We start from the raw sequence: 576,716 nt of genomic DNA, 5'->3' as shown, positions 1-576,716 counted from the left end.
TTTTGTTTTGTTTTAATTTGACAGAGAGAAGCACAGCTAGAGAGGGAACACAAACAGGGGGACTGGGAGGAGGAGAAGGCTTCCCTACACGGGGGTCAATCCCAAGACCCAGGATCATGACCTAAGCTGAAGGCAGACGTTTAATGACTGAGCCACCCAGTAGTTTTTTATTATAAATAATGCTGCAGTAAATACTTTTACATACATTTGTGCACATATTTATCAATTTGTTAGAATAAATTCTTATATGTGAAATCCCTTTTCTTAAGTTATGGATGCATACTGTCAAAAGGCCTCCAACAAATGAAGCTGTGCGTGCCTATTTTCCCACACACAGTAAGACACTGGGTATTAAATTCTCTCACTTTTTAATCTTCAACCGTTCATTCTATTTCAGTAGTGACTAAAGATTCATTTTATTTATCAGCACAGAATTAAAGTTGTGGCATTTGACAAACAGAAAATTTGAAAAACATTGCCGTGAGTAAAGTGACCTCTATTGAAGGCACTAAATGAATTTATCATAGAACCATGTTCTTAAGGAGACAATAAAAAGACATCTCATCCATTACCTTATCTCTTTGACAAGAAAAATTTTATGTAAGCTTTCCATAAACATACACATACATACAAATAAATACACATGGGAAATTCAAGTAATCAAGAAGAAAGGAAAGGAGAGTAATATGAATGAATCTACATGAATACTGACTGTATAAATAAGAATGTCTTATGAGGTTTAAAATATGCTTAAAGGATTAAAATACATGGCAAAAATAGCATATAATTTGAGGAGCAAAAAATTAAAATGTTCTAAAGTGTTTGCATAACCAAAAATCTCAGAAGGAATATTCTAAGTGTTCTTGAAATACTATCTGTAATGAGTAAAATTGTGTCCTCAAAAGAGCTATGTTTAAACCCTACCACCTGGTACCTGTAAATGTGACCTTACTTGGAAATAGGGTTTTACAAATGTAATCAAGTTGAGATGCGATCATAGTAGATTAGGGTATGGCCTAATCCAGTGACTAGTATCCTTATTAGAAGAGGGGGATTTGGACAGAGAAACACAGGAAGAATGCCATGTGATGATGGAGGCAGAGACAGGAGTGATGTGTCTGAGAAGTAGCAAGTATTGCTGGCAACCATCAGAACGTAGGGGAAAGGCATGGGGAAGATTTCCCCATCAGAGCACCCAGAAGGAACTAATCCAACTAATAGCTTGATATTGACTTCTAAGCTACAGAACTGTAAGAGAATAAATTTCTGTTGTCAATGTGTTGAACTTTATTATGACACCATAGAAAAATAATACACTATCTATCTGGCCAAAAACATCTGATATCTTGCTTAAATATCTCATATTTAATTCTCAGTAAAATTGAAATAACCAATTTTTATACACTTTAAAACTGAGTGAATTTATATTTTTCTGCAAGGAAATAATCCATTTTAAGTCTTTTCATAGATTTTCTTACAGGAAGTTTTATTTTAGCTCCTTTGTTTCAATCTCTCATTCATATACAGAAAGTGTCCAAATTTCAAAGTGTGTGTGTATTACGTACTTTTAAGTCTATTCTAATCAGTAGTACTAAAGTCAGTCACGCTAAATTCTCCTAATTTTTTTCTCCTTAATATTGTTACCCCACTTCTTTCCTTCAAATATTCTTAATGTTTCCTAAGAATTAGACTCCATAGTCTACAGGGAAAGTACTGGTCATAATTCAAATCAGGAAGAATCTGTATAATGAAGTTTCATTTATGTCAATATTATCTCCACTCTTGATCCCGAATAATTTCTTACCAGCCAGACTACTCAGATTTAGGGCAAAAGCATTGGGTTCACAGCACTGGTGACAGTCTTCCATAATCAATCATATACTTTAAAATAACGTCCTAGTTTGATCTGGCTAAATATACTGCTGACCTTCAGATCCATTATAGAAAAACCATTTGTTTAAGTAGGATTCTGCTAGACAAGATGAGGGAATTAGCTGGAAATCAAGAACCTGACATCTTTACTTAATAAGATTCTGTTTTAGTCAGTTTGGACTGCTATAGCAAAATGCCCTAGACTGGGTGGCTGATAAAGAACAGAACTTTATTTCTTACAGTTCCAGAGGTTGGGAATCACAAGATCCAGGTGTCAGCACATTGGCTGTCTGGTGAGGGCTGGCTTCATGGTTCACAGACAGCTGGCTCCTCATTTGTTTCTCATGTCCTACATTGGCAGAAGGAATGATGAAGCTGTCTCAGGTCTCTCTATTTTATTTTTAAGATTTTATTTATTCATTTGAGAGAGAGAGCACAAGTACAGGGAGAGGTAGAGGGAGAGGGAACAGCAGACTCTCCACTGAGCTGGAAACCCAACATGGGGCTCCATCCCAGGACCTGGAGATCATGACCTGAGCTGAAGGCAGACACTTAACCATCTGAGCCACCAGGCACCCCTCAGGTCTATTATATAAGGGTGCGAATCACATTCATGAGGGCTTCACCCTCCATATCCCAAAGGCCCCATTTCCTAATCTGTCACCTTGGGTTAGAATTTCAAAATGCATTTGGGGCCAGGGAGCACATTTAGTCAACAGCAATTACCAACAAATACGCAGGACTCAGAAGCCCAGCCAATCAACACATCACTGATAAAATTTTAAAAGAATATTTGCAGAAAACCAGAAAAGAATGTAGAATATGAAAATGTATTTTATTTTCTCCTTTATTTATATGACATACTTTGTGCCACATAATGTTTAAGGTTTTCTATAAAAACATTTTAATCTCTTTGGGGCAGAAATAAAGAATATCATAAAACTTATCATGACACTATTTGAAAAAGTAAATTGACACTTAGATTTGGCATGCTTAGTCAGTTTATACTTCAATACTTAGAAAGAATGGTGTTAATCTCTTTTTTCTTGTCACTGCATGCTATATCAGGAACAGCCAAATTGCTTGTATAAAGTTCAAACTAAATATAAAATCATTTTGTTCAGAACATGCCTTTACTCAGTGGTTAGTTGGCATTTTCCAAATGAGCCCTCTAAACAGTACTTGGGAAATTTTCTCCAAAAGGTCATTTTCTACTGCTTGAAAGGTCATTTTATCTTGAATATTTTTCTATGTCATAACCATGATGGCATTATTCACCTGCTGTAGGGCTTTTTGCCCTCTACATAAAAGAAATAGGACTTATTTATTTATGTCATCATCCACATCTGCTCGTTGCTTAGGAGTGACTACTAATGTAGAGTAATTTTATATTGAAGGCATTAGGCATTAATTGTATTGGGCGCCTGGGTGATTCAGTTGGTTAAACATCTGTCTTTGGCTCAGGTCATGATCCCAGGGGGCTGGGATCAAGTTCTGCATCAGGCTCCCTGCTCAAATGGGAAATCTGCTTCTCCCTCTCTCCCTCTGCTCCTCCCTCCCACTCATATTCTCTCTCTCTCTCTCTCTCTCTCTCAAATAAATAAATAAATAAATAAAATGTTTGGAAAATAGATCATTAAACTGCTGTAAGAGCACTTTTGTAAGAGTACTTTTGATCCCCTAGAGGGAGCCTGCTTTCTGCCCAACAGTCTTCCATTATAAACAAGAATGATAAAGGAATGATTGAAAGTATAAAGAGCACAAGAAACCAAAATGGCAGCGAGCATCTAAAGCAGTATTACTCAACCTTGACTGCATATCAGAGTCACCTGGAGTGCTTTTAAAGATACCAATGCCTGTGTCCCACCTTTAGAAATTCTGGTTTAATTGATCAAGGGGTGGGGGCCTGGGCAGTGGTAACTTTTAGCTGTACAGGTAATTCTAAAATGCAGTCAGGTTCGAGACTCACTTTATGAATTAGAAAAAATGATCCTTAGTCTTCTGTTGATCACTGACATCTTTGAGAATTTGTTGAGAGCAATGGTCCTCTCTTCCAAGATATATGGAAAAATCAGGGGAGAGGCTATGGACACTCCCTCTTCAGCCTTATCCACTGATGCATTTGAAAGAATCTGGCATATACCCAAGCCACCCATTAAGAATCTCTAGGGAAAAAATAAAATTGTAAGAAATATTATAGCTAGATCCAATTAGAGCTAGAACTCTCCATGATTTAACGGCAGAAGCTTAATATGAAGAATTACTAAATTGATAAAATAGCTGTCATATATTATGATACTCTGTATGACATAATATATGAGAAAGAGTATGTAAGGAAGAACAAACATGGAAACAGGGTGCAGACCTCATTGGAGAAGGTTTAATAGAACCCACTGGATGGAAGAGCAATTTTCTCATACACAAAATCAAATTGGATTAAAGACAAACACAAAACCTGAAATCTTAAAACTCCTAGCAGTGAACATAGGCAAAAAACTCCTTGACACTGGTCTTGGTAATGATTTTTTGAATGACACCAAAAGCATAGGCAATAAAAGTAAAAATAAACAAACCAAAAAGCTCTGCAAAACAAAGGAAACAATCAACAAAATGAAAAAGTAATGTACAAAGTGGGAGATAATATTTGCAAATCATATTTCTGGTAAGCAATTAATATCTAAAATATATAAGGAACTCCAAAACTCAATAGCAAAAATAATAAAAATAAATAACCCAATCTAAAGAATTGGCAAAAGATTGGAGAGACATTTCTCCCAAGAAAACAAACAAATGATGAACATGTATGTGATAAGGTGCTTAACATTAGTAATCCTCAGAGAAAAGCAAATCAAACACATTGATACGTCACCTCATACCCGTTAGGATGGCTATTATTTAAAAAAAATTACAAGTGTTGCTGAATATGGGATGAAAAGGAAATGCTGATATACTGTTAGTGGAAAAGCAAATTGGTATAGACTTTATGGAAAACATATTGTGGTTCCTCAAAAATTTAAAGCTAGAACTACCACATGATCCAATATCCCATTGCTGGGTATAGATCAGAAGGAAATGAAATCACTGTTTTGAAGAGATATCTGCACTCCTGTGTTCACTGCAGCACTATTCACAATAGCCAACAAACAAATGTCCATCAACAGATAAATAGATAAAGAAAATGTGGTACATACATAGAGTGAAATAATACTCAGCCTTAAAAAAGAAGGAAAGCCTGCAATTTGTGACACCATAGGTGGACCGGGAAAACATTATGCTATGTATTATTTCACTTATACGTGGAATCTATAAGTGAGTAAACTCCTAGAAGCAGAGAGTAAAAGGGTGCTTACCAGGGGCTAGCAGAAGGGTGAAATGAGGAGATGCTGGTCGAAGGATACAAAGTTTCAATTATAAAAGATATATAAGTTCTGGAGATCGACTATGTAGCATGCCTCTGCCTATAGCTTACAGTACTGCCCCATATATTCAAAATTTGCTAAGAAGGTAAATTTTATGTTAAGTGTCCTTATTTCACACACATACACATAATAGTAATACAGGGAGCAGGAGGAAGCTTTGAGTGGTGATGGATATATCCATGGCCTTCATGATGGTGATAGTTTAATGGAGGTATACCTATCCCCAAATTAATTGAGTATATTAAATATGTACCATTTTTTACATATCAGTTATACCCCAAGAAATTGGTTTAAAATAAAAGAGACCTTAATCATTTTAGAGGACAGAAGAAAATCAAAGTGTAGCATCAACACAAGGAATACTAAGCAAAATTATGAAGCATATAAAAGGCTTTGTAGTTTCTCCCTTCTCCATTTTGATACTTCCCCTAACCCAGAAGCGTTACCCTGCTTCATTACTGCATGAAATTCTCTATTCTATCACTTGAAGTATTCCTCTTGGTTTTTCTCCTTCTTTCTTTCCTTCTTTCCTCCCTTCCTTCCTCTCTCCTTCCTTCCCTCCCTCCCTTCATACCTTTCATTTTTCTTAATTTTTTTTTTTTTTTTTTGAGAGAGAGCAGGGACACAAGCAGTGGGGAGGCAGAGGGAGAAGCAGACTACTTGCTGAGCAGGGAGGCTGACGTGGGGCTCCATCCCAGGACCCTGAAATCAGGACCTGAGCCAAAGGCTGAAGCTTAACAGACTGAGCTACCCAGGCACCCCTCCTTCCTTCCTTTTCTTCATTCCTTCCTTCTTTCTTCTTTCTCTCTCTCTCTCTCTCCTTGCTCCCTTTCTCTTTCTCCCCCTTCTTTCTTTCCATCCATCCATCCATCCCTTCTTTCTGTCTTTCTCCTTTGTCCCAAATCCAATCCTATCCAGTCCACGTGCCAGACTGGTTATGCTATTTTTATCCAGGTGTTAATAGCTAAAATCATTATTTTCCTTTTGGCATAGGAATTTGAATGTAGTACATTGTCTTAATACAAAGAATGAGTATGATGGGCATTTCAGGCACTGTTAAGTAACGCACTTGGGGGCAAAAAACATACTCAGCAGTTTTCCAAATAAAGTCATTATCTGCTTTCTTAGGAAGATCCCTAACAGTAAGTTCTAAACCAGGTTTAATAATGGAAAAAAAGCAATCCTCAAGTTCCACCTTCTACACTACTGTAAAATTTGCTTTTTCCTAAATGGTATTTCTTCATTCCCAAGAGTTGTCAAAGTAACTGTTTGGGGGTTCTTGCATTAAATAAAAAATAACCTACAACCTTACAGAGCCACCTACACGGCAGCAATGTATGCCTGTGTTTAAAGCTAGGGATGAATAACTAGGAGATATCCAAGTTGTGCCTGTCATGTAAGCTGAATGAAGCCATATGAGACTTGACTGGCAGTGGAAATGTTCTCAGAATGTTTTGCAACAGTCCTTTTAAATGTAACACAGATACCATATATACAGGTTGCTGTATATTATCAATCATAGAATCCAAACCAGCCATAAGAGTAATCTGAAAGAACTGCCACTATTTCACCCAGCAAATGACTATCTAAAATTATTCCAGGTGAAAAAGCTTGTCCCTCTCTGTTATTGCTAAGAAAAATCACTAATTCACATTCTAATATAATCAGCACATGTAATTTTTATCATTTCTCTTTTCATTTTTGCACTTAAATATAACATGAATCAGAAGTATTCTTAGATGTTAATCCTGCAATCAGGCCCCTAATCTTGCATGTAGTTCTAGATGAACTAATAATTGTTAGGGAGATAGATAAATTCATTAATTAATTGAGTGATTGATTAGTTAATTAAGCTACTATAGAAAACTGTACATAGATTACTCAAGAAATTAAAAATAGGACTACCATATGATCCAGCAATTCTACTTCTGGGTATTTAGCCAAAGAAAATAAAAACACGAATTTGAAAAGATATATTCACCATCTACTGATGAATGAAGGGGTACACACACACACACACACACACACACAGGGGAATACTACTGAACCATTAAAAAAAAATGAAATCTTGCCATTTGCAAGGTCCAACATGGAAGGACCTTGAAGGTTTTGTTCTAAGTGAAGTTAGTCAGAGAGAGACAATACTATATGACCTCACTTATACAAAGCTTTCAGTTATAAAATAAATAAATCATGAGAATATAATATAGAGCATAGGGACTATATTCAATAATACTGTATTATATATTTTAATGCTGCTAAGAGAGTAAATCTTAAAAATTCTCATTACAACGACAAAAAATCTTGTTTATCTTCACATGGTGACAGATGGTAACTAGATTTATTGTGGTGATCATTTTGCAGAGTATACAAATATTGAATCATTATATTGTACACCTGAAATTAATATATTATATGTCAATTATAGCAGATATGTCTCCTCCGTGATTCACATCTTTCTTTTATAATGGGCTTCAACCAGCACATGGCATTAGCCAATCTCAAGAAAATTTAAATAATATCATAAGACATGGAAGAGACACAAAATGAAGAGATTTGGGGACCTCTGAATGAATCTAAGGAGAAATGTCAATTTTTAACAGCTGCCTTGTAATAGTAATATAGAAGGCAGAAACAAACTTCTGTTTTGCTTATATCATTTTTTTTATGTCTCTGTAAGAACTCTTCAGCTTTTACCCTAACTGAAACACTGTTAATGCACTCTATGTCTAAAATAGTCCATAATATAAAAATAGAAATAGCATAGCACATGTGATATTCTATTGTTTCTCAATTTCTTGTAATTTTACATACCAATTTTTAAAAATTCAAAATTTAAAAGAGAACATGTAAGATGATATGATGTATGTAATAAGTGCATCATTTCTGTATATAAAAATTATGTGATTGAAATTACTTATTAATTAGTTCCTAGGGTGAAAAAAATGTTAAACTCTTTTAGAGAGATGAAAGAGTATAGTTCTTTTTTCTAAATTATGGGGTGTTTCTCTCCCTTCATTAATCTGTCAGTGAATTGATAGGCATAATTACATGAATTAAACTGGATATACAGCTCTTTTTAAAAGACAAATGCTAACAGAATTTTAAAATCTCTGTCACCAGTAAGTAACATGTACCTTCATTGGACAATGTAATTCCTTCCATTTTTTTATAAAAGGGAAAACCAAAAATACTTAGTAGTGTAGATATTCTGTGTTGATCAAAAGAACAGTGCTGTAGATATCTTGCTTTTCTGATATCAATTCTATTCCTATCTTTTGGAAACTTCCACTTTTCCACTGTTTGTGACTCTTGTCTGACAGTCAAAGGGTCCCACCATCCATGCTGTAAACACAGGGAACTTCCTACGGCTGAGCCTAAACGCAGTGAGTTTTTGCCCATATGGGCAAATAACATAATTAGTAAAATTGATGTTTATGTGAGGAAATCGATATGGATACTGATAGGGGTCATTTTCTTTGAGAACAACAGCTATAAGGGATGTATTGTGCTGTGTCCCCCAATATTCTCTATAGGAAAACAGACTCTCTTAAGCATTTCCAGCAGCAAGGGCCCTTATATGGGTTATCACAGGCTTACACCCTTGGCAAAGCTGGAAAATAAAGATCAGAAGGACCACTGCTAGAGTTCACAAAAATTAGAAGTATGAGATTTACAGAAAAGCTTTTCAGTCATTTCAGATGCTGGCAGCATGTGGGTGATTCTAACAGGATGCCTGCAAATTGATGGTAAAACCCATGTCTTGTAGACTTCCTGCCCACACACCTGCCTACAGCTGGGAATAATGGCTTCTCCTTCTCTTGGAATTTTCAAACCTCCTCAAAATGTGCTACTCATTGTTAAAGTGTAACAGGAAACTCTGCTGATAAGGAGCTCAGGAGAATATAGTTCAGGTATCTCTATTATGACATGAGGGAGGGTGTAAAAGGCAACAGGAATGATACTGCTCAGCAGGAAATCTGAAACAGACTTGTCCTGTACCCATTTTGCTTCTACAGAGGAGACTGTCTCCAGGTAAAGGTCACTAGAGTTATAAGGGGCTGAGATGGAATTCTAACAGTATTTTAACCTCATGATTCAGCCTTCCCTTAGACGTTCCAGTTACATATCCCAGTTGGGTCCTTTATTGCTTTAAGTTTTTGTGTGTATGTTCAGTTTCTATCTATAAAAACCAAAAGGGTCCAGGGCCATCTGGGTGACTCATTAGGTTAAGTAGCTAGCTGTTGGCTTAGATCATGATCTCAGGGTCTATAAAAAAGAAGCAAACAAATAAATAAACATAAACCCAGGAGGGTCCTGATTACTGCAAACAGAAACAAAACAGAGTGGGCGCCTGGATGGCTCAGTCGGTTAAGTTTAAGCGTCTGTCTTTGGCTCAGGTCATAATCCCAAGGTCCTTGGGATTGAGCCCCACATCAGGCTCCCTGCTCAGTGGAGAGCCTGCTTCTCCTTCTCCCTCTGTGGCTTCCCCCTGCTTGTGCTCACTCTCTCTCTCTCTCAAATAAATAAAAGCTTAAAAAAAAGAAGAAGAAGAAGGAGAAGAAGAAGAAAGAAAAGAAACAAAACAGAGTGGTGGACTATGAGCTTCATCATTAGGTTTTTCCTCTGATTATGGAAAGATAATGCCTCACCAATTGATGGCGACTCAGATCAGGCGGCCAAAACAAAATACCAATCACTGGACGCTTAAACAACAGAAATTAATTTTCTCTCAGCTCTAGAGGCTGGAAGTCTAAGATTAGGTTGCTAGTAGATTGGTTTCTAGAATGGACTCCTTTCCTGACTTGTAGATAGGTGCCAACTCACTATTTGCTCACATAGCTATTCCTCAGTGTGTGCTCATGGAGGGAGAGAGATACAAGAAAGGTATTAACCCCATAATGAAAGACCCACTTTCATGACCTTATCTAACACTAATTACCTCCCAAAGGCCTATCTCCAAATACTGTCACACACTGGGGGATAGGGTTTCAATATATGTATTTTGGGGGACACAATTCAGCCCATATCATTCCACCCCAGAATTCTCCAGAATTCATGGTTTTCTCAAGTGCAAAATACATTCATTCCATCCCAACAACTGCCAAAGTCTTAACTCATTCCAGTATCAATTCCTCTAGAGTCTCATTTAAATATAATCTAGATCAGTTATAAGTGACATTCAAAATACAATTCATCCTCAAGTAAATTTCTTCCCCAACTATGAACTTGTGAAACCAGACAAATTAAAAAAAAAAAAAAAAAGAATTAATGAATCCAGACACAGACCTACAGACTTCACCAAAATTAACTCAAAATGGATCACAGGCCTAAAGGTAAAACACCAAACTATGAAACTCCTAGAGATTACTTAGGAAAAAAATTAAGTAACCTTGAGTACAGCAATGACTTTTTAGATACAACAACAAAGTCACAATTCATGAAAGAAATAATTGATAAGTTTGGCTTTGTTAAAATAATTTTTTAAAAATCCTGCTCTGCAAGTGATGCTCTCAAGAGAATGAAATGTACACATATTTGCAAAAGACATGTCTGATTAAAGACTGTAATCCAAAATATGCAAAGACCTCAAAGCTCAACAAATAAGAAAATTAAAAACCTGATTTAAAAATGGTCAAGAGACCTGATCAGACACCTCACCAATGAAGATATACAGATGGGGTGTAAGCATATGAAAAGATTCTCTACTTCATATGTCATTAGGGAATTGAAAATTAAAACAGTAGTGAGTTATTACAGTATACCTATTAGAATAGCCAAAATCTGTAATTTCACCAAAAGCAGAAAGAGGTGTGGAGTGACAGGAATTCTCATAGCTGATGAGTATGCAAAGTGGTACAGCCACTTTGGAAGACAGTTTATTGGTTTCTTACAAATGAGTTGAAAATTTGAAAACTATGTCCACACAAAAACATGGACACAGATGTTTATAGTAACTTTACTATTCATAAGTGCCAAAATTTGGAACAATAAAGATGCCTTTCGGTAGATGAATGGATAAACAAAGTAGTACATCCAGTCAGTACAATATTATTCGATGATAAAAGCAAATGACTATCAAACCATGAAAAGATATGGAAGAAGTTTACATGCATCTTACTAAGTGGAAGAAACAAATCTGAAAAGACTTCATGATTCTGACTATAGGAGATCCTGATAAGGTGAAACCATGGAGACAGTAAAAAGGTCAGTGGTTGCCAGGGATTAGGGGAGAGGGAGCAATGAATAGGCAGAGCACAGAGGATATTTAGGGCAGTGAAAATACTTTGTATGATACTATAATGGTGGTTATATGTTATTGTACATTTCTCAAAACCCAGAGAACTTAACAACATCACAAAGGAACCCAATATAAACAACAGAGTTTAGGTGACAATAATCTGTCAATGTAGGTTAATCAGTTATAACAAATGTACCACTGTAGTGAGGGATGCTGATAGTGGGGAAGGTTATGCATTTGTGGGAGGAGGGGATTTATAGGCACTCTGTATATTTTCTGTTCAGTTTTGCTGTGAACCTAAAAATGTTCTGGAAAATGAAATCTATTTTTTAGAAGTTAAGCTATACTATGATTCAACAATTACATTCCTAAGAATCTACCCAAGAAAGTGAAACTATATGTCCACATGAAGACTCACACACAAATGTTTATATAGCATCCTTCAAAGATGCCAAAAATTGGAAACAACCCAAGTGTTCACTAATAAGTTACTGGATAAGCTGTATCTGGTTATCCATATAATGGAATACTATTCAACAATAAAAATGAATGATGTACTGATAAAGTAAAAGAAGTTGGATGGAACATCACATACTATATGATTCCATTCATATAAAATGTCCAGAAAAGCCATATCCAGAGAAACATAAACTCTAACAAAAAATTAGTGGTTGCTTAGGGTTGGTAGTGGGAAGGGAAACTGACTGCCAACAGGTAAGAGGAATATTTTGAAGATCCTGAACATATTTTAAAATAATTTTGATGGTTTCCTAACTCTATAAATGTATTTAAACTCTGAACTGCATACATGAAATGTGTGAACTTTATGGTATGTAAATTATAACTCAATAAAACAAAAAAAATGACATTTTTTAAGCAATTTGCAAGCTGATTCTAAAATTTATAATGAAATTCAAAAGACCTAGATTAGGCAAAACAACCTAGCAAAAGAAGAACAAAGCCTGAGGGCTAATACTATCTGATTTTAAGACAAAATAAAACTACAGTAATCAGTATAGGATGGTATTTGCATCAAGACAAAGATATAGATGAATGGAATTGAATATAGAGGCCAGAAATATATTCACATTTATATAGAGAAATATTTTTGATAAAATCTAAATGCAATTCAGTAGACAAAGGATAGTCTTTCAACAGATTATACTGAAACAACTGAATATCCTTATGCAAAAAGTGGACTTTGATTGGGACACCTGGGTGGCTCAGTGGGATAAGCCTCTGCCTTCCGCTTAGGTCATGATCTCAGGGTCCTGGGATCAAGCCCCACATCGGACTCTGCTCAGCAGGGAGCCTGCCTCCTCCTCTCTCTCTCTCTGCCTGCCTCTCTGCCTACTTGTGATCTCTCTCTGTCAAAGAAATAAATAAAATCTTTAAAAAAAAAGTGGATTTTGATCAATACCTTGCACCAGATACTCAAATTAACTAAAAATTGATCCTAGACCTAAGTATAAAACCTAAAGCTATAAAAGCCATAGGGAAAATCTTTGTGACCTTGGGTTAAGAGAATTCTTAAATATATATCAAAAACAAAAATCTGTAGAAGAAAAATAATAAACTGGACTTCCATTAAAAAAAAAAACAACCTTCTGTACTTTTAATGATACTGGTAGGAGAATGAAAGGTGAGCTACATACTAGTAAAAACTATCTTCAAAGCATAGATCTGATAAAGGACTTGTATCCAGAGTACTTAAAGAACAGTTGAAACCAAACAATGACTGCAATGGATAACAAACAAAACACTAAACTAAAAGACTGGATAAAAATTTGAATAGACACATCATCAGAAAGATATTTTGCATTTCAAATAAGTACATAAAAAGATGCTCACCATCATTAGTAATTAAAGAAAAAATTAAAGTTATAATAAGATAGCAATGCAAACCTATTAGCAATAGCTAAGTTTTAAACACTGACTGTATCAAGTGTGGTGAGAATGGGGAGAAAATAAAACTCCCTTGCACAACTGGCAGACATACAAAATGATATAAACACCCAGAAAAGCAGTCTGGCAGGTTAAACTGCTAAGCAAGCACCTAATATATTATCCTGCCATTTAACTCCTAAGTACTCTCCCCAAAAGGAAGATATGTATATACAATGACTTGTGCACAAGTCATATCAATTTTATTTGAAATAGTCAAAAGCTAGAAACAACAAAAATATCCATCAACTGGTGAATAAACAAATATGACATATTCATACAATGGAATCCAACTTAGCAATAGTAAGAAATGAACTACTGATACAATTAACAATACGAATGACTGAAAATAATTATGCTAAAGAAGCCAGATTAAAAAGAATACACACAATGTATATAAATGTATTATTCCATTTATATAAAATTCTGGAATGTAAAAACTAACCTACAGTGACAGAAAGCTGATCATTGGTTTCCAGGGAGGGAAATGAGTTAGGTTGGGAGGGAAGAATTATAAAAGGACATTAAGAAACTTCAGAAAGTATTATATAAGTTTATCATCTAGACAATAATGATATAGTTTCATTGGTGTGTAAGTATGTAAAAACATCAGATTATAAGGTTTAACTATGTGCATTTATATCTCAGTAAAGTGATGAGAGAATGGGAGTAAAAGACAAATTTAGAGGGGAGGTCAGGATCCAAATCAAGCAGTCCTGGAAAGGTTTGTGAGGATTTTAAAATTTTAAGAAGAGGAAATCACTGAAATGTGTTTAGAAGTAGTAACAAACCTTTTTTTTTTTTTTAAGATTTTTATTTTATTTATTTGACAGAGATCACAAGTAGGCAGAGAGTCAGGCAGAGAGAGAGGAAGGAAAGCAGGCTCCCCGCTGAGCAGAAAGCCCATGCGGGGCTGGATCCCAGGACTCTGGGATCATGCACTGAGCCGAAGGCAGAGGCTTTATCCCAGTGAGCCACCCAGGTGCCCAATAACAAACCTTCAAATAGCATATATTTTTATGAATTAGGAGGAAACAGAATTATACCCAGGGCAGATGACTTGCCTTTACAAGTACAGTAATTATGCATCATGTATGAAGGACACAGTCCACTAAGAGCTGCTACCATGAAAAAAACATGATGTTTCACCAAAGGATTGGGCTGTCTCTGAGTTATAGGAAATGCACTGACTAATGTTAGGAGACTAACAATGACTAATGCCAGAAGAACACTATGTGCAGGATGGTTGTACAACCAATAGTATATGTGTGTGAGGGTACAGTGGAATAAAGAATAGGTAAAGAATGATTAAGGATGGAGTGTACATAGAGGCAGCTGCCTAAGTTTAAAATTTTGCTAATACCCCTCTGGCAAGTACCTCACAATTCCAAAATAATCTTTTTTAATCAGCTTGGTCCTATCATATTTCAGTAAATTTTTCTTGGACAATTTTTTTTATCTAAAGAAAGACATAGTATTACATAAATTGTACACAAATTAACACTATTTCTTACTGTCCTTTATTCTCTAATGTGAGACACTGCCATGGGAGCACATGAAAAAGTGTTTTTTTCTCCCTTAAGAATATATGAAAAATTAAAATTTGCAGTAAGCCAGAAGGAAGAAGATCCTGGCATATAGTGATTATGAACTATCATAAACGTAGCTGAGCTAAAGTAGGATGTCAGTAATTAATGAAAACTTAAACAGATTATTAAAGGTTCTTATACAGTTTTCAAGTGCTAATGTAAATCAGCTACATAAAGCCAAGGCCTTGACTCATTCCCCCAATACGACAGTTTTCCATGTTCAGTTTCCTGCCAATTTACTTAGAAGAGTCTGTTTTTCCCAAGAACAGAAGGTAAAAAGGACACGTCTCCTAATGAAAGCCATTTGTAACAAGAAACAATCTTTACTTAAGAAGGAAGTTAAAAGTTCAATAAAGTAATTAGGAAGCTAAAAATGCTTTTTAAATTACACCTTTTTAAGCCTTCAGTTGATGTTCTTTGCATCCAAAGTTGGCTGTTTATTCCTAGAGATGTGGAATTGATTTCTGTCCTCCACATGCACATGCAAGGTCCTACTTGTTCATGAGTCCTAGGAATTTTACAAAATTTGCCTGACAAAATAAAAGGGAAAATGTTAATTCTACCCCCACCTCATCTACTACTATAAAAATTTGCCAGTAATGAAGCTAGAAATGTTAGTGTCAGAAATTAGAAATCATTTGCAAGTAAATTTGCTAGATTGACAAACAGGACCCCACCAAGTACAGATAAAATCTGGGTCTCAAAACAGAAAAAAAATCTCCATTAGATTTTTAATGAAATCTAAGAGCTACCCTTTGGAATGCGGGAGGGAGGTGAAGGGTAATTCATTACATAAACTGTGCTTAAAATAAATAGCAGCTTTAAAACTTTGAGTTGAATTGACTTTTGTTTACTTTTAAGCACTTTTCCCCACCTTTTTACAAATCCCTTTAAAATTAATTTTTTTTTACTAGAACAGTTTGCTGACGAGAAAAAGCTCAGTTTATTGCTTATCACTAATACAGAGATCATTACTTTAACAGAGGCTAATAGCATCTCAGTAGGGAGAAGTCAAGGTAAGGATATTTACTGAAGATGTACATTCTGATTTACTAGATGACTGCAGTGGGAATGGGACTGGTCATAATTTTCTTTTTTGCATTTCTTAAATACTGTAGTAACATCAATTCTTTTTTTTTTTTTTTTTTTGTAACACCAATTCTTAATGTATATTTCAGTGTTTTAAATTTCCCCTCCTTGGGAATAAGAGTTTACTGCGATGAAATTTTGAAAACCCTACTTCCCTTAGCACAGTGGCCCTGCTCAAAGTATATGATCAACAAAGACATGTTTTACATCAAGTATGGATTAAAAGTAAGAGATTTTTATTTTCCTGGTCATTAACTTGAAATGTCACCATCAAAAAACTATTAGCCCTAGTAATACCTAAAATAATTTTGATGTTTGTTGAACTTCTCTTCTTAAGACTTACCAGTTACTGGGATATTTTTCTTCACTTGATAATTATGCTTATAACCGACACTAAATTCTAGGCAGGATGAATTAATAATGGCCTATATAACAAACAATAAAACACTTTCACCAAAAGTCTTTGGGAACAGATGCAGTGAGATATATCTTGTGTTATTAGATAAAACTGTCCAAACGTTTGAAAGCATGAAAAATTAAATAAGTAAAACTCTGCCTTCTACAAGGAGATAATTATCGTGATGGTTAATTTTACACACCAAATTGGTTAGGCTATGGTGGTGTCCAGTTTGGTTAAACACTATTCTAGACATTGCTATGAAGTATTTTACATTTAAAAACAGTTGCCTTTAAGGACATTACCCTCCATGATGAGGGTGTACTTCATCCAATCAGCTGAAGCCCTTAACAGTAAAAACTGAGGTTTTCTACAGAAAATGGAATTCTGTCTCAAGATTAATATAGAAATCTTGTCTGAGTTTCTAGACTGAAGGTCTGACCTGTGGATTTCAGACTCAGGACTGTGACTTTATCTTTTGCCTATGTCTCCCCCCCAACCCTTTTCCTTCTTTTTCTTTCTCTTTTCCTTCCTTTCTTTCTTTTTTCTTATCTTTTCTCTTTTCTTTTCTTTCCTTGTCTTTTTTCTTGTCTTTTTTCTTTCTTTCCTCCCTCCCTCCCTACTTCCCTCCTTCCCTCCCTTCCTTCCTTCCTTCCTTGGGTTTGTTTTTGTTTTTGCCTAAGTTTCTAGCTGGCTATTCTGTCCTATTTATTTTGGACTGCCAGCAACCACAGTCCCATGGACCTATATATAGAGAGCAGGGTGCCCAGAAGCCCATGGTACCTATAACCACTAAACCAGAGACTGTTCTTCAGCCCACATTTAGAGTAGCATGAGGATTCCCTATGACTAACTGAAATAGCAAGGAAAAGGCCAAATTTGGTTTAGGGATAGGTTGGTCCTACATATGGGTCCAAGCCAAAAATTCATTACAGCTCTATAAGCGCCACTTAAGAAAGTTACTTGAAAGGGAGTGGTGAGGAGAAATCTACCAAATGGATAGAACTTTGGGCATTGTGCCCTGGTTATCTACTTTATGTGAAAAGAGGATTGTCTTAAGGTAAAAATAAATACAGACTCATTAGCTCTGGCAAATGGCTTTGGTATGGGTCAGACATCTAGAGGAAAAAATGGTGAAAAGGAGATCTGTGAACATGTCTATCTGGGTGAGAACCAAGTATAAAGATCTTTGTATCATGCACCAGAGAACATCCATCACTGAGGGACATAAACAAGCAAGTAGACAATAGCCAAGCTGAACTCAACTTGTCTTTGCTATCAATCACCCCAGTGCTGTCCTAATTTACTCATGTAACTATGATGGCAGTGATAAAGACTATGTATGGGCTCAATAACATAGGGTCCCATTCAAAACGCCAAAATAAGTCCTATAACTGCTTGACATCTAATGTGCTAATTATAAGGACAAAAGCTGAAATATAACATCATCACTTGAGGCAACTACCAGACTATTAGTGGCAAGTTAACTTATACTGGACTCATTGAATTGGGAAAGAAGAAGGATCCATCTTTTTCCATGTATTCCATGCCTTTCCTACCACCAGGGCCTCAGCTAGCTGCAATATCCAAAAGTTTCCAATATTAGAGCCACCAACTCAGCATTTCACAAATATCACCTCAGACCAAGAGATGCAGTGTCACAGCAAAAATTGCACTGAACAAAGTTAAATAGTCAAGGAAGACTTTTTTAAATGCTGCAATGTTGAGTTCAGTCTGAACTCAACTCTGTTGAAACAAAAGACAGGAGGATTTTTAAGTGCTGGGGTGAGCTAGTAGGAAAATACCAGAGGATGTTACTGGGGAGGTTATTCAATGAATTAGCAAATGTTTTTCTCTGTGATTAGTCATCTATATTGGCTAACTGGTGTTCACAGAAGTTAGGCTCCTATCCTCTCATAGAATCTGGGAGATACAGACCCTACCTTCCTTGATCATTACATTTCAAAGAATGGATCCAGGTGAAAGACTTTCCTGGGTTGTCAGAAAATAGACTTTTTTTTTTTGGTTAAAGATTTGTTTATTTACTTAGGAGAGAGAAAGAGCTTTGGGGGCCGAAGGGAGAATCTTAAGCAATCTTGTGCTGAGAGTGATACCCTCCAGTTCCATCCATGTCATTGTAAATGATAAGATTTCATCTTTCTGATGGATGAGTAATATTCCATTGTATATGTATATACACCATATCTTCTTTATCCATTCACCTGTCAATGTACATCTAGGCTCTTTCTGTAATTTGGCTATTGTGGACATCACTGCTATAAACATTGGGGTGCAGGTGCCCCTTCAGATCAATACATTTGTATCTTTGGGGTAAATACCTAGTAGTTCAATTGCTACGTTGTAGGGTAGCTCTATTTTTAACTTCTTGAGGAACCTACATATTGTTTTCCAGAGTGGCTGCACCAGCTTGCATTCCCAACAACAGTATAAGAGGGTTCCCTTTTCCCTGCATTCTCACCAGCATCTCTTATTTCCTGATTTGTTAACTTTACCCATTCTGACTGGTATGATGTGGTATCTCATTGTGGTTTTGATTTGTATTTTCCTGATTCCTAGTGATATGGAACATTTTTTCTTGTGTCTGTTGGCCATTTGTATGTCTTCTTTGGACAAATGTCTGTTGATGTCTTCTGCCCATTTCTTGACTTGATTATTTGTGTTTTGGGTGTTGAGTTTGAGAAACTCTTTATAGATTTTGGATCCTAGCCCTTTCTCTGATACGTTATTTGCAAAATATCTTCTCCCATTCCATAGGTTGCCTTTTAGTTCTGTTGACTGTTTCCTTTGCTGTGCAGAAGCTTTTTATCTTGATGAAGTTCCAGCAGTTCATTTTTGCTTTTATTTCTCTTGCCTTTGGAGACATGTCTAGCAAGAAGTTGCTGTTGCTGAGGTCAAAGAGGTTGCTGCCTATGTTCTCCTCTAGGATTCTGATGGATTCTTGTCTCACATTTAGGTCTTTCATCCATTTTGAGTTTATTTTCATGTATGGTGTAAGGAAATGGTTCAGTTTCATTTTTCTGCTTGTGGCTGTCCAATTTTCTCAACACCATTTGTTAAAGAGACTGTCTTTTTTCCATTGGATATTCTTTCCTGCTTTGTCAAAGATTAATTGACCATAGAATTGAGAGTCCATTTCTAGGTTCTCTATTCTGTTCCACTGATCTAGCCAACATATGGTACATTATTAGTTTTTGATGTAGTGTTCAATGATTACAGCTTTGTAATAAAGCTTGAAGTCTGGAATTATGATGCCACCAGTTTTGATTTTCTTTTTCAACATTCCTCTGGCTATTCAAGGTCTTCTGGTTCTGTACAAACTCTAGGACTACTTGTTCCAACTCTATGAAAAATGTTGATGGTATTTTGATAGGGATTGCATTTTTGTGGAAACCCCAAAGACTCCACCCAAAAATTACTAGATCTCATACAAGATTTCAGCAACATGTCAGGATATCAATGCACAGAAATCAGTTGCACAAAAATCAGTGCATAGAAGTCAATTGTATTTCTATAAACTAATAATGGGACAGAAGAAAGAGAAATTAAGGAGTTGATCCCATTTACAAATTACACCAAAAACAATAAGAGGGATAAACCTAACCAAGAACCTAACAGGAATAAACCTAACCAAAGAGCTAAAGGATCTGTAGTCTGAAAACTACAGAATACTTATGAAAGAAATTGAGGAAGACACAATCCATGCTCATGGATTGGAAGAACAAATATTGTTAAAGTATCAGTGCTACCTAGAGCAATCTATGCATTCAAAAACATGTCATCTTTAAAAAATAAAAACATTTACATGTCAAAAGGATAAAGAAAGAATTTTTTTTTTTTAAGATTTTATTTATTTGTCAGAGAGAGAGAGGGAAAGAGAGCAAGCACAGGCAGACAGAATGGCAGGTAGAGGCAGAGGGAGAAGCAGGCTCCCTGCCGAGCAAGGAGCCCGATGCGGGACTCGATCCTAGGACGCTGGGATCATGACCTGAGCCGAAGGCAGCTGCTTAACCAACTGAGCCACCCAGGCGTCCCAAAGAAAGAATTTATAACTTTTCTAAAGTAAATGCTACAAGAAAAGGGAGGGGAAGGCCTAGAGCCTTTCTAAAGTTTAATCAAGCTGAAAGGACTATTAAGGCTCTTTTTGTCACACTTCATGGCAAATGAGATACAGTAGTGGGCACATGACTAGGGGACCTACTGGTTCTATCAAATAAACTGACAGTATGTTAGATCAATGGAATGACCTTTTGACAATACGCTTAAAGTACAAACCCAGATCTAAGATACTGCAAGCATCGGGAACCATCTTCTAAGATGCAGTATGTACCCTAAATGAATAAACTATATAGTGCTGCATCCCCAGTAGGTGGAGTTTATAGGTCCATGAACTAAGGGGTAGAAGAAGAAGGAGCAACCCAGCTTACCACCACTCTCTGGCACTCGTTTGGGAAATTTGTCCCTGCACATTTAATATGCAGATTTAAGTTGCAGAGACAATTCCAGAGATAATGATTCTCAGAAAGGAAATGCATCTACAGTGGGGTACAGCAACCCTCCCGTTCAGTGTTGAACTACAGCTGTTGTTCTGTCACATCAAGCTGCGGCTGCTTCAAGCTTCTTTCTTATTCCAGGTGATCAGCAGACTCAAACTGGCTGCCAGATCCCATTATGTGCATCCTTTCTGAGCATGTAACTCAGCATTAGTAGCTTGAAATTAGCCAAAATAGGAATAGTTACACCATGGGAATTGCCAATGCTACAAATCAAGGATCCCACCCCCAGACTCAGAACTGGCTATTAAACATTTACCAGCAGAGCACTGACAACAAGCAAGGAAAGGAGTCTCTATCCTAGCAGGAGTAATTGATCTTAATAATCAGAAAGCGGTAGGTATTTCACTGGCAATAGCAGTGGTAACTCTTTGAACTCGACGGACCTTGACATAGACTAAGGGCCATTGCTATCTCCTGATCTATTCCATGTGTCAGATAACTAGTTACTTCTCTCACACATTACTAAGGAAACTCTCTGGACCCATTTACCACAAAGACTCTACTTTTTGGCCCCAGACAGTGGAAAGAGTTTTTTCTCTCCTTGTTTTCCAAAGCATACCCATTCTCTCCATTGCAGGAAGGACAGTGGGAAGGGCCATTTCCTTCAGGGGAACCCCCACCCTTACTCACAGGATGTGCTCTTTCTACCCCCCTCCTTTGGCATAGACAACACAAGTCTCATCATTTTCAATATGTTTCCTGAACTCTTGTGTTGTTCTGTCTAAAATAAAACCATATGGAAAAAAACAATTCAATATCTAAATATTTAGGAGTAGATTTTCTCCAAACTTCAAGATCAAAGTTTGGCTGAAGATAAACCCAATTTGCATAGCATTTTATATTGATCTTCAGACTCAGTTTTGCCACAATTACATGTTCATTTGCTTAAAAATAACAAAAAAGTTCCTCTCTATAGACATTCTACACATACACACAAACTTTTTCCCCTCTAAAATGCATTTCTTAATATGTAGACATTTTAGGGCCATATTACATCATTTACTTTTGGCATACTAATCCTTTTATTTCCCCCACAAGTTAATATTATATCAACAAATTGCAAATAATGATGTGATATTCCAGTATGGGATATATGAGTTATACAACAATTTGCTTATCAAAATGTGTTCCTACATATATTTTATGTGTCAAATTGCATGTTACATATAGGAAAGTGGTACACAATCAACAAATTTCTGGGCATGTCCATTAAGTTTTTTTGGAAATAAATTCCTAGAAATGTAATTATTATTTTGACTCAAGTATGCAAAACTCTGAAATTTGCTACATCTTGCCAAGTGGATCTTCAGAAGAATATTTGGATTTTATAGTCTTCATAACTGTGAATGGGGCACATTCTCCTATTCCCATCCAAATTCTGTCTTTAAAAAAACTCGTCTATATAGTAGTGCTTCATTTTGGCTGCTTTTTGGTTCTTATGATTGCAGAACTACTTATGGACCATGCAGAAGATGTGCACATTCCAGGTCCTAGAAATTATGCAACTAGAGCAGAGAGAGCTCTTGGCACCTTTATGGATCAAATTGTGTCCCTGCAAAATCTGTATGCTGAAGCCCTAATTCCCACTGTGACTATATTTGGAAATAAAGCCTTTAGAAAGGTAAATAAAGTCATATGGGTGAAGCTCCAACCCAACATTCCTGATAGGAAGAGGAAAATGTATCAGAGTTGCATGCATATAGAGGAATAGCCATGTGAGTACACAGCAAGAAGGTGGCTGTCTGCAAACCAAGGAGACATCACAGGAGAAACCAAACCTGCCAGCTCCTTGATTTTGAACTTCCAGCCTCCAGAATTGTGAGTAAATAAATTTCTATTGTTCCAGCTACTCAGTGTGTGGTATTTTATAATGGTAATCCTGTGAGACTAATATAGTACCTGACCAATCAGATATGATTCCAGCCATAGTAAGAATGGCTTGGATGGGCCTGACCTGTTGTTGGTGTAGAGTAAAAGCTGAAGAAGTACCTTCTGAGCTGAATGTTTTTGTACATGGAGAGTCACAGGTCAAGGCTCCCAAGGCAGATATATCTAACCAGAAGGTCCCTTCCACTGCAGTGTGTGGCCCTCTCTGAAAGGTATTTTCCAACTGTGTATTCAGATGGCAGTCATAATGTCCTGGGAATGTGAGAGAGGTTTCTGGCTTAGTGTAAACCTTCACCACACCAGAAACTGCACAGTGGAGAGAAACCCTACAGAAGTGCAGGATCTCAGATTTGAAGAACTATAGAGAGTCCATGTTCATAGAAGTCCTTCACATGTGGGGAGAGTGAGGATTCCCCAACCAACTCAGGTCTTCTCAAACATCAGTTTACTCATAGTGAAGGACTGAGAGCCACACAAGAACACCAAGTGGGAAGAGGCCTTTCACACTAAACAAAGGCATGACAAATGCACTGAGTATGGGAGAGACTTCAATCACAATACATACTTTTTCAGCACTAGAGAATACACACTGGATAAAATCCTTATGAATGTGGTGAATGCAGGAATTATTTAACCATAAATCCATACACCATAAATCACACATCAGGAAGATCACACTGGAGAAACACCTTACAAGTGCTGCAATTGTGGTAATTTCTTTGGCCAGTGCTTCCACCTCATTCAACATCAAAGTGTTGACAGTGGAGAAAAGACTTTTGACTGTAGCAAATGAGGGAAATCCTTTACCTACAATGTCACAGTTATTGAGCACTGGAGGATTCACCCTGGAGAAAGGTATTTTGAATGTGGCAACTTTTTTGTTAATACAAAATCTCCAGTCTCATTAAACATCAAAGCATTCACAATGGAAAGAGGCCAAATGAATGGGGTGAGTGTGGGAAATTCTTTAGCTACACCCTAGTCCAATTCAGCACTGGAGAGTTTATCCTGCAACAAGGTCCTATGAATGGGGTGAATATTGGATATGATTTAGCAAAAGGTCCAACTTCATTTGGCATCAAATGTTTACAACAGAGAAATGTATTCTGTGTGGAAGACTTAGCTAAGTGTGTGTTCCTGATTCAATACCAGAAAATTCACAGCCCAGACAGGCCTTGTAAGTGCAGTGAATGTGGGGAACACCTTCAGCCAAAATGCCTAACTTTTTTCAGCACCAGAAAATTCACACTGGACAAGGGCCTTAGGAATGCAGGGCTTGATTTGCATCAGAGAAAAGCTATGAAAGTAGCCTTTATGAGGGAAAGAGCCATCATTTGAACCTCACTTATCCATATATGTATACTAAGAACATTATTGGGAGCATTAGGTATGTTAGACACCTTCTGAAGCTCGTGGTATATTCTCACGTGCCCAGGGACATTACTTGGGCTATGTAGCTACCAGTACATGTGGCAGAAGCCATCATAACTCTACCAGCTGTCAGGTGCCCACATTGTACATTAATAATCTCAATATGCTTAGAGAAGGCAGACCTCTGTTCCTTCTCTCCAATTCCTGGAAGGAATCTTGAGTATCCTGAGTTCCATTAGAAGTCCCAGTCTCTCACCCACTGTTTTACTCAAGTACAAAACCTGCCTGTTTTAATCTTTTCCCGTTCATCCCATTGATGAGGGAGGGATTCCCATGAAGGTTGGGTAATGGCTGAACACATGACTCCCAACACTACACAGATAAAATTGATAACAGTTTGATAATTGTATATATTCAAAGACCAAGGAAGAACACTGCATATCACACATAGTCATACAAGTTGCATTTAAGAACAAAGTGGAAAATCAGGTACTATGGGAAATAAACTGTAGATTAAAAAGTAAAGTACTCCTTGTTCCCATGGGAGGGTCTGGCTTGTTGGAATAATTCTACAGGCCAGTGGGGAACTGAAACTGTTACTGAAGGATAACCAGGCATTCTACCAACTCCCCTTGATTAAGAGATTTTTCTGGTTAGAGCCCTTATCTTTGCAGGCAGAGTAAGAAGGGAATGTGTGTTATTAGGCCATTTAAGGCCCTCCTGATTTCACCATATGTCAAGATAGCATATAATTTGGGGCCTTAATTTTAGGTCTCACACCATACCATCTTCAACCAAGATGATCTCAACTTGTTCTGACTGCAACTTGCAGAGGCTTACCTTCTTCATGGACATTGTTGGTCTCAGATGATGCTCATGAGGGATTTTTCCAGATTAAATATCACCCAACTGGAGAATAATCTATTTCACATTGCTTTGGTTTTTATGATCATAAAAGACGTATGTGAAAACAAGTAATTAATAAGCTTTATTTTTTAGGCCAGTTTTAAGTTTATAGAAATTGAACAGATAGTGCAAAAAGTTCCCATATACCACTTCTGTCCTCTGTTCTCAGTTTTTCTATTAACATCTTCCTTTAGTGTAATAAATTTGTTATAATTGCTGAACTAGTATCAATTCATTATTAATAACTAAACCCTACAATTTACATTGGTGTTATTTCTTTGTGCAGTACAGTTTTAGGGGTTTTCACAAACACATAATGTCATGACACTACCCTAAAATTCCCCTGGGTTCCATCTACTAATCTGTTCCTCCCTCCCCTTGAACTCCTGGAAACCACTGATTTTTTTTTTTTTTTTTACTATCTCTACGTTTTTGTCTTTTCTAGAATGTTGTATAGTTGGAACTATATCTTTATGCAAACTTTTAAGTCTGGCTTCTTAAAAAAGCAGTATCTGCTAAAGGTTCCTCTGTCTTTTGTGGCTTGATAGCTCATTTGTTTTTATCACTAAATAATATGTCATTGAATGAATGTATGTACTATAGTTTGTTTATCCATTTATGTTCTAAGGAATTCTTGGTTGCAACTAGGTTTTAGTAATAATGAATAAAACTGCTATACACACAAATTTACTAATGTAATGAATGAAAATTATATACCATTATTGATTTACTTGCATGTTTGCAGTTATTTGCAATGTGATTTGCAGTGATAGTGAACAGTCTTTCAAGTTTCTTAGCCATTTCTTAGCCATTATTTTTTTTTGTCAGCTGTCCATATCTGCTCTTGTGCTTTTTTATTTTTTTTTAAGATTTTATTTATTTATTTGACAGAGAGATCACAAGTAGGAAGAGACGCAGGCAGAGAAAGAGGTGGAAGCAGGCTCCCCACTGAGCAGAGAGCCTGATGCGGGACTAGATTCCAGGATTCTGGGATCATGACCTGAGCTGAAGGCAGAGGCTTTAACCCACTGAGCCACCCAGGTGGCCCATTGTGCTTTAAAGTAGTCTCCATGGTGGGCTTGAACTTATGACTCTGAGATTAAGCCTGAACAGAGATCAGGAGTTGGATGCTTAATCAACTGAACCACCCAGGTACCCCACTTTTGTGCTTTTTTGAGAAATATTTATATATCTATAGCTAGTTTTTATTTAATATTTATAATGTAAAAGGGACAGCGTATGTCTCCTTTACCCCTATACCTACCTTAACCCTCTATCTACTTGTTAGATTCTGTTATATGACACTTTGCAGCTGAGGAAATGAAAGCAAAGAAAACTTACACAATTTTCTCATATCATACAGCTAGTGAGTATGGGAGACAGATTGAATTAAGACTCTAATTCCAAAACCTATGTCCGTAGCTACTCTTCCATTATCTTCTCTATTGATTTACTCAATCAGTATATACTTATTATCTAATTAACCACATCTCTGTAATATATGCTATTCATCTATCCTATGGCTTTCCATTCTATGTGTTGAAGTCATCAAATTTATATCACCCCTGACGTTACCTCAGATCTCTAGGTTGGAGGTTTAACACATACCTAAAATTCACAGTACTCCCTTCCCCTGAACTTTTTCTCCTCCAATCCTCCCACTTCATATTGATGCCACTACCCATTAAAAAACAAAAAAACAGAGGGTATGTGCTATGGTGAGTGTTGTGAACTGTGTAAACCTGGCAATTCACAGACCTGTACCCCTGGGGATAAAAATACATTATATGTTTATAAAAAAATAAAAAATTTTAATAAAAAAACCAAAAAACTGTTGTCACCTTTATTGCTCTAGATTACATCCATCAGCAAGTCTTATTGATAGTACTTTCAAAATATTTTTCAATATAATCATTTCTGGTCATTTCTACTTCTCACACATAGGTCTAAGCTATCATCATTTCCTGTCCAGCCAAGTGCCTTACTATTCTAATTGTTTTCAATTTTTTTTTCTTTTTTGAAGTATATATATGCAGCAAGCCATAAAAATGGAAAGTGTATCCTCGCCAGCATCTGACATTTCCTGACTTGTTATTTTAGCCATTCTCACTGGTGTGAGATGGTATCTCATTGTGGTTTTGATTTGTATTTCCCTGATGCCGAGTGATATGGAGCACTTCTTCATGTGTCTGTTGGCCATCTGGATGTCTTCTTTGCAGAAATGTCTGTTCATGTCTTCTGCCCATTTCTTGATTGGATTATTTGTTCTTTGGGTGTTGAGTCTGCTAATCTCTTTATAGATTTTGGACACTAACCCTTTATCTGATATGTCATTTGCAAATATCTTCTCCCATTCTGTCAGTTGTCTTTTGGTTTTGTTAACTGTTTCCTTTGCTGTGCAAAAGCTTTTGATCTTGATAAAATCCCAATCGTTCATTTTTTACCTTGCTTCCCTTGCCTTTGGTGATGTTCCTAGGAAGAAGCTGCTGCGGCTGAGGTGGAAGTGGTTGCTGCCTGTGTTCTCCTCAAAGATTTTGATGGATTCCTTTCTCACATTGAGGTCCTTCATCCATTTTGAGTCTATTTTCATGTGTGGTGTAAGGAAATGGTCCAATTTCATTTTTCTGCATGTGGCTGTCCAATTTTCCCAACACCATTTGTTGAAGAGGCTGTCTTTTTCCCATTGGACATTCTTTCCTGCTTTGTCGAGGATTAGTTGACCATAGAGTTGAGCGTCTATTTCTGGGCTCTCTATTCTGTTCCATTGATCTATGTGTCTGTTTTTGTGCCAGTACCATGCTGTCTTGATGATGGCAGCTTTGTAATAGAGCTTGAAGTCTGGAATTGTGATGCCACCAACTTTGGCTTTCTTTTTCAATATTCCTCCGAGGTCTTTTCTGGTTCCATATAAATTTTAGAATTATTTGTTCCATTTCTTTGAAAAAAAAATGGATGGTATTTTGATAGGAATTACATTAAATATGTAGATTGCTTTAGGTAGCATAGACATTTTCACAATATTTATTCTTCCAATCCAGGAGCATGGAACATTTTTCCATTTCATTGTGTCTTCCTCAATTTCTTTCATGAGTACTTTATAGTTTTCTGAGTATAGATTCTTAGCCTCTTTGGTTAGGTTTATTCCTAGGTATCTTATAGTTTGGGATGCAACTGTAAATGGAACCCTCCTACACTGTTGGTGGGAATGCAAGCTGGTGCAACCACTCTGGAAAACAGCATGGAGGTTCCTCAAAATGTTGAAAGTAGAACTACCCTATGACCCAGCAATTGCATTACAGGGTATTTACCCTAAAGATACAAACGTAGTGATCCAAAGGGGCACATGCACCCGAATGTTTATAGCAGCAATGTCTACAATAGCCAAACTATCGACAGAACCTAGATGTCCATCAACAGATGAATGGATAAAGAAGAGGTGGTATATATACACAATGGAATACTATGCAGCCATCAAAAGAAATGAAATCTTGCCATTTGCGATGATGTGGATGGAACTAGAGGGTATCATGCTTAGCGAAGTAAGTCAATCAGAGAAAGACAACTATTATATGATCTCCCTGATATGAGGAAGTGGAGATGCAACATGGGGGGTTAAGGGGGTAGGAGAAGAATAAATGAAACAAGATGGGATTGGGAGGGAGACAAACCATAGGTGACTCTTAATCTCACAAAACAAACTGAGGGTTGCTGGGGGCAGGAAGTGTTGGGAGAAGGGGGGTAGAGTTATGGACACTGGGGAGGGTATGTGCTATTGTGAGTGCTGTGAAGTGTGTAAACCTGGCAATTCACAGACCGGTACCCCTGGGGATAAAAATATATTATATGTTTATAAAAAAATAAAGGGAACAACATTTTGAAAAAAAAAATGGAAAGTGTATAGTTCATATAAGTTGTGTAGATATTAAGGTTCAAGATAAAGAAAATTTTCAGCATTTCTGAAACCTCTCTCATTTTACTTTCCAAACAATATTCTTCTCACAGAGATACTCATATTCTAACTTCAGTCACCATAGATAAGTTTTCACTGCTCTTGAACTTTAGAATGGAATAATTCAGTTTTATACTGTTTTCTACTTAGTTAATTTCAGTCAGTACACAGATTCATTCATCCAAATTTTTGCATGTAGCAAATGTTCCTTATTTCTATTGTTACATGGAATTTAATTTAATGATTACAGTGTAATTTATCAATTTTAACATTGAAGATTCAGATAATTTCCAGTGTGTGGCTGTTAAGTAGCAACAACTAACATTATTTTATGTGTCATGATGGCCATCATGTATTTCTCTTGATTTTTTACCAAGAAATGGAATTTGAGGGTTATTAATTAATCATCTGTTGAGCTTCAGTAGATACTAACAAACACCAATTAAACTTCCACAAGAAATGCATATTATATCCTCATCAACTCTGGTTTTTTTGACCATATTACATTGTAGAAATTGGGGTAGGAGTACATTAGTAAGTCATGTGGTTTTTATTTGCACTTCCCAGAGGTCAGTGGGACAAACACTCTTTCATATGCTTATTGTCCAGTTGGACATCCTCTTCTCTGAAGTTCCTGTTCAAACATTTTATACGTTTTAAAAATGGGCTTTAGCTTAGGGGTGCCTGTGTGACTCAGTCAGTTAAGTGTCTGACTCTTGATTTTGGCTCAGATTGTAATCTCAGAATCTTCAGATCAAGCCCTGCACTGGGCTCCACACTTACCAGGGAGTCTGCTTGAGGTTTTCTTCCTCTTCCTCTGCCCTTTTCCCCGCTTGCCTGCTCTTGCTCTCTCTAAATAAATAAATTTTTTAAAATGGAGTTGCTTTATTATTCTTTTTTATTAGTAGGAAATCTTTATACATTTGAACATAAGTCTTCATCAAGTATACATATTGAGAATATCTTCTACAAGGCTGTAGTTGGTCTTTTCATTCTTTTAATCATAGCTTTCCATTCTTTAAATCATAACTTCAATAAACAGAAGTTTTTAATTTTATTGAAGTTTAATCCATTGTTATCACCCTTTTAAAGAAATATTTGCCTAACACAGTGTCCTGAAGATATCTGTATGTTTTCTTCTACAAACCTTATTATTATATTGATCACACTAAGGCCTATTCTCCATTGTAAATTGTGTATAGTAAGATAGAAAATCAAAATTCATTCTCCCCATATAGCTATCCAATTGCTATAGTTCCATGGAAAGACCACGCTTTCCCCACTAAATTGTGGTGGCATCTTTTGTCTAAAATTTGGTGACCATACATGTATGAATCCATTTTTTTCATTTGCTGTTCTCTTTCAGTAGTCTATTCACTTGTCTTGATATCAGTACCACATTGTGCTAATTAAAGTAGTTTTATACTATGTTTGATACCTGAAAGTGTCATTCCTACAATTTTTTTCTTCTTACTTATTTCTTTGGCTATTATACCTACTTTTGTTCTCTTATACACTTTAGAATATTTGCCAGTATCCACCTATCCTCTCCCAAAACAATCCCATGCTATAATTTAGAGTCTGATATCATTGAATTCAGAAACTAATGTAGGGAGAATTGACATCTTACAAATATTGGCCGGCGATCCATGAAAATGTCATAAAACTCCATTTATTTGTCTCCTTTAATTTCTCTCAGCAATGTTTTCTGGAGTAGAAATCTTGCACATCTTTTGTTAGATTTACTACTACGTATTTTTAAGTAATCTCTACAACTAATGTGGGACTTGAACTTAACAACTCCGAGGTCAAGGGTCACATACTCCCCTGGCTGAGCCAGCCAGGCCACCCCAATAATGGAGGTACTTTTATACTCTATTAAATGATACTGCTTATTTTTCTTTTTTTGTCAAATTATTTGTTGCCATTATATATTAAAAAATTATTTTTTGCCTGTTGACCTTGTATTGAGCAATACTGCTAAATCTGCTTAATTCCAAAACTTACTTGATTTGGATATTTTCATGAATACCTAGGTATTTTCATATATACAGTCATGTCATTTGTAAAAGTGGATAGCTTTATTTCTCCCTTTCCTATATTTATATATTTTATTCTCTTATTTTGCCTCCTGAACTGGCTAAAGCCTTCATTAAAACATTGAATAGAAATAGTGATAGTGGACATAACTTCTGTGTTCCAGAATTCAGAGAAAAAGGACAGATCTCCCTCACCTTACAGTGGGGCTACATCCTGACAAACCCACTTTAAGTTGAAAATATTGTAACTTGAAAATGCATTTAATATACCTAATCTCCTGAACATATAGCGTAGCCTAGCCTGCCTTAATCATACTCAGGACACTTACATTGGCTTCCAGTTGGGCAAAATCACTGATACAAAGCCTATTTTAAAATAAAGTGTTGAATAACTCATGTAATTTATTGAATATTATACTGAAAGTGAAAAACAGAATGGTTGTGTGGGTACAGAATGGTCATAAGAGCATTGGTTGTCTACCCTTGTGGTGGTATGACTGTGAGCTGTGCTACTGCTCAGCACCAAGACAGAGTACTGATCATACTACACATCACTAGCCGTGGAAAAGATTAAAAAATCCAAAATTTAAATTACACTTTCTACTGAATGCTTGCTTATATCTTTTGCACCATCATAAAGTCAAAAAACTAAGTCAAACCATTCGAAATCAGGTACTGCCTATATGTAATATTCCATCAGTATAAATGATGTTATCTGTAGGATTTTTTATAGAAAACTTTATTAAATTAAGGAAGTTCTATCTGGCACTAGTTTGGTTAAAGCTAAATCATGAATGGGTGTCAAATTTTATCAAAACCTTTTTCTATATCTTTTGAAAAGATCTATTAACTTCTTTTTATGAATGTGATGATATCCAACTGGTTGATTTTCAAAGGCTAAACCAAATTTACATTCCTGGAATGAATTCCACTAGATCTTGCTCTGTTATTTACAGAAAAATTTAGTGGAAAATAAAAAAGTTCCTATTTACCCCCTAATGCACCCTTCACACTCCCACACCACATGGAACCTTTCCCACTCTCAAGATTCTGCACCACAGTGGTGCATTCGTTACAATCAGTGAAGCTGTGCTGACAGACACATTATTATCACCCGAAGTCTATATTACAGTTCCTTTTTGGTATTGTATATTCTTTGGGTTTTGACAAATGACTAATGAGAAGAATCCACCATTATAGTATCAAATGCAATAGTTTCACTTCCCTAAAAGTCCACTAACTTTTCTGTGAGCCTAAAAATGCTCTAAAAAATTCTATTAAAAAAACTGATAGAAGAGGATATTTTTTATCTTGATATAAAGCGCAGATATAAAATATTAATAGGATATGAGAAGACTAACAATTTTTCCTTAAGAATTACGAACAGTAGAGCCATTAGTATTTGAAAATATCATTGATGAATATCAGAATCTCTTGATAAATTTTTTCCACCTAATATTAGAACCAAAAGAGCACAGGCCTTTTTTTTTTTTTTTTGCACAGATCTTTTACACCCTCTATATTTACCTAACTATGATATTTATTTTTTAATATAATGTTCTGATTATTAGAGGTGGTTTTAATTGTCATGCCAATAAAAACACAGAGGGATTACTGCCTGGAACCTCAGCTAATTTCTGCCAAAAAACTGTCTTCAATTTTATAAGCTAATGATTTAGGTGGAGGGATGTTAATCCTTATATGAAACAACACAGTTGGTTGAATAACAGGCCATTCATTTGTCCTTGGCAAGACAAGGCAGGTTTCATAATCTTATAAAGTTATTTGAATGTACTCAATAAGCATCAAATTGCTTTAAATGGGCTGTCCTGTTATAATATAGATATATTAGCTTTCAGCTATGTCCTCTATCCCAAGATACAGTTGGAACTATCTTTGAAGAAATGTCCTTTTCTAATAAAACAAGTCCACACTAATGTTATGCTCTTTTTCTCATATATTGTACTTTCTTTTGATAAAACTCTAGACAACAAGTAGCATCATCTGTTATTTTAATACCTTTGAGTATGTTTGTATAAACACATACATAAAAGCATTTATATAGCTTACATCTAAAGCACAAAAGAGGAAAGCTAATTACTAAAACAAGTACAAAATCCTGTCTATATGTTAGTGATTGCCTTCAGATAGCCAGAAAGTATAATATGAACAGTTAAATGTGTAGAAAGGTTAGATCGAGATAATATTTAGGCAGCATTATATAAAGGAACTCAGGTGTATATATCCTGTACCTTGACTAAGCAATCCTTAGTTATTTCACTCAATCTAGAATACCCTTTCTCATTTTAAATATACTAAAATTCCTCTTATTGTCTAATTTTGCTGTTAGTCCAATATGAATCTTTGTGGTACAGAAGAAAGGGACTGGATGTGGAGCTGATTTTTTTTTTTTTAAGATTTTATTTATTTGACACGGAGCAGGAGAGAGCGTGCACACACACCAAGCAAGGGAGTGGCAGGCAGATATAGGGGAGAAGCAGAATCCCCACTAAGCAGAGAGCCCTGATGTAGGGCTTGATCCCAGGACTCTGGGATCATGACCTGAGCTGAAGGCAGAAGAGCCACTAGGCACCCCTCGGACCTGATTTTAATTTTATCACTATCATTTACCATTGGTATGACCCTGGGCAAGTTAATTTCTATGTACCTCAGTTTCCTCATCTTGAGAAATTGTTAGATGAAAATATTAACATAAGTGTATGCAAAGTACTTAACACCAGTTCCAGCATTTTGTAAATATCATGATCCATAATAATATTATCATAGCTAATATTAAGATGATTCCTAAAAAGAGTTATATTTATAAAAATATGGTTTTTATATGAAGCTGTTATAATTTCTGCTCTAAAACATACACTTTTTGAGGCAAATATAAATGAGTTCCTTTTTATAATAATTAATTTAAGGAACAAAGTAATTCATTGCCATTGCATTATGGTTTGGTACAGTTTCACCTATAAACTTCATGTGTTTTTGATGTAATTCTTCATCTACTGACTCCTCATATTAGCCAAATATCTGACTCCAAATGAAAAGGTCATCTCTCATGAGAATTTATATTCCATGTGGGAACTTGGAAGTGCCCCAACTCTAATTTTGCCAAGATAAGCTCTTTAGTAAAATCTTACATCTCATTTCCTTAAGGTACGTTATAAAACAAAATGCTTTCTTTGGTGGAGGGGGGAATGAAAGGCTCTGTTTTTAAAAGGCTTTGTTTTATATTTTAATAGAAATATTAATCTAAAACCTTAAAACATGTTTTATTAAATCCTAGCTCTGTCTCCTACCCACCCACATGCATATGTATGTGCATGCACCCACACATATACATACACACCATACACAAGCCTGCCAAAGTTAATAGTAAATTATACTTTATAACAATTGAGAAAAAACATTTCCTTTTAGAGTTCTTCTTCCCATATCTGACAAAGTTTCAGATATTTTAAGTCTTCATAATTTAATCAGGGCAAGATATATGGTTAAGATACTGGATTTTTATTAGAGTATAAACTCAGTGGCTGTGATCTCAACCTTTGTGTTCTGTGTAACTAAAATTGAAGAATATTTTTTAGAAAATATCTCTTCCTCTTGAAAATGTATTTCTTGGTTTCTTATGCTTTGATAGTAAATTTCAGAACACATAAATCCTAATTAACATATAAACTCTAGATAAAATATAGCCTTCTAGGAAAAAAAAAAAAAGTCTTCGCTTTTTCCACCAATCATAACTCAGGAATCTTTAGTTGGGTATTCTTTAGTATTTACTTGTCACATTCACTGTAAGACACAGAGTTGGCTCCTTCTTTCTGTGATTCCACAAACTAAGAATGTGGCTGGCATCTCACAGTCTCAAATGGATGCTTGAAATGCTGCCACATTCCAATAAACAGGAATGTGAGAAAAGAAATGAGACAGCTGACTCTTCCCCTTCCGAGTACAACCTAGAAGTTGCACTACCACTTCCACCACAAACATTGGCCAGAATGTGGTCATATGATTCATTTAGCTTCAAGGGATGCTGGGAACTATAGTCTTAGTTGGTTTCAGTATACTCAAAATTGAGAGAGGAGGCAGAGACACATAGAGCAGAGAAAAACAATTCAATCCTAAAGGAAAAAAGGATAATAGATATTTGGTGAAAGTCTCTGTCATGTGGGTTGAAATCTTTGCCTATTATATTTCATTATAGCCAAGATAGCAACAATTGTAAAATGTACAATTAATTTATATACACAATGAAAAGAACAACAAAAAAAGTTACAATGAATTTCTTATCCCTCAGTATTTTAAATCTTTTGAAAATATCCTTTCAGACTTCGAAGTATATATATGATTAGACTTTGACTGAATCATCAAGGCCTGTTTTCTGCATAACACCAGCCTTTATGCCTACAAAAACATTGGTGATACAGCATTCTCAACTCCATGATTTCTTCAAAGACAATGATGCCCTCTGTAAATTTTGATGCTGACACTTTTTTATTTTATAGAAAGTCTCAAAAAAGTTTTTCAGAAAATAACTAAGACTCATATTCCTTCCTCAAATGATTTATTGGCTGGAATGCTGAAAGTTGCATTTTTTTTTCCTTTCATGAAACTGGAGGTAACATCTAAGTTTATGATATATTTTTTAAAAAATGTGCCAGGCCAATGGGAAGTAATGGTGTTTTCAGTGTATTCTGATTTTGGAGATGTCAAACTATGAAAAAATTACATTTTAGAATCAATAAATTAAGGTATTTCAATTTAGAGAAACAGCACAATAGAGTATTTAAGAAGATAAATGTGATATGACCTTGTGAAATAAAATCACTGTTCTACCTCTTGTTGGCTATGTGACTGTGGGCAACTTACCAATTTGTGACTCCAGTTTTCCATCTGTAAAATGGGAACAATTATAACATCTAATGCTTAGGACTGCTGGGAAAAAATATACTAATAAGTATATTAAGGGTTTTAAAGGTTTGTAAAGGTTTTAGAACAGTTCTTGACACAGAAAAATGTTATACAAATGTTGGCTATTATTATTTCTTGAATGCTCTGTAATGGTGAAATCCATATTCCCTGATCTATTCAGTTTTTCCTTTTTATTCTTATTCTAATATTGAAATTGTATATTTTCCCGGAAAACTATCCATTTCATCTATGTTTTCAAATGTACTACTACTACTACTTAGTTGTTATTCATAATATCCTTGCAATTGTTTTTTGATTATTGTTCTTTCTGAAGTAACATCTGTTCTTTCATTCTGATATTTTTCTTTTGTTCTTTTCTTGCACCAGCTCCGCCAAAGAGTCAACAATCTTATTAATATTTTAAAGAACTACCTTCCAGTTTGTGTGTGTATGGTTATTCTTCAGTTCATTGGTTTTTTCCTAAGCATTTATTTCAATATGTTGTCCTTCCTTGTTTTTTTTCTTTTTGATTATAAGCATTTCTTAATTTGCCTTATGCTATCCCTTAATATAATGGTATATACTTTTAATTTCTAAACAAAATAGTATTTTAGTTGTTTTCCCCTCAATTTAATATTTTATACATTGTCACTAAAGAACATAATCTATAGGATGGTTATTTTTTATATATTAAGTATTCCTTTATGGCTTAGTTTGACTTTCATGATTGTTCCACTTTTGCCTCTAAAGGAGTGGTTTGGTATTAACTGGGAATAAAGCTCTACATATCTATTTCAGTCTAACAGCTGTGGTTAAATCTTTTATCTCAATGGCCATTGTATCAATAAATGGCTCAGACTGATAAAAGCATTAGACACAAGCAATGCTTGGATATGGCAACAGTATTTTTTTATCTAAGGATTTCAAAATGAGTTAGGTATAGTCAGAATACATGACACAATCTACAACATTGTCTTATATATATATAGTTGAATCCCCATTGGACAGATACATAGTTATTGAAGATAATGTGTAAGACAGAGAGAGCCACATCAGCCCTGGTAGAAACTTACCTCTCCTTAGGTCTTTTCCTGTATATATAACTGGGCTATTCTGCAATAGATTTGTATGGATATGTGCTTGGGACCAACTCATCTGGATCTGATTCATCTCATCACAGAGTTATTCAATATAAAAGATGGTTATGCATATATATATTTTTTAGTTCATTAATTCTCCTTTGGGTCATGTTCCTCAAATATTTCCTTATATTTCCTATGTGCTCATTTTTACCAACCTGATACTTGGCAGGAGGAGAAAATGTTTGGTGGTCAGTGACTGCTCCTTTAGTGAGTTTGGGATGGGTGGGAATGTTCCTGGGGTAGAGAGGCTCTGGTCTTACTGTCAGGTAATCTGTCTCCATTTGCCCAGTAAGCCTAGCCCTAACACTGTTATAGACTAACTGTGTTCCTCCCTAAATTCTTATTTTGAAGCCCTAACTCCCAATTTGATAATATTTGTAGTGAAGACCCTGAGAGGTAATTAGATTTAGATGAGATCGTGAGAGATGAGGTCCTCATGATGGGATTAGTGCCCTTTTAAAAAGAAACTTAATAGTTTGCCTGCTCTCTCTCTGTCTCCCTCCCACCCTCCCTTCCCAAACACACTAAGGAAAGACCATTAACCCAAGGAAAGACTCCTCAGAAGATACCAATCCTGCTGGCACCTTGATCTTACACTTCCAGTCTTCAGAACTGTAAGCAATAAATTTCTGTTGTTTAAACCACTCTCTCTGTGATGTTTTGTAATAGTAGCCAGAGCTGGTGAAGACAAATGCATTCCTCTGTGCCTTTTCAAGATTGGGGGTAAGGTGGCGGGAGAAAGTGGAAAGGAACAAAATGATTAGGTTGCAACAGCTACATAAAGTTCCTTTGTTGCTTCCTGCTAGTAAAGGGTTTATTCTGTTTTTCTCCTCCTTCAAGTAACCATGGAGCAAGTCAATACTTGCCCAAGGTATGGTGAGAAGAAGAAAGAACAAAATGAGAAAGCTATCTCTTTGATACCTAACCCTCTTTTTAAGTTTTGAATAAAATTTTAATTGGGGGTAAATTTAGATTTATAAAAAGTTGCATAAATAGCACACAAAGTTCCTTCTCTTCTTCATCCATCTTTCATCCCTAATGTTAACATTTTATAAACTATGGTATATTTGTCAAAACTATAGTATATTAATATGACCTAAACTCCAGACTTTACTTGGGTTTTGCCAGTTTCCCCCTCATGTTTTTTTTTCAGTTCCAAGATCCAATTCAGGAGGCCACACTGCATTTAGACATGACTCTCTTTTAGTTCATCAAAGAGGCCACCTGTTTGGGAGCTATGTTCTGAAAATCCACAGCCCTACAATGGATCTTTCTTTATTTTCCATTTCAAATTTATCCACAGCTTACTATGTGCATTTCCCCCAAATTGTGGCCCACTGTGCCTGATCATGCTAATTAATTTCTCTGCCTCAAATACTCTATTTTTAACACTATCATCCCTTCTAGAACTAGGGAAAAAAAATCTTTTTTTGAAGACTTCCTGAAACTACCCACATCCACCCCAACAGAACTAAATGCTCACTTTGCTGTACATTATACTTTTTTTACATCCTACCATAGAATTTAGAGTCTGAGTTATATCTTAGGTGACTGTAATGTGTCATTCTCTTTTGTTAGACCAGTCTTTCTCAACTATTCTTTTTCTGCCTTGACATATACACATTCCCATCAGAAATACTGATTTGATGCTGCAGTGATTCTCAACAGAAAACTTACCTGAATCTTTCTCCAATAATGTGTTCTCTCATATCCCCAAACATACATAAACTCTGCAGTGAGATTAATATATATATATTATATATAATAGTAATATATCATATATCATATATTATATATAGATGTGTGCATGTATGTGTATAAGCAGATGCTATAACAATATTTTAGCTTCTGTGCCTGTGCACTGACAAATATTTTTTTCCAAAGAAACTGAAGCTTTGTAGGAGTAAAACTACTCATGTGGAAAAAAGGTGGGTGCTGTTAGTGTGATGTCTTAAAGTATGAGTGACAAGAATCTACAATCTGTTTTTCATTACCTTTACTACCAGATATTTACTTAAGTACTCTAAGGTGCAATTTCTTCATTTATGTAATGTAGGTAATAATAATGATATCTATTTTATAGGATTGCTTTTTAAGTTTTTAAAATTTTTTTTTTAAATTTTCTATAGGGCTGTCTTAAAGACTGAGTAACACAATGTATGTAAGGCTCTTGGCACATGCTAAATGCTGTATAAATGTTACGGTGATAAGCACAAAGAGGAGGAGAAGGATAGAAGATAGAAGGATAGAAGAGAGATTTGAAAAGGAATGTGTTTTAGGCAAAACTAATGCACAGTGGCAGAATTCAGGATATCAGTTACCCCTGGGAGTAGATGTCGTGATCGAACAGTGCATAAGTTGGAACTCTGGGGGCTGGAAATATTCTGGTTTTTGATACAAGTGCTGGTTATGTGGGTTTCTCCCACATCAAAAATTCATCAAGCTGTGTAATTGTGATTTGAGTACTTTTCTATACGTATGCTGTACTTCAATAAAAATACAATTTTTTTAAAAAGTTCTCGACACTCCCACCATCAACTGCTCTGTGCCTTACACATAATATTTACTGTAGTCAATTAACACTTTTGCATGGCACTGCTCATCAATCTTTAGGCTTTTTAAATTATCTTATACTTAAAAACAGATTGTTTTCATGATTCATTTTGTCAGACTCTGCCTCTTGAAATTTCTCTTTTAGTTTTTCCAAATACTAACTTAACAGCATCTTTCATTTTCAAATATGCACAGATGAGTTTTAAAATATATTGATGCCCATCAAAATACTTTTTAAAAAAATTTTAAATTATGGATTTTGGTGAATACAATCATAACATGATTTAACGTATAGCTGTCAGTGAGAGAATGAATAATCTAAATGAGTTAATGATAGCCTCATGTTTTTTAATTAAACCATATTGCTTGAGGTTTTGACTTTAAAAGATTTGAAACATAAAATATATAAATTTTTAAGTTATATTCAGTTGTTGAATTCATGCTGAAATAAATCTCAAATCTCTAATATGTACATTTTTCATTCAAAATTTAATTGTATGATAAATCATGCAAAAATATACATCTTACACCTAACCTATCTAAAAGTCTATTGATGTTATATTTAAACTTCTGCACAACTGAACATTATTTGCTTTTTATTAGCCTTATACTTCAGTAAGGGAAGGATCAATGCATACAAATGTCCAATTTTTTGCTTTTGGAATCAACAAGTAGATGATTAGAGTGAACCAGGCCTCCTGCTTTCTCCTTACTTCCTTTCTCACCCATATTAATCCTTAACACACATAGGCACACCCAAAAGAGCAAGCACAAAAAGACAATTATCACATTTCAATTCCACATTCCTCCTCATTTTTGCATCTAGATCTACACATATAAAAGGGTCTGCATGCCCACATGCCATATGTTAAGCAATCCTGGCTTGCAGATACTGTGGAGTGCTTGGTGGAATTTGTAGCTGTGCACTTATTTAAAGCTTTGCAGGGCTGCATGGCTCTACAGAGTTCCTTGGGATTGCCATCATATTACCATCACAGTAAGAATGTGACTACCTTCCTCTGACCTATCCTACAACTCAATTCCATCCTCAACCTTTCCTGTTATTTGAGATCCGTTACTTGGATATTAAGCAGTTATGTCTGTGTTTCCAACCCCAGTATGTTGGCTTCTTATCTATTTTCTCTGAGCAGTTCCATCCTCAGGCTCAAGCAGGAATTTATTCTGGTTTAGTGATATTATCCTGCCATCATCCAGCCGGCTCACATCCTCTGCACCATCTGTTTGTGATATATCTTCACTACAGCTTTTGTTACAAGGAGGAAAGTATTTAACTGGAGTTATTTTTTTTTCTTTGATAAGCACATTATTATAACTTCAGAAACCTTGGAGTTACTGTTCATTATATGTGCAAGGATATTAATTTGAAAAAAAAAAACTTCAGTATTAATGTGGTAAAAGGAATTATCTACCCTTTTTGTTCTAGGTTGTATTTGTATTGTATTTTTTTCAACAGTAAGAATACTACTAAGAGTTTTGATTAACATTTGTTTTCTTGTCCTTCCCAATACTTTAATAACTGTACATAGTCCTTCAAGTAACTGATACTATAGCAGACCTCTAACTAAAATATTTCAGAGAGGAGGGGAAGCTGGATTTGATTCAGCAAATACTGATGAACTAGTAAGGATGACAGGAACACCGTATTTTATTTCCCTTGTTATAAAGATTAAATAGAGTTCCTTTCCTTTAACATTCTTTCAATTTCCCTGGTACTTCACTTGAGTTAATACATTACCGAATAACAGTCAGTTATTTCATTTGTTCAGGAATTCTCCTCTTTCATTTTGCCTCATCTTAAATTCCATCTGATCAAACTTTTTTTTTTTTTCCTATTGGAGATTCTCAACAGGTAATCCCTTGATTTCTTTTCAGTTTTACACACACACACACACACACACACACACACTCTTAAAATCCTAATTCTCAGCTTAAACTTTTTGATAATTTATATAATTAATAGCCTTGGGTATATATATATGAGGTATAGCTTTATGCTGGTAAATGTTTAACCACTGGCTCTTGGGAATAGAAGGGGAAAAAAAGCCCTCTGAATTATAGCATGTTTGGGTTTCCATGGGGTAAATACTTCCACCATGGCTGAATGAAACATCACTGAGTATGCTACTGGGATGTCATTCACAGAGAACAGCTTGCTAGGGCAGACAGTATGGGAAGACTAACAAAGTGTGCATCTGGGGTGGGCAAACAAAACTCATTAGCTCACCACATAAGACAATTAATTTTATAAGAGTTGAAGATAAGAGATTTGGTAGATGAGGTTTTTATTATATTGAGGATGTAGGTTTTTATTTGAAAAAAAAATACTCATATTTAATCACTGTGCTGCAAACATATGTGCCTTCTCTGCCTTGTGTGCATACCAACAACTTTCCTACAGAATTATATATAATTTCTGAACACAGTAAGAAATTTAAAAATTAATTTTATCATTTTTATAGCAAATTTGATATGATTTAAAGTTAATATTTAAATTAGTATTTTATTAAAACGTTATTTTAAAATTAATTTGTAAGATCTGTGGTATAGTACAAATTTTAATATTTCACATTTTACAAGTAGTGAACACTATTTTAGTAACTGAATTAATTATGCAAGACTAAGCATGAGTTATTCATAATTTCTAAAAAATAATGTTAGATTTGGTGTATGGGCAAAGGTATATAGTAAAGTATGTATTGAAATTAAAATAATGGTATTGAAAATAGAAAAAACCTTTTTTTCCACTTGCTAATATTTAAAGTTCATATAAACTATAGTTTTGAAAATATAAACTAGCTTGATTTTGTAATTTTTGTGATACGATTCTATTTTTTTTAAGATTTTATTTATTTATTTGACAGATAGAGATCACAAGTAGGCAGAGAGGCAGGCAAGGAGAGAGGAAGGAGGAAGTAGGCTCCCCGCTGAGCAGAGAGCCCGATGTAGGACTCAATCCCAGGACCCTGGGATTACGACCCAAGCGGAAGGCAGAAGCTTTAACCCACTGAGCCACCCAGGTGCCCATGCTGTGGTATTTTAATGTACACATTAGAAATTCTGACTCAGGTCCAGCTGGAGGAATAAAGGGACATAGACAAGAAAGTCATGGCAGCAAAACTTAAAAATGCCAAAACCTTGAAACCACCAAAATGTCCATGAATGTAATGAATTAATGAATGGACTGTTCCTATAATAAAATACACAGTTCTTCAAACATATAAATTACGTGATGATGCGGGGCTCCATCCCAGGACCCTGGGAACATGACCTGAGCTGAAGGCAGAGGCTTTAACCCTCTCAGCCACCCAGGCACCCCTGTATATGATTCTAAATGATGACAATAATGCTCCAAGCTGCCATGTGTAATCACTTTGCATAAAACAGTTCCATGGAGGTATAAATAGTCTTTTTTTCCAGTATGAAAATCAAAACTGCATACAATTGTTAGTACATTTTCTCTTCTTAACATTGGCATTTAAAATACGGGACATTTTGATATCTCAATTTTGATCAGAAGTATATAAATTTTGTGAAAATGTAATTTATAAAATAATTCATATATTTTTATTCTGTTTATTATTAACTAATTTTTTTCAACACCACATTTGTACCCAAGATGATGGTGAGGTATGATCTAAAGACAGTGTCTGACCTCTTATGTCTTTGTTATAACTAATCATTTAGAAATATAGCATAAATTTACAATCTTGTATTTTCTTGTCATGGAGTAATACTCTAGTTCACATCAGGAAGTCTGAATTCAAAGTTAAAAACACATATTTCTAATGATAAAATAACACATGAATAATTATTAAAATAATATAAAAATCTTAGAAAAGCAGAAAAGCCTAAAGCAAATGAATTAACAGATAACCAGTAACTTCAATTTTTCATATCATTAACATTTTACTATGCAATTTCTCAGTAATTCTACATTTATATACTCACATGCATACAAAGATATGTACTCCCTTTTAAAAAAATATTGTAGTATACATTGCTTTGTAGCCTCTAGCCCTACACTGTGAATATTTTATAATGGTGATAAGAATTTTTCCATAACATGGTTTTTATTTTGTATATTATAGTACATTGTATAAGTTAACCCAAATTTGCTTAAATCACCCCCTTTTTATTTATGAGGTAAGTAATTCAAGTAATTTTCTTGGTTTTATAGAAAACGTAACTAATAAATGTTCCTGTTTTGGTCCACATCTGTATTGATTTGTTTGGAAAAATTCCTAGAACATTTGTCACACACATTTTAAGACTTTTGATACATAATGACAAATTTGCCTATTTAAAAATGTGTCGAATTACACTAACATTAGCAGAAGTACCCGTTTTTCTAAATTCTCACCAGCACTAGGCATTACTATTTCATCTCTGCCAGTTTTATAACAACTTTAGATTAATTATACTTCTGCATTTGAGTTATTTTTGCTTAAGATGAAAATAGCATGCAAACATACACCAGAGGACAGAAATTCTTGTCTTTCCATACAGTCTTACTAACAGGATCATGTCTGCCACTATTTGCTGCAGAGATAGAAGAAAACTCTTGGGTCTCTCTCATTTCCACACATCTAGTTACACCTTTTGTTCTGGACTATCTTTTCACAGATACTTGTTGGGGAATAACCATTAGAGAGATAGGGTCTTCCTCTGGGGCGGAGGGAGGTTTGTTTGCATTCCAAGATAATAAAGGGCCTTCCTGGGGGGGTGGGCAGAAGGGAGGTTTGTTTGCATTCCAAGATAATAAAGAGATACTTCTGTTTGTGGTAAAGGTTGAGCTGGTTTGCTCACAGCTACTTTAAAGGAATAGAGTTTCCTAAACTCATTTTCCTCAACTTTCCTCAAAGTCCACTGCATGCACACACCCTCCTTGGTTGCCCTTCACCAAGGCCTAAGAACTTGGGTAACAATGCAAATAGGAAGTTAATGTTGTCTGCTCTACTACAAGTAATAGGGTCCTCTATCTCTGTGCCATCAATACCTATGAAACTGGCAGGCTCAATTGTTAACTTGCAATTAGGGTTAAATCTCACACCTTTCAGAGAAGATCTTGACATGGATCTTGATCTGAATCTTAGAGACAGATTTGCTAGAATATATACATATTTCTAAAATACTTTAGGCTACAGTGGCATGTTAGTCAATTCTCTCTTGCAGTGAGCTAGGGAACTTGGCATACGTAGTGGGAGGGAGAGTGAGAGGAAGTGGAAAAAGTAAGAGAGGTAAAGAGGAAAAGAGAGATACATACTATGTTTTGTGGCCATAGTTTATACTTAGTCCTACTCAGAAAATGGAATTTTTTGCCACATTCAAGAAAGTCACCCCCTTCCAGCCCAGGAAACAGGTGAACCACCTTAAATTCCTGTTTTAGAAAGAATACAGATGGAACTTAATCAATCAGTAACTCAGATGTGGATATATGTGGAAAAGGTCACTTTTGAATATGAACCATTGATTTTAAAACATATTACTTATAATGTACCATTACTGTAAATTGTAGAGTCATGAATTTGTGCAAGAAAAAAATCGGCAGAAGGGGTGTATAAACAGGTCTTTAAAGAATCAGACTTTAAACAAGTCATTCTAGGAATTCTAGGAAATTGGATTTTTTATCTAAAGTTAGTTCTAGTTTACTATAATAGTGATAGAATAAGTAATAGTGTTTGTTTAGTATTTTAATTGATAAAATGCATTGAAAACTTCATGTTGAAGCATCAACAGTAACTGTTTCCCCTTTTTTTAGTCTAGAAAATAAGTAAGGTTCTTAATATTTGCCATACCTATTTTGGTTCACTTTTTTTTTCTTCTCTTTCTTTTTTTTGGCAGGGTAGAGGCTCTGCTGTTTGTTTTATTAAAAAAGGCATTGTTAGAATGCAGACTGATAAAATAAATGCTGAATTTTGTTCAAGTCAAAATCACAATCATTTATATTTTGCCTAAACAAAAAAATAATTCAAATGATTGCTTACTTCATTAGAGGTGTTTGCCAGATTCTCATTTCCTCTGTACTTCAGAGACTTATCACAAGATGCAGAGTTTCTACTTGCTTCAAAGAAAATGTTTAACATGAAAAAAAATAAACAGAAATAAAGAAGGTTAAGAATTTGTTATGTTGTGACTACATGTCTTGTACTACATTCTGTTTCTGGAATTAATTTAGGAATTAAAGGACAAATAAAAATGAGTAATAAGCTTGATTCTTAAGGTTGTCATTCAATATACCATTTTCCTTTGTTTATCTGTAATGTTATGAATTTTCAATATAGCATCAGTTACCATAATATCTAGAAAAATTATTGTACATGAAACTGAAAGACCTGGGTTCTGGTTTCAGGATGCCAATGATATGTGTATTGTCTTTACATCTCTCTGGGGCTGATATGTAAATTTAGTGGGATGATCTCACTGGTTATTGACATTTTAGGAAGTCATAGCAATGTATGAGAATATGCAAAAAGCTATAGCAATAAATTGGTAGAACACACAAATACTAACATTTTGGGTATAAACTGAAAGGGATCGCCTACATCTCTAAATTGATAAACCAATACTGAGAAGTCCTTAACTAAATGATCCTTAAGATTCTATGATCTATGATTTAGTCTGACCTAAGGAACTGTTGAAACACTAAGTCTCTGCTATTAGTGATAATAAAAATGACTTCTATAACTGCCAATTGCCACTGTGAACAAAGGACTGAACACTGCCAAGGGAATATCTAGGATAACAACAATAAATAATTTATCTTATTTTGCAACCATGTTTAGAGAGCTGAAGATATGCCATGTTCAGGGAGCCTGGGGGACTCAGCTGGTTAAGCATCAGATTCTGGTTTCAGCTCAAGTCATCAAGTCATTAAGACTGAGCCCTGCATTGGGCTCCTCACTCCTTGTGGAGTTGACTTGAGATTCTTTCTCCCTCACTCTTTCTACCCCTCTGCTCCTCAACCTCCCCACCTCTCTCACGCACATACTCTCTCTCTGAAATAAATAAAATCTTAAAAAAAAATTGTATGGTGACTAACATAATACAATAAAAAAAAAAAAAAGATATGCCAAGTGTCCTTAATATAAACAGGAAACATACCGAATTTTAATTTTTTCAATATTTATAACTGATGTTAGATGAGCTGCTTTCTAGAAATTAATAAAAGGACTAAATTTATAATAACAATAAAATAGAAAATTATCAAATAGTCATGCTACATACTGTAGAGATCTCTCTAGAATATGTGCATATGTATCACTGTGGTACTCCTATATTAATCAGACCTCTGCCATTTCCAATAGTTCTGAATACACAAAAAGCTAATTTATAAAATATTCTATCAACGAGAGAGCCAATTCAAAAATATTAAGTGCTTACTATATGCAAGGTATTTTATTGGGTAAAGCAAAAGATACATAAAAATAAAATATAACTTTTTTCTAAAATAGTATAACTTATCAGAAGCAATGAAATAGACATACACATGACTGATTTCCTGAACAAAGGATTTTTGGTAATAAAGATATATTATTTTTTTTTCTCTTTGGGAGGGATAACTCATTCCACTGAACAACTGAGAAACACTCATGGTAGCTGGCAGTTGATCTGGACAATGAAGGAAGGCAAGGATCTTCACTGGCAGAGATGACAAAAAGAATTCCATATGGAGGGGGAAAGGAGCATGAACCAGGAACAAAGGGAATCTCAGAATATTTTCAGGAAGTACTGGGTTATCCAGTATGTGTAGTAGCATCAAGTTTAAAAGTTGGAAGTAAAGAAAAACACAGAATTAAATCCATTTATGGAGATATCTCCTCAAGATCTGTGTTTTATTCTGTGCATAATGGGACACCACCAAAGGTTCTCAGGACAAGAACAGCACAAGAGCTGTACTTTAAGAAAGACAACTACACCAGCCTTCAAACTCACATCTTTATGCACAGTACTGAACGCTTCTGAGTTTGTTTTCTCAACTGTAAAACTGAACAATTAATCATAACTATTCTATGAGAAAGATAAGATTAAAATGATTTAGCATATGTCAAATCCTAACATAAATACAGACTCAAAAAATATTATTTCCCCACCTGCAAATTTGTGTGAAAAATTACTAAATAAACCATTAACTAGAATTCAGCTCAGCTATACATAATGATGAACCACTGAATCAAAGAAAATAAATTATCACACTGATCTTTGTATTCAATAATTTTTTGAAAAATTTGTAACACATAGATGAAGTATGTTTTTTCTGTATAATGTATGGTGACTTTTCTCTTCTTATAAAAGAGAACATTCTATACTCTGGTTATGCTATGTAGCATTTATGCACAATGTGTTCAACTAGCATGACCATCTGTCTAGATAAATGACTCCAACTTTAGGAAATATATATATATATATATATATATATATATTTGCTACAAAATCTGTAGTCCAAAGTTTTACATAAAGTTCATTGAGGCAGGGAAATGACAAAATATGAATAATAGAAAATAGGTTTTAGCGTTTCTAGGAAAGAAGAATAGTAGTGTACACATCAGTGATGGCTATACTGTGCATACAATAAGAATGTTTGAGCCCATTCTCCATCAGATATGAGTGTTTTCTTTTACATTATAGAATTTACAACAGTATAGCTTGTATAACAGCAAAACAGCCCAGGCTAACCAATAAAACCTATGTTGGCTATCTACTTTTATAACTCATTACCTTCCAAAGTGTTAATCACCTCAAGGGAAAATGAGGGCTGTCATTTCCCCTCCACAGGTTCACAGAAAAAAATATATTTGATACTTTTAGTTGTAATGCTTTTAAAAATAGCTGTAGGGATTCCAGGTGTTGCTTAATTACTGATGGTCTTTATGAACCCAAAAGGAAAAAACAAACACATAACCACAACCAGGAATACATTTAAGTTGTACACATTTTAATGATCAACCACTAATTTCCATCAAAAAAGGGAATAACTTTCAGCAGGGCAACAAATAAATTTTGTTTCTTAACTCTGCTAAAATGAGTCTTCCTTCTCTGCTCTCCTTCTCTTCTCTTTCTCGCTTATCCCTACATACAAAACCAAGACATTGCAGCTGCCCAAGCAAATACCTGAAACCATCTCAAATATGTAAGCTTGTATTATTTGACGGTACTCCACCTGCAATCCAAAAGTATACTTGTTGACATTAATTATCTGTTTTGGCCAATGAGCTTCATGAATTAAGACATGTCATTATTCAAATACCAACTCATTTCTCAGAATATAGACAATCTTGAAGGAAAGATAATACTTTCAAGCTATATAAGATCAGATAAAATTTAAAATACTACACAAAATAAGGAGAAAATAGTTTCCACTTTCACATTTACTTCAAAATTTTCAGGATTTAAATTGGGGTTCAATTTAGAGGGAAAAAAATTCTCAAAATTATATCATTTATCTAACTCTCCAGAGTCTGAAAACCAGATAAAAAATATGTATCATATGAGACTATATTTTGCTCATGGGATTTTGGCATTTTTGCCTGCCTCTAGAGTTAGTAATGCACAGAAGAATAATGATTCTTTTCAAAGTTGGAAGTGTAGAAGTGCCAGTAAACAAGAGTACTGGTGAAAAATTCCAACCTGAAGGTGAAAGTTTCCAAAAGACAACAATCAGTTGGCTTTGTTAAGCAAGAGGATGGACATGGGAACAGTTCCTTCTTTTTTTTCATGGCTGATTAGCAAGTATGAGTCTGACATGGTACCATAGTTTTTCTAGTTGACAAATTTTACTTATGCTATATTTACAAAGAAATCCAGTATTAAAATCATAGTTATTTTTGAAAACTGTGCCATTGGAATGACTTAAACAGTTAACTGCACCGGAACTATTTCTTTTAATTTCTTCTAAATTTATAAATTCTCACTTTGTAGGCTCATGTTGTTCTTTCGTGATCTGTAGCAGTGAAATGGATCAAGATGTGAGTTAATGAAAACAGGGATGGAACATGAGATCAAGTTCAGATTTCAGTCAGAGTGTTAGTGAAATTATAAACCTGATACCTCTGCCTTCTTCATATATAAAACCTTTAGAGACTTCCACATACAAAATTATCTTAGTAGTAGGATGTACGACTTGTCAAAAAATGAAGAACAGTGGAAACATAAAGATATTTTTTTAGCTCACCATTTTTAAAGGAATTCAGACACCAGTTAATACCTATGTAGGGGAAAAATATCTATGTGGGAGTTAGGGAGAGGGAAATTCCTTCTGCTCTACAAAAGGGGAATCCCAAACTGTATCTTTCAATATGCCTGAGAAGTCTTTAGTGACAGAAACAATCTGTAGCAGTCTGAATGTTACTCTTCCTGAATCACAAATCTCTCTTTTGCAGGTTTTTGTGAATCATTTCCATTTTTAAGAAGATATGGATAGCCAGGCAAATGTCCACATATTTCTCATCTATATTCTGACACTGTGCATTTCCATCAAGATATAGTTTAGCTTCAAAAATATGGTTAACTAGGAAATAGCTGGAGGCTGCTTCAATAAATCAGAAAGATAAATTTTAAGAGATATGTGAATATAATCAAAGCTTGAAATTCACTTCTACAGGAAATCAATAAGCTATTTTAGAAGGATTGAAAAGGGATTTTATATGTACAGGGATAAAACTGGCATTTGTCATAATATTAAATAGACAAAAAATGACAAGAATTATGTATACTTGAGCTTTATTTAAAAAATTTAATATATGCAAGATGGAGACATCTTTCTTCATTTTTTGAAAAACACCACTGAGTATATTTGGAATAAAATTCAGAGAATGTATTTTTGTGTGTTTACGTCTGTGTGTTGGGTGGGGAAGTATATTGTGGTGATTTAAAAAATGGGTACTATGGTAAAAAAGAATTCCTTAATATTAAAAAATAATTTAAAGTGTATCTTTTTGTGTCTCCTTTTTCATGCATATTATCTTGCCATTGGGAAATAATAACCAATCCAGGAAACAAAGCATTTACCAGCCATCATTCACATGAAGCTAACAGCAGATGAGATGATGGTAATTGGAAGATCATAATTAGAAAAGGTATTTCCCACAGGTAAGGGAAGTAAGAGGTAACAATGATACTAGGCTCCTGAGCATTTGTACCAAAACACTCTCGTGGATACATCTATCCCACAAAAAAGGGAAAACACGCTATTTTCACTAAACTAAGATAATATTAAACCTAATTCTCCCCTATGCCTGTCATGTTCTGCCAGACACAAGCAAGCATTATCACTCTCAACATACCACTTTAATACTAACATGTTACACTAGAGCCTTAAAGTAACGTCCTCCACAGGCATCTTAATGCTAAAATAACTGCCTTCACAGTTAATTGTCTAATCTGCCCTGTTAAGTCTGTCCTTTCATGTCTCCTCTGTGTGCGTGCATGTTTATGCTACATTATCATTCAACTTGCCCATATGATACTTTGGACAGCTTCATTTTGTATCATTTACATCAATGTACATCTTCTTTTCCTACACTGCTATCTTCTCTTTCTTTATATTCTCTCCATTTAACACTCAAATATGTTATTAGAGATGAAAGACTGTTGAAATTTGCATCTTGCTAATGGGAAGATTCTGAGTTATCTTGATGCTAGTATCACATACTTCATACTTCCTAATGGCATTTTTTTATTATTGTTTATTTGACAGAGAGAGAAATCACAAGTAGTCAGAATTAGGCAGAGAGGCAGGCAGAGAGGGAGAAGCAGGCTCCTTGCCAGGCAGAGAGCCCGATGTGGGGCTCGATCCCAGGACCCTGGGATCATGACCTGAGCCAAAGGCAGAGGCTTAACCACTGAGCCACCCAGGAACCTCCCTAATGGCATTTTTTTAAAGATTTTATTTATTTGAGAGAGAGAGCATGAGCAGGGAGAGGGACAGAGAGGGAGGAAGAAGAAGACTCCCCGCTGAGCAGGGAGCCCAGCATGGCACTCATCCCAGGACTGTGGGATCATGACCCGAACCAAAGGCCGATGCTTAACTGACTGAGCCACCCAGGACCCCCTCCCAACGGCATTTTAAGAAGAAAACCTGTTGAAGGAAGTTTATCTATTTTATACAAAGGAAACTGAACACTGAGGGGGAAAATGTACGATAGCAATCTCAGTTGCAAAAATACGTATAAAAATGTAAGCTACTTACAAATAGCTTCAGCCTAATACTGTATTCACTTCATATATTACTGAGGATTAAGACTAGCTACACTTATTAGAAAATCTTGATAATGATAGGTCAAACAAATTAGAACCAGTTTATCATGTGAGAGGGTGAGCAAAGTTAGCAGGGTACCTCACAGGGACCCAGTCCCCTTTATACTTATATGACCTAGTCCTCTTGATCTAAGATGTGTTCTAACTCCATTATCCATCTTCCACCAGTAGGAAGAAATGACGAAGAGTCAAGCAGACTCCACAAGCTTGCACAGGATATTCCTGTTTATATCTTCTTGGCCAGAAATTATAGCAGCTTGGCAGGTTGAGAAATGCAGTCTCCATTCTGAGCTGCTATATGTCGAGCCAAAAGTCAGATACTCCATCACCATGAAAGAAGAAAACAAATACTGGGGGGGCAAAGTGTGGTCTCTACTACAAGCCAATGCATAGTATGCACATACAGGAAAACACATGAATTCTGTGACCATTTAATACCAATAACTGAAGTAATTTTCTCTTGCATTTTGTTTTTAAGATTTAATTTTTTACTTGAGAGAATGCATGAGCGAGAGAGCACAAGCAGGGGGATGAGAAGAGGGAGGGAGAAGCAGACTCCCCACTGAACCGGGACCCCCATATGGGGTTCTATCTCAGGACCTAGGATTATGACCTGAGCTGAAGGGAGCCACTTAACCGACCGAGCTACCCAGGCACCCCTCTTGTATTTTATTTTAATAAGACAGGTATTGCATGTTCTATTAATAAGACAGCTTAATATTATAATTTCTACAGAGCAATGCTAGAGCTCAAATATATTTTTTGGATCTATAAATTATATGTTATTAAATTCTTTTAAATTAAGCTATCTTTATGTGCTAGAAGGAGCCTATAGTTTCAGTTATCTTTACTGTGTAGCAAACAATCCCAAAATTAAGTAACTTAAAGTAAAAACTGTTTTGTTATCTTTTACAATGTTGTGAGCATCCTGGGCCATTCTGCTCCCCATGTTAACAGAAGCTGCAGTCACTTGGGGACTCAACTGCACTGGTATGTCAGGATAGTTCACTTACCTGGATGGTAATTAGCTCTGGCTCTCAGCTGGTAGCGCAACAGGAGCTGTCCCTCAGAGAACCTTGAGACACACTAAGCACTGTTCCATGTGTTTTGGGCTCCTCCCAGCACGAAGGCAAGGTTCCAAAAATCAGGAAAGTAAAGCTGCCAGTCTTCTTGAAGTCTTGGTTCAGAACTCCCAGAATGTCACTTCTGTCACTTTGTTTTAGTTAAAATCAGTCACAAGGCCATCACAGAATCAAGGCTGGGAGGAGATCTGGCGGGAATGGCAAAGGTTATATACTCAACTTTCTGATGTAAGTAAGCTGCAAAGCTGTCAGTAGAGGTATGTGCATAAAAGGAGGGGAGAGAGTGTCTAGAGGTCATCTTTGGAGATAGGTACTATCTAGAAGAGCAAAACAGAGGTAGCACAGAAAATCAACAATTTACTGATTAAAATAAAACCTAAAATTTTACCAGAAAGTGTTGGTAGACAAATAATAAAATTATTGGAAATGCCCTTAAGATGTCCCATTTAGGGTCATCCACACTGCAGAGATGATCCAGGTCTCTTGTTTAATTAAAAAGATTGATTTCTGTAAAGATAATGAGACTGCAGGTTAGCTTTGAAAAATCAATTTTTCTCATCTTCATTCAATAAGCATTTACTGAGTGCCTTTCATGTTCCAGATAAATGTTACATGTTGAGTTTACGTAACTTGATCCTTGATCTCAAGGACACACTTGGCTGGATGGGCCCTTGGGGCAAGGCACTGTTGCGCTATAACTTTAAGTGGCGGTGGGTAGGTGGGTAAGGTATCCATGAGGACTGGGGTTTGTGTGTAAGTGATGTGAGCCAGATGCCTCATGCTCAAGTCTGGGAAGAACCCAAGTGTTTCTCTTCCTGGGACTCTCCTCCCACCCCGCAGACCTCCTGATGTTCCATGAGATTAGGCTTCCTCTGGAATCGGGCTTGATTCTGTCATCCTCTGACCGACCCACTGCTGGCTCTCAACACATACCAGGCCATCCTCTCCCTGCCCTCCATCTGGACCTGTACTCACTCCCCTATACACATCTAAAGCACAAAACACACCCTACACATTCCAACTATGCCCTGTTTCCTTCCTGGGGTCTTGGAGGGAAAAACATCCTTGATCTCAAGAATGTTCTTAATATACTTGTAGTAGACTTTGAGTATATGTTAGAGCAGAAATGTTACAACTAGCTGTTTGAGCTAAGAGGGATACCAGTTATGAAGATGTGGGAGAGGGAAGAAGACTGATCCAGTTCACAGTGTCTTCCTAGAGATCAGGCAAATAAAATACACGACTGATTTTTTCATTTATCCTTTAGGTTAAAATAATTCCCTTAGAAGAGTAACTTACATATAGGTAAAGATCTATTGGTTCTGTAAGTTTCAGGCTAATTCTAAGATCCGTGTTGTATTACATAATTTAGGAACTCAAGGTACACTAGGATAAATTTTAGTTAAATAGATTTATTAATTCCCTTTTCCCACATCTTATATACCTTCCTTAAAAAAAAAAAAAACTTAAAATTCAATTATAACACCCAATGTTCATCAGATTGCGTGCCATGTGCCCTCCTTAATGCCCATCACCCAGTTACTCCATACCCCCAAACCCTATCCCTTCTGCAACCTTCAGTTCGTTTCCCCAGAGTCAAGAATGTCTCATGGCTTATTCCCTCTCTGATTTTTTCCCCGGTTTTCCTTCCTTCTCTCTCTCTCATACACACACACATGCAAACACACACAAACACAATCTTCAAAGGTGAGCTAAATTAGGTGTCAATTTGTCTTATGACTTTTGAAAGACTGGTCTTTTAAAAAAATAATACAAGTTCTTGTAAACAATTTAAAGGAAAAGTCCAGATCATTCACATGTAAAATTAGTTTCACATTTTGCCCCAAAGCACTTTTTTTTAAAGAAATAGATCTTTCCCCTGTTCTATAGGTCTTTCACTTGAGTATTCAGTTTTAGTTATAACGTATTTTAAAATATATGAATAATTCTCCAAGTGAAAATAATCTGCCACCAAAATATTGAGCCACATACTATGGATACCAATGGGAACATTTATTGTTTGATAAAAGAACAAAACAACCAAATCTTGTAAATGTGGTCAATATAATACTTGGACTGTAACTGAATTGACGGAAAATGTTACTCTTGCCTGATACTTAGCGCGTGTTGTTTTCAAACAAAGAGGAAGAAAAAGCCTCTTAGTGGAGATTTTAACTTAAATGAAAGGAAGACACTGAAATGGAAAAATCATTTGCTTAACTCCAAATCCAGGAAGATGCCAATTTCCAGTGTCGATAAAGTTTGCCTATGTTTCATGTAGCCTATAAATGTAGGATGAAAGTAATTTTAATTGATTTTGTTAAAAGATTGTTCCTTATTTTTTACAGCTACATTTTTCAGGTATAAGCACAGCAAATTAAAGGGTCAATATTAAGCATTCAAGATAAAAATATACTCCTTTGACCTAAAGCTGCTTTCAGGATGAAGATTTAGTGTAAGCCGAAGTTTTCTTCCTATATATTAATGTGACTAATCAATCTTCATTTTTCAACTTAGGATATATGATGGAATTACTCCTTTGAGTTACTTCTTATGGATAATAAGTGTCTGTTTGTGCTAATGACCAGTTTTCTACAGCTTTTTCCCTTTCCCCTTTTCCTGGCAGTCATCAAGTTCTTTCAGGCATACTGTATTTTTCTGCAGAGAGCACCAGGAGCTGAAGCATCCCAGATCTTTTCTCCTGCTACCTTTCTACTCCTAGGGAATCAGGCACTTTCACTATTTACTTCCTTCACTTTCACCTGATTTTCTCACTTGGGACACAGGTGGTTTCTTCTCTAGCAATAAATCTCTGACTTCATTCAACCACATCCCTACCATTTCTCAATCAAATCAACGTGCATCACATCTCAACTAAATTAACTATTGACAGCTTTGTGCTTTAAAATTTCTTCTTTCACCAGAGCTAGTATAAATCATTGTCATTTCTACCTCTCAAATCCCAGTTTTTGAAATCGTGGAATAGAAGAGTTCCCTCCCTCAGAGTAGGTTGTTAGTTTGGAATAAACGGTTCTGGAATCACAGTATGTGTGTTCAAATCTCATCTCCCCCTTAGCAGCCATAAGATCTTGGGACAAATTATTTAACTTCTCTGCATTTCAGTTTACCTTTTATGGGAAATAATAGGAGTACCTAGCTCATATGATTGTTTTGAAGATTAAATTAAGATCCTAGAACAAAGCCTAGCATATATTTTGTAAATATTAACTAAGTTATTTTTCATGTCTATAATATTTATAATTGTAATTATTATAAACCCAACTCAATTTGCCACTTTCCAAATAAGTGTTTCCAATTTCTTCAGCTATTCTTAACACAACGTACCTTCAAACTCTTCATTGTTCTTATACTTACCTGTTAATATCTTATTTGAATCCTGAGTCTTCCATCATGCTTGTATTAGTTTCTATTGATGCTGTAACACCTTACCACAAACCTCGTGGCTTATTTTTTTTTTATAGTTCTATAGGTTAATATTGTGTGAGTCTCATCAACATAAATCAAGTTGTAGACATGGCTGCACTTCTGTTTGGAACTCCTAGACGGAATCCATTTTCTTGCCTTTTTAGCTTCTAGAAGCTGCCAGTATTCCTTGGCTCATAGTTCCCTTCCATGTTCAAAGTCAGCAAAGGCTGTTCATATCTTATAACAATGCCATCTCTCCTGTTTTGATTCTTTTCTGTCTTCTTCTGTCATGTAAGGACTATTGTGATTACGTTGTGGTTTGTCCAACTGGATAAACCAGGATAACCTCTCTACCTTAATTAGGATTATAACACGAACACATTTGGAGGGCCATAATGTTGTCTACAAAAACCACTCAATCCTATATTCCATTTTTCTTCTTTTTTCATGAGTTCATGTTGTCTCTGAACCCATTAATATAATTCACTCTATCTGTCACAATGATGAGTTTAATGAATAGTTGATTGATGCGACGGAAAAAAAAAGCCAGGGCTCAATCTAAATATTAAAGGATGAAAGGAATTTAAATAGATGGAATAGAGAAGGAAGGTCACTGGAGACAGATGAAATTCATGAAAGAACAGTAATAATAATGAACAAACATAAAGCATAAAGTACAGTGAAATTCTTGGAGCAAGAGCTTCAATTTAGAAAGTGATAAATGATAAGGGAGGATGGGTAAAATGAACACCACAAAGAAAAGAGTATATGTAGTGTTCTAGTCACAGCCAGCCTTGAGATGAAAAAAGAAATCATGTGTATGTATTAAACATTTTACTTGTGAGATGATGTGAGGCTTCTTTGCCAAAATTTTCTCTCCTAGGCAAATTACGTACCCTTATAATCGTCTAATCACCAATATATTTCTTTTGGATTTAACATTCTCTTTTTAAATACTGATACTGCTGGGGGTGAAGACATGAAGATAAACCATTAAGACAGTAACAAATAATGAAAATTATTCTCCAAATGTCATCTTAGTTATATCATGAAAGCACTGAGGCTAGGGTTGGGGATGGGAGACTGGAAAAGATTCATAAATTAGACTGGGACTGTGATAGGTGAGGGGGACTGAATTTAGCAGTTAAGAACCTCAAAGTCAAATTTTACCTATCTCATCTTTTTGCCAATGACTTTCCTATTCTTAGCCAATAAGGAACATCCTTTTTTCTTCTTTTTTATTGAGCACTGATGTGTTAAGAAACAACATTTTTAGGTATTATTTAAATATGTCAGATTTGAATATATTAAGTCTGAAATGAAACAGACATGAGCAAAACAGCTATGTCTCATCATTCTTTCCTTTGTCATTACTTAAAAGCTCATACCCCACAGGCTTGTTTACAACCTCCTGTTGTCTGCAGGAGGAAACATCTTAGAGTGAAGGAGAAAAAAAATATGATTCCTTTGATAATATCGTTAAGTTGTTCAAACAAGAACAACTTAAAACTTTAATATCCATGAAGATTAACAACTAAAATAACTCACTTGGGAGTAAAAAAAATACTGAGAAAAAAACTAAATTAATTTTAAGTGTGAACTATTTCACAGATGGGAAATGTACCACGTGAACACTAAGGACCAGTCTCTCCTCTTCTTGCACCTACAATAGACCTCACTATCTAGAGTAGCACTCATTACCACTCTCTAGTGATGGTCCCATTGTTTCAAATGGTGCTCTTGGCAGCCACTTTAAATTAATAAGCATTTACACAAGAGAAAAAGTCTGATGTTTGTTGTGCTAGGGTCTGTGAGTGGTACTTCACATATTTTGTATTATATTCTTTTTTAATTTACACAACAATCTCGTGAATTAGAACACGCCATTTACAAATTAAAACAGCCGCAACGACGACGACACTAATTCCTAGATAATCTAAATTAGTAACCTGTACTTGAGTCAGTTATCTGATAAAGTCAGCAATCTTGGGGCTCCTGTGTCTCTCTGCGTGTATGGAATGGGAAGTTGCAGTGGTGACACAAATTATAGAATTTTCCAGACATTTTCTTAATTAGCAGGTATCAGTTAGCCCGTGTAGTAAAATGTTAATATATGTTTTCCCGGTATATCCCCAAATGAATGAAAAGCTCAAGAACAATGTGATGACACTTCCTTATTTGTTTACATTACATGATAGCTTGTTCACTGTTGGGTCTGCAAATTCCAATTATTCCCTGATAACCTCAAACTTGGGGAGCAGCTATGATGAAGGGCTTGTTGAACACTTGTACTGATATTAGAAGTTTTTTTTTGAAAGCTTTTATTTACTCATTTGGGAGAGAAAGCCTGTGCACAAAAGGATGGGGAGTAGCAAAGGGAGAAGAAGCAGGCTCCCACTGAGCAAGGCTCAATCCCAGGACCTAAGACGAAGGCAGACACTTAACAGAGTGAGCCACCCAAGTGCCCCAGAAGTGTTTTTGTTTTGTTTTTTTAAGCTGAACCCTCTATTAGGGTGATCATATAATTTGTCATCCAAAAGAGGCTCTATTTGAGACTGAAAGAGGGAACAATTAATACTCACCCTGAGAAAAAAAAAGAAAACAAGACTGTTCAGGGTAAACTAGAATATCTGCTTATCCTATATATAACCAAGTTGTACAAACTGTGTGGGTGGAAACCAGGTTATTCAGTTTATATCCATGTTTGGTGGCATCTCCTACTACTGATTACCATTAGGATGTAATTTGTGTATACACAGAGAGGGACAGAGAGGAAGATAAATGTATTTCTATAATTCCATGAATATTAACTTGACCTTGATTTGACTGACTACTTTCAGATGACTGGGGAAACAAATACAACATGAATTTAAAAAGCAAATGTATAATGACCCTATGTAGTCGATGTTGAGAACAGAGGCAAGTATTACAGATTACAGGCTAGAGAAACCTCAAATTTGAGATTGTGTGACATGGGGAAATGTCTTGGGAAGCACAGATTTTATAAGACAGCCAGTGTGGGAAAGTCTGTTGGACAAAGGCAAAGGACATCTATTGCATAGTAACTGAGAAGGGCACAAAAAGCCTTTGGCAGAGATGGGACAAAGCACAAGCTTCTGCAAGGAGTCTTAAGGAGAGATGGGAAGGAGAAATAGGCACCACTGAAATAGATGCCTACAATGAGTGAATTTCATGGTATATAAATTACATCCTAATAGAACTGTTAAAAATAGTTTAAAAAATCATGATGTAATATTGTGTTTTTATTTTATCACATCTCTTATTTCATCTATTATTTTTTAACACTGTATCATGGACACACTTTTTACAAAATCATGGACACACCTTTTACATAATTCTGTTGAATAATAGCACCAGGGAATGGTGATGAATAGTTCTTTGTCATACGGAAGATCTCTCTAGGGACATGACAGAAGACTCAATCACTGAACCAGTTAATCAATATTTGTGTTCATTACTTGGATTAAGACATCTAAGGCTAGGGCGCCTGGGTGGCTCAGTGGGTTAAGCCACTGCTTTCGGCTCAGGTCATGATCTCGGGGTCCTGGGATCGAGTCCCGCGTCGGGTTCTCTGCTCAGTGGGGCGCCTGCTTCCCTCTCTCTCTCTCTGCCTGCCTCTCTGCCTACTTATGATCTCTGCCTGTCAAATAAATAAATAAATAAAATCTTAAAAAAAAAAAAAGACATCTAAGGCTACGTATCAAATGTTCAGGTGATCCCAAACCGAAAGGCATTGCTAAGATGATTACAGAATCAGATTCAAAATTATTTTGGCAAGCTGAAAAGCCAGGCCAAAACCATTACAGTAATATTTAGCAAAACTATCTGTAAAATTTTATCTATAGATTAACTATAGATAATATATGTATCCAAAGTATAATGTTTCCAAGATGAGAGGTGGCATTTTCCTGTTAAAATGGACGGGCTTTTTGAAATGTACTGGTTTCAAACAACACAGGTTATTTCTTGCTCCTGCCTGTTGGCAACAGGGCTCTGTGCATCAGCGTAATTGAGGTTTAAGAACAAAGCACCCCCATCTCAGTCATTTCTGGTTGCTGTGCCAGAAAGAAAGTCAAAGTTGCTAAATCCCTCACTGGTTCTTAAGACGACCGTTCAGAAGCAACACATACAACTTTCTCTCACAATCTACTGGCTACAGGAAGTCATGTAGCCATCCTTAATTGCAATGGGGCAGGGAAGTGCCATTATACCCTGTGCCCAACAGGAGGATAATCACAAATGTATGGCCAACAGTACAAATAAATATTACAAACTGTCTGAAAAAAAAAATCATTAACTGTGGTTGGCAGAATTCTCAGATGGCCCCCATGATTCTTGTATTCTGTCCCCTCCCCTCAGGAATAAGCCCTGTGTAATTCCCACCCCTTGAGTGTTGCCTAAACCTGTGGATATGAAGGATTTCCCCCCTGTGATTAGGTTAGTTTATATTATATGACCAAGAAATTTTGTAGATGTAATTAGGTCTCAAAATCAATTGACTTTGAAATAATCAAGAGGGAGATTACCTTTGCTGGACTTGACCTAATCAATTTAGCCTTTAAGAAGGACAGGGAGCTTCCTGAAAGAAGAGATTGAAGCGCAACGCTATTTGCTGACTTTGAAGAAGGAAGCTGCCTTGAGAGGCAGCTAAGTGGCTAGGCCCTCAGGCAGCCTCTTGTAGCTGAGAGTGAGCACCACTCCCAGCTAACAGCTAGCAGGAACAGAAGAACCTGTCCTATAACTAGTTGGAACCTTACTGTGTAATAACCTGAATGAGCTTGGAAGACGAAGCTGAAATCCAGATGATAATTCAGCCCAGCTAATACTTTGAACCAAGGGTGATACTCTGAGAAGAGAACCTACTTATGCTGAGCCTGTATTCCTGATCCATGGAAACTGTAAGATTATTAAAAAAAAAAAAAAATTGTTGTTTAAAGTTACTAGGTTGTGATAACTTGTTGCTCAGGATAGAAAATGAATACAATTACAAAAGAACAAGTTCATAATATATTTTAAAAGCCAACCACAGGAAATACAAAAGATAACAATCCAATTTTGGTTAAAAATTTATATATTTGCATAAGAAAATAACTGTAATGTTTATACTCCCAAATGTTAACAAATGTGGTTAACCTGGAAGCCAATTTGCCTAATATATTTTGTTATATATATAAAATCTTATCTTCATAGTATCTTAAAGATATTTATTTTTACCCTCACTTATGTACTTTGGAAAACCTCTACTTTTCTTTTTCAAGCTTTCATGTATTTTCCAAATTATTAGTCACTGTGTTTTTCTTTTGTAGTTAGATAAGAATAAAGGATTTTTAAAAAATTATTTTCATATAGGTATTTTTATTTTAAAAATTATTGCCCAGATTTATAGAGGAGTAGATATATTGAAAAATTCACAAATTGTGAACATGACCACAAATTTAATGTGATCCAACAAAAAATAAGACTACTAAGTAACATTAGCCATCTTAACCTAATTTAATAGACTTTCTTGAGCTGTAATGGATAGTGTAGCACGGTTCATCAAATTCCATTCTCCCTTCCTCTGCTTCACTTGGCTCAACCATATTTCCCATATCTCTTGAACTTTGGCATGACCCTGTAAAGGCTAAACCAGCAAAGGGCCTCAAAATGACATATGCTGCTTCCATGTTTGGCACACAGAAGCCTCCCTTTATTGTTCCTCTGTCCCACTCTATCCTCTTTTCTTGGTAACTGGGAGGTCATCCATGGTGACCCTGGAAGCCCATGTTAAAAATAACAGAGGATCCACTAACCTGGGTCTCTGAAAGACTGTTGGGAGTTTAGCCCCTGACTTAGTCCATTTGGGTTGCTATCACAAAAATACCGTAGATTGGATGGCAAAAAGTGTTGGAGCACCTGGGTGGCTCAGACGGTTAACCGTCTACCTTCGGCTCAGGTCATGATCTCCAGGTCCCGGAATCAAACCCCATGTGGTGCTCCCAGCTCAGTGGGAAGTTTGCTTCTTCCTCTCCCTCTGCCCCTCCCCCTGCTTGTGCTCTCTCTGTCTCTCTCTCTCAAATGAACAAATGAAATCTTTTAAAAAGAGTTTTGTTTGCTTGTTTTTTTTTGTTTTTTGTTTTTTTTTTTTCAGAGTTCTAAAGGCTACTTTCAAGAACAAGATGCTGACAGATTCTATGCCTGGTGAGAACCCACTTTCTGGTTCACAGATGGTCATCTTTCCACTGTGTGCACACATGGCAAAATGGGGAAAGGAGCTCTCTGGGGTCTCTTATAAGTGAACTAATACATTCATGAGGGGTCTACCCTCATGACCTAATCATCTGCCAAAGGCCCCACCTCCCAATATCATCACATTGGGGATTAGGTTTCAACATGTAAATTTTGGGGGGACAATAACATTCAGTTCAGAATCCCCGAGCCCCAACCCACCCATGTGAAAATGACTTGAGTTTATGTGAATGACACATATTTTCTTTTGTGTTGTGCTATTATATATTAGATCTATTACAGAAGTAAAGTGGACACTTTTTTCCACACCATGTGCAGAGATTCTACATACATTGTTTTTGATCATCATTATCATCCCAATTTCACACATAATGAAACCAAATCTCAGAAAATTTTAGTCAATCATCCCAAACTGCATTTTCAATTAAGCTAAGTAATAGCTAAGTAAGAACTAGAATCCAGATCTTTTTGGATCCAAATCTTTTTACATAATGCCTCCACAATATTGCTGTAATTTAAGAATGATAAAAAGAAACCTGAGTTGATTTAGAAGGAACAGTATATTGGAAAGTGTCTAAACATTTTCCTTCTAGAATTATTTTAAGGAACTGAGGTATGTGGCCTAAAGAAAAGATCAGCTTGAGTATTTAAAGGCTTGCTATTTGGGAGCAGGAAATAGAGTTGTTCTTTGCAACAGAACTGGGAGATCTAGGGAAGAATTTCGATTCAGCATAAGAAACTTTCTAACAACTAAAGCTGTCCAAAAGTAGGATGCATTGTCTTCATTTATTAAATCTTCCATTCATTCAACCAGCACTGTCTACATTATACACTAGGCACTCCACTAGGTGCAGATGATACTAAGATGACTAAGACTTAGTTTATGTCATTAATAATTTACTTTCTAGAAAGGGAAGCAGCATTAAAAAAAAAAAAAAAAGCTGCTATACTGAACAGTAACCGTAACAATCACCTGGAATTGAAAGAGATGGTCCTTATTTGCCTCCACCCTGGCAATTTTTCTAAAATACTGCTCTGTAGAACAGAATCTGTCTAATGAAGTTTTTGCCAGTCTAGAATAAAAAGAGATTGCCAAGAAACATAGACTGATATTTCTGAAAGGCTAATTATTTTTACTGAATTTATTTATATTCTTCCTTTTATATATTAAAATTTTTATAAAATAATGTGATTGCAGCTACATTCTTCTTTTTAATATTAAAATGTTTTTATAAAATGATGTAATTACAGCTGATAGCTTGTTACTTGTATTTTATTTGATGTTAACTATCTTTACTTTGCAAACTAAAACTTTAGCAACCCTCTGTTGCCCTTACATTTTCCTTTTTTTTTTAAAAAAGATTTTATTTATTTATTGACAGACAGAGATCACAAGTAGGCAGAGAGGCAGGCAGAGAGAGAGGAGGAAGCAGGCTCCCTGCTGAACAGAGAGCTGGATGCGGGGCTCCATCCCAGTACTCTGGATCATGACCTGAGCCGAAGGCAGAAGCTTTAACCCACTGAGCCACCCAGGGGTCCTGCCCCTACATTTTCAAAATGAAATTCCACTAGCCCAGTATAAACGAGTCTGACAACCTAAAGAATATGGACTGGACACAGAAAGCAAAGTAGGGGCTTATCAGATAGGTGGAACCCTTCCAGGTAGAGGTGTGTACTCAGAAAAGCACAGGGATTCAAACACTGCCTGTCTTCTTTTGTGACTTCTGAGTAATTTGGTCTTGCTAGAATACTGACTATCCCAAGGAGAGTGGCAAAAAGATAAGGCTGCAAAAACTGAAAGGACCTCATCACTTATGGCCTTTTGTACCAAGCTAAGGAATTCTGATGGGGTAAGGGCATGTCAAAAGTTTTCAGCATCAGTCAGTACAAAAGCATCATTTTTAACATGGATCCACAGATTGCTATTCTGTGCACTTCATTTTATCTTTTACTTGGGTTTTACAGTCTGTGACTGTTTTGTCTTTTGGACCTAGCTGATCTATGAAATGAAAAATAGCACTCATGTTAGACCTCCGTTCCACCCATATTCCAAAAACAGTACTTTTCAGGATGTGTTTATTTGATTTATTTTTAGTAGAAAAGATGAAAATAATATGATCCCGCTTATGTTTTAGAAAGAGCATAGGCTTATGTGGAAGCTAAATTGGAAGTGGATGGTGTACTGGGGCCCACATGACAACTTAGAAGGCTGATACAGTTGTGAGTTTCCCAATATTGAGAAGATTAGCAGCATCAAATATATCACAAGTGCTCACAGTCCTTTTACTAAGATGATCTTTTCAACTCTTAAGAGGACACATTAATTTCCTTTAGACACACACACACACACACAAATAGTACATGTAAGAACGGTCAAGGTGAAGACCACAAAAAGACTGCACTTCAATCTTTGTCCATGCTAGCTTGTTTTCTCTGCTCAGGCAGACTCCACATTTCCCTGTTTTCCCCCTAATCTCAACTTTAAAAAAAAAAAACAGAAACACAGTGGGGAAGGGGAAAGAAAAGAGCACAGAATGCTTCCCTGACATCATCTGTTGAAAATGTACAGTATATTTGTGAAAGAAAACACCACGCATAATGTACCCATTTCTGTGCAAAACCGACTAAGTCTGCTAATGTGCAGAATTCTTGTCCTAGTTTTTATCCTCCAGGCAACATATGTACTTCAGGTTTACTAAAATTCCATCAGCAAGATACCCTTATAAAATCAAATTCAGAATCACAACAAATTGTCATTTCAAAAAGGCTTGTTAAATCAATACTTAAAAATAATACTTGAATTTAAATTCTTTAAAGTATGTGATTTGAATGGAATCAAGCATAGCTATTCCAGCTGAGACTCATATTTAATCAATACTGTAATATTCCTTGGCTTAGATGTGAGTTTCACTAAAGGTCCTAGTAAAACTACATCAGATACCACAGACAGCTTAACCTTCCCTCAACAAATTACTTCTTGATTTCTAGTACTAACAGGAGGATATAGTAATCAGTTTAAAAAAAATTAAGAGTTCAGTTCCTAGAAATTGATGCTAATTTTTGTATTCTACAATGATAAACATTAATCTCTTTTCTTTTCATATGTTGGTTTCATTCACTGAGGATCTATAGTAACTACAGCTGATCTTATGATGAGCTGTGAAATCATTTCAACATAATGATTCAAGCTTTAAAAGATACTAAAAATATCTTACAGATAAGTTAGTTTCTCAGTCAACGGAACAGTACTTTTAGTATGGATGCTCAGACTGCTATCCAGTGTTCATTTCATTTTATTTTTAACTTGGGTTTTAGTCTGTGGTTGTTACCTTTTTAGACCTTACAGATCTATGTGGTGAAAAATAGCATTCATTCTAGACACTTCTATCCATTCTTCAGAAACAATAATTTTTAGGGTGTTTCTTTCTCCCTTACTTCTAAGTGGATGCAATTTGATAGAAATATGCATGGCAACCGTTTTCTAAAAAAGCAGGATGCATCTGCAAAGGGAGGGATGACTCAATTCTGTATTATGTGCCCTCTCTTGAAGATCCCAGCATTGTGAAACTAAAATCCTACGTGGCAAGCTCTCTGGAATTTTACACTGTGATTCTGTTCAGTCGGTAAATGTTATTTTGCTTGGTGCTTAATCTAGTTAAATAAAGAAATTTCCACAAGGCTACATACTACATCCAAAACCAACCTTCCAATATAAGCATAAACACTGATTCAACGACTCTAAGGGTCCTGAACTTTAGGGTGTGGGATGAAACTACTCTGCGTGCTTCTATCTGGTGTTTGCTGTTTTTCAGTGTTTATGGGACAGAATCAACAGCAACCACATGACATGTTAGATAAGCAAGGTGTTACCGTGAAGTCAATACTTTAAAATGGTTCGAAAAGAAATCATTGTCATTTAAATTTAAAAGAAACAGAGCAAAGACACCTGTAATCTCAGGTATATGCACAAAGAGTACAGTACCAAATAAGTATCTATAAAGAGTTTAGCTGTCTCGCTTTATATAAACAGCTTTTATTTCTAAATTCACTGTGGTGATGATATAAGGTAACATATGTAGTCTACAAGGTCACGTTCCACCCATAATCCAACTGCTCTGGTGGCTCCGTGGTGGCAAGCTGTACATTCTTTGTTTTTAACTTAATGGCCACACGTTATGCCGTTTTGTGAGATGCGAGGTTCATTAGACCTTCTGTTCAAGTGCCTTAAGGCCACAATTCATTCTGACTCTGCAATTACTGGTGACAATTTTTATGTGCAGCCAAATTTTTCAATCACAGTGGGAAGATTTGCATAATTTGTGGCTCTTTGCTCTTCTCTCTGATAATCTCACATTGGAAAAAATATTAAAAATGCATTCTGGAAAAGCATTAATGCTGCATGTACCATTTTACTATTTTTCAAAAGAATGGACTCTAGGGAAAAGTATATGGGGAAGTAAAAGATATCAGCACATCTGTTTTCTGGTAAACAGTTTGCCTTGGCTTGTGATAGAATATGAACTCCAAGAGGAGGGGATAGCTGCTAATCTTTTCTTGTTGGTCAGAGCATGTAAAAACACCATTTTTCAAAGATGTTTAATTCTTTGAAATCTGTTCACTGTAATTTACACCTTTAGGTGAGTTCTCTTATGGTGCTTTTCAAATTAATCTTGAAAACAACAAACATCCATGAGTTACTATCACTAAGTCTCTTCTACCAATTTAACAGACGCTGAGTGGAAGTCAGTGAGGCAAGAATTTAAATTACTTCTGGCCAAAAACTTGGAGTGAATCCATTACAAACCTGATGGTATGCAGAGACTCTAATTGGAAGACAAATAAAGATAGAGCTATTCCTATGCAGGATCCTGGGGTCTGATTTGTAGGTTATCAGTACATGCTGACCTGGACCAGATTTTACAAGACAGAAAAGCCTGTGCATTTAAGCAAACAAATATGAAATCATGGCAAGTGACCATTATTTTCCAAGATTAAAGGCTGAAACCAATTCATTTCAACACAAAAGCTCAAGAGAGATTATTTCTACCCTGGAATCTTGTTGATGTTTGGGTAGAAATACTTGAAGATGAAAGACGAATCTGGAAAAAAATATGTTCACAGGTCATAATATTAAAGCAACCCTGAGAAAGAAAGTAAAACAAGAGAAAGAAAAAGAGAGAGTATCAATAATATGACAGTAACAGTAAAAGTGTACCATGAGAACTAAATTAAACTAAGTTTGAACAAAGCACACACACACATCCTTTAACCTGGAGAGGAATTGTGTATTAATAGTCCAGCATTCTCCTGGGGCTCTGTGTTGACCTGCAAATCCAGGCATGAACAGATCTGATTTATATTAGAAACACTGAATTCATCTTCACTCCTCAGCAGCAGCTCTGTTGCTTGGATGCAAATCAGAGGCCTGGATTCCAATCCCAGTCAGGCCAGTGACTAGATATACCACGTAGGGTGAATCCCTTTCCCTTAGTGAGCATCAGTTTCCACAGCAGCAATTTCCACAACAGCTACTTTCAAGGACTACAGAAAGATTTAAACAATATAACTTATGTAACTATTCAGGCTTGGTAGCAGTAAATATTCACTATATATTTGTCAATTGTTGATTTTGGGTGGCAACAGACTTTTCTGTCGAGAAACAGCACTAACTAAAACCATAGTAATCTTATGTTCATTGGAGGAAACAAATGGAAGAACTTAGCCTACTGATAACAAACACCACCTGGCATATAATAATTATCACCTCTCTTCCCGGGCTTGGCAGTTTCCCCACCTCAACATTGGCTAGTGCCACAAATTCCTGGAACCGATTCAATGCACAAGTCCTTGTTTCCAAGACCCTAAGTAAGTTGCTAGGATACCATTGGGACCTTTTAACACTTTATTTTCTTTTTCTCAGTATACTACTCCAGAGGTAGGTCCTTTTATGAATTGGAACATAATATATTTCTCAACTTGACACATAGCAATGTACAAGACTGAATTGCATATAACTAGCCATGTTAAATTTAACAACAGTAAGCCTGTTAGATGATCGTTGTTGGACACTTTAGACCTGTATTCTTTAATACTTTAACCTTTAGTATATGCTTCAAACACTTAAATCTATGCCATAGTCATTTCTTGAAACACTGTCAATTAGTGAAAGCAAAATTGTGGTATGGTAGGAGAACCTGTAGGTAAAACTGGCATCATTTTCAGGTATGTGTGTTCCAAATATTTTAGTTATGCTTCAAAAAAAAGAGGTGCAATATTTTCTAGGTAAATTTAGAATTTAAAAAATTTTTTTAGTTTCCTTTCATGCTAAATGAATAACCATGTATGGAATATTCAGGCTCCACCCTACTCTACTTTCTGTGAAGGGACAGAAAGGAAAGGGAACATTTTACTTGATTGTTGAACAAGTGAGTTGCTTAGCAACAAGAAACAGGGTGCAAAAGATTAGGTCAATAATGTCCAACAGAATCCAGTAACTGTCAAAGAACATACCCTTGTGTGTCAGACCCCAACCTGCTTCTTAGAGAATATCTGGGCTCTAGAATTCAAATATATAATCTTTACTATGTATTTTCAATAATGCCAATTTAGTTAAAATTGAATGTAACACAAAAAGGTATGTCAAAATTATAAAACTAAAATAACCCATGGTGATATCATTTTTAATTTATTTATTAAGGTTTTATTTTAATTCCAGTATAGTTAATATACAGTGTTATGATAGCTTCAGGTAAATAATATAGTGATTCAATGAAATGATTTTAAATATTATGGATTTCCTGCCATGTTTGGGTTCAAATTGACTTAGGTTGGTTTCTGGTCTGCTTACTATTACAAGAAAATAATTTGCAGCAGGTGATTAGTCTGTTGCTTTTTGTAAGGACAGATGTCCCTTCACGTAGGCAGGCTGAATCTTTCTCAGTTTAGGTCAACTAGTATTTGTATATGTGGACCACCTGGTAAAATCTATCACTTCAACCATTTTACAAATGTACAGTTCAGTGGGATTAAATATATTTATATTGTTGTGTGGCCATCACTGCTGACCATCCATTTCCATACCTTTTTCATCTTTCCAAACAAAAATTCTGTACCCACTCAACAATAACTCCCCCATCCCTCCTCTCCTCAGACTCTGGAAATCACCATTCTACTTTCCGTCTCTATGAATATGAATACTCCAGGTATCTCTAGACTACTCTAGGTGAGTGGAATCACACAGTTTTTGTCCTTTTCACTTTGCATAATATCCTCAAGGTTCATTCATGTAGCACACGTCGGGATTCCTTTTTAAGGCTTAATAATACTATACCATATGTATAGGTCATATTTGTTTATCCATTCATCAGTCAATGCACACACTTAGGTTGTGTTCACCTTTTGGCTGTTGTAAATAATGCTGCTGTGAACGTGTGTGTACAAATTTTTTAAAAAGGGGGGGGCGGGGTGGAGTCCAGGAAGTCCAAATACCCTAAGCAGCTTCGGAATTTTGAATTTACAGAAAACTTTACTGCTAAGATGAAGAAGATGGGGGCACCTGGGTGGCTCAGTGGGTTAAGCCTCAGCCTTCGGCTCAGATCATGATCTCAGGGTCCTGGGATCCAGTCCCTGCTCGGTAGGGAGCCTGCTTCCCCCTCTCTCTCTGCCTGCCTCTCTGCCTACTTGTGATCTCCATCTGTCAAATAAATAAATAAAATATTAAAAAAAAAAAAGAGAGATGGAGAAGATGGTTTATATCTCATACCCCACTAACTGATCTTATATTAATAGAATAACACTAACTGATCTATTCAATTTTTGTTTTAGCAAGTTATCCTTATGCTATCATAGGCGGTCCCCCAAGGCCTTTCCTGTTTACAAAGATGAAAAAGTTCCGGAAATAGATTGTAGTGATGACAGCCACAACAAAGCCCCCCAATTTGCTGTGTGCCAAGTGTCAGAACTTCAGTACAATTCTTCTGCCCCAAACATGGAACTCAGCAAGACCAAAGGAAGTGCAGCCTTATGTTGTGACTTCATGTGATCTTGGGGGAAGGACAATCACACCCATTACTCCCAGAGGAATTTTAATGTCATTTCTCCAAGAAAAGTCTCAAGTCTGGTTAATGTGTCAAATGAACCCCTTGCTGAAAAAAATTTTAAAAAGATCTGAGCTTGGAGCACCTGTGTGGCTGTCAGTTAAGCATCTGCCTTGGGCTCAGGTGATGATCTTAGGATCATGGGATCAAGCCCCACAATCAGGCTCCTTGCTTAATGGAGAGCCTTCTTCTCCCTCTGCCTCTGCCTGCCACTCCCCTGCTTGTGCTCTCTCTCTCTGACAAATATATAAAAATCTTAAAAAAAAAAAAAAAAAAAAAGACCTGAGCTTGAAGCACAGCTGTTTGCTGAGACATCAAAGCTGAACATGATTGCTCCATACAAGAACTGAATTCCAGTGTCTAGGATAATCTCTCCCAGGCTCATTCACAATGAGATTTGAATGCAGATTTGAAAGGGAACTTTTAAATTAGTACACAAAGGGAGATTCTAGGAAAAACAGTAGAACTTGTGTGCCTTATGTAAAGAACCCATTCAGCTAACACTGAATCATAACTTTTCCCAATTTCTATAACCTTTTACCCAGATTCACACTCAGCAAAAAGAAAACAGGCAATAAAGCAAGGAAGGAGGAACGTAGCTACCTCAATAGCTCATTGAGTTTGTTAAGTTTTTTACTCTAGGAGGTGGTCAAGGATAAGGAACAATTGCAAGAAACACGCAAAATCCTTGATTTAGTAAAGGGTTGCTCTTTTCAAATATAGAAGATTGAACTTGGTTCTAATAATGAGTGGATTGGGAAATGTCAGATTGATATTGCTTATGCTTTTTTTTCCTATTCACTAACACTTTCACATGGAGTCCTGGGTGAAAAATTCACCCATTCTTCTCTATTTTTTTCCCTAATGAAAAAAAAGCAGAGCATTTGAAATAAACTTGACAAAGTACCCATGATCACAAATTACAACAGGGTTAAATGCTTAAGTCCACATTAGCTACTGTGTTGGTAGCAATCACCCAGTAGTTTGGCCCTGAGAATGCCAGGGAGTTCTAGAATATTTTTTTTTTTTTTTTTGCCTCAGTTCTTCTGCCCACAATATGTCTCTCTGTCCCACCTTCAGAAGCTGACCTAGACCACATATCACTAACCTTTTGTCATAAATCTAGGCTAGAGTCAGACAAAAGAAACTAGGTCCTACTGGCTCTTTCCCTCATCATCATTTTTTTTTTTTCTTTGCCTCTTCAAACTATTTCATTATTCCTCTGGTTTACAATAGGTTTATCTCACAAGTGGCCTAAACTAGAATTAGTAAGCCAACTTGCCCAAAATACTTTAATCAAAGAAACCTGCAGAAAAACACATTATCTTCAGTTTTCTAAAACTCCACAGCAAGAGATAAAGACAGTTAAACTAAAATGATGCAATGAATTTTATGTTGTTCTGTTTGGTTTTAAAACAAGAATATGTCAGAACTTCTCAAACAAAACAAGTGTTGTCCTTCAAGATGGTCATATCCAGATGTTGAGTGCTTTTCCCAACAAAGCTCTCATTATTCAAAATGTTCTTTGGAACTTCTGTTTTAGAATTACCTTCACTGCCAATTTACCTGGAATATAAAGAACATCTCATTACTTTATGACCTCACTTTACAAAAGTTATAATTTTCTTGAAGAAAACAAAATGTTGTATTTTAGACACAGTCAAGCTTTTATGCCTCTGTGAGAAATGATCCAGTGTAACTATTCAAGACAAAGGCTGTGGAATCTTAGAGCAGAGTTTCAAGTCAAAACAAAAATAAAGTAAGCTGTTCCTTCTATATATGCCTGAGGCTATGTCTACAAAAAATTTTCATTTAAGAGTAAAATATTCAGCCAATTAGTTTCTTATGCACTGCCAAAAACCTGATTTGATCTGGTTATCTATTTTATTTATTTTACTTTGCAACCAGTTCCTTAAAAGAACTGACCCAATCGACTAGTTATGACACGTAAGGACTCAGTTTCAGAATGGCCCCTGCTTCAGGTCTAGGCCATAATCATTAAGCTATTAACATAATCAAAATTTTTTCAAGAATTTTATGACTTAAAGAAGATAATTATTCTGAAATACATTCTTCATAATCATGATGGTTTACATTATCTCTACAAAAACTGTATTAAGTAATAGGACATTAGGGGCGCCTGGGTGGCTCAGTGGGTTATAGCCTCTGCCTTTGGCTCAGGTCATGATGGGATCAGGTCCCTCATGGGGCTGCCTGCTCAGCAGGGAGCCTGCTTCCCTCTCTCTCTCTGCCTGCCTCTCTGCCTACTTATGATCTCTGTCTGTCTCAAATAAATAAATAAAAATCTTTTTTAAAAAAAGTAATAGGACATTAAAGTTTAGATGCTTCAGCACCTAATATAAGTTGAATTAGGTACAATAAAGATTCATATGAAAAAACCGCTCTCTTTTTCCAACGTTTAAATGTTCAAATATTTGGGGTGCAACAATATAAGCTATCATGTTCATCTAGGAGAATTAAGATGAAATACTCTTTATAGAAAAGCTAGGAAGTTACAGAATTGAAAGTCAAGGTCTAACTTTTATGTGAATAAAACAGTACTGTGTGTTAGAATACCTTGAGGAACATGGGACAGCAGTAAAAAAAAGTCTCAACAGAAAAAGTAGCTCATTCGTTATTTGGATTTCAAGGTCATTGTGCTGTTCTATAGTAAGTGTGAAATTAATTACTTCTTTTAACAATAAGACAATAAAGCAGAAGTGGAGATAAAGATATGTAGTTCAGCAAACAAGACTGTAATGAGCTGTAACAAGATCATGGTTTACTGTCCTATTAACAATCCAACCATACAAATCCATATACAGAGAGTACATGCACCCACACAGAGAGTATTGACTAAGTAATTTAGAATTTGTGGGATATGTTTATGTGTTATAGTTCTTTAAGAAATATTAACCAAAAACCCTTTCAAAGGTATAATAATCCTTCACTTATCAAAAAATATTTTTACAAAATGCGAAGGTAGGATTCAGACATTCAAACAAAAATTAAATAACTGGAATTTTATTTGGGTCATACCAGATTATTGAGGTGGTATGTACAATTTATGGTGAACACTATAAATTTTCCTGGCTTGAGTAATGTGATGTATTATATCATTATTAACATCATGGTTTTATCGTCATTTATATATAACATGACTGAATTTTAATTATCTACAAAGTATCTACCTGAAAAACTAATTCTTTAAAAAATGCTGATAATGTGGATATATTTTATTTTTAATATCTTGGTTTATTAAAGAATGTGTAAAAGATCCTCTACACACTGAGATGCAAATTATCCCTAAAAATCATATTAATTTAAGGTTTGTGTTACCCTTGCTTAGCTTTCTGGGGGAAGAGCTGAAAAAGTGGTATTTCTATAAATATTTTTTTTCTTGCTAAGTCTCTTCTGTAGGAGTCCCTGATCAGTTAGCAGGCACTTATTAAGTATGTTATATATGAAGGTCCAAACGAAATTGAATCCAGTGTAGCCGATGGAAACCTGGCTGCCAAAATCTACTCCAGCTTTTATTTTAATTTTTAAAGATTTATTCGAGAGAAATAGAGAGAATGAGCAAGTGGGTGAGGAGCAGAGGGGAGGGAGAGAGAGTCTCAGGCAGACTCAGAGCACAGAGCCTGACACTTTCATGACCCTGAGAGCATGACCTGAGCTGAAACCAAGAGTGGGACACTTAAACCAACTGTGCCACTCAGGCACCCCTGCTCCAGCTTTTAATGTTTTGGACTTTTATTTGCTAAGTGGACATGAACCTTGAGTAAGTTTTGGTCTATTCTTCAAAAATGAAAACTACTCTTTTTAAATTTTATCATCTGCCTGCAATCCAGTTATGATCCAGTGTGTGTAAAAGAACGAATGCTGCATATGGACCCAGGACGCCAGTTAAGATCCAAGATGTATAACCTTTTAGCTGTGTAACTTTGGGCAACACACATCTTTGATCTTCTATTTCCTCATTTTAAAGAATAGAGATTTTAACCATGTTTGCATAAATCTGGAACAATGCGTGGCATGGAGATTTGAAATGATAGCTGCCTTTTATCAAACTATTTTTTTACTAATATACACTTTTTATATTCTTGAATTTATGCTTATTAAGTAATATTTACAAATGACAACCCAGATCTTTATCTCTTCTGGTGTCTTTCCATTATATCTTTTAATCTATTAAACTATATGTATGTATATACATTATTATGGACTGTTTATGTCCCCCCCCCAAATTCATATGCTGAAGTCCTCACCCTCAATGTGATGATATTTGGAGGTGAAACTTTTAGGAGGTAATTAGATTTAGATGAGGTCATGAGACTGGAGCCCCCATGATGAAACTGGCGTCCTCCTACAAAGCAGAAAGACCAGAGCTCGCTTGCTCTCTGTCTCTGTCCCCCCATCATGTGAAGACACAGTGAGAAGATGGCCATCTGCAAGCCTGGAAATGGCCCTCACCCAGGGAAACCAATCAGTTGGCCTCATGATCTTGGACTTCTCAGTCTCCAAAACTACAAGAAATACATTCTTATTGTTGTAGCCACCCAGTCTATGGTATTTTGTCATGGCAACCCAAGCTGACTGTGAAATATATGTATTTCCTAAACTTCAGTATTCAAAAGGACATGTATAATCCAAATGTCCAGTACAAATTTAACCTCCTCGATTTAAGTACTTTTCTATATCCCTACTCTTGCTGTTTAAGGTTTATTGTAATTTGTCTCTTCTTGTCACTGGAAACCTACTCTCAAGACCCACAAAAGAAGGAAAGAATTTGGATTTTATCCCAAAAGTAATAAGAAATCACTCTACATACTTGGACAGAGATTTAAAAAAATAAAGAATATTAGTCTGGCTACTCAGTGTAGAATATCCAAGATAGAACAGAGGTTAGAAACTCAGAGGGAAAAATGATGAAGGCTAATAAGGTTGTTTATGGAAACACAGATGACTGTATTCTGCTTTAGAGCTAAACAGGCCTGGGATTAGTTCTTGCTTCCCATTATCATCAGCAGTGTGGAATCCAGTTAGCCTCTCGAGTTCTGTCTCAGGACCGTCTTCTTAAAATGGGATTAATAAAGGTGACCTACTCATGGTTGTTATGGGGATTTAAAAAGCCAGAGCTGAGAGTGACTAGAGTTGATATTTGGCAGTCAATGCCCAATGACCAAACTGGATCTGGATCCAGGCAGGCATGGAGTTTTCATGGGATGGTAACACATGATTGGTAGTTACTGTCGTTCTGCATAGAAACCTGGAGGAGGTCAGCTATCATAAAGTTGAAATTGGTGAAATACAGAGAATATGTGAGAAAGGAAGATTTTACATTTGAGATTTGGGTCCTAAACCTAAGTTTAATTTGAATCTACAGATACTACCAATTGTGCTAGCAGAGTTCTAAAAAGAAGTGTAAAAACACATGTATAATTGTAAAAGCCTTTCCTCTTTAAGAAAGCCTCTTTATGACCTTTATGATCTGAGAATATTAATGACATTGTTAAAAATTAAGGATTCGGGGGCACCTGGGTGGCTCAGTCAGTGAAGCATCTGCTTTTGACTCAGGTCATGATCTCAGGGTCCTGGGATGGAGTCTCAGCAGGGAGCCTGCTTCTTACTCTCCCTCTGCCGCTCCCTCCGCTTGTGCTCACCTGCTCCCCCACTCCCGTCAAATAAATAAACAAAATCTTCTTTAAAAAATTAAGGATTTTGAGAAACTGTAATATTATGCCATAATGAGACAGAAAATAATGACTTCAGATTTGATACGTTAAATTCCAAGTGATTGAGATTGTCACTGAGTATTAGCAGGACAAATATGGAGCTATCTAGCAGAAATTTAAAATATAAGTATACAAAATATAAATTATTATAACCTCTTAGTGGGTGTTTTGTTGTTGTTGTTATTTTTTTGTTTTCCCTATAAGAAATACCTTAGCCCAGATAACTTGAAAATGGAGCAAAAGGCCGTTAGGAAAATATGTTTTTTATGAGCATATTTTTGTGTCTTCTTGGATTAAGTAACAGAAAACTGTAATTATAAATTAAGTGTTTATATCATTAAAAAGCACTGTCTTCTCACACACATTGTTTCTAAAGTTCCACATTAGTTAAATCAAAGAACAATTAATAGCAGTATTTACTTAAAAATCCTAATAGTATTAATTACATATCACAGAAAAATCTATTACAGAACCATAAATCCTTGATATGGGTTATAAGCATCTTTCATTCACTTTGTCTATTATATTTAAGACACTGCATTAGACTTTTTTTGCAAAACTATACTTAATAAACTATAAGTTTTTCCAAGAATCATCAATCTATTTATACAAAATTGAATGGAGAAAGGAAATAAAGGAAGACAATGGAAAACAGCCAAATATGAAATCAGATTTCAGAAATTGAAAGGAAATTTAATATTTTAATAATATTTATTATTTTTTAAGTTAAAAAATACCTGATAAGATGTATAATTTTAAATTAATGGAAGTGAAATGTCATTATCTCACAAAAGATTTGTCTCCTTATATAGGAAATAAATTAGCAAACGGAATTTGTTTGTTGGTGAAATTACAAATACCTTTTCAGTTATGTATTGTAAAACAGTGGTTCTGGATGTTTGTATAAAATGAGTCTATATTTTCCTTTGGAAGATACAAATTCAAAACATTTAAATTAACATTTTCAACCTTCTGTTTTTGTTTTAATGTTTTCTTCAGAATTATCTGTGATAGAAACGAGTATCTTCCTCTAGTCTGCCCGCCTCAATAATTAAGTACTTACGTGTACCTGCTATGTATACTGGCTATCTGAAACTTGTCCTTTAACAATGGATATGAAATTTGGTAGACTGCAAGAGCAGAAGCAATCTGACTGAAGAACAATGTTTTCATGAACCCAAGATGAGGAATGATGCTTAAAAAACTAAAAAAGTTTTTCAAAAATTAATTCAGTGACCTCACTGATTTGTCTACCTGATGACCCATACAAAACAGACACAGAAAATAAATAATTTGGCTCAGTGAAAGTGTCTTAACTAAAATTCACCAGATGTTGGCAATCATTCATTCTCAATCCACATTTTATCTGATGAAAGAAGAGAATCCCACAGCTGCCTGGCTATTCATTATTAGTCAAACAGCTCCACAGAGGTAAGCCCTCCCTGCCTTCCACTGCTCTTGCATGGAACGTAACATTTGTGGATTTTTCTTCAGCGGTTATGTGAAGAAACTTGGTCACAACCCTTCTGAACATTTCAGATGTTCATAACCTATCCAGATGGAAACACATGGTTTTCACTCCTTATTTCTGTTGAGATGTTCATAATTCCATCCCTACTCAGTAGCAAAGTCACAGTTCTATGTGATAACTTTCACTCCCCTAGCTCCCACAGCCAGTTGTGGAACCCTTTCAATCCACTCACTCTCTACAGATGTTCAGATGTTTTCCCTCTTTTCAATTCCTTATTACCTTTCACCTGAGCTACTGAAAGAATCTTGTATAATTATTCTAGATAGAATAGTCTCTTCTGGTTTCACTTGATTTTCATTATTTCACAGAATTATGTGATCCATCTGGAATTAATTTTTAGGTATGGTGTAAAAAATAAGAGTTGAGGTTTACTATTTTCCATAGGGCCATCTTGGTCAGCACAATTTACTGAAAAGACTTTCCTCTTCGAATCACTCGACTTTGTTATCAGTGCAATGAAATGGAATGACTACATAAACATGAGTCTATTTTGAGCCCTTTCTCCTGTTCCATCAAGCTACTTGGGAATCTTTATTTCAATGCCTCAATATGTTGACAACTGAATTTTGACTACTAAATCTTTATAATTAGTCTGGAAGACAGGAAGTCCACCAACTGTTATTTTCCAAAAATCAGTTTAGCTATTTTAGGTCCTTGCCACATTCATATAAATATTAGGACCATTTTGTCAATTTAATAGGTATATATGTAAACAAAAACTTTTCAAACTATATGCTTTAAATATATGCAGTTTATTATACACAAAGTTTGTTTTTTTTTTTAATAGTGTAGGCTTTCACTTCCAGGAAGATGGAATAGACATACTTTTAAAACTCAACAGTAAAGGGACGCTTGGGTGGCTCAGTTGGTTAAGCGGCTGCCTTCAGCTCAGGTCATGATCCCAGCAACCTGGGATTGAGTCCCACATCGGGCTCCTTGCTCGGCAGGGAGCCTGCTTCGCCCTCTGCCTCTGCCTGCCACTCTGTCTGCCTGTGCTTGCTCTGTCTCTCTCCCTAATAAATAAATAAAATCTTAAAAAAAAAAAACCTCAACAGTAAAAAACAAAAAGCCAATTAAAAATATGCAAAAGACATGGAGAGACATTTCACCATAGAAGAGGATATTGCAGGTGGCAAATATGCACATGAAGAGATTTTGAACATCAGTAGCCATCAGGGAAATGCAAATGGGATCCGCCGTAAGTTATTACAACATAGCTATCAGAATGGCTGAAATAAAAAAATAGTGACACCTCTAATTGCTGGCAAGGATGTGGAAAAACTGGATTACTCATGCATTGCTGATGGAAATGTTAAACGGTACAGTCAATCTGGAAATCAGTTTTTTAAAAACCCAATCTGTAACTACTATATCACTTAGCAATTGCTCTCCTGGGCATTTATCTCTAAGAAATGAAGATTTATGATCTCACAAAACCTGTACATGGATGATTATTCTAGCTTTATTTGTAATAGCCCCAAACTAGAAACAACCCAGATGTCTTGCAACAGGCGAACGGTTAAATAAAACATGGTACATCCATGCCATTGAATACAGCTCAGCAATAAAAAGGATCAAACTAGTGATAAACACAACACTCTGGGTGACTCCAAAGAATGCTGAGTGAAAAAGGCCAATACCCCCAAAATACCTACTGTGTAATTTCATTCTTACAGCATTCTTAAGAAGACAGAAATGGAAAACAGATTAATGGTTGCCGGGAGTTAACAAGAGACTAAATGTAAAGGCAAAGTCAGTATAGCTATAAAAGGACAATGGAAGGAGTCAGTCATCATCTTGCATGTGATATTGTATTACATAGTCCTGTTAGATGTCACCTTTGGGGGAAGTGGCTAAAGTGTACTGTTTCTTACAACTGTATGTGCGTCTACATATATTTCAAAATAATAAGTTTAATAAAAAAGTTAGGAACATCACGCAGAAAATAATATCGTACTAAAGCATGTAAAATTGAGAAATCTTGCTGCTGTTTAGGTCTATTTACTCTCTTAAGCTAGTATATGAATCAGACATTACAAACTCACAATACAATGCTACAATTTTTGCTTTAAGTAGTCATTTTAAAGGTCTTAATCGGAAAACACAGACTTACTACCCTCTATAGTCACCATTTCTAGTGTTTTTTTTTTTTTTAACTTCCTTAGGGTCTCAGCCTAATGAAATTCACCCAGCCTCTTTCCTTTTCCTAAGTGTCACAAACCGTTCCTGCTTTTGCTTATGCTATATGCTTGTTTTTCACATTTTGTTCTGAGTTCATAACTGTTATCTGTGGAGTAGCTGGTCTGATAGAGGTTTACCTGACCATTACCACAAGCAGAGCCTAGTACTTACAAAGCTTTAACCATGAGTAACTTAACCCCGAGTTTCCTCACGTATAGAATGGGAATTAGAGATAATGTACAAAACCTGGAAAATCAGGCTCTCAACAAATGTTAGCTTCCATTTTTTATTACACATCCATAAAACCCCAGAAAAACTGGATGGTGCATCATTTTCCCAAATTCTTCTTTTATTTTCTACAGCCTTTCTTATAATGTTCCTTTCACCTATAGTGTCTTCCTAACCCTCCCCAACCCCCCTCCCCAATTTTTGCCCACTGTTCCTTTATCAAACACAAGTATGGTTTGGGCACTTCTTTGTTCCAGGGGCTTGTTATCATTTGGGTTACAGCCGCGAATAAGACAGACACAGGTTCTGCCTTCCACACCTACTTCTTTTTAAATGTCATTTGCCAAATGCAAATCTTACCCTTCCAGAAAGGTTTTCTTCAACCAGCTGTAACTGATTCCTCCAAATCTCCTTAAAAAGTAATTCCATCTCGTACTACAGTTATTTTTTAGACCTGAGTCATTCCCCCTACACACACAAAGAGAAAGACTAATCTTCTTGAAGGAAGTGCAATAAGTTCGTGATTGTGCCTAGCAGGGAACATTGTCTTACCTGTAGTAGACATTGTATAAATTAAGAAATTAAAAACGACTGACTCCCCTCATCTTTCTCTTTTCCAAATTAAATGATATTAATTTCTTTCCATTTCCCCCAATATATATTTTAAACTGATTCTTTTACTTCTTCAAGATCAGAAACATGTGGAGTCCATAATAATAATTAATACTCTATTAAATAAACTCCTGATCTGAGCTAAATATGCCAGTAGTGAGATGAATAATACATCTTGCCACGACATACTTCTATTTTCAAGTGCTCAAATATAAAATATTACAGTTTCATGTTCAATTTCGGGATTATTCTTATCCTTAAATCTGTAAGTTTTAGTCTGCTTGGTTCTTGGGTTACTTACTATGCATGTAAGTAGCTAAATTTTTGGAGTTGTTCAAATGTACTTCTGTGTTCTTTGTATCTCCAAGGCAATGTTTGTCATCCAAATTTTAAACAGATCTTGGTTATGATTTTGCATTTCCAATTTACGCATAATTTACTGCTACTATTTGAAAATTGTACTGGATTTATGTCTTTGAATTAACATATTGTCCTACTGAAATAGTACCCTATTAGTAAATTGAGTTATAATTGAAGTTAATGGAAAGATGAGCCTTTTGCTAAGTGTACATATTTGTACAAATAAAATATATGAAGTTATTTCTGAATAGAAGAGCATAAACTATAATTGTCATTAATAAAAACATGTCCTTATTTTATAATTCTAATGATGTAGAAATATTAGGTAGGATTTTTCCAATAGCCAGTGGACAAGACTAAGGACTACCTTATTTCAGTGGTGTGTGAACAAAATTTATTCTGAGGAGAAAAAGTGGCATAAACGTAAGATATATACAAACACACTTTCAATCTTTTAATATATCCTAAAACATTTAAGTATTTCTATGGCCTCAGAGGTTGAATTCATCTTGAATAAATTCAAGAAAATATTTCTTCCTTTACCAATTAAATTTCATTTAATGGGGCCATCAAAAGCAATTATTTTCATTCTATCAAATATATACCAAATAAAAGAATTAAAATGAAACAAAGGATTCACTCATGTGCTTGCTTGTATTAGAAACAAGGTACTCGAGGAACACAATCTATATTTGTGCCTTTGTCCCAATCCAATCTTATTACCAAAGATTTTGGCTTCAGGAAGAAATATCCCAAAGACAAAAACCAAATTATTACATTTAATAGGAACCAGCTATAATAGTATGCACTGGTTCAGAGGCAAACTCAAGATATTTTTTGCCAATAACGGAGCAACCAAGTGAGTGGTACATGAGGAATCTGTTGTGCTTATTGTAATAATATTCCACTTAGCCACACACTACCAGTGGATTGTGCCCAAGTGTGCCTTCCTCCAGCACTTGATAGAGCCAAGCAAGTCAGGTAAACCACTTCTCCAGTTGGATGATAAAGGAAGCAATTAAATTGCTGGAAGATTGCTATGAAATTTTGCTGGCAAAGAGATGTTCCTGAAATGTCTGTTAAGTTACGTTTTAGAAAATAACTTCCAACTTCAAATAATGGAGCAATCCAATATTTAAAACTATTCTGGAAGTAAAGTGTAAAAATATGTTGGAAAGTGAGTAAGTCCTCAGTAATCTGTTTTCCAACTCCTGTTTTAATTACTAGATACAGTTTAAAGCAGGGCACACCTATGGTAGAAATCCTAAAGCAGGAATTAGGAACCTTGACTTCTGTCATTTTCCCTCAGGATGTAGAAACTGATTAACTCTATAAGGTACGAATAAAACTGCAACCAATATAACATGCTGAGAAAAACTGCCTAAATCTTGAATTTAAACAGTTATTTATATAAACACAAACATTTTTATTGAGATAAAATTCACGTAATGTAAAATTAACCATTTTAAAGTGAACAGTTAAGTGGCATTGAGTACCTTCACAATGCTGTGCAACTACAACCTCTAGCTTGTCCCCAAACATTTCCATCAGTCCATAATAAAACCCCATGCTTCTTTAGTAGTTATTCCTCAATTCCTTCCCCCTCCACCAGCTCCTGGCTACCACCCATCTGCTTTCTTTTTCCATGGATCTATTTTGTATACTTCATATAAGTGGAATCATAGAATATGTAAATCTTCTGTGTTTGTCTTCTTTCACCCAGCATAATGTTTTTGAAGTTCATGCACATTGTAGTACTCATCATTAACTACTTAATTCCTTTTTACTACTGAATAATATTCCACTATATATAAATACCAAATTTGTTTATTCATCTGTCCATGGACATTTGGGCTGTCACTATCTTCTCATTACTGTAAATAGTGCTGCTATGAACATCTGTATACAGGTTTTACTTTGATAACCATTTTCAATTCCTTTGGTTACATACTTAAAAGTGGAAATGCTGGGTCATATGGTAAGTCCATGCTTAACTTTTTGAGGAACCACCAAACTGCTTTCACAGTAGTAAACAACTTTATATCCCCAGCAGCAATGTACAGAGGTTCTAATTTCTCCTCATGGTTGATAATATTTGTTAATTTCTGTTTTTCAAATCATAAAACCTAATTTTTTGTTGTATGAATTCAACAATTTATACTGAATAAAGTTATAGACAGTTGATTATTGTTGGTCATGCTAAACAGTAGTCTAAATTATTTTTATGCATATGGATATTTGTTCTTTATTAAAATATACAACAGAATTTAAACTTTTTTTTTAAAGAGAAACAATGTAATTTGTAAATGAACATGGGAAAATTCCACAGAATGTATTCCTCCAACCTTAATTATCTACAAAGAATATATTCCTCCAACCATAATTCTTTTTTTTTTTTTAAGATTTTATTTATTTATTTGACAGACAGATCACAAGTAGGCAGAGGCAGGCAGAGAGAGAAGAGGAAGCAGGCTCCCTGCTGAGCAGAGAGCCCGATGCAGGGCTCCATCCCAGGACCCCGGGATCATGACCTGAGCTGAAAGAAGAGGCTTTAACCCACTGAGCCACCCAGGCGCCTCTCCAACCATAATTCTTGACAAAGAGTTTGTGACGCTTTCTCATGCACAGGCATACTGATAACATGTAAAAATGGTATAAATTAAGGGTAATGCTTCCAACTTGCCAAATACTAGAGTATAACAGTAAAATAAATTGCCAGAGTTGGCACTCCCTTTCATAAGTACTCCTTGGAAAGACTCTGAAATTTATCAGCGTTATTAATTCTCAATGTCTACCTCCACTTTTTTTCCTGTAGCTCTGATTTCAAGGTCCTTAAAACATGTTGAGCACCATTATTCTCCATGTCTCTGCCAGCATAGGGAAATAGATGAAATTATTTTGACGCAGAGGCATAAGAATCAAAAAGGTAGAAGGATAAGAAATTCAGATTCAGAAAAGTAAAGGATAAGAAACAGAATGATTATCTTCCTTGAAACTATCAAAGTGGATTTTTACCACAGCCCTATTACTATCCTGACCTCTAATTAGGATCCCCCTTGGAAGCTGGACTCATAAGCCATATAAAGAATGCTATAGGGGCGCCTGGGTGGCTCAGTGGGTTAAAGCCTCTGCCTTGGGCTCAGGTCGTGATCCCGGGATCCTGGGATGGAGTCCCGAGTCAGGCTCTCTGCTCAGCGGGGAGCCTGCTTCCTCCTCTCTCTCTGCCTCCCTCTCTGCCTACTTGTGATCTCTGTCTGTCAAATAAATAAATAAAATCTTAAAAAAAAAGAATACTATAAACCCTATTAAATTGTTTATAACTTATAACAGCTTTCAGCAGACCCCCATCTCCAATCCCACACAATAATCCCATAGAAGAACTGGGGGTTACCATTTGTAGATAGTTAGCTATCTGGAAAGATATATGGCATTTGGAAAGATACACTAACACTGTGCCATGTGGGTCAAGATGCTATACCGCGCACATGAGAAGATGTATTTCAAATCAGATCATATAGGCAATTTTGTGATCTTATTAATTACAATAGCTCTTTCTCTAAAACAATGATCTACTGGATATTCCTTTCTGTCCTCTCTAGCATTTCTGTCTACCTCTTAAAATAACTGCTCTGGCATTTCACATTACTTCTCAAAGCATATTTGACATGCTTTGAGTCATATATATTCAACACCCAATTCAAGCCCTTGTCTGTGATTTACTAAGAACAGGAAGCTCCCTATTAATTTTTGCTTTTGGTTGGAAAGATAGTATTATTAAACTTCAGGAGATTGTATGGAAGAAGTCATGATTAGAAGGACCTTTAGGAGAAACAATATGGCTCAGGAGTTTTCCCCTTCTTCATATTTTGTATAGGTCTTTCTGTAATTGGAAGATTGTTAAAATTAATCTGTTTCTGTAGGTGTTCTCATGAAGGTATGTACCTAAAATATCTAAGAATATGGTGACATTTGTATGTATGTAACAATTCTAATGAGGTCACCAGACATGAGTATTTCTTTTCTTTTCAGTGAATTCAAGGAATGTGAATTTTGGAAATGTCAGGTACTCTCCCAAGTCACTAAAATCTCATCTTACAAACAGGTGTGAAAGTTAGTCTTTCACACTTCATTCCATTTATTTTAGTCTTCTCTATAGATGGCGATGGGACTATAAATAAACAATAAACACAGCATATCAAAAGTCTAAGTCTATTTGGGACTAGTTATGAGAATTTGACTTCAACTCACCTCTGCTATTTGACAACAGAATCTCTTATATTTTCTGAAAGACTGAAACAAAGAGAAACACACATACTCAATTATGAAATAATTTCAAAGCAATATGTGACCAAAGGTTGTGTAAGTTTGACTTACTCTTTAAAATTGAATATTTACCAGAAAATGATATGTGATATGAGTTGGCCTGCAGCATTTCCAATAGCAATTTTCACATCATCAATTTTGTTTTTGTTTCTATGGAATAGGCAAAAGTTCCTGCTAACTTCTATGAATGTAGGAGGTAAATTACTGCAAGCCTCATCAGCCATAGTATTTTGAATATTTATTTTGAAAATAGCATTGATAAAGCTTCTGTCATGGTATTTAAAAAAAAAAAAAAAAAAAAAAAAAAGATGTCAATGTCTGAACCTAAAGGACCATGGCAATTTAGTAACCCAGAGCACAAATGGGTAAAACAATGCCAAGAGAATCATATATCTACTCAATTTACTATGTCACGAGTTAGTAAGAAGGACCTTTTAATAGATGAATACATTATGTCCTGAGATAGTTCCCAAAAAGTTCCTGGAAGTTAAAGTGTAGAGGTTTTATTACCAACTCCCCAGACTTTTTACTCTAAGATGTTGAACTATGAGATCTCAAAGGTTTCCAGCAACTCTGAGAGTCAGTGAACTGCAGGAGTACATTAAGATTAATGATTCAGGATGCTAGAAATACAATTTTTACTGTTTAATTTTTCACCACCCTTCTTAATCACATGAAAGCTGGCTTTCATCCACATAGGTGTACTGAAACTGCTCTCCCAGCTGACACCAATGATCTTGTTTAAAATTCAGCAGTTATTTCTCTACTTCATCCTCCTTGACCTTTCTTATACATTTGTTACTAGTGATCATTCTTCTTGAAACCCACTTCTCAAGGCATCCCTATTAATAGACTAGCTTTGTTCTCCTTCAATTTTTTTTTCTGAGTCCCATTCCCCCTCAACTGGTTCATCACATGGTCCTCTTAGGTGTATATAGCCCACCAACGTGCCCACTTTATATTACTTCTTTTTCTCACTCATTCACACAACTTCTACTCTGCTGATGTGCTGCTGAATTCCAAAACTTTAAATCCTACCCTGAGTCATTATATGAGTTTTAATAATGTATTTTCAGTTTCTTACTAAAAAATTCTACCAAATTATTCTGCCATGACCTCAAATTCTATCACAATGACTCATTAATCAAATTATTTCCCTTTCTTTTCAACTTCTTATTCTAATAGAAACACCACCCTTTACCTCATGCCCCTGAATTTTCAAATTTTCCTTTGTACCTTCTGTCAGGACTTTTTGTATTTAGTCTCTTGAGTATTTCTCTTTTCATTTCCCACTCCCACAATTTTAATCAGACCATTGTTTCCCCAAAAAGCCTCCATGTTTATTTTTCTTCCCTCCTGGATGAGAGGAGCTGTTTACTTTCTACAGGCCTAATCTTCTTCATTTTTTCTAGAACCAATTCTGGCTTGAGACAGGAGATAATACAAGTCCCTCCAGGCTCTACTCAAAGATTCTTTATAGTGCATTGTCTTCGGATCAAACTGAGTGTGGTTGATGATGTGTAGACATTTTGGGGCAGATAATTCTGTTCAGAATCTGGCAGTTGAAATGGAGTTTAAAATGTGTGGCACTCTCCAGAATCAAACCACACAGTGGCTAGCAGGCTAGGTAGGGGCAGTAGAAAAAAATAATGTTAGGAGCAAATAAAACACATGAGATGAAGGACTCCAGATTTAGTTCCATCAGTGTGGCTGAGCACCAGGTAATAACTGCATCTTCAGGACTGTGATCCAAATCAGGATTCCTAGACTCTGTGGAAGAAGTCAGAATCACATTTTGAATCACAGTACTGGGAAGGGTACCAGTGGATATTTGGTTACCAGGAAAAAAAGAAATAAATAAGAAAAAGAAAAACAACTAGGGCAAAAGAGTGATCAGGGGAAAGGGCCATATTAAAGAACCAGGGACAAAAAAGATAGGAACTGAAATGGGAAAGAAGCATAAACCCATTGAGAAGTTAGGGTAGAAATGTTGAAATAGAGGCTTGATGCTAAGTCTTTGAATACCAGTGTGGAGAGCATAATAACTAATATTTATTTAATGTTTACTCTATGCCAAATATCTTATGTATGTTTTCTTATTTTATTTCTAACCACAACCTGTGAGTTAGATACTATTATTATCCCCATTCACAGGTGAGGAAATGAGGCTCAGAGGGCTTCAGATATTCTGTTCCAGGAGGCAGATGATGAATTGGGACTGCAGTCTTTCTGACTCCAAAGCCCAATCTCTTGACTGCCATGCTAGAAATGCTAAGGAATCTTCTCCCACAGGAAGCAATTTTTGGTGTGGTAGAGAGGTTGATGACCTACCTGATGGGAGTAGAGCACTGTATCACCTCACCTGTTTGGCAAAAGCAGGGGATTGGGTTTCAGAATTAGCCAGGCCTTACTGCTTACCCTTCATAAACCTGGAATTCTAAGCCTATGTCAAAGGGAAAATAAGCCACAGATCAGGTAGGATGTGATGAATTGTTAAGTCTTGTCAGGCAGCAGTGCTCAGAGCAGAACTGTGCATTTAATGCTTACGTAACTTGCCTCACTCCATGGTTTTCAATTTAATTACTGTTGAGGCAAGAATCTGAAGTAGAATGATGTCATACATAAGCTGAATCTTTGAAGTCATTAAATGGAATGACCAGTAGTTAAGGAAGTTAAGGAAGTTACTGTATTGTTACCTCCTTACTGTATTGTTACTTCCTAACTGTACAGTTAAGGAAGAAACTGTATTGGCAGTTATATTGAATGTTTGATCAAACAGTATCTGGGAACAATTCTGTGCAGGATACTTGGTCACACAGATGAATATGGCACTGCTCTATTACATATATATGTAATATATAATATATATAACTAATATGTATATACATGTAATACATTTATACATATAATATGTATATATAATACTGTTAATAATAAAATTTTATAACATAATGTATAATATTTTTGTATAACAAACCACCATCAGCTGAGTGGCAGTAAATTAATAACTACCATTGAGTTATACTGATGCAGTCTACAGTCAGGAATTTGGACACAGTAGAGTAGGGATGGCTTGATTTTGTTCAGTTATATCTTATGCATGGTCTAGGAAGACTTGAGAGGCTGAGGATTAGAATCTTCTCCAGCCTTCTCTTGCATACACGCCTGGGATGGGACTGAAGTTTGAACTCAGTTGTCTGTTGACTGGAGCACCTGTATTTGATCTGGAGTTCTCACAAAATGGCATCTGGAGTACAAGGTGTGTCTCAATAGTGAGCATCCAAAGACAACCAAGAGGAAGCTGCTTGGACTTTTTATGACCTCACCTCAAAAGCCACTTGTACCACTCTCCAGTGGTAGAAGCAATCACAAGCCCATGTGGATTAAAAAAAAATAGGTACCTCATCTCTGAATAAAAGAAATGTCAAAGCATCTTTTAAAACTGTCATAGTCGAGTTCTTAAGCCTCCTAAAAGTCTCATCCCATTAATAACCTTTGACTCAGTTCAAGGCCCAGGATCTCATCTTATAATCCTGGCATGGATGAAGCTCTTTGGACCTGGTTCCCTAGATCCTTTTCAGTCTGGAGACTAGTGATTTAAGAGGCAAGTTATTTGTAATCACCACACACAAAATATAAATTGACAGGAGAATCCTATACTACCTGCAATAAACACTCCAGTGCCAGACCAGCTGCAGAATTTGTGGGTTCCAGTGCAAATTTAAAATGCAAAGCTCCCTGGGCACCTGGGTGGCTCAGTCATTAAGCCTCTGCCTTCTGCTTCCAGGATCCTGGGATCGAGCCCCACATCATGCTCTTTGCTCAGTGGGGGTGTTCCCTCTCTCAAGATGTCTTTCTCTGTCAAATAAATAAATAAAATCTTTTAAAAAAAAAATAAAATGCAAAGCCCCTATTCAAATATTAAGAATTTGAAGATGTTGACAGCCCAGAATTAAACTAGCATACAGGCACCTGAGTGGCCCAGTTGGTTAAGCATCTGACTCTTGGTTTTGGCTCAGGTCATGACCTCAGGTTGTGAGATAAAGCCCTGCATGGGCCTTCTCACTCAGCATGGAGTCAGCTTGGGATTCCTTTCCCCTTTGCTCCTTCTCTTCTGTTCCTCCCCTCTGCTTGCGGTGCACACTCTCAACTAACTAACTAACTAACTAAATAAATAAACAAAATCTTAAAAAAAAAAAAAAAAAAAGAAAGGAAAAACTAGCCCAGGGCCCGTCTAACCAAAGGGTCCTTAGCAAATGCACAGTTCACACACCCATGAGAGTAGCCCTCCTGTTCAGAAAGTAGGAAAGGAAAGAAAAAAGTTATTGGTCTATAGCAATTCTAATATCCAACAGGGTCCATGTTGTTAACTCGCAAGTGCCTGGGAGTTGTATTCCACAGCTCTGAGCTGCTCCCTCTAGTCTGCTATTTCTACTCTCTAAATCATTCTTCCTTTTCCATAAATGTAGCTTTTGTTTGAGCAGTTTACAAAATCTGATTAGTTTCTGAGATGAGTAGTTTTTTCAGTTTAACTCCAATCTGTAGAAGTTTGGGATTCTAAAACTCTCATTTCATTTTGTATTGCCTCTATAACTTTTAGTCCAACATAACAGAATTCCTTAAAAAAAATTTTTTAATACATGAAATTACATTACATTCCAGTAGGCAAAAAGAATCATACCCATAAAATTTTTGAAGTAAGTTTTTCTCTACTTTGGGTCCTCAGACTGCTGTGAGACAATGACCTCAAGATTCTTAAAAAAACAAAAAAACGGTATTACTTAGAGGAGAGGTATGATATGCAGGGCAAATCCTTAAGATCCTTAGAAGGTCTTTTGGTTTTAATCTGTGTCAAAAGGTCTATGAGCCACCAATTTAAATCTCTCTTAAGTCATAACAAAGGGTTTACAGTCACATCCTTGACCTCATCTATGACCTGCCCAAAGGCTATATTTTCCTAACTGCATCCTGGATTTGATCTTTGCCCTGAGGCTTTTTTTTTTTTTTTTCTTTTTTGCAGAGATATTTTGTTTGGGAGCTAGAAGGTAGGAAAGTAGTTTTATTATCAAATTCAGCAAATCTTGGATACTTACTATGTTTTCTAATTTCTGCTTAAAAACTGAATATTTCCCTCCTTAGCTCATTTCTCTATCTGTAACTTATTAAACTAGCTAATACTTTAAACATTCTGTAGGGAAATTCTTTTAATCCGTTCCATTAGTTCCTTAGGTGTATTTACTATTTTCTACATTATAGCGAACAAGGGTTTCACTAAATTTTCCCCCAAGATAAAACAAAATTCTCCTTTCCTCCCATTTCCTATAACATTTTCTCATTTGTCTTTAACCTTCACCAGCAGTATCCTGGAGGCCTATAATGCTTCTTAACCATTTCCTCAGTGCCCTTCCTGGTCTTCTCACTGACGGGGCCTGAAAGCTAATACCATATATTTTAGAGTTTTGTTATGACACTCCATTTCTGGTAGCAACCTCTGTACCAGTCTGCTTTCAGTCAGAAAAGTAGAATCACTGTGAGTAATACTGAATAAATGGCTCAGTACAAGAATTAAACATTACATAATTCTGGTTGCTGGTGAACAATCTACCCAAGACTTTGGTTTCTGGTTTTAGTGTTGGGATTGAGATGGTAACAGATCAGCTAGGCCACAGTACAGGAATAAAATATGGACATAAGACAGGAAGAACAATGACAAAATGGAACTCACAGAAAAAAACAGAATTCATGAAAAGAAACTGGGCCCCCTAAGGAGAAACTGGAACCATTTTCAGCCTTAATGATGTAGGAGATACACAGAAGAAGCTGGTGTATTTTGCCACAGAACTGCACATGCTGAAGGAGAAGAGCTGGTGGCAGCTAAGAGAACTGCAGACCCAGGTGCCACCCATACCAGCAGGTAAGCAAACAGATCCAAGGCCACAGTGTTGAGCACCCACATGGACTTTAAGAGTCTAAAAATGACTGCTACTTCATTTTCACCTTCCAAATCTCATGAAAGTGTCCTTATAATCAATTCTACCTTGGAACAATGCAGGGAAGGGAATTCTAGGTACCACAGTCCAACTCAGTTAAATTGACAGAGTATGGAACCACCACCAAAGACTTCCTGAAAGATACGCAGTTTGAGCTGGATCGTTGGAAAATGAGAAGGACTTGGCGAGATGAAGGTGGGGAAAAACAAAGTTACCATAATGAAAGACATGGATTTGTAGAATTACATAATGAGCTCTGAGAACAAAAGGCCCTGGAATGTGAGCCCAACAGGAATAGATACTGCGTCTGCGTCTGCTTAACCACATGACCTAGAATGGGATGATACACTTAATAAGTGCTCTATAAATATTTGTTAAATAAGTAACCATTGTGATTGAACAAAATGTGTGAGACAGAAAATGGCAGAATTTGAAGTGGCAAATTTGACATCAATTCAATGAAGTAAGATTTTATATGTGACTCAAAAGAATAAATAAACTAAAATTAGACAAAAAGAGTGGCCTGCTCAGATCTACAGTTAGGGCCTGCTCTGGCAAAGAGGGTGAATTGTGAACTGAGGGCAGATTAATGCATGAAGAGGATTTTTCACCAAACTACACTAAGAAAAAAAACAAAACAAAACAAAAAAAAACAACAAAAAAAAAAACCAGAACAACCAACCAACCAAAAAGAAAAGAGTAAAAACAAAAACACCCCCCAAAACCTTAACCAGAAACAACAGAGGGAGACTTTGATATTGGCTGAGAAAAGGGTGAGAAAGTTTCAACAGATTGTTCCAAAGTGCCTTTAATAAAGAAGTTTTCCTAGCAACTGTTCAAACATTACTTGTCACATTTAATGGAAAAAAAAAATTTGGATCATTTATTTCTGAGAAAATTTGTTACTCCTAATGTTGACCACCCCCTTAATACTCAACTTTTTTAATACAACTTGAGGCTTTTTTTCTCTCCCAATTCGCTTATTTGTAAAACAAAACATATATATACATATTTTTTTTTTGTCAGTGAAGCATAGTTTACTATATAGGTATAGTTATTTTCTTACACTTGAAATTCATAACTCCTAATGGGAAATCCAGCTGAATTATATTTCCATATGGTGAAAGAAAAAATGACCAGTCACTGAAAAAGATAAAGACATTTTCCAGTCAACCATTAACATCAGAACATGTAAAGTTTGTTTTATTTGGCAATTGGCCTTTGCTTTACAAACTCCAAAGCAATGCTAATTTAATGATACAGAAGGCAGTTCAGTGACAGGAAAAGTATCCTGCCTCACCAGAGCCTCTGCACAATTTTAAACCTTTTCAATTCTGAGTCAAGAAATCCAGAAATCCCTTTGGTCACAGGAGGAAATGGCTTCTGGATCCTCCCTGGCAACATACAGAAATTAAACCCTCCCTGCTAAGAGCCCTGCTAAGCCCATTTAGCAGGGTATGTCAAAGTTTAGCTTCTACAGCAATTTTCTCTGAGAACATTTGCAAAGAAAGATGCTCTCTGCATAGTCTCACAGTTTGGGACAGAAAAACAAATTGTGATAAGCACTGAAAGGTGGGATTCTTCTTGCAGTTATCCATAATGTCTTTCCTCCTTATACTCGACAAAGTCAAGATTTACATTTTAGGGCTTCCTGATTCCCCAAACTATAGCAATACCGGAAGTTTTGTGCAAGCGCTGATTTCAACCATAGCCTTTAGCAAGTTTAAGGTGAAAGGAAGCAGAATAGACCACCCCTGAATATGACACTTTGGCATGCAGATTGTATTGAGCTAAAGACAATTAAGGCCGACAGACTCAGGAAGAGATTTGACTTACCACTTAACTCCCTGTAAGAATTTAGAGAGAGGGCTTGGTCTGGGAAGAGAGCTATCACCGGACATAACTACAAAAAACATGTTCTGGTTATGGTAAGCTATAGTGAGCTTGGAAGGGCCCACTTGTTCAAATTCCTCTCTGCGTCCCATTGTCTTTGCATAGCATGACAAACATCTGTTAATAAAATATCTGCTCTTCCCAAGTTCCCATGAACTGTCTTCCTTCCCTTTGAAGCAACAGACCCCTATCCAGTTACTTAGCTCAGAATGGAATATAAGCCCCGACTTACCCTTGGATCTCATATTTTTATGGGGCTCCTATATATATGAAGTTAAATTTGTTTTTTCACCTGTTAATCTGTTCTATGTTAATTATTAGACCCCAAAGAACCTGGAAAGGTAAAAAGAAAATTCTTCCTCCCTTACAACGACAATATTGAATGTGATAGCAGATCACAGACATTTAATTAAAATTTAACACCTTTATCAGTGGATTGCTCTCAGGAAGGTACATAAATCACATTTACCTTACTTAATTTTGTCTTCAAAACAGTGCTTAAGACTTCCTCCCTCCATGAAGCTCAAATTCATCACTCACATCCAATTATCTAGTAAGTTCAGCCCCTCACCATTTCCATTTTTCCCTGTTATAAAATGTATAGCCCTAAGAGTATCCTTTACCTCCTTCGGTCCTTTAAAAATGTGTGCGTGTGTGTGTGTTTCTGCTACCTCTCTTTGAAAACACGCATGGTCACTCCTTGGCGATATTAACATACGTTTATGGTTAATTTTTAAAGCACAGATAATGCTCATGTTTACACAGATGTATACACTCAACTACCACTAGAACTTGCCAAGGAACAATTATGAAGATCTGAGAGCTGACAGAAAGTGTCACTTACTTTTGCAGCCCAAGATAAAGTTAGAACGGCCAGAAGAGAGGAAGGGCCCTGGATTACAGTTGTTGAAAAATCCAGAATGTTTTTTGCAATTGCTTTGCACTCCTCACATCTTTGAGCTTCGAGCAGTGATTCATTCCCCAGCTGCTATCTGGATTTGAGCATGGTATCAGAGTGAGAAGATGCTTGGTATAAGCTCCTTTTCTCTAGTTTAAGAAAGCCCAGAAATAGGATATAAAATCATGTCACCCAGCCGCAGGAAAGCAATCTGAGTGTGTGTATGGGGGGGTCATTCTTTTTTTTTTTTTTTTAAGATTTTATTTATTTATTTGACAGATAGAGATCATAAGTAGGCAGAGAGGCAGACAGAGATAGAGGGGGAAGCAGGATCCCCGCTGAATAGAGAGCCGGATGCAGGGCTCCATCCCAGGACCCTGAGATCATGACCAGAGCTGAAGGCAGAGGCTTAACCCACTGAGCAAGCCAGGTGCCCCGAGGGTCATTCTTAGAGAAAGTGAAAAAACTTGAGGTCCTCAAGAAAACTTCTTAAAGTGAGCAAAGATAAAAATCCCTATTGTGTTACTCTTAGTTCTTATTCTATTTCCATGGGATATGCAAGAAGCAAAATTAGGATTAATTCTAAGTTTTTATTTTTTCCCTTCAGCATCCTCACTAACCTTTAAGCATTTAGAATGTTCAGCAATTCTATATAATACGTTTCCTGTCCTCAGGGAGCTCCTAGTATGTAATCAGATATACAAAGCAGAAAGAAGACAGTGCAATTAGTGTTCATCACATTAAAGGGAGTAGAGAAAGGAGACATGGATTCTAGCTGAATTCTTCACTGAAAGAACGGTGAAACCATCACGCAGGAAGGTGGCATTTGAATTGGATATTGAAGCTTGGGTAATTGCCTGACTCATGGAGATTGGGAGAAAGGGCACTGGAAGCTGAATATGAACAAAAGTATATGGCAAATAACGCTTTGTCTCCTCCATTAAATGCAATTATCTTCCAAGGTAAATGTCAGGTCTTCTAGTTATTTTAAACTTTCTTAAATATCTTGTATGTACATACTCAGTATCTTAAATAATGAAACAGCTGACGGAAACTCACCACAACGGTATCGCAGCCTGAACTCTGTGATGGACTCTGGTCTCACATGATATGAAATTTCCTTGTATGAATGCCACCACAAACACTTAAAACAATCATATCTACAGAAAACATTGGTTCTTTTAATGCTAGAAAATTTACCCTTGTAGACTTCCTATCACATCTGGTGAATGCTGCTCAGAAAAGTCAAGTCTAGCTAATGTACAAAGAGGCCCACGTGAATGTTCGAATGTTCGAATGTTCGAAAATCTGAGTCTGAAATGTGGACTCAGACACTGCAAATGGAAGTGTAAGCTTTTCCTTAACCAGTTCTGTGTTGGATCTTGTTGCTGTTTATCATCCCTCAGCTCTGAGCAGTTGGAGATGTATCCATGCTTTCATTTTGTTCCTCAGTTATTATCACTACAGTGTCTGGCTCAACATTTAGCTTAGGGAACTGGACTCAATCTAAATGAAAAACAAAACAAAAACAAAACAGTACGATAACAGCTCTACGTGTATGTCTAAATGTGCAATAATTAAAGATAATATATTGCCTACTATGGGTTTCTTTCTTGCAAGAACTTTACCTTATTGTATTCCTCTATAAAATCTGAAGAGAATGATGAAGGGAAAACAACAAAATGTCTTCTGTTCTACTTAAGCATAGAAATTTCCATACAATTGTCATTTTTAAAAAGACAAAAAAGGAGAAATTCAAATATATTTTCAAAATTTTCCAATTTTCTTTCCTTCTTAATGCTTTAGCCAGATTTTTGTCTTTGCCTGAATACGCTAATGACCATATCTATTTTCTAACTTACATGTAAAATCACACACACCTGTTCTATATTAAAACTGGGTACTGATCTAGAAAGGATATTGAAAATCATTTCCACATTCCACTTAACTCTCCCTTAGCATTTCTGGACAATTACTGCTCTCTCCAAATAGAAATCTGAACTGCACTACAAACACAGAAGACTTGAAGCGTTTGTTTTCATACTTAAAAAAAAAAAAAAAAAAAAAACTTTTCTAGTTTGATTTGGAGCAGAAAATAGGCATGTTCATGTAGACAGATATCTTAAAATAAACCTCACAAGAAATGGAACACCTTCTTAAGAATAATTTGAATGGCTTTATTTGTTTTAGATGCTGACACCAAAGGGGAAATGATGGCCAGAGATAATAATTATTGCAATATTTATTTTCAAATAACTTTATACAAGGCAGTCATTTAAACCATGATCTGTTGCTATACTTATGCTTACTTCTGTAATATATTTATAACTTTATGGTACTATGGGACAAACGTTTCAATCCACTGTGAGCAAAATACGGCCTCCTCAATGAGGATGTGTTGTTGTAACAACCTGTAAATCAGCAAGAAGCTCTGCATTTCTTCATGAAATGTTCTGTTTCACTTTTTTTACTTTATCTACTATAAGAATAATTTCTTTGAATCAAATTCACAAAACTTTTGCTTTAAATTTTTTCTCCACTTTAACAACTGAACTATAATAATTGTTCTCTCTGGGCCTCCACAAATCTAGATGAGTGGCCATTTCTTAATCAAGAGTTTACAACAATTTCACAGACATACTGGGAATTTCTATGAAATCTGTGTACTCCTATCTCCCATCATGCCAAAAAAAAAAAAAAAAAAAACACCTCAAAACCCCCAAATTTGAAAATGTATTTTCAAATACATTATTTGTATTTGTAAGGCTATTATTTCAAATAGCCTTATTATGTAAGGCTAGTTGGAAAAGCAGATGATGGGAAAGTAGAAAATATAATCCAAAATTAGAGTATAAACAAATTTATTCTACTCTTAATATTATCCAAAGCATATTTATCTACTGGTGGTTCAGAAGATTAGAATCTATACCACTGATGAAACTCCAACCCTAATTATGCCTGTTATCCTTTTTTTGCATTTAGTAAATAATAAAATCATTCACTTATTAAACATTTGCAAAAATTTTCCTATGACAAGAATGGCCATGAAACAAAGCATGCCATACCACACGTAGCAGGGAATCTTGTTTGAGGAATTTTTTCTCAAATTTATACAGGAGTACGATGCCACTGCTATACTTTATGATATTCAGGCCACGGAGTAGCATCACCTGGGAGAACCACCCACAACCAATTTAAATCAAAATTCCAGGGTTGAGACCCAAGCAGGGGTTGTTTTTTTTATACCCGTTTCCTGGGTGATACTGATAAGCAGTGAGAGTAAAATGCCACGGTTTTAAGGAACTCTCATGAAAATGACTAATATTTTTATTTTAAACTAAAAAAAACCCAAAAAACAACCCTCTATTCCTACACATTTAAGGTTTCCATCACTTGTACTTCTTTCCCCCACCCTTGACTCTTTCTGTCTGTGTACTACAGGGTCACTGCATACAGCTGACATGCTATACACCGGACAATAGAATTTAGTGACTGAGCAACATGTGAGGTAAAAATCCAATCTCCCCTATGCTCACCAACCTTGCAATCTAGCTCAGGGCTAGTCTCTGCAAAGGAATGGATTCTGTTTTCTAATTCACCACATAGGCTAGAAGAAGCTCTGGGTATAAATGCCAATTCATGGTTTTCTTTTCTTTCTTTTTTTTTTTTTTCTGTTTTTTAATGACTCTAAAAAATTCAAAGCAGGTTGTACATAGAGATACAAACAGAATCATTTAGGTCAATAAGGATTATTACTGTTTTCTACAATTTCTTAAACCTTGTGGTCCTTCCTACCAGGCCAGGATGTTGGGATAATACACATTTATGAATAAGATACGATATTCTGTATCATATTACAGACAACCTACAAACAGTTCTGGGCTTTTAAGTGTAACCATTCTTTTTATCAGGACAGCTACAAATAACTATACAGAGAAGTAACTAAACCAAACATATATCCTCCATTAAACCCAAACTAAATCTAACTCCAACTCAATCTACCTTAACAGATTCTTTCTCACATCACTGATGAGACAGGCAATAATCACCAATGATCCAGTTAATGAGGTAGAAAGAAAAAAAAAAAAAACAAGAAAACAGCAACCAAAACAACAACAACAACAAAAACCCAAAAAACAAAAAACAAACTCAAAGTCTTTCCTTCAGCCTGTTCTCCAACTCCTCCTTGGACTACTGCCTCTAGCTTTCTACCATATGAGCTGAGGTTTCTGTCTTCCCCTTTTCCAGCCCCTCCCAGCACCTTCTGCCTGTCTTTAGTTCTTCAGCTCTAGGTATTCTTACTCCTAAGACATCTCAGGGTTTGCGTCAGTAAGAAAGCCACAGTCAATGATAGTTTACCACCCTGTCACACTAACTCTTGTGTCTTCATCCTTTAGGACCAAGCTCAGATGTCATTCATTGCCTCTTTGAAACTTTTATGGAAAAATTATTTATTTATTTTTATGGTTGATTTTGTTCATAATGTTTTTATTTCCTATCCTGTTATAAACACTCCAGACCCTTTCTGCTTTCCCTCTTGAGCAAAGATTGGATTGCAAAGTCCCAAGCAGCAGGTGAAAAAGATACTCTCTTTTTTTAATTTAAAGGCATTAGGAACTGATCACAAACTCAAACACCTATGTTAGTCAGGCAAGTAACTAAATTAGTGAGGGAGTATCACTGTAGACTTCTAACTGGCAAGCACACACTTTGACTAAAGGAGATAACTCTACACAACGGTTTCATCATGGGAATGTTATATTTGTCAGACTTTCCACCTTTTCAAAAGAAGGCAGAAAGTGCATTTATTTAACAGGAAATCTCTTGAGTTTTAAACAAAAATTCAAATATACACTAATTAAAACCAAACCTATAAGCTAACTGTAACCCAAAAACTCACCAGTTAATAATCTTTTCCCTAAAGGCCCAGCAGAGAATTGTGCTGGGAAGAGTTGACCACTCTTTGTAGTAGTCACAGAGAAAAAATTTTTTACCTAAACTCAGAAAACAATATGGGTTGGTGACGCAACAGTTGAGATCTACTCTCTGGAACAGGGTAAACCAGGGTCCCAAACATTTATATCCCCAACCTTGACAAAATATCCTGAGATCCAATCTTGGCATGAAACATGTACTAATTTACTACCACTACAATAACAATGTACCACAAAAATGGTAGCTTAAAATTACACAAATTTATTTTCTTAGAATTCTGGAGGCTGGAAATATGAAATCAGTTTCACTGAGTTAAAGCCAGTATGTTAGCAAAGCTGGTTCTTTCTAGAGGCTCTAGGAAAGAATCCATTTCCTTGCCTTTCCTAGCTTCTGGAAGCAACCTGCATTCCTGGACTCATGAACCTTTCTCAAAATCAAATTCTTGCTTCCATCATTACATCTGCTACTTCTTCCTTTGACCATTTTACCTTCCTCTTATAAAGACCTCTTTCGATTATATTTAGAGCCCACCTGGATAATTTAAGATAATCTTCCCATTTGAAATCTCTAAATTAATCACACAGTCCCCCCTGCTATATAAGGTAACACTCACCGATTCCAGGGATTAGGAGGTGGGTATCTTTTGGGGGCCATTATTGAGCCTACCACCACAAATCTCAAATTGCTAAATTATGTGGCTGTAGACAATGACGGATAACGTCTATCTCATATTTTTCAGGTAGCAAAGGAACCTACTGAAGTCTTACGTAAAGTCTAATGAAGGCACAGGCTACCTAACGGCAACTGAGATAGGATTTTCCTTCAGTACAGTGGGATACTCAAGAAGTATTTGACTTAAAGTCTGACATTTCTTTGCCTTTGTTGAGGAAGATTCATACTATCACAGTAACCCTGACTTCCTCATATGTGTTTTTCTAGAACCATGTCTATATCTGTATCCTCTAGAGTGGGAGCTAATTGCATTTACTTGTGTGTTTGTATGACTGTGTTCTGGATGCAATGTGTTATTTTAATAACCCTCCCCAGGACAAGCACATTAAATAAATATGAAACTGAGTGAATAAGAAAGATGAAAAAGAATATTCAGAACATGCTTTTAACATGTGGTATTTTTAAATTTTATATTTCACTAAAGAAATAAGTGGGAAGAAAGACTGAAGGGCAGAAAACAATCATTAGGAAGTACTTCTTTTTTTAAATTCACCATTAAAACAATCTTCTGAAAGGGTTATTGGAACTTTTACAGATAAGAAAATTAAGGCTTAAAAATTAGGCAATTTACTCATGATCATTTAGTGACTAAGCAGCAAAGTTGAATTTAAATTGGCTGAATCTTGAATGCATATTCCTTTCATATTCCATTCTTTCCTATTTATTTAAAATACTGTATTTATGTAGAATTTGTTCATCAAATTTTTTCCTAGATTCCTGTCTTGTGATCAGATCAGTGCTCTGTTTGCTGAAAATAGTGCATTCTCCCTTTCTCTCCTGTGGTTTTTTTTTTTTTTTTTCCTCCTTGCCCAACTCCCACTGCCCCTCCAGGGAGAGAGCACAGTTACTTCTTGGGGCTAAGCGGAATCCTGTGGTGCTTGAACACAGGAAAGAAGCTGTGCTCCTTCCTCTCCCCACTCCCTCCCCTGCATAAATCCTGGCAGCTCCAGAGAGCATTTATTCAGGCAAGCTTTTCCACCCCACAGGGGAGAAAACCAGGCTCATTAAATCCTGAATAGTACTTATTATTGCTTGGATAAAATTTTTTAAAAGAGGATTTATTCTTGAATATTAGAAAAAAAATGTATGTACTGGCACATGAAATGATCTGTTCAGGGAAGTGTTGAAATCCCTACAATTTGTGTTACAAATTTTAGGAAGCACACCAGATAACTAGATCCTGGCTGCAGAACAGAGTACATCTATAAATAAGGTCCATCCCATTTCTGGTGATTTTATAATTTATCCCTTATTTCTGATCCTTAAATACATATTTTGGTGGTCTTCTCAATAGAGACTCTTGTTATAATTGCAAGTATACTCTTGAATTGCCAGCCTATTCTCCCATATAAGAGATCAAGTTTCCCTGTCATTGCACAGAGATGAGACTGAACTCTCAATGAAATGCTCAATGTACATCGTTCTAACTACTCCATTTCAAAATAATATGCTTTTTTTTATAAGAAACTATAATATCAAATGTAGCCCACTGGCTGTCACAGAGCTACACTAGCAGAATAAATGAACAAAATCAGCCTAGCAAATCTGAAAAACCCTTCAATTTTAACTTTTGAAGAGTTGGCAGTTAGTAGCAATTATTTCAATAAGATCTTGTTGGGACTTAAAATTAATAGTTTTAGTTCTCTAAAAAAATTTTCCTCTTAAATCTTCTCGTAAAGTCAGGTTTTTAATTGTTTCATAAAAACTAGTATGTTTGAGGGGGCATCTTTTCTCTCATATTTTACTTTCTTTATACTTTTATACACATCATTCTGTCTGAATTGAAGATGTTATATTATGGGTACTGCCATACATGACTTTGGAATTTTTCTTCTTCATGTAATATTTAAATGGTTTTTAATTCATCTTTACAAGAAGTGAAAAATCCTCAAACAGGATTTTTTTATTGACAAGCCTTGTGGCTTAATGAAATTTAAATAATTAAAAAATCAATGGCTGTTCAATTTTTTTCATTTAATATTATGATAATTATTAATGTTTAATAGACATATAGCTTACATACACATGAATTATAAAATTATATTATAATCTCATCCATATTATTCTGCCTCAAATTATTAATTTTGGTAAACATGTACTTATTCAAAAATGTTCTTCATAGGAGGTGGCTCAGTCAGTTAAGCATCTGCCTTCAGCTCAGCTCATGATCCCATGGTCCTGGAATCCCAGGAGCCTGCTTCTCCCTCTCCCACTGCTTCTCCCCCTACGTGTGCTCTCTTCTCTTAGAATTTTTCACAATCTTGTGACATTAAATATAATTTATACTTAATATAATGGATTGATTTTATAAAGAGGACAAAAAAATTTTTCACTCCATATTATATCTACAATGTTAACCAATATTTCAAAGTTAGCACTCAGACATTAAAAATGAATATAAATGGCATACATTGTTCTTAATATCTGTGTTGTTATGCTTTTAGATATGTTAGAGTATGTAATCACATTATTATCAATGCACAGCATCAAGGTTAAGAGGAAAATATCAGTGAAGGCGGCATTTGATTATTTGGAAATACTAGACTCAACCTTCACTGGAAAAGCAGATTTTGGCCAGAGAGTAGATAGAGAATATTGAGGTCAAACCAAAAATTTGGTATATCTAAGTAATTTTATTTTACCCATAAGATGGGGCAGTTGATAAAATTGAAGTTTTAATGTATACAACTGTTGGCAAAAATCTTTAAATATCTTTTGTGCTAAACCCCAGAAATACCCTCAGAATCAGAACAACCAAATAAATCTGGGGCCCAATCCTTCTTTCTACTGACTGTCTCATTTAAGCTAGCACCCTACCATGATTCATCTCAGTTTCTTCATGAGTAAGATGAAAATGACAACCTATGTTGCAGCTTGCCATGAGGAATTAAGATAGGAAAATCTGTGACATACAGTATGTCCACTTCCTCCAAAAAATGGTAGATATTTGTTACAGAGTCTAACACTAGCAACTCGTTGAGGAAAAAAATAACCAAAATTTATACATTTATTTTATGAAGGTATTCTTCTAAACACTTTATGTATGCTAAAGAGTCCCATCCTAAAAATCATCTTGTAAACTGGTTCTATTACAGGATTTTTCAAATAAGAAAACTAAGGCAGAGAGCTATTTAATTGTTCAAGGTCACCCAGCTAGCAAGTGAAGAATGTGTTTTTAATATACTGTTCAGCTTTGGGGATTGTGCTGTTCTGCTCTACTATTGCACAAATGAAAGAGAACCCCTGCCCTTTGAGTTAATCATTGACCATGTTCATTTATTTTTTTAAAGAAAGAATTATCAAGGCAAAAGAAAAAAAAAGGACTTCATAATAATTTTTATATTTCATACTGCATACATTGGATAGTGCCACTTAAGAGTCATTGAAATCTTTTGGCCTATCACTCTGTTGGCTCAGCTGACCAAAAATCCTGATCATCAGAATACGTTTTTGAAAACCTTGTTTAAAGGAAAGCAAAACCTCCATGTGGTCCAAGAGCCCCCAAGAATTCTCACCTTCTCATCCTCATCCTCTAGTGTGGTCTCCTCTCACAGGACTGATCCGTGTGACCACTAGGGTGTTGTGGAAATTGCAATGTTTGGATTCTGAGTGAAGGTCATACAAAACACTACTAGTTCTACCTTACTCCCTCTAAGACCACTTGCTGTAAAGGAAATCTGTCACGTTGTGAGACTAGTCAAGTAGTCCTTTGAAGAGGTCCATGTGGCAAGGAACTATGATTTCTCCAATTGCCAGTACCATCTAGTCAGCCACAAACAAGTCATACTGGAAGAAGATCCTACAATCCCAGTCAGACCTTCTATGACTGCAACCCTGGTAGACATCTCGACTGCAACTTCATGAGAGACACAAAGCCAGAACTACTCTGCTAAACCTCTCCTAAATTTGTGATCCACAGGAACTGTGTGAGCTAATAAATGTTTATTACTATTATGGGCCATTAAATTTTGAAATAATACATTTGGCAACTAATATATTTAATTTTATTAAAAAAAAAAAAGTCTCGGATAAGCTTTTGGACCACTGAGGACTAGTCCCTCAAAAAATAAAAAGAGTCAGGGTCTTCATAAAATTCTTATAATCTATAACTGACAGCTCAGTATTCATAATATCCTCTTCCTTATGAAATTTTTTTATTGGACTATCCATAGTAACATAACCTTGATGTTATAAAGGAAGTGACTGGCTTGAATTACAGAATAGTTAAGATATTTTATTGGCCTTATGTATTCTGAATACATCATGGGGTTAGTGATGTCAAATTTTAGTACAAGTTCAAAAAAAATCAGATGAAATACGAATTATATGGGTCAAATGATGCCTTTATTTTGCAGCATTTTTTATACTCTTCAAATTCAACCTCCCTCCAAGCATTCTAGCACCACATCCCATTAATAAGTAATAAACATTTATTGGAGGATGGAGAAGAGGAGCAACTGGGTAACTAACCACATAACTCAAATGTCTATACTACCCTGGGTAGCAGATTCTAGAGGAAAGGTAAACTGAAACATCTGTTTATGTAGAACCAATTGGACTTTACAGCAGCCTTTATGAGAAGAAGCATATGTTATTTCTATCATGGACACAATGAGTGGTGTTCTGGAGTTAGCTCTTACTGATTCACAATGGTTAATTGTAAAAATCGGGAATTTTGTGAAAAGCTGTTGAATCACCATTAACTTCAAATCACCATGGTGGGAGTATTTATACTACGGAAATTGGAAAATACAACAAATCCGGGCTTGTTTTTTTGTTGTGGTGGTGGTGATGATTTTTTTTTTTCCTTTCCAGAAAGCCATTTTACCAGCATATCAGTGGCTCAATCCGAATGCTGAATTCAAACATTTAAAAAACTAGACAGACAGTTGATCTTGGATTCATATTTTCAGTTTTATAAAACTAATAGATGACTATTTAGATTCCTTTTTTTTTTAATTTTTATACTCATGATTTGCTCTCTCTGACCCTCATCAGGAAAAACCAGTAGCTTTTCTGTTCTGTAGTATAGATTTTTTTAGATTATCCATGGTATAAGAAAGGCAGAAAAACCAATTTTGATTAAAAAATATAACTTTAATGTTCAATACAACAGATGTTCAAAGACACCTTTTGAGCAAACATCAATACTATCTGGATGACCTGTCACCATACACAGATGGAAAATGGCTACTTTAATAGTTTCTGTGAGAAGGATGGTATGAAATATTAAAGTATTTAAAATTATGGGATGTTTGCTTATCCAAAGTAGATACCATTTTCAGATGTATAATTCACTGATTATTATGATTTATTCCAGGAATTATTTGAAAGAATATAAAAGTAAATTATTTTCTATGATATCTTAAGGTTATTATTGCTAAAATTTCCATATAGTAAACTATTCTACTTTCAAAAGAAATATCTGTAATATGAATATGTGTCGAGAGTAAACAAAACAAAAAGAGACCCCATCAATATTTCTAATAAGAGACATTGTTACTTAAGCCACATAATTCTTTTTTATTTTTTTAAAGATTTTATTTATTTATTTGAGAGAGAGAGAGAGAGAACATGAGAAGGAAGAAGGTCAGAGGGAGAAGCAGACTTCCCATGGAGCTGGAAGCCCGATGCGGGACTCGATCCCAGGACTCCGGGATCATAACCTGAGCCAAAAGCAGTTGCTTAACCAACCGAGCCACCCAGGTGCCCCAAGCCACGTAATTCTTAAGAAAATCTCCTCCTGATCTGGGTTCTGAAAGTTGTTAAAAAAGGATATTATTATTATTCATTCATAGGGAGAAAATTCTATTTCAATATCCAGCAGTCTATCTTCCCACATTCTTTTCCTCATTTATTTTTCCTCCTATCAAGAAGTAAATTCCTAGGACGCCTGGGTGGCTCAGTCGGTTAAGCCGCTGTCTTCGGCTCAGGTCATGATCCCAGGGTCCTGAATTAAGTCCCACCCGCATCGAGCTCCTTGCTTGGCAGGGAGCCTGCTTCTCTCTCCACCTCTGCCTGCCACTGCCTGCCTGTGCACTTGCTCTCTCTCTGACAAATAAATAAATAAAATAAATCATTTAAAAAAAAAAGAGAGAGAGAGACAGAATTGGAAAAAAAAAAAAAAAAAAGTAAATTCCTAATGGTGAGAAAGAATTTTTAAAACTACCAGTTCTTATGCAATACTCATTCGGAAGATCAAGAACAATAAAAAAGGACCAGTCTAAATTACTTGTACTTGTGATTTACCATCATAAAAAGCTACTCAAAGAGAGTAGTCATTCACTTTATTAGGAGCTTCCAAATGATTCTGAGAAGTCAAAAACACCTCATTTCTGAATGTTTGTTTCTCTGCTGTGTTAGCACAATAAATGACATGTGGAACAGCTTAAAAGCATATTTGGATACACTTTAATATGGGACCAATATTAGCAGTGAAAATGTGATATGCAGTGAATACGCTGCACATCTGCACAGAACAAAACCAGCACACGTAAGTGCCCTTTAAATTATAAGCAACATTTGAGAGAAGATTCCATATCTAGGGTCTTCACGGTCCTCTCCCCAGTGCTTTGTATATACATATATCGAGACTTTCAATCATCATTTTATGAAGGAAGGAAGCAATGAATAAACAGTGAATGAGAAGCTATTCGAGGCTTGATTTTTTTCCCATTAAAAACATCTCTCCCCCCCCCACCACATAAACTATGTATTACAAACTTTCCATAGCATTTTATGTTTGAAAATGCTTCCTTAACTCAAGGAGAGCATCAATGGGTACATTCATAAAGCTGAGTAACCCAAAAATAGTCTGGAGGAAAAAAAGGATTCACTATGTTGTGCTCTAGTACTTTTACTCCGGACAGTATTTCACCAGGATTAGTTCCACGTACAAGCAAGGTATCTAAACTACCCTCTCTTGGTGCTCCGCTTTCTATTGTGAGAGGAGATGGGTAAATCCTATTTTGCCATAAAATTTTATCCTCTATGGGATGAAAGAAACCTTAGTGTTACAACTTGAACAGTGCTTTCTTGTAAAGCCTGTAAAAACACTTTATGTCCTGTAGGAACTGAATCAAAGTCTCCTTTTGAGGCCACAGGATGTCATTTTAGTGAACTACAGTGTCTCTTTCAGTGGATTAAACACTATTTAACCATGATCTTCAGATACACAAAGGAAGCTGTATGAGTCAGAGGGTCCTTGTTTTCTCGTGAGCAGATCAAAAGGACTCTTTCCTCAACTGAGGCCGGAAGCATTTAGGTTCATCAATTGTCAGCTTATCAAAATATTTTTACCTTATGTTTATAATTGGTGATTATATCCAGTTAAGAAAAAAATAATCAAAGATACAGACTGATTTAAGAAGATTAAATGTGAATTAGAGACTTACAAATTATATCATTTTTAAAACTTAGGGGTATTTGCTTAGCTAAATTATATTTTAGCAATACTAATCTGACTAATTTGCCTATGGTATTTCTCTTCTAAACTCAAAATGCTTTCTCCAGCCTCCAAACACTTATGTGGGCTCTTCTCTTTGCCAGAGATGCTTTCTTCTCTTTCGTCTTCCTAGCATTCCATTTAGAAATGCTTCCAACTCCAAATCAATGTTTGGTCTGGTAAATCCTCACCGATCAGCCTGTCCCCTTAACATGTGATGGTTTATTTTTTTATAAACTTCATTTTTTAGAGCAGTTTTAGGTTCGCAGTGAAATTGAGCAGAAAGTATAGAGCTCCCATATACTCCTTGTCTCTCTCAGACACACCCCTTCTTCCGTTATCAACATGCTGTATCAGAGCCATACATTTGTTATGACCAATAAACAAACACATGCGGACACATCATAATCACCCAGTGTCCACAGTTTACGTTAGGACGCACTCTTAGCATCGCCCATGCCATGAATTTTCACAAATATATAATGATGTGTATGACCCTGGCAGTAACGTGATTCCGCAGGACAATGTCATGGAATCATTTCACTGTCCTAAAAGTCTTCTGTGCTTCTCCTATTCATCTCTTCCCCTCCTCAAAACTCCTGGCAACCACTGATGTTTTTACTGTTTCCACAATTTTCCCTTTTACAGAATACCACACAGTTGGGATCATACAGTACATGCCTTTTCAGACTGGCTTCCTTTACTTAGTAATATGCATTTAAAGTTCCTCCCTGTCTTTTTACGGCTTGACGTCTCATTTGTTTTTAGTGCTGAATATTCCACTGTGTGGATGAACCCATTTACCAATTCATCCACCTATGGAGAGACATCTTGGTTGTTTTGAAATTGGCAATTATGAATAAAGCTGCCATAAACATCTGTGTGCAGGTTTTTAGTGCTTATGGAATCGACAGGTATACAATGAGAACCTCCTCTCTGGCCTGCTCTGAAGCAGGTAACAGAATACACTGTGGCATCTGCTATGACATCGGTATGACTTATGAGAGGTATTATTGAGAAGATGATGAGAAGTATGGAACTTTCGCATGCAGATAGGCAAAATAAAGATAATACAATTATATAGTAGCATATAGCATATCTGTGTACTGGACACATTGCTAATGTATCATGGCATTCTTAAAACTCATGAAGTCTAATAAACTTCCAAAGGAAGAGAGTTTCAGGGAGAAAAAAATAGATCAACATTACAAATACTACTGAGAGGTAAAAAAAAAATTATTAGAAAAGTTTTATTGCCTTATATAACTGGAAGTTTATTGGTGAACTTGTAAAGAATGCTTAAAGGAGGGCTGATGACAAAAGGCTGGCTGTAGCAGGTTTTAAGAGTGAAATGGAAATGAGAAAGAAAACAGAAACTCTTAAGAATCTCATAATAAAACAGTAGCAATAAAAATGATAAGAATAGCAAATATTTATCAAATGCTAACTATTTTCTGGGAGATGTTTACGTATGTCAAGTATTATTTCATCCATTTTACATCTAATAGGTGATTGAATCTTCATAATAAAACTATGGAGAAGTAAGGTCATTATTCCCGGTTTACACATGAGAAAACAGCAATGAACTATACAGGGGTTGAGTAATTTACCCTACAAAACACAATTAGTATCTAGTGAAGTTGGGATATAAACTCAGGCAGTAGGCAAAAAACCCTCATGTCCACTTTGCTATACTACTCCTTGGCTTATGGTCACAACCATCCCTACCTGAAAAATGCTTGCATCTCTAAGTACTGTATCAGGGCATCCTAATGGAGTCTTGATATGAGCATTATTTTCTCACCAAATTTGATTATAATTCTTTTTCTCACCCTTTCAACATTTCAAATAATTATTTAAGCAATCTCTGCCCCCATCCAAGAATTTTCTAAAGCAATTCTACCCTCACTTATTTCAGGCTACTTCTCTACACCATAATAGACTATGCAACCTGATGACATTATTTCTATTATCACTTTAACAATAGCTAGCACCACTTCTACTGAAATTATCCTGTAACAGGTCCTTTCGGTGCTTTAAACACAAATATTCTATTGAAAGAATCCAAGTAGGACTATTTTACAGTCAATGTCCCTTCAGAGATTACTTGAACTTGAATCATGCTTCATAAATATGAAACTGCATGATGTAGTGGTCAGCACAGACTCTGGAATCAGATCAACCCAACGCCACCACTTGCTAAGAGATTTCAGATAGATCTACTCAATCTGACAACTCTTATTTCTATTTTTAAAAAAATCTCATGCATACTTCACAAAAAAAGCTGTACATATTATAAAATGTAAATCACTAAGACAAGAACTCCAGCTTTTATAAAGTACTCCACTTCTATTATTGAACTATATTGATATATATTAAACTGAACTATATTAAATGGAGTTAAATAAGTATGTGCTATTTCTGCTTTCTACTGAGAGCATTCGTGGGCATTATCTCAATCAATCAGTACAACAACCTGATAAATTGAGTCCCATTGTACAGACGAAGATATTGAAGGTCAGAGAAGTTATTCATTACAATTTAGAGAGCTAGTTGAGTCCAGTGAGCTAGACTCGAACTCCAAATCTTTTATAATGAACATCACTACAGTGAGTTCAAATGTACTGGAAGTCTCTGAAAACCAAAAGTGAAAACAAGGGAACCATATATGTATCTATATCAGAAACATGCAGTTGTATTAATCTTGAATTCGTTATATCTAATAGAGATTTAATTTTTCTCTAACTGGATTTATGTGCGAACTCTGAAATCCACTTTAAAATATCTGAATAATTCAAATATTTTTCTGTAAATTACACTTCTCTAAATTATACTTATAAAATGTTTTGCAGAGGAAATAGCCCAATTATTTTTTTCCTTTCCTTGAATACTTACATCATATAGTGTTTCTTACAATGTGGTGATCCTTCTATGTATCTAAAATTAATATTAATGAGGTAGTCGCAAATGTACTTTGCAGCCCTTAATTGTCTATTTATCTTCACTTAAAGAGTCGCAAAGGATTTTTGGTTTATTAGCTTTAATGTTCATTACTGGCCACTGAAACAAAATGGATTTTCTTTTATTTAAAGAATTCTAAATTTTGAGGTTTTGTGTATTCATTTTATGATGTTCAAATACTTTTCCTCAGTGGGTAATATATTCTTGTTTTTGTTGCTTCTCATTACTTAAGTGAGGGCTTTCATTGCTAAGATAGAGAAAATATATATGTAATAGAAATAATAAACATAAAGCTGCCTTAAAACAAAACAAATTCTACTCAAACAACTATAAACACTTCATTAATATTATAATTAAGTGCAGTTTTTATACTCAGAAAACCATCTAGATAAAAATGCAGTCATTTTAATTAGCAACATTATCAATTTGCATTAACCACATTAAAGTTGGATAAAGACAACAAAATCTTTGCCTTGTTTCTCATTTAAAAGTTTTCAAAGTTAAAACATATTTGAGGAAAATAATAAACCCTGAATTATTATTCCCTAAATACGTTTCTCACCTCATACCAACCTTATTTTTAATGGGCTCTTTCATTTAATTGTCTGAATGTTTTGAATTACCCTAATTACATCTTTTCTGCATTTGTTTTTCTGTATCCTATGCATTTGAAAGAACTGTTACATGGTCATTCTTACCATATTAACTCAGCCATGCCAGTCTTAACAGTAGTCTCTTCTGGATGGCCTGCTGGTGTTTATGCATGATTTGCAGCAGGGACTTTAGGAGAGTGTATACTAGTTTCTATTTCAAGGAAGAAACTGATTTAACAGGCAGTGTCATGATTAAACTTTTGAAACTGTTTAATTATTAAGATCTGGTTGACACTGTTTGGCTGACTTTCATATTGAGCCCTCTACTATCACTGTAACACGTAGTTCTGCTATCAAGAGAGAAGAGAATCATGGAAAGAAGCACTGATTGTTTTTGTAAAAATAGAAAAAGGAACTCCCTTTGGGAGAAAAAACAATCAGAAAAATGTGTCTCCTTTAGGCACAAGAAAACAATTAGAAAATGGTATCCTCTAAACTCAAGGCTTAGTGGATGAATACAAGTTGGACCTTGGCTCTAATAATCCCCTCAGCAAGGTGCCTTTGTACAGTGATCAACTTGAACAGTGCACATAAACTTTCAAAACTGTATTACTTTGTTGCCAATGCTTTCCTCAAAACCAGAAAAGTGACAGATTTTATTCCAAAATATATAATGTTGATTCAAAGTACTTTTTCTCCCTTTTAAAACAGTTTCATTGCAGGCCATCCATAATATATAATCAGATTATACTTTCAAATGTTATTTATAAGGTCACATTTTCCCATATAAACAATGTTGTGCATCATCATTTGAATCATGTTCCAATTTTAGGTACAATACCTCTCACGGTGTCACTCTGGGAAATTTCCTTTATATCTGTGATCTTCTGTTTCCTGCAAGGGTGGAATAATATTAACCACACAGGGTTCTTTTAAAGGTTAAACGAACAAGGCTGATAAACTACCTAAATACAGTGTCTGATGTATAAAGCTGAGACATGGCCACTTTCTCATTTCAGGAGGTTAACCTAGAGAGATAAATTATTGGAAGCATCTTTTCCTTCACACTCTGATGTTAGTATCATTTTTTAATCATTGTCACTATAACCTTCTCATCAACTTTTCACAATCCTCTTTCATATGGGCTTCTGTACATATCTTCTGAAGCTAAGCTCTCAACAGATGGTCTTTTTATTAACAAGGAGAAAATCAAGTGAAGGGGGAAAAAAGGGAGAGATACCAAAAAGAGAAAATATATATATATATATTTTTTTTTTAAATAACATTTTTAAGGCATTTCTTTTTAGATCCCTTTCTACCTTATTCTACGCCCTTTCCTCTAATTCTCAAATATCCAGAGTCCTGTTGCTACATCAAGTCTCCCACTAAAGCTTCCCAAAGAAGTATCTCCCCAAAGTCTGATTTATCTCCCAATATTTCAAAATGATCTTACCCTAATAAATCCCCCACCTTTTCAAAGAATTCATTGCTACCAGGTATTTCAAAGGACTTCACTTACTGAACTGATGATTCATGTGATTATATGAGTTGCCCTACTTGTGGTTACACTAGGAAGAGGAGAAAGAAGTACTCAAAAATATTGTTAATTGACAGATTTTCAGAGACTTCTAACAAATAGGAAAAACATATACAATGACAGATAGAAATCTCAGATTAAGAGCAAGAGGTATCATCTTTAATAAAGCCAGGAAATCTACCTTTTTACCCCATGATCAGAACCTTGAATACTTACTACTTTTCAAATTAAATCATCATCATCATCATTGCCATCTTTTTCCAAACCTGCAGTGTTTTAAAATTAATTTTAAATTTATTTTTATCATTTTTATCAGCACTGTGTGTGTTTTGTTTTTGTTTTTTTTTAATATATATACTGATTCCTGAGCAGCCTCTGGAGGTTCCAGAGATAAAGGGAAAGATAAACAAGGCCAGAGCCTGTGTGCCTGTGCCTGTGTTATTTGCAAAATAGATGTTTATTTACCAAGAAAACCTGCTTTGTTGAAAATTTATGTCCAATAGCAGCATATTAAACCCGACAGGAACTGATAATACTTCATGAAGCAAGGGCACTATCTAGTATCTCTGGGTCCATGGATCCTATGTAGCTTTTCTTTAAACTGCTTGCTTATACATTCTAATTTCTGGAAAACTCCATGATGTTCCCCTCATCATTCTAAGCCCATGTACATTGTCCACCAAGGTTTTTCCTAGAAAAAAGAAACTAGATATTGTGGAGATGATGATTAGTAGAGATGATTCATGAATTTGGTAAAGATACAAAAAAGAGTAACTGATGCTATAAAAATATGGTCAAAGGATGTTTTTACTAATCCATACTGAATTGGATTAGTAAATTGGCTTTTAATGGGGATCTCATCTAAAAGGAAACTGCTGTGATTGAATATCAGCTTAGCCGTTGCTTTCTTAATTTCTTTTCCCTGAAGAGCAACTATGCTTAGTGAATTGTTGAAGCCCCATGGATTTGTTGGGCCAAATGTGCATTCTCAACCATCTACTCCAAATATAGTTAACTGGAAAAAAAGAAACAACTTTTAACAGACGGGCATTTTGAGCTGGTGTACAAAGATTATGGCAATTCATTTAAATTTCCTGGTTCTATGCGCATGGTAATGACTCAGAAGCATCCACTGATACAGTATGTCAATCACACTGGGGTTCATTCACTCAGTTCTGCTAGCAAAGCAGCTTTTCAAGGCTGGGCCACTAAACAGGGGCAGCTTTGTGAGTGCCCCGACTCCTCTGCAGGCCACCTGCTCTTCCTCTCCTTCGTTTCCACATAAATGGCTTTGTTCCAGGGAGGCTGGCACATGCTCAATACCATTTAGGACAAGATTAATACCGTGAACTGACATGGCTTTCCTGGCAGTCTTTGTCTTGTCTTCAGTCTAACACACTCCACTCATTTCCGATAATGTCTAATATCACCATCACACAACCAGGGGAAAAAGGTTCATTTTCTGTCTTTATGAAACACTTCAGCTGAAAATCACACAATTACAGAAAGTTTCATCACTTCGGGGATACATATTATAATAAATAAATTATGACAAGATGGACCTGAAGGGAATTTAACAATAAGATGGAAAGAAAACATCCTGAAGCTCCTAAGTCTATTTTTTCTGGCCCCAATCCTCACTCTACTTTCTCATTCTGTAAAGTGCTAGATTCCTAATTTGGCAGACTAGTCTTTTTTTTTTTTTTTTTTTAAAGATTTTATTTATTTGACAGAGATCACAACTAGGCAGAGGCAGGCAGCGGCGGGGGGGGGGGGGGGTGCGGGGGGAAGCAGGCTTACCGCTGAGCAGAGAGCCCGATGCTAGGCTCGACCCCAGGACCCTGGGATCACGACCGGAACCAAAGGCAGAGGCTTTAACCCACTGAGCCACCCAGGCGCCCCCAGACTAGTCTTTTAATAAAAGAAATACATTCCTTAAGATTATTTTAATCTATGGAAACTCAAGGCAACATATTATGCATAATACAAGTGATCTGTGGAGTCTGACCAGAAACTATTCTTAGTTATGTGCAGCAGGAGCCTGTATTGGCCGTGTCCAGTTCTACCACAAGTTTTCACTAACAGACAACACAACTGGATATCAAGGCTTGAAAACATCTATTCTCTACTAAAAAGGATATTTACAAATCAAAGCTAATATAAAGCTGACTGAAAAGAAGTGAAAAAGACAAAGTTTCTTAGTATTCATAGCCTCCAATGAAGAAAATGGTAGACACTTATGCTGGTCCATTTTGTGTCCAGTGAACATTAACTCAGTTCAGAAGAGCATGAAGAAAAAAGGGCTTCTTCATTAACCAGTGATAGTAAGTCATCCAGCAACCCCAGCTATTCATAAGAGCTTTAAAAAAATCCATATTTGATCCTTTGACCAAAATTGAAATTTAATTGGAATGAACACCCCCTTTGGTGGGACCTAGGAATAGATCATTTTAAAATTGTCCCCAGACAATGCTAATGTGAAGTTAAAGATTGAGAATGAAGGATCTGGTCCATTCACTGGACCTCTATAGAGACTATAAATAATTATTTCAAGCAGTAGATACTCATTTATGCAAAATTTCCCAAACACTGGTGATAGATAAGTGTTAAATGAATGAATGAACAGGTATATATGAAGGCAGTATGTAAGGAACTATTTATTAGAGAAACAACCGCAAGTGGCATCCTTTTAAATTTGCTGCATAGATATGACAGTATCTTAGTGGAATCTTAAGGCAGCCAAATATTTAGGTTGTTTGAATTAGAGAACTAATATCCTCAAACTTCTAGGAGATATTTCTTTTGCTGTATAAGTCAAAAACAGGAACAAATATAAGTTGTACTAACCAGGAAATTGCCTTCTGAATCCTGTAATCTCTTTGGTAAAGAGCCTTGATTACATTATCCTTACCCAAATACAAGATTTCCATTGAAATATTTCTAATAGAGCTATTATTTAGGATAGCAGATGTTTAATTCTTTTTCTTACCCATGGTTGAAATCCACAAGTTTCACTTATAAGTTTCCATACATCGTTTTAATAAATTTGTCATTGGACAAAAGTTTATCCTTTTTCCAAAAGGAAGTATGTTCTAATTTACTTGGCAAGTACCTAAATGTTATTTGTATTTCTCTGGTGATGCATCATCCTCTGCTACTCTTCAACAGTTAATTTTTAAATCCATTTATTCTTTTTTTAGAAGAATTATTTATTGGGGCACCTGGGTGGCTCAGTTGTTGGGCATCTGCCTTTGGCTCAGGTCATCATCTCAGGGTCCTAGGATTAAGCCCCACATCAGGCTCCCTTCTCGGCAGGGAGTTGACTTCTCCCTCTCCCTCTGCTGTTCCCCCTGCTTATGTTCCCTCTCTCTCTGTCAAATAGATAAATAAAATCTTAAAAAAAAAAAAAGACTTTTAAAAAAGAATTACTTATCTATTTGAGAGAGAGAGGGAGAGGAAGAGAGAACGTGAGTGCCAGTGTGGGGAGGGACGGAGAGAGAAAGAAGAGAGAGAAGCAGACTCTCTCCATTGAGCAGGGAGCCCTACTCGGGGCTTGATTTTATGACCCTGAGATCATGACCTGACATGAAATCAAGGGACTGATGCTCAACCGTCAGCTACCCAGACACCCCAATTCACATATTCTTTATGTATTAAAAATAATTATTTTTTTAGAGATGCTGGAGATACAGCTATGAACAACATAGGCAAAGTCCTTGCTATCAGGAAGCTTACATTCAACAGAGAGGGACAGATAATCAACAAGCTAACCACCAACAAATGAATAAAAATAATATAAAAATAATCTAAGTTAGTGGTATCCCTTTTTCCTCTGGAATACCAAATTATGTTATCAACATATACATTCTTTCCTTCTTCAAGACTATTAAATATTCACTTTACTGTATTATTTTATTTTAAGGATTTTATTTATTTGACAGAGACACACCAAGAGAGGGAACACAGGCAGAGGGAGTGGGAGAGGGAGAATCAGGCTCTCCGTTGAGCAAGGAACCCAACGTGGGGCTCGATCCCAGGACCCTGGGATCATGATCTGAGCTGAAGGCAGATGCTTAATGACTGAGCCACCCAGCCACCCCTACTATACTATTTTACTTAGTATTTTCTTTTATTCCAAAGAGTGAAGGAGCATATATTATCACTCATTACTCAGACATTTTTTATTTGTTTTTATTTTTACCTAATATGTGCAAAGTGCTACACTAATGTACTACAGCAAGAAGATGCGGCCCCTGTCCAAATGGACTGGGCAGTTCACAGGGAGAGACAAGTAATCATAAAAATAAACACACATTATCAAAATGAGAAAAGTACTTTAAAAGTTATATTAAGAGAGAATAACAAGAAAAACTATTTTAGAACAGATAGTAAGGAGGAACCTCTGAGGAAATATCCTCTGAAAATTGAGGATAGCCAAGTGGCAAGATGCTCTGTAATGGCTTTGATGTGGAACACAGCCTAGTACATGTGAAGAACTGAAAGTAGGTGGTGAAAGGGAACCTGAGCGAGGGGCAAATGGCATGAGATGAGGTTTCAGTATTGTAGAGAGCAAAATGGAGTCTCTTACGTCAAGCAGGAGCCTGTGTCAAGCAATGACATAAGCAGTTAAGGTACTGCAGATATCGCCCTGACCAATGCCAGCTGACACACCAGAACGGGTAACAAGCAGAACCAGAGTAGGTCTGCAGAGACCAAAAACTGATTAAGTTTAGGGGCGCCTGGGTGGCTCAGGGGGTTAAAGCCTCTGCCTTTGGCTGGGGTCATGATCCCGGGATCCTGGGATCGAGCCCGGCATCGGGCTCTCTGCTCAGCAGGGAGCCTGCTTCCTCCTCACTCTCTCTGTTTCTCTGCCTACTTGTGATCTCTGTCAAATCAATAAATAAAATCTTTTAAAAATAAATAAATAAATAAATAAACAAACCCCAAACTGATTAAGTTCCGTTTAAAAAGGTAAGGATTATGGCAGCAAACTATCAGACTCTTCAGGCCTAACTCCTCTATGACCACTTAAAAAAGGTAAGTGCCCTGGAAGGTTCTGCCAGATTGACCTCTGAACAGAACCAAGAGATCCTTCACTGCTTGAACATCAGAAGCAGTAAGTGCCGAGAGCTGACCCAGACCAGACTGAGGCCTCATCTCAACGGCGCGCCCACACACTGATTGCGTGTTTGGTTCATGAACTTCCTGCACCCTTCTGTTATTTTGTTTGTTGTGTAGCTTGTCTTGGGTCCTGCTTTGTGTGCTGTGGAAGAAGCCAAGTTTAATCACATGGTGAACTGTCGTGGAGTTCAGAATCCTGAACCTGCCTTATAGTTGTGATTTAACTTTGCTCTATGACTGAATAAAGCTGACATTATAGAAAGACACAACTCGTGGTGTGCCTTCATAGCGTGTCCATCACAAAGATATTAAATGAGAAACAATGAGACCAAAATGGAGTTGCTTGCCCCCAGGACAGCAAACCAAGACTTAACTGAGGTTTCAGTCTCTCCCAGAAATGTGACCTTTAACCAGTCAATCTGAAGTTTCCTGGTCAACACTAGTGAGGCAATCTGCATGACAGATCCTGAATTTAGCCCAAAGATAGGTGACATAGTCTGAAACAATCCACTCTTTGTTAGAAAACTTACTTTTTCTGCTCCTTGCTATCTATAAAAACCTTTCATTCTGTACAGCTCCTTGTAGTTTTTTTCTCCTTGCTAGATGGGATGTGCTGCCCAGTTCATGAAATGCTGAATGAAGCCAATTATGTCTTCAAATTTACTCAGTGGAATTTTGTTTTTTAACAAGGGCTATGCAGCCAAAAGATCACGCATGCTTTAGAGTCTGTGTCAAAGAGTTTGGATTTTTTTCTAAGCACAACAGAAAGCTTTTGAATCATTTTAGGCAAGTAGATGATTTGGAACAATTTACATTTTACAAAGATCATTCAGTTAGCTTGGTAAAAAATGGACAGACAGGTAGTGAAAGTAGAAATTGGAAATCACTTAAACTATTGGAGGCTTTTGTTGTCTAGTGGAGAGACAATGGTAAATTGGTAAGATGCTGGCAATTGATAATGGGAAAAGGGTAGTAGGCTTTGAAATGTATTTTGGAAGTAGCAGTTAGAGGGCTTACTGATAGTTTGAATTTGGGGAATAAAGAAGAGGGAAGATTCATGAAATGACCAGGTTTCTCACTTCAGCAATCATATGTATTTATAGTATGGGAAGGAAAAGATCTTAAACATGTCATTATGGTGAGTATAACCAGGACAAGTTCATTACTGCAGGCAAGGAAATTTAATCTAGTCTAAAAGTAATGAAAGTCCTCTATATAGCCAAGTTGATGCTGAAATTTGTATAACAAGAGTTTGTTAGGCAAAGACGTAACTCCCTCTTTATATCATGATTTTGCTTCTTCAGTTCCTATTATCAAGTAGTTCATTTGCTTCATACTTCTTCCTTCAGGTTCTTTTTTTTAAAGATTTGTTTATTCTAAACAAAGGAAGACAGAGACAGCACCAGCCTTACAGAGTGGGGGAGGAACAGAGGGAGAGGGAGAGAAATCCTTAAGCAGACTTCCTGCTGAGTGTAGAGCGAAAGAGGCTTGATCCCAGGACTCTGAGATCACAACCTGAGCTGAAATCAAGAGTTGGCAGTTTAACAACTGAGCCACCCAGGTGCCCTTCTTCCTTCAGATTCTTTAAAGAAAGATCTATTGACCCATTTCTAATCTGGGCCACTGATCCTAAGTCAATGGCCAGTCTGTTTGGTTTCTTACATCATGCCATATACCATACAATTTTACCATATGGCAAAAGCCACAGTCAAGATTTCCTTTAGAAGGAAAGATTGGTTAGAGTCAGATGGACAGCTCCAGAAAAGGAGCTTTCTGGCTCCATTACTTAATGTGTCACTAGGTAACTTATTCTATTGTTTGCTTCCCACTTGCCCAGTTGGAAGGGAACACTGATCTGTTTCTTCCCCTCATGTTAATGAAGGCCTACAGGGAAGGTGCGGTCCTCCGCAAATTGTTTCACATTTAAACACCAGGCAGAAAAGAAACCATTTGTCATAGATGCATAGATACCTTTGAGACTTAGCAAGCCCAGGGTGGTCAAAAGTAACACTGAGTTTTCATTCCCTTTTGGAGGTGACTAGGTGGGTGGAGGCTGTAGGGCCTCATCATCCTATCTGCCAACCCATTTTTTACTTTATTTGTTAACATCTGTGAATAGTTTAGTGTTCCAAACAAGGAGTCATTAAATCAGCTTTGTTTATGACTGACTCCAAGAATCTCTGATCCTGTATAAATTCAAAAGGCAACTAGAAATTTTCTCATGCTTGTGGCCAAAGGGTTATATTAAATATTTTTGCAATGGATTGCTTATCTACAACTCTTGTTAATGTTAATGGCATGGTATACTTTACCCTCTGGGTTTATTTTTTACCTTAAACCTCTATGAAATTATTCTAAAGAGTAATAGGGATTCTAGGCCAGACCACCGAGGCTGATGTCTGTTGAGGACAGGCAAAAATGACAACTTGGAATTTGCTGGGATTACTTTCACATGGGGGATTTATAGCTTTGGTTAAGAAGCTGGGCGGAGAACACAATGAAGCATAAGCATATCTCTAGTCAGTGCATAGAGATCCCTGAGGTCTTCTTGTTTCCTATTTAGGCACACCCCTGCTGGATCCTTTCAATAATCTGAAAGAATGGAGGAGGATACTAGGTGAATGTAGGTCAGAGCTGCAAACTGATTTTACACTTTCTCAGGCTGAGGGCTTATGGATGAGAGCCATATCAGATTATCATAAAAGGAAATTCTGCTTGCCACCAGTTGCACAGACTACTTTTTTCCTTTCTTTCTTTCTTTCTTTCTTTTTTTTTTTTTTTTTTTTTTGGAATTGCATTGTTCTTTTACTGTTGAATTAGAGATTCTTTATATAATCCTGAGTATAAGACTTCTGTCATGTTTGCAAATATTCTCTCCCAGTCTGTGGCTTCCTTACTCATCATCTTTTTTTTTTTTTAAGATTTCATTTTTAAGTAATCTCTACACCAAACGTGGGGCTTGAACTTAAAACCCTGAGATCAAGAGTCACATGCTCTTCCTACTGAGCCAGCCAGGCATCCTTAGACTAGTTACTTCTGCGTTGTATTTCTTTTTACACTGAGGTTTCAGTGCAGCAGGCTACCCATAACCTAAAACAACAGGACTCTTTATTGATTAGGGCAGTATTTCCCCCTGTTTCTAATGTAATGACATACATAGAAAAGCATTAAATGAAAAAGTACAGCATAGGGAATATAGTCAATAATATTGTAATAATGTTATATGGTGACAGACGGTGACCACACTTACCCTGCTAAGAACTGAGTAAGGTATAGAATTATTGAATCAATGTTGTACACCTGAGACTAATATAACATTGTAGGTCAGTTATATTTTGTGGGGTTTTTTTGGTTTGTTTTTAAGCTCTTTTGAGAAAATGGTGAGTAGCCTAATGGTTCTAGCAGCTTTAGGCTCTGCCTGGCTACTCTAAGGGCAGAGGAGATCATTATCTTGGCACACCTGAAACCCTTCTATAGCAAATTAGCATTTTGTGGTGTACCGCCAAGTTAAAATGAATTTAAAAAGATAGTAGTTTATTTCCCTTAGGAGACAAGCTGGTGGTCTAGGGCTTATATGGCAGTCAGCAACTCAGAAGAGCTGTAGCATCAGTACCCCAGGGTAGTTTCCTTGTTCACATGACCCCAGATAACTCACCACTGACTTCATGTTTCAGAAAGCTAGATGAAGGAATGGGGAAAGGAGGGCATGCCTTTTTAAGGGTATAACCTGAAGGTGGCACACATTACCTCTTCACACACCATTGCTAAACTCAGTAAAAGTTAGTAAAAACTTTGTAAAACTTAATAAAAGATAGGCATGATTGCAAGGAAACCTGGAGAATATAAGAAAGACTGAAGAAAATTTGATTTTTATAACAAATGATATTATGGAAGAATAATCCAATACTGGGAAACTAGTAGTCTTTCTATTATCCACCCTTCTGATCACCTGAATCTATATGTGCATTTCTTGGTACACATAAATCATACTTACCTCTTTTTCAAATGATGTAATTCTCTATGTCAAGTAAGTTAATGCATTCAGCTCAAACGTTAGAATCTTAATGACATATATCCACCTACATGAGGTCCAGATAGCCTTCTTGGGGTATGGAAGGGGCTGGTGACCTATTAAAAAAAAAAAAAAAAAAAGAAGTTATTTAAACCAGCCCCCAACACACACACACACACACACACACACACACGCACGCACACACAACTTATATACTATTGTGGAATCAAAAGAAAGTAAGGTGACTAAAAAATATATCCTGAAAAAGGGGGAATGGGAAATACACAGTAGACCCAAGATCACTTAATAAGTATCAAATCACACCGGATGGAAACAACAAGTACATCCCTGCCTTGGCAATGAAGCAAGTTCCTTGTTTGTTCCATTTAAAAATTCCTGATTCTATTCTCTTGGAGGAACACCCTTACACACTGTCTTCCATTTATTCCTGAATTTTCCTCTGGAAGGTTCTTCCTGTCCATTATCTCTAATGACCACATTTAAAGTGAACAATGGATAGCTGACCCTTCTTGATGGCTGCACAGCTTTTCCAGCTCCATTCTTGCTGCTGCTCTTTTGAGGACATGGGCACTACTTACATCACATACTCTTTGGCATGGATGCTTGAAGCTTCTTTGTCAAATAGCCCTCTAGAAACTCAATTGATTTCTAGTATATCTGCATCCAACAAATTCCACAGTTCATGTAACCAACACCAAAGTCTTGTTTGTTTATATTTTTTAAGGCTAAAGACTATCTTTTTTATTCACTACTCTCTCTGCTCATCCCTCTTTCTTAATGTAACAGACACCACCTTACAGCAATCTAGATAGCAGGTCTAGGTGAAAAAGACAATCCCCTTAATGATTTCTGCCACCATGTTACCTTTCTTTCTCTAGCCTAAAAATCTTAAACTGGAATTGTTTGAGAAATACGTGGGCATATCTCTTGCTAGCTTCACAGCCACCTCATATAAACAATTTTGTAAGTACAGAATTTTTTTGAAAATTTTTTGAAAAACAAAAAGAAAAAAGTTTTTCTTTTTGTTTTAATTTTCATGGTTCCCAGTTACCAGTCACTCAGCCAACTTGGATTGTTGAATGCAGGTAGAGAATGCCCCCCATCCTTGCTGTATATTTAAATTTCTCATTATAAGCTGATTGGCAATAACCTGAGTTCATTTTACATTTGCAGAGTTTGTTAAAAGACATCACTACATACCAATTTATATTGGCATTCAGGACTTTTCAACTATTTCCCTAGAGTTCTAGTACCAGTGAGCATATGGTCTAGTTTCCAAGATATCAGAAACAAAATTTTACCAAATACTTTTTAACAACATTCCAACTTTTCAGCCAGGAATATCGGTGTCTTCCCTGCCCAACTTCTGTCAATTTAGTCAATTAATATTACATTTTTCAAGATGTGATATGTCATGACATCACTTTCAGGTGCCAAATTTTGTGGCAGTAAAGACTCAAAAGTACTTAAATAAGACAAAAGTTTCTTTCTTTTTTAATAATAATCTAGATATGAGCTGTTTAGGGCCACTAAAGCAGTTCTACTTTACAAGAGCACCCAGACACCAGGATCTTTCTAAATTGTTGTTCTACCTTTCCTAGTGGGTTTTTCTTTCCCATGTAGTTATTAGCTGACTCAATATTGTAAACACATTTCAGAAAACAGCATGGACAAAGAAAAAAAGAAGGATATGTTTCTTTAATATAACTGAGAAGTGGATCATACTATTTCCTCTCACAGACAGCACTGGCCAAAAGTTAGTAACAAAGCCAGAAGTACCTACTACAAGGGATGTTGGGGAATGAAATTTTGGGGGAAGTCCTATGTTCACCCTGGAACTCTATTACTAAGAAAGAAGAAGAGACTCTAACTTGGATGGAAAATATCAGTCTTTTTCACAAATTTATTTGTTTTAAAAAAACAAAAACAAAACAAAACAAAAAACCTTAAAATGGAACACTTCGTTTTATTTCCTCCAGTTAAAAAGTACATATAGAGAATCCATGACCTTTTCTAAAAGAAAAGTGAAGTTGAAAAAAGTTCCAGATTATAGACTTCTTTGGTTTTCCAATAATTTGTTAGTAGATACTTAAAAAAAAAAAAATTATTTCTATGAGAAAGAGAGTGATAGAGCACAACCAGGGGAAGTGGCAGAGGGAAAAGCAGGCTCCATGATGAACAGGAAGCCTGATGTAGGTTGGGCTCAATTCCAGAACCCTAGGATCATATCCTGAGCTGAAACGAAGGCAGATGCTTAAAAGACTGAGCCACCCAGGTGCCCCCGTTAGTAGATACTTGTTAAAGGCTCCTTATATGAACTATTCTTTGAAAAGAGGTCCTCTTTTTTATTACTTTAAAATACGGATTTTTTAAAAATTCTTGCTACCAAATATTTGATTTCTTAGCTTAAGGGAAGTTCAATGTTTTTCATGTATTTAAGACACAAAAAACCCGGTACCATTATATGTTGAGTTGTATCTACAATATGCTCAGAATATGAATTATAGCTACTATTTGCAAAAGCAAAGGAGAGAGCTGCAGTGAATGAGTTTTTCCTGAATATCTGACATATTTTTGTGTAACTTCTGATTTTGAAATCTAAAAAATTATTATCCCTCATCATATTGTTAACTAATACTAGGTTATTTAACTTCAGGGGGAAAAAAGTAGTTCTTTTTATAGATTTATAAAATTTCATGTCATACCATTAATCACTCCAATCAATACTATTTTGTACATTGCCAGTGATATTTATCAGCAAGCTAGGGTTTTAAAATAGGCTCTCCCCCAGATCAAGTATCTCTTTCATGCATGAACCAAGGTCTTGGTAAAATAATATATTTCTAATATGAGAGCTATAATAATGTGAGGATTTCTTTGGACTTTGAAGTTAGATTTGAGTTGAGACTCTTCGGTTTTACCACTTATAACTGCACAACTTGGGAGAATAATGTACCACTCTAAGGCTTAGTGTTCACATCAATAAAGTTCAAGTAATAGTACCATTTATTTTTCAGATTAATGTTATTAAATATGATTATGCATAAGATGTATTTATAGAGCCTCTAGCATATGGAAACATATAATATTCAGTTGTATGGGATGTCCCATATATATTTGTGTGGAGGAAAAAAAAATGCAAACATAATACTGCCTAAAATGAGTTAGATGCAAAAGAATATATACTGAATGATTTTTTTTTTTAATGACTCTTTCATATACAGTAGAAAAACAAGCAAAACTTATCAATCAATGGTGCCTGAAGTTAGGATAGAGGGTTCCCTTATAGTGGGGTAGTCACTGGCAGGGAACTGGAGAAAAATTTCTTAATTTTCTGGTAATATGTTGATTCTGAGGTGTATGTTGATTAAAATAATATCATAAATTTGTAAAAATTCACCAAACTGTATGTAGTCCTATGATGTGTATACCTTTCTATGTATATGTCACACTTCAATCAAAATTTTCTTTAAGGTCTTTTGACAAAAGAAGGTAACCACTGACTAGAAACCCTCTCAGTCAATTATTTTTTTAAAGGATTTTATTCTTTTTAAAATTTTACTTATTTATTTGACAGAGAGATAGAGCCAGAGAGCACAAGCTGGGGGATGGTAGATGTAGGGAAGAGGCAGGCTTCCTGCTAAGCAGGGAGCCCAACACAGTAGCTCCATCCCAGGACCATGAGATCATGACCCGAGCTGAAGGCAGACACTTAACCAACTCTGCCATCCAGTCTCCCAAAGATTTTATTTATTTGAGAGAGAGAGCAAGCAAGCACGTGTCCAGGGAGGGGCAGAGGGAAAGGGAGAGGGAGAAGTAGACTCCGCACTGAGCAGGGAGCCCAACACAGGGCAGGGCTCCTTTCCAGGACCCCTGAGATAATGACCTGAGCTGCCGGCAGACCTTAACCACTGAACTGCCCAGGTGTCCTGGCAATAAAAATTTTATGTAAAGCATGTATTTTTGAAGACTTTGTATTATTCAAAACTCACCTAATCCAAAACTGAGTATCTCATAGAAATAAATGCAAATAAACATTTGCATTATTTTTCTTGAAAATTTGGTTCATAAAACAAGATTTTGTTAATATTTTATACTACTTTAAACTAGCAAAATCTGAATTAACATAAAATGCACATCATTGGAATTATTAAAATTTCAGTAATAGCTAAAAAATATTGCATTTTACCCTCTCTTTAGCATTCTAAGTATTCCTGGTGTCTAACAGAATATTTGGTAAATGCTCAATAAATATATACTGAAGGGCTGATTTTTGAAAGGTGGTTGCATACTTGTATTTGGAAGGGTGCTATTCCTCAAGGCACTGTAACATGTAGAAAAGAGAATATATGAGGATGCTACACCCAATATGCAGTTAACTCTTTACAGTTTAAATTTTCTTATATATAAGGACCAATACAAGTAATAGCTAATTTTCCATAGTATTTATCACGTGTACAGTCACTGGTATAAGAAGTTAACAAATTTTTTTGCTTTTAATTCTCACTCTGAATCTGTAAGAGGTATTAATCTTCCCATTTTTGAGATCATGAAATTAAGGCATAGAGAGGCTAAGGAACTTGACCAAGAACACCCCTAGGAAGAAGAATAGAATTTGATATTAAGCATTCTACATTCAGAGAAAGTGAGCATAATTTACACTACTCTACCACCAGGTAGGAAATTCTTCTAGATTCTTCTCTCCCATCTTCTAGCAAATCAATAAAAAAAAAATCTTCTTTTCTTTTTTAAACAAATACGAGTTTCTGTGATGCAGAATGCAAAATGTGCATGATATTTTAAGATATAAAACAAAATTTTCCATTCAGAATTTTTAACTCTTATAAGTGGCTCCTTTTTGGTGTCTCCAGATTTCTAGTGCTGGTATTTCTGAGGAAAATTCTGAGTTCTACATAACAGTATTTTTCTTAATGAAGTAGTTAAGTGAAGACAGCAACAAAAGAAAAGTCACTGGAGTTGAATGAGGTAGTAAATAACTGAAGAGATTATACAGCAAGTGTAGAATTTTCCTTTTGCCTTTTATGTATTCAATTGAAAAGAAATTGTATTTTACTTCTGAATTCAGTTTACATCTTCTAATTTGCCTTCAGTATTTAAAATTCTATGCCATGTGAAAAGAAGAACTGCTTGCTTTAAAAATTGATTAACTCGTACGGTTATACTTTCCTAAAGAAGTCTTTCTTGTTCAGCTGTAAAAATATTCCTCCTGAGACTTAAAATAACCTGCCTGATGTTAAATCAATTAACCAACCAACAATAACCATCATTAGTGAACTTTAGTGTGGTTGTCCCTTTGAAGTTGTTATACAGGTTTTCTAATCCTGTGCCCCACAGAACAAAATACCCAATTAATATAATGTTTAAAATATGAATCAATTTAACAATGCAAAAATAAAAACAAAACAAAACCTCTCTTTTTTCCTATCATATAGACAAAACAACTTGTTGACAACAATTTTTCACTTTTCAGCTGACTGTCCCAGCTTTGCATAGACAGTGTCTACATTTAATTACATTACTAGTTGATACTCCTTGGGTTTCTTACACCAACTCTTAGAGCTACAATCATCTTTTCTATGAAAGACTTATTATTCTACTATAACTAAAGGAATGTGGTCATTTTCAGTTTAAATTTTCTTTCCTCCGTCACTGTTAATTACCATTCTTGCTTCTCAAATCTACCAGCTGCTGCCACTGCAATGAATAAACGAATCAACTTTACAAGATCCTTAAGAAAGATTTTTCGCAAGATGTCCTCAGAATGCAGAGGTAGCAAACATAGTAAAGATATCCTCTTGCCTAATACAAATACATAGCTCTAATTTTTAGAAACAAAATTAGGAATGTTAAAGTAATTAAACAAGAAGGCCATTAGGCTAAGGTGGCTCAACTGTCTTCATAGCTTATGTAAGCAAACCAAAACCTCAGTCAGAGTCAATTCACTGGAATCTGAAAAAAAAAAAAAGGACACTTAAGAACAATCACAAATAGCTAAGCTTTTCCAAATAAAGCAAACACTTAAGGTATAGCCAAAGGAATACTTTCCTTCCTTTGCTTCCCATGCTCTCTACAAAAACCTCTTCCTTCAAATCCTATCGGTACAGTGCTTCTAACCACTTTCTGTTTGGCTCTGCCTGATTCTAATACATTTTTGCTCAAATAAAGTCTCATAAATTTTAATGTGCCTCAGTTTATCTTTTAAAAGGGGGAAAGTGAATAATATACATTGAGATCTATCAGCTGAAGAATTAACTGTGCATTTTAAATCTGAAAAGAATTGGATTTATAATTCTGTACTTGCTAAACCTGTGTCTTATAATAATGAAAACATTACTTAAAAATGAAAACATTAGTTATTACTCAGTGTGATGTAAAATAATTTGGATATCTGAGGAAATATTTGCTTTCATAATTTATAATATATTCTATGTACATGTTTAGCAGTATATTTAGGACATTACAAGTAAGTAACAAATAATAAAAAAGATGCATTTACATTTAATCAAATGATCTTAAAAGCTTTCCATGCTTCATAAATCTAATGGCAACTAAATTAAGTTCTTGGTTAATTGAAATAATAGGGATATTATAATAAAACATATGTTCATCTGTGCAGTTTTCAGATTTTGTGGCCTTAAAATATCTTAAAAGATTTTTTTGTGCCTGTTTTATTTTTTTTCAGTTTTATTACAAAAAATTTCTAGTAAGTACAGAAGTACCAAGTCATGAGAAGTACCATGCAGCTTCAACAGTCATCACTTCAAGGCCATTCATATTTCATTTATATCTCCATTAATCTGAAGTAAATAACAGATATATTATTTCACACCTAAATATGTCAGCACTATCTCTAAAGCAAAAGAATGGGAAGCAAAACGTTTGGTGTCTATACCTAGCTCATTGGGTGGCAGTCTCCTGTATATTCAATTTTATAACTTGGAAAATACGAGTTTACAGGAGGTTGCAACAAAATTTCCTCTTTAACCACAATAAAAAAGGAAGTAATTAAATCCTCATGTGGCTCCACAGCAGAGAGGCTCAACCCACAAATCCAGGCCGCCGGCATTTCATTCTCTAGAAGCACAAGGCACAGTCAGAAAGCACTTTCTTTCAAGGCTGGAATCCCAGGTACAGTCCACAGGACCCATCCTTTTACACGCTTTGCAGCTCTTCACTGCTCCTTCTTCCCGGAAGTCACCGCCCACTAGGTCCCGGCAGCCCCCTCACCGACTCTGCGTTTCCAGCCGCGTGCGCTCTTGGACACCCTCAGCCTGGGATTGGGAGCATGCGCGCTGGGCATCCCCGGCTCTCCCGATATTCCCGAGATTCTCGTCTGGCACTTCTGGGAAAGGCAACAGTTTGGCCCGCCATGTTCTTCTCCGAGGCGCTCCAGGCCAGCAAGGCTGGCCTTAACTGTAAGGTAAGGAGGTTCAAAATGAGCTTGCGCACTGCTCTGTGTGCCTAATTATTGAAAAATAACTTTTTTTCATACTGGGACAAAAAGGATTTTTTTGGTTGCACTTTAAAGAACCTTCACAACAACAACAACAACAGAAAGTAAATACTGCTTTAAAAGTAAGTTGCTTTTTTTCACACTTGTTCTCCTCTGCTTTTGCAACTAAAACAGCTACAGGTATATCCTTCCCTTCTTTACTGCTGAGGAACCTGAAACTGAAAGGTTTAGTTACATAAGGTCTAGAACTTTAAAATTAGAACACCATGGTTGGAATCTAGGGCTTTTATCTTCATAGCCCATGCACGCTGTGGATCTGTGGCACGTAAACTGTCATGGCCATTTCCGGAGCACATGACAGTCATCGCTAATCAATTTCAACACTCTTTTGCTCCTTGCTTCCATGTCATCCCAGAGTCCTTTTCTATCCAGTACTTTAAGAAGCCATTACCAATCAATTGGCGTTGGGTACAACTTAAAATTTGTTTTTTTTTTTTTTTCCCCCCTGGTCCTTGAAGTTTCCACTAGAGCAGGATGCCTCTTGAGAAATGATTAAATAGTGGCTACTTCCCTGATGGGCTGGGGTTTAAAAATATGAAAACCCAGACTGTCATCTAGCTGATTAATGTTTTCAAAGTCTTACGTGAATAAATTTTAAATAGATTCTGTTCAGTGTATCAACTGCTATCTGGAAACATTTTTCCTTTTTGGAAAGCTGCTTTGGGACAGTTCATTAACATGACCCAATAAATTAGTGATTTTGCAAACTAAAGAGTACTTTAAAACATTTAAGTGCTCTAAAATAATGCAGACTCCCCAAGTGCTCTCAGGGAGCAGGTTATGTGTCAGTAGACTCAAGGAAGGGATTAAAAAACTTGTTAATTTAAGGCTCTATCAGGATGCGGTTAGGAAACAAACAGTGCCCAAGGAAAAGCTCTTTCAGTTTGAGTGGGTTGGTAGCGGCGGATGAGGTCCTGAACTTAACATATTCTGACTTCAGCAGCTGTGCCCATTAATGGTGGCAGCCATGGTGGAACTGATTGGGCTTGAAAGATCTAGTACTAGCGGTACCTAGGGGCATGTTCTCCATCATGAGGGGATATGATTTAAGTATTTGAAAAGTTTATTATTTTCACTGAAACATACTTTTCTTAATGGGTCATAATTATGTTTCAGCTAGAACTGATGTATGATTGTTTTCAACATTTTTTTTTCCCTGTGCCCCTCACATAGATGTGACATAGTCACATTGATAGTGGAAGAACATCAAAAGAGGAGGCTAACCAATGGCCTCAAATAAGTGATTGCATATCCCTCTAAAATCTGGGCATTCTTTCAGACTAAATTATCTGTAGGGAGAAATTGACTTAACTGTAATTTAAGTATTTCAAGATTTCTTTTTATATTGAGGTAGAAATAAACATCCTTTTCTTATTCTTGTCCAGTTGAAGTGATTAGAGATTTCAGGAAGTTCAATTAAAAAATTAAAAATAAAAGAAATCTCTGTGGTGACAAATATAATTTTTGAGCTACATCCATCTAATTTTTGTTTCTTTGCATCCTTTCAATTATTCTTTTTATGACCGGAGACATTTTGCATTGCCCCAGTTGTTTGAATGAAAAGTCAGGTGTGTGTAAATTAAGCATACTTTGCCTGAACAAAGTGTATAACAAGGCATCTACTGCCAGCTTTGCCTCACACAAATGAAAAAAATCTGGGCAGCTCAACAAAGCCTCTGTCAAATCCATGGGTTTCATAGTAGAGACTCTTGATGTGACTGAATATTAGGCTGCTTCTGTTTTGTGGTTTCCTCTTTGTAATCTTTGATGAAATGTTACTTGAAGTTTATGGGATTTTTCTCTCTTTTTAAAAATTCTTAATAAAATTATATGGCAAGAAATACAAAGCAACAAGGGAGAAATGAGACAAGTACAAATGGTAAAGCAGAATGCAACACTTAGAATTTCTGACAGTTGTCTTTGTGACTATCAGCAGGATACAGCTGGACATCTTTAGAATGTGCATAGAACTCACTGTCGAATTTATGAAAATCATTTTCAAATGATTGTCATGCAAGACCAGAATAAATGGTTTCTTCAACTCCCCATAACACTGTAAAGCTTAGACTCTCCTTTAAACCTTCAGGAAATTGTCTGATGACGGGATGCCAGTGATCCCTCCAGGAGAGACTAGTTCCTAACAATACTATATATTTTTGAGGATAGCAAAAACAAAAACAAAAACAAAAACAAACTAAAAAACCAACTATATATGACTAAGGACAAATGTCTGCATATGTTTGATGTCTCATATCCTTTGTCTTTACTAGTTTTCTCTTTCTTCACAGGCCTTCCTCTCTACCTTCAGATACCAGAGAAATGAATGTGTTCTCTTCACAGGTGAATCATATAAGTTCTTAATAAAATGTGGCCTTACCTAGGGTTCAGTCTGTGTTCTTCTACATGCAAATAATCTACCACTTGGTACTGCCCAGCATACTATTCAAACTAGCAAATATTTCTGGCTTCTTTTTGTCAAACATGGGGCTGCAAATATTTGGAGATATCCTTTTTTTAATTTGACCAGTAAAATAATTTTGTCCTTTTGTCCAGAAAATGAACATAGTTTCATAGAGGTTTAGAAATACACAAGTACACAAAAGCCTAAATAAGAGCCAGATATAAAGAAGCAATATCATCAAACTCACACCTGTAGCTATTAGTTCACATTATCTCATTTCTGCTATAAAAGTAAATCAAGAATTGGTAATCTTTAGATAGTCACAGCAATTTGAATTCCCATTTGAATGTGCTTGCTATTCATAAACTATGGGACAACCAAACACTTTGTAATCCCCAAAATCAACTAATACTGAATTTAAGATAGACCCCAGATGACTTTTCATCATCTTTAGAAAGAACACAAAGGTCTTAGATTTTAAAGCATTGACCTCAGTAATTTCCTCCTCATTTAATTTTATTCTAACAGTGACCACAGGAGATACGTATTATCCTTTCTTTTCCCAATGAGGAAGAGGAAAATAACCATGTAGGTAGAAACATCTGGATTTGAATGCAGGTTTGTCTGATTTCAAAGCATACTCTTTTCTGTAGCACTTGATATGGAGAGTTGGGAGTGTTGTTCTAATTTATCTGATGTACTCTTTTAAATATACTACTTTATTAAATGAGTTAAATCTCTGTTCAGAAATGACTGCTACTAGATCTGTTGTTAATATTTCTATTTAAATATATGGTATACTTTGATCTAAAATAGTCTGGAAAATCTACATATGAACAAATATACTTGAACGCTAAGTATGTGATTTCTCCCTAGGGAGATTATGGCAAGAGACAACTGAAATAAAATTGCTGACCAGTAACTTAATTCCAAGACATCTATCCCAAGAAAAGCATTCAGAAGAAAAAGAAAAAGACTTACAGAGGTATAAATTACAAATTTTTCTCCTTTTTTTCGTGTAATGCCAGGGATTGGGCAAGGGAAGACAAAAACATACTGTCTGGCAACAGAAGACTGATCATGTAAGTAAATCTCCCATCAATGTAATACAATATTTTCAGCCATTAAAATATGAAAGTTTTGAAGACTATGGAAATATGAGGTAATATCTTCAATTATATGTGAATTTGGGCAAGGAAGGTCTTAAAGATTATATTGAAGCAATAAAACAGTGAATGTATTACAGTGGCACAGAGTGGCAGGGTAAATTTTTTGCTTTAAGCTTTCTCCTTTTAAGGATGTGGGCAAAGGGGAACCCTCTTACACTGTTGGTGGGAATGCAAGTTGGTGCAGCCACTTTGGAAAACAGTGTGGAAGTTCCTCAAAAAATTAAAAATAGAACTACCCTGTGACTGGCAATTACACTACTGGTTATTTACCCCAAAGATACAGATGTTGTGAAAAGAAGGGCCATTTGCATCCCAATGTTCATAGCAGCAAGTTCCACAATAACCAAACTGCGTTAAAGAGCCAAGATGCCCTTCAGCAGATGAATGGATAAAGAAGATGTGGTCCCTATATACAATGGAATATTACTCAGCTATCAGAAATGATGAGTACACAACTTTTGCATTAGCATGGATGGGACTGGAGGAGATTATGCCCAGTGAAATAAGTCAAGCAGAGAAAGCCAATTATCATATGGTTTCACTTACTCATGGAACATAAGGAATAGCGTGGAGGATATTGGGAAAAGGAAGGGAAAAATGAAGGGGGGAAATTGGATGGGGAGACGAACCATGAGAGACTGTGGACTCTGGGAAATAAACTGAGGGTTTTAGAGGTGGGGGATGGGTCGGTCTGGTGATGGGTATTAAGGAGGGCATGTATTGCATGGAGTACTGGATGTTATGCATAAACAATGAATCTTGGAACACTACATCAAAAATATAATGGCATACTGTATGGTGACTAACATAGCATAATAATAATAATAATAAAAATATATAAAAAATAAATTTTCTCTTTTAAGTGTTATCAAAAAATGTTTAAAGTATTGTTTGAAAAAAAAGTTATTGGCATCTAGCTTTCCATATTGCAAATGTCAGGTGCAAAATTTAATATGATTTTGCATGTGGTTATATAACATTTATTTCATGTTGTCCTGTATAAGTAAGACATTCTATACAACACGGGAGGATTAGAGACAATGTCTTTTCTATACCTTATTCTATCTGCCATCTTAGAGGATAATAACTGAAAACTTTGCAAAGGGAGTTAATTGGTTAGATCACTTGCTCACTTGCCAAAGTGATCCACCTCGTTGACTTTAAGGACCAAACATACATATTTAAGTAAAAACAGTCTCTATTATGTAAAAAACTTGGTATATAATGGAGAATGTCTAAATCAAACTTACTGTGTTTTAGATTTATTTATTTTAGAGAAAAAGAGAAAAAGCAGGGGGAGGAACAAATAGAGAGGGAGAGAATCTAAGTAGACTCCCCACTGAGTGCAGAGCCCAAGACAGGGCTTGAGCTCAGGACCCTGAGATCATGACCTGAGCTGAAATCAAGAGTTGGATGCTTAGCCCACTGAATGACCCAGGTGCCCAAATCAAACTAATTTTTTAAAAATCTGTCTTAAGTGAGGCTTTTCCCTTGTTCCTATAGATATATAAAAGCAGTTATTAATATATTCTACTTATGATCAGATACATAAAATCCCAAAAGACTCACTAAAATATCCCAGAAATAAATGTACAGCTGAATTCATTATAAAAAGATGTTGAATTTTCCAGGGGTGGGGTGAACCCAGAGTCTTCCCTAAACTCTTTCTTTCTTTTTTTTTTTTAAAGACTTTATTTATTTATTTGACAGAGAGAGAGAAAGAACAAGCAGGGGAAGCAGCAGGCAGAGGGAGAGGGCGAAGCACCCGATGCAGGACTCCAGCCCAGGTCCCTGGTATCATGACCTGAGCAGAAGGCAAACAACCAACAGAGCCACCCAGGTGCCCCTTCCCTAAATTATTCTTAGTGTTCTTCTGTGTCAGTATTAGATCTGAAAACTACGAACTCTACAACTGGCCCTCATTCCTGCACTTAAATATGACAAGTGTGCACATATTTCTCCTCATGACTTTATATCATCAATGCAGCTCAATTCTTTCTTCTTAACTTTACTATCTATGCTGGTGGTCACGGATCTCAGGAACCACAGAAAGGTTTTAAAAGATAATTCCTAGACCCATATAGACAATATTCTGAAACCTCAAGAAAACCAATTTTTCCAAATTTCAAAAATATAGATCTTGGAGATCTAGTCAGGTACTCTACTCAGCTTTCAGAAATTAATTTTGGGGTTTTTTTTCAACACTAGGATATCAGTACCTCCTATGAACCTGATATCTGGGAGGAGGTCTTCAATCTATACTTCTTCAGGGATGTCCTAAAATCAAAGATCATACTATTTGGGAGAAAATTCCTGGAGAGATTTTGTGTTTCCATGGCCTGTTTAAAATTGGCCACTGAACCTTAGACCCAGTGACTCACAGCCCCACTGACAATTCAGGCACAGAGCCTGGGCAGCTCCATAATGGTTTTCTTCTCTAATTCCCCCTGTTTTTTCATCCATTCAGTCTACTTAAGAAGTTCTGCATCACAAGAACTATTTTTGCATCTTCCGTGATTCTGCTTGAAAGTCAGCTCCATAGGGGCACCTGGGTGGCTCAGTTGGTTAAGCATCTGTCTTTGGCTCAGGTCATTATACTACAGTCCTGGGATCAAGTCCCACATTAAGCTTCTTGCCCAGGTTATTTGACATGATGGGGTGGCTGTGAGATAGCAAATAGGTGGCAAGAATAAAAGCCCCATACTGTATTTTGAAATATTTTAATTTTTTTAAAGATAAACTTGATGACTTTCAAGCTCATCACCTTTTTTTATTTCTTTGTTAAAAAGCTCTTTTTCCACATATACTTGGATACTGGTTTCCTTTCACATGGAGATACTATACTATAAATGAAACTGGAAACAGCTTTTCCTATATTCTTTCCCATCTTTGTAAATCAATCTTTAAAGGAGGGATTTACTTTTCTTCCATTTTCTAAAGGATGACAAAGACCAATAAATGGCAGTCTCAAAGGAAAACCACAACTGATATAACGCCTAAAAATTTGTGAAAGAGAACAGACTTGAAGAAATTACTCTATTTCCTGATCGTGTTATCCATAAATGAAATGGCAGCCAGTTTTTTGAGATACTCCATGAGGAGGACCAATTTATATTAGCAGAAAATCATGTGTATCCTCTTATATAGTAGATTTTTCAAATGTGATAGATATTTGGTTAACTTCAGAATGTAGATTTTCTTTTTTCAGTAAATGATTAATATGACTCTATTAAGTTTCATACTGAAACAGTCAGTATATTAAAGGTAAATTTAAATACACATGTATGTACTTAATAAATAGTTATCATACTAGGAGCGTTGCTTGCTAAACACTCTCAAGATTTGTCCTTGGCCATGAACATCTCATGGGTGAATGAATATGAGAAAGAGTCCCCAGTGAAAAAGTAGAGTAAGTCACAATTATATATAAATAAGAACTCAGTCCAGTGGAAGAAATCTCATTTTTTCCAAACATAAACAGTTTTCGGAGCTCCTCTTTCCAGAAAGAAAGCTCAGCCATTGTCAAATAATATGCGGTGAGCTGAACTAACTTCTCTTATGTGAAGCCATAATTAGGGATACAGTCACCGATATTCAGAAACGTAATCTTCTCATTGGTGTCCTATACCTCTACATAAAATTGCGCTCTTGAAAAGGACAATGCAAAATGATAACTCAAAATCAAGATAGTTTCATTTAAGTCAGTTTAACTGAAGTATTCGGATTGTTTTGGCTTTACAAACCCAATCAGTTCCCTGGTGGGAGTCACCTAACTCCTTTCAGCAATAAAGTAAATTTAACCTACTAAATGTATATGCCTTGTGGTTCAAAGTTAAGATTAAAAAAAAAAAAAGTCCATTGTGGGCAAAGCCAATTTTGAGCCATTTGTGTAGTTGAGATGATGCCTATTTTTATAGAATTCAAACAAGGAACCTGACTTTTTTCTCTAATTTCAAACTTACATTATTACAAATAAAGTACCCTGAGCTACACAGATATGTTTCTCATTTTAGCACAAATTTTTAAGGTTAGATAATTGATTCTAAGCAAGGAATGACCACTTAACTTTCTTGTAATGACAAAATTCATTGTATAATTAGTAATTTCTGTGATCTGATAGAGTAATTTGGATTGTGTAATTTGGATAAAGTAATTGTGATTTGGATAGAGTAACTAAAATGAGGGATTAACAAACATCTTTGTACCCCAATATCACAATATTTCAGGACTAGAAAATCGTGGTACATTTAGAATGCTCTCATTTTACAGACAATGAAAGGCAGTATACTGTAATGGCTAAGAACAAAGTTTCTGGACTCAGAACTAGCATCAGATCAGATCTGCCACTTCTTGGACAGTATCTCTAGATAAAGTAAAAATTATTAATAGCATATAGCTTAACATTTATTGGATACTTAACAATGTTCAAGCACTGTGCTAAAAACCTTGTATTCATATTCTTAATGAATTCTCACAACTGTATGAGGTGTAGGTATTATTATCATCCCCAGTATGTAGACGAGGAAATGAAGCTTGGCAAATTTGCTTAAGTTGGTAGAAACTCTGGTACTAAAATCATATTGGATTGAGACTAAAGACCATGCTATTACGTGCTACCTGTCCAGTAGTTTTTCTCAGATGTTCTTGAGTCTCGGTTTTCCCAATGGTAATGTTGTGCAACGATATGTCACTTGTGATAAAGAAAGAAGTATGTGGGGGCACCTGGGTGGCTCAGTGGGTTAAAGCCTCTGCCTTCGGCTCAGGTCATGATCTCAGGGTCCTGGGATAGAGCCCCACATCTGGCTCTCTGCTCAGCAGGGAGCCTGCTTCCTCCTCTCTCTCTCTGCCTGTCTCTCTGACTACTTGTGATCTCTCTGTCTCTGTCAAGTAAATAAATAAAATCTAAAAAAAAAAAAAAGAAAGAAAGAAGTATGTGGTAGTACCTAGAAAGAGTAAGCCCAAACTCTCAGCAATTAAAACTCATTTCTCATATCCAACCCAGTGATTTGTTCTTGTTGTTGTTGTTATTGAACAGTGTGTCATTTGGGCTTCATGTTTATTTCAAGCTGATCAGTGTATATTGATAATGAGTTTTATTTGTTGACAACATTGTTTCACAACCCTTCTAATCTTATTTTTAGAGCACACAAAACTAGTTTGAAATAACCTCATATTACTTAAGAAAATGAGATAATTTGAAATATTTAGAAAAGAAGGAACGGTCTCCTTCTGTAAATTGGACAAACTGTGGAATTCAAGAGAATTAGAGTTTCTTGAATAAAATGTGAACAGAAGCTTATTGGATCTGATTTGTCCATCTTATTTTGAGTTCTAAAATTATAACTTGGAATTTTTAGTAGGAATTTTCTAACTGATGAAAGCTGGGAAATTAAAACATTCTAAAATCTTGTTGTGGTAAATTATTTGAGACTCCATAATCATACTCCTCAGCAGTATCCCATAAATAGCTACACTCAGACTTATACTTTTACCATATTTCTTTAGATAATGATGCAGGGACTGATAAAGTGGCAAAATGGCCCGATGAGCTCATCGCACTCTGGGTATGGAGGGAGTGAGTGCTGCTTTTGGCATGCTTTGGAGTGGTGTAGTACAAGTCATTTAACATCCAACAATGAAATAATATATGGGAAAGTTGTAAAGTGCAGTTCAGCTGAGAGTCATTATGGCTAATGCTAATTCAATTCTATTTCTTTTGCTCTAAAGTGAAGACTAGGATTGGGAAGTGCTTTGTAAACATACAGTGACTTATGGATGTATAATTATAAAGTAATGAATTCTGCATTTTTCATTTTCATTTCCTTAATGTTTTCAGCAAACATTATTGAGTGCCTAAATGTTTTATCATATGAATATATTTCACTTGTATGTCAAATTAAACATTTCAGAGAGAATAGGAATCACTGAGTTTTCATCCAGTGTTTTCCCCTAACTCTGGAATTATTGTCCTAATATTCACCCTGGCCTAATGCCTCAGTTCTTTCTTAGAATGCTCAGAAAGCAAGGGATTATTGTCACATAACTCGCCTCATGCTGTGTCCTGCTTTCTATTGCCAATTGTTTCTCACAGACCTATTTTTGATTCATATTTAGAAATGGGTAACTAGATAGAGTCGTGAAAAGTATTTTTTTAGATTACTCTCTCTGAGATTAAAATACAGTAACCATCCAAGTAGAACAGGTTTTTAAATAAATTTTTCTGAGCTCCTTGTGACTACTCCCTGATAAGGATCTAAGAATGGAAAGAAATGAAAGGGAAGTCCTCTCGACTACCTTGAACTTCATTTTGTTGCCTTTATATAGCAAAACAAAAATTTTAGGAGAATTCTTTGACTGTCTTTTTAAATAGGCTATCAGAGTTTCCAAAGGTTTTTGTTTTGGTTTTTTTGTCGTTGTTGGTTTTTTGTTTTGTTTTGTTTTTTGTTTTTTGTTTTTTTAAGTTTAGCACTAATCTCAGATACTTACAGGCCTTCTTTTCAGAACTTTCTTTTTATTGCCAGCTTTCTAAAGAATTAAAGTTTTGTTTAACTGCTTTGCGTAGTTATTATTAGCACAGCCCATTAAAGCCCAGTGTTTACCTTCTTGGAGAGACTGAAGCAACAGGGCTGAAGTGTTCACTTGATTTGAATTGAAAGATTGCAAAGCAATTAGAACATAGTGTATTTGGTTGGGAGTCTGAAGCATCTGTTTAAGCATTCATTCTATACGATGTCATTCGTAATTGAAATTAGAACCATTTAGCCATAATGCTTTTTTAGGGTCCATTACTGAAATTGTAATACTAATGTCAGTCCATGAATAAGGCTTTGAAATACAGGATAGGAGAATCTGCTTCCTAACTGGCAAAGTTTCAGGAGAGGAAGAACACTGACACATTCACATCCAGAGACTAAAAGTGTAACTGATGTGTAATTTAGCAATCTGCAATCCAAGAAAGTGTGTTTGCTGACAATGGACTCATTAGAACTTCTCTTCTACTGCCAAGAGGCACAGGAAAAAAAAAAAAATAAATTTTTCTGGCAGTTCCTAGTGTTGATGGAGGAATCTAAGTGACCTTCAATGGGCCCATGGTAAAAGGAAAGCTTTGTTTTGTGTTCCAGTAGGCCTGAAAACGGTCATTTTGTAACTCAATAAAGGTGTGTGTTCTAGGAAGTCAGAGGAGTTATTTGTTAATACACTAGGCTCCAACAGAGGAAGTTGGGTTAAATATGTCAGTAGAAAATTTATGATGCATGCAGGAGGCTTCCTGAGTTTAGGTTCCTGAGGGATTCTGTATTAATAGAGAAAAATCAGAGGGAAAAGCTTTTAGTGTGAGCCTCGAAATAGGGTGGCTCCATGAGCTTTAGAATTAATTTGGGATGAATTTTCTCAAAATAAAATTTACTGTTTGAGGCTACTTCAAATTATCCAGTTAGTAACTTACTGTACATAAAGCCAAAAAGTGTGTATGTGTATTTGTAACCAATTTCATTATTAATATCTCTTGTTAGTTGAACGTGACCAGTACCCTCTGCATTGGAGGAAGCTATACATCCTCACTGCTGGGGTACATATTTCTTTCATATTGCCACAAAACTTTACCCTACAGTGTTTTCCAAAAACCTATCACTGTGTCTTTTAGTTTTCTTCTTTTTAATTAAAAGAGTTGTTGATGTTTCAAGAAACCTAGAGAATAATCTATAGCATCATGACATATAGATGCCTTAGATTGCTAAGACATAAGGAATTTCCATTTGGGTAATAATTTCCACATCTGCATTATTACAAGAAAGCATTGAAATATGTTTTGAATATTTTACAGAGTGGTTAGAAACTTATTTGTTAAGGATTAAATTTAAGAGTACAATGCAAAGTGAAATTGTTGCAAGGTGTAAAGATATTCATGCAGTCAATTTCAGCTGACAATACTAATTTATAATAAGAACTAAAATTATTCATGTATAAATTTCCAACACTGAAAAACTAGGTAATTGGTATTTTCAAGCACTTACTAGTCTATAGGTAAAGATAAAGTTAGATTAGCAGTTAAAAATTCAGACATCGTTTTCCCTGGGCTCACAAAGAACACTTGCTGGGTGCTGTCAGCGCACTACTGGGTGTTCTCTAGGTACTGACATGTGTATCAGGCATGTTTGACATATTTTTAACTTAAGGGCTATCAAGAAGCCAAAACTACTACGTTTTCTACGCAAAGACTGCCTCCTCACCTTTACGTGTTACTAAATTTGAGGGCTCAAATTAAATGCTGCTTTTATTCTGAATTTTAGTGGAACAGCTTTTTATAAAGATATGTATGACTCTGAATAATTCAAAATAAACTCATTTTGTTTTTCTCTTATTACCCACTTTAATTTCTAAAGTGAAGAATTTTAGATAGTCTGATTAAAGCATTTTCAATAACATAAATACTGTTTATTTCCTCACAAAGTTGTTAAAACCAATTTAAACATATCCTAAAATAATTTATAAATTCCCTATTTAAAAAGGAAAAAAAACTTTTTTTTTTTTAAATGTTCTTTATACAACTTCTTACCAGTAATAGACAACTCTGTCCTTCCAGTCACTTGGGCCAGAATCCTTGAAATTTCCTTGACTCAGATTTTTCTCTCATACTACATCCTAAATACCAGAAACTTCTGAGGGCTGTATTCTCCAGATCTAGCCAAAACTTCTTTGCTGTTTCCACTACTAATATTCTGTTCCAAGGCATTGTCACCGCATCATGGATTATTCCAACAGTCTCCTTAAATGGTACCCTTGCTTATGTTCTCTGCCTCTAAAATCTGGAAGAAAGAGTATTCCTTTTAATATGCAGGCTGGATCTTGTTACTACTTTGTTTAAAACTCTGCCATAGATTTTCATCTCACTTAGACCAAATGTGACTTAACATGATCCGCCTTCCCCATTCCTCCTCTCCAGTACATCTTCTACACTCTTCCTCACTATCTCTTAAGCACCCATACTGGCCCTCTTACTAATTCTTTTAGGGACCAAGGCACATGCTGACATTATGTAAGCATTGAGCCTCTCTCTAACCATCTGATGTTAATTAGCACACACACATGCAACAAATATTCTCTATCTTATTAAGTTGCTTTATTTATTTTGTTTATTATGTCACTCACCAAATATTCACTGTGTACCTGTTATGTTCAAGGCACTGTTTTATGTATTAGGGATATACTAGTCAACAAAAATAGTCAAAAACTCTGTTCTCATGGAGTCTGTATGCTGGTGGAGTTACATTTTTTTTGTGGCCCTTATGAACATGCGACCATATATTTACTTAGTGGGATTTTAGCCCCTCAGAGCTTAGAATACTCTTTATCACATGGTAAGCACGATTTTATAGCTGGATAATAAATGAATGAAAAAGGGTGCCAGGGTGACTCAGTTGTTAAGCCTCTGCCTTTGACTCATGATCCCAGGCTCCCAGATCAAGCCCTGCATCAGGCTCCCTGCTCAGTGGGAAGCCTGCTTCTCCCTCTCTCACTCCCCCTGCCTGTGTTCCCTCTTTTGCTGCCTCTTTCTGTCAAATAAATAAATAAAATCTTCAAAACAAACAAACAAAAAGAATGAATGAATGAAGTAGTTTAAGCCAAAACTGAGTTCTGCCATCCCTCTTCTACAGATCAGAATTGGAAAGACGTCTAACTAACCTGCTATCCCTGTAACAGATAAGCTAGGATTCTCATCAGTTATCCAGATTTTGGGATCTGAATTTAGGTGTTTTTCAATAAAAGATCAATATCCCAGATGTAAATATAATAATGTTTTTCATTTATAAAATCAGCTGAAGTACATATTAAATAATTTCAGTCAAAAAGGGTGCTATAAATTGGTACTCATGCAATGTTGTTGGAAAATGATATAAGAAATTTCTAGAAAGCAAATTTGGCTTTGTATAGGTTCCCCTAGGAATTCAGCACCTAAGAATTTGTTCTAAGTAAATAACAAGAAAAGCCTACAAGTCATGTACAAAAGTCATCATCCGGGTATTATTTATAATAGTGAAAACTTTGAAGTAATATATCATCTGACAGAAAAGATAAATACAAGAGGAAGGTTAAATAAATTGTGGCATGTTCATGTAGTTGAATACTATGCAGGTATTAAAATCATATGTTACAAGAATATTTAGTGATACTGAAATATATCCAAAATAGAAGAAGAAAGCCCTATATAGAATTGCCTAAGCAATATGATCTTGATGTTCTGATTATCTCATAGTACAAACAGTAAAACAGTGATAATAGTTACATACGGGTGGTGGAAAAATGGATACTTTTCACTTTGGATTTTATCTGATGAGTTTTTATTTCCTCTTTTATGTTTTTTTTTAATATTTCTAAATATTCCTCAGCACATGTTGTTTTCATAAGAAAAAATGTAACATTATTGAATTTTTAAACTAAATGAAAAGAGCTCAAATGCTACCTCTTCAGATAGGTCATCTCTGACACTCCATAAAAAAATAGTACATCCCTACCAACAACCATTATTTCTATCATTTTGTCCTATTTCAAACTTCTTTACATTTATTGCCTCCTGACATATTATTTAAATGTTGATTTGTATTCTGATTGTCTCCCAATCTATTCCCATTAATATGTAAGCTTCCTCGGAACGAGAATTATGAATTGCTCTACCTCATTTGTACCTAAACAGTGTTTGGCACATGGTAAGTACAGAGTAAGTATTTGTTGATTGGAGAAATAAATGAATGGGTGAATCATTTAATGAATGAATCACTGTTAGTTATGTAATTTTAGGCAAATCCCTTAACTCTGGGTTTCAGTTTCCTTATATATAAAACAGGGACAATAATAGTATCTCTCTGTGAAATAGTAAGAAATACATATATTGGTCTCTGTCTCCTGTTCTTGACACAGAGCTCCTAAAACCCTTGAAAACTCCTAAGTGGTGAGAGCACTGGGACCATCTTTTGTTCTATTGAGGCAACTCTGGGTGGGCTTCTAGATTGCTGCTGGATAGGTGCTGATTACCAGAAAGACAAGCCATGACTAGGAGCTTAGAATTTTCATCCCCACTTCCCATCCTCCAGAGAGGGGAGAGAAGCTCAAAGTGGAGTTAATAAATTGATCATGCCTATGTGAGGGAGCCCATATAAAATCCCAATGGCAGGTGTTTTGGAGAGGTTCCAGGATGCCAAACATATCCACATAAGGAGAGTGACACACCACAGCTTCAAAGGGATAAACGGTCCTGTACCACTAAACATAAATGTTTCTCTGAGTTCTGTGAGCCCCTCTAGCAAATGAGTCAAATCCAACAAGGTGATCATTGGAACCTTCCATCTATAGTAGGTTGGTCAGAAACACAGGCGACAACCAGGGCTTGAGACCGGCATCTGAAGTTGGGGATGGGGAGGAAATTTTGTGGGACCTAGCCCTTAAACTGTGGGATCTGGTGCTACCTCTGGGTAAATAGTGTCAGAACTGAGTTGAATTGTGTGCCACCCAGCTGGTGTCACAGAGTTGCTTGGTGTGGGGGGAAAACCTCCATACATCTGGTGATCATTAGCATCCTGTGTGCCTGTGGCAATAGTGTGAAAGTAAAGGAGACACACAAGAAAGACAGACACAGGAGATGGAAAACCAGGTGGTTTTTCTTATACCCTATTTCATGAAAGTATGAAGAAAAAATGAGAAAATAAATGGAAAGTATATAATACCAGTGCCCAGCACACAGTAACTGCCCTAAAATGTTAGCTATGCTATTTATTAACTGGTTTGTCTGCTATTATTTATATGACTCTATCTCCTGCGAACCACCACCACCACCCTTGCTGGGTTATGAATAGCTATATGACCAAATGCTTCATTTAGTTTCATGTTTTACATAGGCTTTTACAGAGCTTTACATATAGTAGATATGATGGGACTATTTATAAGTATAAAATATATTAATCATTTAAACATTTAATTTTTTAATAATGCTTTAGAATCTTTGTGGATAATCTTTTTTTATCTAATACACTTTGTTGTTTATGGCCAAAGTAGTATACTAAAAGAGATGTCATTACAACACACACTTACATATACCCCATGTACATATCGTATTTAGACTATATTAAATGGGAAATAACTACAGTGGAGAAATAGTGAAAGGCTGCATTCATAGGTTAACTGAGATCTTCCAAAGATGATGCAGTGTCTAGTCACCTCCCTATTCCAGGATGTCTATATTAGGGAGAGATATTTTGGCAACTTTCAGCTTGCTGTATGAAGGGGTGAGAAAATAGATGATGTTTGAAATTAAATATGCCAGGAAAAATAATGAAAATTTTAAGGCTTAAAAATACTGCCTGATAAATTTATTTCAAGCCTTTGAACCAGCTGATGGTGTGCCTGGCTTTGAGATCTGGCTGCCTGTATCCCAACTTCTCTATAGTCAATGGCCTCGCTTACCCAGTTGAGCTACCAAGAATCTCCAGTACACTTTCCAGTTCCAGTGCTCTAATTATATATCATTTCGCATCTATAATGATAGTGCACTTGATTGTATGACTTTTGTGGGAGATGGTTCAACCTGCTATCATGATAAAAAGTAGGCAACTTTAATACCTGTTTGCATATAGTATTGAAATCATGGCCTAGTTCACAAATGAAGTGTCCTACAATTAGATGTTGGTTAGTTGGTTACCTCCTCCACCAAAATTCAGTGAACTATAAAACCTCTTAGTTTATGTCTCCTAAGTGAAGAATGCTGATTAGCCATGGATGTTTTGGATTTTTTAATTTCCATTTTGAGAGATTATGATTGGGAAGAAGACATGAAAAGAGCGCAAATATTGCGTTTTCATCTTGTTGATTTTTCTTTAATATCTATTTTATTTTCTATAATGTATAGTTCTGCTGACAGGACCAATTTTTTATTATTTTCTTTTACACTTTTGGAAAAACTCATAAAAATACTAGGCTATATTCTTTAGATTTCACTCACATAAGTTTCTTAGCAATTCTGTTTTAATTCTTTCACTTTTTCAACTTGGTTGACGAAGCCTATTCTATCAGAACTAAAAATATGCCATTCAGCACCTCGGTCTCATCTTATCTGTTCTTAGCATTATGAGAAAAATTTGAACTAAATAACATGAAGTAGCATTTAACTATATGAGGCCAGCTGTCAAACTAAACTTTATACATTCTACTGATGAAAAGTGAATTTTATCCAAAGGAAGAACAGCTGGAACTAGTGCTGTTTTCTTTCTAATAGAGATAAAATCCTATTATAAACAACTCTGGAGGACACCTGAATTGTTCTGTTTCAGTGGAATTTTACTAAAAGTAATAGAAGTCTATAGATCATACTCCAGTCTGCATTAATAGAATATGAAAGTGACACATGGAACATGCTTGAAACTCATTAGGAAAGAAAGAGTCCAACACATACCCACTTTACTCTTTTTTCCCTCTGAATGTTTGCTCTCTTGACTGGTATTTTTGTGGTGGTTTGCAGATTACTTAGACTTTAGGTTGTGGAATATTCGAGTGGAGAGGAATAGGTGGAAACAAGTGATACTTCGTAGGAGTGGAAATAAAGAACAAAGGGCTTAACTACAAGGGACTGTCTCCTTATTTCCACTGAATAGTAGAGTACTGAATGAAGCAGTTTGGTTAGGACAGGGACTATCATTTAGAGAGGAAATCAGATAAAGTTCAGACTATTCTTCGTAAGGAAATGGTGTAATTAGTTGAAGAAAACAGTACTGTTTTCTTGGGCAGTCAACCAAGACAAAGGTCTAATTTGGCTGAATAGAAATAACTGAAGGTTTTGGAGGGGAGGTGGGTGGGGAGTGGGTTAGCCTAATGGTGGGTATTATGGAGGGCATGTATCGCATGGAACACTGGGTGTGGTGCATAAACAATGAATTTTGGAACACCGAAAAAAATAAAATGAAAAAAAAATTATTTTGTGCTAAAGAAAAAAAAAAAGAAAAAGATTTTCTGCTGATATTGTTGGACTGGTATTTTACCTGTAGTTTCTCTGGTCTTGGCCTGAGAAGCATTTCTTTCTTATCCGCCCAGGGCCTTAAAACAAAGGAACAAAGGATGCAAGTTCTTTGTCAAGTATGTTTACTTATTGAGGAATTGATATCATTTGTGTTGTTATCCAATTTGTTTTCACCACCTTGTTCCACAGATGTCAAAAAGAAGAGGCTGTCTCCTCCATGTACTTATAACTAATTTGTTTCTCTTGATTATAGCACTTTTCAAGTTATGTCTAGTGACTTACTTTCTCTGAAACTGCACATCTGGAGAACTGTGCCTAGTACTTACACTATAGTACCCAGTACTATGTAGTATTTATTAAATATATATGTACAATACATTTATTTATTAAAAGACAAGAGTTTTATATCCCTGCCCCTATTGGTTCTATTGTCATATTCTCCTCATGTTTTTAGGCATTTGCTGAAAATGGAATTTGAGGAATGGATTTCTTGAGAGGCGCATAACCCAAGGTTTTTGGATTTATTTTTGTTTTTTACCTACCATTTAATATATGCCAGCTAGTCTTCACACATGATCTCACTAAAAGACCACAAAACTCTATTGAATGTAGGGTAAAATTTGCCACCCCAAAATATGTCTCTTTGGCATGTGGATTATTTTAAGCTGATTATTTTTAATAAATAGAACATTCAGGACAAAACTGACCTTCCCTTTAGCTGCCTAAAGGAATTTAGAAAGTAACTATCATCATAGATAACTACAGTGTAATATGAACTAGATGTGGTAGACAGGGAGAAGCTTAGCAAGGTCTATTAAAATTACTTTTTATGTCCTGTTATTTCTGTTGGTCCAGCAAACATTTGTTTATCAAATATTTACTCTTTTTTCATCTCCCTGTATATTATCTTCTTTCATTTGTAGTTCCAGGTTCTTATCCCCATCTCCTTAGCTCTGGATGGCATATAAGCCTCAACTGCCTGATTGCCTATGGGCCTCATTCTCTTTGGGAACGCCTGTGTGTATGGAATTAAACTTGATTTTCTTCTGTTTGTTGGTCTTATATCAATTTAATTCTTAGAATAGTCAAAAATACTTTGAAGGGTAGAGAAAAATGTTTTCTCCCCAACAGAAGTAAGGGTTATTGTCCCTATTTTAGAAATAGGAAAGTTGATGCTTAGAGAATTGTATGACTTGCCTATGGCCTCTTTATTGGTAAATGGCCAAGTTAAGAGAGTAGAAGCTTCAGTTAGGAGGGAGGAAAAAGAGTGATAAAGGAGATATTTTCTTCCTCTGGGTACATAGTCCACAATGGTAACTTTTCAATGTGTTTCAGGTAGTATGTCAATAGGAAATTTCTTGGGCCAGAGGAAAAGATGTTTTAGGAGGTAGTATGAAATAATTTTGTTAAAAAAAAAAAAAAAGGTGCAGGAGATTTGGAGAATTGATGTAAGACAGTATCTTTTTGTTGTTTTGTGTTAACTTACCTTATCATTCATCAACCAGAGATTTGCTCATCTAGTACTGTATAGTATTAGAATCCAAATCTTTCTATTGCAAAGCCCTCACTTCGATTAACTATGTTATATTGCTTCTCTAGTTCTCCATTCCAGATGAGGCATATGCTTGTGGTTAACTTTTTTGTCTCAGTAGCCACCTAAATAGGAATTCTAATCCAAAGAGTATAAAAGTAAGAAAACATGGATATCAGTTATCTCCCTCCCTACATACATTTTCAGAGCTATGGTAGACTGAAAAAATGGCCACCCAAAGGTACCCATATCCTAATCCCTGGACCTGTCAATGTGTTACTTTATATAGTAAAAGCATACTTGCACATATGATAAATTAAGGATATTTAGATGGGAGAGAATATCTTGAATTATCCCAGTGGAGCAGATAATCACACGAACCCTTCCTTATAAGAGGGGAGCAGCAGGGGTGGAGTCAGTAAAAGAGATAAAAAAGAGATAACCATGTTAAGATACTAGTGTTGAAGATGGAGGAAGGAGCCATGAGTCAGGGAAGGCAGGCAGCCTCTAGAACTTGTAAAAGTGAAGAAATTACTTTTGCTTTAGAGCCTCTACAAGGAACCAACCCAGGTGACACCTTGATTTTAGGATTTCTGACCTCCAGGACTGTAAGAGAATAAATTTTTGTTTTTCTTAAGCCATTGTTTATGGTAATTTGTTACAGTGGCAATAGAAAACTAATATAAGTGGTTACTAGAAAACAAGCTTTCCTTTCCTTCTCTGGTGAAATGTTTAAAAGAAAAAAAACTAGCTAGGCTTGATCTCATCAGTGCCATATAATCCCAACAACTATTAAAATATCTGAAGTTTTCTTGTGATCAACACATGGAACATACTAGAAATGGTTCAGGGACCTATGTAGAATTTACCATGTATGACCTACTTTTCCCTGTTGCTGTGATGCTTGAAACGTTGAGTCTTCTATTTACCAATCTATAAATGAAAGTAAAGCATTGGGTTGCCCAACTCATAGAAAAGCTGTTTGGCTTCATTTGTTAAAGTGCTGGGAAGATAATAAACACTAATCTTTATTTAATCAACTAGGCAAGAAGACAATTAAATGAAAGACTAGGAGTGTGCCTGGTAGCACAGTATCTGATGGAGTTCTGTAGCTCAAACCAACAGAGACCTACATTTAAAATACAGTTTCTATAATCTGCCCTATCAAAGTGATAAATTAAGGTTTAGGGCTTCCAATTCCTTGTTTATCTCAACTACTTAAATTCAATTGCTTTAATTAAAATTGCATTGAGAATGCATTTTCCAATTTAGACTTTCACAGGCCTTTGGGGGTTTTGTTCTATTACATCCTTTTCATGTTATACTATTTGAATAATCATCACTTAATTTTCTCAACAGTAAAAAGAAATTCTCCTTCTCAAATGAATAGTTATTGTGTTTCAACTACCAAGTCATACAACAGATAAAAAATTGGTGATTGCTAGGTTAGCTGTGGGTAGAGATATTTTATAACCATTTTAGCTCTGAAATCTCCTCTACTTTGATCTCAAAGATTATATGCAGCATTAAAACATCGCAACAAAAAGGCATATTGCAATTCAATAGAGTAGCAAAGAGTAAGTATACACCAACAACCAGGTCAATTTAATATTTCCTTGTATTTTGATAGTCAAAGTGAAGAGTATGACAACAGCAAAGTACCATGAAATCTGGTAACTAGCCCTTCAGGAATAAGTTTGGATGGATGTCCATATAAAAGTCCCACCCATCCATCCCTTACCCCTTCATTCTAGACATTGAAAACTACCAAGCCAGAGGAAACCCCTTCTACCTTAAGGCCACAGCTGACCTCCCTCCCTCCTATCTTCCTTCCTCCCTTCCTTCCCTTTTTACTACCACTTATATTTTAATATAATTTCAGACTTGCAGGGAAATGTCAAAAATAATATAACAGCAACAACTGTGTTGTCCCTTTATCAAGATTCACAAATTTTTATATTTTGCCCCATTTGTGTGACCATCAGCTCTCTTTGTTTTGCTCTTTTTCTGTTTCTGAACTCTTTTTAAGTGGAAGGATCATGCCGCTTTACTTGTAAGTACATCGTTATGTATTTCTTAAATAAAAATGTATTCTCTTGACAAATTATCAAAACCAGGAAATTTTAAAATGATGCAAAATAATTTTTTCTAATCTGTAACTCATATTCAAATTTTGTCAAAGGTCCCAATAAAATACTTTATAGCTATGATTTTCTTAGTCCAGTATTAAGCAGTACAGCAAGTTGTTATGTCTTTTTAGTCTCCTTTAATTGGAAAATTTTAAGCTTTTCTTTGTTTTGCTTGATCTTGACATGATTGATGAATGCAAGCCAGTTATTTTGTAGAGGATCCCCCGGCTTGCAATTTTTTTTTCCTCATCATTGGGTTCAAGTTATATAGTTTTGGCAAAAACATCATGTTGCTCTTCTTCCTTAGTGAATCCTATTAGAAGGCATGTAATGTTTTCCTAATGTTTGTAATGTTAACTTTATCACTTTTTTATTGTGGAATCTACCAGATTTCTTTACTTGGGAGTTACTGTTTTCTGTTTGTAATTAGTAAGCAGTTTGTGAAGAGATAATTCCAGACTATAAAAATATTTTGTACCCCATAAAATATTAATCTACCAGTTTTTAATCCATTGATTATTTTCTAGCTCTTTCTATATTCATCAGTTAGCATCCCACTGTAGGGAAAAATGTTCCCTTCTGTCCCATTTATTTATGTACTCATTTATATATTTATATCAGTAGAAACCCACAGATATATATTTTAGTTAGTGTGTTGTTATCCATTATTATACTTTTTTTCGTACCCAAATGTTTCTGAACTTGACTACCTTGACCACTTGAACCCCCTTCAGTATGATATCTTTGTCCTTTTGACATGACCCCATATCTTTTAAAGCACTTCCTTACTTCCTGGCACACCAAGATAGTCCAGGTTCTTTTTGTATTTCCCTGTCTCAGCCCTGGAATCACTCTTCTCTCTAATGTGCCATGGATCATTTTAGTGAGTAATGGTGTTTAAAAACCCCAGATTTGAGTCCTGTATTTATGCTTATTGCTGCTAATGAGGTCATTGATTACAGGTCTTCTCCCATCAACAAAGGATATATGTATGTGTATATACATAATACATACACATATTTAAATGTATTTTCATATATGCTTATCTATAACTTTATATTAAAAACCATGAATTCATGTGCATAGCTTAATCTAACCACCCATACCACATTCTTTCCCCAACGTTGTCAGCTCTTAACTGAAAGAACTTGAACTTTACTTCAGATTTCTGACTTTAAAAATCCTCATTCAAACCCAGTGAGATTAAATTTATTGTTCAGCCTCCATCCACTCTATAGATATACCCTCCACTTTCTTCTCCTCCACCAGTTACATTAATTGAATGTATTAATTGAATTCCCCATCACTATTTATTCTTTCTTAAAGAGATGGTTAAAACAAAGGTTACTTTGTGCATTCATATTTGACAAAGGATTGCAATTCTTGTTATTCTTTAGGTCATGAAAAATGGCTTGTAATATATTTTTATAATTTTTTTATCCCTTTTTTAACTCTGATGAGTGGTACAGTTTGTAAATACAGAACTGGATTTTCTCTCCAGTCAACTTCCAGCAACTCTGAAGTGATGTTACAAGTGTATGTTTTTCACATCTATTAATTTGTTGACTTCCTTTGCTTTCTATAGACCAAATATGTTCTCTTCTAAAATGTAAACTATATAGCTAGAATAAATACACATCACATTGTTTCTCCTGTTTTCATTTCATTTATAGCACACGAGATTTTTTTTCTACACCTGTTTTAAGAACACTTTCATTGGACTAATTGAATGAAGCAGCATTTGTGGCATACTGTTTCTTTAAATCCTTGAAAGACTAAAAATTAGGAATAAGCACAGAACATTCATCAATGTTTCCATCCAACACATGCACATTATTTGTGGGACTTCCAGAGGTTCTCTAAGATGCCTGGAATCCTCCTCTTGATATTCCCTAATTGTGGAAATTATCAACACAACTCTTTATTTACAGCCAGATTTTAGAAGCCTTTCCTAACTATTAGCCTTATTTGCTAAAGAGCCTGTTTCAAGTGTGCATTTGAGTCCAGCACTGGCAAAGCCTTATAGAACTCTAGGGAAATAAAGACTGCAGTACAGAAAATTCAGTTCAAATTGATTAAAGAAGGTTGTTAAAGAAGAAACCCACAGTTTTGTTCAATACCAGGCCTGAAGCTAGAGCACTGTATGTAAATCCTTCCCATTGCCACAGTGAGCAACAGAAAAAAGTTATTCTGATGTTTATAATATGAGATATCAAAATGGCAATCAATATGGCAACTCCTTATTTTTAGCAAAGTCCATGAGATTGATATATCAATAGCTCTTCTTATTAGGATTAATCATAATACTGTATAACATACTACTTTGAAATTATAAGCCAAAATAGTTTCTGCTTTACTCGTTTCTGTAATACAAAGTCTACAAATAAGCCACTACTTTTTAATACTTTTTTCTTTTTTTCCCCCTCTGATTAATATTTTAAAATTATTTTTAAGGAATTTAATTTTTAAAATAAGAACTGTTTCTGACTAGACATGAGAGTCAGGGATCAGTTTCTCTTTAATTAGAAATTCTCTCTTCTGTAGAATATATTAATTGTTTTTCCTTAAAATATATTTTTGCTTCGGGCAGATGATATCAGAGTAGATAGAGCCCTGAAGGCACTTTCATTAACAATGGAATTAATTACAGTGTTTAATTTATAAATATAATTCATATATAAGTAGTCTTGGAATGGTTAAATTGCAAAACTGCAGAGAGAGAGAAGGAGAAAAACATCTGATTGTAAAACACAAGATATACCAGACTATGATTTCTGCATGGAGAAGAATTTTACTTGACAGCATAGGCATTGTTCTCTTCCAGTCCTAAAGCTAGAGCACTGTTATGTAGACCCTTCCCACCATCACAATGCGCAACAGAGAGAAAAATTATCTGACCTGTAGCAGGCATTTTAAAAAGCTTATAAATCTGTATCTCAAGCATCTCATGGAACTGTGTAGCATAGAAAATAGGAAAAGGAATAACTATAAACAGACAGGATATTTAAGATGAAACTATTAATATTTTCAGAAAGAGAGGGAGATCTTAAAAATTCTTTGAGAAGGAAATGACTATTTGGTTACATCCATCATGACCACAGAATTAACCAAGAGCTGGATCAGGGGACAATGTAGAATAACATAATAGTAAAAGTATAAGAGCACTGAAGTAAGGATGGAACAGATAGTCCTTTAGCCATACCCAGTCTTATTCTTCCACGTGGGCAATAGGGTCTCTGTACTAGGCTCCTGCTTTTTGAGCTCTTCTGGCTATATTCCTTTTTATAAGGTGTGGAGTCCACAGGACTGAGCAGGTGTATCAATCCAGAGATCACACACACACACACACACGCTCTGGCACTTGGGATCTGGAATTCTCTGCCCAAATAGCTCTGAACCTGCTTCCAGAGCTGTATGGGTCTATCCTTTTTATAGTAGAGTGTGTCATTGGATACATAAGAAGTAGCCATCAGTTGGAGGGCTGGTGGAAGGAGCTTGGGTGTATATACAAGGTAGACCTGGGGAACAGAAGAACAAATGGGTCAGCTGTGGGCTTGCATGTATGTGTTGGTTCTCTACCTACTCCAGAGTGACTTTGAATAATCCAGTTCAGTAATTTTATTTTACAGTTAGGGAACTGAGGCTCAGAATGGCATCATTAAACACTAACTGATAATCTGTCTTACACCAAAATAAAAGTAATTTAGTTGACCTAAAAGGTAGTTCTTAAATAGTGCTAGAATTTTTAAGAAGTGATTTTCAAATTTTTATTCCATACATGTGTTCTCGTTTTGAGGTTAAATGTGTATTGATTATTCAAATGCAGATAGGTCTAAGAGTTACACACATTTATACATTTTAAGTTAAGCTGGTTGATAGCTGAGAATTTTGAAACAGAATACAATCTGTAAGCCTGCAGTTTGAAAGGCTTGAAAGGCAGTAAGTAGGGGCAGGGTGAGGAGGTATGCTGGCAAGTGAGATGGAGGAGGGCCAAAAAATTTTGCATATTAGACAGTTTTGCCTAAAGCCAATCCTATGTGCTGGGAAATGCTGACTAGAGAAGAAGTGGCCCAGTTGAAACTGCAAGCAAAGAACATGCTTTGTGGCAAACAGGAAATGACAAAAATAACCACCTTTTCAACACAAGCAGCAGATTTAAATGATTCACAATGAATTTTTCATCTATCAATTATTTTTGCAAACTAGAAAGTCATGGATAACAAGGATGCTTCCGTATGTCACTTCAGGGGACTGTTTAAAAATAGAAGACTGCCGGAAAATAGGAGAAGCATAATCAATACTGTGATTAATGGCAGTAATTTCACACAAACATCTGGGCAATTAAAAACGCCCTGTAGGAGGTGTTTCACATGCGACTGGTGAAGGAATGAATGAGTTTCAAATCAAACATCACTGTCAGTGTATTGAATACTTTGCAACCACAAACAAATTCAAATTGGAACAGTTCCAGCTGTCAAATCTATTAAAAAAAAAAAGTCTTATTTAGAAGGAAATACACTTTGGATCATCTTTTCATTCTACAGTCCATGTTCATTAAATTAAAAGCACCCTGCCAAATATGTACACATCTATTGTGTCCCCAAACTTTGGCTTGGCATTATGGGAAATGATAAGACTGTGTCACATGGCACCTGCTCCCAGGAAAGTTAAAATTTTTGTTGGCTAAGCAATTAATATTCTCAGGGAAGGATTAGCCAACAATAGCAAATAACTGTGTTTCCAAACTTTGGCCAAATATCAAAAATATTTGAAGTGTTTGTTAAATTTAATTCAGCAAACCTGAGATGGAACTCAGGAATCTATGACCACTCAGTGCCTTAAAAGTTCATTACAGTTAGCAATCTTTGAGAAACACTGCAGTACCGAATTTAAGAGAATATGATGTGAAATCAGTATCTAAAATGTGTGATTTAAGAGATGAAACTCTTTTACTCCAAAACAGCCCCCAAAAGAACTGTTGTAATATCAGCTTATTCATGTTATCATATAAATGTTTGGTTTTTTTGAAGCCTTGTTATCTTAATAATCCTCTCATATCAGTCATCTGTAGAATCCTGGGACAGAAAAGGACTAGTAAAACAATAATTTTGTATAGTTGGAGAACAGAAGGATCAGGGAGATGACTTACCTAGTTCCCAAAATTTACTCAGTGACTCACTGGACACCTATCCACCTCTACTTACCATTACTATACTACCTCTCTCAGTGAAAAGTGAGAAAAAAATGGAAGTGGTACTATTAGTTAAAACAGTTTAATAGCTTTGCCTCTAGTTTAAAAACTTGTATATCTATTAACAAGCCAGATGACAATGTCACATCTCTTATATTTTTCAGAAAAAAAAGTTCTTACATCTCAAATATCATATTTTATAATCAAAAATTCAAGCTATAAGCAATACCATTAGTTAAGTAGATATTGATTTTAATAAAGAGAAAGCATTATTGTGAAAATGATTACTCTGTTTCTAAAAACTGAGACAATGAAAAGTATCCACTGGCAAATTGGTTACTGTGATTCCAGTCTTGTCCCCTTCTACTCCCAGATCATCCAGTGAAACTATTAGCCTCAGTCTGTGCATCAGTGTAGACACTTGAGACCATCTCTCTTCTAGCAAAGTGAAAATTTATCACTGGAAGAATTTCTTTTCCCCACTCTCCTTCAGAGCCACTCCTGAGTTGGACTCTTACACTACAGCAGTCCTTTTCTGTTGGTACCAGATTTCAAAGAGCACATACAACAAGCTGGAAATTTTTCCTCCTGTTTGCTGCTGTGACTTGGTTGGGGGTGGTGGTGGTGACTTTGCAGCAGGTACAGGTAAATTGGGAATATGCATTACTTTTGCATGCAGCTTGTGTATTCATGACCTTCTTGGACTTTATCCTGTATATTCCACTTCCCCTTGATAATGGAGTCCTGCTGATGTGCTCAACTTTTTGGCATGGTACAGCAGGTATTCAGTTCATGGAAAATGCCAGCACTTGTGGTTGGTGGTTTAATATCTAATACAGCACAATAAGAAGTCAAGAATTATTTCTCAAAATGAGAATAGTTACTTGATTAAAAGTGCATGATTCTTGTTACAGAGCTCTGAAGATTTTTCTTATCACAGATTTGCTGTATGTTGAGTCTTCTAAAGACAGTTTGAACATGAGAAGGTGTACTGTGTAAAGATAGCTAGATAGCATATTGTTCACACTGTGGACAAATATCTCTTTCTCTGAGCTGCACTCAAATTTAACAGTCTTAGATTATTAAGTAAATGAGTTAAAGAGCTGTATCCACAATAGTTCATTGCCTCTTTCTTGATGGCAGTGTCTGTAAGGTATAGCAACTTATTAATAATTTATTGTTATTAATTTATAGAGAATATTCTGACATTTCCTGAACAACTAGACATCTAGAAATTTCTTTGTCTCATATTCATATCCCATATGTTGACCTGTATGCATGTGCATCTCCTGACTGTTCTATCAGCATTCTGTCATCAGTGTAGTTGGCAAGTAAGAGTTGTATGTAAGTGTAAGTATGATTTATTTCCCTTCAAACTAAATTATAACACAGTTTTGATATGCCATGGTGGCACTATGTCAGAGGTATATTGCTCTTCTTGCCAAGTGGAATAAGTGAATCTGATATTCTATACTAATTGGAATAAACAAACAACAAACAAACAAAAATCATCTGTTAGATCAGTAGCTACAAGTTAAGTGACAGGGACTGTAAAGTTTATTCCAATATAGAGATTACATCTGGAATACCCATGACAATTTAAATCATCTGATTATCATCATGACAATCCACCGCATTCTCCAAAACCCATTCATATTCTTCACTGGCTAAGGCAGAGTATTAAATTGTTATGTTTTGAATTTTTCAAATCTTTGATGATGGCTTTAAGTTTTTAATGCATTATTCCAGAGATATAGTTTTAATTTTTGTATGAATAGGGCACCCTGGGACCTTCCACTGGGTCCTATTTATTATAATCACTCTTCACTTAGATGGATACCCAAGAAAAGACTATCAAATACTAAAGGTAATATTCCCAGTTCATTAGGTATATAACCATAATATATGCTGGGATCCTTTTGGGGCTACCTTGAATCAAAATCTCTCTCCAATAGATACCTGTCTAGAAGTTCAGAGTTGCTATTTTGAGCCCTAGGAATTTGGGTTAGAGCAAAGTCAGTGTTAAAATAACCATGAAAAGACTAGCTATTTATCTTTATCTTACTCTGGAACATGTTTATGTTGGAAAAATGGCCTTTAGGAAAGGGAAAAGGAAAGATTCACTATCACAATTGTGAGGTTCTTCCTCAAGAGTAAGCAGATGCTTCATTTTTATTTCTATAGATGTTGACTCTATGAACTGTTCAGGTCTAAAAACTGATTCAGGTCAACTGTGAAAGCTCTAGATCTCTAATGAGGCTTCAGTCAGGCCTCTGTTCACCAGGTTTATTATTTTTTTTCAGTTCTACACTTCAGATAGAACTTTATGGGATGATCTTTATTTTGCTCTCAGAGACTTTTATGACTAAATAGCTACCTCCAGAGATCCACTGATTTTAATGGTAACCACACCCCCCTTATGCCTCTGGTGATCATTTACTGTTACTTGGGCTTTTCCATTCTTGAATTCTATCATTGAAATAGTAATAGAATCCTCATTGAAATAGCAAACCATTTTCATCTATAGTTTATCTTACTAGCTTTCTGACTTAGTGGGGAACAACCACTAAATAGTTCTTTCAAAGTGGATAATGCTCCTCCTATCACAAAGACAGCCTTCTGGGCCCTCATCTGGGAATATGTTTGGGTGTGGCCGAGTGAGTCAGGTGTGATATATTCACCCCAACATTCCATCTTACTAAGTCTTCAGATCCTTTTTCTTTATCATACCGAGGAATTTGTGGCATCTCATCATCAGTTATGGAACCAGTCTTGATTCCAGTTGTACAATATTCCCTGCTGCTTGATCTAGTTCATTTGTTATAGAACCTCTAGTAATTAAACCATATTGCTAAATTTAGCCAGTTAAAAAATATATTATTCCCGTTTTGGTCCAGCACCTTCAGAATCCATCCTCATACGTATTCCCTGGAACCTGGATGCATAAAGTAGCTAAATTTTGTAACTTTGGTATGTAAGCTGTTTCCTCCTGTGTTTGGCGTTATAATTAATTCTTCCTTAGGGCATGTTAGAATATGACTCTAGCCTTTAGATCTGGAGACAATTAAGGTGGGGAAGGAGATACTTAAGCTCATAGTAGACTGGAAATTTGAGAATACTCTGAATATCATAAAGCCTCCAATTTCAATGACTATAGTTTTGTTTTTTACTAACCCAACCTTCCATTTTATGTAATATATCTAATGAAGTTGTGAATTAATGGATATTGAAATCTGGCAACATATTTAGTTCACTCAAACCTGTGATTGCAAAAGTTAAGAAATTCATAGGAAGTCCTTAGTTTTCAGTAAATGCCTAAGCCAAGAAAATATGAATTTAACTTACAATTTTCATTCTTTAAGCTTTCATATGATGTTAGAAGTAATATCTTTAGCTTACAGTTTTAATGTCCTTCCTGTCTTTCATATAGCTACGTAGTAGTAGCAACTGGGTCTTCTGAAGCCTTGCCTTCAGTTGTACCTTATTCCAGGTAAAGCAGGTGATAATTTGATTATTTGCCTCCATCTTCCATTAGGTATCAAATATATATCTCTTTAAAATAATTTTCACTATTCATTGTCTAATTAGGTCAGATAAATCATTCCCAATTCTCTTATCTCACTAAGCTTCTACCACCAACGACTGTTTCACACAAGGATATTAGTAGCATGGCTAAGAAAACCACTGTGGAGAAATAGACAGCAATACAGTAGTAGGGAGCTTTAATACCCAACTTATATCAATGGACAGATCATCCAGACAGAAAATCAATAAGGAAACATAAGCCTTAAATGACATGTTAGACCAGATGGACTTAACAGATATTTAAAGAACATTTTATCCATAAGCAACAGAATACATATTATTCTCAAGTGTACATGGAACGTTTTTCAAGGTCATATTTTACAGCACAGAACAAGTCTTAATAATTTTAAGAAGATTCAAATAATGTCAAGTATCTTTTCTGATCACAGTGGTATGAAACTAAAAATTAATTATATGAAGAAACTGGAAAATTCACAAATGTGTGGAGATTAAACAACATACTACTGAATAACCAGTGGGCAAAAGAAGATATTAAACAGAAATAAAAAAATTTCTGAGACAAATGAAAATGGAAATCCAACATACCAAAATTTATGGGATGCAGCAAAAACAGTTTAAGAGGGAAGTTCTTGCCTATGTTGGGAAACAAGAAAAATCTCAAATAAGCAACTTAACTTTACACCTCAAGGAACTAGAAAGAGAAGAACAAATGAAGCCCAAAGTTAAGAAGGAAGGAAATAAAAAAGAGCAGAAATAAATGAAATAGAGACGAAAATGACAATGAAAAAGATAAATGAAAGTAAGAGCTTGTTCTTTGAAAAGATACGCAAAATTGACAAACTTTGAGCTAGACAACTCAAGAAAAGGAAAGGACTCAGATAAATGAAATCAGAAATGAAAGAGGAGATGTTAGACTAATACCACAGAAATAAGAGACTATAATAAACAATTATATACAAACAAATTGGACAATCTAGAAGACATGGATACATTCTTAGAAACAGAAAAACTGCCAAGACTGAATCAATATGAAATAGCAAATCTGAACAGACAAAAGTCCAGGACCAGATGGGTTCACATTTAAACATGAAGTAATACCAATTTTTCTCAGACTATTCCAAAAATAAATAGGCTAGGGAGAACTCTTCTGATTACATTTTGTGAGGCCAGCATTACCAGAACTAGACAAGGACACCACAACACAGAAAAGAAAATTACAGACCAATATCACTGATGAACACAGATGCAAAAATCCTCAACAAAATATTTGCAAACCGAATTTAACAATACATATTCAAAGAATCATACACCACAGTCAAATAGGCTTTGCTGCAGGGATGCAAGGATGGTTAGCTTCTGCAAATCGGTGTGATACACCACATAAACAAAATAAAGATTAAAAATCATATATCATCTCAATAAATTCAGAAAAATTGTTTGACAAAATTCAACATCCATTTATGATAAAAACTCTTCAAAAAAATGGATATTGAGGAGATGTACATTAACATAATGAAGGCTGCATGCAAGTCCCCAACCCACATCACACTCAATGGTGAAAACTTGAAAGATTTTCCTCTGAGTTCAAGAAGAAGAGAAGGATGTCTACTCTTGTCACTTTTATTCAATATAGTATTGGGAGTCCTAACCAGAGAAATTATGCAGTAAAACGAATAAATATCCAAACTGGAAAGGAAGAAGTAAAACTGTTGAAGTTTGCAGATGACATGATGCATATAAAGACTAAAGACTCCATCCTAAAGACTCCCATCATAAAACTGTTGGAACTAATAAGAGATTCGGTAAAGTTGTAGGATACAAAATCAGTACACAAAAATCTGTTGCATTTCTTCACACTAATAATTATCAGATAGAAAAATTAAGAAAATAATCCAATTTACAATTGCACTGAAAAAAAAACTAGTAATTAATATAACAAAGGAGGTAAAAGATTTAATATTGAAAACAAAATATTAATAAAATAAATTGAAGAACACACAAATAAATGGAAAGGTATTCTGTGCTCATGGATTGGAAGAATTAGTATTGTTAAAATGTCGGTATTACCCAAAGCAAACTGCAGATTCAGTGCTATCCTTATCAAAATTCTAATGATATTTTTCACAGAAATAGAATAGTCTTAAAATTTACACACACACACACACACACACACACACACACTAGAATATTATTCAGCCATAAAAAAGAATGAACTCTTGCCATTTGTGACATGGATGGACCTCAAAGGCATTATCCTAAGGGAAGGAAGTCAGGCAGGGAGAGACAAACACTGAGAGATCTCTCTTGTGTGTGGAATCTGAAAAACAAGTAAAAAAACGAAGCTCATAGCTAATAGAGAACAAATTAGTGGTTGCAAGAGGCAGGGGGTGAGGAGTTAGAGAAATGGGTGGACGGGTTTTTCATTTGTTTTAGTTTACATACATTGAATAAAAATGGAAAAAATAGCATAAGTCTGCCTGATTTTGTTAAAAAAAATGCATTAAAAGGGTAGTTGGTAGCTCATAGAATCACCAAGTAGGCTGGGCAAAAAATATTCAGAGGCATCACATCCTTTCATGATCTAGCACTTGCCTAAATCTTTGAACTTATTTTTTATAATTCTCCTTCATGTCCATGGGGCCCAGTTCCAGAATAATTTTTTTACAATTTTTTTACAAATGTGTTATGCTCTTCTATACTTGTATGGCTATCTAGAAATTATAACTTTTGCCTAAAATGCTACTTTCCTACTTTTTAAAATGCATTACCCTTTTTATAAAGTCTTTCATGATAATCCCAAATAGAGTCACATATAGATTCTCTCATGATTTTGTTATACCTGTAATATTACAAGATTTTTCATATGACCTATCATATGTTATGTTACATTGTGCTCTATATCTTAGGTTACATAATGTGCTAATTACAGTGAGGTACAATAACTTAGGAAAGTTGACTCCCGTACTTTGCATATCCTATTCTCTGCCCTAGGTAATATTTAAAATGTAGTAAAGATTTAATACCAAAGGAACAGACAAATGAACCAATAGTCATCTTTTCAGAAAGAATAATTTATCATTTCACTATAACACCATTAAACTGACATATAACATGTTAAAAGCTGTAAGTATTTCTTTAGAGCCTACAAAGATTTGTGTCAGATCTTGAATGTTACCTATTTCTTCAGGATTCGTACTTTCTGGTAGGACAGATGACCTAGAGTTGGTTGACATCCTGTTCCAGTTTAATTTTATTATTACCCCACTAACCCTTCCTCTGAGAAATATTTTTCACACTCAATAAACTGAAACATCTATCTTTCCTAAGCTGTTATCATCCAAAAACATTTGACCAAATATCTCCCTAAGGCAAGGGTCAAGTGTCCTTGAAAAGGGTTGTCAAGATTTGCATCACTCCCTTTTTTCTCTGCCAAGTGAGGGACCACAAATGCTATAAAAGAAGGGTGGAGAATGGAAATGGGTGAAAAGAAAAACTGCAATCAAATTAATATGATTAATGTCCAGAGGCAGAGGAAAAGCAGTGAAGTCATGGACAGAGCATCCTTACGTTCATGCAAATTTTGGACTTGCTGACCATAGATAGATTTTGTGCTTTCACTTAAACTTTCTATTATCAGATTAATGCAGTTAAGTCATTTAAAACATCATTTAATGCTGAAATAACACTTTAAAAATTACAAGCATTCCCACTCTTATCCCCTACTCCTCTTCTCTAAACCTCTTTTAATGTTTTTGGCTAATTTTTTTTTTTTCCTTCTGGAATTGAACACCTCATTATTTCTAAGTAATACGGATGTACTTTAAATCAGTTTTAGACATCATCTCTTGATCTCCTATTATGTTAGATGAAGACTAAACTGTCTTCCTGTGTCATCTCCTCTGCTTCCCCTCCTTCATCCTCTAAATATAGTTTATTACAGTTTTTGATTAAAGATTCAATTTTTACATTATCATGCCTATTCCTGTTCAGAACTGAGCACTGAACTGGACCTATATTTTAATTTTTTAAAACTGTTCCTTAAATTAATATTTGCTTAGTTTTACAATTGCTTCATTCTTTATCTATTGCTTATTATTCTTAAGTCTCTAGGTACAATTTCCCACAAAGTCAACTATATCAAGTAATCTGTTGGTTTCATTTTGTGTTTATTTAGGAACACACACACACACACACACACACACACACCCTACTAGAGTTATCCATTTCTCCTATTTGGACTAGCTGTTCTCTAGGCCTGTTATTTCAGGATTTATCTTTGTGTTATTGTAGGAAATTTCTTTGAATATCTCAAAAAATGGAATCTCTGTTCCTCAGATCTTATGTGTTAGTATTTTTCATTTATTTTCATGTTCCAGAGGAGCACATTGCACATAGCTTCATAGGTTGGAAAAGGTGGCAACAATGACGAAAGTCATGAAGATGGAGTTGTTAACATGCTTCTCTCTTGGTCTCCCTGCTCCAGTGTGAACTGCTTATCTTTATGACTGGTGCACCACTGTAATCCTTCCAAGTGTCCTTCACCACCCTTTTGGATAATCCCTTTACCTCTTTCTTCCTTTTGTTGAAACTCCTGTTCTTCTGAATGCAGTATTATCTTGGATTTCTCATTATTTAGTGGAGGATACCGTATAGCTGAGAAATGGAACATGGGAAGAAAAAAGTTTAACTTTGCTTCTAGTCTATTGAGTTTTTAATTTTCCTATCAAGTTTTAATTTCTATGCAAATGATTTTAAAAATTGTTCCCTCTAAGAGATAATAAGGATTGTTTTGAAAGTTTTTTTAAATGATGCAGTCCGTTTCCTTCTTGTTATTTTTGTGTGTGTTTGTTTCGTTGGGTCACTATGGTTGTTTGAACTTTCCTTTAGATGCCTAGAAATCCTCAGTTGTCTGATCCTGTTTCACAGGAGGAAACAAAAACTAATAGGAAACACTGACTGCATGGGTGGGACTTGTCAGTATGAACTTTAATAAAGGGTAATCTTGCTGGCCTTTTGTTGGGGAAGCAAAATATTGCATATTTTATTGTTTTTCCTCTTGGATTGATCAGACTCATCAAAGAGTATTCCATTTTTTTCCCCCTAAAGAAAACAGCAATAACAAATTCTCCCCCAAACTAGCAGATGACATCCCAATGATGAAGCAGAGGAAGTCTGGGAGGTGTCTGTATTAACATTCCAAATATGGAAATTCACTTAATCTTCTCTTTTTTGGTAGAGAACACTGGCATTCCCCAATTCAGAGACCTTCTTTTACCATCTCCACAGAACAAACCTTGAGTTATTGGCTGGTGAGAGGAAGAGCAGTTGCCCAAAGACAGGGAGGCCTGGACATGACCTAGGGTATTTAACTGTTTCCTATAAACAGTATTTAGTTCTTAATTTATTCAGTTTTATTCACCCCATTTCCACAGCTACTTGGTGCTTCCATTCCCTGAGACTTCTGCATTCTATGTGATGTATTTTGAGGTTGTTCTCTGCTCCTGACAGTTTATATGACTCCTTGGGTCTGTTAAGCCAGTTACCAGATGTCCTCTTTTTTCCAGCTTCCCAAATGTTGGTGTTGTCTTCTCTCCTGTAGTCCCTTTTCCTAAGTCTTTTGGAGAAAAAAAAATGAAAGGAGAGGGGAGGGGAGGAGAGGAAAGGAAAAAGAAGAGAGAAAAGAAAGGAAAAAAAAAAGAAAAGATCCATTTCTGTAGTTTTAGTAGGGCTTTGGAGGAAGTGAAATTATATGCCTGTTCCTGATCCATCATTTGACCTGAAAGTGTTGATAATGCTTTTAGACACATGTTACATGCCAGGTAAACTCTATAAAGCATTCTCTGGTGAAAGCCATTGTTAGTGTAAGGGCCCAATAACTGTTCTAAGCAACAAATAATTTTTTTTTTTTAAATAGGGAAGCATTTAACAGCTATTTTCTGAGTTGCTTTTTTAAATTTTTTATTTTTTAAATTTATTTGACAGACAGAGATCACAAGTAGGCAGAGAGGCAGGCAGAGAGAGAGGAGGAAGCAGGCTCCCTGCTGAGCAGAGAGTCCGATAGTGGTGTGGGGGGGGGTGCTCAATCCAGGAGCATAAGATCATGACCTGAGTTGAAGGCAGAGGCTTTAACCCACTGAGCCACCCAGGTGCCCCAATAAATAATTTTTAAAAAATCTGTTTCTTGCTGTTGAACTATTTATCTGTATCTTTCCTTTTGTCTGTGACTTGACTCTTTCCTTTTTGAACCCCTGTCACCGAACTTACTTATCTTCCATATTGAGTACTATGTCGACATCCTATCCTATAGACAGACCCAACACTAACTCTGCAAGAATTTGAACTGCATTTCCCTTCAGGTAGGCAGAATAATTACTATTTCAAAGTCTTTTTATATTGTCTCTTTTGTAAGGGAATACAAGAAAATGAATAACCATTTCTCTTATATCTGTGCACACATTTGAGTAAGCAGAACTTGATATTTTGAGTATTTTATTTTTATTTTTATTTTTTTAAGTAGGCTCCATGCCCAGTGTGGAGCCCATCATGGGGCTTGAACTCACAACCGTGAGATCAAGAGTCAGACACTTAACTGACTGAGCCACCCAGGCACCCCACTTTTTAAAATATTTTAAGTCCTGATAACAGTTCTCTAATCATCGGTGCCTCCCAAACAGTCTTCCCACTTTTACTTGGCTACTGTTGCTGGAAAATTTCCTCTGGTTGAAAAGGTGATTAGTTGAAGTAAAAGATACATATTAAAAAAAAAAAAAAAGAGTAGCCTAAGCTTGAGGCTTTCTTTATGATTTAATAAACAATATTTAAAGAGCTCTAGATAAAAAGTAGTGCCTTGGAAAGAATCAAGGTCAACTGCTTAAAAGATTTTATCTTGGAAATAAATACTTTAAAATATCTTTATTCAAAAAACTCCTAGAAAATAGGCTAGAGAATATATTACAAAGCAAGATAAAACTTCTGTAATAACAAAATTTAAAAATACCATTTGATTTAGTGTAGTAAGCATTTCTAGAGCTTCTTCATTCAAGGCACTGAATTAGAAGCTACAGGGGGACTAACAAAGCAAACAAAACAAAACAAAAAAACAAGAAGAATGCAGTTCCTAAGAGCTTAAACATTCATAAGGAATAACGGCTTAAATTCACATAAAATTATAGATTTTGCCTTAAAAGTTGCATGAGTATGATCATATAACTTTCCATTAAAACTGGAAGATACCTGAAGAGAAGGAGGGGGTGCAATATTAATAATTATACTGGCATCACCCTAAGCAAAACAAAATGCAAGGAGATAATATGAGGTTTCAAAGTTGGTGGGATTTTACCTGTTCAGGGAAGATAAGGAAGGGAAAAGTGGAAATTCAAATTTGCATGAGCCAAACTATGGATGAGGGATGGCAAATATTTGGATGGTTTATGTGTAAAAATATATATTGGTGAAAAAGTTTGAAAAGCAAGTTAAAAATAGATTTTTAAAGGTCTTCCTATAAAATCTTTGTTTTAATGATAAAATCTTAGATATGATTCAAACTCTAAGTTGGAAAGATTGTTCTGCCAGGAATGTGTAAATAGGCTAGAAAAGAAGGAGATTGAGTTAAGCAAGAAGATTCAGTTATGAACCCTAACTAGGACAAGAATGTCAAAGAGAAATTAGATGCCAATAATACCGTTGAGGCAGAATTCATAGACCTAATAAATATCAAAAGGGGGACATCAGAGGCAAAGGGAGAGGGAAAGGCCAAGAACACGATATTTTCATGGATAAAAGAATTTAGTGCATTAATAAATTAAATAATTTAGAAGGAAGCATTCTTATTTTTGGGGAAAAGGGATGTTGATGCTTTATATTTAGTAGATTGAATCTGGGAAGCAGAAGAAAAATCCAGATTAGTGGGTCCAGCAAGTGGGTGGAAATTGTCAGTCTGGATTTTGTGAGACATCATATCCACAAAGCTAAAGCCATGTCTGTGCAGAAGGGTCCAGGAGAGGGTATAGAATAAAGGAGATTAAGAACATAAAGGGGACTTACATAAATTAACAAGAATTAGTTTAAAAAGTTAGATATGATAGGGAGAAATATTTTTAAGCCCTAATATCTAGAAGCCAACATTCTCCTGAGCACTGACTATATGCTAGGTTCTGTAGCAGACTATAGCTATAGAAAAGGAATAAGAAATTAATAGGACCTGACTAGGGGAGCAGAAGTATTAATAGCAGAGTTACTATCAGTATTAAATACTCTTAAGAAGCCAGGTAATATAGGGAATCAGACTAGGTTTAGTTATAAATATATTATTTAAATTTAAAGAAATAAGTATAAGGAGTGCCACAAAATTATAAGTAAAGAATGAGTGTAAAGAACACATGATAGAAGTGAATTATATATATATTTTCAAGGAATAGAACAAGTGGGGGAAAAGAAGGGAGAGAGGAGGTGGAGGTAAGGAGGAGAAGGAAGAGGAAGAAGAGGGCATCAAACTGGGTTGAAGTTATGCCCATTCAAATATTTTGTGTAAAAGATTTAAAATACACAAACATTGTCACTCACCTCACTGGTATTTATGTTTCCATAGCATGCTAGTGTCATTCTAGTTTGGTCCTTGATTGTGGCAACAATCATGCAAGATAGGTCACACAATACTATATTTTGATATTAAATAAATAAAATTCAGGTATGGAAGAAAAATACTTTACTGGATTAGGTCGATATTTCCTGGTTTGTTTTTTTTTTTTTTCTCTTTGATAATAAAAACAACAAGGAATATTTATTCTTTTTTTTTTTTAAGATTTTATTTTTTTATTTGACAAGAGATCACAAGTAGGCAGAGAGGCAGGCAGAGAGAGAGGGTGAGGGAAGCAGGCTCCCCGCTGAGCAGAGAGCCCGATGTGGGGCTCGATCCCAGGACCCCGGGATCATGACCTGAGCTGAAAGCAGAGGCTTTAACCCACTGAGCCACCCAGGTGCCCCAAGGAATATTTATTCTTGAATTCTGCCTGATTATTTATGGTTTCATGTTGACAGCCTTATAAAAATAAAGGTTATCTTTTGTTTAAAAGCCTTCTACAAATACAACAAATACAAATACAAATTGTTGCTCAGCTAACCTTATAGGTTCTTATGGGCTGACGTGCTCCAAAAGTCCCAACAACTCTCATCTGTGAGTCTTCCTTTAAACTCCTTTGCCGGTTCTCAGGGATGAACCTTAGAAGCAGATTTCAAAGAACTGAACATAAACAATTCTCTGTCACTCTAGTCTACTGTTTATTACTTCAGACAATTAAATCCCTTATGATTGTCTTACTACCTTGCTTCAGCTCTCCTCTTTTATGTTGTTTAATGTTGTAAGAGATTTCATAGTTGATCCTCTGTTCAAAATAATTTATGAAAATGTAGATATGGATGGAAATGTTTACCTTTGCTTATGTTTTCTGTGAGTCAGCTCTTTATTCATGGCCATCCTTTACTGTAGTCCTATTATTTAAAAAAAAAAAAGTTCTTAAATGTGATTCTGTCAAAGACTTTTGATATAAAAATTAACTACTTTGATTAAATTTACCTAGACAATCATGATGTATGACTTTAAACAATAAATTCTATTCACCTATCCAAAAATTAATCTTTATTCTTGTTAGATAGTGATGAAATCTTTACATATTCTGTGTTCATGGTTACTTGCCTGAAATATATATGATGCAGTAATGCTTCCTGCTCCTCTCCTTGGCCCTTCACATGCATCTAGTTAGTTAAACAATTCTCCAGTTGATGTGGCCAGTTTAATATACTTGCTCATTCAGAGAAACACAGGAAGTCTTGGCCTAAATTACTTAAGAATTTTCATTTTCTGTTTCATATTGATTAGGAAGAAAGAGGTAATAAAGTCTACTGCTATAGATTACAGCTTCCATATTAGTTATAAATGTATGTATATCATTCATTGAGTAAAACCACAATGTCTATGAACTGTTTTTCTTTTCTCTTATTTATTGACAGTTTTTTTTTTAATTACAACACAATGAATTGATGGTAAATACAGAAGATGCAATAGTATAAAAAGCCATTTAACCCTTCCCTAGGTTAAGACACTTACAGCAGACAAAAACTGCCCCACCCAAAATTCCCTCCTTGAATGGAAACAAAATAAATATAAATTAATAAATACAAAACAAATCACTGCACAGCCCTTAACTCTTTGATTGCCATGGCAAGAACCATGCTGATGATTCTAGCTTGTGACATTTGTGTGGTTAAAGGTTGCCGCAGCAGTCAAAGGGTTATAGCATTGTAAACATAAGTACTTCGTGGAAAAGTTCAGTCATGTTAATGGTCTACAGCGATGAGATTAATAGCATGACCCCTTGACCTTTAATGACGCAACATTATAAGGAGTTGAAGAGATAGTAGCTTGGTGAGCTGTTACATAGACTAGTCAACCATTTTATTTAACAATGTGCTATGAGGCCTTGATTTACTAATAAAAGACAACTTGTGAATAATAAACACTGTTCAATGCATTGATCAATAAAATCAATGAAAAAATTAAGCACCACAAAATTTTGCCTGATTATATCTGACAGTCATAATACACTTTAGCACCATTTATTTAGCCTTATATTTGCACACAAACAAGTTTTGTGTTTGTCAGTAGAAGCTATCTGAAAAAAAAAATATATATATATGCCAGATTTAAGATGTTATAAATGTATAGAATCCTATGTGGGGGGAAAAAAAAAAAACAACCAAACCACTAACAACTTGCAAACCTTAAAGCTCATTCAGCAAATAAATGTGTTATTTCTTTCCTTACACACAGAAGACTACATATTATCAGAAACTTAATGAAGTAGTGTTGAGTGTAATGTGAATAATCCAAAAGCTCAAAGTTAGATGTTAATATCCTCTCCATAACTGAAAATATCATGGGGAATTAAAATAAAAGCAAAGTATTGTCAGACAACCAAGAGATAATAGCCTAAATATTTAATTTCTTCGTGTTTCTCTCTGCTTCATGTTTTAATATTATTTAAAGTCTATATTAATCTTATGTATTACATTCTTTTAATTTCCCATAACTACAATATAGAAAGGAAAAATGATTTTCATAAGAAACTATAAAATGTCTACTGTTTATCCAAGAGACAACTTTCCTTTGCAATTGCTTGCATCTCATTCTGGCTCTGAAAGACAAATGTATATGCAATTATTTTTTAATATACCATATGGTATTTATTTGACAAACTAAATTTATGGGAGCTTTTTCCCTTTAATCTGTCTCTTAAATATGTATGTGTATGTATATACACACACATGCATACATACACACACACACCATACACACACACAATATGTATTTCCAAATCTATATTACGAGATAGCTCATATGGGTGGAATAAATTGTGTTCATTATCATACTGATCCACTACTTGAATCAAGATAATGTTAATATAGCTATACAGATTTTAAAACATCTTGAAGATAGATTGCTACACTGATGAAGCAGGCAATTTTCTCAATATCAATAATTGATTCTTTTAAAAAATCATCAATAGACTATGGACTATGTTTTTACTAAAAATTAGGTTTATTAAAAGTTATAGTAGCACAAATTTGAACTAGTAAACTCCATTTATTTCCTCCCTATAAAAACAAGATATCTTTGTTTAAAATTATATACCTAAAAAAAAATCTTTCAAGACTTTTAAGCCTGAAGCAAATTTTTATGGGTGAGTCTCTAAAACCCCTGAAAATAGAGGTCCACAGGAGAAATGCTGATGCAGTCAAAACCAATGCAGCAAAAAGCTGCCACTATAATACCCTTTATTCTTTTATTCTCTCTCTTTATAATATATAATTTATGTAATTCACACATAAAAGGAAATAGACAAAAATTGAGGTTTTAGGCATTCATGTACACATGATGTACCTTAAACAAAACACTATGTTATGGTATTTACTTTCTGGTATAATTATTTAAGATACATTCTCCAAAACCAAACTTTCTTAGCTGGCTTATCAACATACAACAGCCTTCATACTCAGCATTTCACTTTCCTCAGGGGAATAACTCTAAAAAAGTTAGAATCCAATGTAAGAGATTGGAAAATGTGTGAAATTGATTGGGAGCTGTCTTTGCATGAAACTTGTGAAGGAAATTACTGAGGAACAGAAACATTTTCTGGGCCCATGTCTGATATACGGTGCTGCTCAGTTCTGGTTTTCATAAACAGAAGGTAAAATCAAATCTGTAAAAAAAGAGGGTCAAGGTAGAAATGGAAAGGAATGCAAAATGGGGACAGACTACATAAGACAACACAAAATAATATCTCCCTCCCAACCATCTGTATTTTGGGGTGACACACAGAAAGCAAACAAATAATTTCGGAATTGGAGGAGCAGAAAAACCAGACACCCAGTCATCCTTGTTAAGAAATCAGGTTTGTTTGAAAGTCACAAAATAACTAAGATTGTGAAATTTTGTATTTATGAACATATAAAAGAATAACATATTCCACTTCAGATAGAAAAGAAGTGATAAAATAACAAAAACAAAAACAACCCTAATTTTACCCAGGCAGTAGTACTACAAAAGAGCTGTGAGAAGACAGGCAATAATGTGGCTGCTGTGATGTTATTTCAGTGGTATCAAAGATTATGACATTGATTTAAGGACTGAATCAGTCACTCAGGGAAACTGTGTTTTACCTTCACAACTGGGTTATCAATATATAGAGAGGGAACAAGTTCAAACTGGCATTACGAAAGAACAAATGAAACATGCATTCTAGTGACTTTGTAAATCGACAGCTCACACCAGGCTTTATTCATCCATATCTTAGCAAGACAGGCCAACATAGAAACATATATTCATACAAAATGTGGCAAGTACAAGCAGCACCATATCCTATCCTAGGAAAAAAGCATCCTAGCATGCAGTCACATCTCACCAAAGCTTCATCGTATATGAGGCATTTATAAAAAGGCCTGTGTCAAAAAGTGTTATGCCTGGGATCAAATCTAGCTACAGACCAAGTACTACAGATATGTCTGTATTTCATGGTTTTTTTTTTTTTTTCATGGAGAAAACCAAGTAGATAAAATACTCAAGAAACATCTTCATAAGTCAAAAAGTTAATCATTTTATTCCTTGCACCATTCTTTCCTTCTGGTTTTTCTATGTGAAATAAGGGTTAATGACATCTTACTCTGAAACTAAGTGGCCTAACATGATACAATTATCATATTTTCATATCTATATTTAATTGATTTTCTTCTCCCTTCTTAAGGGCATATAAATCCAGCTCTATAGCAGAGCACATGGCAAAGTTACATGAATCAGCATGACATTCTAGTTTATGATGTATATGTCTTACAATGCCCAGTGTGCCTTCAATATAAGGCCACATTGAGTACAAACTTGAATATTACCCCCAGTCCAATGTTAGTATAAGACAGATTTTTAAGACGCAGTGCTCTTTAAATTGGAAAGGCATAGAATCTTTAGAAATCTTCATAAATATCTTTCTTTTTTTTATACTTATGCGCTAACCATGAATTAACAGGGTATGCCCTCATTTTCCTTAAAGAGCTTCAGTTGTGTACTGTTTTACAGTACTCATGACTTTATACCCTTACCTCATATAAAGAATTAGCATTGTTTTTTAAAAAAGATGCATGTTGCTGTCCAATTATGCGCTCACAACTGTGTCTAAAAATTGAAGGCTGCTACATCAGTATTCTACCAGAATAGTGACACATTTTATATCTGTTTTTCACTCAATTTCTGTGAATTTGTCAGGGTTTGTTTAGATCAGTGTTCATTCTTAGGCTTTATATACTATTGTTTTAAGTTTCAACATAGAAATATGTATAAAATATTGAAAGAGATATTTGTAATTAATGATGTTCATCTGAACTGAAATAGCTCTGAATCATTTCAGAATGATACCAGTGGAAATACAAAATTATTTGAGTAGGACAGAAAGACAAAGGTTATCATTAGATGAGATTAGAACACTAAGGCAACTTCTTTGCTACAATGCCAAGTGTTTATGTTATATGATTTCTGAGGTAAATTTCTATCCTAGAGAAATGGCTTTTCTTAGGAGATTCTAACATATATCTTTCCAACTGAGGTTACTGAACACCTAACTTTTGACATTTTTAGCCTATAAGGCAGTGCATTACTATCAGATGTATTTATGTAGGGTAACATCTAAAAACCAGTGGCTAATTATATACATTGATATATCACATACCCATTACTAATATGAAGAGCTTGAAATTGTATTTTTCTCTATTTTTATACTTGCTAAAGTAAAATTTCCAGTTGTATTAAGGAGTGCTGTAGTTAAGTTTTCATATTTTACAAAACACTCATTTTTCTTTTTCCTCCATTTCCATTATATTTAATATATATAGTATTTAATTTTCATATTTATGGTGTGGTGCTCCATCTGGTTGCTGTTTTCTTTATTATATAAAGTTCTAATTTTTAAAATATAACTGATAAATTTTTTCAGATGTAACTTTGGTTCCTTTTTCAGCAATGAGGAACCTAAAACATAGATACACATCCTTTGCCAGTTATAACCTGCAGTCACAATAAATCAATATCATGAAGGTACATGAGATGCAGTGGAATGATTAAATCCTCTAATACTATTGACTTAAAACCTTTTGTGATATCATATATTGGCTGAGTTTATATTTACAGCTATTTATAAATAGCTTATCTGAATTTAACATTTTCGGTTTAGACGGCATGTTCTGTTTGACATCTGTGATATTTTGGAAGGTGCTCTTGAGAGCATCAAAAATGAAATGAACTCCTTGCTATGTTTGCTGAAAAAGATTTCACCACCATCCACGAGGTTGTTTCAGTATATGTTACAATCTCACAGACTCAATACTATCATTAAATCACCGCCTTTATTAGTTTCTGGAAATAATTCCAAAACTTAAAAAAAAAAAAAAGATCTTTTCATGACTCTTGTGTTAACTCAGTCTACTTGATTATAACATCCATTTCTCTTCAGATAGCACATTGAATTTAGTCAATATGGACACATATGTTACTCTATGTAAGATTCACAAAGTGTGGGCATGTATTTGATACTAGAGATATCAGCATAATATGCAGAACTTGGAAGTATTATATTACTATACCTAGGATCCAGTATATACACATCATCCACATATTGGAACTACCAGTGAAGTTGGGCAATGTTCTCATCCACCACATTGCATTTTTTAATCACCCACAGAAAGGGAATAAAAATAAGTATATTGTATCTGAAACAAATTGTGTCAATAGAAAAAGATTACAAGCAATCTGACTAGTAAAAGTAACATTTGCTTATTTCAGTAAATCAGTCTCTATCCTTTATTACTTAGTAATTATTTTCTGTAAATTATTACTTAGTAATGTATTACACTGATTCAGAAAAGCCTTGCCCTCTGATTTATAACAGAAGTTGTCTTTGCTAGTATCATATAATGTTCTCTAATTTATCTATGGTATCTCTGTAGTTGTAAAGAGCTTCTGTATTCACCTGTTCTGATTGCCATGTCAGCAGACACTTTGTTCTAAAAGGAGTCAATAGTTAAATTCATAACCTCCTCTACAGTCTTGATGTGGATTTACTGCTTTATAGGGAATACAGACTGACTGGCTATTTTAATACTTCATTTCAGTCCAGTTAATAATATATAGAACAATAATTTTGGCTAAAATTATAAACTATAGAGTTAATTTACGTAAGGAACATTACCTTGTTTACATTTGTATTTATATTAAAGTATTAATAATGAAACAGAAGGAGAATTATGTTTTGTGATCATGAATGTGTTTTCATTTTGAGAAATCCTAGGTCTGAACTTTTCGTGCTATCAATGATGTTTGATGAAAAATATTTGATAGATTTTATGTTTCTATTGATACTGAACTTGGTACATTATGTTGTTGACCCATGGAAATTTACTCCACATTGTTTTTGAATCACTATTCTTATTTGCTGGACCAACTGGTCTCTCTCTCTTTCGTTATTCCAATAGGATTGAGACTTTTTTCCCCAAAACCCCAAGTGGAAGAGGAGTCAGGAACCATACTCACAAAGTGCCCTTTGTACAATAAACAAATAGAATCTTGGTGTGTGTGATTATATAGAACTTAATATTTTCTTATCTCTTGTAGCCTCACAGCCTGAAAATTTATTCTAGTAAAGAGAGAAGCTGTATATGCCTTTTCTTATTGTATAAATCTCATCTCATATTGAAGTAAATATGACCCAACACTTATCCATGACATTTTCAGAATTCAAGCATAATGACAGGGTCTTTCCTTTCTTAATGCTATGATTATTTTCTAGCCCTTATATACTTATAGTCTTATGACGGATCAGGATATTGTGACAAATGAGTAAGAGGCAAAAGATTGCTTCTTCAGTTTTTTTCTCATTTAAAAAAAAAAGTTAAAATCAGTGTTTAATGCAGGTTGATGGAATGCCTCAATGATTTACCCATGTCCCCAAATGACATAGTTCCTCATTTCATTAAGATTTCCAGTCATCTTTTTTTCTTGACATCAAGGTCCTAAAAGGATTAAACCCTCCCATAAGCAAACACTGTGTAAGTGAGCTTATGTATATAGTTCTCCATGCTCAGTAGAAGTGACTAATTCTTTATAATATCAGCATCATCTAGGATGGAAGCACTGAAAGCAATAGGACTGATTTTGGTCCTCTCCCCATGCTTTCTTTTTTGGCCTTCACATACATAATCTCTGATATCTTGTCAAAATACAGTTTGCATTGCATAATGTTTTGCTGTAAAGCCATTCCTCTTTTTTAACTGTTCTTTTTTCTTATCCTTACATTATATATGTTCTGGTTTTAAGAAATAACAATCTGCAAAGGCTTTGCTGCATGCCACCCATGATTACAAAATATTTTCCCAAACCAAATCATAAACATGTTGTTTAACTGAAAGACATTCTAATTTTCATGCTATGTTGAGTATAAATATAAATTCAAGGCAGCCAAACTCTCCCATTTCCAAATAAGAATATGTACCTACACTCATTAAAAATCATCTGGAAATGTGTATTATTAGCAAATGAGTAAGAAATTTTCACTAGTATAAAATTCCTGCTTTATATAAAAGCCACACTGGCCATTCAAGTATTTTGAGGTTTTTTTTCCCCTATAGTTTTATATTTGTACTGAAAATGATGAATTTAGACTTGAAATTATATTAAAGGAGAACTAAAAGTCACTTCTACCTATAGGGCATTTTTTGAGTGTGCATGTAAATGGCAAAGTGTCCATCTGCAGATCCACCATCAACACTCTTTCTCTCTCTCTACTCTAAGGAAACAGCTCATGCTTACTAGGGTTTTAGAGTACAGTTAACACTCCAAAGGAGAAGCAACACCAGATTTCCTTCAGTTTGTGCCAGTTTGCAAGTTAAAGGTCAAAGGGCAAAGACATAGAACAGGACTCTTCAAGGAAAATTTTCACAGAAGACAATGTTTAAGTTGTTGTTAATGACAGTCAACAGATCAATAATCAAGTTCAAGGCAAGCTGTTCATTGTTTCAAAAGCTAATCCCCTCAAAAGCTGGCTTTCACACAAAGCCAATGTCTGACTCATGGGGTGCATTCGGTCTGACCATCTCTGATAAGTTCACAGCCCAGTGGCTGTAAAGCCTTTCACTGCAAGAAGCAGCTCCTAAAAATCAATAAAGAGGTCTGTCAGTTGCTGACTTTTCTCTAGGAAAAAAATATTGATACAAACCTGCACTGCAGGTCACATGAAAATGACAATACTGCTGTTAGGACAAATTACACTCAACAATGAAATGCTTTGGTGGTCTCTTGGCTCTGTCAGTGATCAAATGGATGGCTAAATGCCAGAAGCCACACTAACCCTTTGAGAACTATGGTTGACATGCAATAGGTAATGCACTGGAGGATATTCATGCAATCTCAGAGTCATCATTTTAAGTCATTTTTAAAATGGCAATGCTAACTGCATGTACTAAGGCAAATTGAATTTTCATGCAACGGATTTTAAAACAGAAATTCAGTATGTCTAAGAAAAAAAAAAAGGCTTAGGCTATTATAATCAGTTCTTCAAATAAAATTTCACTCTTACATTTTCTGAATAAAATATCTTTTATTTGCCAGGAAAAATTTTGGCAAGTAACATTTCTGTTTGCTATAAACGCATTTATGTAGTACCGCAAATCACTTAAAAATTACATGGGATTATAGGATGTCTGTTTTAAAAACCTGAACTTCTTGAACCTGTGTGTTTTTACCATTGCCCAGTTCTATAATTTACTAGATAGCAAGACTGACAATCCTAAGACTCTGAAAGCTAGTCTGATAGTTCTCAAAGGGTTACACCAATGTATTACTAGAGTCACATATCCTTGCAAAATAACTGTCACTTTAAACCACTTTGGAGACATACTGCTTCTTGCTCTTAAAGAATATTCCTGACAGACCCATGGAAGGCCTGGGGCAATGGCCTAATACAACTTGGGGAGATTATCACAATGATGTAGGGTCAGGTGGCAGGAAGGGGATTAGAAACACTTCAAAACAATCAAAGGTCCTGTTTGAATATAGCTATGAATATAAATGTGATGAAACATTGAGGACATAGCTGAGAACAGCTGTATAAAACGAAAAATGGATGTATTATTAAGGCTGTTACTATATTGCAGATATTTTGGCCCCTTGTTTGTTGGAAAATGGCTGTCCCAACAGTCTAAAGTCCTGCATGTGTATTCCAGATCTCCCACCTGACAAAAATGAAGTGTAGGAGACTATCCATAGCAGTCAGAGAGCTATCTTCTTTGGAGACAAAGCTGTTTTGGGTCTTCACACTTTCCTGAAAGTTCAATTGTGGGTTTTTTGTTTAACCTTTTTTTTTTTCTTTGCTTTAAAGCAAAAATTCATGGGTTTTTCCATTTTGCTTTTTTCCCCCAGATAATGGGCTCAGGCTTCAGAAGGAAAATAATATTGGAAACCTTTAAGAAGAATCTTTTTTCTTCTTTTTTTCCTCTTCTTTAGTTAATCCTGAAAATTTACTGGGCATTGAGCGTGCAGAGGAAAGGCCTAGAACTGAATGACAAAGAAAGACAAAGGACTGAAGAACGGCAGATACTGTGCATCATGGAAGCTTCCCCATGAGTGTATTTCCACTCATGTGCAGGACCAGCAACCCTCTGGGTTTGAAAGGTCAGCCTTGAATCAGGCTGCCACAAGCCTGCTCCTAGCTAGGAAACAGCATAACAGCTCTTGTCTTGAATCTCAAGTTACCACAAACTCCTGGAAAAGAAAGAAAGAAAAAAAAAACCCTACATCACACCCACTCTTGCATAGAGCGTTTACAGTACAGTATGTGGCGGGGCGTTCCTTTCCTCTTGAACTGGAACACAGTGTAAACCAATACAAGGAGGCATAAGGCCAAGATGCAGGGAATGACAATAGCTATGGCTTTCACAGTGCTGGCTGTGTTGTCCAGTTTGATGACAATGTCTACATCGTCTGGTGGGCTGTGTCCTTCTTTATCTCTGTCTGTTGGTCCATCACAGCCCATAAAATCCTTGAGGATGGATCTGGGATATCCAGGTTCTACTTTGAGTATCTGGTTGTTGAATTTCCAGTACTCCTTTCCTTTGTAGAAATACGTAAAGCCTAGAGGGGGAAACACACATACAGAGGTACCACTTATTTTGAAGGTGTATATGTACAGAAATTCTTATTAATTTAAATTAGGCTACTTTTAAAAAGATGTATTGTAAGGCCCTTCCATTTTGGTAGGAAGAAAACATTATCTTCAGCTTAGCTATCTTTTGAAATAAATCTGGCTGGTATACTGTAGAAGTTGTACTCTCTAATGCCTACGGAAAGCTTAGCCAAGAGTCAGAATATCCATACAGGACTACTGAAAGATCATGCTAAACACATCTTGTCCTAATCTGGAAGGAGAGCTTTACCCTGTTTCTTACTTCTAAGGTTGCAGTTTCAGATTTACCCATCAGGGTGATAATACCAAACTTATACTGAAATATGCTGAGACAGCCTTATGAACTGAAGCACTATGTGCCTGCAGAGCTGCTGTTGAAGACATTGTACAATCCACCTGAGGAGGCCACTCCATGAAACACCTCAGGGGAAATTTCTAATCATCTCAGTATTGGGAGCAGTTGTACTTAAACACTAGGTTCACTTTTGTCATTTGGACAAGAAATCACAACAATCTGTAAGTCATGAAGCTATGGAGATGTTTTCTTTGCTAGGAATCTTAATAAGTAAATAGGTATTTGCTTTTCATCCAGAGCTGCTTCCTGTCAAGTTTCTTTGTGACTGCACTTTTTGCACTTAATTCCTGCTTTGAGACAAAATTCAAGAAACCAAGAGGAAATACTTTAATGTTATCATTACATAAAAACTGTATTTTGGGAGCCATTTTGAATAATATGCCTACTTTAGAGTTCATAATCATTAATGAGGGTTTTCTATATCCTGTATTATTGAGCACTTATTATGGAAGAAGTATTGTGCTTAAAGCCCAGCAAATGACATATTTTAATCCTCATAACCACTCTGGCAAGTAGAATTATTTACCTATACTTTTAAGGCAAAGATACTGATGCTCAGAGGTAAGATACTATGTCCAAGTTCTGGTGAAAGCAGAAATTAAAGCTTGATCTAGTTCTAGAGTCTGAACACTTAATGATTTTCTTAGAACTGTGTCCTTTAAAGATCTCCTGTCATTTAACAAACACTTCTTGATTAAACATCACAGGTTGTGATAGGTAAAACCCATGCAACAAAAAACTGACACCTTTCAAAAAATTACATTTAGAATAGACCATCACTTCAGGTCACTTCATTTTGGAAATCATTCTGTTCAATGCCATAAAAATCTGCTGTTACTTTTTATTTCGAAGGGCAGTTTTGCAATCAGAGTAACATACCAAGTGAAAACAGGTGTATGTAGATTCAAATATTTCAGCAGGGAGCTGGTATTTGATCACGCTAATGAAATCCAATGTAATTACTCAACAAGCTTCGATGAAGAAATGTTGAGGACTTGCCATATAATAGTACATTAGACAATCACAGTTGAATAATGGCATTGATTTAGAATTAAAAAGACCTTCAAAACAGGTGAACGTACTTCTTATATTTATAAACTGGAAACCCAACAGCTAGAATTATCTTCATCTTTAATTTTTTTGTCAAAGCGAATTACTGTGAACCTACTGGGTAACATACAAAAGTCAGAAGTTTCCATTTTCATATTTATGCAGGGCAAATTTTATAGCACCACACTCCGTACACAGAAGTAGAATGGTAGTTTATTGAGTATATTTGTTAGAGATAACAAGTCTGGTCAGTAGAAGTTAAATAATAAAGGTATTTGAAAAGAAGTGGCCTGCAATCTTGGTAATAGGAATCTGTCAGACTTTGATCCCACAATATTCATCTCATTCAGGAATAAGAAATATGAAACAGCAGTTGGTGGAAGAAATGTTGATGTACTCATTTTTTGTCCTTTTTAAGAACAGCTTTGATGTTATACTCTTGTAGGTGTTATGCTTATTAAGAATAGCAACTTCAGATGAATTCTTACCTGAATTATTATTTTTTGAGAAATCCTGAGGAAGAATTCAGTGGGGACTGTAATGAATTATGTGGTGACTTTTTTTTTCTCCCATATTTGACCAGATTTTACTCGTGACTTTTCTGGTGTTTAGTCCTAACAAGACACTGCCCATCATAATTGTCTTGTTCTAACTCAGTAAATGTCTCTGGATGATAGTGTCTATGTGTTCTCTGTCTTCCACTTTTATGTGCTTATTAGTAAGAAGTTAATTAATATTTAATAAATGTGAATGAATAACTTTAACTTGTGGAAATACAGGTCTGAATCACAGTTGTACATTTTAACAGAGAATGAACATAGGGAGTAGGGACTCAGCAAGTCAACAGAATCAAGAGTCAAAACTATTTTAACAGCGATCAGCAAGATGAAATGCAACCGTTTGAATAGTGTCTTTTATTTGCCTCAAGATTGCATTTTCTAAGGAAGGAATAGAGAATACCTAGGTGGTATGGCTTGACAGCAATTAACTTAGAAACAATTTGAAGGAGAGGGGATGCAGCAGTTCTTTACTACAACTTAATATCTGTTAAAAACTCACTGTTGCTTAAAACATAGATAATGAGTGCTAGGAAGAAATCATTCCACTGTATTCTGCATGAATCAAATCTCATTTAGATTATTGCATTTTCAAAGACTAAAAGTAAAGAGAAAAATGAAAAAAACTGTTAAATCAAGATGGTCTTACAGGCAAAAAGCAGGAGGATGATGGCTCAGGAAAGTACATTCTGAGAAAGCCTGGATTTGTCTAGCATGGCAAGATAAAAAATTTAACCAGACATGACAGATAATCAGTTACTTTAATGATATACCGTAGAGAAAGGTGTTAACTTTTCCTCTTTGGAGATAATGCATTCCAGCACATTCAATGGGGCTAGAATGTTCTAGTTTCAAACCTCAAATATATAATCTTACTTTTTTTTATGATTATGAATGAGTTGCTTAAACTGATGCCAACTTCCTCATTTATCAATAATAGTAAATGACATAAAAAGGTATTTATGTTAGACAAATTAGATAACGAATTTATGTAGTATCTCTGATATATGATAGGCATTCAATAAATACCACAAGTATTCATATTTATGAAGATGGCAGAATTAATATCAGTAGTGTATATGGAGGCACATGCCACCTTAATATGAAAAATAGCCTTCAAACACCTATAGCTGAGTTGCTGAATTTGTGGACTTTCGTTTGTTTGTTTAAGAGTACAAGTAGGAGAAGATTCCAAGGAAGAAATTCCTACATTGATGGAAGGATAGACCAGAGAAAACATTCAGTGGTCTACAATCTCCAACTTTTATGACTATCAAATTTCATGTGCACAGACTTAAAGGGAATTACTTTGAGTCAAAATATAAATATAAATGTATTTACTTAATAATTTGAACTTGTTATCTTTCATACATAAACCTAAGGGAAGAAATTGTATAAAATATGAATTTAAGGTAAGAAGCTATAAGCATGAAATTTGTAGATAATAAAAAGTGGAGAATTTGCTGTTGATAGACCAAAGCCTTCCAGATTCTTTGATATTGCTATTGCACAGAACAAAGGTTTCAGACAGATGAAAAATCTCCTTGAGGGAGGGAATTTTTAGAATAATGGAAGGATAAAATTAATTTATATGACCAGTATTTATTGAATGTTTAGTATGTGACTGCCTTCAAAGAGTTTATACTAGAGGGGATAATGAGCATATAAGCTGATCATTGTAATATGAGATTTGAGTAGAAGGGATGGGGTAATCACAAAAAGATATTCAAGGAGGATATTCTGAAAGATGAAGAGTGAGTTCAGTGTTGAGGGATATCAAAGAGGGGGCTAGACCAGGAAAGGTCCAGAAGACATAGATATATTGCAGTTTCATCTGTAGTTTCTATTCACTTGTAAGCATTGATTTTCCCAAAATGCTTCATTTGTCAGGATTTTAAAGTTATTTTTTTGTTATGTGAAAAGAAACCGTGAAATTCTGAATATAAGAAAACTTTTTTTTTTCTCTTTTGAAATTGACCCTTGAGATGCGAAGATCATGGGGAAATGCTCATGGAAATATGATCTTGGCAGTCTCAGTCCTGTTTTGTACAAAACAAAATTTTCACCTTTGTGAAAATCGATAGTATTTTGTTAATTGTATTAATATAACATAAAAAGGATATAATTACATATTCTGATTTAAAAATTTTGATATGTTGCTTCATAGTTGTTCAGAAACTATTTATGAAAGAGTTGATTCAGTTCAGAGTATACTTCTCGGCACAATTTCACTGACTTATACAGAATATTACTAAATATTCAGGTGGAAAAGAATATGAAAAATCGTTGGGTGGGGGTAGCAAGAAGATTTTTTTGTTTATTTTATATATATAATTTTATAAAATATCTCAGGTATTAGTGGCCTTGTAGATAGAAACAGGGAAAATGAAAACCATTAATGTGATAAGGAATTAAGATTATGTGTATTGTGTCTACTTTTCCATCTTTTGAAACAATTTATTACTTATTTTAAAAGTTATTTTTATCTTAAAAGATAAACTCAGTTTAAAAATTAATAAAGGTAAGAAATTATTAACCAAACTTCCTAGAATTAATAACACTGCAGTTAAGATCTTGGTTGAATTTTCTTTGCATTATTTTTGTATGGTATGTGATAACTTTTATTGAAGACAGTCCAGAGCAGTGGTAAGACTTCTGTAAATATTAGCTAGAGTTGGTTTTATCTGGGCTTTAATAAACCCCTTTATTCTAACCTCAAGAATTCCCCTCTCTCTCTAACTTCTTCCGTGGTGACACATATAATTCATAGGGGTGATCTCAATTTTCTGCCTCCATGTGATCATTTTTCACATTTCTTTTTTCATTTCTTTGTTCTTTTCATCCTCATCTGCATAGTTTGAGTTTTGGGCCCTATTTTGATCTGATTAATTGCCTCCAATGTGACTGCACTGTTACTTCCTTCATTTTCTTATTGATACCCTCTTGACAGATATGTCTTCATCTTTATCTGTCCTCGTCTATGGATTTCTGCTTTGATCACATAGAGGCTCTATCTCAACTTTTTCTGAACCAATAGAATATACACAAAATTGATAATTCTCAACAAGTGCTATGATCAGGGCTTCAAGTTTCTTTTTTACTTTGCCTCTCCCTATAGCATACTACATGTGGAGCACTATCATACAGAATGTAGTATGTCATTTCATATAACAAGGGTCAAAATACAGCTTGTGTACTTTGACTTTTCTGACTGGTGTTTATTGATCCTGGGTCACAGTTCCTTCAGGTTTTTACTCAGTGTATAGTTGTCTTAAACTCTGGCAATATGCTGATTGTTAATTTTAGTCTTCCTTGGTGGTGTTGATTTTTCATTCTCCTCCCATTTCTTCAATTAACTTTTTTGTTCTTTCCTCAACTGATGTATTTAATTTTGTTTTAATAAGTGATGTTAATTTTATTCTTGTTGCATATATGTTACAGACTTTTCATTCTATTGAGGACTCAAATGGTTTATCATTTTCTTATGGCTCCTATTACAAATCATTTGATGGGGTATGTTTTTTGTATATATTTTAGAATGATTTCTTTCCTTTGTTCTAGAATATTGTGTATAAATCCTATTTTGAACTATTTTTATGGTTTATTCCTATTTGCTGATTTCTGAATGAGGAGAGAAATGTTGAGATTTCACATATGCCTACAGATAGGAGTGTATGGATTCTCCCTCACTTGGCTAACTTTCCACTTAGGATCTGGCTGAAACTCAAATCCTGAGATGGAGAGCAAGGAACGGGGGCAGCTCTCTGCTCTGCTTCTTGTTATTAAGCAATCATGCAGTCACTTAGCTTGATTGTATTGAGTTGGGATCGTCCCTGTTTGCTGACACTCTAAGCCAAAGGTGACATTGAAAAATTAAAATCTTCAACATGCACAATTGCCAGATGTCTTTGTGTCTCAGCCCATATGTACAAAATACCTTCCTTGTGACCAGCTCTGTCCCCTGTATGTCTGTTACTAACTTTATAGGCATTTTGATAGAAAAATAGGTGATATTGCTTTGAAGGTATCCACACCCTCCATTTTTAAAAACTTGCGTCTATTTTTTCTCATAAATTGAAATAAGCTGAGGTTAGAAAACATCTGGAGCATAATATTAAACATAAATCTAGGATGGAAAGTTCATGTAAATATGATACATGATAGCCCTAGTATGGTACTTTCTAATGATTTAACATTGTGAAAAATTAGAATTCATTGTTGAAATAGTAAACTCATGAAATACATAATGTACATGCTGCGTACCATTTTCTTTGTGCACAAAGGCTCCTTGAGGAGATTCAGGGATACCTTTCCAGACTGTGATTGGTTTGGGATAGCCAGGATCCATGGTCTTCATTTCTTCACTGTATCTCCAATACCTAAAAAGGATAATAAACAAAACAAAACAAAACAAAACAAAAAGTGCATAGGGAAGGAAATTATGTATACACAGTAATAGTATTCACTGACTCCTTGCTGTATGCTTATCTGTTAATGGTTTACAGGACTCAGTAAAAACACTAGAAAGACAGTGGACACAAATAGCATTCATTCTGTTTCCTTTCTTGCACATGTTAAAAGTGAGTATTGTTACTGCATATTTATTTAGTCTGCTAAAATTAATTTAAAAATTCTAGCTAAATACATTGTGCTTGCTAAATATATTTAAGTTATTCACTAATCTATGGATAAGTAAGAGGTTTTAATGATTTTTTATAAAACTTGCTTAGGCAGCAGAGCACTTTTTTTTTTTTTTTTTGAATCATCTTTAGCAGAATCTTTATTTATTTATTCATTTAAGAAATATTTACTGAGTACCTTTTATGTTCCTGGCATATTTTAGGTGATAGAGATACAACTTTGAACAAGACAGATATTCTCCAGCTCTCATCAGTCTTACATTTTAGGATATGTACAGGTCATTGGCAATAAAACAATTTCTTAGTAAATACATACTGTGATAGGAGGTGTTAAGATTAAAAAACAAGCAGTAAATTTAGCTAGGAATATGGAGAAGCAATTTTAATTAGTGGACAGGGAGTCCTTTCTTTATCAGACATTTGAACAGAAAGGAGTAAGGTATGACACATACAGCTTTTGGGAGAAATACTTTCCAGGTAGAGGGACTAGTTAGTGAAAAGTTACTGTGGCAAGCACAAACTTGGAGTACTTAAGCATCCACAAAGAGGCTAGGGTGACTAGGATTGAGTTAACATATGGAAGAAAAGGTCAGAGTGGGAACCAGAATCTAAGATTAGACAGACCTTTATACAATTGCAAAGCCTCTGGTTTTCCACTAAGGGATATGTGAAGCCAACATAGATTTTGAGCAGGGAAGCTTCAAGATATGGCTTATGTTTGAAAGGAACATGCTGGCTGCTTTGATTTAAATAGACTTAAGGAGGTAAAATAGAAGCAGGGATACCAATTCAAATGTCACTGCAGTAAACCTTGGACTAGAATGTAAATTGTAGAGTTAATGATAATTCAAGAGATTAGAATACATTTTGAAGGAAAATCCCAAAGAGCTTACGAATGTATTGAATGCAGGATGCGAGAGGAGGAAGTTGAGCATAACTCAAGAATTGGGGCCTGAACATGTGGAAGAATAATGTGGCCATTCAGTAAGATAAGGAAATGGGGGAAGGTAAGTTGATTTGGTTGGAAGAATGATGAGTTTGGCTTTAGATCTGTAAAATTCAGGTACCTGCAAGATATCAAAGGGAAGAACTGTTGATGAGGCAATTGGGTATCTGAGTATAGACTTTAGGGCGGGTCTTGACTGGAGCCCTTGGTGTACAGATAGGAGAACCAGATAAGAGGAAAGCTTGTGAAGAGTCAGAACTCTCGGATCCCCGTGCCTTCATAGCGAGGCCCATGAACCACTCCCACAGAACTGCTAGACATCCAATGAATAAACTGTAACCAGCCCTACTATCCTGGCTTATTATTGTTTAAAATGTTCTAAGAATTAAATGAGTTTATGTCTTGAATGTTCAAGAGAAATGACAAAACTGGAGTGAAACCATTGATAGTTCACAGTATATTGCACACTTTAAGGCAGCCATATGATCTATGCATTATCTCATTTAATCACAACAAACCCATGATAGTCATCATTGTCCCCTTCTAAGAGAAGAGAATTCTAAGAGGACATGAGGGTTACATTTATAACCAGTTCTATCTGACTTTAAAAGTCCCTACTCTTGGGGCACCTAAGTGGTTCAGTTGGTTAAATGACTGCCTTCGGCTCAGGTTTTGGGATCAAGCCCCACATCAGGCTTCTCCCTCTCCCTCTCGTAGCCCCCCTGGTCTGTCTCTCTCTGTCAAATAAATAAATAAAATCTTTTTTTTTTTTTTTAAGTCCCTACTCTTTTCTCCAAGCACACAAATATGTTTTCCAAATTTAAATTTACATAGCAACCTTTTGTCTTTTTTTCCACTAAACATCTCTTATCATCTGCTAAAGCTAGTGTTTTACCCACAGGTTTGGGAAGTGACATACTTAATGCATTATCTTGGGATTAGGCACTTTGGCTGAAATCAGAAAAAAATAAAGTTTTTCTGGTTCTTTTTGGATTTTTTTTTTTTTTTAATTCAAGGCCTATGGAAGGTTCTTATTCTACGGAGTTATGGGGTTTTTTACATTAGGTTTTGCTGTAATTCCCTAGAAACATCCAGTCAAGTAACATCTGGAATATTAGCAACCATTCCATTCTCAAGGTTTAAATTTAAAAAAAAAAAAAATTTTTTTTAATTTATTTGACAGAGATCACAAGTAGGCAGAGAGGCAGGCAGAGAGAGAGGAAGGAAAGCAGGCTCCTCGCTGAGCAGAGAGCCTGACACGGGGCTCGATCCCAGGACCCTGGGATCACTACCCGAGCCGAAAGCAGAGGCTTTAACCCACTGAGCTACCCAGGCGCCCCCCATTCTCAAGGTTTAAATGGAAAAGAGAAAAAGATTGTTTCAGGAAGTATTCCAGTAAGTAACCATAAGGCAGATTTTATCCAAAAAGGGAAATACCCTCTTACAGGTATTTATTGCAGATTCTTATCTCAAGAGGATGAGAACAGGTCTGATGGAAAGGTCAGGAAAATCTTCATGGAGAAGACTGAGCTAATATAAAGGTGATTGGGCCTGTCTCTTTGAAGACAAGTTGGCAGAATCATTAGCGTATTATCCTACCAATTTTGAAGTATATTTTCATTCACGTTTAGTTCATGGGAACATCTGCTTTAAAAATATTCCTGAATATTCTTTTTCACAAACCATTCTTTGATGAATATAGAATAATTAATGTGGTTGAGATCGCCCTCAAAATTTCAAGATATCTTCTCTCAAGTAAATATTTCAGTGAGGTTTGCAATAGTCATATATATCAACTGGTTCCTGCACTTGACCACAGAGAAAACCTCTCAGAGAGAACTAGTCAAATGCCTTATTTTCGGATTCTGAGAAACATTTTTTTTCCCCTACATTTTACATCACTAAAATCAGAATGCACTTTACAATAGATACTGTATCAAAGTTTACTTGGTAGAGTTTTCCCCTCCATGATAGTTTAAATAATGACATGTTTTACAATAAATACCATTTTTAGATATAAGCTATAACTTAAAGTAAGCTATTGCTAAGCCAGAGGTTTGGAACAATTAAAAATCCTGGGGACAATGGATCACACCCTGTATATAATTTAAGAAAGATTAACTACATACTTAGAAACCAGGGTTGTTCTCTGAGAAGTAGTTGTAACAATGTTCATATAACAATACCAATAATTTATGTAGGCTTTTGTAGCTATAAAGTAAATTTGTACATACATTGAGGGATAAATCCCTCAACAATCTTCTATATTGCATATTACAGTGTTTTCTATGATCATATCCTAAACACAGATTTAGTATGTATGGTCTCTCAACTCAGTCAGTGCTAGAGCATTAAAAGATAATGATTTAGTTGCATTTGCTCCTTTGAAATGTTGCAGAGTTGAGACTCTAATGCTGCTGGATTCATAGGTTAGTACATTACTGTTATTGTTTCCTTTGGCAGAGCATTCTTACTCTCTTGGTGCTATCTCTCAAACTCTTCAGATATATTGCTCGAGTATAATTTTCCTTCTTTTCTCCTTCTGTTCATTCATAAATCCATTGACCCATCAATACTTTTTTGAGCCAGGCACATAAGATTCATAAGATCACATTTCAAGAAAATATAAATGGAATGTTCATATCAACAAGAGACAAAAATGTCCATGTAATGGTATACAACATTTTGTTAAATGCTTTCTCTATGAAAAAAAAAAAAATGGTATAGAAAATTCTAGAATGCCATACTTTAATGGGATGTTGTTGGATACTGAATTCAAACTGAAAAAAAAGTGGCTCCAAGGGTTATTTCACATGACCCAGCCATTTCTTCATCCTAGTTTGTCTCATTTCTGTACTACCGAGTCAAAACTACCTGCTTCTCTTAAATTACACAACATATAGGACGACTTCTTTTTTTCGTACCCAAATAGTTATTAAAAAAATTATACTTTTCAGAAACATTCTTAAACATGCAGCAGAATTGGAAATATTAATTTATACTGTGTTGGATGATTTTAAAAACATATATTGAGTAATTCATAAACACACAAGTTAAGCTGGAGAAAATAAATATGTTTTTCTCTTTGACTATTAGTGGTAAAAATAGTAAAAACCAAAGTGGATCTAAATTTTGTCTTTCATTGAAAATATCTTAAAATTCTTAGAAGTTAAGCTTAGAATGAAGTATGGCAATAGAGTCCTGTATATATTTGTGAGAAGATGCTGACAGATGATTTAGAAACATAGCATTTTAGAGTTAAATGCTAGGAGGATCCAAAATGTATCCAAGTATCAAATTATAGTGTATTAAGAAAAGGGCAAGTAGGAATCTGAGGAACTAAGTTCCAGGCTATATGTAAAATAGTGAAATAGTGGAAATTTTAATCTCACTTTACAGATCTATTTAAAGAGCCATCATTTCAGCTATTCTTCTGGCTCTCTCTATACTTAGGAGATTTGAGGTAGGCCCCTGCTCTTAATGATGTTTACCATTCTCTAATGTGTACCTCAGACTGATCTTTCCACTGAGGAGCAAACTCAATTATCCAAGTACCTACTTGATTCATCCAGCTGGTATGTAAAACAAGCATCTCAATCTAAATATGAACATTTCAATCTTTTAATCCCCTTTCCCCTGTATTCCTTCCCCTGTCTACCCTATCTCCAGAAATGGCACCATCTATTTAGTTTTTCAGGTGAAAAACCTAGAATTTATCTTTAGTTTTCTTTTTTCTCACCTAGGATCCAAGCTGTAACAAAGACTTGTTCTGATTACATTCAAAATATATCCTGTACCCACCCTTTTTGCTCTATCTCCACTACCAACATGGTATCCCTCTGTACTACTCCAACAACCTGCCAGTTATTCTCTTTGCTTCCCTCCTAAAGCCCATTCTTCACACAGAAACCATAGTGATGTTTGTGAGTACAAATCAGGTCATTTCCCTTTCCTCTTGAAAATTCTTCAATGCCTTTCCATTATTCTTAGAATAAAATCCAATGTCTTTGCTATGGTCTATAGGGCCCCATGTAATCTGGTCCCTACTTACCTATTTGACTTCCTTTACCACTTAACTTGCTATTCTCTAGCCAGAATGTTTTAACTGATTTAAACATTCCAGTATTAATGTTTTTGCACATTATGTCATCTGCCAACAACATATTGTTCCAGACAGCTTCATGTGGCTGATTCACCCGTTCAAGTCCCCACTCTAGCGTCCCCTTCATAAGTGAGGCTTTCTCTGACTTCCACACTAATTTTCTAACTGTTCCTTACCACCCATGAGTCTCTATCACATAATGTGATAAATCAAATTTATTTCTTTGTAGCATTTCTCAATGTTAAAGTTTCAGGCTCATTTACTTGTTTACTGTTTACCACTGTCTCCTTTAATAGAAGTTATGTACCATGGAAGCAGAAGCCTTGTGGTCCTTTCTAGCACAGGTCACAACATATATGCACAAAATATTTTTTTGAATAAATGAATGAGGGTATGCCAGGACTATTATTGAAATCCTAAGGAAGAGGAATTAGAGCTATTGAGAGTGGAAAAGACTATGGAAGAGTCTTTTGAGAGTGGAAAAGACAAGATTCAGGGCTGACATATGGTAGTACTTGGACCAAATCCAATTTAAAGCTGTGCTTTGTTTGTCTAGCAAATTAAATAAATGATTCTGGTTTTGAGTGCTTTTCTAGTGTATTTGTACTTTCCAGTTCACTATAGTACCCATCATTTCCTACTATCGCCTTAACATCATCCTATTGCTGTACCTAGTAGTTTATTTCTTATTTGCCCAACCCCTTAAAGCAATTGAGTTTTTTATGCCTGGGCTAGATTATTTCTAAAACCCTTTCTAATCTTAGACTTAGAGAAATGGAAACCTGTTAATCAACACCCATAAAATATACAATATCTATAAGGAAGAAAGACAAACTGAATTCGTATATAAAAGTGAAAACCAAATTGTTGCTTATATGTTTCAGTTAGGTAGTTTACTGTCTTGTCCATATACTTTTAATCTTGAATGAATATACTGATAAACTGTGATTTTGGAATTATAGATTTATGTGAATATGAATTAATCTGCTTATAAAACATCTATGACTTATGAAATCATACATAAGATCATACACATGGAAATTAATCAGATTCTCTTTTAAATATTTTTAAATCTATAAAATCAATTAATTAGGCAGAGCTTAAAGTATTTCTTCTATATATTTTATTATATTTGCCTGTAGCTTCTCAAGTAGGAAACAAATGAACTAAAACTCCTTTTCCCATTTACTACTGCCTTCATTCTAGTATGAATTTGGTATCTAACCCTCATTGATTTCACTGATTTAGAAACATTTAGTTTCTAAACTTATTTTTCAGTAAGTGCTAAATTTCTATATTGGAAACATTTTAAAAGCAATACCTACATGTGTGAAAAAAAAATAGGCTATCTGATAATAGAATGGCGGTTTTTATTACCATCTGTGAAATTCTGTGAAAGTTGTTCCATGAAAGCTAAGCTTCATGTTCTGTCCTGCAGAAGTGTGTTTCATCAGCCTTTTGTTTCTACACCTTTCTCCAAAAACAAACAAATAAGAAAACCTAAAACAACAAAAAACTCTTTATTGAACCTGGTTCTAAAAGAGTACATTCAAGCAATTAAATCGCTTGGGGACTTAAACTCTAACAACCTTCAGGGTTGTAATTTTAAAGAATATGTTTGGAATCTGCAGAATTATTTTCCTTAGTGCTCACCATGCTGTGGCCATCAATTTCTTCATTCTTCTTTCGTACTATATTACACTCATATCTTCCTGAGAATCATATACTTTTTGTGGCTATAAGTAGCATCTTCTCCTTTAATAAAATTTTTGTTTGACACACCTTTTTTGTTCTGTGATTTTATAATCAGTTAGCACCTTAGTTTCATGATAGTACATTAAAACATTTTGTTACAGAAGTATATACAAATCAAATATATAGAGAGCTAGCAACAGAATAAATTGAAAAGTATACATTCTTATCCATGGAGAAAAATTATAGGAGGTATTTGTTCACAGATAAAGCTCAATGTTTGAAATGACTTGCAATTAAAAATTGCAATTTATAAAATAAAGCTTATATCCTTACATATTTTTCTCCTAAAGTTGGAGACATTTTATATGGTTATACTATGCCAAGATTATAAGGCAAACTCAATACTAGCTAAGATGGGCATTCAAGCCTGTTGTTCATATGTGTGTTTATGTGTATAAGGGTGTGTATTTTTAATTTACTATAAAGTGCAGTAAAATGCATACTTAAGTTCTACATACTAATAAAAATTATACTGAGTGTCACATTTGACCCAGATAGTAATAGTGTAATTAAAAATTTATTTTTCAAAAAAAATTATTTTTCATCTCTATTGTTTTTTCTACCTAATATTAAATTAATAAAAAATATAGACTTCAAGTTACATTTTATGTATAATATATATCAAAGGCACACAGGAGTGGAGCTATGTATGCCTAGGAGATTCTATTAAGACTAACATTTCACTTAATTTTTTCTAATGCCATAAAAGAAATGAAAGGAAAAGAGAGTTGCTAAGTGATTGTTTGACTAGTTCATAACAACTCTTTGTTGGTACCTAAATAACTGGCATCTTAAGAAATAGAACTCATGACTAAACGGAATTGAAAACATTTACAGTTAATAGCGTGCAAAATATAAAAATTTAACTTTCAATATAAAAGTAAAAAAAAAGCCTTTGTGAAAGTGTGCTTTTCAAATAAAGTTAAAACAACAAGAATATGTATTACAAGATTACATAAATACTGCCTATACAGATTTATAGGCATGTTAAGCTTATGCAGAAGAGGAAGAATATCTACATTCAAAGGTCATATTATTTATGTATATTACAGGAAGATTTATCTTGAATATTATTTAAAAATATGTTAAAAATATTTTTATTTCATTAATTCTTGTCTTTATATTCACACAGATTCTTAATCAACAGTACATGTCTATTATAGAGTAGAAATATTAACTTCTCTAAACAATTAGTTAACTATTTACCTCATGTGAAATGTGTACTGACCTGTCCCCCTTGAAGAAATAGGTTTTCCCAACATCTTCCCACCAAATGGCTGAATCAATACCATGCGGAGGAATTCCACTTCCAAGAGTAATCAAGTCGTGAGGATAACCGGGTTGAAGAGTTGTATCCTTAAACACCCAGTATTTGTTACCTGTATGAAATAAGTGCAAATGCAGAATACAATAATTTAATGTCAGAAATTAGAATATATCTATTAATACAGTACATTTAAAGTTATTTTACATGAAATCCGTAAAATAGGTAATAGTCACATTTGGAATACCAATGTTGGAAGATTATCTTCAAAAGTGGATAAAATGAGTAACTATTTAGTAATATAATTAGAATTTGTGAATTAATTTAAGAAATAAAAAAGATCTACAACTTGCCATAATACAACAATTCTGAATCAAGAATCAGGATTTTTCCTCTAGGAATTAGAAGTGCTATTTTTATTTAAGGCTAAATCATTACTGTGTTTTGTGCATTTTGTATACCCTCAGATTGCTTTATTGATTATAACCTCTACTCTATTGAAACACAGCCTCCAAACTGATCCTTTCTATTATTATAAACATTCACAGGTTCCTTTAATCTTAGTCATCCTCCTTTTTTTTTTTTTTTAAAGATTTTATTTATTTGACAGAGAGAGAGAGATCGATCACAAGTAGGCAGAGAGGCAGGCAGAGAGAGAGGGGGGAAGTAGGCTCCCTGATGAGTAGAGAGCCCCAATGTGAGGCTCGATCCCAGGACCCTGGGATCAAGACCTGAGCTGAAGGCTCAACCTTAACGCTTAACCGACTGAGCCACCCAGGTGCCCCAAGTCATCCTCCTTTGACCTTATACTCTCTTTTAGCTGTTATACTATCCCTCTCTTTAAAGAGTAGAAACCTAGGGGAGGAGAATTTTAACCCTAACCTTTTTTGGAATTGCTAGAGCATGGCGATATTAAAAAGAAGACAAAGTTTAGTCAGTTTTATTTCTGTTTTGAAATTATCTACAGACAACACACTTCCTCATGTTTTATGTCTCTGGTAGACTATATCTACCACTCTTCTCTTTGGTAAGCCTCTCAAGTAGTCTATAACCATTCCTCACTCCACTGAAAGTTGATTCCTCACACCTACTTTCTACTGAAAACTTTTGTTGTTGAGTCAGCAATGTCTTTCAAGGAAACAATTCTCTACACTTACCTGTTGACACAGTTGCCCGCTTAAAGCACTTCTCTCTCTAAGCTGCTAGAAAACCATTTTTGGGGGTGGGGAGTCTTTTCTCCAGCTTCTCCATTCTGGGCTCCCCCGCCCCAGTTCTGTCTGTCTCCCTTCAACCCCACACTCCAAGTCTTCTTCCCCTGGTCCTTCTGGATCTTTCTGCAATTAGTATCTCTTATCACTAACTCCTGGGGTTAACATCTGGTGAAGTAAAAAAGTTAATAATCTATTAATATCTGACAAAGTGTCCTATATTCTTTCTAATAGATGTGAACCTTACTTGTTAGAATATTTCAGTACTACCCCTAGATAAGGACTAGGATATAGCCTATAGCATTCATGTTACACCTTAAAGAAATTAAAAAAAAAAAAATTAAAACCATGCTCCTGCCTAAAATAACACAACACAAAGCAAAAATATCATGTTTTCAGGCTAGATTTAGTTAGGTGTCTCTAGTTTGTAATAGGAGTAATCTTATTTACTTCAATAGCTTCTACTACCATTTAATATCGTTTTTAAAAAAGATTTTATTTATTTATTTATTTGACAGAGACCTGGCGAAAGAGGAAACACAAGCAGGGGGAGTGGGAGAGGGAGAAGCAGGCTTCCCACTGAGCACGGAATCCGATACAGGGCTCGATCCCAGGACCCAGGGATCATGACCTGAGCCAAAGGCAGACACCCAACAACTGAGCCACCCAGGCTTGTTTTTTTAAAAAACAACATTTCTTGAGTCCCTTCAGGGTCCTAATTATCATGTTAGGTACTAAGGACACTAAAGGGAACAAGACAGACCTGATCTTCCTACATTCTAGTGGATTGGGCAGATGAAAACCAAATACACAAAAATATAATTGTAGTAGCTGAAAAACTACTGAATGCTACAAAGGAAACACATCAGGGGCTGAGAAAAAAAGAAATCCCAAGGTGATAATTCTTTTAAGTAAGGAGATCAGGAAAGCCTCTCTGAAGAAATAAAACTTAAATCAAAATTTAAGGAAAGAGATGATATCTATACATTGAATGTCAGGAACAGTATCCCAAGCAAAGGAGTTTGGTGTGATTAAAAATGAAAAGATCAGTGGAGTGTAATGAACAAGAAGAGAGTGGTACTGAAAACGTATATGGTGGGTGAGTCTTATTTTGAGTGCAATGGGAAACCATCAAAGATACTAAATTAATGGAGAGGTATGATGTGTTTTATATTTACAAAACATGATTTTTTTTGTCTTTTGTGGAAAATGGACTATAAAGAGAAGAATGGAAATGAGAAGACCTGTCAGTGGTCTTTTGCAAGAATTAACTGAATCATTCATCAACAACTTAGTACATTTACTAGGCAATGTTTTAGGCACTGGAGATGTAGCAGTGAATAAAAAGGGTAACATCTCTACCTCTTGGAGCTTAAATTCTAGTGAAGGGGTTTGGGAAAACTGACCTTAAACAAGGAAATAAAGGTAATTTCAGAGAGAAAATTATTGTAAAGAGACAAAAAAAATACATTAATGTAAAATTGATGGGATTAGGTCGGGGGGGTTGCTTGTACTGGACACAGGAAAGATCCCTTTATTCAGATGACATATGAGTTGTAACTTACGTAATTCAAAAAAGGCAGAACAGTGAATATGGTTTGAAGGGGTAGAAACTCCAAGGAAAATGCCCTAAGGGGAAGAACCTTGTTAGAGAGGTAGAACACAATGTTGTAGGAATGTGCTAAGGACAGAGGTAAGGATAATGTGGTCTCTGTCAAAATCTAAACTTTATTCTAAGTGAAATAGGAAGCCACTGGATAGTTAAATTAAGAAGTTTTTTGCTAATAGCTTATAACAAGGTCACAGCAATAGGGTGGAAGGAAGAAAATGGAGTCATGACACATCTTAGAGATGGCACTGATAGACATTGCTTTCAGGCTGGCTGTGGAGAATTTAAAAAAAGATAGTATCAAGTATAATCTTCAAGTTCTGACTTTTGTCAACAAGAGAATAATAATTATATAAAATAAGCCAAAGAATACTGGGGTATATGAGCTGTAAGGGGTTCAGATTGAGAGTTTGAGATGTGAAGTAAGCAACTGGATATATGAGTTTGAAGATAACAGTTTGTAAGTTACAAGCATAAATATGGCATTTACTAATTTAGGATTTGAAGAAATTATCCAGGGAAGACTATATAGAGAAGATGAAGAGGAACCAGAATTGGGCTTCTAGAAATATACGTCCCTCAAAGAGATCACAAGAGAAGAGGGCAGAGTAGGCAAATGCAAAGGATGCAGAAGAGGCAGGGAGGAAGACTAAGTAAAAGAAAACCTTAGAAGCCAAAAAGAGTGTGTTCATAAATGGCTGTCTCTAATCCAAATAGCTCTTGGGAGCAAAACAATATATATAGCTACCTACTGGGATTTTCTACAAAGCTGATCCACATGTTCAAATTTGAACTAATCAAAGGACCTTTCTTCTTGTTTTTCCTATTAAGGTAGATGGCCTGCTAATTTCTCAGTGCATCACATCTGAAACCTCCCTATTTATTATGTTTCATATCTGATGGATCATTACATTCAACAGCTTTGATTTCTAAACTTTCCTTAAACCTCTCACCTGTAGTCAATTCTTATTGTCACCGATGTAGGTAAACTTCAGCTATCCCTTCTAAAGGTAATTATTTTGTTTACAAGCTCTGAAGTAGGTCCCACTATTCTCCATATCTTCTCTATATATTACCATCCAAGACTAGAGCCGGTCAAAATTCTGCAGAGTTATGGATCATAGATTAGGCAGATGAGCAGAGATGAACAGAGCCATTCATTTTTCTTTCTTGGGAATGTGACCCAGGGAATACTGAGAGACATTCCCACTTAGGAGAGGGAAATGCCTATTCATTACATAGTATGAGGCTTGAAGAGCCATGATGGGCATAGGCAAGTGTACATTACGAGGATGTATAAATTGAGTAAACAGAGAGGGGAATTGAAAGAGAAAAGAGAATGGAGCAGAAGCAAAGAACAAAGGTACAAACAGGAGAGAGACCAGGAGGCTTTTTAGAGAGATGGCAAGTGTAGCCAGTTCTCGAATGACTTTCTGTCACACACCCACACCTAAACGCAATTAATCTGGTTGGGTTTATTTTTCTTTTAACTGAGTAAGATTGTTCAGTATTAATTTTTGGCCACCCAAACATCACACAAGGTATTATGCGCTTGAGCCCCCAAGTCTGTTAGCCAGAGTCGTGAATCATTCTCTAGATGAGGACAAGATTGCTGTCTTCCATCCCTGTGCCTTAAGAGCAACACTTTTGTTTTCTAGCTTATAGCATTTCAGTAACCTCCTTTCTTATCTCCCTGCCTTCAGTCCCACTTCTATCTATCCTCCATAAAGTCATTAAAATGATCTCTCTAAAAGGCATACCTGATAAAGAGAGATAAGAGAGATAAAATTATCTCTCTTTTGTTTAAAAATTTCAGTGGTTTACCATTGCATTCAGCAAAAAACACAAACTCATCCATATGTCAGCTCAAGGTTCTTCTCAATATGAGTCTCTTATTTCAACTACATCTTATTTATTTCCATTTCTGGAAAATGGGTTCTCTTTCAGAACTTAGCTTAACATCATTTCTCTGGAAAGCAGTTCCTATATGAATAAGGTGGGCCTCTTACATTGCCAGAGTATGTAGTCTTCTCCTTTACCATATTACTTAGTACACTTTTAGTACATATAACTTAGTACTTTAATGGATCACAAGCCTGCCACCTGCTCCAGCCTGTGAACAACTTGAGGACAAACACTGTGTCTAACACCTTATATATAATGCCTAGAAAGTCGTAGGTACTTAATAAATGGTTATAAATTCAAAGACCTATGTTTAATATTACATGAATAACCAAATAGAAGATCAAAACAAAAATGGAAAGGCTACATAAACAACATTGTAGGCCTTAGTCTTGAATCTTGTTCATACAACAGAAAAAAATGAGTCTTCTAACCAGTAACATGTCGGAAAAAATAAAAAGGCATGTCCCAGTATTGTGTTGGAGGGTCATTTAAATAATTATATTTAACTGTGTATTGGGAAATACTACCATAAAAATATATCCCTATCCTGAGCCATTGTTTAATCTGAGTATTTTATAAAGAAAAAAACACCCAAGGGCCCAGATCACTTCCTTGCCAGAGTTAGTGAGATGGAAAATCCAGACAGCTGTTTCCCAACTTGCTCTTTATTTTAGTCATATCTCTACAGCATTTAAAATAGAGAGTCTTTAAAACAATACAATAAAAAGAAAGTCCTGTTCTATGCTAGCCTCTGCCTTAGTGACTATTACATTCTTTCCTTTCATCTCAGTTTTATTTAGGAAAGAATAATACAGTTCCAATGCCTTCCATGCTTGGTATTTAGAGTAAACCTTTTATCTGCCAAACTTGGTTGGTTATGTCTTCTTTTAAGCAGCAACATTCTATTATCCTTTAGAATACTTCTGTTTGCAGTTCCTTATCTCTATCCTATCCATGAAAACTTCTTCATACTCTTTCCAGGCCTTGTACAGTGATATCAATAGGCTCACAGATAACCAGGATGTCCTGGTGCATGTAGAATGAGAGTATGTTCATAGAACCTGAGTTTATGTTTCCAGGGTGTCTCAGAAGGGAATAATGTATGAAAAAAAGAAAAAGAATTACAGTTTTTCCAGGAAATTCTTGTTTAAAAAGAAAAAAGAAAAAAAATTTTAAAAAAATATGTTTCAGAAGTACTTCCCTATACTGTTGGTCAAGAGTTTTCAGTCAATAAAAAGGAGAAACAATGAGCCTCTCAACTTTTAATAATCAAGGCCTCTGTATGAAAGATTAGCATTCAATTAGCATTTTTCCCCCTGTTAGGAACATACAGCAGGGGATTTTTTTCCCCCTTTTTAATGCACTTATAGTCCCTTCAAAAAAGAAAGCAAAACAGAAAACTCATCAGCAAACATTTCCTATAGAGTTATACAATGAGATCCTGCAGTTATACACAAAAAAATTAAGAAAACACCACCTTGCCTGTTGAGTATTTGTGGCTTAGAATTCAAGAAAATAACTCAACAATGATTATGAGTTACATGTTTAAATTTCCAGATGCTTATTAATAAACACCTAATTAATACAATTATACAACTCCCTTTGTATCTTGGTAAGATTTTCACATGACAAAGTTGAAGTAACTTTGTTTCTCTTGTTAACAGTTTTGATTAAGTATGTGAGATTCATATGCAATTTTTTTTTTCTTTTAACATTGCAGAGGTAGATTTTTAACTACCTTACCATCAATAGTCTGATTCTCAAGGAAAATATTGCCTCTTTGGCATAATGAAGGCATTTACTGGATTTCCTATGATGTTCACACATTCTGGAGCAAGAGGAAAGAACTGGTCCTTACTGACATTATACTTGGCAGAATGCAGAGGAAAATATCAACAAGTCTGAGTTAAGAGACAGAGAAGCTTTATAAATAAAAAGAATAACCTCAAAGAATGTTTACAGTTGGAGACAACTTTACAGACCATCTATTTCAGTAATTCACCAATGAGATTCATCCACCATCCATCCATCCATCCATCCATCCATCCAATGTCTGTTTATTAAGAGCCTCTTATAGCCTGTAGATAAGGAGATGTAGATGTAGGAGATGTAGATACCAATGAAAGAAACACAGATTCTTACTCTTACAAAGCTGATGGAGCAGCAGAGGAAACAGGCACTAAGCAAATAATCCCTTGAAGAATTCTTAAATTATATGCTTTTTCCTACAAGGAAAACTGCATTGTCTAGTGATTTTTTAAAATTTTTATCGAGCTAAGATTGGTAACTTCTTTTCTAACACCCTTGAACTGGCTCATTGTTACTAATGAGGAAGTGCACTTTATTGTTCACATGTACTAGATCAGAAAAATGGTTGAGAATCCAGCCCAACACCTTTATTTTACAGGCCAGAAAGGGAAGTGATGTACTTAAAAAAGCACACAACCAATTTCTAATATATTTGCACTACAGTCCAGGTATTTTAATTCAGTGCTCAACTTGCTATTCCAAACTGATTCTCTCAATAGAACACATTTACACTCTGTCTGACTTTCAGAATTGGTGATGATTTTCTGCTTCCTTCCTGCTTTATCAGTAATCATTCCATATTTATTATTGGAAGTGTTTATTAATTAATCCACTGTATTCTTCTCATGGCTTGTTCATTGATTGCATCCTCAGTAATCAGATACCCTTTATAATTTATTAACTAAAAAAAATTTTTAGTTTTTTTTTTGTCTTATGGAGGCCACAAAACTCTATTTACACATTTATATTTTGTATCTTCTATTACAACATTTGTTAGTAAACTAGGGCCACCATCTGTTGCCTGTTTTTGTAAATAAAATTTTATCAGAATGCAGTCACATCTATTTATTACATATGGTCTAGTCTGCTTTCATCCTACAATGGCAGAGTTTAGTAGTTATGATTGAAAACCATATGATCCACAAAGCCAAACATATTTGCTATGTGTCCTTTTACATTCAAGATTAGAACATTAGCTCCTTAAAGGCTAGGTTTTCGTCATATAGAGGAAGGATGCATTTAGATTACTTAACAACTATTGTTTATTGGGCTAACTATTATTCAACATTGACATATTCTTAAAGAAAACTTCAGGGATTTAAAAAAAAGTAATAAAGAGCTAATATTTTCTGTATTAGAATCTATGATTTAGTGGACCGTTCAACAGCCCTGAAAGCAGGTAGAACTAAGGGGTGACAGCTCTGCCAATTATTAGCTGTGGCAAGTAACTAAATCTGAATCTTCCTTTCCTATTTTGTACATTAGATACTAACACTTTTCATTTAGAGACCTGGAAATAATGAGATATCAAGTGTATAACATATCCCTACTATACTCAGATCATGGTATCCAATACATGGTACTTATTATTTTTATATAATGGAATATTACACTGTTCAAATTTCCTTGATACCAATTCAAATAAATAATATCAATACTAAGTGATTAAGTACACTGATCTATGTTAGTGCCAATTATTTGAATTAAGTGCTAATTTCCATATTGTTTATAGGCTGGTTACTCAAGAAATTTGAACAAATGCCCAAATATGGGGATTGTACAGCTTTTTGTTACCAGCATTTATTTTGCCAGGTTCTACTGCATCATTTAGTGAGCAGAGAGTTTTGAATATTTCCACAAATGTGGCGCCACGGACTCCGCAGCTTACTAGACTTCTCTTCAAGAAAGAACTGGCCTATTTATCAATTCAGTGCCTTTGGATCTGGTCATTGGGCCAAGCAGTCAGCTGAGTGCTTTGGGATGGGCCAAAGCCATGATCTTTTGGGGCATCGTCCAGCCAATGACTGAGCATGGCACATCCTAAATCCTGGCCATTTTTCTGCCCTACATTGTAACCGTCCCTCAGAGTAATATACTACTTAAACTATAACTTCAACTAATGAGGAGTTGTACTGGACATGCAAGCGTGCTTAAAGATGACCTTGAGAAAAACACCTACTAGCAGAGGCCTCTGATGGAGGGGATGATACACGTCCTTGAAGCCGAACAGCTAGGAACACCTGGCGGGCTCACGGTGGAACATTGCCCTGCTTCCCTTTTTGTCTCCTACACCTCAGAGAAAGCTACCCGCTAAGGTAATCCATTTAAGTGCTTTTGCACAACTATGAATACCACGCTGCTGGACCAGACACACCCTACTCCTCTTGTTTACTTCGTTTACCTCTAAAACTTGTGACCAACATATGACTCACATTCCTCCTTGTTTACCTACTAGACATATGGCTAATGTATAACCTTCTTCTTCTTTGTTTTCTTGTATCTAACAAATACTGGATTGAGGAGTTGTTCCGCGGCAACAGTCCTTCCAGCTGTGGTCCCTGCTCCCATTTTCTTACAGCTGACTCGCTTGTGCCTCATTCTTCTCCTGTGTGCCCTAAGGACAGCCGCACTACATGAGACTCCTCTAACAGGCAGTCTTTGCTCTCGAGCTCTTTTTTGGTTTGCCAAGACACTGTCACATCTACAGCATAGTCCAAGGCTTTCCAGGCCAGTCTTGTCTTTTCTCTCTTTGCTTTTTAGAGGCTTACTTCTCTCCTCATAACTTTATTTCAGTGATTGCTTCCCAGGAAACTCAAACCTGACACAGTAAATAAAAGGATATGATAAAAGTTTTTGAAAATGAGAAAAAAATTAGATGCAAGATTTACTGATGGGAAAATACTGTAGTTTAAAATGTAATGCTATGGTGAGTGCTGTGAAGTGTGTAGACCTGGTGATTCACAGACCTGTACCCCTGGGGCTAATAATACATTATATGTTTATTAAAAAAACAAAAAACAAAAAATAAAATGGGAATAAAAACAGACATAGTAAAAACATGGAATTTTTGAATTGTTATAAATAAGTAGAGGCAAATGATCAAGGAAGATTTTCAAATACATGTTTGATCCCTTGGTTTAGATGATTACTTCATGCCAATATATAATATAAACACTAATATTAAAATTAAAATATTAAAATTAAAATTAAAATAATATTAAAGTACAAACACTAATATAAAATTCACATAATTATATAAAATATAATTATAAAATTATAAATATTTATAATTCAAGAAAATGGCACAGTTCACATGTTATGAATCTATTTTTGTGTGTATCAAGGGCACTGAATGTAGATTCCTTAATCTAGTGTAGCTCTTTAGGAATAAATTTTCTATTACCTCCTATAGGGTAATAAGTAATCAGTGTATTCATTTATTTATAGTAAAAGATCTTTTAGGTTATCTATTGCACTATGTAAGCTACCTCAAATGAACTTCATTAGCACACTCTAAACCTCTCAAGAGTGAAGATTTGCAAGAAGCAAAGGGAAATTGCTGATTTATAGGAGTATTTGAAATAAAAGTATAATGCAAGTTATATAAATAATTTTTAACCAGTTATTTTCTTTGCCACCTTCCAGTGTCACATATTTTAGACAACTCTTGTTTTTTTGATATACATCTTTTATTCTTCTTATTCCTAAACTTTATTACCCTGCTTTTTAACATCCTAGATATTTTGCTTCCACTTCCATAAATGATTTTTGCCTCTTGAAACGAAACTGTCAAACAGGATAAGTACTGCTTAAAGTTATTAAATGATAGAAACAATATAAATTTTGAGACCTTTTGACTACTTGACTTTGACTGTTACTGATTTTGACAACACTGAAAAGTTCATTTTAAAAATTATTTTCAGTTCTTGAGAGAATTGCACCAACTCAATTTTCAATATTGATTTTTGATATTATTATCTCATAACCATTCAGCCTGAACATGGCTAGTAATTGAGAATATAAACATCTAGGTTGATTGTGCTTATAAAATCTTACTCTATTATATTTGATTTACCTGAGTGATGTTAAGATAGCTGACTAGCGAAAATTTTATGGCTTCTATACAGGCTTCACACTCAAATATAAGCAGCTACACTGAGAGGAACCTTGTTTAGTAAAGGGAGATATTATATACTTGCTTCTTAAAAACAATACACACACATATACATATGTGAGGCAGAATGAAAAAATTCCTTAAAATATCCACTTACTTACACCTTTATTACACAAAAATTTGAAGGCTCTTACAGGAAAAATATGTGGTAACATAGTACAACATAACTAAAAATTAGACAAAAAATAAGAGTAGGGAAATTAGAATAGAGTAAAAATAACATAGATAAGCAATATAAAATAAAAATGATGAAATTATTTCACATGCAAGCATCAGCCTATATTTTATAGTCATTCCAATATAAAGACTTATTAGAAAATACATTTATAATCATTATAAGCAGTAATTCTAAGATTAAATTGAAATTATGCTTTAAATATATTTTCAGTGAATAGATTATATTAAGATATAGTTAGTTTCTCATACTACTATTCTCAATGATACTAGAAATGTAGCCAAGAAGAGAGGCTGCTGGTAATGAGACATCTCTGCTATATGGGGACCCTCTGCTTAATTATCACAGAGCTCAAAAAGGGACTGAAACCAGCACAGTGTTAATTTGGATGCTCATAATTAACATGCTGTAGAATAATGCATGAGTAAAATTTTACTACCCATAGTCACCAGTATATTAAATTTATGATATAGTTACTTAAACTATTCCAACATAAACCGATGTTTTTAGTAAAGCTGTTTTTTAGTAAAGCTGTACTGTCGTACCATTAACATGCAATAAATAGCACCTATTTCCGTATATACTATAAGTTTTCATGTATGTATGTCAAAATATCAATATATCAAAATAACAAACATATGCATCACCCTGAAAGTTTTCTCATGCTCCTTTGTGTTCCCTCCTGCTCAATTCTCACCTGACTTCAGGCAACTTTCTGTCACTATACATCAGTTTGCATTTCGTAGAGTTTAATATGAATACTCCTTTTTGTCTGAATTCTTTTACTGAGCATAATTACTTTGAGGTTATCCATGTGGTAGTGTAAATTAGTAATTCATCCTTTTTATTGCTAAGTAGCATTTCATTATATGGATATAATGATCCATTCACCAGTTGCGGATATTAGAATTACTTCTGATTTGGGATGATTACAGATACATCTGTTTGGAATATTTCTGTAGACGTCTTTGGACAAATGTTCTCATGTCTTGGGAAAATACCTACGAGTGCAATGGCTGCATCATCCAGTAACTGTGTATTCAACTTTTAAAGGGATTGTCAACACTTCTCATGATCAGTGTTTTTAATTTTAGCCGTTCTATTAAGTATGCAGTAGTATCTTATTGTGTGTGTGTGTGTGTGTGGTGTGTGTGAGTGTTTTAAGATTTTATTTATTTGAGAGAAAAAGAGCGCACAAGTGGGGTTGGGGTAGGAAGAGGGAAATAATCCCAAGTAGACGGCACACGGAGTGAAGAGCTCCATGTGGGGCTCGATCTCACGACCCTGAGATCAGGACCTGAGCCAAAACCAAGAGCCGGAATCTTAACTGACTGAGCCACCCAGGTGCCCCCTCATGGTGGTTTAAATTTACATTTCCCTAATGGTTAATACTGGTAAGCATCTTTTTGTATGGTTATTTACTATCCATATATCAACCCTGGTAAAGTTGCTGTTTAAATCCTTTGCTCCTTTTTATTGAGTTGCTTCTTTTCTTTTTTGGTTTTGAGAATTCTTTATTTCTTCTGGATACAAACTCTTCATCATATATATGGTTTGCATATACCTAGTGTATGGCATATCTTTTTATTAAAAGTATCTTTGAAGAGCAGACATTTTTAACTTTGATAAGGTTCCATTCATCAATTTTTTTATGGGTTGTGATTCTGAAATCAAACATACCTACACCAAAGTCACATATACTTGCCTCTTATTATTTTTTTTTTCTAGTTGTTTTATAGTTAAAACTCCTACTTAGGTTAGGACCATTTAATTTCTGTATATGGTACAAAGTTTGGATTAGAATTTATTTATATTTGCATATGGATTAGAATTTATTCATGATTTCAGCATCATTTGTTGAAAAGATTATCTTTTCTCCACTGAATTTCCTTTGTACCTTTATGAGAATTATTTTTCCATCTTTTTTAGTCTTTCTGGCGTTTGTATTCTGTTACACTGATTTTTGTTAATCTTTACGACAATGCCACCTTGTCTTCATTACTGAGCTTTAAAATAAGACTTAAAGTCAATTAGTGTTTTAGAAATGGTTTTGTTTATACTATATCTTTTCCATTGCACACAAATTTTATAATCAGCATGATTAAATTACTACAAAAAGACTTGTGGGGATTTGATTGGTATTGCACTTAATGTACAGACAAATTTGGTGAGTGTTGTAATAATATTGAGTTTTCCAAACCATTAATAAGACATATTTGTTCATTTATTTGTCTTCTTTACTTCATTTAGCAAAATTTTGCATTTTCAGTGTAGAGGTCATTCATGTACCTTTTGGACTGATCCCTAAGTATTTAATATTTTTGATGCTACTGTAATTTTTTTTTTTAAATTTTCAATTCTTGACTATTCTTTGCTACTGTGTGATGGGAGACAATTCTCCATAAAAAGTCACTTGATTTTCAGCAATGACTGCCTTTGCTTTGGACTACATTTTGAAAGATATTTATATAGCAACAATCGGGTTACAGAGTGTGTCTCCTCCACAGCTAAGGAAAAAGATGTGCTTATTGTCCAGTATAATAAAGAAAACATCTCCCTTTGGGGTAAAATTTAAACAAGCTGGCCACCTGGGTGGCTCAGTAGGTTAAGCAGCTGCCTTCGGCTCAGGTCATGATCCCAGGGTCCTGAGATCGAGCCCCACATCGGGCTCCCTGCTCCATGGAGAGCCTGCTTCTCTCTCTCCCTCTGCCTGATGCTCCACCTGCTTGTATTCTCTCTTTCTCTCTGTCAAATAAATAAATAACATCTTTAAAAAACATTAAACAAGCTTACTGCTCATTATGAAATATGTGGGTTCTCTAAGCTTGTGGTTCCTCTCCTGCAATGCAACTGATGACATGTACAGGATTCACCTGGACCTCTTCACATTACCCTTTGAGAATCAGGGGCTCAGGGGACTCATACAAATGCCTATACTCTAGCTACTGCCTCTGTCTCTGTCTTCTCTGACTTGGAAATCTTGTGTTTCTGCCAACATCCATGAAAATGAGGCAGGCTAACATGTTAGCTTACAAACAGGGTAAAATCTCAGACCGTTCACAGTTTTTGAAAATATAGAGAAATACAATTACTTTTTGTATAATGGTCTTATATCCTGCAACCTTGCTAAATTCATTTGTTCATTAGAAATAATGCATTGACTGCATCTAATTTTCAACATGAACAGTCATATTATCTGTGAATATAGTTTTATTATATATCTTACCTCATTATGCTACATAAAATCTCCAGTACAATAATAAATAAAATTGATATGTGACATCTTGTCTGTCCCCAAGCTTATGGAAGAGGTCCCATGCTGTGAATTTGACCTCATTGGGTGAATATTTTTGTATTCTTAGAAATATTCTTGAGCTTTGTCCTAGGACTGATACTTAGAAACAATTTGATTGCTTCAGTCTTTGAAGATTTTTTTTTTTTAAGGTAGGGGTACAACATTCTAGATAATCACTCCCACTACTTAAGTAAGACCCTTTTCGGTGTTCTATCCAATGGCCATGGAGAGGTAGCAGGTAGAAATAAGTACTGTTAGTGCTGTGTGTCAGGAACAGTTCTATTTCATCCTATTAAGTGATTCTTATTCTCTACATCAGGAGTTTCCCTACATACATATGCTGACCAATTCCTCCTCCCATACTATAGGGGATTCCTCTGCTAATTTCTGTGTCTGCACTGTGCAGCTCTCTCTGCATTGTTTTTTGTTCTGTGCACTGCAGCTACCTTGTTATCCCTTGACTCTCAGTTCTGTTCCTCTCAACTGAGACAGTCTTCTGAACACCACCTGGATTCTCCTATCTTCATCCATAGCCTGGAAAGTTTCCCAAAACAGGAAACTGGGACAATTTCCAGGCTCATTTCACTTTGTTTCCTGACTCTCAGGTTTACTACCCTTTGTTTCTTGCTGTCTGCTGTCATGAAAATCATGGTTTTATATACTTTCTCCAATTGTTGGTAGATTTAGGTGGGAGGATAAATTTGATCCCTATTATTACATCTTGGCTGGAAGTAGAGGATACATCAATATATTTTGATATACTATATTTTAACATACTGAAAAGCAGTAAGATTCTGTTAAGAATGTAGAACTGATCACAATTATAGAGGACAAGTTGCTTACGTTTTCATATTTTCATAATTTATGTATTGACTACTCCCACTCCATATGACATATATGTACACATATAACTTCACCTAAATTTTTAAAAATTGTATAAATTATACCAAAATATTAACTTTTAATCAGATCTATGGCTTTCCATTTTTCTTAAGATATTTATAAAGATTGATTTGAATATAACACATTATGCCTATTTTTATATTACTAAGATAGTATTTAGACTTTATAATTGAACACTCATTTTTACTTATATTGAAATCCATACCTTCAGATTTTTAGGGAAGATGAAAATAAGGCTAATACTGAGTACATTTAGAAAATGCATAATTAAATAAGTTTATATCCCAACACGGACTTTAGTTCAACAGGATGAATAAAAGGCAAAGCTACTTAAGTACAAGTACTATTGCACAGTATAGATGAGAAGAAGAGAAGAAACATAAAGGAGAAGAAGGGAAAAACAAAGAGAAAGAAATTGAAGGTAAATAAGGCCAAGCAAAAAGCAACCTAAAGAAGAGTAATGTTTAAGTCCGTTAGTAGCAAAGGTCCAGTATGGCCAGGACAGACTAACTTTGATAGAGCTGTGAATATGGGTACAAATCAGAGCTGGAACTTTATTCTTTATTCATTTGGTAAATCTTTGTTTAGTGTTTACTATATTGCAGGTATTATTTAAAACAGAAGGCAGCAAACTATGACCAATACCTATTTTGTATAGCACAGGATCTAAGAAGAATTCTTACATTTTTAAAGGTTAAAAAAAAAAGGATATGTAATAGAGATGGTGTGGGATGCAAAGCTTAAAATATTTGCTATTTAGTCATTACTGAAAAAGTCTGTCAATCCCTGGTTAAAGATATGGGGAATACAGCAGTATAAAAGAAAAAGAACAAAGGAGAGAAGACCTTGCACTTATGGGGCTGATATTCTAGTAAGAGGAATACAGATAAGCAATAAATAAGTGAAATATATAGTTTTGAGATGGTATGTAGATAATTAGAATAGGAAGGGGAAATTGGTCTGCTAGAGATGTGGTTTAGACTCTTAATGGCCCATAGAGCAAACGAGGGGATAGTCTTAGGATGAGGAATGATTTGATTCCTCAGAAACGCTGTACTTTTGAGGTGAGAAAGGTCATAAATAGATGGTGGCAAGCTGTGATGGTCATTTTGACTGTGATTGTTGTGGTGGGGGTAGCAAAGGGAGTGGTATATAAAGTCCAGCATTCTGAAGGTCTTAACTTTGCTGCCAGTGGTAAGGTGGATACTAAGGAAGGGGTGGTCTTATTGGGTTATCCAGCTTCTGGCTCCCTCTAGAAAAGCAAAGATATTTGGAACAGGGGATCTGCATATTCACGGCTGGGTTTGTACCATTTAATATAAACCATTATACAAAGGTTTACTCGAAAGAACTGTGGAGAGAAAAGTCGAGGAAGGAAGTGCCACAGCCCGGTCCTTGGAATGACAAGAGTTCTAAGATCAGGCATTTCCTGATACTGGCAGTATATCAGAAGAGACCACTGATAAGCACAGCGTTCCAGAATTTGAATAAATATGTGGCAAGAAACAAAGTAATTCCTATTGCTAGCATCATAACATAAAAAACACCATACAGAGTTAAATCATATTCACCCATATTGTTTTTATTAAAATATTTGTTAAGCACCTACTATGCACTAGCACTGTTCTAAGAACTGAAAATACAGTAGTGTGCAAGAAAATATGGATAAATCTCATGAAATTTACATTTGAATGCTGTAGGTAACTTCAGATTTTCCCATGTGCTGTGCTGGAAGTTGTGGTTTCCATGTGCAAGTTGGAAGGTACTACTTTAAAGATTTTATTTATTTATTTGATAGACAGAGATCACAAGTAGGCAGAGAAGCAGGCAGAGAGAGAGGAGGAAGCAGGCTCCCTGCTGAGCTGAGAGCCTGATGCGGGGCTCAATCCCAGGACCTGGGATCATGACCTGAGCCGAAGGCAGAGGCTTTAACCCACTGAGCCACCCAGGTGCCTCGGAAGGTACTACTTTAAAGAGGAGGGACAGAGGGACATTCTGAGGTGGTACCTTTTCTGCTGGCTATTGAAAAATCAAAAGGAGCTTGCCCATTCCATGAGTGAATGGGTGAGAAGAAGCAAAATGAATAAAAGTAAGAAGTCCCTAAGGCAGTAAAGAGCTGTCAGAACACTGATTTAAGACTATGGCAGTTTTGCTCAGGCAGTTTTGTCAGAGAGCACTAAGGATCCTGTGGAGACAATGCCTCCTGGGATGGCCTTCAAGCTGAAAGCTACCTTGGGCTTATTCTTGTTTATTCTTCCTTTGTTTCTGTTGCTACTGTTCATAGGACCAACGAAGAGTGTAGGGGAGGGTAATTTCCTTCCAAATATCATGCCCCTAAGATTCAGAACCTTTACATGGTGTCCTTTCTTTGTCCACAGTGGTACAATGCATGTCCACTTCATTTATATGCTTATTTTAGATAGCAGGAGGGCAATAAATTACCAATAACCATACTAGTAATATCAGTAGCTGAGATTTATTGAAAACTTGTATGTGCCAAACACCTCACATGTAGTAATTTATTTAGTCCTCAAGCTAATCCTGAGATAGGGAGTAATACTAACCCCATTTTTCCAGATGGAGAAACTGAGACAAAGAGAATTAAATGATTTGCCCGGTACATACAGCTATTAAGTGTTCAAAACTGGCAGTATGATGGCAGAATCCTCATGTGCTTAAAACTAATGTACTATACCCCTTCTTTCCTCCAGAAACAATTTGTAAAGAGAAAATAAATCCCAGGTATACACTTTCATTTTATATGGATAGTTTGCATCTCACCTAAAATATTACAAGTGTTTCTTATACTCTACATTTTCATTATCCTCATCATTACTATAAATTCATTTAGTTTGAAGTTGGGAACAATTGCTTTTTTGAGGTGTTAAGATCCTCTTTTTCTTTCCTTCTACCTCCACGCCTGTTTAAACTTCTTTTCAGCTCTTTAGGCTCTTGGCTAATACACTCATTCAGTCACTCACTCATTCAGTCAATCAATCAATTGATATGTTCTGCACTCTAGTTCTCCTCAGTTTCAGCTCAAATATTTTTGTTTGTTTCAAGTTTTTATTTAAATCCTAGTTAGTTAATATATGGTATAATATTGGTTTTAGGAGTAAAATTTAGTGATTCATCACTTACATGTAACACCCAGAGTTCATCACAAGTTCTTTCCTTAATGCCCATCACCCATTTAGCCCATTCCCTCCCTTCCTCCCTCCATCAACCCTCAGTTACAAAGTCAATCCCTGGTTTAAGATATGGGAAATATAACAGCATTTCCTCTTGCCCCCCCTTCCCCTATATTTATGTTTTGTGTCTTAAATTTGTTTTTATATGATGGACTTATTTCACTTAGCATAATACACTCTAGCTACATCCACATCATTGCAAATGGCAAGATGCAGTCAGTATTTTTGTATCCTTAGGTAAATACCTTTGGGTAAATACCAATTGCTGGGTTGTAGGATAGTTCTAGCATATCTTTTCCTCACAATTCCATCACTCTTCCAACTCAGTCTCTTTCTTTTCCCTGCATTTCCCCCCACAGGTTTATGACTTACTGTTTAGAAGCAAATTTTAAGGATGGAATACCAGGCACTTCACTAAGTTCACTTTAAAAAAAAAAAAATGTATTTTATTTATTTAAGAGAGAGAGAGAGAGTGAAAGCACAAGAAGGGGGAGGGACAGAAGGAAAGGGAGATGGAGAAGAAGACTCCCTGCTGAGAACAGAGCCCAACATGGGGCTCAATCCCAGGACTGTGAGAGCATGACCTTAGCTGAAGTCAGCCACTTAACAGACACCCAGATGCTCCAATAAGTTCATGTTACCACGTAATCTTACTTTTGCATGCCAGACAGTTAGTATTTGTGCAATTAAAACGTGTCACTTAGATAAAGAACAACCAATAAATTTTACTGGGTGAAATTAATTGGGTGAATTTTTTTCCTACTCATGAATTTTCCTCACCTTTATGAGCAATTTCTTAGTTTACTGGAAACTAACAAACTTACTAAATCAAGTAAAGCTTAAGAGATTACACCATATATGAAAATAAGTAATATAGGTTTCATTTTATAAAAAATAGCAAGTAACTCCAAATACTCTTAAAAAAAAACTCAAAAACTTTAGTTAGTGGGAAAATGACTTTTTATTATCAATTCATTCATTCATTCATTTCATTTCTTTTGGTATTTTAAGCCAAATCTAAAAAATTCTAAGAAATCACACAATGCCTTCTAAATTTGACTTATATATGAGAATGCCATATAAGAAAACATAAATTAGAGAGTTAAATATTATCACTGATTTTACTTCATTTGTATTTCTTTTTTTCCCTTTTCATTTATATTTCTAGTCAACACGTACAGTTCATTTCAGAAGCTCAATTAGCTATCTAACTTCACTGAACAGGTTTTACTTATTCATCTCTATGTGTGCTATAGAGTCCTGGACAAAATGACCAAAATACAACAGATCAAGACATGGGAAAAATTCCTTACCTTTAAAGAAGACAAAATTCCCATCACTGTTTTCATAAACTGCATCGATACTAGGAGGCAAGCCCCGCCAGAAGTAAGTAATTTGCATGGGGTATCCATCCATCACCCTGTTGTTTCTCACTCGCCAAAACCACTGGTCCTGCAAACCAAGCAAAAGCATCTCTCAACAAACATGCAGGGCTCCATCGCATTTCCCTGTGCAATGGTGTAACCCTTCTAAAACTAAACTAGTGTCATTTTCACTGTATCAAATCAAAAACATCAAAGAAACAGCTAATCAACTTGCTTACAGTGATGACAGTTGTTTTTGTAGCCAACTGTCCAATCTCTAATCCATACAATGTGATTAAAAGATAATGTAAAAATATTTAACTTCAACATTTTACATTATCTCCAGGGCTTTTAGATGGAAAAAACAGAAGTAGTACAGACAAGTCCCTGCCAGATTTGTGGATTAAGTCAGTATTCCTGAATAAGAGAGCAGCATATGGACATGTATACATTTACAGACACAAACTTAAAATGTTAGGGATGGAATAAAGAGGCCATCCCTCCTGCTATGCCCACATTACACCCATCGTCCCCTATAATTGTAAGTAGTGTCCTCTTTCACCCTCATATATGTTTCGGTTTGGATGATAAGCTATATGGTCACCCTAAATGAACAAAGTTATCTTGAAAAAAAATTATCAAAGTGATTCCAGTCTGCGTCAACTGCCTCCCCAATATGCTCTCACAGTATCTGGACTTTACTCAATCATAGCATCAGTTATTTTATGTAAAAAGTGTCTACTCTTATCTCAGTGAAAATATATGACTTGTCTCATAGCAAGTGCTTATAAATGTTGTTGAATTAATCATTAGCTTGCACACAATATGTTTCTCCATAAATTCTTAGTAATGGCATGACATTCAATTATTTTCTATGGAAAATTTCAGAATGGAAACTATTCAAAATGCTTTAATATTAGAAAAATAAGGTATACTTTGAAGTATACTCTTTCACTTCATTTCAAAATTTTATATTTACAAACAACATTTCACTTGGAAAACATTTATTTGTACTACTTAGATAAGTATATTTCATGAAAGTATTTCCAATTTCCCTTACTTAGATATTAACAAATGATTTATTATAGGGCTTTCCCAATCTTTTGGCTTACAATAGTTTAACTGACTAGATTTTCTAGGATTTGTGAGTTATTCATATAGTCATTCATACACACACACACACACACACACATACAGTCAACTGGGGATTCTTGGATTTCAGGTGATACGATAAAAATGAACCTTTCTCCATCTAAACCAATCCAAATATAAAAATTTTCTTAGGAATCTTTGGGTAGTTGTACTTCATTCTAGTTACCTTGAGTTGTCTTCTCTACGAACTTTGTTATTTATAAAAAGAAGGAAGTAGCTTAATTAACACCTCTAAGTTTGTATCCTATTCTTGCTCTGTCCCTTAATAATGGTCATCCAGGTCAAGATACTAGTCATTGAGTTATTACAAACTAATAACTGACTTGTAGTATAAATACTGCCTTATTTTATTTTTATGTAGGCCCCATGCCCAGTGTGGAGCCCAGTGCAGGGCTTGAACTCAGAACCCTGAGATCAAGACCTGAGCTAAAATCAAGAGTTGGATACTTAATGGACCGAGCCACCCAGGCGCCTCTAATTACTTTTTTAAGGATTTTCTGAAGACCTGGCACACAGTTGGCTGTTATTATTGTTAAAATTATATTGAAACTCGTTATCTTACTTTCCTTCACAATCCTGTTTACAGTTCTGCTGCTGTTCTTTGTTCTCTCTTCAGATTTCAGCCATATTATGGCTCTAGCCACGCATCTCTCTCTTACCAATATCTTCTTACGTTATTAACCTCTTCTTGATAATTTTTATGCTACCAGCTAACCTGAATTAATACATATCTTGATTCACATATAGTAGATACATTAAACTGATTTTAAAATACAGAGTTATTCTGTGAAAAGATTGATCCAGGAAAATTACATGGGCATGAAGATCCAGGGCTTACTCCTATAGTATGTGAGAAGATGATATTCTGATTATTATTTTTTTAAATAGATTTATTTATTTATTTGGAGAGAGAGAGAGAGACACATACACATGGCAGGGAGGGGCAGAGGAAGAGGGAGAGAGAAACCCAAGCAGACTCTGTATTGAGTGTGGAGCCCTAAATGGGACTCCAGGCCAGGACCCTGAGATAATGATCTGAGACAAAACTGAGAGTCAGAGGCTTAACCAATGTGCCACCCACATGCCCCTCCACAAAAAATATTTTTTGTTTTTTTCTTTTTTAAGATTTTTATTTATTTATCTGATAGAGGCACAACTAGAGAAGGAACACAGCAGAGGGAGTGGGAGAGGGAGAAGCATGCCCCCCATGGAGCAGGGAGCCCCAAGCAGGGCTCGATCCCAGAACCCTGGGATCATGACCTGAGTTGAAGGCAGACGCTTAGCAACTAAGGCACCCGGCACCCCCACATAAAATATTCTTAAGTAACTGTAATGTATATCCAAAAATAATAAAAATGGCTAAATACCTACCGGACTCTGACAAATAAATAACTGACCATGATTATTAATGGAACAATGAAACTGAAAGCTCTCTGAGCTGAAGGATTGGAAAAAAAAAAAATCAGGGGAAAAAAAAAACACCCTGAACCATATTCCAATTTTTCTCAGAGAAGCACTTCACATTGTTCTGTCTACCCAGTACTGAGACAAGGCCAGTGGCTCTTTGGAACAGCCATATGCTGCTATGTGAAGATAGGAACACAACTTCAACTTGCCACTAATACAGGAAGAAACAGAAATTTTGCCTCAAGATAAGCCAATTTGCAAAAATTCAGAAAGTAATATGGAATAATAGGTGAAATCAGAACAATTTCTCATGGACAGCAGCCTTGGCAGAGAGTGATATAAACTGTCGATATTCAGGTTGTGCTTCTATTCAACTTATCTACACCTTCTCAGAGTGGTAGAAAGCAACGGTACAAATAAGTTAGCAAGCACGCTCTCACAGAGGAAGTAAACATATCATAGTCACTATAGAGTGCCATTTCAGAAATTGAGCTTGTGAACGATTCGTAGAGAGAGGATATTTAAAATGTTATTTAAGTCTCTATGCAAATTTTCCTTCTAAGTGAAACCTCCTCTGACCGCACAATCTAAAATTGAATTCCCTCACTCCGCCCACCCACATGTGCTTTCACTCTCCCTCTCCCTTGCTTTATTTCCCTTCACCATGTTGATCACTGTTTAACACAGCACATGTTCTGTTTATTGTTCATTCTCTCTCCACTAGAATGTAAGCTCCATGATGGCAAAGTTATGTTGATTCATTTGTGGCTCCCCATTTCCAGAAAAATATCTTGCCCATGGTAGAAGCTTACTAAATATTTCTTAAAAGCAAACGCATTTAAGGAGGAAAGGACAAAGTAAAGGTTAAGTTATCCTTTCAGAAGTCAAAAGCTATGCAGATGTCACAAGAGTACACAAGTTCCACTTGAACAGGCAGACATTCAGTATATATTCCATTATTTAGAAAGGTATGATGTATTCAAGGTCTTTGAAACATGCAGGGGGAAAAAAAAATTGTTTCACCCTTCCAAACACTGTAGCTTTTGTTTTGGCCTTCAGTATAAAGGGAAAGAAAGAAGAATCTGAGCTCTAAATCTGTTGTTTCTATCTTGCCACTGGCCTTTTTTTGGCTACAGCCCTTATAAAAGGGAGTGGAAGGGGTGGAAGCATACCCTAAAAATAATCAAAACTAGCACATTTGCAAAATGAACTCATGAAAAAAACAGTGCTTAAAAATTACCAAAGAGGAATTCCTACTTAAAGACCAATATTTCACTTTAGATAAAAGTTTACACAGATTTGTCTTTCCATGTAGCATGGGACCCAGGCAGACCACTTTGTTCACAAAGATAAATACACAGAGTATGCCAGGGTGTACACCATGAGGCAATAAGGAGAAATTTAGTTTGCTTTTTTTTTTTAATTCCCTTTAAAATTCTGTATTAATACAGGCATATTGTTTGCTGACAACTCTAGAGAAAAAGTATCCTCCTGCTGTCTGAATATGAAGATCGGTTATTAATCTATTCTCGGGAAAGGGTGCTATTTTCAGACCTCTTTTTAGAAGCCAATTAGTAAACCTGATCTACTTTGGCTTCTCTTCTAATCTATAGATTCATTATTTAACCGAAAACTTGATATAAATCTGTGAATACCTCACATGTCTACATGAACATTTCCAGAAAGCATCAGTTGCTCTCTCAGCCCTCGCCTGCCATGCCACTGTGGGCTTCCTCCAGTCTTCCCCACCTCTGAAATAGCATCTCAAAACTCTTGATTCCTTGCCATCATCACTGTCACCATCCTACTCCGAGCTGCCACTGTATTTCACGGAGATGACTGCAATGCCAACTCAAAGCTACCAATTTGCCTCCTACTGCATCTAAAATGGAATTCAGACTCCGTCCCTGTCTCCAGCCCCTGCACCAATTGCAGGTCCCTTTTGTGCTCATGACGCTCTACCTGCATTGGCATCCTTTCAGTTTCTGATAGAGTAAAGCTCTTTTCTTCCTTAAGACTTCTACACCATTTGCTCTACTTTGAATGTTCTTTCCCTTCCTCACACCATTCATCCAATTAACTGTGAATCACCTATGCATTCTAGCTGAAATTTCCTTTCCAAAGAAAGGCCTTACCTGACCCATGACTGAAATTAGGTGACACTGTTTATACTGTTCCATAGTAGTCTGTAATTTCACTTTACAGCACTTATACCATCTGTTACCATACTACCATTTTTTAAAAATAAAAGATTATATTTATTTATCTGACAGACAGATCACAAGTAGGCAGAGAGGCAGGCAGAGAGAGAGGAAGAGAAGCAGGCTCCCTGCCAAGCAGAGAGCCTGATGCAGGGCTCGATCCCAGGACCCTGAGATCATGACCTGAGCTGAAGGCAGAGGCTTTAACCCACTGAGACACCCAGGTACCCCTATATTACCATTTTTAAAGTGACACAGTCTTCCCCCTGCTCCACTGTGCTATATGCCCAAAGAAGTAGGGACAGTATATTTCATTACCATTGAATTATCAGCTTTGGGAACTTTGTCTGGCATATTGTGGAGACCTACATGCTTAATAAACAAATTTTTCTATTTTTTCATCAAACCACCATAGGATGACATTGTTCAAACCAAGGTAATTGCTTAATATGAATATCAGACTATTTACTAAAATGACATTCTTATCAAAGAAACTCACTAGCTATGGGGAAAAATATAGAAAAGTTTTTGTCTATAAATACAGATTTCTTTAGAGGCAATCATGTACTGTTTCTGGGGATGTATGATGTGGCCAAGAGAGTGTCTGGGAAATATGATGTTCAAAATTAACGTAGATCCTGTTAAAAAAAAAAATCAGGGATGTAGTAATAGTGAATGAAAGACAAAGTCATGGCAATAATAAGGGAAAAAGCTATTCGCACGAATGCTTAAAGGGGAGAGGAAAAAATAGTGGCCTTCTGATCTGTATTTCCTTCTACTTCTTCTCAAAGCCAAAGGACACCTGTGACAGACCCAGCTGAGTGCTTGCCACCCTGGGGCCACCCTTGCTAGCCAGACTTATCAAGCGGCCTCACAGAATTGGAGTCTGAGAGGCCACAGTGCATATGTCATTATGTACATCTGAGCAAGAAGAAGGAAACAGCAATTAGTTCTGAGCCTTGGACAGACACCTGCATTTTACCATCCCAGGCCACAGTTTGAAGGGGCCGGCAGGACGAAGGAAAATTTGAGGATAAGATGATTGATGGCCATGCTGGAGTTGCAGAAAGAAAAAGTCTATCTTGGTACAGCTGCTATTGACTAGTTAACACTTTCCCCATTCAACTGATTCATTGCCTTAGATAGACTTCAAAGCACAGAGTAAAAGTAAAAGTAAATGATCAGAATTTCTTATAAAATTTAATATTGAAACAATGTTTAATAATGGCATATGCTTGACCAACCTCATACATACTTACTGAACCTATTGGCATAAAAATTGATAAATACCAATTATTAGGTTAACTTATTCATTGTTAGCAGTATACAGTATACTAAAAATCAGCCCATAAATTAGCTGTTTTCTATATTGAACTACAGATTCACATTACACCTATAAGAAATAACAGATTCCTTATATACTCTTTCTTAACCTTCCCCGATAATAACTCTTAACATAATTATAGTACAATATCAAAACTAGGAAACTCAGATTGTTACAAACCATCACACTATTAAAATTCCACATGTACTAGTGTGTATATGTATGCATTTATGCTAAATTTAACCTGGAAAGTGTACCTTTACAACACAGAGATACAGTAGTTGCCACCCTAAATAAGTGCTCAACATTGTATCAGTCATGATGGCAACCTTGGTATGATATGTAATGCAAGAAAGAATAGCTAAGCATTAAAGGCCACAGAATCATTCATGAAGTACAAACAGGTAGAAGCCAAATGTGTTTAAATTAGAATCTAATTGAGCCTTTACACCTAACTTCTTTCTTATAGGAAGAAAGGAGTTAAAGTTAATGACACTGAAAGGAAACAAACAAATACATTCCAGCATGTGGCATAGTTTATAAGACAACTGACCTGGTCTCAACAAGAAAACAGTAACAACAACAAAAGCCATGGGGAAAAAGCTGGGAAGAATTGTCATTTAAAAGATCTACGTAGATTTAACAACCAAATTCAGTGCACAGGTAGTCCTGTATCTGGTATTTAGAGATGAAGTCTTCTGCTATCAACAACTTTCTTTCAAATGTTTCACCAAAAACTTGGGCATGCATGTTGCATTGCTCTCTCTCTCTCTCTCTCTCACAGGCAAGCACTTAAAGTTGTTAAACTATTCTTCCAACTTTTCTGTATTTTTGAAATTTTTTATAAGTTTAAAATATATACTCAGTTTATAAAAAAACGGAAAATACAAAGGCAATTCCCTTATGATAAAATATTATGATATTATATCTAAGTATTTGCAATGGTTGTATAGTATTCAGGCTAGCAAATGTAAGATTATTAAGCCTCCATTTGAGCCATTTATTTTCATTTTTATTTTTTAAGATTTATTTATTGATTTGAGAGATGCGGGGATGAGCAGAGAGAGAATCTTCAAGTAGACTCCCCATTGAGTACAGAGCTAGGCTCTGGCTGGATCCCACAATCCATGCAATCGTAACCTGAGTAGAAACCAAGAGTTGGACCCTTAACTGACTAAGCCATGCAGGCACTCCCATTTTAGCCATTTAAATTTGTTACTGTAAATAATGCTACAACCAACATCTTTAGGCTTTAAAAAAGAAACAAAACTATGTCCGTGCCATTTAATTAAGTGTAATTCATGCTCCAACAGTAACGTGTGAACTGAAAAGAAAAAAATCACACCTTATAAAACTTTACAAATATATTATAAATGCACTAATTTGATTTCACACTATTGTATTCAAATTTACTGCCTGTACCAAGAATTATAAAGGGTATTGTAGTATTTAAAGAAAGGGAACAAGGCCATTTACATTTAATTAGCTATATTTCTTTTTCAACACTGGGTAGAAAAAGTAAATTTATAACTTGGAGGAAAAAAAAAATTCTAAGGAATGCTTAATAGATGTATCTGGCAAAGACAATGCCATTCTGGGAAGCTTTCATTATCTTATCACAAGAGCTGACACAAACTGGCTTTTGTTATATAAACCTTAGAAGAAAACCTGTTCAAAGCAACCACTAAAATATACCTTCTTACTAAGACAGTCATGAATTTCTGCAATGATTTTGCAGGCACAGTTTTCAGAGATTAACCAGATGTAGGGCACCTGGGTGGCTGAGTTGGTTAAGCGTCTGCCTTCGACTCAAGTCATGATCCCAGGGTCCTGGGATCTTATCCCGCATTGGGCTCCCTGCTTGTCAGGAAGCCTGCTTTTCCTTCTGCCTCTGCCTGCTTCTCTGACTACTTGGGCTCTCTGTCTGTCTGTCAAATAAATAAAATCTTAAAACAAACAAACAAAAAAGATTAACCAGATGTAGTTCTGGGAGAAGTAATGCTGCAGTGCATCACAATAGGTCTGAAGGGGAGCAGAATATGCCATCCCCAAAATGTGCCACTTTGGCATGTGGATATTTTGGGCTGAAGGCAATCAAGACCCAGCAGGTTCAAGAAAAAATTTTGCTTCTCCCTGACCTACCTAAAAACATTTAGATAGGTGGCCTGGTGCAGAAAGAGAGCTATTACCAGAGATAACTTTTTATCGGAACAACCAGTATGTATGGCACGGCAAATACCTAATTACCCAACATCTGCTTTTCTTATGTCCTGTGAATTACCCTCTTCCCCTTCGAAGCCCCAGGCTCCTTTCCCATTCCTTAGCGCATGACGGCATATAAACCTCAATTGTCTGGCTTACGTTTGCGTCTTCTATTTTTATTGGGCTCCATAGATACAGAATTAAATTTACTTTTCTTCTGTTAATCTGTTTTATGTCAATTTAATTGTTAGATCAGCCAAAGAACCTACAAGGAAAAAAGGAAAATTCCTCCATCTCTATGGGTCAAATCACTTTGCATAGTGTCTACATTTTTGAAAAATGTTCAAAACACAGATTCATGGTAATAGGGGAAGGAAGTAACATAGTTACAGGTGACTCTATATCATTTCATAATGCACAATTCTGGAATATTCCTTAATGTCTGACTATTTTCAAGGAAGAATGAAATGTAAATTATTTTAATAAATAGAATATATTTGTGTTTCAAAGGAAGGGAGATATGGCCTTTACAGAATATTTTGTTTACTACTTATGCTAAATATACACAGTAACTTTTATAGTCTCCAAATGTTAAAAAAAAATCCTTTGTTTTTGATTTAGATTGAAAAATCTGGACACCAAAATGTTGAGTGATGTGCCAGATGTGGATCACTTTCTTGTTAATTAGCATTTATTTAGTCCTGACATAAAGAATACTAATTTTTGAAACTTAAAAATTCATAATTATTCATGCATAACACATAATAACATAAATATTTATGGTTTTTAATTCATTTATATATGTGAATTATGAATGGTGAAGAAGTGTTGCTTAGGTCCTAGAACAGAAAGATCCAAGGAGAAAGAGAAAAATCAATGTGTGTATGTTGACCCTGTTTTCTTTTTACATCCTTACCTTTGTTCTTGTTTCTTCTTGCATCCACTCTTGTTCAGAAATCACTTTGTGATGGTTATGATGCTGGAAAGAACAGTGGACTAAAAAATGCTTCATCAGCGCACTGCACTTAAGGTAAGGAGCCTCAAATTCCAGATATAATTACACCACGCAGTCCTATGACATTTTGCTCCCCCCCCCTTCTTTGGGATCTGAGGATCATGAATACTGGCAGAGAGATTAAATTTCAATTCACATATCATATAATTAAGTGTTGAAAAATATAAAAGGTTTCATTCCTCCCACTACACTAGCAGTTCTGGATTCCAAAAATATGAACTATTTAATAGTGTACATTTCAATCGAGAGAGGAGCAGAGGCAAACAACTACTTTCAAAAGACTGTGTGAAATGCTGTTACCGCTGCCTCTCTAAAATGGGAACCACCATTTAGTGAATATAATGAGCCGGAAAACAGCTGTGTCATTAGCACACCTATCAAGAATTACCATCACTTTATTTTTGACCTGAAGAAAGATGCTTCATTTACAATAAAAACTATGTTCCTGCTGAATAAAGTATATGGCAATTTTTACTCAAGGTACATAGGGCAGTGTATTCAATTTAGTTTTTAACCACCCAATCTAGACTTTCCTCAGTCATTTTGCGGTCAACTCATCAGGTTTTATTTTCTTCATAATACCTATTGTTCTATGAAATCATCTTGTTTATTTGCTCACCTGTCTGTCATCAGAGTATGCACCTTATCTATCTTAGTCAAACCCTGTACTCCTTCGCCCTGCCACAATGGCCCGCACTAGGTATTGAGTAAGTGTTCAAAGAGAAAATCAGACAGTGAAAAGGAGAAGACAGAACCAATCTTTACCTTGGCCCGGATGCAGGGGGACTGGTTTAGTCAATATTTAACTTAAGCTGTCGCACAGAAAGGCTTTCTCAGACCCTCTTTATTGCCCCTGTAAACACCAAACATCTACCAGCATACTTAGACCACTGTATGGAAATGGTCCATTTGCCAGCTTGTTTCTCCATGTTACCCTCTTTCCCATGAGTACCATTATCATTCTTTGCTTCCCAACCCCCACCAACCCCACCTTTTTTTTTAAAGACTCAATTCAGGCTTCACTACCTCTAGGGATATTGACTTAAAATGAAGACTCTATTCTCCAAGGACTCTTATTGCCCTTTAGGTAATCTTTCCATTTATTACCATTGCATCTTGTAGAGTGGTTGGAGTTGGTCATAATGCTAGCACATGATCATGCCATGGAGGGCAGAAAAGAGATGCTTCATAGGAAAAGTCAAAGGTTGAGTTAGTGCTATAGATTATTATTATTATTATTATTTTGGCTTCTTCTTCAATCACAAAAGGAAACTCACTGAACTCAAAGAAGTGGATAGTACAAGCAATCAGAAATAAGAATAACACACTAAACAGAAGTAAAGAGTCATCAGTGGACTCCACTTAAAAGCTGAGCAAGTGCAGAGGCTTGGGCTGTGAGTGGGGAGGGTACGGGAGGAAGACAGGAGGCGGCCAGGGAGGGAAATGTGTGCCAGGGGGAAACTTTTTTTTTCCTTTCCAAGGGACACAAAGTGAGTTGTCAACAAATTACATGTTAAAGGCCTATGTTGAATTAGAGGTTTGCTCCTAGGAGATAAGAGTAGATTGGGCAGAGAATTCCCAAGAAATTACAGAGCAAAAAACCCTGAAAGATTCCTAAGTGACTTTGTTTCAGGGTTCAGGAGCAGTTGTCGCCATAACAGGAGAGACTAATCCTCATTACCATCGCCTAATTGCTTTATGCTAATATGGTCTTGAAAACATTCCTTCTGTTGCCAATGTTTTGCTGTGGTGTATTTACTAAAAAACGAGTTCAAAAGGTTACTGCCCTTGCTTAAACCCAAAGAAAATTGTCAACAAACTCCATGTAATAAAATAGTGACTGAGTTCTCTGGCAGATCTGAAGAAGTCAGATTATCACCATTAACAAATGGAAAGCACTTGTGCTATTGTTTCATTTCTAGCAACTGAAACAAACATGAATAAGCACTATTTGCTTAGTTTTGGTGGGGGAGGAGAAATTTCTCCAAAATAAAAATAAATAAATAAACTTTCCTAATCATTCAGTTAAATAATAGAGCCCCGGACAACTATTGATGGCCAAATAACTTTTGAGAACTATTCTAAGCAATAAGGAATCTAATGACAGAATATTAAACACAGTATATATAGGATTTGATGTTTTGACAAAGTATAGAAGTTCAACATGGTAATATTTTTGCATAAAAGAGATAGAATGTCTCTTTTCACTTGGCTGGAAGATTCATAATTTGAGAGGAATTTCAGAAGCTTCTGAAGGTAAGGAAGGATCTGTTGACTAGGCTTTCATAGGAAAGTTTTAGGGGTAGTGTAGAAAAGGAAGTTAATGCACCAAAGGAGAGTACATCATACCAAAGGAGAGTACAAAATAATCTATGCCCCATCAGGCTGAGGGTGATGATGGGCAGGAGGGGACATGTATCTTTTTGGGAGAAGAGGAAAGGAGGTTTGAAAACCTGAAGTTTGTGGCAGGTGATGGAGATGGATACTCTCAGAGGGGTGGAGTGGAAACTAAGGAAGGAGAGGCAATTCTAGAATCAACTGCACAGAATACACTATGAAATGATGAAAAGATAGCAGCTTGATGGGGCATCCAATGCCAGGTCAATAAAATAGAATATATAAGAAAACGGATATAGAAATGAAGGACTAAAATTTGGAGGAAAGTAAGTAAAAAGAAATGAGAACCATTGATGAGGGAACAGAAGGCAAGCAGAAGCTGACACTCTGCAACTTTCTCCTTCCCCCCAACTCCTGGGTGGCACAGGTGTGACATCCTTCCCTGCATCTCCCAACTATCTTAATGTTAATATGTTGCTAGAGGAGAAAAACAACCTTAACCTGACAATGGCAAGGTCTCTGGTATCTTGTAGGTCCTCTTTAGCATATGAAAATCCTTTTGAAACTTCCCTTGTCCTTACCTCCCCCAACCCCACAGTATAGAAGGTCCTCTTTAGCATATGAAAATCCTTTTGAAACTTCCCTTGTCCTTACCTCCCCCAACCCCACAGTATAGAATCAGCCACTCTTCACAACCCCGGTGCAGTCGCTCTTTCTGCCCACAGGTCCTGTCCCTGGGCTTTAATAAACCAGCATTTTGCACCAGAGATGTCTCAAGAATTCTTTCTTGGTCACTGGCTCTGGACCTCACCCCAACGAACCTCACTTATATTCTAAAACTTCATTATTATGGGGGCGCCTGGGTGGATCAGAGGGTTAAGCATCTGCCTTCTGCTCAGGTCCTGATCTCAGGGTCCTGGGATGGAGCCCTGCATTGTCCGGGTATCTCTGCTCAGCAGGGAATCTCCTTCTCCCTCTCATTCTCCCTCCCTGCTCTCTTTCTCTCTCTCAAGTCTCTTAATTTTTTTTTTTAATTTTTTTTTATTTAAAGAAATGAGAATTAGAAGTGTCTGACAGAGATTGTGCTCTACCTGGGAGGGTCAGAAAAGAAAGCCTTAGGGATTTTTGGAGGGCAGCACATTGGCAGTGCCTGGATAAAAGAAGGAATTTGAATTAGGTAAAGTAGTAAACACTAAAAAATGAAACACATTCCTGAGAGAGGATATCAAGTGAACAAGTCAATATTGCAAAAAATAATAAACAAATTAGGTGTTAAAGAGTAATAAAAAACAAGTGTTAAAAAGACGAGTTTATGTAAAATATTTAAGTCTGTGGAAAAATTCCTCCCTGCTCAATATAGCATGTATTTCAAAAGATCATTTTTGATATGCCCATTTCAAACTTGTCTGTTGGGAGAGATAGACGAAAGTTTCAGTATAATTGAAACTATGTAACCCTGCTTGCATCTCTTCAAGAGGATTCAAATTCACATGGAAGTGAAGAGAGGACACCTGATTATTTACTTGAGCAATTTAATTTTTTTTCTGTCTTCTACTTATATATGAAGACCAAAATAAATTCGTATTTATCTTTTTTGGAGAGCTTTTCAGCGTTTCTTGATTTTTATTGTATAGTTAAAATAGAATTTGCAATTGTAATTCATTTTACAAACATAATGAATATAGATGAATCTCACTTTATGTCACACATCTATTCCTGAAAATTTGGTTATTGGTTATTATATGGAGAAAGTACTATTTTAAATGAACTAAAAGTGTTAATATTTAAATGAATGTTAAAAAATGAATCATTTTACTCTAAGTTCATAAATATTCTATATAAAATGAAATAAAAACAATATAAAAAACATTGTTATGATATAATGTTTCTGAATATTAGATATTTGTGGCTCAGATTATTTTTGTATCTGGCAACATTTAGACCATTATTTTCTGAAAAAATTTAAAATAATGAGTTATCTCCCTGCATAAAGTGAGTGAGTTGGTGACATATGGTCCAGCTCACCTATCTTTTAGTGCTCAAGCTCATTAACAAAAATTATCAGTCATTTGACAATTAAAAACATTACCTGTGTATTACTGATAATAATAAAAAATGTGTCCTACGATATATTTTTATAGAACTTTATAAAATATGCATTGCTGCTTTCAATTCCAAAGCCAAAGTTGAAGATGAGGAAAAAAAAAAAGATGGCCTTGGGTAATATGGTAATTATTACTAGCTTTGGTGGTTCAAATAGGTCTCATATGATACAGTTTATACAAAATTAATGTGACTACCAATAGCCATTCTCAAACATGTATATATATTGAGTTCAATCTGCCAAACTAGAATAAAAATCTATATTGTCTCTGGAAAATCTTGGAAATCTTTCTTCCTCTTTTCTATTAACCTTCTTAAATGCATTTCCACCTGTAATAACTTCATTCATTACTACTTTGATAGCTGATTTCTGCAGGGTTTTTTTTTTAAGATTAGTAACAAGCAATCATAAGTAAATAAAATAATCATTGCTATGATAATAAATGAGATATTTTCTACTGTTAATGACCAACAAATAATACAGATTATCTATTGCTTTGCAGTATTTTTATGCTATCATTCATTCATTCTTTCTCTCTCTCTCTCTTTTCTTTTTTTTTTTTTTGGTACACCAGTAATACCTACTTTTTTCCCCAGAAGATCCTTTCAGATTTTTCCTCTTCAATCAGATTCTGTTACTGCTTTTTCTTACTAGTCAGAAATGGTGGAAATTAAGACTGTGAATGCAAAACATATCAAGGAAACAGAGACTAATGCTTTTCAATTTAATAGCTTTTTCTATATTGTTCTGGTTTAGTTCTTCCCTATGTAGAGTATTGCACCATTACCTCCAAAGTCAAGGAGAGAGAACTAGACTTCAGCCTTCGCCACAGGAAAAACAAATGAGAAGGTGCACTGGCAGCAACATGACTAATTCATTATAAATATATTGTGTTTAAGATATGCTTTTAACCAATAAAGTGTAAATTAAGAGAAAAATGTTTCCTTTTTTTTCTAAAGATTTTATTTATTTGACAGAGAGAGACACAGCGAGAGAGGGAACACAAGTAGTGAGAGTGGGAGAGGGAGAAGCAGGGCCCCCCCTTGGCAGACGCTCAACGGACTCACCCAACCAGGCGCCCCTAAATGTTTCATTTTTACCTCATCTAATACTCCAAAGGTGTGGCTTAAGAATTTTAAAGAATTAATTAACTTGTATGGTCCAAAACACTGATTATTTATTTATTTATTTATTTTAAAGATTTTATTTATTTATTTGACAGAGAGAGCTCACAAGTAGGCGGAGAGGCAGGCAGAGAGAGAGGAGAGAGCCGAGCAGAGAGCCCGATACGGGGCTCAATCCCAGGTCCCTGGGATCACGACCTGAGGCAAAGGCAGAGGCTTTAACCCACTGAGCCACCCAGGTGCCCCTGATCATTTGTTTAAAATTAATTTTCTATACCTGTTTTGTCAATATGGTAGCCATTAGCTACATGGTACTATTTACATTCAAATTAACTTAAATATAATTTTTAAAAAATCAGTTCCTCAAGTGCACTAGTTACATTTGAAGTACCTAATAGCCACATGTAACTAGTGGCTACCATTCTGGACATCATATATACATAAAACATTTTCATCACTACGGCAAGTTTCATTAAACAGTGCTGCTTTAGTTCCTGATGAATGTTACAATTTTTTCCCACATCCTGATTTGTTTTAAAGCTCCTGTATTGCTAATAAAATAAATTCCTAAATGCAGTAGTGGTCCAAGACTATGTGAAAATGTTGACTGAGATAATCCTAAGGCACTAGTGTTTCTAGAGCCAGACTGTAGCTGGAACACTGTAACTATTGATCAGGAACTTGGAATGTTTCTACAGCTCTTCTGGGCCAGTCCCTTGAAATGCTAATTGTGGTATCATAGGTGGAGGCACCATAGCTAAACTTTCAGAAACAAAAACATAACGTTATTTAGCTGTGAGTCTAACAGGAACGTTATTTCCTCATATCTTTACATGGCTGGTTAATTTTGCTGTTTAAACCTGCACTAAAATGTCGCCTCTTCAGAGGATCCTGCTTGACCATCTAAACTACAGTAGCCCCATCCCCCTGTTTCAGTCCTAACTGCTATAATATTGCTCTGTCTCATTTTCACGATTGCATTTATTGATTCCTTCCATACTTGTGTATATTTATTTGATTTTGACTGTCCCTCCTCCACTCAAATAAAGCTTGTTTCAGGAGAAGGATTTTGTGATGTTCACTGCAATATCCCAGATCCTAGAAGGCTGCCAGGCAAAGGTAGGAGCCTTATAAATATTTATCACACAGATCAATGAATGCATTGGACAAAAGATGGAGATTAAAGTTATTCATGGTGAAAATGTGATTTTGTAAAATATAAAGGTATTTTTTCCAAATAAAAAAATACATTTACTCTTTTCTCCCATTTGATCTTTATTATTAATCTCCAAACTTTATAATTGAAATGTGGTAACTTCAGAGTTATATTTATACAAATAATTTACCTTTATGAAAGTTAAATAAGAAGTTGGCTTATAATCGATGAGACTGGCCATCTGGAACAATAACACACTCAAGACATGGAGGGTATCTCTTGGGGAAACTGGGGAGGCAAATCTATTGAAAAATGACAAGGGTATGTAAGTCTCAGATCCTCACTATTCTAAAGAAATCCTCTGTTAAGTAGAAATTTTGTTTTCTTTAATTTTTTTTCTTGCAAGATTTTATTTAAATTCAAGTTAGTTAACATTATAAGTGGAAGTTTTAAAAATGGGTGATTTTGACTGTACGTTGTCTAGAAAAGAGAGTACAAGTAAGCATATTTTGGTGAGGGGATTCAATACTAGGGAGTATATATCTGGAAAACTTAACTGATGTAACCATGTACAATTTCAGCTATGTGCTAGCAGTAACTCTGGGAGTATCAAGTTATCAAAAAATGATGACTCCAAGGACCCTATGAGGATTGTCCAACTGCTTCAGAAACAGCCTTCTGATTATTCTATGGCTTATAGTGAAAAATTTTCTTAAGAATAAATAATTCATTTTTTGTGATAATTATAATTATTACTATAAATTGATAAGTTGTCATTTTAGCTCATGCATCAGCCAGTCTTTTGTGACTTTAATTTATTAACTGAATTCTTTAGAGCCTGAACCACTGAGGCAGACTGCCCATAAACCCAAGGACTATATCTTGAAACACAGTGACTTTCTCCACTGAATAACAGTTGGTCTCCATCCCAGACATTTTTAGCATCTCAAAGTACAATGCAATTCTGATTTATACTCCCTTAATTTTCTTTTATATCCAGATTTTGGTTGTTCTTTGCATATTTTACAAATGAAATTTAATGTACAAGTTTTTAAAAATTTAAAAAATAACACAAATAATTGTTGATATTTTAAATAACCCCAAAATGGCATTTTTCAAGAAAAGACATCATTTTACATCTTATCTGGATAGGCAGATTACAAATGCTTAAGCTTTATGCCTTGTTTCAGGAATGTCTGGGTTACAGATGAACATAAAATGCAACCTTTAACAGTGTTTTTTCCCTTTTATTTTCATGTATATATTAGCAATTTCAGTGATGCTATATATGTTTCACGTCTGAAATGCGTAATTAAAGACCTTTAAGAAAACAATCTGTATACGCTGTATCAGTCTCTGCCCAAAACTCACACTGAATTCTCACTTTAATATGAAGTACCATAACATTTATTTAGCATAAGGCGGGTCTATCTTGGGCCTAGACCAGAATGGAATATGTTACTGGAAATAACAGAAAGAACTCTTTATTTCATGTACAACATAACCACATACTGTGGGTTTTTGGGGCAGCATGATGGTATATTTTAATGTAGGATAATTATATTCATTTATTTTCCCCAAACATGCTTTAACTCTAAAATAACTATTCTACATTACTTTCCCTTATATAACCCAACAAAATCCTTGCAAATAACAAATACATGAAAGATAACCATATGATTCTATTTACAAATATTATTACTATCAAAATAATTTATTAAGATTATTTTTGTGCTAGGGGAGCCTGGGTGGCTCAGTGGGTTAAGCCTCCGCCTTCGGCTCAGGTCATGGTCTCAGGGTCCTGGGATCGAGCCCTGCATCGGGCTCTCTGCTTGGCGGGGAGCCTGCTTCCTCCTCTCTCTCTGCCTGTCTCTGCCTACTTGTGATCTCTCTCTCTCTGTCAAATAAATAAATGAAATATTTTTTTAAAAAAAGATTATTTTTGTGCTATTATTAATTTGTAGACTAATTTCTAAAAAAATTATAATTATCTGAAATTCTTGATAGCAATTAGAAGAGTAAAAAAGAGTATTAGATAATGAGATTGTTAACTAATTTTTAAGTTTACACTGTTTTCAATGCCAAGTAAGAGGGGTTACTGCTTTGTTTTCAAAAGTTTTTATTGACCAAAATGTAAAACATGAGGTAACAACAACAACAACAAAAAGGTACTTTTTTCCCTCTTGCTATGTTCTGATTATTCTTTAGTTTAAGGACCCAGGGTTCAAAATATCTCTTTATTTCTATAATTTATAAAATATGTATGTCACTGCAATACACAGCTCTCAAGGAAATGAAAGAGGTAGATATTGACCAACAACACATCCAAAATGAAGTTATGTCTTTCTTTCCCTCATCCAACACTTCAAAAATGTAATTTTAAACTGAAAGGTCCGCAATAGGAAAGTTTGTCCATTTTCTTTCCAGGTCTCATGGAAAACTGTTAGTCCCTTGTACTGGAGTGGCAGTTAGGTTTTACTTGGTGTGCTCTGCAAAGCCTCTCTGTGTGCCAACATGAAAAAGCCTTTAAAGGAATGTCAGCAGCTTCAGAAACTGCTTGTCAAAAGGTTTTCAGTTTTCTTCCTTTGGCCTTCATAACCACTTTCAAAGGCTTATTTTATTCCTGTAGTTTCCATATTATTAATGCATATAGCTTGTAACGGTAATTCAGGGTGGTACACATGGTTACAAAATTATAGAGAGAGTTGATTAGGTACAAAAATAAAAGGCAGAGCTTCACAGATTTTACAGTACATTAATATTTTACTACTGGCGATGGTTAGTGGTATAGCGGAAAAGAAGGCAACAATTTGCTGAAAGGTATTTTAAACTATTAATTTTGCCTTGAAAATTGCCTTAAATTTTTTGCAAGTTTATTGTAATTATTACAATTACAGACAGACTGAAATGTCCAAAGGTTTTTTTTCTTTTTTTTTCTTTTGCCACTGAAGACAAAGCCAAATAGCATAGTAAGGAGTACAGACAAGTTCTGGTATTGATTCTGGACTCTGGCTTTGGTCTTCTGTATATCAGGGTAATTCACTTATCTCTGTGACCTAGGATCATAGAGATATATAACATCAACACCTTACAGAATGGAATTTTTGAGTTTCTCTCAGTTTAGACATAAAATTGTAGGGGAAATGGGGATTGTCAACAAGCTTTCAGGTCTGCTAAAACTTAATGAAAATTGATAGGAGTGACGATCCTATTTACAAATATTTAAAAGATGAGCAACAAAAACCCCTCTTGATGAATTAGTGAATATTGTTTGTATGATGATTTTCTCCTTTCATGAAATATAACTCAAAACTGAGTATAGACCTTAAATATGAATCTAGGCCTAATTATCAAATGATTCTATGAAAATGTAAGGGTGTCTCTGAAAGTGTCTTCTTGAATAACATGGTCAAGTTATTAGCTGACCATTCAAAACCCTTTTAAAGTAACTGATTATCTAGAATTCATTCATTTAATAATGACTTATTTTTCACCTCCAAAGGCTAGGTGATTTTGCTAGACATTGGGACTAGAGCAGTAAATAAGAGAGTGGTATAAAACAGCCAATTATAACTTGTTAAACTTATTACTGCACACAACTTCTTACTACTTGTACCTCATAAGGTTTCCAAACAGATAATGTTATTCCTGAATATCATTAAAGGAAAAAAATAGTCAAAATAACATTTATGACATTATTGTACAGTACTCATTGTTTATGTCTATAATCTCTTATTCACAAATGTAAAATTCAGACAGCTTGAAAAAAGAAAGGTGTTTCTTGAGTTTGGAACAATTTAATTGGCAGAGAGCCTGATGTAAATGGACATGAGACTTTTTAGAGACTCTTAACTCTGGTTTATTGGGACAACTTGGAAGTTTCGGTGAAGAACTAGTGAATCTGATTATGGATTATTTCCCTGGATCCCATAGGGATATTAAGGAAGAAATGTTTAATACACTGTATCACTAATTAAAAAAACTGTAAAAATGTCCTGTTTGGCCACAACATATCAAAATGAATCAGTACTTCAAGTGTCTTTATTTCAAATTCAAATGCCAATGACACTTTGATCAAAATTGAGAATTTTATTTCCTGCTTTCTTGTTTCTTTAGAGGATCACTGCTTTTGCTTTTTGCCTTTGGGTGTTTTTAAAAATAAAAAGATAAATAGAATTAGTTCAAAAAACAAGGAAATTAAGTTCCTGGGTCTTTCATCTGAGGCCTTAGGTATAGAATTTACTGCTAGACTAAGTGTTATGTCCACAGATAGCCCCTGTTAAGAAGATTGATTAGAAACCTTCCCAGGAGGCAATGCGAAGGCTGACAGACTTCATTAAATATTCAACTCTCACCTGAAAGTCACACCCTCCTATTCCAAGTACCATCTAAATGTGGAGCTGTGTGAGTGTATATGTATCAATTTTTTTTTTTTAATTCCCGGATTCATTCGTCATTAGAAACATGAGAAAATATCCTAGTAATTATAAGTTCTAACACTGAAAACACTGAAAGTGATCATATTTATTAGGTTCAGTAGAGCAATCTTAACCTCAGTCTTTGAAATTTGAGCATATGGCCTCAGCAGTGACAGTTTCAGTGTGACGGACATTACTGAGGCAAACTCTGCCTTCATAATATTGGTTCCTATTCTACCTCCACACATACCCAGAATATTCCCCCTTCATACTGCAGTGTTTTAAATATTTGAGGTCACCTGCCATGGCCTTTTGGGAATCTCCATTGGAAAATCAGTTATTTTAACTTTTCCTATGAACTGTTTTTTTTCCCCTGTGAATTAACTTTTAATATGAGTTTTGATATACCAAATTGGGGAAAATGTTTAATGATTTTAGTTTAAAATTTTTACTATTTGAAAGAAAAAAAAAACTTATGCTTAAGTTAAATCAGAATACGATCTGTATGTATCCTTAGTAAATAAGTTGCCAAGGATTATTTCTATGTATAATTCATGCTACTCAAACATTCTGTTCAAACTATGGGAATAGCTGGGACATGCCTTGGGACATGAGAACACCCCATCTTTCCAATCTGAAAATGAAAACCAATCATAGGGAAATTTACATATAAGTTTGCTAAAGAATTACAAAGCTATGTTCAGATTCAAGAAGGTATTCTAGTAGAAAAGATGATACATTATAAGCTATTTATTTTTCAGAACATGAATTTAAACTGAAGAATGTAGAGCTGTCACTGAGATGAAGAAATTTTGGGGATTTGGATATTATCAAATTCCTAGAATTAACCAAACTGAAGTTAAGAGCATATAGTCCTCAGATTTCCAAGACCTCCTAAGACTTCTGACCCCAACTACAAGAAGGTTTCCAACTATAAAGTTAGATAGAGGGAAGACTCTGCACTGAACCACTTTTATTTCTCACACCAACTACAAGTTCACGGGTTCCAAAAACATTCTAAGATTTGAAGACTCAAAAAAAAACAAAAAACAAAAAACAAAAAACAATCCCACCAAAACAAAAAAAACCCCAAATCACTGGAAACTATTATACTTTAAGGTTTTAGTTCTTACAGGAAAAGAATGCAGATCAAAAATCAACCAAAGTGGGTTGCCTGGGTGGCGCAGTGGGTTAAAGCTCAGGTCATGATCCCAGGGTCCTGGGATCCAGCATCCAGATCTCTGCTCAGTGGGGAGCCTGCTTCCTCCTCTTTATCTCTGCCTGCCTCTCTGCCTGCCTGTGATCTCTGTCAAATAAATAAATAAAATCTTAAAAAAAAAAAAATCAACCGAAGGAAGAGATTTGTAGAGTAGCATCTGAGAAGCTTCCATTAGGGGTGCATTACTATGCTGGTATCAGTGTATGACAATATCCATGGGCTACTGCCAAACAGGGAAGGGCACTTGAGCTTCGGTGTCTTGAGTTTTATCAGTCCTTTATTTTGCAGGCATGTCTGATTGACTGGCTGTCCACATGACTGGATTCAGTATCTAGGTCAATGGATACCACATAACCCAAAACCCCTACCCACCCTAAATCACATTTTTTTCCCTAAACAAAGACACCGCTATCAGGTATGACAGGGAATAGCTCCACAAAGCCCATGGCAAAAGGCCAGACCTCCTTTTGGCCTACGCAAGCATTTAATTCAAGGCTCAAGGACAGATTTACAAATTTAAAAAAATAAAAACAAAACCCTGAAACCAAACACTTAGTTGGAAATTCTTAACATTCATTCATTGACTTTTAAGAAAAGGAAAGCAAAGTAGAAAACAGTTTTAGTGCCCAGTATCAACATGACCCAGCTCTAAGTTTGATGTGAAAGTAAATCCAAGTGCAGTGTTATGAAAATCAATTTACCTATATAAAAAACAAAACCAAAGTAAGTGAATAAGTTTATAAATTTGTAAAGAAAATTACAGGTAAACTTATGAAAAGTTTTAGATGTCGATAGAATTATATGACCATTATTTTGCTCTCATTCTATGAATAATAAATACATGTGTTCTTTAGGATGAACTGTTTACATTAATCACCATAATTATAGCAAAATAAGTGATCTGTTATTAAAATATCAATTTTTTCTTCGAAATGCTGTAAAATAAGGGATATATTCAAAATTAATTATTTTCACAAAATCTAACTTATGTAATGCTTCACAAGAGCCAATATTCAAAGAAGAATATAAGAATCCGTTTATTCACTATGGAAAAACAGAAGTCTTTAGGTGAAAGCCAAAGAAGATGAGGAAAATGGGTGGTTATTTAGTTAAAACTTTACTTCCCAACCTTGATTTTAATTTGTCATACTTTTCAGGTTTCATATCGTTCCTGATAACTGTTACTTTGGTAACTGCACTCTTTAGAAACCTAGTTTTTAAAACCCCTATAGCTTCCAATATAACATATATTGACTTCGTGAACTTTAAAACTGTAGAAGTGACATATTGGGTGTTATACATTAAAAAAATTCTAAAATTTGTGCCAATCGTGACAATGTCTTTCATTAGTGCAGCTCTTTTAAACATTCAAACACATTTCACATATCTTATCTCATTGTGAAATGGATTATCTAGCTATTACTGCCTTATTTGATATCTCTGAAATATATAGTCCAAAAAGGAAATGCTCATCATGTTAACAATATTCTGGCACCAGAACCCATGCCTCCTGACTTTTAGTCTAAATTTCTTTTCAACAGAATATATAGTTTTTCTTACATGAAATAGGGGATAGCTCATTGTTAGTTCAAGTACCTCTTCCTCAGAAAAGCCTTCACTGATATTATTGATCAGGTTTTAAAAACTAAAACAAAACAAATATTTATATGTATTTATTGCACCATATACTTTCTTTTCTTTGAAGTTACTACAGGTATAATTTTATTTGTCTTCTGATTCTGTGATTAATGTCTGTTTCCCACAATGAGTAGTAAGCGCTTTAAGCATGTAGCACTTGGGCAGTCACAAGATTCTAATCTTAGAGAAGAAACTTAGGCTTAATTGTGGAATCCTGGTCATACAAGTATCCAAAGCCTGGGTTTTACATTTTTACTTTAACCTAGTATATTTTCTTAAACACAACAGAGACTCCATACAGATTTTCAACTAAATTAATTAAATATGACTATGTGTCAGTAACTACTTCCCATATTTTCCTACATAAATTATTTCCCATATCATATATTTTTTGCAAGGAAAAAAAATCTCCCAAAAATACCTAAGAGGGAAGTAGAGGAATTATCCTTATTACATGTACATTTAGTAAATTATAATATTTTTTCAACAGTGTTCAGAATTCTCATCACAAAATTTATTTTTTATCCTCCTCAACAGAGAAACTAGGTTGATACACATGATAGAGATGTTTTAACTCAATTATAGTATTACAGGACAAAGTTTTAGGAATAAACCAGAAGCTTCAGCATTTCTAATTCTGACAGTAACTTGGAAAATGCAAGTCTCTATTCCAAGGGACTTCAGGATTAGGGAAGAGGACATTTATGTGTAAGTGGCCAGCTCTTATATCAGCTCCTTTGAGCTTCAGCTCAAGTATATAAATGGTCTTTGTTTGCATTTTAATGTTCTCACCAGTAACTGCTACAAATACTAGCACTTCACAAGTAGTGCAGCCAGTGAAGGCAGAGACTCAGCAACTGTTCCAGGTGAGATGCAAAAGAGTAGTGCTTTCACAATTACCGCCTTTAATCCTCCATAAAAATGCTTCGTGTCCTGACAGATTAAGAATATGATGCACCTCTCCTTGAGTCAAGTTTCAGTAATGAATATTTTTACAGAGAAAGGGAAACACTGTAACTTCCTTCTTATAGAAGTCTCAATATTTTCAATATTCTTGAAAGACGTGGTACTTTTTCCACCCAGTTCCTGGTAGGACATCTTGTTCTTTGGCCCTGTCTGAGTCCCTTCATAATTTCAGCTCCCTGTGACATTTAAAGGCAAGCTAGCTAGCTAGCTTGCATTCATTCATTCATTCATTCATTCATTTATTTATTTATAGATTCAGTCCTGGCCCCCTGTTACTCATTGTCCAGCCATCCATTCGTAGAGCAGCACTCTTAGAACTGCTCTTTTGTCCTGATCTTCAAATCCCTGTTTTGCTAGTTGTCTTCAATCCCACCTTTTAGGAATGGGGCTCAGTCTTGCTTTAAGTAGCTCCTCTCCCGAGAGCCAGCATTTGCTCAGTGGTTCTCATTAGCTCTATTCCCTACGTTTTGTTCCTACCTAGTCACTCCCGGGTCAAGTCTGCTGGCCAGTTAACCTAGCCTGCAGAACCAAGCCTTGAGTTCTCAACAGGGCATATAAGACCCTTTATGAAGGAGTCTCACTTGTGTCTCTCCAGCCTTGTTTTTAAATTTCCTTGCTTTGGTTTTTATAACAAACTTGTTTAGCTTCCTACTGCACCAGACCCCTTCTTACCTCTGAGCTTGGCTAACTTTACATTGCTCTAACAGATCCAGATTAGATGCTCTCTCCCAGAAGTCCTTCCCAGTTTATGTGGCTTTCCATTGTGTCCTCACTGCACTCTGTGCCTTACTTATTAGCCTATTACAGCACATTGTGATGCGATATGGTGACTGATATCTCCTCTGTTAGACTGTTACCTCCCTGAAGGAAAGAACTGAGTGTGACCTGGTGATCACGTCATTCCCAATGTCTAGCTATTCTTTGGTAGCCAGTCAAAACTTCATTAAAGAATAAAAAAGAATGATTAAAAGAGTACCAGTAGTTAGTTTCTTAAGAGCAACGATTGTTGTCATAGACTCCTCTTTAAGGTCAACCACAGAGCTTTTCACAACACTGACAGTACTAGTAATAATAACAACAACATTATCAACAACTATTAATAAGAGCAGTTGCTGAAATTACCTGAACAGCTGTTGTGTACCAGTCTCTGTGCTCAGTGCCTTGAATAGCCTACAGTTCATCAGTGTTTATTGAACTGACAAACATTGCTGTATGGCAGTCCTCATGGTATATAAATTAATAGTACTCTGGATTAACAGCCAAATAACACATCCCTTTGCATGATTTTAAATTATTTCTATAGAGAACTGAAAAAATTCTCACCATGGTGCCTACAAAATGGCAAAACCGTAGATAAAGAAAATATTTAGTGAGCTTGATTCACTAGAGGCTAATCCTACTCAGGATTAAGGAATAATCCTCATCTAATTGGAGATCTTTGCTAGCCAGGTTAAACTATATTATTGAAAGTTGTTACTGCAATTTTGAACAAGGACATTTTTAGTCACAGTCCAAGGTAAAAGTCATTGAATACTTTAATAGCTTTTGCCTACTTGTATTTTTTGAAGATGATATGGCTTCACTGTCACTTAATATGGCACAACTTTCACCATTACTGAGGTTCTCTTATGCCACTACATTTTGGGCTACTGAATGTATATATAATATCACTAAACTACAGATTTTAAAAACCTACTCACAATTCCATCATTCTAAGATTTGTCTAACATAATTTTTCGATAATTTCCCTGTTTTGTCAATACATATTTCAAATAATGCAATTCATGATATGTAAAATTTTAAATTTTACTATTTTAGACTTGTGTATATATCATAATCATGTCCTATTCTTTCATACATTCTCCTTTTAATTAACCTTTTAAATATTATATTTCTTTGGGATGATATACTATTTGCTATACCACTACCATATTACCAGATAATTTGGGTTGCTTGCCAAATTTTCTCCTACTGGCAAGAAAGCTGTGATGAATATCATTGCTTATTGTATTTTATTTTAAGATTATTTATTTATTTATTTGACAGAGAGAGAGAGAGATCACAAATAGAGACACGGGGGCGGGGGGAAGCAAGCTCCCTGCTGAGCAGAGAGCCCGATGCTGGGCTCAATCCCAGGACCCTGAGATCATGACCTGAGCTGAAGGCAGAGGCTTAACACACTGAGCCACCCAGGTGCCCTGAATATCATTGCTTATTTTAGATTTACTTTATTATTTCAGGATAAATTACCATGCAGGGGATTACTAATCTGGAAACTATGCACACTTTCCTTTTTACTGTAAGATATACTAATGCTGTAGTTTAAACTACATTTGCTACTGATACAAATTACAACTTCTTTAAAATAGTCATTTAAATAAACATAATATAATGCTCTGAAACCTTAAAGTCTCACGAGAAGCACGTAAAGAAAAATGAACAAAATAGCCAAGAACCTCCCCCATCAAAGTTAAATGCAGAGAAGATAGAGTTAGAAATAAAAACATTGTTCATTTAAAAAAAAAAAAAGATTTATTTATTTTTTATTTGAGACAGAGAAAGAGAGAGTTTTGGGGAAGGGCAGAGAGAGAGACAGAATCTCAAGCAGACGACCCACTGAATGTGGAGCCTGACATGGGGCTTGATCCCAAAACCCTGAGATCATGACCTGAGACCAAGAATCTGATGCTTAAGTGACTGAGCCACACTTGTGCCCCAAAATATAGTTCATTTAATAAATATGTATTGAATACTGCCAATAGGACAAGTACTGATAATTACGTTTAATCCTAAGAGTACTTTCTTATATCAGGAAAGATATTTTTCAATTATATAGTCAAAGTGCTTATTAGAAAAGCTATATTTCACTTTTGGCTGTGGTTCAGGACATCTTTCTTAACACCACTAATAGTCCCCTACCCCACCATCACCAGCACTGATTTTTGAGGAATTTTTGAGGTAGACTGTCACATAATTTGCAAATAATGACTACTTTGGCCTCTATTTTATATATTTCTACATGTTTTATATATTTCCACATGCAAAAGATAAACAGATGATTCAAGAAATTCTGAAGAGCTGGCTGAAGAGCTGTTTAAATAACTTCACATACTCCACAAAGCACAATGATAATCACAATATTGTTAACTGAAAGTTTAAAAAGGGAATGGAAAAAAATAAAGTCTCATTTTTGCTTTACAGAAATATAAGAGGTTGGTGCGCCTGTGTGGCTCAGTGGGTTAAAACCTCTGCCTTCAGCTCAGGTCGTGATCTCAGGGTCCTGGGATTGAGCCCAGCATCGGGCTCTCTGCTTGGTGGGGAGCCTGCTTCCCTTCCTCTCTCTCTGCCTGCCTCTCTGCCTACTTGTGATCTCTCTCTGTCAAATAAATAAATAAAATCTTTAAAAATATATATATACATGAGGTCAAAGTGGCACAGTCACAAATGCCAAATATAAAAGAAAAAAATTGGAGAAGTGCTATTTTTAAAACTTTTAAAATAAGGGAAAATCTACTTTGTATGTACAGTATAAATCTTGTAATAAACTGCTTATTAATCTTGCATTAAGGTAAAAGTGCTATGAACAATAAATTGTGAATGTGAGCACTTTCTTTGTAAAAATCTCAGTATAAAGCTATAGATTATGACAAAAATGGAATAAAATTATTTTGGTACTGAAAAGACTTAGATTACTCATAATTGTAGAATAGAAAGATTGATATTGCTTGGAGTGAGGGTTTTTCAAATTAGCTCACAATTAATATACTTTCAGAAAGCACTTTTGCATGACTATATGGAATTTGTCTATTCATATTATAAATTTATATCAAACTGTACATGATAAAACATAGTTTAGTCTCCCATATATGCACTGGAAGCAAAGATATATATGTATTTTTTTACTTTCTTCCATTGAAATATAGTTGACACACAATATTACATTAGTTTCAGGTGAGCAACATAGTGATTTTTTAGTATTTTATTTAAATTCCAGTTAGTAAACATACAGTGTAATATTAGTTTCACGTGTAGAATTTAGTAATTCAGCACTCAGATACAATACCTGGTGCTCTTCATGTAAGTGCCCTTCTTAATTTCCATCACCTATTTAACCCATCCCCCCACCCACTTCTCCTCTGCTAACCTATCAGTTTGTTCTCTGTAGTTAAGAGTCTTATTCATGGGTGTCCTCTCTTTCCCCCCCCTCATGTTCATTTGTTTTGTTTCTTAAATTCCCCATGTAAGTGAAATCGTATGGTATTTGTCTTTCTCTGACTGGCTTATTTTGCTTAGCATAGTACTGTCTAGCTCCATCCACACTGTTGCAGAAAGATTTCATTCTTTTTTATGGCTGAGTAATATTCCATATATAATATATACCATATTTTCTTTTTTTTTTAAAGATTTTATTTATTTATTTGACAGACAGAGATCACACACAGGCAGAGAGGCAGGCAGAGAAAGAGGGGGGAAGCAGGCTCCCCGCTGAGCAGAGAGCCCGATGCAAGGCTCGATCCCAGGACCCTGGGATCATGACCTGAGCTGAAGGCAGAGGTTTTAACCCACTGAGCCATTCAGGTGCCCCTATACCATATTTTATTTATCCATCTGTCAGTTGATGGCCACTTGGGCTGTTTCTATAATTTGGCTATTGTTGATAATGCTGCTATGAACACTGGGGTCTGTGTATCCCTTCAAATTTGTATTTTTGCATCTTCAGGTAAATGCCTGGTAATGCAATTGCTGGATCATAGGGTAATTCTATTTTTAACATTTTGAGGAACCTCTATGCTGTTTTCCAGTGTGGCTGCACCATTTGCATTTATGCTGTCCTCACCACAAATGTAGCTACCATCTGTCACCATACAATGCTAACACAATACCATTGACTCCATTTCCTATGTTGTACTTTCATCCTTGTGACTTATTCATTCTGTAATAGGACATCTGTACCTCCCACTCCCCTTCACTCATTTTGCCCATTCCCCTACCCCTCCTCTCTGTCAAACATGCATTTGTTCTCTGTATTTATGGGTCTATTTGTAAGCATATATTAAATGTTCTATTCCATATTATTAATAAAAATAGTTTTACTGAATCCAAAACAAGTATCCAAAATATATGCTTAAACTGTTTGAAGTTACCTAAAAATAAGGTGACTAGTGAGAAGATTGGAAACATAGATGACTGTGAATCCATTCTTCTGAATACTTAGACACTTGCCCCAACAGTCAGGAAATATCAGTAAAGAATTTAAATATTTCAAGAAGTAAATCTTAAGCCATAGAGACTACAAATATTTTGAAAATCAATTAATATTGACATTAAAATTCAATATTACACATAATTCCAGTTGTTTCCTAAAGTGTTTACTTACCTAAAATATTTGAAAGTCTGTGATTTTGTACTACAAGGAAATTTAATTAATACTCTGCTTTCAGTGTCTTGGCGATTGTTCCCTTTGGTCTAATGTGAATTTAGCCCCAATTACAACATACTATTAATATCAGTTAATACTTTCAGGCAGTACAGAATCAAACTATGACTCAGAGTAATTTTAGATTACCCCCTGTTGTGTAATTTCTCCAAGTATTTCTTTTTAAAATACTTTTTGGATTCTCTGACAACCAAATACATATATATTTTTAAGATTAAATTATTTGAGAGAGAGAAAGAACGAGAGTGCATGAATGGGGGGATGTGCAGAGGGAGAAAATCTTCAAACAGTCTCCCCGCTGAGCACAGAGCATGACCCAGACCAGCTTGATCCCAGGACCTATGAGATTATGACCTGAGCTGAAACCAACAGTCAGATGCTTAACTGACTGAGCCACCCATGCACCCCCATGTGACAATAGAATATTTTAAATTATTTCATTGAAAAAGGTGATAGGAACAACAACAACGATCACAAACCATTCCATTCCTTTCCCTTAAAAATATAAATTAGAGCCATTTTCTGTGATCTTTACTCACCTAAAAGTTATTTTTAAAAAATAATTTCAAACAACATGGGAATTTGAGTTAATGAATATAATGAGTAATTCCAAATGCCAAGTCATCTTGGGACAAAAAAAGCTACCATTTCCGGAGCTTACTATATATACCTATGGTGGAATTTGTTAGCCATTATACAGATAAGGCAAATAAGCTCAGAGATATATTTTTTTTTGGATTTTACTTATTTATTTATTATTATTATTTTTTATAAACATATAATGTATTTTTATCCCCAGGGGTACAGGTCTGTGAATCGCCAGGTTTACACATTTCACAGCACTCACCATAGCATAGACCCTCCCCAATGTCCATAACCCCACCCTCCTCTCCCGACCTCCATCCCCCCAGCAACCCTCAGTTTGTTTTGTGAAGCTCAGAGATATTTTTAAGAATATTTATTGTCTGCTACATTCATGGCATGGCACAATCCACCAGTAAATACAGGAGTAGTTCCAGTCCTTGTCTGGAGCCTATGACAAATGGGATCTGACTCCAAGTCTCTCTCTAATGTCTAAAAGTTTGAGCATTATCCCATGCTGATGGAAACAAGGAAATAAACGTATGAAACAAGAATGAATGACATCATTAGGTTAAGAGCTTGGAGAAAATTCTTCCAATTGTAAATAGCAAATCTATTCTTTAGAGTCACAAAAACAGCACAAAGTTTATATAAACCACAATAAACTCTTCTGAAATTCTACAAATATTGTTGTTTCCTTTCATATATCTAGCCCCATGCAGACCTATGTAACAGGAGACTGCACAGGAATAGAGATTGGAGATAGCCTGCTGCTGCTTTACGAACAGCCACAGAAATCTGGAAGGTACACGAATATTTGGTATTTGACAGGGAAAGACCCACAAAGCCAGGAGTGCCTGGCAAGTTCAAACACAGCAGGAAGACAAGGGTGGCTGGCACTGAGTAAGAATGAGCAGACAAAGAAAGAGGGGCTGAGACCAGAGAGGTCAAGCAAAATGCAGTGATTACGGAGCCTTGTGGGCGACTGAAAGAACCTTAGCTTTCTGCCCCAACTTTTTTTTTTTTTAAAGGTTTTTTTTTTTTTTTTTTATTTGACAGACAGAGATCACAAGTAGGCAGAGAGGCAGGCAGAGAGAGAGAGGAGAAAGCAGGCTCCCCGCCGAGCAGAGAGCCCAGGACCCTGGGATCATGACCCGAGCCGAAGGCAGAGGCTTTAACCCACGGAGCCACGCAGGCGCCCCTGCCCCAACTTTTTATTTGTCTATTGACAAATAAAATGTTGTATACTTAAGGTATACAACTTGACAATTTGTTATAAGTGTACATTGTTATATAAGTTATAAGTATACATTGTGAAATGATTACCACAATCAAACTAATAGACCTACCATGCCTTACATAGTTACCTATTTTTCTTTTTTTTTTATGGTGAGAACAGCTGAGATCTACTTTAGCAAATTTCAGGTAAGCGATGCATTATTATGAGCTACAATTACTATGCTGGATATTAGGTCTCCAGGACTTATAACTGAAAGTTTTAATCTTTGTGCAATGTCTCCTCATTTCCCCACCCCGTGAATCTCATTCTCTCTCTCTGTCTCTCATAAAATATCTTCTTTTATGAAACAAAACCACCATCTTGCAGATGAAATTGGGTCATACCCTGTACTTACTAGGCTTGGTTAATGAGACATTGTACTTTCAATGGAAGTTAAGCTAGTATTAATAAGAGCAGAATCTGGACAGATCTGTTTCTACGGAAATAAAAGGAACTATGATTTTTCAGTAGGTAGTCATAAGTGAAGATGGTCATGTTTAAGAACACATAGTTTTGTGATGAATAAACATGAAGAGACAAGAACTTAAGAAACAAAAGGACCAAGTGCTTTCTGTGTTGGTTTGCTTTCTTTTGTTGTGTGTGTGTGTGTTTCTTGGTAAACAATGAAATGCTTTCGTTAAGAGCCTTAAGCCTTGCTCTTCTCTAATTGGGAGGACACTTGACTGTACTTCCGTGAATGCTGTTCCATGAAAGCTCTGCCTTTTAACACTGTCATTTCTAGCTTTACTGTAAAGCACTGGCCTGTGTTCCCCTTAATAGAAAGAACTGGTCAGGTTCCAAGTGAAACCTGTCCTCATGCACGTGTCTGCAGATGCTAAAAGAACTCCAGGTGTGCACACAGTTTATCTTCCTAGCTTCAATTTCAGGAAGAATAGTTACTACTGCATTCTTTCCCATATCACAAAATATTGTGTGCTGAAACACACCCTATACAAGTTTGACTAATACTGCTTTCTTTTACACCTATTTTACACCCTATCTATTTTAAAATAGCTAAACAGTCAATGCTTTTATCTTATAGTCCAAGAGAACTTTGTGTCTTCATTTGAACAATCAGCTCTTCCTGTTGTCAGCTTAGTCACAACAGCAGCTCCTGTGATACACACAGTATAAGCTCTGTAGGGAACACTCTTAAGAAATCACCTCTGTAGAGGAAGGACAAAGCTTCTGTTGTATCACTTCTTTATTCTTCTGTTCCTTGGCATTTTGTTTTAATTTTCATTTCCTCGCTTTACATGGTTTACATTCCCCAAAGATTATGAAGCTGCATGGAAGGCTTAACCTTCTCATGTGAATATACTCAGGATTTTATCTATAGGATAGGAGAGAAATATATATATATATACATATATATAAAATTAAATATGTGTTATATTACAATATGTGCTGCTTATTATATTTCCATTTAGAAGCATATCCAGGTGAACTCACTTCAAATAAATGAGTGTCTGCAAAGCTCATTGTGTAAATTGAATCTCTGAAGAGGACACTTGTTCCCAAAAAGAATTATGCTACGACTAACATTCTAAAGAAAGGTTCCTAAAATTATCTGATGATGTTACCTTTTACTTATATCTAGATTTTCAGAATTTAAGTAAAAACATACATACAGATTTTAAGTAAATCATACTCATGGAAATCTTGGGGAAAGGAATAACAAACTACCAGAATAAAATATTTTCAGTAATGTCATATTGGTTGACTACTGTTGTATAAACACAATAGTAGCTCTGTCTTCATTAGATAATTCTTATATTGAGATCCTTATTCATTAGCTTGAGCATTATGAAGCCCATGTGAACCAATCCCTGCTTTGAACAAGTTTATAATCTAGTTAAGGAGTGCACTACCATGAGAAATAGAGAAGATAGAAATTTAAAACATGCTAATTGAATGTAGAGAATAAATATAAAAAATCGCTAGAAAGAGATTTGGGGTTGAAGAATAGTTAGAGAGGTTGGGACATGTGGAAGACATTGAGGAAGGGAGCTTTAGATAAGCAGAGGCTTGCAATGAAGCCCCAAATATTAAAACCACAGTGAAATGAGTGTTGGGTGGGTAAGGGTTGAGAAGAGGAAGAGGTTTTTAATTTGTGAGGAGAATCTGTAGTGAAGAAAAGTAGAGAATCAAGTTACATGAGTAAAAGTGAGATCAAAGAGTGGGTGATCTTAAAATATACTTGAAGGAATAGTTGATAAGGAGCAAACTATGAAACTAATGATGAGTATATTAAAAGAAAATTTGAAAGGCAGGCATGCACAAGAGAGACCGGCAGAGAACAATTTTAGGCAAGTAGAACAGGTATAGGGAAATGGCATTAATCTGAGGTAAAGTTAGTCTAGTCTATTTAGGTATAAAGGGATAACTTAGGGGGCCAGCAGTTATTAATAAAGGAAAACAGAATTTGTGGATGCTTTCCCACATAGTTCAGTGACCCATGGGGAACCTCTGTGTGAGGCACTTTGAAAGCTAGAATGTAAGTTCCAAGAAGCCAGGGACTAGCTGTTTTGTTTACTACCACATGGCCAGTGCCTAAAACAGCATCTCACAGTAGGAGCCCAATAAATATTTCTTGCATATTTACTATTTTAAAATATAATTTAAAGCCTACCACCTTTCATTTGAACTTTCCCCTACTGTTTTAGGTAGCAAAGCTTAGTGGGAAAAAACACAGATTTTAGAATCAAGTAGACCTGCGTTCACCTACTGACTACTACTACTTACAAACCTTATAACTCAGACTAACTACTTAACTTTTCTGATTCTGTTTTTTCATTTGTGAAATAGAGAATTCTGTGCGTCTTGCAGAGTTATTATCAGGTTTAGAGATTATGGATGTAAAGTCCCTACGTACATTCAGGGACACATTAGTTACCTAATCCATAGTAGCTATTAATTAAGAGCAGGTATCATTCAATCATGCTTTCTTGTTTATTTCCAATCTATATCATTTGTCATTTTGCACTACAGTTAATATGTCTATCATCTCTCCCTCAATATACCAACTTTTTAGTATAACAAATACTAATTTCTTTAATGTGCCTAAGAAATTTTTCTCTAAAAATTCAGCATAAGCTTTTTCTCAGTCAAGGTTTCTTGAACTATTCAACTGGACTTCAGTACTTTCTCTTCATGTCCATGTTGTACCTTTTACTACTACATCTTGAAAGTACTTAAGTTCATGTGTGTCTTCACTCCTGGAATATGAATTCCATAAAGACAGGGGTGCTACCTTCTGTTCATACATCCCCAGTGCCTAGTAAACTACCCTTGGCATTATACGAAAGAGGAGATGAGTATGAAAATTATCAAGTAAGGTGATACAAAATCCATCAAGTAAGTGGAGATTAAAAAGAATGCAATGCCTATCAGAAGATATTCTCAACAGTAATTATTATTAGAAAGATGGCAAGGACCAGTGGAAAAAAACTAAATTCAGTTAGAGTTTAGGAACTCTGTCCTATAGAGTTTTGATTAAGGAATCCAAGGTAACATCAGAGGTTAGAGAAGCAGACCTTACTCATATTTTTCATATACCTGTTTTGATATTAATAATAGTGGCTACTATATTCTACTTGAGAGCTGGTCTATGTTCATTCCTGATTCCAGGAACCAGTGATCACAAGATGTCATTTTGTCAATCCAGAACACTCCCAGTGTGCAGAGCAGAAAAGCTGGTGAAAATGATTATTACACTCAAAGAAACCAGTCTTTCCTGAGATTGGCCATCTAGTTAGACAGATAGGAAGGATGGAAAGGATATACCCAGAGTCCATTTCACATCACATTCTCAGATAAATTTATCACTTTGTTGATATGACTATGATATCAGGGTATAAAGCCGGGATGTTGGAATTTGGCCAAAATGGAGAAAACAAAATCCTTCAAATGTCATTTGGTGTCTTATAGAATAAACAAATGACTGCATTTTGTTTTCATTTCAACTATTTGCTGTGGGCTGAGCCACAATGAGTGGCTATATATAAAGAGAGAGAGAGAGATTTTATTTTTACTGCTTGAATCTAAATTTATTTATCTACTTAAATTGAATGGGAGATATCTAATTAAGCATTGCAGAGCATTTATAGAATTCAAAAATGTATTCATGTGTTTGAACAAAAGCATCGATTTTTCCTGGAAAGTATGATGCTCTTGTGCATATTATATCAAATCCCAATCTTGTTTTCCAATAAAGGAAACAGAGTACTTTGTCTATTAAAAATTATATGAAATCTATATTTTTCAAGTATAGCCTCTGGTAGATAGGAAATTCTGTATAAGTAGGACAATATTTCATTATTTATTGATTCACATCTACCCAAAAAGAGAGTACATTATTTTCTTTTTAAATGGATGGTATTGGTAAAATGTGGTTATTTTAATATGCTAATGCCAACATAAAACTTATATTTTTTTCACCAGTTTTTCAGATCAGTTTACAATATTGAGGAAGAAAATATCTTTCCCTATTACACCATATTCACTTTTCAACATTACATTAAACTTACTTTGTAAGTTCATTATATAACTTATTTAATACCCTGCTTGTTTGTGTTGTCTGAGAACCTAATGGCATTAAAAGGCACACTTAGCAAAATGTAATACTAGTTTTACTTGTGACCTTTTTAAAAAATAATATAAATCAGGTATATAAATGCCTGACTGAAGAAAACAATGACATATACTTGTAAAATCAAAATGATGGTTTCATATTAACTCAAATTTCTATCAGTAGACCCCAAACAAAATGATCACTACTACTTCTAAAAAAAAATGCTTTAACTGTCAAGTGGAATCATAGGGATCTCATAAAGATGAGCAAATCAAAGATAGAATAGTGCTAGCGCGCCTGGAAGTGGCTAAGCTCCCAAGTAAATCATCCCTATTAGTTCCTATTCATGATTTCAATTACGCTTTTTTATCTGTTCGTAACATGCAGCATTTTCTTACCCTCACATTTCTAGGCATTTTAGCTTCTGCTGACATAAATGCATTCCTCAAATAGAATGTTACAGCAATCTTCTGCTAGACATTTAAGCCCATTTGTGCGTTTATTTTTTAAGATGCTTTTTTGAAACTTCTAACTGTGAGAGGTCTGGGAAGGTGGTGTGAGAATGAATGAGAACTTGTTTTCTAAAGCGACACCGTAGACACTTGATCTACCGTTAAAAAAAAAAAAAAATCACAGCCTCCTACCTTGAAAACAAACATTTCCCGGCGAAGAATAGCTAGAGTGTTAAAGTTCCCATCGCAGATGTTGGGTTTGGCTCCAGGATAGGAAGGTCTGCCAGTGGGAGGCCGAGGAGGTTTGGGCCTGTCATTCTTGCGTGGGTCGGCTGGAGGAACGGAGCGGTGTGGGGGCACTGTCGGTAGAGGTCTTGTCGGTGGAGGAATCTTGTCAGGTGGACCTTTGAAAATATGAGGAAAGCACTTGGCTCACTTAATACTAGAACAGTGCTGGACAGTCTGCTGCTGAAGACAATCACTCACGAGGGGAGGGCACAGACTAAGTGAGCTAAGAAGTGTTTAAGCTTGTATGTTTTCTGAAAAAACAAACCATCGTACCCGACAAACCACTGCCAAATCTTAGAAAGTCCTTATCATGCTAAGTTCTGAATCCAAGTCACTGAACTTTCTTTGTTAATTTTTAATGGCATTTTTTATAGCTTCGCAAGAGTCCTTATTGGAAGAGCTGCTTTCAAATCTTTTTTGGAAGTAGGTGGTGTATAAATAATACATAAATGAAGATGAATACTGGAACCATGCATGTAAGCTCCACCAAAGTTAATCCTAGATTTTCACAATGATTCTATGCAAATAGTTTTAAAAGATAAACATTAATGGATCAAAGTTTATTCTACCCTGTGTCTCCAACTGTATTTATAACCTTTTCCTGACTTTCATTATTTTCTTCTAATGACATGTTTTGACAAATTGCTAGATGAGTATTTCATTTGAATACTGAATCTAAAATACCTATTGATTAAAATGCCACTAGTAAAATATTAATGTGAAGAAGTATTTCTAAAAAGAGGTTTCTAAATTAAGCCAAAGTTTACACATATAATTTGGTACAGATGTAAAGCATCATTCCTCAAGGGATTTGTGTTTTTAAAAAGAAATAGAGAGCTGTTCGCACTTAATATTTAGATATGGAAAGAATATTCTTTTGCAGACCTTCAGTCTAGACTACTAATTCATGAGGTCATGAGAAAGAGCCTTCCTAACCTCAGTTAACCACTTAGGAGGAATTCCTGATGGTACAAATTAGCCTATAGGCTAGCGCGTTCGACACATGTGCTACTTAGTTTTGACTCTGAAACATTTCCCTTTTCTCAGTATCCCCCAAATAAAGAGAAGCACAAAAGTTGACATTTTTATTTCTCCAAATCCTATTTTAACAGCCGAACGTGCTAACCGATTGCGCTACAGAGACCGGGCTACCAAATCCTATTTTAACCCTGAGAGAACGGTTACCACTGAGATATTGAAATTGAAAAACTAATGAATGCAAAACAAATTAGTGAACTTAAACTATTCTATTTAAAAATGCAAATGACACCTTCTGGATACTGAATATTAACATACAGATAACACACATCTGCTTTTGTTTTGTAAAATGAAAGCATCATTTCATTAATTTAGTAAAGCATACTCTCTATATGTAAATTACAAATGTCAAGTTCTTAACAATTATGTGTGAAATGAATGTCTTTATAAAGGTCAATGATTCTTTTGAGGAAGTTAGGATTATAGTAAATATGTAGAATAGTCTTTCTCCCTTTGGTCTTCATTTGTATTCACTGACTGAACCCCATAAATAAAAATGATCTTAGTATATTAGAAATTTATTTTGAATTATGTGTAAGTAAACTTTGCCATTTGTTAACTTCCACTCCCATGTTTGTTAACTTTCACTGAGTCAATAATTACATGCTTTTGAGGTCATTTTATTATAGCCATTACACAAGAGTATTCTCTGCAACCTCCAAAGAGATTGATCTACTATTTAACAATAAGTATCATAAACTGAGGGTAAATCTGTCAGTTTTTATCACAATCTCAGTATTTTTTAAGAAAATCTTATATTTCTCACTGTTTTTATTGGTTATATTCATTTATTACATTTTTAACCTGAATTGTAAATAGTAAAGTTTATCAGATCTTTGCTGTAATTGCAGGTTTCAATTAAATTCAATAAGAAAAATCTGTCAGTGTGTAGATTTACTATAATCTGTATATTAAGATATTTGGACCATTGCCAACAAAACTTGATTGATATAAGACTTCTGCCAATAGGCCAGACTATTTTTTTCTTATTTTGGTATTTATCTCTCTCATATACTTAGAGCATCCATCTCAAAGAAGAAAGCACCGCAGGAATTCTGGACTTCACTGTAGGGTTAACCAAAGAGAAACAGTGGAAACCTACCATAAATTTTCTGGATGCCTTGCAAATCATCATTAGGTAGTTTGAAGTTGTCAGTTTCCATGTACTGGTAAAATGGGGCCATGATGGCAGTGGGGTCATTGGAATGCTCCAATCCCAGAGCATGTCCCAGTTCGTGAACTGCTACAAGAAATAAGTCATTTCCTGTGAAAATGAGAAGAAAAGATGCTATTGTAACTAATACCCAAGTACAGAATTGGAAAGGACAATTTGGTGTTATCAAAATTTCACCCAAGAAAAATAGGAGGAACTCTTTATTTCAAAGATCAGTCTGATTTTATCATTGGAGTTTCCTACTGGCAAAATTCAATACGCTATTTTTGAAAAGGCCGGGTGGGAGGGGGGAGGTGATGTTAATGTAGTCACAGAAATTTAGAACTTGAATGGAAGAACAAAGACTAAAAGTTTCAGAAAGAGCAGCAGCATCAGAGATTGCAACTACTACTGTTGAAATATCCTTCCAATTGTAAAGCATGTAATATACTTTCAAATATCTTTACATTGCACATAATGCTAACAATAAGTCCGTAAAAAATACACAGGGTGGATACAATCCCTACTTTTACACAGGTGAGTAAATTAAGGCATAGAGATGATATCTCTTGTCAAGAACAACAAATCTTTAAATTTACAGAGGTGTGACTAGAACTCAAGTTTATTTTAACTTTTCATATTAGCCTAGAATATAGGAATACAGAAATATAAAAGTTATAGGCTGGCAGTCATAATAACTAGGATTCTAGTCTTGGCTTTGTGAATACAAATTCTAATCAATTCATATGCAATCTGAACAAAGTATATTTATTTAGAATGGCTGTTTCTCATGGGAAAAAAAAAAAAATCTCTCCCACCTGTGGTAAACTTGCACAGTGAAATTTATTTAGTGCAGACCCTCAGAGAAACTTTGTGCAGTCACAGCCCTACAGATGACCCCTACATGTTGCCCCCTTCTGGATCATCATAATTAAATCCATGAGCAAAAGAGCCAGTGCTGCATGTATATTTGTTTATTCTAAAAATTTAGTTAAACTATGTGAGCACCCAACAGTTGGGACTATTATATTTTTAAGGGATATGTTCCTTAGTGGAAAGTTTAAAACGATTGAACATAAAATGTAAAGTTTTGCATAGATGAATTGCAAATGATTTCAATGAACTTCCTGAGTGTCATTTTTAGGAAAACTCTCTTCCAAACATTTTTATAATGCACTGTGATAATTCCCTTAAGAGTTTTGTTTGTTTACACAAAAACCAAGTACATAACAAACATTTTTTTCTTACTCTGGAGTAGTCTTCCATAGAAAAATGGATGAAACCGTAGGGCTGATTCATCACATGACCTTAGCATACTGAAAATGAGCCATTCAAAACACTTCAGGGGCCCACCTGACTCTCAAAGAATAACTGATTAAATGCTGGTGTGAAACAAATTGGAAGGGTTTAAAAAAAATGGAAGTTAACATTTCCAGTCTCAAAGAGCTTATCTTCTCCTCTTATAAAGTTACTTAAATGTGCAAATCAAGACACAGAAAGAAAAATAGTATGTATTAGGTTTAATTAAAAAATATTAACTAGACTTATTAAAAGTTTACTAACTTTGCTCTGGACATTTAGAACATTTTACCTGCATTTTCTCATTTAATTCTTACAATTATCCTTGAATCAGTTACTATTATTATGTCCATTTTTAAAATGAGAAGACAAGACTTGGAGACATTAAATGCAATTTGCAAATTTATGTAGCAAGGTGCAGATGAAATTCAAACTTCTCTATCTGATTAGAGATCCTTTGAATTGCTACAGTAAATCACACAGCTACTAAAGCATTAGCATGCACAACAGACTAGATAATGTAGCCATGCAAAAACAATCTCATTCATTCACTCATCCATTCATTCCACTACTTTTACTGCATGCCTACTCTGAGTTAGGCATTGATCTAGGCTTTGGCGATATAGTAGTGAATAAAACATACAAAAAATCTCTGCCCTTATAGCATTTACATTTTAAAGGGTATTGGAAAAAAATCAAGATAGAAAAGTAGAAAATACAGAATGTTACACAGTGATAAACTGAGGGTTTTAGAGGGGAGGGGGTGGGGGGATTGGTGAGCCTAGTGGCGGGTATTTTGGAGGGCACGTATTGCATGGAGCACTGGATATGGTACATAAACAATGAATTTTGGAACACTGAAAAAGTAAAATAAAAAAAAATGATAAGGAGAAATAGGCAGAGAAAAGATTAAGTGAGAGACAAAAACATGTATAGAATTTTTAAATAATGGTTTGGGCTTCTAGTCTGACTGTGGTGGGAATTTTAAGTTTTTGAGTAGAGGAGGGACATAATCTGACTTACATTTCAAACAAGACCACTCTTGTGATTGCTCTCGAGAATCAAGTACAGTGGACACAGGAAGCAGCATGATTCAATCTCTGAAGTGAGTGCAATAATTCAGGCAAAAATGCTGGTCACCTGGACCAAAGTGGAAGTAATGGAGGTAGACAGAAGTGTAACATTCTTGATATTTTTTGAAAGAAGAATCACAGGGTTTCTTAAAGGACAAGATGCAAGGTGCGAGCAAAGAAAAACATCAAAGACAGCACAACATTTTCTGGCCCTATACCTAGAAGAATGAAATTACCATTCACTGAGATGGAGAAAAACATAGAATGAAAGAGTTTTTGTTGCTTTTTGCGTTGGTAGGGGTGAGAGGTATGTAACAAAATCAGGAGTTCCTTTTTTTGAGTGTTAAGTTCTGAATGCTTTAATTTGCTTAATGAAACAGGAAGATTCATCAACTGAGAGAGTAATAGAAAGGAAAAAGAGAGAAGAATGTATGAAATATTTGAATAGGTCAGTTGTAAGGAGTGGACTAGGGAAATATCCTGTAATTGTCAGGCAATATTCATGACCATGAATTTAAAGTGAGGTTGGGTTCATTATGCACTCTGTCTTCCTGCTTCAGCCTTATTTGGCAGTGTGTATGAAGATATCAAAGTGGCAGTATTGATTTCACCAGACTTTTGGTATCTTTAGGTAACCATGAAAAGCAGAGGAAAAGACAAAGGAGCTGTGGATATATGTAAGGGAGTAATTTTTGACTTTGCCATGGTATTTGTGTCATGTAAGGAAGGACTAGCATGGGATGATGAAGGACTGTGACAAGCTAAAATGATAATATAATTTAAGATGACCCTTAAATTCTGAAGTGGTCAAAGGTTTTTTTGTTTTTGTTTTTGTTTGTTTTTGTGTTTTTAGTCACAGTATTAGCAGGAATGAGCTAGAAAAATATTCAGTGATAGTCCTAGTAGATATCTGAAATTGAGATTTGTAAGAGCAATGTCAAGGGTATACCCACGGAAGTGAGTCTCTGAGTTGGGATGGAATATGAAATTAGAGAGGAGATTCAATATCTAAGAGCCCAGAACACGGCAAAATTATCTACATCAACACTGAGATCAGAGAGAATTAAAACAAGGATAGTGTTGAGAGTAGGATTGAACTAGGAGATAAAATCATCAAAGAGTAATGAAAATGACTTGAGAATTAGTGGATGATAATAGCAAGGAGAGACAGTGGATGGAAGAGTTTGACAAAATCACAGTCAAAACTTTAAGTTTTTATGGATCTTGAATCCATAATCTTGAAGTAGCATTAAAAAGAAATAAGGTGGGACATATACCATGACTGCAGCCTTTGCAGTAGAAGGAATATGAAAGAGAAAATGGAAGGAGTGAAAGAGAAAGAGTATAAGCAATGGAAAGACCAGTGTTAGTTACAAAAAAGAACTTAAAGGGAATATTTTCAAAATAAGTTGATTATTAAGGGGATTTTGCTAATGACTGACTTGAAACGTCTCTAATGTAAACAGTTTCAGAAACTAGAGAAGGGAAGGAAACGGAGGGAGAGATAGCAGTGTAGAAGTCCTATGCGAATTAGAGTCCCAGGGGAGAGAGGTGTCTTCTGTGTTTCCTATGGTGATAAACAGGAATGGAGGTAAGGGTCCTAATCAAATTAGACCTCAGATTCCAATATATCAAATATAAGGATTATTATTACTTGAGTATGTTTAAAAGAATTTAAGAACATGACTTAAGACAGGGAATGAAATTAAAGAGGATACAGGGGAAGAATGTACAGTGGTTGCAAGGACAATTTCCTATAATTGTCTTTGCTTCAGTTTTTGTTGCTTTTCCAATGTCTATAAGATAATTTCACATTCCTCATCAAGATAACCCAAACCCTTCATACATAAGTCCTTGTCCTTCCTTTCCAACATTATCTCATCCCCCCTTTATTTTCCTCTTTCCAGTCATAGAATATGCTTGTTCTTGTCCTTTAGATCTCTGCATTAACTGTCTTCTTTCTGGAACCCCCTCTCCACCCATGCCCCGAAATTGGAAGCACATCAAGCAGACCTGATGTGACTGCTCAAATGTTACCTTCTCTATGAGGTCATTTTCCCAAGGGGTGTTGTTCCAGCAGGCTCTCTGCTTTACGTTCCCACAGACCCTTGAGCATCTCCCTATCACAGCAATTGCATTGTTTTGTCATCATCTTTTTTGGTAAATCTTCCCAACATATTTTGAATTCTTTAAAGACTGAAATTGTGCATCATTTATGTTATGTCTCCAGTTCAAAGACATTGCCTGGCACATAGTAGATGACTAATCTTTAAATAAGTTGAATGAATGGATCAGTTTCCAGGGACTGGAGGACTAATTTGAATCTGGATAGTAAAGAATAGAATGCTATTTTCATCTAAATGTGGCTCAGAACTTTTTTCTTTATTTCTCTAGCTTTACTGAGGTATAACTGAAAAATAAAATTATAAGGTATTTCAAGAATACATCATGGTGATTTGTTATATGTACATATTTTGAAAGGATTCCTCTGCATTGAGTTAATTAATATATGACTTTACATATTTAACTAAACTTTTTTCTTTCTAGGTGGGAACATTTGACTTTTATCAAACTTCAGTCATCTAAGAATGTTATCAACTATAATCACCATGGTTATACATTAGATCCTCAGACCTTACTCATCTTCTGACTAAAAGTTTATACCCTTTTACCTACCCCTCACCACCACCCCCCAATTCTCTTTTGTGACAATCATGCCAAGAATTAGAATGGAAAGAGAATGAGATAAGAGTAGACTGAGGAGGCCACTAATCTTACATAGTTCAGACAATGGAACTAAAGTACCCAACATCATTGCTGAATGAATGTCAGCAAATACTCGTGCTCACAGCTGAAGACAAGAGGACAGGGTCTAGAGAAAATTGCTAGGGAATGCCAAACAGGCTTGATTTTATTAACTACTAGGGATAAGGAATTAAAGTGACTGGAGGGAGTAAGGATGGGAGGGGATGGATGGTAAAAAAGTCAGGCGGTAGAAAATCAAAAGACACAGAAGTTCAGGCTTACCGAAAACAGGAAATTGTTTTTTAAGGATGCCAATTTGAGTGAAAACCAATGAAACGCGACTATTGGAGACCATCTAGCCTGCATGTTACTAGGAAGCAGAAGGAAGCAGTTACTTATGAAGAGATGCGGGAATTATTAGTGTTTGCAAGTATGTAAAACAAGAAGACTTCCAAGGATTGTGTGTCAGAGGGTAATCTCAGGTGAGAGCGGGTGGAGAAGGAAAGGAGCTGCGGGAATTTTTAGACACCACACGTTTAACACCAACTCGCAGTGAACACCTTTGTGAGTTCAAATCAAGAGACACCATTGTTAAGATACACACCTGATGCTGATGAGACTTAGCAACTGCAAATGACATGGAAGTGGCAGAAGGACAGGTGTATGTTTGGCCTCTGGCCACGCTCACACCCAGAAAATATGGGTAAAGTTTGGCTGAAATGTATTATCAGTGGGCAGAAAATGAAAGAAACTTTTCACCAGGAGCATACCTAATGCCAAAACAAAGATCTAGCAAGCAGTCAAAGGACCAACAAAAACCAAGGCAATTGAACCAAGAACAGGAGTTGGCACTTTGGTTTACTGGGAATAGCTACAGTGACAACCCAGTTCATCAAGAGAGCGCTGATTCAGAAAATACCTTTAGACACTCTTGGCCATCTTGTGGCAAAATGGATACAATTTCTTAGCCAGAAAGTCACAATGTAGCCTTACAGGGATTATGTTTTGTTTTTATTCTTCAAAAGGAAAAAAAAATCCAGCGTTTACAACATTCCTCCTTGTAGAGCATGTCCCCTTCCCCAGAATAAAGTACCCTGAACCTTGTTCCAGAATAATTATGTAGGAACTCATCCTCTCACTCTCTGGCAGATAAATATTGCTTTTTGTCACACATCAACCCTGCTAACTTTGTTGAATTATTAAAAGCACTTCAAATCTCTCACAGGGAAATAGTGTTTTAGTCACAATTTCTTTCTTTTCTTTTTTCTTTCCTTAGTGAGAGAAATACAAAAAACCAAAAAGGAAAACAAAGTAGTAACAGCAGCAGAAGTTATTTCATTTCATGTATCTGTTCTCTTCAGATCAATCAAATTTTTCTTAGGCACCATTTCCAAGGGTGGAGTCACTCCTTGTCTAAGGAAGAAGAAAATTAATAGGATCAGGATGTGAACCTATGACCTGTTCAGTACGCCATAGCACTTTTAATCAGAAAAACTGGCCAAGAGCTCCAAGTAATTACCATTCTTCAGATGATTGGCAATAATATAATTAAACCTTACTTGCAGCTTCACAATAGTTTAAAAGGGTAAGTTGTTAAATAAAGTACCACCCTGTGATTTGAATTCCACTAGGAACAAAAGTTGTTGGCATATGATGAGGTTTAGAGAATTAAAATGCACCAGACCTCTTTCCTAATGATGAAAATAATAACTGCTTCTGTAACTTATCATTAATTCACATTATTTGAGATTCTTAATTGTCGTATGCCTTGATCTTATCACCATGCAGGCAACAAAGGATAAATCAGCCTCCTGATTCTCAATACAGAAATAGTACTTGCTCCTTTTGTAAGATTTTGAGTTTTGAGTTTGTTGCTTTCAATTGTATCGCTAATCTTCTTTCCTTTGTATATTCCAATACAATTTCAGAACACTGAACTGTATATTATGAAAGATAATGCATTATTTATAATTTCCTTGTCATAATTATGTCTTTATATTTTATTCCAAGCTGTTTCATTCCCCCATGCATTTTCATATGCTATTCCCTCTGCTGACGACATATCCTGAATGTTAAAAATGACTATATAATATTTCATACATAAAAAGCTGTTAGAAATATTTCTAACATTTATAATCCTACTGACCCAAGCAAACACTAGACTATCACGAGGACCATTGAGTCTCTCTCTAGTTTCTCTCTTATCTCATACCTTTGGCTGTCCCATTCCCTCCGTGGGTAATCACTAACCTGAGTTTTTCATTTCTCATTACCTTGTTTCTATTTTGATATTTTTATCAAACATGTATGTTTAAATAACTTCTAGCTTTATAAAGTTGGTATGGTTCTCTACATTGTCTTTTGAAACTCAGCATTTTTTTTTCTTATATTTCCTTGCTTGTGTCTTAGTGAGTCTTGCAAAATCTCATTAATCCTTTAAAACATAACTCAAAATGACCTCCTCTGTGAAGCCTTCTCCAGCTCCGCAGGTAAATTTGATTCCTCTGTCTCTGTTTCCGCGGCCTTGTCCAAACATAACTGGATCACAACACATACGAAATTGCCCTGATAGCTTCCGACACATAGAAGCTCTTAATATTTATTTGTAAGTTAAATGACTGACAGAACAAATTTAAGTAGATTCATAATTTTTAAATGTTTAAACATTTAAACCTAAGATTTAAATCCATGTGTAGAAATAACATTCAGAAATCATCATCTAATCTTTGATTAGTATAAATTTCCCCAGGGCCTGATAAATAGAGGAGATGAACCATCTTAAACCTCAGTCCTCCCACCCTCTCCATACAGCATGTTTTGCCAGTTGAGAAACTAAAAGGATATATGTAGTCAGTCTCTAAGAAGGTCCCATAATACCCACCTCCTGGTATACACTCCCAGTCTGTATCAGCTCGCTGTAGCAGAATTTGGTAGAACTGATGGTACTGGACTTCTAATAGTAGGTTACAAATTACATCATGATGTCCACCTTGGTGTTCTCTCTCTCTTTCCCTCTCTCTCTGATTCTCTTACTACTCACTCTGGAAAAGCCAGCTGCCATGTCCTGTAAACAGCCATGTGGAGAAGAGCTGAGGCTTCCTGTCAACAGTCATAGGAGTGAGCTGGGAAGTAGATTTTCTAGTCCATTCAGGTAACTGCAGCCCCACCCAATTATTTCACTGCACATTCATGACATACCTTGGACCAAAATCACCCAGCTAAGTTGCTCCTGGATTCCTGACATTCAGAACTGTGTGAGATAATAAATGCTTGTTGTTTGAAGTTGTTAAGTTTTGGGGTGATTTTTTATGCAGCAATAGATAATACACAATACAGGATGGTTTAGCACGCTCCCTTTTCTCCATTTGATTAGGATTAGGAGATAGGGAAGAAAAACTGAAGAAAAAAAAAGAACTGAGTAGAAAAGGAGGCTACTCTGAAACATCTACAGATAGATACTTCTACAATAATCTTGAGATGGAGATGGGCATTAAATATTGTTCAGTCCAGCTATTTTTGGTTTCTCCACAGAAACCAAAAAATTTGGCAATAACCCTAAGTCTGAGAGAAAGTCTGTGACTGAAAATTTCCAGAGATGGAAATATTAGTTATTTCTCTGCCTCAGATGTTTTTCCTTTTTCTTTTTATCTTTTTTTTTTTTTTATTTTTTTTTTTAGATTTTATTTATTTGAGAGAGCGTGAGAGCAAACAAAGAGAGCACAAGCCGGGGTGGGAGGATGGTAGGGGGATGGTTGGGGGCGGGAGAGGCAGAGGGAGAAGCAGACTCCCTGCTGAACAGGAAGTTCCAATGCGATGAAGGGCTCAATCCCAGGACCCTGGGATCATGACCTGAGCCAAAGGCAGACGCTAAATAGACTGAGTCACCCAGGTGCCCCTCAGATGTTCTCTCAAATGTGTAAGGCTTGATACCTTGATGGCACTTATACTAACTACTACTTTCTTTTTGTACACCACTGAAGAGAAGGTCACTCCCTTGGTGGCAGGCAAAACCTGTGCTCCCTGCCAGACAGCCAGAAAACTCTGATAGGGTGAAAAAAGAACAAGACTAAAATAGTTTTTATTGAGCATCTATTAAGAATCAGAATTATGTCCCTGGACTTGTCATGAAAACTTCATGACCTGTACTTGCTTGCTGTCCTTTTCCACTAATGCTCTCAGAGGTGGTGGAACTTGTTCAGCCAGGCAGCCCCTACAGGGAGAGCCGGGCTGTATTTTACATATTTTACATTTTACATTTGCCCAGCTCCAGACAAGAGTGAGATCACAGCTGTGCTCTGCAAGATAGAAGCTGACAGAAGCTGATTTGGGGCAGATTTGCTTACATCTCTTTCTGCCACTTTTACTCGTCCATCAAGTCTTCAGTTCCTCAAAGGCTTTGTGCCCTTCTCTTGCCTTCCCCCTGCCTCCAGTTCCTGTCCTCCACACTTCCCCTAGATTGGCTCCTCCTCAAGGGCCTCAAACTTCAGAATGATCCCAATCGAGTCAGACATGGTTTGACTAGGAAAAAGCTTAATATTGCAGCCATTAATTAGTTGTTCATCAGATACGGGCAAATATAATGCAATAAAGTTTCAGTTACAAATGGCACTTGTGTGTGTCAGATCAATTTTACCGAGTTATTTAATGACAAATCTAATTTACTCTCACATATGCTTTAAACTGTTTTGTTGTACACGGTACCATCAGTGATGCCCTAAGATTAAAAGAACAAAAGGAAACAAAACATTTTTATAGAGTGTTCTAAAAGCAACAACAAGAAGTATCAGATATCCCTTATCTGTGTCTCACCACAGTAGTTAAGTTTTCTGATTATCACCGTTTTACAGATTAGGAATGAAGACTTCCACAGACTGTGATGGCCAGAGTTAACCAGTAAGTGGCAGGAATGGATTTAAGCCTTCCATATGGTCTTGGCCCACAAGCCCAAACTGAATGCGCTGAGGAAACGGATTTCTCTTTTCCTCCACTCTAAACATCTCCTCAAGGCTTCAGATTGTGCTCCAGAGGGCAGCTTCCGCATAAGACCTCTTTTCGGGAGTCTGAAGCAATAGCTACTATTTCTTTTCTCCATTGAAGTCACGCTAAACTTAATATTTTAAAATGTATTTCCTAAAATAAAATAAAATGTATGTCCTTAGTACAACCCTGGCTGTACAAAAAGTTTCAATCATTTTCAGTCAAATTTTTAGTTAAGTCTTAAAGCCTTGAAGTAAAGAAAATATTTTTCAAGAGAGAAGGAAATAGTACTACTGCTACATGTACTTTGATTTTTAAAATCTTATTTCAAAACATTTCTTTAGCAGTTAGGAGGGTTTGCTGGGAATGCTATGGAGTTGCCTGTTTGGATGTGCTAGTTAGCTTTAAAAGCACACCACTAGTGCACAGTATTAAGGCATGTACTTAATATATAAGGGAGAAAAAAAACAAACAGGCCCTTATATATAAGGGAAACAGATGGCCATCTAATAGATCTTTCAAAAATCAGTAAATGTATTTTCAAAGATAGACTACTACCAAACATTTACAGTTTTTAATTTAACAAACACTTTAGAATAAATCGATATAATTAAAACAACTCAGGCCTATGCTAGCCAGATGAAGTGGATACCCTAAGAAGATATTTGAATTATCAAAGCCAAAGTACAAGTTTTATTCCTTTAGGCTATAATTTGGTTTGGTGAATTAGACATATCTTTATTAAATTCAGAAAAGTCTTGCTAAACAAAACAAAACAAAAATCAAAATTGGATGTGGCTAATTGCACCATGATATTAACAAGAAATTTTTTTCTCCTCTCCTATTGAGCCTAGTTAGGAGTCTAAGAACATTTTCAGTTATGTCTCATGTAATTTATTCATGTGTGGTTTATCTATGCCATACTTTCCCCCTGGGTGGCTCAATTTGAAGGTCAGAATGATTCTGGAGGCCTACTTCCCTCTCTCTGTGCTAGTGTGAAAGAGATCAATTTTAGTGACTATTTAAACAAAAGTAATCATATAATAAATTGCAATGCCACTTTTCAGCAGCTGATTTGAATTATATGCCCTTTTACTGTATGCGAACGGTTAAGTACTGTTTATCCAGTCATCATTCTCAGTGTGCCTGTTATAGCAATCCTAGTATTACGTGCTACAGTCTCCAGACCAGCCACTGTGTGACATATATTCCTTAAAAAATTACTAATTATTTACTGTGTGCAAGGAACTATTGATGGAATAACTGAACTATTGATAAACAATTCATCCTAACATGTAATTGATTTTTCTGCTGTGTGCCAGACAATATGAAGTACCAAAGTCTCTAAAGTTAAATTACCCAAATACTTTGTTCTTAATTAAGAAACTAAGAGTTTAGTTTAGAGATTCTGGGGTTTTTTTTGGGCTCAGAAGCTCCTCAGAAAACCTGAGTAACTATGCAAATTCTCCCAAGAAAAATGAGTGCATTTGCACATTATTGCGTGTGATTTTGAAGTTAGTTTTACTCCACTTACATCCTTTAAGGCAAAACAGGTAGAAAATTCTAACTCAGCCACTGTGTGTATAAAATTTAGTAAATTACTAACTTCCCTGTGATCAGATTTCTTTATTTGTAGAGTCAGTCTAACATCACCTACTTATGGGGTTGTTGGTGGGTTAAATACCATCATAGATATAAAATACTCTGCACAATTCCTACGACAGAGTTTAACACTAAGAGAGTGCTAGTGAACTATTACTATTACTTCTATTTCTATCATCAATACACCTTATCAACTTTTGAATTAGAGACTTAATTCTTCATTTTACGTTGGCTTATTCAGTCAGAAACCTATTAAGTATCAAAGCGGGAATTTTAAAATACCAGTTCTGACTTCACCAAAACCCATGCACCAACTGGTTAGACACACTCTTGACACAAATGTATGTGAATGACGAGGTTGGAAAATATGTTAAGATCAAGTTTGTGGGAGTTTTGGATGCTAGCTTTAAGAGTTTGATCATTACAAATGAGGCAATCCAGTACTATGAAAAGTTAATATCAAGCCAATATCGCCTAGGGTAATTTGGCATCAGTATGAGGGTATAATTGCCATGGGATGTGACTGAAAGCTAAGAAAGCAGGTAGACTACTTCAATAGCCAAGATAATTAGGTGAGGGAAAACCTCAACGTAGGCAGTGACTAAGGGAAGAGAAGACAGGAGTCCCTGAAACAGGAAAAGAAAATACTTGGGTGCTAGAAAGATTTGAAATAATTCTTTGAGTTATCCTATTTCCCATTATGAAATTCAAGTTCATCATAACCCCTTGAACACCCAAATCCATGTAAAAACTACCTCATATTTTACTATCATTACTGTTAAAGAGAGTAAAGTTGAACCTAGATTCTGATTCTCATTTTCAAAGTATACTAAATTGTTATGATCTCAAAAGCTGTCCATTTAAGACCTTTATATAAATATTTCACAACATATAAATATGTCGATATAACACCTTTATATAAATATAAATGTTCATATATATAATTGTTTTCATCTGACATTAGATTTTTGCTGTAATTTTTGTACTGGATGAAGCCCAATTAGCAAGAAATGGTAAAAAAAAAAATTAGGTTTCATGCATTCGCTTATAGCAGCATATCTAGATTGTAATTCCTATATGCACTTGGCTTCAAGAATTTCTTTACTGACATGAGTTTATACTATGACAGAGGTGCTTGAAAGGCTTACTGTAACACCCACTGATATTCAGAAGAGCTAATACACAAGGGCTGGTTCACAATAATGAGATAGGTTAGCACTTTTTGAGTAAGAGCTTTGGGCTTACTATGATGCAAAGAGGCAGAATCAGAAAAGGCAGGGTCTCTAAATAGCATACACAGCTGCAAGCTCAAGGTCAGTCTTTCTGCACATGCAGTGAGAAATGCCGGTTTCCTATCAACCTATCTATCAAAACCCTCATAAAGCTGGAATTCAATATATCCTTACATATGAGAAGAATAATTTGCAAAATAATTAATACCTACTTGCTTTTTCAGACTAAAGGTTTGGGCACCAAAAACTTTCTGGTGTTTTTCTTTTGCTTTTTTCCTTGGAGAACCTTCTTCTGGTACTTACTTAAGCCAATCATGAGCCTATGTCTCCAGGAAAATGTTGGGGCAGTGTTTTGTTTTGTTTTTTTAGGATGGGCAAAGAAGAGGCTTAAGGGAGTTGAGTTGGCATGGGGGTGGGGCTCATTTGGGCACCTGGGCAGACCTGGTAGTTACCTGGTTCATTTCCACTTCCTGAAGGAAAGCAAAAACTAAGAACAGGTTAAAATGATCAGCTCTTGAGGTCTGGAATACAGTCCCCCACAGAAGGGGTGTACAAAGGGAATTAGGTAGCAAGAGGAATTAACAGGAAAGGAAGTGAAAGTGTGTTACAGAAAGTTTTGAATAGATTGTGTACTGAGTGGGTGTGTATTGCCCTAAGAGTAATGCCATACAACATGTTCCTTCGCACCTGGATATGTTTACAGGGGTAGAAGGGACTGAATTCAAGTACAACTGCTTGTTTTCTGAGAGAGAGGAGCAGATTAAAAAATTAAAAAATTTAAAATTTGGAGGGAGGATAAAATTTAGTTGTTTTACGAATTTTGCTTTATTTAGTTCATTTCCACCTGAAATTCATTTTTCTGCTATTACAGACGTAGTCATTTAGGTATGGATAATATTGTTGTTTCAGGGGGGAGAAGAAGCAAAAGCAAATATATATAAAAACAATCCTCTATACCCAAATATTTGTATAGAGATTTGTTGACAGATTATAAACAAATGTGTTTTTATAAAACATTTATATATAAATCAAGCACCAGCAAGTACAGTAAAGAAGCCATAGTAACTTAATGACTCATTCAGAACTCCTGATGTTTTCTCTTTTTTCCCTAAATGAAGCATTTCCCTACAAAAACCTGTTTTTCCTCAACAAAATTATTTTTTTAAATATTAATTTTTAAAAGGAACCTTTTCATTTTTTTGCTTTTTTCTAAAGCAGTTTTCCCTTCTTACTCTTCCCAGCCTTTCTTTATTCATAGAATAAATAGTGAAACCAGACCAAAAAATATATGTATGTATATGTACATATATATATTTATACACATGTATCACATATTATATATAATACATATATAAAATATGAATTCTTATATAAAAATAATATATTTCAAATACATAATATGTGAAACATAGGAATTTATAACTATTTACAGCTATTGATACCAATAAGAAAAGGTAAATTTGTTTGACTTTCTGCAATTCTCTTTTTAGAACAGTGGTCTGAGCTCACATTTGTGTTCTGAAGTGATAAAATAAATGTATAATTTTAACTGGGCAATAATTTATCCTTCACGTATGAAGTAAGAGTTAAAACAAAGAATCACAAATTTGATAATTATTTGTTCAGTCAACAATAGTGTGAAGTAAAACGGCTCATCAAAAATATTTAAGTCAAATAGTGGACTTAAAAATATATATCTATATGGCACATACGAACAAAATCAGAAGATTCATGTTTGGCTTGATGTTCACACAGCAAATTTTGAAGAAAAATATTACTGGATCTTTCAAAAGGATGTAATGTCATCTAAGTGTCTTCCTACCTACTGATCTTTAAGTTTGCTTTTAGAGAGGTGAAATAGAGAATGAAAATGAAGACAAAAATAAAAGGACATTTCCCTTTTTTTTTTTAATAATAGAAATGCTTTCCTCTGGCTGTGATTTATTCAACATATTCTGTAAGTCTAATTTTAACCATTTCACCATAGGTGTAGCAGAATAGCTTGTTTCATTTTATTTCGTAAGCAAATACTGGAAAGTCCAGAGTTTTAGCTTAGAAATTGGGAGAACAGTCTTTGACAATGTGTTTATGAATTTCAAATGTTCGGAAGAATGAGAATGCCCCACCCCCCAGGATACATGACTTGGAAGGAAACCATAACCTAAATGTCTTGACGTGTGTGTGCATGTGTGTGTTACAAGTAAAGCAATGAATAAAGCATCTATGTTTCATGATTTTCACAAACTCTACAAAAATAAACTCATAAAATTTCAATGCAGTCTTGGGAATTTCTTCCAGCAGACAGAAAACTTAACAATGTATGGACTTTAAAAGGAAGCTGGGCATGTAAATTCCTTATTTACACCCTTTGAGGTAGGTACCATAACCCCCAAATAATAGTGGAAGAAACAAAGCTTTGCACTAAATAACTTAAAAGGCACAGGTAAGTTTGTACACAGGTCTGTCTGAACCCAGAATACTTTCCCCATGCTGAACAGGACTCTCAATTAATTTACCACCCCCGATCCCACCACATACACTAACTTGTCTTAAATAAACTTCATCACTGAAATCAACATAAAAGACATTAATGTAACCATATGACACAAAATAAAAAGAAGAGAAACAATGCTAATACCAAAAAGAGTATCATTCCCTGTAATGTCTGAACTGTTTCCATGAATTTTAATAACAAGCAGTAAGAATTTATTGCCCACTGCATGCCCAACCCGTGACAGATGCCATTCAGAGGAGATACAGAAGTCTTTGAGGAACTTAACTATACTCTTCTAGAGAACACCTACCATGCTATGCCATATGAAGAGGTATTAATAAAACAACCTTATTATCACATTATTCCATTGCTCAAAATATTAAAGTTGTTTCTTTGTAATTACAGTTCAATTAAGCCATTAAATACTATCCTCCATAATCTGGTATGACCTTTCCTATGCAACCCATCTGCCACTGTTTGTCAATACATAGTTCATTTCTTAACATACCTCCATACTGTATTTTTACCTCTCGCACTTTTTGTCATGCTTCCCCCCATATAAAAATAGTATAAAACATTAATTACTTTTCTCTTATTGTTTAAAATTTTAGTATTTGCTTTATTGTGATCAAACTACCTTGGACAGTCAATCCTAAGAAATGAAAATTGAATTACAAATGAATGATTCCATTTATTCCATCACATCACTTATTGCTGCAAGGGATATGTCTTCTTCAGAAATAGAATTTCCCTTTGAAACTACCTTGCCTATTTTCATTACTCCCTCTGGCCTTGTTCTGCTCTGTTTCCTTAGTTATCCTAACAACAAAGTGATATTTACGAAAAGCTATCTTTAGCTGTGGAGACACAGAAATTTTGTATATTCCACTAAAATTATTAATATATCTTCTGTACAAAATGGAAATTAATGAGTATTTTGTATATATATTTTGTATGTATACAGAAGTTGTAATAATTGAAAAACCTTGGAAAAAATCCTTTAAATATGATTTTTTTGGTCTTTGCAAATTACTTCTATAATGATAACATGGTTTTATTCATTGCTACGTAACAAATGAGCAGTTTAAAACAAGCCATTAATTATCTCACAGTTCCTGTGGGTCAGGAATTGCAGAGTGGTTTGACCGTTCAAGATTTTTCATGAGGTTGTAGGAAAGCTGTTGGCTGGGCTGTCCCATCTTGACCGGAACAACTCTGCTTCAAAGCTGAATCAAGTAATTGTGGCCATGCCTTGGGCCCTGCTAGCTGCTGGATAAAGACATGGTTTTCATCACATTGTCTTTTCATATGTTGTCTAAGTGTCCCCATGATATGCTCTCTGGCTTCCTCTACTGTGACTGATGAGACAGACAGATGGAGTATCTAAGACAAAATCAGCAGTTATTTATAATCTAAACTTGGAAGTGACTTATGATCACTTCCTCTATTTCCTGTTCATTAGATGTGAATCACATCCGGCTCTCATAGCTGTACAGGGGTAGGGGATTATACAAAGGTTTGATGGCCAAAAAGTAGATCACTGGCAGCCATCTTGGAGGCTAGCTACCCCAACATCAGTAATAATAGTGGCTGTTACCATTTTGCTACCATTTTCAGATATTGTGCTAGCTGTCTGCATTTGTTACAGTAACTAAGCAAGGGAGGATTTTCCATCTGCATTTTCCATATCAGGAAACTGGATAGCTAGGATGTTAAATAAATAATAAAGAATATTACTGGTAACTGTCAGAACCAGAATTCAAATTTCAGGTCTGTTTGTCTTCAAAGTCAGCAACTTCTCTCCCCTTTAACACTGTACCTTCTTTATTTTCTACAATAACAGTGATAAATGATCTAAATTATGATGAGTTTTATTTCGTACACTGTTTTGGGAATTCATGTTGCTTAAGCATAGAGTAAATAAGAATTATCCTGCTGTTAACTTTAATAAATTGGTTCTAGGGAGAAATTACAGCCTTCAAAACCCATTACTTTTCAATATAATTCTTAAATAGATATAGAGCAGATCCAACTTGCCAAATTCTGAAATGAAATATTTATGTTCAGAATTGTTCTCCCAAGAAGCATGAAAAAATACAGAGGATTCTTTGTCTTTATCTGCACACTGGGAATTTACATGAGCTCTCTTCAGTAACTTTCTTCTAAACAGGCTGGAGAATCAGGAAGTAAAAGATAAAAAGGAACTAGTGGTAGTGAAACTGAACTTTACAGGAAGAGTGATGATATTTGTTGATTTACAAAGAATATACTTTCCATTTTGTTCTGCCATGGTAGTCACAGTCCCCACATGTTATAATAATGAGCAATCTAGAGTCCTCCCTCTAAATCTTTGGCAAGGAGATCATGCAGATATATTTTCAGATTGGTGACTCTTAAGGTTCAGTAGCCAAATTTTTGGGCAAATGAAAGTAGAGCTAAAGATAATGATGCAGAATTAAATGTAACACTTGGAACCTTAATAAACAATGTGGCAAATATTAGTTAATATGAAAATCTCACTATATTTTTCTCTAATTATCATAGTTCCTATTACAACTATCAAGTCATCACCCAACATGTTAATTATGTTCATTTTTTGTCATTTTGTATCCTGCTGACCTTCATCTTGTGATATCATCTTCAAGTCAACTATGTGAAAAATGAAAGAAAGTGGATTGTAATTTATCACCAGCAAGCAGATCATTAAGCGTCACTGCTCTGTTATATAGAAAATGGAATGCAAAACCAAAGAAAAGTCAGAGCCTTTTTTGAGGATCAAAAGCTTAAAAAAGCAAGACCCTCCTGAATAAAAATGTAAAACACCTGTGGAAAAATGGACATATAAGTATATAATTTAAAATCATTTTATAACATATACTTCTTACTCAGCTAATTAGAAAATTCTAACAATATGTTACCAATTTTCACCAAAATACTAAACACATGCAATGACTTTAAAAACTCCAGAGTTCCCTTTGGGCCAACAAGCTATTACAGACACATAGCTCCTAGATTACTAAAAGCATCTTTTGTTCTCACATTCACACAAATAAAGAGATTTGGGTTTTATTCCTTCATATTTGAATATTCAATATCTAGGAGAGTTTAAATCATCTTAAAGGTACTCAAATTTCTTTGAATTATATATGTGGAAAAGATATTCCTAAGAAACACTATTTTCATGCAGTGAAATGCTTATTTTCCACACATTTCATCTTCTGTTTCTAAACCAATTTTTTTTTCTTGATAAAGTGGGTCCACCTACACCATAATTTGATAGCAGACACCTGTTTTATAGTCTTTAAGATAAAGCACCATCAAAGATTTCTGAAAATCTAAATAATTTTTAACCCACGTATCTCTTCTATCTACTTTCTTATGTATCTTCTCAACACATCCCAATTAATCAGTAGGTCATATCTTTCTAGAAATAATACTGGTTTTCCTCTAGCAGCTGATTTAATACAAATGTTCTTTGTAACTGCCCTTTATTATTTTCACCTTTATTATTTCCTTCCAAATTGCCTGGTTATATATGTGACCTGCTAATCTATTTTTCTGTCCCACCCTATAAAAACATGTGAATTTGTTGCCACTGACATATGTAGGCTTATTTTGATGACCTATCCTAAAATACCATAAGACTGACAGCTATCTGATTTCTTATTCTCCAAACTGTTCATTTCTGGAAAAATTATTTGAATAGAACTTTCACCAATAAGCTTTTCCATCAAAAAAAAAAACAAAACACAACTCTTTCCTATTTCCTAATGAATCCACTATCTCAAAATCACTCCACTGATTCTTTATGCATTCTTTTCCTTTAAACTATTCGAAGGCTTAGTTATTGATTTGTTAGTCTCTTACAAGTCCCTAATCAAAGTTTATTTCAGCCAAACCTAATTCTACTACATGCATTTATTCATTAAGCAAACACTTATTGAGTATTGGATTAAGCATATAGACCTGACTCTCAATTAGCTTAGTCTGATAGGGGACACTGATAAACAAACAGAAAGATACTAACAGCTAAAATCAAGGGATATCAAGTCATTCAAAAACCGTTTGCTTAGCATCTAAAGTGTTGCTAGCATAGTAGCTTCAGAGACCAAAAAGATAAAGTCTCCGTCTCAGTCCAAGATTGTTAGATAGATACATTAATAAGTACAAGAAAGTCTTACAAATGTTGCAGGTGCTAAGAGAAAAGTCTATATAGACTAGTGAAGACTCAGATGAGAAATGAACAGTTCCATTAGGATACTGTTGTGGGACTAAATCTCAAGTTTAAAAACTGGACGTAGGGTGACCAGTTATGCTGTAATCAAAATGCATATATGAGAAACAATGAGAATCTGAACCAAGTCACAGGCAGCATGGATGACAAGGATGATATGGCCTAACAGAGTTTAAAGAAAAGCATACATGAACAGAGTTTAAATGATAATAATAATATCATGAACAAGTTAACATGGACAATAGGTAAGATAAAACACAAACACTGACAAAAAAAAGAGAATATTAAGACTGCAGCAGGTCTAGGGGGACATGGTAAGGTAACTTTTGAATATATTCATTTGAGATTCCTATGATGCAGTGAAATTTGGGTTTGGAACTCAGAAGAAAAAGTGGCTTAGTATAGGCTTTTACAAGTCTCTATTGTATAAGTAGTTTAAGCATGGTAGTGATGAAAGAAGCATAGAAAGGGTACAGAAAGAAAAACAAAACTAAAATAAAATCCACAGTTAATATTTAGAGAATGGAGGAGAAAAAAATCATAAAGAAGAGTACCTTGGAGTAGCTGAAACAGTAGAACATAAAGTACCCTGGTGGGGAAGTTGAAAAAAGCTGAGTTTTAAGAAAGCAGATGTTAAATAAAAGTAGATGTCCAGAAAGAGATAATTTGGACTTGGCAACTAAGAAGTGATGACCATTCCTGAGAGATGAAAGGTGAATTTAAGTTTAAAGATGAGGTAGAAGTGAAGTAGTAGAGATATAAAGCACTCTCGGAGCTTGGACGTAAAGAAGAGAACACTGTCATAGTGTGTGGGTTCCCATGTCTCCCTCAGTTTCAGTAATGTTAATTGTTTTTAGTAAACTTTTTTATTAATGTAAAATATTGATATTATAAAATTTCACAGATCCTAAATGGTTAGCAAAACTGATCTTCACAAATTAAAAAAAAACAAAAAACATGCAATCTATCCCCAGATCAAGAAATAGAATATTGCTACAATCCATCTCTTGTGACACCTTCTTGGTCACTAAATCCCCAATGTCACTGTTGTCAGATTCCTATCACCCAAGATTAATTTGCATGTTTCTGAACTCTGCGTTAAGGAAATCAAACTGTATATTATATTCTGTGAATCACTTTTTGAAAGTAAACATATTATGAGATTAATCCATGGTTTTGTGTATTATTCATTCTCATTACTATATAGTATGCTACTGAGTAAATAATACCATAGATTATCTTTTATGTTGTTGATATACAGTGGAGTCATTCTAATTTGGGGCTACTAAAAATAGTGCTGCTTCTGAACTTGCTACTACTACATGCACGCACGCACAGGTGCACACGCCCACACAATAAAATGCCTATTCATTGGGCCTGCATATACTCAGCTGACAAGTAGTATTCCAAATAGTCTTCTAAAGTCTCTTCATCAATTTTCACCTCCTCAGGCACTGTTTGAAGCTACAAATGTTTCACGTTCACAGGAAAAATTTCCATAGTCAGTCTTTTCTATTAGCTGTTCTGCAGGATGACTGGTATCACATTGTGGTTTTAACTTATTTTTCCCAGAAGACTAAAGATATTGAGCAATTTTCATAGTTAGTCACATATTCCTTTTTGCAAAATACTTCTTTGAGCCTTTGCCCATTTTTATATGGGGTTACCCACTTGTTTTTGACGTGGTAATGTTCTTTATATGTCTTGAGAGCTATGAGGGGTGAGATTTTGCCCTAGTTGGGAGGTAAGAAGTTAGCCTGCCACGACTTCAGGCTGGAAGAAGACATGAGACACCCAGGTCAGAGACAGAGGACAGTACCACTTACAGCTAATCATGCGTCATGAGAATTGGTATATTTTCATTAGTTTCCCTTTACCCCGAGTCCTGTAAGAGTCACATGGATAGGTCTGGATATATTTCTGCACATTAAATGTGATGTATTAAAGAAGAGAAACTCTGTGATTAGGGAGCCATGTTTTTTAAAAATAATGGGTACTAAGTACACCCACTCTTTGTTCTAGAGGAAGGTATTATACTTATTACACTGGACCTTAAATATGACTGCTCTTTACTCCAGAGGAGTACACTGTCGGTATCTTTCCAGGTTGTATGCTATATAGACACTGTGAAAAGATAGCCCAGGAAAAAATGAGTAGTTGGTGCTTGTAAGAAATTCAAGAAATCTATAAAGAATTCTATTCCAACAATATATTCTCCATATGGTTCCTTTACGTCTAGGTGTTACAGATACCTACTCAAAATAAATAACTTGTCTTTTCATACTTTTTTTTTTCAAAGATTTTATTTATTTATTTGACAGACAAAGATCACAAGTAGTTAGAGAGAGAGAGAGAGAGAGGAGGAAGCAGGCTCCCTGTTGAGCAGAGAGCCCGATGCAGGGCTCGATCCCAGGACCTTGAGATCATGACCTGAGCCGAAGGCAGAGGCTCTAACCCACTGAGCCACCCAGGCGGGCGTCTTTTCATACTCTTAATGATGCCTTTTTTTTTTTTTTTTTTTTTTTTTTTTTAAGGAACAAGTGGTCCTGATTATGATGAAGTCTAATTTATGGTCAATGCTTTTTTAATGTGTCTTGTTTTAAAAAATTCCTATTCACACTTCTATACATACTTAATTCTATAGATACCTATACATACTGCTGAAGATATACTCCTGTAACAGACTTATAAACTTACTAGTTCTACCTTTCCCATTAAAATGTATGGTGTGAATTAGCTGTCAGTGTTCAACTTTTTGCATCCATATGAATATCGAGTCAAATTAGAACTATTTGTCAAAAAGGCCGTCTTTTCCTTATTATACTGTTATATAATGACTGTCATTAAACAATGGATTATACATGTGAGGATATATTCCTGGAATCTATGCTGTTTCAGTAATAAAGTCCCCTTATCTATCCTTATGCCTTGATAGCACTCCAGTTATTATGGCAGCTTCACTAACCGTCTTCATATCTGGTGGTTTAAGTCCTCCACTGGGTATTTTCAAACTTAAGGGCTGTTCTTGGACCTTTGCATTACCATCTGCCTGAAATCCTTTAGGATTTATTCTACTGTGGCTCTGTTACCAACAAGTTAATTTGGGTTTTCTTTGAGTGGAAATTTATTTTGTGTTCATTTTTGAAAGATATTTTTGCAGGAACAGAGTTGTAGGTTAGCTGTTATCTTCTTTAAACACATTAAAAAAAGGATGTCATTCTTTTATCTTTTGACTTTCATGTTAATGCTGAGAAGCCAAAAGTCAGTACTATTGTTTTTCTCTTAAGGAAATTTGCCTTCCTCCCCTTTTTGACCCTCTAACTGCTTTTAAGATTTTCTCCTGTGATTTGAGTAGTTTTATCATGATGTGTCTTTGAGTAATTTTCTTTGTGCTTAATCATACTGGGGTTCCAAAAATTCTTTAATCTGTGGTGGGATATTTTTTATTTGTTTTGGAAACTTTCCTGCCATTTTCTCTTTAAATATTGTCGTTATTCTATTTTCTCCCTTTCTGGGATCTGAATTTCCCCATGTTATATCTTTCTCAGTGTGAAGTATTTGTATATCTGATTTGTTCTCTCTTAAAAAATTACTCTTGATTTCTCTATGCTTCAGCTGGATATTGATCTATCTTCCAATTAACACATCATATCTACTTGCCTGCTCTTCCATTGAATACATTTATTAAGTTCTTAATTTCAGTTATTTAGTTCAAGTATTTCTTTTTGACCCTTTGTAATGATTCCATTTAACTCCTGAAATCCCTCTCCGTCTTCTAATCTATTTCTTAGACATATTCATCACTGTTAAAGTCTGTGAATGATAATTCCAATATTTGGATCATGTGTACACACGTGCACATGCGCACGTATATCTCCGGGTCGAGTTCTTTGGGTTGCCTCGTCATATTTTTACTGAGTGCTAAGCATTGTGTCTAAGAAATCAGGAGGTTCTAGATGATGATATTTTCACCCACAGAATATTTATCATATTCTCTGGTAGGTACATACAAATGAGGGCATATCTCTTGAAATCTTTCAGACAATAAGTGGAGTCTGATTTATACTCCCTTTAAGATCCTGCTCCTGAGGTGCAGCTCCCTACACGTCCCAGCTGGGAGGTGTGATATTTACCAGAATCCCTCATTCTTGACAGGTCTTATACTCTAATTTTTGTATCTTTGCCACCAAGAATCAACTAAAAGCTCTGCTTGGTGTTTCAGTGGTTTGCTTGTCTCTGGATCTTTCATCCAGTGCAGTTTATACATTTGGCAAAAGGCTGAAGGGCACAACAAAGTATTGAGTATTGAGGCTTCTCTCTCAGTGCTTCCCTTCTCTTAGGAATCTTGGTCCCTCAATTCTGGCTTCCTTCATGTCCTCCAACTCTAATTTTTTTTTTTTTTTTTTTTTTTTTTTTGCCTCTCTATCTTCATTAATTCTTGGAAGTTCTTCTGGCTTCTCGGCATAATAGCAACTCTACCTGAAGCCCCAACCATAATCTGCAAAATGCCTCAGGATCACCAAATACATAGGTTCACCCTTTTTTTTTTGGCTCTCCCTCCCCCCATGGATCTTCACATTTCAAGTCCTGGATTTCCTAATAGCTCTTTGATATCCTTAAACACACACACGCACATAATTTTATTTATTTATTTATTTATTTATTTATTTATTTAAGCTCAGTGGGAACATCCTTCTGCCATAAACTCTGTCATAGGCTCTGCTGTTTAGGTTTTTAAGGTACACTCAACTACCCTTTTGACTCTGCCAGTGAGCAATAAAGACATTTTCAAATGCTTCTGATAATTTAAATTCTAAGCATACTTTTTTGGACATAAAAAAAAAAAAATTCCCCCTAAATTATCTCTAAGCTATTTTGGCACCAAATAATAAGTTCTTCACTTATAGCTGATTTTTCACATTCTGACATTTTGTACATCTCATTTGAATTATTTTTCTACAGATAAATTCCTACACATTCTCATAATAAGCACATCTTCCAATTTTATGCCCAATCATATTTCTGTGAGTTCCCTTTTAGCTTTTCAGACTACCTCAGCATTTTTCTTGATTGTGTTTAGGGTATTTAAAAAGTCAAGTGCTTCTCAGTGCATTCTCATCTTTAAGTAATTTGCGAAATCATGGGCCCGAGAACTTATTCTCAGTACCCTATTATTAAGCATTCTCTTGTCAAATGTGTAACAGTTTCTACATATTCTACATCTTCCCTATAGGTTATCCTATTTAAACTCACAGTACTTCACACATGTGTATTACATAAACTTTGGTCTAAGACCAAAATCCTTCTTTGGGGAAAAAAAAAAAAGATTCATCTTTGTATATTTGGGCATTTTTCCCATTCCTTTTCCACATAATTATTGACTTTCCTTCCAAAAAATAGGGAAAAGCAGGAAACATGGTCAGTTCTCTACCCCTGTTCTTTATTTTCTGATGTAAGCAGAAGAATCAAAGTTAATAGCATTATGCTGTTTTACATGTTCATGAATGAACAGAAGTAAGGTTAAGACCATTAGAAACTCTGGCCATATTTCCATTAGTAAATTGTATTCGTTTTCCCCACTCTTCCTATATTTATTATCTACAAAATATTGCTGTGATTTTGTTTTGAATTTTCTAGGTAATTTCATAAATGTCCTTCTTTGTCTCGGTATAAAGTTGTGTTATTTATTTTGTGCTGTATCACTGATCTCCACAAAATGGAGTGCATTTAAACAACAATAATCATTCATTGTCTCTCACGGAGTTTGTGGACCAGAAATTTGTAAGAAGCTTGCCTGGGGAGCTGTGCCCTCGTGACTCTCATGAGGTTGCAATTACATGTATGCTGGAACTGTATCATCCTAAAAAGCTGGCTGAGACTGGACGGTCCACTTCTGAAATGGCTCACTCACATAACGTGCAAATTGGTGTTGGTTACTGGTAGAGGTCCACTTCCACCTGTGTCTCTCCATATATCCTGGGTTTCTATAAAAATGGTGAGGGGGCTCTTCAGGCAAATGTCTTGAGAAAGAATAAGGGAAAGAGAGGGAAGTGTGTAGAGGGAAAGAGAGAGAGAGAGAGGGAGGGAGGTGTCTTAATAGCTCCAAGCAGAAGTTGTACCCTTTTTATGACCTAGACTTAGAAGGTAGATAGTATCGCTTTCACCACATTCTATTCATTAGAAGTGATTCACTAAATGGTGCATATTCATTGAGAGAAGAATTAAGCTCCATGTTTCAAAGGACCAAGTGTCAAGGAGTTTGTGGACATACCTTAAAAGCATCACAACAGCTACATATGCCTTAAACTCAAATTATAATTTATCCAATTATGGAAAATGGAAAGATAAAATTAATCTGGTTTCCACTGTTGACATGAATGTAATTCTACTGAATTAGTTTTTTTGTAAGATTCTAAATATATAACAAAGTTCTTTATAGTGTTTTTATATATTTTGCAAAAGTCTTAATAAACTTACTGAGCACATTTCATAACATTTTGACTAGAAAGCACTGTTGCCTATAAGAACTCAGAAAAGCAATTATTTCACATCAAAAATTTAAGAAAAGAAAATGGATAAAGTACTGTCTGCTAAACCGCATTCTATGCTTGAAGAAATATACACTGCATATTATAAGAGCCAGAGTTTTAAAACTCCAAAAAGATAAAAGGACGTACCATTTGAAAAGTCATCCAAGTTAAAATATCACTGAGATCAAATATTGACACTGGCCTCATCCATATCAATAAAATATCTGTGATGCAACAGAAAAAATGTAGTACAACAATAGCGAAATAACCTATGACCAACCAGGTACCCAAATAGGGGAAGAATGTTCCCCATCGGCAAGCCAAATAGATGTGGTAGCCTCCTTATTCTTCCTCATGAAAGAGGGCAGTTTTGCTCTCTCCTACTTCCTGAAAATGAGCAAGTGGGAGAAAATGAGATAAACAATCAATATCCTTTCTATTTAAAGTCCTCTAACAAATTAATGAAAATAGTTTAGTAGTATAGCCCAATAGGAACAAAGGTGAGAAATAGCTAGTGAACATTCACAAAACACATACGAGTGAGTAATACATACAAATATATGTGCCAGTCAGTAAACAAGTATGTGCCAATCAAGTAACAAAATATGTAAACAGGTGAAATAAACTTCTCTATTCAAATTGGTCAAGTTGAAAAAATTAGGGAAAATAGAGTTACATTCTGGTGGGGGCTTTAGGTGCTTGAATGTGCATGCTGTGGAGTTATCCTACATGGGCGACTGACTGACCTGGATCCCCACCTATAAACTATTACATTGGACACACTACTTAACCCTTTGTATTTCACTTTCCCTATCTGTAATCTTGGGACAAGAGCAGAATCTACATAACAGAGTTGCAGTGAGGACTAAATGAAAATTCATTCATGGTACCTAACAGCGCTTAACAACTAGAACATAATAGTACCATTGTTTTTTAATTATCATTTTTACCACTATATCATGGCTATTGTTATGCTCCTGTTCAATAGGTTGTACACTCATATACACTGCTGGTGGAAGTGTAAATTGGTTCTGCATTTTTTTTTCAAAGATTTTATTTATTTATTTGACACAGAGAGAGATCACAAGTAGGCAGAGAGGTAGGCAGAGAGGGGGAGGGAAGGAAGCGAGCTCTCCACTGAGCAGAGAGCCTGATGTGGGGCTTGATCCCAGGACTCTGAGATCATGACCTGAGCTGAAGGCAGAGGCTTAACCCACTGTGCCACCCAGGTGCACCTGGTTCTCCATTTTAAAAAATAACCTAGGGGCACCTGGGTAGCTCAGTGGGTTAAGCTTCTGCCTTTAGCTCAGGTCATGATCTCAGGGTCCTGGGATCAAGCCCTGAATTAGGCTCTCTGCTCAGTGGAGAGCTCGCTTCTCCCCCCACCCGCCTACCTCTCTGCCTACTTGTGATCTCTCTCTCTGGGTCAAATAAATAAAATCTTAAAAAAAAAACAACAACAACCTAATAACATATCTAGTTCTTTTTTTGTTTGTTTGTTTTTTTCCATATCTAGTTCTTTTAAAAGATTTATGTTTCTTGGCCAAATAATTGTGTGACTCTATTCCTGAGAAATAACTAAGAAAAATAAATAAATAGCTAGAGTGTCAACCAAAGTTTGTGCAAAAATATGTTCATTATAACTAATAGCAAAAATTGAAAATAACCTAAATTTTTGTCCATTGGTATAATCTTCATAGATTATATTCATTTACATGACAGAATATTGGGTTACAACGATGATGTTTTACTGAATCAGGAGAACTATGGGCAAATAATGTGCAGTGAAAAATATAAATATTTTAAAATCATATACAGTATAATAATTATATGTAGATCTGTCCAGGTTTATAGCTCTATTTTATCTAGCAATCAATATATTAGGATATTAAATCTCTCAGACCTTTCAGTGGTTGCCTTTGAGTGGAAGTATTAAAGATGATTTTAATGATTCTTTCTAACTCCTGGATTTTATTATATTTCACTCCAGGAATTCATACATATGATTAATCATATTATAATTATATCATAGTTAAAGAGTTATTAGAAATTATGGATTCAATATTAAATCAAATGTGCAGTCAACACTACAGCTATCAGGAAGAAAACTATTGTTTTAGCATTTAATTTTATTTTTATTATGTGCCAGGCATTGCAGTAGGTGTACTGACATGTTTAATGTGTTCAAATGGTGGTTATAACCTTTTTAACCGCCATCCTCAGCCTGTATTACAAATAGGGAAAAAAAAGCTTGGTTTAAGAGATGACTAAATATGGTAGATTGATATCTCAATTGGTCTATTTTTAACAGCCTTGATATAGGCATTGAGAAATATAGTCTATCTTTATCTGAAGGTTAATAATAATTTTGCTCTTTATTTGTAAGATATGGAGATAAATAGCTGTTTCGGAGTGGGCATATGCCTATATTGGTACTTTGAAAAAAAAAGGATTTGATGGAACCCATCAGGTCAAATCTAAGAAGAGCAAAGCAGGAAACTGACTGCATCATCTTAAATGAAAACACAGGTAAGTCAGTGTCACTAAGACATTCTGAGTAGAAGTGTGGATACTCCTAGATCAGTGCCATGAAAATAAAAAAATGCTTAAAGCTGCTTCAAAAAAAAAAAAGAAGAAAATTTCACTTCATTTTAGACATGCTATTTTGAACCTAATCATTTGAGATCTATGTACACCAAAGTACATGCCTATTTTCCGAGTATAAACTCATGGGGTCCTAAAGAGAAATGAAGAGAACATTCAACTTGAGGGTAGGGTGTGATGATATTGATACCCTTCCTCCTATCATTGCCCCAACCCTCTGTCTTGAACTGAAGATGAGGCAGGTAGAATAGGGAAAAGCTGGGTACATGCAAGAGAACAAAATATGGGGAACTGAGTCTGATCACTAACAGAATGTTTGACAACTGAGTAAACCCTGTGATAGCTCTGTGTTTTCTCAGGGCCACAAGCCTCCTGTTGTTGCTCTAGCCCACAGGCAGGCATGTGCATGAAGACATTGTTAGCTTACAAAGATGGAGAATGACCCCTCCACCAGAGGTGTTAGAGGACCAACTGCACATTCAGAGTATATTTAGAGTATATGTCCAAAAAATCAGACGGTGCCTGTGAGTAGTAACTTGCATAGAGCATGTGCAATGATATTTGAGTTCCTGGAAATCTCTGCCTATTTGTAGAACCCTAATACATGTACATTCCACCCCTTGATTATAACTGCTCATAAAGATGAAAGCCGCCTCCACCCCATCTACTCTTTCCAACTCAGATCCTTGGAGTGTGCTTGCACTCCCCCTCCTTTGGAGTGTGTACTCTTGCTTTACAATTAAAGGTTCTGCTGTTATACTTTACTCTGACTTGTCCTTGAATTCTTTCTGGAAGTCAACTTGGCACCAGCTGTTGTGGCAGTTGAGGTCTCAGGGCCCCAAAACTCCCCCAGCCTCTGGTATCAAAAGGATAATATTTAGGAATAGTCTCAGGGTTGAACATAAATCAGGGTGAGTTAGGTTAGTTTAACTTAACTCATATGAGTTGATAATAAACTTAGGTAAAGGGAAATATTTCCTAAAGCTTCCTGAAAGATTCTCTTATTTCCTCCTGGTGACTTGGGCCAACTGACCGCAGGCTGAAGTACGAAGAGTTCTACCTGAAGTCATGATTATTTTTAAATATAGTAAGCAAATGACAAATTTATGCTCTATTCTGTCTGGAAATTTATTTTGTAAGATACCCTATCTCTAGTTTTGATTTCATTTATTCCATAATAATTCACTGTTTTTAAAATAGTAAAGAAATGGGGCACCTGGGTGGCTCAGTGGGTTAAGGCCTCTGCCTTCAGCTCAGGTCATGATCCCTGGGTCCTGGGATTGAGTCCCCCATCGGGCTCTCTGCTCAGCAGGGAGCCTGCTTCCTCCTCTCTCTCTGCCTGCCTCTCTGCCTACTTGTGATCTCTGTCTGTCAAATGAATAAATAAAATAGTAAAGAAAGTGTGCTATACTTAGATCAATGGAACAGAATACAGAATTCAGAAATGGACCCTCAACTCTATGGTCAACTAATCTTCAGCAAAGCAGGAAAGAAAATCCAATGGAAAAAAGTCTCTTCAACAAATGGTATTGGGTACATTGGACAGCCACATGCAGAAAAATGAAACTGGACCATTTCATTACACCACACATGAAAATAGACTCAAAATGGATGAAAGACCTAAGTGTGAGATAAGAATCTACCAAAATCCTAGAGGAGAACACAGGCAACAACCTCTGTGACCTCGGCTCAGCAACTTCTTCCGACATGTCTCCAAAGGCAAAGGAAACAAAGGCAAAAATGAACTATTGGGACTTCATCAAGATCAAATGCTTTTGCACAGCAAAGGAAACAGTTAATAAAACCAAAAGACAACCGACACAATGGGAGAAGATATTTGCAAATGAAGTATCAGATAAAGGGCTAGCATCCAAAATCTATAAAGGACTTATCAAACTCAACACCCAAAGAATAAATAATCCAATTAAGAAATGGGCAGAAGACATGAACAGACATTTCTCTAGAGAAGACATACAAATTCCAATAGACACATGAAAAAATGTTAACATCACTCGGCATCAGGGAAATACAAATCAAAACCACAATGAGATACCACCTCACACCAGTCAGAATGGCTAAAATTAACAAGTCAGGAAACAGCAGATTTTGGTGAGGATGAGGGGAGGAAGCAGAACCCTCTTACACTATTGGTGGGAATGCAAGCTGGTATAGCCCCTCTGGAAAATAGTAGGGGGATTCCTCAAAAAGTTGAAAATAGAGCTACCCTAAGATCCAGAAATTGCACTCCTGGGTATTTACCCCAAAGATACAAATGTAGCAATCCAAAGGGGCACCTGCACCCCAATGTTTATAGCAGCAGTTCCACAATAGCCAAACTATGGAAAGAGCCCAGATGTCCATCGACAGATTAATGGATAAAGAAGATGTTGTATATATGTATACAATGGACTACTACTCAGCCATCAAAAAAAAAAATGAAATCTTGCTACCTGCAATAACAAGGATGGAACTAGAGGGTATTATGCTAAGCGAAATACGTCAATTAGAGAAAAACAGTTATCATATACTCTCACTCATATATGGAATTTAAGAAACAAAACAGAGGATCATAGGGGAAGAGAGGAAAAAAATAAAACAAGATGAAACCAGAGAGACAAACCATAAGACACTCTTAATCATAGGAAACAAACTGAGGGTTGTTGGAAGGGAGGAGAGTAGGGGGATGGGATAACTGGGTAATAGACATTAAGGAGGGCATGCGATGTAATGAGTAGTGTGTGTTATATAAGACTGATGAATCACTGAACTCTACCTCTGAAAGTCATAATATACTATATATTAATTAATTGCATTTACAATTTTTAAAATGTGCTATATATTTTGTGCACCAAAAAGTTACAACTAAAGGAAGAACGGATTAGGACAAAGCATAGTAGGCTGATTAGATAAAGGCAGGATCTTTTTCTTTTTTTCTTTTTAGAGAGGGGGAGGGAGCAACAGAGGGAGAGGGAAACAGAAAATCTCAAGCAGGCTCCACATCCAGTGCAGAGCCTGACCTGACAAGGGGACAGATATCACCACCCTGAGGTCAGGCCCTGAGTGGAAATTGAGTCCTGTGTTTAACTAACTGAGCCGCCCAGGCACCACAAGGGCAGGATCTTGAGGACTGAGTAGGACTGTATGTTTGGAGGGGGTGGTGGACATAAAATGTAGCCATTTTTCCCCAGAGGCAGAAATTCAGTTAGAAATAATGAGTAAATAGGGGCCCCTGCGGGGCTCAGTTGTTAAGCATCTGCCTTTGGCTCAGGTCATGATCCCAGGGTCCTGGGATCAAAGAGCCTTGCATCAGGCTCCCTGCTCAGCGGGAAGCCTGCTTCTCCCACTCCCTGTGCTTCTGTTCCCTCTCTCACTGTGTCTCTCTCTGTCAAATAAGCAAATAAAATCTTTTAAAAAAATTAAAAAAAGAAAAAGAAAAAGAAAAGAAACAATGAGTAAATGTCAAAGGAGATAGGAAGGAGAAGTGTGACTATAATTATATAAGCTGACTTCAATATGAGATGCATGGTTAACTGCTAAGTCAAAGGATTTAGGTTGGAAGTTTAAAGGTTTAAACATTATAGTTAATTTAATTCTTCTGGATCACCTTGCAAAGAAATAAGCTGTAAAAGAGAAGTGAACATTTCCTCTGCATGTTTCTATTAGGTAGAAAAACATTAATACCACTCATCTAGCTAAGATTTTTGTTGATAAAGTCACTCTCAAAAAGGACTCTAATGAAAAATTTCATTAGATAAAAAACTATTATTTTAAACTGGTTTAATATGTGATTGTAAAAATGTCTTTAATTAAAACATAAAAATGTATTTTCTTATTAGTAATTCCTTCTTTGGCACTGTCCTGGATGAGTAAATCTACTAGAACTAATTGAGTATCAGTTTTCTTGATTTCATATTCTATCCTATATGCAACCTTTAATAATAAAATTGAGAAGATCAGGTGGTTCTAAAAAAGTAAATGTTGGCAAGTGAAGGAAAGTTCTAAAAAAGCACCAATTTTGCTCTAAGGAAATAGTCTGAATGTAACACACACACACACACACACACACACACACAATTTTGGAGACTTCTGCCACAAAATAGAAAAAAAATGATTAAATTTCGTCTAGAAAGTTAAGATAAAAAATCAGAGAAAGGGGAATTTAGACTGGTTATTTTGTATATATTCCAGATGAATATAATAAGGAATAAGCTAAGTGAAGTCGAATTTCCTACGTGTTAACATAAGCTGCAGTAAATAGGAAATAAGTTATTATTCTGAAAATTCTTATATAATAATATGCTACTTGAGATGACTTTTCTAACTCTGAAATTTAATAACTCAGTGTTTAATCAGAAACACATATTTACTTTTATGCAGCAGCAAATTTAAAATTTAATGTATTCAAGACATTGTTTGAGGCTCTGAAAAGAGTATTTTTTAAAAAACTGTAAATAATTACTTTAATAAAGTCATTGAACTAGAATTGCCACAGAGAAGTAATCAAAGGCTCTTGCTTTTGGGTAAGGTGGAGCCACCAGAATTTTTACATTTGAAAAAGTCAAACTTTATAGGTAAAAATTAAATTGTTCCTTACATATAATTATATGTTCTCATTTTTTATATGTTCTCATTTTAATAAAATCTACTATTGCTGTGATGTGTTTTCAAACACTACCTCATTTTTAATTTTTTTACTATCCCATTTTTACTATTCTGTAATTCTCTAGTATCTGTTTTGAATTAAGTGATGGTATAAGAGATAATATTGAAAAGAGGCTGCACAATTTCAATAAAGAAATTAACCCTTAACAGATGCATACTCAACTCTTCCTATTTTCCTCCTTCCGAGATAGTTTATATTCTGCGACCTGAATAAAATTTCCTAAATCATCGGTATGTTCATTTTATTCTCTTGGTCACAAGAGTTTAGTGGATTCTAATGGGCCATAAGAAAAATCAATCTCATTAACATGTCACTAAATAATTTCAACAAATTAGAAAAAACCAAACTTCCTAGTCTCAGCTATTACTACTATTCACTCTTAATTATCCTGTTATCTACAGCTGTGTTCCTCAGGCGAGGGTAATTTTTGCCCTAAGTGGACAGTTGACCAACAACAGACACTTTTTTAAAAAAATGTATTTATTTGACAGACAGAGATCACAAGTAGGCAGAGAGGCAGGCAGAGAGAGAGAGGGAAGCAGGCTCCCCACTGAGCAGAGAGCCCGATGCAGGGCTCGATCCCAGGACCCTGGGATCATGACCTGAGCCAAAGGCAGAGGCTTTAACCCACTAAGCCACCCAGGCACCCCCCAAAAAGAGACACTTTTGGTTGGAAGAAATATTTGGGTTCCTACTGGCATTTATGGACAGAGGCTAGAGATGATGACATTAATGCATGGAACTCTTCCCCACAGTTTTTGAAATCTACTTCAAAAGAGATGAACAATATCATGGTTAATGGAATCTTTATATTTACTTGTAGAATGGATTTATTTATGGATCTGATTTTGTAAATTTTGCAATGAATGCAATGATTTTGAATTGCATAGTACTTTCTTATTTTAGAAAAAGATGTTTTTGCTATTATGTGTTTATATATTTCCTTTGGTTATATTTCCTCTCTTCCCTCCTTTGGGAGAATCTATAATTCTTAAGCTGGAGCTATCTACTGGCTCTTCTTTATCTATCCTTGAATTTCATATCATTTTATCTTATCATGCTTTTCTGAAATGCTTACCAAGATTTCTTTCCACATGACAGACTCAGTTTTTACAGTAATGATATGTTTCTTTTCCTATTCCATAGAGAGCCTTCATGGGTATTCAGAGTTGTTTTCAATATTGTTGTTTTGAATCACTAGATAAAATATTTTCGGGGATGGGCTTTTCTCTTGAGTCTTCAAGTAGATTCTCCCTTTCCCTGGTTCTTTAGTATCCTTTTAATGCTCTCATTTTGTTGTTACCAACAGGTAACTTTTGGCTAGTTACCAAACTTTCTGTGCCTCAGTTTTCTTGCAAAATGGAAGTAATTCTGCTATCTATAAGTCTGTGGTGAGGGGTAAATGAGTTGAGGACATACAAAGAATTTAAAACAGTATCTGAGACATACTAAACGCTCAACTAAATTTGGCCTTATGAAACTTTGAATGAGATTGATGATAAACTGGCAGAGAGGTGTGTTTTTTGGTTTTTTTTTCCTTGAGAGAGAGAACTGGTGCAGGATGAGGGGGGAGGGGCAGAGGGAGAAAAAGAGGGAGAGAATCCCAAGCAAGCTCCATGCTCAGCATGGAGTTCAACATGGGGCTCGACCTCACAACCCTGAGATCATGACCTCAGCTGAGAGCTCAAGAATTAGATGCTCAACCAACTGAGCCACCCAGGCACCCCAGCAGAGAGGTTTTTAATTACTTCTTGATGCCCCTGTTTTCTTAGGTTCTTGATTTCCCATGATCGTAGGTCAATCTCCATTTCTCAATACACATGCATCTATTATAATAGCCTTGCCTAAGAGAAGTGCAACCTTCCTCCAAACCCACAGTGTTCTTGTTCTCTGATGCATTAAATCAATGAAAAACTACTATTTCCACTGTGGATTACATTGAGAATTATTTCTGCTGCTGCCTTGATATGTAGTCAATATACTGGGAAGGAGGTGAATTGTGGCAACATTTTGATTTCAAATGAAGAAGTGAGTTATAAATTAGATGTGAGCATAATTAGTAGATAGCTTTGTTGTGCTTAAACTGTAAGGAAATTATTAAAGAGGTACTATGCCAGGTTTTGTAATGGTATGGTTATAATTCTACAAAAAATAATTGTGCAAAACTAAGGTAAAAATTAATTGCTAGTCTTAATAATCTAGACAATAAAACACTAAAATTATTAATTTTAGTAATTGCATCTTCTCAAAAACTCAAAGACATTAATTTTTTATTGGTAAACTAATGTTTAAATTTGAAATTTCTACTATATTTTGCCTTGTTGATGACCACCTAAGTGCAAGGATAAATAACATATATGAAGATAAGTTACAAAGCAAATTCTATAAATACTATATAAGGAGAGGGATAACAGAAACTAAACAATGGTCAATAGGTCAAAATCTGAATTAAGGTAAATTATCTATGCAGAGTGTATCTAATGTCAAACTAACCTCCTAACATAATGGTGTGGCAGAGTGTATCTAATGTCAAACCAACCTCCTAACATAATGGTGTGGCAGACGCTTGCTAGTTGTTTATCAAACCCATCACCTTTCTCCAGCCTTTTCTGAGATTAGATGTGGCCATGGAATTGAATTCTAGTTCGTGGAACTTGTCAGCAATGTTATCACCACTTGCAGGTCTGGCACAGAACACCACTTGTGAGCAAATCTATCTCGGGTCTCCTAGCTACTGTCTGGATGTTAATGCCCAAGGCAACTCTGGAAATCATGTGTTGATGATGGCTGAGCCTCGATTTTTCTGGGTCTTGGACTGAGTGAGTAGATAATCCTCTGCCCTACCACGTGTGCAAGAAATAAAATTCTATTGTGGTAAGCCACTGAAATCTCTGGTATTACCCATTTCATTTATTAAGAGTTCTATATCATATGTATTTTAATGTTCACAATCCATCTACACACTTCATTAAAACTGATACAATGAAATGTTTTGAGCGTAATGACACCAATCCATCTGCTTTTCTCTAACTGCACACAAGGATCTAATAAATAAGTACATTGTGAAGCAATGTAATTGAGAAGTTCTGAAGAATGGAAGACTATTAGAGTCACCACTGTACTTAAATAAGATAAACTCAGTGAAATTAAGTTTATTCCAGGAAAGAAGTCATGTTTTGTTTTTGTTTTTGTTTTTGCTTTTTTGACAGACAGAGATCACAAGTAGGCAAAGAGGCAGGCAGAGAGTGGTGGTGGTTGTGGGGAAGCAGGCTCCCTGCTGAGCAGAGAGTCCGATGCGGGGCTCAATCCCAAGACCCTGGGATCATGACCTGAGCTGAAGGCAGAGGCTTTAACCCACGGAGCCACCCAGGCACCCCAGAAGTCATGTTTTTAAAAACACACAAAAATATTTCTATTACAGATTTGAAAAGCCAAGTTAATTTGAGAAAGAGAGCTTCCAAGGTAAAACATGGTAAGGTAAGAACTATGTGGTAGAAAGCTAATATTTTTAGGTTTTAAGATCTCAATAAATACTCTGCTTTTAAAGATAGATTAAGGGCCTTGACTGCCTCATCCTATCAAATGATTCCCTTGTCTTCAAAAAGCAGAGGAAAGATTGATCTGGACAATATTCCCACAGACTATAGCACTTCCAGGCCTCTTGGTAAATATCTGTTTGGCATCCAACTTTTCCTGTCCTCAAAGATCAAGGTTAAGATCCTGTAAGCATTGGAAAAATATTAGATAGCAGTTACAGTTGCAAAATGAGCACAAAATTTGGGAAAAAGCAGACAGCTGGTTAAGGCTTAAGTCTACTTCTTGGCACCAACTCATCTCTAGTGTGCCAACGACAAAATGTCTCCTATAGAAAGTTAACTCTCCCCAGTCAACACAAATCAAGTCCATTGACTCAGGCATCCCATCATGAAGAGTTTTAACATCAACTAGATTTATTCAGAGAATGAGCTGGCTTACATGTAGAATTTGACTGCTTCACATTTAATGGTTATATTAGCCAGGACTCTCCAGAAAAACAGAACTGATAGGATCTATACAGATATTTAAGAGGAGATTTATTATATGAATTAGCTCAAAAGGTTATGGAAGCTGAGAAGTCTCCCGATCTGCCTGCCATATGCAATCTGGAGAACCTGGAAAGCCAAAGGTGTAATTCAGTCAGAGACTGACAGCCCAAGAACCAGGAGTTCTGGTCTCCAAGGGCAGGAAAAGATGTGTCTCAACTCAAGAAAAGAGAGAAAATTACCCCTTCCTCTTCTTTTTCTATTTGGCCCTCAATGGACTGGATGATGCCTGTTCACATTGGGGAAGGAGGATCTTCTTTACTCAGTCTACTGAATCAAATGCTAATTTCCTCCAGAAACACCCTCACAGACACATCCAGAAATTATATTTATTCACTATATGTGTTCCCCTTTTAGCCCGCACAAAACTCCATACAAGCTCCCCTTAGCCCACACAAATCTAACCATCACGATGATGGACTAGGTTTTAAGGGTTTTGCTTTCTTGATAAAGATGATAAACTTTTCTTTGATGATAAAAATTTTTTGATGATAAAATTGTTAGCATCATCTCTCTCTCTCCCTAGTTTTTAGACAAACAGCCACAGCAGCCCTGAGCACCTCCTGACCATCTTATTTCCGGCAGTGATTTTTCTGATAATAAACGGAACCAATGCCATGCATTCTTCTTGTTAATAGAATTGCAACTCTATGGTATAGTAAGACTTGCCTCTAGATATTTTCCTGCTGTAGTTTTATATAACATTTTAATATTTAACCTTTTTGCTTAGAGATCGTCAATTTGAAATCCTATTACTGTGGTACATACTTTTCTAATTAGAAAGGATCTTTGTGATAAGTTTGTGTTTACATTGATAGTGCTGTTTAAACTTTATACTGTAGCCAAGGAAACAATATGATAATGATGCTCAAAATGAATCTTAACAGTTTGCTAGAGTTAAATTTTCCAACTCACATTCAGGCAATATATACTTTTCAAAAAAACCCACCATATCACAGTTACATTTTCTATTTAGAACTACTATGCATATGTTTGGCTTATCTACTCCATGGGGGTAAAAAAAAAAAAACCAAACAACCTCTTGGAAAAAGTGGCATTATTTTTATTAGGTAGGGGAGTGTGTGTGTGTGTGTGTGTGTGTGTGTGGTATTTATTTATTTATTTTAATATAATTATTGTATAATTTACTTAATGGGTTTTAGCTTGAGTTTTTGAAAGGTATCATGACTATAAGCAAATTGATAGGAAAGTGGATAACAAGGAATTAAAGGTTACTGGCAGCCCAAGACACTGTTTATCTCTTTTGAGGTAGACAGAATTCAAATTGCCTTCATTAGCTGAGCAATATGCTGTGGAAAATGAGCTAGGTGCTTATCAAGAGGCTCTTTCATTTGCATTTTTGCTAAATTATCAAGCTGCTCTGTTTTCTAGGTGCTTAAGAGCTGTGAATAGGAAAGAAAGAAAATTTTTCAGTTAAGTAAGCTTGGGGGCATTTGAGGACTAAAGAAAAGAAGAAGTTTATCAATGAAGATGTCAGAATTGTTCCTTGGATATATGTGATACAAAAAGATAATCTTACAGAGAGTTAGGATCTAGGATGTACAAAGGCATTAATTCTCCCCACATTCACCAGCAACACAGCAAAGCTAGAGGCTGTTCTTTTGATAAATGATCAATACTTCAGCATGACACCACCCTAGCTGCCCTGCTGTTGCTAGTTAAAAGTCTGAATTTCAATTAAGCAGTAAATCTTTATGGTATTACATCTTGAACAGACAGTTAACTTCTCTCTAATCCCCTATGATTCTGAAATACTATGATTTTGTAGTCATTTTCCTTAAGCTCACTCAAAAGAAAAAATGTGTATATGTGATCAGTAAAAAAAAATTCTTCTTCCAAATGAAACACTAATTATTAAGTAATTTGTTTTGTCTTAATAGAATGCCTACATACAAAATTATTATATTTCTATAGTGTAAATTGAGAGGCAATCAAATGCATTAATACATAATCTGAGTCAAAAGTCCATTGACATGCTTGTGTATCTTTAGCTCATTATGTTCTATTTCAATTTTATTCCACATATATATTCCTTGGAAAACCTCTTAAGTTGTGCAAAAACCCAGAAGCATTCATACAGCAATTACACTTAAATCAGTGTAAACATTCTAATCTCCTGTCATCTCAAATATTCCTATAGATTTTTTCTTAAAGTTTTTTATTTTCAAAAAGTATTTCTTGATACCTAAAAAAATGCAGCTAATAAAGGATATATCTAAAAAATGTGTGCAGCTTTCATAAGGATTTCGATATTTTAAGAGAAAATATAGGCCATTTGATAGGCACCATCACCAAATGAACAAGACTTCAAAGCTCCAGATTTATAGTAGCCTTAACAACTGGGTCTATTATTAGAATAAAATACAATTTTGGAATTGTAATTACTGGAATAAAAAAAAATTTCTCTGTTTAGAATTTTAGAAGAAGTCTTTTCCCAGAAGCAAATACAATTTTGCTTCAATCAGCAAAATTCTACCATTATAAGTGCTATTCTTCTCAATCATTTAGAATGCAAACATTTATATTAACAACTCAATTGAAGATGTCTGAACTTGTTCATTAGAATACTTGTGTAATTTTGATAAAAACAAGATAGGGGCAGCTGGGGTTGCTCAGTTGGTTGAGCATCTGACTCTGGATCTCAGCTCAGGTCTTTGGATCAGAGTTTGTGTCATGAGTTTGAGCCTCATATTGGGTGTGGAGCACACTTAATAATAAAAAAAAATTTATAAGTAAGATAAACACAGTTAATTTTTAAATGATTTATGTATCAAACCAGTGTGGGCCTACTATTACATTGCAAATATTTTATTATTGGATGCTCAGGCATAGCCTAGGTTAAACATTCCTGAATAGAAAGCATGTCTACTTGCAATGTCCCAGCCCTACAATACAACATCCAGAATGAGAATAGGTATACAGCATGGTAGAGGCTTCTTGAGCTAATGATCAGTTAGCCAGGAATTGAATGCCGCCTGCTCAACTTCAAAGTTTGGCTTTCATTACCCTACTATACAGTGAAATCTCCCAGCATACTTGCCATTGTCTCCAAATCAGTTCTTAAGAAGGAAGTCATAAGTTCATAGTCAATATACCTAGTAAGAACAATGCAAAAGGCCATTTTATTGTATATTTAGATATTTTATTTTCTTTTGGAAAACAGGAACAGGTATTTATTATATTTTCTTTCTTTGAAAACTGATGTTATTTTAAATTTAATTCAACTTACTTCTTTCTATCCATATGTTTGAACTCTGTGCTTTCTCAAAATGCAAGGCTATTAGACTAATTCAACTAACTAAACTTTCTGATGAACTAACATAGCTTAATTTAATGGCTGGGTTTAACTCATCAAGGAGGAATTAAGAGTTTTATTAGCTGATTAGCTGTCATTACAACAATGTATGCTGTACTTTCAACAACATTCTACTACGGTGAGGAAGAAAAATATTTAAGTCTTGATTACAAGAATTGTAAGAGGTGGATAGTTAGGAATCTTCTAACTCTAGGATCTCGTAATTATGTGAATTTTTTTTAAACATAAAGTTGAAGTATGGATTGTTGTGTAGGAAGAAACACATGCTTCTTATGTGAAATAACTATTCTTTCAGTTATTGAATTTTTAAAAATTTATTTTTGCATATCAGAATAATTATAAAGATTAAAAATCTGACAGATTTGTTGGAATAGATTTGCAAAAAGTTGTTTTTTGAATAAAAATAGAGAAAGATATAATATAACGTTATAAATTATGTAGTCATATCATACTGGGAGACCAAGAAAATGGAAATAAGGATGAAAGGAGCAAAATTTTGCAAACTAGAAAGGTGATAACAGAAAAGAAAAGAAAAGAAAAGGAAGATGGCAGAAGCTACATCACAAATGTCAAGCAGGTTAACTTTCAAGTGGAAACACTGCAATATGGTGTAGAAAAAATGGCAGAATTTCCTTAAGCACGTTCCATGACTTAAAATACTATGATGTCTTTTAAATGCCATTTTACAGAAAACAAAATTCACTTTATTTACAGAACACAGTGTAAAGTTCTAATTCCTAGGCACAGACCACACAAAAAACTAGCAATGTCTACTGGCAGTGATACAAATTCTTGTTCTAAAATGTTATGGAAAAGCCTCTTATCATGTTTTATCATTTTAAAAGCAAATTTGGAACCAACACCTTCAAAGTTTTTAAATTAGTAAATCACCGGGGCATTCCAAAAATAGAAATAAAAACAGAACAATCTGCAATGAAAAAAAGCTATGCACTTACCATCATGATTAGGATTTCCTAGTGTCCATGGCTCATCTGAGTCAAAATGAGTGTCTCCCCCAATTCCTGGTCCAGGGAAGTAGGCATGTGCCAAAAACCCTCCCTCTCCATCAAAGGGAGAACTGTCTCCATGAAAACCAGAGGCGAAAATGATGGTTATATCCACATCGCGTTTGCCATTTTCCAATTCGCTGTAAGGAACTTCTTCAAATGTCAGAGGAGTTACATTCTGCCACACATCAAAGGCACGGCGAATAGCTTTGCGGGTTTCAGGGTCTCCTACTTTGGGAGTTACGTTCTTTATACTGAAATTTAGAGAAGAGAATAAGAAGTATGGCTTTTTAATATTCCATCCGACTTACTACAGATAGGCTTTTTACAGATTTTGATCTATTCAGTTGAGTAAAATACCGGAAAAACAGCCTTACATAAATAGGGAAGAAATTAATCAATGCCTCATGTCTTTATATCTAGGTTTCACCACCTGGGGTCATTTAATTCTCAAGAGAATAGTATTCCTCTGGCAAGACTATAAATAGAAGTTCTCTGCAGAATGGGTTAACAGTAGGGTAACTGGATCAATCAGTCACTTTGCCTCCTGAACAAAAGAAAGGCAGCTTTGCCAAATGATCAAACAGGTGCAACAGTCTGGAGCTGAAACTAAAAATTCAATTTCTTTCTTGTTATCATTACTTTTAGGGGCTACTTCCAAACAATGTCCTTGTGTTATTCTTTATTGATGAATACCAATTTGGCAGACAAGAAGTTATTTCTTAGTTTTCATAGAAAAGGTTAATTACATTTTCTTATATTCTATTGTTTTCTTATGATATATTTAATTCTTTCTACTTATAAAAAGCAATGTGAGCAAGTGGCTTTTTAGTACAAAAATTTTAAAGTATATGAATTTAAAGAAGTGACTAGGACATTATTTATTTAGTTTACTTTTCTTGAGGCTAATATCAAAAGGATACTTCAACCTGAAGAATCTTACAACCATGAATCCATATATTTACATTAAAAAAATCTTAATACATAAAAGACAGTATAATATTCAGTAATAAAAGAGAACTGAAAGTAATAAAAGAGAACTGGAAGCTAAACAATTTACAGTAATGGAGTAGTAGTTAAATTACGGTGTCTCTATCACATATCAAAATATAAATAGGACTCAAGATTATTTTTTGTCACTTAAGGCTATTTAGTAGTATAGAAAAAATTTAAGATATGCTTTCCAGTATAAAAATAATAGGCAAATTATATTTTTAGCCCACTTGTAGCTATGTCTCAATAATTACAAATGTTAGGCAGGTATCATACTGAAATAATAATATTGGTGTTAACTGAGCATTTACTATGAGCCACGCAAGCATTTTACAATAGGAAACTTAAGAGGAAATTTCCAGTGGTTTTTCAACTTAAACATTCTGACTCAAGAATCCATTGTTGTACAGGCTAAGCTAGGCCACATATTTAAAACAACGTTTTCACTATTTTCTAATACATATCTCCATTGGTTATTTGATGGTAACTATCATGCATTGTATATAAAGAAAATGAAGAAGCAAGCCAGGTGGAAATGGGGTGGGGCAGAGAGTGTTCTAGGAAGGAGAAATGACAAGTGAAAGGCCTTGAACTTGGACACATGCTTTTAGCAAGTTCCAAGAACGGTGAGGTGGCCACAGCTGAGGCCAGAAATGTAGCAAAAAATCAAAGATACTGGCCACTGTAAGGAGTCTGGCTTTTGTTCCAAGAGAGAGGGGAAGAAATGGAGCATCATGAGCTAAGTGACATAGGACTTGCACTTTTTAAATAAATGAGCATTGCGTGGAAAATATATCGAAGTGAAGTAGGAGTTGAAGCAGGGAGACCTACTGGGAACTCTTGCAAAACTTTAGGTGAGGGATGACAGCGGGGTGACTACCAGTAGAGATACAGAAAAGCAGACCGATTTTAGATAAATTTTGAGCATACACCTGCCAAGGTGTACTGATGGTTGGACAAAGGCTGTGAGAGAAAAGGAGGTGCCAAGGAAGACACCATATTTTCTGAGCTGAGCCAAAGGACGGACAGAATAAAATAAGTCAAACCTGTTCAAGGAGAATGTTACACAGTATTTTGTTATTGTTGTTTTACTTGTTTGGTTTAATTTCATGTGTTCCAGCGTGATGCTCTGAACTCTATTTTGAGAAAGGGTAAATTTCTATATTGAGACATCTGGTGATGCTTCTGTCTAGCTAGCCTCTGAAGTTCCTCTCTGTGGCTGAAGAGCATTCAGATTAATGTTGTAACTTTGAATTTTGTCTAAATTAATTTTCCCAGTAGTCTTCTACTTTATTCCCACCGTGCAGACCCTCATTAGTGGGGAAGTATTTTTATGACACATTTGAAAGAATGTAGTACATAATGGCTACTGTTCTAGGTGCATAAGAGACACAGCTGCGAGTAAGACTCTGCTCTTGTAAAACATTTTAGTGATAAGAGATACACACGCACACAAAAACCCAACCATATCAAAAAGATAATTACAGATGGCAATAAGTAAGGGTGAGAAAGTGAGGTGAATAGATGATAAATGGAGCCACACATGCTTAAAAAGTACTAGTTTCTCGCCAGAAGGAAGAGTGAGCAGCCCACACACACTTGGCCAGTTCAAAGAATGGGAGTGCTCAGTGAATTGGTGTAAAACGAACACTCAGGACAGCGGTTTGAGATTAAAGACAACTGGCAGGAAGTGAGTTATCTTCCATGAAAGGAAACCACTGGCGAGTTTTAAGCAGACAAGTATCCTGGTATTATTCTAGTTTACAAAGATTACTATTTCTGATGAAAAATGATTAAGGAGACAAGCATGGAAGCAATGAAACATTTTGGAAGTTCAATCAAGAGAAGACAGAGACATGTCCCAGAGTGGTAGGCAGGGAGACATGAAGAACTGGATCATTTCAGTGTGTGTTCTGAGGGTATTATTAATGGGAATTGGTATTATTCAATGTGTAATGAAGAAGTTATTTTGTTTTAAAATAAAAGCTAATCTTACAAAAAAAATCATTAGTATGATATATATATATATAAGTATATAATGGTTCTGAGAAAAATGTAGCAACATAATAAAGAATAATAAATGTGGGGGCACCTAGGTGGTTAAGCATCGGACTCTTGATTTTGGCTCAGGTCATGATCTCAGGGTCCTGTGATCAAGCCCATGTTGGGGCTCGGTGCTTAGCACAGAGTCTTCTTGTCCCTCTCCTTCTGCTCCTCCCTCTGCTTCTCCCACAGCTCATGTTCTCTCTCTCTCTCTCTCTCAAATAAATAAATGAAATCTTAAAAAAAAAAAAAAATCCAAAAAATCATTTGGATTTGTAAATACATCATGGTGTTTTTCAAAGCTAGGCCCCAATTAACTTCGGTTAATCAAAGTTTATACTTATATACTTAAGTTATATACTTTGGTTAAGTATATAAGTATACTTAACCACAGTATTTGTGATGTCATTAGTAAATAAATACACATAATGGGTGTCTGCGTGGCGCAGTCCATTAAGCTTCCAACCATTTTCAGCTCCAGGTCATGATTTCAGGCTCCTGATCTCAGTGTTGTCAGATCAAGCCCTGCCTGGGGCTCCTCACTCAGCACAGAGTCTGCTTAAGATTTTTTCCTCCTCTCTGCTCCTCCCCACCGTCTTCTCGCTCATTCACTCTCTCTCAAATAAATAAATAAATCTTTAAAAGATACATGAGTGTACTTTGATACATGAATGTACAGAGTTCTGAATGAAGTACAAAGAACTAATTTGGGAATTTTTATGCCATTAAGATGTATTTTGTATTTACTAATAATTGAAATAATAAGGGGAACAGAGCTATCATATGGTATAAAGAATAATAGGACTTCTATTCTTAGTAGTTCTAATACATAATGCACAAAGTTATTAATACATATACTTTTAGAACAAAAAATGCTATAAAATGAATAAAAGGAAGTTTGTTTCAAAAATTTAATAGAACTAATTTGAAAATGTTTTCACTTTGCTTTTCTGTAAACAGAGTAGAGTGAACATATTTTTCATTCTAATAAGACAATTGATTTCATTTTTTGAAGACTTTATCAGGTTTTTTTCATTATACCATTTCACCGATTCTTTTTTAAACTTCCATGTTGCTAAATTTTGGAACTTTTACCTAAAAAAATTAACAAATGTTAATTTGCCTTATACAATCCTACATAATAATCCATGCCTTATACAATCCTACATAATAAAGCTGATCAAGTGGAAATTTTTTGACCTTTTTATCATCAGAACTACTAGTAGTGAGGGCAAGGTATGTCAATTGACTTATAAGATAACTATGTAAAGTCAGAATTCCCTAGCTTCAGCTGTACTGAATCCTTACCAATTCATTTAATAACAATTTTACATACTAGTCATGCAGTATTTCCCCTTTAACTTTTTCAGAGAGTAATAAATCTTTCCCAAAGTTAGGAGCATTATTTTATCTCTAATATGAAAGTAAGAAAAAAACCTAAATATTTTGATATTTGTATTGTATATTAAAAGTTAAAAGAAGCTTGTACTCTGCCTTATATTGTCAGTAGAAACATGCACATCTCAATAAGTGAGATGTTAAGTTTACTATGCTGCTTCTAGGATAATTTTTTAAAAGTGTAAGAATTTGACATTCAGAGAAACAGTAAATTTTGAAGGAGTAAGACCTTTACTAACAAAACTCCACTGAAATATGTATGTGTTTTCTTTATTGATGACACTGGAGAAATTATTTTGCTTCATTAGTTCTGTAAAACAGAAGAACGTAAAATGTAAAATATCACACATTTGTTCATTTGGACAGATGTTATAGGAAATGTGAAACAAGGCCATTGCAACAGGTTTTGTCCTTTCAAATGAAGTAAACTCTAATTAGTTACTCTAGTGACATAGTAAATATTACCCTATGCCTAATATTACTGTGGAAAGTCGGATTCTCTAGTTACAACATCACTGGATCTATAGCAATTTATTTAATAACAACTCTATATATTAACAATGGCTATTTGCTCTCTGAATTTTGACAGAGTGATAAATCTTTTCCAAAGATAGGGTAATGTTTTATCTCTAATTTTGAAGGAAGTACTAAAAAAACTGAATACTTGAGCATCTAGTTAAGATCCAGAAGTTGTATATATACTTGTGTCAAAATTATTTTGGTATGGTCAAGAGTAAATACCCTTTAGTCAATTCAACAGACAAAAATTAGTTGTCCAAAAAAGCATACTAACATTTTATGAAAAATGACTGGCAACTAAATGGAACTTACTCTAACTAGGAAAATAGAAAATTGCTAAGAATATAATAGAGTAAAAATAATAAGCTATATAGATATTTTCAGATCCATATCCAGAATCTATTACAATATTCTATCAAGAGAGAACTAAATAGACTAATATATTTTCATTCATACTATGTTTGTATGGCTTCACTTTTCTTTTTTGTACAAGACATGGTCGGAGAATAGAGATTGAATATGGAGTCTCTTTCTCTAGAAAAGCTTACGTTAAATATTTTGCGATTTCACAAGATGCTAGTTTTCCAGGTAAGGCAGACTAAAGTACATACTATTTTGGGTTTTATTTTTTTTTTTTTTAAAGATTTTTATTTATTTATTTGTCAGAGAGAGAGAGAGCACAAGCAGGGGGAGCAGCAGAGGGAGAAGCAGGCTCCCAGTTGAGTAAGGAGCCCAACGAGGGACTGGATCCCAAGATCTTGGGTTCATGACTTGAGCCGAAGGCAGACGTTTAACCCACTGAGCCACCCAGGTATCCCAACTCTGCATATATTATTAAAGTAAAGTAATAACATCTGATGTGTATCCTCAGAGTCACAAACATTCACAAAAATTCACAAACATTCACAGACAAACATTCACTAAAAATCAAGGTTAACTAAAGGAGAATTTACTAGGAAAATCAATACCAGTTAATATAATATAACACACTATTATCACATTAATTAATACTATTGCTAATAAAATAAACTATTAATTTTAAGTTATTATAAAATAAAATAATTTTAAGATATATAAAACTTAATTTTAATATTAATTAAATATTAAAATATTTTAATTTTTAAAAATATTAATTTTAATAAAATAAACTATTAATACTATTGTTAATAAAACTCAATTTAAAAAACAGAGGCATCTGGCACTTTAAGTACATATTCCATGAGACACTTACTACATAAAATACTATTTTGGAATTTAGATTTTATAAAGAAAAAAAATTTAGCTAAGCTTATTTTATATAATATTTAATAAATGGGGAATAAAGATATATTTGCTAAAAATGAGCTTACGCATTACATTCCTATTATTGTTTTGAATAAAGTTTAAACAGAGCCTACAAAGAATTCATTAACTTATTCAAAAGCTATTTAATTAGGGCATAATACCCAGCAGCACTCTACTAGGTTCTAGGGAACGTAAAATGTATATGGTCTCTGATGTAATGAAGTTCCTGTAAGGTCCTGAAGAAACATATAATGTACAATTTTTTTATTATTTTATTTATTTATATGACAGAGAAAGAGAGAGAGAGAGTGAGAGACAGAGAACACAAGCAGTGGGGAGCAGGAGAGGGAGAAGTAGACTCCCCATGGAGCAAGGAGAGCCCGATGCAGGACTCGATCCCAGGACCCCGGAATCATGACCTGAGCTGAAGGCAGCTGCTTAACTGACTGAGCCATCCAGGCACCCCACAATATACTATTTTGTAATTATTCACTTAAACACACCTGTCTCCCACATTCGACTATATTTCCTATGAGAGTGGGGACCTTGCTTAACTCATCTACTTCCAGTGCTGTCACATAATGCTGTTCAATAACCATTTATTGAATGTACAACATCTAATTACTCAAGAAGCAAAATTTGCCAAAAGAAAAATTGATCATAAAGATTCAATTAAGAGGGTGCCTGGGTGGCTCAGATGGTTATGCATCTGCCTTTAGCTCAGGTCATGATCTTCAGTTCCTGGGATGAGCCCCACATTGGGGGGTTGCAACTCAATAGGGAGTCTGCTTCTCCCTCTCTCTTTGCCTATCACCCTGCTTGTGCTTTCTCTCTCTCTCTCTCTCAAATGAATAAACAAAATCTTAAAAAAGAAAAAAAAGGTTCAATTAAGAGATGAATGGCTACCAATACTTACACTATAACTATTACCAACATGTAAATTATGTATCAGCCAGTGTTATATATACCCCTAACAGTACTTAAATGATTCTTCTGGTACAACCTCAGAAGTTCCCATTTCCAGACATCAAGCACTGAGGTCATTAAAGTGGAAGGCATCGCAGCCTAGACATTCCCTCCAAATGGAGTCATTATAAAAGGTTCCTTCCAATTCCACCTTTTAAAGATAGGAAGAGATTTTAAAATTATATAATCTAACTTTCCAACCATTCCACAAATGGTCCCTAATTTCCTTGACAAGTGAATAGACTGCTTGGTTTATATGCTTCCAACAATGAAGACTTATAGGATGAATAATTTAATTTTCCAATAGCTCAAAATATTAGGTTCTTCTGAAAGTCTTTAAGTATTTGAACATAACTGGAAATTTCTCCTTTAAATATTTTTTCCATCATGTTGAGAATCCTTGGCTCTAATATTGAGCCCTTTTTCATGCAGACTGTTTGTAAGATCTCTTAGCATTTTGATTTCTTTTAGAGGTGGACTTTAATTTGCCAAGAAGCAGCTGGAAATGTGGTAGACCAAAGTGAAAAGGATACATCAGGTAAAGCTTGGCCAACAAAGCAAAGAGAAAACTTGGCATTCTCACTACTTTGGACACTTTGCTTTCTATCAGTCTAATCTGTTCATCTGAGTTCTTTTTGAACCACACTATGCTGTTGGCTCGTAATGAGTTCGCCAACAAATAAAACCTAGATTCGACCACTCCCACTTCAACTCCTGGCTTCATTCTGTAATGGCACATTTCCGTTATCCTTTTAAAAGTAATTTTTTTAGCCAAAATGTAATGTTTTGCATTAGTATTTCTAAATACAGTAATAAAAGTGGCAGTACATGCTTATACAGTACTTATTTTACACAGGGCAAGTTTTTAACATGTTACCTAGACTAACTTTAAAATTTAATATCCTTAGCTCTCACCCTCAACTTTCTATAATTCTATTAGAATACACTCATCAATTTCTGTTAATTGCCTTGTAAGTTAAAGCAAGATGATAGTTGGCTATTTACTAAGCACTATGTTTCAAGCACTGTGCTGAGGTATTTTTGTTGGTTTGTTTTTTGGGCGTTCTCCCCACCATGACCTGACCTAATTATCGCCTAAGCTTCATGAGGTAGCTAGCATACTCACTTTGCATACAGGGAAAATGAGATTTAGAAGATTAAATAACTTGATCCTGGTCTTATAGGTGGCAAATATCAGAGCCAGGATTCAAATCCAGATCTTTCTCACTCCAGAATAGGACTCTTAACCACATGATGTGTTTATCAATAAGCTGGAAGTTTATAGGGATAGACACCTAATTGTTTGAGTATTCAAGACTGGCTGAGACGATTGTCAGTATAGGGACACAGCTTCAATGGAATTATGATTAGTTCTGAACATAATGGCTCTTAACAGTTCCTTCCTTCCTTCCTTCCTTCAATGAATGCTATAGTCAGGGGGTGCCTGGGTGGCTCAGTTATTTAAGTGTCTGCCTTTGGTTCAGGTCATGATCCCAGAGTCCTGGGATCAAGCCCTGAATCAGGGTCCCTGCTCAGCAGGAAGCCTGCTTCTCCCTCTCCCACTCCTCTTGCTTGTGTTCCCTCTCTTGCTGGGTCTCTCTCTGTCAAATAAATAAATAAAATCTAAAATAAAATAAGTACATTATAATACAATAAATAAAATAAAATAAATAAAATAAATACAAGACAAGACAAGACAATAAAATAAAATAAATGAATGGTGTAGTCAGTACCTAAGTATGCAGAGACACTAAACAGGGTATACTGTTAAGTCGGGAAATAAGGCCAGAAAAAGGACACTATCTGAAATGAAAACAATAAATATCAACATGCAGAGTTGTGTGCTTGTCCTTTTAAAATTGATTATACATATTAATCTAATTAATATGTACTAATTTTTATATGTAAGAATATAATTTATATGTAAGAATTCTAATTTCATTGTTTCCTATATAGATAGCCAATTATTACAGAAGAACTTAGTAAGTAAAAGAGCCCATCCTTTCTCCAATGATATACAAGGTTTTCTCTGGCATAAATAAATTGAAGCCCCAACCCTATTGTAACTATATTTGGAAAGAGAGCCTTTAAGGAACGTAAATAAAGTTAAATGAAGTCATAAGGGTGGGGTCCTAATTTGGTATGACTGACATTCTTATGAGAAAAAAAAAAAATCCCAGCAGAAATCTTTCTTTCCACATATGTACAGAGAAAAGGTGAGAGGTAGACACAATGAGAAGATAGCCTCTATAAACCAGAAGGAGAAATCTCACCAAAACCAACCTTGACAGCAGGTCTTCTAGCCTCTGGAACTTGGAAAATTAAATTTCTGTTGTTTAAGTTACCCAGGCTATGATATTTTGTTATGGCAGTCTGAGCAGACTAATACAGATTTAATGGACCAACTCCTTTGAAAAATACAATCTATAAAACTTACCCAGAGAGAACAGATAATCTGAACAAGACTACATCATTTAAATAGATTTCATTAAAAATGAATAATTGTCAAAGAAAAAAGAACCAGGCCCAAATAGCTGCAATGGGCTTACTAAACATTTCAATTAGAAATCATACCAATTCTCTACAGTCTCTTCCAGAAAACTGAAATAAAGAGAAACTTTCTAACTCATTCCATGAGGCTGGCATTACTCTCCTATCTAACCCAGATAAAGACTTTAAAAGAAAGAAAAAAACACATATCAATATCACTCATGAACATGCATATAAAAATCCTCAACAAAAAATTAACAAATCAAATCCAACAATGTATAAAAATATTCACCATGACAAAGTAGAATTTACTCTAGGCATGAGAGGCTGGTTCAACTGAAAATGAATTAATGTAATCCATCACATTAAAAGGCTAAAGAAGAAAAATCATATGATCATCTGATATGAATAGGTGCAGAAAAAGCATTTCACAAAATCCAACACGTATTTATAATAAAAATTTTCCTCAACTTGATAAACATCTAGAAAGAAGCCTACAGCTTACATCATAGTTAATGGCGAGGCACTAGATGCTTTTCTCCTAAAGACTGGGAAAAAGGCAATGATGTTTGCCTTCAACAGCTCTCCCTTATGTAATAAGAGATGAAAAAAGAGAAGAAAAAAAAGATACACGCATTGGGAAGGAAAAAGAAAAACAAAACTCCTTTTTTTCAGGTGATAGGATATGAAGTTGACAAAGAAGAAAAACTAAGTGACCTTGGGTTTGGAAATGATTTTTTTTTTTTTTTATACAATACCAAAAGCACAATAAAGGAAGACGATAATTGACAAGTTGGACTTTATTAAAATTAAAACTTCTGCTCTGCAGAAGACACTGTAAAAGAATGAGAAGACATCCACAGACTAGAAGAACTATGAGCCCTATTGTCATTATGGACTTTAGTTAGAAATAATATAGCAACAGTGGCTCAGCAATTTTAACAAATGGATCACAAATGCAAGATCTTAATAAGAGAAACTATGCATGTGTATATGTGGTGGGGGGGGTGTAGTATATAAGAACTCCTTGTATTATCTGCTCAGCTTTTCTGTAAACCTAAAATTGTATTACCTAAAACATAAATGTATTATTTTTTTTAAAAGTCGGCCATATTCTTTGATTATTTCTGAAAATTATCTAGAGTTGATTCTGTGCTTTCTATATAGAAAGTGATATAAACTTACTAATGATAGTTTTATTTCTTTACAAGTCCTTATATCTTTTATTTCCTTACAACTATATGTAGCTATGCGATGTTGTTGAGCAGACTTAGAGATAGCAGACTTAGAGAGACTTTGTTGTTGCTCCTGAAGGTGTATTTCTAACCTGTCACATTTCCTATATGGGCTTGGCTTAAGACTACTTCCTCTTTGATTTCTCTTATCTGCAGAAGTAATTGAAATGTGTTGCATAAAAATTCTAGGAGCATGCTATCTGGGAGGATTGGCATAAGAATATAAAATAACATTGAAAAGTGTTCTCAAAATAACTAAAATAAGTTCCAATGGCACAAACCAGATATATTGGTAGAAAATCTATATGTTGAGTTTTAAATTTTATCCTTAAGCATATGTGAAGGGTTATTTATACAAAGAACAAGAATTATAAATGTCTTTTATTCATGTACTCCTGACATCTTAGCCTTCCCCTGAGGTGCCTTGCCTCTTCCCTTGCCCTTTGGTCTAACACACGCTTTCTCTCTCTGTGGGTGTTGGCTGAAAGGCCATTTCTTCAGGAAGCCCTTCCCTGGCTTTCTAGAGTGGGTTGGATGGCCCTGTTTTACATTTCTCTTGCATCCTGTTCTTTCCTTTTTGTAATAGGCATCACATTTATATGATTGTTCAACTTAACCACATGACTGTAAATTCCAAGAGGACAAATGGAGTCCCCATATTTTATTTCTTTCTATATCCCCAGTGCCTAGAACTGTTTTTGTTTAAACTGAGACTCAATACACAGTTGTTCAATGAATTAATGAATAAATAGGAACATCTCCTTTAGCAGCAACTGTCCCTCCAGGTTGGAAGACACTGGAGTCCCTTCGGCATCCTTCGTTGAAGACAAAATAAGAAATAACGATCCGTCTGCATTGTTGCCAAAAAGATAGAAAGTAGAATGACTGAACTGATACTAAAAGTTAATTAATAGATTCAAAGACATTTTGTTTAGATGACAATCATTTATAAACTTATTATTTGATTACTTTTAGATTATAAATCCTTACTAAAGAACATAATGGGTGCCTCGGTGGCTCAGTTGGCTAAGCGTCTGCCCTTGGCTCAGGTCACGATCCTGGGATCCTGGGATCGTGTCCCACATCGGACTCCCTGCTCAGCCTGCTTCTCCCTCTGCCCCACCCCCCGCGTGTGCTCTCTCTCTCTCAGGCTCTCTTTTTTTCAAATAAATAAATAAAAGCTTAAAAAGAATGTAATGTGCTATAATACTCATCTCAGAGTTCCTCAGAATTTGATATTCTTTCAAGAATATTAAAAGATATAGTTTACAGACGAGATCAAGTATTTAAGAAATATTTGCAAGGCCACCAAATGGGCAATTTATTCTCTTCTCAATGGCAGTTCTCAGTTCCCTACATTAACATTATATTCTAGAATTGCATGTTACCATGTAGTCAATGTGCGTAAGATGTCAAACAAAATGTCAAAATAAATAGTGGTGAAAAAAATGGAGAGAACAGTAATTCATCATTAGTTCTTATACCTGTAAGTGATGTGTTTGTGCTGCCACTTCTGTCCTGTTAATGCATATCGCTTTCGACGAACATTAAATTTGGAGCTACCTCTTGTCTGGTCAGGTACACCACATCGAGGCTTCTTCATCCAGCTGCAAAAAGCAGTATTTTCCAGTTATTTACCAACAACCCTAATCGTGAATTTCAAAAGGAAATCAATGGAGAAGTTAATCTATGGCAGTGGTAATGAAAATGGGAAAACATAAAGAAGAAAGTGATCAGTTTTCTTGCAATTTGAATCTAAGTAGAAAGCAGATTTTGTCCCCGAAAGATCAAGAATCACTGGTTTGGAATTCAGCTCTTTTAGATATTTTTTCTTTCTCTAATTCATTTTGAGCTTACTGTAGAATGAGGTCCTCTTAATCTTCCAACTAGAATCTGTTTTTCATAAGATTTGAGACCCTGGGTAAGTAACTAATTCCTAGTCTCATTCATAAAATGAGACTTTTAAAAATAGAGTTTCAATAACTCTAAACTAAACTAAAACTAAAAATAGACTAAACTAAACTAAACTAAAAATAGAGTTTCACTAACTCAGGTTTAACATTGAACAATTTAAAAAATATATTACATGTCCTTACATTTCAGGATTTGAGAGGGTATATTCTATTCTCTCTTCTAGCTTACATAGAAGTAAATTATTCAAATAACATTTGCCTTTCTCCATTTTTTTCTTCTTTTCACTTTGATCACTACCCCAATTTACAAGTAACAACCATTTGTTAAATCAGTAACTAATAACCAAATTCAATGTTTAATTTTTTTTCTGCATTATGAGGTGTTAGCATCACACAAACAAGGTTTACCATAAGTGTATTAGGAAAATAACATGCTGTTTTTTGATTTATTGATTTTTAATACTTATATAAATACAGTCATGGAACTTCTTTTATACAGAGTCTCATTGGTCAAATATAATATTTTCTGTGTAGTCTCACTTCTTATCTAAGAAGAAAGATTTTCATGATTTTGAGTAGTGTTTCTTTGGTGACTCATAAAATGGCTTTATGATTCATTAGCACATTTAATTTAACAATTAACAAAGCTAGTGCAAAATCTTCATGGTGCTATATTCTTCAGAAAGTAGAAATGAGAAAAGAATCAATTTTTGCTGTATTTCATCAAATACTTTATAATTTCTTTACTCTTTAAATGGAAAATAATTGACTATAGAGATGACTATCTAAAGATATCCATTTTGTGAAAATGAAAGAAATAATTTCTATATTACATGGATAAATCAGCTAATTAGCTCTAATACACAATAATAACTTGAGACAACAATGAAATCATGACTTTTGCTTTTTAAGAAAGATGACACTTTTACCATAAGTACTGAAAAACGTCTCTCCTTTTTTATTCCGCCTCTACACTGCAGACATTGCGGTTACCAGACTTAACAAATCCCATCCTAGTTTATAATGCATTGTGGAGTTACTTCAGAAAATCGCTTTCCCTTTATTAAAGTCTCCCAACTCCTAGGAGGCTATATGGTCCTATAGAATTGAATTCTGTAGAGTTGAGAATGGAGATCTTCTATTTTTAACTAATATTCCAAGGGCATTCCTTAACCACTTCATTTGAGAGACATTTCACTAGACTGTAAACACTCAAGGGTAGGGGATCTATATACTCCTACTACCTTGCACAACCCCTGGAATATAAGAGATATTCAATGAATAAGTGGATAGGGACACTTTGTATTTTTAAATGCAAAATCATTAATTTTTATTACATATTGTAAGATACAGATATAGATTAAACTAGCAAATATTACACATTGGAGGGGTTATTATGATTTAAGTGGCTTTTACACATGTGTATTCATTAATTATATTCTCAATAAAAATTGTAATATTCCTAAGGCAGGTTTTTATGCTTATTTATCTCACCAAAAGCACTAAGAGAATAAATAATATATAGTTATTAAATATGAATAAATTTACGAAATGTGAGAAGTGATTATATGTACATTTTGCTAAGAAAAATATTTAAGTTAGCACTCTGGGAAAAGAAATAATTTTGAAATGGATAATGGGATGAAATTTGGCAAAAGAGAATTACCTACTATCGGGATAAAATGTATTGCCAATGAGGACATATTCTCTAAAATTACTTTAATAATCAATAAAATTTAAAAAGGAAGGTAACAATTGAAAAGAAAATTTTTATTAAAATATATTTCCATTTTAAACTATGCATATGTTGGATCTAGTAAAAATTTTTTTCAGTGAAGCATTGTATGTTCCAAAGAATAGGGTTTTTATGGATGAGTATTAGATTCTTGTGCTGAAAGATATCTCTGCCGAATTCTTTATGTATTTCCTAGGCTGTTGCCCATTAAATATGTATATTTTTTCTTATGTTCCAACTTCTTCATTTATTTACTCATTCAGTCCTTATTCATTCATCCTGTAATATTTTTCGGCTTTTATAACATGCTAAGAGATATAAAGAAAAAGTGTGACTAAAAAGATAAACAAGGCAAGAAGCCCTTGTTGAGTTCACTCTGTAAGGCAAGACATGCATGATTTAAAAAAATTACTATACAATGGCTTAAGTGCTAACATATCTCTGTCAAGATACCCTGTCATTATTTCTAATTTTACATGTAATAAAAAATTATGATTTTCCTACCCAGGTTTGTACCAATTCCTCAGATGCTTTATTTCAGCCAGAAGTTTTAACACCCAGGTGACATTTCCACTGCTCTCTCCTCACATTTAATCTATCAGAATATAGTCTCTTGCTTCCAAAATTTTTCTTCCCTCTCTCACTAATGCCATCCTTCTCATTCCTAAAGATAAATCTTCCCAGAGCACAGATGTGTTCTCTATATGTTATGGGTAGGAAATGCTTATATAGAAAGAATCTGATTCAGGCTTACTTAGGGAGGATCCCCGCCCCCCCTTTCCAAGATCCACTCAGGTTCCTACAGACCTAAACCTCTCTCTGCCTTCGTATGCAGTGACCTCTGTCTGGCGTAACTTCCTCTTGTTTCACACTGAGAATCCTAAACATCCTTCATTATTCAACTCACGGAGCTACATTTACCATCCCAACACAGTATGGATTATACTATGTGTTTGGATTTGTATCTCTATCTTCTACCAGCGGAATCAAGGCAGAGAGCCAGGAATGGGGCCCGTACCCAGTGAAGTGTCTTCAGTAAGCAAATGAAGCAAATGAATTGAGTCTGCATGTCTTTTTTGTTCATGTTGATCTCCCTTACTGCCCATGTTTCTTGAAGACTTTGTAACTCTTCCCAGGTGTGTGCCTTGAACAAATGCTTATTGCATGGACATTGTGTAGGTATTTTTATGTAAAACTAAATCATAAAGCAGGTGACTTAAGTGTAAGAAATAAACATAAGAACAGGAATAATCTAATATTTATCAGTAATTTAATGCAAATGACTCTTAATAAGGGTTGGTTGAACTGAGAATACTCTATGTTAACTTTGCCAATATTTGCATCCAAATATTCTGGCAGAGAGATATTAGCAGGTATTATTTATCAAATTATGCAAAATCCCCAAAATATGATAGAAGCACATCAAGCCGCTGAATATGACACACAGTATTTGAGCTAAATTGGCCGTGGGGCCTTCTATGTGACTCTAAACATTTAAATCATTCTTTAATTTCATAAGGGGTCAGGTTCTTTCTACTACAATTTTTAAAATTCTTGGTGGATAAAAATAATTAGTGTTTAACGACTCATCAATGAATTGAATGTCTAATACTAAAGGTAAAGTTGGTATATTAATATTATTCAGGTAGAGTCTGACACTGGGATTTCTTCCTAGTTATCATGCACCAAGTATTAGTTGTATTCATATATCAATCTGATAAAACCCATATATACTTGTACACAAGAGTGCAAAACTCTACATGTACAAGTAGAATTGATTGATTGTTTCACCTCAGGTTAACAACTATATCACCTGATTGAGCGCTATTTTCAAGCAGTGCTTTTGTGAAAGTACCATTGCTAAAACACACTCATTTTTCTGCATGTCAATACATAGCCCATATACAAGTGCTTCTTTACTGACTCATTTGCCAAGAATTTTAAGTTGGCATTCCAAAGGAAACAAAGACATGGGAATGGGCACTGGGTTTGGGAGGGAGATACAAGGAAGTCATTTTGTAGTTTTAAGGTGTAAATAATGGCATTACCTCAGTTTGCATAAATGTAATACTGATAGTCAATACTGACTTAATTGTTTAGAACCCAGAACATTCTCAGATTAGTTGGGCACGGGGTGCCTGGGTGGCTCAGTGGGTTAAGCCTCTGCCTTCAGCTCAGGTCATGATCTCAGGGTACTGGGATTGAGCCCCGCATTGGGGCTCTCTGCTCAGCAGGGAACCTGCTTCTCCCCTCTCTCTCTGCCTGCCACTCTGCCTACTTGTGATCTCTCTCTCTGTGTGTCAAATAAATAAATAAAATCTTTAAAAAAATTAGTTGGGCAGATCATTAGTAATTTCTTTAACTGAACTCAGAAAGGAAAAATATCTGACATCAATGTTTTTGAGAGGAGTAATACTGTAAAAGTTAGGAGCAGGGATCCTAGGGCCAAACGCTAGGGCTCCCAACCCAACTCCACCAGCTCCCCAGCCGTGGGCTAGTGGTCTGGCTACTATTTCTTTCTGTTTCTCCATTTCCTTATCTAGAAAATGGAAGTGATAATATTATTGAATTAATGTGAGGATTAAAGCAGTTAAATCATGTGAAACACTTAGAACAGTGCCTGGTAAATAGCAACTGCTATGACTATTAATTTATCATAATTATTATTATTTTACAAACATCAGGAAGCAGCTGTACTAGTAGCAGAAGCAGCAGCAGTAGCAACACACTGATAATAACACGTTTTAGATCACCTTGACCTATGTGTTAACATCCCTTGTTATGCAAAACAGGGATATCCTGGTATTTTGATAATACAGATACCAACAGAGACACAATCTTCTGTTTTATGTAAATAAAGCAGCTGCAAACTTCTAAACAAATTTGCAGTAATAAAAGCCACTATATATGAGTGTCATTGGTTTCAGTAATTTTTTAATCTTTTTTATTTCTTTTCTTTCTTTTATTATTATGTTAGTCATCATACAGTACATCATTACTTTCTGATGTAGTGTTCCATGATTCATTATTTGCATTTAACACCCAGTGCTCCATGCAATGCATGCCCTCAATAGCCATCACCGGGGTAGGGGGGCATCTGGGTGGCTCAGTAATTAAGCGTCTGCCTTCAGCTCAGGTCACCGTCCAGGGTCCTGGGATCAAGCCCCACATTGGGCTCCCTGCTCCACGAGAAGCCTGCTTTTCCCTCTTCTGCCCCCCCTGCTTATGTTCCCTCTCACTGTCTCTCTCTCTCTCTCCCTCTCTGTCAAATAAATAAAATAAAATAAATAAAATATAAAATAAATAAAATAAAATAATAAAATATCCACCACCAGGCTCATCCATCCCCTTACCTCACTCCCTTCTAAAACCCTCAGTTTGTTTCCAGGAGTCCACAGTCTCTCACAGTTCATCTCCCCCTCTGATCCCCACTCCTCTTCATTTTCCCTTCCTTCTCCTAATGTCCTTCATGCTATTCCTTATGTTTCACAAATAAGTGAAACCATATGATAATTGACGTTCTCTGTTTGACTCATTTCACTTAGCATAATCCCCTCCAGTTCCATCCATGTCAATGCCAAAGTTGGGTATCCAACCTTTGTGATGGCTGAGTAATATTCCATTGTGTATTGGTCTCTGGAAGGGCATCTTGGCTCCTTCCACAGTTTGGCTATTGTTGACATTGCTGCTATGAACATTGGGGTGCATATGGCCCTTCTTTTCACCTCCTCTGTATCTTTGGGGTAAATACCCAGTAGTGCAATTGCTGGATCATAGGTCAGTAACCCTTTTTGTTCTTGTTTTTTTTTTTTTTTTTTCAAGAGTTGGGTATTCAAGTCAAACATATCAGGCCTCTGATTGTATGACTGTCAAGGATGCCTTCAGGTTGAGTCCACTCACCTGGTGCCCCCAGAGTGGGGCTATAGGAAGACAGTATTTCAATAAAAAGCATACTATGGGAGTGGTGTCCCTTGGAATTGGAGTGGTACCACACAGGGGCTCTGTATACATATACCTGTTTTAACCAGGGAGAAAAAAAAACCTCACAAAATTGTATCTCCTGCCTTATGGATTAGTAATGTAAGAAAATGTTCATCTGCATAATTAACAGGTTTCTATCCTCCAGACTCTTCCATGTTCTAATGGAAGGTATGAGTAATAGCTACTATTTACAGTTGCCCCCAAAAGATCATTTTACAAATTTTTAAAAATGCTAATTTTTATGAATTTAAAAAAATCCTTAGGTTTTATTTGTACTCAGAGAACAAAGTCCAGGAGTCGTGAAGAAGATTTTCTAAAGTAAATTAGCTTAGGGCTCAAAATGTAGCTAGGATGACAGCTCACTCGGGTCCACAGTTTCTTTTTTCTATCCACTCATGAACGACCTCCATGGACACAGCTTATTCACAAAGCTGAAACTGCAGTTAGGGTACTTGAAAACCTGATCACAGAAAAGAGATGTAATAAGCCTCCATGATCTGCAACGTGAAGAAAAAGCTCAGCTACTGTCAGCTCTCGTTTAAGCTTTCCCCTTTCACCTTCTAGAGGGGGAATGGGGCTGATTTAGCTAGCAGCCACCATTCTGTAGTTACCAAAATAAGGACTGATCCATCCTATAATGTTAAAGTGTTTCAAACCTATTGCTATAATCAGAAATAAAGAAAAAGAAATTTAATTACTGACGAACCTATCTTTTATACCTAGATTGAAAGAGTCTTAACTTGATAATTTAGACAAATGACTGAAACTCATGAAACATACTGAAAATTAAGCCTCAAAGCTTATGGTTCTTGATATAACTAAATAAATATTTCAATTCTCAAATTAGGAGAATTCAAATACACTGGGGTTTCATAATAATTATTTGAAAAAAGCTATACATTCTGTCTTAAATTAATTTTAACTAAGATGAATTAATAAGCAGAATAACTCAGATCATCCTATATATGTGTGAATATATGTCTATATTTGCATATTTATGTGTGCACACATATATGTGTATGTATATGTATATACATATATATGGAGGGAGATAAAAAAGAAAGTTCACCTTAAAATGATATCTCATCAAGCATGCTTCAATGCATGATAATATGCACACATAGAAGATGAATTAAAATTTTAAAATACTACCATTAATGTTGTAAAAACACATTAGCCTTATTTTTATTACTGCCTTGCTACCTTTTTCCCTCCATGCTAAATACAATCTTTTTTTCATGCATAACATAAATTGCTTCACTTACTAAGGAATTTAAGTAAGCTTGCTTATAAAAATTAGCTAAGCAACCCACAATTTTGAACCATTGTAACAGATGATAACGAGCTCATTTTGGGGTAGGGGAGTAAAGTATTTCTTCCTGTCTCTCCAACACCAATGCTAACTGATATGAAAGCAATATAATAAGCCATTTAAGGTAATACTTAAATTTGTCACTGGAAAATGGTTAACTTCTTCAACATAATATAGGAATCACCACAACTGCATCATTACTTTTAATTACTCAAGAACTACAGACCGAATGCATCAAATGTCTGTCTGACAAAGGAGGACATAATTTAATTTAAAAACAACTGATCTTGACAAGAGCCTACAATTAGATAAAAGTTTATAGCATCTGAAAATGATTCTTAAGCCATTTATTTTAATACTGAGGAGTAATTTTAGGTCTATAATTGTAGTCCATATTTTATGTGATAAGGTTTAGATAAAAACTCATACTTTATAATTTGGCTATGTAAAATAATAGAGTACAATTTCAGCAGGGATTGTTACGACACATTTGAGATTATAAAAGCACAGACAATTGCTTAAGTAGCATGATTATGGGGATTATACTTCCAAAAATAGTACATTATTTGAGCTGAGTACCCTGCGCAACACTACCTCGGGACTGGGGATACATCAGTGGAAAAAAACAGACAGGAGGCCGATGAAGCCACAGGGTTTCTAGTCTGAGTGACAATGTGGGTGCCAGAGGGGACAGAGGAAGCAGGGTCACCTAGGAAGGAACGGTGATGAAGGTTTAATAGAGCTTTAGTGGGCTCACCTAAAAATAATACTGTATGTAAAGAAAAAAATGCATTTCCAATTCAAAACAAAAAAAGAAAAAAGAAAAAAAACTGACTTAGAACAAAGTTTGGTTAAAGAAAACCAAACAAACAGACCAAAACACTGGTTGGTTTTAAATTAAAGGTTGCCTATATAGTTGATCTTTTCTCTACAATGCTATAATTCACAGAAATTCTACTTTAACTCCTACACACCGACACAATCATTTCTCCTGGTCTGGAATCTTAGCCACTGTGTGGCAGAAAAGGACATGGGGTCTTTTTCTGGACCTCTGCATTTGACATTGTCCTGCTGGAGAACAACTAAAAACCGTTCAGACCCTTTCCACCTAAGCAGCCTAAATAAATCCTGCACATTCCTCTTCCATCATCTCCTGACAAAGACCTTTTTCCAGCTATCTCAGGAAATCAAACCTATCCATCTTGAGTGCTCCCAATGACCAGCAGGAGCTCTCAAAACGGAGAGGAAACACAGATGCCACCTTCTATAGAACTCCGCTTTCTGAATTTTAATATCTGGTAATAAGCAGATTCAAAGGAATTTGTTTCCCAAGCTCTCAATTTATTGTGTTTTTAAAAACTGTGTCATATGGCCCAAGAAAGTGAATCAGAAGATAACAGCTCTGCATTAGGGAGCACAAAAGCTGTTTAGAGCACTTTGTAAAATGTTGGGATTAGAAGTATGATTTAAAGGGAATTCTGTACTTTACGCAGCAACAAAATGTAGGACTTGTGGGTTTGCTTATTAACTTAATAAGCTATCTTTAAAATTAATTTATAATTGTAATAAAAATTAATTTAAAGCTATATTTATTTAGGACACTCTTAATGGCGAATTGCAATGAATAGAGGGCAGCAGGTTCAAAATATCCAAGTTCTATTCCCAATACTAATAACAAGTTCCTCATTCTTGCAGAATGCATTATATTAATTCTTGGTTCTATTTTTCCCAGATGGTATACCAAAGTTAATATTTATCTATCTCTTAAAAATGCTAGGAGAGGTAATTATATTTATTTTGCCAAACTGCTTTAATGTTTAATCTTCAAGCCTTTTATCATGTACTCATCCTATCTTGATGAAATAGAAATTATATGACTAATATCATGCTGTAAGTATTAGAAGGCAAAATATAATTTTTAAATTACATATTGAATTAGTTTAATATATAAAAAGTATATATATCTGGACTAAGTAATTTCAAGTATTTAAGGTTTAAAAAGAAAAATAAATGTGTCATTTCTTGAGATCCACAACATGGTATAGTAGAAAGTTCTCCAACAAAACATCAAAAGGTCTGGATACTGCAACTCCTCTGGACTTCACTTAGCCTTTGACTTTCAGTTCCTTTATTTGAAAAATTAGAGAGAAAAATGTATCCTTGTCTTGCCTACTGTGGAGGGTTGATGTATGATGATCGTATTAAATGATGTAGTAGATTTACTTCCGAGTATCAAGGACTCGATAAACACAGATGATTCTTCCCTGCACTCAGAGAATTAATCACTTCCTCCTTTGCTGTCCAAAAACAATAATGCCGTTTCATAATGTTGCAGAACTTATGGTGTACCTGTGCTAAAATAATTTGTGATTATGTCTAGCTACACAGTTAACCTGGTTCCTCTGAAGAAGAAATTCTGTCCTCCGATCTGTATATGCCTCTTTCACAGGTGAAATGCCCAGTAATGAGTCATTGGTTGAATAAATAAATGAACAAATGATTGATGAATCAATCCATAAAATCACAAATATTATTAAAGAGTAGAAACAATCCATTTGCTAATCAAAAATTAAAAGGAGAGACTTTCAGTGAACCTCTTCTTGATTTAACTCATGTAGAGAATGACCACAAATTGGAGGCTAATAAACGGTTAAGTGACTCTCTAACACCCTTTCCCTCAAAAAGAGCCTGGATTTGTATTGTGTCCCATTTTCCTTAATATTCCTATTTCGGCCAATTTCAAGCTATTGATATCATGTCACTTAACAGGGAAGAGATGTGTCCAGTATGTCCACACCAGCAGCACAAGCCGGCTCCAACGCATCACTGACGTAGCTCTTCCTGCAACAGCTTCAACTGTACATTTACTCTAACTCTCATTGTTCCTTTCTCCCCTCTTATTCTGAAGAAGTGTAGCTAAAGTCAAGTGAGTAAATTTGACTCTGACAAACCTGACGTCCTAGGGGAGGAGGGTTGAGACAGGTTAAATTCCAAAGAATAGGACAAATTGTTCCACTTGTGGTTGAACTTTCTCAGACTACTAGGTTTGACTCAAGGACCACAGAAAGAAGAGTGTGGATGCCATTACTTACTCAATTGTGTTTCTGTCCACTTTTCCTGTCATGTTAATGCCGTAGAACTGCTGCATGGCAGCTAAGGCGGCCTGCATGGTCTCCGCAGAGCGCAGCACCGACATTCTGGGGTCAGTTGGTGGAAGATAGCCGTACTTTTGTAACCAAACCTGCAATAAGGACAGTTCCTTTTAGATCAACCTCATAATTGAACCATAACTGTACAGTAATTAAGTTATGTCCACAGTGGATCTTTAAACATTATTTCCTCTACAAGGGCATGTATTAAGATTTTTTACCTCTTTTTAACATCTATTCTGTAGTTTAATATAAATTTGGTTTTTGTTGTGAATCTTTCTAGCACCCCTACAAACACTAACTGAAAAGAAAAGTTAGTCATTTGTTGCAAGCTCACTATTTACAAGAATACTCAATATTGGATAAAAGAAACAAATAAGATGATCCCTGCCCTCTAGGAACTCAACTTCCCCAAATAAGGAATGATACCTTTTCAACAATAACCCCAAAGAGACATCTGTGCTAAAAGGGGTAGTTAATGTGCATAAGCTGCATCTAAAATGCCACTTTCCTGAACAACTAACCAAGGACTGCAGCCATCATGAGTAACATCAACAATATAGACCATATTATTCTGTCATGACATTTTGAGTACAAATTTCATGCAATTGATCTATTCATTTGTAGCTAAATGCCTTCCAGGGAGGTAAGTGTTTCTCATGTAAAGAATAGTCTTTCATTTATTTAAGGTGACTCACTTCAATCCAAACAATGTAAGTGACCAAACTTCTCATATATAGATGAAATCAGACTATCTTGGTAAGTATGTTTGGGTCTCTCTTTAAGGATCTCATGTTTTTTATTCTCCTCTTCTCCAGAGAAGGGAGATCTGTGTGGATAGTGAGAGAAAGAGGTCAGAGTTGAGCTCACATCCCAAGCGTGATTGTAGCAACAATTCAGTCATTTAACGTCAGATTTTCAAAGTAACCTAAAACTCAGGGTATTTGGGGAAAACAAAATTTTTCAGCAGAGAGAGGATGCTTTCCAGTTCTACCATTCTATGCATTCATTTTAAATGTAAAATCATATGCTCAGCTCCTAACCCATCCTTCTGTCCCTTACCTCAATCTTCCATGGGGCACTAAGATTTCTTTAAGTGCATGAACTGCCTGTCAAATTGAGAAAGGCCAAGTAATTCTGCCTGTCACACAGAATAGAAGCTGTGCTATTTAATGGAAGGTACTCGCCAGTATGTATTTCCCTCTCTACCTGGCTCTATTCATCATACCAATGATGATCCCATCAAGTTACAGCTTTCCCCCAATACCTGATCTACCTCCACTATGACCTGACAACTAACAGAGAGGAGTGCTATTTTCTCAGTGAAAACAAACAGTAATTATATAAATTAAATTTCACCAGAAGAGACTGATATTAAATATACCAAAGTTTTAACATGTGAAAAAACAAGGTGGAGTCTTTCATAGTTTTTCTAAGAAAATCATGCCCCCAGAAGTTCAGAACTATAAGCACAACCCTTTGAAAATAATATAAAACATTTATTCTAAAACTATTTAAGAGATCAACAATACCTCACTGTCAGGAAGGTTTACTGTTAAAACTCCATCTAGTAAACTCATCTACCACATAATGAAAACATGCCAAGACACTTCTCTCATCTAATCTGTAATGAATAGGGTTCCAGGGAAGACACATATATTCAGTTACCTAGTCAACAGTGCTGCAGTCTGAAATAGATTCCATTTGTTTTCTGAATGAAGGAGACAAGATTTTACTGGCAATGTATTATTTACTAGAAAATTCAATACCTATTGTAATGTAATTTCCCCCAAATTAGAAGATTTCATCTTGATATTTAGCAGTATACATGCACTAATATTCTGAAATTGAACTCTTTTTTCCCATAACACTTTGTTTGCATTTATTTCTTACTTGTTAGAGAGCTGACTTGTTGCTAGGTTACTCATGGGTGCTCAGCTACTGGCAACCACGTCATTTATAGTGACAGCAAAGAGAAAACTGTTAATAATAAACCCTATGATTTATATACAAATAGAAAGACTATAAAATATATAAATTTTAGATGGATAGTGAAAAAAGCATGTTATAAAAATGCATATTGATTTATGCCTTACCCTTTCAAACAAATGAGTTGGAATAATAAAAAAAAATTGTGATTTTTCTTCAAGTTCTCTTTTCTATTATGCCATTTACCATGAAAGTCAGTTTTTTCTAAATGACCAAGAAGTGGATAATTCTTTTTAATTGAAAAATATCAGAAAACCTACAGGACCTACCATTTTATAGTCAAAATTTGTTTTGTCTGATAACTGTCATTGAGATTATAGGCCACCTTGAGTTTATCTTTCTTAATATCATTGTTATTTGTTAATCAAGAAATCTCTGACATCATCAAGAACTGACCAGGAATAATTCTCAATGGAAAGCTGCAATGCATCTTTCCACCAAACAGTGGAAAATCAAGCATATCAGTGTCATATTAAGAGTATGAAACCAGCAAGCCATCAATAATATTTCTTATTAAAACAAAAACTGCTGTGGACAATCATACTCTAGGTGGCTATAAAAAACAAGTAATTATACCTACAATGACCCAAAGTATTAATTTGATCCACAGTGCTTCTTTACATCTACTACTCAATATGGAAACTGCAGGGAAAAACAAATAAATAAGTGCCTAAATAATCTTAAACACTGAGAGAGGATAGTCTCTTCAGTTTGTTTTTGTCTTATACTAATTACTTCTTTAAGTGTCCACACCACAGAATTCTGAGAGTCTGGTCATTTTTTATATGATAGAGAAAAGAAATGTGTACCAAATAGCCCTACATAAGATGCTAATGCTGCTTGGAGGAGACTAAGTTGGTCACTATGGTGATATAAAACTGACCAAATACAAGGTGGACAGGACACTCAGCATCAATGGTAGAAAACCACTATGGCCAAAATCCCTAGAGCTTTGTAAATGCTGACTCTTAAGTCACCAATGAATGAAGATCAGGTATAAACAGTGTATATCAGATTCAAACCCCTGTCCATAATCATCACAGAAGTATATGAAACTTTGTTATAAGCTACCTTATTCTATGTCTATAGAACAAAACCCTTGTATTACAGAAATAGAGTATGGTGGGTAGCCTTGGCACCCTATCAATCTAGAATAAAGAAAAGGAAATTTTAAAAATTGAAATATGAAGACTCAATCTCACAAAACAAATTGAGGGTTGCTGGGGGGTAGATGGGTAGAGAAAGTGTGGCTGGGTTATGGACATTGGGGAGGGTATGTGCTATGGTGAGTACTGTGAAATGTGCAGGCCTGATGATTCACAGACCTTGTACCCTTGGGGCAAATAACACATTATATGTTAATAAAAGTAATTAAAAAAACAAAAATTGAATTATGACATAAGTGACATAGAAAACCTGTCTCTTTTCTATTAAATTACAACCCTTAATATCTTATTTGATAGAAAATTAAATTAAGTATACAAAGTAATATTTGAAGGTACACCTTATCCCTTGAAGACTATACCAGAGACTTCATACTTTAGACTTCATAGACTCCTCATACAGTGTTATGAAATAGATCCCTGTTTTTTTTTTAAGATTTTTATTTATTTATTTGACAGACAGAGATTACAAGTAAGCAGAGGAGATAGGCAGAGAGAGAGAGGAGGAAGCAGGCTCCCCGTCGAGCAGAGAGCCTGATGTGGGGCTCGATCCCAGGACCCTGGGACCGTGACCTGAGCCGAAGGCAGAGGCTTTAACCCACTGAGCCACTCAGGCACCCCTAGATCCCTGTTTTAAACATTGTTTTTAAAATATTGCTCTCCTGGGTAACAGGAAATAAACTTGCCTTCTGAGATTGCTTGTCTCTTGATATATACATATGTATACACACACACACACACACACACACACACACACACACATTTTAGTGCTCTCAAATGCATATAATGGATAATTAAGTAATTAGTAATTAAGGAATGATTTCCTCATGTATGCATCTGGGGGAAATGATGTTGAATTTGCAGGTTTGATGTGAGGATTGAGAATACATAAAGACACCAGCATTTTTTGCTCCATCCATCATATTATTATTTTATGTTTACTAATTGCTCTGAGTTCTTGAAATTATTCCTGCTCAGGTTAAGACCTGTCCTTGGAATGGGGCAAGACTGAAATTCAGATTAAGATGTAAGGAATCAAGAGTTGTGAGGAAAGATAACTTGTTTTTATTTTGTTTTCTTTCTTTTGCCCTCTTTTGCTTACTGGATGGACACATGCACTTGAGAGCACTGGAAAACTATCAAGAAACAGGTTTCTCTGGAGGCACAACTTGCCTCCTTTTACTGTCTGGGAGTTAGCCCATGTCATTATCATCAAAACAAGCAATCATGGGGCGCCTGGGTGGCTCAGTGGGTTAAAGCCTCTGCCTTCGGCTCGGGTCATGATCTCAGGGTCCTGGGATCGAGCCTCGCATCGGGCTCTCTGCTCAGCAGGCAGCCTGCTTCCTTCCTCTCTCTCTCCCTGCCTCTCTGCCTACTTGTGATCTCTGTCTGTCAAATAAATAAATAAAATCTTAAAAAAAAACAAAAAAAAACAAAAAAACAAGCCATCACAGAACCTCAAATTCGGCAACAGTGTCTAACCTTGAATTACCTTCCCTGTGTTACTAACATAATCAAATTATCTTGCTATTTCGGAGACAAAACCAATTTCCTGTACTTAGTGACCATTCAGATGGAGGAACGACCAGAAGAGTGAGGATCTCTGCAGAGTGAGGGGACTTACCAAGCCACGAAACGTAAACATTTACATATTCAATTCCGTGCCAATAGATATTGCCTTTACCAGACTGTAATATAAATACGAGGAGCAGGCATACAAAGTTTTAGTAAATCCCTTAAGAAAGAGTATCTTTGTCACTTAATACTTCATGTAACCATATTAGGAAAACCTGTGTTAATCGACTCAGCTATCCATACCATATATCAGTGTGGTATCCTGGAAGATGGTTATCAACAACAAAAGGAAAACATTAGCAGTTTTCATGACTAACACCAAATATAAACAGAGGATTTTTAGAATACATATTTTTATTTAGTCTCTCAGGCCAGTACTAAAATCTAGAGAAACAAATTTTCCTCCAGTTGTTAAAGCTAGTAAGTTTATCGATGCCTTAATAGAACATTAAGATACTCCTATTCATGGTGAATCACAAATGCAAGAAGCAGATTAAAATTCCATCACTAGCAGGACCCAACATACAGAGGAAACATCTTGAAATTTTTCCAAGAAGAATTTAAATAATTAAACTAATGAATTTACTAGGGCTGGTAAGGATATATTTTAGATATTATGGAAATTACTGGAGGTGAAGAAAAGAGGTATGGTTTGGAATTTTATTTAACTTGAAAAATCACTTTGCCAGACCACATGTCTATTTGTGACTGAGCCAGTAATTTCAGGTATAGCTCACTGCAGCTCATGTGTGGTGTGGCCAAATGCAAGGTCCACGGGCCCAGTGATCATATGATCCAAATTACAGCACTCAATATAGAAGGAAAAGGGCAGAGGTAATAGTTTTATTTCTAGTATTTACTTTATAGCATTTTATGGTATTTATTTAGAAACAATCACTTCAATTTACACAATTGTATAACTTTTGATTTGGGATGTCATTTTTAAAATTATTGAATTCATGTTAAATTTTAACATTATTTATTAACAAAAATATTTACATATATAATGATTAACATATATTCTGATACAATTAATTGACTTTCCTGATAACATAGACTGAAGGAAAGCATTTTTAATAGTTTTCAATATTATAAAATTATTTTCCCTCCTTTAGTATGAGACTTCTAAATGTTATTTGTTAAAATTCTATTATTAACTAAAATTAACAACTAAAAAGTGTCAATCCCCTATTTTGTATATTACCTATGGAGTTAGCAGAGGCTTAAGGACATTTTCCCCTGAAAATAGCATATATTTAATAGTTATAAAGAAGGGCAGGATTTAGGGGCTAAATTTTCTAGTCTGAAAAGTGGCTATAAATATGAATTATAACTACCTATTAACCAAAAAACTAAACTGATGTGGGAGTAGTCATTCAGAATTGGTCAAATTGAAAATTCATAGGATAAGTTAATGAGGCAGAAATTAGCCTTTCTGTTCATTCAAAAATCTAAATGGGTTCTAAATCACCATCGCATCCCTACCATGAATGAAGCAGTGTATGAAATTGCACACATAGAATTCAATTCTTTTAGAATTTTACTGTCTATTTAAATGGCTTCTTAAATGGAAATCAAACAGTGGAAGGACCAAAAGTTACGCCAGTGAACATCGAAGCAATCAAGAGACAACCTTCATTTGAACAAGGAGATGGAAAACAGCTGGATCATTAGTAAAACTTATAATGATCATGATGACCATATTTTTCACCTTAACATGAAATTCTCTAATTTATGATAGAAACTGAAAACTTAGGATATAAAGGCTAGGGAGAGATTTTCCATTCTGCATACGAGTGAACTGTAGTTGGTATTCCATAGCTATGGGAGCAAATCCCATCAAATAGTAATGGCTGAGCTCCAGTGATCAAACAAATAAACAAAAAACCCCACCAAACTAAGAAACAGAACAAAAACAAAAATAAAAACAGTTGGTTTTAATTGGGATTCTATCATATGCTAGTCATTGTACTGGAAAGTTCGAGTACTATGATATACTGGTCTCCTTATGTGTCTTTTATGGTTTTTCCTAAGTATGTTTTACATTTTTAAAGATGAATATATAGTGTACATGCACACACACATACATGCTGAAAAAACAAAACCAAAAAAACTCAAAAAGACAAAACTCAAGCAACAATGAACAACAGCAAGGCATCACCTTACCATCCCTAGTTTTTTGGGACAGAAATAATTACCAAAACAGTAACTACTTATATTAGTCATTAACATGATTCTATTTTATATTTAAATCACCTCACAAATCTAAATAGAGGAAAATTCTCCTCAAATCTGTGCTTCACTACACCAGTTGAGTGAAGTGCTGTACAAGGCATCCTGTGAATTTTCTAAAAGACATGCCCTAGAGCCTGAGTCAGGTAGATGATCAGCTCAACTCACCCTTACTTTCTGGGGGCAGAATATGTCTTACCAACACTAGATAATGAGGAGATTAATCTCAGGGTCTTCAAAGTTGGAGTACAATATGTCCCATTGAGATGGAGGCCCAAAATGCCACAGCATTTTATGTAATGTGTGCATCCACACATTTATGCATGAATACACTTATCTATAAAATAAGAAGGAATAAACTTCACTTTTATTTAATGTTCAGATTGATAGGGGGGCACTCACATGGACAGACATTTATTAATCACCTACATTCCAGCAGGTGTCTGGAAGGTGGAGGTAGAGTTCCACAGTGTGGGGGGGTTTGCAGAATCACCTGTGATAGCTTGATTCTAGCATATTATAACATACCACTATTTTTCTGTGACAGATTAAATGAATTTATGGGTTATATCTTAGAAGTAAAAATTTTAGAATACATTATGATATGATGGGGACTGACCAAAAGAATAGCCTGTACCATATATGTTTTCTGGTTATCTTACGAAAAAGTACTTTAAAGAGCTGTCAAACTTAAATAAGCTATGCCTTTCTTTTACAAAAAGACAACAGTGTTGGCTTTTTCTGTAAAGGGAACTGGCTGTAAATAGTATGCTACTCAATAGCTACTTTGAGAGTAATCTGTCTCGAGATGGAAGATGGAAAATTACTGTCTGAGTTTTACCAAAAACCTTTTCCATAATTGATGGGTAGGATTATAAAACGAGGCTCATGAGTTATAATCAGCTAATGATACAACTTTTTAAGCTGTATGTATGTTTCCTTATGAGGTGGTGAGGTGTCTTTTTTGGCCATTGTAATTTTAAACTGCTGTATTTCAAAGTGTTAAATCAATATTACAGTGCAGTCAGTCACAGAATTCTCCAAGATAATAATTAATGATAGTCTTAATAGCAGCAAAACAATATAAATACAATTAATAAGGAAAACAAAAATATTTTTAAATTTTAAATTTTATGACATCCTTAGCTCATCTTAATATTTCTATTTTAAGTATGTTTCACAATATATGCAAAGTTTAAGTACATCTGTTCATGAATAGAATTATAAATAAGAGAGGGTAAATTAAAAAAATTGATTGATGGAGATATGCAATCAAAGAGACCACTGATCTGATAGGAAGTATTCTATTTTTAAAAATGAAGCTACTTCCTTAAATTCTCTCCAATGTGATATACTTACTCTCCCTAAGGGATGAGAAGACAGTTTATCAATATCTATATATTACATTCTGACTGGGGCAATTCCCAAGTTCTTCCTTTTCCGTCATACACTATTGAAGCTACTCAAGTCCTATAGAATAAATCCCTTAGGGCATGCCTGGGTAGCTCAGTGGGTCAAAGCCTCTGTCTTCAGCTCAGGTCATGAGCCCAGAGTCCTGGGATCAAGCCCCGCATCAGGCTATCTGCTCAGTGGGAAGCCTGCTCAAAGTCCACCCTCCACCCAGCCTTCCATTCTGCCTATTTGTGATCTCTCTATCCAATAAATAAATAAGATCTTAAAAAAAAAAAAGAAGAAGAAATCCCTTAGAATGAATTCCAAGCATTTGTGATTTAGTCTCAAAGTATGCCTTTGTTGCTTTGTTCCATGGAGTTCTTTAGTCACACAGAAATTTGAGTCCCACTCCCAACAGACATCCATAAAAACAACAACCATTCCTTTACTGCCACCACGTACCAATTTACATGCATTATCTTTATCCTTTATAACACGTCTGTAAATTAAGGACTATTATCTGTTTTTAAAATGACAGAATACACCCCCAGAATGATTAAATAACTTGGCCAATGACGCACCAATATAAGAGGGAAGATCGGTATTTAAACAGAGATCTGACAGATACACACGCTTGGCTCTCTCTGTCATCCTAGGCTGCCTCTTGGACATGGAAAAGACCCAGCTGCCTGTCTGCATCCTGGGAAATCCTAGGAGACCTATTCACATTTCAAAACAAGAAGGCAGACCATCTGAAAATATATCTACAGTAACTGACAGTGTTCAGTTTTTATGCAAAAAAACCATCCCATTACACATCACAAAAGTATACCTTATTGTGGTTGCCTATGTTCTGGGTGTTTACACTCACTCCTACCTCCAAGGGCTTCTCTAATTACCAATGCAAAACAGGCTCGCACAGTCCAATCTGCCCAGGCCAATTAATATTCTTATTTCCATGCTAGAATATTTCATGTATGGCCACTTCACTTTTACAGTTTAAAAAAACCACTGTAACCCTCTTTGCCAGAGACTTACCCTTTCTTCATTCATTCTTTCACAGCACTTTCTTATTGTAGCCTTAATATTGCTAGTTAACTACATCTACACTTTCCTTGGTTATCTCTTCTATAATTAATCCTTCAAATACTATCTATGTGCTGATGACAGACCAATTTAACCCTCTAACCCTGACTTTGCCCTAATGCCAGGAGTGCCTCCGCACTGCTGTTTACACCCCCAATACAGAATTATCTTTAATTCTGCTTTTTCCTCATCATTCACATCTAATCCATCATCACTCCTTAGCTTCAACTTACCCTGAATGCAAACCTTATTTCTGCTAACACCTCTTTGTCTAGGACACTATCATTTATGACCCCAAATTACAAGATTCTCCAACTGGTCTCTGCTTTCAATTGCTACCTCTCTTGTCTCATCTTATTCATTCATTCATTCATTCTTTCTTTCTTTCTTAAAATAAAGACACATAACCTAAAATTTACCATTTTAACCATTTTCAATGTAACAATTCAGTGGCATTAAGTACATTACATTGTTATATATCCATCACCACTATCCATTTCCTGAATTTTTCATCATTCCAAACTAATTCTATATGCATTAAGTAAAAACTTCCCTTCTCCCAATTCTTGGTAACCACTATTCTATTTTCTGTCTATGAATTTGACTACTATAAGTAACTCATGTAAGTGGAATCATGCATTATTTATCCTTTTGCATCCGATTTATTTAATCTAGGATGTTTCAAGATTCATCCATGTTACAACTTGTAGTATGTAACATTTTTAAAGCTGAATAATATGATATTGCATGTATATATACCTTTTCATTTACCCATTGATCCATCAAAATTTTAGTTTTTCCTATCTTTTTGGATATTATAAAGGATGCTGTTATAAACACTGATCTACAAATGTCTTTTCAAATTCCTGCTTTCAGTTTTGGGGGGTATATATTTAGAAGTGGAATTGCTGCATTTTATGGTAAATCTACATAAAACTTTTTGAGGGACTTACTGTTTCCAGTGGCTTCACCATTTTACATTCCCACCAGTAATGCACAAGGGGGTCCAATTTCTCTTCTTCCTCAAAAACACCTGTTATCTTCTGTTTTTTTTTTTTTTAATTTTTCAAATAAGTGGTATGAATTAACTTTTTAAATGTAGATCAAAGAATATTATTCACTTGATTATAACCCTTCAGTAGTTTCCCAGTGACTTAATGTGAAACTCAAGTTCCTTACTGTGGCCAGCAAGTCCATGCACAGTCACTGTTGAATCTTTAACTTCTTTTCATAGTATCCCTTTTTAATATTCCAGGCATATGGTCTTTTTTAACTTATTTATTTATTTATTTTTTTAATTTCTCACCCAGGAACAGCTAAATTCTTTCCTGCCTTGGGGTACCGCATTTACCTTTCCCATGTATGAAATACAAGAATACATTTCTCTCTATCCTTTAAAATTTAGTTCAAATAAGACTTCTTCAAAAAAACCTTCCCTGACCCCACTTTACCACCACCAGCACCACGGAGCATCCTGTTTAAGTCCCTGACAGCACTTAGGATCACTTTGTGGTGGTGGCTTGGTTTACTTATATGTTTGTTCTTTATCTTCATCTATCTCTTTCAACATGATAGGCACAACACCTAGAACAATTTTATGAGCTGAAGTAATGGAATTACAAGGGCTAGATAAGTGGAGAACCCACTGGGTTGGGTTAACTATCCAATTATTCATTCTCCCATCACATATACAAATAGGCTCCAAATGTGAACAATAAATCTCAGCCCATCACATACATAGCAAAGGTTAGTAACTTCCAGGCACCTCAGAATAATTCTAGGAAATACGGACAAGGTAAAATATGAGTGACAGTTTGGGTCAATGTTAGAAAAGCACTTAGCAGTTTTCGTCTTTGCCTTTCCAGATTCAACTTCTATCCCCACACCTGGAGATGAAAATCAATGTGGAATTGTTTTTACAGCTTGAAAATTGCTTTCAGAAAAGTACTGATATTCAGTGTAAACAACGCACCAAGAGCTTACATTTATTAAGTCAGGTGCAGTGTTAATCTCCTTAATACGCTGGCTCATATAATTATCACAACAAGCCTGTAAGATGTATTATCTTCATTTTACAGATGAGGAAACAGGTTGAGAAGGGTTAATCAACTTGCTCAGGGCTATAGAGTAAATAAGTGATATCCAGGGATATGAGTCTCGGTGTGAATCTAGAATGGCTCTTATTCCTAGCAACTGTCAGGAAGCGAAGAAGCGTGAGTTCTTGATAAACTAGCCTTTATGGTATAAGATTAAGGATGACCCAAGCAGGCCATTCTAGGTCAGAAATCAGCTGTCTTATTTCACATAGCTGAGTCTCATCCCAGGGTAGTTGGGACATTTTGCTGAAAAAACAAAACAAAACAAAAAACAACTGAAAGACTTTATTATTTATCTGTCCAACAGAACCCTAGCAACTAGCAAAGAGATAGGAAAAGTAAGGAGCTCTCAAAAGGCTGAAAAGTGTTCTTATTCTCTAAAAGAGAAACCTCTATTTCTTTCAAAACAGCATAACCCTCTCAAGGCAAATGTCTTTCTGATCTCCACCAAATGGTAGGAAAAGAGGTTTGATTTTACCAACTAATTATTGTACTGAGATTTTGTAAGCACTAACCTTTGTACTTAATTTTGAAGTCAGGAAGGACAATTAATAAGGATAGATTCTCCTGATAGAACTCTGGAAGACAGAGTGAATAATGGAAGAATATTTATAAACAACAAGGGGCTCCTGGGTGGCTCAGTCAGTTAAGCACCAGACTCTTGGCTTTGGTTAGGCCATGATCTCATGGGTTGTGAGACAGAGTCCTGACTTGGGTTGCACACTCAGTGGGGAGTCTGCTTGAAGACTTTCTCCCTCTCCTCCTTCCCCCTTTCCCTTGTGCGCACACACACACTCTCTCTTAAATAAAAAATAAATAAATCTTTAAAAAAAATAAAAACAATAACAAATACACATGTATTCCAACTTCCAGCACTCAGTAATCAGCTTTCTATCTCCAGGGACAACCCTGTGCTTCAAAATTGTGAAAGCATCCTTCGCCCCAGAAGGTATATACACTTCTTGAAAATATGAAAAAAAAATTTTTTAAGGGAATAACATAGTATGAAGGTTGAAAGAGTTTAAAATCTATTATAATTAACGTGATTTGGAGAATAAATACTTCGTGAAAATTAGGAGGGTTTTTTTTTTTTTTTCCCAAAATAAGATACCTGTGTTTTAAAACTATATATGTTTTAGGATTAATGAGTGGAAATTAAAGTTTCTCAAGGGTAAGAAGTATTCCAAATTCTTCTAAAAAAGATGGAATTTAAAAAACAAATGAACAGGGGTGCCTGGGTGGCTCAGTGGGTTGGGCCTCTGCCTTCAGCTCAGGTTGTGATCTCGGGGTCCTGGGATTGAGCCCCGCATCAGGCTCTCTGCTCGGCGGGGAGCCTGCTTCCCCCCTCTCTCTCTACCTAACTCTCTGCCTATTTGTGATCTCTGTCAAATAAATAAATAAATAAATCTTTAAAAAAAAACCACAAATGAACAAAAACAACAATAAAACAAAACAAAAACCCCTTCCATGGTGCACTGATTTTTACTGAGATATTTACTAAAAACCCATTATGTATAAGTTCTTGGCTAGGCCTCGAGGTCACCACACTGAACAATACAGAAGTAGCCCTTGGTCTCCTGGAATATTTAGATGATGGCTTGGAAGACTAACAGTAAGTAAGCTATCTGTAAATAAACACATCATTTCAGATTGCAACAAGCGCTTTAAACAGAACAGAGTGTTGTGAAATCTATTTGAAGGATCTAATTTAGATTTAGAGGATAAGAAGACACATGAACTGAGAGTTGAACTGAAGCTCAAAATATAAGAAAAAGCAAAGGAGAAAAAAGAGAGAAGCTCATACTAAAGTGGGAGATGGGCAGGCAAGTATGCCCAGAAGCATGGGTAGTGGGTTTAAAACATGTGTACAATTTCTTTGACACTTGTCCCATCAAAAGGAGGAGTCTAATTTCCCCACCCCTTGATTATGGGCTAGTTTTATTACTTGCTTTTAAAAAAAAAAAAAAAGATTTTATTTATTTATTTGACAGACAGAGATCACAAGTAGGCAGAGAGAGAGGAAGGGAAGCAGGCTTCCTGCCGAGCAGAGAGCACAATGCGGAACTCGATCCCAGGACCCTGGGATCATGACCTGAGCCAAAGGAGAGGCTTTAACCCACTGAGTCACCCAGGTGCCCCTTATTACTTGCATTTGATTAACAGAGTATGATGGAAGGATGAGATGTTGCCCAACTTTTAAGGCTATGTTAAAAAAGTCTTCTGCCTGGCTCTCTCTTGAAAGAGAAAATCACCCGGGAATCTGGTCTCCATAATGTAAGGAAGCCAAGGCCACATACAGAGGCCACATGTAGATTCCCTTTGACATTCTCATGTGAAGTCCCAGCCAATGAGCCAGCATCAACTGAAAGACAAGGGAATAATATGCATTCACATGATTCTAGCCCCAGCCTATGAATAGTACTTATAAATACAAGCTACCCTTGCTAAGCCTAGCCCAAACTACAGATTTGTGAGTAAAATGAATGATGTTGTTGTTTTAACCTGCTAAGCCTTGGGACTAATTTTTTCACAGTAACAGATAAGTGGAATAGCATGAAAGAGCTTTGTATTTTCATGGAACTGAAAGAAAGCCACTTTGGCTAAGAGGGAGTGAGTCTAGGAAAGAGTTATATGATCAAGTCATGCAGTAACTTATAGCATTTAATATGTGTGAATATAATATGGAAAGCAGGGAAGGGTTTTAAACCTCTAAGTGATATGATCAGATTTGGGTTAGGAAAGTGTCATTCTGGCTACTGTGTGGGTAATTAATTGGAGAAAATATGAATAAAGTGGGACAGTTAGGAAGTAAAAGCAATTCTGGCAGTAGCTGGGGAGATGGCTAAGATGATTTCAGGATACATTTGAGAGGCAGATACAACTTTGTAAGCTATAAAGTATGTTGCAGCTGTTGTTATACCACTTAAGTACAAACTGTTTTTTGGAGGGTTGAATCGTAGGCACAAGGATACAAAGAAACTTCAAAGTGTTTGCTATGAAGGTGTTCATAGCCAAGGTGTCAAAGAAGCAAACATTCTGATGAAAGCTTATATGGGCACCAAAGGCGCACCTGGATATGTCAGCCAAACCTCAGAGGGAAGAGCTTTGGGGTGATGGTAACAGAACTTAAACATACCTCAAAAAGGATTTCAAGGCATTCAAATCTCCTTAGTTTACAAAAAGGCTCCTCTGTCTTCTTTTCATCTCCAAGGTCACTTCCCTAGACTAGGTTCTCCTTTACTTGCACTTGAATATTGCAACACTTGCCTAATTGCCTAATTCATTTCCCTGGCTCCATATTCTTTCCATTTTGATCTATCCTACTTAGTACTGAAAGATTAATTATCCTAAAATATCATTTCCTTTTTTTAACTTTCCTGCTCAAGACACTATGATTGCTATCATTTACTTCCTGAACTGGTTTAAAATTCTTTTCTTGCATTTAATAAACTCCAAAAGTTCAGAATGTATCTACTTCTGCAAACTCAACCCTCTTTAAAAACAAGTATACTAAATGAATATTACTCAAACTGATTTATGGACCACAGAATGTGTTTCCCAGTTTGCTTATGTTCTTACCAGTCCCACACCATCCTTATCCCGAACACAGCAATGTGTCTTGGCCAATCAAGACTCAGTCCTCCTTGAAGTCTTTATATTTCCTTCTCTCTCTCTCTTTATCTCTCTCTCCTGTATTTGGTGTACAAGAAGCTCACTGAACACTTATAAAGTCATCATGTGACAGTAATGCTCAAAAGTGGGTATGGGCACAGCCTTTGGGTCCAGAGGATACATGTTCAAGCCTGGATCACATACTCACAAGTTATGGTCTTGAGTAAAATACAGGGCCTTTGTAAGTTTCAGTTCATACATCTCTGAAATGGAGATAATATCACCACCTAAAGGTTGTAGTGAGGATTCAATAAAATATCCCTATAAGAGTACTTATCATAGGGTATGGCACAAAATAGTTCAGCAATAGTGAATAAAAATATATATATTTGTGTATGTTACAATTATTTATATAACAATTACACTTCCAAAATATCTGAGGAATACATGACAATTTTAGGTAACAGATTTGTTACACTCTTGACAAAAGTATCTCTGACCTCTACACCCACTGAGAAGAAACCACAAAATAAAACAAAAACTTTTCCCCTGCTACCATATACCATTGTTGATGAACATCTCATGAGCCTCTCGGGGATCTTTCTTCTGAGGTTCCGGTACTTTGAGTTGTATCCTCTCTCGACCATAAATCCTGTTTTCTATTTCCTGGGTTTCTCTCAGTCTCCTGTCATCTCTTGCAAATTGTATTAACAAGATAATACTCTTAAGAGATGAGCTCAAAGTCTGGAACAGGCATCAGTGTTAGTTTTTTTCCTCTTTTCTTCTGAGAACTTGTCCCTAACTGCATTTATTTTATCTATATGAATTGCCACCTTTGCTTAATTCTACAAATCCAAGGCTGAGTTATCCTACGGCTTCCAGTACTCCTTTTATGCGTCAGCTGAGCCTGCAGCCCCTCACCTTTAATTGGCTTCCCTCTGGTAAAAAGGCAGATAAACTACATCTTTGTTATCTTATGTTTCCTGGTGATATGAACATTCATATAGCAAGACTGACAAAATTATAAGGGCTGCGCTATTTGAGGACAATAGTGGCACAGAGAGGGAGGTAAGAAGTAAAAAAGAAAGAGAACATGAAGTAGGAAAATGAAACACCAACAGTGAAGGGGTGCCATTAAGAAAAGAGGCCAACAAAAGACACAATGGAGACACCAGAGAAGTAGCGGAAGAATCAGAGGTGTCATGAAAGTTGACAGAGGATTACCAGGTCACATCCATCAAGACTGATCAAACTTAACCCTCCCCCCCAGCCCCCACAAAAAAGCTCTGCATCACAAAGCATTGGCAACGCTGTAGAGCAACAGGCGCTCTTTCACAATGCTGACAGGAATGTAAATTTATACAGTATGTCAGGGAAACAATTTGGAATGTATTAACATAGATGTAAACACTCTAAATAAATTTGTAGGGTACATTCCTTGGAGAAATTCTTGCACATGTGCACCAGAGACTTGTGTGCAAAACAAAACAGAACAAAACAAAAATTAAAAGGAAACCTAACTTGAGAATGGAGTGGACAAATGAAATGTGCTGTAATATTTCAGGGAGATTCTATGTAATAGTGTGAGGAAGAAACTATGACCTTCTCTTGGTGTCTCATTGCTTCCTTTCAATTCTCAGGTCTCAGTTCAAATGGTACCTCCTCAGAGAGCATCCACTCCAAGTCATCCCAAGTAAACAGACCTCTCCTATTATTTTGTATTTAAATAACTTATTTAATTCTAAAGTAATTTCCAAAATAGATATTTATTTTACTTGTCTCCCACTTTCTGGACTCTGGGCTCTATGAGGGCAGGGACTATGTGTGTCTTACTAAACTACAGACAGAACAATTCCTGGCATGGAGTAGGTACTCAATAAATATTGAATGGATGAACAAATGATTATATTTGAATGTTATTTACTCATAAAGAAGAATCCGATGGACTCATAGGTACACATAGGTACATATCTATATGTTATGCTTGCATGTGCACAGAAGACTTCTACCTGTTTACACAAGAAATCATTAAGGATGTTTATCTCTTGTGAAAGGAACTTGTGGGTAAAGCATGGAAACAGAAGTAACTTTTTAACTTTTACTACTTAATTATTCTATGATTATGCTTTTGAAAGACCTATTAAATAAATGAAAAATCAGAGGCAAAGTCTGGTTAAAAGCAGTCCTTTCTATATATAACAGATGATACCCCACATAATATCCAAAGATTGCCTAAAACAATGCAATTTAAATGGATTTCAAGGACTGCACTTGCACTGATTAAACATAATGAGTTCTGTATTTCTGTAGCAATATCATTAGACCACTAATCCAGTAAACATTATGTTTAAATCTTCCACACTGATTCTTATATGTTACTCATTTGTGTTTAATTTAACATGTTATTTTGACTTGATAAATACAGCAAATTAAAAATTGAAACGGGGCAACCTTACAATTCCGAATTGTTGCGGAATGAGGAAAACTGCTTTGTGAAACAAAATTATATGATTACATTTAGATTCATTTTAAAAATATTCCACCCCATTCAATATATGATGTTGCTCACAAAAAAAAAATATATATATATACTCAATAGGATTAAAAGAGGTAACACTGATATTTAAGGGCAAAAGAGTAGACAAGATAACATGCCAGTGGCAAAATTAATATAGATTATTATGTCTACTCTAATATCCTATATAGATGCTATTCACTTAATTCTCTGAATTCCCTAAAATTCAGAGTAAAGACAGAAAAATGAGCAATTATAAGATCAATTATGACAGTCACAAGATCACTTTAGAAGGAACACATTTTTATTCTCTACTCCTAATCCTAAATGCTGCTTTTCTCTGTGAACTTGAGGCTATATATTAGTTTCCTAATTAAAGACCAAAGAAAAGCAGTCATCACTTGGAATAGTTAACAACATATATTAAGTTGGAAAAGAAATCAGATTATTTTCTTTCTATTTGCTGATGCTTCTTCCTTCCCAATCTCTCCTCACCTCCAAATATATTCCAGAAGTTTGAGAATAATCTACCTATTCTAATTTTTCTACATGCAGAAAACTCATGTTCTCCTAAGGAAGCAACTTATTGAACTTCTCTGATTCTACCAAGCACCAGGCACATTGTGGTGGTTTTTCAATACTTGGAGACTGCTAATAATAAAAACAACAACAATGATAATGTCTCGGGGCATCTGGGTGGCTCAGTCGGTTAAGCGTCCAACTCCTGAACTTCCGCTCCGGTCATGATCTTGGGGTTGTGAGATTGAGCCCCACATTGGGCTCTGTGCTGGGCATAAAGCCTGATTAAGATTCTCTCTCTCCCTCTCCCTCTGCCCCTTCCCCACTGCCTAATAAAAAAAAAAATTAAAAAAATAATATCTTTAATCAATACCTAAATGTTGATGACTCCTCCAAGTATAACTCTAGATGAGGCCTCTCCAGAGCTGCCAAAATACATATCACATTTTCTGCCAAACATCTACATCAGATGTTTCCACAGGCACCATTTTAAAAATTGAGCCTTTAGCACTGCTCATTTGGCTCCCAGCGTAGGCAAAGTGTAGCCCAGCCCTTACGTTATTTATACAGGTAAATGATACTGTCCTGCAACCAATTCCCAATCCGAAAGTTAATTTCAACATATTCTCTTTCTCTTGTCTCTCTCAACCAGTCAACCAATGTACACATCTGACTGACTGTACAGTGAACATCTCAGACTCATCTTCATCTCTCCACTATTTGCCTTAGATTAGGCTTCAAACTTCTAAAACTGAAAAGTGGTAATGAGCGCCAATAAGGGTAATGATCTCCCTGTTGCTACTCTTGATTTACCTCCTTATCTACTGCCAGTGTGATATTCTTTAGTCAGAAATCTTTCAAACACTGAGAGAAAAGAGCTTAGCATAAGTAGGCAGAATTCATTTGGACTCATTCAAAGAATGAACTATCATTCTAATCTTTAAATCTGAAAAGAAATGCAGAGATAATAAATTGGAGACAGGGGGCACCTGAGTGGCTCAGTCATTTAAAGATCTGCATTTGGCTCAGGTAATGATCTCAGGGACCTGGGACAGAGTCATGTGTGCTCAGTGGGGAGTCTGCTTCTCCTCTGCCCCCCCACCCCGCTTATGCTCTCTCTCTTGCTCTTGCTCTCTCTCTCTCTTAAATAAATAAATAAAAATCTTAAAAAAATAAATAACCTAGAGACAAGTTTCATGACTGAACAGATTGGAAGCTTAACAGAAAGTAACAGCAACTGAATTTAAAAACTTTTCTAAAAAATGCTATGTGGTTTAGTTTTCATCTTCGTTTTTTACAGTGGGTCTAACACCCTTGCTCTGTACCTTAGGAGGCTGACCTCCATGGGCTGCATCATTTGGGCTCCCTTGCCACTTGACTTCCAGTTGGATGGAGCAAATAAGAAGTTCTAACAGTAGACAACAGAGAACAGAAGAAAGAAGCTGAGATATTCCTGCCAATTCCACTACCCTCACTGCATTTCCCTATGGTTACACATCTGTTGGGCATGTATTTTTCCAGAATCTGACTCCAGATCTCACCAGGCTCTAAAAATTGAATCACTCCCCTCTTGCCTTCCTAGTCCTAAAAATAATAACGCTATCCAGCTGTTGGTAATCAAAGGACATCACACCATCCTCCTGTAGGTTCTGTTAACCCTCCCTAAATCTGAGGAAACAGACCCCTCACAAAACTCTTTTTGGTTCAACAGAGTGAACCATTTGCTCCTGCCAGAATCCTGACTCACATGAATGACCAATGCATATACCAAGTTGGGGTTATTCCATGAACAGGAAAATGCAGCAAAACAGCATCAACTTTAGATTCCATCTTGATAGCCTTTTACAAAACCATTAGATAATGCCTATGCCTATTCAAAAGAACATCTGTGCTACCTGAAAACCACTTTTATACAATAATGAATACATATTTTATCACAAAAAATTGTATGTAATATAGAGCAGTGTTTTTCAAACTATGGTCTACAGACAGGTGGAAATACAAAGTCATTCATGACTGTTTCTGGCTTATCTGTGACAAGAGAAAGTACAGAAGAGTAAGCTTTTAACAACTAGTATAGCATTCTGATATTATGTAATATTTTTACAACATTTAATAAAAGTATTGATCCATTACAGATGTAAAATCTTAAAACTGGTTTATTACCACAGATTTTTTATTTTCACACTAGTAAAAAATTGCAGGTACAGTACAGAGATTTTTATAGTTTTGGACTATTTAGAATAGGCTTCCAATAACATGATGCTATGATACCCTGAAAACTCTATTTCTTATAAATATGAACACTTCTCTGGATAGCTAAATATAAGCACCAATGTCAAGAAATTCACACTAGAACATTATTATCATATAATCATCAGATCCCATTCCAAGATATCCCGTTGTCTCTATAATATTTTTTTTAATATTTTATTTATTTATTTGAGAGATAGAGAAGAGCTAAAGCAGAGGGAAAGGGAAAGAGAGAAGCAGATCTCCGCTGAGCAGGAAGCCCAACATGGGGCTCCATCCTAGAACCCTGAGATCATAACCTGAGCCAAAGGCAGATGCTTAACCGACTGAGCCCCTCAATGATATTTTTAATACCAGAGGATCCAGTTCAAAAGCATGAGTTGCTTGACGATGTCATCTTAGTCTCCTTAATCTGGAATATTGCCCCAATCTTTTCTTCACTTTCATGATATTGACACATTGGGAGAATATCAGCCAGTTATTTTTGAGAATGTCCATCAACTTTGGGTTTCCTAACACTGTCTCACAATTAGATTTGGTTATGTATCTTTGAGAGGAATATCTTCAGATGATGCTGTGAGCATCCATCATTTCAATAAATTGAAAATTTATTTCAATTTCTCCCATTAATGACAATGTTTACATTGATTACTTGATTAGGTGGTGTCTGCCAGGTTTCTCCACTGTAAAGTTATGGAATGTACTAAAACTATATAAATATCCTGTTCCTCGTGAAATTACAAATTATTTACTTATGTATTTATGTCTGTATGTACTCATGGTTTGCTATTTTATTCAATGAGTTATAATTGATTACTATCATTTACCTTTCTTTGATGTTCTAATAGTAGGAAGGTCTTCAAGATATTATCTGTGTCCTTTTGACATAATTCTTGAAGGATTTTCTTTTTTTTAAAATTTTATTTATTTATTTATTTTTTTAAATTTTCTTTCTTTTTTTTTTTTTTTTTAGAGATTTTATTTATTTATTTGACAGACAGAGATCACAAGCAGGCAGAAGGCAGAGAGGCAGGCAGAGAGAGAGAGGAGGAAGCAGGCTCCCTGCTGAGCAGAGAGCCCGATGCGGGCTGGATCCCAGGACCCCGGGATCATGACCAGAGCCAAAGGCAGAGGCCTTAACACACTAAGCCACCCAGGCACCCCATTTTCTTGTATTCTAGCAAAACAAGAGATTCTAGGGCCATGTTAGGCTTTCCTCACCTCAGTCCTGGAATTGGTCATTTCTCTAAGAAGCTGCAATTGTTTTTAATAGAGAATGCTATTTAGAAGGCATTACCTGGAATTTAAGAAACAAAACATATGTGAAGGGGAAAAAAGAGACAGAGAGAGAGGGAAATGAACCATAAGAGACTCTTAATGATAGAGAACAAACTGAGGGGTTGATTGAGGGAAGTGTGTGGGGGATGGGCTAAATGGGTGATGAGTAATAAGGGGGCATTACTTGTGATGAGCGCTGGGTGTTATATGTTAAGTGAAATTCTAAATTCTAAATTCTACTCCTGAAAACAATATAATATTATATGTTAATTAATTAGAATTTAAATGAAAATTAAAAAATAAAATTTTAAAAAAGAAGGCAGTATCTGGGGAAAAGATGATTACTGGACTGTCACTGATCTTAGCTCTCTCAAGGTATGAGCTAAGGAAAACATGTAAGTATATATTTACATGTTTGTGTGTGTACACAAATGTTCATATACACACATATATTTACATTATTTATTATTATATTGCTTTCTTACATACTCACATTATTTAAATCTATATTTCTTTGTGACCACTTACATATGTATTTAAAACCATGGCTTACCATTATCAGTTAATCCACCACAGGGTTCAAACAATTATTTTCTCCTTTTGCATTTGTAATGCCCTTCTTTGACAATATGAACACTAGGTTCCATTATCCTTAATGTATTCAGTCATGTGATCAACCCCTCTCTATGTAATTGACCTCCTATCTCCACCAGCACCAATCCCATCCCTAACCCCATGCCAAAGTTAGTTCAAGTAGTTCTGATCCAGAGGCACTATCTTAAAATCAGAAAAAAATACTTACCCTGTACTATCACCATTTTCATTTAATTCATATAAAGAAATAAAAAAATATGAAAATAATAAAAATTACATATTTTGCAAATTACATAATTGTTTATGGGAAAATTCAAAGAAATCACCTGGTTAAGCCAATTAGAAGTTTGGAGATATATCTTTCATGTCACAGGAAATGCTTATGTCTATGTGAAGCAATCTCTTCATCTCCCACTCCCCACCCCCAACTGGACCTTGGTTCTTGAACATGTATGAATGACTGTTTATTTTTATTGTTTTGTTTTGTTCACTTTTACTGTGTCCCACTTTATCAAGCAAAAGATCTTGTAATTTTCTACTTTTATTACCTATCTCTTTTTAGTAAACAAAAACAACTCCTAAGGACAAAACTGAGGAGGGTGGGTATGATACATACATTCCCCTTAGGAAAAATGGCATAAATTATTACTATTTAGGTCATAATACATTCTTATCTCTTAATTGCACATTAGATAAACATAAACCAAAACACTGTTGGAAAGTATCCATAGTCTATGATGCACAGGAAGCCAAGAAAATCTCAATAATCTAAATTAGGACAATTTAAATCTAAAGCAAGAATTTCAGCAACTGAAAATGTTCACCAAATCTAGAAAACATTAATGATGCCCCGGTGCCAAGTTCCTGCTACCAGAAATGTGATAGACTGTCAGGAGAAGCATTGTACAATAGTCAAACTTAATAATATGATATTGAATTAATATCCTAAGCAAGATGCAGACAAGAGCTAATAATAGTTTATGATTATTAAATTTTAGAAACTCTTAAAAAATAACCAAGTAACATTTTAGTCTGTAGCCTGAAATTGCCAGATAATTCATTAAATCCAATCACTAAGTATTTATGGAGCAGCATCTAGGTGCAAGACACTCTAGCATTGGGGCAGACCATAAAAAAGACAAAAGTCTTGGTCCTCATATAGCTCTCAGTTAGGTGAGGTGAGAAAGATAATAAACAATAAAGAAATAGGATGACAAGAAGGTAAATATACAGAATCCCATACAGAGATAAGAGCCCCCAGAAAAAAAACAAAGCAAAAGATGAGGATTGGGAAGGGCTAGTTAATGACGTGACAGGCAAGTACAACCTCACTAAGAAGGTGACATTTTGAGGAAGACCTGAGGAAGGTAAAGGAGTGAGGTATGCGGATAGATTAGGCAAGAGCTTTCTAGGCAGAAGCAGCGGCAATTGTCAAGGACAGAAGGCAAGAGGATGTTTCTGGAGCTACAGTGGAGGGAGAGAGGGGAGAGAAATAGGAGATGAGTCAAAAAAATTTCCCAAGAGCCAAGGAATGTTAGGCCAGATAGCCTGTTTTAAGGACTTTAGCTTTTCCTCTGCATGAGATCATGAACCACTAGAGAGTGATAAGCTAAAAAGTGATATAACACATAAAAAGGAAAGGCTATGGCTTTATTATCCCATAAGAATTTTTTTCTTTTTAAGTAGCATTTTGGGATCAGAATCTCATTCATTTCAGGGATTCATGGAGTCCTCTGACACATTGAAAAACCTAGAGATGCAATGGACTATAGGACAAGTAGCCATTTAATGGAATATTTTATACAATGACAATGCTCACTGGAATAAAATAAAACAAAATTTCAAAATATTCCATGGTTATTTATGACTATTTCAATATTTACCTCTGATCTGTATGCCTATCTCAGTCCGACACTAGCATCAAATGCAGAGCTTTGCATGTCAAACTGCAAATTCCATTGTCTTATTTTGAATTAGAAGTGCTTTGAATCCGAGGGGCGCCTGGCTGGTACAGCTGGTTAATAAGCCTCTGAGTCTTGGTTTTAGCTTAGGTCTGATCTCAGGGTTGTGAGATTGAGCCCCACCTTGCCCTCCATGCTAAGTGTGGAGTCTGCTTGGGTTTCTCTCTCCCTCTCCCTCTGCCCCAACCCCTCCCTCCTCTTTCACTTTCTCTCCCTCTAAAATAAATAAATAAATCTTTAAAAAAAAGAAGTGCTTTGAATTCTGGGTTGAATTTTTCAGAAGCAGATAACACTCATCCTTTGGAGTCTTCTTTTTTCTTTTTTTTTTTTTTTTGGACTTATTATGTCTTAAAGACTTTATTTATTTGACAGAGAGAGAAAGAGAAAAGCAGGCAGAGTGGCAGGCAGAGGGAGAGGGAGAAGCAGGCTCCCCACTGAGCAGAGAGAGTAGAAGGCTGAGGCTTAATGGACTGAGCCATGGACTGAGCCACCCGGGTGCCCCCACTTTTTTTTTTACTTATTATGCAAATTTTCAAACGAGACCAAAGAGCAAAGAATGGTAAATTAATCTAACGTACTCATACTACCTTCAACAATTATCAATGCATTCCCAATCTTGTTTCATCAATACCCTAACTCACTCCTCTACCCAGATTATTATAAAGCAAATCTAAAAAAAATCACTAGGCATATCATTTCACTAGTAATGTATTTCATACCAACTTCTAATTAGATATGATTTCTTTAAAGTAACTATAATACCATTGTCATACCCAAAACATACACTATAGTTTCTCAGTATCTTCAAATATTCAATTATTTATTTATTTGACAGACAGAGATCACAAGCAGTCAGAGAGGCAGGCAGAGAGAGAGAGGGGGAAGCAGGCTCCCTGCTGAGCAGAGAGCCTGACCTGGGGCTCAATCCCAGGACCCTGAGACCATGACCTGAGCCGAAGGCAGAGGCTTTAACCCACTGAGCCACCCACGTGCCCCAAATATCCCATTTTTTATTTCAACTATCCAATTCTTTATTTCCCCAGTTCTTTTTTTTTTTTTTTTACGGTTTGCTTTCAACAGAAACCCAACTAAATCCCATGCATTTTGATTACTATGTCTTTTAAGTTTTTATTTTTTAGTTTCTAAGTTCCCCCGAGGTCATCTTTCTTTTTATTTTCTTCCAATTTTGCTGTCATTGTTGAAGGAACCAGACTGTTTCAATCCCTAGATTCTTTCAATCCCTACGTCTAGTTTCTGCTGACTGCATCTTTATGGTGACCTCATCATAGTCTGCAATCCCCTATGTACCCTGTAAGTTGGTAGATAGAGCTAAAGGATAGATTTGTGTGTGTAATATACTTTTTTCAGCTAGAATACTTCATAGATTGTGCTAAGTATCATTAATATATATCTAATCAGTCACTGATAACTATTGCCCAAGTAAATTTATTCATTAGGAGTTGCAAAATCTTTATTTCTTAGGGGCATAATTATATGCACATAATTATCAAAGAAAAGAGATATCAGCAAAAGAAAGAAAAATCACTAAGGTGAGGTCAATGTGAAGTGGCTGCTATGAACAAATCTGCTTTTCATGTTCTGTCATATCAAAGTTATGTCCAATAACATAATACTGATGTTCTGCATATATACAAAGGGGATATTTAAGATTTCTGTATAAACTTAGCAGACTGAATATATGCATTTATCTTGCACCCTCCTGAAATCCTACTAAGTGAGGAAAAAAACCCCACAAAGGATTGCATAAAAGTCATATAAGGATCAGACTCTCAAAAATATAATCTGGGTCAGCTGTGCATCCAGATGACTATCCTGCAACCAGATAAGGATTAGTTTCTGGGACATTTAACCAAAAAGCCTCAGAACTCAGGGATGGGAGGCATGGTAGGAGTTACGGTAAAACACAGAGATCAGGCACTTGAATGACTAATGTTGGGGGAAGGAGGTTTGGATGAACGGTAGCCTGCATATTGAACAGTGAGACTCCCTGTCCTTTCCCCACCTAGGTCACAGACTGGCAGCCAGGCATATTTTCCTCAGGCAGTAGTACTTCTCAAAGGAAATCAAATGCCAAAAGAAAATTTTTAAATAGTGAAAGCTGCGGGTGCCTGGGTGGTTTAGTCAGCCTTTGGTTCAGGCCATGATCCCAGAGTCCTGGGACAGAGCCCTGGGTCAGGCTCCCTGCTCAGTGGGGAACATTCTCCCTCTCCCTTTGTCCCTCCCCAACTGTTTCTGCTCTCTTTTGCTCTCTCTCAAATAAGCAAGTAAAATCTTAAAAAAAAAAAAAAAAAAAAGTGAAAGCTGAGAGGCTAGATTGCTATATAACTATCTATGCTGAAGCGTCCAATTAGCAAGCCCAGCCTTGATAGTAAATTTTTAGTGTCTTAGTCTTACATAGGTACTGATAGCTAAAGATCACCAGATAATTGAAGAAAACTTCCAAACTCAGAACTAAAAAAAAGTAAATAATATAGCAGTAAAAAATCACAAAGAAGTCATACCCAAAGCAAATGCAAAAAAAAAAAAAAAAAAAAAAAAAAAGAGAGAGAAAGAAAGAAAGAAAGAAATTTTGCTATTTGCAAGAACATGGATGGTCCTAGAGGGTATTATGCTAAATAAAATAAGTCAGACAAAGACAAATGTGGGATGATTTCACTCATACGTGGGGTCTAAAAAACAAAACAAATGAACAAACAAAAGAACAATCAGACTCTTAAATACAGGGAACTAGTTGTTGCTGGAGGTGATTGGAGGGGGGCGGTGGGTGGAATGGCTGAGATCTGTGAAGGGGATTAAGAGGTACAAACTTCCAGTTATAAAATAAGTAAATCACAGAGATGAAAAGTACATTAAAAAGAATATAGTTAATAATATTGCAATAACGTATGGTGACATCTGGTGACTACACACTTATTGAGGTGATCATTGAGTAATGTATAGCATTATCAAATCACTATGTTGTACACCTGAAACTAATATAACATTGTATGCCAACTATACTTCAATAATAAAATAAAATCCACATAATTAGTATTCTCAGAGAGAAGAGAACTCATAAACATATACAAAAAATAAGAGAAAAATAAAATCACTTGGAAAATAAAAAAAATATTACTGCAAAACTATAATGAAATGTAATTGGTAGACAGAATGAATTGAAATATCCCCCCAAAAAATAAAAATGCAAATGAATGCAAAATAACAGACAATATTAAAACATCAAGGGATAAATTAAAAAGTTTTAACATTGATTATCAAAACCCAGAAAGTGAGGAGTATTTTACTTATTTTTGATACTCTCACCCAATGTGCCACTAAGACATAAAAAGTTAAAGGCCTATAAACATAATTATTTTAAACAAATACAAATAAGTTCATGTCTCTTCCATCACAGCTTTAAAAGGTTTTTGACTTGAATTACAAAATGACCATCTTTTTATATACTTGTTCTTTTGTTTTTATTTTAGAAAAAAATATCATACTCTTGCTTCATGTTTTTTTTAATATCTATCTTGATAAAACAGTCAATAAATCAACTACAATCAAGTGAACGTCAAAGACTTAGAAATAGTATTGGGGCACCTGGTTGGCTCAGTTGGTTAGCCTCTGACTCTTGGTTTTGGCTCAGGTCATGATCTTGTTGTCCTGATATCAGAGTCCGGAGTCAGACTCTGCTCCTTAGGATTCTCTCTCTTTCTCCCTCTGCCCCTCCCCCTACTCACATACTCTAAATAATAAATACATAAATAAATAAAATTGTTTAAAAAAGACTTAAAAATAGAATTAACCTACATGAGAAAGAGATCATTTATTCTGAGACAATCACAAAAGGTTTATCAGGCAGAAAGTACTTGGTATGGACCTAAAAAATGTCAGATATTGATAGAAGAAGTAGAGATGAGCTCTAAAAACATGACAAAGGACATGAGGACCCAAATTGCACAGGTTATAGGGAAAAAGTCACAATCTGAGTGTCAGTAGGCCAGAAGGATAAAAGGGTGAATTAGGCCACAATGTGAGGGCCTCTGGAGGACTGGGAGGAAGGTACCATTCAGGTCTCATGTGTAAAACCATTTCAAACTTTAGAATGCTGGTATTGGTCCTATGCATCTAATGGCAGCTTTTACTTATAAGGAAACTGATCTGTTCTCATTCTGTGCAACAACATCGGGCTACAAACAAATTGAGGTCTACTTTTATCTTTAGTGGCTCTTCAAATACTTAATGCAGGATTCTGGATACCATATAATATGAATCATTTGTCTGACTAGGACATACATAATTACCTAGGAAAGACTCAAAATATGGCAATAAAAATAGCTACATATATTATAAACAGAATTTTTTGGTTAATTTGTCTCCATCAACAGTAGTTACCTTTCCTAATATGCATGTTTGTTGCTTGCCAAAGACTTTTTTTAAGGCAGTTTATACAAATGATCAACTATGTGACTTGTACATCAAATGCTTAGAAATACATTTTGGTGACCTCATCCTAAATTACGATTTACTACTTTATTTTGTTCTTATTTTTAGGATGATCTGAATAAATCAGCCATGCAAAACAATTGGAAGCAACTATTTTTGACCTGAAAATAAATGTTATTATGCTTGAACTGAAGAATTATAGAATTATAATTATAGAATTCTACTTTCACAACATGTGAATGGGAAATCCATGAAAAAACAAAAACAAAACAAAAACAAAAACCCAAAAACAAACAAACAAAAAAAGGAGAGAATTCCATAGTCAAATTTATATGGTATATGCTGAATTAAACAAAGTAAAATAGGTTTCTTCCTAACGGACTTGAGAGAGCTAATATGAACTGATAATCAATAGGAAAGGATTAGAGTAGACAGCATTTCCCAACCTTTTTTGACCACACAACCTTTAATTTATATATGTTTTTCCAACATCTCTGAACACAATTTGAGAGAGTCTCTGGCCTAAAGGATTAGATTAACCTTTGATTTTTTTCCTGCTATGTTTCCTGAGTGAGGTGTTAAATAAATCCTAACACTTCAAATCATTTATGAACAAGTACCACCTGTTTAAATATTTGAAATAATAACCTTTATTTTATAGTGAGGCATAAAGGATCTTTTTCAAGTCAAAAATACATTCTGAAACCATATAATTTAAAGTTTAACTAGCTTTAATGTTAAATATCCATAAGACTTTTTATGTGTTTGGAACAGATAAAAATGCATTGAGAGAGAAAACAGAATACCTCACCTAACATTACTTAGTTCAAATTAAAACTTCACACTTCAAACATGGAATGTTTCCATGGTTATAGCCGAAATGTGTATACAAATTGTTGCCTGTCCATTTTCTGTTCTTAAAATTCATCCACTTTATCATCTTATCCCAGTTAAGGAGAATTTATTAGCATATTTATTGGAATTTAGAAGTTACTTATAATCCTTAGAGATACTTATTTATAATCACTGAAAATATTTTTATTTTAATTAATTGTAACAATCTTTCTCTATGTATAATGAAATACATGAAAACACACAAATGCTTGAAAACACATCCATTGGAGAAAAAATATAATTAAGAAAACTAATCCTGTCTATTCAACTATAGCTATGATGATCATTTCAATGTACTGCCTTTGAATTTCTTCATTTTTGAATATTTATTGACACACTCATACATAAACAAGGATACATATCTACAAACCTATACGTATCACAAACATACACATTTCCATATTCTCACAAATGCCCCAAACCCATAAACATACTCACTAACACATCTACTGACCCTCATATTCTCTACCATAAACACCCACAGTCCAAATACACACACACACACACACACACACACACACACACACACAAAACCACCCACCCCTCCCCCAACAAACATATAAAACTGTTCAGATGTAATTACGTGTTAAGTTTATAGAATATAGAATTATTTTCATCCTTCCAATCTATCTCACGAATATTTTTCTGTAACATTAATCCTCTAAAACATGAAGTATAATGCTCACACAGGATTATTAGATGTAAATTTACCATCAATTAAACCATCTCTACTGCTGGAAATTTAGATTGTTTCAAATTAGTCATTATTATATATAACACTTTAAAAGAAGATTTGTGCATAACACTGATTTTTCTCATGTGAAAATTCTTAGGAGTGCCAAGTTAGAATCAATCTGTGTAAATATTTTAAAGTTTCAATGTGTGTAAATATTTTAAAGTTTGACATTGCCACATTCCATTCTGGAAAATTTGCATCATTTTTCATCGCACCCATAACCCATGTTTGAGATCATCCTTTCCCCACATTCTTGATAACATTCTGAATTATAATTATTTTTGTCAAAAAATGTATCTTATTCTTTCCATTTATATTTATTAGAATATTAGGGAGATTAGACTCTGTGAGTGTGTGTGAATGTGTGAATTGCAGATTAATACTCTGTCCATTTTTCTATTGGTGTGCCCCCATTTCTCTTACATTAGTTTTTTTAATATATTGAAGTTTGAAAACTTTTTCATATAAGTTAAAAATATTTTCCTAATTAAACATTTGCCTTTCAACTGTGTTCATGGCAACTAATACATAGGAGCTTTAAAAAACCCACTTCTTAAATAAAACATTTAGGAGAAATTTGTTTCTTGAAACACACTAAAGCAAGATATACTCAAAGGGCCTACTATTTTTTTTTTTTTAACTTTCTTAGAAATAATTGATGAAAATATTTAGGAATAAGATAATATTAACTAGAAGTTTAATATCCAGTTTTCTCTGTTCCTTCTTCTTCCTACATACAAATACATGAAAGTAATATAGAGAGAATAATCAACAAATCAGTCAACTATATCCCATTAGGAAACCATCCTGTAAAAAATGGGCAAGAAAATTAAAATGAATAATACTTAGGCAAAATCTGTCAGATCACAGTTTGTCTCACAAAGGCAGTTAAGTATCTCTGCTTTCAGACAACGAGTTGACTTGAGGGAAAAAGAAAATAATTCAAATTTCTACTATACACATAGAGCACAGTTAATGCCAAGATATTTAAAGCATCAAATATAAAACATTAAATTACATTTTTATAAAGTAATAGGGAATGCTTAGTTAATATCTCATAAGGGAGGGAATTTTGATGTATAAAAGAGATGAAAAATTACCCCAGAAATGATAGATTTTTATAATGTCAAATTTATAACTCCCAAACCTAACAAGAGGTTTAGAAAATTACAAACATAAATATAAAGAAATCTTACTAAGCCAAAATACCCTGTTATAAAAACTTGACAAAGATGTGTCATTATCAGTTGGGTATATGTTAATTCTCCTCACTTCCTCTTTCCCTAAGGTCAGGTTATGGAAATCTTCCCCCACCCCCCTATAAACCAGCTTCCTAAGTGTCCTGGTTGGTGCCTTGCCCCTCTCTAGTATACATTTCCTAGGCTCTGTGTTTCTTCTTTCTCATGTATAAAGCGATTGTGTTCTCTACTCTTGTTCCAAAAAATTAAAAGACTCTACAATATCTATAGGAAAAAAATTAATTTCTGTTATGTGGTCTACAATTGCTTCATAACCAGCTACTTCATATCTGAAGCACAAGAATCACTGTTTAATTTAACTTTGGAGAGGAAACTCCATAAAATATCTAAGAACTTAAAAAACAATTGTCATTATTTTCTAAATGACTTTAATCAGCAAAGGGTTAGTATCTTAAAAGCACATGGAAAATCACACAACCACAATTTAGAAATTGGCAATGACTACATACAGAAAATTCCTAGAAGAAATACAAATGACTAATGAACATAGAATATTCAAAGACGACTAATCAAAGAATGCAAATTAAAACAAAATACTGTTTTCCCCTATAAACTTAGCAATGATTAAAACATTATCATCTTCAATGCTAAAAAAGCATGCACTGAAGCAAGCAATCGCCTACATTTATAATGGTATGAATTGGAAAACTATTTTGGAAACAATTTTAGCAAGACATTTCAAGGGCATTTATGATCATACACATTGATCCAATTTCAGGAAATTATTATAAGAAAATAATGAGGAACCAGAAAGACACTTTGTACAAAAAGTTTCCTAAAGAATTATTTTAATAGACATATCAAAATACCGAAGTATAAGTAATGAAAATGATTAAGTACTGATAACTTTTAAATGAAATATTGCACAGTAATTAAAATTATTTTTATGAACTCTAATGACAGGGTAAAATGCTTATGTTAAATGTTAACAGAAAAATATCAAGAGGAATGCCTGGCTGCCTCAGTTGGAGGAACATGCACTCTTAATCTCGGGGTTGTGATTCAAGTCCCATTTGGGGCATAGAGATTACTTAAACAAAAGCTTAAAAAAAAAGAAAAATATCAAGAAATAATTTATATGGTACCAACTGCATATAAAAATGACTGTGCCCAAGAAAGGACTGGAAGTACATTTATTAAATTATAACAAGTAGTTCCTTCTAAATGATGTATTACAAGTGATTTTTATTTATATATTTATAACATTAAACGGAATAACTTTACTTATGAGAATCTAAACACCAAAAATATGAACACATTGGAGATATACAAAGATTTCTTTATGGCAAAATTTATAACAGCCATTCCTCCCCCCCATGAATATAGCCTAAAATAGCCTGCATATCCAATCAGAAGGTAACTATTAAACAGACTATGGAACATTCCTACTAGGCTATTGTGAAATCAATGAAATTATATTTAAAAGCAAAAATTTGATAGCCTAAAAATTTTTATGTAAAGAACTACATAAAAACTGAAAACTTGAAGAGAATGAGAAAACAAACCACAGACTGGGGGAAAACATTTGTAAAGGACTGCTATCCAAAATACACAAAGAACACTTAAAACAACAAAAAGAAAATGCCCCAATGAAAATATGAGCTAAAGACCTTTTACAGATACCTCACCAAGGAAGATATACAGATGGTAAATAAGCATATAAAAAAAATTCCATATCATAAGAGTTCAGGGAAATGCAAATGAAAACAATAGTGAAATGACAGTATATGCCTATTAGAATGATTAGAATAACCAAATGCTGGTCAGAATGTGGAACAATAGGAACTGTTATTTTTTGCTAATGGGAATGCAAAATGGTATATAGACACTTTGGAAGACAGTCTGGTGGTTTCTTATAAAACTAAATGTACTCTTACCAGATGATTCAGCAATCAAGCTCTTTGGTATTTACCCAAAGGAGCTGAAAACTATGTCCACACAAAAACCTGCACACATATTTTATAGCAATATTCACAACTGCCCTAACATGGAAACAACCAAGATGTCCTTTAGTAGGTGAACAGATAAACTGTGGTTTGTCCAGATATGAGAATATTATTCAGCACTAAAAACAAATGAGTTGTCAGTCCATGAAAAGACAAAGAGGAACCTTAAATGCATTTTACCAAGTGAAAGAAACAATCTAAAGAGGCTATTTGCTGTATCATTCCAACTACACGACATTCTAGAAAAGTCAAAACTACGGAGACAATAAAAAAGAATACTGGTTGCCTGGGGCTGATGAGAGAAAAAATGAATACATGGAGCAGAGAGGAATTTTAAGAGTAAAAATACTCTGTATGATACTATAATGATCGACATATGTCATCGTATATTAGTCTAAACCCACAGAACGTACAACAAAAAGCAACCTTAATGTAAACTATGGACTTCGGATAATTGGGGTGCGCCAGCGTAGTTTCAACAATTACAACACATGTGCCACTCTGGTGGGGGATATTGATAATGAGGAGACCTTGCATGCGTGGGGGAAATCTCTATACCTTCTCCGTTTTGCTGTGAATCTAAAACTGCTCTATGAAGAAAGAAAGAAAGAAAAACATGGTTGATGGGAGTGCAAATAAATAATAAATAAGAAGAAAAATAAAACATGGTTGATGGGAGTGCAAATAAATAAATAAAAAATAAAAATAAAAATAAAAAAACTGAGTACACAACCATGTCACATGTAACCATATTACAACTATGGGAAAACACAAGAGAAGAAGATAAATAATAGAATTGTTAAAAATATTTCTTTATCTTAGAGTGACAGAGAGGCAAGGGTGGGGGCGGGGGGCAGAGGGAGAGAGAGTCTTATGCAGATTCCACATTGAGCATGGAGCCCAAGGCAGGGCTTGATCTTTTAACCCTGAGAATACGACCTGAGCTGAAACCAAGGTTCGGGTGCTTAACCAACTGCACCCCCCTGGTGCCCCTATAATAGTATTATTAATATATAAGTATTATTAATACAAAAGCTTGAAGTGACATGATAAGATTGTATTGTTATTTTTTCCTGTGTATTATATATATATATATATGTTCTGAGATTTCTAGACTGTATGATTCTATTCATATTAAAAAAAAAATGGGGGGGCGCCTGGGTGGCTCAGTGGGTTAAAGCCTCTGTCTTCGGCTCGGGTCATGATCCCAGGGTCCTGGGATCGAGCCCTGTATCGAGCTCTCTGCTGGGCAGGGAGCCTGCTTCCCTTCCTCTCTCTCTGCCTGCCTCTCTGCCTACTTGTGATCTCTGTCTGTCAAATAAATAAATAAAATCTTAAAAAAAAAAAAATGGGTGCTATTGATCTAAGGATACAAACTTCCAATTATAAAATGAATAAGTTCTGGGAATCTAACATACAGCATGGTGACTGTAGTTAATAATATTGTATTATATACTTGAAATTTGCTGAAAGTGTAGGTTTTAAGTGTTCTCTCATATACACAAAAATGGTAACTATGTGAGGTGACTGATGTGTTAATTAGCTTGATCATGGTTTTTGATGTAGAAAGGATGTTAGGGTTTGAACTCAACATCTTTGGTGCAAAAGGTGGTTTTATGTACATATTTATATATTTACATATTTTTTTACATATACTTTATATTTACATATTTATATATGGGCCCATGGGGCATGGGGACAGGACCCCTGGGCAGAAAGAGCTGCACTGGGGTCATGAGAAATGGCCCATTATATAATATACTTTCAAGTTCGGAGGGGTTTAGGCATTGTATAAGTCTCTAAGGAATTTTGGAATCAAGGTTTCCGGAACCTTGAGGGGTTAGCTATTGTTAGGAAAAGGTCATTTATTATTGTCTAATAAAACCTTAGTCATGAGACTCTTCAGATATATATCCGTGAGTCATTAGCTTGGGAGATGATTGCCAACACATATCTTCAGGGGATAGAGATAAAGGAAGTTTCCAAAGGAATTTTTATATATTAAAGTAGATTTACAGGATCCTGGGGGTTGGCCCAAGACTGCCTTTTGCCTTTAGCAAAGTATCAACATTGAGGCAGTTGAATCTCTAGAGGAATGTCACTCTGCCTGTTTCAAGGACTTGTCAGTGGGCTGTAAGAAGTAAGGAAATTTAATATGTTTTCTTCTGCTTTTGTTTCTCACATCAGTTTTCATTTCACAATATATATGTATATCAAATCATCATGTTGTACACATTAAATATATATAATTTTTGTCAATTATATCTCAATAAAGTTAAAAATGTGAATGAGGTTAATGATTCTTATTAGATGACCACATTCCGTGAGAATGTATATTCTAGAGTAAACTAAAGAATAAAGAAACAATGTCAAAATGAGAAATAAAAAACATAAAACAGAGTATGCTCTCAAATCTCAATTTGACTAGAAAACATGAGGAGAAAAGGAGGGGTAACAGGCAGAAGAGACATGTCATAACTAGATTACAGAGAAGCCTTAGTTAAGATGAGAGTTGGCTTTCATGAGGTAAGCAATAATCTGTTTTGTTTAGTTTGGTTTTTATTTGAGAAGAATGACAGGGTAAAAGCAATAGTTTAGTGACTTTTATCTATACATAATAAACTAGATTAAAGCACCTGATTGATTCAGGGGCCAGAGCAATGACCTAATGACCTGGTGATTATGAGAAAAAAAGAGAAGAATGGCCTTGAATAAATTATGAGAATAGAACTGTTAAATTTAAAGACCAACTGACATGGATATCAAGGAAGATAAAAGTCTCGTGGATGTGTATCCAAGTCTAAATGACCTTGAGAATAAATAATTCTGCATTTAAGGCATACAGGAACATGGGGTGGAGAGAATGGTAAATTTAAGATGAGGTGAGAATACCCAACATATTTTGATTATTTGTCTTATTTCTCCCTCTTTGAAAGAGTAGTTGTGTCTTTTCATCCTTATATAAAAGTACCTTGGAAAAATACATACCCCTTTCCTAATAAAAGTAAATAGATATTCAGAAACAAATGTAATAAAAAATCTGACAATTTTATGTAGAAACTATCATACGACAAAGATACAGCTATATATAAACATTCATCATCATTTTAGCATATCCCTAGGACTAAGGTTCTCAAACTTTAGAGTGTCTTAGAATCCTCCAGAGGGCTTTTAAAAACACAGATTGCTGGGTTCTACCCTCAAGTTTCTGAATCAGGAAGTTGGGGTGGGACCAGGAATTTGCATTTCTAAGAAGGTCCCAGGTGATGCAGATGCTGGTGGTCTGGGGACCACAGGTGGAGAGCCACTGCCCTAAAACCACATCACTCTAGGGCAGCAAAGATAAACCTTTTAAGTAATTGAGGGTAAGTGAAATATTGTCAAGGACAAACATGTGAAAAGATAATTGGAGCAGACTACACACAAGGCCTTCACTGGAACCGCAAAATGACAATTTGAACAAGTGATGTTTCATTATTTAGGCATCAAAACCGATGTCCAGAGAACCTCAACTGTCCTTTCAAACTGAATCTAAATACTTACACTAGATAGTCCCTAGATCAAATTGTGTTTTTAGTGAGGGATAGAAATGAAAGCAATAGAAAAATTTTTATTAACTAAAATTTCCCTTTATTATACTGATTCTTGATACACAATAAGCTAATTTATGGGGTAAAGAGTAAAAAGTCATACTGCATATGAGCTACTTAAAGTTGTGTTTTTCAATAACACTATCAATAACAAGAAGCAACATTAATACCTTCTAAGAAATGTTATCATGTTTTATGAGATTACTATGCAGTTTTATAAATGCTGGATAAACATGCTACACAGTTTTTCTTATTCACAAATTGCCACCTCTATATCTGTTATCCGTAATTACTTTGGAAGTCATATGAAGTTGCATATGCTATAAAAATCCTAGAACTCAGAAATCAAGTCACTCCAAGACATCTAATGAAAGATCTGTAAAATCTGTGCAAGTATGGGAAGTCATATAGCCTATAACCTTTCCAAATCTCAGTATAAGTATGGATAAAATGGGAGTGAAAACTTCCATCTTGAAAATATTGCTGAACTGAATTAAGCAATATATCTGTTAGTACCAACATAAACAAGGATCTTAACAAACATTATTTAGTTATTTTGCCTGAGAAATCTAAAATATCATCTTGAAAATGTTACAAAATTGAAAAACTTTAAACTTGAAAAAGTTATAAAATTCCTTTTTTGATCCCTCCTTATATCCATGATGGATTTGAGAAAAGAAAGAATTAACAACCAGAAGGAGTAGATTCTATAATGATTCGTGGAAATAACTGGCGTATCTGCCTCAAAATTGAACTATTACTTAACCTAATATAGTCATAAAATTATTAACTCTATAGTCCATATGAGATTTCCAGTGTGTCCTGCAGTTCATTTGATGAGCTATATATACAAAACTCCCCTAGAATCAATTGAAAGTGGAATCTAAAATTATCCAGCTTCTCTCTACCTAAAATCTGTAACCAGAAACTGTTAGCACAGGAAGGTACTCAGCCACATTCCACTGAACCCAGATATGAAAGTCCAGTGGTAGCAGAAAGCAAAAACAATCATGGTACACGTCATGTCTAAGCCAGGCAGTTCTTTTCTCCAAGCAAAGCTCAGGAGAGCCACAGAAGGTCACTGGGCAGCCACCCAGGTGATCAGCTTATAAATATTAAAGGTTCCCAAGTCTTATATAGTTTAAACAACACTGACTGGCTCCCTCTTTTCTATACCTAAAATATCAACTTTACCAAAATGATCCTAACTTTTTTATTTTAAAATATGTTAAAGTCTAAACAAGTTCTGTATTAGGATGTGACTATTTAAAAAACTTTTTTTCCTAAAATACTTTAATGTAATAAACATATGTATGTATTTTTAGATTATAACTTTGAAAATATCATTCTGATTCATCATCATCATCATTCAAGATTCTGACATGAAACAGTGCTAATGATACTGCCTAGATCAAGATATTTTAAAATTTGGGTTTATTTTGCTGCCCAGACATCAAACCACAAAAAGAGGGAATGGAGTGGAGAAGAAACCTAGATATTATCAAGAATTTACTTCTTGAGCCTTTTATCTATGAAGATCAAAGTTCATATACAGGCAAGTAAAGAAGTGATCCCCACCGTCAATTTAAACCCTGATGGATATTTAATGCCAATTTGAACTCCTGAAATAGCTTTCATCTTATATTTCAAAGTGATTTTATAAGAAACTATGCTTTGACTTTTTTAATTGCATTGACTTAACCATATACTACATAGAAAACCATTTTACAGATGGGGAAACTGACGCAACCATCCAATGAATCAGGAAGCGAGAAAAAAACAAAACAAAACAAAAAAAACAACAAAAAACAAAAAACAAACCACCTCTTAGATAATTTAAACTAACTGAAGTTTCCAAATTCCACAGAACTACATTTACTACATATTATGTATGTATGTATGTATGTATGTATGTATTATGACGTTCTCTTTATTATATATCAGAACATTTCTCATGATCTTTCTCAATAGAAATGACACAGGGCCACTTAAAGAATGAGCTTTTGTACTGAATGATCCACATATGGTTCTGTATTGTGAAACTCTTCACAGACACACACAGAGTCACAGGCACCTTCTGAAATTTTTTTAAATAGTTTTACTCTTAAGAAAAAGTACGCAAGTTCCCTACACATATAATATTTAAATATATGATTACTGTGCATACATACTTTCCCCACAGAGTTCATGCAAGTCAGCAATACCTAGCTCACACAGTGAAATGAATCAAATACTGTCAACAGAAACAAAAAATGGACTTTCAATATAAGTTGACAACTTCTTTTTGAGCAACAACTCTATTCAGCTTCCAGTTAAGGCAGTGCAGAATAGATTCAATAAGAGAGGCAAATTATTGCTTTCAGTGAATTTAGAGTCTACCTAGAAAAATGAAGAGCTCAAAAAAACAAAACAAGTCGACAGAAAGCAGTGATTAGTACTGGCCAATAATATATAATATATGTAAATATTGTGGATCATATGGATTGAAGGCACCATGTAAGTGAACTCTACTTAAAAAGGAAGAAATCCCTTCAGGAAGCTGTAACATCAAGGCCAAGTTCCTGTAACATCAAGGCCAAGTTCCCTGCTTTGATCTTTGCAAGGATGCTATTGCCCATTCCACACATTCTGAATAATAATAGTACCTTATTTTCATGTCTCACCACTTCTTAATAATCCCTAGTGTCTTCTCTCAATGACCTAAGCTATACAGTGTTTCTAGAATTATCTTCCTAAGGCCCGAGTCAGATCATGGTATAGTGAATAAGGGGGATAGACTCTGGAGTCAAGGGACTCAAGCACTGAACCCTGGCCCTGTCACTTATTTTATTACCTAGGTGATTTGGACCAATTTATATAATGTCCCTAAGCCACAGATTGTGGAATAATAATAACACACCTACTTTTAAATCTTCCATAAGGCTTAAATAAAATATGAAAATTCTTAGCAGAATACTCAGCAGGTAGTAAATGCTCAATAAATATGAGATGTGATTTTAACTATGTCCCTCCCCCGACAAATAAAGGCTTTTAAAGTCTATCAGATAAATTATAAGCTTCTTCATAAATTCATACTCTTTCACTTTATGGCCCAGCCTACTTTTTCTAGATTTCTATCATAACCTCCCCTACTGGCAATCCATGTTGCAGCCAAACCTGATGGTGTGCCTTCTCTACATTCTCCTTATAATGTTCTGTCCCTCTATGTTTGGGCAGTGCCTTTGATCAGCCTCAAATATCCTTCTCATCCCATATTCCCCTTGTCAAGTACAGTTCCTCGATGGTCAGATCCAAGTGCTACCTCTTGCATGATACAACCCTTATCCCCAGACCAGATGTGGAGTCTATGCTTTTAATTGCAAGAGCACATTCTATCTGTATAGATGAGCACCGTCCACGATCAAAGCTGAGCTCTGGAGTGTCAGAGGCTGGGCTTTTCTCTCCTTTTGATGGCCAAAGTTGCCAGCCTACCATCTGCACAAAGCAAGACTGAAATAAAGGCTGAATGGATGATGAATTCACAGACTTAACAAAAGAAATATCAGAACATGACTGACCCTGTCCCTTGGGAACTTCTCATATAGCAAAGCTGATTCACATCTGAACAAATATTTAATGCACAGCATACAAAAGCACTGGGCTTTCCAGTACTATTCAATTACTTTACTTGAAAGAGCCCCAAAGTGGGTGTCAAATTTGGTTACTGCACAGTGATCATTCTATTTTATGGCCAAACATGCAAACTGACACAGATTATGTACAACTTTAAGGAGGTAAGTATAGCCTCTTGAGAGTTTTTCAATTAAAGATTATAAAAAGAAAAAAGAAGAAACTTACAATGAATGATTAAATCAGTTTTGTTGTACAGTTTAATAAGTCTCTCAGAAATGCAGAGATCTATGCTCATTTTTTAGGGATAGAAAAAAATCTTAAGTCACTTATCCTTAATAAAACAACATTGAGTGGATTGTGCTTATACTATCCGATAGCAGACAGATAACTTAGAAACTCATTTAATTAAACAAATAGGTTTATTCACATGACTCTGTCATCTTGCAGCCCTAATTTCATCTGAAATACAAACTAGAACTTTGGGTATGCTACAGGTCAAAAGCATGGTATTCATGTTTCCCTGAGAGTTTAATAAAAGTTAAAGTAATTTGGCAAGAGTATGATGTAATTCAAATCGAGTGAACACAATTACTTTTCTTACCCAGCCATTCCAGGAATAGATTTGCCCTTAGGACAGATGTATCCAAGCTCTTTCTGCTTTAATGGCTCAGGGTTCCATGGGGTCTCCCCAGCAATTATTTTAAAATTAATGACTGCATTCTGATTTAATGATTTAACTAACTTTTCTTCCTTGACCCTTCCTTAACTACAGCAGATCTTTTGTTTCCTTCAAAAGACATTAGGACAAATATAGCAAATTCAGGGTTAGGCTCTGACCTTTACTTACAGACACAATTACAGCAGGGCCCTTTTAACTCTGGTGACTCAGTAAAAGCAGACCTGCTGTCAAGAAGGGCAGTAAAGAAAGGTCAAATACTAATGGAGGAAAGGTGCGAGGTGGCCTTTCAAAACCCCAAAGTATATTGCCCTTCATTCCATTTACTCATTCATTGTTTAAATGTCTTTCAGAAAGTAATATAGTAAGTTCACAGCATTCCTGAAGTTACTGCATGTGGGTAAATAAAGCTTAAACCATGGGTCAAATGATCTTAACCCATGGCCTCAGGAAGGGTTTCAGATGATCAAACCTCCTGGAAGAGCATGAAAATTTTGTGTTTATGCACATTTCTTTCCTTCCTTGGCATGGAGATTTCATAGCATTACCAACTTCTTGAAGGAATCTGTATCGCGCCAAAATATTAAGACTCAAAAACACAGAATAATCAGTAGGTATTAAAATAGATTCAATTACATCCAAGTGACTTTTTAAAAAAAAGTTTTACACGTTACCTTCAAAACCCCCAACATTCAAGTCAGACAACCAGAACAGAATTCCTAGCACATGGGCATAGGTGTCTTTAAGGAAATAGCTAGATTTCTTAGAAGGGATACGCTGGAAATAAACCAAAACACCAATTTTTACCTTGAAACTGATTTATTGGAAACAGAGGAGTTTCATAAAGTGAAAATGTGTGCATGGAGATGGAATTGGAGTTGGAAAGCATGCATAGAGCATGTACAGCAGACAAAACAGAACAGGGCTATTAGGAGGTGATGGAATGGTAGAATGGTCGTGAGCACATGTACTGGAGTCAGACCATCTGAAAAAGAATTTAAATCCATCATTTTCTAGTTAGTGGTGTGACCCCAAAATATGTATCCCAGTGGGTTACATGTAATGTGCTTAGAAGAGCTTGCCTGACATATAGTAAGTACTACTTAACTATTAACTCCTGATGACATTAGCGGCTGATGGCAACACTCAAGATGAAGGAAGGCCCCACCTAACATCAATATCAGTATTGAAAACTGACCCTAGGACAGAGCCTGTTCACCTTCTTCTACCTTGTAATGAATCACTTTCAGGTCTGGGCCACCAATGATCTACACTATACGAATGAGGAGCCTGGGAAATGAACAGAAGTGGCCCCCAACCTGTGTCCTGGGGACCTAAAGGGTCAACTGATCACTAACCAGATGTGTCAAATTGGCTAGGCCACGGTACCCAGATACTTGGTCAAACACAGCCTAGATTTTTTTTTTAATGATTTATGCTGTGAAGATATTTTTTAGATGGGATTAAATTTAAATTAGTAGAGTTGAGGTGAAGCAGATTACTCCCCATACTGCAGGTGGATCTCATGCAATCAGGTGAAGGCCTTAAGAGAAAAACAAAACAAAACCAAAAACAGTCCTCTCCCAAGGAAGAGAGAAGTCTGTTATTGATTGCCTTCAGACTTGAATGACAACAGTGTCTCCAGCCCGCATGCCTACTCTGCAAATTTTGGACTTGCCAGCCTGCACAATCGCTTGAAACAATTCCTTAAAAATCTCTTTCACATCGGTTGCCTGGCTGGCTCAGTCCATAGAGCATGCAACTCTTAATCTTGAGGTGGTGAGTTTGAGCCCGACACTGGGCATAGAGATTACTTAAAAAATAAAAAAATAATATGGGATGCCTAGTGGCTCAGTGGGTTAAGCCTCTGCCTTCGGCTCAGGTCATGATCTCAGGGTCCTGGGATCGAGCCCCTCATCGGGCTCTCTGCTCAGCGGGGAGCCTGTTTACCAACCCCCACCCCTCCCCGTCTCTCTGCCTACTTGTGATCTCTCTGGCTTTGTCAAATAAATAAATAAAATCTTTTAAAAAATAATGATAAATAAATACATAAATAAATAAAAAATTATAAAAATCTCCCTCTTGCTCTTACTATGTGTGCATGTGTGCGCACACATTTGCTACTCTGTAAAACAGGGTAATAATATATACTTCCTCAATTTTTTAAATGATTAAAAGAGAAAATGTACATACAGTGTTTTTTAAGTTAGACAAATATTAGTTATTAATGAATTCTCATTGAGAGAATGTTGCTTTTTTTCTTTATCTTCAGATTATATCTTCAATACAAGGATAGTGTCTAGGAGACAGTGACTAACAAGGAAAAAGGCATTGCAGAAAATGTCAAAACTTATAAACATGGGTTCCACCATTAATTTTCACTAACTGAGCACAAACTATTGGCTGGGCATTATAAACAGATGTTACTGTATGTTTTTCATTTAGTATCCTAACAATCATAGAAAGTTTAATGAAATAATCCCCATTTTATTTTTATTTATTTTTTAAAAGATTTTATTTATTTATTCATCAGGGAGACAGAGAGTGAGAACAAGCAGGGGGAGCGCCAGATAGAAGGAGAAGGAGGCTCCTTGAGAGCAAGCAGCACCATGTGGGACTCCATTCCAGGACTCTGGGATCAGGACCTGAGCTGAAGGCAGCCACTTAACCGACTGAGCCACCCACGTGTCCCAATAATTCGCATTTTTTGATGTGGTCACTGAGTCTTGAAGATGTTAAAAATTCAATCATGACCCTTAAATAAGAGTAGGAAAAAGCAGAACTTTTAACCTAGATTTTCCTGACTGTATTCTTAATCTCTGTACAATACTAAATTTCCAGAATAAATCAGTTCAAATCTAAAATGGTGGGAGATATAAATACATCAAAAACAATTCCGTTAAACCAGTTAGAATTACAGCCAAACAGCTTCCCTTATCAGAGGACTAAGCCTCGGAATCAACTGTCAATTACTAAGAATTGGCAATTACTCATGAACATGGCAATATTGCCATGTCTCTCTCTTCTACAGATTACCTTTCACTTTTTCCTCCATATGTGTTGCACTTTTAACATCTTGCATTCTTTGAGTTTAAAGCTGCACCACAGATATCTGAACTGGCCCCTGTTGCAGGTAGGATAAGCCGACATCTGTGACTCTAGAAACAGGTGACATTGCCCTGTCAAGAGTGTCTCTCAGTCATGTCTCGAGGCCTGAAACTCCAGTATTATTTCTTTGCAATTGAAGTAACTTTTTACAAGTCTGTATGGCTTTTCATTTTAAAAAAGACCTTATACGCAAATATATGAAAATTCTAACATCTGTAAACATTATTTTATTTGAATGACTTCCTCTCCTTCCACGCACCAGTATAAAAACAGTGGCAGAGGGGCATCTGGGTGGCTCAGGTATTTGAGCATCTGCCTTCAGCTTGAGTCATGATCCCAAGGTCCTGGGATCAAGCACCACAGCAGGCTCCCTGCTCAGGGGGGAACCTGCTTCTCCCTCTGCCTCTGCCTCTCCCCCTGCTTGTGCTCTCTCTGTCTCTCTCTCTCAAATGAATAAATAAAATCTTTTTAAAAATTAAAAAAAAAATAAAAACACTGGCAGAGAAACATCTAAATGAGGTATTGAAAGGAGAAGTACAGTGCAGAACTTTTGTTTTCACTCTCTTCCCACTTACTCTTTGGACTAGCCTTGTTCTACAAAAGAAGACTTTGAGAGATAGATGTGGATAGAAGGGAGAGTTGTATCTCTATGTAAACAGATATATTTTTTTTAAGATTTTATTTATTTATTTGACAGATCACAAGTAGGCAGAGAGGCAGACAGACAGAGAGGGGGAAATAGGCTTCCCGCCTAGCAGAGAGCCCAATGCGGGGCCCGATCCCAGGACCCCGGGACCATGACCTGAGCCGAAGGCAGAGGCTTTAACCCACTGAGTCACCCAGGCGCCCCTGTAGAAAGATACCTTTTAAGCCAATGAAACTCAAAACTAAGAAAAAAATGAAAAGCAAAATGTCCTTATGTAAGATTACTTAAGTTATGGTTAAGACTAGACATGAGAAGAAAGTGGTGACAGAATATAATACTTAGGGGTGCCTGGGTGGCTCAGTGGGTTAAAGCCTCTGCCTTCGGCTCAGGTCATGATCCCAGGGTCCTGGGATCGAGCCCTGCATCGGGCTCTCTGCTCGCCGGGGAGCCTGCTTCCTCCTCTCTCTCTCTGCCTGCCTCTCTGCCTACTTGTGATCTCTGTCAAATAAATAAATAAAATCTTTAAAAAAAAAAGAATATAATACTTAAACAAAACTATGAACATTACTTTTTTATACCCCCTTTATCTAGGAATCATCATAGGAAAGGGACAGATTAAGCTAAAAGGAATCTATTTTCCCTGCAAAGGAAAAGTGATTATATTCTGTTTTCTTTCCCACAATGCCTTTATGAGGTTTTAATTATAGTTTTAGAAGACTTCCAATGTAGCAGTTAAGCACACAGTTTTATATTTAGTATAATTTTTAAAATACACATAACCGGTAATGATTCCACCAATATTCAAGAATTTCTTTGGTGATCCTTAGAGCCAAAAGCATGCCAATGATACAGACAATTTTCAGATCTTTATGTGGTAAACACAAATGTCAAACGTCTATTAGTTGGAAAATACCTAGAATAGTCTTAAACTTGTTTCTCTATTTGTAACCTTAGAATTTGGTATTTCCTTATCCCTAATCTGTGCAGATTTTACTACTGCTATTTCTAATGGAGAGGTAAGTTGCAAACAAATGGTTAAAACACTGTGTAAATCCACTAAATGGGAAAATATAAACAAATTCCGTTATACCTATATGATGCAATACTACTCAACATTAAAAAATGAATGAAGTACTGATAAACAACACATACAAATGCCCAAATGGTACGCTAAATAAAAGAAGCCAGACACAAGAGTTTATACAAAATCAGCCATACAGCTGTATTCATTTCTCTCTCTCTTTCTCTCTCTTTCTCTATGTATTTATATATATATAATGAACTTAATAAAATGAAACTAATCTATAGTGACAAAAGCAGGTCAGTGGTTGATTTGGGGGTTGGGGGAGGCAGGAAGAAGGGTTTATAAAATTAGTATATATGTACCTTAAAACTTAACCAAATTGTATACTTTAAATATGTGTAGCTTATTCTATGTCAGTTATACCTCAGTAAAGCTGTTTTGTAAAAATTTTGTGCAAAGTAAGTATGTTGCAATATAACTTTAAACACCTTAATTCATTCGAGCATTCTTTAATATTCAAAAGCAGTAACTGGACAAGATGGGTATGATGGGAATTAAAGGATAAAAGAGTTACTATTACCTTAACACTGCCACAATCAAAGCTGGCAAGAGACAGGAAATAAAACAACAAATTAGAGTGAAATTGTTACAAATAAAGATTTTTTAAAAGCCCTGAGGAAGGAGCAATTATCTCTTTTTTGGTAAGTATTACAGAAGGCTCTTTCAAAACATCACTCAAATATCAACTTCTCAATGAAGTCTTTCCTCTCCATAGTACTTAGAAGTACAATCCTATCTTTCTCACATCTTCTCCATGGCACTTATCGTCATCATCATCTGACAGCATTTTTCTCATTTATTTGTTTGGCATCCACACCTCCTCATATACATACATCAAATTAAACTCGACAAGGGCAGTAATTTTGCTTGTGTTGGTCACTGCTGAGTTTCTATAACTTCTGGGAGAACTAGCTACATAAAAAAAAAAAAATGTGCAAAAAAACAAACGAAAAATAAAAACCAACCCACTTTTTCCTGAATAAATGAGAAAGTAGACTGAAAATTTACAATGGGGAATATCATAGGCTGGTACTGGGGGGGATTAAAGCAGTTAATTCAACAGACATGACTCCTGATATTATAATATGTATACATGTATATAGTGAATAATTAAAAATAAATTCAATAGAATCATGCCTAAATGAGACTGGACTTGTCAAAGAAAAGCACCGAATAATGGGAAAGTCTATACCAGGGCAACCTAATCTGGGATTACAGTGTTTGAGAAGCTCTCATGGGAAGAAGTAATATTTAGCTGAGATCTGGAAGGTAAATAAGAATTATCCAAGAGAATGTGGTGAAGGAATGTGCCATCAGTGGAGAGGACAGCATGGGTGGAGGGCCTGAGACAGAAAGAATTCAGCACATTTCCGGAACGGAGAGAAAGGACAACAGTGTAGCAGGAGAGCAACAAGCAAGGAGGGAGTAGGGACAGATGAAAATGGAGTGGTGGGACCAAGATGCCATCTCTTGCAGGAAACATTAAGGATTTTATATGTTCTCCTTAGAGTCGTAGAAAGTCACTTACAGCTTATATTTAAATAGAAAGTAGCATGATTAGATTTGCTTTATAAAGGTATCTCTGTGCTGTGTGCATAATGAACTGGGAGGAGGGAAGAACCAATAGTCAAAGACTTGACTCAGAGCCCCCTGCAGTGATCTTGGGATTGGGTCCTCCCATCTTTCTTCTGAGTGGGAGATGGCAGGAAGTTCTTCATAATATTCTCTTAGTAGCACTTCAACCCCTGTGCTACTGATAGTTTCATTTCCACTCTCAGTACTTTTTAAAATTATTAATACTACCAGAGGTTTGTCCATTTTCTTAGCCATTCACAGGGCCAGTGTGACTTTGTGGATCCACTGTATTATACGTTTATATATCACATACCTATTTTTCTACTTCCTGAATCTATCATCTTATTTTCACAAGTTGCTTTTTCCTGCACTCTTTGAATATATTCAGCTGTTTTTTCTAACTTCTAGACTAAATGTTTAGCTAATGCATTTCAAACATTCTTCTTTCTAATGTAGTATTTGGGCATTTGTTTTACATGCACTGACTCATAGTGGTTGTTTCCATTCAGTTTATATTTTATAAGTTGTATCATCATCTCTTCTTTCATCTCTGAGTTGTTCAGAAGCATGCTTGTAAATTTACAAAGGTGGTTTTTATTTCTTACTGCCAAGTTCCTACATTGGCAGAAAATGGGATTCTGCATGAAACATTTTTTAAAATAAGTTAAAGCTAACTTTAGAGTCCACAAATGGTTTTTTTAAATAACTTTCCATGTAGTCTTGATAAATACATTCATGTTCCTTGGGAGTGGCTGAAATTACCTAGGTAGAGAGTTTCATATGATAAAAAGAGGAAGAAAAGCCATTTTATCCTTTCTATTTTATAAGTATTTGCTGTATATTTGAGAGTTCCTGATATCCGTGTATTGCCATCAGCCATACAGAACCATTTACTATGTCTTTTTTACTTCTCTGTACTTTCACAGATTCTCTTTGCTTTTCTTAAATGCCTGCCACCGTTGCTCCATAGCAACCACTTTTCTTCATCAAATAGCATGGAGTTATTCTTAAAAAATCAGCGAGCTCATCAACTCCTGCAGAAAAGCTCTATGATTCCTCTAATTTGGTTTTGATGCCTCTCCTCCATGCTCCCATCGTGCCCTGCCAGATCACTTAACTCACTAACCACGGTTATTCTTCTCCTCTGCTAGACTGTGAATGTCCAAGGTCAGAGATAACTGAGCTGCTGCATTTGTTGGCCTTAGTATGACTCAGATATGAATTTAGATAAATGAGTCAATGAGTTTTGTTTAAGTCCCAAATGAAAACATTTTAGAGGAAGATTAATTAATTCTATGACTTGATTATGTTATGAGATACATGAAACACTTAAAATTAATTTCATTATAAGAAAAAGTTTATATTATCAAGTTGATTATGTAAGATTAATAAATTCTTTAACACAGAGAGAATCTTTGTACAAAAAATTATACAAAAAAGTTCAACTAAATAGTGGTTGTATTAAATAAAAGATGTTTTCCAGTACTGAACAAAAATATCCTCAAATGGAATGCTTTTTTTCTTAAAGGGGCAGTTTATGGATTTTCTATATTCTCCATGGTAGCCAGAAATAGTGAGGTACCTTTAATCTGACATAAGGAAAAGCATGACTCCTTCAGCACAGAAACAACGTCATTTACAGTTCTATTGTAGAGAGCTAATGTTTAGCCTGGATCAATTATACACATTCATTCATTCAGTCAGTCAGTCAGCTGTCCATTCATATGTACTTACTAAGTATCTACTATGTACCAATCACTACCCACTAGTCATTATTCTGTGTCTCGTAAGTGAAGAAATCACACAAAAATCCTTGCTTGCACAAAGATTATGTATAATTACTAGTACATTAACAAATCTGAAGTAAAGTTATTAACATATGGATTTGCCCAGTAAGGAAATTGTTCATGTGTCTGAACAACACTTGAGGGGCGGAAGATGCAAAACCGTGGGCATACAATCTAATCATTAGAAAAGCATACTTTGAGGGACACCTGGGTGGCTCAGTGGGTTAAGCCTCTGCCTTCGGCTCAGGTCATGATCTCAGGGTCCTGGGATCAAGACCCTGGTTGGGGCTCTCTGCTCAGCAAGAAGCCTGCATCCCTCTCCCCCTCTGCCTACTTGTGATCTCTGCCTACTTGTGATCTCTCTCTCTCTCTCCCTGTCAAATAAATAAATACATAAATAATATATATTTTTAAAAAAGTGTATTTTGCTCTGTGGAAAAATATTTCATCAGGAGTCATTCTGACCTAGAAGAACTATGCCAAAGGAAAAAACATCCTTTCTTTACTACATTTCTATACTCACAAAACAATCTAGAGAACTAATTCTGCTTCCCAATTTCCCACTAGGATTTTTTTTTTCTGTTGAAAGGACAGATCTTAGACAAATATATTAAAAATTATATTGCTCTTTAGAAAATGGAAATGTAGTTGAAGTCTAATACTGAAGGCCTAGTGAAACAGAACTTTCTGCCAGGCTGATTATCAACCACGAGGCAAACTAAGGTTTCTTTTTGGCATAGAGCCAACACCCTTTTTCAATGGCATTGCAAAACACCAGATTATCTCCTTCAAAACATCCAGATCTATTAAAAAATAAAACATGGAAAAATGCTTTGTAATTCATACACATATGATGTAAGAAAAATTAAAAACTGTAAGCAAAAGGTAGCTAGTTGTACCTACCAGCACAGTATTCAAATTATTTTCAGAAAAAAAAAAATGCTTACAAAAAAGTAATAGGCATGATTAGCATTAATTTTAAGTTCCTTTTAACTCAAGGAGACAATTTTAAGTGTATAGAAAAAATTACTAATTAATCCTTTTAGCTAAGATGGGTATGCAAAGATACCAAGGGCAATATGATTTACATAATATAGGTCAGTATCTCAAAAACGATATTTTAGAATACTTGTTTTTGCTGTAACTTTAAACATAAGAATTAAAGAATCAATATAACATTGACTTGAACATCTGTTAAATATATAAGTGAGATATTAAGGGGCAGGACCAAGATAATGACACAGGAGGCTCCTAAATATCCCTCCTCCCACAGATGCACTGAATGTACACAGCTGCGAAGGGAGTAATTCTCTCCAGAGAAACCCAGAAACTAGCTGTATGACTCCTACACATTTGGCAAATAAGAAAATACACACACCTAAATGAGTAGGAAAGGCTGAGACAGACTCTTGCCATAATAAACCCCACCCTTAGCACAGTGTCATACAATTGTGAGGGAACCCTTAATTCCCAGTTTCTCTCTGAGGTGTGAGGGGTTTGGACCACACATCTAGGACCTCAGATTTTAAGGCTCCCATCTGAGGGATAGACCCCACCCCCAAAATCCCAGCTCTGAAAGTCAACAGGGCTTGGATTCTCACAGTACTTTTTTTTTTTTTTTTAAGATTTTACTAATTTATTTGACAGGGAGATCACAAGCAGGCAGAGAGGCAGGCAGAGAGAGAGGGGCAAGCCCAAGCCCCTCTCTCTCTGCCCCTTTAAGAGAGAGAGCCTGATGTGGGGCTTGATCCCAGGACCCTGAGATCATGACCTGAACCGAAGGCAGAGGCTTAACCCACTAAGCCATCCAGATGCCCCAAGGAGTCTTATAGCAAATAAAGAAAGAGTTCTTCATAAGAGCACAATAAGCATTGGCCATGGCTATTCTCCAAAGGCAGAGCACAGAAGGAGTAGGCATAAAACTGCCATCTCCTAGTCTTTCCCAGGAAGGGGACTGACTACTGCTGCCTGAGAGTCCAGCTTCTAATGAACACACTAGTGCTGACTGTAATCCTCTCTGGAGACAAGGGGGATCAGTGGGCACCTCCCTGTATTCTTCCTCAGCCTCATTCCAACAATTAAATCAAGTCATCAGAAAATAAAACCAAGTTGCCAGTATCTCTCTGAGATGAAATTGTATATATATCTAGCATTCCAACTTTTATAGCAGCTGCCACTCAAAGGATTGTATTGTATTCGTGAGTAACACAGAACTATAGCAAAGAATCAGCAGTTAAGGAGCACATGAACATTCACCACACCACTAGGAGTCCAAAAGGAGCAAGCAAAATGCCCATCTTCAGGTTTCTTCTGAGAAGAGGTATGTAGTCAACTGCACACATGCCTAGCTGCTGCCTAAGGGTCCTGCATTCTAATCAATCTACATCTAGGTGTTAACTGCAATCTTCCCTTTTGGGACACTGATGGGTCTTGGCATACCCTTCACTACTGGAAGCCTCTAAAAACAAAGAGTGCCTCAGACAAGTGCAAAGGTCTGAGAAGCAACTAGACTTCTTGGGCTATGCTTAATGACAATCTCATCTCCTACATGAGACCAGTCTATAAAGACTGGAAAAGGTGGCTGTTTTAGCCAACAGGCAGAAACTAAAATGGAACCAAGGAAAATCAAGAAACAAGGGAATGTGTTTCATACAAAAGAATAAAATAAATTGGAAGAAACTGATCCTAACAAAACAAAGATAAGTGATTTACTCAGTAGAGTTAAAAATAACAATCACAAAGATGATAGGCAAAGTAAAAAATGCAATGCATGAACAAGTGAGAAATTCAATAAAGAGATATAAAACATTAAGAAATAATGAATAGGGGTAGGGGGGTAGAGAGAGGGTGGTGGGGTTATGGACATTGGGGAGGGTATGTGCTGTGGTGAGTGCTGTGAAATGTGTAAACCTGGCAATTCACAGACCTGTATCCCTGGGGCTAATAATACATTATATGTTTATAAGAAAATAAAAAAATTATAAAAACAAACAAAAAGAAAGAATAGAAATCATAGATCTGAAGAATGTAATAACTATGCTGAAAAATTCAAAAGAGGTGTTCATCTACAGACTAAATTAAGTGGAAAAAAGGATCAGCAAACTCAAAGACAGGATGGTGGAATTCATCTAATCAGAGAAGCAAAAAGGAGAAATAATGAAAAAGAGTGAAGACAGCTTAAGAGACTCACTGATCACCATTAAGCAGAACATGTTTGCATTATATAGAAGGAGAAGAGTGAGAGAATGGGGCAGAAAGTTTATTCAAAGAACTAATGGCTGAAAAACCCCCTAAGCTTGGGGAAAGAAAGACATTCAGATCTAGGAAGCCTAAATAATGGCAAAGAAGATGAAGCTAAAGAAATCTACACTGAGATACATTTTAATTAAAATGTCAAAAGTTAAAGTCAAAGAGAAAATCTAAAAAGTAGCAAGAGGAAAGAAATGTGTTACATAGGAAGAAACACCCTTAAGACTGTGAGCAGATTTTTTAGCAGAAACCTTACAGGCCAGAAGGCAGTGGGATGATATATTCAAAGTGCCGGGGGAAAAAAAAAAAAAAACAACAAAACTGTCATCCAAGAATATATGGGAAAGTTGTCTTTTAAAAGTGAAGGAGAGATAAAGAGTTTTCCAGAAAAACAAAAGCTGAAGGAGATCACCACAACTAAACTGATCTTACAAGAAATGCTAAAGGGAGTTATTCAAGTTGAAATGAAAGAATATTAACTAGCAACATGAAAATATAAGAAATAATTAAACTCACTGGTCAAGGTAAATATACAGCTTAATTCAAAATATTCTAATATGGTAATATGATAGGTGAATAACCTTAAATGCTGTTATAAAGGTTAAAAAATCACAAAAGTATTCAAAGTAAAAATAATAAAAATAACTTGCTAATGGATATACAATATAAAATATGGAAATTGACACCAAAAACATAAAATTTGGGGGGAGAGAGTGTAAAAAGTAGTATTTTGTGTGTTTGAAGGTAAGTTGTTAGCAGTTTAAAGTAGACTGTTATCAAGATGTAAGCTTCATGAAAACCACACAGTGAGAATTTACTGTACAGACACAAAATATAGAGAGAAAGGAATCAAAAGATACCACTACCCCCCAAAACCCTCATCAAATCACAAAAGAAGAGAACAAGAGAAGAAAGAAACCAAAGAACTGTAAAACAGCCAGAAAACTTTATAAGATAGCAACAGTAAGTCCATACCTACCAATAATTACTTTAAATGTAAATGGACTAAATTCTCCAATCAAAAGACTACTCTTTGTCTTTTTTTAATGGATTAAAAAACAGTACTCAACTATATGCTGCATACAACAGACTCACTTCAACTTTTAGGGCACACACAGGCTAAAGTGAAGAGATGAAAAAAGATATTCCATGCAAATAGAAACCAAAGAAGGCAGGGGTAGCTATATTTATACCAGACTATATATACTCAAAGGCAAAACTGTAATAAAAGACCAAGAAGGACATTATATAATAATAAAGGGGTCAATTTATCAAGAGCATATACCAGTGATAAATATGTCTGAGTCCAACACTGGAGTACCTAATATATCAAGTAAATATTAAAAGACCTGAAGGAAGAGATACCAGCAATACTGTAATGGTAGGGTACTTCAAGAGCCACCTTTCAACAATGGATAGATCATTCAGATGGAAGATCAATAAGGAAACTTTGGTCTTAAAATACATATTAGAAGAGACAGACCTAACAGATGGATACAGAACATTTCATCCAATAGCAGCAGAATTCACATTCTTCTCAAGCACACATTCTCAAGATAGACCATATGTTAGACCATATGTTCATAAATTTAAGAAGACTGAAATCCTATCAAGCATCTTTTCCAACAACAACAGTGTGAAACTCTAAATCAATTACAAGAAGAAAACTGCAAGATTGACAAATATGTGGAGATTAAACAACATGCTACTGAACAATCAATGGGTAATAGAAGAAATCAAAAGGGAAATTAAAAAATATCTTGAGACAAATGAAAAAAGAAATACAACATACCAAGACTTAAGGAATGAAGCAAAAGTAGTTCTAAGAGAAATGTTCATAGCAAGAAATACCTACATAAAAAAACCAAAAATACAAAAATCTAAAACAAAACAGAACAAAAAAACACTTCAAGTAAACAACTGGACTTTGCACTTCAAGGAACTGGAAAAAGAACAAGTAAAGCCCAAAGCTAGTACAAGAAAGGAAGTAACAAAGATCAGAGTAGAAATAAATTAAATAAAGACTAAAAAAGATACTTGAAAAAAAAACACAATGAAACTAAAGATAAAATTGACAAACCTTTAGTTAGATCAAGTAAAAAAGATAGAAGACTTAAATAAATGAAGTCAGATGGGAAAGAGGGGACCTTACACGTGATAACATAAAAGTATCAAGGATTATTAGAAACTACTATGAACAATTATATGCCAACAATCTAGATAGCTAGAAGAAATGGATAAATTTCTAGACACATACAACCTATCAAGACTGAATAATGAAGAAACAGGAAATTTCATGAGACCAATTCCTAGTAAGGGGATGAAATTAGTAATCAAAACTGCATATGGTTCAATATATGCAAATCAATAAATGTGATATACCACATTAACAAAATGAAGAAAAATTATATGTTCACCCTAATAGATGTAGAAAATCATTTGGCAAAATTAAATATTCTTTCATGATAAAAAATAAACAAACTGAGTATGGAAAGAATGTACTTCAACACAATAAAGGCCATATATGACAAGCCCACTGCTAACATCATAATCATCAGTGAAAAGCTAAAAGCTTTTCTCCTAAGATCAAGAACAAGACAAAGATTCCCACCTTCACAACTTTTATGCAATATAGTACTGGAAGTTCTAGTCAGAGCAATTAGGCAAGAAAAAAATAAAAGACACTCAAATTAGAAAGAAAGAAGTAAAATTTATCTGCAGATAACATAATGCTGTATCTAGAAAAACCCTATAGACTCCATCAAAATACTGTTGTAACTAGGAAACAAATACAGTAAGTTTGCAGGATACAAAATTAATATACAAAATTCAATTACATTTCTACATATTAACAACAAACTATCCAAAAGATAAATTAAGAAAACAATCCCATTTACAACAGCATCAAAAAGATTAAAGTACTTTGGAATAAATTTAACCAGAGAGATGAAAGGTCTGTACACTGAATACTATAAAAGTTTGAATAATGAAATTGAAGACACAAATAAATGGAAAGATAATCTGTGTTCATGGACTGGAAGATTTAATATTGTTAAAATGTCAATACTACCCAAAGCCCTCTAGAGATACAGTGTGATACTTATTAACATTTCATCATTCATTGAGTTTTTTTAATCCTAAAATTCATATGGAATCACAAAAGAACTTGAATAGTCCAAAGCAATGTTGAGAAAGAAGAACAAAGCTGGAGGCATCAAGATTCCTGTTTTCAAACTATATTACAAAGCTATATTAATCAAAGCAGTAAGGTATTGACATAAAAACAGATATATAGACCAGGGGAATAGAATAGCGAGCCTAGAAATAAACCCACATGTATATGGCTAATTAATTTTCAACAAAGGAGCAAAAATATATAATGGGGAAAGTATAGTCCCTCAAATGTTGTTGAGAAAACTGGATATTCACATGCAAAAGAATGAAATTGGACCACTCTCCTATACCATACACAAAAATCAACTCAAAAGATTGAAGACCTGGGGCGCCTGGGTGGCTCAGTGGGTTAAAGCCTCTGCCTCCAGCTCAGGTCATGATCCCAGGGTCCTGGGATCGAGCCCCGCATTGGGTTCTCTGCTCGGCAAGGGAGTCTGCTTCCTCCTCTCTCTTTGCCTGCCTCTCTGCCTACTTGTGATCTCTGTCTGTCAAATAAATAAATAAAATCTAAAAAAAAAAAAAAAAAAAAAGATTGAAGACCTAAACATAAGAACTAAAACTATAAATTTTTACAGAAGGAAACAAAGGGGATAAGCTCCTTGATATCATTCTTGGCAATGATTTTTTTTTTTTGGATTTGATATTAAAGCAAAGGCAACAAACAGGAAAATAAACAAGTGAAATTACATCAAACTAAAAATTTTATGCACATTAAAGGAAACCATCAATCAAATGAAAAGGCAACCTATGGGATGAGAGAAGTATTTACAAACCGCATAACTGATGAGAGTTTAATACTCAAAGTATACATGGATTCATATACCTCAATAGCATAAAAACAAATAATCCAATTAAAATTGGATAAAGGACCTGAATAGACTTTTTTCCACAAAAAACACAGAAATGGCCAACAGGTACATGAAAAGGTACTTAACATCACTAATAATTAGGGAAATGCAAATAAAAACCACAATGAGATATCACCTTACTCCTGTTGAATATTTATTAATAAAAACAGAGATAACAAATGCCACTGAAATTGTATAGTAAAGGGAACCCTCATACAACACTGTTGATGAGAATGTAAACTAAGATAGCTACTATGGAAAACAGTATCGAGGTTCCTCCTGAAATTAAAAATAAAACTACCATATGATCCACCAATCCCACTTCTGGATATATGCCCAAAGGAAATAAAATCTTTATCTCAAAAAAGTGTCTGTATTGCCAGGTTTATTGTAGCCTTTTTCACAATAGTAAAGGTATGGAAAAAACCTGAGTGTCCACTAATGGATGAATGAATAAAGAAAATGTGGTGTGTGTGTGTGTGTGTGTGTGTGTGTGTGTGTGTGTGTGTGTGATGTATTATTCAGTCTTCAGAAAAGAAGGAAATATTAACGTTTGTGACATAAGTGAAACTGGAGGGCGTTATGCTCAATGAAATAAGCTAAACAGAAAGATAAATATGCATGGTATCACTTGTATGTAGAATCCTTTTTTTAAAAGATTTTATTTATTTGTCAGAAAGACAGAGAGAGAGAGAACGTGCTCACACAAGCAGAAGGAGAAGCAGGCTCCCTGCTGAGCAAGGAGCCCGATGCAGGATTCCATCCCAGGACCCTGGGATCATGATCTGAGCCAAAGGAAGATGCTTAACGAACTGTGCCACCCAGGCATCCGTTGTATGTAAAATCTTTAAAAAAAATAAATAAATAAAATCACAGTCATAGAAAGAGAGAGTAGAATAGTGGTTGTCACGGGTTGCAAGTAGGGGATATTGGGAGACATTGGTAAAAGGGTACAAACTTTCAGTTATAAGATGAATAAGGGCTTTGCTGCATAACATGTTGACTGTAGTTGGTAATACTGTATTGTATAATTGAAACTTACTAGGATGGTAGAATTTAAGTGTTCTCACACACACGAAAAATAAATATGTGATATGATGGTTATGTTAATTATTTCAGTTGGGGGAATATTTTTGCACTGTACATGTATATCAAATCATCACATTTTATATTTCAAATATATTATAATTTTATTTGTCAATTACATTTCAATAAAGCTGAAAAAATAAATGAAGCATTAGGAAAAATACTGTATCTACTTAAGCTACAGGGTAAAATATGTAATATTTTAGACTTGGAAGGAAAATACAAAAGAAAGCTATGGAACCAACTCATGTCAAAATCTTGAAATGAAGATAATAAAACATATATTTTTTCCCATTCAATGGTGATGGGAATAGAGCACATAACTGTAGGTAGTTGTATTTAAAGATGAAAAAAATAGATTTATCACTTTGTCTCTTTTTTACTTTAGTTTCCTAACATTTGTATCTTAAAATTTGTAGTAAAAATTCTAGACAAAAATTTCTAAATCAATAGTCAAATGGTTAGACTGCCTTATCAACAATATACTTTCTGGATATTTCCAGACAAAGATTAGAGTGCAAGAGGACATATTTAAAGCCAAATGATACTTTGCAATAAAGTTGTGTGGACACAGAAATACAAAGAACTGTGCCCAAAAGAAGACGCAAAACCAAGCTCTCATAAATTGTAAAGGGGACAGTACCACAGGAATGCACTGTTACCAAGTTGTCCACATAGCTTCCACTCAGAGAGGGTGAACTCCCAATCTGAATGCCACGTGCATACCAAAACTGATGGGTTGAGTCCATTCTAAAGTAAAAACAGTACTCTGAAACTGTAAATATAGAAGAACTCTATCACAGGCAATATAAGTCACAGTAATAAAGGCCTTGGATAGTCACAGTTTAAATGCTATGACTAGAAAATTTTGATCCTTAGCCTTCTTCAGGTTAGCCAGAAGACAGTAGTTAATCCTTACATCCGTTCAACAGTGAGAAAAAATGAGAGAGAGCAGAGTGTTATTCGTTAACATGTATTACCCAAGTATTCTTTTATTCCCGCCAATGGCCTACAGTTGACTAGATAAGTCAGTTGGCTGGAAAGTGACAGTAAACCTATACACATCTTTAACATATCTGAAAGCAAATGCCCTGTTCCCAGAAGCCAAAGTTAACTATACTTGCAAACATACTTTTCTGGATTCTTCATTCTTCTTAAGAATGTGAGTTTTCAGTCCTTTCAATAAGCAATCATCCTCCTTCCAGCCTCCACTCCAGGCATAAAGAATGGTTCTTCAAAATGAGAGTCACAGTTGTTAACAAGTTTTGGAGCAAAAAGATAAAAATATTCCTAAAGTCATCTGGTCATCTTCCTCTACGAAACTGCAGTCCTGTCTTCCCGCGTCAGTCTGAAAGATTCTCCAGACTCATGCTAACAGGATCTTTAGGATGATCAAACTTGGTCCAGGCACTGACAAAGATGACCCCACCACCACCATTTGCGAAGAGATGCCACCCCGCCTTGAAGGCAAGGACGACATGTCACATGCGGAAGTCTTCTAAGTGCTGCCCCCAAGAACTACTTGTACATGTATCCTCTACTTTATCTTCATTCCCTCTGATAATATATTTTCAAGGATGACTTTATTTTTGTTAACATTTAAAAAATCTGTGTGGCATGACAATAACTACTTAAGGGGAAGATAAGAGATCTTTCTGAGTGTGATACTGTGGCATGTAGGAACTAAAGTCCAGCTTGTTTTTCTTTCCTCCTTCCATGCTGGCTTATTTTGACAGGACAAGGTAACATTTGTTGTAAGGTGTATGTAACCTAATGTTAACTGTGTGGTCTAAAGTGTTTAGCTATCAAGCAGATTCCTTAGTAAGACCAAATCTCCCTCCCCACACTGAAGTGGTCTGAGTTATGCCTTGATGTTTAAAAGAAAAATAGTAGTGAACAACTTTCACCTTCTAGGATCTACTTTTTAAATCCCCAACCTCTGTAGTTATCTAGTATGTTAAACTGAACCAACTTGATGGGAATAACTATGTATAGGGCTTATGTCCAAAGAAAAGCATTGTTTAGGGTAGTGAAATTTTAAGCCTACTTAGGCGTGTTGTAAAGCTGTTGGAAGAAGGAACTCAGCAGGTTTTGTGAGTGGAAATGTAGTGCTCAAGTCCCATTCTGCTGTAAAAGGTTGTTACAAATACAAATGAGTTCAAAGTCATATATATTTGTTGAGGCTTCGTTTTGGATAAAATGTCATTAGCAGTCATTCTGTGTAGCATGATTTAGGAAGGCAGAAGATGCATTTTGCTCATACGTCCACGTGTAGAAGCCACAGGAAAGCTAGGTGCAGAGACCCATCAGAATGAGCCCAACACCTGGTTCTCTCTTCACAACATCCAAGGCTCCATTGTAACTGAGGGTGACAGCAGCCCTGGCTGGCCATTCTTGCTACTAAAGATATTTAATTCCTGCCACAAAGATCTTCCTAATTTTATTTCTAGTCAGCATGATTTCACTAGAGAAATGCAGCAGCGGAATCTGGAGGAAGATGGAATAAGATCGTAGGAGCTAAAAAAGCTGTATTTAGGGCAGAGTCCTCAGATTTATCATAGCGTTGCATTAAATACTTGCTTTCTGCTGATGTAAGTAAGTTTTTTACGTTAATAGTTGGAAGGAGGCCCAAGCCTTTCCCGAGCTCAGAACTGTTTAGTAAGCAGAGATCTTTTGTGCTGCATGTTAATATAACGTATGACACCATTGTTTCTTTTGGGCAACTGCTCAAAAGAGATGAATAATGAACTGCTTTCTAGGTAATAGTCCTCAGGTTGCCTATTGAAGATAATGTAAAGCTCAGGTTGCTAGAGTTTACTCTTACAGCCATTCATTTGAGCCAAAGTATTAAATGGGAGGAAAGTACAAAGCAAAAGACATCTACTATTTAGTATTTTACAAAGGTAAATTAGTTACCAGAATTGTTTTTTATTAAAGGTAAAAGTAATGAAAGTTGTTTTTTTTTTTAATTTACTCAGTAAAAAAAATCCTAATAAAGAACCTTTAAATTGAGTTGATGATATTTCCTTTGCTCAAGGCAAGAGCTGATTACCACTCTAAACATAAATGTTTCTTTGGCCTGAAGCCAGCATTGTATTCTATCAAATTACAAGTTCATAAAGGCAAATTTCTAAACAGACTTTCTTTTCTGATCTGTAGAGTCTGCCTGCCTTATCTATCTCCAAAAAACAACCTTATAAATTAGAAAACAAATAAACAGAAAGGATAAGATATTGCTATTATTTTGTGAGTTTACAGAACTATATCATATTCCCTACAGGATCTTAAATATGACCAAAAAACATTTATGGACCTGAATACAAAAGCCACGTCAAACTCTGCAGATGAGGTCCTGAAAACTGCTTGCAGAAAAGTACTTTAAGGCCAAGTGGAAAAACAGGTCCAATTTCCCTTGTGGCCTATGATTCTTTTCCTTTATCATAAATATCCTGGTTATTCTAATGTTTGTTTGTTCTTAGCTAACATGTATTTATCATTTGTTTTTATGTACTGAGCACTGTTGTATTTTATATTCATTAACTTAATTCATTCTAACCATAGCCTTATGTTATACATTCTAATACGAGAAAGCCAAGACGCAGAGAGGTTTAATAACCTATCGAGAGTCATCCAGCTGATAAAAACTGAAAAAAGTCACCCAGAGTTTGAACACAAGTGGCTCTACTCAGAGTCATGGCTGGCAACTGTTTTAACATTTCTCTTCACTTTCATGACTTTCACAGACATGACCAAAATTATGTGCTAGAAAGGTTTTGAACATATTTGTGCTATTACTCAATTATTATCCCTCCTAGTCTCAGTAGATATTACTCAGATGTCTCTCCAATATCCAGGGATTTATGCTCCTAACACTGTCAATAAACCTCAGGCCAAACATATGTCCTCAGCTCAAATGAAATATCTCTCTGCTCCTTCCTTCCACACCAATACACCCTGGAATGTGGAGTTTAAGACCCAGACTGATTTAATTTCACTTTGTTTTTCTTCCCAGCTTTTAATACGAAATCTTTATTCTATCCTTGCCATATGTTTTACATGACCCTTTCCCTTTCAACCCTGCAGCTTTCTGTTTTGCTAATTATGCCTAACAGGTGCAATTCTCAATATAGTACAAATATTAAAATAGAAATCCTTCTGGTTCAGGATATGTATATACCTATGTTCTCACATCACAGTTTTGACCACACAAGGTCCTCTCTGTTTGGGAATCAATAACTGCACAAGCTATGCCTCACTATTAAAAGTCTAAGGATAATCTCAGTAGATGACCTTAGGAGTCCCTAAAACGTCAGACACTGAGTTTGGCAGTTGTAGGAGTGTGCTCTCGACAGGCTCAGAAATCTACAGGCACACTATTATGACAGCTGAGCTAGCCTCTTCTCGGCAGACCCTGTATAAGGCAAAGCGAAAGAAAGACTTTAGCACTGGAACTGCCTCAAAGGAAGAAAGAACAGCAGCTGGAACACTGAACTTCCCTGGACGGATGACAAGAAGAATACGGAAGATGACATCGGCATGAGACGGAGAAAGCTGCAAGATTCTCAGCCACATCCACCAAAATGATACGGTTAAGGACCCAACAAAACTGGGAAAAATCATTCTTTTATCAGATAAGCAACCGAAGATTCTGATTTGTTTGGTGTACTCTGAAGCTGGCATCTTTCACAGGTTTTCTGTGATGAGGCAGGAGGGGTACTTTTTACAGGGGAGAAACTCAATTTTGGTCAACAAAAGACTGATTGCGTTGAAATTTTAATGAAAGGCTGTGGAGATAACAGGAGAAGCAAAATTCAATCCACTCTCAGTGGCTACATGGTTACCTAAAAATACATATTTTATAGTGTGTTAATTATCAAGCACAAGAGCAAATCAGGGATTTGATAATATATTTTGAGTAATACTCAAAATAATATTGGTTAAATCTTATTTAAAACATAGCCTATTATGGGAATTTAAACGTCCTTGACAACGTTAATCAGATGTTTTCAAGTCAGTGTGATAATGTCAGCATAAATCAGGGGCAAAAAATGTAAAGATTTCATGACATGAATTACTTTATGCTTCTACTCTCTATTTTCTCTGTTCTACAAGTTCTCTGACTCTAACGGTACACATAAGGCAAAGGATTTCAAAGTCAGATGACATTTGAAAAGATCTTTTGATAAGTACTGTATATAAAGCAAACTATTCCCATTCTGACTAAAATAGTGCTATATTTGCTTTGCCAAAGTTTTGAATAATCAGAGGGTAAGCTGGCCCTTTTCAGTAAGAATGTATTTATATTTAATGGTACATTTCATTTGCCTCATGGGCATTAAATTATCCTATTGGCAGGTCTGACTGCAAAACACCATATTTCGTAACACAAATAAGTTTCTCTGTGCAAACCATGCATTACAAAAAACATTACGGAGTGTTCCAATGACCTATTTTAATCAAGGACCTACGTAAAGTGTTCCTTCTTTATTTCAGTATATTCAGTAATGGCATATTGGTTAAAAAAAGAAAAGTGAGGAAATTAGAAAGATACCTAGATTTTTATTTCAATGTCCTATTTATAATGATCTATTTTATATTCGAATTTAATATTTGTCATTCAGGTGTCTTGTTGAGCTGCAGATCAAATGTTTCTATGAACTACTTGTTATATGTAGAAAATCGAATCCATCAAATAATTTGGTCATATCCAATTCAGTAACATACACCTATCTACATCTTGTACAGCACACCTGAGGACTAGAGTGCATGAATGCCTCTGTGTGACAGGTAAAATGATGAGCAGAGTGGCTGATCTGGTCACCTTAAAGACTGTGTAGCTATCTCACAGCAACTATTAAGATGGTTGAAAATAAAATTTCAGTTTGGTGGCATATCATCTGTACATAAAGAGAGTTCTTATAAAACTCTATGGAATGATAAACACCACCCAGCCCCCTTTTCACCTCAGTTTATAGTAGAATGCTTACGGAAACATTTGATGCAACCAGAACAGTGTGTACTAAAGAGCCCGGCATGTGCTCCAGAACTAAAGGAGGAAAAGAGAGTATGCAATATAGTGGGGGTGGAGGATTTAATTCTACTGTTGTTTAAGGAAAATAATACATCAGGACACATGGGATACCACTTAATTAGAGTAACCACCTAGCTTTTCCAGTGGTTATTTCAATCCAGCAAAGTCAACTATCTGAACATAGTTCTAAAATAAGAAATATGCCGAACATTGTTTCCCAAAAGTGTAAAAATAAATTTCACAAAATTGGGCAGAGATTCATTCCTCAAATTAAGCTTCAGTCTGTGTGTATTTACTCTTTTTTATATAACTCTAAATAAAATGGGTATCCTTTTATTTAAACTATTACAGAATAGGGGGCCTGGGTGGCTCAGTGGGTGGGGCCTCTGCCTTTGGCTCAGGTCATGATCTCAGGGTCCTGGGATCGAGCCCTGCATTGGGCTCTCTGCTCAGCGGGGAGCCGTCTTCCCCCTCTCTCTCTACCTGCCTCTCTGCTTACTTGCGATCTCTCTCTCTCTGCCAAATAAATAAATAAAATCTTTTTAAAAAGAAACTATTACAGAATAAAACAAAGAATCAGGGATAGCAGTTCTTTTTAAAGATAGATCTATCTACTTGAGAGAGAGAGAGAGCGCGTGCGTGAGAGCGAGCCCAGGGCCGGGGTGGGTGAGGAGAAGGAAAGGGAGAGAAAGTCCTAAGCAGACTCTGAGCTGAACACAGAGCCCCACACAGGCTCAGTTTCATGCCCCTAAGATCCTGATCTGGGCGAAAACCAAGAGCTGGACTCTCAAGTGACTGCACCACTCAGGCACCCCAGAACAGAAGTTCTTCTGAAGGCATAGGAAATCATAATATCCAGTTAATAAAGAATAAAACTATTAAATAGTTCCAAGGACTACAAAGGCATAATGCAGCAAAGTCAGAAATATTCACTATGATTACCTTAAGTCTTCACTAAGTGTTTAAAATATACTCAGAGGACATGTTTAATACAATAGGAAAATGCAAAGTAATTTTTAAAGAGTCTCAACAAAAGTATACTGGAGGGGCACCTGGGTGGCTCAGCGGCTTAAGCGTCGGACTTGATTTCAGCTCAGATCATGATCTCAGGGTCCTGAGATACAGCCCCGCTGTCAGGCTCCAGGCTCAGCTGGAAGTCCGCTTCTCTCTCTCTCTTTCTCCATCCCCTCTCCTTCTGCCCCTCCCCTATCTTTAAAATAAATAAATCTTTAAAAAATTATATTGGAATATTTATTTTATTATGTTCAGTTAGCCAGCATATAGTACATCATTAATTCTCATAGTAGTGTCCAATGATTCATGAATTGCATGTAATACCCATTCCACAGGAATATTTCCTACTATAAGGCACTTTCAATCTTATCATTTTTAGAATTTTTAAAACTTGAATAATGTAAATTGTTACCATAATACTAGTTTTCAAAAACAGCTGATTAAGTACCCCAGGGTGGGGGTAGTTAAACAGACATGGCAGCCACCGGGGAAACACATGATACAGAAGAGCCTGCCCTAGTGCACCACCGGCTGTCACTGAGCACTCTTTGCCACAGATCACAGGGCAAGGCTCACAGACTAGAGAACTCAACAGTGTGCTTCCCAAAAGAACATCTTCCCTCCAATCCAGGAAAGGGTACATAAAAGGAGAGGGAGATTGATAATAAAAAGGTGGGAAGACCCTGGGGCAACTTCAGATGCAGCAATCCAGAGAAAAGTCAAGTCCTGGGTCATGGATGGAGGATAGGTACCAGGGATACTGGTTGTCCTTTCTCTCCACCTTGCTCTGGACCAATCATTAATCACTTCATTACTATTCCCAGCTGCAGTCATAAAGTCACGGGAAACATGGCAGAGTATGTGTGCCCAGCTGTCCACAAGCATCTCCTCCTACTACCATTTCTCACCACAATGCTTAGGACTCTGAGGTCCTCAAATGTGGCTACATGTTGACTTTACCAAGGCAACTTTGAAAAACCTGAACCTTGGGTCCCATACCAGGCCAACTGAATCAGAAGAGGAGAGGAAGAGATTCAGCAAGCAGAGTATATTTAAAAAATCTCTCCAGATCATAACACTACCCTGAGGTGCCTGCCTCACCCTTGCACACGCACAACTCCCAAAGATTGGGAGACAAAAGCTGAAAGCTGGGGCTTCATTGGCTGGTAATCTCTGCAGGTTACACCCACCTAGAGCACAAGCTTTGTAAAAGAAAGACCATGTACAAAACCATCTATACCATACGATGCAGAATGAATGAATTCAGGCAGGACAAATATTTAAAATAAGTATACAGAAGAACATCAAAGGATAAAAGAAAAATTTGAGTATCTGAGCAGGCGTTAAGAAGATAGAATAAAAACACAACTGGAGATATCAGGTGCACAAAATATAATTGTAGAAATAATAAACTCAACATATTGACTGAAGAGGAGAACAGTTCAGGGTGAAGAATGAATTAGGGAACTGGCAACACAGATTAAGCATCAGGGAGAAATAAACAGAAAATGTAAAGAAAAATTTCAGAGATACAGAAGACAGAGGCAGGGAGAAAAAAGCTAAGGTTCCCACATGTGTCCTCTGCCTCTTTACTGGAGAAGCTCTATTTCCTTAATCCTCCTGGATTAGCCCCATGGCCTCTAAGGCCTCCAGTATTTCCACTCTGGATTTCCAAGGACAGTAATTTCTCACGTATCTGTTCATCACAATACACGCAGAAGGACTTGACTAGTGAAATGTGGCAGCACCAAGATTTCTGAATTGAGAACAGGAAAAAGGAACTGTCCCCCAGGTAGAAGGTGATGAAAATAATTTTGTTCCTGGAGTTATCTTGGACATAGTTAAAAATAAACTTTCAGTGTGTTTCCCTATCACAATACCGTTAGTATTACTATGGCCAGTTTCCAGAACTTAAAAGAGTATTTTCACTAAATTAAATTTGAAATTCCACTTATTATGATTTGGGAGGAAATCTCATATTTGATCTGTTAAAAAAGAAAAGAAAGCCTATAAGCAACACAACTCTTTAAATAAGAGTTGGGCTGGGACAGATCAAAGTTTAAAGATCAAAGTTTAAAGAACCAGCAACCCAGCAATCCTAGAGACAATAGGGGGCACCAGAGGGCAAAAACAGATAAAATCACAGGATATAGAAGAGTCCAAAGTTCACAATGTCCTTTGAAATGCCTGGGGAAGGGGAGGGTCAGCATAAAGAGGGTCAAACTAATGGGGACTGAACCCAACTTAAGTAAAAAGCCAAATCTGGAAGTCAGAGAGGCAAGAATGAACATAAATAGGCCCTGATAAGAAAGGGGCACTTATGTGCTGTGCTCAGCAACTGCCAGGAATTACACAGTTCTTTGTCACTTGCCTTTATGTTCAGCAGAGGTCTGATGAATGGCTGAAATGAAGCAAAGTAAAAATGGGAAAAAAAGTCATGAAGACCTTTCAGATACTACAATTATACTCACATCACATTCTTTGCCTAAAGACGAGATCCATCTCTTAGAACACCTACCTTTTTTTTTTTTTTTTTTTAGATTTATTTATTTGAGAGAGAGAGTGAGAGAGAGGGGAGAAGGTCAGAGGGAGAAGCAGACTCCCCACAGAGCTGGAAGCCTGATTTGGGACTCGATCCCAGGACTCTAGGATCAGGACCTGAGCCGAAGGCAGTCGTCCAACCAATCAAGCCACCCAGGTGCCCCTACCCTTTCTGACTCCAGGGTATTCTCTCCACTTTAACACCCATATGCCAAAAGGGACCTTCAACTTGTACTGATTCAGGAATAGAGAAGCTACATTCTACTGACTGACAGCTAACAATGTCCTTCTCCCTGGCCAGACAGATACTTCCCTGGAGTATCATTCCCTTTTCCTCGGCCAACACCTCCTCCAGGCAGTGATGTAAAGAAGGGAAGCAAGAATCCTAGTGGATGCAGACTCCTACACCACAGAGTCAGGCTGCAAGGATAGAGGGGTTGGCATAAAGATGAATTCTGTCTCTGTCCAACAAAGTATGTTTCTAATATTCCAAAGCAAGACAGCTCAGCTAGGAAGCAGATTTTAAGAATCTGTTTTTCAGCAAGCACTAAAGTGCTTAACTAAGTTAAATATAATGTTCCTAAAATATTTCTTTTTGTTTCTTTTCTTTTGTTTTGACACTATTTGCATACATTAATGGTCTAGTTATATAAGCAAACATTCGTCTTTGTAACTATCTTACCTACTTTTCTATCAGCTGCTTCTATTTCCCCATCATTCAAAATAGGCTCTAACCATAGAGAGCAAAAATTCCATTCCCAAATTATTTCATTTCTTAATATTTTGGTTAAACATGTATTTTCAGTGCCCAAAAGGCTTTACTGCTGCCTTGCAAATTTCTATTGCATTTTCATGATCTAACTTCAGATATCATCAGTGCTTAATGGATTCCTAAGCAGAAACTTTGCAAAGCTCTGCATAAACCTCAACTGTATAGAATATATTGCACCAGAGTGTATTTTTTTCTTTAAATAGACTGGGCACAAGTATGATGTCTTTCTTAGTTTTCAGTTCTAAGCGCCTGATACAATGTCAGTATGGAAGACACTCTAAATAATTCTACTATTGAGAGCTAATATTAAGAAGATTGAAAATTTCCAAACTTTTCATTTCCTTGAATAAAAATCCATAAAAGTTTGAAGGTGACACTACAACTATTAATTTCATTTTACAACCACTTAATCAAATGTGAGCAATTTTATTTTTCCTTGGGAAAGCCCAAAGGGAGCCCAACTACTAAATCTGATTGTTTTGTAGACTAATGACCAAATCATCAACAATAACCAACTTAATATAAAATATGCAAAAAGATAATTGGTAAATGATGAAAATATTTTATCTCCTAAAATTCATATTAAACATGTTTAAGAGTGTCATTAAGAGGTCCCTGAAAATTATCAAAGCAGCCCCAGTATCTCTAATTCTTTGATGTAGTTTTATACTCCTCTAGTGTTTATGATGCTCTGATAGTTGCAGTTTTCCTATGGTGCATCGTACTAGCCCTTTTTCCACACATGCTGTTTCTAGCTCATGGTGCTCATTATCTTAATGGACAATTACAGCTCTCCAACTGATTTCTCAATCACTACAGTTAATAGGAAGATTTTCATTATTGCCTACACTTTCAGCTCTTGAATAGCAAATGCATTTTACTTATTTTCCCTTTGAACTATTTTTCCCAGCTTCACTAAAAACAAACCAATACTCTATCTGTCGAACATAAAGAATGGAGAAATAAAGTTCCAAAACCTAATATTCTGAGATAAAAATAAAATTGAATAGCATTTTTAATAGGAAAATTTCAGAAAAAAAAGTGTTTTTTCTGCTTTTTAACAAGAGAAAAGAATAAAATGTGAAAAAATTGAAGAGTTGCAGGAATTTAAGTGACACTTCACATCTTCTTTCAGACTTTTTAATTATATCCTTCAAACATTTTTAAGGGCACAATAAAAATTAAATGAACTTAAAACTCTCCTCAGGATATTTAGCCTTAACACTTTGGTCCAGTCAAAGCCACATAACTGATTACACAACTGTAACAGTAATTTCCCTGAGTGGTGTATGTACTTGTAGCTTGGGGAATCTAGAAATTTTTAATAGTTATTTTCTCAAAGTAAGAGCAAAGCATTTTAAAATTTCTTTTTCAAAAGAAGCCAATGTGAAGTAGCAGTCATATACACCAGAGGTCAGTGTCAAACATAAATTCCAATGACATATTCTCTTCAATGAGCATGTACCACGTACTGGTCACTTCACAGACATCATCTATAGGCCTCTACACATACAAAACAGACACAGAATGGCTAAGCGCTTTTTGAAAATCACACAGCTAATAAATGAATGATCTGGGATTCAAAACCAAATCTGTCTTCACACTACTTCTTGCTTCCTTTCAATAGCAAGAACTACACAGGGATTACATAGGAACCTTATTTTGGATTTTAAGGAGTTCTTCTTAAAACTGACCTTGAATTTCCAAACCGATCATGGCCCTTTGGCAAATCTGTAATTCCTGGGCTCTAAGTTAGTTGCTGGAACACGCTGAATGAAAACATTTGAAAAATGGTATACACCACTGATTTTTTAAAAAAATATTTATTTATTGAGAGAGAGAGAGAGAGAACGTGCATGCAAGAGGAGTAGGGGAAAAGGGAGAGGGAGAGAGAGAATCCCAAGCAGACTCTGTGCTGAGTGTAAAGCAAATGCAGGGCTCTAGCCCATGACCCCAAGATCATGACCCAAGACAAAACCAAGAGTTGGAGGCTTAACCAATGGAGCCACCCAGGGGCCCCATGCACCGTTGATTTTTGTTGGTAGTTTAATACATGCATTTCTATGTAAAATAATAAATGAATAAAATTACAGCCTTTCTTTTCTACATTTCATGTAAATACCTATAAACCTATTCAGTAGCCAACTTTCCATTTCTAGGTATTCACAGCTTACAATTTTAACTTTTATCATTGTTTTCCCACTCATCGCAATTTTTTCCCCCAAGTATATGACCCATTCTTTTCTGACAGTTTTCTCTATTACCTTAAATAAATAATGAATTACCAATATCACTGTTTTGTTATAATATTTTTTTAAATATTTTATTTATTTATTTATTTGAGAGAGAGAGAGAGAGGGAAAGAGCCCGAGCAGGGAAGAGAGGGAGAAGGAGAATCAGATTCCCCACTGAACAGGTAGCCTGACATAGGGCTTGATCCCAGGACCCTGGGATCACTGAGCTGAATGCAGATGCTTAACTGACTGAGCCACCCAGGCACCCCCTCATATGATATTTTTTTATAGTTTCTGTTGAATGAACATTAAGTATGCTTGTGCACCAAAACCAATTTTTTTCTTTTCTTTTTTTTTTAATTTTTATTTATTTTTTAAATTTCTTTTCAGTGTTCCAGAATTCATTGTTTATGTACTACACCCAGTGCTCCATGCAATTTTCTATGGATATTTACTTAGGAATGAAATTTCAGGATATAGATAACCTAGATGGCTGCAGTCCCTCATTCTTGCTGTATAAAAATAGCACTTAATTCTTGTTCTTTTCTTCATATCCAACGGGCACATACATCTAAAAAATCATAATTGAATTGCATTCTACCATATTTTTGTACCACTCTAAAAAGTTGACTGGTTATAAATTGAGTGTAAAGGGAGAGTCTGTAAAACTTTGGTATATAAATGATAATGCAAATTAGGTATCCTGACATCTAAGCCAAACAGATTTGGAAAACAAAAACAAAACAAAACAAAACAAAACAAAACAAAACAACACTTGCTAACCAAGTAGATTTGAAAAATAAATGAGCACATGTCTGCAAACTAGTTCAGAACACTTGTAAAGATAGAAATGAAATTCTGATAAGGTAATTCCTTAGAAAGACAGTTGCTTCCTTAATTAAAATTCAGTCTTCTTTCTTTCCATCTACTCCTTCAACTTTATAATATATTTATCAGTTATTTGCAGGAATCTTGATTAAATAGCACACCCAGCAGCCATTTGACACTCTTAGTACTATGACTGTCATTGATACTATTCATTTAAATGATACTGTATATTTTTCCAGGCCTTTTATATACATTTAGTTTTATATACATTTATATATATTTAGTCGTCACAATATCCTTCATAAAACAGGATTTTCCTGGAGGTAGAATAGAATCCCCCACTTTTAAGTGTGGGCTGTGTGCAGTAACTTCTTTCCAAAGACTGTAATACAGAAGGGGGAAAAGAGTAATTTTGTGGTATTGAACTCTGAAAAACACTACCTCAGCCAAATGATCAAGATTGACATCAACAGTGATAAATCACGCTGACAGGATGTATTCTTAACACAATGTAATGAACATGGTACTTTCCCACTGTGGTCTTCCTCTCAACACTGGTAACTTCAGTCTAATTATGAGAAAAACATTAAACAAGTACCAATTAAGGGACATTCTAAAAAACATCTGATACTCCCCAAAAGTGTCAAAGTCATCAAAAATAAGGAAAATCTGAGAAACTGTCACTATAGAGAGAGGCGCTAAGGAGATATGGCAACTAAATGTAATGTGGTATCCTGGATGAGATCTTAGAACAAAAGTTGGATAGCATATAAACTAAGTAAATCTGAATAATATGTGTTCTGTAGTCAATAGCAGTTTATCAGTCGTGGACCATTAACTGTGTATGGCATATGTACCATACTCATATAAGATGTTAATAATAGGGAACACTAATTCTGGAGAATACAGGATTTATCTGTATTATCATCATAACCTTTCTATAAATCTAAATTTATTTTTAAATAAAAATTTTATTTAAAAAAAGGAGGGAAGAATTCAAACACACACACACACACACACACACACAACACAACATGCACACATGTGTGCACACACATCCTAAGTTATAGTTACAAAACAGAGCTTTTCTGAGATCTGGTGATCTGTCTAGATCATTAATAGAAGCTGAATTTAAACCAAGAGCAGATTTTCAAACCTAAAAGATTTCCTCTAATATAATTGAACTTCTCCGTGAATAGCTTGCATTGTAAATAGAGGTTTGATACATCCATTTGAGTTAAAAATAAATAGATCCTTACTTGCCAATAGATAAGCAGGAAGAGAAGAGTTAATTGTAATTTTTAGTATATGTGCTTCAAACACAGAATATTCCTGCATTCACACACACCAATGATGGACAGCTGAGCAAGAGTCTAATTTTGCCATAGTAAAGCATACAGCTTGGGTGGTTTTGTTTTATTTTAATGGTGGAATCCAATCATTTAGATCTCAATTTCTGCAGCGATGGCTTTAGGGAACTTTTCTGCAGATACTGAGTTTCATTTTCTCCTACTCTATCTTTTCATTTATCCAGAGGTCATTCTTATCTCTCCTCTTGGTTGAACCTCAAGGTTGTCCCAGCTTATCTTCGTAATGTCTCTGCACCTCGTGTCTCTGATCTTATTAAATCAGCTCATCTCCTGTTTTCAGCTTGTGAATTTTCCTAGGCACTATTTTTAACCCATTTATTCTTCCTTCACCAATTCTGTTATATAGTTGAATATTTTCTAAGCCAAGCCATGTTATAATCAGTAATGTTCTAAATGCTTAAAAAATAAGGGGAAATGCTTCTACTATATTATTCAAAGACAGGACCGCACTCTAAAATAAATAAATAAATAAATCTTAAAAAAAAAAAAAAAAAAGAAGAGAGAGAGAGGACCTGACAAAATTACTGTTTTATTTGTAAAAAAACAATTTTTTTAATTTACAATTAGCCTGTATCTAACAAGAATCAATCTTTCCAGCTAGATGAATGGGCTAATGTTCTTTCTTTCCAAAATGAAAAACTGAATGGTCAAAAGGATTTCCCATAACAAGCTGCGATGTTGAATGACCTAAACATGTGAGCATGTAAACTAATGCTTTGTTTTCTCTTTTAAATAAAGCCTCTTCTGAGGTAGGATTTTGACCTCTTTCCCAGCCTAGGAAGGAGGGTCCAAAGACATCTAGAATATAGTGAACTTGTTCCTGAATCTAAGCCCAACTTTTACATACCCCAAACCCTAAATTTTGGCCACTAAATCAGCATAGCCACACAGAATAAGAACAGCCAAAAGATACTGTTGTTAACACTACTGAGGACCCTTGGTGCCCAGCAGCAATCTATATCTTTCTGGGTCCTCTCTGACAACTCAGTGGTCAACATTAGTCACTGACCCTACTGCCCATGTCCATCCACCATAGCAACTGCTCCATGGACAAGAGATCAACATCTGGAGAAAGTTTCAGGAGGCTTTGGGATAGAGATCGGGAAGCAGAGCACAGGGGCAGAGTCCTGAGCACCAGTGTACAAAGGTCTTGATGGAAAGGCAGAGTTCTGGGCACTGCTAGTGCTTGGGAAGGTGGGAAGCAGAGGGTCGTCTTCAGGATATTAAGCCAGGCAGTGACCCAGTGGGATTGGTTTCTTTGATTGCTCAGTTCTGCATTCCCAACCCTAACTTCCATCTCTTCACTTATGTCAAAGAAAAACCTGAGCTAGAAAGTAATTAAAGCAGTAAAGACAGATGTTACTCAAGACCACTATAATAGGGGGAAAGAGTCCTCAATATGTACCTGAGCTCAATTCCAAATACAGCATGGGCAAATGGGAATTTAGAGTCATTGAGAGGGGTAGGGATCAGCAGATGAAAAATTACTAAGAGGAACCACGGGGTTCTAGATAAAAGGGATTCTTGCCAAAGACAGGGATTCTTGTGATCAGGTAACGTCTGAGGGATGATGGAAGATAAGCAACCTGATCATTGGATAAATTGGGTGATCATATCAAGGGTGGGGAGATACTGGTTAAATTGACCTAGTAGTCAAGGAAATGCACAGATGAGCCTATATAAAGATTCAAGATTCTGGTTAGAGTTTGGTGAAACAAAGAGTCTTTGTCAGTCCTCATTCTTGTTCAAAGGATAGAAGAGATATTCTTTTCTTTGAAGAAGAGAAGAGTATAAGTTTGTTTCTCATTTGGTTGCCTTCTGTTCATTAAGGACCAATTGAATCATCTGTTGGGACCTGATAGTAAAGGGTATTTGTTGGATGGTATTAGAAACCAGGAATTTAATGAAGGGAGTCTATATGAGAGTAAATGGAAAAAAAAAAAAAGATTAATAGTTAAAAATCTACTTTTGAAGTCCAGAGGTAAGCCAGTCAAGATTTCTAGATGTTGGACTTGAAGTAACATTAGATGGTGGAGTGAGAACAGTACTGACAACCCAACAGAGTACCTGGTTTGCAGTCTCTTGAATGTCTCTTGTGCTGGCACGGAGGGTACTGCTGAACTTTCTGAGTACCCCATAGAGCAGCAGGCACAGAGGTTGCCCACACATGATCTGTTACGGAGACTTTCCACCAAGTCATCCAACTTCAGCTTGCGGGGCTTTAGGAAAAGACAGTTTTAGTTCTCAATGATTTCAAGTCAGAAGGGAGAAAGAGATGGCATTAATTTGGAGAGATGGAGCCCACTATGGGAGGAAACTAGAATTCGGGATCCAGTCTAGTTTACAGGGAGATAACAAAACCTTCAGGCAATGAACAGGACTAGAATCTAATACCCATAAAGACATGCTATAATTTTTCCATTGAAACATCATTTTTCTCTCTGAAGTCACTCCCATTTCTATCAAAGTAAAATCATTTTTTTTGCAAAATAAGTCTCTTCTCTTTAAACTTGGCCTGATTATTTACATAAATGCAGCAAGAATAGTGATTGACTACATAGGTCTTTTGGGTTTACTCTGCTGGAACTCTTTATTCATCGTCAATTTTGGATTAGACTTAAAAGCCTCTCAAGGCTAGGAATCCACACAAAGGAGTCACCGGCAGACCTTGCTTGAAACACCTAAATTTGAGTGAATTTTTTTCTTCTTGAGGTCCTCAAAATATCCTGAGGTTCCTGCACCTGCCAGGAAATGATCTTCCCTACTAATCTATAAAGCTGGAAATTCTACACGCAAGATACCAGGCAGTTTTTCAAAGTGTGTTGGGAAGGGGGGGGGGCTTTATTGACTCCACAGAGTCAACCAAAGTTCCTTCAAGTTATCTGGTCATACTCGATTATATACACATCTTTCTCAAATATGATATTCCAGTCAAAGTCTTGGTATTATAACTAACATTTCCAATTGTGTTCTGTATAAGAAGAGATTCTTACTGAACTTATGCAAATAACTGTATTGCCATGAAAATAAGAATACCCTATAAAAGCTTCTAAAGTCTAGAGGGATCAGATAAAATGTAAAAGAGAAATGTTCCAATCCTGTCCATAAAGCTATCATTTACCAAATTGTTTTAAGCTATACAGAGCTGAAGAGAAGAGGGAAAACATTTCCATAAATCTGGAAAACAAAAGATTAAAGAACCAGCAATATTTCAAACAAAAACTCATAAAAGCATAATCATCTTTGTCAGCTTATTTAATTCCATATATTTGATTCTTGGTTTGCCTTGATCTCGGGAATCCAGCTTTTCTATTAGAGTTCTGAAAATTCTTAGTTCAATGATATGATTTTAAATATTTTATTTTTTTAAGTAATCTCTATACCCAATGTGGAGCTTGAACTTACAACCCCAAGACCCAAGAGTTAGATGTTGTACCAACTGAGCCAGCCAGGTGCCCCATCAGTTCAGTGGTATGATTTTAAAGTTATCAGAAACCTGTACTTATCAGAGTTCTTTGCATGAATTTCTTAGATGAAGCACTTTTGCAAAAGTATCACAGTAAAACTGATGCTAACACAGCTTCTGTTCTTTATGGAGACAAGCCTCTCACAAACTGAGAAGTCTAGGGCTCTAACCCAGCTTCTGTTTGTCTAGGACTCTAACCCAGCTTCTGTTTGTCTAGGACTCTAACCCAGCTTCTAGAGTATATTCAGTCTGAAGAATCAAAATCTGTCCCTACCAGTTTCATTGGATGTGTGAACAGAGCAAGGGTTTAGCAGTTGGTTTCACCAAAGAGACCTCTAATCAGTCGACCATCAGTGAAAACAAAAAGGTTCAAAGATATGTACTTAAGGCCTAGGTGAGTGGTCAGGGGGTCCAATGATAAGCTGATCTTGTCTGAGTCAGCACGAGAACTGTCAAAGAAAAGCCAGGGCTGGACAGTAGTGAATGTAGTAAAACCAGATTTTCAGAACTACTGTAATAAGGAATAAGAGACCTTAGTATGGAACTGGGTTTAATTCCAAATACTCAGCAAAGGACAAGGTCTAAGGAACAGGGCAGGGGTCAGGGGATGGAAAATTACTAAGAAGAACCATCAAGGGTAAAGGGAGTTCTGGCTAAACCAACGTAACAGGATTCTTCTTGAAGCCAGAGTAATCATACATCCCTTGAAAGATGGTGAAGGTTGAGGGGCCTGATCCAATATCAAGAGGGCGGAGGGAAAGTTCTGGTTAAACTGACTTAGCAGGGTTCTTTTTTATAAGGAAAGGACAGATGGACCTAGAAGATGGTTCAGAAGCCTGATTTAAGTTTGGTCAAGCAAAGAATCTTTCTCCCTTACTCCATCATTTTGAAATAATCTCCTTTTGTGACTAACTCCCCAGGTACTTAATATTCCTCCAGGGTGGGAACATGGCATAAGCACTTTTTTTTTTTAATCCCCAGGCAGAACTTTCATAAGTGTGTCTTGAATTGTTGAACTCTTTCAGCATAGGAACTGAAACTGAAATGTGAAGACCATCCCAGAAAGTGAGTGTATAAAAAAAAGAATGACATTTTGGTTTAGTCTCAATTTGTTTTATTGCTGCCAACCACTTGAAAATGACCTATGGGATTCAAGAGCACAAGAAAACTTAGAGAAGATTGTGATGTGAAGTTGGCAGATTTCTAATGATGCTTTTATTTTCTTGAATAATGTTATGCTGTTAAAAGATTGTACAAAGTGGGCATTAAAGACAATAGCTAAGTCTAAAGTTAAAAATTAAAGAACATTCAATTCAACCATTAAAAGGGCCTTTGAAATAAAGCTGATAATCCTTGGGTGCAATTATTTTTAACTGTCATTGTTTTGGTTTCACTGTCAGAGTATTGTTTAAAGCAGATATACCAACAGAGCTCTCATATGAACAAATCTCATACTGGTGTCCTTTCTGACACCAAGCCTGACTCTGAAGTGACAGAGATGCTAGTGCGCATGTCCCTTCAAATAATGCTGCTTTCATGAATGAAGGCAAGGAGGAAGACAGGAAGAATGCAAATGAAATGGCATCATCCTATTTCTTTGATTGACTTCTGACTTTCCTGTGCTTTTCCACAGCTGCTACCCTGAGGTGCCCACACAGAAACACAAAAGTTTACTGTTAGAGAGCAGGAAAAGCTAATCATAAAGTTCTGCCAGGAACTGCTGGAGTCAAATCTATTACTTGGTGATTTAGGGTAATTCTGAAATGGCATAAAGTCCCAGTAAGAATCTGTCCTGCACTGAATTAGTTGAGGAGTACCAGGTTGCAGAAATTGGATCAATTTCTTCCATTTGGGACAACCTTAGTTTTCACAGAAATCTCTGCAAAATTTTTGCCAATGATATTTAATATTACCAAATGCTAAATGTTTTCAGAAGATTCATTTATGGTTGCTTGAATAGAATTACTATTTTAGATGTCAACTATTCTAGTTCAAAAGGTCTCATTTCATAAACAATGAAACTGGCTGGCACAGAAATTAGACAACTTGCCCAATGTTACATAGCTAAGGAGCCTAAGATAGTAAACCAGCTCTTCTGATTATAAGACAAGTGCTATTTCATCATGTCCTCCTTCTGTCTAGTAAATATTTCTGTGCAGAGTAATTAAAAAAAAAGTTTTTTAAAGGAAGGTAAAGCCTTGAAACAGAATTTGTTTTCCTCTCTAAATGAAGGAGTCTTAAAGTATCTGTAATTAATGAGGAACAATCTGATTTTAAAATACATCCAAAGAATTTGGCAAGTCTTTCCCAAAATTAACAGTGATTGATCCATGGAAAATTTTCCTCCCAGCATATGCATTTCTCTTTGAGCAAACATGTTCCATCAACCAACTGTGAATGTCTTCTATCTGTAGGAAAATGTCCTAATGCTGATCATAACATGATAGGCTTTGGAGGCAACCAACTGAACATATACTTGCCAGCATTATCTACGGAAATAACTACATACTGTCAATTAAAGGAAATCATTACTTTTTAACTTTAGTAAACTATAAGGTGAGATAAGATTTAGATAAACAGTTAATTGTCTACTACCAAAAACTGCTTTGAGCTCCTGCCTTCTTTTCTGTTTTTGAAAGGTGTTCAATATTCTAGGGCTTTGGGCCCTTTCTTGGCTTCTCCCAAAACATCAGGAAAGTCACACCTACTGACACCAGAGCCCTTGGGTTTGGCTTGCAGAACGTGATGGCAGGCTGCTTTCCTCAGTCCCCCTTCTCCTCTACCCTACATGCATACGTGAGTTCTTGATTTCCTGCCTTGGACTTAGAGCCAACTTACTCTCAGAAAAGAAACAAAGTTTACTTTATAGCCAATTCTCATGGCCTGTTCTATGAAGAAAGTCAACCTACAGAAGTAAGGATATATATAAGTCACTATCTGTCATCACCTTGCTTTCCTCCCTTCTCAATTCCTAAGCCCTCCTTCTCTAAACATCCTCTCTCTCTCTCTCTCTCTCTCTCTCACACACACACACACACACACACACACACACACACACACCTGGAGAGTGGCAACATACTGCTACTTGGGGGCACTGGCTTATAATTGCCCTAGCAGAAATATAAATGTCCACATTTTACGACTATCCTTTTTTTTTTTTTTTTTGCTGGAAGGTTTTGTTAGGTCACCACAGCTCAGTGCTATTCTCTCTTTCTTTCACAACCTATTTAAGCAATTCTAAACATAATAATACTAGAGTTTTCAAAAATAAGAACGATGGATTGATTCATTGCAATTCTGCTGAATTTCTTTTGTCCTACCCTCAGTAAGATGACCACTGCTTTCTGTACAATGTCTTTTTTCACCTTCTTATATTTCAAATTTAGTAATTTAATTTTCTTAAATGTTATAACTCATTGTCACTTTGCATCCTTTTAATTAATTTAATTAATCCTTTCAATTAATCTACTGAATCTACACATAGAAATTGGGTTACACTTAAACTTAAGGATCTGCATTCATTCAACATACCCACAAGATAGTCTTTTCTCTTAAAGCCCAGATCCCTGGACAACAGCCCTATATACATAATAGTAAATACCTATGGACAATACACTCTAGAGACCTGTAAAAGGAAGAGAATAAAAGAAGGGGTCACCTTCCAGGAAATCAGTAAGATTTACTACAGGTCATGGCTATGCGGAATTGTGTATGTGCAAAACCATAGCTAACAGGGAGACTAAAATACAGACAAATGAAAAGTTAAATATATCCCTACGACCCAGCAACTGCACTACTAGGTATTTATCCCAAAGATACAAACATAGTGATTCAAAGGGGCACTTGCACCCCAATGTTTATAAGCAGCAATGTCCACAATAGCCAAACTATGGTAGAGCCAAGATGTCCTTGGACAGATGAATGGATAAGAGGATGTGATATATATATACATTGGAATATTATTCACATCAAAAGAAACGAAATCTTACCATTTGAACTAGAGGGTATTGTGCTAAGCAAAATAAGTCAATCAGAGAAAGACAATTATGATTTCACTCATATGTGGAATTTAAGAAACAAACAGAAGATCACAGAGGAGGAGAGGGAAACAAAAAATAAGACAAAATCAGAGGAGATGAATGATAAGAGACTCTTAACTATAGGGAACAGACTGAAGGTTGCTGGAGGGGAGGTGGGTGCGGGGATAGGGTGAGTGGGTGATGGGCCTTAAGTAGGGCATATGAGGTAATGAGCATTGAGTGTCATATGCAGCTGATGAATCACTAAACTCTACCTCTGAAACTAATAATACATGATATGTTAATTAACTGAATTTTTTTAATGTTAAATTTACTTTATAATTACTTTTGACTGTTGCTGGCATAGTTCATGCATCTAGTAAACATCAAATCTTTCTTAATAGATTAATTCCTTCTAAGGAATCTGCCATTAATGGGGCTAAATATCCCTAAAAGTAAAGCTTATTCTAATTTTATTTATAATTTATTGCCATGAATTCCACTAGCATATAAACCCATGGGGACAGAGGTTGTTCATTTCTTTTACCCACCAATGCATAATAAGCATTAATAACAATGCTTGATTCATACTATGCATTGAATAAATATTTGTTAAACTGACTAAATGAACAAATACCTTGGCATTTCATTTTTAAAAACATTTGTAGAGTGTACTGTCTATTGGATACACTTGATCTCACTCTCCCATTAAAGGTGATACAAAAACGATCATACCTAAACCTTGTCTTAACAAAGTTCACAATTAAATGGAAGAAAATACTAGAGTCAGGGATGTTACTTCTCAACTCTCTGAAACTCTCTGAAAGAAACACATTTTCCAGGAGGAAAAGAGTAGGCTGGCGGGGAGGAAGGGTCAAACACATTGGAAGGGCACCTAACTTCACAGCCTGAAGCTAGGAAATTCACAGTTCAATATGTTTCTCTTGCCCAGGACTTGCTTCTCATCTTCTCTTTCCCTATAGCTTTGTCCAGGCTGCGTGTGTTAACACCTCTGCTAGGTTAATATAATTTCCTTTCACGCCTGCCTTCAAGAAGAAAGATGATTAAAATGCACCTAGTTTGGCAGTCAGAAGCCTATACTTAAGATCAGTAGCTAAAATAGGTTTTCAATTTCAAAAACTATGAATAGCTTTACCAGAGTGAGTTTCCAGTGAGTTGGCTGTAAGGCATACTAATTCCTGTCTAACACCACATCAGGTCTCTCTCTGACTTGAAAAATCTCTCTCTGCCTAAGCCCTCATTCTCCTTTCCAAAGTCTCCCCCTCTTTATTAGCCCTTTGTTCTAAAACAAAGAAAATCACTTAAACAACCCAAATTAAACAAAACCTTATGTATAAAGCATATACCTTTTGAATAAAATTTTATCCTGTGATTTCCACAACGCATGGTACACAATAAGTGTTAAGTAACTGTTTACAGTAAGAGAAAAGAGAAAAGGCTTAAAATTCCAAAAATATTTTCATTTCTAACCTGGACAAAATGAATCCCGTTACTCTCATCCTCTTCTCTCAACAACTTAGAAATTCTGTTATTTCTTTTCATAGAGAGAAGGCATAAAGTAATGAGGGAATACTATAGAAAAAAAAATACCTCTAGCTGATAGAAAATCATTAAAAATCAAAACACTTGATTGAGTTCTACCTAACTTATATAAGTTGCATAGCTATGATTCAGAGATTTCATCTGAACAATTTGAGAACTGTGGAAACCATCGTGGAAGTCCAAAGAGTTTTACATGGTAGCTATACGAAGAGGTATGCCCCCTATCTTTCACCATCCATCATCTTCATTATACATTTATACATACATGAAGATTCTGAGGCACAACAAGATTAAATGCCTTGTCTAGTAGCTGCACTGTTATTTCAACCCATGTCTGTCTAACTCCAGAGTCAGAATCTTCAGAAGCCACAGATGTATGCCATCTACATGTAGTACTTACATAACTCTCTGGATATGTTCTCCCCAGCCAAAGTGACAGCTTTAGGGAAAAAATAGGTTCAGCTAGGAAATTAGATGATTTCTCAACAAAAACATCTCAAAGAGAATATAAAATAGTGATAAGACCAAAAGCTCACAAATTTTAAAGAACAAAAGTGAAAATGATCATGTTCATATACTGGTAAGGAAGCAGTTTATATACAACTGAAGGCATTTTATATTGTTACAGTCCTACTAACAGTAACACATCTACCCTAATCTAAAGTAGTAATAGTACTTTGGAGAATGAATCCATCAAATCCTAGACAAATAGTTAAAAATAGTGAAAAAGTGAAATGTACAGAGAGATTCATCTTATCATTATTTATAATAGAAAAAAAGGGAAATTTTCAATAATTAGGATTATAGCTATTAATATGGAACATTGATTGCATCAAAACCTACACAGACATAAAAAGTACTGATCACGTTGAAGATTATTTTAGAAAAAGGTACCAATGTTTATGGCACATGTAGGTTCCGTCCCTTAGGTCCAGCTACCACCAAGCATCCCACCATACATACACATCGATGTTTGTCCATGAAAACAGAAACAATGAGCTGAAGCTGGATTCCTTAAATTTCAGTCATTCTGGTAAAAGGGTATGAGCAAATTATCATCTAATAAGTAACTCAATTGTTGGCTCCTTCTTCTGCACCCAAAACACTTATTTCATCACAACCATTAAAGGTAGACAGCATTAGGTTAATTGGGTTGACCAAGTGAAGTGAACAGGTTCTCTACGGAAAAATGTACACTTCAAGGAAGTAGAAAAAACAGTTCCCACAATGATATCATTAAGAAGAAACAGACCATTAAGAGTACTTGAAGGGTGCCTGGGTGGCTCAGTCAGTTAACCATCAGGATCTTGATTTCAGCTCAGGCCATGATCTCAGAGTCCTGAGATTAAACCCCATGTTTGGCTCCGTGCTCAGCAGGGAGTCTGCTTGAGGATTCTTTCTTTCTCTGCCCCTCCCCTACAACCTCTCTGTCTCTTTAAAATAAATAAATTAATATTTAAAAAAATAGAATACTTGAAGTGATAAAAATGTTTCATTCTTTTCACTTTTGTTTTACTTTCCCATATTCTCATAATATTGTTCTATTACTTTGTAAAAGAGAAAAGAATATAATTTTTATCTGTACAGTCATTCATATGAAATATTTCTCAAAAGACACTCATATTTAATAAGTGCATGTTCGCTTTTGCAAAACAAAGTAACAAATTAAAACATAATGAAAGTAAAAGACCTATTTTTTCTTGCCACTTAAGACATCATCAATTCATTTCACTTTTTCACCAAAAAGGTTTATTTTTTCTAGAGTCAAGTATTGAAAGTCTCTGAATAGGTTACTAAAAGAAGTATATAGTGATTTCTTTTTTCTGTTTTGTAGAGCCCTAAATGAGTATTCATATTACCAATAAGAAGAGGATATCTCTCCATATTCTAACGTCTTAAATGACTTAATCAATTTACAAATAAAATCCAAAAGACAGATCTTCTCTACTTCTGCCAAGAAGGAAAGACAATTAACCCGGACCAAAACTATTAGGAGAAAAAAAAAAATCAACATTTTAAACAATGACAGTCAGATGAGACTTAGCAACTACAGTACAGATTAAAAATTAGGACAAAGAGTGTATGTGAAGTATAAACATAACCACAGAACTGAAAAATCCTCATGTTTCAGTAATGAGTTCTGTCATGCTCCTCAGTTAGCAGGCACTTTAAAAACTGGCCTTTAGACTTCAATATCTAAGTGCTCTAAGGGTAATCTATTCCCATTTGAAGAGCATTGTTGGTTTAAATCATATACACCTTCCAATACACTAAATGGCTAATTCTTATGTTGGCCATCTCAGATAACTAACCCATTTTCAGAAACACCCTGTACTCGAGCACCCTGGCAGCCCATTTCAACAGTCCAGCCTGCCATAGGTAAGGAAATACACTGCATTTTGAAATGCTGAATGTACCTAACACTTTTTGTTAAAATATGCCTCAAATATAGTATACATTTCCCTGCTTTATTAAGCAGAACACACTGATGCTAATTTAATCATTCCCCTCGGTGTCAAGGGCATCACTATAAACAATCTAGGTAGTTACAAACAATGTAACTGATTCGATCTGTACGGATTTTGGTTATTTAGTTTATTAAAGTTAGAAAATATTTAGGAGACAAATATGCCAACGATGAGTCAAATATGGACAGTCATATTCTCCATTCCAGAAAAATATGTTATTATATATTCATTGCTCCAGTTTTATGAAGAAAAAAAAAACCTCTACAATTTATAACAGCATTATACCTCTAAACTACAATCTCCTGAATTCCTATCCTATCAGTCATTTTTCACTCCTATACTTGATAATATAATCAATACTTCTCTACTCAGAATAGGTTTTTCATCCAACCACTCAATTAAAACTCCTTCTCCAATTCAGACTCCCTACAAACCATTGGGCAAAAAGATATATCAGGCTAAGGAAATCATGAATTAACATTTCTCTATATATCTATACCTATATACCCATAACTCTAACTACATACACACACACAAACGTAACTGTCCATGGATGGAAGAAGAGTAAGATAACTAATATTTACTGAGTGTATCCTATGCACTAAGCACTATACCAAGCATGATGGACACATTATATTATTTAATTTCCAAAAAAATGTACAGTTATAAATAATTTAAGCTTCCAAAAGTAACCTGGTCAAGATTACTTAGGTACTATGCAAGCAAGCTCTGAAAGCTATGAGTTCCTTAAGACAAAAGACTATGTCTCCCTATTTGCACTTCCCAGCACTGAGCATAGGGCCAGAACAAAGGAATCCCAATGTTCAGGACCCAGCTTTCCAGTTCAAGTCAAAGCTCTACTTTCTGGATCAATTCAAGCCAAAGCTCCACTCTCACCAAAGATAGAAACAAACAAATGGGATAACAAAACTTAAATACTGGGGACTATGCGTAGCAGAGATGTATTATTAACAGAAAAAAGTAGGCATGAAAACCATAAAAGCTATAAAGTTCTTAATAAATGATAAAATTTACTTGCATATGGCTCTGTAGAAGACCGCCAGGTGTTTTCAGGTCAGAGCCACGTAACAGGCTTGACTAAAGCAACACAACTATGTCCACATTTATTAGAGCGAGAAAATATAAAAATTTTGAAATACATCCATTGCAGATTTACAGGTTGTGTTTGGATTCTGTTTGACTCTCAAGGGTTTCCATGAGGTTGGCAGGGTAATATGGACTGTCTACCAATATGACACTTCCTAAAATCCTAAAACATTTTTCTGGGATTTCAGCAGAAACAAATGTTAAACCACCTACTTACACTTTACTGCGTTTGCATCTGTGAAGCAGAAAACACACACCTCCAGGCTCCTGGCTGGGAGAGCTGCTTACAGCTCAGCAGAATCAGCATGGGCAGGCTGGTGGGCTTCCATCAATACCATGGCAGGTATATAGGCTGTTGGCAGTTTCCTTTTTAGGTTTCTGAATTTCTCTGGGCTTTTGCAAGCATTTTACACCCTTTGCTTTTAAAACCTTCTTTTCAGGTAATTGGCAATTTTGGAGCAAGTTAAAGTTTTTAAATTCAAGAGGAGTGCTTAGATACCACTATCTTTGCTATCACGCTTCTGTATAAGTGACAAATACAGAAAATCAATTATGACAATCTAGACTCTGCTCCATGCATTGGAATAAAGTCATTTTCCATTATCCCAACAAATATGTTCAAAAGCAAATATAACACAGAGAAAGATGCAATTTCCGAAAAAAAGAATTGCTTTTTTTTTTCTTTTTAGACGTCTAGAGACACTGACTTCAATTTACCAGAAATTTCTCCTCTCACATGTATCACACATATATGAATTGTCCTGGCATAAATAAAGCAGGACTTAAATTACAGGACAGCTATGGCAGAGAGGGAGGGACTCTATAAGGACAAATTCCCCATCCACCCTGCATAGTAGTGTTGAAGTAACAAAGTACCACAAACTGGATGGCTAAAACAACAGAAATGTATTCTCTCACAGTTCTGGAAGCCAGAAGTCTGCGACTGAGGTGCTGCAGGCTAACTCCACCTGACGGCTAAGGGAAGAGTGTGCTCCAGGCCTCTCACCTTCGCTTGCACACGGCCAGCTTTTCTTTATGTCTCTTCGTATCATTTCCCCTCTATGCATGTCTCTGTGTCCACTTTTTAAACACTTTTTCAATGATTTATTTATTTTAGAGAGAAAGCAAGCAAGTAGGGAGTGGGGAGGGAGGGGTGGGGAGAGAGAATCCTCAAGCAGACTCTCCTCTGAGGGCAGAGCCTGACCTGGGATTCCATCTCACCACCCATGGGATCATGACCTGAGTGGAAACGGAGAGTCAGATGCTTAACTGACTGAGCCACCCAAGCGCCCCCATGTTTCCCCTTTTTATAAGGACGCAAATCAGGGGAGTCTGGGTGGCTCAGGGGGTTAAGCCTCTGCCTTTGGCTGAGGTCATGATCTCAGGGTCTTGGGGTGGAGCCCTGCGTCCGGCTCTCTGCTCAGCAGCGAGCCTGCTTCCCCCCAGCCCAACCTCTCTCTGCCTGCCTCTCTGTCTACTTGTGATCTCTGTCTGTCAAATAAATAAATAAAAATATTTATAAGGACACAAATCATACTAAATTAGGGCCCCTCTTGTGATTTTATAACATAGAAAAATTATAACATAGAAAAATTGTCACATGATTACCAAAGACCTAGGTCTCCTGCCACCTCATCCAGGGCTTTAGGCTTTAGGCATCATACTCATCGGACACCCTATTTTTCCCAAGTTCCCTCCTACTATGAAATGAGCATTTCACAATTTTGAGGACATTTTCTCATAGTAGTAAAGTCCACTTAATGCTCTCTGAGAGATCATCTACTTGGTAGCTTGTAGAAACATAAAAAGAAATGTGCCTATCCAAGGTGAGTAACCGTTCATTTTTTTTTTTAAATGGGAGGCCCTAGAGCATGAAAAAGGGAACATAGTGCAATCTTTTTCTAACCAATTTTGTCATTTGGATTTCAATCACACTGAATCAGTGGCAATTACCTTCAAATAGCTATTGCGTGACTCCGGAAAACCTCTGCTTTATACATTTCCTCACAGAAACCAGTTACATTAGTTAAGAATCTAAAACCATTCTAAAATAGTCGCCAAAGCAGGAGAACACAGGAAATGAATATGCACACGGAAGAAAGATGCTTATGTGATAAGTGTTAATTTATAGGACATTTGTGGGAAATTAAGATACCATTCTTGGGCATTCCACATTTTGCTAACTGATACCTGCCTCTAAATATTATGAACCTTCTTTTCTTTTTAATTTATTTACTTAAGAGAGAGAGAGGAAGAGAGGGCATGAGCACGGGGGAGAGGTAGAGAAAGAGAAGCAGACTCCCCACTGAGTAGAGTCTGATGCAGGACTCGATCCCAGGACCCTGGGATCATGACCTGAGCCACAGGTAGATGCTTAACTGACTGAGCCACCCAGGTGCTCCAATATTACAAACGTTCACTTGCTTTTACATAGGTGGACCTACAGAGAAAAAGTTAGTATTTCTTAGAATTTTTTTTTTTTTTTAAGAGTGAGAGAGTGAGTATGAGTGCAAGCTGGGGGAGAGGGGGAGAGGCAGAAGGAGAAGGAGAGAGAATCTTAAGGAAGCTCCATGCTCAGTGCAGAGCTGGAATGGGGCTGACCATTCCATGGTCATTCCATCATGACCATGATAATCAGTAACTGAACCGGAATCAAGAGTCCAATGCTTAACTGACTGAGCTACCCAAGTGCCCCTTTAGAAATTGATGGAATCACAAAACACTTTAGAAAGCATGACCATTTGATTCTTATAAAATTTGGGGTGATCCATTGCCATTTTACAGCTCAGAAAACTGAGTGGAGTCCAAAGGGTTATGTAACTTGCCCAAGACACTTCTGTTAGCCGTGAGTAAGTTTTGTTTTGTTTTTTAATATTTTACTTATTTATTTATCAGAGAGAGAGAGAGAGCACAAGCTGGGGGAGCAGCAGGTAGAGGAAGAAGCAGGCTTCCCACTGAGCAAGGAGCCTGATGTGGGACTCAGTCCCAGGATACTGGGATCATGACCTGAGCTGAAGGCAGACACTTAACTGACTGAGCCACCCAGGCACCCCTAGTAGTGGGCCAGTCTTAAAACTAAATCTTTTCACTTAGGATTTCAACCACTTTCCTTTAACCAATCCTCACTCCCATTCACTGTGAGATCTCTGTGTCCTGACAATACCCAAAAGAGCCTGCTGACATAACGCCCTTGCACTTACTAATACTCCTGACTCTTCACACCAGACTGTGAGATTTTGTAGGTTAACAATCACACCTGCCTTACTTCTATATAGCCAGCACAATATTGGTAAGTACCAGGCACTTAACAAACACTCATTGAATGCACAAAAAAGAATGTCCCCTCAGGGTTAGTTGTAAATCTTCCTTGGTATGTTAAAAATTAAGAGTTTGCAGAATTATCAGATAAAGCACATGGTGAAATGATGTTATTCCTAAATATGGAAAGGAAATTTAGGTTTTACTATACGGAATACAATCAAATTTGTGTAAGCTCATCATAGTTTTAACAAATGAAGAAAAATTTGAAAATATGGAAATGAAAGGGAACATATTTAAGAAACATAACCAATTCTAAAATTCACACATTTTTATTCATTGATACTTATAACTGAGTTACCATTATACACTAGTGTGAATAAAGAGATCAAAGGAAAGAAACTACAGTTTTTAATATGGTGTATATAGAAAAATAGTAGAGTTAAACAACGTTTTAACTGTATGAGACTCCTGCAAAATATACTAGGATTTTCAACAAACGGATTTTTCATCAAAGATGAATTCATCTTCTACTCAACAAACATGCCGAAGAACTTTAAGGAGTATATAGTCTTTTTCTATAATTTATATGTCCTTTTTTTTTTTCCAGACAACTTTTTTTTTCTCCCTCAAATAAAATCTTTATAGGAACTCTAGTACATGCTTAGGTCTAAAGGGGTGGGGGAGGGGCCATTAAAGTTCAGCTTTTCTTATTCTTTGCATGCTAATTTCTCCCTGGAAGTCAATTACAAATTCATTGATCTAGTCTTCCAAGCATCTGGATTTTAAGTAAATGCTTTGCTGTTCCTCCTGTCTATATGACGGTCATCAATGTAAATGTACTATTTTTATCCATTCCCCCATCGATGGGTATTTCTCTCTCATTTCTTCCCCAATTTCCCTCTCCTTCATTGTTCTTTGTTTCTTGATAGTCTCCCTTACCATTCTTCCATTCTCTCCATTCCCAGTGTGACACACCGACATTGAAAGCGTTGACCACTGACCTTGGTTCTTAGCTGCATCTCCTACACAAACGCAATAGAGTCCCCCAAGTGTAAGAAGCTGAAGCACTGGGCTGTATATAACAGGCAACCAGAAACCACCGTACTTGCTGATAATGGAGAGATCCTTATAGGGTGTGCAGAGCTGACCACAAGAAAAGCAGGATATCCTTGAAATGTGCCAAGGTATTTTTTACATTAGAATATCACTGCTTAATAATTATTAAACTTTTTTCATGGAAAATAGCATTAATCAGTTATTAGTGGATCATGACAAAATTTGAAATCACTCAGGCATTTTTGTCAGATTTGAAGATTTGACTAATATTTGATAAGACGGTGCAACTGCTGTCAGAGTGGTCATTCAGGCTTTTTCTGAAGCCCCCAGAGGGGCCTGATCTAAGGCAGCTAAGCCCAAAGAGCCTTGCCTCTGTCTTTCACAGCTTGTCTTTCACTGTGAACAGTCTAAATATGAAAAAGAGCAAAATAACAAGTGATCTCGCTATAAAGAAACACTATCACAGAGCAACCAGGGCGAGCCATGTCAAAAGTGGACAAGAACCTTGTACCTATCTTAGCGATAAACAGGAAGACAGAAGAGATGAGAGACATATTTATTCAGATGCATAAAAAATAAGATCAAGCAAAACAAATAAACTGAGACCGAGACCAGGGCTGGTGATCGGTTGAATGGGCCACTGCAGGCTGACTGATTGCTACAACACAAAACATCTTCTATCCAGCTTCATATATAGCCATTATCCTAATCAATCCCTCCAAATAATCAAGGATCCAGCAACTAAAGTGTTAATTAGACGGCCCTCCTGGATCCTGACCCAGCTCTTGGAATGGTGTCCACACCACTGGTCACTGCTCTGCTCTATTAAATCTTAGTGTTACTCTTGATGGAGACCCATTTGAAATAGAACAGCGTTTAGGTAGAATTTAAAGAATAACTAGACATTATACAAGGAGTTCATTTCACAAGCCATTCTTTTATAATGCATATTTGTTTCAAATGTTCACTGATAGTAGAACATCATATTAGATCCAAGCATTAAAAAGTCTTTACCTCTTGTTTCCTTTATCTAATTAGAATCAATTATAGAGCACCTTCTAACACTGTTGTTGTGGGACTAAAGTGATAGATTCATGTTCATATTTAAGTACTTCAAACTTTTTGGAATGTTGTAACTACATATATATGTGTATATATATAATATTGTAGTTATTATTATGAAAGCATGTATTATTAAAATGTCATAATTCTCAAGTAGGAAACTGAAGAACAACCAAAGTCATTCAGTCCATAAAATCACTTTAATAAATTCAGAACATCTAATGTTATAATCTCACATCCAAATTTCCTCTAAGATTTATCAGATCACTTCTGAAAATACCAGGGAGAAAAGAAGGAAGAGTGGTTAACCTGTGCAGGAATCAGAGAATACGATCTGCAATCACTGTATTCCCACTGCAACCCATAGAGCATCTGGCATATAATTAAAAGGATAATAAGAGAAATGATTTCTTTGGGTTTTTTAACAGAGATCACAAGTAGGCAGAAAGGCAGGCAGAGAGAGGAAGGGAAGCAGGGTCCCTGCTGAGCAGAGAGCCTGATGCAGGGCTCGATCCCAGGACCTTGCGATCATGACCTGAGCCGAAGGCAGAGGCTTTAACCCACTGAGCCACCCAGGTGCCCCAAGAGAAATGATTTGAAAGTCAATGTATAGTTTACAAAAACATTTATAGATATCTCATTGATTATTTATAATAATCTATTACACACATTTTCTCAACAAGGATACTGAGAATCAGAGAAATTCCTTGTGGTAAAGGGATGAAGCAGTTATTGACTTAATAGATGCCTACCCTAAGCCTATAAAATGTCTTTGGCACAAATTAAGCACCCAAAGACAACTTCTATTCATTTATCTGGGTAGCAAACCAATTGTCATTTCCTTTGAGATGGTTCCTTAAAACACTAGATAAGCTAAAGCTCTTTATTTTGTGCCGTATAGTCTGCTGGTATCTCTTTCAACATTCATCAAACTTGATTACATTTACCTAATGAATTGTCTTCCCACCAGTGCTCCTAAAAGGAGTTGGCTTAGTTGAATCAGAACCCAAACAAGTTTCAGACATTTCAGCAACTATGTGAAAAATAACTAAGTAGGAACATCTACCTTAATTTATCTCTCTCTATACCCAAGACCTGGTACAGTTCCTGGCATTTGCTAGATATATGCATACAAAATGAACAAGATTAAAGTAAAGTAGGCACAATTGATTTGGATTTAGGATATAGCTTAAATTCCAAATTGAGCTTAATATAAAAAGAATGAGGGAAAACATGATATTCTATGGGGGAGTATACCAAGACTATCAAACCAGATAGAAGAAAGAAGTGATAATTTATGGTTTATGAAACTGAAAGAAAGGAGACAGGAGTTATGAGAAACTTCAACTTCTGATGGCCTATGAGAATTCTCATTTACCATGGAAGAAGACCACTATTAGGACTCTTGACCCCTGGTGGATTTTTTCCACCATTCTTCCATAATAGAAGCAAATGTAGGAGTTTCTTCTCTAGATCTGACTCTGACTGAAACAGAAAACAACAACAACAGCAGCAACACATTTTGGTTAAATGTGTATAGAGGAATCTTGATAGAAAATTATTTATATATGAGCTAATAGTGGTACATCAGGCATTGTCAGTCAAGAATTAAGATATTACTGTCTTGTTGATTTTGGCCATTCTAACTGGTGTAAGGTGGAATCTCAATGTGTTTTGATTTGAATCTCCCTGATGGTTAATGATGATGAACATTTTTTCATGTGTCTGTTAGCCATTTGTATGTCTTCTTTGGATAGGATGTGGAGAAAGGGGAACCCTCTTACAATGTTGGGAATGCAAGTTGGTGCAGCCACTTTGGAAAACAGTGTGGAGATTCCTCAAGAAATTAAAAATAGAGCTACCCTCTGACCCTGCAATTGCACTACTGGGTATTTACCCCAAAGATACAGATATAGTGAAAAGAAGGGCCATTTGTACCCCAATGTTCATAGCAGCAATGGCCACCGTCACTAAACTATGGAAAGAGCCAAGATGCCCTTCAACGGATGAGTGGATAAAGAAGATATGGTCCATATATACAATGGATGGAGTATTATGCCTCCATCAGAAAGGATGATTACCCAACTTTTGTATCAACATGGACAGGACTAGAGGAGATTATGCTGAGTGAAATAAGTCAAGCAGAGAGAGTCAATTATCATACGGTTTCACTTACATTTGAACAACATGGAGGAGATTGGGAGATGGAGAGGAGAAGTGAGTTGGGGGAAATTGGAAGGGGAGACAAACCATGAGAGACGGTGGACTCTGAGAAACAAATTGAGGGTTTTGGAGGGGAGAGGGGTGAGAGGTTGGATGAGCCTGGTGGTGGGTATTAAGAAGGGTATGTATTGCATGGAACACTGGGTGTGGTGCATAAACAATGAATCTTGGAACACTGAAAAAATAAAATAAAATAAAATAAAGTTACAAAAAAAGGAGAATTCAGATATTAGGAGAAGTTGATTCTCAAACTTTGATTCTCAAAGTTTCAGATAAAAATGTTAGCATGACCCCATAGATACAAATGCTTAAATGAAAAAGACCTCAAAATTTGAGAGTCCCAGACAAGGAAAAAAAAAAAAAAAAGTGTTGGCTTAAAAGTAAAATGGTAAGAGGGACAGTCACAAAGCAAACACAAACTTGCCAGATAATAGGAAAGTCAATTTAAATGCATAGACTCTGTATCTATGTATTGTATTATGATTATATAAATGGGCTTTACATTTAGAGAAGGCTAGATCTGAACACTAGCTCAGCAATGTAAGAGATACTTAAGTTCTCAATTGGTCCACCTACTCAATGGAGACAAAACCTACCCCATAAAGCTTTTATGGAAACTAAAAAAAGTGTATATAAGGTCCTTAGTACAGTTCACGGAATGTACTTAATACTGAGTTAAACATGTGTGTGTGCTTGTATGTGTGCATGGGCATGTGTGTGTATGAGTGCAGTGATGGGTGTCATAGTAGTAGTAGTAGTAGTAGTAGTATCATTGTTATCAACTGAGGGCTGAATATTAGGAGTAGCATTCTCATTACTATTAGCACCATGTCATCATCACCATTATCCTCATTATCTTCTGATCTTTGGTCAAGGAGAACATGTTTTTAAAACATATTGGAGTAAGAAAAAGACAAGATATAAAGCTTGGGGCTTGAAACATATGTGGAAGAGCAGAGTGACTTGAATTCTCCTTTGTTTTTACTTCTCTATGAAGGAAAACCACAGTAAACAGTGAAAGGTAAGTGGCACTTGGGTGGCTCGGTTGGTTGAATACCCACCTCCTGATTTCAGCTCAGGTCATGATCTCAGGGTTATGGAACCAAGTGGGCTCCACGCTCAGCAGGGACTCACCTTATCCCTCTCCTTCTGCTCCTCCCCCCACTCATGCTCACAATTTTTCTCTATCTCTAAAATAATAAATATGTAAAATCTTTAAAAAAAACAGTGAAAGATAAAACAGAAACAGAAGACTAAGAAGTCACTACAGTTATCTTTAAACCCCAAATAATTTAATTCTAAGGAATATAATAATAATTACTTTCATAAATTATATATATGTATATATAATAAATGGAATAATTTGCAGGTAAATGTGATCACATAACCATGGTGGATATTTCTGTTGTCAGGAGAAACAGGAAAGCAGCCAAAGCCTAGAGGCATTCAATTGTGAAACCTATGTTGAAAAGGTTGGCAGGAGATGAATTTTCAAAATTGTAGACCAGTGAGCATTGATCGCTAGTGAAATTCTAGCAGACATGTTTTCTAAGCACGCAGTAAAGGGAGCAGTGCTCACCCAAAGTGAACATGTCAGGGATATTGAAAAGAAGCTTAGACTATCTGACCTCAAGATTTCTTCCTCAGAGCCTACTGTAAGAGTCAGTCCCATGATTCCATAATTTCAGACAAATCAAACGAAAAAGGACTGTAATGAAACTCCAGAGCTCAGTCCCTGCTTCTAGGCTGACTTGAAATAAATCATTACAGAAAAAATGGTGTCTCTCTTGCTTTGAATAGCTAAATAGTAAAGAACCTGGCTTTGATGAGACACTGGTCCTGAATCCTCTGAGCTCACCCATCTGAAGAATATGACATTTTGCTCTGGGCTAATCTTTCACAGGATGATATATAATGCATAAATTCTGATACAAAAAGGCACTAACTCTATATTCTAGCTACAAATTAAACTGAATAAATTAAAGAAAGCAAATGGCCATATGCCAATCTTATAGTTTCCTAATTAGAATGGTTGAAATGGAATGCTTTTAAACACTTCACTGATTTGCAGAGATTTTACCTATGAAATATTTTTTCTGATTCAAACATTTAAAATTTCATATAAAATTGTTGCTGAAAGCATACAAATACTAGAAACTGTCAATAGGCATCTTCAAATTCAATCTTTCCCCTTAATAATTTAATAGAACAAAAACTCTATGATAAACATTGTTATTTTTTAACCAGGAAAGAACTTAGAAAACAAATGAAGTGTCATTATCAAAGATTCTTGATGCTCACAAAATATAAAGAGAAGTCATCAAAAAGCCAGGAAGGAGAGGAAGACGCAGTAATAGGAAATCCAGGACAGGATTTGGCTATAGAACCAAGAGAAGAAAGGGCTTCCAAAGGGATGGAGGTGTCAAGTAAGAAAAGAACAATAAAGCCACATAGCCAGTTGGACTTGGCAACATAGATATTATTGGATTCTTCACAAAAATGAGATTTCTGTGGAATGGTAGTAGACATCTGACTGGTTGTTAGAGTGTTAGAGAATGTGTGGTGAGGGAGTGGTAAGAAAACATATAGAAAAAGAAATACATATATATATATGATGTTTAAATGTCAATGGGAATGACAGACTGGAGGAGAAGCGGATGTTACAAAAATAGAGATGGAATAATGGCAGAATCAAAGTCCTTGATAAGATGACAGGACAGGACACAAAGCATCACCATCATCAAAATCCTTGTGATCATAACTGTTACCTTCATCGTCATCAACAACAACATCGTCAACATTTATTAATCCCTTTCTGTATACTAGATACTGTTCTGATGGCATTACATATATAAAATCCTGGATGGACTGACCTTTGAGAGAAGTAATTTTATGGAAAAGAAAGTACAGAAGAATTATCTTGGACAGTGAGAAAGCAAGCATATTATGGATGGGCAGGAGAATATTCAGCAGGATAAAGTATCTCAGATTTGTGATGAAGAATTTAAAGTAAGACCAATCACCAAATTCGTGGGCTTTTTTTTGGTTTTTGTTTTGTTTTGTTTTTGTTTTTGTTTTTGTTTTAGCAGTGTTGAGTTGCTTGAGTGCAAATATAGGATCTAGGGATTGCTGAGCCTACTTAGGGCTAGAAGCTTGCCTGAGGACTACAATGAAGGAAGAAATGGGGAATTTAAGGATATTTGTAAGGGAGGGCAATTATTACTCAAACCTCCAGGTGTGTTTTATAACACTCTTTGTGACTGGTTTCTTTACTTCTCTAATCCATATTCTATTTCTCACCCATCTTTAATATCTAAGTCTGCAGACCTTCTCAGATCCTTGTATATCCCTAAATATGTCGGATGTTCTATAACCTTTATGCCTTTGTACATATTGCTCCTACCCCTTCTCTTGGATTTCTCCCCTCTCTTCTTCTTCTCCACTTGGCCAACAGTTCACTGGTCTTTCAAGCTTTGTTTCCACAATTAGCTCCCTCTGTGCTCCTAGAGGCCCCATGCTATCTAGCACTTCTCACCAAACTCTCACCTGCTTTTACCAACAGAAGGTGGAAAGTCCTTGAGGATAGAGACAGTCTTATTTCCATTTATAACTCTAGTATCCAGTACTTTTCTTGGCACCAAGTAGATGCTAAAAAGAAATGTGTTGAATAAATGTATAGAAAAATAACCATCTGAATGAAAAAACAGACGACATGTAAAAGTTCACTGAAAAACAGATTCGAGCAGATGCACTACCCAAATGTAAAAGATTCAATCTGTAGTCATTAAATTAGTACTCTGTGAAACGCCAGTGAGTCTGAATGGACTCTTTCATCTGTGCTCCTCAAGGAAGCAAGGGAATTAGTATCTGCTATGTCTCCAGGTGCTAGGTGACCAAGGAATCACACCAGAAAAAGGATATTTAAGGCTAGCCTGGAGTGAAAGTAAATAATGAGAGCAACCAACATCACAACCAAGAACATTCCTGAACAAAGGTGAAAAACACAGGCTGAAACAATTTGTCGCTAAAACTTTCCTTAAAAGTTATGCACACAAGTGCATATTTATTCATCATTACCCAATTCTCCGATCTGTCCTTACAAAAGATTATTGTCTTCTAGATACAGAATCACATTAAGAAGTAAGGAACAATAAATGTCACTACAGTTAAAGCAACGTTTAGCCAGATAAGATATTGGAGGGGAATTCAAATACCTAAAAGAGATAGGAATATAAATATTTTAGCTATACTTATAGGACCTCTCTGGAAAAGGAATTATGAGAATTAAAATTGCAGGCTAATCTTCCCATTACTTTCTGTGTCTAGATAAGGATCAATGGAACAACAGCTAATCATTAAAAATAATAAGAAAAGTAGTTATGATATTCTAAATAAATGTGAGACTGTCTGAAATAAAAATATTATTTATTAATTGATACAGAATTATAGAATAAGACTAAATAGTTATGGAATGCCTTCTTTAATATCTTTTTAAGACTAAGCTAGATTACCCCTGGTTATTGGAAGAGATTTGGAATAATGATTTTTGTTCCAATAAAGATTAGCCATTTTTTTCAGAATCCCTTTCATCCTATTCAGTCCTTATCATATATTACTTAATATCAAAATATGAGAATTGGGTCTAATAAGCTGCACAATGAGAGATGGTTACTAATAGTTGGAGCAACAGTCCCAGGGAACAATTTCTCCAATATCATAAATAATGTCATCGCGTACGCTTAAAAAATACATAGTGGTGTTCATTTTCTTCTTAGCCGAGATAGGAATCTACCCTCATATTCCTGGAAGCTATGAATCTCATGTCCTCATGACGAACCTTCACATAATCAACTAATAGCACTATTACTTCTTCTGCAAATAATGGGGATGTAAAGATGGCACATATATCCCCATTCCCTAACTGTCACCCCAAATCATTTTTTTGAGACCCAGCACACACAACTTTTTTTAAGGCTAGTCTAACTCAGGTCTCTTAACATTTGAAATTAAACATTTTCAAAAATTAAAATTATATGCAAATATACTTTAAAAATTTGTAGAAGTAGACGCAGAAAATCAAGGTATGAAGATTAGTTTTTTTTAAGATTTTATTTATTTATTTGACAGACAAGAGATCACAAGTAGGCAGAGAGGCAGGCAGAGACAGAGAGAGGAGGAAGCAGGCTCCCTGTTGAGCAGAGAGCCCGATGTGGGGCTCGATTCCAAGGACCCCGGGATCATGACCTGAGCCAAAGGCAGAGGCTTTAACTCACTGAACCACCCAGGCGCCCCTGAAGATTATCTTAATAACAACAAGAGCGTGGTGCCCACTATACACACACAGAAATATTGCTTACACTGCAAGTGGTATACAGCTTCTTATATCCCTAAAAATGTAAATGTGTATAGTGTGTGTGTGCACATGTGTGCTAAAGTTTTTATATGTGTGTGTGCATGCATATGTTTGAATATTCTGCCAATATTCTACAGTCTGCTGCATCTTTGGTCTCTAGTGTTACTCATTTCCCTTGGGGATAATTCTATTGTCTCTACAGAAGCTTAAATAAGATATGAAAGTAATTCTCTGCTTCTGCATTCAAATGCATTGCTTTATGTTTATTCAAATGTTCGGCTCAGTATCTTAGAAAATTCCAGAGAACTACCCTAAATAACTATGAGGACAAATATTAGTTACCTGTGATTTCAAAGAAAATATTTTAAAAATTTCCTTTAAATATGTAGTACTTGCAATAGCAAAATCTCTTGCTTCATCAGTCCACATCTTATGCCATGAAAGGAAGTGTATGAAATAGTCATTCTGATTCACATATTTTACCAGTACTGCTTAGGGTCATCTCTAAATTATAAATATGACAACCACTGTAAGATTAATTAATCTTTCTGCATTGGTTAAATTAATTAAATGTTAATTAGGTCAAGTCTCATTCTTTCTGCTTCCATATTAAAAAAAAATTATACTAAGTAAAAACTCAGCTGAACTACAAATCACAGAAGTTCAACAGTAATATGCTAACTAAAACAATTATCTTTATTGCTGGGTCAACATTTTTTTCACTTTATAACATTTTCACCATCAAAGATGTTTTTCTGTATACTGAATATTAGTAAAGTTAGAATATCTTTTTTTAAAGATTTTATTTATTTATGACAGAGCAAGAGAGGGAACACAAGCAGGGGGGTGCTGGAGAGGGAGAAGCAGGCTCCCCACCGAGCAGGGAGCCTGAAATGGGACATGGGGCTTGATCCCAGGATGCTGGGACCATGACCTGAGCCAAAGGCAGATGCCTAACGATTAAGCCACCCCAGGCGTCCCTAAAGTTAGATATCTTAATTACACTATATGGTTTAAAAGAGTGAAATAAATCTGTTTTAGGAAAAAGAACATATGCAATACATATTAACTAACTATTCTTAAGCCACTGAAGTACAACTAAGATGTTCAACTCTTATATTTTAACTTTTTATTCTCTTTTTCAAAACATGTTGAATTTTGATTATGAGCAAAAGCAGTGGAAAGCTCAGCAGCTCAATATTAATTACTTTGGATGTATTTCCCCTATGTATTTAATTTGTCACTATAATTATAGCATTTTCTTCAAATCCCTTTAATTATGAATATTTTATTCAGGCTATTCAGATGAAGTCCCAAAGCCTCAAGATCTCTGTCTACACCCAGGTGTGTTATTTGGATGAAATCCATCTAAGCTCTAGGAAGATTCTAATCAAGGGATTCACAGAAGTCTTCAGAAGAGAGCAGACTGGAAACATGTATCACCCATTTCTCTCTCCTGATCTACCACGGCTGAAACGGAACTCTAGGCAAATGCATTGGTTATTTTGAAAATTAATGTTCACCCAGACGTTAAATATAATACATAAATACCTTTGTGAACCACAAGGGTCATTATGTTTATTTCACCATTACTAAATAATATGTTATACAGTTGGCTACTCTTTGGACAACAGATCTGACATGGAACAAATTTATGGTTAGTTACCAAGCCTGCACTGTGTGTAACACTTGTGATGTGTAGAATAATCTTCAACACATGTACCTTTCAAATATAATAATATATTGATTTCATCACCATCAGGTCCAATGAACTCTCAGAATGATATTTTTGCTTTTATCTTGAGAAACCAAACACTCATGCAATGATATCTAATATGGTAGTATTTGAAGGGGATTTGCCACCAGCACTATTGATTGCACTGAATTCCCAGAAATGTACTGAGCATTTTCAGTGACTAAGGTGACAGTGCTGGCTACAGGTGCCTGAAATTCTACATATGGCAGGAAAAATGGTTTAAAATAATTGAAAAAAAAAAAAAAAAGACCAGGAAGGGCAAACACAAATTGTCATCACTGACCCATAAATATATTCCTCCTCCTGGTTTTGTACTTTTTAAACCACCACCATTCCAAATAAAATCCTAAAACCTGTATTTTTAGCTGTTCGGATGTTGTTGCTAATCTGTTCCTCCAAGTAACACTAAGTTTCACAACATGGGTCTAAAATATAGAATTTGTAATGGATTGTGAGCATGTCTCTATTGTGTAGGAAATCCTGCTGTATAGTGTTGGGTCATAAACTGCTTCGGTGGCCACATTTGGTCCTGAGATCTGGGTATGTTGTAATACTAGTGCTGCCATATCTTCACGAAGGCTGCTAATTTTCTGGGGCTATGAAGTGATGGGAAGCATAAGAGACCTAAGATTAGGAGAATCCAATCTTTTTTTTTTTTTTTAAAGATTTTATTTATTTATTTGACAGACAGACAGAGATCACAAGTAGACAGAGAGGCAGGCAGAGAGAGAGAGAGGGAAGCAGGCTCCCTGCTGAGCAGAGAGCCCGATGCGGGACTTGATCCCAGGACCCTGAGATCATGACCTGAGCCGAAGGCAGCGGCTTAACCCACTGAGCCACCCAGGCACCCCTAGGAGAATCCAATCTTAAAAGTACTGCATAAATTACATAAAATTACTGTGGAACATACGCCATGGTTATACCTGAAGAAATGACTCAGGCTCTAAAAGTTACCTAAGCAAAACTCCTCTAAATTGCTCAAGAAAAAAAAAAAAAAAAAATGAAAACATGAAAATAGGTTAGTGCATAATTCTGAAATTTCACTGTTCTGACATAAAATGGGAGAATCATGGGAGAATCGTTTTTATAATTTGGTGAAAACAAAGGGTTGTCTTGGGATGAAATACTTTTCCCATTGTAGGAAGCAATATGAGAAGATTTTACAATGTTCTGCTTAGAATATGACGCATTTCTTTATACAGAGTACATCATATAATCCTGAATTTGCATGGATAACACAGCTATGAAGGGAAACAGATACAGGGTGAATTATTGGTCCAGTGCTGCAATGTTCACTCTGATAGCCAATAGGTACATGTGGCTAGAGCCACATTTTAAAATCTAAAAACTAAAGCAATGTACAAAAAATGTAAACTACCCCAACAATTTTTTATTAGTTATATGTTGAAATAATAATATATTGGATATAACTGCATTAAATACATATGGAAATTTATTTAATCTGTTTATTTTTGCATTTCTTTTTACAAGGCTACTAGAATGTTTAAAATTATCTACATACCTACATTATAATTTCTATTGGGCAGAACTGATTTAATGTGTTGTCTAGGTAAAGTAACATCCTTCTGGAAATATTCCAGAGGCTTTTAGAATAACATCAAAGAACTTTTTGAAACTTTAATGAGAGTTTTGACGGGATGAATTGCCCACTCTATTGTTCTCATGTAGGAGCAAGGAAGCATTGGCCAGGGAAAAACCACCTCATAAAGTTGTAGGCAGGAATTTTCTGGGACCTCATGAATTCCAGTCCCAAGAGGGACAGCCCCTACTTCCCCATAAAAGGGGATATTGCCTTTGGTGATAAGGAGGAAAAAAACAAAATATGAAAGAGTGTTCGAAACAAAGCCTTACTTTTAGAGGACGCTAAATGTTTTGCCATATTTCCTCAGCATACTATCTAAAAAGGATGCTAATAAGAAACAGTCTTCAGTGAAACACAAAGAGGCCTCAGGGAGCTCTGATACCTCTAGGTAAGAATCATAAAGCCCTGCATGAACTAAAGTGTTAAAAAGAGAGAGAGAGAGAGAGAGAGAGAAATGCCCTGAGGCCAGAATGCTAGTGGCAGCAGAAATTAAGAGGAGGCCCAAAATGGGAGATGAACCTCAGTGGTTCAGCATTCAGAAATCTCCCCATCATTCCCCATCTCTCTCCTACATCTTTTCTACTGAGCAGTCTCCATCCATGGATGATCTTAAAGAATCTGCCTATGCTTTTACAGAACTATCAGAGCCAACAAAAAGCCAAACTGTATCTGTTTTAAGCGGCATTAACTCGTACACATATGGTTTGCTCTGTATTTTCTTTTACATGTCATGTAATTTAACAAAGATATCCTGAAGTTAGTACTACAATATGGTTGTATTCATGAATTTATTTATCCTTATAGGAATAAGGATATTTTATTTATTTATATATATATAAAACATCTATAACACATATATAACATATATGTGTTATAGATGTTTTATGTTATATAAACATATATAACATAAAACATATAAAACACACACACACACACACACACACACACACACATATAGGAATAATAATGTACTTTTCTGAAAAGTATACCAAAACTCAAACTACATCAGCAAAACTTACTTTTCCACATGGTGACATGAAAAAAGTAAAGTTATATAAAAGAGAACTCTACCCATGCTGCTATAAGCAAGTAAAATAAAATGGCAGAAGATTAAAAATACCTACTTATATCATACTTTAGAGAGAGAGAGAGAGAGAGAGAGAGTGCACACGTGCAAGTGGGCAGAGAGAGAATCCCAGGCAAGCTCCAAGCACAGAAGGAGCCCGACTCAGAGCTCGATCTTAAGACCCTGAGATCATGACCTGAGCCGAAATCAAGAGGCAGACGTTTAACTGACTGAGCCAGTCAAGTGCCCCAACACCAAAATGTTTTTTAAAGGAAGAATTCAGATTTATGTCTTAAATTTAAGTCCAGTGAGTACTGAATATTTCATTTACTTATATACATTAGAGAGATGATGGATTAACATAAAATACTTTTGCTTTTTGCCTTGAGGAAAAAAATCTATTGAAATTCAGACTTGAATTGAAATTTCCAGATTTAATGTAATAGAATATTGGTCCATAATATAAACTTTATTCATTCCAGGAAATGTAGAAGATAATCTACTGGGGAGATGGAATAAAATATCACAATTTCTTGTTATACTGATATTTAAAAATCACATTCTTTTTTATTTGTTTTGCATATACTCTAATTCATGCATGTAAGTTATCAATAACCAAATAAAATGTATGGAAGTACACTCAAAAGTTTTAACACTTCAATTTCATGGTCATTACAGCAATTAACTGAATAACATAAAGCATGATTTAATAACAGACTAATTTCAATCTGCACTAAACCAATTTTTATGTATTTCTTGAAATATGTACATTTATAATTAAATATGGACAATTTACATTGTGCAAATTATGAATATCTTTACATTTTCTTAAAATTCACCTTCTGCTTTTCTAAACCTCTCGTCTTATGACATTTACGCAATATTTAAACGTATCAGCACATCGCTATTCTCCTTAAATCAATTTCACATAGTACATATAAAATCAACACAACACAAAGTAATAAACATGAAATTTCACTCCAAACCAGGAGTTTAAATCCATAAACACAGCAAAGCCAAGAGTGCAAAACTTGGTCACAGAAAAAGTCTTTGGAACTTCAAAATTTCACTTAATTCCTCTGCTCATCTATTCATACAGAATTATAAACCATTCTCCCTTCAATTTCTTTTAAGAATATCTGAAGGGAAAAGAAAAAATTATGGGGTGCCTGGGTGGCTCAGTCATTAAGCATCTGCCTTCGGCTCAGGTCATGATCCCAGGGTCCTGGGATGGAGCCCCCTATTAGTCTTCCTGCTCAGTGGAGAGCCTGCTTCTCCTTCTCCCTCTGCCTGCTGCTCTGCCTTCTTGTGCTCTCTATCTCTGTCAAATAAATAAATAAAATCTAAAAAAAAAAAAAAGAAAAGAAAAACAAGTTATACAGATAACTCTGTTTTAACCAAGACCCATATTAAAGATGGGTTAAGACCCATCTTAAAATCATCTAAAGAGGGGCGCCTGGGTGGCTCAGTGGTTAAAGCCTCTGCCTTCCGCTCAGGTCATGATCCCAGGGTCCTGGGATGGAGCCTCACATAGGGCTCTCTGCTTAGCAGGGAGCCTGCCTCCTCCTCCTCTCTCTCTCTCTCTGCCTGCCTCTCTGCCTACTTGTGATCTGTCTGTCAAATAAACAAAAAAATCTTTAAAAAAAAATAATCTAAAGAGTCAAAAAGGAATATAAAAATACATTCTTGGTGGGGTGCCTGGGTGGCTCAGTCGGTTAAGCATCAGATTCGATTTCAGCTCAGGTCATGATCTCAGGGTCCTGAGATCAAACACTGCCTCACGCTTCATGTTAAACGTGGCAGCTCCCCCCTTCCGCTCTCCCCTTACCCCCACTCACACGTGCTCTCTCTCTCTCTTCCCCCCTACAAAAAAACACATTATTGGCTTATAGGAAGAAGTAGATGATCAGCACAAGATTTAAGAGAGAGCTCTCAACAGTAAGAGGGCATCCCAATCTGCTTCTTCATCAAAACATCAGTGGAAGGGTTAGGGGAAGGTTACAGTCATTTTCCAAATGATCCTAAAGCAAACTTGATATAATAAAGGAATAACAATGCCTTTGGCCTTCTTGAGAAGGATACTGGGACTTTTGCCCCTGATAATGTCAGAATCAAATTAGAATCCCAGCCTACTCCTCTAGGCTGGTGATCCTTCCAGTCAATAGCTCTTAACCAGGGCGCCCATGGCAGTCACCTACAAGCCTTTAATCAGTGCGTTTACCCAGGCTCCAGAACACAGAGTCGGATTCTGTGTAAGCAGACAGCCTGACTTGCCCTTGTCAGAAGCATTGTGCGAGGATGCCCCAGTTATGGAGTGGACAACTATTAGTTCCCGGACCCATTTTGTCTTGTTAAGCCTTTCTATACCACACTATCAACCAGGAAAACCTGTTAGACCACTCCTTTGTTTACTCATTCTTTCCAAAATTTGTTTTTGAAAGCATCTCCTGACCACTCCATACCTAGAGCGTGTTTATATCCCATAGCAGGGTTTTTAAGTTTTGCACACAGTTCCTGCTGGTTCTTTGGCAATTAAATTCTACATATTTTGTTTTTAAAGAAATATAATGGACTTTAATAAAGAATTAAGATTAATATTAAAACTTCCAGAGTTTTCCTACATGCAAATAATGAGTTAAAAATACAATGAATCAAAAAGTATGAATATTTATTTGATATAATCCATTGAGTTTTCCAGCAAAAATCGTATTTTAGATAATTAATGTTAAATATGCTGTCTTTTTTTCCCAATATGTCTCGTGCTTTTCTTCCTCTTTTCCTATTTGTACTGATTGGCTCTCTTCTATAACAATATTAGCAATAGTGAACATGTTCTCTTTTAGGTTATTTTCCTCTGAGTTAACTAAAAATGCTTCCATTGAATCATTATTTCTCTTGAAGCTGGGAGGTAAGCAGGTGGTCAAAGAGGTAGCCATGTAGTTGAATTCTCCTAAGCTATTTTGTCTTTGTTTCTTAAAAACAAATCATGTGGAAGTTAGACTGCCAAAAGCTTTTTGCATTGTCTGCAAGAACCACATAGTCTTTCTCTGTAATCAACTACCACAGTGTAGAATATTAATAAATTTCTTATTTTAAAACAACCTTTACATTCCTGGGTTGTTTCACTTGGCTCCCTATATTATTCTTTTAATATATAGTTTAAGTTATTCAAGATTCTCACATTCACAATACTTACCTTTACATTTGTGTTGGCAATATTCTGTAGCTTTTCTTTTTTTTCTCTGCATGAAATGGTTTTAAGTTTTGTGGTAATCTATACAAAATTGTGACTAAAGGTATTTATGGATCACCTTTAATTGCTAAGCATTTCTTATGTACAGCTCTTGTCCTGGCTTGGCTGGCAATTGATTTTGGGTGCAATGAGGTAAATCATTTAAGGAACAGTAAAAATGCTTCTCTTCAGTGGCATTCCCTTGGTTCCACTTAACTGTGGAACATGAAAGACAACAGGGTCAAGATGAGATTGAATTCAAGTCTAATGTTTGCCAAATATATGTATACAAAACTATGCTCATATGCCTCTGCTGCTTATCTTTCTTTCCTTGTTTATTATTTTTTCTTATATGTTACCATTACTGAAGCAGCGCTGTCCTAATATTTTTCAAAGCCTGAGATGGTACTCACAATTTTGTATTTGAACACTGAATAAGTGTTGAAACAATTAATGATAATTGTTAATAGTAAATGCATAGATTTTCATAAATCACCTGTCCCAAAGCATTATCCATTTTTGCCCATAGGCAGTATTCTGTCAGAAAATTAACTGGATGATACCATTAAGATAATATTTTTCTTCAACTGTTTTAATGAAAGTAATCTGAAATGGCATGAGGCACTAGCTCCACTCCCCAGAGCAGCCCAGTACTGTGTATTAACTCTCAAAATACAGGAAGCCATGCTTTATCACACCAGTCTAACAGCTTTTACAAATGATGCTGCTTATGTATCACAGATGTACAGTCATGGGTAAACAGCTTGGAAAAATGTCTGTCAACACTTGGCTTTTACTATCAATATGGTGCATGTTGCATATGTGCATATCTAGCTTCTAATAACAGTAATAATAATAAACTGTTCAGTTAGAAGGATCCGAAGAATCATCTAACTTAATTCCTTCCATTACAAAAACGATACTGATTTTGAGAAGTTAAGGAACTTATCCAAGGCCTTGCAAGCACTGTGTGGTAGAATCAGTCCTAGAGGGAAGTCTGTTGCTTCCTAATTCAGTGCTCCTTCCCTCACAACCTGTTGTCTCCTGGAAACCAAGGTCAGTAGCAGCACTGTGGTCTACAAACACTGGAAAGTACTTCTGAAGAGCAGATGACAGAAGGCTGAAATGGCCAGCCAGAAAAAGTCTGTGCCATTACTCACTGGGGGGCACAGTTGGTCTCTCTCTCCGGCTCAAGTTTCTGCATCAGCACTTCCTAAAATAATCACACTCCAGCCAATGATGAGCTGCTTTAATTCCTTCCTTGAATGATTTAAATTCCCTCTTCCTCCTAAACTACTTCCTTTTCTCCTAGGCTTTGTTTTTTGTTTTTTGTTTTCCTCCTCTGTCAGAAACACTCTTTCCTCCTCCTTGTCTCCTCCTGGTTAATTCCTACTTAGCCATGAGGCTACAACTTAAATGTTATTTCTTCAAGGTAAACTTCACTGATTCTTAATAATCTGTATTGTGTAATACAAGTTAATAGGCTCCCATAAGTGGTTTATTTTCATTACAACAGCATTTAGCATTTGTTATTATTTCTTATTTGTCTGTCTCCCTGACAGACTGTAAGTTCCCAGGACAAGCACTGTGCTTTAATCTTTCTCACCACTTTACCTTATCCCCAAGACCTTTTAGACAATATAATCCAAAGAGGCTACCCCGTAAAAAAGTCCTTTGCTTTCTCACTTACTCATGAAAGATGAGCTATTTCTTCTTTCTAAGGCAAATCTTTCCAACCACATTAGATCCCATCCCCTTTCTGCCTTTTATCGGGAGGTTGAAACTTTTGATTATCTCTTTTCTTTATCGTATATATGACACCTCTCCCTCTCAATGGCCTTTTTCCCCCCTTTTCTTCTTAAAAATTGTATTATTGTGGAAAATATATATAACATACAATTACCATTTTAACCATTTGTAAATGTACAATTCAGTGACATTTACAATGTCACTACCACCACTATCCACCTCCAGAACTTTTTTCAATGGCTTTTAAACACACTCAAGCATCTGCTACTTAAAAATAAAATGTGAACTATCTGTCATCTCATCTCCTCCAGTGAGATGAGACCCCTTCTCTTTCTCTTCAAAGCCAGCTTTCTATTCCCATGGTATCTCTTTTCTCACCAAATGCCTACTCCTAATTTATTCCAATCAGGATTAAAGTGTCATCATTCTTCCAAGATGGTATCAATTAGTGAGCAGCAGTGGCCCATACTGATGAATTCACTGAGCTTGTTTCACTTCTCAACAATACGCTTAACTGTTGCCCACTTTCCTCCTCCTCAATACACTTCTTCCTTCACTTCTCTGGCCCAGTATACTCCCTGTTTTCCTCTTGTCTCTCTAGGTGCTCCTTTTCTATATAGTTTTTATATAATTCCTTCACCCACACAATGCCACTCAAAATAAGAGCCTTCCCTCTAGGTCCTCTTCTGTCTTCATAATATTCTTTCCCCCCTTCCCACATAGGTAGCCTTCTCCATGCCTTGACTTGACTTTGGGTAAAAAAAATATATATTTATATTTATGTATTTTACTTTTATATATTTATACTTACTTGTATGTGACAGTCAAAACTTTTCCTTGAGCTTTAAATAAGTGTTAAAAATTGCTTTATCTTACGCTGCAATGCCTCAAACTCTACATTCCAAATCAAACTTCTGATTTTTTTCTCTAAGCGTGTTCTCTTCCAGTGTTATCTTCCCTCAGTGAATGTCACTGTCCCTCAGACTGTTATATGAGGCAGAGACCCACTCAATCTTGATATATTCCACTCCTCTGGTCTCCCAAGCTTTTGATCACCAGTGCTATTTGTTGAACGGAATAATGGATACACAAATGTGTAAATGAATTATAGGGCCCTAAAATATTTGTTAAAAAAGCGCGTTTATCCTCTTCTTTGTAGCTTCTGTGCCGCCATCTTAAATCCAGCATCATCTCCCCACCTAGACTGCTCTAACAGCCACTTCACCGGTTTATCTACATGTACTCCGGCTTCAGCTTCGGTACTTTCTCCACTGCAACATAAACCTCAAGTTCCCTGCCCACCGAAGACCATGCAAGGGCTTTCCTTGTTCCCAGAATAAAGACAAAGTCCTCTATCAAGCTCTGTGTGGTCTGATCCTCTACGGACATCTCAGCCCTTACATCCAGTGGTTACCTGTCTCCTTCTGAGCCACAACCACTTAGGCTTTCTTACAGCCCTCTCTTCTCAGCAGCATCCCTCCCAACCCCTTCTGTGTATTATTCTATGTGCCTGGGAAGCTTCCCCACTCCTGTCGTACTTCAAATAGATAACAACCCTCCGTTCTTTAGAAAACAGCAAATGTCACTTGTTAGGAAAAGCCTGGAACAGCTAGATCAAAGAACACCATTAGTTTTCATACCATTGGATATGTATCAAAATGTATCCATAGCACCTACCATACTATTAAATTTCTTTTTATTTAATTTAAATGTATCCTCTGCTTCAAGCCCTTGACTTGATGCAGGGACCATGCCTCTTTCTGCTCACCATTATAGCCCCTCAACCCAATTGGAATTAGCCCCTGGAATTAGGACTTGGAATACAGTAGGCACTCAATAAATATTTGAACAAAAATAATGGATATAAGAATGGATAATGAATTGTAGGGTCCTAAAATATCTGTTGAAAAAGCACAATCTTTCACCAAATAATTTGCTGAGTACCTATTATAGTCTAGGCACTATCCAAGGCATTGGGCAATAGCTAATGTTTATTGATCACTTCCTACGTATCAGATAAGGTCCCAAAGTTTTGACTAATCAGGCATTTTTTGAGTTATCAGCACAAAATAAATGGTGAGATAGGTACTAGTACTGGGCTTATTTTATAGATCAAGAAACTGTGGTTCAAAGAAGTTCCATGATTTCCTTAAGGTCATTTAAACAGTAAGAGAATAATATCTAGAATGAATTCCAGAGTCTGACTGAACTTCTTGAATGAGTGATGATATTCATCCATTTCAAACATAATAATTTAAACAAATGCACCTGCTGATTTCATGGGCAAATAATAGTTCTGAAGTTGCCTAAAAGTGAACGTTAGTCACAATACTTTGCCAATACCAACTCAAAGCCTCAGTTGCTTTTCAGTCACGGATCTATTGCAAGTTAAAACAGTGAAGAGTCCATTTTTTCACTTCAAATATACATAATATAAAGAAAGTGATGTTGATGAGAATGCACTAAGATAGAAATTCTCCCAACTCCTGTTGGGAGTATAAACAGGTACAAACTTTCAGAAAAGCAATGCTTATTTGGTATCAAGAACTTCAAATGGCCACATACTTTGATTTAGTAATTCCATAATCTAGGATTTAACTCAAGGAAACAATCAGAGATGTGGATGAAGATGTGTTTATTCATTTGGTATTCTTTAATGATTTATTTATACCCATTTATCCCTTCACTCAATAAATAGTTACTGGGCATTTTCTGGTAAGAAAAAAAAGGGCATGAAAAATTCTACCTTCAGGAATCTACATGGTAGACCTCACAGGTCTCTTACGAGAGACAGTCACACAAAAAACAGACAATTTCAATTTGTAGGTAAGAGGTAGGGCCCTTCATGCAGATGGGGGCGGTGGGGACAGAAAGACTCAAGCTGATGCCCTTACAACAAGTATGGGCTAGTCAGATGACTGGGAGACAGACACCTGGGAGAACATTCCAATCAGATGGTATGGCTTGGATAGGGAGAGGAGCACACTAAAGGGGTGAATCAGAGTGATAAGAGATCACAGAGAAAAAAAGGAAAATTCCATAGAGGAACATGAGTCACTTTTGTGTTCTACTTTATATGCTTCCATATTTATAAAATTTCAATATTGTTCATCAGGGGAAAAAATTTAAAGCTATTGTAAAAGCAAGCAAAATAGAAAGTAGTTGTAATAGCATGTGTAGTTGACCCATAAAGCCCGTCATCAAATAATTATCACATCAGAGGTCTGTTGTCAGGGAAAAAATAGAGCAAAAGATTTCAAAAGCTTGAACAAATAAAATACATATACATCACACGCACACACACAAGAAGTACTTTTACAATAATGCTAGTTATCTTACACTAAACATTTCTTTTAGATCTCACTTAAAAATAGTCATTTCTCATTTTTCACAATAGTTTATATTCTGCAAAGTCACTATCAACACTAATTAGCAAATACTGAATTACGGCTCCTGGAGGAAATACATGCACACATGCACACCTACCTCACCTAGATATTCTTCAATCCTAAAAACAGCACAGATTTTTTTTTTTAATTTACCAAGGAGAAAACAAGTTTCAGAAGTGTTAAGTAACTTGCCTGAGGCCACCCGACTAACCAGGGCCAGAGTTGGGATTCAAACCTGTCCAAACGAACCAGATCCTCTTGCACTGTCCTGTGCCTCCCCTACTATCTCTGTCCTCTGCCCATCTCTGAGTGAGCACCAAATGAGAAGGCCCAGGGCTGCCTCATTCGGCCTCAGCTGGGAATGTGTATGTCCGTGACCCTTGTTTTTCTACTTCTCTACGCAAGTCTGCGAATGACCAGGAAAATGCCATTGCTTCTTTCTGAAGTTACAAATTATAGTGAGTAGGTAAATTTGCAAATGTAGAATCCACGAAAAATGAGGATTACCTATATAGTGTTAACACATGCATTATGGATCAGTTCATGTCATCCTATGACACATACATAGAAAAGTTGCTGTGTGGTGTGTGGTACAATGGAAAGAGCCCTGTCAGCTTAGGGGCTTCCATTTAATAAACATGTGATTAAGAAAGTCTATAACTGTTTTGAACTGAAATTTTCTCCTCTGTATAATGAAAATGAAGTGAATTATATAATCCCAGAACTTTCTTCTGACCTCAAGTCTACAGATCACTAAGGTTTTTCCATCACTATTTTCTACTTCAAGTGTTTTATGACCTTATAGACATGTATTAAATTGAGTTATCCAACAACAGCTCAGTAAGTTCCTCCTCACTTGTGAGGGACCGCTTCCTCACCAGGCATTAAAATCTACAACACCCTATAGCAGAAAGCAGGGAGGAAGGGATGAGAATACCCAATTCATTTCACATGAAAGCTAAACACCAATTCCAAATTGATTAAAAAAAAAAAAAAAAGCCAAGAATAGTATTCATCAAATCATGACACCTGACTTGTTTGCAACCTTCTGAAAGACAAAAGCAAATACAGAAGAAACTATAACTTAAGCTGGATATATTTTTTACTCACGTTTTCTTTCCATACACATGTGATAGGGAAAATTTCCTAACTATTTAAGAAATGAAATGATTATCTAATTATCCAATTCCAATGACTAAAACCTTGTTTGATTTGGCATTTCATGTCTGTTCAAAAATAAGGTCAATTCTTAAGGAAAACAGGACTGAAGAGTACATTCTACTTAGGAAGTGGCTGAAATGTTTTAAAGCCCTTTTTAACCTACAAGTATGGCTATATGCCAAAACCAGTAGCTACTACCAAAGCTACAAGGAGCTATAATAAGAGAAGTAAACTAGAAAGAGCCTTCCTGCTACAGGAAGATTTTATGCCTTGGGCAGGCACTTCAGGATTCTGATCTATGAGTCTGTTTTCACCAGAATTCAAAAGTGAACTCAGTGTCTTAGTGTTAGGGAGGCAGGGAAGCATGTATTTTTCCAAATCAGGATAGTGGCAAACTAAGCTCTCTTTAAGTAGAAAAATACATCTGCAGTGAACAAATTAATAAAAGCTAAAGTCCAAGGGAAGGCAAAGACTAGATTTTTAGAGAATAATCTTTGATTACATTTTTAAGTTAATATTCAAGGAAAATGATTAAAATGGAAACAAAAAATTAATATATCGAATTGTATTTTCAATAGATAACAAGTTTTGTTATTTAATGTGATTAACAGTTATACTTTGAGAATTTGGTGTTTACCAAATGCTTTATATATATCTTTAATCTTCATACTAGCAATACTGGGTAAGCATTATTGTTTTGTTTTATACACAAAGATACAGAGACTCAGAATTGCTAAAGCATTTCCCTAAAGTTATACACAGCTAGTATTTTGAGGAGGTGTTACTGTTAACCTAGATCTGCTTGGATACAAAGTCCATTCTTACTCCATTTCACAATGGGGGTCAGAGACAAGATGGCGGGGAAGTAGGAGGAGGCGCCTTTTCAACCATTTCACAATGGGTGCCTCTTCCTGAAGATAGTAAATCAAAAACCAAAATCAATAGTTATTAAGTAAGAATTATTCCAAAAGAATTATCTACTTTATCGAAAAGATTAACATTTAATAAGAAATTATATCTGTAAGTTAGAGGTCAGCAAAATCCTTCAAAACTCTTATAGTTTAATTGTTAATTCTTTTTTTAAATATTAGGTCACAGTATCAGTAGTTTTAACTCTTAGCTGATGTCAGGGAGGTTACGGAGCCCCTTCAGAATCTGAAGAAAAGACCCTAAGAGTTTATTCATATACAAATACTGCCTTTGAGAGTTCACAGCATCTCGATATCCTTATAGACAACTCTCTAGGGTTCTGTGAACACCAATACCTCAGAACCAGTTCCTCAGAACTAGTTCCACAGAACCTCAGCATTGAGTGAAAATACTATTCTAGCTCAAGCAGTCATAAAATAATACTGGTTGTTACACACCCCAACTGGCAGTTAAAAAGATTTTAATCTTTAGGGCACCTGGGTGGCTCAGTGGGTTAAAGCCTCTGCCTTTGGCTGAGGTCATGATCTCAGGGTCCTGGGATTGAGTCCCACATTGGGATCTCTGCTCAGCAGGGAGCCTGCTTCCTCCTCTCTTTCTCCCTGCCTGCCTCTCTACCTACTTGTGATCTCTGTCAAATAAATAAAATCTTTAAAAAAAATTTTTAATCTTTAAAAAAAGATGTAAAAAATCAATAAATATTAGGAAGTTAAATATTTAACAGAAATCACATGATTGGGAAAAGTAAATCTATGTCATTAAAGACATATGTCTTTAAAGACCACATGTCTGAGGTCTTAATGAAATAGGTTGTGTTTATAATCTGGATAACTAAACAGGTTTTCCTTCACTGGTATTGATAAAAGCCTAAATACGGCAATCTGTAAACATTTAATCCAATCACCACCATCATATATGCATAGAAACATTTTGTTGAAGGGTTAGCATTTAATAAGAGATTATATTTATGAATTAAAAATTAACAAAAAATCTGTGAGCCTCTTTTAGTTTAAGTATTACACCATTAAAAAAAAAATTAACACACAGTGACATTAGTTTTAACTACTGGTTAACGGTGAGTTTTGAACTTCTTTGAGAATCTGAAGAGTCTGGAAAATATATGTATAAAGTGACACATATGACTCACAATGTCCTGATGTCTATCTACTTAGCTCTCTAGAGTTCTGTGAACACCAGGTAATAAATACTCAGCTATGAAAACTACAAATAAGACTTCAAAAATGAATGAAATACCACAACTGTAATTTTGGTTATATCATTATCAATACTTAGTACACCATAGATGGTTTTAAGTAAATAGAAAAGAGAATTAAACAACTAAACAAAATTTTCTCAATTCTGAGAACGCATTTTTATGTGTTAGTACTTTCTCTACAGTTTCTCCTCACTACTTACTTAGCTGATAGTGATCTAAGCTATTCCCCATCCCCAAACTACCTACTTTTTTTAAAAAGACAACTCTAACAATTGATGATTGATGGAAGTTTAAACTAACTGTGAACTGGAAATGAGCCCCTATATAATCAGACTCATTATCAATTAAAAATATCTGTTGGGGCACTTGGGTGGCTCCATTGGTTATGCATCCAACTCTTGATTTCAGCTAAAGTCATGATCTCAGTGTCATGAGATTAACCCCCACATGGGGCTCCATGCTGAGCGTGGAGCCTTCTTAAGATTCTCACTCCCAATTCCTCCACCCATTCCCTCTCCCCCACTGCTCCCTGCTTGCATGTGTGCTCTCTCTCTCTTTAAAAAAAGGGGGGGGCACCTGCATGGCTCAGTGGGTTAAGCCTCTGCCTTTGGCACAGGTCATGATCCCAGAGTCCTGGGATCAAGCCCTGCATTGGGCTCCCTGCTCAGTGGAAAGCCTGCTTCTTCCTCTCCCACTCCCCCTGCTTGTGTTCCCTCTCTCGCTGTGTCTCTCTCTGTCAGATGAATAAATAAAATCTTAAAAAAAAAAAAAAATCAGAATTAACTCTACTTTAGTTAGCTATTTTTTTCAAATAACATTATAATTTAAGTGACAATAATAATAAACACTTTTAAAAAATTCTAATACATTGCTTTTAAAAGTGAGCATCATCCATTTTCTTTGACCTTGAAAAACATAACAAAGGTGTATTGGAAATATATTACAGTGTATACTGTATCTTTTTTCACATCTCATTCAATCCTCAAAACTCAATGAGATAAATCCTATTATCCATAAAACAGGCAACCTTCATTTTTTTTTTTTTTTGAAAAGCAAAATAATTCAGAGTATTTAAGCAATTTGCCCAAAAACATATAGAATAGTGAAGTGATGATTTAAATTCAGGCCAGAGAATGCCTTCTGTTGATTTCCACCCTTTACATAAAGTGTTCCTAATTACTACAAATCCTATTAGACAATTTTTGGTGAGTAACTATTATGTGTCAGATACTTTTCTAGGCACTCTCCAATTTGATAAGAAAGAGAAAAAAGGAAAAATAAATAGAAGTCTGAAGCCTATGCTTCAACACTTCAAAACTAGACCAAGCATCAGTCCAATTGCTATGTATAGTCATGTAGCAGCATAAATGAAAAGTTACTGAAATTAATATATGAAGATATTTGTATTTTTAAGTTTTTTTATGTAAAAGGGCTTTATAAATCCTAACATTTCCATTAACGAAGCAAACCTCAGTGTTCTATCTATATGCCTCCATGTCCATGCACATAATAGCTTTCTTGACAATCCATCTGGGCTTGGGTCACATTCCCTTAAACCAACAATCTGGAATTAAAATCCATACTACGAGGACACACAAATTGATGATTAAGCCTGTATTGCCTGTGTGTATGTTTGTGTTGGTTTGTGTTTCTTTTTGTTGGACCTGACATTTTCACTATTAGCAGGGAAATACAGGAGAGAAACATCCACTTACATCTCAATTCCAGTTTTCAAGGGATTAGTGTTGCAAGTATCCCCTCCATCTTACAAAATATCACACATGCTCTAGGATATGGCATGAAGGATACAGGAGTCAAAACTCATCCTAATTAACAAACATGACTAGTAGTTAATAAGGGCACATACTGCTTCCAAATTTCCTCCTAGATATAAAATTAGTCTCCTCTCATTTGGAAGATATGCTCTACACTGCATTCTAATTTTCCATCAATAACCAAATACCTGATTGCTCATCCCTAGAAAACAGAAGGTAGCTTCTCCAAACACCCAGGAAGGAAAAATAACAGCTGAGCGAAACCCAGTAATTTCAAGTGAAAACTGCTATTAGTAACAGTAAACCATGATGTAAGAAGTTGGAGAAGAGAATGAAAGAGAAAGGTGATAGACTTACAGATTTGACAGAGCCCAATAAACCCCACATTTATAGATGCTTTCAGAGAAAACTTTGTACTATAGAGAACGTATTTTATACCTTAAAATAGCAATTTAAATTAAGCATTTTTTTGAGTTATGATCTCAATTTTCCAAAGGGGCTGAGTCTATCAAAGAAAGATATTTTCAAATGCCTTTTTTTTTTTTTTTCCAAATTGTCCCTCAAATCTAATAACCATGGTGGTTTCTGGAAAGAATTCAGAAATGCTCTCCAACCCTTAATCTGTTTTCATAAAACACATGTCGGCTAAAGAAGTAAGGTAATTCTGGAAATTGTGTAGTAATTTCTTTGGAAATTATAAGTGAAGCACAGATGGTAATACACTGCTTTTACAGGATATATTTTTATATGCAGATGATATTACCATGAACCCTGTACTGCACCACTTTTCTCTAACAAGATATGAAACAGTACGCATACAAAGGGGGAAAAAAAAGAAAAATAAAATAAAACCTTATGTATAATATCTTGCTTGATGAATTAAAGTGATTCATAATGGAAATACATTCATAATGGAAATATATACATATATATGTATATATGTTGTACATTACTCCCAAGTGCTGACACTGGTCTGGATAAAATACCAAGAATGTGCTTATCATCAAATACTATTTCCCAGCTCAAATTTCCTCAGTCTCTATCATTCTATAATCATGTATTTAGCTTGAACTAATTGCCAGGCTCTGTTAGAATAAAAAGAAGAATATGAACCTACCTTCAAGAATTCTACGATATCTGAAATGAAGTCAACAATGATTTAAATCAATGTGATTTCAACCACATTTACTACTAATGAGATAGCTGGTAACATTTTTCTTCAAAATTAAAGTTCAAAGTAAGTTACTATCTGTGACAAACATTATTATTTTTTAAAATTAAAAATGAATTTCTGGTATATTTACTGTAAAGAAATGGTAATATTATGGTATTTAATTTGGAATTTCAATAGTTTTTTTTTTATTCTAGTATAATTAACATACAGTACTATATTGGTTTCAGGTATATGATATAATGATTCAACAGTTCTATATATTTCTCAGTACTCATCAAGATAAATGTATTCTTAATCCCCTTTATCTATTTTATTTTTTTAAATTTAAAGAAAAATTTTTAAAGATTTTATTTTTAAGTAATCTCTACACACACTCGAACTCACAACCCCAAGATCAAGAATCATGTGGTCCAGCAGCTGAACCAGCCAGGCACCCCTCCCTTTATCTATTTTAATCATCTCCCTATGCACCTCTTCTCTGGGAATCACCGATTTGTTCTCTGTATTTAAGATGTTGTTAGTTTTTTTCTTTGTTCATTTGTTTTATTTCTTAAATTCCACCTATGAGTGAAATCATATGGTATTTGTCTTTCTTTGACTTATCTTACTATTAGGTCCATCCTCTAGGCCCATCTGTATCATCACAAATGGCAACATCTCATTCTTTCTTATGGCTGAGTAATATTCCTGTGTGTGTGTGTGTGTGTGTGTGTATTTATAGAATATCCTCTTTACCCATTCATCTATCGATGGACACTTGGGCCACTTCCATATCTTAGCTATTGTAAATAATGCTGCAGTAAACATAGGGATCCATAGCAGTTTCATTTTCTCTGGGTAAATACCCAGTAGTAGAATTTCTGGATCATATGGTAATTCCATTTTTTTATTTTTTGAGGAATCTCCACACTCTTTTCCACAGTGGTTGTACCAATCTACACTCCCACCAGCATTGCACAATGGTTCATATGGTATTTAATGGAATTTCAACAGTTTTAATATTTCATAGTTATATTTTTATCAGTTGGCTAAAAATATAACTCTGTCCAAAGGGTTGGCTCCCACAAAGCTACATACACGTGCCTGACACTCTACATGCGTACTTAGGCCTGAAAGGTGACCCCTGAGAGTAATCAGGAAGGCAAGTTTGCTAAAGGCAATATGTAAGCATGGGTACCACTGTCACCAGTGGTGGCTATTAATGGAAGAAGACTGCAGAGTGCTCTAATGAAGAAATGCTAACGTCTGGCAAAGAAACCCTGTACATGTGCTTCTCCCAAACTCAGACAACTTCTCTGTAATAACCAAGAAAATCTTTGAGACCTGAGAACAGTGCCCTGTGGGTACTGGAGAGAATAAAGCTACATATGTCATTCCAGCTAACCATAGAGATGACTTCTCAGAATACGGCCTACCCCAAAGACCAGGATGTTTTAAGGACTTGCCCATTAGAGGAAAAAAATGATGGCACATCTTCCTTAAAGACCTGGTGTTGCTCTGCCAGTGAGGTCCTTGGTAGAGTCAAAACAGAAGGTCTACCCCAGCTTATTACCATATGTGCTGTGCAAGGTTGCCCAAGTGTGCTCTGGAGTTAGACTATCTGGAATTGATTCCCAGCTTTCACATTTATTATTAGTTAGGCAAGTTTTTCAACCTTCTAAGTGACCTCAGTTTTCTTGTTTGTAAAGTGAGTATGGTAATAATATTTTATACCTCCCAGAAAGTTAAAAATTGAATAAGGTTTTATATATATATATATGTATATATATATATATATATATACACAAAACATTTAGCCCAGTGTCTGGCACATCGGCAAGTGCTCAATAAATATTGGCTTCTTTTCAGGACAAAGGAGCTATGTCTATGAAGACGACAACTGGAGCAAAGATATTCAAACCAACCAAATGCAACCAACGCAAACCAACACTATAATTTTACCATATGCAAATGAATTCAACAAGTTCAGCTTCACACAAAGCAAAGATCTAGGTCTCTTAAAAAGGGTAGAGAAAAAAAAAGAAAATGATGGGTAAGTAAAGTGAGAAAGGTAGCTAACTTATACTTCTGCCTGTTCAAAGTGATTAGAAGGTAAAGAGAGAAGGGGAACAAGCCAGTAAGAGGTCACCATTAGGAGAACTGAAGAAAAAAATGTGATAGAACCATTTTGAGTACATTCAGTTAAAACTCACAATAGCCTTAAAACATTTTTATCTCCTCTTCCCCAAACCCCCCATGTAAGGAATAATATAAGAAAGCAGATCCATGTAAGCATCAAAGTGCAGACTGGGAGGTAAAAAATGTACTGCTTGTAATTGCCAAATTGACGTGTGGAACAAGAGATGAACCAGAGAATTACAGGCCAATAAACCTGAATTCAATTTAGAGGGAGAAATAGAAAACACGTGGAATTGCTCAGATAACAATCCTTAGGAAATTCTAGAACCATGTTTCCCAAAGCCAGATCAATGATTCGGCAGCAAAAAAATCACGAAGGGGGAGGGGGGACATTTTTCAAAATGTAGACTCTGAAGTTCTACCTCAAACTTCCTGAAATAGACCTTCTGAAGAAGGAGCCAAGGAATCATCACTTTAGACAAGCTCCTCCAAATGATTCATCTGCACAGTGAGTTTGACACCCACAGCCCCACTGCACAAAAAGAAGTGACAGCAAGCGAGGATGAACCAAAAAAATACTAACGGCTTCTTTTCAATTCAGTGCTACTTATTCTATGATTGCCTACATAAGTAATGAGTGTCATCTACCTTGTTTAAGAAGTGTTATCCTACTTCAAATACATGTCATAATGGTAAGGGTATACAGTTTGAAAAATCAAATTGAATTTCAATATATGACTGCATTTAACTTTAAATGCATCTGCTAAATTTTTTAATCATGGAAAACCTATAGGTAAAATTGCCTTAGCTCATATCCAACATTAGATTTATAGGTTGTAATCTGCTTAGTACAAATGCAAAATTTTTTCTTCTTAATATTTTAAAATTACACAACCTGGGGGAAATGAGGTAGAGACATCTCCATGAGAGAAAGGTACGATAGACAGAGGGATAAAGCTGAGTTTACTCCGTGAAAAACTCAGTCCTGTTTATCTACACTCTGTAGCTACACATATGTATCTGTTCCCAATTTGAGGGGAATATATTGCAAACACATTAGTTCATATTTTTCATGGCCTAACCTCTTTTGTTCGGTAAATGAACATATAAACTCCTGCTTCATGCTTTTGGTTATCCACTTGTATCAATATGATGTTTAAATAAAAAAGCAAAAAATTAAAGTCCTCCAAACTCCAAATTCTTCAATTACTGTTAGCTAACACTCTGTCTCTTGATCCTCTGTCTGGATCCTACCTGGAAGAACTAACCCAAAAAGGAAAGGATCCTGGAGATGAAGTCCCATTCCCCATCACTCACTTCTTCTGCACAACCTCAAAGAATACTTCAACAATGGCACCACCATAGACATTCCTACAATAAAAACATAAAAGTGAATAATTCTCCCTCCTAATTTTTTTGAAGCTATGCAGATATTAACCAATATCTTGCCACCTAAGAACTCAACTGTCACTATTTCATCTGAAGACTCAGTTTGAGGTGATTCATAATGGTATTATGAGACTAGTTGTATTGTATCCTGCAACGGTTTAAGTCTTGGGAAAAAATTTAGTCATTTAATTTAGTCAACTGTATTTCAGAAAACAGATAAGAGCCCCCTTAGTCACAAAGTCATTCATCTCCAACCTCCTATAATTGAGTCTATAAAGGAGTCTATAAATGATAGTTTATATTGCAAACATCAGGACTTGGAAACACACTGCCTTATTTTCTATTCTAGTTTTATAGCTGCATCCCTTGTCTCTCCAGTCTATATATGCAGCGAAGGCCTTAACATCCACTTTTTGGGTGTCCTAGTCACAAATTAGAATGCATATTTATATATTTAGGCTTATATTTCCTTTCTATTAAAGCAAGTATAAACGTCTGCCATGTTGGAAAATGCCAAAAACATTCACATTAAAAAGGCAAACACAATGCAGACCATATGCAAGTGGCCTCTCTAGGAAAGAGTGGGCAATACCCTTATAGTTTCAACTGCCATATTTTTACTCAGAACATTAAAAAAAACACACATTCTATCAGGAAAACCTATGATGGGAATTCTATTCCATTTTTCTATCTTGTAAATTATCCTCTAAGATTGAGGAAAGGCTGGATATGAAGGGCTTGTTCTTTCAGAGTCTGGAATTAGAGTAACTCTACTACCAGCTAATGAAATACCATCTGTCACCAGCACGAAAATGACTTCAAAACAATGGACTGATGGGAAAAAACAAGACCAAGAATTGTAACGTTTACTACTTTCTAAACATATGTTTCAAAAGTGGAGAGAATCAGGAAGTTGAAAGACTAATGTGAGAGGCAATATTACTTGAATATTTATTTTTGCCTCATATTAATGCATTCCAATTTAATATTTCGTTTACCCTACCTTGACATAAAAACAATATCATCCTTATTTTAAACCTAGCTCAATAAAAAACTAGCCTTACCTCTCATAGGGCTCCATACAATAATTCTACAACAAAAGATAAATATTCTTTTTAGCAACATTAATTCTTCCAGGGAGGATGGGCAGTGGGGAAAAGGTCCTTTCTCAGACTTCGCTTTGTTTCCTCAATAACCCTCCTTCTCATCTCTGCCTCCTTGCCTTTTATAACTGCAATAAACCCCACAAGTAAGACTTTAAAAAAAAAAAAAAAGAACTCTGGAAGCGTAAGTGATCCTCTTCTTTACATTTTCTTGGAAGCAGGAAAACAGTTATCTCCCTTTAATATCACTGTCTTATTTGCTACAAAGTTTAAAAATAAGATGAAAATCCCAAGATGTATATAAAAAGCTAATTTCCCAAATAGCTCAGAAAGTTCTTTCAATATATGCATGCATACATATGCTGTATTCTATATCTTTCCTTTATGAACCCACATATATATGCATGGATATGAGTTTATGTGTATATAGTTAGAAATGTGTTTAATTGTAACATTACAGATAAATTTAAACAAAGATGAAACAAAGATGCTCTTATTTAATAGTGCCTAGAACTGTGATAACTGAATCATAGCTACAACACAAACATCTTTGCTATTGAGGAAGAAAGCGTATCTCTAATAAAATGATTTGAGACAAAATGAACTTGTCCAAATGTGCATTTAGAAGGTATTTGGTAATGCCCTACTATTTTCTCTCTATCCTTTTGCCCTATTAAAACTGTTTTTCAGGAAATACATAAATAATAAATCCATATATCAATATTCAAATGGCTAAACTTTTTATTTATCTTTTAATTTATTTTCACAAGGTATTTCTGTCAATAGGCAAGAATCCAAATAATAATAAAATAATATTTATCAATCACACATCACGATGGTAATTTCTGTGATTTATCATTGGAATGCCCATTTTTTGACATCAGCACATTTCTTCATAAACCCTGGTGAGAACATGGGAATCCCACCCCCTTTATTGGAGAGGAAACAGGTCTCTATCTGTTTCTACTGCAAACTTTCTGTGAAGCCTTAGGTGAAGTTATGCCCACAACCAGGTCCTCAGATTCCTCATCTAAAGAAGAATTGGTCTAGAGGCACCTGGATGGCTAAGATAGTTGAGCATCTGACTCTTGGTTTTGGCTCAGTCATGATCTCAGGGTCATGGGATCAAGCCCCCATTCAGTTCCATGCTTGGCATAGTCTGAGATTCTCTCTCCCTTTTCCACTCCCCATTCCACTTGTGCTCTCTCTCGCTCTCTTAAATTTTCTTTCTTTCTTTCCTTCTTTCTCTTAAAAAATTTAAAATAAAAATAAAAAATAAAAAGGTGCTGATCTAAATTATGGTTAAGATCCTAATGTGAAAAAAGAAGAATTGGGGGGGGGGGCAAAGAACAACAGTCTCAGCACTTTGGTGTTACATGTCAAATAAAATTAGTTGAAGAAGTTTCTGGAACTAAAAAAAAGTTATTTATTTCTTATCTCTTGAGCACAAATACTGAGGGTAAGTCCAAAAATTATTGCTTGAACCCGACAGTAAGCCTCCTGGCTTTGTGATTTTCTCAGTCACACTAGTGACTCTGCCACAAAACTTGGCCACATTTATTCTAATTTCTGGGCTTGTTAGAGTCACTTTTGCACGGTGACTATTATTCCTTTTCCACTGAAACTTTACTCATGGTAATTGTTTCTAAATAGGCAACATCCTATAGCAGAATACACACCTTAATCCTAACTTGTTCAGAGAAATGGAGGGATAATGACAAAAAAAAAGAAAGGGGAAGAGAAAAAATAGCCAGGAAGGTCACTGTGTATATGTTGGGGGGTTCGGGGGGAGGGCAGTTGGAAATGCTGAAGGAAGGGGAAAAGAGATAAAAGGGAAAAGTAGAAAAGAAAAAAGAATAAATCAATTGAACTGCTTTAGACATCTATTGCTGAAATTCTGTCAACATGCCTTCTCTTTCCTGAGGAAACTACTACTCCCCCACTCCAACTATCAGATAATACAGGAGCTGCCATTCATGGTCCCACAAAGTATTTCCAGCTACAGGAATAGGCAAGTGATCCAAACTGGGTTAATGAGAAACTTTCTTTAGGGCTTTTCACAGCAGAGCTGGAAGTATAAGCATATGGGCCGAGGGAAGATATTTTCTCTAAGAAAAGTGATAAAGAAAAATGGTTGCCAGGTGATAGGAAACCGTATAAAATGGAAAATGACAATCTGCAACAAGAGAATGAAGCCAACCAACAAAGAGAAGCAGGAGTGAGGGTAAGACAGAAAGCTCTGCAAAGGTCTCAGCTTTAAGATATCTACAGCTGCTTGTTTGGTCAGCCCCTTCCCACGATCTCTGACCTACACCAGTATTTTCCAATTAACCTCCTATACTGGAGAAGGTGGTTCAAACTGGCTTTCTGTTGCATGAATCCAGAAGTTTTAAATGAAAGTCTTGAATGAAATGTCCAAATTTTATCACAAAATTAATCCATTCACAAAATTAATCCATTCGTTGTTTCATTCAGAAGATAATTTTTGTCCACCCACCACTGTGATATTCCATGGAAATAACATGACTACTAAGTCAGAGATCCAAAATTTAAGGAAACTTTCAATGAAACTATAAGGAAACAGTAAAAGAAAAGCCACATTAAAACTGAGGGAGAAAATAGAGGATACTGATAATATAACAAATTTCAATATCTTGCCATGTTGGTCATGCTGTGTCTCACCATCAATCTTTAATTTAAAGACAGTATACAAGATTTGAGAATTAATTATCCTGGATAAAGTGACTAGGATTTTAAATATTTTTAAGGTTAACTAACAATTGGAAACAAATGGGTATTCACCGCCCCTAATGTCAAAATAAAGACAACGTGCCTACTGTCATGATAATTACTTAATACTGTTCTAAAAGATCTAGTCAGTACAATTATCCAAAATAATGAGAGAAAACACGAGGTAAAATTATCTTTAAGTCTAAATAATATGACCATGTGTCCAGACTACTCAAGAGGCTCTACAGAAGGATTATATGATACAATATGATGATTCAACAAGGTGGTCATTTGATAATTAATATATAAAGGTCAATAGCTTTTCTTCTTGTTTTTTGGGGGGGAAATATCAAGGTTTGTTTTATTTTATTTTTTTTAGAGAGAGAGTCAGTGGACAGGGGAGGGCAGATGGGGACAGAATCTCAAGCAGGTTCCACACTGAATGCACAGCGCAAGGCAGGGCTCAATCTCATGCCCTTGAGGTCATGACCTGAGCCAAAATCAAGGGTCTGATCCTTAACCAACTGAGTCACCCAGGTGTTCCTTATTTTACTTTTTAAATTATAGTTGACATATTACTTTCAGGTGTACCCCTAGTGATGTGACAATTACTGTATATACATTAAAAAAAAGGTTCACCATAGGGGCACCTGGGTGGCTCAGTGGGTTAAGCCTCTGCCTTCAGCTCAGGTCACGATCTCAGGGTCCTGGGATCAAGCCCCACATCGGGCCCTCTGCTCCACAGGGAGCCTGCCTCCACCTCTCTCTCTGCCTGCCTCTCTGCCTACTTGTGATCTCTGTCTGTCAAATAAATAAATAAAATCTTTAAAAAAAAAAAAAAAAAGCTCACCATAATAAGTGTAGTTCTTTAAAAATAAATTGCTTGGTAAATGTAGTGGAAGTTCCCATTCTAAATAGCAACAAAAAAGGAAAAAATTAACTCCAAATTTACAGAAAACTACAAAACACTGCTGAAAGGAATAAGTTTGGTATTGTCCCAGGAAGATTTAAATATATCAGTGGGAAAAAAATGTATCCAAAAATAGGTTGAATTATTTGTGAAAATTAGTAGATGACAAAGGCAGTTTTTAAATCAGTGAGGATGGGGTGCCTATGTGTTTCAGTAGGTTAAAGCCTCTGCCTTCGGCTCAGGTCATGATCCCAGGGTCCTGGGATCGAGCCCCATATTGGGCTCTCTGCTCAGTGGGGAGCCTGCATCCCGCCCCCTCCCTCGTCTGCCTCTCTCCTACTTGTGATCTCTATCTGTCAAATAAGTAAATAAAATCTTTAAAAAAAAAATCAGTGAGGATATTATAGATTAAATTACTGATCCCAACCTTTCCCTCCTCCTACATCCACACTCTTGTGCTGGCCTCATCACAGGCAAGTGTATCCAAACTGTATCCATGCTATGTAACCAACCTGCTTGGGCAAAAGAATGTGGTCAGAAGACACTGTGTGCTGGTTAAGAGGCTAAGACTTCAGAGGCATCATATGTGGCTGCTTGTCCTCAAATGCTTTTACCACCCCAAGGGAACATGTTCCAGTTTTCCTCTGGTTTTAAGACTACATGCAATACACAGAGAAGAGTGGCCCTAGCCTAGCTGTGAAACACAGGTGCCCTGCACCACCCACAAATCCATCAGATCAAATCAAATCAAATCTGTCTTAAGGCATTGAATTTTATAGTCATTAGTCCATAAAAAAACCCAAGTGCTAAGAGAAAAGATGTATTGCTAAAGCCTCTGTTAACCAGTTTTGGGGAAAATGAGTTAGATTCCATTTTCTGTACCTGCACCAAAGTACTTTAAGATTTAAACCAAAAAAAAGAAGAAGAAAGAAGAAGATGAAGATGAAGAAAAAGAAGAAGAAAGAAATGAGTGTTTTTAAAAACAGTTTTAAAATGCTATTTCTTAAAGCATGATACAAAACTAGAAGTCAAAATATAAATGACTAATTAATCTGAAAAAATAAATTAGCAAAACCAAAATATATCAACAAACTCATATTATTACATGGGATAGAGAATGAGTCAACTTAACCAAACAAGTTGTTATAAATCAGTGAAAAAGAGAAGACAAAAATAAAGAATGGCAGGAAAAAGGAAACCTTCGCAATAAAAATGTAAGTGTTGGGTGGCTCGGTTAAGCCACTGCCTTCGGCTAAGGTCGGGATCCCAGGTCCTGGGATCGAGTCCCCATCGGGCTCCTTGCTCAGCAGGGAGCCTGCTTCTCTCTCTGCCTCTGCCTGCCACTCTGCCTGCTTGTGCGTTCTCTCTCTCTGAGAAATAAATAAATAAATAGGTAGATTAATAAGTAAATACTTAAAAAAAAAAGGAAAAAAATGCTGAATATTGATATTCATTTAAATTTGCGTAAAATTATTTTTTCACCCAGCAGATTAGGGAAAATATCTTAAGTAGTGGCAGGTGTGTGTGGAAGCAACCGTGCTTAAGCTCAAAAAGCTGAAAACTTTTTTTTTTTTCTTAGAAGGGGAGAGAGAAAGAGAGAGAGAGCATGCACACACACACCCGTGGGGAGGAAGGCGGCAGAGGAAGAGAGAGAATCTTAAGCAGGCCCCACACCCAGATGCCGGGCTCTATCTCACAGCCCTGAGATCATAACCTGAGCCAAAATCAACAGTCCCACAACTTAACTGACTGAGCCACCAGGCACCCCAAGCACTGCTGAAAACTAGTAAACTGATGTATTTTGCGGGTAGCAGTTTGGCAGAATTCACCAAAATTACAGATAAATAAACAACCAATAAGAGAGCAACTACACTTCCAAAAATATTTGTTTTAAACTCACACATGCTTAAGTAAGCATATGATATTATTATTTATAATAGAAACAACCTTGAAAATAACCTATTGCCAGCAATAATAATGTTGTTAACTTACCACATAAGTTATAAGATACCATACAAGTATGAAGTTGTTCTTTACATACTGATATGAAAAATTCTCCAAAGTGTATATTTATGTTAAAAAATACATAGAATATTTTAAATAACGTATTTCCATAAAACGGAAGAAAAGGAGAAATGAAGGGTATATATGTGTCTACAAAAATCTCTAGAAGTTATTCAAATAACAAGAAGAAAAGAAAACCAGATTGCTGTTTAAATGAATGAAACCTATAGCCCTTGGGCAGATGGCTGTCTTCAACCAAAAGACTCTGTAAGTCTTGCCATTCCTAATATGATGCTTTACTAGAAGACTCATTTTTCCTGGTAAATGCAAAAGTGAATGATGGACTGTTTAATATTCGGAGGTCTACATTTCCTCTCCTCCTAAGAAAGATGTAATCTAGATAGACAGTACATGTATCAATGAAAGACTGAAGAAAGTCGTATTTTCCCTGTGTTTACCCTGCCAATTACCAATGTGTAGGTGTTCAGCAAGAGAAAATCCATAAAATTTTCACAACTCTTAAGTCAGTTCTTCATGGGTCTTCAATACTGTACTTGTTAGAACAATAAACATGATCTGATTTTAATGTAAGTTAGAAATTCAAATTGTTATATGATTATGCACTCCTAGGGTTTTCATGCTAATGGATGCAAAAGTTGATAGCATATCAACATTCTTCTCATCTGTATAGATAAAAGAGTGATTGAAATGAATCAAGATGTCCAGTGAAATACAAGTAAAACTGTTTTTGCTCTTTCCTGGAAACTGTCTTGGGGAAGTTGCCATTTATTAATAGCGATAGCTACAATTGAAGTCACTGAACTAAAACAAAGTTATTTTTCTTTATATTTATTTCCCTAGCTATTTGGATACACATTTCTGAAAAAAAAAAAAAAAGTGACCAACTTTTTTAATGTCAAGCCAATGGGCACTTAAATAAATGTTACACCAGTGAAGGAAGATATAAAGTACTTATTTATACCAGATATACTAATGTAACATAATGGAGATGGTGAGAAAAAAATCTGGAAGTCCTAGCTCCTTACCAGTTAACCACTGATCATTAAAATAAACACATCTTTGATTATTAGAAGCTAATATTTTTAATAGAGTAACTGAAGCAAATGTAAGGTACAAGTACCATATTTTCACCCAATAAGGGCTAAATGAGTTAGGGAAGGTAACAACTATCGAAATGGGTCAGAAAATATCACTTAAACTAGAAACACCTATGCAAAGGGATGATGTAATCCATTCAATCCTTCAGCACATATCTACTGTACTTTTCTTAGGGCAGTGTTAGGCTCATGAATTATAGTGGTGACCATGGCAGATATACTGTCTCATCATAAAGTTATAATTTACTGCGAGAGTCAGACATGAATCTATTACATAAGAACCTTGTACAACAGGTTTTTGGCACATGCATTTAATTTACCAAATTTAGCCATATGCTCCAGGGAAACAGAAAAATTATTTAGTTCCAATCCCCTTAAATTTCTCCTCCAGCAAATATAATTTTGGCCTATATGATTCCAGAGACAGGAAGACCAAAACTCAAAGGCACAGAGAAACAAAAGATGTTGATACTTGGCTCCTGAGTGTCCATGTGCCAAGTTTTAGCAATTAATGAGCTATTAAATGGATTTTCAACAGTAATGTTAAAAGTGAGCCTTTTGTCTTACATACATACATCAGTATGCAACTTTGAGGTAAGATAAAACATTCTGTGATTACAATTATGAAAAGTACTTTGAAGAATAAGTAGTAGACAAGGTTATTATAAAAGCATAATGGGCTCATTTTCTGGTGGGGGTGCAGATGGGGATTAGAGATAATATTTGCTGGTTACTAAGGGATGAGTACAGGGGTAGAAAAGAAATGAAGGATTTAAGCATTCTAATGAAGACACTAAAGTACATGGATCTTGATATATACAGGAGGAAAAGAGAAAACAATACCTGCTCGAACAATGGTTCTCAGAGTTTGGTCCAGGAACCCCTGGGGGTCCTAAAACTCTTACAGGAATACAGTAGGGCAAAATTATTTTAATGATGCTATTTGTCTTTTCACTCTCATTTACTTGCAATTGGCAGTGCAGTTTACCACAGGCTACATGAGTTATAGTATTTTAAGTGTGAATACATAAATAAATACTAAAGTCCAACTATCTTTTGTTAAGCTAGATATTAAAGGTCTTTGAAAAAATAGAAGACAATGTCTTTTTTACTATTGTTACTTTGTAAAGTTTATTTTTCATAAAACTTTCTGTTTATCACTCATTTTAACAATTTGATTATGGCGTATTTTGGTTTAGTTTCCTTCATGATCCTTACATTTGGGATTCCCTGAGACTCTTTGATCCGTGAGCTTACAGATTTTCTAAAAAATTAGGTAAAGCTATAGCCATTATGTCTCCAAATAATCTTTCTGCCCTGTTCAGGGACTCAGATTACACATATATTAGGCCACCTGAAGTTGTCCCATATATCCCACGTTCCACTTTATAAATGTTCTTCTCTCCCCGTGTTTCACGCTGGATAACTTATATTGCTGACTTCAAGTTTACTTTTTTTTTTTTCTTCAATAATGTCAAATCTGTTATAAATTTCAAGTGTGTCTTTAACGTCACATATTGTGGTTTCAATCTCTACAAATTCAATTTGAGTCTTTTTCAATATCTTCCATGTCTCAAGTTTTTGAACAAAGAATACAGTTATAACAACTGCTTTCATAGTCTTATCTGCTAATTCCAACATCTGTGTCACTTCTGGATCAGTTTAGATAGACACTGCTCCTCATTATGAGTTGTATTTTTCTGCTTTTTTACATGCTTGGTGATTTTTTTTTTTTAATTGAATGCCAGGCATTGTGAATTTTAAACTGTTGAGTACTGCGTATTTTTGTATTCCTGCGTATCTTATTGAGCTTTGTTGTGGGAAGCAATTAAGTCACTTAGAAATAGTTCGATCCTTTCAGATCTTGCTTTTAAGACTTTTTAAGGGGAACTAAAGCAGTATTCAGTCCAGGACTTTGTTCCCACTACCGGAGCAGGACAGTTCTGAGTACTCTACCCTCTGTCCTGTAAAGAATGAGATTTCCAAGTATGGCTGATGGGAATGGGCACTACCCCCAGCCCTATGTGAGCACCAAGCACTGTCTCTTCTGATTCCTTCAGCTGCTTCTTTCACTGTCCCCTAGTTGCTACTTCACAGGAATGAGCAGATCAGTTGTCAACTAAATATTTAAGGGAACTCTCTACAGACCCTCCAATGCTCCTTGCTCTGTGTAGCTCTCTCTTTTCCGGAATTCTGACCTGTGAATTCTAGCCACCTTGGTCTCCTCCTACCCCCAGCTCCATCCCTAACACAGGAGCCTGCCTGGCTCAACCTAGTTCTGCATTCCCTGTACTACTGTCTGGAAACCCTGTCAAGGTGGTCAACTGAGACAATTTTAGGGTTCACTCTGTTTGTTTACCATCTCTTAGGGACGACATCCCTTCATTATCTGATGTCCAATGACTTGAAAACCATTTCTTCCCTATAGTTTCATTATTTCACTATAGAGTAAATTAAGAGCCTGTTATTTATCTTGCCCCATTATCCCTTACCTCTTTAATCTTACAACAACCCATGAGTTGGGTACTATTATCTGTATTTTACATATGAATAAATTGGAGCACATGGTCAATGACCTGGCTCACTCAAGTTCATTGAACTTGTAGGGATACAGCTAAGATTTTTTAGCATATCTTCACAGGTTCTTGAACATAGCCATTATGATATACTGCCTCTAGAGGAGGTAAGAAACAGCTGAATGACTTTTAACACTGAGAAATGTTCTAAAATCAGCTAGATTCTTACCTTTGTAAATGGGTTTAGAAAGAGTTCTCCTTGAAAGGCTAATGAATGAACTAAGTGAAACTGAAAGCTATACACAGCAATGATCTTAAGGACTAAAGATTTTTTTTTTCAGCCTTTGGTCAACCACCAAGTTGAATTTCCATTCCCTTCACATCGAAGACAATAACTGGATATCAGGTCTATTCTCAAAGAGTGAGAAGGTGCTCACTAATTTCTGAAGCATGGATCCATGTCAAAATTAACCTATCTCTGAGAAAGTTCTCATTCATATTATAACTAAATATATTAGAAGTAATAAAATAAACTGGTTTCCTTATAACTTCTATCCAATTGATGCAACATATAAAAATAACAAATTTGAAAACTCTTAGAACATGCCAGATAGTCACTGTATACATACATATTCTTCCCCTCAGGGCACAAGAACACAAACCTGACACGGGTTTTCCTTTATATTTTCTCCAGTGTTCTATTCTTTTCATCTTGGAATGTAATCACATCTTCCTGAAACTTTTGAAAATCACATTTAAAGAAGAACTGCAACATGGCAAATAGTTGAGAAAGGAAATACTATGATAAATTTGAAATTATGTCACTTTAAATATTATATGTAATTAAACATAGGTTAGCAACTTTCTAATAAGCAAAAAATCATAAGGAGTATTCAAGAGGAAAACTACTGAGCACACATACTCGATCTTGAATCAACAAATCAAATCAACAGCAGCCCATTCAGTTTTTTACTCCAGGCAAGACTCTATGCTAGGGTAGACCTAGCATTTTCATGATACATATTAATTATCTCTTTTCAGTTTGAAATACAAAAGATGTGAACCATGGAACTAGATCACACGGTCTTATTGGGAAATTGGAAATTCTTGCCTCTATTTGGTTAAGAGCCTGGGCTCTGCAGCCAACTTGTCTGCTTTGATTCTGGGCTACTCCACTGTGGGAGGAGCAGAGCTATGTGGCCTTAGGAAGTTCCTCCACCTCTTGGTGTCTCAGATTCCTCATTTGTGAAAGAGAAACAGCAGTGTTAACTCACAAGATTGTAATGAAATTTCAATGAGTTGATATATATGAAGCACGTAGAACATAATCAGGCCCTCAGCAAATGTGCAACCAGTGTTAATTAACATTGTTTTTATTATTAAAAGAAGGTATTCGATAAAGCCAATTCTATATATCTTTGTTTTATTGGTTATTTGGATCTTGTCTAATTAGTATATAATGCCAGCTCATAATTGTTTCTAAACTCTGGTCATCTCATTGGTAGGAATGAAGGCACTGAGATACACCCTATTCTTATTTAAGGAGATTGCCCAGCATTTTCTCAGTGCTATAATTACATAACCTGTGCTACAGACAAACAGTAAAGATCACAAATCAATTTCATGAATGGTCAAAATAAGGCAAAGACTGCTTAAGTGATTTGCTTGAGTCACCCATGGAACAATTTCACTCAATCCACACGCAAGAGTAAATCAGTAAGTTATATGAATAAAGTTGTTACAGTATTTTTTTTTAAAGATTTTATTTATTTATTTGACAGAGAGAGAGATCACAAGTAGACAGAGAGGCAGGCAGAGAGAGGGGTAGGGGAGAAGCAGGCTCCCCACTGAGCAGAAAACCCAACATGTGGCTCGATCCGAGGACCCTGAGATCATGACCTGAGCTGAAGGCAGAGGCTTAACCCACTAAGCCACCCAGGCACCCAAGTTGTTACAGTATGAAAACACCCAAACTGCTAAAACAGTTTTATCTGTAACCGCGAGTGAGTTTTTATAAACTTGTTCTCAATTTCATACAAATCATTGAGTATACATTTGATTCCAGAAGTCATTTGAATCTATTCTCACTTCTTCACAAAGAAACAAGGGAGGGATGCAAACCTGGCTTTTTGTAAAATTTTGCCCGATTTTCAAGCCTAAAGGCCTGTAAGTCAAATCTCAAATAGGAAGTCCCTCCAGACCCCAGACTAGAAGAAACAAGTAGGACCACGAGGAGGAACTGCCTAGCAATTGTTTAAAGTAAAGAGGGAATGAAGGCACAGCCATTAGAAACCCAAAACAAGTTCAAATATCTAATCAGTATAAACAATGAGAAACTATTAACACATGGTATGAATTCAACTGTGGAAGTTCCTATGGAAAAAAATGCCTCCACTGACATCACTCAGGGTCTGACTCTGCATTAGCCTGTGCTGAGGCACAAGCCTGCATTCCACTGACATCACCTCAGGTGCGTGCAGTTTGGGGACGTGAAATAAAGTTCATAAAAGTATCCAGCTTCCCTTAAAAAGAAGCAGTTTATTCCCCCTTAAGTGTGACTAAAACAAATACTGTAAAATTCCATTCCAGTGAGCAGTTTATTTGGGTTTATTTGGTCATCTGAATACATCACTCCAAGGACTATTTCTCCATTACTGTGGGGCCATGTTTTACTTCATTTACCCGTATTTCATTTAACTGACTAGATTAAGAAACATTTAAAAAATCTGAATGATGCTTACAAGGAAATTATAATATCTTAATTAAATGTTGGTGTGCCCTTGCATTCGTGGTTGTCTTTTTTTAACCTCCCTCCTTCTACCAGAGGTCACAATATAAGCTGCTCAACTGAAAACATGTCTGAGGTTCCTATTTAAAGAAAAAACAGCTTCACACTTTTGTGACTCATTTCGTACATATTTTTTAAAAAGAATAGGTAAAACCTGTATTTTAAAATCTGCTTTCATTGAAAAACATGTATTCAACAAAGGCCTATGGTAAACATTAAAAATAAGATAAGTTTAGTCTCAAAAGCTTTTAAAATTGGATTTTTGCTACATGTAACTTAAAAGGCACGATCCGATTAAATTTAGCCCACCTCTCATCTGTTAAGACTACAATATCTCACTAGACATTTTAGTTAAAATGAGAATTTCAAAAGCACCTGTAGTCACTATAATGTATAGTTTGTGACCTACTCTACACATAAAAGCAAGGGATGTATAACGCAGTCCTGCATTAAAACATTCTTGGCCAAGCAGTCATGCCCAGAACTCCCAGCTTCCCTGAAAAGTGCTAATTTCCTTCTTAGTTCATCAAATATGTAATCACGGGTGCCAACTGGCTCTCAGTAAGCCCATCTCACATCTTAAATCATAAACCATGTGTTCATTGATTTCTTAAACTCTCTATGATTGGTTATGATTCATTTTAAGGCATGTGATTGCACCTAGTGTCCTTGATTTTAAACCAAATTCTTCTACTCTGTTGGAGTCTTTAAACAGCTCAATAGCTCCCTCTAGCCTCCTTTTGTATACTACACCCGCAGATCACATTTAATCGAAGGTCAGGGGGCCATAGTGGGATTATTCTTATTCCCTTGGCTAAACTTCTGTTAAGAGGCTCATCAACATATTCCACTGATCCAAACCCAAGGATGCACAATGCCAAACGACTGTGGTGAAACACTAAGACAAAGAACATCCATTCAGAGTGCTAAATGACAGGAAGCAACAATCAAATACGGTTTTAGGAATAACCTCAAAATCTATAAATAACTTTCCCATGAAAAAGAAAAAGGCGGCAAATAAAAAATTGAGTATCACACATATTATTACTTAGTATTTTATCCTTATAGCATGGAATATTTTTACTGTTCACATAAGCTGCATATTTTATAAAACAACTGGAATCTGATTTTTCACATTCAAAATCAGATGTGTTATGAAGAATTAAAAATAACCCTCAAAGAGCCATGTGCCAAAATTATTTCCCACAATGGGTGAAAGGGATAGACAGTATAAGCACTTCATTTCACTACAAAATACATGTATATATATTTTTTGATAATAGATAGATTTGAATTTTGAGACCCTCTCCCACCACAAAAAAAACAACAAATTTTGATATTATTTCACCTTGCCTTTTTAAGATCAAAGTGCCAACTTATAGATGATACACGTTTTTCAAAATAACATCAATCCATGTTTTTAACATTAAATTTTTAAAGTATGCTACCTTGGCCAAAAATTGATTTTAAAATTACATGTAATTTGCTGCCAATGTTTTTATTACTCAGCAGAAGGCTAGGATTATTTTCAAAATAGAACAGCCTGTGTCATTACAGATGATAACAAATGTTAGCAATAAGTTGCCCATTCTGTATGTCTTCATGATATCCACTTCAAGAAAAAAAATTTTTTTTTTTTTTAAGAAAAAAAATTTTTTAAAACAAAAAATCTGAACACTCTACCTTTGGCATCTAGTTGACCCCATATTTATATGGTAAATATGTACGATTTTCCTCTGTCTATACAAATTAAAGATTGGAGGCTAAATACAATAGAATTTCAAATTTGGAAATGTCTTTGATGATAGTTTCAATTAATTTTTGTCTTTGCAGATGCAGGCATTAAAGAAATGACTTGTCCAAGATCAAAGCTATATTAGTACAAGAATCAGTTAAAGCCTGCATTCCTTGACCTCTGGCCTAGTAGGGCTCCATCACATTATATTGTTAGCTACCTTTTATTCTCAGTGTTACAAGAAGATCTTTGCTGCTTAAAAATGTCATTGTCATTGCAGAAAACACTTTAATATCTCTTTCTGCCCATCCCCCTCCTCCCTCTATTAATTAAAAAAAGACTTTTATGTTCTGGATTAGGGGTAGAACAAAGACCTGGCCCAAGTTACATACTGAATCCCACTACTGTAGATAGGAAGCACATGGGCCTTGAGCCAATTAAAATAAATAAGCCCACTGAATCATAAGGCCTATTTTCCAGGGTATTACAAGATGAACAGATTTCTGTAAACTCAGTCTTGTAAAAGAAGGTGTGAGCTGAACTTGACATTCTATGATAGTAACAGATGACAAGACAAAATGTGCAAATCATATTCCTAAGCTAAACTGTCTAAGAAAAGCCCACGGGAAGAAAATGTACTAATGTTAGTGGTTGATATTCAGTATATTACACTTTTTAAAAATGAAAAAGGTATTAAAATAAAATCTTCCTGGACCAGCTGGTATGTCCTAACCTGATAGACTTTTATGTAATTAAATGCTATCATGATAATTTACATTTGTATCAGCATCCTTTTTTTTTTTTTACTAATAATAATGATATTTAAAAAGTACTGAATGTTTAACTAGGTGAAGGTATGTTCCTATCTATCCATCTATCTAATACTATATACATGTATTCATTTAATCATCAAAACATTCTATGACACAGGTACTATTAATATCCCCATTTTACAGATACATACAGTAAGCCCCAGAGATTAATGAACTGTCCATTATTAACTTCGCAAGTAAAAGAGGTGGGATTAGAATCCAGCGATCTGGAGCCAGAATATGTGATCTTAATCATTATATTACTCCATATAATAAAAAACAATTTGATGGATGTAATTATATTCACAGATACTTAAATTGTGACAGAAAGTAACATGAAAAGTGACTTTCCAATTTGCATATTCATGCTGAAGGATCAGAAATTTCCTGAAGGAGCATAACGAAATCTTTTCCTTTTGACATTGAACAGTTTAAGTAATTGATTTAAATGTCCAATGGCTTTTTTTTTTTTTTGGTCCTAAAATAATTCCAAATGGCCATTTACAAAATATTCTAAACAGGTACATTTTGAGTAGTTGGGGAGGTCAGGCAGTAAAATAAATTGACATAAAATAATTGATTAATGCAACTTCAGAGAAAAGAATTATACCACTAAACAAGAACCTTAAAATTTTATGTTCATAACCTAAAATAGCATGAATAAGAAAAAGTAAAAACTTTAGATCACTTTTAACCTGACTCCAGAGATTAAAAAAGCTGTTACTGAATCCAACACTATCCTTACTTGATGGGGAAGAAGACCCTGAGAGAGGAAACCCAACTCTATAGGAAAGAATAGACTTAGAAAATTGTTCTTTGTAATTTTTTCAGGGGTAGTAAGAGACAATCTCCCTTGCTGTCCTACGCTCACCTGCAAGAGTTTCACGAATAATCCTAGATTGGGGAATTTGACCAGGCAACTCCGAACAGAGAAAAACATCAAGGGACACACAGGAGAACCTGAGAGCTACTGAGTCTTCTGGTCTCCCGGTCATAATTTTTGGTCCTTATGAGCATTCCAAACGGCCAGCACACCTGGGATGTCTTGAAAAGCTGGGAATTTGCAGTAAATAAAAACCTTCATGAATCAGTCACACAGCCCCTGTTCCTGCCCAGTAAAAACTGCTACACTGAGAATTATGGGATGTAATCAAAACAGTCCCTTACTCAAGGGGGCTGACCAGATCAGTGTCAGCAACCTTCCATGAGCCAATGAAATAAGGCATGTTGATTATTCTGACTTTCAAGTAGATTCAGATAAACCTGATAAAGGTGAATAAAATATGAAACCAGTTAAAGAAACATACTGCAAGGTAGGAAATGGTTACACTCATGATACATAGTATTTGTCATGAAATATCGTCTTTAAAAAATCTAAAATCTCTCTTCTTTTGTGAATGAAAAACAACAAAATCAATTTTTGCTTTATCAAGAATTTTTGTCACAAAAAAGTAATCATCTTCTTATGCTTTGATATGGGCATCATTCAGAATATCACATTTTTATTTTACCATTAAATTGGCTTAAAATAATTTTTCTCATTAGAAATGTGTGTGATACTTTAAGAAACAATAAGGAATATGTTACTCATATATTTAACATTTGGCAAACTATCAAAGGTGATGATGAATGTTACTATCCTCATGAACTATATATATATACATATATATATATATATATATATATATATATTTTTTTTTTTTTTAAACTAGGCTCCATGCCCAGAGTGGATCCCAATGTGGGGCTCAAATTTGGGACCCTGAGATCAGGACTTGGGCTGAGACCAAGAGTTGGACACAACCCATTGAGCCACCTAGGTGCCCCTCATGAACTATAGTCTATCTCAAATTTCATAACTATAATGCTTGCAATGTCCAAAAACCCCACAAAAATTAAAAAATAAAGAGCTCCAGGATCATGGAAATTCCTCTAAGAAGACCATTATTTTAGAGACAATATGATTTTTTAGAGCACAGAGATTCAATCCTGATTTTTTGTTAACAATTTAGCGTCATCTGACCAATGAACACTTCTGATTCAGACTGCTGTCCAATGATAGCAGTCTTTGACTTTTAGTTAATGTTAATGTCATGGTAATGACTACACACCGAAAGGCCCATTCCCCAAAAATGCATCCTATAGAGTATAAAAATCTTTAAACAAATATACGCTGAAAATTTGGCATTAAAAATAGTGTTCTTCCTAAAACATATAAGGAGAAGAATGAATTGAATCTCTTCTATACTACTTCTGGTAGTGTCTGACCCTTTCTTAGCTGTTGAGATATTTCTTTTTGCTTCTTAAAAACAAAAATAAACAAAATGTACTCTTTTTCTATAACAAGCTTTCATCAGCATATTAAAAAATAGCTCCTATTCTGATAACTGAAAATTACAAATGCTTATATTCTTAAGAATAAGGTAGGAAAGAGTTAACATGAATATTTCTACTCAATGCCCACACCTCCAAGAGGAAAATGTTTTTGAACCTTAAATTATAGGGATGAAAATTAGAAGGGTCCCACCAATTGTGAAGTTCAGTGAGGAATAAAATATTGTAATCTCAGCTGTCAGCATAAAAAGCATCTCTCAGAAGCTTTGTTCCAACTATAATAACTTGGTGTGCTTATTGGAAAAAAAAATTTATGATCATGTGAGCTTCATGCATGATTGATACCATTACTGTTTATTTTAAGACTGTCCTTGAGAATCAATCAAATAAGCATTCCCAGTGTATGTTTTGCAACCAAGAATGAAGAACACAGTATAAGTGCTTTTCTGGAGAATATGTGATAGATATTCTTCCTATTAGAGCTTCCTACCAAAAAGAAATATCTAATAAAGGTGAATCAGGCAGAAATTCATGTCAGAAAATATCCTGTCATTCCATGTTCTTCAGAGTATGTTGAATTAACAAGCAGCTACTCTTATGATTAAAAAGAGAAAGATAGAGGTTATCATTACACATAAGGAAGTACATAAACCCAACTAAGGATATGCTCAAGTGCTTAAAAAAACTAATTGGAAATAATACAAACTATGAAGCATAATCTAATCTAAGTCATTAGGAAATCTCCATTGTAACAAAGAAGGTTTGTAAGGTCTCAAATGGCACTAGCCCCTTATCATTCATAATTAAATATTTGCATCGTGTAATAAATATGGATGACATAACTTAAATACTATAAAAAAATAACTCTTTTTCCATGAACCATTTTTTTCACATACATATTAAAGAAGGGATCATGTATATTTGAAGTGAAATCTCTTTTTGAGTAAAATCAACTTTTCTTGCATAATAATATCTGATTGAACTGAGGGATTCAAACTATAAAGAAATACAATAAAATGTATGTCTAGTCTCAAAAAGAAAACCTAATAATCATCCAAACACTGATGCTATCCCAACAATCTCTGAAAGCAAATCTAAGACTTTACCAAAGCAAGTAGCCATCAATCCAGACTTTCCCTTCTGCTTCATAGTGAGCAAAATAAAACCAAGCACTTACTTTTACCCACCTTCCCCATGCCCCACCTTACCACCATCACTTTACTACCATCAAACTGAAGTCCCTTCGCTTACAATATAAACAACAGCTTGCCATTTTATTCCTTCAGTCTATGAACTAATTACTCCTTCATTTCAATATTAAAACATCTTTTGATTTTTAGTATTAGATAGAAAAATCCATCCGTGGCATAGAACTCTAAAAGTTCAAATTTGCTATCAAGAGAAGTCTGGACTTTCGGCCCCTTTGCATCTCTCTTTTTATTCAGAAAACCAAAGTTGTATTTTTCAAAAGGTTAAACAGTTCTGGTTTTCAAAATGGTGTTTTTGTGTAATACAATCATACTAACATCTGTAAACTTTTTTAACTCTTGATAATGGCTCTTACTTTTTCAAATACTTTCTCTACCAACCATCACTTATTACATGGAGTCCTAAGAACAGTTTATATAAACAGTTATATTCAGAATATGGCCTCACACATGGCCTTTATTATGCACACTTTGTATATAAATTTGTTACATGAAACATGTTTAAACGCTGTGCAACAGGTCCTGCTATTGTGTAAACACACACTCCCAGCAAAATGACAGTAAGCTTTAAAGAATCAACAATGTTTTAAAAATCACATTATTCTTCAGAGATTTAATTGAAATTCTTTTGAGATGTCAGAAGACAGAAGATTTCATCAAAAGGAGTATATTTTACTAAAACCTTCTGTCTTTGTATTCCACTGTGTATGTTATAAACTGGAGTTAGAGCCCAGGTGTATACACACTTTCATTGATTTACTGCACATTACTGGCTTTAGTGCTGAGTTGATGACAGGAAGAGTACTTTGGCAGAGGTCTGACAAGTCCTTATCCTCAAGTTCCCTTCTGCTTTATGTCTGTCTGTTCCCAAAGCTATCAAAGTAAAGCAAATGACAGACTAAAACCTCTCAGTGTTGCCAGGGGAGTGTGAAATCAGATTAAAAACACACCTCGCAACTATTACATTGGGCCACGTTTTATTTTAGGTTGGCGGGGGAGGGGAAGAGAAGACACTTTAAAAGAGATGGATTTCATGTTGTCTGTAGTCAGATCTAGCTGCAGTGTATTAAGTTATGTCTAAATGAGAAAAAGACTGTCTAGTCAAGTGTTTTATCACAAAGTAATGTTATTAAACATATCAAGTATTCCCACGCTCTCCTCTAGATTCTTTGATTTTTAACCTCCTTTGTTAGGCACAGAACACGGGGAGAAAGATTTCAGGAACAATACCAAGGAAGCACATGATGCCAAGCAATGAATTCTGTATTTCTGAACAGTTTATTCATCATACACTCAAACTGCTTTTTTTAAAGCCACACGTTTGCTATATGTAGGACTTCGCCTCTTCCCTGGGTGACAAGCACGGACCGGCTACAAATGTATCTCTGAGCGCGCAGCATCGTGCTTTGTGCTGCTGGGGATAACGGATTCTCAGTCTCGCGCGCATCCATCACCTAAGACACAGGGAAACTCAACCAGGGTCTCGGCGGCTGCAAAGGAAACAATGTGTAGAGACCCAGGCGGCTCTGACCAGATCCCAGGAGTGAACGAAATGTTTCAGGGAGCTGCCCAGGCAAGCGAGAAGGAAGAAAGCTCTCATACTCTTACCTCCACATTGAAATACTGCTCCGTTCCGCAGACGGTAGCACATAAAATCCAAAGCAAGGTTTGCAAGAAAAATACCCCCGAATGATGCACGAAATCCAACCGTCTTCCAGTATTGAATGTGAGTAAGATCATAGTGAACTGTGCTTCAATGGATGGACGAGCTCCCCTTCGTTTTCTCTCTCTCCCTCCCTCCCTGGTTTCCTTTCAAAAAAAAGTCCTCAGGGTGGGTAAGGAGCCTGCAGGTTCACCCACAGCCGGGCAAGGGGAGGAGACTGAGGGCCCAGCACTCAGCAGTCTCCGAGAAACGGCGGCGGAGGCAGGGTCAGCAGCAGCCTGCATTCACCATCCTCGGGGGCCCGTCACCGGGAACGTGGCGCCCAAGTTCACCGGCGGTTCCGGCTCAAAGCGCCGAGTCGCAGCCGCAGCAGCAGCCGCCGCCGCCGCCGCCGCCGCCTCCAGCCCGTGCGTCCTCGTCCTCCTCCTCCTCCTTCTCCTCCTCCTCCTCCACCGCCCACTCCTCCGCCGCCGCCGCTGCCGCCTCCTGTTTCTGCGGGAAGGGTCTTCGCCGCTCCTCGCTTCTCGCCTTTGCTTCTCCTTCCCTCCTCTCCTCGCTCCCCTCCAGAATGTTCATCCGTAATCTACATAACTCCTCCTTCCCAGGGTCTGCCTGACTCTCCGGCCCTCAGCGCGCGCGCGCGCGCGCACACACACACACACACACACATACACACACACACACACTCGCGCACACACACCAGCGCGCGAGCGCGCACACACACACACATATATCTACACATGAGCACACACACAACTCCACACACATACGCGCGCGCCTCTTCTTAAAGGAGACTGCTTGTGAAGGGGAACCGCTACTGTACCGCGCACTGGAAGTGGCCAGACCTTCAGAAGGGCCATGGATTGGGAGGAGGTCCTTGGCATGCCGCCCACCCCCTCATCTTCGAGACTAGAACCCAGCAACCTGGGCGGCTCCAACCTTTCATCTAGCCCACCCACTCCGGAGCATCTAGAAACAAGTGCGCCCCTCCCCAGCCGGGGACTGGGTGGGGCTCAGGCTGCGGACCCTGGCTTGGGCTGGGGAGTGGCCCAGGCCTGGTCCTGGAGAGCCGCTGGCGCCCTCAATCAAGCGTCCCTGTAAGGTCTGGGAGCGCTGGGAATCAGGGAGCGCCGGAGTCACTGTGCGTGTTTGGGCGCTCGCGTAGGTTGCCAGGCTGGTCAAGTTTGGGAAGCCTGAGAAGGCAAGTCCCGAGCGTCCAAAACTTTATTGGGGTCCACAGACCGAGCCTGTGGCCTGTTGTTTCCCTGAATTTCTTCTACCATCACTACACCCCACCTTTTCGGGCTAAGGGAGTAGGCACGGGGTTTGGGGGTTGGTGTCTAGTCAAATACAGAAGCGGGAAGAAAATACTCACTTTCCAAAAATGTCCTATCGGCTGGACGTACATACACACTGGGACCCAAAAGAGGTGGTCCCGGACGTTAACAAAACACCGGGCCAAGGAGGGTGGGGACGCTGGAAAGAAACCCTGCTTGCAAGAGCAAGGGGAAGGGCTGGGGAAGAAAGGAGGGGGAGCAGCCTGAGGAAAGGCGAGTAAAGCAGCTGGCAAGGGCGGGAGGAAGAGGCTGCGCGCAGACCGAGCGGGGGAGACGCTGGCGGGAGCGAGGAGAGCTGCAGGCAGGAGGAGGAGGCTGCTGGCAAGCAGCACAGGAGAGCTGCGGGCAGGGGAACTTCAGAAGAGGCTGCCAAAAAGGACTGGAGCAGCAGCAGCAGTGTGAGGCAGTGGACAGCGGGGGCAGCAACCGCCAGCCCCTGGCAGGTGATGCTTTGGCTGAAAGAGAAAGGGGGAAGGGAAGCAGGTAGGCATCTGTTTGGGGGCCATGCCAATAAATGTGCTTCTCCTTGGCAGCCAGCAGAGGGGAAGAGGAGCCCACGGGAAAGAAATGCAGGCGAGGTTGAGAATACAGGCTGCTCCCAGGTATGACAGCTACCTCGGTAAGATGGAAGACAGAACTGACAAGGCAAATTTCATGGATGAGTTAGTAAAGAAGAAGTAAAACTGCAAGAGGTCATATTTGGTAAGCAAATGAAAAAAACATTGAAAAACTTTTGGCCAAAAATTGCATTGGACTGTCATAATATGTATAGGAAAGAGAAACAAAAAAGCAAAGGAATAGGATTTTGTAGCTAACGCTTTAAAAACTGAAGGAAATATGACCCACCTACTTTGACCCAAGACTCAGAGAGCCTTTTCTGACTGACTGCTCTATGCACATATGCTATCCATAAAATAATCTTGAAGACATAAGAAGAAATACCTTATATTGTACAGCATATTAAAATTTGCAGAATATTTTCACACATAGTATCTCATTTAATTCTCAGAACACTCTTGAGGATTTTGTTTTTGTTTCACAGATGGAGAAACGATGGTAATAAAAGATAACATTCCAGGAAACCATTCAAGTAGCAGAATTCAGACCTGAGTTTTCTCCCAGTTCAATGCATTTCCTGCTACATGACAGTGACTTTCCATGTAGGAATCCATTTCTCCTCTTAACACTTTTATAACCCATAGGTTGGAATGAGTACATAAAAACAAAAAACAAACAAAACACAATGATTAGAAAGCAAGATCATTATATACAAGGTATAGTGTTGTGTGCCAAAATAAAGTAACAAAATGTGGTAGAGAGTATTTGTCAATCAACAATCGTTTTAATGTATACATTATATTTAGCAAAGTGCAAAATTAGAGAGGGGAGAGAAACACACAAAAAATTATACCCTTTTCCTAATCCTTGAGATAGTATTGAAAGGAGGGAGATTTTAAAAATTTTATGCAAGTTGTACCTGAGAAAATGATTCTAAATGGGGAAGTCCTTGCTAAATGAGCCAGAATATTAGCAGACTTTGTCAAGGAAGTGGAATGCAAGTTGAGTGCTGCTGGCTATCTGCAAAGAGGGATTTCTCACTGCAAGCCACCTGTTTGTTGAAGAAAATACCTACGCTCAGAATAAAGAGATGTGCAGGATAAGATATGGGGAGGGGCTTGCAATGAAATATTGAGTTAACATTTCATCAATAGTCAAACAAGGATTGCTAAACCATTTTAGATAGGGATAGGTACTAAGAAAGTTTATCTTTAGAATTATACATAGGATTGGCGATGGGGACAAACTGAATGCAAAGAAGTAGTGGTTTTAAAAGGTTGTAGTCCAGCGGTGAAACTATAAGGGCCTCTTTCAGTGAGGTATCCTTGGAGACTTATGCCCTTTAGGAGCCAAGAAACAAGGAAATAAGAGTAGGGAATCATAAATTCAAAAGTTAATCTCAAATTAATGATTAGTAATAATAAATTTTTGCAAATATTTATTAAAGTCCTTGGTGGGCATTCAATGAGCAATGAATGAGTTAATATGTTTTCAGGGTTCTAGAAATACTGACAGAAATAAAATAAATAAAAAAAATACTGAGACCAACGTGTAATAATTATGGCACTGTTGTAAGGACTCAGGTAATTACATATGTGAGATGCTATAGAACAGGGTGAAAGAAAGTATTTGATTTTTCTTCAGGTCCTTGAAGAAAGCACCATGAAAGTACTGGTTTTCAAAGCGTATCTTGAAGAAAGAGTAGAAATTGACCAGTCAGATAAGAAAAGGAAGGATATTTCAGACATGTGTGCCATGGAGGAGTAAACAATACAAGTATCTGAAGAACTACAAATGGTTTGTCAGGCCTGGACACCAAGGCGGTGTGTAAAGTAAGGTTAAGGTCAGAGGTTGCAGAGATCATATCAGGAAAAGTCCTGTGTGCCACTTCAGACTTTAGACTTTTTAGCCTAAAAGAATTCTTAGGAGGAGGCAATTGAATTTTCATTGCATTTGTTGTATGTTTGCCAACTCTGTGGAAACAGTCACCTTTTAGAAGTGCTTATATTTTTTACTTCAATGTTCTATTAAGCATTTAATATCTACTGTTTTTTGGACCTTATATCTGTGCTAGTAAAATAAGCCTGACAAAACAGTTCCCCATATGGACTCATCTGGGTATCTGTGGAAATGTAATCACTTTCCTTGTCAGGTAAGTTTGTTATTCCATCTCTCATCTGTAAGGTAGGCTTATCTTTTAAGAGTCAAAATCATGAAGAAGTTCCTAATTTCATATCTTAGTAGTGTTAGCTTCTTAGTTGGTGGTCTTCTTAGAGAAGGTCTTGTTTTTCTATCCTCAGTAAGTTAAAATGTAGAATATCATTCTCCCCTTTAGAGTGTTAATTAAATCTGTCCTCACAACTCTTGGCCCTTGCTGTGTGTGCTTCCTGTCACATACTTACTTCCTTTCTTCTCACAATTTCACAAAACTAATGAACAATCTCAGAATTACATGTGAATGGAGAACAGAGAATCCAAACGAGATTAAAAGAAAATGAGTAAGAAAGCCAAAGGAAAATAACAATTGACCCTGGCAAAGGTTAATAGCAATTCAATAAAAATTACTTAGGAGAGAAGGGGTCTGAAAAAGTAAATGATATGTATGACTCCCAAGAGGCAAATGACAGGTACTTATAAGTGAGCAGTTGAGTGGCATGCTGAGACGTGTGAATGATTACAGCTACCTAAAATAACATTAGAGGTGAGTAATATAACCATCATGGAACCCAATTTCTTAATGAACTAGAGCCTTAGAAATGAGTTCTCTAGATTGGAAGTTATATAAACTTGTTTATTCCTCTATCATTTGAATTTATGGGCTTTCTTCTCCATTTGCATCCATTGAAACTACAGTGTTTTGTTTTATTTTAATTCGCAGAATATGAGTTAGGGCTGAGCTACAGGCATTCTCACATACATCTGTTATTAGCAGGGGCATGCGTATGTAGAACAGTCCCCTACAGCCTTATCATTTAAAGTATGCTCCCTGGTGGAACCTCAAGCTCTGAGAGCTTGTTGGAAAGGCTGGGTCTCTGCTGCACCCCAAGATGTCCCTGTGATTCATACTCAGGGTAAAGCTGAGAAGTTGCTAGCTATTATCACTGCCCTGGAAGATAATATATATATATATATATTTTTTTTTCCCCTGCTTCCTTCATCAACTTATGCTCTCCTTTAACTATGTGTATCTCAAATATTTGGTTTTCTGCTCATTTGTTCACTCTTTCCTCCACTGAACATTCATTAGCCACTGTAAAATACCAAGTGACTGAGAATGTAAAAAAGGTAAATGTGAAGAGTTAAGACAGACCACCTCAGTTTGGTTAGGGTCTCAGACAGATAAGAATGAAGTCTTGGATTTTAAAATTGTTTTCACTTGGATTTACCATCGACATAAATAAGTAGCTAGCAGTGCAAAACATAGAAGAGATAAGATTGGGGTCTAGGTGAGTGAGTGGAAATGGCCTCCAGGGCCTCCCCATTTCTTCATCAGGTAGTACCTGAAGTTTGGCGGTCCAAGATAGCTGGGAAGTATGAGGAATTCACCAGACGAGAGAAGGAAACAAAAACAAACTGGGCATACAGCCTTTGCTACCATTAGGCTAAGGTGGTCGGGGAGTCTTGTCTGTGGCTATCGTTGGGTCCATCACCCTGTAAGGCCATTCCTCCAGCACTACAACTATTATGTTCTCCCCAGTGACCTTGGTGTGCTGTAACACACACAGGATTGGAAGCTCAGAGTCTAACTCTGTTGTCTTGCTCTACCATTTTCCTCAGAGAGATTCTTCGCTATTAAGTTTTATCTGTTACTTCTACCCTAGTGATTTTCACATTTCTAGCCCTAAGCTCAATCCTATGGTCTAGAATTCACGTTATCGCTTTCGCCTAAAACTCAGTATGTCCCCAACCCACTTTATCACCTTATCCTGAGATGGGGTATCCCTTAGTTCCCACATTTCAGTCTGGGCCCACTTGTTCATCTGGACCCATGTTCTCACTAAGCCTTGAACACTTCTGACTAATAATAATTTATGCTCTGTGTTGAATCAGTCGCTGGTAGCTGTCATGTCTTCCTGTCCAATACAACTGTGATTCATTCCTTCACTTGCACTCATAGTTAATCACTGTCCCTTACAAAGTCACACTCTGCCGTGTCATTACTAACCACTGCAGTAGCATCCAATATGTTGTACGTACATTTGTTCTTCTTTTTGTCTCCCATTTTTCTTCATGCCAGTCCATTGTAGCATTCCCCTTCTACTCTTCTTACATATCATGTTCAGCATAGACGTAGCATGGATAAGTTGCAAAGAAATTTTTAAAGTTCTCTCCTTTAAATTCCTTGTCATTCAGAAGAGGTGATAGAGGGCGCCTGGGTGGCTCAGTTGGTTAAGCGACTGCCTTTGGCACAGGTCATGATCCTGGAGTCCTGGAATCGAGGCCCACATCCGGCTCCCTGCTCAGCAGGCAGTCTGCTTCTCCTGCTGACCTCTCTCCTCTCATTCTCCTCTCTCTCTCCCTCTCAAATAAATAAATAAAATCTTAAAAGAGGAAGAAGAAGAAGAAGAAGAAGAAGAAGAAGAGATAGAGGCTCAATAAAAAGATGGAAGTTAAGTAAGTCCTGTGACTAGTTGGCAAAGGTAATGACAGATATATTCTGATTGATAGCTGGATTGCTTCTCTAAAAGAAAAAAGATTCATTGTAAACTATGTTGGACATGCAGGAAAACACCAGGAACAAACATCCCATGTTAAAACATAATTTCATTGCTGTTTCACCCAGGCCATATAAATAATTGTGGTAGACTAAAATTGTATAGTGCTCTATGGATTATCAGACTTGTCATGATTTAGAATGGGGTGACAGAGCTGATAAGAAAGGACATATTATTCTGTAGGTGGCTGGAGAGGAGGAGAGGTGCCCGGGTGACTCAGTCAGTTAAGCACCCAACTCTTGGTTCTGTCTCAGAGTCCTGGGATCGAGCCCCATGTCTGGCTCCTCACTCAGCACAGTCTGCTTGAGATTTTCTCTCTCTCTCTGTCCCTCCTCCTACCCATGCTCATGCTCGTGCTCTCTCTCTAATAAATAAATAAATCTTTTTTAAAAATGGAGAAAAGGAATTAACGGTACCTTTAGACACTGCATAGCTGTGGGGAAATCATATTTCTAAATTTCATTTTCTTCATCTATAAAATGGGATGTCATACTCTCTGGGCAGTTGTGAAGATTAAATGAAGTATTATGTGTAGACCCTTTCTATAAATTTTGAACTGCTAAACTGCATAAGGAATTATTACAGCATGTGACTATGTCATGCTATACATGCGGAAAGCAGGCAGCAAAGGTTCATTGGGACTGTTAACAAAGGAAGTTAAAACAAGTAAGAAATGTTAAGAGTGAAGACACTATGAGAACATTTCTAATAGGTTATATTAGAGAGTAACAAGTGCTGTGTGTTTAACTGGTATTAATAGAAATGATAAAGGTTTTCATTTCTTAGCAAAAGAAAAGGAGCTATAGAATGGCAGTCTTTAACATTGTTATCAAAATATAATTAGCCCCTTTTGAACTATTGAGTGGTATATTAAATGTACTTTTCATTAATTCATGGGCAAAGAAAAAAAATGGAAAACAGAATGGAAATTAGATTGGCACCCATAAAAGCCGTAAGATCACAATAAAAATGTATGATATAGAAGCAAATATTTTATATTAAATTAGAGGCATTGAATTGGAATTTAAACTTATGGAGTTCAGAAAATCTTTTATGAGCTCATTTCCCACAGTAATGAGAAACTAAACATCTAAGTTGAAATGTCCTTTTCTACATATAAGAACAAAAATAAAAGTGAATTAACCTATATCACTGTAGTTATAATTAGAGGAAAGACAGTAATAGAAAGATGAAAAAGATGTTGAATAATCTTAGTTCTATGTATCTAGTGCTTCCATTGTATGTTTCATGATTTTTAAATGATTTAACCTCACTCCCTTAATTCTCGAATAGGCAGAATCATTCATCTGTTGCTTATTAGTAACAAACTTAGTATGATAATGAACTTGGTTGTCTACTGTAACTTTTACTATCTGACTGTTTCCCTCTTCATTGAAGAGTAGAGCATTCTAATGGTCTGATAGTCTAATAGGGAGTTCCTGTTCATACACATTTATAAAATCCTTGCCTCCAAGAGATTCATTTTCCCTATTATACATGTTAGATGTTATCATTGTTTTAGTAATATCGTTAAGATATCTGATTCCATTTTTGTTGGAATAGTGTTTCTAGGCAAGACCAAACATAAGTGACTCATTCACTGCAAATTATAAAGTAATCAATATCTGGAAATGTGAAGGCTTATAAGAATTTATTTCTTCTTTGAAAAAATAGCTATAGTCATTTCAAATGAGCTAAGACTTACAGAATTTGTGAGTATATAATCAAAATGTAAGCAGTCTTGTTTTTATATAAGAGCTTAAGTCAGTGTCAAATCATAATGTGATAATCACATTTAGTAATTACTTAGTTTTTTGGTGAAATATGTGACTCTTTATAAGATTAAAACTTACTCATCCAAAAGAAAGTCTTAAAAATGAAAGAGAAAAATTATCTAAATTGTTTACACCCAAGATTTTCTTCTATATCAATTGTCATCATGTATTTCTAAGTAAAATTATCATTGTATTAACCTAAGGAGTCAGGAAAATAATTTGTGCCTTGGCTTAGACTCTTATAGTTTCCATAGGACAACCAACTATACTACCCAGAGATGCAATTTAAGACTTATTATAAAAGGAACATCTGGGTGGCTCAGTCAGTTAAGCGTCTGCCTTCAGCTCAGGTCATGATCCCAGGACACTGGTGTCAAGTCCCTCATCATGCTCCCCGCTGCATCAGACTCCCTCTCAGAGGGGAGCCTGCTTCTTCCTCTCCCCCTCTCCCTGCTTCTGCACACAGGCGCGCACTTGCTCTCTCTCTCTCTCTCTCTCTTTCTCTCTGTCAAACAAGTAAATAAGTAAATAAATAAAATCAATCTTGTAAAAAAAGCGTTACTATAAAATAATTCTGGAACATGATTAACTCTTTTTTGGAATTTTAATTTATCCTTATCAATGGTACATCTGCACTTACCCATTTTTAATTACTTTTACTTTTAAAAAATTCTTAGTGTAGTCATTCCTTTTTTTTTTATTGTGTCATGTTAGTTACCATAAAATACATCATTAGTTTTTGATGCAGTGTTCCAAGATTCTTTGTTTATGTAAAACACCCAGGGCTCCATGCAATAAGTGCCCTCCTTAATACCCTCCACCAGGCTCATCCATCTCCCACCCCCCTCCCCTCAGTTTGTTTTTCGGACTCCACAGACTCTCATGGTTTGTCTCTCCCTCTGATTTCCCCCAATTCACTTTTCCTTTCCTTCTCCCAACGTCCTCCATGTTATTCCTTATGTTCCACAAGTAAGTGATACCATATGATAATTGACATTCTCTGCTTGACTTATTTCACTCAGCATAATCTCCTCCAGTCCCATCCATGTTGATGTAAAGTCAGGTATTCATCCTTTCTGATGGCTGAGTAATATTCCATTGCATATATGGACCATATCTTCTTTATCTATTTAGTGTAGTCATTCTTAAGATAACTTTTATTGTTCTACCTTTAAAGAATCTTACTCAGATGTTCATTTTACCTTGGAAAATAAGGTAATGAAGTTAGCTGGATATAATTTATATGAAATCTTGCTTAATTTTAAGGTTTCATTTAAGTTGGATTAAAGCCAAACCTCATAGGACTATGAGGACTCAATTGTTAATCTAAAAACTACAGAAACACTTCATTGAATGGAAAGGAGTAGATGCCTCATTTCATGCTCTCACCCAATGAAAACATTTATTCTAAATATTCCTAATGAGTAGTCATTCAACTACTTCTTGAAGACATCCAAAGATGGGAGTTTGACTACTTTACAAAGCAAAATATTCAGTGGAGTTTCCAAGTGCATATGGTCTTTGGGATTTTGATCAATTTGTCCATAATTTGTCCATATCAAAATTATATAGCAAATAATTTTTGAATTTATACACACACACACACACACACACACACACACACACACACACATAAAATATGCTATCAGCAAAGCCATTCAACTACCTTCATTTAAAAATGAAATTAGGGGAGGGACACCTGGGTGGCTCAGTTGGTTAAGAATCTGCCTTCGGCTCAGGTCATGATCCCAGGGTTCTGGGATCAAGTCCCGTGTCAGCCTCCTTGCTCAGCAGGGAGCCTGCTTCTCCTTCTGCCTGCCCCTGCCCCAGCTTGTGAGCTTGCTCTCTCTCTCTCTCTCGCTGATAAATAAATAAAATCTTGGAAAAAAAAATGAAATTAGGGGAGCCTGGGTGGCTCAGCTTGTTGGTTTCAGCTCAGGTCATGACCTCAGGGTCATGAGATGGAGTCCCACATTGGGCTCCAGCTCAGTGGGGATTCTACTTCTCTCCCTCACCTCTTCCTCTCCCTTTCCTTCTGTTCTTTCCCTCCCCCACTTGCAGGCATGCAGGAACACCCTTTCTCTAAAATAAATAAATAAATCTTTAAAAAATAAATAAAAATAAAAATGAACATTAAAAACATGAAAACTCTTGATTTAGGATTCTGACCAGAAGCAGAAAAATATATCTAAAAATCTCCTCATGAGGCTACAATTGTTTTAAACAAAATAATACATACATATAGTTGCCATAAAATATTTAACTCAAGGTTTAACTCTGTAAAGATTAGCTAGTTCATTTTTCTTTCTGGGATTTGAATCCTCTCTACCATGTCCCCAAGATTTTAAATTTGAAAAACACCTTTATTACATCATAATCATTTAAATATTTATGAGCTCTTACTAAAATTCCATACTAAAATTGAATGTAAAATTCTCTATGCAAATGAAATCTATATTTTCAGAGTTTTATATGGTTATATTTCTTGATCCTTTGTTATTATAACATAATGGCTTAAGATTATTAAATTCAATTTTTAAAACTTTCCAACTTTTATTTGTCATTGATATATGTACTTAGCTGTCCCTTAACATTAATCAGAAAGCAGGACTTTATTTCTTTCCTCTTGGGGTATGTATATATTGTGTAAAGAATAAGATTAATACCTTCCTTCAGGAACGATATCATAGGCTTACTTTAATGACTATTAGATCCCTATACAGAACCACACATTTCTGCTTTTTTTTCCCTATTACAGTAAATATTGTGACCTTTTTGTAAGAAATCACTGCCAGGTATGAGAATTACAGAGACAGTAGTCTGGAGTCTACTTCTTAGTTCTAGCTCTGTCAGTAAATAGCTGACTGAATTTAATTAAGCCTCCCAGCCATTCTTTGCTCCAAATAGTCTCTATGAGAAATGAAGAATTTGAAATCAGAGGATTTCTGAAGTATCCTAAATTTCTCAAACACTGTGAACATATAAATTGGCGTTATCTCAAAAGCCATAACCAGTACCTGTATTGCAAGAAGTCAGAATTTAGGGGCACCTGGGTGGCTCAGTGGGTTAAAGCCTCTGCCTTTGGCTCAAGTCATGATCCCAGAGTCCTAGGATTGAGCCCCACATTGGGCTCTCTGCTCAGCAGGGAGCCTGCTTCCTCCCCACCCTCAACTCTCTCTGCCTGCCTCTCTGCATACTTGTGATCTCTGTCTGTCAAATACATAAATAAGAGCTTTAAAAAAAAAGAAGTCAGAATTTAAAATATTGAACTAGGTATAAATACAATTTAACCTGATTTTTTTTCATTACTTTAGTTAAGATTCATATTCTGAGTGTACTAAGGAAATGAAAGTATTTTCTAGCTCACTCTGAATAAAATTCAAAAGAAGACATGGACTGATGTAATAGTAAGGTAAGTTTTTATACCCACATGAATCTTCTTGATTAAAAGCTATACTACGCATGTGTATCTATCTGGCTGTGTCTGCTTCAGCGTGGCACATTTGCCTGACTTTACCACTAGGGGTCATCATAGCGTATATGTGAAAGGGGAGGAAAGCTTTTAATCCGGGCAAATGCTTTTTTTTTTCTCGGAGTAGGTGTAGCAGCACTTGATAATCACTTCTCTTCATTAATTATATAACTTAAAAAGATAACTTCTGTGTAAAAATAGCTTTTCATGTTGATGCCTATGTGAAATTGTTCTACCCTAAGGACTACTACTTTTATGAAAGAAGAAGAAAAAAATCATGTTTTATAACCATCCCATTAAATCATTTAAGCTTCGGCATCTGCTGAGTTGCAAACTTCTTGTATTTGATTTTTCTTCTGTACTATCAGTTGCTCAAGGAAATTAATAAAATTTCTAAGTGGTTTAGAATAAATAGGTTATTGATTTAGTATAAAGTGACTACCTATTTTAAACAAATATTTGTGGTTTTAATCCCAATACAATGAATTAAAGATAAGTTATACTAAATAAAATACAATACTGAATTATCATAAGAGTAAAAATAGGTAGTTTTATGATAACAAGTATAATATACATCAATAAAGAGTTTTATCAATTAAATTTGGCAATTTCTAATCTTCTTAATGTGAATGTTGTCCACATCTTCTTGGTGGAGATGTTGTAATGTTCAAAATTATAAAGTGGTTTTTGGGTGTCTAGGTGGCTCAGTCAGTTAAGCTTGTAACTCTTGATTTCAGCTCAGATCATGATCTCAGCCTCATGAGATAGAGCCTTGCATCATACTTGGGCTCCTCACTCAGCAGGGAGTCTGCTTCTTTCCTTCTCTTCTTCCCCCCCTTGGCCCCTCCCTCTGCTCCTGCATGCACAGGCTCTCTCTCTAAAATACATAAATAAATCATTCAAAAAAATATAAAATTAACGCTGCTTGATTTAAAAAAATATATCTATTAGACCTGTAAAATAAACTTTAGTTAAGATTGCCATATTCAGCGTATAAATATACAGGACTCACGGATAAATTTGAATTTCAGGTAAAGGACAAATTATTTTTAGTATAATTATTTCCCATGCAATTATTGGGATATAAACTAAAGAATTAACTGTTGCTTATCTGAAAATCAGATTTGACTGGGAATCTTATATTTTATATGGCAAGTCTTCTCAGGGTACAAATAGGTACAATAACTTAAAGCTTTTTAAAATTATATCTGTAAATTATATATAATGTGTGTATTATATAAAGTATATAAGGTATATATATATATGGTATATTAACTTATATATAAAGTATATAAGGTAAGTATAAAAACTTACCTTATATAATATCATATATATATGATATTAACAAAAGCTTCATTTCACTTATCTGGAGATCAAACTTTAGACTTCCTTAAACCTAAGGAAAGAAGTACAATCAAAATTACAGGAGAACAGGCATGGGAGGAAGGAAGATTAGAAGGGAGGGAGGAGGTGCTAAAGGAAGAGAGAAAGTAAACAGAAAGAAGAAGAAACTAACAAATGTTCCTGGCTCTGTAAAAGTGACCTGTGATCTAGCAACTGAAAGTAGCCAAGTACAATGTATGAAAAAGGATTATGCTTAAAGCTTAGAAATTGGTGTACCTCGTACCAGGTGTAAGGCAACACACAGAACAAATACTTGTTCAAAACCCGAGAATTATGTGAGAGAGAGACAAAGAGAAAGCAAAAAAAAAAAACAAAAAAAAAAACAAAAGAGAAATGATGGAGAAAATATTGAAGGAGTTGCAAAGAGTCTAGGTAATGGCAAGAGGAGTGGAGGTCTCAGGGCGCCTGGGTGGTTCAGTGGGTTAAAGCCTCTGCCTTCCGCTCAGTTCATGATCCCAGGGTCCTGGGATCAAGCCCTGCATGGGGCTCTTTGCTCTCTCTCTCTGCCTGCCTCTCTGCCTACTTGTAATCTCTGTCAAATACATAAATAAAACCTAAAAAAAAAAAAAGAGGAGTGGAGGTCTTGACAGAAATGGAGATCCCATGACTTAAATCAGCTGCAGTTCCTGTGAAGATACAATGGGCTGCGTCTTTCTTTCTCAGGAGCTACCATGAGCCTGCATACAGTGTGCCACATTAAAGCTGAATTATCAATTGGCTAACTTGATAGAATTCTAAGAGCAGAAATTAAAAAGGTGATGGCAAAACCATTTTTAGTTCAATTGATCACCAAGAACATAAATCTCCCTTGCCACAGATCCACAACTTTTAATGGTATGAGAGAAGATATGTAATTTACCTAATGTCACATAGCAAGTAGAGGGGTAGTCATGCTTCAAACCCCTTTTTACAACAAAAAACCCGTATTCACTTCATGTAGCAAAATTAGCAAACCAGCCAATAGTTTTATTTAATCAGGAGGCAGATTCAATATGATAGAGATGAGTTAAAACAAAATGCAGTAGAGGTGTGTGACTTGCATGGTAATGAATTCATGGACAGCAACCCCAAATTAACTATATTTTAGAATACAACTAGTGAAAAAATTAGAGAATATCCTTATCATAATCTCATTCTAATGGAAAAGACAATGATTTATGTGAAAAGTTAGGAGTGAGTTATGTACAAAGAGATACAAGGAAAGTCTGGGAGATACTAAGTATGTCTGTTATCTTGATAGTGATAAAGGGTATTGGAGGTGTTTCCATATGTCCAAGTTCATCAAATTATACACATTAAATATGTATAGTTCTTTATATATCTATTATAGCTCAAAAATCTGTAATTTTATTTAGTTTTGATATTGGAAGCCTATTCACTTTTTTTTTTGTCAGTTTCCCCAGAAGGTGTTGCTCCTGCTTAATCTGGTAAAATTCAGAGATATCATTATTTCAGTGAATTTCCTTCTGTCATATCATTGAATATTTTTGTTTCATTTGTTTTGTTCCCTATGTACATATTTGTTCCCTAATATGTACATGATGGATCTCCTTTATCTTTCATACATAATAATTTTTCTTTAGTCAATCATGTTTTGCTTTCCATTTCATTTTCCTTTTTCTTTTCAAGTTTTCAAGTGTTTCATCTACACCATTATGACACCTTTTCTCTTTTTTAAAGCTTTTACTATAACATGTATTGTAATATACTTATTTTTATTTTATTGAGTTTTTAACAGTTTTTTAAAAATATTTTTATATTTTTAAGAAATCTCTGCACCCAATGTGGGGCTCAAACTCACAACCCTAAGATCAAGACTTGCATGCTCTAACAACTAAGCCAACTAGTCACCCTGAGTCATTTTTATTTTTAATTAAATAGGCAAATGAGAATAGCTTAAGCAATTAATTCCTAAATAGTCCATGAAAATATTTATGCTGATACTCAGGAATTCATCTAGTTTTCCTATTTTCTCGAATTATCCTCCCATACTTATTACATGTTGAAACATCTCAATACTCTGGATTTTTATATCAAGTAGAAAACTAGTGAGAGGTGCAAGTGTTCATCTAAATAAAAATCTTTTACATTGAAGAGAAAAATACTATTACATTCCATAAACTTTTGACATGGTCTTAGTTCCATGCAATAGTTATTTAATAAGCACTTAGTGTGTGCAAATTTTGTGCTAGGCTCTAAGTACCGTAATGAATAAGCCTTAATCTTTATCCTCAAGGAGCTAGCTGTGAAAGCTATTCAGATAGGTAAGAGACATCCAGGAAGAGCAATGTTATGTCATTTAATTATTTATTTAGTAATAGTGTGACTTAGTGCATAGGAAACAAGATTTGATGTCGTATAAATGGTGAAGACACCCGGCTCCTCCATTTACTTCCTGTTATGTGTTAAAGATCTCTGTCTGCTGAACTGGGCCAAAATAAGCTAGTTCATAGGGAATTTGTATTAGTATATGGCCCTATAAAAACTAAAAATGGTCAATTAATGTCAATTTCCCCTTAGAATCTTGTGAGAGCCAGTTGGTCAGTTGGACCCCTTGTTGTCACCATGTTGTCACCTTGTTGACATGTCCATGTCTCAGGAGGACTCACATTAGAAGGCAGGGTATTCTTTCTCCAGTCAAAATGCTAAGGTGTTTTGGGTAATGTCTTTGGTCAGTGTCATGACTGTGGACTCATTATTACCACATTTCCTAAAAATTTCAGTATTATTTATAGACAGGAAGCACAATTGGTTAGTAAGAAGGTAGATATATTCATCAATCTAACTTGCCCACACATTTCTTAGTCCAAAAGAAGGCTTAAGAAGACAAGTGTATTTCTAATCACCTCATTTGATAACCCAGAAAATTAATTCCAGATAATTCAAGTGAAATTACTCTAGGTTAGGCCAGCTGCTCTCTTAACTCTTACTTCATTGCTTTTTCCATTAAATCATTTTTTTGTTACATTTGGAAACTACAGACCCAAAGATTTGAGGATATAGAACTCGTGAGCTTATGTAAAAAGATTACTTTTTGCTAATTGTTCAAACATTATGGATTTCCTCTCTCACTTCTATATTGAAACGGTTCTTCAGGTTGGAGAAGACAGAAGTGAACCAAAATTTGAATACTTTGTCTCTGTTAATAGATAATTTCAATGAAAATCACCCCTGAAGAGTATGACTGTTTCCATCTATTGTATTTCTCTTATCCTGAACATGGCTTTAAAAATCTCACGTCTTTTTGTGTTTGGTAAATGTAACCACATTGTGAGTTTTGTTATCAAGAAATCATTATTCTTTTTCATTATATTTAAAAAATATTTGCTTCATTATGTGCTTATATGCTGAGCACCATTGTAAAAATAATTACAAATTCACAAACATTTTTTGGTAATGAAATCACTACGTTAAATCAGAATTTATGATCCAAATTGTGTAAAAAATCGTAGTTTTTAGCTAGCAAGAAGTAAATTACCATAAAGTGCCACCTTTGAGGGGGAAAAGTACTGCTCCATCCCTCCAAAACAGAGTTTTAATATGTAATTTTGTGAAACAACTCTCTTCACTCCATACGGATCCTATTAAGTCACTACTACAATAAAATAAAAGCAGATGTTACCAAATACAATACTTGTTAGCTCTCTTATCTAAAGCATGCTATTACATGGTAAACATACATTAATCTATTTCAGGTGAGGATTTAAGACCCTCTGAGCATCAGTAACTGCCTCCTTCTTTCCATATCACCAAGGTACATCAAGCAGGAACTCACCAGCTTTTCTTGACACTGTCCAGCTCACAGGCAATCCCCCGTGACTTGTTTTTATCCTTTCTTGTTCAACAAACATTTTAGCACTGTTTCTCAGAACACAAAGCCATAATGTTACTAGCTAATTTGGGGAATATAAACAAGTATGTGAACTTCAATAAAATACATTAAAGAGACATTCATTCATTTTCATTGCATAGATAACAGCATGAAACTTACATGGGAAGTATTTGTTTATTAGGAAAGATATTCTTAATTCCCTAAATGAGTCTATGACAATTTTTATCAAAATTATGAGTTATGTTTAGTGAAAATTTCACATTACTATTATTGTTAGGGAACAGTTTTCCGTGGATCTCTTGTATATCTGCATGTCTCATAAGTGAGGTATTAATTGCCTTTGTTCTGGACTTTGTTTTCAAAGATGTTTCATAATGATCAGACTTGGAAGGCGTAGTTTCTCACTCTGAAGCAAAGAGTAGGCTTGCTTGCTGCTAAAACTTAGCAAGACAAGGATTCCCATATAAACAAAGGGCAAACATACTTACTTCCCATTATAGAAGATTCGAGTTCCTTAAGCTTAGGATTCCTCTCTTGAAATGTATTGTTTGCAGTGGTCATCTTGCCCTCTGCATGTCTCCCTGGAAGAATTGAGATTCATGTAATGTATGCAAAATTTCATGTACTCTGACTCTTGGTACTGTTATGAGAAATAAAGTCCTTTATCTCTGATTGGGAGTATTGTGTCTTCTCCCAGCATCCATGAATCTTTGTCTCTGGTTCATGGCAGGCTAACTTATTACCTTGCAAGTTAGGTAAAATCTCAAACCCTTCACAGTTCTTGAAAGATGTTTCAGCAATGAAGCTGGGATAGAGAGGGAGAGACAAAGATTTCAAGTAGAGTAAAAATGAGAGCCATCCAGGTTGACAGAATTTAAAGGAAATCTTTGAGAATTGATAATGAACATGCCGATCAAACTGTTTGGTCAACCAGAAAATAAATGGTCCTCAACTTTATGGTCTGTTAACGAAAAGAAATTGGGGCACAGTTGCATGCTGGCCACTGGAAAATAGGTTCAAAGACAGCTGTCTGAACAGTGTGCAGCGATGGTTAATTCTCTAGGTAGGGACAAATGGGGAAAGAGGGAGAGAAAGGGTGGAGGAGGGACTTACTCACCAATATGGTAAGCAGCCTCAGGTCCCCCCACTGTAACAACTAGTGCAAAGATTAGTCCTAGGAGGACAGATTTCTACTTTGTTTCAGACAGCAGTTCTAGAGATGGTAACCTATACCAACACGAAAGGAGGGGAATTCACAGGAGCTTTGGGCAGAAACCAGGTGAACCTTTAAAAGTTTGGCTACTTCCTTTCAGAGAAAAGGGGAAGAGCATATAGTGCCCATTCAGAAAGAATGGAAATAATGGGGCTGTCTCTCACAGGCTATTGTGCCCATCTCAGACCCACTTGAAGATGACAGTAAAAGATCTGAAGGTTTTGTTGATTTGTTTTGCTTCGTTTTGTTTTTGTAATGGCTCCTGGAAGCCATGAGGGAGCTTTGATCCTCTGAGGAAGCATTTCCTAAGGGAAAACAAAACAAACCTCTCATGGGAAACCATTGATTAGCCATTGATTGGAATTGAGTCTGCGGCTGCTCCAGATCATTTACAATGCTGACAAAATGACCCAGTGGAGAATGAGAAGCAGACCCCCAAGATACAGGTAAATTCTTGTGAAACAAACATAGATAAGTTCTTGTGATCAAGTGCAGCACCTCTTGAAGCCAGAAATGCACCTTGCTTATTGGCGTGCCTCGTGTCTTTCCCCCTATCCCCACTGATCCCTGCTCTCCTGCTATGCCAACCTCAGCTGCTTTAAAGAGAAAGCTTTTTAGGGGTGGGATCCAGTGCTTCTGGTCTCCAAGAGGATATTGGGGAGCTTTGGGGAGGGGAGAATCACAAAATTTATGGCTCTGCTGGATAAAGTCACTGAAGTCACCACCATACTTGGCTCCATGAAAGGAAGGGGTACGCAAGTTTAACATATGGGTTTTAGGCAGTGCTCCTAGTGGGGAAGGAGAACTGAGTGATCTTGTGGGTGGAATCCCTCAAGCCAATTCAATGTGCCGCTGTTATGGCTTCTACTACTGAATCTATAATTAGTCATATGGATATTTTACACACTGGTAATGTGAATGCTTGTAAGTGCCAGCAGAAATTCCCCCCACCCCCCGCACCAATAAGCAATACTAGTGCTTTAAAGCCAATCAACCCTCATACCCCATTTGAACTACATACTGTTGGTGCTGATGAGTTTGCCATGGGAGCCTTTGACAGTGAAAAGCAGCCTTCACACCATGGCATCATGTTTTGCGGTCATGTCTTCCCTGACATGGTGACCAGGAAAACTCTTTCGTAAAGGAGCTCTTGGCTTGTCATTGAAGCCCTTATTGAGACTGAGCCCTTGAACCATGGAGGTGTGTGACTCTCCACGTTGATATTCCCAATTTCAAGTAGATCAGCTTACACTCAACAAACAAGGTAGAAAGGGCCAACAAGCCTCTCTTATTAAATGGAAATTGTGTAATCGAGAATGCAGCAGGCTAGTCCCCAGCAACACTGCAGCTTTATATGAAAAAATGGCAGCTATAATTTAGAGGGAAATGTTATCCCTAACCCACCCATGGCCTTTGAAAGCAAAACTGGCTTGACAGGGTTTTCGATTCACTAAGGTTCTCCTAAATTCTTGGGTCTGGATCACTGATGTTTTGACTAAGTTAAAATTTGATGGTGTCCCAAACTGAACAAATTCAGTGTCGCCCCAGCTGTGCTGAACTAAAAATGGAGAGGCAATCTTATCTCAGGGGCAGAAGTCTAGGATGTTGCACTAGTTCTGGCCAATATTGTACCTGTTGAGTCCCGTTACAATTTTTCTGGCCTTTGGGCTTTTGTCAATGACCTAGATGTTTGGTCTGCCTCACAAATCAGGTTGGATCATACTCGTAGATGTTCAGGGTAAGGGCCCATTCCCTGATAAGTCCAACTAAAATCTAGCTGTTGTTTGAGACTTCATTGCCAGACTGCCAACCCTGTTCAATTCCAGTCTCGTACTAGACATACCACCCCACCCTCCAACACAGAGTGGGTATGACTTGGAGGACTCCGTTTCTGAAGTTGGGTGATCTTAATCAAGGAATAAAAGAAAACTCTATTGTGTATTCTGAGCCATGGGGAAGAATTTCTTTTTAAAATTTAGTGAGAGAGAATCTTTTCTTTCCTGCCAAAAGCAAGGAAGTCTATAAACTCCTGGTATTTCACCTATGAAAGTCATTTAGCAGAGATTTTGCAGATCGTGGAAGATGCAATTTGACTCCCTGCTCTGCCATTTACAAGCTATACGACCTTAAGAAAATCAAAAACTCTGGTATTATTTTTTAAGAAGAGAGAAATGGGGTAGTTTTAAATATCAAAGAAACAACACCTGTGAAAGTGCTTTCGAACTGCAAAGCACTCTATAAATATTGGTTATTTTTCTAGTATTTCTGTACATTTAAGCTGAAGAACTAGAAACAAAGCACATAAATATAGACCACTGTCTATACATTAAAACTACGCAAAATGTGCAGAAAACAGACTATGACTTTAAAGCATTGGGCACATTAGCTGTGATTCAATATAATAAACAATACACTTTGACTAAAAAAAGAATGGGAACTCAGGTTAAGTACACAACAGCCTGGAAGAAAGAACGATGAAAGAAGAAGAGAATAGAAACCAGAAGAGCAAAGAACTGTCCTTTATGCAAAGACCATATGGTAGTTATCTATTTATTATTACACAAATTATAATTTTTATACTGGCATTTAACATTTAATAAAATGTATATGGTTTATCAAATAATATGAATCTAAACACTTCAACTAATTATCAAATTAGTTATTAGTATATTGCTGTGTTAAAATAATCCTTTAAATTTTGATTAAGAAAACTACCTGGACTTTTTCAATTTAATGGAGGTCACTAATCATCATTCCAGTTTTCACACTGGGAAGCCCAAGCAAAAAAGTATCCACATATTTCATTACAATTTATTTAGCCTGGTATCTTTGTTTCCTTTGAAACTATAACAATGACATAATTAATTTGTAATCCAGGGTGCCTACAACTTTTTCTTAGGTCTTTGCAAGAAGCTAAATGGCTTATTTGTATTTATACAAAATGTTCTATCTTCTTAACTTAATTACCTTATATTTTCTTCATGGGATTTCATCTTGACGTTATATATTTTATGTCAGCTTATTTCAGAAATCATATTTGACCTTCTATTGTTTATATCTGCAACTTTAATCAATGAAGTAAAAAATAATAACATTGGATTTGATTTAAAACATCTGACCCTTAAAATTCCAATGGATCCTCAAAATCCATAAGTTAAAATGCCACCTATTTCCCAGTAGACACAATATAAATCTATTCAATGAACGGCATTGTGCTACAATATTTAAGGCAAAACATTCTTTTGTAAGGGATCGCAAGTTATAAAATATGTAAAGTTTAATTCTGAAAAATGTGTAAAAGTATAAAAACAAAGAAGAACATAGGACATGTCACAAAAATCGTACAGTGGACTATATGGATTTAGGTAAAGAAAATTAAAGAGCTAAAGTGTTATTCAGTTTAACATGAAAAATATAATAAGTGTAAGAATAACAGAAGCAGAAAAAGAACAAAACAAAGGAAGGAAGAAGAAAGAGGAGGAGCAGGAGAACTAATACAGAATATTTACTATAACTTAAGTATGTGATTATCACATTTAATCCTTAGATGATTTTATGAGATGAGTATTGCATTTTATAAGTGAGGAAAAGGAATTTTCTTGTAGAGAAATAGTAAAGATGACTTAGATAATATATGTTGGGATTCATACATGAGGGACTTCAAAATAGGTAAAAAAAAGCAAAAATCAGCATCTTCTTGAAGAGTAAGTGGGTTTTATGATTTTAAGAGTGATTGCTAATAGCAAATTGCCTGAATTTGAATTTTAACACCCTTATTTCCTTTTTTTAAAGTTTTATTTTAATTCTGTTTAGTTAATATACACTGTTGTATTAGTTTCAGGTGTGCAGTGTGGTAATTCAACAATTCCATACACCACCAGGTGCTCAGCATGACAAGTGTCCTCCTTACTCCCCATCACCTATTTCCCATGCCCCACTTCTTTCCTCTGGTAACCATCAATTTGTTCCTTTAGTTAAGTGTGTTTCATGGTTTGCCTCCCCCTCTCTCTCCTCTCTTTTTTCCCCTTTGCTTGTGTATTTTGTTTCCTAAATTCCACATATGATGAAATCATATGATATTTGTATTTGTCTTTCTCTGACCGACTGACTTCACTTAGCATTATATCAGCATCCAATTTTTTTTTTTTTTAGATTTTATTTATTCATTTGACAGACAGAGATCACAAGTAGGCAGAGAGAAAGGCAGAGAGAGACGGAGAAGCAGGCTCCCTGCTGAGCAGAGAGCCTGATGTGGGGCTCGATCCCAGGACCCTGGGATCATGACCTGAGCCAAAGGCAGAGGCTTTAACCCACTGAGCCACCCAGGCACCCAGCATCCTATTTTCTAAGACTTTGGTACAGTTATTTAATCTCTTGGTGGCTCAGTCTTCCAATCCATTAAAAGGGGAACAAGAATAGTACCTCCCTCATAATGTAAGGACCACATGTAAGAATACATGGAGCATGCTTACAGCAAATATCATACAGCTTCCTGTGTGACACAGCTTCAAAAATCACTGTATGACTGGATTATTATTCCAACACTGTTTCTAAAAATGACAGAATTTTTCATCAAGAGAATGACATGACGAGACAGCTTTTTTTTTCAAAAATTAATCTAACAACATAGACTCAAAATCTAAAATGAGGAAATGCTAAAAGTATAGATGTCACTAGGAACATAAAAATAATTCAGGTGCTTCCTGTTGTCCAATGTTTGAAAGCTGTTTTTTTCACATATTTCATTTAGTTTACTGGTATACCAGGACCATTCCTGTTGCAGTTCAGTTCATGGGTGGTACTGCAAGATGAATATACTAGTTCTAAGTCAATTTCCTACAAAATTTTATGCCTATCTGCATGCCTTCATTGTCATTTTCCTAATTTAGGTAGCTAGCACCGTTCACTTAAATTCCACATCATTTCTAGGAGACTGTTTTGATGACACTTCTAACCTCATGCTTGAATTAATCACTCTCATACTGGCATCAGAATTATCTTTTGAGGATGAAAATCCAAAGGTTTACTTGTCTTTTCCAGCTACTTGTCAGTAAGATCTTTGAGGGAAGGATGGTATCCAGCATTTAATAAGTTGTGTGCTGGTAAATCATCTTTCCTGGGGAAAAAAAAAATCCGTGTGTCCATTACTGTGTTGTAAGTACTCCCATCAAGGTCACTTTCAAACTGTTGGTGTAATGTTACACATAATATAGAGATATGAAGAGAGGTGCACAGTCAGATTTCACGCAGTACAGTTCAGCTTCAGGTCCTCAGTAGGTGCTTGATAAATGTTTCTTGAATGAAATATTGTTTAATTATTTTTGTTCAACATGAGAGCATGAAGAAAATGAGTAGCAACTAACTAAATAGTTTAGGCAGCCCCCAAAACATACCATCACAAGGTGGATTCATCTAGATAATTTGGTGGACAAAGGATCTTAGATATTAATATGCATGTATTAATAATTTGGTGTTTAAATACTGATCTTAGCACAGAAATTAAGTAAAACCTTGGTGAGAAGTCTGAAAAATAAAAGTTGCTTGAATTACTTTATGATAATTATTCTACATTGTCAGTGAGAATTGTGGAACAGCAGGTAAACTTTGTAAAATAAGTTGAATGAGATTGAGCATGTATAAAAGTGTATTTTCCTGGAAATAGTGATCTTAATAGCTGGAAGGTATTCAAAGCACACAGCATTAGGTCTGAGAACAATAAACTCTTAACAGTAAACACATCATACAACACATAATAAAGAAGAAATGTTGGGAGATGATCTGCATTAAGAATTTAAGACAAGCAAAGCTAGAAAGTTGTGTTGAAAGCCATATTTGAAAGCCATATTGCATTGGCAAGTTATCACTAACCACAAATCTTTAGCAACCTAATTTCCCACCCATATTGGTCTTACTTCGACTTATTCAGTCAATGCCAAAGTGTGATAATTAGAAGAATCCATCTTTTAATGTGTGTTGGGACAGTGAATCACTGAGAAGTATACATATGTTATGAAGTACTATACTGTGTTCCTGTCTCTGGTATCTAGACATGTAGAAATTGTTCTTGAGTAGGCCAATAGATCCTACTCAAACTCCCAAGAAAAGGTAGACAGGAAATGGCTCTGAGTGGCATATGGGGGGAGGGAGAAAGGAGTGGTGTAGGGCATTATAGGGTGGGGAGGAGGGGAATAGTTAGGGACCTAATCCAATACCGTTTAGGCTCATCTTGCCCACATGACCTAATAGAAGGGATGCGGGGTGCCTGGGTGGCTCAGTGAGTTAAAGCCTCTGCCTTCAGCTCAGGTCATGATCCCAGGGCCCTGGGATCAAGCCCCGCATCGGGCTCTCTGCTCAGCAGGGAGCCTGCTTCCCTCCTGTCTCTCTGCCTGCTTGTAATCTCTGCCTGTCAAATAAGTAAATAAAATATTTAAAAAAATAAAAAATAAAAGAGGGGATGCAACCAATAAAAGTTCAAGTAAAGTCCTAAAAACATGCTTTGCTTCTTCTAAGTACTTCCCTTCATGTTTGCTTTTGATGAAAATTGTATTTATGAATGTAGGTATATACTTCTACTTACTTTTTATAACAGGACAGAAATGAAGAGATCTTAGGAAAAAAAGTACACTATCTGATACTTAATCATTATTCATATCATTTCAAAATGTGAATGTTCTATCTTTTAAACAAGTTCCCAGAAGACTTAGGAGTTACATTGGGTTTAATGACAATACCAGTTACAAAGACATGCCCACTATGGTTCTGAATAATTCCTAAAGATGAAGTAGTAACTTGATCTATATATTTATGTGTAATTTAAGGTGAAATAATTTGCTGTCATACAGTTGGTTTTGGAAAACAAATTCCATGCTTTGTCTTTTATCATTACAGTGTCTTGGAGAATGCCCTTTCAAATGCTGTTTCATATTCAGATAGAAGGGAACATAGATCTGGTTTCTTAAAGCAGAAGTCATGAGCAATCTCCATGAGAATGTTAGATTTTGGAAGTTCCTAACCATAAAAAGCTGTTTAGAAAAATTTTCTGGGGTGCTTGGTTGGCTCAGTAGGTAGGTAGAGCATGTGACTCTTGATCTTGGGGACATGAGTTTGAACCCCACATTGGGCATAGAGATAAGTTAAAAAAAAAGAAAAGAAGAATTTTCCTATTTATATTCATGATTATTTTCTCTTATTCTTTTGACGAAGAACCAGTCAATAATATATATTACATGATGCCACATTATTGACACATTTATCATTTAGCTCTCCCAACTGATTGCATCACTTAAGAGAACTAAAAGAAATGCATGCATCTATTACTTTATTTGAAGTATTATAGAGTAATAATTAGCATTCTAGAAAGGGGATTGAGGACAAATTTGGTGAAAGCATCTGTTTACAGTCTTCTTAGGGTTAAACAGAGTGAAAATCCTGGGATATCAGTAGCATATGACCAAATGAAAGGGTACATATATGTCTGGCAAAGAAGGAAAGGGAGATCATTTCATGATAGGTAATTAATTTATTAAATAATCTCAACTTTAATAGATTTTATTTTATTTTATTTTATTTTTAAATTTATTTGATAGAGAGAGAGATCACAAGTAGGCAGAGAGGCAGGCAGAGAGAGAGGGGGAAGCAGGCTTCCTGCTGAGCAGAGAGCCAGATGTGGGGCTTGATCCCAGGACCCTGAGATCATGACCTGAGCCAAAGGCCGAGACTTAACCCACTGAGCCACCCAGGCACCCCAATAGATTTTATTTTAAAAGAGCAGAATGGTTGAAGTACAGCTCCCCTATGAAGTAAGTTGGATAAAGCCAGGAGAATTTGAAAATGAAGTCATACAGAAGACCCACAGGGCCAGGGGCAGGTGTGTGTCTCTTTCTCATTTACTTTTCTTATTTAATAAACATACATATATCTTCTATTCACCTAGTCTCTCACAATCAATGTGTTTTTACTCTTCTAATTTCCTTTGATTCATATGTTTTACTCTATCTTGAGGTTTCCACATAGTTGATCCTTCTACCTAAATCAAATGTTTCTGTTTCAAATGCAAATTCTGAACCCTACCAGATTGTACTCAAATCAGAATTACTTAGAGTGGGTCGAGATATTTGCACTTCTAACACATACCTATTGTAATTCTTATGTACATTTGAGTTTTAAAATCACTACTGCTGGTCTTTGGATAAGGCAGCAGGGCCATTAGCAATGATAGCAATGTCCTCCACAAATGAATTAGCCCACAATATCAGCAAAAACTATAATAACAACAAGAAAGCAGGCCAAACAAGAAAGGGAGGGAGGGAGAGAGAGAGAGAGAGAGGATTTATTGGAATTAACTAAAAAAAAAAAAAAAAAAAAAAAAAATGACTATACAGACTGGCAGGATCAAGACAGTCTGGGAGACCTCCGGGTTCCCAAATGTTTAAAGATCACCCTCTTCTTCTTTGACTCTGAATAAAGTATGAAGCAAGTAAAACAGGTTAAGACATACATTTTATCTTAAATGTGATAAGACATTTTATGAATTTAACAGAAATTGTGTTTAGTATAAACACTACGAATTGTGTGAAATTTCCCAAAGTTCATTGAATTTTTTTATGTTTATAAATGATAATCGGAACATATTGGAAAGCAGATGGTGTCATTTAAGCTACAGTAATTACCTGAGAGGAAAGATCTATAAAAACAGAAGAAGGAAGAAAGGAAGGAAGAGAAGAAAAAGGAAAATGGGAAAACTTCATATTTATAAAATAAAATATCTTTCTTTTAAATATTATCTCATTAGTTTTTACTTACATTATATGGACCTTCTTTTCATCAAATTCCATTGTTTTGTCTTAAAAAAGAGTTTTTTAAATTCCACTGTAGTTTGGAACATGAATTGAAATGATAAATTCCAGTAACTACTCAATTAAAAAGTGAGAAACAAATGAGTTCACATCTACCTAAAAACACATTCTCCATAATTTCTATTAAAAGATAAATGTAAAAACATTGTCAAAGAAAAATCATACCAAACTTAAACAGGCAAGGAAGACTTTATTCAAGACTATTGCAATAGGAGAGAGAGAATGAACACAACTCTGTTGAAATAAATGGTAGGGGAGTTTTCAGTGCTGAGGTGAGCTAGTGCTAAGCTACTGGAGGAAGTTGTGGGGAGGCAGTCACTGTGATTAGGCCATTTGTGTTTGCTAATCGGCAATTGAAGTTAGGCTTCTATTTTCCCACAGGGACTACAAGACAGGGACACTATCTTTCTTGGTGGTTAGTTTCATAGGGATGACTCTTTGGTCCTTAAGAAAGACATTCCTTGTTGTAAGACTATCTAGGAGCTGGGAAAAGATTTACATCTCAAAGGGTCAGGGGAAGAATTTACAATCCCAAGTATTCTAAAGTAAATGCTGTAAGAGGAGAAGTCAGAGGCCTATAGTCTGGGAGAAGCCTGTCTAAAGTTCTGTCAGTCTGAAGAGAGTTTTAAGGCTATCTTGGTCAATTTCCTTTCTTTAAGCTAGATGACAAGGAGTTTTCATATGCATTAATTCATGTGCTGTAACTCTTTATTAGATAGAGTTACATTAGCCCAAACTTACTTCATCCAAATCTTATGGGCATAGGCTAATTGCTTGATTCTATGGCTGATCTAACTGTCATATTTAATTATAGATTGTTTTGAGCTTTTTCAGAGTTCTGTTGAGGACCTAAAATGCCTTCCTGTTTGTTGATTTAAACAGAATTTGCCTATTTGAAGAAGATTTTAGTTTATGATTTTTGGTTAAAAATAGCATTTGGCAAGCCATCTGCTTAATACTGCCTCTTCTGATTTCTCATGAAAATTCCCAAAAGACCCTGAAAACAACAACAACATAAAGTCTCACAACAACTCTAGGTAAGGAGAAGGAAAGAGATCTATCCACTGCCAGAATATGGCAAAAATTAGAGAAAACAATGTTCTTACCTTGTGTCTCTTTGCTGAAACATAATTAAGAGCGGATTAAAAGTTATCCTAACCCCAATAACTGTCCCCTGGCCCAAAAATCCAAGGTCTGTAAAACAAGTTCAATACTCTTTCCTTCTGGGGAAGTACTGCTTTTTGAGTTAGTGAGAACATTGTTTCCTCATTTCACTTCATCAACTTACACATAGTCATTTGGATCTTCAAAGCTCAAGAAGTCACCAGGCATGAAATAGGGGTAATGGCTGATGGCACTTTGCATTCTAGAAGATGTGGCCCCACAAGGAAAGTATTGTCAGAAGCTCTGAAGAATTCAGGTAATTTGATAGCAGTATTCAGTACCTAAATCAATCAGATGACAACCATACAACTTGGGATGGAGGTTGTGCCCGAGTAAGCTTTTAGCAAATCATTCATTTCCCAGCATCTGGCAAATATTTAAATTTGGTTCTGCTGATCTCAAGTAGAGTCATCTCTTATCCACAAGAATTGGTCTCTGACATTTTATACAGATGGAATTTATAGTAAATCTATAACTCCAGTGAAGATACAGTACATTAAAGTAACAATGTTGAACTTTACCTCAGTGAGTATTGTGATCCTAGAAAACAGAGATGGTTAAAGAAATCCTTCCCTATCCCCAATGCTTTGTGTTTCAGAAATTTCTTATGACAAGGAACCCCCTTTCCCCATATGACTTAGAAAAGACTCAAGGAGATATGTACAGGAAGAAGTTGCTTCAGCCGAGGTCAAAGATGTTACCTGTGTTCTCTTCTAGGGTTTTATGGATTTCTGTCTCATATTTAGGTCTTTCTTCCATTTTGTCTTTTTGTGTGTGTGTGTATGGTGTAAGGATATGGTCCAGTTTCATTCTTCTGCATGTGGCTGTCTAATTTTCCCAACACCATTTGTTGAAGCGTCTGTCTTTTTTCCATTGAATATTCTTTCCTGCTTTTTTTAAGATTGGTTAACCATAGAGTTGAAGGTCCATTTTTTGGTTCTCTATTCTGTTCTATTGATCTATGTATCTGTTTTTATGCCACTATCATACTGTCTTGATGATTACAGCTTTTAATAGAGCTTGAACTCTGGAATTGTGATGACACCACCTTTAGTTTTCTTTTTCAACATTCCTTTGGCTATTCAGGGTCTTTTCTGACTCCATACAAATTTTAGGATTATTTGTTCCAGTTCTGTGAAAAAAGGTGATGGTATTTTGATAGGGTTTGCAACTTCTCCAAGGGCAAGGGAAAGAAAGGCAAATGAACTATTGGGACTTCATCAAGATAAAAAGCTTTTCCACAGCAAAGGAAATTGTCTACAAAACCAAAAGACAATGGACAGAATGGGAGAAGATAGTTGTAAATGTCTTCTCAGATAAAGGGCTAGTATCAAAAATCTATAGAGAACTTATCAAATTCAACACCCAAAGAACAAATAATCCAATCAACAAATGGGCAGGAGACATGAACAGACATTTCTGCAAAGAAGACATCCAGATGGCCAACAGACACATGAAAAATGCTCAACATCACTCGGCACCAGGGAAATACAAATCAAAACCATAAAGAGATACTACCTCTCACCAGTCAGAATGGTTAAAATTAACAAGTCCAGAAAGAACAGATGTTGGCGAGGATGCAGAGAAAGGGGAAAGCTCCTACACTGTGGTGGGAGTGCAAGCTGGTGCAGCCACTCTGGAAAACAGTGTGGAGGTTCCTCAAAAAGATGAAAATAGAGTTATGCTATGACCCAGCAATTGCACTACTGGGTATTTACCCCAAAGATACAAATGTAGAGATCCCAAGGGACACCTCTACCCCAATATTTATAGCAGCAATGTCCACAATAGCCAAACTATGGAAAGAGTCCAGATGTCCATCGACAGATTAATGGATAAAGAAGCTATGGTATATCTACAATGGACTCTTACATGGCCATCAAAAAATGAAATCTTGCCATTTGCAACTATGTGGATAGAACTAGAGGGTATTATGCTAAGTAAAGTCAATCAGAGAAAGACAATTATCATGTGATCTCACTGGTATGAAGTCATTTACCTATGACAAGGCTAGACACTGACTCTCCATATTCCATGCCTTGCTCATAAATGATTAGCTCCACTGATTGCCCCACTGCTTGCCCCACTGAACAATGGGAACAAAATGCCTATTAACCAAACTTTGGTTAAGTTTCTCTTTGCTCCTGCCCTGATATCTGATTCACCTTCAGCCTGAGCCATCATTACAGTTTCTCCGAAAGGGCCTCTCCTGATTATAAGCTGGCATCAGAGTAAAACAGTCTCAGATCCACCATCCAACCATGTCACCTTTCATCCCACTCCCCACACATCTGGTTCTTTGCAGCCTCATTAAAGGAAAAACCTTTTGTCTAACCCTTGAGAACCCTGATGAGCCCTTTGCCGTGGTCCCATTCCTGTCCTTTTGAAATAATCTTTCAAGTAAAGAATCTCTTACAAAAATAAATAAGTATATAAATATACGAAGTCTGAAATGATTTTTTATTTGACAGACGTTCCTTCCAAATTTTATTCATTTATTGTCTCTTAAATGCTCTTGCATGGGGACTATATTTCTTTCAGAACTATGCATACACACTTCTCTCTAATGCATACCACCTTATTCAGCCAACATTAATCACCCTTCATATATCCTTTTAGATATTGCTTCCTTCAGGAAATCTTCCTTGACCTCCTAAGCCCTATGTTCTTATGTATCTCACACCATGTTCTAAATTCTGTTTTATTTTCACACTAAACTGTAGTGTCTTTGAGGGACCAATGTCTTATTCTCCCAACAAGCTAATATAGGGACAGACATTTGGTTGATGTTCAATAGATGTTTGTTGAATTAATAATTTTTTTTAAAAATTGGAAGAAGTTTATCTAGGCTTCCTTCTTCATACCTTAATTAATAATTTTATAAAATGGAAAACAGTCTCAAAACTAACATTGATATTTTCCAGATATGACTGTGCTCTGATTGGTTAAGAAAATGCATTTCTATCCCAAGAGACAGGGGAAGAAACAGATGGCCTTCCTGTCTTCAATCAGGCCAGCAGTTTTACTCTTTTTGGCACCTGACATTCATGGGAAATTCAAATTGGTTTTTCAATTGAATTCCGTCTACCTTCTAAATGGTGCAAATTTTTCCAACTCTGGCAATAGTGTGCAAATAATTCCTAAATTTTGGTGCTGTTGAGTTGCCATCACTTAGTCTGTGCTTGTTCTGGGCATTTCAGTGGAGAGTTAGGAGAAGTTATATAAAGACCACTAACTAAAGAACATATTAAACCATAAACTTAATCGGAGAAAATTGAGAGACAATTTAGTTGCAAGACTTTGGAATTCACTCTCGGAGTAAAGATTCTTTGCCTCCCTCACTCCATCCTCCTCTCACTTGCCAGCCTCAACTAAGCTCACCACAAATAGTTTTAATAAGAAAGTATACAAGGAAAAAGAGGACATGGATATCCAGTTACACTTAGCAAGTGCCTAATATGTATGAGAGATGGAAAATCATGTTATCATATACTTAATCTGAGAAATTAGTATCAGTATCTGGACCAGTCAGGATCACAACAGAAAATATATTTTTTAAAAATTAAGATAGGTTTATTAACCATTTATAAAGTCACATTGTAGCAAACCAGAGGGGCAGCGCATAAGGCCAGGGCCCGCAAAGCTGGAGTCCCCTTACTACCCCTATGCATGAAGGAACAAGTGTAAGGAGCAGTTACTGTAACCTAGAGACAGAGAGAGCTGTGTTTATTAGGCTGCCTGACAGGAATTAAAACCTTCAGCAGAGGGATTCATCCTTAAAAGCTTCAGGTGAGATGTGTAACCATTCTGCAGCAATCACACAGACAGAGGGCAGCAACAAGAAAATAGATACCCCAAACTCACTATTCTCCCTTTCACCAGTCCCCTGTCCGTATTCCCTACCGACAGACCCAACCAGAATTCAGTGGGTGAGGAAGCCTGTGGATATAGTCCAAGTTGATCGGGGAATCCACAATGGTCTATGGACCAAATCCAGTGTGCTCCCGGTTTTTGTAGACCTGCAAGCTAAGAACGTTTTTCACATTTTTAAAGAGTTGAACAAATATGTTTTTTAAATATTCTGTGACACATAACAATTAAATTCAAATTTCAGCATCTACTGATAAAGTTTTATTCGAACCCAGCCATGCTCATTTGTTTGCATATTGTGTCTGTCTGCTTCTGTGCTAAAATGACAGAGTTGGGTAATTGCAAGAAAGACCATATGTGGTGCTCTCACAGCTTTGCATTGCTGCTCAGAGCATTGCTGTCACAGTGACACTGTTATAGCCTGACAGGATTGTGAATGCCACATGTATTATTGTGCTGTGCTATTTTATTATTTATTTACTACCTGGGCATACTCATGATGTCAAAACAAGAAAACAAAAGAAAAGTGGACTTTAAATGTCACGATTTTAAGGCAGAGTGTGTGTAGGCTATTTTGTTATAGAATTAGATGACAAAGATGGTGTTTCTTATTCAATGACATTATAGCTGTGCTTAAAGAATCAATATACATTGATGTCTACTTGAACGCTCATGACAATATTCAAAAGGAAGTGACTGAAAGGGGAGCCTGGGTTAAGTTAAGCATCTGCCTTTGACTCAGGTCATGATCCCAGGGTCCTGGGATTGAGCCCTGCATCAGGCTCGCTGCTCAGGGGGAAGCCTGCTTCTCCCTCTCCCACTCCCCCTGCTTGTGTTCCCTCTCTTGCTGTGCCTCTCTCTGTCAAATAAATAAATGAAATCTTTTAAAAAAAGAAAGAAAGTGAGTGAAAAATTAGAAAACTTTAAATGGGATATTTAATAATGGTAGAATTTCTTCATAAAAATAAAAACAAAATGAGGCGGGAACCGAATTAAGTTTCTGAGTGGCTTATTTGTAAACCAAGCAAGGAAAACTATTTACTGATGGTGAGTTAATTAAATTGTGTTTTATTGCAGTGGCTAAACAAAGGTAACCAGAAAAAAACAAGACCAAACCAAACCAAACAAAACTTGATTAAGTCTGCCAGCGTTTTGGTGAGAGCAATTGTTCAAAGATTGGAAAACTTGGGTAAAACAGCAATACTCAATTAAAAAGAAAACATAGCAATTGATTTCAAGTGATTTTCTGTGGCTTTTGATGAGTCAACGGATGATATTGATACTGCTCAGATGTTGTGTTTCTTTGAGGACTCAAAGCCGAGTTTGAAGTGATTAAAGAATCAGCTTCTATGACTGTTATCTGTGGTCAGGCAAGACGACTTTCAAAGAAGTTGAGAAAACATGAATTCAGCACAACCTGAAGTGGAATCCGTTAAGATATATTGCAACAGATGGTGATAAAAATGTATGTGCCATAGAAAAAGTAAAAGTTGAACAAAGGTACAAAACCTGTGAAAATGTAATGTGGGTCAAGTCTATGGATTTTCACTGTAATATTCATGCAGGCAAAGGCTTCATCACCATCACTTGGAATTGTTATGAGTTTCACTTGTGCTTATGAGCATCCCTTATGGACTTATGTTCGATCAGTTCTGTCAATTTTTGATAGAAATAAAAGCTGAATAATCTGACCTGCCCTACTTTCACAGAAGTTTGATGGCTTAGCGATGGTAAAATTTCACTGGGATTTTTCTGAGCACTGGACCAACACTGGTTTTCTTTTTTTCCTGAATGAAAAGAATTGCTTCAACCACTGTTAACTACAGACAAATTTTTTTTCATTTTCATTTTTATATTATTTTTTTATATTTCCTAATGAACTCAAACTAAAATTATAGGCAGAATAGTGCTTAAATGTGGAGTTTATGCAGTTGTGTAGTCATTTAAACAACTGATGTTGTTTGAATCACAAGTACTGTAGGGCAGGCTACTTGAAATACTTTCCAGGCTGTCAAAAGTTAAAACAGGAAATGGGATCTCTATTCCCATGCAAATTTGTAGTGGATATAGTTCCTGAACAAAAACACAGATCTAGCTGTGTTTTTTTGGACCTTGATGCAAATGTAAAAGAAATTTTCATACTTTAAAACTCATTTGACTGTACAGTTGAGGAGGTTCCACTGATCCTTCAAATAGAAGTGATTAATCTGCAACATAATGACATACTGAAAGGGTGACTATCAAGAGGGGAATCTGATAGAATTCTATAAATGATTTCCAAATGATAAATATGTTCAATTAAAATAAGCTTGTGGATTGATATCAGTACTTAACAATTCTTATTTGATTGGAAAGACATTTTCTAAGTTGAAATATGAAAACTCCTACTTCATAGCAGCACTAAACACTAAATTTCAACCTCTATTAACACAATGCTGTCCAAAAAAATTGCTGAGATCAAACATTATTTCTCATTTGGACTCTGACTTCCAATTTTTAAAATAAGCTTTCTGCTTATTTTCTATCTCTTTTTAAAAATTCTGCACCTTTATCCTTTCCTTTGTATTTTCCAAGTTTCTGTTTTGATATCTCTTCCATCATATCTGCTAATTATTCTTAAATCCTCTCTCATGGTGGCCAACCATTTCCCCTTCTGTATCCAATTTGAATTGTTGCCCCGATCTTGCAGTACAATTCTCAGAATGGACTCCAAGAGAAGTTGAATCTCTGTCTTTTCCCTGCCCCTGTTCCACGTTTACCAGCCTTGTTTTTTTCTAGACTACTCAGTCACTTAATTCCTAAGGTAGGTTTCACAGGAGATAACACTTTTGGGTCTGAAAATATCTTTGTTTTGTCCTCACATTTGATGACATTTTTGACTGAGTATAGAAATCAAGGCTAAAAATATATTTTGTTTTATTGCTCTGAGGGTTTTTCTCTATAATCTTTTAGCCTTTAGGATAACTAACAAATTTGTCATCATTTAAATCCTCATTTATTAATGGATATCTTATATTGATTTATTTCCATTCCAGGGTATATCACAATTTTAAAAAACTTTGAATGCTACCATTTTACAATCATAGATCAAGTCATAAGTCTTACCTTTCATTCTATTTGGAATTCTTTAGGTCCTTGTGGTGTCTAAATGAGGTGTCTCTTCACTGGATGGTGGACCCCAAATGCGGGGTCATGATCTGGTGGAAGCTTATGGTGCCCAAGGAGAAAGAATTCACCTGAGGCAGAAGAAATGAAATAGAAGTGTACTGAATACACTACAAGGGAGCAGCAGGCAGGACAGCAGAGGAGAGGCTGTCTGCAAGGAGGCAGTGGGTGGGGGGCTGATTTTAAAGGGGGACGATGAGGAGGGATGGCAACATGGAATTTCTTCTCTTTTGATAACTGTGCCTAGTTGTTAGTAGTCCATTTGTCAGTTAGAGGATTCTTTGAGGTGGATTGCCTGATGTCTGTGTTTAGCCAGGTGGTCACCTGGGTCCTTTTTACATTCCATTGCTAAAGCCTATTTGCCTACAAGTGGCCTCTATATTCTCTTCAATAACAAAGCTCTGGCTTCCTTGTCTCTGCTAATTTCTACCTCTCTATTAAGTGGTCAAATAGAAAACATTCTATGTTGATTTTCAATAACTTCTATAGTTCTTTAAAAATTATATTTCACATATATATATACATATATATGTATGTGTATACTTGTTCTATAGTTTTTGAATGTCCCTCAAAATTATCTTTCTTTTCTTATAGTTTTATTTTTGAATTGTAGTTCTAGGTTTAATATTTTGAATGGTTTCTTGTCTCTAATAATTCCAGTTCAATCACCTTAGGAATATTAATGCAAGGTTTGCTTAATTGTTAATATTTTATGATATATTTTTTAATTCCTCTAGGACATTCTTTTCCAATTACCTTGGATTTCTCTTTTGTGTTAATTGTTGGTGATGTTTTATTATCTATTTATATCTTAAATTAAGGTAGTAAAGAAGACCTCTCTGTCTTTAGGTAAATAGAGTCAACTGGCTTTGCTTTAAGGTAATAGGGAGGTCCTACCCATTACCCTAGAAAACTCCTCAATGCTAAAACAAATAAAAATATGATTTGGTATGATTAACTCGCAGTATTGGGATGCCTGGGTGGCTCAGTAGGTTAAACATCTGCCTTTGGCTCAGGTCATGATCCCAGTGTCCTGGAATGGAGTCCTGTATCAGGCTCCTTGCTCAGCAGGGAACCTGCTTCTCCCTCTGCCTGCCGCTCCCTCCCACCCCCACTTGTGTGCACACTCTCCCTCGCTGACAAATAAATAAGTAAAATCTTAAAAAAACAAAAATGGACAAACAAAAGCCTCACAGTATTAGCTTTCACTTTACAGATAATTTTTATCATTTCCATAGAAAATAAAGCTGTAATATTTTTACCTAGGCTTAAGTGACTGGCTGAAAGTCTTTCTCTATCCATATAGGATATACAGGAGAGAAATGGGTAAATCAACAGTTCAATTTAAAAAACTTCAATTAGTGCCCATATTTCAGCTACATATCTCAGGCTCTCCCTTTGTAGAACTTGTTGCTTGACTTGGCCCTCTCCCTGAATGCAGCCACATTAGTATTTATTCCAGACTGTGGCTTCCTCTGCTCCCTCTAGTTAATCTATGATAGTGGTTTCCTTTTGATTTTTCAAGTATTTGTTTAAAAATTTGTTCAGTAATTGAATATCTTTTTGTTCTCTTTAAGTTTCTTCCACATTTTTAAGGGGGGTATTAAGAAAGAGAAGAAATAAAGTGAGACATGTGTCCTAGTGTGCTATATTGAATAGAATACATATTCAACATATGTTTATTGAACACTTACTGTATGGCAGCACTTTGCTATATTTTTATGAACAGAACAAAAGTGGTCTTTAATCTTACAAGTTTTACCTTCTAGAAACAATTGTTTCTAGAATCAACCATTGATAGGTATGTAAACAGCTACAATATAATTAAAAATTATTATTTCTTAAAAGATTTTATTTATTTATTTATTTATTTATTTGAGACTGTGTGAGCAGAGGGAAGGGCAGAGGAGGAGGGAGAGGGACAAGCAGACTCCACACTGAGTGCAGAACCTGACTCAGGGCTGCATTTCATAACCCTGAGATCATGACCTGAGCTGAAATGGAGTCAGATACTTAACCAACTGAGCCCCCAGACACCCTTAATTAGAAATTATGATAAATAACATGAAAAAGGACAGTATCCTGTGAGAAGGAATGTCAGGTGAGCCCAACTCAAGATGTGACAGTAAAAACAAACAAACAAACAAACAAAAACAACTGAGAAAAAAACAATTACATTCAACCTTAAAAGATAAGCAAGAGGCAATCATGCAAAGAGAAAGTGGGTAGAATATACAGGCAAAACGATATTTGTTTGATAAGACTTTTATATGAGTGACTGAAAGAAAGCCAAGGAGTCTGTGAGTGAGAGAGTAGTAAACCAAAACAGTCAAAAGTAGAGACAAAAAGTAAAGACAAAATCAGAGGCCACATTATTTAGAATGTTGTAAACCACAGAAATGTATAGATTTTATTTTACATACTTTGAGGGGTTTTATTCAGGTGTATTAAATAATTTATCTTCTACAAAGACCATTTTGCTTTTCTGAGGAGAAAAAGGTTAGAGAGGAAAGGTGGGAGGTAAGGATAAATGATAAGAGCTTATCTCAGTAATTCAGGGGAGAGAGAGTGGTGACCTACTCTAAGATAGTAGCAGAAGAGAAAACAAAAAGACGATAGATTCTCTATGGATATATAAGATTGAATTACTGACACTTATCAATGTGTTGGTTATGGGAGGTAAAAAGAGGAGAATCCAGATGACTCCTGAATTACTTACTATAAAATTGATTGTCCTGTGGAATTTTTATTGAAATGGAGAAGACTGGGGAGGAAAGGAATGAAGAATTTAATTTTGGACACATTAAGTTTAAGATGCCAATAAAACATTCAAATGTAAATGCCAAGATAAGAAGGCTAGACTTAGAATTTAAATTTTGTTTTATTAGTACATATGTGGTAATGAAAACCATGTGACTGGATAAGATGATCTAAGGAGAAGGAAGGAAGAGAAGAAGAAACAGAATCTAGTTCTTAGGTCAGATAGAAGCAGAGGAGCCAGCAATGGAGGCTGAGAGATAATATAATCAGGAAGACATAGGAAAAAAGCCAGGAACTAAAAATAGAGTTCAAAGAAGGAAGCTTTCAAATAATAGAGAAAGAGAGATGCAGTAGATCTGTTGATTTTTGACAATAACAATTTCAGAGAAGGCGACTTGATTGGAGTATTTTGAAGAGAATATTTTAAATGAGAGATAAGGAAATGGTTGAAAAAAGCATATGTAGAAAATCATGGTAAGAATTTTCAATATAAAGGATACCAGAAAGGAACTGAATGGACACATGGGGTTAAGGAGGGTTTTGTTTATTTGCTTATTTGTTTGATTATAAATGACTACATAAGTGCTCAGGTCCACAGTTGCTCCTGCAATGCTCCAGATGGCCCGAGAACAGGGGGACCACTTGCCTCAGTACTTGAACGGTCTCACTGGTTTTCCCCAGCGTGACTTAAATTTAGTATAACTTTATATGTATGCCACGATGTGAAACATATTGTGAGGCAGTGACTTCTAGCATATGAAAATCACTCATGAGAGAGAGAGATAGATATTAATGATTCATGAAGAAAGCAAAGAACCAAAGAGGCAAAGTCATGGAGAAGGTAGCATATATGAAATGATTCACCATTGCCAAGAGAAAGAAAAATTTTCCCCATTTTTTCAGTAAAAAAGGAGAGAAGTTCCTGGCAGATGCATGTAAGTTTGTAGATTTGATTGTGAGGAGATGATAAACATCTTTTGGAATAATTACCATTCTCTATGTAAAATACAACATAAGATTACAATGTGCAAGTGAGAAGGAAAAAAAAATGTAGGATAATGGAAGACCAAGAAAGAGATATGGAATAGTTACTGCAAAGAAAAAGAACTATATTACTTGATAATATGGCTATACGCCCATCCGTGGTGTCACTTTTTTGCTGGACTATTCTGATCAAAGCACATGAAACACCCCTAAATATAGTTAAAATAGCTATTTGCATAATTGCATGGGTTTTAATATACCTAGAAGGTAAACTCCTGGAGGTCAAAATGTCTCCCTTAGAGCTTCATCACTTACATCATATCCAAAGTAAGCACACAATACACATTTATTGAGTGAATGAATGAATGAATGAATGAACAAAAATTATGACTCCTGCAAAAGAATTTTATGGAACTAAGAGATTGTCCAATAATTCACAACATTGCTTTTTGAGAAAAAAGTCACATTTTTTCCCATTATTTATCTTCTCCTCCATCTTCTCTTTCTTTTCCTTTTCCTCTCATCCAAATGAAATGAAACACTGGAGCCACCATTTCCAGCCAAACCCTTTTAAAAAATATTGTTCCCTAATGTAAAGGTTGATTCTCAGCCAAAATGCCTATAACTGATTTAATTGGACAAATATTAGAATGAATTAAAATTTTAATCATAAATCCTCCAAGTAAGAATTATCTTTCTAGCATAATATTTCCATCCTGGATGGTCTTTTCACACAGAATGCCAAAGTCAGCTCTTTTCTATGAATCCTCTGCTATCAGACCTAAGCTATAGCTTTAGCTTGATCGACTCCACTTTCTTCTCTGCTTCAAGGAAACCTGTTGCCTCTGTTGGCATATTTACTGCTGTTCCTGCAGATATATGAACGATCCCAAGCATAACGTGACCACAGATGGTAGAAAGCTCACTTTAATCAATCCCTTGCTGTGTTTCTGGAACTGCCATTGGCAGCCCCCACTTCATGGCTGATTGTCAGTGCCCAGCCTGTGCACACTGGTTGTGTGGGACACTAATCAATTTAAATTTAATAGAGCACAGTGTAGCATCTTTGTCTTGCAGTTTTCAGGAGAGTAAATATTTTTCTTACACTGCTCTCCAGCCATTTCAAGGACGACTACTCTGAGCTAAGATATTTCAGTGTCTTGAAACTTCCTGTTTAAAACAAATAGGCAGATGATGTGGAATGTTTTGATTTTCCCCAAATGACTATAAAGTCATTTTGAGCTGTCTTTTGCCTTTTTAGACTAATAGAAAAAGGGCATGGCTTTTTATACTAACCAAATGGATATCATCATTATTGCTTCTAGGGAAACCAATCTTGAGGTTTGTTTGCCAACCTTAGGTAGAAAGTGCTGTACAATTTTTTGGTTCAGATTTTAGCAGAGAGTATGGTCTTTCATCTTTGTGGCTGTAACAACGGTTTGTGAAATAAAACTGCAGTCTTCTGTATCCGCAACTAGATGCAGGGCAAATGCAGCATTTCTACCTGCTCTTAAGGCTTTGTGAAGAATAGAAGGAAAAGTAGAGGAAATGTACTATAAAAGATGGCAAAAGGAATGATCTGACTAGATTGAATCTGCTTCCTGTATCTTAGCCAATCACAGAGGCTCGGTCAAAAATTGTGGGGTTGTAGCACAATTCTAGAACAATGAAAGTTATGAAACTTATTTACAAATAGGGAAAATTAGATCTGATATTATCCAGATATAATACGTGTACACACATTTCTCTTCTGTCAAACTGATAAAAATATTCTGAAATATGACCTTCAAATTTTATGTTAACTGAAAAAGATCTCTGTAAGAGATTTTTCCTGGTTATCAAAAAATCTGTTCATATTACAAAAGTTCCAGAAATAGAAAACAATTCTCAAATGCTGTCTGAATTTATTCTATGTTTTAATTTTACAACTTTTACTATTTTTTATGTTTTTTGCTGTTTCATGAAATAAAAATAATGTATGAATAAATCCAAACTTAAAAAATATAATATCTTTATTTGAGTATCCAGATACTATCTGGTAGATACCATCTATCATTAAGAGTATAAATATTGAAAGTTGGGTCAAAATCTCAACAGATGAAAGTAAACTTTATACCATCAGGATGTCAGACTTCAGAGCCACATGGAGGTATATCTTCATCATGTGTTAAACAGTACAATGAAAGAAAAACCCTGGAAACACTTGAACCATAGTAACATAAGGATTTGATCAACAAAACACTTATGCATTTGTAGCTAGATTTATGCAGAAAGCTGGATTATACTTGATATTAATTAATTAATTAATATCAATATTCTTATTGAAAATGAGGGAAAAATTATCCAGATAACTCTAGGGAAAAATTATCTGAATAACTCTAAGAAAAAATTAATGTAATACTGATACAATAGTGCATATATGCTTTATATAATTATACATATAATATATAATTTTAATTGCTATGTAATTATTATAATTACATATTTCAGATTCCACTAATAAATGCATATTTTACAGAATTTTCAGATACCAATATGAAGTTTATTTGTCTACAATATAATGCTATGTGTTAATGCTATGTGTTAACTCATAACTTATATAAAAAGAATTACCAAGTATCTTTCTATTATTATACTTTGAAACAGGTATTTGAACAACTGTATTTGAATTTTTGTGACTTTGAGACTTCAAGGCCTTTTGTTATGTTATCCATCACTAGGCTAAAACATAACATTTGTTTATAATTTTGGTTATATCATTAGATAATTCACTGAAAAATATTAAGAACATCATCAATTACTTAGAAGAAAAAACCCATAGGACCACTCATTATGAAAATAAAGCCAAATGGACATTACTTGTCACCTTCTCTGTATTTATTCCTGACTTTTCCCCTCCCCAAAAGTACCCTAATTTTAGTTTCAGAGTTCCAGGTCTGACCTACTGATTTAAGGGTAACTCCTACCCCTCTTGCTGCAATGATTGACACAACAGTCTAGCCCTAAGCCAATCAGTCCAAGACATTTATCTAGCCCCCAGGAATGATTCATATATGAGCAAGTTACTCAATTCAGCCCAAAAAGCTTCATGGCATATTTGCTGGGACTTACATATGGAGAAAGGACATAGTTCCTCTTTCTTTCTCTGGACAATGTGGTATGAGAGTGTACAACGTAGATTACAAGAACCTTTTTTCCAAAAATCTCCCTCCTCATAAAGCAAAGCAAGGGAGAACACAGTGAGGAAAATCCCATAGACATAGCACAATAGCAATTGAGTTAGCCAATCCTGAGGACTACCCTCCCCTTGGTCCTTTAGTTTATGTACATGAATCACTATACTTCCTTAGAATTTGGTCTAGCTTGGGTTTTATGATATTTGTAAAAGAAAGTATTCTAGGGGCACCTGGGTGGCTCAGTTGTTAAGCGTCTGCCTTCAGCTCAGGTCATGATCCCAGGATCCTGGGCTTGAGCCCCGCATCAGGCTCCCTGTTCAGGGGAAAGCCTGCTTCTCCCTCTTCCACTCCCCCTGCTTGTGTTCCCTCTCTTGCTATGTCTCCCTCTGTCAAATAAATAGATAAAATCTTTTTAAAAAAGTATTCTAATATATGACTATTATTACTATTGATTGGTTGCAGTATTCTCAAAAGAGTGCCAAGTAGGTCCTATGTGTTATCTTACCTGATAAAAAAATATGAAGTAAGTATTATTATAAGTTATAGCCCAGAATCACATAGATGGTAAGTGGTAGAGTTGGGATTTGAATGAAAATCTCTTTGACTCCAAAGTCTTCAAAATTATTTATCTCAACGCTATTCAATGATCATTCAATGATCAGTATATTAGCACCTTCAGAGGAAATTCAAGAGTGTCTATGTGAATACTTTTTGATTATGGCAAATATGAGGTATAATTTCAGGGGACTCTCAGTCCCTCCTGTTTGGAGGGGGGAAGAGCATTTTACTAAACTATTTGATATTAAAATCCAGTTCTGTGCCTCAGCACCACGCATCACTTTCTATATCACATGACGTCAAGGTGGCCATGTTTATTCAGAGCCCTTTGAACTAAAGTAGTTATGTAAGCCATATTACAAAGATAGTTGGAAAGCCTTTAGGCATGGGAAAAATGCTTAGAAGAGAATCAAGACTTCTTTCTTATTAATAAGTCTGGGATCTTGCAATTTTTGTGATGAGAGTAGGGAAAGACACATCTTCCAAATAAAATAATGTCAAGCAAAAAACACGAGGTGTTGTCTTTTTACTGTCGATAATAGTGAATAACGTACCAATGAGATAAAACTCTTGTAGGTCATTGAGGTCATGTTCCTTCACACGGAAAAATTAAGGAATTCTTTCTGGAAGATGAAATCTGTCTTTTGTAATTTTATCCTTTATACAATTAAATAACCTTTAAACCACTTCTGGTAGAATTGGGATGATTAATTCTGTCATTGCTTCCTATGAAATGTTGAGTATACCCAGGATACAGAAACATTCTTTCTTTCCGCAGAAATAGGAAAAATCCAGTCAGAACAAAGCAATAACTAAGATCCTCATTGCCACAATTACCTTTATTAAGATGTATAAGGAACAAAGACAACTGAAAATATTCCATCTTAACAGGATAAATGAGAAGGAATATTTTCCCCTCACGAATAATAGTGGTGAGATTCAGCAGACAGTAGGAGCTCAGAATTTGGGCTTTGGAATCAGACTGTCAGAGTTCGAATTCTTCCTGTGCTCTGCCACTTATTAGCTGGGTGACCTTCATAAAATTATTCTATTTCTTTGTATATCATTTAAAAAAAAACGATTTACTCTGTACTCCTGTAGTATTTAAAGGAATTTATATATTAAAAACTTAAAAAGTTTAATCTCTACCATAATAGGTAATAAGCACTCAAATATATTCTACTAGTAGCAGTGATGTTAATAATTACAGTAATAACAATGAAATGTTTGCCATATAATATGCCAGACACTGCATTGTTTGCTTTACAAATGCTATCTTGTTTAAGCATCAAACTATCACTGTAATGAAAGAGAGCAGTATTATCCTTATTTTCAGGTGACAAAGTTAAGAAACAGTGTAAGAAATGTTTCCAAGTTCTAATAGTTTGGGAATACTATGTAAACTAAGATCTACCTGATGTTAAATCTAGGATGTTAACAACTACTCTATGGTATTTTCCTTGACATGATCTTATTTGAGCTAGAATAAACCACTGGGTCTCATATAAGGACATAACCCTCATTGATTCAGACAAAAAAAAAAATTCTATATCCCTTGAACACAATATAATCCTTAAAATAGAACTTCTCATTGAGAAAGTGAATTAATGATAGCATCATTTTAAGGAAACTATTAAACCATTGCTATGATTTAAATGGTGTCAGAAAAAATGACAGGTAATATCAGTCTATGCCAACAGCTTGCAAACATATGATTACAAGAATGGGTAAGTGCAATGAGGCAAACTTATATCTATGCTCCTGTGTCATCAAAGTGCAAGGACCAAAAAAATAACAACTTGCTGGATAATAAAAGCAGGTAAAGTTGCCAAAATTTGTATGATAATTAAATATAATTAAAATATTACTGACAAGGATAATATGCAATCCAAAAAAGGTTATTATGGTTAATTATTTGACTGTAAACTTTTTAAGGGCAAGGATCCTTTCTTGTCCATATGTTTGCACACTATGTTACTGACTTATCCTCATACTACTCCTTTAGACAAGACCTGTACCAATTCCATTAACCCACTCCCTTCTATACCATATAATTCTTATTATGATAAAAGACAAATTTCTGATTCCATTTAAAGTCAGCCCCTTCATCTGTGTCTTGAATTCCACTTCCAATAATTTTTCTCAAGGATATTACTTCTGCAATTATGTTTTTTTTTTTTCCTCCTGCAGCAGCAAGTTTTTTTTTCTCCCTCTGCTGGATTATTCCAATTGGTATGCAACATTACTTAATATGATCCTTTTAAAACAAAATCATCACATAACTCCACATTCCTTCTGGTCAGTGCCCCAGTTTTCCATGCTCTTTCATGGAAAACTCCCATGAAAGAACTGTCTATTTTTATTATTCTTTCCCTTTCCTAACTTCCCATTCTGTATGAGGTTTTTCTCCCCACAAGGCCAATGAAAAATCTCTTTTCAAGATTACAAAAAATCACAGCCAGTGGTTAATTCACTGACCTATTTTACTTGACTTTTAGCAGCATTTGATATACACGATTATAGTCCTTTCTTAAAACACACACTTTCATTGCCTTCAAGGATACCCAAAATGCTTGATTTTCTTCTTTCTTCATTATCCTCCTTTCAAAGTCTCCTTTAATGGCTCCCTTTCTCCTCTACCAGACTTCTAGGCACTGTGGTACTCCAAATATTTTCTTTTTCTGGGTACACTCTCTAGATAATCAAGTCATATGACTTTAACTACAATCTATGCATAGATGGCACTCAAATTTATCTTTTTCTTTGAACTCCCTACTGACTTCCATGCATTTTAGATTTTAAATGGCCAAACTAATTTTATCAATAAATGCAACATTCTGTTGAACCATTTGCTATTTCCCCAAATCTAGGTTGCTATAGATTCCTCACTCCCTTTACACTACACATTCAATCTATCAGTAAATCTCCTTGGCTCCACCTTCAAAATATTTTCTGCAATCCTGGCATTTGTCTGGTAGACCAAAGCCCACAACTCCATCATCTTTCACTTAGAATATTACAATTGTATCTTTCCTTTAAGATTTTATTTTTAAGTAATCTCTACACTGAATATGGAGCTCAAACTCACAACCCTGAGATTGAGTCCCATGCTCCAACAACAGAGCCAACCAGGTGCCCCGCAATTATATCTTACTGGTATCTTCACACCCCCCCAATTCTTGTCTCATTATATTCCACCATTTATACAGCAGCCAATCTCTTCTTTCAAAAGCATCAATTAGATTATATCCTTCCATTGCCCAAACTCTCCAATGGCTAAGCCTGCTCCTTGGAAAAAAATGAAAATTCTCTATCATATCCTTCAAGAGCACATATCACCAGGTACCTAATTACCTCTTAAACCAATCTTGGAAACACTTGCTCATGCTGCTCTAGTTACTCTGGCTTTCTCTATATAGATATGGTTATTTCCCCTTTTTTGGTGTTTTTTGTTTTTTTGTTTGTTTGTTTTTGTCTGAAATACCCTTTTTTATCCTCCTAAAGGACAAATTCTTCAAGCAATTTATTCCTCCAGGCACATTAACTATTCAGTCTTTCCCTGATTCTCTATTCTAAAGTAGCTCACCCATCACTTTCAATGATCTCACCATGTTTCATTTTGTTCTAAGCAGTTATCACTATCTGAAATTAGTCTCTTTGCTTACTTTTTCATTTATGTGTATATTTCCTTATCATCTGTAGCATCCTAATCCCAGTCACTGGAATATAAGACTCATGATAATGAAGATCTTCCTTCATTTTTCCATTATTGTGTGCAGTGGACAAGTCCTGATTCTTTGCAAACCTTGGGGGAAGAAAGATAATAAAGGAGAAATTATGAAGGGTAAAATAAATAAAGACAGAGCATCATTTCTACTGAAAATGTAATAGCCATGTAATTATGTTAAACTTAAAACTCTCAGGATGTGTGCATATTTTTTCCAAAAGATGAATGCATGATCCAAATCTATCATTTCTGGGTCACTGTGATGAGATCCAGCAGCCTTTAAATACAAAAAAACAAGTAACTGGAACAAGAGATCGCTGAAGCATGTGAAGTATAAAACATAGAGAAGATAGATGGTGCCCAGAAATATACTTCTCTTTACCTCTACCTGGGTTTTTTTTTTTTTTTTTCCTTTTAAAAATTGTTTTCTAGGGGCACCTGGGTGGCTCAGACATAAAGCGTCTACCTTTGACTCAGGTCATGATCCCAGGGTCCTGGGATGGAGCCCCACACCAGGCTTCCTGCTCAGTGGGAAGCCTGCTTCTCCCTCTCGTACTCCCCCTGCTGTGTTCCCTCTTTCACTGTGTCTCTCTCTGTCAAATGAATTAATAAAATATTTTAAAATTTAATTTTATTCATTTGTTTTTGTAATTTTATCTTTTTTTCGGTGTTCCAAGATTCATTGTTTATGCACCACACCCAGTGCTTCATGCAATATGTGCCCTCCTTAGTACCCACCACCGGGCTCACCCAACCCCCCCCTCCAAAACCCTCAGTTTTCTAAAAGATAGCATTTGATCCTATTTTAGTTTTTATTTTCCTTTAGCTTTTTAGGCCTCTGTCCTTGTCATCATCATCATTATCATCAACAGAAGAGGTAATATTTGTTGAATTCTTGTTAAACTTTAAAATTCCACTAGATTTTAAAATCCAGCTAAAAGAATATTGGTATATTTAGACTACCATTGTATTCTTGCTAATGAACACAGATCTTAGGGCCTGATACATCAGGTCAAATGTTCTAGGAAGCCTGGTTCAGCACTTCACTGTGCTGTTTTCTTAATCCTCATAAAAACAATATAACCAAGAGTCTATTGTTTTCTCTTTTTACTGAGATTACATGTGCCAAGGAGACTGAAACATAGACAGGTTAATTTGCCAAATAAAAATAACAAGCTTACAAATAAAATGGCTGGACTCCAATCAAGTTGGTATAATTATAATGATCCATGCTTTTAATGACCAACCCAATAATTGTCAAACTTTAGTGTGCAAAGAAATCATGTGAAACACTTCTTAGAAAGGGAAATTCCCAATTTTCAACTCAGGTGTTCTAAAAGTTCATGGGTGAAGTCCATGGATATGTAGTTTGGACAATATTAAAGTGATTTCACTGCAGCAAGACAACTCTATGAAGAACAGTGTAATGACTTACACTATCTCATTGGACTCAGACATAGTGTAGGCATTTGATAATACTTCCTAAATAGGAAGTAATTAACTTGAAAAAATGAAGTTGTTTGACATAAAGTCCCTTTTAAACTAAAAAATATACACGCATTCCCTCTGATAACCTCATATTACATATGACCATGTCAAAACAGTTAATATGTACTATAGCAGAAACACAGAATCAACCCTTTGAGAACATTATTTCTCTCATAAGATTACATGCTTCCTTTTTAAACAATTTCAATAAAGTCTTACCGACGATGTAACCTTAGTAATTGCTAGCCTCAGTAATAGCACACTGTTGGAGTCTTCCCATATAATCTTAAACATGAGATTTTGTTACTGTTTTGATGCCTTTTAAGTCAAATAATGGAAATGATCCAGATCTCTTAAGCTACCAACATAATTTTTATGGAACTGTACAAAAACTTTGGTCACATTTATATTTTCTGTTACTGCCTTTACCTGACCTAGTAGAAGATCTCTTTGCTGACTTATAGAAACATTTCACTCTTGGAAATGTATAAATATAACTAAGAAATAAGGATATGGTACATATGAATATGATGTAGACTGAGGTGGTTATTTTAGGAATTTGTTTATTTTTAAAAAGCTAGTGTTAGCTTTTAATTTTTACCACATAAAATCAGAAAGAGATGATGATTAAAGTTTAAAATCTTTCATGGTTATGTTGGCAGGTGAAGGAAAATCTTAATGTTATCTATTTAGGATCTACGTAGGATAGAGACAGACTCATTCACTTAAATGATAATCAAATGAGAAGGAAAAAATAGTTTTGCTCATTCAGAGAATGAAGGTGTAAAACATTCTTCCAAAAATAGACAAGAGCAATACACCTAAGAAGATAAGAATACAATCATAGTGTTTATAAATATCTTTAAATTAATAAGCATACAAAGATCAAATATAAGCAAAGACCTTTGCTTTGTCAAGAGGAAAGAAGGCAAAATATATTCATAATATGTTAATTAAAAATATAGTTTATTATAGGATATAAACACACTTTCTTTCTCCTTACTCTTTTTGTGTTTGTTATAAAGATAAGCATATAATAAACACAGGAGGAAAAAAAATGCTCTAATTATCCATTCCTGAGGAGAACCATCTGTAATTTTTTAAAGCACTGATCAACAAATAAGTATTAACTAAAAATCAAGCATGCTGTATTCATCATATCAAAAACCCCCAGAAAATAGAAAACACTTTTCCTACTGTCCAATAGCATAAAGAGTAGTTGAAGCCCCTTACTTTGTATATTTTCTGTTCAAAAAATAAAAGGTAAAATGAGAAATAAAAACAATCACATTACAGGAAAGAAAGATAGGTGTGTGTCAGCAAGATTAGGAATGTTCTCATGGAGAAAGTGGCACCCACCAACAATCTTGAAAGATTAATTTAAAAAATGGGGGATAAAAATGCAAAGCGAAGCAAAACCATAAAGTCATGGAGGAAGAATATACAACAAATATGCACAGAAAAGGAATTGGTTACACTGGTGAAAGTTGAGGGTCTAAGAAAATGCAAATAAGATTCCAAGAACAATAGGGTCACAATCTAGAGGGTTCCCATTGTCAATCCAAGAATGTAAGAAGGTCACGGGTACTAAAGGCTTCTGATGCTACAAGTGACATTTTGAAAGTGCAATTTGAAAATATTATAATAAAGTGTAATAAAACTGTGGAAGAGAGGAACAGCCAGAGCATTTGGAGACCAATGGATTCCGACGGCAGTAGCAATCAGAGTGGAGAAAAGAAACACGATCACATTATGTTATTAAAGATATTTTGGAAAATAGCTTAAGGGGCCCCAAAACCTCACACATTGATCACTTAAAGATTTTTTTAATTGATTGAAACAGAAGATATTCATAGATGATAATTGTTGTCCTGAAGAGAGTAACCAACTATCTCTGAAGATTTTTCCTGAGAGATATACTGCAAGCCTTTAGGATTAATGAGAAATAGCCACTAATTCTTTTATTTAGGTATTTGCCTTCTTTATCTTTGGATATGTAAGTCCCCAAAATGGATTAGAGTAAAACATTTTTTTTTAACTGTACAATGCAAAAAGAAGCCTTGAAATATATTTCCCTACAAATCCAAGATTTCTACTCCAGGCAGAAGAATAATGAGAGATAAAATATCCTCTTGTTTTGCTGAAGACCATCTTTAAATTTTAGGTCACTACCCTTTGATCTATTCCAATTTCAGAAGGAGCAATTCTAGGTCAGTGGCTCAGGGCGCTTAGAACAATGAAGCGTCCTCCTCAGGCAGAGCACTGAGAAAAGTGGGAGTAACATCTAGATCTTGATGGACATTGAATTTGATTGCAGTTAGAGAGCTTGCAAAAGCCTTGACAGCCCGCCACTTGGTGTAGTATTGAATTTTTCATCTTATTAAGAAAAGATAATCATCTTCTGGCCAGATCTTCTGGCCCAGGGAGGCATCTCTAAATTTGGCAGACCTCAAAACACCTTGCAAATGAAACTTTAAAAAACAATTAGTTATGAAATTAGAATACTGCAAAATGTGTGATAAAACAGAGTAGCTGGGGGAAAGTAGAGACATCACAAGTAACATATTTGAATTGACACTGATAAATTCATTTTGTACATTCTGAATATGAGATAATGGAATATCAATGTACTAAGGTACAGGCAGAATGTAAGAGCTATAGGACTGGATGTCAACAGAGAGATATTGAGATAAAAGTGTTGAAGTCATCTATTTACATAGAGGTTAGAAATCGTGCAACAGGATTAGGAGTGAGTTTGGAGAAAGAAGAGCAAAGATCCAAGACTAAACCTTGATGATTTTCTACTTTTAGAAGTCTGAAAAGAGCTATTATTAACAGGAAAGAGTAAGGCAAACCTGGAAGGCAAGAGAAGGATGAGAAACAAGATTACTGAAGTCTGTTAGGTAAGTATTTATCTTTTATTGATCAAATTAAAGCCAATAATACTTTTGCCATCTTCCAATAAGTTTAGTAATAATACTACCTGGTAGTAATAGCATTTTCGAATGCTCAAAATGTACTGCTAGGGTCACACTCCTCAATCTGTAGAGCTATTTGTCCCAGTCTATTTGTTGCCCATCACTGTTACAGCAGAAATGACGACTAAGACTCACTTTTTCATTGTCTCAGGGTTACAAAGAAGATACGGTATAACATTTTTATCAAATGGCCATAAAATTAAGTTCCATGGCATGATATTTGGCAATCTGGTTGGTCTCGGATCCAGAAAAGACAAAATTGTAAACAGAATGCCAAATCTAGCACCCTAGAATTTCATTAAAAACCTCCACACTGTGAAGAAACAAGGCAGAGTCCTAATCTCCTAGAAAATGAAATTGTCCGTGACATCCTGTTGCATGAGAAAAACTGTAATTATTCTATCTAAATACATGATTATAGTTATCATTCTTTTTTTTTTTAAAGGATTTATTTATTTATTTTAGAGAGATAGAGATAGAGAGAGCGAGCAGGAATGGAGGTTGGAGGGAGAAGGAGAGAGAATCTCAAGCAGACTCTCCATGGGACTCCATCTCACGACCCTGAGATCAGGACTGAGTTGAAACCAAGAGTGGGAGGCTTAACTGATTATACCACCCAGGTGCCCCTATGGTCACCATGTTGAAAAAAAAATACATAGTCTTAAGATGGCTCATTTGACATAGAAAGAAAGTATTAAACTGTGAAGAATTCCTAATTTTTTAAACACAGATTGGTTTTTCTGTTCTCTATAAACTGAACTGAGAGTGACCGACTTCTGCATAAAGAATTATAACCTTCTAACTGAATAGAATGTGACCTTAAAATTATTTTAATCCTCTATTTAACTCAGAAAATTTCATTAGAGGTATCCTTTGGTCCTTTCTGACTCTGTCAAGCCCTGCCATCTGTGCTTGTAATACCTCACCTTCGGCACTTAGGGGAGTGCACCAAACAGTGGGGTGCCTAGCTCACAGTGCACATTCCTTGTAGATCTGGGACCTGTCTGAGTGGTGACACAAATTTGACTCACAGCTCCCTCAGAGACACTTGAGCACCCTATGTTTGTTCTTTTTCAGATGGATTCTTTCTGATTATCTCTTTGTACCAAGGTAATTGACATTTCAATCTAGAGGAGGTTGGTTTTTGTTTTTTTTTCCCCCCCTTCCTTTTTGTTGTACATAAAATTAACCTTGGGCTGAGTTGCAAAAGTAAGCCTTCGTGAATGAGATTACTGGTCCCATTCCTGATTTAGTCATTTTGGAAGGCCACTACCAGGAAAAGCTTGGGTCAGCTTAACCTGAGGTTAAATATATATATGTTTTAATATATATATTTATATATAAATATATAATGAACTAGAAAATATTATTTTCAAGTTTTACCCTTGTATTCCCACTGTTAGGTTGTAAGAATTTATTTTCAAAAAATGTTGAGAAATGATTATAAATATCTTGCACATGGAAAAGTAACAAAATAAAAAGGAAAAAGTCCTTAAATTTTTCTAGGCCTTTCATTTTCCAAGGTGAGAACAGCTTAAGTCAATGAGATGTTAAGAAAGGGAAGAAACCATCAATTATTGCTATGTCTCAATTATTGTTTGTTTTCTTCCCTTTCTTAACATCTCATAAACTTAAAAAATGTATTTACTAGAATTGTTATGGCAGGTATTGACATTCCCTGAATTAACCATTTAATTCCTACAGAACTAAAAATAAAATTATGAGATTTTATTGCCATATGCTTACTTATCACCCATAAGATAGATTTATTTATTTATCTATTTATTTATTTTTGCAAAATCCGTCAATGCTTTGCTCTTCACAGATCATAATACTATAAATGTATGCTTTCTTGAAAAAAAATCTTATTTTTTGAAAAAACAAACACTAAGCATATCCAGGCTTATGGGGGAAAATAGGCTCATGTATTTCATTCTATATCTATACAACTTTGAAACCTAAAATAATATAAGTACCAGTTTAAAATATTAACATTCAAAAGACATGATAGATTCCTAATAAATAAATTAGTGGTCCAGTTGCATCAGCATCACCTAGGAAGTTTTTAGAAATACACATTCTCAGGCTTACTGAACCCCTGGCCAACTGAAACAGAAATTTGGGTCAGGGCTGAATAATCTGTTTATCAAGCCTTCCAGGAGACTGTAATGCAATTCATGATTAGGTGAATTACTGTACTACACTATATAAAACATTTTATCTTTCAAAGGAAAAAGAGGTGATGTTGCTAGATGGAGATAAAATAAGAAAATAATTCAGATTGTTCTATTATCGAGGAAAATATGCAGATGTCTAGTAGGTAGGCAGCCTTCAAATATGTCCCCATGACCCACCTTCTTAATATCAAATCCCTGTGAATATGGGCCAGTCTCAGTGACTTGCTTCTAATGAAGAGAATACAGGGGTGGGATGTCACTCTGACATTAGTTTCTGTCTTGCTTCTCTCTTGTTCTTTCACTTCCTCACTATTACGCTCTGAGTGGCCCTGGGGAGTGGCCCACATGGTATGATATCTTGGCTCAGCAACTAGGGAGGAACTGAGGCCTTCAGCCCAAAATCCCACGAGGAACTGAAACTTCCCAACTGCCAAGGGAGTGAGTTTAGAAATGACTTTCCCTGTAGCTGAACCTTGAGACGAGTGCAGTCCTGGTCTATACCTTGATTGCAGCCCTGGGGTAGATTCTTAGCTCGAGGACCCAGTTTAGAAATATTGTATTGCTGACAGTAAAGTAATACAGTGAAGAAACTCCCCTCCAAGAAAACCACAATAAAATAAAAGTTGTTTTAAGAGACTAAGTTTTGGGAGAACATTTCCAATACATAATCCAAGGGGAAAATTTTTTAGACACGCTCTATGATACCATGTTTGTCCATGTAGGGCCAGCTTGTGTTAGTGTGCTTTGCATTCAACTGCTATTATTTGGTGAATAAAGCCCTAGGAGCACTGGGGGAATTACAAATGACCCCATACTACTCCACATGTTGTTGGCATCATCTCTCACATACCCATGGTACATGAGCTAAATTACTTCACAGAAACACGCATGTTAGGTTGAGTCTGCTTTTCCAGAAGTAGCAATGTTCTTAAGAACAACCAGGGAGCTCATTAAAGTGCTTTTCGATTTCCTGAGGTCTAACCCTCATGATTCCTTTAAGGATTATGTGATGGGTATGATAGGATAGGCACAATTTCTTCTTTTGCCCCCATTCTCTTCTTTTCTTTCTTTTTTCAGCCTGGAAAGTGGTTCTTAGGTAGAAGGCATGGAAGAAGGTTTAACAAAGTAATACAGAAAAAAAAAAAAAAATCCTATTAACAATAGAACAACAGGAATTGGCTTGCTCCAGTGAGAGGACTTTAACATTCCAAGGTTCTTCTCCTCTTGCTCAGCCAAACTGTCTCTTTCCAGAATGGAGAAAAGACTATCTCTAGGACTGGGTAAAAGTGGGGAAAATACAGAGTGAAGGAAAAGACATAGGTGAACAAGGCAGTAATGAAGTGGGAAACTGAAACAATAGAAGATTCCTAGATCATGTTTTCAAGAATGATTCTACACACAGAAAATTTGATAAGGAGAGCTGGAAATATTTTACATCATATTTTGGATGCTGTATGTGTTCATAAACTGTGGTTAAATACCATTGTTTTATTTCTCGTACTGACAACGTATCTGCATAGCTTTCTGAGCACTGTGAACCCACTAGAGTGATAGATGCATATTTCCATTTCTTCTCATTTGCTTTTCTCATATATCAAGTTTAAACGTGTTAAGGTGGCCCATTTAAATGAGATAATTTATGCAAAGTATTCTGAAAGTGCCTAAATATTAAGAGTCCTCAACAAGTATGAGTGAATGAAGAATTTTATCATTTAATTTTAGGATAAGGTATTCAAGTTTATAGCTATGACTATAGCAATTCAATAAACTTCAATTAGTTAACATTCAACTGAATTAACAGAATTTTTTAAACTAAAATTCATAATAATAAACTTATCACAGGAAAATATTTCATGCTGTCTACTAGGGAAATCTGAAATTAAGGGAATCCCTTCTCTGGACATGATTCTTTAGGGATCGAGAAATACATATGAACAGCTCCAACATCGAATCTAGCAGCAGAGAGTCAGTCAGTATTTCTTTAGGTCAATAGCATAAATTAAGTATCTTCTATAAGCTGAGTATGCCAGAAACTAAGAAAGAGAGGAAGACAAAACCAACAAAGGTAGGCCCTGACACCATGAAGCTAAGTCTGGAGAAGACAGACTTCAACAATTGAGTACAGGTAGGTCATTAATGAAGTAATTGCAAATATGAAAATACTTCAAAAGTAAAATGGGTTTGCAAAGTGCAAGGTGTTGGTAATGAAACCCTTCAAAATATTGCTACAAGTCACCGTACCTAAAAAACATACCAATGACTGTATGCCAAAATCAGCCATCTTCTTCCCGAATTATTAAATAAGCAGCCCTTGCCCTAACTGAGATATGCTCTCTGATAATGAAGAGACATTTTCATCCCCCTTTTTGGACGGTATCAAACAGAGGTATCCAAGGAATTAAATTGGATGGTTTCTCTGGAGCAAATGGAGCAGAGCTAATCATCTTTTCTACTCCTCTGGGAAGTTTCAGTTTTGTTACACCTTGTACTGCACAACTTCTGGTTTCCTTTGGTCTCCTTGTTTCATTGTACCTTTAAAGAACAGAATGACTCATGTCTCAACACTTTGCTGAATCTGTAAGTCTGAATTTCACCATGATCATCACCTGTCTCCAACTCAACTACCCAAAACCACCCACATCTCTGTGTGATTGATGAGATTATGGCTAAGGGTTCAGATTCAAATGGGACAGATTGTCTCCATCAGTAATAAAATATTTTAGAAAGAGATTCTCAGTGTCAATACACATTCAGTTAGTTATCTTCTACAATGTTAGTATTATTCCATAGTATGATCAATGATATCTAGGGAGAAAAAAAAAAACATTCATGTCACTAAGAAATGGAGAAATAGATCATTTTCAGTTCATTTAAAATATTGCCTAAAGCTGGAACTTGATTATATTTAAGAATAATTTTTAAAAGCAGATTAAAATCAAAGTTTTTTTTGGCTTATCTAATATACTCTCTGTCCTCTTAGCTATTCAGCTAATCAGAGTTAATGTAGTAATATGGAATTAATGTAGGGATTCTGTTTCAAGCCATGAATTGGTTCCAAGAGATTGTAATGTAATAACTTAATAAATTTTATTAGACCAATTTTTAAAAAAGGTCAGAAAACCCATGTAATATTTTGCAGTATAAGCAAAGTCAGCATTAATTTAGATGTGCACTGTGTCACTTATATTGAGAATAAACAGTAGATATTAAATTCAAAAAATGCAATGATTGAGAATAGTTACATTCTGGATGGGGTGCTTTATCTTATTGACTAGAATCAATATTCAAAGTATGAGGACTTTTTTTAAAAGAAATTTAAAAAAAACAATAACCGCACACAGTGCTTATCTTTTTAAACAAAAAGGTATAACAACTAGAAATAACAACTAGAAAATTTAATTAAAAATTTTAAACTTAGGGGACCTGAGTGGTTCTGTCAGATAAGCATCTGCCTTTGGCTCAGGTCATGATCCCAAGGTCCTGGGATTGAGCCCCACACTGGGCTCAATAGGAGCCTGCTTCTCCCTCTCCCTCTGCCTGCTGCTCCCCTCATTGTTCACTCTCTCTCTCTCTGTCAAATAAATAAATAAAATCTTATTTTTTTTAAATTTAGAAATAAAGCATTTATGGGCTGCATTTATGTGGCTCAGTTGGCTAAGTGTTTGACTTGATTTCGGCTCAGATCATGATCTCAGGGTTGTGAGATTGAGCCCGTGTTGGACTTCATGCTGGGCACAGAGACTGCTTAAGTTTCTCTCTCTCCCTCTCCCTCTGCCCCCTCCACCTGCCTAAAAAAAAGAAACAAAGGTTTGTTTTTTTTTCCCCCCTAAACATTAAACCTGAACAATCACCACACATAATAGTCCTTGTTTTAAAAAAGTTAAATAACTCTTGGCTTATATGCAAAGTGAAAGGCAAAGGTTTTCCTATATTTTAAACAGAAATATATTGTAAGATTAATAATAAGTTCAGCAAACACTTATTAATAAATGCCACTGTCTCTTTCAAACACTGGGATAGATGCAGTAGGTGTACTGGGTTGTTTTATAGTATAAATCCTGGGTATGAGGAAGTCATGTAAAATCTTGGTTTTAGAAAGTGACTTAGGAAATTCATTAAAATTCTGTATTTTATTTTATGTCAGTCTATCTGATCTAAACCTGAATTATAAGTAGAGCTCTCCATTTGCTAGGAAGGGTTATGAGAAAATGGGGTAAATGTTATTGTAATTTCTCAAAATGAAGATGTTATTTGCAGCCCTTTAAAATACAGGCTAAATCCTACAGTGATTTATGTCACTTAGCATAATGTGCTCAGAGTCCATCCATGTTGTTGCAAATGGAACAATAGATTCCTTTTTCCTGGCTGACTAGTATTTCATTGTGCTTTTGTAGTACATCTTTTTAAAAATGCTTTGAGAAATTCTTTCATAATTAGTTTTTATTGGTTGTCCTGAAGATCAGTACAGACATTTCAATTTGTACACAACACTTAATGTGTGTACCAAAAATCTAGAAAATCATGACTCTTTTGTAAAAGTTATTCCAGTGACCTTCCAGCTTAAAATTTGGAGACAAATTTTCCTAAGCAGTACATCAAGTATGAATATCTTTAAATGTTGATATGCTGTTACATTGTTAAGTCTCATTAATTCACAATTTAATATCATATACACTACATACTCAAATTTTTAGCCTTGCACAGCATATTAACAAAGTTGGTAAGAAAACTAGACTACCATGACCAAGATGTTATAGAGTACACAAAATTCTGACAGATCAAGGAGTGGTTTTCTTTAGGAAATAATTCTACCAAAACAACGCAGGAATAGAAGTAATTTAAAATGTTCAAGACATTAAATGCATGGCTGACTCCAAATTGCCACTTAGTATGCTTTGTATTCTAGGATACAAAAACTACCCCATCTATAGAATGTTAAGCTGACACCCAAGACAATCAAAGCCTCCCATAATCAATATCCCACTATATTCTGGTTGTATCAAAAAAATAAGCTGGCAAATTATTTCACTTCTTAAAAAAAAAGCATTTACACTTAAAAATGGGATGAGGTGGGATTCCCTCTTTCTTAAAAATGCTTCTAGAACTACTAAAAAATCTTGTATCTACTAAATAGTTGATAAATTGTTCCTATGAATTCTACAAAAAGGGAGACAGGGACCCCTGCTAAGAAATGTTATATGATATTAATCAGACTGGCTTCTTTTTCTCCTCATTCACCAGAGGCTGGAGTTTCATCATTTTAGTTTCTCAGTGTTCTGCAGGTAAGTTTTTTGATTCTTGGTTAGTCACTTCAGCCTGTTTCCCCCTTGCTCCCCCTTTTCCCTTTTGTTTACACTTTTTTGTCTGAAGATTTATTTTTTCCTGCTACATTGTTTGGCTTCACTTCTACTTTTGTTGTAGCAGATTTGGCTGACAACCTTGTGGATCTCCTCTTGGGCTCCTCCTTCTCTGCCCTCTTAGAAGAGCTGACCTTTCTCTTGGGTGTGGTGGTAGTGTGGTGGGAGGTGGGGAGAGCCTTCAAGAAGCTGGGCTGCCTGGAGGATGCCACTCTTCCCACTCCTCCCACCACCCAAGCTGCTGCCTGCTCCACATCTTTTTATCCACTCATTCATTGATGGGCATATGGGTTTCCATACCTTGGCTATTATGAATAATACTGCAATACCTTGGGATTGAAGATATCCCATCAGAATCCTGTTTTCATTGCCTTTGGGTATATATCCAGAAGTGGAATTGCTGGATCATATGGTAGGTTTATTTTTAATTTTTTTCAGGAACCTCCCACAATGAATGGACCAATTTACAGTCTCATCAATATATGTAACGGTTTCCTTTACACCACATCTTTATCAACACCTAATTTTGACACCTAATTGGTGTCAACACCAATATTGTCTCTTCTTGATGAGAACTGTTCTAGCAGGTGTGAGGTGATCTCATTATGGTTTTGATTTGCAATGCATCTCATTCCTTGTGAAAAGACTCAGAGAGACTTCTGATTTATGGATTGAGTGATTGAATTAGTCTCTAACTACCTGTGTTTGTTTTGCATTCTTTATGTTTTTAGTATCAGAGAGAGTATTTCTTGTCACTTTTAAGGAGGAATGTAGTTTTAAAAGAAAAAAAGATAAAGAAAAAAGAACCTATGGGACACCTGGGTGGCTCAATTGGTTAAGCCGCTGCCTTCAGCCCAGGTCATGATCCCAGTGTCCTGGGATCGAGTCCCACATGGCGCTCCGTGTTCACCAGGGAGCCTGCTTCTCTCTCTCTCTGCCTCTCCCGCTGCTTGTGTGCTCTCCCTCTCTCTTTCTCTCTGACAAATAAATCAATAAAATCTTTAAAAAAAAAAAAAAAGAACCTATGACATATTCACTGCTGTAATCAAAACTTGTACATGGGCTGTCTCAGCTAGTCAGAGAAGGCAAAGAAGAAATTGGCCTTTCACATCCGAACTGTTTCCCATTAAGTTTCTGCCTCTTCATCTTCCTTTTGTTTATGCTCCTGAAATTTCTTCTTGGAAGCTATTGATGTGGTGGTAAGAGTAAAAACTTGCTTTAAGCACTCATCATACAAATTAAATTTTAAGTAAGAGCAATTGGTATTGCTGCTGAGTAAGTTCTTCCTGTAGAATGCTCAGACACTCTGCAAAATTGCCTGATGACCTACTCCATGGGCCAGAGATGCCAGTGGCCTGATAGCCAATAGTATCTATCAGAGGTGACATTTATAATGGAGAGCTCTGTGGTGTTGTGCCAAAAGTACATAGCAACTGCAAACAGGCTATCTGGGAGGAAATGATATATATTAAATTATTTGCTGCACTTTCAATTGAAAAGTGAGCATCATAAAGAAATAAAACACTCCTGAAAACCCAGCTGGAGAAAGATGAAAATTTGAAAGTAGTAAAGTACTTTTATTTTGACAACTGAATATGCAAAAATGCATGATGGTGGCATATGCTCATTACATTTATAAGATGTAAAGTCCATCCATCCTTTTAAATCTCAGCTTATTGTTTGGATATAATATATGGTATCATCTTCATTTTACAGGTGAGGAAATTGAGATTAGATTGATTTGTCTGAGATAAAACAGCTATTAAAAGATTCACAGGTCTGGGGCGCATGGGTGGCTCTGTGGTTTAAAGCCTCTGCCTTCAGCTCAGGTCATGATCTCAGGGTTCTGGGATCGAGGCCCGCATCGGGCTCTCTGCTTGGCGGGGAGCCTGCTTCCCTTCCTCTCTCTCTGCCTGCTTCTCTGCCTGCTTGTGATCTCTGTCTGTCAAATAAATAAATAAAATATTTAAAAAAAAAAGATTCACAGGTCTATGACATGCACATATTCAGTCCAAAGCATATTTTTTTCCTTTTTATCATGTTTTACATTATAACGACCATTGTTTAGTTCTGAAGAATCTTGTTCATGAACATTTGCAGGAGAAGAAAATGAATAAATGTACGGTGTGATTTCAAGAGTACAAGAAAGTTTCTAATATCCCAAGTCATCCATTAAATGGTAATCTATACCTACAGATTCTATGCAAATAATCTGAGATAGATATAGAATGATATATATCTTGGACTTGACTGTGAAACTTTGAAGCTGAAACGGACTTGATGATTAACCTAGTTCTATTCTACCCTTTTACTAATGGTGGGTCTAGGCCAAGAGAGATGACAACTTGTACAAACTCATTTGTAATTTTGGTTTCAGTCTTAGAGATAGGATTCTGGTATTTTAATAAAATTTCAAGTTCTTGTCTTTGTTCTATACCATTTTGCTTTCCTTATCACTAATTTATAAAAATTCAATATTATGTATTAATACGTTGGGATTTTGGTGAATTTGTTAATGTTATCTAAGATCTTTTGATTCCTGACCTGGGAATCCATTAACAGTCAGTATAAGAGACATAATGAAGTAAAATTCAGTGATATGTGAATGAGTAAAAACAGGTTGGCTAGAGTAATTCTTTGATATAAACTTTACTCAGTATCAGAGCTACATTACAGGAAAAAGTTGTCACCTGTATTCAAGAGCTACTCTTATGCCTGCATTTAAACTTTCAATAATGGGAAAAGAAAATAATTAGAGAGTGGAGCATCATTACATATAATCCATTTCCTTTTAATTTTTACCCCAAATATTTTTAAGTTTGATTTTTATTTTTACTTCTCAAAGGGGATTCAGACTATTTTAACCTTTTTTTTTTTTTTAAATGCTGTCAGCTTACTTTCTGTTGGTGGAAGATGCTTGTTATAGATATGACAATGAAAAATATAGTCATCCAACATTACCTCTTCAGAAATCATGTGTAGGACTGAGAAGAGGTATTCTGTGAATATAGCAAGGTAATCATGAATTACTGACTCTCTTCCAACTTTCTCTCCACCAAAGAGTGCCTGTTCAAATTTGCATTTGAAGCCCACATATTCATCTGAAAACTTTAGGATTTTTAGGAGAAAAAATACCATTCTTGTATTTTTGGACATGGGCCAACACAAATGTGAAGAGAAAGGATGCTCATTCAGGTGTAGTTTCTTCCCACTACAACCAGAGATTTCTGTTAGGCCTATGGGGGGATTGCCTTGGAAGGAACTGCTTCTGATACATGTGGCTGGGAAGAACTACCTCAATTTGCTACAGATCCAAATGATTAAAATCTACCTTATCACACAGAATGTTATGAGTTGGCTCTGTCAAGAACACCTGACTTTTAATGATGTTATTGTTGGGGCCAATTCCACGTTAAAACTTGTTAAACCCCTAGGGCCTGCCTGGGCCTGCTTAGCCAGAGTGACTCCATGTTGCCTAGATAGCCATTTCATTGCCTAAATAGCCATTTTGTTGTTACCATGTTGCCTAGGTAGCCATTTTGTTGTTTAATAAATGCTTTAGCAGTTAGTGATATTGGTTCCGGGTAACTGTTGCTAAAACACACACCTAAAATAAGGCCAGACAGGTAAAAGACATCCAATCAGCCAAAGCCACATATGTAGAGGTCTGCAGTTGTGCCCCATAAAACTAGCCTGTAAGACCAAAGAGGGGTTGCTCTCTTCGGAGGTGGCTCTGGCCAGTTAGTCTGACTTCTAATGCTTGGCATAGAATAAAACTTTACATAACTTTCACTCTGTCTCAGCCTCATTCCCCTGGCCGGTCAGTCTAACTTCTAATGCTTGGCATAGAATAAGGCTTTACATAACTTTCACTTTGTCTCAGTCTTGTTCCTTTGAAAACGGACCTAACATTATAGAATCAATGGATGGCTAACAATGAATTAGAGTATATTTCAGGAAAGTCAATAAACTGGAGGAGGAACATCAAGATGAATAATTAGAATTATGGCTTCTAGCAGTAAAACCAATAAAAGGGTAAAAAATCATTTAAATAATGAGAATTTCAAAGGAATCAGAGAAAACTTTCTAAATTAAAAGGTATAATTTCTAAATTTGAAAAATTCTAATTCCACTGATTTGGCAGGATGGTATGGAGGGCTTGAAAACACACCCACACCACTACCTAGAAATACTCCAGACAATGTTAAATGCATAACCAAACTTATAAAAAAGTAAAGGCAAGATATTAAATCTGTGCATTCTCATATTTTATGACCTATCAAGTCCCATTTTAGGTACATATTAACTCAGATAAGGATTGGCAATTGGTGTTAAAGCATTTGTGATTATTTTAAAATCATTTTATACCAGTATAACTGCCAAATCCCTGCTTTATTCTCTAACTTATGTGGTGGTTAACTAATTGGCTAACACGGTCTCTGAACTTTCTTTTTGTGTACTGCTTTTTTAAATATCACAAAAAATGTTCATGTAAAATGCTTTTGATATCACAACTCACTTCTATTCCAAATTTGAGTAGGAAATCTCTGAAGATGTTTCCATGGGGAAAAAAAAAAGAGAATGGATTTAAAGCCAATGAAATATCATAATGCACAAAATAATTTTAATTTCCATATTATTCTGACAATTTTAGCTGACAAAAAATAATTTTAATTTCCATATTATTCTGACAATTTTAGCTGACAAAATTTAACATTTTTAATATTAGATTATTTGTTTAAGTTGTGAAATTCAGATATCAATGGTGTTTGATTATCTCTAGTGTGTAAGATCAAATGTATATGAACCCAAAATAAGAATTTATTTATAGACAGAGCTAGAGAGTATAATGCTAACTGAAATAAGTCAGTCAGAGAAAGACAAATACCATATGATTTCACTTATATGTAGAATTTAAGAAACAAAACAGGGGCACCTGGGTGGCTCAGTGGGTTAAAGCCTCTGCCTTCGGCTCAGGTCGTGATCCCAGGGTCTTCGGATCGAGCCCCGCATTGGGCTCTCTGCTCTGTGGGGAGTCCGCTTCCCTCTCTCTCTGCCTGCCTCTCTGCCTACTTGTGATCTCTCTGTCAAATAAAATAAGTAAAAATCTTTAAAAAAAAAAAGAAAGAAACAAAACAAATGAGCTAAGAGAAAACAGAGAGAGAGAGAGAAGTAAAGGAGCAGATTATTAATTAAAGGGAATAAACTGATGGTTGCCAGAGAGGAGGAGGATGGGGGAATTGGTGAAATAGGTGATGGGGATGGAGGAGTGCACTTCTTGAGATGACCACTGAGTGATGTGTGGAATTATTGAATCACTGTATTATACACTTGAAACTAATATAACAGTATATATTAACTAACTGGAATTAAAATAAAAACTTAAAAATACATAAAAATACAGACAAAAAATGAATTTACTTAATGATTTCAGTATTTAAATTCAAATTAGAAATTTTAGCCTAATGAAGTTTATGTCTTAACTACTTCTATGGCCAAAGTCCCATCTTAAAAAAATAGTTGAAAACCAGTATAGAAAGTTGAGAAATTCTTGGATGGCAGGTCTTTGAACTTGTTTATGAATAGTGGCCTTGACCTGAGGGAGGAGGAAGCCCAACATGGATATATGAGGATAAAGTAGGAAGACTTCTGAACTTCAAGTCATGCTTTTCCCCAGCCATTGTCTTGCCTGATGGGAGTTACTCAAAACTCTTGCTCAAATGTCCTCAGGAACAAATTTAGAACAGTGCAGAAATTCTGTGCTTTCAAGGACTTGGGGAAAACAGAAGGTTACTACCTTAACTTGGGTGGTTGTTTTCCCCTTCTTGCCTTCCAACCATCCAGGGCTAGTGAATTAATATCTAGGACTGTTTTCTTCTAATGGTGGGCTGAAGAGGTGAAGAGGTATTACAGAGGTGATGTTAGAAAGAATGAAGCCCTGACATAGATTTGTTTGGTAAGGTAAAAAATGACTGTGGTTTCTGGAGCCCAGGACACTTGAACATATGAGACATCTATTGCCCATCCTTCAAGCTCTTTGGGGCTAATTTGCACCAGCTTTCACTATTCCACAGTCCTATCAGAATAGCTGATATCTCCAGAAGAAAAATAAGTTCATAGGTCAAATAAACAAGACATTTGAAGAGCAAATTTTATCAAAACAACAGACAAAAAATGTATAGGTTCTATCAGAAGTATAAATAGTAAAGCATAAATTTAAACTTTAAGAATTTAAAATTAACTTTAAAAACAACCCAAAAGATATAAGGGAATATATTACCAATATAAAACACGAGTAAGATACCATAAATAAAATGGAAATGTTATATATGAAAAGTATAATAGTTGAAATGTTGTTGATTCAAAACCTCAGGTGTTCCCTGGGTGAAACCTGAAACTGTTCTCAATATAGAGAGGGCAAGGAGAGAGTGAGGAAAGAGGTAGGCCACTCCAGATAGGTGGGGGGTCTAATAAGCAAAGGAATTTACTTAAAATTTTCGTCTTTGGTGGCCACAAGATAAGTGGATCTTGTCACCCACCTGCCAGAATCTTAAATGTTTATATAGAGGCTTTACCTGGATTCAGTTATGTATACTGCCTAGAGAGTCTCAACAACACATTGCTCTTCTGCAAAGTGCCTCTCTCTGTAGGAATAGTGGGCAGATGATGCGTTCCAAGGACTGGGGAGAGGGAGAAGAGCCTCTGAGTGCCTGGGGTTAGCTTCCTGTCAACCAACATTCATGACCGTTTGATAATTTCCTCCCACAGACATGCAATTTATGACAAAAAGAAATAGAAAATATTAGTAGACTTGTACCAATTTTACAAATGAATTTGTATTTAAACATTTTTTTCCACAAAAGAATCCATGCTCAGATAACTTTACTAGTAAGTCTACCATACATTTTAGAAATTGTACTAATCTTTAACTGTTAGAAAACAGAGAAGAAAGTCTTTTCAATTCATTTTGTGAGGACAACATAGCTATAATATAAAAATCTGACCTTGTATTATACTTACCAATGAAATATTGAATGGTTTTCCTCCCACCAAGATTGGAAAGGAGGGGGGAAATTCTGCATATACCACTTCTATTCCACCTTGTACTGGAATTTTAGTGTTTGCAAAAAGGCAAGTTAGAGACATAACAAACAAAGTTTAGAAAGAAAAAGATAAAACTGTTTTTTTATGAAAAATATGATTGTGTAATCAGAAAACTCCAAGGACTCTACCCCTCAAATCATTAGAACTAATAAGTGGATATATCATGGTCTGAGTATACAAGGTCAATAGAGAAAAATCAGTACATTTCTATATATTAGCAACAAGCAATTAGAAAAGAAATCTTTTAAATTACCATTTACAATAGCATTTCAAACATAAAATAATTAAAACTAAATCAACAAATTGTGTGCAAGACTTTACCTTGAAAAATATAAAACATTATTGGAGATGTTAAAGAAGATCTTAATAAATAGATATATTCACAGATTAGATGATTCAATAGTATTAAAGATGTCAATTCTCTTAATATTGTCAATTCTCAACATAATCCTGATTAAAATCTTTGTTGGCATATTTGTTGAAATTGACAAGCTGATTCTAAAATGTTGACATCTTTTTGGTAGTCTTTCATAAATTTAAGCCTATATCTACTCTATGATCTAGCAATTCTATTTTTGGACGTTTATCCACCAGAAATGAAAGCAAATCTCCGCAAACAACTTTACAACATATTCATTGTAGTGTTATCCCAAAATATCAAAGTTTCAAATATTGGTTAACTATTTATTGCCTCTAAGCTCCAAAGTAATCCTTTTAGACTAATCTGTGAGGAAGGATCTGGGCCCTTTAAATATTTTTGCTTGCTCCAACTGATGATGACATTTAACTGGTAGGATTAAAACTGTTTTGTTTTTCTTTTTTTCTTCAACAAATTGTTACTTGGATACATAGAAAATCCAAATCAAATCTAGGTTTTATGTAAAATCTTTGTGGAAGATTATATTTTCCAAAAATGACATTGTAGTACTTCTGGTCCCTTATGCTTTTCAGAACCTTCCACTCCTTTATCAAATCGTGGAGTTTATTTCCTCTCTCTTTAAAAAATGGTAGATCTTTATGATTGGCTTCACAAATAGAATGCAGCAAAAGCGATGGTGCCTATTTTCTAAGACTGTTAAAGGACAATATAGCTTCACTCTAGCTCCTCTCTCTCTTGCTCTTCCTCTCACTCTCTCTCTCTGTGTTAGGACACTTTTCTCTGGTATATTTCCACTGTGTTACAAGGAAGCTATGGCCACATGGAGAGGCTATGTATAGGTATACTGGTGGACAACCCTAGTTAAAGTCCCAGCCAACAGTTAATACCAATCTGCAAGACATGTTGAGTGAACAAGTCTTCAGATGATTCCAGATTCATTTGGACAATGGATAAGTGGAAAAAAGCTGTCACTCTACCATCTTGCCAATTTGTAAGTTCATGAGCAAAATAAATGTTTTCTTTTTTGGTTTTAAGCTTCTAGTTTTTGGAGTAGTTTGTTATGCAGCAAAATAATGAAAACATTTCAAAAAACAAAAGTTCCAGGAAAATCCAGGACACTTAGGAAGGGTAGGGTATTTGTCCTCTTGGATTCTGGGATCGGTTATGAGCCTGTAAAAACTATGACTGTGGTATTTGTGCAGCATTAGTAAAATTGCCCAGTGAAATATAATAGCCCAGAAACAGACCAATGCAACTTTAATATGAAACAGACTAGCATGTCAAATTAGGGGTAAAGGAGGAACTGTTCAATAAATGGAGATAGAATAGTTATGCAAATGCAAAAGACTAGATCTGTATTTCTATCCCACACCAAATACAAACTTCAGATGGATTAACAATTTAAATGTTAAAGAAAAAAATCAAAACTCTTATTAGATAATAAAGGTAAAAAATTTTTAAATCTTGGGGTAAGGAAAGTTTTCATAAAGAAAATGCATAATGTACTGACTAAAATAAGATTTATTTGTCTACATTGACACTGATAACTTTTGTTCATCAAAATAATCTCGGGCACCAGGGTGGCTCAGTCAGTTAAGTGTCTGCTTTCAGGTCAGTTTATGATCCCAGTGTCCTGGGATCACATGCTCTGATCATGCAGTGGTACTTTATTTTATTTTTTAAAGATTGTATTTATTTATTTGACAGACGGAGATCACAAGTAGGCAGAGAGGCAGGTAGAGAGAGATGGAGAAGCAGGCCCCCTGCCAAGCAGAGAGCCCGATGCAGGACTCAATCCCAGGACCCTGGGATTACGACCCAAGCGGAAGGCAGAGGCTTTAACGCACTGAGCCACCCAGGTGCCCATGCTGTGGTATTTTAATGTACACATTAGAAATTCTGACTCAGGTCCAGCTAGACGAATAAAGGGACATAGACAAGAAAGTCATGGCAGCAAAACTTAAAAATGCCAAAACCTTGAAACCACCAAAATGTCCATGAATGTAATGAATTAATGAATGGACTGTTCCTATAATAAAATACACAGTTCTTCAAACATATAAATTACAGCAAACTCAACAATATTGATGAATCAGTGATACTTGATTTTCAAAAAAGTTCCTCGAAGATCATATAAAATATAACCTTTTTATACATTTAAAACAGCTAAAAATTTATAAATTTATAAATTTCTATATTTAATAGTAATTAAAATTATGCATATATGTTCTTTTAAAATTCTGACAATATACCTATACTTTCCAGGCATGCATATATATATACAATGATGAATACAGACCTCAAAATAATGCTTACCCTAGGTAGGAGAAGACAGATAGGGGATGAAGGGACCATATAATAAGATGGAGATTACCACTAGGTTTTCAATTTTGTGCATTAGATTGTTTTTTAAATCAACCAACAAATAAACAAATAAGCAACCAAATGTAAATGGATCAGTTATGAGAATGTGTCATAAATCTGCAATTGTGTTTTATCAATTCCTAGTGCATCTGAAGTTCATTAAAGAAAACAAAATATATAAAGCATACTTATTTGGATTTGTATTGTCGTGAATTGTTGTTAGAATAAAAATTTAGCTTATGATTTTAAATAACTCACTTCATCACATCTCTGGGTTTTTAAGTTCTTTTGTATAGCTCTTTTCTATATTGGTACCCTCTCAAGGTTTGATCTTTTGAGCCTTTCATTCTCTTTGATTATTCTTAACTATACAAAAATACCTCCTAATTTGCTATTTCCAGCCTAATCTGTTTTCTATGTTCTAGGGTCCAGGCTTCTTTATACAACTGTATAATAGACATCCACATTGAGAGAGCTCATGTATTTCTCATAAGGCATAGAAGTGCCATTGATATTTTTTATTGATCTATTCCCCCACAATGCCACAGTGCCTGACAGAAAGCAGGTTTTGAATAAATATTTGCTGAGTGAATGAGTCTCTCAAACTCAGCAACCAAAATTATCTCATTATATTCCATACACATAAATGCTTCTCTTCCTCTCATACTTTTTATATCCTTTATTCTATGAATGAAACTGCATCCAGCAAGAAACACAATCCAGAAACCCATATAACCTTCCACCAACTCCTCTTGTTGATTCTAATTCCTAGATCTCTTTCATACCCATTCCCTCTTCAAATTCACAGCTGCTGCCTTCATTCAGGCCCTTGTTACTTCTTGTGTGAATGATACTCAGACTCCCAATTGGTTTTGCATTGAAAACAACTAAAAAATTTATAAATTTGTAAATCTTTAGATTTAAAAGTGATTAAAATTACATATATGTGTTATCTTAAAATTCTTATAATACACCTATATTGCAGCCTGTTCTCCCATTCTTTTTCCAAAATCATAAACATATTTCAGGTTTCCAGTGTTAAATTAGAATGAGACAGACTAAAATATTGCACATAGGGGAAGACATTGCCAAAAACTTTAAAAAATATTTTGAAATTGTATATTCACCAATCTCCCTCAGTTTAGTCCCTCTTCTAAAAAAATATGTTGAGGGGCACCTGGGGGGCTCAGTGGGTTAGGCCTCTGCCTTCGGCTTAGGTCATGTCTCAGGGTGCTGGGATCGAGCCCAGCATTGGGCTCTCTGCTCAGCAGGGAGACTACTTACCCCTCTCTCTCTGTCTGCCTCTCTGCCTACTTTTGATCTCTCTCTGTCACATAAATAAATAAAATCTTTAAAAAAAATAAAAATAAAAAAATATATTGAGTGGGGAAAGTGAACAAGCAAAACAAGAGGATAAGGATCTTGTTTCTTCTAAATTCATATTGAGATAAGTCAAATGCTTGCTTATGCAAATTATTAGAAATAATAAATTACTTAGATTTTATTTACCATATGAAGAAAATACATATTGTTAACTATTCCATTGTGACTCTATTCACAAGTGACTGATGCTGACCTAAGGAAAAATGCATATTGGAGACAATAAAAGACAAAATGGTACAGTTTTTAATTGCAGCTAAATCTCTCATCTTCTAAAACCTCAAATTTTACTAATAATTGTAAAGGTTATAAATCTGGAAAATTGGCTTCTGGCAAACTGGTTAAGCAGAATTGAACTAGAGCAAAATAAACCACAGTGGAGTCATCTTACCTCAAAGATTCTCTTACCAGAGATAATACATTTTTCTTAATGAATAAGACATATAGAATAGTTCTTATTTTGTTGCTGCAAACCCAACCAATGTTTTATTTCACTGCAATTAGCTGTTAAAGCCAGATTGGTCATTCACAACTGTTCTTCTTTAAAATTATGCTGGCAAATCAAAAAAGTTGTACTTAAAAGTCACATGCTGTTTTGAGCAATCAAACATATCTAAAATCATTGTTTAGTAATTTCTTCCTTCATATATTCTTTAATGACTCTTCCAGCTTCAGTAGCATTATATCTAGATTCCTTCCAAAGATCTGCAAGACTTAAAGAGATTTGACCTTTACTCATGTATGAAGAATTCATTTTTGTTATTCTTTGCCTTACATATTAACTTTCACCTGTACTGAAATATTTGGAAGTCTCTATGCTGGTCATGCTTCAGTGATGTTTCTTTTCTTTTCTTTCTTTCTTTGATGTTTGTTCTTAATTGAGCAATAATAGTTCTCCCCTTCTGCTCTTCATTTTTCTTCAAGACTCAATTAGAACATCCATATTTTCATGATGGATTCCTATAATAGATACTTATTGTTTCATCTAGATTTCTGGTTCTTTGTGCAAATCTTACAGTTTTTGTGCATTCTGCTTTTGTTTGCACTTGCAGCTTTCTTCAAAACTCTGCTCTGGGGCAATTGGGAGCTGGAGGTGCCTGGGATCTTCACATCATTCATAGTCAATGGTTGATTGCTGTGGAAAGCCAGTTACCTTGTTTCTAGGTGGGACAAACTCTGGAGGGGGGGTGCTGGTAGAATTTATGCTCCAGACCTGTGTAATAAGGAATTTGGCCTTGCCCAAAGAGATAGAACTGGTCTTTGTGCCTAGTTCCTGAAAGGTAATCTTTAAATTTTCCTAGTGTTAGAAATGTCTTTGTTATTCATAGTGGGTCCCTGGGACTATATCTGAGAGTTTATGCTAATGACGTCAGTCAAGGTGAGACCAGCCATACTTGGTAGTCTTGGGGTATCAGCTGACCATGCCAGAGAGCTTCAGCATGTGATTTAGGGTGGAGACTTTTGATCACAGGGTATCCATTGACCTAGAGACTGAGTTCAACCAATGAATCTTGACAATGTAATAAAGTCTCCACAACAGCTCTGGATACCAAAGCTTGATGAACTTCCTGAGTTGGCAATATACCATGGATATTGTTACACATCAATGCCAGGTGTATAACAATCCTTAGGGCAAAAGAGGCCTCACTTTTGAAATCTTCCCAGAATTGACTCTATGCATCACTTCCCTTGGCTGATTTTAATCTATCCTCTCCCTTTAATAAATGTAACCATGAGTACAACAAGTTTTTATAAATTCTATGAGTTTTTTTAGTGAATTATCAATGGTGGTTTTGGAAAATTCCCAAACTTGCAACTGGTGTCAGAAATGAGAGTGGTTTTGTGTGGGCTCTTCTCTCTAACTTTGTAGTTGGTACCCCCACCTCTTTGCTGTTAGGATCAGGAGTCTTGGGCAGATTTTGCAGTCTGGAGGACTTAACATCACAGTTTGGCTAACTCCACAGAAGACCTCCATCAACACCTCACCACCACATGGTTAGGAAAACCTCTTCTGGGCCGGCAATGTACTTGATGAATATTTTTATGAAAGCACTTAGTCATTAGTGTTATAATTGACTCTATTACTACCTGTGTAATAAATTTGAATGTGACATAGCTAAGGGCAGGAACCTTGTTTAATTCTCCTCTGTATACATAGTGCCTAATATGGTGATGGTAGCCACTCAAAAATTTTTGTTGGATAGGTGATTCCTTACCAATCTTTTGATATTCTTTTTAATTACTTTGCACCTTTGTCCTTCTATAATATTTATCTGACAGAACTTCATTTCAGCTTGGAAACTACTCTGCCTTTTCATTTCCTGTAATCAGGGACTAGTGGGGAAAATGATACAACCAAGAAGATTATACTGACTCTCATGACTGACTTCAATTGAGCCATTGTAATGATTTTCATTTCTGTTAGATTTCTCTATACAGGTCATTCTCATACTTCATTCTGTGTCTAGGTTCAATCTTCCTTCTAACTTCAGACTGCCTTAGCCCCTTTCTGGGCTTTTCAAAATATGATTATGTTTCTACTTAGGAGATAAAATAGAAACCAATTAGTCCATCAATTTCCCATCATCAAATTTCCAAATCTCTCTACCTCTGGAGCATTTTTTTAATCTTGTCTCATGTTAAAATATAGAACTACATTGCTGAGTTTAGATGAATTTTATTTTAAATGCCACGTGCTAAATTCTCAGAAATCCGTACTATTGATTAAGTGCCTCTCCTATATTTTATAAGATATTAAACATATGTGAGATTGCCCTGACCTTAAAATAAAAAAGCAGTGTGGACACTTTTTTAACCAAATTCATTGGAGGGGTAGAAACCTACATTCATGGGCTCCATTTCCTTACCCCTTTCACTCATTAAGCCTAAGCTGGAATCTACTCTATGATTTCACTAATTCTATTCTCTTAGGGGTCTCTAAGGACTCCAGTGGACTTATTTATTTATTTAGCTCTCAGCTACTTTAATTCTCATCTTCACTGAACACATTTGATCACTTTCTCTTTGAAACAAGCTCCTTCTTTCACTTCCATCACCCTGCATTCTCTTGGTTTCACCATAACTTCTTTTGGCTGCTCCTTTTCCTTCTTCTATACAATCACTACATATTGAAGTTTCTGAGGGCTTTACCCTAAACTTTTTTTTTTCAATTATTATTTTCTTAGATATTTATATCTACTGCCTTAGTGACTATTACCAATTCATCTGCCGAGTTATATTCCAATTCAGTGTACAGTTATATTTTATTCTCTTCCTAATTCCAGATCCAAATATTCACCCACTTACATAGTCATCTAAAATTAAGTTTCATGTTATTTGGTACTGGCTAGACAATAAATCAAAGAAAAGATCAACATTTGCCTTTTTAGACTTTAAATTATCAGGACAAAACCCAATTTCTGAAATAATATCAGATACATGGTAGGCAAATAATAATTGACCTAATTAAAAGAATGAGTAAATACTAATAAGGAATTAGTTCATTTTCCAAAATAAATGTTTTGTTTTATTTTGTTTTTACTCTTCTGGGAAAAAAAAACAAAAAACAAAACAAAAGACAACTTGTTCAGCATTCATTAACATAATTTAAAATCCATTGATTAGAGGACTACTTTCTCAACTACTAAATCTATAAATCATATGGGGTACAGTTTCTTTCTATTTTTGAAGGACTCTGCCATGGACTAGTTGGTATGTATAATTTATATAAATATGTATACATAAAGGAATGTATGTAACTATACATGCATATGCATGCATATGACTATATATACATATGTACACATGTATATTTGTATATATGTCATGGGTATATACAGTATATATGCACACATGTGTGTATGCACATAATACATGTGTATATATACGATATATATGCATGTATATGTGTACATGTATATGCACATGTGTATGTATGTATACATAGGGGAAGTAATAATATTTTTACTAGAACATCCTAATGATGATATTAGCTAACATCTATGTTCCCTCACAATTTTAGACACATTATGAAAATGATCACATTTAACTTTCAAAAGAATTCTATGAGGAAGTTATTATTGTGATGATGCTGTTTTTAGCCATTGCTCTCAATGTGAGAGCTCCTCCAGTGGAAACTTTTGTAAACACATTTTGGCTGCTTGTCAGAGTTCACTCAAATTTAAAATGTTCCTAGCTGAAAAGATTTGTTCCTCATCATAAAGCCTCATTTGCGATATACAGATATTGTTAATGTTTGTACTCTTTGAATCCTAAGAATGAATAAAAAGCAGAATTCACTTTGAAATAAAAAAAAAAAATTAAAGCCTGGCAACTCATGAATAAAACTAAGGTGAAACAGAAATGGAAAACAAGAACTGGGGCTTAGCCAAATACCTTGTTTGTGCTTTGCTTTTGAAAATAATGAGTAGAAGGGGACTTGTTTCCACCCACCTCACAATAACCTGCATGTGTTGCTTTGCATATACACAAGTAAGACTATGGCACAGAGAAGTTTTAAAAGTCTGGGAATTAAACATTACATCCAAGAGAAAAGAAATAAAGTTATAAACTCTCAACTATACTAAGTAACCTTTAAAAAGTGCTCTATGTATAATTCTTCTCCAGAGGAAATAACATTAAAATTTTGCATATGTTTCCTTGAATTACATATTCAATGTCTTTTTATTAAAGAGTTCAAGGTGCTTTGCATAGGATTTAATTTTATAGATAACCACAGAGAAAAACACAAGTAATCAGTTGATAACAAAGGCCATAAATGACATTGAAATGGGACAGAATATTATAGGATTGTTTTAGATTTACAGAAAAGTTATGAAAGTGGTAGAGTTCTCATTACCCTACCCCCAGTTTCCTACCAACAACAACTTACATCAGCACAATACATTTGTCCCAACTAAGAAACCAATATTGATACATTATTAACTCAAGAGTGTTCTTTATTCATATTTCCTTAGGTGTTTCTCCACCCCTCCCCTTAATGTCCTTTCTTTTCCTTCCTCAGGATCCCATGCAAGATACCACATTATACATAGTCATGTTGTCTCCTTCGGTTTCTGTAGAGTATGACAGTTTCTCAGACTATTCTTGTTTTTGATGACCTGAAGTTTTGAGGAGTACTGGTCTGATGTTGGATAGTCTGCTTTTTGATTTGAATTTGTGTGATGTTTTTCTCATCGTTCCACAGAGTTTATGGATTTCAGAGGAATAATACAGCAGGAAAGTACCATTCTCCTCACATTATTCCAAGGGTACATGGTACATGTACATGTACATAAGTCATGTACATGGCACATGACTTATCACTGCTAGTCTTGGCAGCCTAGTCAAGGTACTGGATTTTAGATTCTGCCACTCTAAAGTTAATCTTTTCCTCCATTTCCACAGTTATGGAAGGAAATCGCTGTATGAAGCCCACGCTTAAGGAGAACAGAGTTACATTTCACAGGTGTCTACATAAATTATTTGGAATTCTTCTGCATGGAAGACTTGTCTATATTCATCCATTTACTTATTTATTCAGTCATTTATTTATATGAATTTAGATTCATTGATATTACTATTATATCATGGGTTATAATTTAACATTTCATTACTTTGTTGCTCAAATTGTTCTAGCTTTGGCCAAAGGGAGCTCTTTTCAGTGTGTCCCTTGACATACCTCAATTTGTGTATATGTTTATGTATCTTTGAGCATGTCCTTATTTCCTAGTACTATAAGATGCTCCAGCTTCATCTTGGATATTCTAAGCTCCAGCCCTAGAATTAGCAAGGAACTCTGCTTCCTGTTATTGAAGAAATAGTATTGGAGACCAAGATTTGGGTACTGGGTATCCTCATTGTTACCAGGGCATAAATCTATTTTTGTAGTCTGATTAGAGGTATTGGCATTATTTGGTAGAAAATCATACCACCAATTTTCTTAAAAAATCAGCAAACCACATATAGCATGAATTGTTTGTTTCACAAAATTATAAGGGCTGCTTATGGTGTTACTAAAGTAATATAGGCAAGAAGAAAAGAAAACAATATTGTAAAGCATTGTTTTATACTTCACTGCTTTTTTTCAGAAAATTTTATAGAATTCATGCATCTTTATGGAAAAATCCAATATATGCTTCTATAATGACTATTAGGTGCCCCCAGAGAATATGGCCCAGAATACAAATTAATCCACAAACTGTTAAATTTTAGAATATGTATGAATTACACAGAGCTTTTTATTAAGGACATATGAGATTCTATTGCATAGCTAATGAACACATTTGAAGAGGCAAGACATATACAACGGTGATAAAAAACAAACAATGGAGCTGATATTGGCAAATGATTAGTGCATCTCTTGATGAAAGGTCAACTTTCAAGTACCTCAAAGTATTTTGTAGATACAAATTTAAATTAAAACACTGTGCAGATTAAAGATGAGGATGTCCATTTGGACAAAATAACAAAATCTGGTTCTCATATGCAGCTACTTTGAAAGAACCTTTGTGCCCTACCTATATGGTAGTTAAAATATGGTCTGAGAACTTTTTTTTTTTTTTTTTTTGTCCCTGAGACCCTTTCAGAAGATTCACAATATCACAACTATTTTCACAGTAATATTAAGATGTTATTTTTTTTTCACTTTTATTCTTTTAAGAGTTGCTACTCTGGAGTTCTCCAGAGGCCACATTACCCTATGATGACATATATACTCAGATGGTTAATGTTATGTGTTGTCAATGGTATTTTGTGCTTTAATATTACCTCAGTTTAAGTTAATAATATAGTGTCAATAAATGTAACTCAAAGAAACAAGAACTTTTTGGGGTCTTCAGTATTTTTTAAGAATACTACTGGGTGAGACTAATCACTCCAGAAATTAAATCTAAATGTAAGGAAAATGAGTGGCAATGCAGAGAGATCTGAGATACAATTAAATATTAAGATTCTGGAAAATTAGCCAAAGTTTTATGAAAGATGACATTTTTATAGGGTTTTTCAAACTGAAGAAAGAGGGAGAGGATGAGGAAGAGAGAGGGAAAGAGAGAGAAAAAGATGGGGTCGAAGTAAAAGCAAAGGAGAAAGACTACCAACATTTGAAATGACAGAGCAACTATCAGCATAGATTTTATTGATATCAGAATAATAATAGGTTAAATGTGGACATTGTAACAGTAAATCCAATAACTTAGATGAAATGGACAAATTCCCTGAAATACATAACTTACAAATGGGCACATATGAAATAAAAAATCAAAATAATCTTATATCAGTCAAGGTAATTTGCATTTGTTAACAAAAATCTCCAAAGATAATTCCAGGTCCAGATGGTGTCATAGATTAATTCCAACAAACATTGAAGGAAGACATAATAACAAACTTATACAAAGTCTTTTAGAGGAACAAACATTTTCTACTATGTTTTAGGAAGTGAACATAAACCTGATATCAAATCTTACAAAAACATTATGGGAAAAAAATGCTAGGCTAATATCAAGACATAAAAGTCCTTAAGAAATATTAGCAAATCAAATTCAGCAATACATATGAAGTGAGGTAACTGAAAGTAGACAGGAACTTCTCTTTGAAAATAGTCATCTGGCTATAAATCACTCCATACACCCATGTCCAAACTTCTGAGAGCCTCTGCCATATTTGTACATCTATGTCTGTTGAATTCAAGTATCTCTAGTCTTAAAATTTTCCTATCTAACAGTTGGCATTTATTTTATTCATAGAAATGGATTTGAAAAAAAAGCACATTTGAATATCAGATATATCTGCAATGCACAATGACATAATTAAGAATCCATAATAGTTTTTATTGAAAAAGATTTTCTTCTTTAAATATAAGACTTGGAGTAAAGTCAAATAACTTTTCTTAGTTATATATCTTTGGAAGTGTGATTAAGGATTTATAAACTGAGAGCCATATCTTTGATTTATAAATTTATAATGATATAAGTCTAAAAAATGAGTAATAGTTTAGTCTACTTGTCTTTAAGTGACTCTCTTGCTTCATGAGTTGGTTGTTCAGTTGGGATGGTAGCCTCTGATGTTTTTGACTTTCTGTTCTCAGAGTTGAATCTCTGCTTTATAAGCAAGCTGAAGAGGGGAATTGGAGTCTTAGTGTTTTTGACCTGCTGTACCGGAAACACAGCCTTCAACCTACAAGTGGGGCTGGGTGGCAAAAGGGACTCCCTAACTATTCAGTTACATTTGCCTATAATTTAACCTCTGCAACACGGAGCTTGGTGGATGTGAAATGCTAGCAGTTTACCCCTTCTGAAGAGATACTGTAGTCCTTGATAGGAACTTGGGCAAAGAAGGAGCCAGAGTGGTTTCTACCATGCTGAGTTGAGGGTAGAGAGGAGACAGTGAGTCAATGCTCAAATGCCGTAGACTCTTACTGTTCTTAACTGAGATTTAGACTTTTTCTTGAATAAGTATTTCTTCATTAACTATTTGTCCTTAGAAAAATTTCCAGAGACTTTATTTTTTAAAATAACTTTTACCAGTTATGGTCTAGCTGGGAATGGTCTCTATGGAACTCCTCACACTACCATTCTTGTCCTAGTCTTTGATATTCTTGAAGTAATGCCCTGATTTAAGCTTTCTTTCTCCAAGAATTTAACATCATTACACATTTTTCTAATCCTATAAGTTGCGATAAATTATGAGACCAACTTGGAACTATTACTTTCTCTTTTATATGTGACTTTTTCCATTACCTGGATGCTTATAAATTCCTTTCTTTTCCTTGAAATGCATGGACTTCGTTAATGTGTATGTTAAGGGTGACCATTCTATATTATTTATATTTAATATGGTATGCTACTTTCTGTCTTTTAAATATTCCACATTCCCATTGTTTTATATGTAAGTATGAAGAATTATTATTTTATTTCTGCCATCCTTTTATTGAGTAACTACTATATGCATGGCATTGTGCAGGTAATTTCTTGGAGTGATAAGTGCTATGAGAAAAGGATATTAGGGTGGGATAAAAATGTACTTTAGAGAAGAAAAAAAAACCCCAAAGTTACAAAGCAGTCATATTTTTGTAGAGTGATAAAGAATAAGTAATAAGCCAAACAATTCACACCATAAGGGAAGCCATATTTTAAATCAAGATAAGAATAAATGCACAGGGTCTGTATAAAGAGAAGATTGGAATATTTTAAAATAGAAAGAAGGCTTATATGGCTAGGCACAGTGATCTAGGGGAAAGAGGTACAAAGAGATGACAGTAATCTTGAGTAGTTATTTAGGATGGGTTGGCAAACTATGGCCCACAGGCCAAATCCTACCTACTGCCTCATTTTGTACTTAACTTACATGTCTGTGAGTTAATTTTTTTTTAAATGGTTGGGAGAAAATCAAAAGAATAATATGTAAAATTATGTGAAATTCAAATTTCAGTGTCATATATTTCAATTTTATTGAAACACTACCACACTCATTTGTTCATATATTGCCTACGGTTGCTTTTGCGTTACAGTGGCACAGGCATAGGGGTTGCAAAGCCTAAATTATTTACTATTTCACTCTATACAGAGAATGGTTTGCTGACACCTACTTCAAAGCACCCTCCGTTTAGTAGGGAGAATGGATTTAACTTTAAATTCAATAGGAAATTTTTAGAGGTTTCAAAGCAAGGAAGTAGCAATCTGATTTGCTCATGTGCAAATTTATTGCAGTTTGAGCAAATTGAAGAAAGTAGATACAGGGAGACTATTTGGTTATTTGGCATAACTGAGGTTAACTCAGTAATGCAGTAATCCAAGTGAGAGATGATGGGCTGTGGGAGGGGAGCTGCCTGAAAGTAGACAGAGATTTCAGATGTGTTGGAGATAGAACCTCGGACAGATAGATTCAATTAATACAGGTGCGTGAGAGAATAGCAAGAATCACAGGTGAACCTTGACTTGGTTTGGAGCAACCAGGTAAACAGTGACACCATTTATTAATAGGAAACATCTGAGCGAAACTTTGGTTTGAGTAGTGGGTAGGGAGAAAATAAGTTTTGATTTGGATATATGTGTGTAAGGACCCGAGATAGAAATATTAAGTAGGCACTTGGGTTATATGAATTTGGTTTGTAGGGGATTGACTTGGGATTGAGACATGCATATTTGAATTCTTAGCACAGAAAAGCTATTTTAAATCATTGAGAATAAATGAACTCATCTGTGAAGAGGAGGGAAAACAGAAGAGAAGGCTCAGAATGGGATCTCCAAGTAAGTAAAACTGGAAAGCAGGCCAGTTCTCAAGTTGCCTTCTCAAATGGCCAGTTTAACCAAATTAATTCATTCCTTTCAGTTACTTAAGTTTACCTTACTAATCTTTATTTACCTTGCATTTATCACTGCAGTTAAAAAAATGTTTACTTTTTCCTGCCCCATATTCCTGATGTTCTAGTTGGAGACTGGGGGGATATACAGAGAAGAAACAAAGAGAGTCTAACATATTTGGAAAGTGAGAGATAAAAAAGCTTCCCTTTGAGAACAGGAAGTGGTGCCCTAGGGGGAAAGTCATTTCAGCCTGGATAGGAAGGACTGGAAAAAGTTCAAATAAAAGATTGTTGATATGCAGGAGTTTGCTAGTTCAGACATTAATACCTGAGGGCACAATAAAAGGAAAAGAAGAGTTAGAAGGGGTAGGTCAGATTAAAAGATGGAGACATGTGATTGATATTAAAAATCCTAGTGAAAATGGATGTCCAGGGAACTTGAGGCTTCTGACCTTGCCAGAAATAAACGGATGCCAGCATTCATCCTGATTAGTTAGGCAGATGACTGTGTACAATTCATTCAAGCCATATTTTTACTAATCAGCTTGGTCAAAAGGGTCTCTTTTATCATTGGCTATCTGGTAGGGATTTCTTCTTCCTTTGGGTCTGAATAGTGTGGCCATTTGATAGTAGTAGTAATTATATTTTAAAAGCACAAAATATGGAGTGTTCTTCCTGTTTCTTACAAAGATTTGATAGCATTGATGGTTGGGGGGGGGTGTCGTTTTTTGCTTATTATATTCTTTTCCTGATTTTAAAAAACAAGTATCTTGGGATAGGCCTCATGCTGCTTCTTTTCTGTGTATTACTCACTTCTGAAATGGGATGTGGAAGTAAGCCAAGGCAATCAGAAATTTTAATTTGTAAGTCTGGAGTAAAATAATTTCTAAACAAATCTCCCCTAATTATTGTCATCTTCTCCATCAGAGAAAAAAAAAAAAATCAGTGGTGAATCCCCATGTGCCAGATTCTGATTGTTGTACTTCTGCTCACTTCACTGTAAATAGCAACTGTGTGGATGATCATTCCCGCCCTCATTCCTTGACCCTACCTTTTCCAGGTAGTTTTCTTCTAGATTAAAAGGATGCATTGCTGGAGTAGAGATAGCTACTATGGCATTTCTCCTTTAGCTCCATGACTCAGCTATTCTGTAGCTGGAATTGAGTCATTCAAGGATGCCCTTTCTTCTTCCATGATCTATTCTTTCCCTTAGACTTATTCCAAGTAAGGATCATTCCTTGGACTTTCCACTTACTTTTGTGAAATCTTTCCCTTAAATTAGGTCCGAGAGGTATTTGCTAGAAGGGGGAACTAGCAATGCCTCCCCATTCGATATCTATATCATCTGATCTTTTTTCAAATATTCTCCTAATCTGGTCCAGTTTATAACCTTTGAAAGACATTTCTCAGTTTTTGGTTTGGTGACAAGGAGCTTTCCTCATTTTTATGTTTTTGATTACTTCTATTGTTTGGGGTGCATTGTATTAGTGTCCAGACTGAAAATACCCTAATTTGTCAACTGATACCAGAGATTTGAAGAGTAGAGAAACAGCACATGGTAATGGACAAGATGAAAGATTCTGCAGACAAACTCACTAAGTTTGAATCACGGCTGCAACTCTTATTAACTGTTCAGTCTCAGAAACCAACTTACATAATCTCACTTTGTCTCAATTTCTTTTCATTGCCACAATAGGGATAATAAGAGTATCTATATCATGATATTGTTATTAAGATTAAATATGCATATATAAAGCATTTAGAACAGCACTTGGCATACAAAAAGCACCATATCATTGTTAAGCATACTATTATTGCTACTGTTATAAAAATTGTACTTAAAAATTAATTTAAGTACAATTAATATTGTACTTAAAAATTAATTCTACAGTGATATCTCTTGTCTTTAGTTTTCTAGTTTGGCTACTTCCATTTGTCTAAATGAACTATAGCATCTTCATGGGCAAGGGACCATATCTTACTCTCCTTTGTACTTTTCATAGTGCTTGCTATAATGTGTTTCATATTGTTAGCAATCCACAAATATTTCTCGTGTTAAAATGAATTGAGGAGCACCTGAGTGGCTCACTCAGTTAAGCGTCTGACTCTGGGCTTTGGTTCATGAGATGGAGTCCCACTGAGGTCTCCATACTCAGTGCAGAGTCTGCTTGTGATGCTCTCCCTCCCCTTTTCTTTCCCCTTCTGCTCCTACCCCCACTCATGCTCTCTCTCTCTTTTTCAAAGGAATAAATAAATAAAAGTCTTTAAAAAATGAATTGGGAGGCTATTGCAGTTTAGGTTTATTGAAAATCTGATCATACATATTTTAAAAGGTCTGCCTTCTTAATCTAAGGATCTAGTGGCTTTGCTTTCTAAGCCTTTGAAACTAAAGACATAGGAAGAAATATACAGGTACAATAAAATGGAAAATCAGTAGCCCTTTATTTTCCCTTTGATGTTGACTGGGTATAAAATATGCATCACAGGTGTAAACTTTAAAGCCTAGCCACAATTGTTTGCTAACGCTTTTTATAAAAGAAAAAGGGGTGTTTTTTTTTCCCTTCCTGTTAGAAGTGGTTTCACAGGGTTTTGTCAGTTAAGAAATCATCAGATAAAGTGAAAATGAGTTAATTATATCACTTTTGTTCTGAAAGCGTTAGCTTTCAGCCAATTTCAGATTCGGTCTCTGTATGCCCTCAAAAAAAAATCAAATAACTCTTCCAGTAAACACATATTCCATCAATCTTCAGTAACAGCACATGTCAAGGTCAAATTTTGCTTAATAGATAAAGGCACTGGATTTGAAATCTTGAAAATCTTATAGAAGTAGTTTTTGAACTCATTCTTACTGCTCTTCTACAAGTCATGGTTATTTCCCCCAAAATGGAACTTTATTAGAGACAAACAAGTACGTTTCATTTTTGATTTATGCATGAATAATGTGAGACTTACAAATACTATTCCAAAGTCTGAGTGTGAAAATATATTAATCTTTTGCTTGTAGGAAACATTAATATGTTGTTGTGGGTTGAATTGTAACCTGCTAAAGATTCACATTGTTAAAGTCCTAGCCTCTGGTAACCTCAGAAAGCAATCTTTTTTGAAAGTAAGTTAATTGCAGATACAATTTGTTGGGATGAGATCAAACTGAAATTGGGTGGGTGCCAATATGTGTGGTATACATATAAAAAGGGAAAATTTGGACATAGACATGTGCACAAGACGAATACCACATGAAGACTGAAGATATACACAGTATACCATGGAGGCACTAAACACTAGGAGAGAGGTCTGGGACAGATCCTTCCTCTACTCCTTCAGAGGGAGGATGGCCTTGTTAAATCTTGCATTACTTTGTTAAGGTGTCCCCAGTAAACTAATACACATGTGATATATAACTACGCAGTTAATTCTACGATTCTTAATAAACTTAACATGCTATCATATATGCAAAAAATTGCCACCGTCTGGATCCTGAAAGACTAATATCATGTTTAGCAAGTGTACTTGACTCTGAGTAATTGGTCAGCAGTCCAAGCTTTGTTAATCAAACTCTTGGCGAAAGTCCCAGCCTGTTCTCAACAGGAGATGCACTTTGGTTACCCCTATGGCTATTTGAGAACAGAAGCTCTTCTCTAGTAGCTTCTGCTTAAAGCATTTTGCTATGTATTGTGTTTCTTTTAAGAGTGCTTGCTAGATTGCTTTTGTTCTTTGGGAAATATAACAGAATATTTTTAAAGAATAAAATCAACAACTTTCACATTGTGTTTCACATATAAAAGACCCTCAAATCTATTCTGACAATATGAGGTGATATTAAGAAAACAACTGTATCTACCACAAATCTATGTAACCTAATTATTTTCCTTTTGTTTTCCTGTCATAAAAACAAATATATATTCATGAATAGTTATCTTATATCTGATAACACTAATTCTTTTTTTGTATGGTTATAATAAAGTCTTGAGAAGCATTAGTTTTTTTTATTAAATCTTTTTAAGATTTTTATTTATTTATTAGACAGAGAGATCACAAGTAGGCAGAGAGGCAGGCAGAGAGAGAGGGGAAGCAGGGTCCCTGCTGAGCAGAGAGCCCGATGCGGGGCTCAATCCTAGGACCCTGAGATCATGACCTGATCTGAAGGTAGAGGCTTAACCCATTGAGCCACCCCAGTATCCCAAGAAGCATTAGTTTTAATAAAAATTCTGACAGTGTCTCCTTGTCATAAGAATAGCTATTGAATATAATATGTCTATTTGAAGTGTGGTTTCCACATTAGAGGGATGTTTCAATGTGAATCTCTAGCCACCTCCACTCACAGTATCATTCATTTTGAACCACAGTTACATACATCTGATGCATTGTCATTCCACATTTTGAATGGTCATGACATAAAGTAATAAATTGAGAAGTAAAAGAAAAATCTTCTCTCTTAGTGGGACCAACCATAACTGAGATCTACTTCAAAGTCCCTAGGAAATGTTTCACAGGAGAAATAGAAAACCAGGATATGAAGGAAACTTCAAAAAACTGGTTCTTTCCTATGTCAGATTCAATGAGGGGAGATTGCCTTTCTTGTGGATAAACATCTGCATTGCTCTAGAAAAAGAATAGAGAAAACAAGTATTCACCAATTTTTTTTTTTTTAATAATGCTGGGCTGTTTTCTTTCACCCAATTCTAGCTCATTCCTTAATTACTGGAAAAATCAGTTCTATACAGTGGGTAGGTACTCAAGAAAACTTTGTAATGGCTATGACGGACATGCTCTGGAATTTGTTAAGAGTAGACACTCTGTTGAGATACTTCACTAGGGTGTGTGAAGAAAACTAGAAGAGGTCTTAGAGTTTGGAAAGTTAGGTCATCCAAAAATGCATGGGGGTGGATATGTAGGGTGATGTGTGGAAATGATTATGAAAAGTATGATGACCTCCTAATGATCATAAAAGAACACAAGAGGGTTTTTTTTTTTTTTTCCATTTTGGTTCTCATTTAGACTAATGGATTCTACAAAACATAATTCCAGAAACTTAATCAATAATTTCATATATTTTAAATGTTAATCTCCCTCACATTTGTAATGGATACAATTGTACTATATAATCATATTCTTTTTTTTTTTAAGATTTTATTTATTTATTTGTCAGAGAGAGAGAGCAAGAGTGAGCACAGGCAGATAGAGTGGCAGGCAGAGGCAAAGGGAGAAGCAGGCTCCCTGCCGAGCAAGGAGCCCAATGTGGGACTCGATCCCAGGACGCTGGGATCATGACCTGAGATGAAGGCAGCCGCTTAACCAACTGAGCCACCCAGGCATCCCTATATAATCATATTCTAATCCAGAATATAATTCTGGATATATATCTTTTACTTATGTAAAAGTACTCTTTAAGTAAAAGAGCACATGTACATTGAACACTGTTATTGAGACCACTACAATATAATTTTCTCCAGTCATGGAGGAAAAAGGATAGTATTAATTCTAAAAATCCAGGAAAAAAGGAAGTGCAATTTTATTTTTTAATTTAAAAACACTTTTTAGCTCAAATATTACCTTTATTTTTAAAAATTTATTTTTTTAAAACTCTTGTATAATTAACATGGTGTTATGTTAATCTCAGGTATACAATATAGTAATTCAACAATTCTATACATTACTCAGTGCTCATTGTGATAAGTGTACTCTTAATCTCCTTCACCTATTTCATTCATTCCTCTCTCTTCTGGTAACTACTAGTTTGTTCTCCTTATTTAAGTCTTTGTCTCTTTTTTTCATTTGTTTTGTTTCTTAAATTCCTCATGTAAGTTAAATCATATGGCATTTGTAATTCTCTGACTGACTTATTTCACCATTATATCTTCAGATCCATCTATATTGTGGCAAATAGTAAGATTCCACTCTTCTTTAGGGCTGAGTAATATTCCACCAGATACATATACCACTTCTTTATCCATTCATCTATTGATAGGCACCTGGATTGTTCCTATATTTTGGCTACTGTAAATAATGCTGCAATAAACATAGGTGTACATATATCTTTCTGAATTAGTGTTCCCATATTTTTTGATAAAGACTCAGTAATGGTACTACTGGGTCATGGTAATTCTATTTTTAAATTTATTTTTAAACATTTTTTTAAATTTATTTGACTGAGAGAGAGACATCACAAGTAGGCAGAGAGGCAGGCAGAGGGGGAGGAGGAAGCAGGCTCCCTGCAGAGTGGAGAGCCTGACACTGGGCTTGATCCCAGGACACTGAGATCACAACCTGAGCCGAAGGCAGAGGCTTAACCCACTGAGCCACTCAGGTGCCCCTATTTTTTAATTTTTTGAGAAATCTCCATGTTTTTCACAGTGGCTAAACCAGTTTTCATTTCCACCCACCAACAGTGCATGAGGGTTCCTTTTTTGCTACATCCTTGTCAGCACTTGTTTTTTGTGTTTTAGATTTTAGCCATTCTGACAATGTGAGGTGAATCTCATTGTTGGTTTTGATTTGCATTTCACTGATGGTAAGTGATGTTGAGCATCTTTTCCTATGTCTTCTTTGGAGAAATGTCTGTTCATGTTTTCTGCCCATTTTTAATTGGATTATTTGTTGTTTGGGTGTTGAGTTGTATAAGTTCTTTATATATTTTAGATATTAACTTCTTATTGAATATATTATTTGCAAATATTTTCTCCCATTCATGCTGCACAGAAGCTTTTTATTTTGAGTAATCCCAATAGGATATTTTTGCTTCTGTTTCCTTTGCCTTAGGAGCCAGGAGAAAAATGTTTTTATGTCTGTTGTTAAAGAAATTACTGCCTGTGATCTCTTTTACGAATTTTGTGATATCAGTGTCACATTTAGGTCTTTATTCCATTTTGAGGTTTTTTGTTTTGTTTTGTTTTGTTTTGTTTTTGTCTATGGTGTAAGAAAATGGTCAGCCAGCTTCATTCTTTTGTATGTAGCTGTCCAGTCTTTCCAACAACAATTGCTTCTGTCTTTGCCCCATTGTGTATTCTTGCCTCTTTTGTCCTATATTAATTGACAGTATAAGCACAGGTAAATTTTGAGGCTCTCTATTCTGTTCTTTGATCTATGTGTGTATTTTTTTTTAATTTTTTTTTTTTTATTTGACAGAGATCACAAGTAGGCAGAGAGGCAGGCAGAGAGAGAGGAGGAAGCAGGCTCCCCGCTGAGCAGAGAGCCGGATGCGGGGCTCGATCCCACGACCCGGAATCATGACCCGAGCCGAAGGCAGCAGCTTAACCTACTGAGCCACCCGGGCGCCCCTCTATGTGTGTATTTTAGTGCCATTACCATCCAATTTTGATTATTGCAGATTTGTAATGCATCTTTAAATCCAGGATACCTCCAATTTTTTTCTTCTTTTTCCAAATTGCTTTGACTATTTGGGATCTCTTGTGGTTCCATAAAAATTTTTATGATTATTTGTTCTATTTCTGTGAAAAATGATGTTGGTATTTTGAGAGAGATTGCATTAAATCTGTAGATTGCTTTGGGCAGTACAGCTATTTTAACAATACTTGTTCTTCCAATCCATGATTCCAATCCAATTCCCTTTGTGTTATCTTTAATTTTTTTCATCAATGTTTTGTAGTTTACAGAGTACAGGTTTTTCACTTCATTGGTTCCGTTTATTCCAAGGTTATTTTATTCTTTTTGGTGCAGTTGTATATGGGATTGTTTTCTTAAATTTCCTTTCTGCTTCATCATTATTATTACATAGAAATGAAACAGATTTCTCTATATTGTGACCTGTGACTTTACTGAGTTCATTTATCAGTTCTAGCAATTTTTTGGTGGAGTCTTCAGGGTTTTTCTATATAGAGTGTCTGCCATCTACAAATACTGGAAGTTGTAGTTCCTACTCATTTGGATGCCTTTTATTTCTTTTTTCTTTTCTGATTGCTGTAGCTCATACTTCCAGTGCTATGTTGATTAAAATTGGTGAGAGAACATCCTTGTCCTGTTCTTAATCTTAGGGGAAAATCTCTCAGTTTTTCACCATTGAGTGTGATGTTAACTGTTTTTCATTTATGGCCTTTATTAAGTTGAGGTATGTTCCCCCTAAACTTACTTTGTTGAGGAGTTTTTAAAAATCAGGAATGGATGTCATACTTTGTCCAATTTTTTTTTGCATTTATTGAAATGATCATCTGATTTTTATCCTTTCTCTTTTTGATATGATGTATCATGTTGACTGAGTTACAAATATTGAACCACACTTGCATCCTAGAAATAAATCCCACTTGATTGTGGTGAATAAATTTTTATTTATTATTTTTCGATTTGTTTGCTAATATTTTGTTGAAGAGTTTTGCATCTATGTTCAATCAGAGACTTTGGCCTATAGTTTTTTTTTTTTTTTTTTTAGTGCCTTTATCTGGTTTCGGTATCAGGGTATTTCTGGCCTTATAGAATGAATTTGGAACTTTCCTTCCTCTTCTATTTTTTTGAAAAGTTTGAGAAAAATGGTAATGAATTCTTCCTTAAATACTTGGTAAAATTTACCCATAAAGCTGTCTGGTTCTGGTCTTTTGGGGGTTTTGGGGGGGAGTTTTTTGATGCTGGTAATCAGTCTGTTCAAATTTTCAATTTCTTCCTGCTTCAGTTTTGGGGGGTTACATGTTTCTAGGTATTTATCCATTTCTTCTACGTTGTCCAATTTGTTGGCATATATTTTTTCATAATATTCTCTTAAAAATCTTTGTATTTCTGAGGAGTCAATTGTTATTTTTTCCCTGTCATTTCTTATTTTGTTTATTTGAATCCTCTCTCTAATTTAGATGGGTCTAGCTAAAGATTTGTCAATTTTGTCAATGTTTTCAAAGAACTAGCTCCTAGTTTCATCAATCTGTTCAACTGCTTTTTCTTGTTTCCATATAAGTTCTGCTCTAATCTTTATGATTTCCTTCCTTCTACTTGTTTCAGGTTTTGTTTGTTCTTTTTTCAGTTCCTTTAGGTGTAAGGCTAAATTTTTATTGGAGATTTTTCTTGCTTCTTGAGGTAGGCTTGTATTGCTGATAATCCTCTTAGATGGCCTTGTTGTATCCTAAAGACTTTGGACCATTGGGTTTTCATTTTCATATGTCTCCATGTATTTTTTTTTTTAATTTTCTCTTTGATTTCTAGGTCGACTCATTCATTGTTTAGTTGAATGTTGATTAATCTCCCATATACTTTATTTCCTTCCAGATGTTTTCTTGTGGTTGATTTCTAGTTTCATAGCATCGTGGTTGGAAAAGATGCATGATATGACTTCAATCATTTCTTTTTTCTTTCTTTCTTTCTTTTTTATTAACATATAATGTATTATTTGCATTAGGGCTACTGGTCTGTGAATATCAGTCTTACACAATTCACGCATTCACCATAGTACATACCCTCCCCAATATCTGTAACCCAGCCACCTTATCCCTCCCCACCCACTCCCAGCAACTCTCAGTTTGTTTCCCGAGATTAAGAGTCTCTTATGGTTTGTCTTGTTGTGACTTGTTTTGTTGCCTAACATGTGCTCTACTTTGAAGAATGTTTCATGTGTACTTGAGAAGAATGTGTATTCTATTGCTTTAGGAAGGAATGTTCTGAATGTATCTGCTGGCTTTCTCTAGTTCAGTTTGTCATTTAAAGCCACTATTTTCTTGTTGACTTTCTGTCTGAATGATCCGTCCACTGATGTAAGTGGGGTTTTAAAGTCCCCTTCTATTATTGCTTTACTATCTGTTACTTCCTTTGTTTGTTTATATGTGCTTTATATATTTGGGTGCTGCCATGTTTGGTGCATAAATATTTACAATTGTTTTATCTTTTTGCTAGATTGTTCCTTTTATGATTATATAGCATCCTTCTTTGTCTCAGTTTTTGTTTTAAAGTCTATTTTGTCCAATATAAGTATTGCTAGTCTGGTTTTCTTTTCATTTCCATTTGCATGAAAAATGCTTTTCCATCCCTTCACTTTCAATCTGCATGAATTTTTAGGTCTGAAATGAGTCTCTTGTAGGCAGAATATAGAAAGGTCTTTCTTTTTTATCTATCTCATCATCCTTCATCTTCTGACTGTAGTGTTTAGAACACTTACATTCAAGGTTATTACTAACAGGTATGTATTTATTGCCATTTTGTCTCTTGTTTTATTGTTGCTTTGTAGTTCTTCCCTGTTTCTTCTCTTGCTCTCTTCTATGATGATTAGTCAGCTTTCTTCAGGGATATATTTGGATTCCTATCTGTGCTGTTTAATTTTTACATATCTAATACCAGTTTTTAATTTGTAGTTAACCGTTAGGTTTACATATAACATCTTTTGCATATAAGTCTACATTAAGTTGATGATTGTTTAATTTTGAACCCATTCTGAAAGCATTAAATTTTTACTCCTCTACTTCCCACATTTTAGATATATAGTATCATACATTATGTCATTTTATTAATCCCTTGACTGATTTGTATAGATATACTTAATTTTACTGTTTTTGTGCTTCCTAGTTTTCTTACTCCTACTTACAGACTTATCTTTCCACTGAAAGAACCCCCTCTAGCAATTTTTGTAAGGATTTAGTGGTGATGAATCCCTTTAACTTTCATTTGTCGGGAAAACTCTATCTCTCCTTCTAGTCTGAATGATAGTTTTGCTAGATAGTTTTGCTAGATTCTTGGTTCAAATTTTTTTTCTTTCATCTCTTCAAATATATCATGCCACTCTCTTCTGGTCTACAAAGTTTCTGTTGAAAATTAGCTCTTAGCCTTATGGGTTTCCCTCATACATAATTGTTTGCTTTCCTTTTGCTCCTTTTAAAATTCTCTCTTTATCACTACATTTTGCTATTTTAATTACTATGTGTCTTGGTGTGGACCTCCTTACATTGATCTTGGGTGTTTTCTGTGCCTTCTGGATCTGGGTGTCTGTTTCATTTCCCAATTTCAGGAAGTTTTCAGCTATTTCTTCATATAAATTTTCTGCCCCCTTTTCTCTCTCTCTTTCTGGGATTCATATAATGCAAATGTTGTTATACTTGTTGGTGTCACTTAATCTATTTTCATTGTTGATTAGTCCTTTTTCTTCCTCCTGTCAGCTAGATTGCTTTCCATTAGTCTTTAGCTCCAGATGACTGATTTATTCTTCAAGTTCCTCTACTCTACTATTTATTCTATCTAGTGTATTTTTAATTTCAGTTTTGAGTTCTTCGTTGCTGATTGGTTCTTTTTTATGTTTTCTATCTCTTTGTTGAAGCTCTCACTGAGGTCCTCCACTCTTTTTTTTAAGTCCAGAGAGTATCTTTACGACCATAACTTTAAATTCTCTATCAAACATGCTTATTTTCATTTTATTTAGCTTTCTTGCTGTGGTTTTGTCCTGTTCTTTCATTTGAGACACATTTCTCTTTCTCCTCATTTTATCTACTCTGTGTCTGTTTCTATGTGTTAGCTATGTCTCCTGCTCTTGCATATAGTGGCCTTATGAAGAAGAAGTCCTGTGGTGCCCTATAGGTCATTGTCTCCTGTTTACCAGAACTTGACACTTCAGTGATGTCTCTAGTGTGTGTTCTATGTGCCCTGCTGTTGTGGCTGATCTATGTTTGCCTTCAGTCCAGGTATCTATATAAATATCTTTGCCTGTTGTTAGCAGGATTTGATTTTTGTGTTGTTAACGGGCCAATCTGGGGTGACTTGAGCTTGTGTTGGGTCTGACCAGGGACTTGCCAAAGCTGTGATTGCACAGAACTGCTAGGTGCTCTCCCCGTATTGCACCTGGGAGGCTTTCATTGGTGGCTGAGGCCTGTAGTCAACCAGATGTCTACCCCAATCCACTGCTAGGGCCATAGTTGAACTGGCATGTGTGGTTATCTTCCTGTTTCTTTGGGATTGGAGTCACTTTGAAATGGTTTTGGCTTCTTTGGGTACTGCTTATATAATTCCATGCTTGTGGCACCACTTCATATAAACTCCTACAGAGGGCCAGTCAGAGGGGAAAATTTTACAGAAGAATGAGGGAGTGGGGTGTTCTGTTAGCAAGTTAGGTAGAGAATGTTCATACTGAACTGGTTCTTGCATTTGTCCCTGTATCTAGGCTGGAGAGTAGGGAAGGAAAATGGCCCATCAGCTCTTCAGTTCTTGAAGAAGTCTCCCAAAGATCTCTGCCCCTCCTGTGCACTCTCTATGACTAATAAACAAATCTCCCTCCCATATACCAAAAGCATTTTTCAAAGGGCTCCCTCAGTGCTATATCTCAGCAGGGCTCTTTGTTGTGCTGCCACTTTAAAGGCAGAGATTTAGTTACCTTTCACCCTCTGGCTCTGCCAGAACCAAGCCCACTAATTTTTAAAGTTCCAGGTGTTAAGCCCCACTGATTGTAAGAACTCGAGAATTAGGCCCCTGTGGTTTTCAAAACTGAGTGCTATGGATATTGGTCTTCCCTGTGTGGGTCCCTTGTGCTTGGGGTTCCTGGTATGTTCTGTCCATTTCCTCTCTCTGCTCCCATGAAATTCCTCTCCTGTAGACTGTCCCATTAGTCAGTTTGGCTCCCAACCATGTCTCCACACTTCTATCCTCTTCAGTGTGTCCTCTTCTATACATATAGCTGTGAAGAGTATTTTCTTCTAGTCTTTGGGTCATTTTCTGGGTTATTTACACTGATATGGGTATTATCTAAGTGTATCTGTGGGACAAGGTGAATTTAGGTTCCTGGCCTACTCTGCCACCTCCCCAGAAGTCTCTGCTTTCTCTTTGTCCATAGATTCTTCTGGTCCTGGATGAAAGTGCAATTTTAAGTCATGCTCCTCCATCTTCTAAACCATTTTAGAGAGATGCTAAATAAAATAGAATTGATTAATTTGAATTTCTATTCTAATCTTCCTCCAACTTTGGTAAACATTTTGAGATATTTATTATTGACAGCAGAATGATAACAATTTATGTCTAAGCATTTAAAGGTTAGTTGATTAATTTAGTCAATTCTTGGTAAAGATTGTTCTAATAGGTTTGGCAAAATTTATATAAAATATTTTATTTATTTTTTCCATCATTTTGTTAATTGATATAAAAATCTTAAGGGCTGGTTTATCTATGAAATGTATAATTATGTGTGGGATAGCTGGGAGTTGGATATTGTAAAATAAAGTATTCATTATTGAATCATTTACATTTCAAAAATGTTTGTCTGAGGCAAGAGATAATAGTTCTTTACAATCCTAAATTCTTTTTTTTTTTTGACATACCATTTTGCTTTTCCTTTCTGTATTGTCTCATCCTTATCTTTCACTTCCTTTCCCTCCTCATGGTTTACCATGTTTATTTTCATATTAAGTAGTAAGTGTTATGTAAATAGCCATAGAATGAAGCCTGTTTCTTCTGATGCCAGTTCACAGTCTGAGAAGTCTTTGAAAGTGTTTTCTTTCAAAGGAAATGATTTTCTTTTAAAGGTAGTGAGAATTCTGAGGCAGAGATTTCCCTAAGGGGAATGAAACATTTAAACATTTCCTTTAGCTTATAATTGTCCATCCATGCACAAGAATTGCTGTGCTTGTCTGTGACCCCTTTCCACATTGATTTTTGGAAGTAGTTGAACAGTCTAGCATTTAATTCTTACAAATTTCTTCAAAGTGCAAGCTGTACACAGCCTGCATGCAATTATAACTTTTTAGATGCTTAATGCAGTCTAATTCTGGATAAACTTTTTTCCTTTTTTAAAATAATAATGAGGGGTACCTGGGTGGCTCAGTTGGTTAATCATCTGCCTTCAGCTCAGGTCATGATCTCAGAGTCCTGGGGTTGAGACCCACATTGGGCTCCCTGCTCAGCGGGGAGTCTGCTTCTCCCTCTGCTCCTCATGCTTGTACTCTCTTTTCTTGCTCTCTCAAATAAATAAATAAAATCTTAACAAAAATAAGAGTAATGAATATTTTTCTAAATTAAACTTGGGTACAGGTTTCCCTCACTGTTGAAAGTTTGTGTTATACCACTTTGCTTTTACAAAAGACCTACATTAGTAGCTATTTTTCACTAATCAAAAGAATTCCAAAGGGAATTATCACTTTTTTGAAATTGTATTGCTCTTTATTTTATGTGATTTGGTGTATGACATGTTTCATACACTCTACTCTTAGATAGCTGGAAAAACCTATATTTCAAAATGATTCAACATAAAATTGTTAAAGGTTATCATTCTAATATTGTTTTCATAGATAAGATATAAGCTTTAGAGACTTTTCTAGCACTTTGATTCCTGTTTCTTTTTACACATGATTTCATAACACTGTTCTTTGTTTATAATAAAATTTTTAGTGGAACAAAAACAAAGACATGTAATAGGTTTTCTATCTGTTCTTTCAATGTACAAAACTCATATTTCATTTCATTTAACAGCAATATTCTGAAAATTATAAATATAGTGATCTGCTTCAAGATATTACAATGAATCCTTTATGTTTTATGATACTTATTATAAATTGAAATGAATTATTTTCCTTTTACAGATGTGAATACATATTTAATATGACCAAGTTCAGTTGATGAATTAAGAGTATTATACTCAATGAAAGATTTCCTATTCACAATTTGGAGCAATTGAAATTTATCATTCTTTTACAACATACATTTTATTTTTAGTAGGACATTTTTAAGAGAAACTTATTCGTTATAATGAGCCAGTAAGTTTTTCTTCAATATGGTATTCATAAAGGGTTATGCAATTGAATTAGCAGGACATAAATACAGTGTTTATGTCAAGGGCTATGGAATTATTTATGAACTCCTGTCCATTAGCTGTTCTATTCTAGAGTCACAGATCAGGGATACCTGGGTGGTTTAGTTGGTTAAGTGTCAGACTCTTGATTTTGGTTCAGGTCATGGTCTCAGGATCATGAGACAGAGCCCTGCATTGGGTTCTGTGATGGGGGTGGAGCCTGCTTAAGATTCTCTCTCTACCTCTCTCTCTGCCCCTTCACCTCTCAAAAAAAAAAAAAAAAAAAGTCACCAATCACATAATCTTAGAGTAAGAAAAACAAAACAAAAGAGAACAAAATTCTAAGAACACCAGATTTAATCTCATTTAATAGGGGGATGAAACTTAGGGACTTAATGATGAACAATTAATTTTTGTCACCTTCAGCCCTCTTTCACCTGTCACCTTTGCGAGGTGGGGATCCTGGTGATCAGAGCTGAAGTGATGGGGGGGGACTACTGACTGATGATAAGTAGACATCTTTATTTCTTACAATCTGTTCTTTTTTACCTTCCACAAGATCCAATTACAAACATAAATAGATTTATGTGCAGGGCGTGGGCTATATGTGAGATGTGATTTATGTGTAGGCAATCAAGTGAGACAAGTGAACAAGGATTCAACAAGGAACAAGACAATATCTCTTAGCTCTAAATGATAAGAGCAAGTTAAGGATTCTCCACATTTATCAGATCTATCTAAAGGAGGACATGAAAACACTCCAGGGATCCTCCCATGTTTATTCTGGGTGTCCACCCAGGAAGACTCTTGCCCTCCATCTCCTGGAGTTTTCTCACAGGATTCCACATGACCCCAGTCACATTGGCGAGGATCCAGTTTGTGTTCCAACATTCACCCATGCCTCTTTCCATCTTTTCCTCCTGGGATTATGTAAAACACCAAACCACAATTTTTCAAATAATAAATTCATTTTTAGTTCTTGCTTTACTCAAATCCCAATCTTAATAACAGTGTTTCTTTTATTTTTTCCACCCTTTGTACCCTCATTTATTCCTCCCCAACTGATGGTAATCATTATTCTATTGTCTTATGAAGTTTTATTATAAAACAGTGATTACTTAATGTAACTTAAATAAAATGAGATTTTCTACTAATAAACAACTTCTGTGAACCAGGACTGTGTTAAGAACAAGGTAAGATAGATGAAGGAGTCTAGTTTTATTTTTCTTATCACCCTTATACAGGTATAATTATTATACAAATAACTTCGAAGTATTTAAAATATATAATTCAGTAACTTGTGTCATATGTAGTCACCCAGGAAAACATCACCGTAATCAAGAGAATGAACAGATCCATCTCTACCATTAGATTTTTGTGTGCCTCTTGATAATTCTGCCATGCTCTACCTCCTCATCTTTCTTGAAATAACTGATCGAGTTTCTGTCACAATAGGTTAGTTTGCACTTTTAGAATTTTCTATGACTGGAATCACACAAATGTTCTTTTTTTTTTTTTTTTTGGTCTTCTTTTACTCCACAAAATTATTTTTAAATTTATCAATTTCATTTCACTTATCAATAGTTCATTGTATTGTTGAGTAAATCTCATTGTATGGATATATAATAATTTATCCACTCACCTACTGATAGACATTTTCTTTAACCAGTTTTTGGACCATTACAAATAAATGTGCTAAAATATCCATGTACAGGTCTTTGTATGAAAATATACTTTCATTTTTCTTGGATAAATGCAAATGAGTAAAATGGGTAAAATGGATGTGTTGTGTGGTAGCTATATGATTATTCTTAAAATATTGCCTGTTTTTAAAAATGCCTGTACCATTTTACATTTTCACCAGTGTGTGCAGCGTACTAGTTCCCCCATATCATTGGCAACTTGTTATAGTCAGGCTTTTTAAATATATTTACACTTTCTTTTTTTTTTTTTTTTTTTTTTTTTTTTTTTAGAGAGAGGGAAAGAGAAAAGGTGGGGGCGGGCAGAAAAAGAGGGAGTGAGAGTCTCTTAAGCAGGCTCCATGCCCAGTGCTGAGCCTGACACCAGCTCAATCTCATAATCCTGAGATCATAACCTGAATTGATATCAAGAGTCAGATGTTTAACTGACTGAGTCACCCAGGTGACCCTTAAATATATTTATGTTAATAGTTGTATGACATTGTTTTAATTTCCATTTCTAATGATTAATGATGTTGAGTATCTTTTCCATGTTTATCTATTATCCCATGACATTTATTAGTGTCTAGAATGTAAATATTTAAACAAGGCATCAGCTCTTATAATTAGCTTCCTAAGAGCACCTCTCCCTAAATCTTCCATCTACTGAATTGTAATAGGTACCATGTGTGTTTCTTTATATTTACTAGTTTAATTGGTTTTACAATGAAAGTTTGTTTCTCTCATTGGTCTTTCCATCAGTGGATCCATAATAAAATATGAGTGATTATCTCTTAGTAAATATTTGCCTACTGGATAAAAAAATAATGAATATATTTTTGTTTCCTTACCTAACATTTTTGGGCCCCATATCATTATGCATCTACCTATAGGAAATGTCCTCTGAACATATTTAAAGTATATATTACCATGAAAATTCAACATAAAGTATTTGCCAATTTATCATTAAACTCACTTTTTATTTTACTGTAATGACTGTTATTTAGACCATTCAGATTCCTTTTAAATTCTGAATTCTCAGTATGTACATTATTATCAATATTCACCTTTACATTATATATTACTGTATTCTTGATGCTAATAAATGCATAATAGAAATTTCTGGCAAATGAACACAAAATGAACTTATAAACACATTATCAATAAATGATCAAAGTTAGGAGGAAAAAATGAATTTTATTGTAGTTGTCAATTGATATTTAAAAAACAATTCTACATAAAACCAGCACTTATCAAGTCACCGTATTTGAAATTTATCAGTGAATAGAAGGTAAAGTAGCAAATTTAGAGACTCTTGAAAAAGTAGTAATGTCTAGCTACTGATCAGACACAATTGTCTTGAAGTTTCTCCAAAATTGAGTGAAGTTTGAATGAGCTCACATACTTTTTAAAACTTTGTAAAAGTTATCTCTATAGTAAATATTTTCTAAAAGAATGTAGGAGTAAAATAATTTATATTTCTATACTTGAATAAACCCTTATCAGGTTTAATACTATTTAATGTCTGCTACTCCGATTTTAATCTATCATTCAGCATTGGTACTCTGTGTTGTGGAGAAATGTTTTACATTTCACAGAAATGTGAGTTTTTGGCAGGATATGGCAGCACATTACTAAAAGGTCATTGAACGTATTTTCTCTATGGAATTCCTATTTTCTCAGGAGAAATTACAACCCCAAATCACTTCTTTGCCTTGGTTCAAAGAGATTAAGAAACTACTTGTTCATCAAATTGAAATTTATTTTTTTACTTGACTTCTATGGGAGGGAGTTAAAAGCCATAAAAGGATTTAGAAAACTCTCAGATTGACTTGGATATAGTAATTATGTTGAAAAATGTAATAAATGTGAAACTTTACTGTTCATAATAATAGTTAGTTAAATCACAGTAGAGAACAAATAAGTCAGATATCATTTTATGGATAAGAAAGACCAAAAGATTCCTTGAGTGTCTGAAACAGGTTATGCATCTTTAGAATTCTTACCATTTAATTCTTGTTTCACTATAAATTTTTTCCCTCCTAATTTTTTAATCATCATATGAATAGCTGATTTCATTGTTGGGGAAGAAAAAGAACAAAATGAGTCTTGACTCTCTTATAGCTCAAAGAAAGGAAGAGGTAAAAAAAAAAATGATAGTTACATGACAAAATGATCCAGGAACCAATTAGAAGTTGTTCCCAATGGCCTCATATGAGCTAGTGATAGATTAACACATATAGACCAAAATAAATATCCATGAATATATGTTGATACATAAGTAACTAAGAAATAAATTACTGATGAAAAAAGAGAAAGTTCTTTATAGTAAAATACCAGTTAATGAACATTGAAAAATAATGGAAAAAGAAAATCACCATTTGGCTAACACCACTTGGCTAATACCTCAGTAATACCTGTTGTAAGCAAGAATCATTAACAGATACTAAGATTAATGGGTAAAAGTATGAGGAGAAATGAGATATTTACATAATCTCAAAGTATATCTCTACAAGATTATTATTAATTACTATGGGAAAAAATAGTACTTTTACAATGAAGATGAGGAAAAGAATAGGGCATAAGAAATGACTGGAGAAATAATGGTTGAAAACTACCCATATTTTGTGAAAAACATAAATACACAAGTTTAAGAAGTTCAACAAACCCCAAACATGATAAAATTCAAATAAAATCACATATAGATACACCATAATGAAATAACTGCATACCAGACATAAAAAAAAAACTCTTTGAAGTAGTCAAAGAAAAGTAACACATTACATAATACAGAAATGATTATTTGAAAGTCACATATTTTTTCATTAGAAACCACAAAAAAGATAATGACACATTTTACAGAGTTTGGAAAAATATACTCTGCCAACAGATCTCTGTACAGCAGATCTATGTATAGCAAATATTATTTTTAAGGAATAATTTAAGGGGCGCCTGGGTGGCTCAGTGAGTTAAGCCTCTGCCTTCAACTCAGGTCATGATCCCAGAGTCCTGGGATAGGCATCCGGCTCTCTGCTCAGCAGGGAACCTGCTTCCTCCTCTCTCTCTGCCTGCTTCTCTGCCTACTTGTGATCTCTCTCTTGGTAAAATAAATACATAAAATCTTAAAAAAAAATTAAAAATTTAAAAACATATTCAGGAAAATAAAAATGAAGAAAATTTGTTACCATATGACCTCCTCTACAATAAATGCTAGAAGAATTTCTTCAGAATGAAAGATCATGACAGAGGAAGGGTGCTTCCTTTCAAACATATTTCGAACATTGATCTGGAGATCTTTGCCATTATGATAAGGCAAACAAACAAACAGAAGGTATGCAGACTAGAAAGGAAGAAGTAAAACTGTAATTTAATTTCAAATAATTGTTTTCTTAGCAAATTCCAAAACATCTATATTAAAAAACTGTAACTTCTATGTTAATATTTGGAAGTTGGGGATGCAAGGTCAATATTTTAAAAAATCAATTGTATTTTTATTTAATAATAAAAAAGGGAGGGGCTCCTGGGGGGCTCAGTCATTAAGAGTCTGGCTTGGGCTCAGATCACGAGAGCCCCATATCTGGCTCCCTGCTCAGCGGGGAGCCTGCTTCTCCTTCTCCAGCTGCCCTATGCTTGTGCTTCCTCTCTTGTTCTCCTTCTGTAATAAATAGGTAAAATCTTTAAAATAAAACAAAAAAAATTAAAAAATGAAAAATGAAGTTATAAAACCAATTTCATCTGTAATGGCACCAAAAATTGTGTAATACTAATAAGAGATTTAACAAAGGTATCTACGATCTCTCCACTGAAAGTTCAAAGCACTGCTCAAAGAGATTGGAAAATGTAGAGAAATATAACAATTAATCATGTTCATGTGTAACCATCCCTCAGAACAATGTACTGATCAAACATATTTGAACATGTACCAGCAACAGGCCTCTGAGGGAGAGGATGATATACATCCTGGAAGCTGAGCAGCTGGGAATGCCCGGCCCACTCAGGGTGGAACAGTGCCTGCTTTGTTTTTCTGTCATCTCCTTTTCTCCAGAGATCACCGTAGTTAATTAGATGATTCCTTTTAATGTGTTTACTCAACCACAAATCTTATACTGCTTGATCAGGCATATCTTGCTTGTCGATAATCTCCTTCCACTCCTTTGTTGACTGTTATCTTGTATCTAATAAATATGGGACTGAGTTGTTGTTCTGGGCAGCAGTCTCCTCATCTGCCAATCCCTGCTCCCATTCTCTTGAAGCTGACTTGTTTGTGCCTCATTCTTCTCCCATGCACCATTGGAAAGTGACAAGTGGCTGTTGGAAAGCAGCATTCATGGACTGAAAGATTCTAATCATCCCAATCCTCTATTGATCTATAGATATTAACAACATTCTAGCAGGCTTTTTTTTTTTTTTTTAAGATTTTGTTTATTTGAGAAAGAGAGTGCAGTAGAGAGAAGGGGCAGAGGAAGAGGGAGAAACAGACTCCCCACTGAGCAGGTTGCCCCACATGGGGCTTGATCCTGGGACTTCGGGATCATGACCTGAGCTGAAGGCAGACACTTAACTGACTGAGCCACCCAGGTGCATCACGAGCAGGTTTATTTTTTTAACAGAAACTTTCAAGCTGATTCTTAAATTTAAAAAAAATAATAGACACTTTGATTAGAGTGAACAATCTTTAAAACGTAGAACCATCAAGATCATTTGGAATTGACAAAAAGATAGACATGTTCAGAACAGATCAATGGAACAGAATAGGGAGTCCAGAAATAGCTCCACACATATTTGGCCATTTGATTTTTCACAAAGTTTCCAATCTCATTCAATTGGAAAAAGAAAGTTTTTGCAACAAATGATAATGGAATAATTTGATATCTCTATGGATCCGGACATTGAAACTTACCTTAGACCAAATTTACCTAAAATGGGTAACAGTCATAAATGGAAAAGCTCAAACTATAAAACTGCTACAAGAAAACATAGGAAAATAATCTGTGACATTGAGGCATTGAAAGATTCCATAAATAGCATCCAGAAAGCAAAACCATAACAAATTGGTAAATTGGACTTTATCAGAACCAAAAACATTTGCTTTAAGAATGACATTGGTGCAGGGGTGCCTGGGTGGCTCAGGGGGTTAAAACCTCTGCCTTCGGCTCAGGTCATGATCCCGGGGTCCTGGGATCAAGCTCCAAGTTGGGGGGGTCTCTGCTCAGCAGGGAGCCTGCTTTCTCCCTCTCTCTCTGCCTGCCTCTCTGCCTACTTGTGATCTCTGTCAAATAAATAAATAAAATCTTAAAAAAAAAAATGACATTGGTGCAAAAATGAAAAGGCACGAGGATGGAGAGGAAACTTTTGCAACAAGTACAACAGATAAGGGACTTGCATCTGAAATATATAAAGAATTCTTACAACTTAATAGGAGAATACAAACAAATTTTGAAAATGGACACTTCACAAAAGAAAGTGATATCTCTTTCAACAAGCACATGAAACATTGCTTAACATCTGTCTCTAGGGAAATGCAAAGGAAAACCAAAATTAGACATTACTATATACACATTGGAAAGACTTAAGTTTAAAAAAAAAAAAAGAGAGAGAGAGAGACTGAGGATACCAAGTGTTGACAAAAATGTGTTAACATGGTACTTAGTTGCTTCAAATACTTAGCTGTCTTCTGAACATGGTTAGGATAAAATTCTCATATGCTAGTATGTTATACCAGTTTGTCCTGATTTTGTACTAGCCACCTAATGTTATGTGTACACATTCATTTTCATATGAATGACTATTTCTCTCTCCACGCCTGGGTAATCTTCCCTCAGGTAATTATCTCCATTCCTATTTTAAGGCATCCTCTGGAAATCCAACCCTGGCTCTTCCATGGAGAGTTAAAAATTCCCCTCTCTGGGCTACTCTACCTTTGTATACAATCTCTCTGTTTTAAAAAAGTTATTACATTATCATATTCCTATATAATTAGCTTGACTGTCTGTCTTACCTATTAAAAACTATAAACCCTCTCATGAATGAATTCTGTTTAATGTCATGCATTTCCTTAGAAATAAGTACAGTGCCTGAGACATAGGCTTTAAAAATTACTTATAGCAGAATATATATTCAACATTCAGAAGTGCTTAATAAAAATAGAGTAATGAATGAGTTAATTTATTGCAGCAATAATGACCAGAATCGAACTTTATTCCTTTTGAAAACCATCGGCAAAAAGAAAAAGATGCACAGAAGAAGATTATAAATATTTTAACAATATTCTTGTGTTATAGTCTGGGTTTTATATATATGCGTGTGCTTTGAGAAAGAGCAGAAATTCTCATATTTTCATTTTGCCTTAGGCTTATGTCAGACATTTATTAGATTAAGAGCTTTTGATTCAATACTTCTCTGTTTATGTTAGTATGATTCCTACGTATCCTTACATCAGTGTTGTTGGTTTGAATTTCAACTTCTTTGAAATTAAGAGTTCAAATCTACATGTCATTAATTAAGTGACAAATTTGGATTATATGTTGTAGTAAAGAAGAAATAAGAATTGCCTTTATTTATATCTCATTTTAAAAATATCCAGGGATTTCATAAAGCTAAAAATACCACATATCATTTATGTTTATGTGGTTTCCATCCCAGAGAGCTCTAATACTCAGGACAAAACTAAATTAAAGCAAAAAACAACAACAAACTTACTTTGTTAGCATATCTCTCATTGAGTCTTTTTTAAAGCAGTTCACACATAAATATAAATGAGTTGAGACAATACGAAGATGGCAACATCAGAGCCTCCTGACTTGCCCTCCTCCTTTCTGAGACAAATCCAGAAACTAGCTGAGTGACTCCTACATACCAGGTGGCTGAGAAAATACCTAAATCAAAATGGTTAGGAAAAGCTGAGATACATTCTATCCACAAATCACACCCCCAGAAAAATACCTTACGATCCTGAGGGAATTCCCAACTCCCAGGTTTTCCTTGAGGAGTGAAGGGCTTAGACCACATATATAGCTCCCCAACTTTTAAGGTTGCCACCTGAGGGATGGACCTCCAAATTACCTAGCTCTGAGAGCCAACAAGGATTAATACAAAAGTCCCACAGGACTATAGCTAACAAAGAAACCGTTGTTAAGTAGATTCATAAGCACTCCCTCACTGCAGAGAGAGCAGACAAAAATGTCCATCTCCCAGTTTTTTACTGGAAGGGGTGTGACTGCATACTTCCCCAACTGCCGCTAGAGGGTCTAGCTACTAATTAGCCTGCATCTATGTGCTGAGTAGGATCATTCCTGGAACCCAAAAGAACAAGGCACTTTCCCTACTTGCTCCCTCCATCTAACTCCGACAATGAAACTAAGTTGCCAGCAACTCCCTGGAAGGAGCAAGTCTATATAGCTAGCACCCCAACTTTTCAAATAATAGCTACTACTTGAGGAATGAACCCTCAAGTCTCCTAGCTCTGACAGCCAACAGGGCTTGGCATTCATATCTCATAGGACCATATTAAACAATAAAATCAAATTTCAAATAGGTGTCCATGCACTTCTTGCAGTTAAGACTTTCCCAGGCTTAGTGCAAAGGGAGCCAGCAAAAATATCCATTTTTCAGTTTCTTCTTGGAAAGGGTTTGTCTGTGTACTTTCTCAGTACACAGACAAACCTCAGTACACAGACAAACCTTGGCTGCTCAAGGTTTTAGCTTCTAATCATCCTGAATATGGGAGCTGATTTGGATCCTTCTAGGCGCTTCAAAGAGCTGGTGGGCATGTCCCTTTTTTCTCTGCACAGCTCGTTCCAAGGGTGAAATAAACTCACCAGTCTCGCCTAAAGTAGATCGTGCACTGATCCACCACACCACTGTTAATGTCTGTTTCCCAAACCACTTAGCTCTGGGTGGTGATGGGGCTTGATACTCATTAATCCCCTGGGTACACACAAAACAAAGTGGTTGTTCTACCTGGGTACATAGATTCTCCTAGTAACTATTCCCTCTGGTTCAGCAGAGAATCAGGAGGCAAAAACACCCAGTTCCCATTTTTTCCCCAATGGGAATTAGACTGCAGATATAACACCCTGTTATTCCCATCTACTGCTGGAAGTTGGGCTTCCAATTAGCCTGCATCAGGTAACTAAAGAGGCAGGCAATTAGTAGTCTATCAGGAGCTTGAGCAGGTATATTGGCATTTTCCCAAACCATTGGGACATTGATTGGTTTGGGCATACCTCTTCTACTGGGAGCCACTATAAACAAAGATGGCGGGGGGGGGGGGGGCGGGTTGGACAATCACAAACGTTTGAGAGGCAATCAGGAGCTCAGGCCAGACTAATTGATGAGGCTCATCTCCTACACAAGTCTGTCAAGACTGGAGGAGGTGGCTGTTCTATCCATTGCTCAAAAACCAATATAGAGAGTCCAAAAAAAAAAAAAAAAAGAAAAAAGAAAGAAAAGAAAAAAAGAAGAAAAGAAGAAGAAACAGGGATATGTGTTCTGAACAAAAGAACAAGATAAATCAGAAACCAACCTCAGTGAAATAGAGCTAGTGTGATTTACCCAATTGAGAGTTCAAAATAATGGTTACAAAGAAGCTCACCTAAGTCAGGAAAACAATGTATGATCAATGTGAGTATTTCAACAAAAAGATAAAAAATATAAAAAGTATCAAACAGAAGTTATAGAGCTAAAGAATACAGTAACTGAAATAAAAATTTCCAAAGAGGGGTTCAATATCAGACTAGACCAAATGAAAGAAAAGATCAGCAAGCTCAAAGGCAAGGCAGTGGAAATAATCCAATCAGAGCAGGAAAAAAAAAGAATAGAAAGATGAAGATAGCTTAAGGGGCTTATTGGATACTGTCAAGTTGACAAATATGCACATTATAAATGTCTCAGAAAGAGAAGAGAGGGACAAAGAGGCAGAAAGCTTACTCAAAGAAGTAATGGCTTTCCCCTTAACCTGGGGGAAAGAAACAGATATGCAGATCCAGTAAACCCAACTACCCAAATAAGAGAATCTAAAAAGACCCACACTAAGATACATAATAATTAAGTTGCCAAAGTAGACATGGAAAGATTCTTAAAAACAACAAGAGGAAAGAAACTTCCTACATGTAAGGGAACTCCCAAAATGCTATCAGCAGAAGCTTTCTAGGCTGGAAGGGAGTGGCATGATATACTCAGAGTGAGAAAAGAAAAACAACAACAAACTTCCAAATGTGAATTTAAAAAAAGGTAGAGTTCATCATCACTAGACTGACCTTATAAAAAATGCTCAAGAGAGTTATTCCAGTTGAAACAAAGGGACACTAATTAGTAATATGAAATCATATGAAAGTATAAAACTCACAGGTAAAGGTGAAAAAAAAACATGATGAACATATTTCATTTGCATCTTTAGAGACAACTTCTATATTAAAGATTTAAAAGTTATCTTTTGTTTCATTGATGTCTCTGTTTATAATGTCGCTTCATCAAAGAGAATTTTGTGACGTTAATCTAAACTAACACTTCTTCTCACCCTTTGACCCATTTTATGTTGTCTTCTTAACTCATATGTATTATCTATGTATTGATTTTTAAAACTGCTTGTCATTCAACAAAATATATGTTTCATGAAAGTAAGGATGTTGTTGTTCACTAAAATATTCCTAGCATTGTAAATAGGTAGTAGCTAATCTTGAAAAAATGTGCAACAAATTTTTGTTGAATGAAAGAATGACCTGAGATATTTTGGCCTAAAATTAATGCAGATGGAGAAGTTCAAACTTCATTGCCTAAATATGTAGAGGAAAAAGGACTTTTGTCAGGTTAAAACTTTTGCTTGTGCTCATCAGATTTATATTAAATAGAGGAAAATTTCTTAAATTTACTCAAAGGGTTACACTTACTTCAATTTCTCCATCTGTAAAAACAGAATAAATACCTACTAGAGATAGTTCAAAGTCCATCTTTAACCACTGAATTTTGCTAAAAGATTTTCTCTGGTCTTGCTAAAGATTTGACCTTCAGAAGGATCAATAGTTTATATATTGAATAGTTGTATATTCATTTAAGTACATTTCTGGTGTGTAACATGTAGATTAATTGCTAATATCTGAATATTTACTATCAAAAATAAGTAAGCATTAATATGTAATTCCAAGTGAAAAAACCTTATTATGTGCTTTATATGTTGAAATTTATCAATCTAATGTGGTTTTATAAGAAAAAAATGTTAAATAATAATTTCTAGAATTATGAAGAACCTTAAAATAATTAACTAAATAGGAAAATTGACTAGTAGTTAACACAAACACTAAGAACATATGCATTACATCTCTTTAGAAAAAATTTTTATCCTTTAAATTATATAAATGCTTAGAAAAAATTTAGTAAGAGAATATTATTAGATTATACCATAACTTAATAATTATAGAACCACATATTATACTACTAATTATAATATTAAATAAAGTAAACAATAATTATATTTTTTGCTTATTTAATTCCACTTAGGTCACTAGAATTTTTAAAAAGTAAACCTGTATTTTTAAATTCTCTTCTAGTGTAAATTATTATTATTATTTTTTAAGATTTTATTTATTTATTTGAGAGAGAGAGAGGGAGCATGAGAGGGGAGAGGTCAGAGGGAGAAGCAGACTCCCCACCAAGCAGGGAGCCCAATGAGGGACTCAATCCCAGGACTCCAGGATCATGACCTGAGCCGAAGGCAATCGCCCAACCAACTGAGCCACCCATGGTGGATTTAATTATAGGTTGGTTTCTGATTTACCTTGTTCTTTTGTTCAGAACACATATCCCTGTTTCTTCTTCAAAAAAAAAAAAAAAAAAAAAGATTTCAAAATTCAGAGTGGTACAGAGTTACAGAAAAAATAAGTACCCAGAAATAAGTTGTTTCTACACCAATCTTAGCTGAAAATGTATTTCTATTTTGTACATCTATTGTATACTATTGTAAATACAGGAGAGAACAAGTGACTGATAGTGCCAAGACACTCTTGTTCCTCCAGTATAATTTCATACCATTAAAATTTAGCCATTAAAATATTTTATTTACTTTTTATTTTTATTTATTTATTTTAAGATTTCATTTATTTATTTGACAGACAGAGATCACAGGTATGCAGGGAGACAGGCAGAGAGGGAGGAGGAAGCAGGCTCCCCACAGAGCAGAGAGTCCAATGCGAGGCTCGATCCCAGGACTCTGGGATCATGACCTGAGCTGAAAGCAGACGCTTCAACCCACTGAGCCACCCAGGTGCCCCTTTATTTACTTTTTAAAAAGATCTTATTTATTTGTCAGGGAGAGAGAGAAGGAGGGAGAACACAAGCAGGAGGAGCCACAGGCAGAGGAAGAAGCAGGTTCCCTGAGCAAGGAGCCTGTTGTGGAATTCGATCCCAGGATCCCGGGATCATGATCTGAGGGAGGCAGATGCTTAATTGACTGAACCACACAGGTATCCCCCATTAAAATATTTTACTTGGTAAATTATAATAATCATTGTCTGCAGAAAATTTCAGGTTAATCTTATGTTAAAAAAATATATTATAACGAGGAATTAGTTTCTGCTTCCATCAAGTGTTATTGATTTTCATACCCAGCTATTGAGTATTCGGCCAAAATTGCTACTAGCTAAGGTTAACCTATATGTTTAAGCTATATGTAGTGCCTGGTTATAGCAAATGCACAGTTAAGGTAACTATGTTTAATGTTCTGATCCAGAAAACAGGGAAGTACTTAAGATACAAATAAAGTCTTTTCTTTCCCCTTTGTTGACTTTCCTACAGTAACAACAAGGAATCTATTTCCTAATTCTTGCTACTTATGTTTGCATATATAATAATATATCATGTTTCCAAAAGAATAATTAAAAAAACATTCTTTTCAATGAACTTCAGTACAAAGAATTGTTAAAAGTGTTTCTAGAAAAATAAACTGAAACTTTGGTTTAAGTTGAAATATGTACAAAATGGCAAAATGTATCTTTTATGAAAATAAATTTCATTCATAAACTGAAGTATTTAAAATTCCATTAGTTTTATCCCTTCATGTTGGAGTAGACTACATATATAATATGCAACCTATATTTTTCCATTTTTCAGCACAAAAAAGAATTATTTAAGCATAAAAAGAGTATAGTAAAGAAGTAGGGAATAAATGTTTCTCAGAAAAGTTATATTTTAGTTAGTTTTAGACTTAAAATAATGAAAGAATGATACCAATTGTAAACTTTCAATTTTTCTATTTTAAGAAGTGTTCATTATTATATTTAAAAATGAGCATAATTTTAAAGTATCAATATATGAAAAAGGAATGTTAATCTTTGTAATTTCTTAGTATGACAGAGCTGAGGAAGTATTCAGGTTGTTAAAGGGCTTCAAAATGCACAAAATGCTTCATATGGTGTCCGAAAGAATGAAAGAATATGCTCACTGGGCATTTTCAATCTTTTCAGTCATTTTCCAATTCTGTTTCTTAAAAAACAAACACAAAAAACCTGTTTTTGTCTACCCTTTTCATCTAAAATAGCATGAGTTGAAATGACAAAGATCATTTGTGTATGTTATATTTTAAATAAGTGATTAACAATTTTCAGGTATATCCCATCTGGAAAAGGACATCTACAGAACTTTAGAATGATTATTGTGGGTATTTGCCCAAAATTCCTCTTATGAACAGTGGCTCCTTGACATTCCAGAAAACAACGAAATTGCTCTTCTGCATCACTACTTAAAGAAATAAGCAAATTGGGTAAGATTCTGCATTATGACCTTTGTTTGAAAGAAATAAAAATGAATGAGACAATAAAATACATTTTCTCTGAATGGGAAGGTAATGATTTCCTGTACTTGGGTCCTTCCAAAGAATAACAATATTTGTTAGAGATGTATCTCAAATTTATTATCTCCTCCCCAAGAACTATGATTAAAGAAAATGTATTTTATTGTCTCATTCATTTTTTAACCATCAGAACAAGCCAGCCAACATAAGTAAGTAAAGTTATGGTCTTGTGTTTGTAAGCTTTCATTGGGTGAATTTGTTACAGCAAACATAGTCTACCAACTGATAAATAGAATTCCAGTATCAACACCTGTGAGATTGAAAAAATTGAATCACTCAAATAACGTTTCTCTTTCTGATAGAAGAAAATCCTGACCATTTGCTATAAATTGAATCTATTATTCTGAAATTAACAGATATACAAGTCAATTTTTTAAAAAAAACTGGATACAAGATGGGAAACAATTCCAGAATCCTTTTTTCTTTGATCTGAAATATATTTATAATCCCACATTTTCAATTTCAGTATATGGAAGAAAGAAATTAGAGAAAAATGTAAGTAGAAAGTAAAAGTGAATAATGAGGAAATAGGAATATTGGTGAAGATGATTGTGACCAAAAAAAATCCGGTTTGGATTGTGGTCACGTTTTCTAAGCACATTTTTAAGCACAAGGATACCATCATGATCCCTTCAGAAGGGATTTACTTGAGGACTTCAGGGGCTCCTCTGCACTGGGCAGAGTTCTACTCACTGTGGCACCATGATAAACAAATCAGACATATTTCTTGCCCACATGCAACTCACATTTACCAAAGAATACTTCTAAGAGAGGTATTGAATAGATTGTTACATTGTTTTATATAATACCTTAGGTGAAACTGTGTCCTATAAATGTTTTGTTACATTGAGAATTATGAAGTTTACATCAGTATAAAATGATATCCAGAAGGAGTCAGAATTTGCGTGGCATATTTTGTCAAATGTTAATGCTTCTAATCATTCAGCTGTTGGAAAGGACTCGATTCTGAAGAGTGTTTAATGGTACTACTGTAATCTCAGAATGAACTGGTACATAAAATTGCAAATCTTGTGCACATACTCTGCCATTTTCAACTAGCTATTCTGGAACAGTCTCCCCAGATTAACATGCTGCAGGTAATTTGCCAGTCAGTTCTGTTATGTAAAAGGAAGTACTTTCGAATTTGCCATGCCTTCATCCATGTCATACTTTAAGGCTTTTCACATCACAGGCAAACAAATGTAGTACAATGCATTGGAAGGTCTAATAACTTTATTATAAAAATGCCTAAAGTGTCAGAGTTAAAGGATAGTATTAGTCAATAAATTCTTTCTCTATTTTGTTTGTAATATTAAGAAAAGTTGTTAAAAGAACTGGTGTGAAATCAATGCAACATTTTTTTCTTTTTCTTTTTTTTTTAAGATTTTATTTATTTGACAGAGAGAGATCACAAGTAGGCAGAGAGTGAGAGAGAGGGAGGAGGAAGCAGGCCCCCTGCCCAGCAGAGAGCCCGATGCGGGACTCAATCCCAGGCCCCTGAGATCATAACCTGAGCTGAAGGCAGAGGCTTAACCCACTTAGCCACCCAGGCAGCCCCTCAGTGCAACATTTTTACAAATAATTATATTTTAGACTCTTAGAAGAGAGTAGATATGAAAGTAAAAAAATAAGAAATTTAATTAGTACGAAAACGTGGTAGTGGGAAGAACTCTAGTCAATTCTGTAATTTTTACTTAGCCCCTCATACAGAGCCAGAGGTATGTATATATTCTGAATGATGATATGTAGAAAAAAATAAAAAGAAAGCAACTCCACTTTAGAGTTGGAAAAATGATACACGTGTTCATAATCCTTTACTAAGACTGATGCTAGCCTATTAGATCTCATGAATAGAAGTATAAATTTTTGACTGCCCAACTAGTTTTGTCTGATTAATTATTTTGTGACATAATATTATGTTAAACTAATACATACATGGTAAAGTGTTTTCTAACCAGATTACTTCACCATTATATAAATTACCATGAACTGTCTATACTCTCTACTGTTTTTCTCCAACAGTCCATTAAAATTTATCTGGTCACAACTATAAAATTGATGGTATGGGGACATTTGGTGTCTCTACTTCTCCCCAGTCTCAAACAATAATAAGCATATAATTATGGCTTGTGCTTAAGTCATGGTGGATTTAATTATAGGGTGACTCAAGCACTCTGCTTTCACAAAGGGTTATCCCCTTTCCATATAATTTTTGGAAGAAATGTTTCCTTATAATATTTATTCATCACAAAGACAAAAATTTAATAAAATCACTAAGCCAAATATGTTCTTGGACATGTTTTCATGAAATAGACATGACATAAAGATATTGAAGTGTCTAAGGCCTAACAGTAGACTCTTTTCCTTATTTTGATAGATTTCCCAACATTGAAATGTGTTTCTATTTAGCTTAAGTGATTTTACATTCATTATATCATTAAAAAAAATTTGAATAAGTTTTAATCACTACTGTTGAAACACACTATGCATTCTTTTATTTAATGAGAAAAATACTCAGTAGGGGAATTTGAGAACTTAGTTTCCATCCCTGATATAACAACTTGTTTAGATTTTTATAGCTATTGTTAAAAGATAATTAGCTCTGCCATGGGCCAAAATAGGAATGAGATTAAAAAAGGGACTTCTGAAAAAAGTGACATACAAAATTAAATTCAAGACATAAATGTACTCATGATGGAGGAATTGAACAAAATTGGATGCAGACAGCTAGCTGAGCTCATTAATCAGCAAACAATTTATTTTATTTGGGATGAAGAGAAAATGCAATGTAGAATAGGATGAAGAAAATGAAAATGCAAGTTCACTGAGATAATTATGCTGCTAGATTATTACCAGATTTTTTGACAATTCTATTTTAACTGCTACAAAATTCAAAATAACTAACCATAAAGTCAACTTTCTTGATTTTTGACATGTGAAATTTTATAATAGGAGATCATCTTTCAATTATATATCAGATGAACATGTCATAAGAAAGTAATTAGAACAATAATATGATGTTTGAAAGAAGTACCCCTGAAAATGTACCCAGAGTATGACCATAAATAAATTAAAAACCAAGAAATTACTCATACATTAGGAACTTTACTAAACACAAAACTGTTATGTTTTAGAAAGATAATTCTCTATCAGTAATTAGTTTGGAAAGTACACTCTTATGTGTACTTTCTTATGTGTACTTTATATAAAGGATAACTTTATATAATTTAACATTTCCATTTTTTAGATTGTGCAATCCATTTTTACCTTATCAGAAAACGAGTTTCATTTTGGAATAAATCTTAATTTACCTACTATTTAATATTTTACTTTACATACTGCTTGTTATGGACAAAGAGTTGTACTGAGGCCATATTATTTATTAAAAAAAAAGGAATTTGCTATTTAAGTTAAGGACTTAAACAATAAAATTAGGTACTTTAAAAATATTGTTTTTATGTTGTTTCAGCTGTATTATGATGATGTGCTAGGAGAAGACAATTATTGACATTAAAATTATGCAATGAAGGTCTCTCTTTTTCATAGTAGAACACATTTAATCTCTGTGTAAAACAAATTTTATTTCATTTCCTAATGTGTGTAAGACTTCAGATTTCCAGTTCTGCACAAAAGGAACTTGGAAGTTGCCACTCTGTTCTGATAGGTAAAGAGCTAAATGGATCGATGGCTCAACAATAATAAAATACAAAATATTTTTCTTTCTTTTTAATTTTTTTTAGAAAGGAAGAGAATGGGGAGAGAGGGGAAGGAAAGAGAGAGACTTTGAAGGAGGTTCCACACCCAGCACAGAGCCCCACGTTGCACTCAGTCTCACAAGGGCAAGATCATGATCCGAGTTGAAATCAGGAGTCAGACACTCAACCAACTAAGCCACCCAGGTGCCCCCAAAATACCTTTAAAAAGGCAAGTTTTGCTGAATACAAGTTGTAAAGGTCTAGATTTTTTGCAGTTACCAAAAATGTGTGCTGTATTTGCATTACATCAATACCTGATAAGGAGAAAATTAAAGGCAGTACCTTTGGCAAAACAGGGAATTCTCTCCCTTAAAGAAGGATAAAATATGCTTCTCTTTAAAGTTAAATTATCAAGTTTTCAAATATTCAATACTCAAATACTCAAATGTTTTTGAAAGTTGAAACCATTGATATAATCACTATATTAAGTTTTATCTCCATTCTCCTTTTAATAATGACAATGTATATTTTGATGGGCATTATTAAGTGGGATAAATATTAATCAAGATAAAGTGGAACAATGCAATTATTCATTTTCAAGAAATAAAAATAATGAAATTCTAATAATAGGAAATATTACATGATTACCATGATAACTTTCAAATTATCTGGTTAATTGCTAAATTTTAAATTTATTTTGATAAAGTTGCATAATTTTTGTTTCTAGATGACTGAGTTCAAATAATTGGAAATTTGCATATAAGAGGTTAACACATACTTCATCAGAGACTACAAGTTCTGTTTTTATGTTAAATTGTTTAAAAAATGACCACACTTATTTTCTTTCTCTTCTGGAATTTCTCCTTACTTCATATAGCAAATCAAATATTCAGATTAGCTGGTTATATGTTATATTTTACCTTAACATATATCAGATGAAAAATACATAATAGAAATGATACACCTGTCTTTACTATGAATGATGACAAACATTGAATCTTGATGACTGAAGACAAAACAATTTGAATATATATATTTTTTGAGGTTAAGGACAATAACTCTAGAGCAGAAGGATCATGGTTTTGTCCCAAGGGACTGAAATTTAAATAGTAAAAAAGTTTGAATAATTATTTTGAAGGCCTGTAACCTAATTAGGGAAAAATAGTAAGCAAGAATAGAAAACAAAGAGTTAAAAGGTATTGCTAATTATTTGATCTTCTTGTCCCATATCACAAGTTACAGATGGTTAATTTGTATGTGGCTTCACCAAAATTGTCCTTGGGCAGAATTTCAAAATAATTTTATTTATTTATTTATTTATTTATTTATTATGCATTTATTTATTTATTTTAAAGAATTTATTTATTTATTTTAGAGAGAGAATGACAGAGCAAGAGAGTTGGAGAGCATGAGTGGAGGGAGGGGTAGAGGGAGACAATCTTCAAGTGACTCCCTGCTGAGTGTGGAGCCTGATACAGGGCTTGACCTCATGACCAATGAGAATATGACCTGAACCAAAACCAAGAGTCAGGCACTTAACCGGCCACTTAAATGACTGCACCACTGAGGCGCCTCAGAATTTGATAATAATTTTAAAATAAAACTTCCTATTTTGGTATATAAGTTGAATAGAAAAACCTTCAGCCATCAGTTAAATTTGCTTAAAAGTCTAATGTAAGAATTTTTATTTCCAGTTCTGCATAAGAGAACTGGAAATTCTGCAAGTTGCCACACTGTTCTAATAGTACAGAGCTGAATGGATTGACAACTCTTCTAGAATTCTCTTTTTTTTCAAAAAGATTTTATTTATTATTTGACAGAGAGAGACACAGCAAGAGAGGGAGCACAAGCAGGGGGAGTGGGTGAGGGAGAAGCAGGCTTCCTGCTGAGCAGGCAGGGTTTGATCCCAGGACTCTGGGATCATGACCTGAGCCAAAGGCAGACGCTTAACAACTGAGCCTCCCAGGCACCCCTCTTCTAGAATTCTTAAGAGAGGGGAGGACAGGGTAAATCACTGTTTCCAACACTGATAGGTGAACACAGGGAGTCATGGTTTACTGGAGCAGAGACTCACCAGTGGAAATCATGTGGGAACCAGTGCCATGAATTGCCAGAAGCTCAATGTGTACAGCTCTGAGAGTTAAAAACTCCAGAGGACCAAGTCATACTCCTTCCCACCATAATAGTTAAGATTTATTTCTAGGAGCTCCACTAGGTTAAATATCAGAGAAAAATCTCTTTGTGCATTTGGTAAGGGGAGAAAAAATCATCTTGAAATATGCCAAAACACACTGTTGTTCTTAATAAGACCTGCCCCCAGGGGAAACTAATTAACCAAAGTCTGACCTCCTGGGGTCTTACTGGAGTCTAACTGATTTGGGTCCAGCCCCTCTAGCCATCTTGTCCCACCTAACATGAGAGAAAAAAGTAAAGAAACACGGTAAAGTTCACAGTTGAGAGGCATAGGTTCATTAAAAGATAAAACTATTCAGAGGATTAGAGAATGCTTGCCCTCCTTCCTCACAACTCACCAGCACAATACTAAAGACTATTTACAACAATTTTTTTACCTAGCACAAAATGTTAGGCTATCAAGAAAAAAATGTAAGGTATACCAAAAGACAAAAACACAACGTAAGAAAAAGAACCAATTTGGAGGACATAGCGAATTTCAATATTTACTATAAGGCTATCATAATCAAGACAGCATAATATTGGCAAAAGAAGAGACAAAGGAATCAAAGAAAAAAATAGAATAGAAAGCTCAGAAACAGACAGCTGACCCTTGAACAACATGGGGTTAGGGTTGTCAATCCTCCATTCAGTTGAAAATCTGTATGTAATTTGACTCCTCCAAAACTTAACTACTAACAGCTTACTGTCGACTAGCAACCTTACTGATAACATAAGCAGTTGATAACACATATTTTGTATATTACATGTATTATATACTGTATTCTTAAAATAAAGTAAACTAGAGAAAATGTTATTAAGAAAATGATAAGGAAGAGAAAATACATTTACACTAACATACTATAAAAAATTCCATATAGAAGTAGACCCATGGATCCAAACCAGGGTTGTTCAAGAATGAACAGTATATGGATTTTTGACAGGAAAACAAAGGTATTTAATTGTAAAAGGATAGTCTTCCCAACAAATGGATGTCCATATACAAAAATGTATCTAGTGGAAATTGAAACATACATAAATAATTAACTCGGAATGGATCATAAACCTACATATTAAATGTAAAACTATAAAACATCTAGAAAAAAAATATAGGAGAAACCTCAGTGGTCTTGCATTTGGCATTGAATTTTTTGATACAACATCACAAGTAAAACCCATGAAGATAAAAGGGTTTTTATTAAAATCTGAAACTTCTGCTCTGCAAAAGACACTGTTAGAGAATATAAAGACAAGCCACATTGGGAATAATATTTGCAGAATGCACATTTGATATATATATAAAGAACTCATAAGATATATATATAAAGAACTCATAAAATTCAACAATAAGGAAATAGACAACCTCATTAAAGAAATAGCAAAAGATCTGAACAGAAACTTGATCTAAGGAGACATAAAGATGGCAAATAAACATGTGAAAATATGCTCAACATCTTATGTCATTAGGGATTTGCCAATCTAAGCAACAATGAAATATTACTACACACCTATTAGAATGTCTATAATCAAACAAAACTGATGATGACAACAAATGCTGGCAAGAATGTGAAGAGACAGGAATCCTTTTTTATTGCTAGTAGGAATGCATAATGGTATAGCTATTTTGGAAGACAGCTTGGCAATTTCTTATAAAACTAAACGTACTCTTACCATAAAATTTATCAATTGCACTCCTAGATAATTACCTAATTGATTTGACAACTTATGTCTACACAAAAACTGAAAGTGTATGTTTTTAATAGCTTTATTCATAATCATCAAAAACAGGAAGCAGCTGTATATACTTCCGTATATAAGTAGATAAACTATAATATACCATACAATGGCATATTCTTCAGCAATAAAACAGAAAATGCATAGATGAAATTTAAATGCATATGGATAATTAAAAAAAGTGAATAAGGAATTCAGTATGAGGCTTTATGTTTATCTGGCTAGGGCTGAGGCTGTATTTATCATTTGCTGCCACTGTAGTTATCAGAGCCTCAAATTTCCTCTCATGTCCTTGTTTTTATCTTTCCTGTTGGTTTTGGGCTTCCCTAGAGACTACTTA

At 35.5% G+C, this 576,716-nt stretch overlaps 1 protein-coding gene and 2 long non-coding RNA genes across 5 annotated transcripts; 2 read left to right on the top strand and 1 right to left on the bottom strand.

Moving 5' to 3' along the window:
- Nucleotides 1-129,533: 129,533 nt before the first annotated feature.
- LOC116874545 lies at nucleotides 129,534-137,586 on the top strand. Of its 2 annotated transcripts, none has more exons than XR_004384018.1 (4): nucleotides 129,534-129,566; nucleotides 131,948-131,999; nucleotides 133,089-133,142; nucleotides 137,499-137,586. It is a non-coding gene; the product is annotated as an uncharacterized LOC116874545 (long non-coding RNA). The 2 variants fall into 2 exon arrangements; XR_004384017.1 differs by lacking the exon at nucleotides 129,534-129,566 and adding an exon at nucleotides 129,689-129,721.
- A 31,480-nt stretch (nucleotides 137,587-169,066) lies between these two features.
- On the bottom strand, nucleotides 169,067-459,618 carry MMP16 (matrix metallopeptidase 16). Of its 2 annotated transcripts, none has more exons than XM_032869084.1 (10): nucleotides 459,429-459,618; nucleotides 317,602-317,750; nucleotides 307,053-307,175; nucleotides 294,590-294,894; nucleotides 252,711-252,872; nucleotides 250,475-250,686; nucleotides 213,646-213,784; nucleotides 194,028-194,178; nucleotides 185,620-185,735; nucleotides 169,067-169,111 (listed from the first exon to the last, which is right to left on the bottom strand). In XM_032869084.1, exons 1-10 carry the CDS (start codon nucleotides 459,558-459,560, stop codon nucleotides 169,101-169,103), a joined length of 1,500 nt encoding a protein of 499 aa, XP_032724975.1. In that variant the 5' UTR covers nucleotides 459,561-459,618; the 3' UTR covers nucleotides 169,067-169,100. The 2 variants fall into 2 exon arrangements, with proteins under 2 accessions (XP_032724975.1, XP_032724974.1); XM_032869083.1 differs by lacking the exon at nucleotides 169,067-169,111 and adding an exon at nucleotides 176,195-179,342.
- On the top strand, nucleotides 312,108-330,739 carry LOC116874441. Its single transcript, XR_004384000.1, has 3 exons — nucleotides 312,108-312,192; nucleotides 322,533-322,537; nucleotides 330,730-330,739. It is a non-coding gene; the product is annotated as an uncharacterized LOC116874441 (long non-coding RNA).
- Nucleotides 459,619-576,716: the final 117,098 nt, after the last annotated feature.

Source organism: Lontra canadensis, unplaced genomic scaffold (genome assembly GCF_010015895.1).
Source record: "Lontra canadensis isolate GAN:19392208 unplaced genomic scaffold, GSC_riverotter_1.0 scaffold37, whole genome shotgun sequence".
Lineage (NCBI taxonomy): Eukaryota > Metazoa > Chordata > Mammalia > Carnivora > Mustelidae > Lontra > Lontra canadensis.
This window is presented reverse-complemented; position numbering and strand designations above follow the sequence as displayed.

Bases quoted from the DNA above. Each gene is read 5' to 3' on its own strand.
- MMP16 (XM_032869083.1), bottom strand. From the start codon at position 459,560: ATGATCTTACTCACATTCAATACTGGAAGACGGTTGGATTTCGTGCAT. The intron at 317,751-459,428 runs GTAAGAGTATGA...TCCTTATTGCAG, and splicing joins AGCAGTATTTCAATGTGGAG to GTTTGGTTACAAAAGTACGG. The intron at 179,343-185,619 runs GTACGCAGCATG...TTCCCCCTCTAG, and splicing joins CTTTGTGCACAAAGAAAATG to GCTTTACGTATTTCTACAAA.